Source organism: Pogoniulus pusillus, chromosome 24, assembly GCF_015220805.1.
Source record: "Pogoniulus pusillus isolate bPogPus1 chromosome 24, bPogPus1.pri, whole genome shotgun sequence".
Classification (NCBI taxonomy): domain Eukaryota; kingdom Metazoa; phylum Chordata; class Aves; order Piciformes; family Lybiidae; genus Pogoniulus; species Pogoniulus pusillus.
The window spans coordinates 267,360-694,885 of NC_087287.1; the positions used below are offsets into that span (position 1 = coordinate 267,360).

A 427,526-nucleotide genomic window follows, 5' to 3' on the forward strand; every position below is an offset into this window, starting at 1 on the left:
TGCTTAGTGAAAAACACTGCTCTAGTGCCTGAGAGTAAATTATGATCACGCCTTATTATAATGATAATAATCACCGTAATTTACAAACCTAACTCCGAGATGAGCAATTGTGAGTTAGTGATGAAAACTGGGTTGAAAAGGTGACAAGTGACGTTAAATCTTTTCCGCTTTAACCACTAGAGAGCGCGGGAGAGCTGCTGTCGAAATCCATTCTTAGCTCATCACTTGGAGTTCCACAGCAGGGATGGTCCGGGACGAGTGGGACAGTCCCTGAGGTTTGAGGGAGGTGCAGGGAGACATCTCAGTGAGGGGGTCAGCTCTGATTCTGCTGCTCTACACATGCCAGAGACAAAGAGGACGATGAAGGAATGGAGGCAGTCCTTGACTTTTGTGATGTTCTGTCTCAGCAGGTGGCGTGCCACGAGATGTACACGTCCCCAGTGACAAACATGTCAGAGATGATCAGCAGGAAAAAAATAACATTGGGAGTGTTTGTCCTGAGAGGTGAGGGTTAGTTTTATTAAGAGAAGGTCTAGATGACTTATTCTGAGCATGAGTAAGCACTGCCATTTCATTAACACAATACTCATCATGTCTAAAATTGGTCATAATATTAGAGTTTTGGCTTCAAGCAATGGAAAAGTACACTCAGTAGGGATCTCTTCCTCCCTGCATAAACATACTGAGTGAAGATACAATAGGTGAGGAACAGCAATGTCTGTGTTCTAATGGGACATCTCAAAACCCTGTGACTAACAATAGTTTTTGTGTTGAGGGAAGCCTGAAAACAGGGAATCACAGACTAGTTCAGGTGGGACGGGATCTCAGGTCTTCAGTCCTCTCTCCCAAACCTCCACTGCACAACCTCTTGGGCAACCTGTGCTCCTATTCCTTGAGCTCAGGAAGTTGCTGATCTTCTTTGATGCCACTGTAAGCCCACGTTCAGCTCCCTGTTCATGAAATGACTGAAATCCTTTTCAGCAGAGCTGCTGCCCATCCAGTTGATCCAAACCTGTGTGGTTGCCAGGAGCTTTTCCTTCCAGAAACAGAAGAAACATATAGTTGGACAACTGGTTCCACTGTTTTTGTTTTTTTTTACTCTCCTACATGAAGAACATAGTATCAGAAAGAAATTATGGAAGTCTTCTGTTTGAGCCTAATTCCAGTCTGAACTGCCTTTCCCCTTGTGATACTCATCTAGGAACCATTGGGTTCATTTCTAATTTTTAGTGTACAGAAATGCAAAGGTTTAGGCACCAGTTTAGCAAGCTCAGAGGAGTCTTTCCATTTTCAGTAATTGATTTTCAGTCTATTAGCTTAATTTTCAGACTTTAAGAACATGGGGATTGGTTATAGATACTGAACTTGTTTGGAAGCCAAGCTAATCAGTGATTGCCAAATCACCTTCTTACAAGGTCTTCTGGCAGGATAGGAGGGGATTTTTGTCTGTCTTCTGTAATCCTGGCAGTGTTAATTGCAGTATAACCATCAGTGAATGTGGCAGACCCTGTAGTAATCCAAACCAGCCCAGTATTGACCATTTCTGTGTCCTTGACCTTCCACATATGGTTGAGTCCCTACTGAAAGAAAGGAGTTGGGTTTTGTACTGTTACAATCAGTGGAAGTCAGGGTGAGAAGTCAATGCAGCAGTCCTTGTTAGAAGGAAAAAATGACAAGATTTTTGCTTGAATCTGATCTTCAGGATTTGTTCACAATGATATCGAGGAACCCAAAGTTAATTATCCTCTCTTCTTGTTCTGCTGCAATGTTTTCCTGCTCTTCATCCACTAGAAGGAAGAAGAAAGGTTTTAGGAGCATGTTTACTAAGAAACCTGCACAGAAAGCAAGATGATTTGTAGCAAAGTGAGTGCTGCTGGTTTTTTTATGGTTTCACTGTCTTCCTTCTGCCAAGCACTTCTCATTTTCAAGGGTCCCAAGGCCTTCACAAACCTGTCCTAACACAAACATGGCACGCAGAAATCGCACTATTTGCAAGCAGTAGCTCAGTGGTGGGCTGCAACACTGCTCAGCCTCTCAGGACACGCATGTGAGAATCCATTATCTAGCTGGAACTTCAGGGGGAATTTTAAAAGGCAGATTGTAATTAATCAAGTTGGAACTTGGCCAAGACAGAGACTTTGATGTGTTTTCTTTCCTGGGTCTTTATTTTTTTCTCTTTTTTTGCAGACTCAGGAGTCATATAACACCCTTGTCTAGAGCTTATGCCTTGGGCAAATCCATTTCAGTTCCCTTCCCATCCAAAAAGTCCAGCCATGGGGCCAAGGGTGCCTCTAACCCTTAGGTGAGGGCCTGGAACAGAAATCCTATGAGGAGAGGCTGAGGGAGCTAGGGCTGTTTAGCCTGGAGAAGAGGAGGCTCAGGGGTGATCTTATTACTGTCTACAACTATCTGAAGGGAGGCTGTAGCCAGGTGGGGGGTGGCCTCTTCTCGCAGACAACCAGCAATAGAACAAGGGGACACAGTCTCAAGTTGTGCCGGGGTAGGTCTAGGCTGGATATTAGGAGGAAGTTCTTCACAGAGAGAGTGATTGGCATTGGAATGGGCTGCCCAGGGAGGTGGTGGAGGCACCGTCCCTGGGGGTCTTCAAGAAAAGACTGGATGAGGCACTTAGTGCCATGGTCTGGTTGACTGGATAGGGCTGGGTGATAGGTTGGACTGGATGATCTTGGAGCTCTCTTCCAACCTGGTTGATTCTATGATTCTATGATTCTATGATTTTTTAACAGCTCCAGGGATGGTGACTCCAGCAGCAACATGGGCAGCCTGCTCCAATGCCTGGCCACTCTCCTCTTTTCTCTTCCCCCTCCTCTTCCTCTGCCCATAATATTTTCACTTTCAGAGCTCCAAGAACCCCTTCCCTCATCTGAACCCCTCGTTTGTCATCTCCATGCGTGCCTTCCGTGAAGCTGATGAACTGCAGCAGCTTCCACCACAGCAGAGGTGAAGGTGGTCAGCACCTCACAGGACAAATATTTGAGTTTCTGAGAGCTTAGTACATTTTGTAGGCTTCCCTTTTTTGCTGTCAGTATGAAACATAGATGTGGCAGACCGTGACATTTGACAGATGGGGTGAGGGTGTTCCTTCCCAAAGAGAAGAGAGAAGAACCCTCAGGGCTGATTTGCTTAACATGGATATTTTATTATGCAGGACACTGGCTCCACATTCAGCCTTCAGGAGGGGTTCAGGGAAAACAGACGAAAAAAAAGCTCCCAAGTTTTTGTTTTTCGTTCTTCTGACAGGCCCTGCCTGGCTGGTTCCGTTGCTATCGCTTTGAAGCCTCCTTTGCACGCCCCTGTGAAAGCAGTGTTTGTGTCTCTGGGGAGGCCGATAAGGATGGGTGAGAGGTGGTGGTCTCACCCCGCCCGCTGACCACACAGCCTTTCCCTTTCCTCTCTCCCTGCTGCTCTCTCTGAGGTGCCAGGACAGCTGGCAGGAGGGATAGCTGTCCCCTCATTATCACCGGGCTGCAGAGCACACTCAGCAGCAACTGCCTGAGCTTCTCCAGCCCTCTTGGTACCTCCTGTGCTGAGCTCTCTTGCTAAGGAACTTTATCAGCTCCTTCAGCTGCTCCTCAGCAGCACATGAAGTGTCCACTCAGGGGACAATTTTGCAGTGCACTGGAGAAGCTCAGAACTGAATTTGAGGAAAGAATGGCCTCAGGTGGGAATGGTAGGTTTGGGCCAGCAGTGCTGTTGATTTCCAATGCTTGCTGTCTCTATATTTTCAGGAAATCAGGTTATCTTCTAGCAGTTGCCTTCATCAGTCAGGGATGGTGAAACACTGTCCCAGATTGTCCAGAGAGGTGGTAGAAACCCTGTCCTTGGCATCATTCCAGTCAGGTTGTTTGGGGCTCTAAGCAACCCTCTATATCTGGGGATGTCCCTAGTGACTGCAGGGGGTTGGACTAGATGACCTTTAAAGGTCCCTTCCAATCCAAACCATTCCATGATTCTATGGGTCTATGTGCCAGGAATATCTTTTCATCCTCCCACCATTCCTCTTCAAAAGCTTTTACCCACTAAGGAAAGACCTCAAGGGAATACCATACACAGAGCTGATTTATTCTCAGTTTCCCACAGCTAGGATCTGGTGGCCACAGCACTCAACTGTCTCCTGGGAGCTCACACCCTCTCAAGTCCCCAGGACCTTCAAGGGGAGCATGGCTGGGTTACCAGCAGGCAGGCTAGCTGTTCCTCACTCCCACCAGCCCTTTGTCACGGGGGCTGGGCTAGTGACCCTTCCAACCCAATGCATTCTATGATTCTCTGCCCCTCTGTGCTAAACCAGAACATCACCATGAGCCCCTTCTCTTCCCACAGCACTGCTTTTTCTGCTAGCAGGTTTGTAACTCTTCCTCCTTATTATTTCTCACTCCCTGTAGCTGTTGCTGCATGTCCATTGGGTAAGTGGTTTTATTTCAGTTCACCTTTCTTAAACATTCCACCCTGGTAGTTCTTTAAGTCCTGTGTTTGGTTAGAGAAAACTGATCCTCTGCTTGTGAGTATTGATACCACATGTGCCCTTGATCTGCAGCCACTCAGGCATGGAATTAGCCAAGAGATTTTTGCAGCCCTCTTGAGTGCTGCCCAAATGTTTGCAGGCTGTGAGAATCTTTGTAGGACTAGGCTTTTGTCTGCAAATGTTTGAGGCCAGGAACTGTTTTATACGGGATGGCTGCTATGATACCTGAAATCTTACAGACTGATATCTAAAGGAACTCAGGGAACAAAGGGAGAGTTGAGACATGAAACATTTTGAGGCATTGGAGCAATCTGCCCAGGGAAGTGGTGGAGCCACCATCCTTGGAGGTGTTCAACAACGGTATGGACATGGCACCTGGGGACATGGTCTAGTAGTCATGAAGGTGTTAGGTAGAAGGTTAGACCTGATGATCTTAGAGGTCTTCTTCAGCCTTAATGATTCTGTGACTCTGTTCTATGGCCCAGTGATGTGAATGTTTCCTCAGATAGAGGAAACTCCCCACCTTTTGCTTGGAAAAAAAATTATGAGTCTGGAAGGGAACTGTCCTAAATTAGCATTGGCTATGTGACCTAAGCACAGACAAGTTTTACCTGTGCCTCTTTCCTGCTGCTTTAGAAGACTGTCAGAAGGGGATCTATTTTCCTAGATGTGTGCACACGCTATCAGCCTGCACTAGACAACCTTTTGTTTTATTCTCAGTCTTATCACCAAGTCATCTTTCAAGTATTTTTACAGTTAAGCAGATGTTTAATAGCCAGGGACAAGTCCAGCATTGAAAAAAAAAAGATATTTTCAAAGAAATTTTGGGGAACCTGACAAGAATCTGTTGCTATTGGCTCCTAACTATGTTTTCTTCCTCTTTTGATCTGGTTGTGTCAAGAGAAGTCTCTATGGGCTCGGTTTAACAAAGGCGTGATGGATTTGACCCTTTGTGCTCTTTGCTATTAGAGCTAGAAAAATGTTAGCTTCTTCCTCTGTTGCTATCTTGCCAAACATCATTTCAGTCCCAGGAAAGCCTGGCTTTCTATCATGTTAGCTCCCATAGCTACCCACCTGGGCCTCTATCTTGTTTCCAAGCATGCCAACTTTTTCTTCTTTTTCGCTCCCCTGTATATTGCCAAAGATTTGGATTTATTGTGCCTCAGCTCCATCCGAGTTAAGAAGATTTTCCTGACCATTTGCAAATCTGCCTTGGGAGATTTTAGACATTAAGCACCTTTGGATCCCTGTTGCTCATCCCATGTGTCAGTAGGATGCATGGCTAGCAAATTCAGAGGGGAAAAAAGAGCTCCCATCCCAATTGGTGAAACTAAGTAGTGAGGAATAGTGAGGAATAGTGAGGAATAGTGAGAAATGCAGAAATGTTATTTCTGGCTTTTTAATGAAGACAAGAATCTGCTCAAATAGCTTCTCCAAAATCTCACCGTTCGTTTAAAATGAACAGCCTGCTTGTTAGAAAGAACCTGCCAGGCTTGCTGCTGCTGTTGCTGTCGTTAATTGGTGATTCATCTCTCAGAAAGCTGTTGGAAGGAGGTTGAGGATTTAGATTCTGTGGATATTATGCGGCAGCAATATCAAAGAGGAAGGCTTTCTGGGTCCTGATGCTGAATCAAGCCCTGCAGATGCCAAACACAATGATACCAACAAGAATGGGAGTGACATTGTTCCTACCAAATGGTGGAGGGAGGTGCCAGATGGCTGTCCTGTGGATCCTTCAGGAGAAAGAAGTCACAACCTGCTGTCTTTTTACTCTAAACCAGGAGGGTTTGTTTTGTGGTGAGATCTTGTGCTGTTCACCACCACTCCAGTATGGTGTGGAGTAGCTCAAAGGAGCTTTACTGTGGTTGGGTCAACTTTGAGCCAGAGACAGTATGTGGGATATCTGTGTCTAGTTAGGCTGGAAACCATCTCCTCTTTCACCTTTCTGAAAGCCTAAGCTAGTTCTGAGAGATGCTGGCTACACTCCAGGCTAGGGTCAGCTGGCATGGGATAACTGGTGAAGCCAGGCCTTTAGACACCTCAACTCTTTGGGATGGCTGACAGCCACATGGCTGGAGTATGCTCAAAGGATGCAACACATCTAGGATTTTCTGTGGGATTGTGTTTGCACAACCTCATATCAAGACCAAAATCAATTCTGGAAAGTCCTACTGGTATTCCTGATGCTCCTTGTTTCTTTGCTGTTTCATGGAGTGCACAACGAGTTTTCCCTCTGACTAAATTCTGACCCTGTTTCTGAGTGGCAGCCACAACCTTTTATTAGTTTTAGAAGTTTCAGTCACATTTATAGTAGCAGACTCAGAGGAAGAACCTAGTCTTCCATCTTTAGAAACAGAAATAGGTGATGCAAGTTTCAGGTTCAAACCGGAACGTGAAATCCTGCTTTCTTCTTCCCCTGCAGAAGACATGGATGGTTGTTCACAAAGAGCTGTAAAGAAGCATTTGTGTGACTACAGCTAAGCTCACCCTTGAGTGGACATTTCTAACTTTGTGAAATCTTAAGAAAGAATTCATTCAAGGTATTTTCTTGTCAATACGTCTTTTGCTTTTTAACTCACGGAAAGTGAGTTCAGTCTGGCTCAAGGGTTTTAAAGTGAAGAGTACCAAAGGCAGTACAAAATATCAAACTATTTTTTCTACTTGAACTGCTTATTTTCTAAATAATATTTCACAATGAATCTTCTCACCGAATCACTTGTTCCATTAATTCCAGTGTCCTTTGTAGCTTTGCCTCAGCTGGGATCTCAGTGTAACAGACACTGTACAAAAAAGAGTCTGAAATGGATCCTACCCAAACACTGTCCAAGGACAACCCAGGCAAAAGGTGTCAGAAAGAAGTATCATTTGACTAGGCAAATGGAAAACTTCCAGAAGCAGTCAAGGCAATTGTCTCAAGATCACCCTGGGAACCTCTGGCACAGCCAAGAGATGATTTAACATCTCCGGAGTCCTTCAAAGACAATCCTACCTCACTTTGTCAGGTTTCTAATCCAAAGGCAGTGGAAAGAGCCCCTTGATTCCAGTGCTGGTGAACACTCTGCTGAGACCCCACCTGGAGTACTGCATCCAGCTCTGGAGCCCCCATTACAAGAAGGATGTGGATGTGCTGGAGTGTATCCAGAGAAGGGCCACTGGGATGCTCAGAAGGCTGCAGCAGCTCTACTATAAGGACAGACTGAAAGAGTTGGGGCTGTTCAGTCTGGAGAAGAGGAGGCTTCCAGGTGACCTTCTTGTGGCCTTCCAGTATCTGAAGGGGGCCTACAAAAAAGCTGGGGAAAGATTTTTCAGGCTCTCAGGGAGTGACAGGACTAGAAGGAATGGAGCAAAGCTGGAGATGGGTAGGTTCAGGCTGGATATGAGGAGGAAGTTCTTCACCATGAGAGTGGTGTAAGGCTGGAATGGGTTGCCCAGGGAGGTGGTTGAGGCCCCATCCCTGGAGGTGTTTAAGGCCAGGCTGGATGGGGCTCTGGCCAGCCTGCTCTAGGGTAGGGCATCCCTGGGCATGGCAGGGAGGTTGGAACTAGATGATCCTTCTGGTCCCTTCCAACCCTGACTGATTCTATGATTCTATGTTCTTGTCACATGAGGAGCTTCTCTCCTATCAAATCAAAGAGGAACAAGCAGTCCATTTGCTGCTGAGATGCCGCCCATCTGCAGCTATGTCTAATTAGAGTTAATTACAGTGAGCTGAGGCTCTGTAATGCTCCTGGTCCCCAAGTTTTGAAGGACCCACTGCTTTATCCTGTAGTTTCCCCTGCCAACTTCTGGAGTTGCCTGTTATCAAGCTCCAAAAGGTAGAGATTGTACAGGATCTCTGGCAAGCCACAGAAAGTGTCCCAGCTTAATACTACAGCAATGACTAATCAGGGTATCCCAAGAGTATGCTTTGCAATAGCTCTTGCAAGGGTAATGAGGACAATTTTCATAGCTCTGACACTTTAGGCCAAGCCAAATCGTGTTTATTCTTGTGGTTTTCTTTGCTGGAGCAGCAGGTAATGCAGACCCAAAAGAAAAACCCCATTCTGGGAGAAGGATTGAAGCAGGAGAGGCTGCAGGAGGAACAGCCAGAGTTGTTGTTCCCTCATAGCAGGACTAACGGTTAAGTTCTATTAATTGCTGAAGGCTGTTTTGTTTGGCAAATACAGGAAGCAGTTTACATGGCTACGAGAGTGCTCTGCTCCACAGCCCCCCTCCAATACTATTATTGTAATGGGATAACACTGATTAGGGACAGTTCCCTGAGGAAGGAGGGCCTTTTGATGATTGAGTCATTTCCTTTCCCCGCTCGACTTCAGTGAGACAGGGCTTCTCTCACCACAGACACACACCCTTTGTAGCCAGGGACTTCTCCTTCGGGGAGGTCAGAAGCACACGGCTCAGCCTTTGCTGGAAATGCCTGAGTGCCTGAGTCCTTCTGAGTGCTTTCTGCACTGGACCATCAGAAGCTTGCCAGGAATCCAAGCAGGTTCTTTTCCCTCGAATATTCTGGTTACTGCCCCCTTTCAAAGCTACAGATTAACACTGTCTTTGGTTATCCCACTCTGCTGCAACCCTTTGCTCTTTGAGCTCTTTTGTTCCCATAGAGGTTTGGCAAGTTCATTTAAAAGCAGTGATGGCTTTACCAGCCAAACAGAGGCCATAACACCTCTGCAAACCACTAAAGTACAGCCTTCTGCTTCAGGGTGTGGTCAGCAGCCATGAGTGAAGAGCTGACCAAGCCCACCAGCTCCCAGACCACGCAAGTCACATGAGAACATAGAATGATAGACTTGCAGAATCACCTGGTGGAGAAGACATGGAGTCCAGCCATGACCTAACATGTCCCTCCACACAACTGTTAGATCACGTCCCTAAGCTCTGCATCCAAACGTCCCTTGAACACCTCCAGGGACGGTGACTCCACCACCTCTCTGATCAGTCTGTTCCAGGGCTTGACAACCCTTTTGATGAAGAATTTTTTTCCTAATGTCCAATGTAAAGGTCTCCTGGTGCAACTTGAAGCCCTTTCCTCTTGCCCTACCACTTGCTGTCTGGGAGAAGAGGCTCCACCTCACTCCAGCCTCCGTTCAGGCAGTTGTAGAGAGCAATGAGGTCCCCTCTCAGCCTCCTCTTCCACAGGCTGAAGAACTCCCAGTTCCCTCAGCTGGTCCTCACAGGACTTGTGTTCAAGACCTTTCGCCAGCCTCATTGACCTCCTCTTGACATTCTGATATGGTAGGAACATGGTAGACAGAACAATCTTGAGCCTCTTCTCTCTCTTTGGTTTTTGTCATGTGTTGCCATGGGAGATGCTTGAATGAGCTCCATTCCAACTGCAGCTTAGCAAGAAAATGTTCCTGTTATCACTTCTGAGCTAAAACTGGGTTCTCCCAAATGTTTTCCCCTTTGAGGGACAGTAATTGCTCTCCGATTAGGCAGGAAGCTCTACCAGCATTATTGCTTGACAGGAGCCAGCGTTATCAACCCCCAACACATCAGGGCCTGTCCTCACAGGAAGGGAATCATAAGTAATCAGCAGGGCTATAATGCAACTGGCTGCTGGTCCCTCCACACTGGTGGGACAGAGCACAGAGAAAAACATTTCAGGAGTTTTGTTAGTGGCCAAAGTGTTTCAAAAGAGGCTGGCTCCTCTTTGCCTCTCTGCTTGGCTTCCCCAGGCATGGCTGTGTTTCCTTAGCATGGGGGCTCTGCTACCCAAAGGGTGCTTTTGCAAACTGGTGCCACCCCTTCCCTGAGTGATCCACCACTTTGTACTGGGAAAGCCACCCTCATGGGGCAATGATAGTCAAGGGGAAGAAGCACACAAAAGTACCAAGATGATGAAGATCCTTGGGTCCTATACCTCAAAGTTCCTTCCCTTTCAGAAGAACATCCCTGCCTTGGATGTTCTTTCCAAGAGGTAGGCACGTCTCAACATGTGTGAACGTGGCACTGCCAGAGCAGTTCTGTGGCTCTGTGATGTGATTGTGATCCCATCTCCACACAGCCTCAGCAGAAGGCTTTTACCTCAAGGGATACTGTGAGGACCAAGCTGCTTTTACATCTCAGTTGCTCTCCCTGCGACGACTTTTGTCAGGCTGGTTGCTTGTTTTAGTGGTGATGTTTTCAGACTGAAGCCTATGTGCCCAGAAGACACATAAAATAAGAGGCTTTTAAAAGCCAGAGGATAAATAAAACACAGCCTTGAATAAACAACAGGCCTTTGTCCTAATTTCCTTTCATTCCATACTGGATGCTGATAACCCATCTGAAATTCTCGTGCACAATGAGAGTGCCAAGGAGCCCACAGCCTCTCAATAGCAATGGGTTGCCAAAATGGTTAGCTCGTAGCCAAGCAATTGTTTCATTGCAAGCGGGCTGCAGGCTGTTGTGGTCTTACCAGACTGCACCTTTCTCCATCACAGGTACCTTCATCAGAGGAAACTGCAAGAGCCACTCGGGGATGAGACATCTCACAGGAAAAAAGATCTTGTGAGGTCAGGTAAGAGCACTCACAATGTGTGTTGGGAGTGTTTCTGCTCACCGCTCTGGTACTGCACAGTAATGCTCTTCTTCTGGATCAAACCCTTTCTTGATGTACCCAGCGGAAATATTAATCCTCTACTTTAGTTTGTGTCCCTGTGCAGAGCAGCCACACAGTAAAGCAACATGATTTTCATGAGCTAGGAACATACTTCTGAGGCAACTAATAGCTGGAGTGGCATGCCAAGGAGGCTTTTTCTTCACACCAGCTTAAGCAAAGTCCATGTTGCTGCCTTTGTCAATCCCAGTTTTGCTGACTGAGGTGTGAAGGGGCTGATTGGAGACCCTCACTCACCAACAGAGATTATCACAAACTGTATGAACCACAGGCTCATTGTAGAGATGGCATTAAGCTCCACATTTTCCAAGGTCCCAACGTGTCACACACTTTGGCAAGTCATATCCATATTCCAGTATTATTGCTAGCAACATCTATTTCACCCTCATCATCCTGCACTGATCTATCTGCAGAAGTATCACCAGAGCTCCATCTGTGCCTGTTGTCCTCTACAGTTGCTTCCTCTTTGTTGTTTGTGGTCATTCAATGCTCACACTGGCCCATACTGGAAGAGGATGGTTAAGTCCTCCCTTCACCAAGGTTTCTATACTTATATATCCTTTTATGATGAATCATAGAATAATTGGTGTAGGAAAAGACCTTCAAAAATCACCTAGTCCACCACTCCCGAGAGTGGTAAATTTCCAGAGAGGTGGTAGAAACTCCATCCATGGAACCATTGCAAGTCAGGTTGTCTGGGACTCTGAGCAACCTGCTCTAGTTGCAGCTGTCCCTGCGGACTGCAGAGGGGCAAGACAAAACAGACTGAACACCCACCCAGTGTTTTGTTTTGAGGCTGTTCCCAGGGTAAGTCACACCCATTTCATTTTTCTTTCTGAAAGCCTTGAAACAAAACAAACCGTGCTCAATAACATGGACACACACTGAGCCTGGCCAGAAATAGGCACTGAGCAAAACACAGGGGCACAATAACACAATCTAGGGCAAGCCTGGGCAGAGCCAGTGCTCATTGTGCATCTACAGGCACTTACTGCTTGGGAACGGGCCACGTGGTAGAAAATTTTTCTTCTCTATATGGATCTGTTCACTGCCATTTACTTAGAGAATCACAGAGCACATTGAGTTGGAAGGGCCAACCCCTCTGCAATAAGCAGGAACAGCCCTAACTAGAGCAGGTTGCTCAGTACTCCATCAAACCAGACCTTGAATGTCTCCAGAGATAGGGCCTCCAGAGATAGAGCCTCCCCCACCTCCCTGGGCAACCTATTCCAATGTTCCACGACCCTCATAATGGTGATGTCCTTCCAGACGTGGGTAGCTTTTACCAAAGGGTGGTGATAGTTTTCACAACCAGACTTAATTTTGCTTCAGGAACAAGCAAAAGATTCCGAGGCTGGTTGACAAAAAACACGTTAAAATGTTGCACATAAAATGACTGCACACCCAGGTCTGAAGGCAGAGACTAAGGATTTCTGGTGAGAAGAGTGGACAAGCACCATCCCAGACAGGGGCAATATTTTTCCACCTGTTGTTTTTTTCCTGAAGGATTATTTTTGCAAGTAGCAAGGAAAGAAGCCAGACCTTACATCATTAGAAACAAAACCTCTGAGCATTCACCTGAGAATCAAGTAGGGCGTGGATGCAAGTACCAGAAATAGCAGAGTGGGTGTAGAGGACAAAAAGGAGAGGATCTCCTCAATGACCTTCAGAGGTCCCTTCCAGCACCTACCATTCTGTGATTCTCCGAGTCTGGAATCTCATCTTCTGCACTGTAAAGCAGGCTGGAAAAGGAGCTTTGTAATCTAAAACTAATATACATTTCAGTTGTGGAGACAAACTAAAGTTCTTATATGCTCAGGATTACCCCAGAACCAAAAGCAGCAGCTGAGCCTTCTCCTTCCAGTCACCAGCCTTTGCCTTTAAAGCCCCACAACCTGGGACATCGCCGTGCAGCCTCAGCTTATCCCTGAGAGCTGACAGCAGAGGACAAGGTCGGTGAGCAGCCAGCCTGACTGGGCTATGACGAGTTCTCTCACTTAAAATCATTTGCAGAAAAATATTGTTCATGGGCTGCATAAACAATTTGCATTGGCTCAGATGCCCCAAATGTGCTTTTTTTTGTTTGGCTGCCAAGGTTGCTCTCTCACTTGCTAATTACGTTTCACTTTAGCTTTCAGCAAAAACAGGAAACAAAGCATCCATTACTCCAATGACAACTTTTCAGCAAGCCAGCATTTCAACATCCATTGTGTAATTTCCGACCTGGAGCCAGCTAGGAGCTAAGTGCCTTCAGAACTGTATAGTCCCTCTTACAAGGGCCTTAGCAGCCCCTGTGCTCCTAGATAACAGGCACACCATTTATGGGTCTCAAACATGGGGAAGAGATGCTTGCCACTGTTACCCGCTGCCCTTAGAACCTTTCTCCATGGCACAAAACTTCATGAATCCTGCAGAACATCTCAAGAGGCTTTTTCTTTCTCCCACAGGCTGGCTTGCAGCTGCCTTCTGCGTCACCCCAGCTGTTGTCTGTTTTAATGATGTTTCTTTTCCTCTCTCCTATACGCAGCAACAAGATTTTTCCTCCCATACAGATATTCACTGGCACAGGCTGCCCAGGTCGGTGGTTGAATCCCCATTCCTGGAGGTGTTTCTAAGAGGCATGGACATGGTACTGAGGGACACAGTTTAGCACCAGCCTTGGTAGAGTTAGAGAAGTGTTGGACCCGGTGACCTTAAAGGTCTTTTCCAATCAGAACAATTCTATTCTGTAGCTGGTGGCTCAAGTCAATGTGGCAAGTGTTCAATATTCACCTGCTCTGGTGCAGCAGACAAAAGATGGAGGGCAGCTGGGAGCTGTAACCCATGTGCAGGCAGCCACTGGCTTTATTGAGCCATCCATCCAAATCACTGCTTCAGTTTCTTGACAACCATATTCAAACTGGCTCTTTGTGTTCTCGAGGAAAGTTCAGCATCACCCATTTGCAACTCGAAGTTATCTTCATCCACTTCAACGGACATGGAACTTGCTACAAACAAAGCACCTTCAGAACACAGATCACAGGATAATATGGGTTGGAAGGGACCTTTGGAGATGATCCAGTCTGACCCCCCTGCTGAAGCAGCTGTATCTAAATGTTTTGCTCATGTGAACCCTCTGACATTGTGAATTTACCAAGCTTGTCTGAAAATCAAACTGGTGAGATTCTAGAAACAGATTAAAATACAGTTCCTCCTACCTCACATGAAAGTATGGGTGGTCCCAAGCCACAGCAGCACAAGAAGAGGGTTAAACTGAGGAGGGCTTGTATTTTCCATCTGCATCTGCCTCTTTAGTGCCAGTATTGACTCCAAGCTCTGACACACTGCTTTTTTATCAAGTCTTATGAGCCAGATATCCCTGCTCCAGGATGCTCTGCCTCTTGTGGTTTCCAAACGCACTCTCAAAGCCACCTCACACAGGTGCTGTGAATCTTTTCCCAGGTTGTGTGTGGAGAGAAACCTCTCATTCCCCTTATTCAGCCAACAGAGCTGGGATCGACAAAGCGAGCGACAGGCGTAGACCGCGGCGTGGGGGCAATGAAGATGCCCTTTAAATTGCCTACAACCCTCTTTGATCCAAACTGCTGATGCTGCCATAGTCAATTTGCTAAGCTTATTGATCATCTTCTGTTTAAATTACAGTTTGATGTCCTGGAACAGGCTATTCATCACAGGGAGCTAACAGGATGAGATGAGATAGAGGGAGCAAAAGAAACACACACACAGAGGGGAAAGGGGGGAAAGAAAAAAAAGGGTTAGCTTCCATGGTCAGCTGGCAGTAAATATTGTGGTGATAAAAGAGCCTGGTGTGGATACTGAGCATGGGGGACTTGCTGGGTAATTAAGAGAAAATGGCAGCGTGTTAGGAAATGAAGTTTTCAGAGAAAGGAGGTGAAAAATAGAGTGTTCTGATTTACTAGCAGTGTGTGCATACAAGCTGAGGGATGTCTGCCAGAGAAACACAAGCACCTCCATGGTTTGGTGAGTTGGGTTAGATGTGGACCAGTACAGGTAAGGGATGATGTACTTCGGGTGAATGTTGGCCAGGGAAACTCAGAAGAGCTGGTCCCCAGTACCACCACTCTGTCTGTGCATCTGTCTCCTTATCTGCTGGTCGGCCACACAATTGTAGAACCATAGAGTTATTAAGATTGAAAAAGCCCTCTAAGATCATCCAGTTCAACCAGCAACCCAACAATACCATGGCCACTAAACCAAGTGCCATGGCCACACATTCCTTGAACCCCTCCAGGGATGGGGACTCCACCACCTCCCTGGGCAGCCTGTGTCAATCTCTGACCACTCTTGCAGTAAAGAAACTTTTCCTAATCTCCAAGGTGAATCTTCCCTGGCACACAATTTCAGGCCATAATGATTCAAACTAAAATAAAAGCTTCAGAAAGCAGGAAAAAAAATCATAAAAAGTGGAAAGGCTCTTGCTGGAGCTGTACCCAGCAGGACTGAGGACATTTTTCTCCCATTAAATTCTAGCTTGTTTTCATGGTCTTGGACTGATTTTTGAACTTTTAAATGCTTCCATTGCACAAGACCACACTCCTCCTAACACTGATGAAACAGGCATGGGCAGAAGGAATGTCAAGAAAAACTCTGTAGTTGAGTTACCAAAGGTGGAACTGAGAGCACAATTAATCTCACTTTAAGCTCAGACACTGTGAAATCAGTCTTCACACAGAAAAGCCATGTCTTGTTGAGCTGTTGAGCAGGGGACTACTGGCAGGACAGTCTGGGAAGTGTTTGCCTCTGGAAGCAGTGCAGCAGGGCTGGGGGTGTACAATCAGTGTACATGGATAAAGAAGGTTTGTAACTTACCCTAAGGGTAGGAGAGCACTGACTTTCTTCTGGCTACGAACAATGATGTCTTGGGATGCGTCAACAAGTGTGTAGTAAGCAGGTTGAGGGAGGTTCTCCTCCCACTCTGTTCTACCCTGGTGAGGCCTCATCTGGAGTATTGGGTCCAGTTCTGGGCTCTGCAGTTCAAGAAGAACAGGGAACTGCTTGAGAGAGCACAGTAAAGAAACACAAAGATGCTGAGGGGACCAGAACACCTCTGCTAAAGAAAGGCTGGGGGGCTTGGGGATGTTTAGCCTAGAGAAGGCTGAGGGGGGATCTCAGCAATGCATGTAATACTTCACAGGGTGGCTGTCAGGAGGATGGGGCCAGGCTTTTCTCAGTGGTCCCCAGGGACAGGGCAAGAGGCACGAGCTGGAACGTACAAAGTTCCACCTCAACGTGAGCAGGAACTTGTTTACCTTGAGGGTGGTGGAGCACTGGAGCAGGCTGCCCAGAGAGGTGGTGGAGTTTCTGGAGGCATCCTGTGCACCCTGCTGTAGGTGAACCTGCTCTGGCAGTGGGTTGGGCTGGGTGGCCTGCAGGGTCCCCTCAGCAGCCCTCGCTCTGTGGTTCTGTGACACAAGCTAGGACTGTACTTCAAACTATTAACTCCTTGACAAATCAGAGAAGCATATGGGCAAATATTTAATCCATTTTCTGAGACAGGTCCGAGAAGCCAAAATGACCCAACCACGGCCTAAATTCACAGATGTTTTACAACCATCAGGACCTTGATGGCTGGTGTGTGTCACAGCACCCAGCAAGCTGTGGTGCCTGGGAAGAGCTATCGCAGGAAGCCATCTGTGCAGAGGCAGCCTTTGTAGGAAACCCAGCCAGACCAGCAGCTATTTCTTATTATTATTTCTCTCCCTGACAGTTTTCTCCTTGACACTTTCCCTAAACGGCGGTGGGAGGAAGTAAGCTGTCAATTGAAAGCCATCACTTTTTGGTAGCCCTGGGCTGCAGAGGGCTCTCAGCCCAGCGGCGCAGCTCCGCGCTCAGCGGCGCAGCTCCGCGCTCGCTTCCTGCCGGCGCAGCCAACAGGAAATCCACGTGAAAGAAATCGCCAGAAAGCTGCGGGGGCCTCAGGCTGCTCACGGACTCAGCCTACTTCACAAACTGGGGCTGGCTTAGAGGTGGAAGGATCACCACAGCTGCGCTGACAAAAGCTCCTAGGTCAGAATAATTCATCCCATCAAAAGAGCACTTTCGCCTAGAAGGTGTTTTTCACCCAAGGACTGCCGGATGAAACTCCTCCAGAAGATACTCCAGGTCTAAGATGTGGCTACAGCAATATTTGCTGCTTTGGTGTAACAACACGAGCAAATGTTCCCTCTTTAGCTCTGTCCCAAGCTTCCTGCTCCACAGGTAATAAAGGAAATAGGAAATCAGAGATCAGGAAGGCAGTGAGGAAATCTCGAGGTCCAGAGAGGAATCTCCCAAAGCAGAGATCCCACTGGGAAACAGGAACGTCAGGGACCTTCCTGCCCTGCTGCAGCCTTGCAGCCCCCACAGGCTGCAGAAGCACCTAGCTGCAGGGTATTGGGGGGGGGGAGGGAGAAATTGTGCAACAGCCTCAATCGGCGCTGAAATGAGGAAGGAAATAATGTGTTAAATGATTTAATTTTCCGAGTTGTTGTTCCTCACAGATAGACCTAGGGTGGGAGCTGATTGCACTGCCTTGTTTTGATTAACGAGCCAGATCTGAGACGTTCCTGTTCCCTTTCAGAGAGTTTCCACAGCTTCTATTCCATTTTCATAGCAGGGTCAGGAATTCAAAGGACATTTATCTTTCACTCTTTGTAGCTAAATAAATGATTCTCAACAATACTGGTTTCATGGTAGTCAACTCCACTGACCTCCCATTTCCTCTGCTTCAGTGAAATTACTCCAGATGTACACCAGTGGTAGTGGGTCCACTTTCTCTGATGCTACATGAATTTGCAAGCTTTAATTCTGTATGTTTGCTCCGCTTCTTGGGGATTAGATGGAATCTACAGGTTTCGGTTGGGTTTCAGTTCTATGTATTCCATCGATCTCTTTCACTGTGTAATGCAGCCAGGATTTGGAAATTAATGGGCCAAGTGCATCCTTAGATGCACCACAGGATGCTGTTGAGATCTGGCCCCATCTTGCCAAGACCATCATTCCTTCTGCCAGCCCCTGACAGATCCGAGCACCTCTGTGCTGCTGCAGGAGATTAAAGCAACATTTCTTTTGTACTCCCCGGTGATCTTTATGCTTGGTGGTAAAGTTAATGTACAGCACTGTCATTCAACTCGTTTCACGCTGTCTGCCAGAAGAGCCTTCAGAGGTTCTGTTGCTAGCAGCCTAGAGCAGATCTGAGTCAGCATTCCAGAAGTGCAAATATCACACCCCTCTCTGTTCCTCGTTCTCAGAGGATGTGCTATCTCTGCAGCGCGAACCTCACCACCGTCATTTCTAAATGAACCATTAGAAAGAAGCTCAGATTGACAGAGTGGAGTGATGCAATTGTTTGGGTTGGAAAAGATCTCTGAAGCCATCGAATCCAATCATCCACCTAACACTACCATGGCCATGAAACCCTGTCCCAACATTCTAACACCACCATGGCTGATGCTCAGCCCTGTTTTAATTACTAGAAAGCAGCTCCACCCCTGAAAGTCTCTAATTCTCTAAACTGCCACTCTCCTGAGGCTGGGTGAATGGGAAAACAGGGGAGAAATGGGTGTTAGACAGGTCTGCCCTTTAGAGACTCTGTTCTGTTTAACAAGGACTGAAGACAGCTTCACAGAGCTGTCCCAGGCACACATTCACTGGGAAAGAGGATGAGAGTCTGGCTAGCACAGAGCCACTGGGTAATTCAAAGGAAAGACTCCTTTAATCCTCTGCAGAAGTCCAGAGGTGTCCAGGCTTGTCAGAAGCTGCAGGAGGAGTGATGGTCTTGCTGCTGACAGCCTTTTAATTAGGTAGTAGAAAGCAGCTCTAAAGGATGTGTTTGTGCCAACAAATATGGCTTGACATCAGAGAGGGGGAGTGAAGCGGTACTGCAGAGCTAGATCCTGCCCGAGCCTGGCAGAGCTTGGACTTCACAGCCAGCAGAGCTTCACAACACAGAGCTACCTACAGCTGGTGGAAATATGGCAGAGAAGATGTTTGGAACCACAGGCAGTTGAAAGCTGATGGCCTGGTTGCTCTGCCAAGAAGAGGTCTCTGTGCCCTGGCAGTGGGACTTGGGCTCAGAAGCCTGCAGCACTTCCACGAAGACAAGCTGAGGGAGCTGGGGCTGTTCAGCCTAGGGAAGAGGAGGCTCCAGAGTGACCTTATTGTGGCCTTCCAGTACCTGAACGGAGCCTGCAAGAAGGCTGGGGTGGGGCTGTTTACAAGAGCTTGTAGGAATAGCTGTGGAATTAAATGCTTGCTCTAAATATAAATAAAGGCTGAAGAACCCACTGGAGAGTGAGCTGTGGCCTGGAGAGGGTGAGAAGCACCCAGCCCCAGGGGGAGGCTTTGGCTGGAGCAGAAAATGCAGGCAAGTGTGCCCAGAATTCTTCAGGCTCTGCCTTCCTTCTGACCAGGAAGAGAAGGTACAGCTTCATGATGGTAATTTGAGCAGATAACATCAGTGAAGAAGTCTAAAGGTCCCAAAAGGGGGAAAAAAAAGTAGAAAGGAGAGCTTCAGGGAAGGCTGCACTCCAGAGCAAAATGTCTCTTGTTCTTCTGGGCATATTTCCAAAGTGAGAGCAGCCCCAACCGTGTCTCCAGTGGCACCGAGTCCACACAGAGCTCCTGTCAGCAGCAGCAGAGGAGCAAAAACCCACAATGGATGAATGCTCTGCCAGTTGCCTCTGACAGCATCCCAGATCTTCTCCTTTGGTATGCACCTGACTTATCCATGTCCTATCAGGGAAAGGATTATCAAACACTGGAACAGGCTGCCCAGGAAGGTGGCTGAATCCTCACTGCTGGAGGTGTTTCAGAGATGCAGAGATGTGGTGCTGGGAGACGTGGTTTAGCACCAGCCTTGGTAGAGTTAGAGAAGGGTTGGACTGGATGGTCTTAAAGGGCTTTTCCAACCGAACTGATTCTGTGATTCTAAGGAGGTGGCACTGATGAGAGATGTGGAGGTGCACCAGAGGTGAGCCAGGTGCTTCAGAGACAAGGCTATTTCAGAAAGCAAGAAGACAGGACAACAGCAGCACCAGCAGGAGATCCCTCCATGAATCGCATACTGCAACCTGGGGAAGGTTGAAGAACTGCACCAGGGTAATGTCAACCCTCCAGACAAGGTCAGAAGGACTGTAAGGACTCCATATTCTAAAGCATGTCAGGATCAATGAATGTTTTAACAGATGGTTTGATGAGGCAAATCTAAAGAGGAGATTGAGCAGCAGTGTGCTACAACTGGCACTGGTTTCTCATTTCAAGGATGATCACTCAGAGACCTGTGTGCGTGGAGAAGCCAGACAGAACATCCCCACAGCTTTCAGGGGTAGCCAATAATTTGGTCAGCCATGGAGTCCAGCATGTCTCACTGACCTCTGTGGCAACTGGAAATTTACCCATCCAATTTTCTCCTCTATCCCAGCCACAAGGGGAGATGACTCCAATTATTTTTCAGCCAGAATTAAGGCTGGTGTTTACTGTTATCTCCCTGGCAACCTTCTTCTCATGACTACATTATGAAACGTAATTGTAAAGCCTCCTCAGCTTGCCAGGGTTGTTATTAAATGCACTCTGCTTCATCTTTTCCCAAAGGTCAAGGTTAATAATTAGGTGCCTATGACAGAACCTTGTTAGGCAGGAAAAAGAGAAACGATTTAAAGCATGGATCAGACATCCCAAGTGAGGAAATTTCCACGGAGCATTAGAGGATCTGCTGGAGGTGGGCCAGTGAAACAGGGTGAATTAGTGGGTAGAAAGTGGTCCAGCACACCTGCGTCTGAACCCTGGGCAGGCAGATGGAGCTATGGGCCTCTGTGGATGAAGCTTGAGCAGATTCACAGTATGAAGCATGCCAGATGAACTTCTATAGGGAATGTGGGAAAGTAAGGGACGAGGTTTGAAGCTGAGCTCCAACTTCTGAAAGGAAGAGGTGAATGTGGCTTCTCTGCACTGCAGGTTTATAGGAGCTGTTTGATTTTCTTCTGGCCATTTTCCCCCGAAGGTCCATGGTAGTGCCACATGAAGTGTAGGTATGTTGCACAGACCGCACATTTCGGGGAGCATGCATGTGTGGTGGGATGGGACAGCCACTCAGCTGGGGCTCCCAGGGCTTCCATGGCCAGTCAACAGTACAGCAAGCGGTGCAGTGATTTGCCTGGTAGAAGTTCAGAGGCTGTGAAAGGAGGATGTGGCCAGGAAAAGAGAAACTGAGGCACAAAGTCTTACCCAAGTGAGCTCTCGGTGGCAGAGCAGGAAGCAAAACTCCTCCATCTGCTGCCTGCTGCCCATTAGATGACTCTGCCTCTTGGTGTCACCATGATGGTCAATGTGAACTAGGTAACACCAGGCCTCCTCATCAGAATGATCTTCTATTGCATTGAGTTTGGGAAGCCTGCATTTTAAAGGCCCCAAAGGAATTAAAAGCAGAGATAACATTGCATATAGAACAAAAGGACCAGTGCATTCCTGGAATGATGTTAGGCTTTCTGGAACATCTCTCATGAGGAAAAGCTGAGAGACCAGGGCCTGTTTAGTCTGGAGAAGCAAAGACTGAGAGGGGATCTTATCAATGTCCACAAATATCTGAAGGCTGGGTGTTAAGCCAGTCTCCTTCAATGGCACCTATCAACGGTGCCCAGCTGATAAGACAAGGGGCAACAGATACAAACTGAAAACCAGGAGGTTCCACCTCAACATGAGTAAAATTTTCTTTGCTAGAGCCCTGGAGCAGGCTGCCCAGAGAGGTTGTGGAGTATCCTTCTCCAGAGACTTTCAGGACCCATCTGGATGTGTTCATGTGTGACCTGTCCTAGGTGATCCTGCTTAGGCAGGGGAGTTGGACTGGATGATCTCTGGAAGTCCCTTCCAAACTAACATTCTATGGTTCTTTGATTGCCAGCTGATGTCGAAGTTCCTACAGCTACTTAGTGGCTCTCAGGTGATAACATGAAAGTGGGTTGGCTAGAACCAGCAGTGGTCTTGAAAAGCTGCTTTTGTTTGGGAGACAGCTTGGGAAGCAGCAAAAGTTGGAACCAGGTGGCTTACAGGTCTGTGTGTGTCTCTAGGGGGTTAGAAATACACACGAGCTCTGTAATTGTCTGTGCACCTTCCAGAGCCTTGCAAATGTATGGACACAAACATCTGCATGGGTACATAAGGGGGAGCCTGAACTACCCTTCCTGGTTGGCCTCTGAAGTTATCCCTGAGGGAATTGCTTTCCCAGTCACCTGCTATTTTCTAAACTAAACGTGTGGCTCTGACTCAAAGCCCGTTTTAGTTCCTGTGTCTCTCCTGTGATACATGTATGGGTTGAGATGAGATACTTCAGGTGGCCAGCACCAGAACAAGAGGACACAGCCTCAGGCTGTGCCAGGGGAGATTTAGGCTGGAGGTGAGGAGAAAGTTCTTCCCTGAGAGAGTCATTGGACACTGGAATGGGCTGCCCGGGGAGGTGGTGGAGTCGCCGTCCCTGGGGCAGTTCAAGGCAAGGTTGGACGTGGCACTTGGTGCCATGGTCTAGCCTTGAGCTCTGTGGTAAAGGGTTGGACTTGATGATCTGTGAGGTCTCTTCCAACCTTGGGGATACTGTGAACACCATCCCCAGTGCCCCACTGGGAGCATTCCCATGCACGAGCATAGGAGAGAACACTCCCATGGAAAAAAGGTGAAATTACTTGAAAGGACTGAACTGCAAAGCAGGAGCTTTATGAAAACCAGAAGGTAATGGGACCTGACTCCTGTGCAAGCAGCAAGAGCTTGGTGAGAGAAAGGGAAATCAATAAAAGGAGAGGAAATGGGGAGGGGGAAACTCTCCTCTTTCTGCAGTGAAATATCCCTTCAATCTGCCTGCCTGTAACTCACTCATCCTTGTCTGTGGTGTGATCTGCAGACCAAGATTTCTCTCAGCTATAAACATAGAATTGAGTTGTTTGGGTTTCTTTATCATCTTTGTTGTTTCTTAAAGAAAATCAAGCAAAACAAACCAAAAACTTGTAGCTGCTTGAGATTTTTTATACACCAGGCTCCTTATCTAATGTCTGGGCCTCACAATCCTAGGGCAAACCTCAACCTGAGCGTGAGGTTTGTTCTGGTTTCTTTTCTTCCAGTTCAAAGGAAAGGTTAACCCCAAAAAAAGAGAAGTGTGTCTTTGGTCAGGAGGCTTTAAGACCTTTGAATCACACTTACCAAAAGCCTCTGAAGCACACTCAAGTTCATGCATGAGGTCATCACTCAAGGAAAGTTCTCAGCCTTTCTATCACCAGTTCTGTTTTCAGGGCAGTGCAGTGTTAAAGCTGTGTTCAAAAAAAAGCAAACTGGCACAAACTTTCCACTCAGAGCATCATCTAAAGGGCTCGTGTGTCAGAGCTTCAGCCCAGCATGTGATGGGGGGGAGGATTCTTCCAACTGCAAATAGGTAAACTGAGGCACGGAGTGGACCAGTGACTATTCCAACACCAAGTTGGAGGCCAGCAGCAGAACACAGCCCGGACTGCAGAAATCCCTGCTCCTCTGCCACTGTTCATGTTAATCATTACCTTTGGTCATGGTCTTGACGTCTCTATCCCACAGAAAGTGTTAGCAGAAAATCCAGGCCACTGTCTCTGGGATTTAGTTCTTCTATTCATGCAGAGACTTCAATGTTCATAAGCTGTGTTTCAGGCAGATAGCATCACTGGCTATCAGGGGCAGCAAAGTTAATCTTACTGGACACAGGCTGCTCTAAATGAGGGTGGCCTGAAATAGTTCAATAGTATGCCTAAGCTCGTGTGGGAATAAAGCTAGGATATACAGTAGAAATAAAGGTAGGCACAACCTGAGACTGGGTGGTGGTGATGGTGGTCCTATGGCCTCCAAACCCAAGCTGGATACACTCACTGAGTCTGCTCATGGAATCATATAGGCTGGAAAAGAACTTTAAAATCACCGAGTCCAGCCATTAACTTAACATTGGCAAACTCTCTGCTGAACCATGTCTCTCAGCACCACATCTATCTGTCCAGAGATGGGGACTCTCCCACTGCCCTGAGCAGCATGATCCCAGGCTTGGCAACCCTTTTGGTGAAGAAAGTTTTCCTAATGCCCAACCTAAACCTCCCCAGGTTCAGCTTGAGGCCATTTCCTCTTGTCTTGTCATTTGCTACTTGGCTCCAAGCTCCTTTCAGGGAGCTGTAGAGGGCAATGAGGTCTCCCCTCAGCCTCCTTTTCTCCAGGCAGAACACTTCCCTCAGCTCCCTCAGCTGCTCCTCCCCAGCCCTGTTCTCCAAAGCCTTCACCAGCTTCCTTGCCTGTCTCTGAGCCTGCTCCAAGCTGTCAATGCCCCAGCGTAGTGAGATGTCTCTTTGGAAACAAGCAGGTAGAACTGTTTCCAGCATGGGTTTAGGAAGGGCAGATCCTGCCTTTCTAACCTGATCTCCTTCTATGATCAGGTGACTGCTTGGTGGCTGTGGGGAGGCCTGTGGATGTGGTCTATCTGGACTTCAGCAAGGCCTTTGACACTGTCCCCCACAGCAAACTGCTGGCTAAGCTGTCAGCCCATGGCTTGGATGGCAACACTCTGTGCTGGGTTAGGAACTGGCTGGAGGGCCGGACCCAGAGAGTGGTGGTGAATGGTGCCACATCCAGCTGGCAGCTGTCACTAGTGGTGTCCCTCAGGGATCAGTGCTGGGCCCCATCCTCTTTAACATCTTCATAGATGATCTGGATGAGGGCATGGAGTCAGTCATCAGCAAGTTTGCAGATGACACTAAGCTGGGGGCAGATGTGACTGAGTTGGAGGGCAGAAGGGCTCTGCAGCGGGACCTTGACCGCCTGGACAGATGGGCAGAGGCCAATGGGATGGGGTTCAATAGCTCCAAGTGCAGGGTGCTGTACTTTGGCCACAACAACCCCATGCAGAGATACAGGCTGGGGTCGGAGTGGCTGGAGAGCAGCCAGACAGAGAGGGATCTGGGGGTACTGATTGATACCCACCTGAACATGAGCCAGCAGTGTGCCCAGGTGGCCAAGAGAGCCAGTGGCATCCTGGCCTGCATCAGGAATGGTGTGGTCAGCAGGAGCAGGGAGGTCATTCTGCCCCTGTACTCTGCACTGGTCAGACCACACCTTGAGTACTGTGTTCAGTTCTGGGCCCCCCAGTTTAGGAGGGACATTGAGATGCTTGAGCATGTCCAGAGAAGGGCGACGAGGCTGGGGAGAGGCCTTGAGCACAGCCCTACGAGGAGAGGCTGAGGGAGCTGGGGTTGTTTAGCCTGGAGAAGAGGAGGCTCAGGGGTGACCTTATTGCTGTCTACAACTACCTGAGGGGTGGTTGTGGCCAGGAGGAGGTTGCTCTCTTCTCTCAGGTGGCCAGCTCCAGAACGAGAGGACACAGCCTCAGGCTGCGCCAGGGGAGATTTAGACTTGAGGTGAGGAGAAAGTTCTTCCCTGAGAGAGTCATTGGACACTGGAATGGGCTGCCTGGGGAGGTGGTGGAGTCGCCGTCCCTGGGGCAGTTCAAGGCAAGGTTGGATGTGGCACTTGGTGCCATGGTCTAGCCTTGGGCACTGTGGTTAAGGGTTGGACTTGATGATCTGTGAGGTCTCTTCCAACCTTGGGGATACTGTGATACTGTGATACTGTTTGTTTAGATGATGCCACTCACATAAACAACACAGTTTTACATCAGATGTTCTTACTGAGGAATACCTCGGTAAGTGGCCTTCCTCCTGGCACCTTACTGCCAGCACCGAATGCTGAGCGCAGGTGCTAGCAGCCATGCCCCAGGAGTCAGTCTGTGGCATGATCGTTATTAATAAAAGTAAACTGAAACCAAAAATCATCCCCGAGGGTTTTCAGTCCATGAACACCGGCAGCCCCCAGTAGAAATCCGGGCGTGCAGGTTCTCAGAGGACCGGCCAACGGGGAGAAAAGCCCTCCCCGAGAGCAGCGCCGCAGACGCCAGCGCCGCCCGCTCCAGTGCAGAACGATGCCTCCTCTGGGGGAACATGGCCAGAGTAAATCGGCAGCCAGCTCTGCTGACGGAAAGAAACATTTACAGACGGGACAATAAAGGCAAAGAGGCATTAAAGGACTTGCCCAGGATGACAAAAAAAGAAGTTGCTCTTGATTACCAGTCATCTCTTCTGGGGAAATGCAAGAGTCCTCAGCTGGAAATACAAAGTTTCATGGTCCAGAACAAGAGTATATTCCGTGAAAACCCAATACATGGGACCCGATCTATCCTGGAACAGTCTGTGCTGCTCCTCAAAGGTGTCAGAAGGTACAAGTCTTGGTCAGCAGGCTGAGGACCCGCTGGGCTTTTCGCTGCAAATCCAGTGCAAACTGACACTGGGCACCACCACAGAAACATGAAGAGAAGTTGCTTCCAGAAATGCCACTGGGACAAAGCACCCCCCAGCAGTTTGGCAGACACCCATCATGCTGGGACACTGTGTCTTGGCAGCTTCTGCTCCCCTTCTGCCATGCCAGCTCCTGCAAAGCTCTGCTTTGGATTAGTTCAAAACCCAGCCTGATGCTTGATGTCACTCGGAGTGTTGGCTGTGTGGACACCTGGGCACCTCAATCCTCACACTGCATTTGCTGATGATTCTCTAAGCGGATTGAGCTTGAGCACTGCCCTATTACGCGTGGTGGAGCACCACATTTATTGTGTTATTTACCAGCTCAAGACTGTCTGTCATCTCTTCTTCACAGCACAGAGGAGAAAACAAGGAATAATCTTGTGGTCTTAGTTATTTCAGAAGAGGAGCCAAGTGGTGTCTGCAGGATCACGAAGTGGTCCCAGTGCTGTCACAAGTACTGCGCTTTTCTGTCTTCATAAAGAAGCTCTTTCTGCCATCATTGTGAAGTCTATTCTGGATCTGACAGAACAGGCTGTCAATAAACCACATCCAGGTGGTCCTCTTCAGCGTCTTTGTTGTGCAGTGTTCTGCAGGCTTTATGCAGAAAAGCTTTCTGAGGGTTAAAGGACTGATCTTGTAAAGGGTCCTTGGTCTATCCAGCAGTGCCCATACTCGACTATGGCGAGGAGCAATAGCTCACAGGCTTCAGGGAGGTTATCTTCTGCCCCTGAGGTGGTCTGACCAAAGCAAGGAACACAAGTGCTACCAAAGTTTAAAAACTGTGTTCTCCAGTGCTCGCTGGCACTGTGCATCACAGTTCCTCCTTTCTAACCGTTGCTTTCCTAGGGATCTAAGGAACTCCTTGTGTGTTAGAGGCTTTGTCCCTCACCAAAATGCTCAAACCAGACAAAGGGACAGAGATGTCCAATATATCAATTGCCTGTGAATGTTTGAAAACTCACTAGAAGGGAGGCAGGATACCAGCGTGCCACCCGGAACCGGCGACCTCACCTGGCACTCTCTGGCCCCGGCGTTCACAGAAAGGGCTGGGGTCCTTACGTAACGTGTTTGAACTCCTCGTGCATATTTGTTTCGTCCACCTTTAAATTTAGTTCCTAAGGGTTTTAAACCAGTAGCAGATTACGTTTGGAGGTGTGGGAGGGGTCTTGCAACAGTTAGTTATTTGGTTTTCTCAGAGGTGTATGTTTTCCTTTTCTGGTCACTGTGTAAACACATCAGGAATTAAAAACTCATCACATAATCCAGTCCTGCCTCTGACAACCTCACAAAAGAGCCTTTTTCTCAAACAGAAATAAAAGTGACCATCATACTGTAATAGCTTAAAATACATCTTAGAATACATGGGAGATAATGTTCTAAAAGAATAAGAAAGATGTGTTCTAATGACTGGTGATGGCTCTGAAGTATTGCAGGGGCTTAGTTCAAAGCCCCTTGACATGAATAACAGCCCTTCTGCTGACATTACTAATCTCTGAATCAGGCTCATTAATGTATGGCAGATATTCCATCCCTGGCTGCCAGAAAGCTGGAAAAATAGACTGGAAACATAAAAATAGATGTCAAATACATTTTTCTTCTGGGAATTCATATAGAAATATTTCTACTCCTGTCCACTGGAGCTTTCTTCTACCTATTTTCTTACCAATTTTAAATAAATTAGCAGGGCAAAGCAGCTCGCCTCACCCAGAACTCTGCCTCCAGCAGCAGCCAGCATCTAATGCCACAGAGGCTGGGAGGTGCTCGAACTGCTGTAAGAGTTTTCACTCTGGCACTGTAAATTGGCACTTTCCGGGATGTGCCGTGCTGATGGAGAGGATGAAGGGCGAAAGGGGAAGCAGAGACACTCAGGCAAGTCTTTCCCACCTTCAGTTTCCCTGTGATTAACTGCAGATCGATGCTTCGTACTCTCCAGCTTTTATAGCTCATTAACATCAAATGGCATCGAGACATAAATTTGTTCTGTTGCTTGCCAGGAATTAGGGGATGGTTAGAAGCAGACACCAGTAAATGTTCACTGGGGATATAAACAAGACACGATTAAACTGACCGATTTGAATCCTAGGTAAAACCATAATACTTAGGTTCTCTGCCTCTGAATCTCAGAGGTAAAGAATCTCAGAGAAATCTGTGTTACGTGTGGGCACGTGCATACGTATCATAGAGTCGTTAAGATTGGAAAAGACCCCCAAGATCGTCACATCCAACCAGCAACCCAACACCATGCCCACTAAGCCATGCCAATGCCTACACGTGTTTTGAACATCTTCAGGGACGTTGACTCCACCTCCTCCGTGGGCAGCCTGTTCCGATGCCTGTTCCACTCTTGCAGGAGAGAAGCGTTTCCTAATCTCCAATCTAAGCCCTCCCTCGTGCAGAAGAGGAGAGGGAGAGTGACAGCGCCTGTCGCTTTGGTCTTGCGTGGACCTGAGAAGAAGCCAGTAAGATGGAAACCGGCAGTTGTTTTTTTTCCCCAGCCCTTAGGATCATTTCCAGGTTGCCTGCCTACTTGAGCACCCCCTGCCCACCCAGAAAGTGTTTATTAAATGCCCTTGCAGTTTGGAAGCGCAGCGTCAGCTCTGTCTCTTTAAGGAACCCAGCGAGTCGTGATGCCGCTGTTTGTATTGCTAAATCCCCAGGAGTCCAGTTAAGAAACGGGCAGCTGTCTCTTTAAGTGTGATTTCCTTCTATTGTATTTGAATCGTGATCAGGAAAAAGGAAATGAAACCAGAGACCCGGGGCTGAGCCACGGAGAGTCAGAATAATCCCAAAGTGATGCTGATCTCCTCATTTCCACCACCTCCAGCCGGCTCCGGAGCATGTCCAGAGCTGCCCAGGCAAAAAGCCTGAGCGGAGCCCGGCGAGCCCCGGGCTGAGGCAGCGGTGGCAGCCGAGGGAGCCGAGGCAGCCGCTTCCCCCCCGGGGCCGGAGCCGCAGCTGCAGCTGCGGGAGCTGCCCCGAAGGCCGGTGCGAAGGAGGAGCGCGGCGGGGATGGGAGGTTAGAGCCTGCGAAGCCAGAGCCCGGGGGAGAGCAGCCCGCGGAGCCGCAGCCCCAGCCCAGCCTGCTCTTTCTCTTTCTTTCTCTCTGTCTGTCTTCGGTGTTGCAGGAGGAAATCCTGTGAATGTCATTGGGGGGCGGAGGGGGAACTCAGCTGCTGAGAAGGCTCCGAGAGCAGACAGCCTGTGCGGGGGCAGTGGGAGCAGATCCCACCACCAGCGGCACGCTACAAAGGAACAAGCCCTGCCAATGTCATCGGCCATCGAGAGGAAAAGCCTCGATCCTTCCGAGTAAGTGGCCTCTTTTTCTTGCCAGTCCCCTCCTCACCCTAGTCTTCTCCCCCCATGAGCCTTCCCACGGCCACTCATCCTCCCCACCGCAGCCGCTTGCCACCGGCATTGTGTCCGGCGGCCCCTGCCCGCCAGCAGCCCCCGGCTCTCCTTTACCCCCACTTCCATTCCCCGCACCGGCCGCACTGGGCACCCGGCACCGCAGCCCGGGCTGCCCCGGCCCCCTTCCCCGAGGGCGGAAAGGCTGCCGGCGGGGTGGAGATTGATGAGAGCTCCTCAAGTTTCGGGAAAGAGCAGTTGGGTGCACAGACAGGGCAACCTACCCCCCCATTCCCCGGGTGTTTTTTCATCTGTCCATCCAAGCCGGGGGTACTGCGAAAGGCTCAGGGAGAGAGAGAGCATCCAGCTGTCCAAAGCTGGAGGTGGCTTTCATTTAGAGGGATCTCCTCTGCCCCATTTTTCATCCGCCCAACTTGATGTAGATGACTATACTGAAAGGTCAGGGCTGTTATCTGTGGGTGCCCAACTTCCACATTTTCAGAATGCAACTTTTAAGACCTTGTAAGATCTGCTTTGGTGGGGGCAGGGTGTTCTGCGAGGAGCACGTAGACATTCTGTTGAGATGAGGATTTCCCTCTGTGGGATTTCAGGGAAGAGAACGGCTCTTGTGCTGTGCTCCAAGATGTGCTCTGCAGCTCTCCCATCTCACACCAGCATCCCACTGGTGAGCGGCACAGTAACAGCACAAAACCAGAATCATTCCAGCCCTGTACATGCTCCTAACTGCAATTGTGCTTGCCTGGAATCATGATAAGACAGAAGGGGGGGGAAAATCCAATTTAAAAAAGGGAAACATCTCCATTTGCAGATAACACTAAAAACATTGCTCATAGTAAACTTGAGTCACTTTGGGGGGTGCCTCCTGGGAGGTACTAGAGATGCTGTCATCTGCAGCCTGGAGCAAACATGCGGGAACTGTTTCCCTTGGGAATTAAATCAGTTCATTCCATGTCACATCTGACATTTTATATGTGTTATATTTTCTTATTTTAGATTTTAGGGTATTTTATGGCCCAGAATCCAAGCTCCCAGGTACCTGATGTCTGGGTTTCAACTACAAAGTTTTAGAGCTCTTTATTTGCTTACTTTCTGTTCTAGTGATGTAAGCCCATGGACATCACAAAGCTGATGTGTAAAGCAGCAGTGCTGTCCTGGGTAAACATCCGCCAGGCTGTTTCAGGGTTTAAGGTTCTCAGAGACCTGGTTTGTGATCTCTGAGATGAAATATTTTCAGGAATTACCTAAAGTTTCAAAGAATGGGTATCAAATTATAGCAATGTGAAATCCTTCTATTGGAAGGCTCTCAGATCTTGTCAGAGCAGAGCCCACGTGTTAAGAAAGGGAAGATGAGGTCCAAAAGGATAAACCTGGAAAAAACTTCATCAGAGTTCTCTGTGATTTTAACACAAAGTCACACTGCTGGTAGGAGAGAGATGTGATGATGCAGGGCACAGCAGTTTAAACTTAGAAGAGCACAAACCAGAATGGAATATAATCAACTAAAGTCTTAGGGCTCAGTCTGCCTAAATAAAACCTACATGATCAGTTCCTCAGCATGGAAGTTCTTGAGCAGTGGTCATTTCTCCCTGCCCAATGAAGTAATTTTTGCCCAGAAAACTGATGACCCAGTACATAAACAGCAGTAATATTTTTTTTTCCTATTGCCTGCTGCTGGGGAGCAGCCTGATCCTTCTCCAGCAGTGCAGGTCTCCTGTGTCCCCACCAGTCTAAAGGAGGACAGATCAGAGGCAAAAACAAAGTGCTGAGGAACTCTGGGTGAGAGTAAGAACCCAGTAACACATGAAAACACGTGGGGCTCTATTCCACCAGATGCTGGACATCTCGCCCATCATCCAGCCAAACACAAACCTTCCTGCCACTAGCCACAGGCTGAAATTTAAGCAAGCGCTTAAAGGATTGATCCAGTATTTTTTTCATTGCTTTCCCTGGGATTTGCATAAAGCCCTCTGCAGCAGCACCAGCTCGTGGCACACTTCACACACCTGAGCTCAGGAGCCTTGCTTCTTTGGGGGCCTATTTTTGTTTCTTTTTCTTCCCTTTTTTCCCCCCCAGAAATTGTAAAATTGCATGCACACACACACAAAGGCAATGAAGAGAAGTAGCTTGGAAGAAAAGTCCTGCAATATGCCCAAGTATTCCCAGAACCACCCTAGATTTCAGAGCTCTTCAAAAAGGGGAAAAACAAAGACACATGAACAACCAGTGCTAGTATCACAATGGAGCTTTGTGCCTCTTTTCACTCAGGGGTGCATAAATCCCAAATAACTGAGCCAGACTGGCATAGACCCATCCAAAGGAATTCATGTCTGTAGGTGGTGTTAAAACAAGGGGTAAATGTCCAGAAACAGCAGCACACCTTGAAGGGCTTGGGCAGCAGCCTCGTCTGTTGCCTGTGTTCATTTTGTGCTGTTCAGAGAAATGACATCCCCAAATTTACATTTCCTCACAGAAAGCTGCCTGCATGGGCACTCCCTCAGCTGCTTTCTCTACTCCTTCAGCCCTTGGTGAGACAGAAATTTCCTCTGCTTCTAGCATCTCTGAAGCCAAACCTGCAAGCTCAGCTTTACAACATGGACTCATATGCTTTGGAGGTTCATGCACAGATGTTTTGTAGTACTGCTGAGGCTCTTCACTAAGTTATAGGTGAACCCAGAGGTTGTCTGTGTTTATTAGGTCATTTAGAGTTGTTTATAGGTAAGCCTTTAAAGTCTTGCTGGGGGAAAAGGAGCATTTTTAAATGGAAATTAAGCATTGCTGTGTGTTGTGAGCAAACCAGAACTGTTTGATCCAGCAAGAACTTTGTGGTTGTTGGCACTCGTCAGGCAGCACAGACAAAATTCATGTGCTGAGGGGACGGTGGATCCAGGCAGCACGTCTGAAAGAGCCTAATCTTTAATGATGGAAGAATCATACTCTGGAAAAGATATTTTTTTTTTGTAGGAGCAGTGTGACTTGAGCTACATGACTGAGCAATTCATGTTCTGCCCAGCAGAAGAAAAACGATGCCTCTGGACAGACAGCAGTGTCCTGGCAGAGGAACAGATGCCCCTCCAGCAAGGGATGCACAGCGGCGACACAGACATTGGCGCGTTTGTGCGTTATGCTTTGAAGAAATATAGATCACTATCAAGCTTGAGGATGTTCTCATTAACTCCTGACCTATTAACCTGTTCCTCTGTCGCAGCAGAGCGGTGAAGTCCTGCTCCCTCTCATGGCAAAGTGGACAAGGATTTACTCGGCTGGGAGGGGGAGAAGGCTGGAGTTCCTGTTCTAACTTGACCAAACTTGCGTTCGGTTTGGTTTTCCTTCTCCTCTGTGGGTGCTCTCAGAGCACGTTTCCCTCTCTAACCGTTCTTCCATTCCCGCAGGGAGCCGGTGGACGAAGTGCTCCAGATTCCCCCCTCGCTGCTGACATGCGGCGGCTGCCAGCAGAACATCGGGGACCGCTATTTCCTGAAGGCCATCGACCAGTACTGGCACGAGGACTGCCTCAGCTGCGACCTGTGTGGCTGCAGGCTTGGAGAGGTGGGCAGACGTCTGTACTACAAGCTGGGCAGAAAGCTCTGCAGGAGGGACTATCTCAGGTACACATCTCACTCCTTCTACCCTCGCTCCCCTTCTTCGTGTAATTTCATCTTTGCTTAGTCATTTGGGCAGGGCCACCTGGGGCTGTTCAGCCTGGGGAAGAGCAGTCCCAGAGGGGATACGATCAATGCTCAGCAAGAGCTAAACAGTGAGGGCAGACTCTTGTGGCCAGTGACAGGACAAGGGGCAGTAGGAACGAACTGGAACCCAAGAAGTTCCATCTGAACAGGAGGAGAACATTCATTGGTGTGAGAGTGCTGGAGCCCAGAAGAAGGCTGCCCAGAGAGGTAGTGGAGTCTCCTTCTCTGGAGAGATTCCCATCCCACTTGGCCATTGTGATCCTGGGCAAGCTGCTGTGGGTGCCCTGCTGGAGCAGGGGGAGCTGGACTGGATGATCTCCAGAGGTCCCTCCCAACCCCAGCACTCTGGGATTCTGTGATTTAATTAGTACAGCTAGAGAGAAAATATCCGTGAAGAATTCATTCCTGACTACTCTTAAGCATAAAACCTGACAGCAATTGCAGTTGTAACACAGCACCACTTGCAAGCTCAGGACTCACACTTTGGGAGTTCATGCACAGATGCTTTATGGTACTGCTGGGGTTCTTTGGCAAGTTACACATAAATCCAGAGGTGATCTGTGTTGATCAGGTCACTCACAGTTATTTATAGGTTAAATCTTCAAAACCTTGTTGGGGAAGAAAAAAAGGCATTTTTACATGAAAAATATTGTTATGTGTTGTGGACAAACCAGAATGACTTGAAAATGTGAAGAACATAGAATTACAGGCTGGTTTGGGTTGGAAGGTCCTCTAGTCCAACCCCACTGCAGTAAGCAGGAACATCTCCAGCTTGAGCAGATTATTCAGAGTCCCATCAAGCCTGACCTTGAATATCTGCAGTGTTGGGGCCTCCATCACCTAGGTAACCTGTTCCAGTGTTTCACCACTCTCACAGTAAGAACTCCTGGGACTTAGGGGTTGTTGGCATCTCTCAGTCTGCAGTGACATGACCTGAAGGCTTCAGGGGAACCACACACTGTCAGCATGAGATTCTGGCAAGTAGAAATTGGGGAAAAGTGGTGAATTTCAGCAAGCTTCCCCTGAGCTGGCAGTGAACCACTTCCCCTGAATGGTTTTAAGCAGTTCTGTGCCTCTCCAAGCATTGCCTTGGAGCTGAGAGGTCTATAAAACTAGGTGCCAAGATCAGTGGCTGATGAGAGATCATTCAGTTTTCTCACTTAAGAGCATGGTATCCAAGGTAACTAAATCACATTAATTTTTCTGTTGCTCTCATATCTGCTCCAAAGAGAGGCTGAACTCCACTAGCCAGCAGGGCTGCTCTACCTGCCTGCTGTCTGAAGCTGCTGTTTCTAATACATGGATTGGTCCCTGTCTTCTTCTGCATCTCTGGCAAAGTAATCTGGGATGCTTCAAGCAATCTGTGCTGTATGTTTATTGCAAAGAGACAGCCCAGGAAATCTGTTCTGCACCAATCTGGATCAGAGCAATTTCAGCATTCTTAAGCCTGGTCCTGAGTGGACAATAGGTACCAATTTTGGTGAACCTGAGCCTACAGAAACACTTGGTGCAGGGTTGGCAGCCAGTCACTAGTGGTGTTCCCCAAGGATCAGTGCTGGGCCCAGTCCTGTTCAATATCTTTATTGATGACCTGAACGAGGGGATTGAGTCCAGCATCAGTAAGTTTGCAGATGACACCAAGCTAGGAGCAGGTGTTGATCTGTTGGAAGGTAGGAGAGCCCTGCAGAGGGACCTGGCCAGGCTGCATGGGTGGGCAGAGGCCAATGGGATGAGATTTACCAAGGCCAAGGGCAGGATTCTGCACTTTGGCCACAACAACCCCAAGCAGCACTACAGGCTGGGGACTGAGTGGCTGGAGAGAAGCCAGGAGGAAAGGGACCTGGGGGTACTGATAGATAGTAAGCTGAAGATGAGCCAGCAGTGTGCCCAGGTGGCCAAGAGAGCCAATGGCATCCTGGCCTGCATCAGGAACAGTGTGGCCAGCAGGACAAGGGAGGTTATTCTTCCCCTGTACTCAGCACTGGTCAGACCACACCTTGAGTACTGTGTCCAGTTCTGGGCCCCTCAATTCAAGAAAGATGTTGAGGTGCTGGAACATGTCCAGAGAAGGGCAACAAAGCTGGGGAGGGGCCTGGAGCACAAATCCTATGAGGAGAGGTTGAGGGAGCTGGGCCTTTTTAGCCTGGAGAAGAGGAGGCTCAGGGGTGATCTTATTACTGTCTACAACTACCTGAAGGGAGGCTGTAGCCAGGTGGGGGGTGGCCTCTTCTCCCAGGCAACCAGCAATAGAACAAGGGGACACAGTCTCAAGTTGTGCCAGGGTAGGTCTAGGCTGGATATTAGGAAGAAGTTCTTCACAGAGAGAGTGATTGGCATTGGAATGGGCTGCCCAGGGAGGTGGTGGAGGCACCGTCCCTGGGGGTCTTCAAGAAAAGACTGGATGAGGCACTCAGTGCCATGGTCTGGTTGACTGGATAGGGCTGGGTGATAGGTTGGACTGGATGATCTTGGAGGTCTCTTCCAACCTGCTTGATTCTATGATTCTATGATTCTATTTTTGGACACTTTTAAGATTCATCTGGCCAGGGTGCTGAGCCATCTTGCCTAAATTGTGCTTTCTCCAAGAAAAGTTGGATCAGATGGTCCTTGGGGTCCCTTCCAAGTTGGTATTCTATGATTCTATCATTTTCATTAACAGCTCTCAGCCTGTTTTGCCAAATTCTGTAAGCAGGATTAAATCAAAATTAAGATATTTCACACACACACACAAAGGTAGAAAGGGAACTTTATCACAGTTAAAGTGCTGCGCTGGCTGTGCACCAGCTCTCCTGATGGATCCCTAACGTGTCAGGAGGTCTTTGGAGCACAGTGCTGGCATTTGATATTTTTTCAGCTACCTTCCTGAATTTATCTGACACTAAAAACAAATCAGAAGTCTCATTGGAGTTCCTACTTGTGGTGTCCCTGAGCTTTACCAATGGGGATTTTGCTAAGCAGACACTAAGTTCTGAGTTCTGTTGATGGGACTGCTTGTAAATACTCTGGACACACAACAGTCCAGCAGTGATCTGGTGTTAGTTACACTTTCCAGACAGTTTTCATCTTAAAATGGAGGCAGCAGAAAGCGTGGCAGCGCAATTAGTGTTTTGTCTTGCAGTCAAAGTCCAATTTTTATCTATTTAATAATGCAACATAAAATATCTTCCCCATTAACGGAAGATATTTAGTACGCCTCCCATCGGGCAGAAGAGAACACTGACATCTTCTGGTAGATGAAAGAAAGGATGTCTCGTCCCCTCAGAGCAGGTGCAGCACATGCAAGAAAAGCTTAGGAGGTGGAAAGCCTCTTTCCAGAACTGCTGTGGAAATGCAGAAGTGCAACCCAACAGACATATACTCCAAGCAAGCAATATATGTGGGTTCACTGGAGGCTGCTCTTCACTGCGAGGCCACCGTGGTTAAAGAGTGATCCACACCTTTGTCCACAGGGCCAGAAGTTCTTTGCATGCACGCTTCTGAAACTCAGCAGAAGTGGTTTCATGGATATAGAAATGTTTGGCTTTGAAAGAGTCTCCAGAGCGCAGGCCATGACCAGAGAGGGGAGTCCTAGAGTGTGGCTTGCGTCAACTCCTTCCTGTAAAGTACAGCTGGAGATAGGCAACATTTATCAAAGCAAAGGTAATTTCTATTGATCACAGAAGTGGAAGCGTTGCTATGGCACCTCTGTACGCTATGATCTGGGGCAACTTTACTCCTCCCGAGGCTGCTCAGCAGTTCAGGATCAGGTCACTGATCAGAGAAATCAATCATACTGAAAACAGGTGAGGACCTTGGTCTTTCTACTTCAGTTTTTGCAATTGCAAAGTTCAGAGTTCTGCTTTAGCAGACTTCTGTGCCACCTCTACCTAGCTAGGTGATGATTAACGGATCACAGCACTTGTGTTGCGTTCCTGTTTTGATTTGGTTTTTCCCATCTCCGAAGCAAAGTACTCCTGTTTATTCCTCTGCTCTTGTTGTTTTAGGCTCTTTGGCCAGGATGGCCTCTGTGCCTCCTGTGACAAGCGAATCCGGGCTTACGAGATGACCATGCGGGTGAAGGACAAAGTGTACCACCTGGAATGCTTCAAATGTGCTGCTTGCCAGAAACATTTCTGTGTTGGGGACAGATACCTGCTCATCAACTCAGACATAGTATGTGAGCAGGACATCTATGAGTGGACTAAGATAAATGGGATGATCTAGCAAAGACATGCCTCGCAGTCTCTGAAAGACATCTCATGGGTGACACCGATGCGCCGCTGCAGCGAGGAGACCATCGCTTGAGCTATGGGCTTTGTCTAAAAGGGGGGAGAACACCACACAGGCAGTGCAATGTAGAATCTGAGGTGCTTAGAGGTGAAGGGAGGCCGAAGCAACAGTAGATAGATCGACTTCTCTTGGCAAAGGCACAGGGACCATAACTGACATCAGCCACCAGGTGCGCAGTGCAGAACAACTGCAGCGCGACGATGACTTCCCATGACTGAAGAAAGTGTAGGGCTTCTGTAGAGAGATGTTTTGACTTGGTCACCTGCAGACTAGGATTGTGCAATTGAGTTTTCTTTTTGTCTTGTTTTAGTTACCCAGTTCAGATGACAGCTCCTAATGTAGGCATGAGGAGGAATCCTGGCAGAAAAGGGTCACCACTAACATGGGCCGTTTGTATGGCATTACACCTGGGGCAGAGAAAGGGGGAAGAGGGTGGGGGTTGGTTTTGCATGGAGTTTATTTTGTGCTTGGAGAATGAACAGTGCATCCTCTAGTCCCAAAGTCTTCTTTTAAAAAGTCCTGCTGAATAGTTGTTTTGGGGCACTGCTGTTTCAAGATGAGATGTTTCACAGATCGTTTCTATACAAATATAAATCTAAAGAGTTGTTCAACTATTTTATTAACTTAGATTATATTGAGAAAGTATTTGTTGTGTGTAGTAAGACTCTGCAGCTTTAATAAAAACCACGGAAGATTGGAGTCTGTTATTTCCTTCTTTTGGCGCCAGGCTGCATTTTCTGTGCATTGTTCTAGCAGGGTTCCTACGCTTGGTCTGCAGCTGATGCCTGCTGGCTCCACTTCAGGTTGTGTTTCAAAGCAGTTGTGTGAACAATGAGGTTTCACTGAGCCTTGTAGGATTCTTCATGCTGAGGAGAAATCAGTGTTATGTGACACTGAGGCTCTGGTCTTTATGAGAATGTTTTGAGGCTGTGGTCCACAGATAAATACATTTGGGTGTTACTTCACACCAAAACCAGAGGCTATCTGATCTTACAGCAGATCACGAGAGATCAGGGGCTTGTAGAAAGGTAGTTTATCCTGATTTCACTCTGGGTTATTGAAGCCAGTGTAACACTGCTGCAGCAAATCAATACTTGCCAGCATTTAGAAGGAAGTGGAGAGCCTTTCCTGCAGTGCCTGTTGTCACTTGCTTCTTAAGCAAAGAGAAGTTCCTTAGCATACTGTAACACTAAGACTGGGAGAGGTATGCCTGACAAGGCAAGGGTGGACAGCGATGGGGAGCAACCTGGTTTTGTCCCTGCCAACTGCAGAGGGTTGGACTAGATGACCTCTTGAGGTCCCTTCCAACCAGGTCCACTCCGTGATGCTATGATCTGCAGAAACAGTGAGTGTTCAGGCAAGCTGAGAGTGACCTCTGCACGAAGCCCTTTGATGATTCTTTGATGCCATTTTGCATTTCACAATGGATATACTGAGAGCTCTTTTGCTTTTCTTGCTTTTGCTGTCAAAAGTAGCACTGGGGACAAGACCTCTAAACCTTACTACCAGTGAAGTTGGGAACTGCCCATCACCAGGTCATGACTGAAAAGCACAGTTTGAGCTGTGATTTAGCTTTTTGCAAGTGAGACACTGACCTCGGGAGGCCACAGGCAGCTGGTCTTTATGATAATTCTTAGCCTAAAATAGATCCCTGCCAGCTTAGGCAAAAAAATCCTGTGCACTTCAGGAAGCTTTTAACTGAACTGGCAGATGATAACTTGTGGCAGAAGAGCCTCCAGTTGAGCAGTAAAAACTCTACCTGTTTGTTGGTGGGCTTTCCCCTACCAAATTCCTAACTCTTGCTGTCTAGACCCAGGAGGAAAGAAAAGAGATCTCTCTTGGAATGAGTGTAGCCAGCACTTCACCTCCATCTTCATCTTAAGTATCTAAAGGCTCTCTCCTGAAGCCACAAGAAAATAAAATGTTCCAAAACCAAGGGCAAAAATAAAATCAAAGATGCTTTGAAAGCACAGTAATCTGAGTATGGCTTCACCAGTTCACCCTCACAGGCATCGTCCTGTCTGTGTTTTCAGTATCAGCAGTATTTTAAAAGGCATATCCTTCTTCAGGATTTTCCTTCTTTGTCCCCATTATTCAGTGTCATGGTAAGAAGATGAGAGCATTACCATCGATATTGCTTCTTTAATTCCATGCCCTTGAACGAGGGCAATAAGGACCCTGCACAACAGAGTTTTCAGTGGAGAGAGTAAATGGGAATCGGTTGTTAATTCAGCACAGGATGCAGAAGCTGCCTCTCCCTTCTCTCTTTCTCAAGGTAATGTTGTGCCTCCGATTGTCATTACACCCAAGAACCAAATTATTTGAATTCTGGACACATCAGCACAAAGCTGAAGACTCCCTGCCAGTTCCGCAGCCTGCTTGGAAGAGAGCATCAGAGAGCATCGCTCACTGACTGCCAGCCTGAGATGTAAATTCAGGAAGCAGGAAGGCCTCAGGTGCTGCGCTTCAATGTGGCTCTCTGAACCCCTCCCCAGCACCCCATCACATCCGAGGCAGTTTTGTCTCACAAAGGCACAGCTTTCAAACATCTGCCAGGGTGAGCACAGACCCTGTGTGGTCTTGACATGAATGGCAGATGAGACTTATTGAGTGTACTAATCGGTCACAGTCTGTTGTGACTATGAAGGAGACTCATGAGACTTGGGAAAATAATCTATAAAGACTGCTGTTGCCCAAAGAAGACAGTGCAGCATCAGCTTCTTTCACTTGCAGCAGGTTCATCTCTTTCACAGAGCACATTGCATTGCAGGCAAAGGGAATTTTTCATGGCCACTGGCAAAACCTGATCCATTCCACTGTCCCAGAACAAAAAAGGAACCATCAAAAGATCCAGAACAGAGAGATGGAGATACAACATCAGAAAGCATTTAAGGGAGTCAGAATTCTAATTAAGTTAGAGTTCAGATGTCTGTCAGTGAGATGAAGATTAAACTGGCAGAAAGCTGAACGTTGTTTGAAACAACTTGTCCCCTCCTGCTGAGGGTTGTTTTGTACCAGGCAAATAAGAAGGCACATCTCTGAAAGGTTCCTAATGAGCAGCAGATCTCTGTTGGGTAATTAATGATATATTTTGCAGGAGCATCTCAGGTCCTTTTTAATGCTTTTCAAGGGTCTCACAAGCATTAATGTGTTACTGCTTTATTCTTTCCCCTCTTAAGCTACAAGCCATGCTCCAGAGGTGGGAAAACTGAGGCACAAGATGAATATGACCCACTTAAAAATCAGATGGCAACACAGCCAGACTTCTACAAGAGCAGAGGTTAGCTCTACGCACTTGAATGTGACCATTCAACCATGGACTGCTCAGCAGCTGCAGACAAAGCAGGCCTGGGTACTGCCTGGTCTGACCAGTCCAGCAGCTGGGATCTCAAATGCACTCAGAACTCCTTTTGTAGTCCAGTTGTGCCAGCTACCTTTCACATGAGATGTTTCCTCTTCAGGTCTTCATCTTTTGGGGCTGGTTGGTAAAAGCTCACACTAAGAAGTCTATGGAAGAAGCCTGCAAGGTGAAGCAGGTTTTGTTTTCTTGTTTTGGTTCATCATTGTAGCCCCCTGCCTAAAAGACAAACAAGTAAAAGCATTTCCCATGTGTGGAAGCTACCACAACTCCTTGCCATACTACTCATGGCAAAATAAGCTCTGGAAGCTGCAGAGCAGCAAAGCAGAAAACCAGCATGTGAGATATATTGAGGAAGCAAAAGGCCCTGGATATAAGAGCTGAGAGCTTAGAAGAGGTAATTTAAACCTGCCTGCTGCTGCTCCCACTAGTGAAATGCTGGTCTCTGTGTGGAGCTCTCACAACATGACAGTAACAAAAAGCATTTTCCCTTTCTACGGCAGTAGATTTGGGTGTTCATTAGTACAGGGAGTAGCTCTTGAACCATGACAGCTGAGCCCTTGACTTCAGCCTCCAGCCTTCTGACCTTCTAGACGCTCTGAGTCTGGGCTGGGATTAGGGACTTGTTTTTTTCCTCTCCTCAGGTATGTGCCTCTCACCTCATATCAGGTAACTTTACCAACGTATGGCACAAGAGCTGCAAACTGGTTTTGAGATACAGACGATTGACTTACATTTATTTTAAAGAGACAATCATGAGAAAATTTTTCTCCTGATAGACAGAGCCTTCAATCTGGCAATATGCTGAAGCACCTTGGCAGCTACACAAACCCATGCTTAGCTCTTGTGTTGATATCTCATTAAAAAGACCTAGGACCTGCAGTGACCACCCTAAGAATGCTTCACACCACTGGGAAATGCTTGGCTGGCTCACAAGACTGCTCCAACACAACATGATTGTGCTTCTTCTGCAGTCTGCAGGTGTGAGCAAGCGCCCAACAAGCTGTGGTGCAGTTGCTCTGGAATTCTTGGAGCTGGACCAGCAGCAAGTTTGACCCAACTTGCATGAGACGTGTGCTGCCCAGCTGATAAGGAAACTGAGAATGTGCATCAGCAAATACAGCTTGTTTATCTCATAATAAGTGTTTTTGAGTAGTACAAGCAAAAAGAAGCCAGGTCTGCTCTAGACAGATAAGAGCTCTGACCAAAAGGACGACCAAAGGTCACATCAGGCATCCTGGAAACTTCAAAAGAGAAGCCTTTGGTGGGAATGGATGACTAAGGGAATAGTAAAGGGCTTCTGGAGGCTTTCATCTTTGTGCTACCTCTTCAAACCCAGCTCAACACTTCAGTCACTTGTTGCTGCCATCGTCTGATGAACACACGCTGGCCTCAGCCTTTTCCCACTGCAGAGGTGTTTGTAGCCAGGTGCCACTGCTGTGCCTGCTGGTACCTGGGTGCCTCATGAACAGACTCAGCTGTTTGGTCTCAGCTCACCTAGGTGAGAAATGAGCTTCTCTCTGGATTGTGCAGATGGGGGTCTTAAGTCAGGAGAGACTGAACAGAAGCATAATTTTCCCTAGGGGTGCCTTATTATCCCCCATATTCCACAGGTAAAGAAAGACCTCCTGATCACCTGCCCCCCTAAACAGCCACCTTCCACAACCTTCTCCACTCCTGGCTTTCAGGTGGTTCTTTCACACAGCACTTAGGCCAGGAACCATGCTGTTGCATCGTGCACCACAGAGCAGAAGTGCAGTGAAGCACATGAAGCGAGGAAGATTTCTTAGGCTTTATCACTGTCTTTTTTTGACCATGTCTGAAATTAGGAACCTCAGCCTCCTGTAAACTGTCAGTGTTATTCTCTGTCAGTACTGATCCAGCACACACATAGGTACATGTACAAACCCTGAGGACAGGTGTGGGCACCTACTGATTGTCCACTGCAGATTCTCTTCTGCACTACCTGCTTCATTTACTGTGCCAGCTCTTGGAGGTACAAATCACACCTCTCTATGCTCTGGATATGTTCACAGGTTAGCACTTACATATGCAGCACTATCTGTATAGTAGGTGTATGTAGGTGAAAGAGAAGAATATGAAAGGAAAACCAACCCTAAGCAAAGCATTCCTGGGAAAGAATAAAACCTGGTTATGCCAGTCTGTGTAAACATGGAATCTCTTAGCTGAGGGGAAAAGAACAGTCTTATGGAAACCGCCCTCTAAGTGTGGGTCCAAACATTTTAGGCCCATTTTGGAGCTGCAAGAAGCTGAGACAAAAGGATGCACTAACAAAAAAAAGACAAGAGTGTAGTCACAAGGAACCTTGACTCGGAGCTGTGCTGCACAAGGTAGGAGAGGACCAGAGGTGTCTTTTTGACATCCTTAGGCGATCAATGTGGGCACAAACGTCGGTGCAGGGCCGTCTAACAATTCCAGGTAGACCAGGCACAGTTACATTGCCACAGTGCCCCTTCCTCGGATCGCCTCTGCGTCAGGACCTTCCGGGGCCACAGGCAACAGGACATGAAGCTCACATTCAGCTTGAAACTTGCCATGCTGGGGGACCTGTCTGCGTTACTGCTCTGAATTAGGGTCGAGCAGGACGAGAGCTGGGAGCAGAGTCCAGCTACGCTTTCTTTCAGTCTTTTCCACTGTAACCACTGGACGAAGTCCACCGACTGGAGGCTTGGCGGTACCGCTGCCTCCGCTCGGCCCCGGCGCTGCCAGGGCTGACCGGCCGGAGGGTGCGCTGCTGGCTGGGTCTGCCTGGCAGTAAGGAGCAAGAGGCGTCTGGCAGGCTCTTGTGTCCGTTCTTCTCCGACTGACAGCCACTTTGTTGCCAAGAGGTGTGACAAGCTCTGCGGCATTCGGTTCCTCCACGCACACGTTCCAGAGAGCTTCTGGCTCCGAAGCCTTTGGGCTGCCTCCCTGTCATCTTCCCGATCTCCGCTGAGAGCCATGCCTTTGAAGCCCAAGGAGTGCTTTGGCTATCAGCTGGCGTGTAAATCCTTCCCCTTTCAAAGGGCTGCGGAGCTGCCTTCACGCTGCCGGGATGCGCTGGAGTCATGATCACACAGCTCGCATCTCTTTTCTGCCTCACTTCTGCCATGCTCTTTACTCCAGCCACCTGCTGTGCTCCGGCTGGATTTTGATGATCAGATTGCCAAGCAAAGGGCATTCCCTGTTGTTGCTATAAAGCCCTCACCTTAGTGTACCGTTGCTACAGTGAAGAACAAACCAGTAATAACAGTATAATAACAGACATTTGCTGGACCTCAGCTTCTTTCCTACTACCAATTTCTCAAGCTGTCTGCTCCCCTCATAAGTCTCCTTTTTGTCCATTTATTATTGATCATTTAGAGCAAGAAAAGTCTGATCTTGTGAAATGTAGACCATCCCCTGACCAAAACCCTTAGCATGTGAGGTGAGCACTGTGTGCTGAAGCTCCTCACTGTGCTGCTCCGTTAGATCTTCAGTAGGTGAAGTCCCTGCAGCCAGCAGGCACAGCTGCAACCAGAGCAGGCTGCTCAAAGCTCCCAGCAACCTGACCTGCAATGGTTCTAGGGATGGGGCTGTTCCAGGGATGGGCCGATCCGGGACAGGGTGCCACCACCTTCACTGTAAAAGATGTCTTCATTCCCTTTGGTCTAAATCTCCCTGTTGTGCTTCCAAACCATCACTGCTCGGCCTGTCACAGCAGGCCCTGCTCGAAGCTCTGTCCGCAGCTCTCCTGCAGCTCCCTGTAAGCTCCACGGGAGGAGCCGGGCGGGCGGCGGCCGGCAGGGGGCGCTGCGATCGCCCGCCCTGGCGGCTGACAAGGGAAGGGGGCGGGCGGTGGCCGGCAGGGGGCGCTGCGAACGCCCGCCCTGGCGGCTGACAAGGGAAGGGGGCGGGCGCGCCGCGGCTTCAACGGCGGGGCCGTGGCACGGCTCGCAAGATGGCGGCGCCCCTGGACGTTGAGCCGTCGGCTCTCAGCCTGGAGCTGCTGCCCACCGACCCGCTGCTGCTCATCCTCAGCTTCCTCGACTACCGCGATTTGACGAGGTGCGAGGTCGGGCCCGGGGCTCCCCGTGATCCACCTGAACTGCGCTGCCACGGAGGGGAGAAGGGCAGGGCCAGGGCCGAGCCCGAGCTCGGCGGGGGGGGAGGCGCGGGGGGCAGCGGCGGGCCGGGGGCGCAGGGGAAGGGTCTGTCTGCGCCCGCCCCGGCCGGGGGCGCAGGGGAAGGGTCTGTCTGCGCCCGCCCCGGCCGGGGGCGCAGGGGAAGGGGCCGTCTGCGCCCGCCCGGGCCGGGGGCGCAGGGGAAGGGTCTGTCTGCGCCCGTCCGCCCGGTGCGCCGCGGGCAAGTGAGCGCGGCGGAGCGGCCACGGCGGCTCTGAGCTGGGCGCAACTCGGCCTTGCACGGCTCGGCGGTGTGCGGCTGGCGGGGGGGCGGACAGAGGCCTGGGGAGGGCTGTGACCGCCGCGGCGCTCCAGGCCGCTCGGTGCTCCGGAGGAGCTGCTGCCTGGACGGCGTACTCTGAGGCACCGTCCCCTTCCGGCAGCAGCGATGTTCGCAGGGGTTTGGTTTATGGCATTCCTTGTTTTGCTTCCCTCCATTATGTATCGGCCGTGCTTGTAGCCAAGTGACAACTCAGAGATGAGCCAGTGAAAGATGACTTTGTGAAATCAGTAGTTCTCCAAAACTCTTATCTGTGGGCAACCAAAGGGCTGTCCTGTCGCCAGTAAACAAGTCCAGTTTTTGAAGGATCTGTAGCTGGAGGAAAACCGAACAAAATTAAATGGGACGACTCCTTAAACAGAGGAACTTGAACCGAAGTTGCAGGCTCCTCTTGGATGCTCTACTAGGTGGCTGAAGAGTTGAGTCATATGGTGAGGATGGGAATATGTTTGTGGTTGAAACCTTACCAAGGAAGTGCAAGCACTGGCAGTGATTGAAATCGCAGTATTTAATTGGAGAGAGAGGAGTAGGTACGAGTGAAACAGAATATTGTCACGGTGTGTGAGGGGGGTGTTGTTTGGGTTGGGTTTCCCTCCACATGTCCTAGCCAGGAAAGCGAAGGACATCAGGCAGAGTTCTGTGACCGTAACATCCAAAAAAGAGATCAAACATAGGCAAAGATTACACCATTTGCCACATGCCCATGTTGCATGTTGGATCCTTTAAGAGTAGTTGGCAGTGGTGTGGTAAATGCTCTGTCTATTTTTGTTAGGTATTTAACAAAACCAGAGGGGTTTTGCTGTGCAAGAAGAGTTAAATGTCGTGTCGATTCCTTGTTTGTGAGGCCAGTACTGTCTGCACTCCTGAAAGCGTTAATCGAGGAGGTCTCTAGGCTGCATACCCTTGTTTTAGTGACACCTGTGTTCTCTGACCACCGCAAGCAGTACAGTTTCCCTGGTATTCCACAGGTTAGGTAGTCTGGGGGCCTTCAAATAATGGAAAAGCTGACAGGTGACCAGGTATTTATGCAATTAATGAGAATGGCTTTAATTGCATCTTCTAATGTCATGGTGATGCTTCCTACCAGCATCACAGGCTTGATTAATAAACACTGAAATGTCTTGCTGTTCATACCACTTGTGTATTGCCAAGGGTTTTCTAAGTAAAATATGGGAGTAAAGTAAATATGGGAACAGGCTGCGTGTGATGGTACCTCCACTGCTGCTTTGGAATACCAAGTTAGCCGGCAGCAGGAATGTAAGTTGATTGTTGTTGTCCTGTCGCGTCCAGTCAAAATTAACGATGGTTTGGGCCTGTATCCTTGTTAATGCTGCACTTGCAGTCGTGCTTTGTAGTGCAGGCTCCGTAACTTCCTGATGTAGAAGTGTTCCCTTTAATGCTACTCAGGGGAGTGGAGATGGAATTTATATGTGACCTTCATTAGAGCAAGCTTGCAGGACTGATTTCCAGGTCAGTCATCCTCTCTTTTTGGTTTCGGTCGTGAAGTTTGTTATTTAAACAACTCAAAGTGGAAAGTAATTTTGTAGTACTCAGCTCTCTGGTTTCTCTGGCTTGCTGTTGAAGCTTTCAGTAGTATGGGAAAAGAGAAGGCAGAGCCTCACAATACAGATAGTGAATTAAATCATAGTAACTGGGCTGTGCTGTTGCTGTGCTTCCACTGGTGGAGTGGAGTCACGCTGAAGTCTTCTAAACAGTGTTTATGATGGGTAGGGCTACAGGATGACCTGTTTTACGAAATGACTTAATTACTGGCAGTTCTCAGTGTGTAGAGTAGTAGTTCCTGACTGGTAGTGAAGACTTTCAGCCATGGTAAGCACAGCTCTAAGGAGGACAGCTAACTGACTTTTGAGCTAGATTTATTTCACCAGTGTGCAGTGTATTGGTTGGTGCTTATCCTCATTCCTGTTGCTGCACTTTAGTAATCAGAGTTAATGATTTTATATTTCTAGTTGCTGCTATTTAAGTCGAAGATTGAATCAGCTAACAAACCATGATCCGCTGTGGATAAGGCACTGCAAGAAGTACTGGCTCATTTCGGAGTAAGTGGGCTGGGTTTAGACCAGTTCTCTGAAAATAAGGCTTGTGTTATTGTGCTGTGTCCATCTCAGTTCTGTTTTGGTATTCACCAGCTTCAAACCAATGACAAGATAGAGGCAGTTTCCTTAAAAAGCCTCGTGAATATACAAGTCTTAATAAGTTTCATGGATGGGTAGAGAAGAGATGCCCTGTTAACGACTAGGCTGGGGGAGGAGCTGCATCTTGACCTTACCAAACACCAGATGCGCTATGGAGGAAAGTAATCTTCCAAGTGCTTCCAGATTAAACTTAATCTATTTTCTTTTTTTTTCTTTCCTCTCAATTCTTCAAGAAGTAAGATTCTCCTTTCTAGAGCCACAGAGCTCTTAAAAGTGCTGCAAAGACTTTTTAACAGTTACATTTTTATTTAGGTGTGTGAAGCTGTACTAAATCTTTTAGATTGGGCATGCTGTCTGGAGTCTGGGGAGTTGGAGTGTTTCCTAAAACAAAGATGCAAGGGCTGCTACAATTTGGAGGCAAGCATCCTTTGTCAGATGTGTCAGCACTTTTTTGGCAGCCAGTCTTCCTGTAGGCTGTTGTGCCTGTGATGAGGACTGAACATGCAAGAGTTCCTTAAAGGAAGTGGCTTTCCAGATCAGCACAGGGAGTACATTTAACTCTCTCTAAGGTTTACCTTCTTAGCCCTTCATGCTGGCTAAATAAGTTTGTGACTAATGTAGTGTCAAATTTGATTGGTGTTTTTGAAGGCCTTCTCTGTGTTTGTGTGAAACGTAGTGGGAATTAGCCATTCATGGGTTCTAAGAGTTAATAACAGACAAAAGAATACAGTTTCTACATTTCCCCCTGGTACTGAGTAGCCCAAATCTTTCCTAATTCTTTTCCAAGTTGCAGCTAAACAAATGCTGGAATTACTTGAGCTTGTGTAGCTGCACCTGGCTCAGAGTGCTCCTGACTTAATGTCACACTTTCCGCTTCTGCTGAATGCCAAATACTAACTGGTTGGGTTTAGAAGTTGAGCTTTTTAGGCTGCTGTTCAAGTCAAGTTTGCTCTTCTTTGTGCCCGTTCAAGAGAGGAAAAACGTCAGCGAAATCAGAGCTGGAAAGCCATCTTCATCAGCACCTACCGTGACCTGGGCAGATACATTCAATACTACGCGACGCTGAAAAAGGCCTGGGATGACCTAGAGAAGTACTTAGGGCAGCGGTGTCCTCGGATGATTGGGTCTCTGAAAGGTACTGGGTGATACCTGCTGTCTCTGGCAGGCTGTGTGTTGGGATGCTGGCTGGTGGGAAGCTTCCTTCTGCTTTCATCCTGGCTGGGTGCCTCAGTTACCTGAGTCTTGACAGTCCAGCAGTTGTGCTTTCCCTGCTCTCTGTAAACGAGTAAAGCAGACCACAGGTCACTGCCCCATCTTCTCTGAGAAGAAATCAGGATCATTGTTTGTGCTGCCCCATCTATCTCTTTACTTCTGGGTAATCAAGAAAACATTATATCTTTACTGCTTTTGTCTTTGGTTGCCACGACGCATTTTGTTTGTTTAACTTAATAATCCCCTTATTTCAAGGACCTGGCACCTGCTGGTGGGATTTTATTTATGAGATTGTGTTAACCTGATTAAAACACTCACATGAAAACAAGCAGCTGAAACTGAAGCCAGACGGAAAGGAAGCACTTTCCCTTTTGTAGGTCTTACCATGATTCTCTAAAGCAGGTGAATCACTGGCTGAGCAAGAATGTTTATTTCTGTTTTCAGGTACTTCCAGTGTTTCAGTTCATGAGTCTTACACAAGACATGCAGTGAGATTGTTTTTTGTGGCGAAGGGACAAAACAGCTTTTACATTTTCAGCTGTGCTCCATTCTCCATGAACTTGGCTCTCAGACCAAGCTGTTTGGTGTGACATCATCTGTGCAACTGAGAGAAATCCATAGGCAGCAATCACTTTCCTATGCAAATCTCACGTGTTTCCTCCTGCTGGTTAGTGCTGGATTCTGAAGTATTTGTGAAGAGGAGAGCATGGTTTGAACTTAATACTTACTGTTTCTCTTAGAATTCTCTTCTGTTACTGCTGTGTGTCAGCAAGCAGATGTCTTTATAGGAGAAAGCCTAAAAGCTTATACATAGCCTGGACTCTGGTGAAATGCAGGCCACAGCCTTCAGTGTTGGTGCGCATCACCAGGAGGTTGAGACAGCTGATTCTGCTGCTTTACTCTGCTGAGACCACACCTGGTCCAGCTCTGCAGCCCTCAGCACATGAAGGACGTGGACCTCTTGGAGTGGGGCCAGAGAAGGGTTGAAGCCCTCTGCTACGGGGACAGGCTGAGAGAGTTGGGCTTGTTCAGCCTGGAGAAGGCTCCAGGAGAGAACCTGGAAGGGGGGGAGCAATTGGAAAGATGAGGACAGAATGTTGAGCAGGGCCTGTTGTGACAGGACAAGGAGCGAGGGTGTGAAACAAAACCACAGAGATTTAGACCGGATAGAAGAGAGAAATGTTAGACACTGGGGGTCGTGAGACACTGTCCCAAGTTGCTCAGTGAGGTGGGAGATGCTCCATGCCTGGAATCATTGCAGGTCAGGTTGTCTGGGGCTCTGAGCAACCTGCTCTGTTTGCAGCTGTCCCTGCGGACTGCAGGGTGTTGGTCTGGATGACCTTTAAAGGTCCTTTCCAACCTAAAATGTTCTAGGATGATTCTACCCATGCCTTCATTTCTGTATCTGCTGCTGCTCCGCTGAAACCATAGTTTGACTCGAGTATGAAGAAGCACTGAACTGTCAGTCAGGTGTTTTCTTAACAATTGAAAGGTATCTGGGTTGGAGGTGTCAAAATAAAGATTTTTAACATAGTTTTACTTCAGAAATCCTCCCAAGGAGTTTGGTGCAATGAAGCTTCTCTTTATCTATAGGAAGACAAAAAAAAAATGATCAGTTTCCACACATGTGTAGTGACAGCAGGTTTCAGCAGGAGCTCTCCTGTAACTTACACCTTTTTAATACCATTTGTACAGAATGTTCTTTCCATGGGTTGTTAAATTGTGCCATATAAATGAAAAGAGGGATGAAAATGAAAAGGATTTAAAAAACAAATCACCCAACCCCCTTTGACTGGAACAGACCACACAGGCCACCCAGTTGATCTTTGCTGGAAGTGAGGGTTCGGAAACCCTCTGAAGTGTGGGAGGGGAGCACGAGAGTAGTTATTCCCCACCCCTTTACAAAAATCCCTCTGTTAGAACCCATTTATTGCTTCAAATTCCAGCAGAGTGGTGGCTGCAGCCAGTGTTTCTTTGTTAGCGATTGGTCTAGCAGCTGAAAAAAGCAACCCTTGGAATGAAGAAACCGAAGAATAAAATCAGTATTGCCTAAAAATTTTACCTGGAACTTCGTAGAATCACAGAATGTCAGGGGCTGGAAGGGACCTTGAAAGCTCATCCAGTCTAACCCCCCTGCCAGAGCAGGATCTCCTATAGCAGATCACACAGGAACACATCCAGGCAGGTTTTGAATATCTCTAGTGGGAGACTCCACAACTCCCCTGGGCAGCCTGCTCCAGGGTTCTGTCACCCTCACAGTGAAAAAATTCCTCCTCATGTTTAAATGAAACTTCCTATGCCTCAGCTTCCACGCATTGCCCCTTGTGCTGGCACTGGGCATCACCCAGCAGAGCCTGGCTCCAGCTTCCTGGCACTCACCTTTATGTATTTATAATCACTGCTGAGGTCACGTCTCAGTCTCCTTCCAGCAGCACAGCCCCAGCTTCCTCAGGCTCTCCTAACAGAGATGTTCCATTCCCTTCAGCATCTTTGTGGCTTTGGGCTGGACACTCTCAAGCAGTTCTATGTCCCTCTTGAATTGGACGGCCCAGAACTGGACACAGGACTCCAGATGTGGTCTCGGCAGGGCAGAGTAGAGGAGGTGGAGAGCCTCTCTCGACCTACTAACCACAGCCCTTCTAACCCACCCCAGAATGGCATGGCCCCTCCTGGCCACAAGAGCACACTGCTGGCTCATGGTCAATCTCCCATCCACTAGGATCCCCAGATCCTTTCCCCCTTTGCTGTCTTCCGACAGCTCAGTCCCCAACCTGTGCTGATCCCTGGGGTTGTTCTTTCCCAGATGCAAGACTCTACACTTGCCCTTGTTGAATTTCATTCATTTTCTCCCTGCCCACCCTTCCAGCCTGTCCAAGTCTGGCTGAATGGCAGCACAGCCTTCTGGTGTGGCAGCCACTCCACCCAGCTTGGTGTCATCAGCAAACTTGCTGACAGTGCACTCTGTGCCCTCATCCAGGTCCTTGATGAATATCTTGAACAGAACTGGTCCCAGCCCTGACCTCTGTGGGATTCCACTAGTTACAGGCCTCCAACTAGACTTCATCCCATTGACCACAACTCTTTGACTTCTTTCTTTCAACTGGTTCCCAGTCCGTCTCACTACCCAGTCATACAGACCACACTGCCTCAGTTTAGCCAGAAGGATGCTGTGGGAGACAGTGTCAAATGTTTACTTGATCAGCTAATGACAACGTTGTGGGAAAAGGTTCCCTGCACTTTGTGAGTGCTTTGTGCTCGAGTCAGGCCCAGTGTGACTGTTGAATGGGGATTGCTGCTGTATTAATTACTCAGCTAATGTCATCAGCTTCCTTTCAAATTTCTGTAGCACTCATTCTGTGTCTCCATCAAACACTGACTCAAGTCCATGTTTGTTTGACCAAGGCACTTATAAACTCAGTGCTTTTTGATGAAAATAGTTGATTTTTAGTGATTCTGGTTACTGGCATGAATTTAATCAGTGAAAGATTCTTGAAGCCATGCCAGTAGGCAACTGCAGCCCAAAGTTGCTTTCGTGTGTCTGTTAGCTCACTTACTTTGGATTGTAAGTGGCAAAATGCTTTGATCCTCGTTATCCTTTTGTAGACCATTAAAAACATAAACCCAGCATGCTAAGGCTGCTGAGGCTTCTTAAAATTCTTTGTGGCAGCTGAAACCATGCTGTTAGGTCCAGAATGTGCCTTGGTTCTTACCAAGCTTTGATGGAGTGGTGCACGGCACCATTTCCAAGGAGAGGTCTGAACACAAGCTCTCATGTTCCCCACTGGGAGGAGCAGCCTGCTGGCACCTAGGGCAGAGCAGCTGAGCAGCGTTACCTTGGTTGCCTCTCCAGACTGCCTCTTCATGCCCTGTCTGTCTGTGTACACAGAGAGTGTGCGGGAGGAAGATCTGGACGCTGTGGAAGCTCAGATAGGCTGCAAGCTGCCCGAGGACTATCGGTGTTCATTCCGTATTCACAATGGACAGAAGCTGGTTGTGCCTGGGTAAGGAGCCAAAGCTGCACACCAAGTGCTTTGTTCCTTTTGTGTTTCTTGGGGAGTTTATTTATTAAAAGGTTACACTGTCTGCCAAACAGCATAAGGGAATCTTGATGCTTCTAAAACTGGCTGCCTTCTGGTCCCAGCAGTAATGGAAAATGGAGTGCAGATTTCTAATTGCTCCACTGACTCCAGCCCTTTCAGCCCTGTTTCTTAGGGAGAAGCCTTTTGCTTTTTTGCAGTGACTAAAACTTCCAACTGTTGGACTTTTAATCATACCTCTACAAGTTGCTCCCCTGAAGTTTCCCTTTTGTATTGCATGAGTAAATTATCCTCCTGCACTCTTCAGGCTTCATTTTTTTAAGAGCTTTGTTTCTTTAAAATGGTTAGGGAATAGCTGTCAAACCGAGGTGGTCATTACAAGGAGAATCAAAAGGTGAGTTCTGCAAATCACCTTTTCTCTGCAGAAGATTTTACAAATTTATGTGGTTGCAGCAATTAAGAATTTTATTTATGTTGAGGTTGGAATGACAGTGACCACCATAACTTCCTATCTTCCAGCCGTAGACATTGTTTTCAGATCAGCACTTTTTATGCAACCATAGGGATGACTTCTGTTTCCTTTTCAAGGAGAGACATTTTTAGAGAGGAGATAGGTGCCCTAGTTCTGTATACTTCAAATGGAGTTCTGCACCTCGTGTGCTTCCTGCTCTTCCTACTCCTTTCTCACTCCCACAAAGCCTTTACTGAGATGACGTGCCTGTGGAAGGGTGCAGGAGCAGCTACATGCCTTTGGCCACACCTTTCAGCTTGAACAACTGCCAGTGGTCTGTGGTCCATTGCTGCATCCTCAGAGTGAAGGTCTGATGACAAACCTTGTTGGTGGGGCACTGGCTGGGGAGCTAGTTTAGGCTGATGTGGGACATTGGAGCAATAAAGGCTGCCACTGTGCATGGAAGGTGTGGGCTTACTATTGGGGACAGGCTTGATTGTCTGTGGGGGATGACTGCTGGCAGCATCAGGTGTAGGCAAGGGAAGGCTGTGCAGCAAGTTGTTGGCACATTAGATCAGACCTGGAGGAGACTCAGGACTAGTTGTTATTGTTAGATGCTTCAGGATTCTGTGCCTGGATGTCAGCATGGCTTTCCAAAGTGCAGAATGTGTGAATTCCAGGCAAAGCTCTGTTAGGAAGAGGAGTGGAACCTGTTGCCCAGGATGGGGGCAGGTTATGTCATGCTGACATGTGGCAGCTTGCATCTGTGTCACTGCTTTCACAGTACTGGGGAAAGCTTAGTAAGAGCGCAGCTGAGACTGCCAGTGAAAGGCAGATTAGAAGGGAACATGGGTGTGAGGTGTGCAATACAGGTTTGTGTATTGCTGTAGAGTGTGCCCTTGGTTAGTAGCTGATTAATTTGCTCATGTTACCGCTTGGTATCATTCTTCTGCTGACTGCCCCCTTATTACGTTGCCTGGTTTATTTTGCCCCAAGCTCTCTAGCCCAGTATCATCAATGACATTAACTTCATTCTCACCTCCACTCCTCATCTACTCCATGTTTCAGATTAGTGCCGCTTTTCCCCCGAATATGTATATTCTTACGTGCAGAGAGGCTCCTTTTACTGTCTTAAGTGTCACTTCCTTATTGTCAAAACCAAAGGAAGCAAAACACCCATCCTCTGTTGTGATGCTTACAAAGAGCTAGAGGAAGAATTTGGGACAGGCAGGGGCTGGTCTTGCCGTGCTGATGGATACAGTGCGCCTGTTCACTTTTGGCTGCATGCTTGAGTTCTGCTGAGACCGAGTCTCTTCCTCGCTGCTTATTGTTCTTGTTTATTGTGATAGTAGGCTTGGTGGAAATATAGTGTGTGTCTAGGGCACTGGTAGAACCAGTGCTCAGAGCAGATTGGAAGCTCTCTTTGCCTCATGAGTGGAATCTCTGTTGACCTTTCCTTTCTTTCATGATTCCAGCCTGATGGGGAGTATGGCGCTGTCAAACCACTACCGCTCTGAAGACTTGCTGGACATTGACACGGCAGCAGGAGGCTTTCAGCAGAGGCTGGGGCTGAAGCAATGCCTTCCTCTTACCTTCTGCATTCATACTGGCCTGAGCCAGTACATGGCCCTGGAGAGTGTGGAGGGGCGAAATAAATACGAGATCTTCTATCAGTGCCCAGTAAGGAGGACATGTTTATGCTGGCCAGTGTCCTTTCTGTTGACTGATGGTGCCCCTTTGCTTGTTATCAGATACCTGGAGTGCTTTGCTTGACTCCAAGTGAATGCTAAGAGAGAACAGTAAAGACAAACATGTAAACTTGGTTTCAAAGCTATGAGCCTTAGGGGAATGTCCAAGTCATGTGTTCAGTAATCATGTGGGCACTTGTGGGGACAGGCATGCACTGGAATATCTGACTGGGGGTATAATGATGTAGGTTTTGTCAATACAGGAGCAGTGTTCTCTGTGTTGTGTTTCAGGTCTTGACTTTTAACTTTGCAAGCCTCCTGCTCTCCTTCTAACACATCCATGAACTTCTTTCCCTTTTAGGACCAAATGGCTCGCAACCCATCTGCTATTGATATGTTCATCACAGGTAATGCCATTTTAACCATGTTTTAATGGCACTGTTCAGACAGTGCACCTCAGTACAACTGGAGCCTAAGAAAGGTGCTACTTGCAAGACTCTAACCTACTTCAAAACAGCAGCAGCTCCTTGCAATGAGATGCAAGTTTTCTATCAAAGCTCATCCTCTGTGTGTCTTGCGTACAAACCCCTCAGTGTAAAAACCTAACAAGATGAGCAAAACCTGAGGTTAGCCATCTCAGGGGTGCTGTAACCAGTTATTAAATACATCACCCAGCTGGACAGAGAGATGGATTTATTTTTTTCCCAGTAGTTTTTGTAACCATATTAGAAGTTGGAAGTATTTCATGTCCTTTAATGAAATCTAATCTACAGATGGCAAAGAAAAGCTAACTGGATTGTCCTTAGAACAAAGCAAACAAAAAAGCAGGCAAAGAGAAATCTCTTGCTGTTTGGTTGTGTAGTAATCTGTTGTCATCAGTCTGAAGTGCATTGGCTGGAATAATGGTTTGAGTATTTCTTAATTCACTAGAATCTGGCTACCCCTAAATTAATTCCCTTCAGTGGGAAAGGAGATGTGTAATAAATGGCACTAAACTGAATATTAAAACGTAGCCTTTCATATCTCTTAGAATGTTGGACAGTGCTAAGGCAGTGCTGTTTGGGGTTGAAGGTAGCTAAATCTTGGCCACACTGATTTCAGGAAACCTTTCTCTGTGTTGATTGTCTGGACTTACTTCAGTGTGAAGGTGTCAACCTGTCCCCTGGTTTGCAAAGCTCTTGCTGCAGAATGGCTTGCGTGCTTTAGAACCATCATGGAAGTATACAGCAAAAGCTCAGGAGTTGGATTCCTTGCCCTGTTCCACCTGAGAATCACAGAATCATTTAGGCTGGGAAAAAACTTTAACAACACAGCATTCAACCATTAACCCAACACTACCAAGCCTGCTGCTAAGTGAAGCTGTCCCTAGGTAATGGCAGTAGGTGTATGAAAAACTCTTCTCAGACAATGGCTGTGAGGTTCTTCAGCACGTTGTCCAGCTTTGGTCTTCTGGCTTTGTAGCAAGACTGCAGAGTATGCCTGTGACTTACTTGTCTTATCCCTGTTTTTAAGGAGAGGGAAATTCTGCAGCTTGCACTTTATTGGTTAGAAAAAGCTGCATATCAAAACTAAGTCCATAAATCCACCCCCAAGCCTGCATGCCTCTTGTAGGTAGAAGCAGCTGTACAAGTAATGTAGCCACTGTTGATCTTTGCCACTCACAGCAGAAGAGTCGTGAGCAGGAAGCCAGGTGATGAGAGACACCAGCACCTGAAGGCCGTGACTGTTATGCAGCATACTTAGCTAGGAGGTTTTCTGTTTGTTGGGTCATTTCTGGCACTCTTAGCTCTCAGCCCTTGCCTGGCCTCTGTTGGTAGGATGGGCTGGAATGTTGATCGACTCATCTCGGTGAGTCTGAGAGTTTGTTATAGATCCATTCAAAGCTCAAAGTGCTTTGTAATGCACTGAGTGCTGTAATGTGGTCTGCATGTCCTTAAGAGTGCTTTCTTCTTTGGCACCTAGGTACATCGTACTTGGAGTGGTTTACATCCTACGTAAACCAAGTTGTAACTGGTGGTTACCCTATCATCAGAGACCAGATTTTCAGGTACTGTCTGGAATTTATAACCTCACTGCAAGGTTTTGATGCTTCTTTTGGAAGGCTGACTTGTTTCCTAGTAGTTACGGGTGTCTGATATAAAAGATAATTGTGGACAGAGGAGAAAATATGCCAGACTTACTGCAGGTGAAACTGTAAGGCAATGATTACAGAATCATTTATTTTTTTTTAACCAGAAGCTTCAGAAGTTGCAACTTTGCCTTATGGAACCATAATTTTGCATTATAGCTGCTTTGGAGTTTAGCTAACAGCATAATTATTCTGCTTGCCATGAGGGTGCTGCTGCAGAACTGTTCTGAGTTACTAATAAATCAATTGCTTCGGTGAGCTGGTCTCTACAATAACACATCAGTCTTCATGCAGGTTTTATTTCTTTAGTTGTAAGCCAGAACCTCAAGTGTGTCAAACCAAGATACTGCAGAACCACATTCCTGCTCTGTAAATTAATTTGCTGTGGGAGCTGCTAGGTTTGGGTTTTCAAACAACATCATGACAGATCTCCATTAAACAAGGGTGTCTTCAGTGCCTTCAGATCAGCTTGCACACCCAGCTTGGTGTGAGCAGTGATGCAGGCACAGAGGCCCGTGCTGTAGGTGTTGGGGAAGTCTATCGGGTGAAGACGCTGCATATATCCCCTGTTTAACTGGAGGTGACAAGAATTACTTTTAACCTAACAGCAGTCTGCTCTTTTTAGTAAATAACCAATCCCTTCGTGTTCAGCTTTCTGTGTGGAATGTAAAGAGCTGTTAGAGTGAATGCTTTCCTTTCTGCAGGTATGTGCATGACAAAGAATGTGTTGCCACCACAGGAGACATCACTGTTTCAGTCTCCACATCTTTTCTACCTGAGCTCAGTTCTGTGCATCCACCGCATTATTTCTTCACTTACAGAATCAGGTAAAATAGTAACTACATTAACTCTTGCAGCACAGGAAATGCTTGTGTGATGTTCAAAGGATCAGTTTTGCACATCTGTGCTTAGCACTCCTGAACACACTAAAATGAACAGGATGTGCACAATGTGCTGTAATTCCTAATAAAACCAAAACTAAATCATTTTGTGCCAGCTCTGCAGAGTACCAGTCAAGGTGGTCAAGTGATGGGTGGAGGAAGGAAGCTACCAGCAACTCTTGTGAGTTAGAAAAGGGATAAATAACAATAGACGGTGGAGCAGAGGTGTAGAGATGAATCCCAAGAGCTGATTCAGCGTTCTTTGCTTTAGTGGGTTTTCTGATCAGTCTGCTGAGAGAGATCTCAAGGATACCAAAGCATTTCCTCAAGTGTCTGGAAGTAGTTAACCGTGAAGTGTGATGTTTGGCTTCCAGAATTGAAATGTCCAAAGATGCTCTTCCCGAGAAGGCTTGTCAGCTGGACAGTCGATACTGGAGAATAATAAATGCCAAAGGTGATGTAGAAGAAGTGCAGGGTCCTGGAGTAGTTGGTGAGTAGAAGATTGTTTTTACAAGCTTGGTAGAGGGTGTTTTTGTGATAAATGTACAGGTTATGAAAGTTATGAGCTGTTCCTGATGATGACAGAGGGTAGGAGTTGTATGGAGCTAGCTTGAAAGGAGGTAAGTGTGCTTGAGCTTTGTCTTTGAAGTTGTTTTACAAGGGATGTCTGAACATGTGGATAGTTAACTGCTCTTCAGATGTTAGGTTCACATCAGTAATTGCTGAAGATCATTCCTGCATTCGCTGCAGTGTAACATCTGCCTGATTCTGCTGTGGGGTGCAAGTGCTTTAGCAGACTGCTCCATTTTTGTTGCCCTCGAGTCATATTTTACCATACTTTACCAACAGGGGAGTTTCCAATCATCAGTCCAGGGAGAGTCTATGAGTACACCAGCTGTACTACATTCTCCACCACATCTGGGTACATGGAGGGCTACTACACCTTCCGGTGCCTCTACTACAAGGAAAAATTCTTCAACGTCACAATTCCCAGATTCCATATGGTGTGTCCAACATTCAAGGTGTCCATAGCACGAATGGTGAGTGGAGATTTTTAGTGAGGAAGGAACATAACTGAACAGGTTGATAACTCCATAGAAAGCATGCTTCAGCTAAGGTCAAGTTCAGCAGCTGTGGTAAGCTTTGTAGCTGTTCGTACATGGTTAAAGCCATGCGTCCTCATTGCTTTGACGTGTAAATCTACCAGGTCATCTCCATAGCCTCAGCCCTAGGCTTTCATGGGAAGCTATGTGTGGCTACAGGTTTTCCTCCTCAAGCCCTCACCTCTGTCTGATATGAAAGCCAAACCTGGTTGTATTGGTGAAATCAGGAGGCCCGTGGGCTCTTGCCAGAGGCTGAATGTGAGCAGCCTGTGTTGCGTCTGAGCACAGAAATGCATACAAGTGTCTGTGTGTGGCTGTTCAGGGCACGTTTCGGACTCCTTGACTTGTACCCTTTGCTGTTTGGATCTTGTAAGTTTTGTACGTCTCCTTTTTTCACCAAGCAAAGTATCAGCAGTTCACAAATGATGGAGGTCTGGGTGATGTGCAGTAGTTCTGCCATGTGCATTCCAGAGTCAGTGGCTGTGCAGAGGAGTACAGTGCTTGTCTTGCTGCTAACTACAATGCACCTGTAGTCTGGAGACTGCAAGTGAGCTGTGGAGTTTCCCCCTTTGCTCTGGCACCTTTAGAGAGTCTTCTTTATTTTAGCACTGGCATAGTTCTTGTTTAGTGACTAACTCAGTGCTTGCAGAGAACTTGAAAGTGCTCCTGGGAGTAGACATCTTCTTGTCCACTTGGTCAGATTATTGGAGTGGTTTGGGACGCTCATAAGCAGTAACTCCATCAACTGGTGCCAGCATCTCATGTTTCTAGCAGAAAATAGCACCTCCTAACTCTTGCCTATGTTTATGGGGGTGGTTGTCACCTGCTCAGCTCACTGTAACAATAATTTGCTTTTCTATCTTGCTCTACCTCTGATTTCAAAGGTAGTCACAGCTCTGTGCTTCTAAACTGCTTTTATCAAAAGAGACCATCAGCTGCCAGGAGAAGTGGCATAGCTAAGGTGCCAAGTGGTGGCTTTTCATAGCTGCACCTATGGAGTAGTGAAGACTGGTGGAGATTCACTGACTTAAAGGTCAGGTGGCTTGGCAGAGCGCCCTCTGGTGCAGATTAAACTTTGGAGTTGTAAGGAGATGCTTTGAGGATGTGGAGCACCATGTCTGCCCCAGCTAAGTGACAGTAGTATAGCCCAAAGCACGCTGGGTAATTGCTGGGGGCTTTGAGGGAGCTGGACTCAGTCTGGGTGTGTTTTGTGTCAGGAGACCAGCCACAATGAGTATGCAGTGGACGAGGATGAGGACTCCACAGACACTGACGAGTACGAAGAGCGGCGGCGAGTGCTGGACATCCCCGCGCCCTCGGGACGCTGCCCGCACCACACCTGATGGCAGCACGACACAGACTGCTCCTGGGGCTCTGCATAAGGACGCTTGTGACTGCTGTACGTGGGCTCTGCTGCTCGGCAGGGCAGCCAGCACCAGTGCTGGTGCCAGCTTTGATACTCTTCAAAGTACAACTTGTTTTTTCTGTTTTGGATGTGAGAAAGGGGCGGGGCGGGGAGGGAGGGGGAGATAGGGAGAAGAAGAAAAAGTATTTGGGCTTTGTTCACTTTTTTCCCCAAAGTGCAAACCAGCTTGATCACACCTGACAGCATTAAACTCTTCACCCAGCTGTGGTCACGTTGCAGAGGGGGTGTGGGGGTGTTTTTGTACAATAGCAACGCACCAGATGGCAAAGGAAGGGCTCTCATCCTCCTCCCTGAGCTTCTGCTGCTGACTCCTAGCAATGACACTTGCCCTTTGGTCTGTGAATCCTATCTGGGTAAGATCAGGTGCTCTTATGTGCTTTTTTTTCTTAACACAGAAGTGACAGAAACATTCTGGTCCTCAGATCCATAAATTAGGATTGAAGCTGGCCTTACTTTGTAGACAATCCATCTTTTAGCTTAATTCTCTAAGTGACTGACTGGGGTGATGCCTTTTGGAATGTAGTGCACATGCAGAATCTGCCACATGCAGCCAAGGATTTCTCACTGACTAGAGTATGACTTTGTAAATATCTTTTGAGTTTGTTTGCTTTGTTTTCTTTTTTTCTTTTTATGAGGTTTGCTGTTCTGACTTTTTCATAGGTGATAAATCCATGTTGAAATACCATGTTTCCTGGAATCCTTTCAGGATTTTTGTAGCTAGGCCCAAATAAAAGCAGGAAAATGAAAAAAAGGGATCTGTCTGCCAGATAACCAGAAACTTTCTATTTAAAAAAGTATCTGTTTGCTTTGTCACTTTTGTTTTGTTCCCACTGTCATTGATAAACGTCTGCCTGCTTTGCAATGCTACATGGGACTGGCCCTGCCAGGACCTGAGCAGTAACTGTGACTGGTGTCCTTTTGACACCTAGAATAAGTAGCTCCAATACGTGGTTCCAGCTGCTTGTTCCCTTACTGACTACTGCTACAGAATGCCTGGTTTGTTTATGACACCCTCCATGTGCTCATCTTTCTCAAGTGCCACATAGCTTTTGGATCCTCCACAGAAGTACAAGGTAGAAACCAAGTGTTGGGTGTGACCCCTAGGAAACATCTGAGGAGGCACCTGCCTTTGTGCTGTCCCTCAGTCTGAGCAGACTGTGAATTGCCGGAGTGTTTTTAAAACCTTTCCATGTTGATCATGCCTCAGAGGAGAGAATGTGATGTTCGATCCCAACGCAAGGAAATCAGACTGTTGGAGTGAGTCCAGAGGAGGGCCACAAAGATGCTCAGAGGGCTGCAGCAGCTCTGCTGTGAGGACAGACTACAAGAGTTGGGGCTCTGCAGCCTGGAGAAGAGAAGGCATTGAGGAGACCTTGGAGTGGCCTTCCAGTATCTGAAGGGGGCTCCAGGAGGGCTGGGGAGGGACTGTTTATAAGGTGTTCTAATGACAAGACAAGTAATGGGTTTAAACTGGCAGAGGGGAGATTTAAACTGGATGTTAGGAAGAAGTTCTTTCCAGTGAGGGTTGTGAGACACTGGCACAGGTTGCCCAGGGAGGTTGTGGCTGCTCCCTCCTTGGAGGTGTTCAAGGCCAGGTTGGATGAAGCCTTGAGTGACCTATGGTGTGCCTATGGCATGGCGCTGGAACTGGATGACCTTTGAGGCCCTTTCCAACCTAAGCCATTCTGTGATCCTCACACAAAAGTAGTTGTCTGCTACAAGGATCAGTAAAAAGGAGGTTTAGTGGAACTGAAACTTCCTACAGTGCTGCCAGTCTGCTGTGTGGTTTGAGGATGGAAAGCTCTCGAGGCCATAGGTGGGCTGGGTACTTGCCAGGATCTGTATGTTCTAGTGAAGTGACAGCTGCTGGAGGTCTCGAGGCACTCCAGAAGCACTCCCAACTCTTGGTGCTGTTGTTCTCTTGAGTGGCCCTTTGGCTTGTTGAAGAGGAATTTTAATTGCTACAGAAGCCACCAAGATGCAGGATGGAGCTATTCTGTCAGCTGCTGAACACTGTGCTGTGAGAGTTTGAGGCCCGTGGTCTACAGACAACCAATGGTGACAGGGCTCCTGTGACCTGTTGACGTGGGGAGTGAATGGATAACCAGGCAGGGGTTGTACCAAGCTCCTGTGTTTGTAACAGGAAGGTTACTCCCTTGCTTCAGGCAGCTATTTTGGCATGTGGCACATCGCCTAAAGTTACCAGGTGCAGTCACTGCAAGTCAACAAGTGGACATCTCGTCTCGGAAAGTGTCTTAAGACCAGGCTGGATGAGGGTCTAAGTGGGAGGTGTCCCTGCTTATGGCAGGGGTGTTGGAACTGAATGATCTTTAAGGTCCCTTCCAGCTCAGACCGTTCTGTGAGACAGTGTAACTCTTGAGTATGTGCAGTTGAGGTTGAGCTTATGCCAGTGGTTCTCCTCACCCCACCCAACACTTGAGTTCATGCCAGTCTGGTATATTAGATGAACAAGGTTCCAGTTGTGTGTGCAGCACTGTGGGGCTGTGGAAATCTTCACTGAGGAAGTGGAGAGGGTTGACTCAGGACCCTGCTTTGGAAGACAGCACTTCACCAGGACCCTGCCTGATTCAGCAGGCAGATGTGGGGTTTAGGTGTGCTAGTAACCACCAGTGCAAAGCATCCAACTGGTAAATGCTTCTAATAGTTGTAACTGCAATAGGCACACACAGTTTGTAACAGGTACGTGTCCTCCCCTTTGGTCACCATCCTTCAGCTCCTGGTGGATAGTGATGCTGGTCTGGATCCTGCTGAGAACAGGTAAGCTTTGTTGAACACCTATGAATTCAACATGTGATTAAAAACTTGGCACAGCCACCACAGATCTGTACCTAATCTGTACCCATGGAAAAGGCCTGTTCTGGCAGTCTCTCTAACTGCACTGCAGGATCCCTTCAGCATCTGTGGGCTCTTGCTGGCAGCATGGTTTAATGGGGAGAGCCTACGAGCACTATTTCTTTGCTGTGCCTGCAGTCATGTAGGAGAAAAACAAGCAGTGTGCCAGCCAGGGGGAGGGGAAAACAACCGGAGAGTTGTGCAACTTATTCCACTGCTGGAGGCTTCTTCCCATATCTATTGAAAAGAATGCAAAGTGGAAAACTCAGTTGGACAACTGCTCAGGATGGCTCTGCTTTAGCAGAGGAGTTGGACAGGATGATCTCCAGAGGTCACTTCCAAGCTCTGTCATGATGTGATTGTGAAAATACCAGTTTTCTGTGAAGGTCCAGATGAATGTATGCTCTGGAGGAGGGATTGCTCCCAGATTTTGGGAAGGAGAAACTTAAATGTCCAGCTAGGGCTAGCATTAATTGCCTTGTTCCCAGTTCCTCACTGAAAAGATTCTGTAAGTGAATTGATGATTTTTTAATATCAATTTTTAACTTGGTGAATCTAATAAGCTGTGTATGACTGTGGGAACCAAGGGAGGGAGTCAGCTGGAGCACATCCCTATGTACCCTTGATGCAGGAAGATTAAGGTTAGAGAGTGCACTGGTGTGCTGGTGTACAGAGTCCACCCTTGTGCTCACCGTGAGAACCTCTGTACAGAAGCACAGTAAATTTATAACACAGAAGTGACAGTAGTCTGTGCCAAGATAGCCAACACCTCCCTGATAGCCAATAAGGATGTTAAAAACAGTATTTCCCCCAATCATTGTATTGCACAACTTGTCGAGTGGCATATAAAAAGGCTGCTGCTGGAGCAATAAACGGCTTCGGCTACTGTGCTGTCCACATATCCTTGTGTTGCTGTTTTGTCTGTCAGAGCTATAGCAGCGATACATGATCACTCACCAGCATCTTGGTCTTGCTTACCTTTAATTTATGGCTTAATCAGGGGTGAAAACTTAAAAGAGCTGTAAAAGAGCAGGTGCTGAGCTGCCTGAACCCATCTGGACACCAACACCGTGAGCTGGCTGCTGTATGCTAACAGCCCCAGAATGCTTTCGAAATGCCACTGCCAGTTACTGGTGCTTCACACTGGACTCAGCTCAGCACTCTGGGGTTTTTTTTCCTAAACCTTTTAATGTAACAAAATCAACATTTGATGTCCACAGCTCCATTTCAGTTGCTCTCCCCTAATGCTTTCCTACGTAGTGTTCAAATTTATAGTCAGCTGCCCCTAGAGGAGCCCTCCCTTTCCGTTGCTGCTTGTTTTCATTTGTATGTTCTAAAACTCATCATTTTCTTGAGTCCTGGCTGTTCAGACAGTTTATTTAACCACAAGCGGGGATGCAGGACAGGCTCGGCTGCCGGGGGTGGGCGGTTCGCGCTCCCCTGCCTGGGCCCGGGCCGTGCCCACGCCGCTGCTCCGCCCCCGGGGAGGGGGTAGGCACAGCCCATCGAGGCGGCGTCAGCCCCGCATCTCCCCCCGCTTCTGCCCACTGACGGTGCAGGGCTGGTCGGCAGCGGCTGCTCAGGGTAGGTACGGGACGAGCGGCTGCGGCAGATCCCCCATACACACACCCTGGGCGGGCAACTACCGTGGAGCTGCGCAGGGAACGGGGGCAGACGGTACCCTACGGTACCTCCCCCCTTGTGCCCCCTGCTTTATTGGGCTGGGGGCCGGAGCTTGGAGAGGCGAAACAGTGGCTGCCGTGGGGGCTGCGGGACAGATCCTCGGTGGAGCGGGGGTGGGATGAGGGCTAGGAATGGGGACAAGGTTTGGCGGGTGAAATCTGTACCGCTACGCTGCGAACCGCGGTGGCGGGAGGGTTTCCGAGCGTTCCAAGGCTGCCCCCGGTCTGAGTCAGGCCGGCGGAGCGGCCGCACTGCAGTGCGCTAAGAGGGGCGGACTGCGGCGGCCTCAGGGCGCTGGACTCGAGAGGGGTCGGGAAGCGGGGAGCGGGGGACACTCGCTCCCACCCGCTCCCACCCATTCCCCACCACTGAGAAAACCCTGGAGCCTCGTCTGGATGGCAGTGGCCGAGGCAGGGGCTTCAGTAACTGCCCGCGGTGTGCTACGGCTAACTTAAAAACAGCTGGGAAGGGGGGGACTACTGGACACCCAGGCTGCATCTGCCAGGTGGCTGCTGCCCAAAGGGTGATTCGTCAAAGCAATTGCCCCCAGGAATCGGACTTTTATTTCTAGTTACCCTTTTCTTGCCTTTTCTGCTTGGAGGTTACGATGAAAGTAGCTGCTTAATCTTGGCCGCGTGCTCTCTCCCAGGTGGGACTGCAGAGAAATCCTATTTCATCCACCAACTGCTGTTTCTCGTCACTGGGAGATGCTTAAATTAAATCAATAATGTAGAAGAATCCACTTTAGGGGAGGTTTTCTGCCGTTTCTTTTAAGTTGTGTTGTGAATTGCTATCTCTGTATTATTATGTTTGTAGGATAAAATGATACTGTTGTCTCCTCTCTGTCATTTAAGAGTACAGAAACATTACCCATTTTCATAAAAGCAGATTGGTTGAATTACTGCCCTCAAAAGCCTTTATGTGATGGTTTCTATCAATTCACCTCCTACTTATTCTGCTCATGACTTTGCAAAAAGGCAAAGCTGTTTTATTCCACTGGCACTGTTGGGTGACTGGGGAAGGCGGAGAGGCTCCCAGGGAGATCCTTGTTGCTGCTGTCCAGAATGGCTCTTGCTTTAGCCACCAGAGTAATGGCACTCCTTGCACATCCACGCCGCCGTGGGATGCACCGCTCGCAAAGTTGTTTACCCCGGAAAATCATCTTGCCCTGCATGTGGTTTCAGTTGTCTCAGTTTTCCCACTCAACAGTAGGTCATACAGATGGGACAAGGAAAAGGGGGGAAAAAGAGGGTTTTTGTTTTCCAGTGGAAAAACTAGACCTAAAGTTGAGAAGGATTTCAGTGTGGTTTATTGTGAAGCTGTATTTACAAGTCAGCAGCCAGTCTTCTGGGAGGAAAGATCTCCATCCTAACTTAATTATGGTCTGCCACATTGTACACATAAATAGCTTCAGGCTATTGAGTCCCACTTGGCTTTTGAAGACAAACATAAAGTCATGAACTCATGCCCTCCTGGCACAAGTATGGTCTTTCTCCCTCTCTCTCACCCATCTGTCTGCTCAATATCTAGTCTGAATATCCCACTCTGACATAGCAGAGATGCTTTAGCAGTCGATGTCCTTTGCAATTCACACTGTGTGCAGCATCCCATCTAATAACTCCTGCTTTGGAGCTGTCTCTGTTAAAACCACTCTGACCCTCCTGGCTCCTTGCTGCCGACGCTGCAGTCGTTGTGGAGGACTGAAGCCACAGATGGGTATTGTAAGTGTCAGTCCATCAGCAAGAGGGAGAAACCTTGAGAGGGGAGAGACAAAAGCTCCTTTAGTGCAGTCAAATCCCCTGCAACCCCTTGAGAGAGGAAGGAAGGAGAAGGGCTGACTGCGGGGCTAACGGGGAATGGCAGTGAAAGACGCAGCATTCAGGCCCTCAATGGCCTGTCTTTGTTAGGGAGACCTGTTGCACGGTGTAATGGGAGAGGAGAGACTCATCTACAGCCTGTAGGCTCTGCTCTCGGAATGAACCCCTGTTCTCCCGAAAGAAAGGCTCTCAAAAGGGCCCATGCCTTCAGTTTCATACCGAGTCACATCTCGGAACTCTGGATTCCTCACCTTGGATTCTGCTGGTTTCCTTCTCCTTTCAACTAGAATAAACAGAATAACAGCTCTTTATGCCTTCAAATTAGGGAAGAAGCATGAGCAAGATGAACTGCATCCTGTTAACTGCCTGCCTGGCTCTAGTTGCTTTCTGTAGTTCTGGTGAGTATAAAGCAGATGCTTTTCTGATGTGATGTTATGACAGAGGCTGAGGAAACCATGGGAAACATCTGGAGGAGGAAATATAACAAGGAAAGTCATGATTGCTTAGTAGCAGTCGGGGGGTGGGGGTGGGGAACAGGAGCCATTGAAGCAGGGCTTAGCGTCTGCTTCTTAGTGTCTGTCTTTGGTCAGGAAAGTGATGCTGCTTAATAGGGCAACTGGCTGTTGTGTTCTGCTGCTTGAAGACTGTATTCCTGCTGTGCAAACTGGAAACCAGGTGCACAGCACAAGGGAGAGCTGGGATGAAGTAGGAAAGGGATGAAATGAGATTCTGCTGATGACATGTCTTGCTGTCCTTTGGAGAAGGCAGGCTGCAAGAGCCACCACTGCATGCAGTGTTCTGCAGGCACACACGGGCAAGTGCTCTTACAAGTGACAGAAGTACCTGCTTCCAAATCTTCCTGTCAGAACTGCCACTCTCAATCTGCACACTGATAGGAGCTTGTTCATTTTAGCTTCTGAAGCCTTGAGTTTAACAGCCAGGCGTAGGTTTTGTGGCAGTTAGATGCAGGCAGTGAGTCTCCTTTTGTTCCTTGTGATTGCTGTCGCTGGCTCAGTAAAGACAAATCCTTTTCTTCTTAGGTGCTGCCCTAAGGTGCTACCACTGCGAGAACAGCCCTGCCTTGTGCAAGACCAACAGCACTTGCTTACCGAATGAAGATACTTGCTTGCAGATGAAATTTGGTATGTAGCAGTCCTGCAGACCTGAAGTAGACAGGGCTGAATCGGTTTGCATTGTCTGGACACTTCCAATCTGGCCTTAGCCTACTGTTCCTAACCTCACTTGAAAGAATACTGTTGAAGGTCATGCTTGTAGCTAATGATGACTTAGGGCTCGTTTGTACTGGTACAAGCATATATACAGGCAAAAAATCCTCAGCACTACTCCCACCACTCAAGAGAGCTGGAAAAAAAACAAGAGCCATCTTTGATCTTAAAATGCAAATCCTTTGCCTCGACTTCATTGCACTTTAAAAAAGAGATAAAACCTGTGAAAGAAACCTGCAGAGAAGGAGTCAGCCAGTTACGAGTTGACATCAAAATAAATTGTCTTCTCCTGAAAGACAGGTGACTTGTGTCTCAGGAAGCTGGCCCAGGGTATTCAGAGCATAGAGTTCCTGGTCTAGCTGTTAGATAACGTCTCAGTAACAGTCTTGCTGCCAGTGACAGGAGTTTCACTGGAAAAACAGAAGAACTGAGTCCTGCTTTTCCAGGTGGTTCCCTCCGCTCTAGAAAGACCCTTGGGCTGGCTTAGTGGGAGCCAGGATGGGGCAGGACTGCTTTGTTCCCTAGGATGGTCCTCACTAAATCGTGACTCAATGTGGGGGAAGGAAGCTTGTGGTACTGTTGGGCTAGGATTCCAGTCTATGCTGTTTGCAGCCTAAGGAATTTTCTCTTGCTCTTCCCTTCAAGCTCAGATCTTTACAAACACGAACTGTAGACTTTCTAGCATGCAGCCTGTGGTGACTGTCCACTGTCAGAGTCAGGAGCTGAGTGCCTGAGGTGCCAAGCAAGGGAAGATGGAAGACAAGGTGTTTGATCCCTGGTGTCCAGGGGAATGAGCGAGCAGGGAGAAAGACTCCTGCTCTTCAATCTCCATTTGCATGTTGCCTCTGGGGATGAGGCCAGCCAGATTTAATGGGACTTGCCTTCAGCCCAAGCACTACCTTGAGCTGATGGACTTGCTCTGAACTTTGTGAAGTGAGAACAGCTGTGGGCAGGACAGTGCAAGAGCAGTACAGGCCAATGGTGTGCTGCCCTTCTCTGGCAAGAGCCTCAAGTATCACTCCAGCTCCACTCTGCATCTCCTAGTGGGTCATTTGGACTGGAAGCACTGGTCAGCTTGAGCTAGAAGTCTGTCTTCAGCTATAACTAGGCAGTACAAGAGAGAGCTGTGGCAGCAGGTCCGTGGCTCGCTATCGGATTTGGAAACTCTTAACTACTTGAATGGACACTAAAAAGCCAACATGTGGCAGTCTAGGCAGTGATTCTCCCCATACCAAAAAGGAATTGGTTTCAACAGGATCTTCTTTTTTTGTTTTGTTTCTTTTTTTTTTTTTTTTTTTTTTTAGGTAAATTGAGAACTTCCTCCTGCTGGAAGACATCCCAGTGCAGCATGAATGATATTGCTGAGTTCTTCCAATTGGATAATTTTGAGTTCTTTTGCTGCCAGCACGACTTGTGCAATGAAGGTGCAATGACTGGGGTTGACAAAGCAGCCTTCAGTATTGCCTCAGTGGTGACTATGCTGTGGATGCTTCTGTAGCGAGCCTGGTCTGTGTGCCCTGCCATCCAGCTGACATGATCTCAAACCCATTTGCTCCTCTCTGCGCTGCTCCTCTCACACTGTCCCTTCCTAGCCATGGGCAGAAACATTGTCTTTCATTTTGAATTCTGTTTCCATGGAAAGGTAATTATTTGTGGTGGGGATTTCTGACTGCTCCCTTGTCATACCACGAAGAGTGGGTTTGAGAAGTGTTGGATCATGCCATAAGCCCGACGCAGTGCTTCATGCTGAGCGCAGAAACGTTTATTTCCAAGTGTTCCCATCACTGGGAGGGTTTCTTTCCTTGTTACAAGCCAAGGGCGTGACCTTGTCAGCACTGTTATTCTGGGAGAAAGCAGCTACACTTAAGCCCAAACTGAAATACTGCTTTGAGTAAGGAGCCCTTTTCCTGTTGTTTTGGTGTGTCTGTGAGCATGCAGACGACACTGCTGGCCCTTTCCCCGCCTTGGCCCGTGCCTCGGGCTGTCGGGAAGCATGCGCTTTGCACCGAGTATTTAGTGGCGAGCTGGGAGCTGTTTATGAACGCTGAGGAGCTGCACTGGCACTTCCAGTTTGTTTTTCCTCATGGTAGCTGTTGGGTTGTGTTGAAAACTGTGAGATGTAAACTTAACCCCTCAAGCTTTCCCCCAAGAGTGTTAAACCAAACCTTGCAGGTCTTTACATTTTTACTTTTGTGCAATGTGTAAATGCCAGTACAAAACATTTGTGTATCTATACTGCATGGATACCGAACTGCTCAGTCTGCAGGCGTGAGAGCTGAACTGTTCTGTACGCTGCTCGCCCTTAGCCGTGGGGACAGAACTTTGATACTCCTCCAGTACTTAAGGACCCTCTCAGTCAGGACAATGTCAAATCCTCACTCTTGGCACGTCCTTGCCAGAGTCACAGTTCATTGCCAAAGGTATACTCTCTGAGCTCGTGCTCTGCAGGGTGCCAGTGACGCCAGCTCACCCAGTCGTATCAGGGGTGCTACTCCATGCAGGGTTATCTTTTAGTTAAGCTTAGCTTAGCTACGAAAGCATCCTGGGAACTCTCTGGTCTTTCAAAATATGGAAGTCATCCTGTCTTTGATTAATAAAAAAGCCAAAAAAGGAAATGTGAAGAGTGTGTTTCTTTACTGCTGGGTGTAACTCCAGTGGCTGCCATGTGAGATGCTCCCACCCTTCCCACCCAGAGACCCTCAACAAGTTGCAAGCAGTCTTCTCCCGCTCTTTCTCTGGAGATGGGTGCTGTGCATGGCTGGCTTGTGCTGGCAGAGCAGTATGCAGAGGAACAAATATATCATCATTTGGGGAGAAGAAAGGGCTGTCCCTGTGTGGCTGCGGCAACAGCTGGAGCATGGCATGCAACATGCTGCCTGTGGCTGCTTTCAGAGCAATCCTGTCTGTGGTTTTCTACTATCACATGGTTTTATTCTGTGTACAGATTAAATTTCTTCGTGGGACAAAGGAGTTATTTTCCTCTGTAAGCCCAAAAAAACGCTAGAAACTAAGCTGCAGTAGCAGCAAGTGGTGTGTGCAGAAGTGCAGACTAAACAGCTTCAGGGCTCTCAGTCTTCCCTTCTCTTAATGTCCTCCACTTCCTTCAGCCTCCTCTGGACTCCCTCCAGTAGTTCCCTGTCTCTCTTGAACTGGGAGGCCCAGAACTGGACACAGTATTCCAGATTTTGCCTCACCAAGGCAGAGCGGACAGGGATGAGACTCTCCCTTGACATGCTGGCCACATGCACGCCACAAGCCTGTTGGCATTCTTGCTCCTGAGAGCACATTGCTGGTCGATGGGCAGCTCGATGTCTGCCAGCACTGCCGGGTCCTTCTCCACAGAGCTGCTTGCTCTCCCGACGTCACCCCTCAGCTGTGCTGTCCTCCGCAGGGGAAGGCCCTGTTTGAACCTCAGGAAGTTCCCATTCACGCAGAAGTTATTCCTGGTCCTGTCCCATACGAGTGGTTCATCAGGCTAGAAAGCACCACCAGCTCGTGTAGCCTTTCCGCAGCCGCTTCATCCTATTTCACTGAATAATTCCCTTTAGCTCGGATTTTTATTCGGTTTTTCCTCTCGGGTATAATTCTTTTTCCTTTCACTCGCCGGGGACGGTCTGCAGGCGCTCCGCAGGAAAGCGTCAGCAGAGTCCGGCCGGGAGCAGCCGGACACCCTCCGCGCCGCCTCCTGGGGCAGCGCTGGCTGGGCGGGGGCCGGGCAGGAGGCTGCCGCGGTCCTCCGCTCCGCTGGACGGCGCTAGCGCCGCAGGGAGACGCCTCCTGCCGGGGCGTGGTGGACGCTGCGGGGGCTGCGCTGAAGGGCGGCGGCGGCCGTGAGCGGCTGCTCTTGGCGGGGCCTGCCCCGGCCGCCCCACCGCGGGTGAGTAGTGCCGCGGGGGTTCCGCTCCCTTCTGCTTTGTGCCCTTGCCGCCGTCTTCGGCTAGGCTTCGGCGAAGGGTTGCGGGCCTCATCGGGCCTGTCCCCGCCTTGCCGGCGGTCTGTGGTGGGGGAGCAGCCGGAGCCCCTTGGGCTGCTGGCAGAGCAGGCCCAGCCCACGGCGGTTGGGTGAGCTGGGGTGGGGTGCGGTGCGGTAGGGAGGCGAGGCGGGGCGGGGGCTGGGCAGGTGTTCGTGCCTTGTGCCTGTGTCTGGAGTGGTGACCCGCGACGTGGGGTGTGCTGTGGGTAAGGCGTTCAGCGCGGGGGCCCCTGTCAGAAATGGGGGGGAAGATGGGGGCAGAGCGTGTGGAGCCATAGCAGGCCCAGGCTGCTGGCGGCACTGCGGCGCAGGAGCAGCGGGCAGGAGGAGGCGCAGCGGGCAGGAGGAGGCGCAGCCTGCTGCTCGTTCTCCGCACCGGCACCTGCTGCTCTCTGGGGCTCTGCATCGGCCTTCGGCTTCTCCCTGGCGCGCTGTGTCAAAAGGGCCCTGCCCCTGAGTGTTGTTTTTAAGGGGAAGATCAAGAAATAGTGTTTCTAAGTCATATGAGTGTAACTGTTACAGTAGCTTTGCAGAGTGCTTGTGGTTTGATTAGCTCTGCTTCAGTGTTTATGCTTCTTTATTAGGAGTTTTTGCTCGAGCTTTTAAGTCAGGTGGCCCAGGCCACTTGACAATTAATTTAGCTCGTTCAGCAGAAGGAGCAACATGTTGGCAAGCTGTCGAGCGAGGATGACAGCAAAAGTGTGCAGATACAAGGAGTTATTTTTAAGTGCTTTTCTCGCCGTGTGCATGCTTGAAGGACAACACTTTTGTAGGAAATGCGTTTAAAATAATGAAACACCAAGGTTTTTACACACTGCTGCTGCCTGCTTTTCTGCTGTAGGCTTGGGGAAGAGAGGACAAAGCACTGCTGTTACCTTATTTAGTAGTAAGAGGTGTGGAGTTCTGCCCGAGTGTTTCCTCCCATCTTCTGTCTTTCTCCAAGAGGGACAGGGCTTGATGGCTTCGTTAGAAAAGCTCAAGTGAGGGCAGGGACAGGGCTTGATGGCTTCGTTAGAAAAGCTCAAGTGAGGGCAGGGACAGGGCTTGATGGCTTCGTTAGAAAAGCTCAAGTGAGGGCAGGGACAGGGCTTGATGGCTTCGTTAGAAAAGCTCAAGTGAGGGCGCTCTGAAGGCTTTTTTTTTTTGCATTAGAAGGCTTTTGCAATAGATATGGGGAAAGTGAAACAAACATGAGTAGTTCTGTGGGAGTCGGTGAAGCGCTTCTGCGCCTGGGTAGTCATCCCAATTGGTACCTGTAACTGTAGTGCAGTGCTGCTCACCCTCAAGCCGTGAGATTCTGTGACTCCCTCAGTGTGAGCTGCTGCTAGGCTCTTCTGGCTCCGGTGTGTGCTCCTGAGCGCCCCTGGTGCTGCGCCCTCTGAGAAATGACTCGGGGAGGGTAGGTAGGCTGGAAACAGTGCAGATGAACTTGTGTTTAGGAGTGTTGTGGGGTTTTTTGGTTTTGTTTTTTAGCTGGATTTGGCTGCAGCTAGAGTATGAAGGCAAAGACTAGAGATAAGGAAGACATTTTTTACGCTGAGGGTGGTGAGACGCTCAGGCTGCTCAGAGAGGTGAAAGATGCTCCATCCCTGGAGCCATTCCAGGTCAGGTTGTCTGGGGCTCTGAGCAATGTGCTCTAGTTGCAGATGTCCCTGCTGATTGCAGAGGGATTGGTCCGTGGAGACCTTTCAAGGCCTGTCTGGTTGTGTTTCTCTCTGACCTGAGCTAGATTGTGTGGTCCTGCTCTGGCAGGGGGGTTGGACTTGATAGTCTTTTTGGGTCCCTTCTAACCCCTGACATCTTTTGATGTGACCTTTAAAGGTCCCTCACAGCCCAAATCAGTCTGTGAGTCAAAGCTGCCAATGGGACTTCTTTTCATAACAACCTGTTGTAAGGAGAGCTGAATCTCAGCTGTAGCTGGAGCATTAGTAGAAACTCATTTCATAACATTAAGTGGCTCCCTGTTGTTACCTTGTGGAATTTGTGAAAGATGTGAGTGTCCTGCCTCTTCTTTAGTGAAGAGGAGAGGAGTGGAAATGAGTCCACAGTGGACAGCCAGGAGAGCAGAACATGCAAGGTGAAGAGCAGGATGGGATGCTGGCAGTGATGAATGCAAGGGTGAGTGTTTGAACTTACAGGGGAAGGACAAATTGCCTGGCACTGGGAAAGCTTAGGATAGCTGCAGTGATTTAGACTCCCTGCTTACAGTTGATGTTTGATAGTGCCATGTCCAGGCCACCAAAAGGAGGAGAGTGGTGAGAGAAACATCATCGAATTGTATTTAGATATGCAGCCAGGAGAAGGGATTGAATTGAGTGGTCCAGCTTTCAGATTGCAGTGGTACCTTGCTGTCTGTGCCCCAGGAGGAAAGCAAAGGCATTGTGGTTTGATTGTGTGCTGAGCCAGGAAACTCTGTCCAGTTTTGTTTCCCAGCTGGATTTGGAAAATTCATGGATATTTAGTATCCCTAATGTAAATAAAAACAGAGCAGAAAGTAGCACTGAAGGTGTTCAGGTGGAAGTACTGGCATGTGAAGTAAGCAAAAGCAATTGCATCAGCCAGAGCTGGGAATGAGCTGAAATATTCATAAGTGAAATACAGGTGCAGCACCATGCTCCATCCAGTGAGTCACTTTGTCCTCACGGTACCTGGGTAACGCTGTCATGTGTCTGGAAACAAGCCTTTTGCTGGGTGTTGGAGCTCTGAGCAGTTGTGAGGGCAGATTTGTACTTATGACTTCTGTAATTCCTATCCCCAGGCCCAGGGCTCCTTTGGTGATACTAATGTTAGAAAGGATTCTTAGCAGGAAGCAGTTTGGCCCTGTGGATGGCATTGGCTGTAGGCTGCAATCTATGATGCCTAGCTTTAGTTCTGAAACGGTAACAGCTTTACCAGAAGCCTTTGCTGGTATCCTGCATGGCTTTTGGAGAGCAGCTGTAAATTGCTGTGCGGGCTCAGGCCTGCGCTGTGTGTGCAGATTGCAGCAGTCTCATGCAGATGACAAAGCAGAGATCGTTTTCCGCTGAATCTTGCTACTTAAACAGGACCAGCTTCTCGCGTCGTGCCAGTGTGTGGAGTATCATCCCCGGCCCAGCAAGATCTGTCAGTCTGCTTCTGAGCTGGTATCCAAAATGCAATGTGGAGTCCACTGCATGGGCTATTTATAGACTTTGGCCATTTTTTTCTCAATTCAGTGCAGTTCTTAACCTTTGAGCTGCCTTGTGCCTGCTTATCTCCAGGATCTTGGTTTTAAAACCTTGTTGTGGCCTGTCGCTGTGTTTGTTAGTCCGCGTCTTTCTGTGATCAGAAGCTGTAATTTTGTCTGGAATTTTGGGGCCATGTAGAAACTCCTGGTGCTCTGTTGTGAGCAGAAGCAGTGAGGAGCAGTTGCTGTCCCTGGGCCTATGGGTACAGGCATTTTTTTTGCTGATCAGCAGCTCGACCTGGTTTTCAGATGGGCATCAGTCACACAGCAGGTAAAGCAGCAGGTGGGTGTTCTGCAGTGTTTTTAGTCTTTCTGTGTGGTGCTGTGGAAACAAACATTGATACAATCCCTGTTGTATTGCAGTGACAGGCAAGTGTTTAAGGGTGAGTTACATATTACCAAGCTAGATGTGGTTTGTATCTTCTATTAATATGTGGGAGAAGCAGCCCTGCTGAAAACTGGCGTTTACTCTTTAAAGACTTCTTTGGGTTATTTTTGGCAGTACTGAGGCTTTGCTGACTAGCAGCTGTTAGAAAAGGCATATGATGAGTATTTTGTACTGGGTTTCATTATTTCTTGTCAGCTAGTGATGTGGTGGAGGTGCTGTCGGAACTGAACAAACAAATTCGTTTCAAGCATTTTACAGTGAAACATGTAGCAAAGTATGAACTAATCACAGTTATCTGAGAGTCAGTGATACTTACTGTGGTATTTATGTCACTTGTGTTTTGAAAGCCATCCTGAAAGTATGTGGAAATGGGGTAGTGGAGACGATTCTACTTCCAAAGCTGTAGTAAGTATTGAGTTACTATTAAAACACTATTTTCTTAAGGATTTCTGATGTAGAGAATCTTCAGTTGATGGTATACTAATGTCATGTATTTACCATGACTCAGTTTTAGAACCTTTCAAAGGCAACTTGGGCTCTTGCTTGCTATCTCCTTGGTGTTTAATCTTTTATGTGTAACACAGCTGCTCAGCTCCACTTCACTGTGCTATCTTGCTTGACAACAGCTGTGGGACTTACATAAGCTTTATCCCAAGTGTGTTTTTTGTGTGGAGTATGTTCAATATCAGTATTTTGCTGCCACGAGGCTCACTAATACCGCTGCTGGTTGTTATGATGCAAAGCCTGTGAGTGAGGAAATTAACTTTTACATACCTAGATGCTTCATTGGTTTTATTTTATCTTGAACTAGTCTTTCTGACCCAGTTTCTGTGATTTATAATTTAGTGTTTGTCAGAGTTGCTAAAAAGGGTCTGATGTCACTGCGTACAATGTACGTGTTAGTATTGCACTCGCTTGCTCCCTGTCTTTTAGAAGAGCCAGAGAAGCCCCAGCTGAAGCCTTGCTGCAGAAGCACGTTGCCTGCACCACGTTTGCTCAATGTGTGCTTTGTGTCTGCAGACTGCAGGCTCCCAAGATGCAAGAAGCATGTCGGTGACAGATTTGACTGAACAGCTGGTGAGCACTGAGCAGCTGGTGACACAGCTAAAGGAGCTTGTCAGGGAGAAGGATGCTGAGCTTCGAGAGAAAGATCTTCAGTTAAAGGTACCCTGCCTGTCTTCTTGTCCAGCTTTCCCCAGGCCTGGTGGTTATGAGCTGGTTTCATAGATACAGGCTGAAAGTCAGCTACAGCAACTTGAGGAGCACGGGAAGCGTTGGTCACAGGTAGCTGTTGTGGTTCCTGGACACCACTGCTTTTTGTCAGGGTGTCTGCTGTCCTTAAATTGTACACAGGCAACACGTTCCTTGTGTGAGCAGATGCATGTGGCACTTGGGGAGGCCAGGCTTGACTTGCTGAGAACTAGGGCTGGGCAGGGTTATTTTAGGCTGAATGTGGGGAAATCTACCAATGTCATGTCATTACTGGACGTTTAGTGAGATGCCAGCCTACCTCATGGGATTTCTGTAGAGAAGCTCTCCTTCCACTGGATGTGTTTTGCTTCTTTTCTTTCTGTAGTGATCTTATTGTTGATATCCTCTGCTTTTGACTGGCATTAGGAAGGAACAAACAAAAAATCACCTGTTGACACAAAGAACCAAGTGTAAAAATACTGAATTTTCTAAAACTCACTGTAAATTAGGTAGTCTCCTTTAAAGAAATAGAATATCTTGTAGGATTCTGAAGGTGTCTGTCTTTTCACACACAGAAAGACCCAAAAATCGTAGAATGGGTTGGGTTGGAAGAGACCTTTAAAGATGATCTAAAAAATGTAACTCTTCTCATTAAAAAATCAAGCTCTGAAGTTGTTTTGCTCTCCAAAAATAGGAAAGTGTCTAAGACCATAATGCTGTGGGTTCCATACCATAGTAACTACATGTGGACAATCTAAGGAGGGGAAGGTTGTTCTGGAGATGCAGGCCTGTTCCATGTGATGTGCTACGAAGGGCTACAAAGATGCTGAGGAGTCTGGAGCATCTCTGAGGAGCAAAGGCTGAGAGCCCTAAAGCTGTTGAGCCTGGAGAAGAGCAGCCCCCGAGAGGATGTGGTCAATACTCAACAAGAGCTAAAGGGTGGGGGGCAAGAGAATGGGGGCAGACTCTTGTGGCCAGTGACAGGACAAGGGGCAGTAGGAACAAACTGAAACCCAGGAGGAGAAAATTCTTTGTTGTGAGAATGCTGGAGCCCTAGAGCAGGTTGCCCAGAGAGGTTGTGGTCTCTCTTTCTCTGATCCTAGGCAAGCTGCTGTGGGTGCCCCTGCTTTAGCAGGGGGTTGGGCTGGGTGATCTCCAGAGGCCCCTTCCAAGCCCTGCATGCTGGGATTCTGTCCTACCATAATGTCTCTTCAGTGGAAAGATATTTTTTTTTTTTGTTAATCACTTCAGATTTGTCTTTTTTGATTTTTCTTTTTCCTTATGGAAGAATTGAAGGATGCAGTTGTTCATGTAGTTAAGTTAGTCCTTCATGATGTTTGTAGGAGGAGAAGGAATCTGCTGATGCCAAACTCTCCAAGTTGAAGCTACAGAACAAAGCCAAGGTTGCATCTTTAACTTCACAGTTAGAAGAGCTTAAGAAACAGTTATCAGACTCTGGAGGATTGGATGCAAAAGCAGAACCAAAGAAGGTAAGTGCACATTTTAAAGCAGACATCATTTCTGTAAGGCTGCAGACAGCTCCGTGTGCTGGACTCTGCTGTGGAGCCAAGGGTCATGTTAGGATCAGGATAGGCTGTGTGGGTGCTGTCAGTTTGTCTGTCTGTTCCTTTCTTTCTTCTTCTGTCTTTCTATATCTGTTTAGAAAATTGTGCATTCCTTCCCCATTGATTCAATAAAAGTATTCTTACTGATCTTCATCTTATTAGCAGGTCAAAGTTTTAAAGCATTTGATTCAGGAAGAGAAGTTTTTGAGAAGCAATGAAAAGAAAACCTGATTTGTTACTCTAATGGTAAAAACAGAGAAATGTCCTTGATGGCAACATGTAACTTGTGTGGGAACGTCTGTTGTCAGTGACCAGTGCTCTGCTGCTGGCAGAGATTCTAAGTTCTGGTTGTAGCAGTGCAGCCCTGTACTTCTTCAAAGTAGTGTGTTTTGACTCCATACTTTAGCTGTAGCTTCGCTATTTCCTGGGTGTTTTTAAGGTGTGCTGAAAGGGAACAGAAACATCAGCTTGAAGTTTTTAAAGCCATGCAGTAGCTAATTATTTACGCTTCTGATCTAGTTTGCTAATAAAACAACAGCTGCACTTGCTTTCCTTTGTAATGGCAAAAAACATCTGTAGCCCAGTAGTTACACATCCTGAAATTGTGATTGGAAACAGTCTTATTGAAACTCTTCTTCCCCTAATAGTCCTTTTTCCCTCTGAGTTCTATGGACTACACTTGCCAGAATGAATTACAGCTGCCAGAGGAAGTGAATGCCCTTACTGCATGTTTGAATCCACTTTGCGGCACCAATTGCTGTTAATAATTGAAGTATTTTCACAAGCTTGATACAGTTCTGTGCCTGCTCTGTCTGGCTTCTACATTTAATATGTGATACATAAGAGCACCAGAACACCATGAGTGCAGTCCACTTCTCACCAGTGTTACCCAAACAGGTGCAGAAGTCAAGTGTTTCCTCTTTACATATTGCTAAATTCCCTCTTCTTTTCAGGCATCAAAAGATGGTGACCAGGAAAATGCTGCAGCAAATCGTGGGAAAATACTAGTACTGAGAAGGAGAATTGAAGAACTGGAAGGCCAGATCGCACACAAAAATGAGGAGTTACAAAAAAAGGTGGTGTTCTGCCTGCTGCTGAGGCTGTGCTTTGTCACCTTTGTATGCAGGGCTGTTTGTAAATACGGTGAAATGCATAAAAACAGTTAAATCAACGTAAGTTCCATTATTAAATAGATAGTTGAGCGTTCTCTGGTGACTAGGCAGAGCAGTCCATATGCTACAGCCTGCCCAGGCAAGCGCCATGAGAGCTCTGCCATCATGCTCTCAGTGAGCATGGAGTCCTCAAGCAGCTGTAGTTGTTTGAAAATGAAGGGCATGCACAAACAGGGATTTGTGGGTTAATGCTCTCTTGAAGTCTTGTATTTTTGGAGAAAAAAGGCTGTTCTTTGCTTCAGGTTTTGTTGCAAAAGTAAGTTTTAACAGGAAGAAATGAGGGTAAGGAATAATTCCATGTTGTGAGTTGCTGTTCTGTGCAGTGACGTGTGGACCTGCCTCTGAACAGTGGCAGGAATACGGATGGTGCAGAATTTCAGAGAGAAAGCCCCAATAATTAAAGGTTACAGTTAAAATTGAGCCAGGTCATATGTCTGGCTGTTTTTTTTTCACTACTCTAAGCCAGGCAATAGGGAAGCAATGCCAGCTGTGGAAGTACAGGCTACAAGTGCTGCTCTCTTCATTTTCAGAGCGCAGAGCTGGAGGCCCAGCACTGTCGTGGGGCTGAAATGGATGCCATGCTGGCAGACAAAGAGAAGAAATTAGCTGAGAGAGACGCTTACATCATCGATTTACAGATGGCTTGTGGCTCAGGTGCTGATGTCACTGAAGTACTCCTGCCTAATGAAGAGCTGAAGGTACATTAGCAGCTCAGATTAAAAAAATCTCCATAGAGGTTTCAAGGAATCAACGAGTTCTGATGCGTTATGTGGTGGAGCCTTCTCTGAAGCACAAATCTGCAGTTACTCATGTGAATAAAAATTCTTTACTGATTATTTTCATTGAATGGCAATGGTTTAAATCTAGAGCAGGACAGATATAGATTTGACATTGGGAAGATGTTCTTTACTATGAGAGTGGGGAGACACTGGGACAGGTTGCCCAGAGAAGTTGTGGGCACCTCATCTCTGCAAGTGGCCTTGAGCAACTTGGTCTAGTGGGAGGTGTCCCTGTCCATGGCATGGGGTTGGAAATGGGTGATCTTTAAGGTCTCAGTCAACTCAAGCTATTCTATGGTGATTCTGTAATTTATATTGGTGGAATATTTATTTACTTCTTTTGCCAGTGCCCTTTCTGCATATTAGTATTGACTTCAGAATCTGCTGCCAAATTCAATTCATGTTAAACCCAAACGTTAATTATGAGTTTAATGTTGCTTTACCTGAGAAGCAGGGCTAGGAGATGAGTTCATGGTGATTTTTCTGGGGCTGTTCTCACTGTCTTTTGGTTTGCATTCTAAAGACTCAGCTGGCTATTAAAGAGTCATCACTGCAAACCATGGAGATTCTGGTTCAGAACCTTACCAAGAAGGTGGGAGACAGCGAAGAAAAATGTAGTTTGTTCCAGGAACAGATTGAGAGTCTTAAAAATATACAGAGCAAAGAGAGGGAACATTTCCAAGGGAAAGAAGCTACCTACATGGAAAATGTAAGTAAATACACTGGGAAATAGTTCCTTTCCTTGGGGAAGAGAGGAAGAATACAGCTCTCTTGGCTGTAGTGTTTCCATCTCAGTAGTTAAGAAATGCTTCTTTTAACTTTGGATGATTCTTGACTGAAGCTCTGTGGCATTCAGGAGGAACAAGAAGAGTGGTGTATTAGACAGGCTGAGCTGCTGGTCACTGTAGTGAAAAGTTTTGTGCAAGAAAGTTTAAGGCTGTGGCTGGTGTTTGAGACTTGTGTGTGACAGAGTGAAATGAGTTGTGCAGAATTTCAGTTGAAGAGCTTCCAAACATCTCTTTCATGTGGTGCTGCATCTCACTGTTGGTAGTGGTTTTGGATGACTGCAACCAACCATTTCTGGCACAAATGGCTGTTTTGAGGGCTGACTTTCGGTTGTGCTGAGAGCTCCCTGGCACACTTTTTGCCATGGGAACATGGAAAAAAATAGGATTGTCCTCCTGACCTGGAAACCTCTCTAGAAATTAGCTGTTATTTACCAGGGCAGGACAAACAATGCCTTGTTAAATAATACTTGAGAAAATAAAGTGAGACTATGGAGTATATTACCCATTCCTTGATATTATCAGACCCTCCCAACTTCCTTGGAAGCTAAATGTCAGAATGTATTGTGCCTGATCTCTCGGCATTTGAGGTGTACCATGTAGGAAAATACTCATCTCATTGTTTCTCACATCACTGAGTCTATCTTGTCTGAGATGAAAAAGCTGCTTTTGATCCCAAACGTGACTGCAGCAGCACATGTGGAATTAGTTTTGGTACAGTAAGGAGAGAAAAAGACAAGCAGTTGAGATTGTGAAAGACATTTTGGTGAGCCCAGTATCATCGCTCTTGTCTGGGTAGGGCTTTATACGAATTTATTCAAATTGCTATTAGTGAGAACTCAAAAGTTATATCCAGTTCTTACAAACACTGCAAGGTAGCTCAAAAAGACCTGTTGGGAGGGGAGTATGAGGTTTGGAGGAGGAGACAGCTAGGTTTCAAAGCTGCAGTTTGGGCTTCATTAATAGAAATTACAGAGGCTATTTCTTGCAAGTTTCCTTTAGAAATTAGCAGCTCCAGAACTATGGTATCCAAAAAAGAGGGGAGAAGGTCTGAGATACTAAGTGAGAATGGACAGGATGGCGCTTCTTGTTTAAAGGGTGTGCAGCTGGGACACGTTTTCTGCAAGCTGGAGGTTTATCCACGTGCACTATTGATACTGGTGATCACTCACTGATTGCTGTGCTTGTTGTTAACTGGGAGCAAAATTGAGACCTGAGCTAAAATACAGCATCTGTCTGGAGACAGTTCAGGGTGTCATTTGCTGTGCCTCTGTGGACTGCTTTTGTATTAACTTTTTATGTGGTTTTAGGTACGTGCATTTCAAAATATTATCCAGGAAAAGGAAAAGGAACTGGAAGCACAGAGAGAAAAGCATGAGCAGGAGCTCTTTAAATTAGCTGCTAAATCTGATGCAAGTGCTGACCTAGAACAGGTAGGCTGCTCTGGAAACTCAGTATCTCGCTTTGACTTAGACATGGGAATTTGGAGTCATGTGATTCCTTACCTCTGTAACTGAAATACCTGGTTATGAAATTAAGGATATGCCTTTCTTTCTCTTCTGAAAATGTGTACTCCTTTGAGTCTCCTTCTTTGGAAATATTTGGACCCCACCTGGAGATAGGCATCCTGCTCTGCATGAGCCTGCTTTAGCAGGGGGATTTGATAAGATGGTCTTCATAAATCCCTTCCAACCCCCTCCACGCTGGGATTCTGTGACTGATTGTTTAATTTTTATTTTATTGGATTTTTTTCCTTAGCTACTAAAAGCCTTGAAACAGAAACTCCACGAAAAGGAAGAAGTCATGCTGGGCAGGACGCAGGTGATAGATGTCTTGCAAAAGGAACTGGATGCCAAGGACCAGCAGTTGCAGGTAAGAAGTGGCCAGTGTGCACACCTGAACTCCTCAGGTCAGTGAGAAGTTTGGTTGGGCACAAAAGACACTTTGCATGAAGTCTTTGGGCAGTTGTCCAGGAGGCGTGGACACATACAGCTAGAGCTGTGCAAAGACTGATTCCAGCTGGAAGTTAACTCAAAGGAGAGGGAAAGCCTGTAAAATGTGTGACTGTAACCTCTCACCTGTAGTTTGTCTTGATTCTTTCAGGAATCTTACTGAGTAGGGAAGACTTTTTCCTGACAAAAGATTTTAGCTTCTCTAGGTAGACCTCAGGAAGCCCCAGATCTGAGGCTTGAGTGTTTTGCTAACTCTCTGCCTTTCCTTCTGCTGTAGTTCTTCTGATTGCAAGAGCAATAGCTAATCAAGGTTCCTTGTGTTGCAGCACTTAGAATGAACTGTCATTATAGCCTTTGAGTGCTGTTGCTTCAGTTCAGAGGTGCAGAAAAGGGATATTGTAGTCTCTCAGGGACTCTGCTGAAGCATGCATCAGAGCCTGTCTGGGGTGTCAGGTCCAGCGTATTAGCTTGCTGTTCCCCAAAACTAGGAACACTGCCAGAATTAAAATCTTTCTAGAAGCAGCTTCAGCTATGTACTATGGTAGATGTGCTGCCTAGATAGTTCAGATCCATGACAGTTCAAGCCTTGTCTTTCCCATTGGTTAGGTCTCCTGCCTGAAGCAGGTGGGTTTATTCTGTTGGGTTAGCTGCATCTTCCTACAGCGATGCTTCGCAAGAACTGATGGTCTCCAACGCTCGGGCATTGAGGGGGCAGGCATACACACTGTGGGGGTGGAGGGAAGGTTTGACTGACAACGTGAAGCACTTAAGCTGAGATTCCATTGCAGTTTAAGAATTAAAATAACAGGAAGCCTTGCTTTATTCACTTAAGTTTTAACCACAGTTTGGAAGCATTCCCTCTACTATTCTGCACAGCTGCTTTACCTGAGCAGTTTAGGCCTAGTGCTACGTATCGTGACAGTAGTAATGTGTACAGCAGGTCTGATGTGAGTGGACTGCTCTGCTGCGGTGATCTGTAAGCTGCCTCTTTATTTATTAAAGTAACTAATGCAAATGCACCAGCAGTAGAATAAGCACTGACATAAGGCTGGTTTAATGGATGCAGGGAAAACACCTGGTGGCACTGTGGTGCATGTTCTTTATCTTTGGGCTCACAGTTAGAGATCTGCTTCTCCTTGTGGGTTTTTATTTTGACATTCCCTAGAACCAAACGTTCTTGTTTATTCCATTTTCACCTCCCTCTAGGGGAGGCTGCTGCCTGGAGGTTGCAGTTAAAGCAGTGGTCCTCAGCTCAGACCTTCCAAGACCGAAGCTTTTGAGGTACAGCCAGGTTCCCAACAGTAGCCTGATTTCTGATTACATCGTAGGTAGGAATACAGATACAGTATTTGGCGGTGATACTAAAAATGCTTCACGTTAAAATATAAAGGTGGTTTGTTTTGTCTTTTACAGGAAATTAATGAAAACCTGAAGCGTCTTCTGTCTGAAAAAGAAAACCTCCAGTCTAAACTGGACGCTGAGAAACATGTAATGAGAGCCCAGTTAAAAGACATGATGGAGAAACATGAGCTTGAAATGACAAAAGTTAAGGAGAAATATAATGCTGAACTGCATGAAATTAAAGAGAAACATGAAGCCGAGCTGCAAGAGAAAGACCAGGCTCTGTTTCAGCTCCAGAAACAGGTGGCAGAATTGAGTGGTAGCGAACACGGGAACCCCAAAGAAGTTACTCTGGAGTCTGTAACCAAAGAGAAGCTAGAAGGTTTAGAAGGTATTCTGCTAAAACAGTTATTATATACAAAGGGTTTCTTTGCCCTAGCATCTACGCCAATTTCGTACCTGTTTCAAGTAGAGCTACACTTAATTTGCTGAAGAGTTATTGCCAGGCTAACTAAAAAGTATCTGTGATCAAATACTGTAGGGGTGAGGCTTCTAGGGTTACCAAGCTGGTCACATCAACTGCAGATTTCTCACCATGTTTCTTATTGCTACTGTGAATGCAGTTGTCTGGTGTAAGTGAACAAGTGCCAGCTGCTCAGAGAATGAAACACAGGTCTTGCATTAATGATCTTCCCACAGTTTCAAATGCTTGTTGCGGTCTTGTTTCGTAGCCCAAGTGAAATTGAAAACAGAAGAGGCCAGCAAATCTGAAGCAAAGTTTTTGAAAATGAAGGCTTTGTCTAAATCAAGAATCAAACAGCTGGAGGATGAACTGAAACGTGTATGTGTGGCACGATGTTTTCATGTCCCAGCGCTGTGCTTGGAGATGTGACTGACAAAAGTGAGAGCTGGGGCACACAGAGTATCGCAGTGGTGTGCTGGGAGCATTGGCATCTGCGCATTGGAATTGCATGGACAGACAGTGTGGGTGTGGGGGGAGGTTTCAGGAGCCAGTACTACAAACTGCTGTTCCCAGCATTCAGGAGTAAGTTTGTTGAAGATCTGGTAGTTTGCTGCACTTTCACATACTAGAGAAGCAGCTACTGTCAACCAGGAAAAAAAAAGCTGTTTTGCCTTTGCCACGTTTCTGGTGTGTTGGTGCATTTGAAGAACTCCAAACTCTTTTTTTCTTCTAGTTTTCATCAAAGAACAATGATGCGTCTGCCTTACACAGTCGTGTCTCAGAACTAGAAATGGAAAATGAAGAACTGCAGTCAAAACTGCAATCCTTACATGAAATCAGAACTCAAAATGGTAAGAAGAGCTTTTTCTTTTCCAGATGAGTCAGAGCAACAAGCAGAAATGAACTTTCACTGGCATTTTCAAAGCACATCTTGTTTCATAAACAGATCCTGAGGTGACTTAAATCCTCTATGCTATTGTTCTGTTGCAGCTCAACTTTTCCTTCCCAAAATCCACCTGTATATAGTTCTTGTTGCATTTAGACTTGGGCAGAATGCGTGGAAGGTTTTGCAGGAAACAGAAGAGGCACTTTGTAAGAGGGGAAAATGAAACCAATCTTAGCTGGAAAATGTGCCCAAGTGTATACAATTAGCTGGAGCAGTGAGGGGCGGGGGAAGTAGAGTCATAGAATGGTTTAGGTTGGAAAGGACTTCAAAGCTCATCCAGTTCCAACCCCTTGCCATAGGCAGGGACACCTCCTACTAGAACAGGTCACTCAACGTATCCAGCCTGGTCTTCTTGAACACCTCTAGGGAGGAGCAGCCACAGCCTCCCTGGGCCACCTGTGCCAGTGTCTCACGACCCTCACTGTAAAGAACTTCTTACTAACATACAGTTTCAATCTCCCCTCTTCCAGTTTAAACCCATTGTCTTGTCATTAGAACACCTTATAAACAGTCCCTCCCCAGCCCTCCTGGAGCCCCCTTCAGATACTGGAAGGCCACACCAAGGTCTCCTCGAAGCCTCCTCATCTCCAAGCTGCAGAGCCCCAACTCTTGTAGCCCGTCCTCATAGCAGAGCTGCTGCAACCCTCTGAGCATCAAGCAGCTGTTGTCAGAACTACTGCCGTTTCTTTTGAGAGGATTTAAGAGAGGATGTTTGCTTAAAACCTCAGACAGTTTAAAGGAGAGCTCCAAGATACTTTTCTGTTTCTTCTTGTGTTATTTTCTGTGCCCTTGTGGCAGTTTGAGGGGTCTTGGGTCCCCTTTAAAGCCATGGGGATGGAGACCCATCTCAGGATATGGTAATATTGTTACTCTGTTCCATCTTCTGTCTTTCTGTAAATGGTAGAATTTTCAGTTCATCAGTCTGAATTGCTAGAGAGTTAAAGCACTCCTCAGTGTTTGATAATCAAGAAGTCAGTTACACGGGTAGATGGATGACCCAGTCTAGCAGAGGTCTTCTAAGTAAAATTGTCTGAATTTTCATTCTGAATCTTTCTTTTAAATTTTTATTGAACATCCTGTTGGTTTTGTGTCCTAACAACCCACATTTACTGTGTTTTTGTAGAAGAATTGCTGACTAAGCTGGAACTCTATGAAGAGCAGCAAAGGAAGTTGCAAGCTGATCTTGACCAAGTTACCAAGAGGGCAGCATCGCAGGTTAACTTTACAACTCTTCTGCAGGAGTTCCTGATTAACTCCAGCTGTGCTAATTAGACTTTGGCAGTGTTAGCTGGCTTTTGGAGGTGAAAATGAATTTAGTGGTAGATGGAGCTTTGAGTGCCAGCAGCTGTTCAGTTGGCTAGCAAGGTGATAGGTTTTGAGTTAGAATCATGGAACAACAGAATGGTTTGGGTTGGAAGGGACCTTAAAGGCCATCTACCACCAGCTGACCTTTGACTAGGCCAAGTTGCTCACGGCCTTGTCCAACCTGGCTTTGAAGACTAATTACTTAAAAAGATTGATTTCTACTTTGCCACATAACTTAAATTATATTTTCCCAAACAGGTTGCTATTTATGTAGTTACATTTCACACGGGTCATCCAAGTGTGGCAGTTATTTTCACTACAGTGTAGAAAGCTTTCAGAGGGAAATACCAGCTGTAAGCTTCACAAATGTGTGGATCCGAAGAGCAGAGTGAGAAGGGTCAGAAAACACCTCTGAAGGGCTTTGGATGGATTCACAGTGTGCATTAATCATGGTAGCTCTGTACAGCCCTAGCAAAGAGCCAGTTTGAAATGGTTAATTATATTTTGCTATGAAGAACTGGGATTTTTGATGGTCTTTATGAATGAAGTTTTAAAATAGTTTTTATTTTGATGGGAAGGCAGAAACCTTTTTATTCTGTTTACAGAAAATGTTAATAGAGATTTATAATCCCACATAAAGTAAGCTGGATACTGCTTTACTTTGAAACACAGCTGAGGTGAAAATGTGCAAAGATATTTTGATTTTCAAAGCCATTTTTTGTCTAGAAATAGTTTAGATTAGAAATGGAGCTGGCACCAGCATTTTCGATACTTGGAGAGGCTTCTTACATAACCTACAACTTCCACAGGCTGTTATTTATTCAGGGTGGTGAATTATAATGGGCTGTTGTCTGTGAATGTTTGCCAACTGAAAATGTAACCTACGTTTGCGGTGGGGTTGGCCAGTATGTTTTCACACCCAGTTTCTCTTGTCAGGCCAGTGAGTCAGGCAGTGTGGATGAATTGCAGAGTCAGCTCTTGGAGTGGCAAGAGAATGTACCAGAGTCAGAGGAGTCCCGTGATCAAGTCAGAGAAGAGAAATCTGCCATGGCCCTGAGAATGGCTCAGATTGAGGAGGAAAGAGAAGGTGAATTGTTTTCTTTATGGTGGATGATCCTCTACCTGATGTGTGACTGCCTTCCAAGTCTGAATTAACAGTACACCACCAGGACTGATTGCTGTAGCCATAAGATTTGTAGAACAAGTGAAATTGCTCAAACTTGCAATTTCTGCTTTTCCCCTGTGTCCTCGAACCTGTTTTTCGTGCCTTTTTTTGTTTTCATCATTTTTATGAGTAGATGTGCTTGTTATGTTTGCCATCTGAGCTGCTGCTGTGTCAGACTGCTTGGACATGGAAAGCTTATTGTCTGCAGAGCAGTGGTCAATGGGACAGAGTTCTCTGTTGAACTATGAAAGCCGCCTGCCTAGAGCAGCTGGTGAAGGTGTAGGGAGCTCTGCTGCTGGCTTGAATTTGATGAGTAAAGGTGGCACTTTAGTATTACGTAGCTCCAAGTTTCTCCTTCAGTAGAAGCTAATAAGAAGCCTTTCTTAAGCTGTTCGGTGATCTGAGTGTCACTTGTGTAGGTCAGCTGAGTAATACTGGCTGCCAATGGTTTCGAGCTAGTTAAAAATATGAACTTAGCTACGAAAAATACCTTTTCAAGTAATCTCAGCTTTTATAGTTTTCCAAAGTGCGAATAAAACACCTGCTGGGAAATTGAAGCAGCTTCTATTAGAAGTTCCAGAAATCTGGTTAAATTTGCTGCTTTTCCCCATGCCATCTCGACCTGTCACAGTTCTTGTGCTGTTAGTGAACTGCCTTGGGGGTTCACAGCACATTTCAACGTGCACAGCCTACTGTTGTTGTCAATCCAATTTGGTAATTCAGTCTTCTCCTTTTGATCAGCAATCAAATTACTGTTCACTTACCTAACCAGTTTGGTTATTTTTAATGTACATAACCAGTCTGGAAGTTCAGTGTGGAAGCACAGAGGTGTTTGAAGCATCACACCTCCTCTTTCTGAGCAGCTTGCACACATGATCCTGTGGGATTGGAGCAGCATAGTTGTTCTTTGTGAAAGCTACCTGTTGCCTCGTCTGTGCTAACACATATCGACATGAAATATGCATAGGAGTTGTTAAACTTCATCTGTGTCAGTCCATGTTTAATTTTGCCTTTTTTCTCCCCTTGGGATAAGCATGAACTTTCTGTTTCTTTTTTTCCTGCCGTTACCTGATGAGCACTCGGCGTCCCTTCCCCCTCCACTCCTACCCTACACTGTGATTTGGTCAGCCAGTGAGAACAGTTTCCCATCAGTTTTGTGCATGCAGGTTCCTGCAGAAATGGCAACTTGTAATGCACTGGTGCTGATTTCTTCTGCTCTTGCTTCCTTTGAGGAGATTGCCATCAGTGCCTTACAGGATTTGCCGTTTGTGGGTTTTAGCAGTATGTCTAACAAGTGCTGGTTTTCACCTGATTCTCTTTTTTTTTCCTGCCTTGCCTATTTCTTTTCTTAATTTGTATTAACCAAACCATCTCTTGTAATTTTCTTTTGTGGTAACAGCTGACTCCATATTTATATTTCTAGAGAAAAATTGCATGGCTTTACTGCAAGTGGTTGTGACTAAGAATCAATTTCACTTCAATAGTTTTAGGAGTTCAGTAGTATTAGGAATTCAGTAGTATTTTTTTAAAATCTTAAAATAGTTTGGATTGGAGGGGACCTTAAAGATCATCTGATTCCAACCCTGTGCTATGGGTGGGGACACTTTCCACTAGACCAGGTCGCTCAAGGCTTCATCCAGCCTGGCCTCAAACACTTCCAGGGATGAGGCGTCCACAACTTCACTGGAACAAGTTGCCCAGAGTCTAACCACCCTCATAGTAAAGAACTCCTTCCTGATGTCCCATCTGAATCCACACTGCCCATAAACTGCAGAACATTGCATACATTAATATGAGGCACCAATATTTTAAGCAGTGTGGACATCCACTACTCATTCCATCATAATCTGTGCCAGGTTGCCACCTGTGGTGATTGTTTCTCTTGGCTTGAATTAATGTGGAGCTGCAAAAGCATAGAGGGTGATCCTGTCAATAACATTTATAACTGGGCCTTGTTTCCTCTGCAGACCACTAAAGATGGTGATACTTCAGTGTGAGTAGTGACACAAGAAAATCCAGACACACAGTTAGTTAATTTCCATGCAGTGTGTATCTGCAGGAGGGTGTTCTGGAGAAGTTGTCACATTTTATGTTGGATAAAATTGCAAATGAAAAGCTCTCTGAGGTGCTGCGAAACGTTAGAAAATGGATTTACTTACTAACTGTTGTTAAAGCAATGCTGAATTTAACTGGAATTGTTTTAGCACTTCCCTGAGTGTTCCAAAATGATGTAAAGCTCAGTTTTAATACACTCGTTTTTCATGTGGCGACCAAAATGTCAATCTTTTTTCCATTGTCCAATAGGTAGAAGTCTAAATACTTTGGGTTCTGAAAGGACAGTGCACTCATTATTTCTTCTGATTGTACTGAGAGCCAAGTTGGATTTTCAAGAGAGTGGTTTGTTTTTTTCCTGTCCAAACTGGGGGTTGAGTTCTTACCTGGAACCTCCTTGACTCTCTTCACTGACTTTGGTGGAAGCTCTTGTGAGCAGAGGTTTAAGGCCTGTGATCAGTATTTGGCCTTTATTTGTACAGCTTTGAAGAAATATGTGTAGTGATAAAGCAAAGAGTAGAATCTGTGCTTGAAAATAGACAGAGGTGTGTCAGATGAATGCTGGTGCATGCCAGCAGCCAAAGTGTAGCTGAATGAGAAGTAAAATCCAATTTAGCAGCCCTGCTTCCAAAGGATCATTAATTATCACTTGTTATTTAACATTTTCCCTCTAATCTTCTTTAACAAAGTGCTAAATTTGTAATTTTGGAATATTACAGGGAGACCTTAAACCTACTAGGTGTTATAGAATGGTGCTCACGAAATCTGTGGTGTAAGCAATCCTTGGACAGGTGGAAGCTGAGTGCTCCCAGCAGGACTCCTCTAACAGTTTCCGGTGCTTACCTCCCAGATGCATCAGCATAAGTTCTCTGAATTTGGCATGCTGTGAGAACAGCTGTGGATTGATATGGCTAAACTGAAAGCTAAACTTGTAATTAATCTTTTGGTTAAAATATGGAGCCACCTGTACTTTCTTTTCTCTGGCTATTCTGTTCTGTCTGCTTTGCATGGGGCATCTCTTTGCTAACGTGTTTCCCCAGCCGTGTTTTGTCGTATCACAAAACAGATGGGAATGTCTTTAAGTGAGCAGTCAGATGTGTACCTGCGCTCCCAGACTCTGAGCTTAGTGTGTTTTATTTAGGAGCGTTCTGTACTTGTCCTAAAAAGAATGATGATACTAATCTCTGGCAAGATGGTTTGATGCCAGTTTGCAGTGTAACATGCTTGTGACTCGCTCAAATGGTCTGGCTGTGTAGTTCATACAGGAATGAAAGCTGAAAGGGATATGTGTTATTGTCACCAAACTGAATGTGATTGTTCAGATTCAAAACCAACCTTCATCAGACTAAGTATATTTTAACCTGGTGAATTGGAATGTGAAGTGATTTGGCATTCTGATTGGCTGGCCTTTTTCGGTAATACCAGCTTAGCCTCATCCTTTCCAATCTCCTGTGTGAAGTCTTCATTTAGAGCTGCTGAAGAAGTAAAGTTCAGCTTGCTGCTTCTGAGGGTGAGACATGCAGACTTGAGTCTCGTGTTCTACATTGGAGGGCAGTCACCAGGTGAACGCAGTGAACTGCTGCTTCGATTTTGTTTCTGTCAGTCATTCATAGGGACTTGGCCTATCCCTGTCTCTTCTTGTATGGTAGTGTCTGATACAAATGTAATTGCTTTCCTGTGGCACAAAACTGATTGAGGATGACTGGTTCTTTCCTGGCTGCTCTGATCCAGCCATAGTCTCAGGGCAACAGGAGCTGGAGGAGGAACTGGCCACAGTTCATGGAATGGGCAGGCTGCCGCAGGCAAGAGGAAAGAGCAATCAGAGCAACAGGAAGCTTCAGGTGGGTCAAGAGATAAGAATTTCTTTTTCTCCCTGCCATAATGGAAGTGCTGTCATGTGTGTGATACTTTACACTTAGAAATGCAAGAGGCTGAAGAGTAGTTGTGCAACTGAAAACTGGGAACTTTAAACTGGGAATTCAGTGTCTATGTAAGTAGCCAGAAGTTGAACGTGCAATGGCGTCACATCTCTGTTCCTTAAGCAATGAGTCTATTTCATTTCCCTATGACAAGTATTGAGCTTCTCTCTGAAGCAATTCACGTGCTTGAAGTTATGTGCTGCTTAAAGTGGTATGGCCATTTTTGCTTTAGATACAATCATTCCAAATCCCTTTGCTGGAGGCTCCTGAATAAGGAGTTGAGTAGTGTCAGACCATTTAGGGACACTTCTAGGTAGGTGGTGCTGCTGTTGTAGGAAGAGTGAGTATTTCATTGTCACAACAACATACCATTGGGAAGAGTAGATCTGGATTTCATCAATGCTTTGTACTTTACCCTGTCCACTGGAGAAATCAGGGGAGCAGTTAAGGTATTCAAACATGGCTGTCTGCTGGCCTTTCAGGTGCCCAAGGGTGTTCTCAAAGGCCTGGCAGATACCATAGAAAACCTGTGGGAGACTTGGGAGCTGGAGCAGGTGACTCTGGTCTTGACAAAGTTCAGGACTTTTAATTGCAACTACACTTTTAATAACAGAATGTATATTTTATCCTTTCTTCTTTAAACTTCATTTTCCTGGTTTTTACACAGGAAGAGTACAGCTTTGATGGGAAGCAATGCTTTCAAGAACTGAACGTCACCTTGGATAGCGCTGATCCAGCTGAAGGAGAAAATATGGGAGGTTGGTGGCCAGAGTACCCTTCACCTAATGCAGGTGTGATAGCGACTAGCCAGTTTATGAAAGCATGCACAGCATCTGTATTCTGTGTCTATTTTTGTTTTCAAATTCAACTAACAACCCATTTGTGGAGTATCTGATATGCGTGGTAGTTGTTTTGGCTTGCGTTTCCGTGGCATTTGGAGCATGTGCGTGCTGCATGAACTGCCTAGAGCTGCTGCAGAGGCAGAGCCACCAGTGTCACCGAGCACTGCAGCTGGCTGGGCTTTGGTGCACATGGAGCATCCTATGTGGCAGCATCATGTGGGGTGAAGTTAGAGCCACCAGTGTCACCGAGCACTGCAGCTGGCTGGGCTTTGGTGCACATGGAGCATCCTATGTGGCAGCATCATGTTGTGTTGAAGTTAGGAGTCTCGTTCCTGTGAACGTTTCCAGTCTGTAGAACAGTTCTGTTGCCAACCACATTTTCATTTCACTGATGTATGCTTCTAATCTACAAACCAAATGCTGATTTTTATTTTTTTTCCACTTTTTGTTTCAATGCAAATGCTTTTCTCTGTGTGATAAAGGCTGGAATAGACTCGCTGCAGGTTTTGATACAAGCCAGTTTGTTTGTTAATAATTGCTGAAGATCTGATCCTACGAGTACATGATCAGCTTGCGATTGAAGTTCTGTGAGCCACACTATTGACTGGGCTGCAACAATGTTTAGAATATTTCTGCCAGGTTCTCTGAGTACTTGAGATACGAAATTTCCTTTTGACTTTTCAGCACTTAAGTTGAAACATTATTGCCACCTAATTTTGGGACATGCAGGGCCTCTGGTATTTCCTGTGGCAATGGCTGAGCTCTGGTTGAGAATCATGAATAAAAAGCTGGAACCATTTCTAGACTTCAGGAATTGTAGTAGAACTCCCTTCTTTGACCTGAACAGGCTTGCGGAGCGTGGTTGAAGAGTTGGAATTGGAAAGAAATCAACTACAGGAACAAATTCTTTGTCTGGAAGAGCGTTGCCAGGATTTGGAAGATAGGTTGCAGCTTCAAGGTAGAATGGAGGCTCTTCAGGTGAGTGTCTGGAGTTGTGTAAAACCTGATGGTGCAAGAGAATCATTTTATTCTCTGTTTATCTTCTTATAATCATAGTCTACATTAAGACAAAAAGATCAATTTGCAGCCAGCAAAAATGTCTGAAGCTTGCTTTGTGCTTCATCACTCTGCTGGCAGTGTGTACAGATGCTGTTTTACAGTCTGAAGTTGAAGCCTGTCACTTGTGTTCAGCATATGCAGAAACTTGTTTGAAAATAGCTGTGTTGTTTGTTTTAAAAACACTGTAAAAGACAGCAGGGTTTTTCAGTATTCCTTGTGGGGAGCCTTTGTCAGAAGCTGCAGGTTTAGATTTTGTTCCTACTGGTATAAATCTTCCTCCTCTGGCATACCCCAAGTTTCTTTTCTATATAAGTGTGTGTGTTACTGTATATGCTGTGTATATTAGCCAGGATGGCATGTCTAGAGTGAATATATAATGTACATAATGCAATAGCTTTTATGTACATACACATTTATGGAAGAGCAGCTCTAACACTTCTATATGCAGTCCATTCCCCAGATACTAACTTACTGTGCGTTTGTATGGCGGGGTTTATGCAGTGAAGGCGCCAAAAGGAACAGTAACCATAAAGCTACCTGCCTGCCAAGTTTCTGCGTTTGGTGATTTGTTAACCTTATATTCACTGTATGACTCCAGGCACCCCTTCCTCCAGCTCTTTGGAGCTTTGCTTGTTTCTTGTCTTCTTTATCTATAAGGCTGTATTTGTTTACAAAAGCAGGAATGGTTTTAAGCTGTAAGGCAGCCTCGTATTAATTGTCACTTGAGACCTTTGTAACAAAGCCTTTCAATGCAGGTAACGTGTGATATAGATGAAGAAGGGCAGCTGTTGAGGGCAGCACAGGTGTGTTCTGCCTCCTCCACAATGGTAGCTCGTTTTCTTTGGAGGTGACGAGTTTGCCATGTTTGCCCTGTTTGCTGTTGGTTCTGGATCTGTGCTCTGCTTTGGGTTTTGGTTGCTGTTGGCAGATTTTTATTTTTGTGGTTTTGAATTGGTGCAGTGGGTCTGGCTGTAGAGTAGGAGATGTGTACTGTGCTTTTAAAAGCAACAAAGCTGTGTGAATGAAGCTTGCTTCCTTTTCGCTTTTCCCCACATTCCCATTTTTTGTGCATTCCTTCAACTTGGAAAAATAGGCAAAAAAATCCTGCCAGTTTGGTACTGTCTTCAAACCAAGAAGAAAAGTAATTTTTCAAAGCAGTAGCTTCTCCTTTAAAGATAAGTAAGCTGCCTTAACACAGTGGGAGTGTGTGTGGTGTGCTGGGTGTACAGCACTCATCCTTGAGTTCATGCTGACACAGTGTTGCTGAAGGAGCTGTTTCTGTAAGGTGGGTGGCATCTGTCTGAACTAATATCACATCTGAGCTTGTGGTACGAGCGGCGTATCTTTGCACTGCTACCTGCTCAAGTGCTACAACCCTCTCTTACTACTGCGTAGTATGTGACTCTCTGGGAGAGTCAGATTTTCCTGACTCCGGGTAGCTGCTGGGTGTGGTAATGCTGCTCGTGGTTCTCTTGCAGAATGAGAATGACCGCTTGCAAGCTCAGCTCACCCAGTTCCGCAGCCAGCAAGTGCGAGATGTGGAAAAGCATCAGATTCTAATCTCTGGCTTGAACGAGCAGCTTAAAGGGTAAAATAGAGATTCTTGACAATTTGATATAGGACTTCTCTGCTTTAAGCCTAAACTTCTAATGAAGCGCATTATCTCTTAAACCACTTGGACAAACATTGCTTGATTCCTGCTTCTGTTTGCAGCAGTCTTATTTTTGCACCTGGAAGGCTAGAGGAAAAGCATAAAAATAAGTATTCTTTTATGAGAATAGGCAGAGGCTTGTAAGTCTGGAAAGTTAAAGCAGGCCTTGTTTTCAAAATGCTTAAATACCTGTTTTGTTCTTAGGTTAAGTGACAGAAATAGCTTCCTTGAAAATTCACTTGGAGAAAAAGAACAAAAACTGTTGAGCACAACAGAAAAACTGGGACAAATCGAAACATTGAAGAAACTGCTTCAAGAGAAGGATCTTCTGAACAAAGAGCTTGGGGAAAAGTTTGTGCATACTGAGCAAAAAGTAAGTTATAGTTCAGTAGTACTTAGTTTATTGCAGCTGGTGAGCATTAGCTATTGCTTTCTGTTCCTAGGACCAGTCTTGCTGATTTCACTGTCTAAAGGGCTTTGTTCACTTCCTGTAGTTGCTTTGCTTCAAGTTGGATGTAAGGATTTCTTAGACCCAACACAGAGCTTTGCATGGATGTATTTGTTTTATTGTTATCCTCATTTATTAATTTCAAAGTAGAAACTCCACTGTTGTGTGAACTCCAGTATTGCAACCCTAACAGCACAATTCTAATCTAATTCTCTATATTTGTTTCATGTTGACTTCCATTTTTAACACTAAGCTGAATGAAGCCTCAAAGAAGTGCAGTGTGCTTGAAGTGGAGAACACCGAGCAGAAAACAGTCATCAGTGACCTAACAGAAAAAGTTGCTACGCTGAAGGAAAAGGTAACTCATTACAATAAGGAGGAGAAATATTATGTTCTTTTGATGTGGCCTATTTAAATATCAGCAAGGTTACAGCATTGGCAGCTTAATTTCATACACTAAACTTCCTGTGTGTGGGAAGCATCTAAAGAATAACAAGGTCACCTTGCAGCTGTAGAGCGGGGTACAGTTTGATTTGGATGCTTGTTCTATACATGGAGTGTAAATTCTACTCTCTCTCTGACATATGTTTGAAGTATTCTCATAACATTATTTTTTTTGATGTTTAGACTTTGAAACAAGATGGTGTGGTGGAGTCCATGCAGCTGGATCTGGACCAGACAACTGAAGAGCTTGACAAATTGAATACAAGCCACTTGGAGGAAAGATCTCAACTTATTCATGATCTCCAGAAATGTGAAAGAGAAATTGATATTCTTAAAGAGGCACTGGCAGAAAAGGACAGAGAGATGTCTGCCCTGTCTTTGAGTATGACAGAATATTCTGAGCAGGTTATCATCCTGAAGCAGCAAGTGCAATGCAAAGAGGAAGAAATCCGAGGAATGGAACAGGCTTTATCAAAGGCTGAAAGGGAAACTCATTTACTGAAAGAAGTGCAAACAGCTGATGTAAGAGATGCAAGTGTGAAGCTATCTGTCCTTTCTGAGCAGAGTAACGCAATGAGATTAGAGCTGGAGAGAGTTAGAGTTGAGAATGAAGCTAAAACCAGAGAAAACGAGGAATTATTAAAACAAAGCAGTGAGAACAGCATCACAATTAAGGATCTCCGTGCTGAAATCAAGGCCAGCAGTGCTGCATACCGTAACAAACTTGCAGAGAGTGAGTCACAAATTACTTTGTTGAAAGAACAAATTAGTAAATCCTCTGAAAAGCTACAAGAAATGGAGGATAAACAAAGGAAAGAAACTGAGTATTTGAAATCTCAGCTCGAGGAAAACAATACTTTAGAAGAAAAATGGAACAATATGCTTAAAGAGAAAGAGAGCGAAGCACAGATACTTGAAAATGAGTTAAAATCAATTAAGGATTCATACAACAAACTGGTTTTGGAAAACACTAAAAGAGAGGTGGAGTTGGCAGAGTTATCTGGGAAGCTTAAAGAGCATACTGAGCTCCAGCAAACGACTGAAAAAGAACTACAAGAGAAACAAGAGTTCATTATTTCATTAGAGCAGAAGCTCGGGCATTTGGAGAAGGAAAATAAAGAGACTGAACTTAAATTAACTGGGGAGCTGAAAGCCAAAGAGGCATGTTGCAAAGAACTTAATAACCAATTAAATGAAGTTCATAAGCAAATTAACAGGATGGAAATGGAGGCACGGGAGAAAGACTTGACTAATAGACAATTGCAGGCAGATCTGGAGGGGAAAGAAGAAAGATTGGCAGAGCAAATACAAGCAAATGAACATCTGGGGAAAAAAATAGATATGGTGGAAAAAGAGAAGGAACAGCTAATGAGCAAAATGGAGAATTTGTCCAAACTCCTGGATGCAAAAGAGTGTGAATTGCTAAAGCAAATCCAGGCTGCGGCAGAAATAGAGAACAAGTTATCTGTTAGCACTGCTGAGTATCAGAAAACTCTTTCAGTACTGCATTGTGATAAAAACACTCTGGCGAAAGAGATTGAACAACTTTCAGTACTTGCCCAGCAAAAAGAAAAGTCAGTTGCAGAGCAGCTGCAGGAGAAAACAAAAGAGTGTGATGCGCTGGCTGATCAGTTGCTGGAAAGTAAGGAACAGACACAGCAGTTGCATGAACAAATGCAATCGCTTGTCATTCAGCTGAAGGATGCTAGGGACAAAGAAATAAAGAAAGAAGAAATGTTAAATAATAAACTATCTGAATGCAGTAATCTAGTCCAAGAACTCAGCAACAATAAGGCAAAGAATTTACTACTGCAGGAACAAATTCAAAGTGTAACTTTGGATTTTGAAACTGCAAACAGGTCTCTAGAACAGAAAATCCTTCAGAATGATTCATTGCATAAGGAACTTGAAGGGGCTAAGCTTTGTATTGTAGAGATGCAGGACGAAATAAAAAATCTTAAAGGTGAAAAATTAAAATTATCTCAGTTGTTAGAGGAGAGAGACCTGACTCTCAAAAGTCAAGGTTCAGAACTTGAGAAGTTTCACAGGCAAGCTTCTGAAAAAATGGAAGAAAATGCAGTGTTGAATAATCAACTGCAGCTATTAACCAAAGAAGTGGATGTGCTTAAGCTTGAAAAGGAGAACTACTCAAGCTTACTGAGCGAGAAGTCACGTGAATGCGAAGTTCTCCAGTCACAGCTGGTGCAGCAGCAGTCTGAGGTTACTTCAGCAAGGCAACAGGCACATACAGCAGCTCTTGTGAATGAAAAATTGAAAGCAGACATCGAAACGGTTAATGTTACGATGATGCAAAAGTCAGAGGAAGTAGCTGCTTTAACTTCACACTTGTCCCAACAAAGTCATAGTATTCTAGCCCTGAAGGAACAAGTTGATGGCCTGTTGCTTGAAAAAGAAGTCTTAAAAATTGGCTTGGAAGAAAAAGGAACCCTTCTTTTTGAAAAGGAGGCCTTGATTGAGCAGATGAAAGATAGTAAAATAGCAGGAGAGGCACAGTATATGCAAATAATTTCAGACCTGAAAAACCAAATACAAGCCCTAGGTTCTGAAAAGAGCCAGCTTAGACAAGCAATGCAGGAAAAAGAAAACGAATTTAAGAAGCAAGCCCAAGAATTAAAGGTATTGAAAGATAAATCTGAAGAGTCTGTCGTACTTAGGGTTCAACTGTCTGAGAATATGGAGGTTATTTCTGACCTCCAGCATCAGCTTAAAAACGTGAAAGAAATGTCCTCCCAGTTGAATGATTCAGTTGCACAGAAGGATGAATTGCTAAAACAAAAGGTAGATGAATACATCAGTTTAAAAGCACATCTTTCTGAGGTACAGGACTCTTCTGCTTTGCAGGAGAACCAGGTAAAGCTTTTAGCCTCTGAATTGGAACAGTTGAAAGTGCTTGTTTCAGAAAAAGAATTAACCATCAGCAATATTTCACTATTCAGTGAGAATTTAAAGATGCAGCTTCAAGAGAAAGGGCAAGAATGTGAGGTCTTAAAGAAACAGGTGGTAGAGCTGGAGGAAGGGAGAGTGAATTTACAGAAGGAAATACAACATCAGAAGAACGTCTTCGTTGAGAAGGACCAGTCCTTAGCAGAAAAGGAATCATCTCTTATGGAAAATAAAAGTCTCCTTGAAACTCTGAAGGAGAAAGAAAGGAAGGATGAAGAGAAGACAAATTTAATTTCTCATTTCCAAGGGCAGATAGATGAACTAACACGAGAACTACAGAAGTCTAAGGAACTAGTTCATGAGAAAGAAAATGCATTTGTATCTCTTCAGGAGAAAGTTGAAGCTGAGTATGGACTAAGAACTGAGATGAATGCAGCTCTTGGGAAAAAAGAAGAACTTATTGCTGGCTTGCTGAAGTCTTTAAAGGAGAAAGACATCAGTCTGCAACTGGCAGATAGCAATGTTCATGATCTCTCCAGTGAGATCGAGGTGCTCAGAGGAAAAATAGAGAAAAGTGATACAGCCATGAAAAGCCTTACTAAAGAATTTCAGGAAAAGAGTGAGAAGCTTGATGCTAATCAGAAGAAAATGGATTCCTTGTCTGTGGAACTTGACTCTCTTAAAAGTGAACACCAAAAAGCACTAGACCAAATAAGAACATGGGAACAAGAGGCACAGCAGAAAGAAATGGCTGTGGAGGCTCTGCGTGTGAAGTGCACGGAGCAGGCAGACAGCATGGCGTGTTTGGCATCGGAGCTGGACAGCATGCGTTCCAAGTCATCTCAGGACTGCCAAGACAATATGCTTCTGATAGGCAGGCTGCAGTGCCAGGTGGAGGCTTTAGAGAAAGAAAAAAATCTGTTACAGGAAGATGCTGATAAACTGATGTCTGAAAACACACAACTTACTGCGTCCCAAAACGAGTTGCAAAAGAAAGTGGAGGAGCTCCAAGAAATCAATGAAAAGCTAGAGACCAGTGAGAATTATTCAAGAATGCAGATAGATGCTGTCAGACTGCAGATGAAGACTGAAAATGAGAAGTTACAGATGCAGGTTAGTGCAAAGGGTGAGGAACTTGCTAAATTAGAACTTAAGTATGAAACTCTAGAACAGAGTCTACTTGAGTCAGAAAACAGATGGGTGACAGAGCTTGATAGGGCAGCTTTACAAAACAGTAGTCTTAGTGAGCAATTGAGCAGCTTAGAAAATGAGATGAAATCAAAGGATAGCAAAATGCAGTCTTTGCAGCAAGAGCTGGATCTTATAAAAGAGAAATTAACTCAAAGCTTATCTCCATTACTTAGCAGTAGGCTTTTATGTAATGAAGAGAAGTTACAGACTTCAGCCCCTGAACTACACCTAACTGATACTAAAATTCAGCTGGAAAAATTCTGCACTCTGGTGACCACTGTTTTGAGTAAAGAAACAGAAGGGGAGCAATGGCAATTGATGCTTGTAGAAAAGCAGAAAGAAATAGACACCATGAAAGATGAATTAAAAAGTATGCAGTCACTTGAGAAGCAGAAGGAGCTGCTGCAGAATGATATTGAACAGATGAGGGGCAAGCACAAGTCTGAAATTGAATGTTTGTCAGCAGAAATGGCCACAGTCAAGGAAACACTACGAAACCAGCAGTCTCTCTGGCAAGAAAGGGAGAAGTCTCTTGCAGAAAGAAATAAACAGGTTGAGTTTCTTCAAGGCAAGATAAATAAATCAGAAGAAATAGTAAGAACCAGTCAAGAAAAACTGCACCTCGAAAGTGAAAAAATAGCAAGTCTCCTTGAAGAAGTGAAGAAAAAAGATCAACTCATCCAAAATTTAACCTCCCAGGTAAATCAGCAGAAGAATTTGATTTCTGGTCTAAGCCAGCAACTGAAAGAAAAGGACTGCTCTGTTACCCAGATCATGGAGTCTTTGTCTAATGAAATGCTGAAGTTTTCTCAAGAGAGAAATACATTAAGTACCAAACTGCAAGACCTGGAAGCTGTCCATAACAGTTCTCTAGGAGACTTGAACAAAGCATGGCAGGAGCTTGAGGACTGCAGGAAAGAACTGGAGCAGAGTCAGGTTACATTGAGCAGTAGAGAAGCTGCACTTCAAGAGCTGATGAATGAAAAAGAGGAGGTGCAGTTTAATCTTGAGAAAATGGGTAAAGAGAAAGACAATCTGAAGAAGAAACTTCAAGCAGCATTGATAGTAAGAAGAGATCTAATGCAAAAAATTGGAAAATTAGAGAAGTGTGGGCAAGAAGAAATAGAAAAAGAGCAAAGGAAGGCAGAGGAGCTGTTGAAGAAAGTGAATGAGCTAACAGAGAAGCTGAAGCTAGTTGAAGTACAGAATGAAGATTTTGAGTCTCATCTTGGAACATTGAAGCAACAACTTGTAGAAAAAGATGAAAAAATAAGCGATTTGACTGCAACTTTGTCTACTAAAGCCTTTTCCTTAGAACAACTTCAGGATGATGTTGCAGAACTAAATGATGTTGTTGCTGAAAACCAAAAGGTGCATGAGCAGAACCTGAAATCTTTGGAGGAAAAGGACCGCATGCTGGCTCATATGCAGTCTGTGCTGGAGGAAAAAACAAGTGCATATGAAGAGGAACGTTCTCAGCTGCTCTTAGCTCTTGAAAATGTGAAGTTTGAAGTTAAGAAAAAGGAAGAACTGTTAAAAAATGCTAGTTCAGAAGAGCCCGATTCAAGTGCTGAGGATAGGAAGAAGTGCCTGGACCCCAACAATGACACTAATGTCACATATGTATCAAAGCAAGAAAAAGAAAGGAATTTGGAATTGGGCAAAGCAAGGAGCAAGGTTGAGGTTGTATCCTTAAAAGAGTCAGGAAACACGATCAATTCAGAGGCAAGTAAAGACACTGAGTTAAAAGAACTAAAAAGCCTTTATGCACAACTTCAGGAGGAAAGAGAAATGTGCAGGAAAGAACTGAGAGAAATATCAATTGAATTTGGTGATGAAAGAGAAGAAAGGGTCAACTTAAACCCTTTGAGACAGCAGGAGCAGTACCAGGAGCAATATAAGGGCAGCTTCCTTGAGGACATTAAGTGGCTACAGAAAAAGTTGAGAGCTTATGAGGCTGAAACTGCAGACATTAGGACAGCGCTTGAACATGTGAATGGTGAGAAAGAAGCACTTATTAAGCAAAGGGAAGAGGATTGCAGGATGAGCCAGGAGCAGCTGCAGAGATTGAGAACTGAAGCTGAGAAGCAGGTTGCCGAAAAGAGTGAGGAAATAGAAACATTGCGTAGTTCACTTACGGATTTCAAAGATAAACTCCATCTGGAGCAGGAATTACTAAATGAAGCTCTGAAGAGGGGAGAAGAAGAGGCCCACCATTACAAAACAGCATTTGAAGAAGAGAGGAATGAAAAAGAGAAACTTGTCAGTTGTTTGAAAAAGTCCAATTTGGAGCTAATTAACATGAAAAAGGAGGTTAAACATTTCAGTGAAGAAAACAAAATGCTGCTGACAGAGCTGTGTCTGCTCCGTGAGAATGCTGAGGTGAGACCTGTGGGGTCATGCAAGGAGGAAGCAGATGCTGCTGAGAATGAACTGGGAGAGTTTTGTTTGGAAAGTAATTCCCGTGAAGGAAAGCTGCAAGGTAAAGGCTCCCATTTTCAATTGTTAGAGACTGGTCACTCCAGGAAAGCTGAACTGAGAGAAGCAACAGAGTGTGAAATCCAGAAAGAAACGCAAATGGTGGAAGAGCCGCAGGCAAAGCCTGCAAAGGGAGGTGATGCTAAAGCAGGAGAGCAGAGAACTGCAGCGGAGGAGAAGCCCAGAGAGCACCTTCAGAGGAAACTGCAGGCGGCTTTAATATCACGTAGAGAAGCCCTGAGAGAAAATAAGTGTCTGAAGGACCAGATTGATAAGCTGCTTTTGGAAAGACAAGAACTGGTGAGCAGGACAGATATGCTGGAACGTTTGTTGGAGCTTGGTAAAGAAGGCCATGGTTCAAGCACTGCTCCTCCGCTGTCCGAAGAGGAGAGCCTTGTTTCTGAAAATGCTAGACTGTTGACTGAGAATGAAAACCTCACTGCGGCCTGTGAAAGCCTTAAATCCACCATGGAGACTATAGTTCAGGAAAAAGAGGCCTTTTCTTTCCAACTGAACACCTTAAAAGATTCTCAGACAGTTGAATTAACAGGATGGAAGGCTAAACATAGCGAATTAAAGCAGGAGTATGAGTCGCTTCTTCAGGCCTATGAGAATATCAGTAGTAAAATAGCAGATATGAGGCAAGTTATTGACTTCAGTAGAAAAGAGAAGCAAAAGGCTATTCAAAGACTGAGAGAAGGAGAATCCGAGAAGGAGGCTCTTGAGAAGCATTTACAAAGACTGATTGATGAAAATGAGGCTATTAAGAATCAACTGAAGCAGCTCAGTGAATCCAAGAAAACGGAAGTCGGTGAATTGCAAAGTAAGACAGAAAGGCAGATACGTGAGCAAGAGGCAAAGGCGCAAGAGCACCAGGATCGTCTGCATGACCTCACTGAACAGAACCATCAGCTGGTGGAGGAAAATGAGCAGCTGAAACAAAGGTCTGAAAATTTAAAGCACGCATTAGAGAAAATTCAAGATGAAAATGATATCCTTCATAATAACATCACTGTAACTAAAGCAGCTCTGGGAGAGCTCCAAGTTCAGATGGAAGTGTACCAAGACGATATGCAGTCTAAAATCAGTAATGCTTTATGCGAGAACAAATCGCTGTTAAAGGACATTAATGTGTTAAAGGATAAACTCTCAGATAAAGAACAAGATGTGCTTGTCCTGGAACAGGAAAGAAAATTGATTTCGGAAAATGCTAAAGAAACTGAAAAATCTTTGGACCATAAAAATCGTTGCCTGACAAAGCTGGACATGGAATGTAAAAGTCTTACACAGGAGATTATTAGTCTAAACGAAAAAGTTAAGATTTTAGAGGATGATAAAGGTCTGCTGCAGGAAGAATTAGAAAACGTGCAGGAAAGTTCTTACAAAGTAAAGAATGAGAGAGAGTTTCTTGAGACAGAATTGCTTAATCATGTTAAAAAAGTCGATCACCTTACCGACAGGATGAAATCGGCACAGGCACAGAATAGCTTGCTGAGACAGCAGCTTGAAGAGGTACAGGCGGAAAAATGTCACGTGATGAGAGAAAAAGAAGAACAGCAGCTACACCTAGTCAGGGTGTTGGAGGAGAAGGTGAAAAGTGCTCAGAGGGATAACAATGGGAGCAAAAGCAAAACGAAGGAATTGCAAGAACTCTTAAAGGAGAAGCAGCAGGAGATCAGCCATCTGCAGAAGGATTCTATAAAGTTCCAAGAGCTGATTCTAGATTTGGAAAAATCTGTGAAACTCTCGCAGTCAAAAAGTGAAAAGTTTGAAAAGGACTTAAGTAATATGTCAGAAAAGCTGGCAAAGTCCAATGAAGAAATACGTCAGCTCCAGGAAAAGCTTTCTTTGCAGATGAACTTGTTGGATCAGTCAAAGAAGGAAGTGGGCAGGCTTACAGATGAGAATCGAAGCTGGAGGAAAGAGCTTAAGAAGAAGGAAGATGAACTACAAACTCAAAAGGGCGAATATGGGAGAGAATTGGAATTTAATCTTCAGCAACTAAAATTGCTTCACAAGAGAGAGTTTTTGAACCTGGAGGAAAGACATGGTGCCCTTGAGAGAGAAAAAGATAGGGCAATAAGTGAGATCCGTGGTTTGCGAGAGGAGGTCAGCTTGAAGGACTCTCAAAACAAACAACTTCAGGCAGATCTGAATGCGGCTTTGGCACGGTTAGCTGCTTTCACCAAGTGTATGTCCTTGCTGCAGCACGACCGGGACAGGGCCCTCGCAGAAATGCAGACCTGGGAAATGCAGTTCAAGGAGGCCATCCAGAGCAAAGAGAAACAGATCGAAGAGGGGAATAAAAGAATATTGTCTTTACAAGATGAACTGAAAGACAAAATTGCTCAGATTCAAGAACTGACTATCAAATGCTCTGTGGTGGAGGAAACAAAGGATGAGCTGTATTTGAGCCAGAAATCTGTTAATAGACAGCGCTATGAAGAGCTCTGCAGAATAAAGGAAGAAAACAAGTTTTTGTTCAACAGGCAGCAAGAACTGGAGAGTGTTCTTCAGTCCAAAGAAGCAGCTTTGCAAGCACTCCTTAAAGAAAATAGTTCTCTTAATCATCTCATAGAGAATAGTAAAAGTACAGGGAGAGAGATAAAAGCTCTGGAAAGTAATTTTACCCAACAGGAACAAGAACTGCAGCAGCTTCTATCTGAGAAGGAAAAAATGAGTGCTGAATTGCAAAAGCAGGTTACCATTTCTGAGCAAATGAAGGTCATGCTAAATAATAAAGACAAAGAAATTTCCTTGCTCATTTCTTCAAAAGGTGATAGCATTTCTGATTATCTGAATCAGATTCAGACTCAACACACAAGCCAAATCCAAGAGTATGTACTGCAGTTGAGGTCTCTGCAGACAGAGAGACAACAATCTGTGGAGTCCTGTCAAAGGATGGAAAGCGAATTGAGAAGCCTCCAGAGGAAAGCAGACAAAGCAGGTGAAGAGAAGGCTGCAATTGCCAGCGAAATAGATGCCTTTAAAAGATCAATGTCATCTCTGCAGAACGATCGGGATCATCTTTTGTCTAAGTACAAGGAGCTGGAGCAGCTTCACCGAGACGTTTTAAATCAGAGGGACAGTCTGCTGGTTGGCAATGCGAGCGAGAACAGTGCTCTGAAACAGGAGCGGAGGGTGCTCCTCAATCAGATAGATGATCTTCATTCTCAAAATGCAATGCTGAGTGCACAGCTGATAAAGTATAGGGAAGACCTTAACCAAGTTCTATTTCTGAAAGACCATCAGCTGAAAGACCTACTTAAGCAGAAATTGGATTGTATTAAAAGCCTTGAACAAGAGAAACGTGATCTTCAGAAACAAGTAAAAGAAATTCAGCTTTCCAGTGAGGTGCAAAAGGATACTGCTCTGTCTTTGGAACAGGAGAATAAAAAGTTGGTGTCTAAATTAAATGATCTAGAATCTTTAATTGCATCATTAAACAAAGAGAAACTGATTTCTGAATCAGGAGAGAAACTGCTCACTCATCGTAGTGTTCAGAAGAAAGAGTGGCTGTCAAATGGGCAGTATGGAGAAAACCTTCAGAACAAGGTTCGAGGAGTCCAGAAATCGAGAGACACAAGTGCTGGGGATACAGATGAAGGGTACAGCAAGACTCTTTGGGCTCTTGAACACGGAGATGAACTTGATGCTTTTGCAGAAAAAACAATATTGGAAGTTCAGTCTCAAAACAGTGAGCTGAGGTCCCAAAACGAGGCCTTTGGGAAAGCAATGACTGCTCTACAAAATGACAGGGACAGGATAATAGAGGACTTCAAAGAACTTCAGGGCAGATACACATCTGAACTTAAGACTGAAAAAAAGAAAGGAGATGAACTCGAAGCTAAGCTGGATGGTTTTAAATTGCATCTTATCAGTGTGCTGAAGGAAAATTCTCTTCTGAATCAGGCTCTTTTTGATGCTGCAGAGAAGGTTACACTTGACCAGATTGCTGAGGAGATTGAAAAGCTCTGTAGGACATTAGTCAGCCGAGGGATGGAGGTTAGCAGGCTCTCATCTGAGTGTGGGAATTATGTTCGCCAGATGGAAGCGTTTTCCAAGGCTATGGCCAGTCTTCAGGATGACCGAGACAAACTGCTGCAGGAGCTGAGCAATCAGAAGGTAACTTCTGAAACAATGCAGGGCACAGCTTCATTTTCCATTGCTGCCAGCAGCAGTGAAGCATGTTCTTCTGAAAGTCATCTGGATCCGCCTCAGGCGGCAGGGGCAGGGTGGGGAGTGGTCCTCAGCTCACCACTCGGTGGCTTTTGCAGAGAATGCTTAGAGACTTCGTGGAGTCTGAGTTTTAACTTTGTGAATGCCATGAGTGCTAAGAAAACATGGGGTGAGTTACAGCTGTGGGAGGTGAGGCAATTGTCCTGTTAGACAGCATCAAACAAGGAGCAAACCTGACTCTGCACTAAGAAAACTGCAGCCATGTTGTTGTCATTCTGGTTCACTAATCATGTTTATTAATCGTAGGCTAAAGAAGGAGCCAGTCATGCAGCTGTTGAAATATCACAGCTGAAGACCAAGGTTGATGATTTGGAGAAGGTGTTGCATCAGACAAAAGCCTTCCAAGCAGAAACAGAGAGAGAGATTGCATCATACCAGAATGAGCTTGCTGGATTAAGGTATAAATGCTCACCTTAAACAGTGCACGTGGCTCCGGTTTAAACTCTGCAGCCACTTCACAGCCCAATGGAAAACTGATGCAAACCCTGAAGTACATAAAATTTAGCAGGGTATAGGGTAAGAGCGCTGCTGTAACATGCAGATCACCTTCCACGGGGCTGTCTTTGCAGTTATTCTTGGATCGTTTGCTGTCAGCCTCTTGGTTTAGGTAAAGTTTCAGACAGTCTCATTTGAATGTCTCCTGTTTGTGGGTGACTTGGACCTGCGGAACTGCAGTTGAAGGGTCTTGTTTTCGGTGCTGGATGTCCTGTGCTCAGGGATGCTTCATATGGCTGAACATTCCCCTCCTAAATCGCTGTTTAAAAAAGTTTCTGAGGTGTGCCTTCATGGGCCCAGCTTGTGGTGAAAAGGATTCAGTTTCCATTTGAGCACTTTTTATGTAGATCCAGGAGTCCAGCACTGCTCAATCTTGTGTCATCTGTGGTGAATGAATAATGTCACATCATGGGCCTGTATCTGTGAATGCCTCCTAAATTCTGCCTCACAGTAGAGGGTGTTAAGTAGCATTCAGTGAAGCTACAGCAAGATATGGTCATCTTAGACCAAGCTTGTAAGCTTGTGGAGGTGACTTAAGTGCAAAAGAATACTATGGTCTGTTCAGCAAAGATAATTTCGGTTGAATTTGAGGCTGGGGACAGGGTCCAAGTTCTTTCCTGCATCTCATTGTCCATAGTGCCGTTGGTAGAGATCTCTTAAAGTCTCTCTAAGGTAACAGCTGGTTTATACTAGAAGCTTTTAGGGGCAGGGGTATAGATCAAAAGATCAGCCCCACTTTTATCTTCACAAATACAAGTGAGTTAGCCTGAGATGTTCAAACCTTGTCCTAACTTGGAGACTTCATCAGTGATCAGCATGAACAGTCTGTCCCCATTTTTTTCCCCTCAAATGTTAAAACCATAAATTAAATTGAGTGCCAAAGGTTTTAAATTGCTTTTATGCTCTTTCTGTTGTTGCCTGTGTCTGACAGCACTTTCTGGAGATGTGGTGTGTTTATTTCAGCACTTTACACAGCTCTGGCCTAGAGCTGCATTACTGCACAACCTCATTCTTAAAGGCAGTTGAGTGTTGATTGCATTAACAGATGTTAGTGTCTTTGCAGGCAAGGAACTTCTCTTGTCTCCAAGCCAATGAAGCAAATGTGATGTTAGCCCTTTCCAGCCTTCAGTTTCTGAGTTTTAGCATATGTCTTTAAACCAGAGTGTGTGTTGAGGAATGTTCACATTGTGCTCCCTATTTGCCTAAAACTGATCCCCAGATACTACTGTTTATTTCAGAGGTAGCAGGAAGTGCAGCTTTATGCTTTTCATTGACTGGTGTGCGGCATGGCACCATCTAACATCCTGTCTCGCGTTTTATGTGCAGAACGGAGAAGAACCTCCTCCTCTCAGAGTGCCAGGCACTGCAACAGCAGTGCCAGCTGACAGCGGCTGAGAAAGACAGGCAGATGGCAGAGCTGCAGAAGCGGCACCAAGACATGATTGCCAAGAGATCGTTTCCCCCTGGCAGCAGTTACCCAGTCAAGGTAAGGAAATGCAGCGGAAGGCCCAGATCTGTGTCAGTCGTGCAAGCCATCCATTAGCAGCTTGAAGATAACGTTGCTGGGTGTTTCTGTTCACATGCATCTCCACCTTTTTGCTCCTGGGTGTTTTTGGTACTCCAGACTCTTTGCAAATGAAGAATTACGTTGATCACTCTTGATGTTTAATTGAAACATTTTGGAGTCCCTGCCCATGGCATTGAGGATGGAGTAGATGATCTCTAAGGTCCCTCCCAACCTAAGCCATTTCCTGCACTTTAGGTTAAAAACACCCAGCAGCTTTTTTTCCACTGTATGAAGTCTTGCAAATCCGGCATTAATTTGTGAGAGGCCCTGGTGGTTCTGTGGCACAACCTCATGAAGGGAGAACCTTTACCCCTGTGTATGTTGGTGCTGGAGCTGCATGCTTGTTCAAGAGCTCGCGGAGCACTCCTCTGAGCGTGCTGTTCTCTTTAAGGCTCTGGAAGCTGCCTCCCTTGCTGGAGGTACAGACGCTCCGGAGGACACCGAACACGTCCTGGCTGAGAAGCAGCAGCTTCAGATGGAGCGGCAGCGCAGTCTGCAGGAGGTACACCAGAAGGAGCTGCACTTCCAGCAGGTTAATTCTAAGGTAACAAAACAGCTTCTGTGTAAGTCTGAGCTGCCATCTACACAGAAGTAGTGCTGAGTGAGTTGGTGTCTTGGGTGACTGGAACTTCATTTGCTTTAAAACTTCAATTCTTCAAAAACCCTTCTTGGCTGAGAGCAGAAATTGCAAGCTAAAGGTCAGGCTCTTTCTGTCAGGCTTTGTTCACTTACTACCTGACTGGGAAAGGTTTAGTTGGAACCACATTCTGAAGGTATTGGTGGGGCTCTGCTGAAGTGCTCAGACCAAATGTTTTTCATTGCAGCCAGAACCAGATGTCTCTCTTAGCTGGCACTTGCTCTGCTTGTTCGTTCCTTTCAGGTAGTGCAGTCAGCGGAGGAAAACGCTGTGCTGTCTGCCCAGCTGAAGACTCTCTCCCAGGCTCTCAGGGATAACCAGCTGCGGTACACTGACCTGCAGAGTCGCTATTTAAGACTGGAGAGGGACTATCAGACAATGCAGGTGGCATCTTTCCAAGGCACTGCTCAGGTAAGCAAGTGCGCGGCGATGGCTGTAGGTTGGCTTTTAAGTCTGTGCTTACACTTGTATAGTTTTCAGGCTGAAACCGAAGTAAATACCTTCTGTTATACAGCCTTAGTACTTTCCCCAGCATTACCCTGCTGTGCAGAAGGTAATGGTCTTTGTTGCTGTAGTGTTCATTTTGTTCAAGTGCTCTGGAGCTGACAGAGGTAACTGGATGATCAGTAATCACTGGAGCAGTGTCTAAAATATCATTTGGATACATATCTAAACCAGCCCTTAGTTTTCCATAAACAGAAATAGAACAGACAAGGAGAAATGCAAACTGCAAAATAAACCAATTCTTGCATTACTTGTGGAGCTGTGCTGAGTGCTGTATTGCTGTGTAGGGGTGTAGGTGCATGTCTCTCAGTTCAGGCATTGTTCAGAGGTTATCACAGCATCCCAGCTGGGGTTCGAAGTGACCTCTGGAGATCATCCAGTCCAACCCCCTTGCTCCAGCAGGGCACCCACAGCAACTTGCCCAGGATCACAATGGCCACATGGGGTTGGAAGTTCTCCAGAGAAGGAGACTCCACAACCTCTCTGGGCAGCCTGCTCCAGGGCTCCAGCACCCTCACACCAAACACGTTTTCATTGTTCTTGGGTTCCAGTTTGTGCCCGTTGCCTCTTATCCTACCACTGGCACCACTGAGAGAAGCCCAGCCCCATCCTCTTGCCCCCACCATTTAGCTCTTTCTGAGCATTGACCAGATCCCCTCTGGGGCTGCTCTTCTCCAGGCTCAACAGCTCCAGGGCTCTCAGATTTTGCTCCTCATGGAGATGCTCCAGGCTTCTTGGCAGGTTTGTAGCCTCCACTGGATTCTCTCCAGTAGTTTCCTATCTCTCTGGAACTGGGGAGCCCAGAACTGGCCCCAGTACTAAAGCTGTGGCCTCAGCAGGGCAGAGCAGTTGTGCAGTGAGCAGGCAGCCTTCCTGCCCTGCAGCACACACAGGCAGTGTGCACACAGGCAGCTGACTCTGCACTGTCTCTGATGGAAAACAGGTTTGGAAGCTTGCAGCTCTGGAAATGAAGAGATTAAGTGGCACAGAGTGCTTTGTTCACTGCTTTGTGGTGCTTGCAGCTTCTTTAATTGAAATAAAGATTTTCAGTGACTAGAGAAATGGTGACTGGATTTCTCCCCCCCCTTTAATGTTTTCTAGGATGAAACTAGAACAGAAGTTCCCCCTGGAGCACCGCAGGAACGATCCGCAGTTATCGTTGACATAGACAATATGGAGCTAAATGAACTCAGGAAAAGGTCAGGACTGAGAGCATGTATTGGCAGTATTGGTTTGCTGGCACCTGTGTTCTAAGTGCAGAAGTGATGCTCTTCCGTCCCTTGAAGCTATCTGGCAGGGGAAAGAAGTGGATTTACAGTGGGTTCAATGAGTCGCAGTCCTGGTCGCGAGCTGTTGTCAGCTGGACACACGTGTGTCTTGGTTTTGTGGGGATGCACACTTACTGGTGGCTTCGTTTCAGTGTTCGTCTAAAGCACCGTGTTAAGATGAAGTGTCTCAAAAAAGAACGTCCCTTAATAAACAGAGCAGGGAAGTAATTAAGTATCTGATGCACTGATTGCAGATTTCATTTTGTCCTAGGCTTGCAGAGACTGAGCAGCAGTATGAGTCAGTGCAGCAGGCTCTGTCACAGCTCACAGAGACACTGTCAGAAGAGAAGAGGAGGAGAGAAGCTGCAGAAGAGGCTCTTGGACTCTGTGAGGAGCGAAGTACCAGGTAAAATACTCCTGTCTGTAGAGCAGGAGGGATTTTTCTTTTGAAAGAGAAGTGTCTTTGTCTTTTCTTGGACTCCTTGTCACACTTCGTGTGACAGATTGCTGCACTGAACCTTTACATGGCCGTGAAATGAGGTCTGTGTTCAGAGAGCCAAAGCCACTTTCCACTGGTGCTGCCTTGACGAGTGCATGGGGACGTTTTACACTGTGCCTGGAGTAAGGGCAAAGTGAGATACAGAACTGGAAAAAGCAGTGCCAGGTGTTGTGTAACCACTTTTTCCATGGGTGTCAGATTTCTGAGCAAGTAGAACAAACAAACAATGGTGTTTGTGAGTCCACAGTACCTGAACTGATGGAAGTGCAGGTGGAAGTGTGGTAAAAATGCCAGATTTAACTTTATGGAGATAAAAATGTTCTGAGCTTTGTTTTTTTGGGTTTTTTTTTTTTTATTCTTGATTTCATTTGTTATTTCAGAGGCTGAGCTCAGTAGTCAGTCGTGTTCTTTTCTCCAAGTCAGAGCAAAGGCTCGGGTGTATCAGCTTGAGCACAGGAAGTGTTCAGATTGAAAGCAGCATTGTCTATCTGCCTGCACAAAGTCTACATCTCTGCCAGCATCATCTCAGTCGCTGGCTGCTGAGGGTGGGGTTGTTGTGAAGAAATTAAACACCTTGAGAGCAGATTGCAAATGGAGACTGAGGGAGGACCTGGCAATATAAGCAAGGTCTTGCTGCCTTTCGCGGGGACCTTCTCTGCTATGCTAATATACAAAGAGTGGATGCAGTGCTTCGGAGGAGCAGGTGATCAGTGCTTCATTGTCTCCCTCTCACTTGTCTCCAGGTTTGAAGTGAGCAGTTACAGACCTGTGCCCAGTGAGTACAGTGTTCAGATGGAAACTGAGGAGGAGAGAGAGGCCTTAATCCTCAGTCCTGGTGACCATGTTGTTGTGAGAAAGGTGAGTAAAGGAAAGCTTTTAAACCCCTGAGTTAGAAACTCTTTAATGATGTGCATCTTGTGTACTGCTAGTTGCAGACGAGGTGGAAGACAGGACAGCTTGTCTCCTTCAGGCTGTCTCTTTTGTCTGTCTCCCTTCTGCTGTGTCTTTCTTTCGGCTGCAGTTCAATCATTTTTGGAGTGCAGATTTCCCTTCTGAGTGACAGGAAGTCACTGATTTTGGGTTGTCCTCTCTTATTGTGAGGATGGGTGGGTCACAGGGACCTTAGTTCAAAGTAGCAGCTACTGAAATGACATTTTACTTGGAAAATGTCCTGGATTTCTTTCTGTTTGGGCTGTGGATGGTGAGTCAAATACAGGTAGCTGTGTAGAACACATTCACAGAATCACAGAACGGTGAGGACTGGAAGGGACCTCTAGAGATCACCCAGTCCAACCTCCCCAGCTAAAGCTGGGGCACCACAGCAGCCTCCCCAGGATCACAATGGCCAGGTGGGATTGGAATCTCTTCTGCCCCTGGTCTCCAGCACACTCACACCAAAGAAGTTTCTCCTTCTGTTCAGATGGAACCTCCTGGGTTCCAGTTTGTGCCTCTTGCCCCGTGCCCTGTCCTTGGGCACCACTGGAAAGAGCTCTTGCTGCCTACCCTTTAGCTCTTGCTAAGCACTGATCAGGGCCTCTCAGGGCTGTTCTTCTCCAGGCTCAATTGTCCCAAGGCTCTCAACCTTTGCTCCTCACAGAGATACTCCAGGCCCCTCAGCATCTCTGTAGTCTCTGCTGGACTATCTCTAGAGTCTGGCCTCACTCTCTTGAGCTCTGCCCTTTAGCTATTTCTCTTGTCTTCTCTAGCAGAGAGAACTCCACCACATATGTGCAGATTAGAATGTGAATAGTGATGTCTGTCTGACACCTGGCTGTTCCACAGGTGTCCATGCACATGGTGATGCAGTTCCACCTCTGATTTGTCCCTGTAGTATCGTAACACACCAATCCCTTCCTGTCCCTTGCCACCAGTGCTGCTATTTGCCCTTTAGATCACTCATGCTCAGCCTCTGCTGTGGCATCAGAGGCAGAAGGTCTGCAGTGGAGCTTCTCCTCCCTTGTGCTGGAGATGATGTATTTGATTTGTGTGTTTGCTGGGCAGATGAAGGGAGGAGCCCTTTCCTTCCGCCGCTGGCTGCGAGGCCGAAGTCTCTACTGCTCCAAGTTGTTGACCTCCAGAGCCAAGTCTCGCTACCTGTTCCTCACCTACCTGGTCATGCTGCACCTGCTGGTGCTGCTGTGCCTCGCTGGGGTGCTCTGAACATGCTGCATTTTCTGGGTGACTTCCCTCTAGCCAATGGTGTGCCAAGGTGATGGACTTGCCACATGCTGCTGCTAAGCTCTGCACTGGACACAGCTGTTGTACATATTCTCCTTACACTACACAGGCCCTGAGCTTCTGCTAAGGACTTTGTGTCTGTCACAGTGCTCCAAAGCTGACTTGAATTGCTCTTTAACAGTGGGATGCTGTATTTGCTAAGGAGAAAATGTTCCCCTCAGCCCTACAAAGAAACTGCTGCAGACGAGTTACTTAGTATTGTTTGTGAGTACATAATGATCGGTTACTACGGAATGGGTTGTACATGAGATCTTTTCTACACAGATTTTATTTTAAGAGTTAAACTATACATTTTAAATGAATCTCAAGCAATTACTGTTTATTGGCTTCTTGATTGTAACAGGAAGCCTTATAGAGTGCAATAAAGAAGAACTACTGGGTTTCTGATTGCTGCTTTTTCTCTGGTTGGTTTGTTGGGGACTTTCCTGGCTGAAAATAAAAAAAAGAAGACAGTTGCTCTTTGTGCTCAGTTTGTGATAGCTGTGACAAGGTGCCGTGACCTGCTGCCCTGAGCCAGCCCTGGGCAGCAGAGCAGGTCAAAAATGCCCTCGGAGCAAACGAAAGCGGAGCGACGCCGAATGGCTGCTGAGCTGGGTTTGTCAGCGCCGGGGAAAGCTGTGTCGTGGACCAGAGCAGAGGGAAAACGGGAAGGAAAAGCTGAGGAAAAAACGGAGAGAAAAAGAGAAGACCTCAGCAGCCCTCGGGTCTCATCCAGTGATGTTTGCACAGGCACAGTCCTTTGGAGGTGAGTGTACGTCCCAGCGGGGGCTCTGTCCTAGCTGCAACACTTGGCCCTCAGAAGTGGTGGTCCTTTGACACCCTTTTGGCAGGGGTGGGGGAATATGGGCTCCAAGTCGGAGAGGTGTGCAGCAGCCCCCTGCAGTGCAGGGTATGGCATGGTTGGAAGAGGGAATTCCCACCTCTGCAGCAACGATCTCTTCCTTGCTAAGCCAGCAGCTCTCCTCCAGAGCTATGAAGGCCATCACCTTTTCTATCCCAGACCAGGTATGTCACGCCTCGTTTGAGACAATAGAGTCATTATGGGCTGTCACTCCTGCCACGTGCTTTGTTTTGAGGCAATGCAGGACTGGGCTATCGCAGAGATTTGGAAGAAAAGTTATGGCAACGTGAATGAACGTTCTAAAGCTAGTGGTGTCCTGTCCTCAGTTGAGGTGAGGGTGTAGAGCCGGTGGTGTCCTGTACTCGGGTGCTGAGACAAGGTATTGACACTCTGATGTATCTAAAGTTAGTTGCTGTGCCACAACCACGAGCCCAGAGGAGTAATCACGGAGTACTCCAGGTGACCCCACCAAAGCTGGTGCTGGAGCGGAGGGAGTTTCTCAGTTGGCATCTGGTAGCAAATTGTTCTCCTCCTCTAGATGGAAGCACAGCGTCTGCATTTAATTACTGTGCTGCTGGCTGGGCGAACACCTTGCTCCTGTCTACAGAGCAGGAAGGTTCTGCTCCCACACCCCATTCTGGTGTTCTTCCTGGTATTTTTCCTGCTGTCTCTATTCAGAAAGGAATTTTATTTCCCTGTAAGAAAAATTTCAAATCAAATGTGGAGGTTGCTATTCACGTTCTTCCCTCAGCACCTGCAAGCTGTCCTGTGTACAGCCCTGCTGTGTGTGCTGTCTCTGGGTGGTGCAGGATGCTGGAGCTGACAACCTGGAATCTGGTGAGGAGAAGGAATTGGAGGAGCTATCAAAAGGCTTTGTGCTTCAGTGTAAACTCGTGGCTGGATAGATTGGCTCTTAGTGTCATGTGGTGGAGGCTTCAGGCAGTGCAGTAACTTGGACAATGGTCAGGTACTGCACTTTTCTGTCACTGAAATGGATGAAGGAAACTTAGGCTAAGTGAATGCAAGCCCAAATCCACCTTCTGACAGGCAGCTTGCAACACAGATGTAGGTGTAAGCTCACCTGGAACATCAGATGTGGCTCTGCACTTCCCTTTGTGCATGCTTTGGGCCTGTATTTAATAGGAAGATTATGCATCAATTTAGCAGTGTAAATAAACTAATGAAGTCCTGAGCTTGACAGCACAGGGAACAAATCCAACTGGGAGATGATAACCCACAGCAGACCTCCAGAAAAGCCTGGCTGCTAACAGGCAGGAGCTGTGGCTCCTGCAGGAGACATGCCTGGGACCGTTTCTCTCTCATTATGCTGTAATGATGCTGCCTGTTCTCCAGGCTGGTGAACAGCTTGTTGTTCGCTACTGGTTGCATTCAAGGCAGTCCATTAATTATGGAATAGTGGTAATTCGAGCAGTCTTTAATTGAAATCATTCTTCTCATTAAAAGTGAACTTCACTGCAAAAGATTAGCTTACGAAATCCCAAGTTTAACCCTCTGATGGCTGGTGCTCGTGGGTACCCTGGTGCTGGTTGAGTCCCCATCCCTGGAGATCTTTAGAAGACATGCTTGAGGGCAGGAAGGCTCTGCAGAGGGCCCTGGCCAGGCTGCATCAATGGGCCAGGGCCAGCGAGGTGAGGTTTAACAAAGCCAAGTGCTGGGTCCTGCACTTGGGTCACAACAGTCCCATGAAGGTTCCAGCTTGGGGGGAGACTGGCTGGAAACTGCCCAGCAGAAAAGGTCTTGGGGGTGCTGTCTGATGGTAGCAGAAGATGAGCCAGGGTGTGCCTGGGTGGCCAAGAGGCCACCAGCATCCTGGCCTGGATCAGCAATGGTGTGGCCAGCAGTACCAGGGCAGGGATTGTGCCCCTGTACTGGGCACTGGTGAGGCCACACCTTGAGTACTTGAAACTGGTGAAGGGTGTGGAGAGCAGGTCTGGTGAGGAGCAGTTGAGGGAACAACTTGGGAAAGTTCTGTGCTTTAACCATGGAAGTTGCTTTTAATTAGTATCTCTTTCTCAAAATTATTTGCTAGGCAAACATCACTGGAAGAGGCTCACACTGGCAAACAGGTTGGTGAAGTTTGTTGGTCTAAGAGGTGACAGGAATGTGGACTTCTGTGACCTGCAGTGTATTGAACTGGGTGCTGGAGAGCTCTTCCCTTCCGCTGCCTGCCGGTGGATGTCACACTCGCACTGCCGCGAGTGAGCCGGGTCTCTGCCTCTGCCGCTTCTGTTCCTTTCTTGGTTTGGGTTTAGGGCAGAAAGAACTCTGCTCAGTGCTGTCCCTGCCCAGTGCAGGCTCTGCTCTCTGAGGCACCTTCTGCAGTTCAGGGCAGGCTGGCACAGCCGGGGCTGCTCCTAGCAGGGAGAGGCTGATGGGGAGAGTTCCTGCCAAGGGCTGGGCTGCAGAAAGGCTCTGCCTGAAACTTGCTTCTGGGCACGCTAAGGGCGCTGCCACAGCTTCTGCCCCACCTTGGTGTGCAGGGAGGCAGAGGTGGCAGCTATGGAGAGGAGCAGCCAGGACAGGTGTTCCTAAACTGACCGATAAGGGATTGCAGCCCATAGATGGCATCTTCAGGATTAAGCTGTGGGATCACTGGGGTCAAGCTGCTTCTTTAATGGCTGGCCTCTGACTCTGTCCCTTCTCTTTAGGGTTGCCCTGCAGGTCCAGAGCAAGACGCAGTGCTGTCTGGAATTGCTTTGGGTTTTATTTCTCAGTAGGATTTGTCACTGTGTGCTGCTGAGGCACTTAAAATGGAAAAAGTAATTTAAGATATGGTCACTGGTGCCCAGTTTCTGTGGACAGGTGGTGCACATTTCAGGGACAAAACCCGGGAGTTTTGGAAACAATGGAGAAAAGATTCCAAAAGTGCTTTGGAGCCTCACAAATCCTAATCAGCAGTGAGGAACTGCAGAGGTTCAGCCTCCTCCGAGTGACTTAGAGTGCCTCTGTAGAACCTCCAGGGAGAGGGCTGCCGAGTGCTGAAATCAAAGGTGCCGCAAAACCCACAGTTTGAAAGCTGGAGGCAGACTAATTCAGGGTATGTTTAAGATTCCCTGGGCTTCGTTAACCATCAGAGCAGTTAACCTATGGACACAATGAAGTTGTTGGAGTATTTAAATTGAAACTAAACACTTGTCCTAGCTTTCTAATGTCTCCTCTTGACACATGACATCTCTGGCGACCAGGGAGCGGCTCTGTTCCTCAGCATGATGTGTTCCAGCAGCTCCTTAGTTTTGCCCAGGATTTGGAGTCTAGAGCTGTCAATTCCCTCGCCAGAAAAAGGGACTTTAGTGCTGCCTGTATAAACAAACAAGCGAACCGTGGCCAGCCCTAGACGATGCATGTCTGCAGCCAGTAATGATTGCTTGTCCCTGCACCTCCCCTCTGTGCTGCACGTCGGACACCTCCTGAGGGCCAGGACACCACAGCACAGCTGCTAATGCACTGGTGACCCACTTCGGTTTTCCACGGTGCTATTCAAAGGCAAGAGAAGGTGAGACCATCTGAGGGAGCTTTCATGATTAATTGGTCTGTGCTGCCCGTCCCAGAGTGCCACCTGAAACTGGAACATGTCGGCTCCCAGAGCTAAGTTCACATAAAGCAGCCGAGGGGGTTCTAATAAGCAGCAGAGGCAGACATCTGCCACTTGGTATGGGAATGACACCAGAAGCGTGTGGTCATGGCACCTGGGGACATGGTTTGATGGCCACGGTGGTGCTGGGTTGAGGGCTGGACTCGATGGTCTTAGAGGGCTTTTCCAACCTTAATGATTTTATGTTGCTATGATGATGGCTGTAGTTATACCTATGGAAACCCCTTCCTTGTTGTCCATCGCAGGCAGAGAGAGACACTTTGGATCCATTCCTGTGCCTTAGTTCATGTTGCAGTGGATGGCCACCACCAGCAGCTAATTTCCATTCTTTTGGCTATAGGAGATCATCTTTGGGAACCTGCTCATGTGGCACATCAATACCAGCAGGGAATGGAGCTGGCTACAACACATGAGCCATCACTGTGCTACTTCAGCAGCTTGCTGTTGTCTGTGAATTTGTTTTCCATTATCTAGTGAGAAATAAATGGGACTGAGACATGGAGATGTGCAAACACTTCTCTATCTGCTGAGTAAGTAGGACTGGAACCAGCAAGCCCTCTGATAGGAGTCAAGTGAGTGTGTTCAGGACAGTGTTTGAAGAAATGGGAGCTACACTTCCAGCCCAGGAACATAAAAGTGCTTTGAACAGATGGGAAAGGGATCTCCAGAGCCACGAGCCAGTGCTTATTAAGCTCTGTAGCTGAGTGGAAGGACGTCTCACTTAGGATAATAAGAGATAGAGCCATAGCCAGGGAACGATGAAGTAGACTCACTGAAATCTTTGCCACCCCTTGGACAGGCAGCGAATTTGTGTTTGAAGCAGCACAGAGGTTCTGCTGTGGCATCCGGCAACCGTTCTGAACGTGACCTGTGGGATCTTCTTTCACATCAGTGCCCAAGCAGCTTTCTGAAGGGAAGGCTCCCACAGGTGCCTGTTATGGAAAGGAAGGGGTTTTAGGCATTGTAGAGGGTGTGTGTATGGCATAAAATTGTGCAATTGTTTGGGTCAGAAAAGGCTGCTAGGATAGAGTCCAACCATTGACCTGACACCACCGTGGCCACCAAACCACATCCCCAAGTGCCATGTCCCAGTGGTTTCTTGAACACCTCCAGGGATGATGACTTCACCACCTCCCTGAGCAGCCTCTGCCAATCCCTGACCACTCTTCCAGCAAAGAAATTTTTTCCTGATCTCCAACCTGACCCTTCCCTGGCTCAATTTCAGGTCATTTTTCTCCTCCTACCACCTAAGACTAGGAGGAAGAGACCAACTCCCACCTGACTCCAGCCTCCTTTCATCCTTCTCTTCTTCAAGCATTGCCAGCTCCCTCAGCTGCTCCCCGCGGGCCCTGCTCTCCAGTATATCAATGGCACTCTTTCACAGTCATTATTCTATATATGGCATATATACAGTATGAAAATAGATGGATGGCGTTGGAGCCACTGTAGGTTGTTGAAAACTGCTGCTGTGTACAGAGGGAGGTGTTTGAAATAATGCAGAGGCCACAGCCTGGTCTCCCATTCCAGCCCTCCGAGAGCAGTGGTAGGTACAGTGCAGCCTGTGGTGAGCACGGAGCAGATCTGAGGCTGCGCTTGTGCATGGGCTTGGGCTCTCGGCGGGCCCTGAGGAAATCCAGTCTGTTGTAACGTTTCTAGACACTTCTGTGCCAGTGCAGATAAATTCATCTCGAGTGCTGATGGCTGATACTTAGCACTCCTGGGGCTTTATGGTTATCAGAGGTGCAGTGAATGTTTTACTTATATTCTCACGGAGGGAACCCAGCCCAGACTCTGCCGCAGTGCTGTGACCCTGCTGACAGCAGCAGCGTAAGTACTTCAATCAAGGGTAGATCCTTATTTCTGGGTTATCAAAAAATGATTTTTAAGCCCTGCAATCTACTGCCAGACAATCTGGGACAAGAAGGCACATAGCAGCATTTTGATATTTTGAGAAATGGGGACAAAAGAATTAGCACATTCTTGTTGGCTGCCTTCAACGCTTCCTCACGACAGCAAGGGAGGATTCTGTAGTAGGGAACAATTCCTGGCCTTCCTGGCTGCAACTGGAATGGTTTTTCAAGGCAAAAAAAGCACTTCATTGTCAGCCTTAACAGCAAATGCAGCTACTAAAGTAAATGGACAGCAGGCGTTCTGGGCCTGCTAGCAACAGACCCCTGAAGCTGCATCCCCCTCACCCCCGTCATTCACTGCAAAGATGAGGCAGGTGACAGTCAGAGAGGAGCTCAAGTTGTGTGTGGTGCTGATGTGGGTTTAGTGTCTGTCTGAATGGCAACAGCTACCCTAGCTTCCTAGCACCAATTAACTATGGAACTTGAAGCCACTTTTGCTGGATCTGACACATTTTTAAAGCTTTATAAGCAATTACCACTCAGCCTGACTTGCTGAATGGCTTCGTGTCCTAGACACCAAAGGTTGAGTCGTAAACCCCAAAACAAACCCCTTGAGAAGTATTTTTGTTCACCACTTTTGCATTTAATCTACTTTCCTGATATTAGCTTTTACCAAACGTAAAACCTTCTAAGAATTATGAAAAGGAAATACTCCTTGCAGAGTTAGAGCTGTCTTTAAAGTATTATCTAAAAAGTAAACCATTGGTTAAAAATACCTAGAAAACTGAATTTCAGGAACTCTGAAGTTAACAGCTGAGCTGTGATGACTTTGCAGGGGTGAATGGAACATCCTTTGCCCGGGAGAGTTCTTGAAACTGTGTACCTGAATTCAGGATTGTACTGGGGAGCGGCTGCAATGGTGCTTCCCTTGTTGACATAAAGTAAGTGGTTGCTTTGCGCTGTTGGCTGATTTAAACAATGGTCAGAAGTGACTTGGAAATTATTTTCTTCATGAGTGTTTGGGTTCTGGAAGTTGACTGCTCAGATCTTTCTGCAGAACGTGCTCACCAGTGGCATAACTGCAGCCAGACGGTCTCAACCTAAAAACAAGTGAGAATACTCAGGAAGAGTTTCTCTATTCTTTGTGCCTGTCTGTTGTGAGATGTCTTGTTTTGTGCAGACATGGCTGGGAACCATGTCCTTAGCTCCTTACGCGACTGAGTGCATTCCTGAAGGGAAAGGAACCAGCCTGCTCCATCCAGGGCCAAGTCTAGCACAGCAAATACCTATGACAGAATGATTTTTTTTTTCCTTTGGAGAGGAATGAAAACTGTATGAGATTGGAGGGTTTATCTATGTTTTATAGCAGAGACAGCCATTAGAGCAGAACTACATTGTTCTCTTTCCTGCTTCCCTTCTGCTTTCAGACCACATTCCCTGTGAAGTCATGCAGGAGGTGCTTTAGTTCCACCAAACATCTCTGAGGAAAATCAGCAGTGTCGTTCTGTATCGATGCGTTGGCACTAAACAGGTTGAAAAGCTCCAGCCTAAGGCACCTAGTCAGGCAGGAGGGCTGTGAAGTGCTGTGTGCTTCTCAGGGAGGTGTCCTGGGCAAGCAGGAAGCTCATGGTGCGATACTTTGGGTGCCATTCGCTGCAGTTGAAGGCTGGAGCTTCCTAGGTGTGACTCTGCTGGGTCTGACTCACCCCGTCTTGTTCCGAGATCCAGTGGGATTTGCAGCGATGTCAGATGATGTGTAACTGCTCAGTGACAAGCCTGCAGATGATAGCAAATGATTTCCATGAAGTTACGCTGCTTACCTTCTGCCACCTTGTAGGAGCAGCAGAGAGGCACAAAGCGTGGTCCCTGTGGGTGTGTGTGGGGTTGTGGTTTTGTAAGGACTGACTTCTTGCCTTTTTTAAGCAAAGGGGAACATGATTTGCAAACCACTGGGGCCTGCCTCTCCCCTGTCTTTTTCTGTAAGTAGCTGTTGTACCAAAACGGGCTCTCAGAGGATGAGGTGTGCTGCTGCTAAGCACAGAGAGCAGGGGATTCTGATAGCAGGCAATTTTCCAGTCACCAGGGCTTCTGGCACACAGGTAGACTTCTGGTACCCAGCAGTCTTCCAGCTGATGTACTCAGGATGGCTTCTGTCCTCCCCGAGGTTAGTATCAGTTTATTGCCTCTGAAAGCAATAGGAAAAGAGAACCAGTTTGACCTGGAGCTGAGTCAGAGATGGAGGAATGTGTGCAACAGTTAAGAGCAAGCTGCCTTCCAGCTGCCAAAAACCCCAAACGTGAGATTTGGGCTAAAACAGGCAAACAAAACCTGTAAAGAATTGCCTGCAATAGGGTTGTGCTCTGTGGATCCATTCCCACAGGGGGCTATAAAGGTTACCTTGCTCTGACTTGGCTGAGGACGATGGCATTCTCCGAAGCAGCTGAGGACCACTTTGTCCTCAGCCAGCCTTCCCTTTCCTATCGTTAGTCACCTGCTACAGAAAATGAAGAACTAAACTAAACTAGAGGCTGTTTCCTATCCCTGAAACAAATACAGTAATCATTTACCTTTTCTCTAACATCCTAGGAGCTAAAATTCAGTTTAAATATTAGCATTTAAGCACTTATTAATGTTAGCATTTTCCATTGAGGGTTTAAATTTAAAAACTCTAAGAATACCACAATGGAAAAATGTTTTTGTGAAGGCAGAATGGTTTGCATCCAGTGAAGAGTGCAGCTGCCACCACTGCTAAGCGCTTGGAGCTGCTCTCTTCTCCCTAGGAAGAAATGACAAGAGGAGAGCAAATTGCCTTAAATTGCCCTGGGGGCAGGGGGTGCGGTGGTGTTAGGCTGGATATTAGGAGGAGTTTCTTCACTGAGTTGTCAGGCACTGGAGCAGGCTGCCCAGGGAGGTGGTGGAGTCCCCATTGCTGCAATGTGTGTCCAAGCAATGTGTGGCCGTGGCACTTGTGGCCGTGGTTTAGTGGCTGTGGTGGTGCTGAGTTGGACTCAGTTATCTCAGAGGGCTTTTCCAACTGAAACAAATCTGGGGTTCTGTTCTATAAGGACCAAGCTAATAATGTGACACGTTGGAGAAGCTGAGATCCTCCCTGCACCGAGCACCATGCACTCATCTTTGTCCTGGCAGCTCAAAACTGATTCCATTCTTCCTACCTGGAAAGCACAGGGCAAGAGGAGGAGGCAGCCCCACGCTTGTGGCTTTCGTGTGTGTGATTTCCTGACCCCAGCCGAGCGTGGGCAAGCAGCGCCAGTGCCTGCTCCAGTCTCCTAAGGGAGCACTGCTTCTTGGGGGTTGCAGATTTCCAGCTGACAGCAGTGAGCACTGCGTGGGGGCCCTGAGGAAAGAGCAGAAGCTAAGATCGGCTGTTCTGCAAAGTCCTCCAGAAGGAAACTTGCTGTATTCTGAGTGCAAGGCTCAAACCCCGCCAGCGGAGTTCAGTGAAGGACCTGCTCTGTCCTCCTCAGCGCTGCTGCCTGCACGTGTTCTTACTTGGCTGTTCTACGGCTGCAGTAGGCTGGGGGGGATGCTTGCGTGGAGTCTGTGCACAGAGGAGCCTGCCAGGGAGCAGTGTGGCTCACTGTGACTGACCGAGGGCGAAAATGAAGCAGTCTTGCTGTGCAATGGGTCGTGCCAGTGGAGATCCTATTTGAAATACACGTCCAAAAGGACAAATTCTTCACATCAGCTCTTCAAGCCCACGAGTTTATTTTACCGTCTTGTTTTCCTTCAGCTGAGATGTATTTTCTGTAAGCCAGAAGGGAAATAAGGCAGGGAAATACTCTATGAACATGTTGCAAAAACATTTGCAGCTTTCACTTTTCCATGGTATAAAACTGAAGCATTGCAGAGGCAAACTGCTAAAATATGAGGGGTTTTTTTCTGCAAGGCAGTTCTGGATTCCTTGGAATACTCTGTGATCTGTCATCTTCTATGAGAAAAAAAACCATAAAATGCTCATAGTATGCTCATTTTTCTTACCCTAATTTCTTGATCTGACTTCCTGAATTCCTAAATCTTGTAGTTTCTCACTGTCTGCAATTTGGAGTTTGTTTTTCTACTTCATATCACCAAGGAAAAAAGTTATGACACATGCAGCTGTCTTAAACTGTGAGTCAAGCACTGGAAGAGGTTGTCAAGGTGTCTTCAGGAGATGGCGGGTGACATTTTGAAGCTGGCACGTGTGGGAACTCTGTTTCAGAGGGTAGTGAGCACTGTGAAGAGCTGTGATTTTGCTCTTTTGAACTGCCTTTCACTTGCTTGGATAAGTGCACTTTCTGTGAAACCAAGTAAAGCAGTGGTGAAGGAAATTAGATGTAATGACTGCAAAAATAAGTGAAGGAGAAAGAGGATGTCTGTGGCTCCAGTGTAACCGATCTTGGGCCTGGTGATGTGTTATTTTCCACTGACAAAGGTTAAATCCATTAACTGGTGGTCTTCCAGGGAGCACAGAGAATTGACAAGGCATGAAGGGCTCAGGCCAGCAAAACCACTGAATTCTTGACCTTTGGATGCATGACTTTGTCAGTAGCAAAAATGCCTTTGACCTGCTGCCTCTGGTGTGAGGGAATGAACAGAAACGAACAGCTGTGGCAGCTTCCTTTGGCAAAGCCATCTAAACCATGTCCAGCACCAAATGCTGGAAGTCTGATGGCTTGCATTTCTGACATGGAGAACATCCACAGCGTTTGAGAAGTCAAAGGCAGCTCTGGGTGCTCACCGTTATGGAGATCAGGTCACAACACCAGTGCTGTCTTTGTGCAGAGAATCCCCTGGAACTCAGTCCAGCTCAGAGAGAGGCGCAGCAGAGGAACAGCTGTGCCCGAGCTTCTGGAAGTGAAAAGACTTGCACATGGTTGCTCTGTTTGCCTTCTGAGAGGAGTCAGACTGCAGGTGCAGTATTTCTATCCCCAGCTGTTGATCCATCAGTGTTTTGCAGCGAGAGTTAAGTAGTCCATGGATCTGAAGGGTAAATGGTAGGAAATGAGCAAGCAGTTTGGGTTTTGCGATTCATGTGCATGAATTCTCCTTGCAAGTGACAGACCAAACTCCTACTCGTGTCCAAGTGATGACAATTTTTCTGTGCCACCAGGCTTCACACAAGATGGCCATGTCTTTATTTTGTACTTCTTGTCATTTTTTTTGCCTGTGAAAACAACGATTTCATGTCAATATCACCATGCCCTTGGGAAGTCTTTCCAGACCCCATTGAAAGGAAAGATTTGTTTCTAGTGGCATTAAGATTTGCCTGCACTGTACTGGTCCATTAGGACTCTGTGCTCATGTGTGTGTAATGGTACAGACCTGGCTCAAAACGCAGCTCTGGCATATTTTTTCAGCCTCTCCTAGGTTAACTGTAGCAGCAGTGGTGCAGCCAGGTGACCAAGTTAGCAAATGCCAGGAAACTGCTGCCCAGGGATGGCTCTGTTAGATGCACACAGCCTGTCCTGACCACAACTAAACAGATTAGCTAGAAAGGTCCAATTAGCTGATTTTAACACATCTGAGTTTCCCTGCCCTCACAGCGCAGATGTGTACTCATGTGCAAATTCCTCCATGGCTGATATCAGAAGTAAATCAGGTGCATTGGCACTAACTTCTATACTCAGTAGCCAGCACTCTTGCTCGGTGACTTGCTACCAACCGCTGTGCTCTGTGGTGTTGGTTCAAAGGAGGGACTGAGGGCACCTAGCCAGCAAGGTAAAACTAAAAACCAAGTCAGGAAAAAAACCAAAGTGTTTTCTCTCCTTTGTCTTTGCCCTAGGTCTCTGGGATGTGGCAGAATTCACAGATTTCAGGCTTAAAATAGATTTACAGTTTGCAGGAGCTGAGCAATAAAACCTAAGTTTATCTACCCCCCTGTAGCTTTAACTACAGTTCAGAAGCTCCAGACTAGAAGGAAGCATAACTTGGATGTGACAAGAAGCAGGATTCACAAATTCTCCATGCACTGTGGCTAACACAGTAGAAAAGTTTTTCTGGAGTAAGTTTCTCAATCTCTATTTTTGCCTTAACAGCTCCCCATGGAAAAGGAACTTTTGTGGGAATGCAGTGAAGGTATTTGTGAGCTTTGGTTTGATTCAGACATCATTTTCAATAATTCAAAAGACATTTTCCTGTTAACCCTAAAGACAACAACGTCTCTGATTTTCTGTACAAAATGTTGCTCATCTCTCCCCGAGGTGCTGGCTAGGGAGTGCTGAACTGCAGAGTGCAGTGCTTCGCTTGTTCATGAGTTGGAGAGTGGACACCTGCACAACAGGAGGGTGCTTTGCCAGCCAGCACCTTCTGCCCTTGCCCTCCTTTGGCTCAGACACGCTGGGTGCAGCACACGTTTAGTCTGACAGCAAAAAGCCCTCCTGGTTTGATGAACTCGGTCTTTTAACAACAAACTTCAAGAAATTCATGCGTTTGAAGACATGGAGTCTGAGTAATCCCCAGGTTGAATAACTAAACTTTAAAGCCAGCACCAGCCCTAGTAAGTAGATATTTATGGTTCTACGTAGTTAAATGTTGCATGTTCCTGGTCCTGAGGAGTAAGTGTTGAGACAAAGAAGCATAACATGAAAAAACATTGGTAAATATTCCTACTGGTATGGAAAGGAGAACATCTGCTGCAGTCACGAGTGGTTAGTTGCCTGAGTTAGCAGCTCGATGGCCTACAGCTGATTAGCTACAGCATGATAAGCGAGCAGGAGTGCAGTGGATAGAAATGCTTCTCATTTGAAGATGCTTGAAATCACTCTAGAAGCATTAAAAACGTGATACCACACTCTTGAATCCTCCCCTTGGTATCTTCAGAAACTGCTGTGCTGACTGCTCGGCTCTCAGCACATCTTTGAACAGAAATTCATGTCACAATCTGATTTTGTCTTCTGCAAGGTATGTAGGCAAGCACCTACGAATTCCTGCCCAGAAATATCCATAGGGAGCTGCAAAAGACAGAGCACAGCTTGCCAAATTCAGTTTAAGCATATATTTAGGGTTTCCTACATACGATCAGGCAGAATATACAATTTGTATTCTCTTGGGCCTGTGTGGTGGGTTAGGTCCTGAGTGCTGCGCTGCCAACTTTGGACCAGCTGGCTCCAAACAGTTCTTGGCTTTTTTTCCCTCTCATTCACTTTGTGCAGGGCCACCTAGGATGTAAAATGGATCCAGCAATTCAAACACCTTTGAATCTTAAATATCCCGCAGTGAGGTTTGGTGTAAGTGCAATATAATTATGGATGCCAACATAATTAACCTTGGTGGTCTGTTATGTTAATTCTTAAAGACAGGTGTGCTGGTTGGTGGGAATAGGAGTAACCTACAGTGTGTATCACTGCTTTCCTTGATTCTCTGCAGTCTGACCTGGAGGAGGAGCTTGCCTGTGAGGACCACTGTGGAAAATTGACTGCTGACTTAAGGAAGATTTGTCTTCTATAATGGAGGTGGTGAAACACTTCCCAGGCAGGTGGTGGCTGCCCCATCCCTGGAACCATTCCAGGTCAGGTTGTTTGGGGCTCTGAGCAACCTGCTCTAGTTGCAGATGTCCCTGCTCACTGTATGGGCTTTGCTCTACAAGATCTCTAAAGCTCCCTTCCAACTCAAACATACTCTTACTTGCGTCTGTGTACCTAGAGGACGTGGCTTGCTTGTCCTGCAGTCACTTCCCTTGCCTGCCCCTGGGGTTCTGGCCTTAGCAAGCCACTAAGACTCAGCTGCCCCATGTCCTCCCAACCAGCCTAGCAAAGGTAACTCCACCCTGGCTGCACAGTCAAAAGAAAGTGCTTTGTCCTGCCTTAGGCAGTTCTGGAGGCGAATGAGGGCAGGCTTTTTCACTGGGGCGTTAGAATTTGTGACAGATGCTTCCTTTCCACGTAGCTACTGTGGAGTTAAAGGCTAAATTCCTCTGACAGTGGTACTGGAATTAAAAAAAAAAAATCTTATTTTTCTGTATGGAGAAAATCTGCACAGAGAGCATTTGAACAAGCTAAGTGACACTTCTGTTGACATGGCACTTGTGACTGACCCCCAGCTCTGAAGCCTCCTAGGCCACTTGCACCTACCAAAAAGTGTGGTCAATTCCCTGCTGTTCTGATTATTTCTGGAAGTGAAGGGATACTTTGCTGAGTTTTTATTACTGCCAGGATGCCACAAAGAACAACAGGAAATCTTACCTTATCTGTGTTGCATCCACTGTGGAGAATGGATTTGTTGTCCACAAAGCCAAACAGGACTGGAAGAAGAGATGCAGAGGAGGACACTGATCCACCCAGTCTGCCACGTTTGTTGCAACAGTAGAGGTGAGGAGGTTCTTTGCTTCCAAGGGACAGGCGTAGCCGGAAGGAGCTGCTGTGATTTTGAGGGATGGCTGCATGGTGGTGCAGTGCTCTGACAGGAGAAAGCACTGCTGCAGAGAGGAGGAGGAGGGTGGCCACCCCTAGCTCAGCTCTGGGCTAAGCCCCAGCCTCCCTTCAGGACAGATTAAGCAAGGGCTCTTCTGTGCCGATCTGCAGCTCCCCTTGGGCTGGAGTCTGCACAGCACAAAGCCAATCCTAACTGTGCTGCTCCTTGTCTCTGGTAGATGGGTGCCAGGGGAGCAATATAAGCAAGCAACAGGAGCTGCCAGTAGGAGAGAGGATGGTCTGGGAGGCCATGCTCCTGACAGGCCAAGCAGAGCTGAGGTCAGAATTAGACTGTTGTGTAATGGAGTCACTGTGCATGAGCCCGAGGAGGACATGAATTAGCCCCTGGGACCAGAGCACGCATATTGCAAATCTATCAGAAGGAAAGATGAAGACATTCCAGCCCTTGAGATGGGATAATTAGATCATCTATTATTTAATATTTGCTATACAAGAACAGGCTTTGTTTGTACAGTCACTTATAGAATAATTATTGTATTCAGCATGAAGAAGGCAAGGAGGGGGAGTTAGAGAAGACCCTTTTTTCCTCTTTTTTAATTGCAAGGAACTTGCAACAAATAACTCAATGGTAATTTACTGCTGATGGAAAAGGAACAGATCTATGTCTTTATCAGTTGTTAATTGAAAGTAGTATTTCATCTTGGAATGTAAGGCACCTCTTAAAAATTGACACCCAGTATTTATATTTAAATGCCTTATTATTTTAAAGGGCACAAAAATCTCACATCAGGAGATACTGTGCATTTCACCCCTCTCCCAGATCTGTGCCTAACTGGAGCTTTTAATGACTTTTATTATCCTTGAAGGACACAAGACTGCTGAAAAATCTATTAACACTCACAAGAAAAAAAATCTGCATTAATTTAACTTTATATTGGTTTAATAAGCTGGCTTATTATGGGCAGCTAATAAATAGGAGGGAAACAGTAACTGAAGAAGTATGGAAGCAAAGTACAAAAATGGGTAAAGATGCCAAAATATCTCAGAAAAATTGCTGAGGAGTGGTGAAGATCTCAGGGGTGGGACCATTTAGGAGAGTGAGCGGTTTGAATCACAGACTCATAGAATCAGCCAGGTTGGAAGAGAGCTCCAAGCTCATCCAGTCCAACCTAGCACCCAGCCCTGTCCAACCAACCAGACCATGGCACCAAGTGCCTCATCCAGGCTTGGCTTCAACACCCCCAGGGACGGCGACTCCACCACCTCCCTGGGCAGCCCATTCCAATGCCAATCACTCTCTCTGACAACAACTTCCTCCTAACATCCAGCCTAGACCTGCCCTGGCAGAGCTTGAGACTGTGTCCCCTTGTTCTGTTGCTGGGTGCCTGGGAGAAGAGCTCAACCCCATCTGGCTACAGCCTCCCTTCAGGTAGCTGTAGACAGAAATGAGGTCTGCCCTGAGCCTCCTCTGCTGCAGGCTGCACTCCCTCAGCCTCTCCTCACAGGGCTGTGCTCCAGGCCCCTCCCCAGCTGCCCTTCTCTGGACACCTTCTAGCACCTCAACATCTCTCTTGAATTGAGGAGCCCAGAACTGGACACAGCACTCAAAGTGTGGCCTGAGCAGTGCTGAGCACAGGGCAGAAGAACCTCCCTTGTCCTGCTGGCCACACTGCTCCAGGCCAGGATGCCACTGGCTCTGCTGCCCACCTGGGCACACTGCTGGCTCATCTTCAGCTGCTCTCTACCAGTACCCTCAGGTCCCTTTCAGCCTGGCTGCTCTCAGCCACTCTGTCTCCAGCTTGGAGCACTGCTTGGGGTTGTTGTGGCTAAAGTGTAGAACCCTGCATTTATCCTTGTTGAATCTCATCCCCTTGGCCTCTGCCCACCCATCCAGCCTGGCAAGGTCCCTGCAGAGGCAAGGCTCTCCTACCCTCCAACAGCTCCAAACCTGCTCCTAGCTTGGTGTCATCTGCAAATTTACTGATGCTGGACTCCATCCCCTGGTCCAGATCATCAGTAAAGATGTTGAACAGGACTGTGCCCAGCACTGATCCCTGGGGCATACCACTAGTGACAGCTGCCAACTGGATGTGGCACCATTCACCACCACTCTCTGGGCCCAATCTTCCAGCCAGTTCTTGACCCTTGAGATCTTGTCTATAAGCAAATACATTCCTCAGAGTTAAGAGTTCATCTGGCCATGAAAGGGCTTTTTATGGGTGTTGTGTGCAAACCAAGCCCAACCAAAGCTAGCTATTGGATACATCTGGGCCTTCCTTGAAACAGAAAAATGCTAACAAATGTGTAGAGGGCTTTTAACAACATATTTCACTTTTGTACAAGAAATCTGAGTTTGGAGCTTGCCACATTATTGCTTTGGTTCTACCTTGATGCTTATAATTCAATTACAGGCAGGTTCTGTTTGATTTGGGCTTAAAACATTTTGTACTGAAGCCTAGTGCTGAACTTGCATTCAGAATTACCAAAATGCACTAACCCCAGGTCTTTGATCTATAACGAGAGGTTGAAAAGTCCTTGAAGCTTCGTTTGCTGCCAGTAAGAAACATGAGGTTCATCCCACATAAGGCTCCCAGGCTTCAGAGTGTCACTTCTCCAGCCTAAAGAATGGTCAAGAGTGCCCATGGAAAGCAGCTCCCCAGGGCTGCAGAGTTGTGCCATTTCAATGAGATCTAGGGACTTGCTCCTGCTGCGCTTCCTTTCATCGGGAAGCATAAGTTATTTAGGCAAAACTTCCTAATGCCGTGTCCCAGCTTTCCAAGTGCTTCAGGCAACTGGATGTACTTGGGAGCAGCTTTTCTGACATAGATTTCTTAGCTCTTACTCAGCTGAAGGTCATCATAATGCTTATTTTTAAAGGAAAAAACGTAAAAACTAGGAAGTGAAATGCATTTAGTTACAGATAAAGCTTTTGCAGAACTCATCTGGGTGAAATTTCAGACATGGCAGTTGAAAAATGGAGGGATGTAATTTTGTGCTTTCCCGCTGCCGCCATTCACGCTACCCAAATAAGGACCCCAGTTTCTTGTGCACCTTAGATATGACGACAACAGTTCCATTTGACTGCACTCTGGGACTTGGTTTGTAATCTGATAGCAGGAGTTAGTACAGATGCAGGATTGCACGCTTCATGCAGAGCAGTTCTCAGTTACTGTCACTGATGGAAGCAGTTCTCATTTGCACTGTTTGCAGACTGGTCACTGGATTCCATGCTGAGTTACTGCAGCATACTGTGGCATGCAGTCTTTTTCACTGGTTGCTTGGGGGTTTTGCTGTAGCTGCTGTTTGCTATTTGGAGGTTTTTAATTGTAAAAGATGCTGTAGATGGAGTTTTTCTACTTAGCACTGTTGTCCTATTTTCCCATCATATCCCCTGGGGACCTAACATGAGTTCAAGTAAGTCCATTTTTTCTCGACTGACAGAACAAATGTTCAGATGCTTAAAAATGTAAAGAGCACAGTGTAGGGATGGGTAAAGCAGCTTAAAAGAGGACATTCCCATTCCAGCCCAATCGCTTTCCTTTCGCTTGTTTGCTCACCTGCTTCTGGGTTGGTTTTGTTTGCTGTTAATTTCCCTACAGCAATGTTACGTTTTGAGACCCAGGCATTCCCGACACCCTCCATGCTGCCTAAGAGGAAAGGTCTCCATCTATCACCAAGGGCTCACACCCAGCGTGGAGAACGACGCCTGAACTCTGCCGGCGCCGGCATTGTGTGCCCAGGAGCTCTGGCGGGGAAGCTGCTTCCACCGCAGGCAGCGTAACCTTCATTAATATTCATGAGGTAACAAAGTTGCTCCATGTGTATTAAAAAATATCCTCCTTTTCAAGGGCATTTCGTGTTCAAACAGAGCCATTTGAAAGCTAGCATAGTAAAAAGCTTTGTAACTCCACAGAGCAGCCCAGAAAGTCCAGAACTGCACTGCTAACGGTAATGTCATTTCTGTTCTGTTTACTTGGGAAGGGCTCCTAGAGAGAAAAACCAACAACAGTGTGCGAGGCATTGTTAGGTCCAGCGTGGCACTGTGCCTAAAGGCTGACTCCTCCATGTGGTCTAAAGTCCCTGTTTCTGTCTGTAGCCACTTCAGACTGTGTCGTTATTGATTTGAAATGGGTGTCATTTAGGGATAAAAAGGTCAAAGATACGGCAATTTTAGAACAGTATTTTACCAAATACTGGTCCTGGCTTTGTTGCGTCCATCCCTTGATTCAAGCTACGGCTCTCATGTCTCTCAGTCCTTTCAGTGGCTTAGCAGTGATCCTGGGCTGAAATGAGTGTTTCCCCCTGTGAGCTGCTGGAGGTTCAGCCCACGCCAGGACAAACTGGGGTGTGTTTGCAGCTATAGCTGTCCCCTGGTTGCAGGTGTGTGATGCCTGGGAAGATGAGGAGAAATGGAAGCAGCACCTGCGCAGCTGGAGTGTGTGAGACCAGCAACTCCCATACACTGCCTGTGTGCTTCCTACTGCTTGTCCACATCTCGTAGAACCACAGAATCATTTTGGCTGAAAGAGAACTGTAAGAACACCAGTAACAACCTTTAACCCAGCACTGGCCGGGTCACCACTGAGCCGTGCCCTCAGCACTACAGCTGCAGTGCTCTGAAATCAATCCCTCCAGCGTTGGGGACTCCAGCACTGCCCTGGCAGCCTGTTCCAGCGCTTGGTCACTCCTTCATGGCAGAAAGTGTTCCTCGTGTCCTACCTAACCCTCCCTTGGTGCAGCCCGAGGCTCTTTCCTCTCGTCCTGTGGCTTTTGTCTCGGGAGCTGTAGCGAGCCACGAGGTCTGCCCTCAGCCTCCTCCCGACTAACTAACCCCAGCGTCCTCAGCTGCTCCTCCCCAGCCCTGCTCTCCAGGCCCCTCTGCACCTGCCGCGGCCTGGCTGCCCTGGCGCGGGGGCAGCTGCGCCCCGGAGCGCCCGAGCGCGAGCTGCCGGCTCCCGCCCCGCGCCGGTGCCGCTCGCGGGCTGCGCCCGGCGCCTGCCGCGCCCGCAGCCAAGCAAGGTCCGGTGGAAGTTTCGCGCCGGCTGCGGCACTCAGCCCTGCGGGCTGCCGAGCTGGCCGCTGCGTGCTTCTGCCACTCGGGGCTGCAGACAAAGCCTCTCGGCTGGCTGCACCCGTCGAGCTGTGTTGGACCCGTTGCTGACTCCTCTCAGCTCCGTCACGGTCAAGAGCGGAGAGAGGAGGGAGGAAGAACAAAAAGCCGAAGGAATTCGAGCATGCAGAAAGCGGAGATGGCTGAGCTGCCGGACAGCTCTCCGGACCCCGGCGATTGACCCGGCCCCACCGACAATGTAAGTACCCTGCAGCGGCAACCGGGGGCGAGCAGTCTCCCCTCGGCGGGAGGGGGCGGTAAGACCGGCGGCAGCGGCGCCCGCAGCCGGTGGAGCGGTGAAGGGCGGGGGGCCGGCACGGACAACGAGGCGGGAGCTGCCTGGGTGCGGGGGGCGGCTCCCCGGACCGGCCTCTCCTTTCTTTCCCGCCTGTCCGCACCGGGATACGCGCTCCCGCCGAGCCCGGGTGGCGGTGGAGGCAGCCGGGAGCGAGGGAAGCGCCGCTCCGGCCGCCCCCTTACCGCTAACCGTCCCGTTACGCCACAGGTACGCACGGCCCGGGGGGTGCGTGTGGGGCTGCTGGGGCGGGGGCCGCGGGGTATAGCCCTGTTGGAGGCGGTTCCCAGGCATCGGCTCTGCCCCGTCCGGGAGTGGTGGCTGCGCCCCCTTGTCCGGAGGCGAGGAGTGCCGGAGGGGCTGTTCAGCAAGGCAGCCCCTTGGAAAGCCGTGGAGCTGCCCGCAGGCCGCCTGGCTTTGCCAGTCAGCCCTTTGACTTCGGCAGTGGAGTTGGGCTTGCTCGGCGGGGCGGGCGGCGGCGGTTGGAAGGCGCCGTCCTGGCTTCGCAGTCGGCAGGGGCTGTGAGGAGCGGTGAAGCGGCACGTTTGGGGCTGCGAGGGTGCGGATGAAGGAGACGTGTGGCTGTGAGCAGGTGGCCAGGGGTGGGCGCCGTGTGGGCTGGCCAGGCCAGGTGCAGGCAGGAGACCCGGCTCTCGGTAGCGTCCCGCCGTGTTGCACGGCATTGCAGAAGCAAGCAAAGGAGGGGAGGTGCTCAGTCTTCGCTTGAAGCAGAGCGACCTTCCCCTCGCGTTGTTCGTGTGACAGAGCAGCAGGATAAGGTAAGAAAGGGGAAGAGGATCGCTTCCCGAGGGTCCCGAGGAGTAGTGGAAGCCGTGGGAAATTCAGCTAGCTGCTGTCATGCTGCTGCCATGCTTGGTCTGAAGCATCTGATCTTTAGCCTGGAAATCACAAAACATCCCTGCAAGCAAATGGACACATCAGTGAATTTATTATCCTGAAAGGTTTTGCGTTCTTTCTTTTTTTATTTTTTCGCTCTTACTTGTCTCCTTTCCTGTGCTCTTGGCTCTGGTAAGTCGCAGGATAACCTGCCTTGTTGAAGGGAGGCTTTGTCAGGGTAAAGAAAAAAAAGTCCTCAAAACCAAGTAGTATCCTTTGTTTAGAGCTGTTTGTGGATCACGGTTGTGACTTCACCGTGAAATGGCCTGGCTCTTCTTTGCTTATATTAAAAACACAATCACACATTAAAATAATCAAAGTCTGGGGAGGTAACTAGGCTGAAATGTAGTTTAGTAGGGTGAGACTTTAATGTAGCTTTTACAGTGCTTCATCTCTCTTGTGAATAGAAATATAATTAGTGGAGGGATTTTTCTGTGTGGGTTTTATTGGCAGCTTTTCTTTCTGTGTTTTATTTGAAGAAGGATTTCAGGCTAGAGATGAGAACTGATATTTTGTGTCATTCCCATGTTCTTCCTGAGGTCTGTAGCTGTATCTTTAGGTGTCTCTGTTCGTTATGGCATACTGTGTTATCTCGCAGAAGGTTGTGAGCTAGTGGGTGGGTTAGATGTCCTGTGGACCTGAGTTCAACTTGTGATTGCCTAATTGCCTGTGATTGTGAAGAACGAGAATCAATAAACAGCGCTGGCCTCATCTGTCGTTCCTCTTGCAGTACATCTGTATTGCCTAGCACAGCATGGCCTTAACTTGCTTGTCACCGTGGAACACACTGTCACACATAGAGCACACTGCACTGCTGCACCTGAGGGAGGGCCTAGGTGAAGCAGCAGTGGCTGCTGCCTGGTCTGCCTGGAGCATGATCTTTGGGCTCAGCAAGGTGCTGACGAACACCTCACCTCCTGTCTGCAGTGAGGATCTAGGAGCATTCCACATCCACTGGCTTTGATACAACAGAGAGCAGGAAAACTTGTTCAAGTATGGAGCCACCCTGTCCAGATTCTGTTCTGTTCTGAAGCTGCAGCCACCAGTGGTGGAGGGCTTGCTGTTAAATGTCTCTCTGCTGCTGGATACGCTTGGGAGAATTTTCAGGCTTGGTGATGGATGTGAGCAGAGGTCTTCACCATCTCTGAAGTGTAGTGAGGTTTGAAGTGACACCTACACGTGTTTCAGAGCTTCCAAGACACTGAAGTACCAGCTGGCCTCCTGCATGTCAAATGACTTAAGCTTTGCCCATATCTTCTCTAATAAAAATCCAAGAACTCCAGTCAGGTCAAATGTACCAGACCCCCAGAAATCAAGTGAAAGCACAGGCCACAAACAGAGTGCAGGGGAACGGAGGTGCGGCCAGTGCTCAGCTCCTTGCAGTGCCAGGAGGGGATGAGCAGGTTAGCCAGATCTTAGTTAGGAGAAGCACTGCTGTTCTTGTAGGAGGAGATAAAATGGCCTGGAAAAGGCACTTACTGAGTAGAGGCAACGCTCTTCCCTGTCCTGGATTTGGTGGCACCTACATACACTGGGTATAAGCACCACCCAAGTGGTGCTTTGGTACTTTTTCTCTAGTTGCGGCTGGTTTGATGGCTTAGAAGAAGTAAGTTGAAAAAAGTAACAGCTGAATTTAGGTAGGCAGACTTGAAGCTTGGCCAAACAGCATTATCTTTGCACACCTGTTCCAGGTGGTTTGCTGTAAACTATCTGAAGGGGCAGTGGAGAGTCAGGGCCATCTGAGAAATTCTTTACATTGATTCTGCCTGGCTCTCTTGTTTTATCCCACAGCACTCATGTTTTCCTCTTCTCTTAGGTCCAGAAAAATAGCTTTTAATTTCTTCAGATTGATTATCCCCTGCCTCCATCCCAGCTTGTCTCTTTTCCCACACACTTGTGCTGCTGTGTCTCTCAGCTGAGATTATTCAAGCTTTCTGTTTTCCTTTAGCATATAAATTTCTCAGATGCTGTAACCCCTGGGGCACTTCTTAGACTCCCACTCAGAAATAGCCCTTGCTCTTTTTCTCTGCAGGCTGTTCAAACCTGGCAGCCACAGCACTTTCTGAGTAGTTTGCACCCCAGAAGTAGTCCTCCTCTACGTTGCACTGTGCTTCTGGAATAGGTGGTCCTGCAGCTTTAGCCCTTTCAGATGTGCTGGCAAGGTACCTGCTGTGCAGGGAAGGTGGAGGGCTTGGAGCTGTGGTGCTCCTTTTGCAGATCAGCCCAGGCAGTCCAAAGAAGAGATAGTGAATTATGCAAGAGACTCCCAGGGCCTGATCAAATTTCCTTCTTAAGTTCCTTTGGCAGACTTCAGTTTCCCTGCTTCTGAGGTCAGTCTGTTCTGTTGGGAAGTTTGGTGACCAGTGGCTGTGTCAGAGTGGCAGGTTTCTAGAGGAGCCCCTCAGAGCCCTAGCCTGACATAGGTCTTCCCATCAAACTAGTTTCCCATTAATTAAAAAATGTGCACCCTAGATAGTGTGAACTCTTTGCTGGGGATGGTAGACACAACTTAGTTATCTTCAGCCTTTTAATGCTGGGGTTTGAGCTCTGCTAATTCCTTCTGTGCCAGTTACTCATGTCTCTCGCATATGTGAAATGCCTTTGCTTGAATCTACAGCAGGATGGTTGCTCTATTTTCTGACTTCTCAATCTTGTCCTAATCAAGAATGTAAATACATGCATAATGATTTGCATACCATTACCTTCAGAAAAACACTGTCGTGCTAAAATCAATGTTTTTTGGAATCTCATTTTCCTGCCTGCTTTAGAAGCAGCTCCTGGAATTTGCAAACCAAGAATACTGGAAAGACAATCTCCTTTCAGCAGTGCTCTTTGCACTTGTCAGTTCAGCCAGAGACCAGCAGTACTTATAAAATACAGTGATGGAGGTTGATTTCTTTTCCCATCAGTTTCTCCCTTCAGTCTGCACCCTTCAATAAAAACCTCCCTTGCTGTTTTTTGTACAAAAGAACAGTCTTACTGTGCCATGGACTTGTACTCAACTTGCCACTGCTGATCTCATTGAGATAATTTCTGAACATCCAATATATTCCATGGGTTTCAGGGAAGTACCTATTCCTGTGGACAGGAAAGCAGTGTTGTTGGAGCAGAGATGATGGTGTAGCTGAGCCTGGATTTCAGTTTGCCTAGCACAGAGCTTTGTGTCTGAAAGGTCAGGCCATGAGTCTCTGCATGGAGCAGTCAGTAGACAAGGATATGACCCACGCTCCTTGCCAGCAGTTTACACAAGTGTCTGTGCTTTGTGTTAGAGTTGCTGAGAGGAAAAAAAATTTGGGTTCATTTGTGGAGATAATTGTTTTTGACACCTCTGAGTGTGTGCTAGTTTGAAGCAGGCTAGAATGTTTTGGTGAGAAGAACTAGATTATAGGCTGTGTGCATTTGACCCAGGTGCTCTATCTTTAAGAACAAGCAGATGAGATTTAATTTATGTTAAAAATCTGGGGTCTGAAATAAGCCCATGGTACACATCATTCGACTGGAACTCAGGTCTAGTTTTAATTGTCTGCCTTCAAGTCAGGGAGTGCAAGCCAGCAGAGGGTTACTTTGGATCAGGTGCCATGGTCTGTAAGCACTATCCCCTTCTGAAAGCTTCCCCAGCCTTTGAAACCAGGATGCTCACCAGTGCTGCAAATACTGCATGCTGCTGGCGTGCAGCGTGCTAGAGAGGCACCTGCCGGAGCCCTCAGGAGCACACACAGAGTGCTTACTGACGGTTCCAGAGAGCAGCTTTGAGCCGTCTTTTCCTGCAGGAAGGAGCGGGGGCAGCGTGCAACATACGAATGAGGACTGAGTTGTAAACGGTGACAGAAAGCATAAGGCAAAGTGTGGATCAGAGTGAAGTTCCAGTTGCATTTGAAGAAGCGTTTGGATTGCCTTTGTTGTGACACTCTGGGTGTGTGGCTGCATCTATCTGAGCTGTGCCAGCTGTGTTTTGTGCTCAGCTTTACTTTTCATGGAGTTCTGCATTAGAAACAGAGTTTGATCTCTCACTTAAACAATCCCTCCCCAAACCCAACGACCCTCTTCTTTTTGAAGCCAGCTGAGTTTTCAGAGCTCAGCTAGACTACTGTGTCCTCTTAGTGTAGAGCAGCACATGGGAGCCATGCACCCATCTCCACTCCAGCACTTCTCACCCTTTTTGTGTAGAGGTCTCTTGTAGCACATGGGGAAGAGTCCATTGTGCTCAGCACTGTGGTTGTGCTGCAAAGATCTTGATAGCTCTGCATGGTTGAGCAATAGGATGCTTAATGAGGGGATGCTGAATGATGTAGTAAGTGTTGTGCCAACACCATCTCAAAGCCCATCCCTTTATAATTACATGAAATAGGCCAGTGACTGTTCTCCATCCCCAGAGGGTTCGTCGTGGCTCCTTCCCATGTACCTGAGCTCGCTTGCTTTCCAGAACAGAGCAGCAGTGCCCAGACTGGCTATTGGGAATGGAGCCTGGGATCTCTGAGCATGTGGACTGTGCCTCTTTACTCACTCTCTGGGATCTGGGGTAAGCAGACAAAATCCATGCTGGCAAGAGGGCAGTGGCTGAGTCGCATCTACAATCCCTGGCTTACTTGGTTTGCTAGCAGGCCTGTAGCTGTGATGGTCAGGACTGTGACATCTTTCTTCTGAAGCTGGTACTGCGCTTCCATGTGGAAAGAGTTGCTGTATACAACTGCTCTAAACCTTTGCACTGCTGTGGTTGGCTTCTAGCAGTCTCTGATTTAGGTTTTGGTGCCACTGTTGTACTTAGCCCCAGCTCATGGTCTCCATCTCAGAGGCACAGTGCACAGAACCTTCTTGTTGAATTAAACTCTACTGACAAAATACTGGGAGAGCAAGTGCTCAGCACTACCTGAGAACTGTAGCCAGGATGCAGTCGTCATGGGGCTAACATTCAGTTCCACACAGAGGGTATTTACTCTGAGTAAATGTGGAGAGTGCTGTGGTGAGTGTGACTTGAAAAGGGAAGGTCTGAGCAGCTTACAGGAGGAAGGCTGGCCATGGCCTGCCGTTGTCTGCTCTCTCCAATGAGCCTGAAACCTGCTTGGGAAGTCAGCAACCCACAGAAATGTAACCCTCCACCCATTCCTCACTTGCAGCCCTGGTACATCTGTCTTGAGCTGTTTGCTCCCCATCAGAAAAACCAAGCCCAGCAGGAGGGGCAGGTCGTCTGCAGGGTCACCTCTCTGGGGTCACCTCTCTGGGTGCCAGGCGTTGTACCAAAGCCTCGGCTCTTGGACGTGAGGTGAGGTCACACAGTGGGGAGAGACTTCTCAGGGAAGGGAAGAGCTGTCTCAAGGCTGACACTAAGCATCCGTCCTGGCCTTGCACCCCACAAAAGCTGTCCCACACCTGAGAGCACTGCTTTTAGTTTCCTTTCTTTCAGCTCTGAGATCCTCCAGTGCTGTCTTCTGTAGTTACAGCTTAGACTGCACCTCAAATCCTGGATTCAGTTTTGGGACCCTTGCTCCAAGAAGGGCACTGAGGGACTTGAGTGGGTCCAGAGAGGGGCAACAAAGTTGATGAAGGGTCTGGAGAACAGAGCTGGTGAGGAGCAGCTGCGGGACCTAGGGGTGTTTAGTCTGAAGAGGAGGAGGCTAAGAGGTTCTTTACAGCTCCTTGAGAGAAGGCTGGAGCCAACTTGGTCTCTTCTCCCAAGGAACAAGCAACAGGATAAGAGGAAATGTCCTCAAATTCATCAGTGGAGGTGTAAGTGGGACATGAAGAACAACTTCTTCCCTGAAGTGATTGTCAGGGCCTGTCCCAGGATGCCCAGAGCAATGGTGGAGTCCCCATCTCTGGAGGGGTTTCAAAGCCTTGGAGATGTGGTGCTGAGGGACGTGGTTTGGTGGTGCCCTGGCAGTACTGAGTTAAGGGTTGGACTGGATGATCTGAAAGGTCTCTTCCAACCAAAAAGATTGTGTGTGAGGCTGAGTGCTGCTGGCAGAGAGGCAGCCATTGCACTCCTCCTGCAGTCTGACCTTAGTTCGAGGTGCCCTACAGCTGCCACTGCTGCTGGCAGTCACGGCGTGCCACCCTTAACATCTGTCCTCTGTGCCAGCTGACCAGCCTGCAGCTGCAGGGTTACCTGTGCTTGGCACATACCACGAGCACTGCCCACACAGCTGAGCCAAACCTGCCATTTTTCTGTCTGAGGAGGAGGCTTCAGCAAAGCAAAGCAGCTCTTTGTTGTGTTCAAGCGCTCCTGCTGTGTGACCCAGCCAAGTGTGCTGCACTGCCGCCAGCGCGGCGCTTACCTGATCACAAAGCTTCTCTGAACAAATACTGGGAAACCTTGCCATGAAGGAGCCTGGCTTTCAACAGGCTCTGCTTTTCACTCTGGCCTTGGCAGCTTTGGGAGGTTGTGTTGGTGTCAGTGTGGTTGCTGCTTGGCTCAGACCTCTGGGAAATCATAGAATCATAGAATGGTTTAGGTTGAAAGGGACCTCAAAGCTCATCTAGTTCCAACCCCCTGCCATAGACAGGGACACCTCCCACTAGACCAGGTTGCTCAAGGCCTCACCCAGTCTGGCCTTGAACAGCTCCAGGGAGGTTGTGGATCACAGAATCACAGAATGTGATCAAAGATCCCTGGGCAACCTGTGCCAGTGTCTCACCACCCTCACTCTAAAGAACACTTTAATAACATCCAGTTTCAATCTCCTTTCTGCCAGTTTAAACCCATTACCCCTTGTGCTGTTGTTACAAGACCTTGTCAATAGTCCCTCAGCCTTCCTGTAGCCCCCTTCAGATATTGGAAGGCCACTCCAAGGTCTCCTGGAAGCCTTCTCTTCTCCAGGCTGCAAAGCCCCAACTCTCTCAGCCTGTCCTCATAGCAGAGCTGCTGCAGCCCTCTGAGCATCTTGGTGGCCTCCTCTGGACTGGCTGCAACAGTTTCTCCATGTCCTTCTTGTGTTGGGGACTCCAGAACTGCACCCAGGACTCCAGGTGGGGTCTCAGGAGAGCAGAGCAAAGGGACAGAATCCCCTCCCTTGCCCTGCTGCCCACACTGCTCTTGCTGCAGCCCAACACAGGGCTGCTGTCTGGACTGCACTCACACTGCAGGCTCTTGTTGAGCTTTTCATCACCCCAGACCCCCAATTCCTTTTTCTCAGGGCTGCTCTGAGCCATTCCCCACCCAGCCTGGACTTGTGTGGAATGAATGAATGTGTGGAAGAAAGCAGCATGAGATTTTTAGACTTCAAAACCTGTGAAAAACGTCTGAGGAGCAAAAGTGTTTATTTTATGTACTTTGAGATCCTCAGTTGGTGTCAGCAGCTCTGCTGAAACCAGTCAGTTATGCCACCTTAGAGCTGCCTTCAAAATCACACACGCTGATGCAAAGAGCAGGCACTGAGAAGTAGCCTTTGAATGCCACATGGAAGAAAAGATGCCAAGGTTTCTAAAAGGCCCCTGCCTCAAAAGGCAGTCGAGGGCAGGCACAAATGGACTAGTTAAGCAAAGTCCCTAGTTCCCAGCGCAGACTTCAGCACAGAACGGGTGCAGACTTTTTGGATACAACTCAATCACGTGTAGGGGCTTTATTCTGTGACAGAAGAGTGCCTAGTCCACAGTGCCATGTGCAGGAGAACGCTCGGGACACTCACATGTGTTGGTATCCAAGGCCAGCAGCAGGTGCTCTGCTAAAAGAAGATCGACCCTTGTCCAGGGTGGGTGTGTAAGTACCTGCTTTACTTTCTCGGACTGTCTGCTGATGGGGACCCACCTTTAATTCAGGCTGGCTGAAACAGGACAGAGCGTGGCAAGCACCTGGCAGCTGCCCTGAGTTGTGATGCATTCAGAAGAGTCACTTCATGAGTTGGCAAATGTCCTGGGTGCAGAGACCAGTTGTTTAGGCAGGTGAACACCAACACTGTGTTCTCTGGAGGCAGCTGCTCAGAGGGAGATGGAGAGACTGTCACAGAATCAATCAGGCTGGAAGAGACCTCCAAGCTCATCCAGTCCAACCTAGCACCCAGCCCTATCCAGTCAACCAGACCATGGCACTAAGTGCCTCATCCAGGCTTTGCTTCAACACCTCCAAAGATGGTGACCCCACCGCCTCCCTGGGCAGCCCATTCCAATGCCAATCACTCTCTCTGCCAACAACTTCCTCCTAACATCCAGCCTAGACCTGCCCTGGCAGAGCTTGAGGCTGTGTCCCCTTGTTCTGTTGCTGGGTGCCTGGGAGAAGAGCCCAACCCCAGCTGGCTACAGCCTCCCTTCGGGTAGCTGTAGACAGAAATGAGGTCTGCCCTGAGCCTTCTCTTCTGCAGGCTGCACACCCCCAGCTCCCTCAGCCTCTCCTCACAGGGCTGTGCTCCAGGCCCCTCACCAGCTTCATTGTCCTGTCTGTATTATCACTCCTGACAACGGAAAAGACTCAATGGAAGGCTTGAAATCACCTCTTTGTGGACTTCCCTTTCCTTGCAAAGGTTATCTTGCTTTCTTGGGCCATGATGGAATGTGCTGCCTCAAGGGTTGTTCGTTGAGGTCTTCTAAAGAACATCATTAAGGTGGTCTGTCCTCTGCAGAATCCTTAGGCTTCTGTAAAGAGAAGCGAATGTGGTGGCCTCAGAGCAGCAGTCTTCAGTTTCCAGAGGAGATGGAGAAGCGTTGTGTTTCAAAAGCAGTGAAAATACAGCTGTGTGAGCAGCTGACGTTGTCTGCACTGGGAGCCTTTGCTGCTTTCTATTGCATCCCAAGCCACTGCCATGCCAGCAATCCCCAAGTCAAGCATTAGTAAGGTACAAGATTTTTGTGGGGACATTTAAACTCAAGACCAGAGCAGCATGCAGAGGTCATGCTTCTGCTCACTTTTAGTTCTACCAGAGTGTTTTAGTTCTCCTGACACAGCTCTGAAAAGAGGCTGCCAACAAAGTTAGGTTGGTCCATCAGGATTTTAGAAATGTTCTTGCAGCAAAAGGAAAAAGTGAAGTTAGATTTTAGTTTGTCTCACCTAGAGCATTCACACCTATTTTAACTTGTGCCAAGAATGCAGTCTTTACCCTCTTTGTTTCCTGGCTTGCATTCCAGAGCTGCTGCGGAGATTGCTGCTGTAAATGTCAGTGGTGAGCATGCGAGAAGGGAGATGAAGCCTACCGGTCTTTGGTAAAAGCTCTCTCTTTCTCAACTAGAATGCAGCAGGCAGTAAGAAGCAGGGGCTGTGAAAACCTTCAGGCCTGGCAAGTGCTGGAAAGAGAATCCAGGGCAGCTGTCACTGAGGGCTGGGCGTGGGTGGAAGGAGTGGGTTAGGTCTCCTTACACAACTGTCCTAGAGCTAGAGCAGGCAGGGGATGAAGCTGAAGTCAAACATTCTCATCCTTTGAACTCTGGGATTATTCTGACTTCAGCTTTGCAAGCAGAAAGGGTAGAGTATAGCTCTAGGACACTTGTGTGAGACCTGCTTATAGGGACTGTCAGATGCTGGCTGTCCTTTGGCAATCCGACATGTTGGAGCTGCATGCTGTCTGTGAAGGATGAGCAGAGACCCCTGCCTTAAGGCATTCGGGTTTGAGATGTTGAGGAAAGGAACAGACTTGAGCTTCGGGAGAAGTGGAGGCAGAAGCTTTCGAGTCTTCTCGGAATGCCTGAGTTGCAGCTGTGAGGTCCCTCCCCAGCATGTGACGATGCTGTGGTCCCTCCTCCAACATGCGATCCCTGTTGTCTGAGGCGGTTTATGGAGGGCAGGCGCTGGGACAGAAGTTGTTTACAGAAAGCCTCTTGGCGTCAGTAACCGAGGTTCCACTGACGTGCTGTGTGGTGATTCCAGAGACAGGACAGGACCTGTGCTGCTCCTCGGAACCCCAGCCAGCAGAGCCGCGTCCAGCCCTTCGGTAACGAACCGGCCCAGCCAGCGGTGCTGTGCGGCAGCGCGGCCGCGTCTGGGCGCACAGGAGCAAGCATCCCATCGAGCCTCGCTGGCGCTGGGCTCCCGCTGCTCGGGGGAGGGAGAAGCAGCTGTACCTGGAGAGACAGATGGGTGCGAACACTGCAGGGCTCAGCACGCCAGCTTCAGTGCAGAGAGTAAAGCCAGGGCAGCGCTGGCAGGCAGAGGCAGGCGCTCACGGAGGTGCTGTGCTGCATGGGGAGAGCTCAGCACCGCTCAGCTGCGTCCCGCGGGTGCTTCGCTGGAGGCAGCTGCAGTCGAGTGTCCTTTACATGAAATATCCCAGGCTGCCTCCTCAGAGGTTTTTGGTGTTTTTTTTTTCTTCTTCTTCCCGGCTGTAACTGTTTTGTCATGAAGATTTCAGCGTATCTTCAGCGAAAGGAGAGGAGTGTTGTGTAACTAGGTTGACTGGCATGGGTTTTATTTGTTTAACTGGAGATCTCCAGGGAGATTTGTGTACAGCTGTCAGTTTTATTCTCCTTTCTCCCGTCCCTTTGTCAGAGAAGATGTGTTTGTCTGGGAGCAGACTGCCCTGGGGATAGGGGGCTGTTAATGACACTCAAAATTGATCTGTGGTTGTTTTGAACTGAGATTGTGATCTTAATACCTGGCTTGCAGATGTGCAGAGACAATGGATGAATAAGTTGTGGAGAACTTTAGTATTCCCCCACGTGTTGCACTTCCAGTACCACTGAACCTTGTTTGTATTCATAAGGGAAAGGAAAACTCTTCATTTCCAGTGCTGCCCAGGGACGGGACCAGGCACCATGGGCTCAAACTGGGACCCAGGAGGTTTTGGTGTGAGGGTGCTGGAGCAGGCTGCCCAAAGAGGTTGTGGAGTCTCCTTCTCTGGAGAGCTTCCAACCCTACCTGGCCATTATGATCCTGGGCAAGCTGCTGTGAGTGCCCTGCTGGAGCAAGGGGGTTGGACTGGATGATCTCCAGAGGTCACTTCAACTCCACCATGCTGGCATTCTGAAAAGGACAATGTTCTCTCAGTACGGATGCCTAAGATCTGCTTCTGCTCTGTGTATCTGCTGTGTTAAAGCACAGAAATGTGTTGCAGTGTCCGTGAGTCTGATCTTGTTCAGCACTCCTATGTAGAAGGAGATGATCCCATTATTGGTATTGTTTTCTTCCTTGCTATACCTGCACCATTCACTGTGAACTGTGCTTACAGCACTTTACGGTGCTTTTGTTTTCTTGTGGTTTTATCTCCTTTGCTTCCCTTGCAGCTCACCACATTTCGCAAGCAAATGCAAGGCTACCTTAGGAAGCTACCTCCCAGATCCTTTTGAATCAAGCAATTGCACCTGCGAGGGGGAGAACCCTTTGTGTGTGCTTGCCTGAGATCTGCTGCAAGGAAAGACTCACTGGTGCTCTTTCAAAGGGCATCTTTCCCTGTGCCACGTTAATGGAACAAGAAAAGTGTGTCCTGGAGATCTGGAAGAAGCTGAACAACCTGTATTTAACAACTTGCTTTTTCTGTGGTGTTCCCTTTCAGTTACTTTGCTTGGAGTTTTCTCAATGAAGAGACTCTGCATGGTCAGAGTAGTTAGGCCTGATGAATTTTTTCGAGGTCATGCAGCTCTTAACCTCTGTAGCTGGCTGTATGGTTGGTGATTTACTTGCTAAACCTTCACCAAGTCCTAAATTGGCACACATTTACTTCTTCAGCGATTGTCCTGGCTGTTGCAGTATTTTCAGTAAGAGAGTTTGATTTCCCATGGCACTGATTTCCTCATCCAGTTGTTGGAAATACATAGCTGCATTTGATTGTGCATTTCCATTTCCTCTAAATCCTGCTGGGGTAGCAACCACTATTTCTTCTGATAATGGACTGTCACAGAACTGCAGTCCCCCTGCTGAGGGGACCCTGCAGGCCACCCAGCCCAACCCACTGCCAGAGCAGGTTCACCTACAGCAGGGTGCACAGGATGCTGCCCAGGTGGGTTTTGAGTGACTCCAGAGACTCCACCACCTCTCTGGGCAGCCTGCTCCAGTGCTCCACCACCCTCAAAGTAAACAAGTTCCTGCTCATGTTGAGGTGGAACTTTGTAAGTTCCAGCTCGTGCCTCTTACCTCTTGCCCTGTCACTGGGGACCACTGAGAAAAGCCTGGCCCCATCCTCCTGACAGCCACCCTGTAAAGTATTGATGGGATTCTCCTCTCTCCCCCCTTCCCCCACCTTTTCTTCTCTAGGATAAAAAGCCCCAAGTCCCTCAGCCTTTCTTCATAAAAGCCCGACCCTCTCAAATACTAAACCCCAGCCTCAGTGTGGTGCCAGTGACCTGATCCAAGATGTTGCTCCCATCACAGGAGCTGCAGGTGAGACCTGGCACTTGGGTAACTGCTGAGCAGGGCAGATCTGCTTGCACAGCTCAGCCACTGCCCCAGCTTTCCTCCCTCTCGTTACTCCATCTTTCGTCTTCTTCACTCACCATAGCTCAGCCAGGAAAGTTAACAAATTCCTGTCTTTGGCTAAAATTCTTGCATTTAAGAGTGCTACAGAAGCAGAGGCTGCAGGTAGTGATCTATAGCAGGGGCATGGCCTCTCTCCTGCTGTCAGAATGGTCCAAGTGTTTCAGTGGAAAAAGACCTCTAAGATCACTGAGTCCAACCACAGAGCTAATACCACCATGGAACAAGCAGCCCACTTCTGGCTGGTAAATACCATTGATAGATTTTCCTTTGAGTGTGGGCTCAAAGTCCAGTTACAGGTGCAAAATGGGTACAAGTCCTTCTGTGAATCTGTTCAGTGAAAGAGCAGGAATTTTGCCCTGTTTAGGGTGAACTTCCTTGAGTCAGGCAGGTCTAATGAGTTCCACGACAAATAACATCCAAGGTGAGAACCTGCTGGCTTTGTGAGCAGCTTTTATTAGTTATTGGTTATCCTGGATTTTGCAGCACCGGGAAATGAAATAATGATGAGCCAGGAGCCGCGGCTGACACGTTTTGCTTTCGTCGCTGATTGCTTGTAATTTGCAGTGGTACTCATGACTTTAATTACAGAGCCATTTGATGTTTAGATAAGCAGAGGAAGGAGGCCTTTTGCTTTCCATAACTGAGCACTTCTTTTTTAACCTACTATGAACAGGTAGCAGAAGTCCAGGATCTGGTTCTAGTCTTTGTTCCGTTGTCATAAAGTCTGGAATCGAAGCTGTTGGCAGTGGTATCATCCTTCATATGTCATGCTTCGCTGGGAATGAGTTTATGGTTTTGGGTCAAAATGTAATGTGTTGGAAATACTGAACAGTTTGCACACAAGCCATTACCGAGACATCCAGATGTGGTTTTTGGGTTGAAAAAGCTTCTTGTCAGTGTACACTTTATTCTGAGCTTGACTTTAATACCTAGCCGGAGCACTGCATCTACTGCAGTTGTTTTAGTAGCTAAGGAGCGTCACTCCATGAAGGGACAGATGAACGAGTTGCTTCCTGTGGCCTCTTCCTGTTTGAGTTCTCTGTTGCTGATGACATGCTCAGGGGTCTCCAGAACCCTTGCCATGCAAGTTAAACCATGCTCTGCTCCAGGTGCTTGTCAGTCTGACTGTTTGTAATACAGCTGCTGTTGAAGTGTCTTGCAAGCTCTTCTGGTGCTGGCTCTTCAGCGTTCCCCCTGAAGGGCTCCTTTTAATGAAGGTTATACCATGTAAGTAATCTCTTAGAGCAGCCAGCAGTGGCATGCTCTGAATTTGTGACTGTCCCACTTTCTGAGAGGAGGAGGTGGATCTGGGAAGCTGTTGCCCTGAGGCTTCCTGCTGTAGTTCCTGTACTTGGGAGATGTCTGGTGTTAGGCAGCACAGTGGCAGGCTGGATGAGCAGTTCTGCAGGACTGGTGAGGCACTAACATTTGGGGTTTGGGAAAGCCTTTTCCCTCTTACTTTGCTTGCTGAATTTAGAGCAAGTATGGATCTTCTCAGGTCCTGAGGGATTCTTACTCATATCAACTCATTTACTTGCAAGTTCCCTTATGGGTTACTGAACTCCACTTTTGTTCAAGCAGGTCAAGCTTCATGCATCAAGTATATATAAAAGCCTGGCTTTTGCTGTCTCAAAGATGTGCTTCATATGCCCCTGCTTTAGCACTGCACCCCCTTTTTGCTTCCTAGTCATCAGCGTTACCCATGGCACAGCAGTGTGCCCCCTTGTGGCCAAGACGGCCAATGGGATCTTGGGGTGTATTGAGAAGAGTGTGTCCAGCAGATCAAGGGAGATTGTCCTTCCCCTCTGCCCTGGTGAGACCTCATATTGAATATTGCCTTCAGTTTTGGCATCCCCAGTATAAGAGAGACAGGGATCTGCTGGAGAGGGTCCAGCAGAAGGCTACGAGGATGATGAGGGGACTGGAGCACTGCCCAATGAGAAGAGGTTGAGGGACCTGGGGCTGATTAGTCTGGAGAAGAGAAGACTGAGAGGGGATATAACAAATGTTTGTAACTATCTGAGGGCTGGGGCTCAGGAGGGGAGGGACAGGCTCTGCTCACTGCTCCCTGGGATAGGACAAGGAGCAATGGATAGAAGCTACTGCACAGGAGGTTCCAACTCGACACAAGAGGCAACTTCTTGACTGTAAGGGTCACAGAGTACTGACACAGGCTGCCCAGAGAGGCTGTGGAGTCTCCTTCCCTGGAGGCTTTCAAGGCCTGTCTGGATGTGTTCCTGTGTGATCTGTGCTAGATTGTTTGGTCCTGTTCTGGCAAGGGGATTGGACTGGATGATCTCTTTTGGTCTCTTCCAACCCCTGACATCCTGTGAGCCTGTGATTTGGCCGATGGTGCTTGGCTCGTTGTGGCCACAGAATAAAGTGTGTCACTGAGCACCTGCAGGGGATTTGCATATAACTCTTGAGTCTACCCATGCACTGCTCCTTTTACATTGTGCCTGGCCCAGCTGTTCAGAGCTCTGCAGTTTGCGTGTGTGAGATCTGACAACTGCTTAATTTGGTAAGGACTTTGGAGACAGGTTTACTAAGGGCCAGTAAAGTCAAGTCAGCTGTAACGTGGATACAAGTAGGGTCGTAAACATCACACAAAACTAGAAGTGAAAACAACCTGGTTCACTCCTCTGCTGTTACACCTCCAGGCATGGTCCCTCATGGAAACAGTGAGGGACCCTGTCCATAGGTCAGATAGGAGGTAGTTGTGAGGTCCTGATCGTGACTTTGCACCTTCTCTTCCCTCCTCCTCCAAGTCTAAGGGATTGGAAGAAGCCATCCAGTGCCTGGATGGGAAAGGGTGGCTGAGGGATCTCTTCTGTCCTTGTGCCCTGCACTTACATGGAGCCTCCCTGGTTTTGTGCTAACCTGACTCATTTTAGCACATGCCGTTGCCCAGAATTCTTGGTGCTGCCTTTTCCCTGTGCCTGCTCAGCGCTTTGAGAGGCAGTGTGTGGGACCCTGGTGCTGTGGTGTCCTCAGTGCCTGTGCAGTACATGGATGCTGATGTGGTCTGTATTTGGAGGGGAGCTGAAGCAGGCGCTTGCTGCCACGAGCAGTAAGGTGAAACTGCAAAGCAGCTGGCGTGGTTGAGCCCATTCTGTGCTGCCACACAAAGCAGAAGCGGTGAAGCTGTTACAGTGAGACTGCCAAGGAAAAGGAGATGAGAGTAGTGGAGCACAAAAAACCCAGAGAGGCACAAAAATGTGAATTCACTTCAGCCAGTGTTAGAGCAGCTGCAGGCCTCATATTTAGTTCTCAAAAGGTCCATGTGGAGCTCTTGCCGTTCTGTGTTTTCAATACATGCCCAGATATGCCTCTCCCGGTGGGTGAAACAACTCTTTCTCCACTTCCTCGACCTGCCGTCCTGATCCTGGTCATATTTCCTCTCTATGAACAACCTTTCTTTGTTTGCTTTGACTTTATGTAATGTCAGAATTAGATGATTCTTGTCTCTCAAAATCTTGAGTCTCTCTTCCCTTGCTAAACTCATTTTTCAGTGTGTTGCTTTGTTCTTTGCTGAGCTTTGCTTATGAAGCAGCAATTGCATCTGTCAGGTATATACACGCCAGAGGTGCAAACCCTGCTCCTAGTGTTTAGCTCAGTCGTGGAGCTCTTGCTTGAACATGGGGACAAAGAGCAGGATTCAGTGTCTGTGCAGGGTGTCTTAGTGGTAAAGATGTCTGGGAGGATTTGACCATTGCTAAACTAACAGACTGCTGGGAGCCTTACAGCGCAAAGTGCCTTCAGCTCAGTAAATTACATGAGGTGCTGCGCAAGCAGCAGTTGGCGCTTTCATGTAGCATAAGTGGACTGGGTTGTGTGAAATCTTCTGTGGTCACATGAACTCCTCTGATGAGAGCTGTTGGTGTTCAGAAAAGTTAGGGGTAAATTAATGAAGTGTGTTGTTTGAAATTGTATTCACTAAACCACGCTAATCCTGCAGCTGAACAGTGCCAGATGCTTCATCTCTGAGTGCTTCAGTATGCTCATTCCTCTGTGCCATCCCCGTGAACATACAGAGATGGGTATTTCTCTGGCTGTGCAGACATCTGTGTGGATGAGCTGGCTGGGCAGAAACTGGGACCTTTCTGGCACTGAAATTGGGGTAAGAAGCTGGCCACTGTGGTGGTGGTTTATGTGTGTTTGTGTGAGCCAGAACACTGGCAGGAGACATGTCTGCCTGCCATGGAGGCTACAGACCTGCCTTATCTACTCAGCTGTTGAGTTTACTTCACCTTTGCTCTTAGTGATTAGTAACTTTTGCTTTCCTAGCTGCACCTAGGCATAGAGAAATGCCCGCAAACATGGTTATAGAATCATAAAATTGTTTTGGCTGGAAAATACCTCTGTGGTCTTTGAGTCCACCATAAAACCACCATGGCCATCAACCGTGTCCCAGTGTGCCATGGCCACAGGTTTCTTGAACCCCTCCACCACCTCACTGGGTGGCCTCTTCCAATCTCTGACCACTCTTGTAGCAAAGAAATTGATCCTAATCTCCAATGTGAACCTCCCCTGCCGCAATTTCAGGCCCTTTCCTGTGGTTCTCTCACCTGAAACTAGGGGAGAGACCAAGCCCCACCTCGCCGCAACCCCGTTTCAGCTTTTATCTTCCTGTCTGGAAGATTCCTCCACCGTACAGATTGGCATGGACCAAAGGGAATGTGAAAATCATGACATTTGCATTCCACTTGATAGAATTTGTACAAGTATTGGAACGTTTTTAATTGGGAAACTTGCCAAATGTGGGGGAAGGTTTGACCTGTGTCCTCTTGGGCATGTTTGTTCTGCAGCAGAAGCTTTCCTCCAGCTGTGGAAGCAGCTGCAGCATGCTGGGTTTGGGAGCAGCATCCTAGCTGATTGGCTAGGGGGGCAAGAAGCAGCGAGGAGAAGCTGTGTGGCTGTGAGTACTGCATGGCTGCAGCTAGGCTACCCCCTGAGCCAGGGCACTGCTGCACTGCGCAGCCAGAGCTCTGTGGAGTGCAGTGCCGCTAACCCACCCTGCTCTGCATCCCTCTTTTGGCTTGGGGTTAGGGTTTGGTGGTTTTAAGGTGGATTTGATGTAGGAAATGGCTGCTGTCACCATGCTATCAATCTTCTCTACCCTCCAGATCCATCTGCTGCTTTCCAGTGGCTTTTGAATGCATTGCAGCTTTAGCTAAGTATTTGTAACGGAATGGAAATTGTTGAATTGCTGTTCCTATAGAGAGGTGAAAAGAGCAGGAGAGCCACTCTAGCTGGCAGCCAGAGGCCAAGGCAGGAGGTCATGCTGGGAGTGCTGCCTGCATGGGTGAGCCTGGGCTGCAGCTCTCCCCCAGCCACTCATGGAAGCAGCATGGGGAAGAGAAAGCTGTTGCAGCAGGAGATGGCAGGGATGTGTGAGTAACTTGGGACTTCATGGCATGGAGATTTATTTGGGGATGCACTGGAGCCTCTGGGATAAGGAGGAGCTTCTGCTCTGCTGATCCTGTGCTCGAGGTGAGTTAAAAACAGGATCTGGGGAGGAACTCAGTAATTTTTTCTGTCTGTGGGTGTTAAGAGAATCCTTTTGCAGAAGCAGTTGCTCGCTTCCTCAGCGATGGTGCCCCACTCCGCTCTGGATGCTGACTGCAAGCACTGGGACCGCTCCCTTGGTTTTCCATGAATTTGCAATGTACAAATGCTCTCCTTTAAAGACAGTTCCTAGCTCTTGGCAAACCGCTCTTGCTTTTTGTATCCTGAAGGCTAGCTCTGGAGAGCACTGTGAAAAATAAGTTAACATCCAAAATGCAAAGTGAAGCCATGCCCTGGGTGATTTGTGTAAATGGAAGAGTTTAGCCTTCCCACAGAACAAGCTGCTGGCATTCTCTGCTCTTCCACAGGAAGAGACAAAACTTCCCTGCAAGGAATTTCTGTAGCCTTGATTTGTGTGGAGTATTTAGTAGCCAAAAGCTTAGAGCTTGTGTTGCTTTTGTTATTTGTGTTTTTTGCCAGCAAGGCCCCAAGCTACTTACTGCAGGCTCCGGCTGTTACTGTGGCTATACCCATAACAGACCTTAGCAATAGCCATCTAAAACAGCCGCCAAAAGACAGAGCTTGGATTGGGAGACACGGAGCAGATGTGTCTGCATGGGAGAGCAGTGGCAGAAAGTATCATCCGTGGTGGATGTATTCAGTCCCAAGTAACTCCTCTCTCTCTGGATCCATTCAGAAACTGAAGGCTGCTGTGTGTGAAAGAGAGGGTTCCAAAATGGGAGCAGTTTGTCCTGTCTCTCAGACAAAAGAACCCTCTTAGGTTAGCTACTAGAAAGCTACCCTCTTAGGCTAGCTTCTTTCCTTGCATGAATTCTGGTGTTCACGTGTGAGAAAGTCCATGGTCTTTCCTCACCTACATTTCCTGTCAACTTTGTGTTCATGGAGACCACATTTCTGTCTCCTGCTCTGGAAACACAAACCCTGCTAGGTTTAATCTCAAATGCAGCTTTCTTCCACGTGATACAAAGCACAGCGTGGGAAAGGTCCTTCAATACCTTTGGTTTTGTTGCTGCTGTGAGATAGCTGTGCTGCAGGCAGGGCTTTTGGGGTAGGTTTGTTTATTTTTAGTGAAATGCATCAAAGTGTGTCTTGATTCCGAGTTAAAGAATGAGCTTCAATACACGGAAAGTATGTGTAAATGTTTGAGCCTGGGTGTGCAGGTTGGCATTACCTAGCACTCAGGTATGCACTCTGGGAAGGGTCTGGTAAAGCAGGGAGTGGGGAGGGGTGAATCTGAGGTGAAACCAGTTCGTTTTGGTATTGAAGGAAGTGATGCAGGGCCAGTGACGTGCACTGAATTATCCTTGAGTAGTTCCATCTTCACTTATGGTCCCGTTCTGTATTTTTGCCGGAGCTGCACAACTGCTTTGCATTTCTCCTGTGCTCCTGTGGCTAGCAGAGAGGGCCTCTTTAGCCCTCTGGCTGTGCTCAGGAGATGTAGCATAAGCCAGGAGTGTTTTTTCACGCCACTTGCACTTGTGTCTGTAAAAGGGGGAAGTACTTGCTAGGCAAGACTTTTTCTCAGCATGAGCTTCTACCCATCAGTGAAGGCAATAAAAGGTGAGTCCAGTCGTGCACACTTCAGAGCTTGTCAGTTGGCGAGCTCCAGGCTATTCTTTACTGTGCTGAGAGCTACGCTGTGAGGCTCAGCACATCTCTGCTGATTTGGGGAATCTCTCTGGGGGCTGCATGCAGCAGACCCTAATTTCTGGATCTTAGCTGGACTTGGGGAAAAAACAAGCATCTTGCTGCACAAGTGTGGGTCGTTAGCACGTGCATGTGCCTGGGATCCTCGGTGCTTTGGCAAGACTTAAACGGAGGGAGATGTTGGTGGGAAGAAGCAGAGCAGCATTTCACCCTCTGTCAGATCTGGCCTGAATTTGTGTCTGTCATGATAACCCAAAGAGCCTATTTTTGCCTTAGTACTGACTTCGTGCTGCCAGAAGCACTCTGAAGTGAGTGAAGTTACATCAGAGTCTGCCCTTGTGGAGCTCTGCATGTCATTGCTGCTGCTGTGTGATGAAGATGTGGCGAATTTGCAGGCGAATTTGCAGGCTAACACCAAGCCCCTTCCTGCCAGCGCCGCCTCTGCTTTGCAGATTTTTAAACTGGGTGGCTGATAGGTCTCTGAATTTCTTCCTCGTGTGTCACTCTTCTTTATGTCATTCTGTGTTTTTCACAGGAATCTGAGATGAGGGTGAGCTAGATTGTGCTGGTCGTCCTCACACTGCTGCTCTCACCTGTGGAAGCATAGGTAAACGTGCGGAGAAATCAGTGCGGTGCCTGGAGCTGGCTGGGCAGACCTACGCTGCCGGCCCAGGACTTTCTCCTCTATCTCACTGCGTTCCACCGAGATTCCAGAAACAGATGGGCAGAAATTCTTGAAAAACCTGCTTGATGCCCCAAAAAGGAAAGAGTTCCTGCTCCTGCTTCACAGTGTTGGGTTCAGTGCAGCCAGCAGCGAGGGGGGCGGGCAGCTCTTGGTCGCTTGTTCCTTTTGGCTCTCTTCCTCCTCCTGCTGAATGTCCTTTAGAGATCAACCAGCAGGCAGACTAGTATTATAAAACTTCTTCTATTAGACATGTTAAAACCAAGTTGTGGATTTTGGTTTTTTTTTTCAGTCTAAAACCAATTTTTCATTGAGTAAACTTGCAGCTGCTGTTGGATTTGGGTAGAGGGTTCCTGTGATGCCCTTGTTGGACAATCAGGGGAGAGCTGATGGAGGAGAGCCAGTGCAGAGCCTCCTGGGACACAGCACAAATGTGGGCCTTGTGTCTGCTGGGGTTTTTACCTGAAAGTTGCATTTCACTTGTGCTTATTTAAAAAGGCTTCCAGTCTCCACCTAGTTTTTTCTTTTCCAATTTTCCCTCTGATTCTTTTAAAACATAGTTTAGAAGATGTTGATAGTGCTCTGGAGACATCTTCTAACTTGCAATGCAGAGCAGTTTCTTCAGCTAACCTGACGTTACTGGCTTCCAGTTCAGTCATTACAAAATATATGGCAACTTCAAATGCAGGAATCAGGAAGCCAGGACACAAAGCAGAGTGACTTAAAATTCGGTGTCCTCTGGCAAAGCTTGATACTTCTGTGTGATCTGAAAACTAAAATCTTCATTTGCTCTCTGACAAACTGGAGGTGCCTTCTCTGGCACTGCCTGCTGCAGGTGTCTGTTACTGCAGATGGCGCAGAGATGGAAGATGAGCTAGTGAGTCCTAACAGGATCGCTGGTGAGCACTGGCAGGAGGCTGGGCATACCAAAAGGGTGCAAAATAGGCGAGCTGGATTGCCATAAGGCGTGTGGTGCCGCGGAGGGGTGTCGCTGGCAGCAGTGCTCTGTAGAAATGGACAAAGGAGAGAAAGATGAGAAGAATGTGTATTTCGAAGGCCAGCTCAGCCATCTCTGGCTCATCGGGCATTTCATGATTGACTGCTTGCTGCTTGCCACTATCCAAGAGAAATACTTATGGCAGTCAGACCAGACAGGCAGGAGGAGATGCAACAGCCTGTGAGGTGTTTGGCTTTATGGTGTGCTGAGGTGGTGTGAATGGTGTGTTCTATGGGCTGAAACCTCAGAGTGACTGCAGTTGTGCTTAGGAGCTTTTCAGCTGGTCTGTAGTCGATGGCAGGATCAAAACAGTGTCAGAGCCTACGCTGTCACTCCCTGATAGGGAATCACTGAGCAGGGGTTGCAAGTGACCTCTGGAGATCATCCAGTGCAACCCCCTCCTAAAGCACAGGCAACCACAGCAGTTGCCCAGGATTGCAGTGTCCAGCTGGGTGTTGAGCATCTTCAGAGGAGACTCTGCAGCCGCTCTGGGCAACCTGAGGGCTTCGGCACCCTCGAAGCAACAAGTTTTACCTTTTATTCAGATGGAACCTCCTGGGTTCCAGTTTGTGCCCATTGTCACTTGTCCTGTTGCTGGGCACCACTAAAAAGAGTCCGTCTCCATCCTCTTGCTCCCTGTCCTTTAGCTCTTGCTGAGCATTGATCATATCTTCTCTCAGGGTGCTCTTCTCCAGGCTCAACAGCCCCAGGGCTCTCAGCCTGTGTATACTTGAACTGGCCACAGACGTGAGAAAGTGTGGTTTAGAAAAGGAAATAAGTGGAATAATTCTAAGAACAAGAAAATCAGTCACTCAATTTATAAGTTATTTGCTGGTGCTTCTAAACTGTTTGGGAAGCAGAAAGACGTGATCGGTGTATGGCCGACCTACCTTTCACACCAGTCTGAAGTGTAAGGCACAAGTGACTCTAGCTTTGGTGATGGAATCAAACACTGAGATACAGTCTAAAAACCAGACTTGGCGGTGTAAGGCCTTGGCTTCCCTTTTCAGTCTGGGTTTTGGAGCTTTTCTGATGTTATTCTCTCCCTCACAGCCACTGTAGATGTGAAGAATGGACACTGATAGATTCATAGAATGCGTAGGCTTGGAAGGGACCTCGAAGGTCATGCAGTTCCCACCAATCTCCCCTCTTCCAGCTCAAAGCCACTGCCTCTCCCTTCATCCTATCACTCCAAGCCCTCCAAAAGTCCCTCCCCAGCTTTCTTGTAGCCCCTTCTGGTACGTGAGGGCTGTTCCAAGGTCTCCCTGGAGCCTTCTCCAGGCTGAACAGCCCCAGCTCTGCCAGCTTGTCCCCACAGGGGAGGTTCTCCAGCCCTCTGATCATCGTGGTGGGCTCCTCTGGACCCGTTCCAGCATCCCATGTCCCTCTGAGGCTAGGGATGTCCCTGTTAAACTGGAGTCCCATGTTTAACATTAAGGTGATGAACACATTCTGTTTCTTGCTCTCTGTTATTGCTGAAGAGGAGGGCTTCTGTCACTCTAGAAGCAGCAAAGCAGGGAGTGGGTTCAGTAAATCTCATTAATGAGCATGTCCTGAAGGATTTAGTTTACATAATGGGCTTAATTATTTCCTTCCCTGTCCAGCTGCATTACAGGGTAAGCAGGGCTGCCTAGGTGTTGTTCTCCTATGAGATGCAGGGCTTAGGTAGCTTTGCCAGCACCAGCAGCAGCATTAGGAAATCATAAAATCACAGTATCAACCACATTGGAAGAGAGCTCCAAGCTCATCCAGTCCAACCTAGCACCCAGCCCTGCCCAACCAACCAGACCATGGCACTAAGTGCCTCATCCAGGCTTTTCCTGAACACCTCTGGGGACAGTGACTCCACCACCTCCCTGGGCAGCCCATTCCAATGCCAATCACTCTCTCTGCCAACAACTTCCTCCTAACATCCAGCCTAGACCTCCCCTGGCACAGCTTGAGGCTGTGTCCCCTTGTTCTGTTGCTGGCTGCCTGGCAGCAGAGCCCAACCCCAGCTGGCTTCGGCCTCCCTTCAGGTAGTTGTATACAGCAAATGAGCTGTGTGTGTGAGTTGTTCGGGTTAGGAACACTCCGGAAGGATTTGAGCAGCAGTGCAGAAAGCAGCTAAGCAGAGGGAAGGGTGCACCACAGAGGGTTGCATCAGCACATGGGTTTTTAGAAAACCAGGAGTTGCTTCAGTGATCCTCATTCCTGGAGGGATTGGCCCATAGAGATGCCTGTCACAAAGGTTTCAAACTGAAATCCTGTGTCAGCTGCTGCTTAGTATCTGCTGTGGAATTTTGGAAGGGACCTTAAAGTTACCTACTTCCAGCCCCCTGCCATAGGCAGGAACACTTCCTGCTAGACCAGGCTGCTCAGCCTGGCTTTGAGCACTACCAGGGTTGGAGCCCTCGCAGCTCCCCTGGGCAACCTGTTCCAGTGCCTCACCACCTACCGGAAGAAGAATTTCTTCCTTATGTCTCATCTCAATCAAGCTGCTTCTAGTTTGAAGCCATTGTCCCTTGTCCTGTCACTTTGTGCCTATGCGAACAGTCCCTCTGCAGCAATCCTGCAGTCCCATCAAACACTGCAAGGCTGCTCAGAGGTCTCCTGGAGCCTTCTCTTCTTTTAGAAAGAGCTTTTAGTTTAGCAAGAGATTTTGCTAGATACTTAACGGCAGAACCTGACAGTAGTGTGCCTGCAGTTGAAGAGGTGCTGCCTTCTGTTGGGAATACTTTCTATCATAACTCCATCAAGACTTTTTTGGGTAAGTGTTTTTATATTCAGTTGGCATATCTTGATTAGACTTAGATCATTTCCACTCCTGGAATCTCCAAAGTGTGCTGCCAGAAAATTAGAAATGGTAATGAATTCAGTTAATCAGGCCTTACAGGAGTACAGCCAACATGAAATCCAGTCAGTTAGACAGAAATCTGGTTAAAGCATTTCTGGTTCTCCAGCAGCCTCCTGCCAGGCCTTACATTGCCTGTGAGTGAGGGAGGGATCTGCATGAGCAGGGAGAAATTGGGCTCTGCAGGGAAATCACTGTAAGTGATAGAAACAAACCCAGAGGTTGTGGTGATGCTGATGTTCGCCAGAATCTGCCTCGCGCAGGTTGGACTCTTGGGTTGGTGGCAATTCACAATGTGATGTCCTCTTGACAAGAAAGGAATGTTCCTGTCATTGGAGGGGGGCTTGACAGCCAGTGTGGGGGGTGGGGAGGATGAAGGAGGTGATCTCTGAGGTCACTTCCAACCTGAGCCTAGGATTCAGTGGTTCTGTTCTTCTTGCTGAAGAAGTGATCTTTTCTTTCTTAAGCTCTTTACTGAAGGTAATAATTAAATACTGGTAGTCAGTGAGGAAAATTGTTTCTTGATTGCCCAAATCTCTGCTGACTGTGATTTGGTAAATGTGTTGCTTATCTTCACAAGGAGTGGAACCAAGATCAGAAAGGTCAGGAGAATGATGCGTTTCTGTTCTGCTGCAGAGTCATGGTGCTGCCTGGGTCATCCTGGCAGATCACTTAACCTTTCTGAGCCTGCAGATACTTTGCTCCAGACTGCTGTCACCATCATTGTGCACAGGCCCAGTCCTAGGGAATGACCTCAGTTGCACCAGGAGTGCGTGCTGACACAGGCTGGAGTGAGAGTTGAAGCCCAAGGAATGCTCACCTTGGGCTGTAAAATAAGCAGGCAAGATGCAGATAAGGCCAGTAGAGTTCCTCTCAAAATTCTCTCTGCAAAGCATTCAGGTGAGTTTTTGTGCAGTTAGGCTGGGAGAAGCCTGGAGCCCATCTGTCACTGGGAAGCAGGGATGTGTGCTGCAGACAGGCACAGATGGGCGCAGAGGCAGCGAGGACACCACATGTGGCCTGGCGCTGAGGTCTGGCTAAACCCAGGGGCTGGTCGCCTGTCCTAGTTCTACAGCATGCACTTCTTTTCTGGGTCACCATTTGGTTGTCAAGAAATGAAGTATCTGAAGGCCAGGTTGTTCCTTCTGCCTTTCTGCCCTCTTTACATAAGTTGGCTTAATGGTCCTGAGTCCAGGGCTTGCTCCTGCTCAGCTGTTTGGAAACCAAAGCAGCACCTGAACTAGATGTTCACTTGCCTGCTGTATTGCCTCCTGTGCGCACCAGCATGCTCACTGGCATGAAAAATAATGGTGGTGCAAACCAATGGATGTGACCACTGATTGCCAGGGCTGCCTCCAAATTGGTGTGTCATGTTAGGAGTGAGAGATGCCAGGCTGAGAAACAGCAGCTTCAGAGAAAAGTAAAGGACTTCTGCTTGGCATCCTGGTGTGTTGTTACTTACACCCCGGCACACAGCTGCTAAAATATTGATTTGGATGGTTCAGTTATTTAACAGAGAGATCAAAAATGCATTACCAGGCAGTGTAACCTAAGTGAATGTAAGTGAAGGACTGGTGTGTAGGGAATAAACCCATAATTAAGAGGGTTATGAGCAGCCAACTCATGTATGAGAAATTTGTTCAGGTAATTACCATGGAGGGAGGAGTTTGCTGCCTAACTCGCAAGTGGTTTGGTTTTCTAGCATTTTCTGCCCCAGAGTGGAAGTGCTGCAGAGAAGTGGCAAGAGTCAGCTGCCCTGTTTTACAGAGGCAGGCTGGGGTGGCTGCAGAGCAGCAGATAACTTTCTTACAGCCTTCACACATGTCATTGTCCTTTTTCAGCCTCCAAACCACAGCCACATTTCCAAACAACATCAGACCAGGAGGTGCTCCCTGGTGCCAGGATAAGGCTGGCACTGCCGGCAGTGCTGGCCTTTCTGGAGAAGGCCCCCAGGACTGCAACCTGGCCAGCACAGCTTCACACCCACACCAAAGGTGCCTCCTTGCCTGGTGTGCCTGGGAGAGCAGGGCAAACACCGAGGGTCTTGTCTCCCCTGAGGGTTTGGTGTGGGGCTCCCAGCGCTCCTCTGCCTCTGTGGACGTATGCTTGCAGGACCTGTGTTGGCCTGGGTGCCTTTGGTACCGTGGGTTTCAGTAAGCTGCCCTGTTTGGAGTTATTTTGGAAGTAGTAATCAGATTTTCATCAGAGCTAATCAGAGGGCCATGTTTGTGTAGGCTTCTTTCCTGTCACTTAGGCAGTGCTGTCTGGGATTCATTTCATGCTGCCAAGCATTAATGCTGCCTTTGGAAAGCATGGTTCTGCCCTGTTCATGCCTCTGCCTGCTTCCTCTGCTGCTTGTGCAAACATTTGCATAGTGGTCCTGTTCAGAGACCTGATGGATGCTGAAACTAACTTCCCAAACCTGGTGTCTGACCTGGTCTGATGCTTTGTTCTGCTTCAGTGTCAGTGCTGGTGCAGAGACTGCAGCAGTCTGGGTGCACGAATGGAGCGGGCTGGGGTGCAAGGGTGAGACTGCTTCTTTGAGAGGCCAAGTGGAGACTGAACCCATCAGATTGCAACTTGCCATGGGAGCTGGTCTTCACTATGTATTTTCTTCTACAGAACCCTTTCTGCAGAGCTGTGGAGAGGTATGAAATGCATGGCATGGGGAGGCTTGCACCCCCATCTGCAGGTCTCTCTGAAATGCATTTTTGGTTTAATATCAATGTAATTACATAAAGGCAGTGCTTGATCTTCTCCAGCATCTTCCTTTGGTAACCTGGTGAGCTGCTCCAGGATCTAGACAGCTGCAAAATCCAAGTGTGAGGAGCTTGGCAGGTTTTACAGCTGTAAATCCCTTCCCTGAGGAGTTTTTTCTTCAGAGTTAATCATTGAATGCCTCTCTAGCAGTTGCTGTTACTCTAAGAGCAAACTTTCTTCACAGTCCAGTTAGTGGAATTGCTCAACCCATAACAATGCTGACTCTGTCTCTGAGCTATTCCCACAGGTACATTTTGAACTTGCCTGACAGTAGCAGACTAGAGGAGCTCTCCCTGCAGCCAGCAGCACTGGTATTGTGCAAATGAATGTTTGTATAAAAACACTGTTCTTATCAGGACCAGGAGCTGGTGACCCTTGCATTTGAAACCTTGCTCTCAGATCTGGCCGTGCTGGCCTTGGAGAGGACTTTTGATGTGTGAGCCTCAGCTGTAGTTTAGAGAGAGAAGAACTAATAATTGCTGTGGTCAGTCCAAAGTAGCCACTCAGGTGAGACCATATCCAGTGTTCAGGCAGTAACAACCCAAAATCTCACTGGGGAAGGAGGCTTTACACCCTTTAATGTCCTTGATTGCTCTTTCCCTGCCCAAAGTCACTCTTGGTGCTAAGGGTGCATTTCCTTCTGCCCACCACTGAAACCCTGGGCAAGCCTTGGCTGCAGCCTTGTTTTGCTCTCACCAGGGAGACTCTTGCAGAGAAATGCTGGAGGATCTTTGTGCACGTAGCTGTTGTGTTCTGGTGGATGTCAGGTGTATATTAACCCTTGGGTTTGCTCCAGGTAAACTGGACAAACACACCTGCACTCACCATGTTTGCTGGTGCTAAAGCAGGATACAATAGGAAGGGGACATTTTCCACCTAAACGAAAGGAAAATCTTTACTTTGAGGGTGCTGAAGCCCTGGAGCAGGCTGCCCAGAGAGGTTGTGGAGTTTCCTTCTCTGGAGACCTTCCAAACCACCCTGGCCATTGTGCTCCCGGGCAAGCTGCTGTGGATGCCCTGCTTTAGCAGGGGTTGGACTGGATGATCTCCAGAGGTCCCTTCCAACCCCAGTGTGCTGGGCTGGTGTGACTTTTATGGGAGAGGTGTTGTAAGAAAGGAGCTTTGGGGTGTCTCTGTCATTCTGCTCCGTATTTACCAAGGTGAAACTAAGCAGGGGGGTGTGTTACTTTGCAGGATAATGGAATTGCATGTGGCCCTACCTGAGTTAAAGACTTTAAGTCATGTTTTTTGTTGTGGGCAAGTGTGTTGTGTCCTTAGAACACAGCTTAATGGAGGTAGCCTTCCTTAGGGGTGTTTTAATCAGAAAATCATGGAACTGTTTTGCTTGGAAAAGAGTTGTGAAGTCACTGAGTCCAGTATCAAGTTTTTAATATGTAAGATAGCTGAAAATAAATGTAAGCATATCTATTGAATAAATTCTTTCTGTATGCTTAACAACCCCAAAGCTCAGAAAAATGGCTTGGTCTGGGCTGCTCCTCTTTTCCCTGCTGTGGCCAGCCTGTGCTCCCTGGAGCACAGCATTCAGAACAAGAGCAAGCCAGCTCTGGGACTTGGGTTTCTGTGCCCTGTTGAATCCAGTTCTCTCCTGTGCTTTTAGGCTCTTTGCTTTTTTCCAGATCAAGGCAGATGGGTGGTCACTCCTTGCTCAGGATTTGTTTTTTTACCATGTTCACAGGTTAGTTTAAACTCTCCCTTTCTGTTGGGTGGGAACAAATGACAGGATAAGAAGTCCCTGCAGCTTTTGTGAAAGCTGTGGCTGAACAGAGAGAAAAAAGGAAATCTAGAATGAGTGTTTTTGAGGGGAAGATGGCAGTGTGAGCTCTTCTGAGTTCATCTGCCCTGCTGCCATGAGAAACATGCTCCAGCAGCAGCCCTAGAGGAAAAGTGGCAGTGCCCACAGAGTCTGTGGCCATCCCTTTATCCTCCCATCTCCCAGCCCTCCTGTGGCAGAAAGGACGCTGAGCCGGCTGCAGCTGCTGCTTGCTTTGCTCAGCCAGTGCTTAGGGCATGTGCAGAAGCCAGCGCTGGGACTCTCAGGCAGCTCAAGATACAGGAGTCAAGGATGTGAAGTGGAGCAAAGATTGTCCAACCAGGAGCGATGGTTGTAGTTTGGATTGTGAGCTTAATTCTAGGACTGTTTGAAAAGTCTTTTCACAGTATCACAGTATCACCAAGGTTGGAAGAGACTTCATAGATCATCAAGTCCAACCCCTTACCACAGAGCTCAAGGCTTTTCATCCATTACAGAGAAACTTCTTCACTCTGCACTTCTCTGTACCAAGGTCAGCCACCAACACATCAGATTGCTATAAAATATAAGCACCTTAACTGTAGGCAACTCAGGGAGACCTTCGAGGGGCCAGGCAGAAAGCTGGGGACAGATTTTAGAGCAGGGTCTTTGTGACAGGACATAGGATGTTTGCTTTAAGCTAAAAGAGGAAGATTTAGACTGGATACAAGGGAGAAATCTTTGACACCGAGGGTGAGAGCCTGGCCCAGGTTGCTGAGAGAGGTGGGAGAAGCCCCATGGCTGGCACCACTGCAGGTCAGGTTGTTTGGGGCTCTGAGCTACCTGCTGTATCTGGGGATGTCCCTGCTGACTGGGGGGGGTTGGACTGAAGGGCTTTGAGGGTCCCTTTGAGCCCACACCATTCCATGATTCTCTACAGTCAGTGGAGATTTCCAAGGTGAAAACTTGAGCAATGAGAAGAGAAAAAATCAAACTCTCCCCTTGAGCTCTCTGCCATGCACATGGCACACTGTGAGTAACCAGCCTGAACTGCTCTGCAAGTCATGTGGAGTTCTTGCAGCTTCCGTTTCAAGTGGCCATTCCCCATTCTGACAGATAGATCTAAATGGCCGTGTTGGTTCCCCACACATCTTCTTTCCTAAAGAGAAGCACATAGGGCAAGCAGTGTTAGCTTCCAGCCTTTCTGTTCCCAGCCTCTGCTTGCACTTGGCTGCGTAAATATCAGAAAGATTACAGTGTGCTGGAAGGGAAAGGACAGAAGAGAATCTGAAAAGACAACAGGAGTTTGAAAACAAATTCAGAGCTTGTTGAGCAGATTTACCTCAGGTTCATCTCCCCAGTGGACAACACAGCTTAGCTGCTTGTTAATTTGCATTTTATGCTTATCAACCTTTTTCCACTTTATCCATAAGGAAAACATTTTTTGTGATATTTCAAATACAATCATAATTAAATGTTAGCAGAGAGCCACTGCTGCTGTCTTGTTATGTAGATTAGATCAAGTCCTGGGAGTAGATAAAGTGGATTCCTTCTTGTCCGTATGTATGGGGTAGCATTTAGAGGCTGCTGTGAAGTAAAACCTGAATTCCCTTCCTCCTGGGGGCTGCTATGTTATTTTATTTGCTGTGTTGCCAAAACTCGTCTCCTTGTTTGCATTTCTGTAACCAGACAGTGTGCCAGGAATAAAAGCAAGGCCCTGACAGAGGCTCTGCTTCTCTTACAAAACAAGGAGTCACCTTTGGCCAAGACCTGGCTGAAATGAATTCCACTGTTGTGTCTGTTGGTGGCTTTGTCTTGTTTAGCTTCAGCAACTTCATTTCAGCTCCATGGGAAACACCCCTGGAAGTCTGTAGAGGACAGTGGGCACCCCAAGTCTTCAGTGGCATGCTGAGTAGGGATTAGGGGCACAGATCTCAGACTCTTGAGACCTGCAGATCTGGGGCTGTACCTCACCAAAGTGTCCTGCAGCTGGAGATTTCCAGGTCATGTCAGCACACTGCTCTAGGGAGCACACTGAAATGTGGAAGTGTTGTTCCAAATCCCAAAGAAATAAAGTTTTGAAATACAGAAACCCTCCATGCTGGCAGTGAGCATCCCCACTTAACAACTGATGGCATCTTCCATTTCCACACAGGAGCCAAACAACAAAATTGCCCTAAGGTCATCTTTGAGCTCTGCTCCCTGGCAGCATCTTGCCCTACACTGGGAGCTCCGTGGATATTCAGTTTCTCCAGTGCTTGGATTGGCTTGCTCCTCCATGGTGCTGGTGGGAGAAAGTTCTATCCTTCTTGCCACACTCTTTCAGTAGCCTTTCCATGGCTCCTTGTGCATTTATCTTTTACCCAGAAAATGGGTGCTCACTGCCTTCTTGATGCATCTCCAAGGAGGTCTGCTCCCACTATTTGTCAAACCCAAGTGCTTGGTACCCAGGAGCTGGTTCCTCAGCTGGTGATTGCCATTTGCTAGTCCGTAGTGGGATATTGCTGGGTGTTTTTTGGCAGGAAAACCCATTTGCCAAAAGATGGGGAAGTTGTTTTTCTCATTCAGCTCTATTTGTGTGCTGTATTATTGCAGTTTTTGTGTGCTGAGTAATTGCAGTGTGCTGCACTCTGTGGAATCCATTGCCCTGGAATAGATCGTGCTCTCAAAAGGCTTTGGGGAGAGACAAACCCTCTGATGCTCTTCATGTCTTTTTCTTCTCCCTCGCTGCTCTGTACCTCTTGCACCCTCAAATATTCTGTACAGGCCTACTGCATTTTGGCTTTGTGTGGTTTAGCATCAGGAGATAAATAAGGAAGACATCGTCATGTTTATGCATTTTATTGACTTAAGGTGCTCTGGAGAGCAGCATTAATTTTCAGTTCAGTGAAGCACTAAGAAAATGAAATACTCCCTCCAGAGTTTGCTTCTGTACACAGAGCCTTGCATTAGGCTGCTGTGAAGTGGCATGATTGCACTGGGTTCGTCTTCCCTAGTAATTACAGCTGAGGGTAATAGCACTGCAATTGTCCTCCAGCAGAAAGAATGAGAAGGCTTGATGAGGTGGGGATGTGATGTGCTTTGGAAACATCTATGGCCCAAGCTTTTGTCCTGCCTCACCACTGCCTGGCTTCTGCTGCAAGCTCTGGCCCCAGTGCGAGGTCACTTTAAAACACTGCATGAGAATGGTGACCTTTTCTACTGCTTCGTAACCGCTGCAGGAGAAACAGCTGGAGGAGGAAGTATTCAGCTGGCTCACAACATCATGAAACCCAGTGGTATTCTTCCATTCTTACTGTGAGACCTCTGAGCACAAATCTCTTCACAGTGGGTAACCACGACTTTGATTTTCCCCCGATCTACACCACAGTTGTGTTGAACCTGTATTTGAGCGTGCGACAGACAGATTTGGGTAGTGGTTGATAGCAAAGGATGTTTTGTGAGCCACACATGACAAAGCAACATCTGCATCTGTCTGGCAGCCTGCAGGATTTCCTTTTCTGGTTGATTCTGCAATTTGAAGTTGCTGTCTTTCATTGAAGCCTTACCTGGTTAGCTTCCTGGGGTTAGGATGAGGTTAGGTTAGCACCTGGATTAATTTCCTTAAATGATTTTTTGCAACGGGGAGAAGCAGGCTCCTAAGCCAGATCTAGGTCTAAGTACAGTTTGCAACAGTGCCATTTAGCAAGGATCCTGAAGTTCTGCTGGGTTTTTCTGGGATGCCTGGGAAGAAAAAGTCATCTTCTCCTTTGTTGCACTTTTTGCCTCCTTCTGTCTTTCAGTGGCCACATTTATTTCCATTGCACTCTGCCTACCCACACAGATTACAGAAGGAAATAAAAAGAGGATAAACCACAAGATGTGGTTGTTCAATGCATGTTACCTCCAAGGAGACAAAACCTGTAGCTCCAGGTAAAGCTGTAACCAGAACTTAGCCTTTTCTCTTTCTCCTTTGTGTTGGCAGGATACACACCGTGACCATGCCTCGTAGCCCAACGTCAAGTGAAGATGAAATGGCACAAAGCTTTTCTGACTATTCTGTTGAGTCTGAATCAGACAGCTCCAAAGAGGAAACTATTTATGACACAATCAGAGCAACTGCAGAGAAGCCAAGCAGCAGGATGGAGGACAGTCAGAGCAACATGCTGGTGATTCGGGTTATCATACCCGACCTGCAGCAAACGGTGAGGCACGCTGCAGTGCCAGGTGCCAGGGCTGGCTTTGCTCCCTGCCACCTGCACTGCAGCTCTCCGGCTTTCTTACCATTTTGTGCCAAGTTACAAGCAAAATGTATGTTGTGTTTCCTTTCGCTGTCTGCCTTCGCACCCTAGTGGATCCCATCCCGTTCCACTATCCCATCCCATAATCCCATCCAAGAGAGCTGACTCCTTGTATTAACGCAATGAAAGCTGTGATCCGAAAGCAAACTCCCCACCTGATCTGCAGTCAGAGGCATTTGGATAGAAGAGCATCAGGACTCTCAGCAGCAGATGAAGTTTGTAGTCCCAGATCAGGCTGTCTTTAGGAGAGCCTCACACAAACACAGCTCCACTGCCTTCTCAAGCCCCTCCTTTCATGAGGTACTTGTGACAGACACTAGACTGAGATCTTCTCAGGTTTTTTCTCTCTGCTTATTGTTGTGTCTTCCCACAAAGAGATACCTTGGTGTGATTAGAGCTTCAGGTTGAGGCAAGAGCGGCACAAATAAATTTTTCTTTCCTCCTTGGCTGCTGTGCCTTCACTACACTATTGTTGCTTCTCAAACTTTCACCCAGAGGAATCAGCACTCATGTGGCAGGAGGAGCAAAGATTGTCACCAGCCTGTCCCTCAGTTTTGCGATGACATCAGATTGCTGTTTTACTCTGCCGCCTCCTCACCACTGACTCTAGGAACATAGCAGGGAGGATAAAATGGACCTTTGCTGCTCTTCCTAGAGGAGTTGTTTGCAAGCCAGCTTCTGGATTTGTTACTGTCTCATATCCTTAGGTCTAGGGAATAAAAGCAGAGACTTTACAACAACTGATTTAAGCTCTCATGCCTTACAGAGTGAATTGAGCAGACTTTTAATTCGTTACAGAATGTCTGACTGGGGAAATGAGAATAAAAGTTACAATTTTAATTATAATCCACTCATATGTTCTTGAGGCAAAAATCTGCCCTTCAGACCCCTAACCCTTTTCCACAGGGAACTCTAACGTTTGGTTGCTTTTAGAGTTGGTTGAACTTGTAGAATTCAGTGTCTGGTGTGTTAGGAACATAAAGATGCCAAAGTTTACTGTTGTGTCTTTGTAAGTAAACAAATCCTTCTATGGGATCAACAGTCCTGAGCTGGAGAAGGGCTCAGGAGTTACTGACTATCTAGAACTACAACTTGCCCAAGTCTGCCATTAATTATCTAAATTGCCCTGGGCCTCCTTGAATGCTTCTGTCGGGATTTTCAATTGATGGTAGGCATCAGACTTTTTTCCTCTCAGAGATGATTATAAAAACATTCTTTTTATGCATGTGTGCTACATAAATCACTCTGTGCTGACACCGAAGATCTACATCATACTGTCCTGCCACTGAAGATCTATCTCAGAGGCAATTACTCCTTTCTTTTTAATTAAGTTCATTTTTAGAATGATAGAGATGGGCTGTCTGCAGGCTGACAGGGAAATGCTGTTTTGACAGCATGGCCTCAGGTGTGGCTGTAGAGCTCTCTTCTGTAAAGCCCAGCCTGAACAGTGCCGCAGAAATCCTTGTTGGGAGCATTCTTGCCTAAATTCTCGTACTTAAAAAAGTTCTCTCAGATGAGACTTTCTGCTGGGATTACAGCAGCACTCCACTCGTTCATATGATGTGAGATGCACCTCTGTGAAGAGGCAGTGGTGCAGGACCTGAGATGGACAGGAAGACCCGAGAGGGCAGAGCAGGACTGAGGCGGCTGCAAGCCGCACGCAGGGCTGTTATTAAATTCTGGCTGCAGCAGTCATCGCCTTGGCTCTTTCATTTTGGTATTGATTGAAATACTGAAATCCACTCTTGTACTTAAATTCAAAAGGATTTTGCCTGCAGTGAAGTCCTCTGTCAAGACAGCTCTGCCTGGCTGTGGCTGGGGTTTTACTGATGACCCAACCAGTTTGCTGTCTCTTTGTGTTTGGAGCTCAGTGGATAGATCCAGCAAAATGGAAAGCTTGGCTTTGCTCTGTTGCTAGAAGCACAGAGAGAAGCCTCCTGAAGCCCCTCTTATTTCATTACTCTAGTTTTTAGACCAATAGTAAGTTATTTATTGACACTATTGAAACAATTATTTTTTTTTTTTTAATCAATGACTTTTGTGCAGGAAATGAAATAAGCCAGAAGGTGTCTCCAGGTTTGAGTTTTATTTGTCCATTTTTATTGCTTTACTTCTGGCAGTGTTTTCCTTTTCAATACACTCTTAATGAAAAGTAAATCAACTGTTTTAAACAGTTCTGTGGCAGATGACCTGTTTGTGATTTAATTTACCAGCCCACAAGCTCTTGAACAGAAAAGTGAAATCTGGATTCAGGTTTGCAAAGAGGAAGACTGATAGGTGGGAGAAGATCATGGCTCATGAGTTGAGTTATAGCTGCAAGCCAAATTCAGCACACAGAGAACTTTACAAGTGATCCCCCACTGTAAAAGCTCTGTCCCGCTGCCCTTTTATTTTCATCTGAACCTTTAAAGGTAATGCAAACCTTGACGAGTTCACCCCGAGCTCTTACAAATACTTTACTTAGCAGCTCCTGTTTTGTCTTCTTTCAGCTCAGGTGCTTATCTGGTGCACTGATGCTGCTTGGTAAAGAGAGTGACTTTGGACTGCTGCCGTGCGTTGCCTGTGGTCAGGGAAGTGTCTGCTTAACACAGGGGGTGAGGAGTTGAGTGGCCGAAGGATTTCCTGAGCTCAGTAAAACTCACTGCTCTCTACAACTCTACAACTCCCTGAAAAGAGGTTGGAGCCAGGCGGGGGTTGGTTGCTCCTCCCCAGTGTCAGGAGATAGAAGGAGAGGAAACGCTCAAGTTGTGCCCTGAGAGGTCTTTATGACTCTCTCCTCCCTTGCTTCTTTTATGTTGGATTTCCAATGCAAAATATTGTTTGGTAAAACAACACTTTAAGTTTTTACCTCTTTTCTACTGCTGCATTGCTTTATAGACTTTTGAATCCTTTCTGTTTTTCAGTCTTCATTGACCATTGGGATCAAGAGCCCTTTCCTTTAATGCTTTTCTTTCTTGGGTAAAATGCTTGTTTAGTTCATGCAGTCTTTCCCTTATAGAAGCAGGAACATGCTTTTCACAACTGCAGCTTCAGTCACTTCTTTGCTTAAGATGCCTCCAGGCTCACTTGTTTCCAAGTGCTGCCCTTCTCTGCCTCAGGCCTATTTCAGGTTCTGCTTTGCAGCTTTGACTCAGTGCTCCAGGTGGGGTCTCATGAGAGCGGTGGGGGAGAATCACCGGTTGCTCACTGCTGCTTTCTGTTCCCAATCGATGGAAGCGCTGTGGGTGCTGCTGTGCCCTCGATCTGGACAGGGGATGTGTCCTGCCAGCTGATGGCTAGGTGGTGGCCAGGCTGGTTTGTCCTCCTTTCATCTCCTGGCTGTTAGCCGAGTGCAGTTTGTTGAAGGGCAGGGGTGCCTCCAAGAGCTAGGCTGAACACCAAGCACAAACCCAAAGCAGCGACTGGCTCAGTTTTCCGTCGTGGTGCTCACCTCTTATTTGCATTTGCCACTTGTTGGTTGTCTTGTCGTTAATGTCAGCCTCTTCTAGTGAAAAGAGTAATTTGTGTTTTGATGTGCTGCCAATCACACGGCGGAGGCAGCTGTGCAAGCCTCTTGCGGTGGCTCCTCCGGCGCAGCGCAGCTCTGTGACTGGCAGCTTGGTGCAGGAGCTGTGGTGGTTGATAGGTTTGAACGGATTAGAGCCGCTCCTCGGAGATTGCGGGTCAGGAACCTTACGCGCACTGATTTCGTTTCCCTCTTGCTGGAGCAGGTGAGCTACGTTCTGCCCTTGCTCCAGTCCCACTGTGACACTTGGTGACTTACTCTCACTAGCGTGCAGGATTATAACTGACCACGTCCCTGTGATCCAAAGGGCTTTAGTATCACAAACACAGGTCTCATGCTTCAATCACCAGTTGCAATTCTTCTAGCGAATGTAACTAGTTGGCCTTCAAGACAAAGTGCCACTGCTTACCTGGGCTTGAGATGCAACCAAAAGGGCTAAAAGAATAGGTCACGCTCTTGTCAACAAAATACCTTGGTTTCACACATGCTCTGTAGTTCTTTGCTGTAAAAACATCCCAGTTTTTAACTGGCTCTTTTAATGACGAGTTGTTGAAGTTTAGAAGTGTTGCGGCTGTCTGACCTGCCTGGTTCATGGGGTGCATTAGCAGTCACTTCCCTCACTGGCTGCACCTATCCAAGGCTGAGAAATGTTGTGAGGGAGCAGTTGCTTGGTTCTTGGTTTGCTTTTTGCGTAGTTGATCCCGAGGAGTTATAAATTGCTAATGGGATCAGCGTTTATTAAGCTCAGCACAGTTTTGTTTCATTAATTCTGTTTTTAAAAATAACTCCTCTTTACAGAAATGCATCAGGTTTAACCCAGAAGCTTCAGTGTGGGTTGCAAAGCAACGAATTTTGTGCACTTTGAACCAGAGTTTGAAAGATGTGCTGAATTATGGACTGTTCCAGCCTGCAAGCAATGGCAGAGATGGGAAGTTCCTGGATGAGGAACGGCTTCTGAGGGAATACCCACAGCCAGTGAATAAAGGAGTTCCTTCCCTGGAGGTATTTTCAGAGATGTCTGTATTCTGATGTGATTATGCAGCCAGCCAGCTGCGTTTGAGGTTTCCACATGGACCCGGGTTGCATCTGGGAAGCAGTCTGGGCTTGAACCTTTGCTCACAAATGTGCTAGGGTGCACTTGCTGGGTGGAGCCTTGCTGTGTGGGTAGCAGTTGCACAATAACTAGCCTTTGCTTTCTCCCAGAGAGGATCTTTCTAGTGAAAGTGTCTACTCTCAGTGTCTAATGTCTCAGCAAAGCCTTTTCATCTTTTGCCCTTGCTCCTACCTCCCTCTGTGCTCCCCTTCTGAGGACACAGATGTCTTGGGAAAGCAAAAAGGAAAGAGGGTGTGCATGTATGTAGCCATCACAACACAGAGTCTGCAATTTTCTCCCTCCCTGTTGCTCATGCAGAGGCTGTGCAGCTGGGGGATAGACTGGGCACAACTGTCAGGGCGCTGGGCAAACATGGAGCAGAGCCAGATCCCACTGAGACACAGGAGAGCAGGAAACTGGGGCATGAAACTTGCATTTAATTAACTTTGGTATTGCTTGTATGGTGGTACATCAACCACTAATAATCTGCAGTTAATAGACTTTGCTGCACTGTAGCACATATTCATGAGGAAAGAACTGGGGTCCAGAGAGGGCTTCAAGTCCTAGATTTTCCAGCAGCTCATTTCGGAGATTCAATCACTGCTGTCCAGGGTATAGCCATAAGCAAACCAAATAACCACAACCATAAGCAAATGAAACAACCACTTTATTGTTTTCACTGTTTGCAAAGTTCTTCTCCCTGCAGCCCTGGGATAGCAGTTCAGGGGTTAAAGCTGCCCTAAAGCTGGTATCAAAGCCTCATTCAGTGCAGCCTCCGTGTCAGACAGACCTGCTGCATTGCTTGCATTCTGGGTGCTAGGCTTAGATAACAGTGAATTCCAACTGGGTAAAGCCCAGGGGTGCTTTGCCATAGACTTTGCTGCTGTGGCCCTAGGGGCAGCAAACTGGTCAGGGTAAAATGGGAGTGAGTTTCATCCAAAAAAGGAGGCACTCCTTTGAACCACCTTCACAGGACCAGCCCCATTAAACATCAGAAGAACTTTTCCCCTGTGTAAATCCTGCCTGTGCAGATGAAAGGATTTGTGATTATTTTTACCTTTTAACTCAGCTTTCAGCAATGCTGCCATCCTGAACTCTCTGGTTTTGTGTAGCATACCTCCTCGGTTCTTGCTGCCCAAGGCTGTAAATGGGAGGGCACAGATGCCCTTAGGGAGAGCTCCTTGTCACCCTAATTCTTGCTTATTTGTGCAGGTTCTGGAGGCTGCTCTCATTTCCCAAACACCTCCACTGGTTTCAGTAGTCTTAGGCATTTTGCTTACGAGACCTCTGGATCTGTGCTGCTGCTGTGGTCAGCAGGGTGCTGAGCACCCGTGGATATTCACAGGCTGATAATCAGCCTCTCTTTGAATGCTGCCTAAATCTACCCCATTGTGGGTGACATGATGTGGTTTTAAGCAGAGAGGACATCTGAAATTTAATGTCTTTTCCCCCCTCAGTTTCGCTACAAGAAGAGAGTGTACAAACAGTTCAGCCTGGATGAAAAGCAGCTGGCCAAGCTCCACACCAAGGTATGCCCCAGTTACTGGAGAGGTCAGTGGCTGCTGACTGAGCAAATCAATGTGCTTCAGGGACTGGAAATGAAGAGGAGCTCATTACCCCTTAGGCCAGCTGTTGAACAGCAAACAGGAGTAACTGGGATGTGTGAAGCATGGCCCAGGAATTTCTTCCTTTGAAAAATTCCTGACTGATTCTTCCATATGTTGGTAACCATAAATGAACCTTCGTTACTGTGTCTTTAGACTCATTTGCAGGCCAAAATCATCATCAGCAGAAGCTGAGACACGTTAGCCTGGGGAAGAGCAGCCCCAGAGGGGATCTTCTCAGTGCTCAGCATAAGCTAAAGGGTGGGGGGCAAGAGGATGGGAGAAGACTCTTGTCAGTGCTACCCAGTGACAGGACCAGATGCAATGGGCACAAACTGGAACCCAGGAGGTTCCGTCTGAATAGGGGGAGAAAATTGCTTGATGTGAAGGGTGCTGGAGCCTTGGAGCAAGCTGCCCAGAGAGGTTGCAGAGTCTCCTCCTCTGGAGAGCTTCCAACCTCACTTGGCTATTGTGATCCTGGGCAAGATGCTGTGGGTGCCTTGCTGGAGCAGGGGGATTGGACTGGATGATCTCCAGAGTCCCTTCCAACACCCACAATTCTGTGAGGGCTGCTTGTAATACACCATAATGTCTTGGTGAATGAATCTTCCACTCTTTCCTTTCCTCAGAATTATAAACCTAGACTCTTCTTACCTTATTTGACTTTTGAACATTATAAATTGTGGAATTCATGCTCTCAGCGTGAAGTCAGGTTGCCCAGGAATGTGAATTAGCTCCTGGGCAATGCTGACAACTGACAGAGTATTGCACTTTTAGTCCACGTTTCCCTTTCAAAATCAGAGCTGATTCATTTGCCACTCTTTGTTTCAGGCTAATTTGAGAAAATTTATGGATCACATCCACCACCTCTCAGTGGAAAAAATCACAAAGATGTTGGACCGAGGACTGGACCCAAACTATCATGACCTGGAAAGTGGAGGTCAGCACAGTAGAACTAGCAGTGTAGAGCAGTACCTTGGGTTTGTTCCACCTGGACTGATCACTGAGCTGGTGTCAGTCATTCTTTCTGTTGCTTTCATAACTCCAGGCTAATGAAATCTGCATGGGTTTGTTGTCCAAAGAAAAAACTGACCTTAAGATTTTCTTTGAGCATCCTTTTGAATTCATCATTGTTAGAGAAAAATTTCTTGCCGTTACTAATTGCTATCTTTTTTGAAGTACCTGCTGTTCTCTTCTTTAGAAACACCCCTGACGTTGGCAGTGCAGCTTGACAATACAGTAGAAGTCATAAAAGCTCTAAAAAATGGAGGAGCACATTTGGACTTCAGAGCCAAAGATGGAATGACAGCTCTGCACAAAGCAGCCCGAGCCAAGAACCCAGCAACCCTCAAGGTAAGTGCTTTCAGTAGCAAATGAGACATTATTTTGTGGGGAAAAATACCCAAAGGGAAGTGTTCTGAGCTAATTACTGCATTGTCCTCCCTGCACCCTTTACTAGGTGCTTGTTCTGGTTGCTCTCTTGTGGCTTTCCTTTCAACGAGGAGCCTTTTCATTGCCTTTCTTTGGTAAGAAGAAAAAGTGGTGAAATTCCACCTTACTCACTGGGAGAAAGCTCTGTGAAGATGTGTTCTTGTTTCTCTTGGGAAGCCAGTGCCTGTGGCATGGAAGACATGTTCTGTCCTACCACAGTTGTCTTCTGCACTTCAACAGGCATTCGTAAATCACCTGGGTAGACCAGACCGAGTCTTTGCTTTTTGGCTTCCGCTTAGCTCCTTTGGACAGATACTCAATTGCATGACATTTTTGATAAAGCAGCTTGGAGATGAAGAGGTGAATGTGCTGCAGAACTGAACCGAAGGAGAGGGTGGGGATGGGACACTGTCACTCGCCCTTTCCTTGCTGCACCTGTAGATTGCTTTAGATCCTAATCCTCGCTTGACTTCATGCTGTAGCCCATTCTGTCGGCTGATGAAGCCAGCAATAAATACACACGATGGCAAATACTATCCTTGCAAATATTCTTCCAGGTAGAACAGTCACTCTGTAGTTCAGAGTGCCGCCGGGACGTATTTGTCACCATCTGTGATCGCTTTCAGACCCTTTTAGAGCTCGGGGCGTCTCCCAACTACAAAGACGGCTGCGGGCTGACGGCGCTGTACCACACGGCCGTGGTGGGGGGGGACCCCTGCTGCTGCGAGCTCCTGCTGCACGAACACGCCACCGTCGGCTGCAGGGACGAGAACGGCTGGCAAGAGATCCACCAGGTAGGGAAGGGCGCTTTGTGTTCGAGGAAACATGCCACGGGTGCTCAGAGAATCCGAAGCGGGGTTGGAAGGGACCTCTGGAGATCGTTGAGTCCGAGCCCCTCTGCCAGAGCAGGATCGGCCAGGGCAGGCCACATACCCAGATGGGTTTTGAAAATCATAGGAGCATAGAATGGTTTAGGTTGGAAGAGACCTCAAAGAGCATCTAGGTCCAGACCCCGCTGTAGCCAGGGACACCTCCAACTAGGAGAAAAACTCCAGAGGAGACTCCGCAGCCGCTCTGGGCAGCCTGCCGCAAGGCTCCAGCACCCTTGCACTGAAGAGTTTTCTTTTCCTCACGTTGAGGTGGAACCTCCTGGGTTCCAGTTTGTATCTGCTGCCCCTTGTGCTATCACCTGACGCCCACCCTTCAGTTTGTAACCACTGATCAGATCCCCTGTCAGGCGAACAGCCCCAGGGCTCAGCCCTTCCCCATCACAGCGGTGCCTGGAGCCGCCCGGGCCGCCTTTGCCCCGAGCTCTGTCCGGGCTCCTGCCGAGGGCTCTGCCAGCCGGGGCCAGCTCTGCCGTCTGGCCATCTGCACTGCCACCTAGCGGCAGCCGTCCGCAGTGCAGCAGGGCACGCCCAGCCCGCGCCCGCCTGCTTCTCGCTTTTGGCAGCTGGGAGCAGCGGCAGGTAGAAAGCGTCAAACTTTGTATATTCCTGACACCTTAAACTGCTGCTTTCAAATAAGCAGCTGCATAAACCTGTGCGCAGACTGACGGAGCCTGAAGTGCACAAATGGAGTTTGCAGGCAGGTGTTATCAAGGCCTCAGGCAACCTGCTCTTGAACACTTGTGGAATGAGGTGTCCACAGCTCCGCTGGGCAGCCTGTTCCCGTGTCTCACCACCCTCTGAGTAAAGGACTTTTTCATAATTCCACTCTCAGTCTTCCCTTTTCCAGCTCAAAGCCCTTGTCCCTTGTCCTGGCACTCCCAACCCTTGTCAAAAGTCCCTCCCCAGCTCTCCTGGAGCTCCTTCTTCAGGTACTGTAAGGCTGCTCTTAGGGCTCCCTGGAGCTTTTTCCACTCCAGGCTGAACGGCCCCAGCTCTCCCAGCCTGTCCTTGTGGATGAGGTGCTCCATCCCCCTGATCGTTTTCGTGGCCCTCCTCTGGACCTGCTTCATCAGGTCCTGTGTCCTTCCTCTGCTGAGGACTCTAGAGCTGGACTCAGCACTGCAGGTGAGGTCTCCCTGGATCAGAGCAGAGGGAAAGGATCCTTGCTCTTCATCTGCTGGCCCCACTGCTTTGGATGCAGCCCAGGCTACAGTTGGCATCTGAGTGTTGTCTTCCTGCTCAGTCCAGCGGTGGTTCTGAGCCTCAGACGCTGAGTAAAGCAGCATCTTCTTCTGCAGGTCTTAGCTGGAAGGCTTGTCTGGAGCATCAGTAACCAACTCCCTGTGCCTTTCTTCACAGGCGTGCCGCTACGGACACGTCCAACACCTGGAGCACCTCCTCTTCTACGGTGCCGACATGGGTGCGCAGAACGCCTCGGGCAACACCGCGCTGCACATCTGTGCCCTCTACAACCAGGTGAGCTGCCCACACACTGCCCATCCTCCTTCAGTGACAGAAAGCTGTTCAGCAGGAGCTGAGGGGTGTCTGCTATCCCCTCTGTGTGGCTAAGTGAGGAGGGATGCCTTGCTTTGAGGGAAGGTGGTTTGGGCAGTCTGGTCTCCATGAGACTCGGAAGCAGTGCTGGGAGAAGGTGGCATGTGGCCAGGAAGAAAGCCCATAGCCGAGGGACAAACGCTGAATCTTTCCCGCCCGCCCATGGAGGCAGAGGCTTGTTGAGTTTCCTGGTATGATGGAGCTTGTCCTGGGATGCACTTTCCTCGCTGTTATTAAGTGTATTTGAGATAAGTTTCCCGTGGTTGTTGATCTGCAGAGGCAAGTTGCAGAGCGCAGCATAGCTCATTCTTTTTCAGTTTATTCAATATGCAATGAAGTGTTGCAGGTTTTAAACAGTGGCCTAGGAACTAGAGAGAAGAGAATGAAAACCTCTTTTATTAGTGTTTCACTCACTGGTCACAAATAAGGCTGCTCTGTGTAGGTAGCAAGAGAATCCATCTGAATTGGAAGGGAAACCAACACTGTTTTCTGCCAGCTGAGACTAAATTTTCTGTCGTATGTAAGTATTTGTTTCCTGTTAGAATTTATTGCTGGTTTGCTTGAACTACCATTAGAATTGAGTAAGAAATACTTGGGAAAGACAGTTGAAACATCTGTGCAGATGAGATGGAAGATCCCAGGTGTAGTCATTTACCAGTGGCAGAACCATTTGATTTGACAGCATTTGACATCCCCCTTGCATGGATGGGATGGGCAGGGGAGGGGTTTTGTGCCTCGTTGTATAATGGTGCGTTACATTAGGGAAACACAAGTCATGGGGTGTGACTGTAACCAGTGAAACATCTGCTGCAGCAGCTGCTGTTTAATTAATTACCACCTTCAGATTTATTCAGAAGTTCTGTCAAGACTAATTCCTTAATTAGCTCTAAAATACCCTCAACTTCTTTAAAAATGGAATTTGGGGGATAATTTATGTTTTTCAAGACTGTTGACTTGATGTGCATGTCCATGGTTGGTATTAATTCATAAAGCTGTACACATCTTCCTTGGTAATTCTGATTACGATCAGAGGGCTGGAGGACTTCCCCTGTGGGGACAGGCTGAGGGAGCTGAGCCTGTGCAGCCTGGAGAGGAGAAGGCTCCAGGGAGAGCTTAGAGCAGCCTTTCAGTACCTGAAGGGTCTCTAGAATTGCTGGGGAGGGACTTTTGACAAGGGCTGAGAGTGACAGGAACAGGGCTGATGGCTTCAAACTGGAAGACACTGGACTGTTATTAGACATGAGGAAGAAATTCTTGCCTGTGAGGGTGGTGAGGCACTAGAGCAGGTTGGCCAAGAAGTTGTGGAGGCTCCAAGCCTTCAAAGCCAGGTCACCTGGGGCCTTGTGCAGCCTGGTTGGCTATGAGGTGTCCCTGCCCATGACAGGAGGCTGGATCTAGGTGATCTTTAAGGTGCCTTTTAAGCCAAACCATTCTGTGCTTCTGTGATTTTGCTTAGCCTTTAACCCGCTGGCTTCTTTCCTTGCATGTCCAGAGCTGTCTGCAAGATCAGACACTCTCAGCAGAGGTTATGCAGTGTGGTGCTCAGATTGGAATTTTTCATGCAGAGATCTGTTTTTCCCCCTGGCCTCAGTGCAGGAGACTCAGAGACTCTGAGACTGCATGTACAAATCTGCAAATATTTTGATGCTTCTTAAGCCTGGCTTTGGGAGTGGGGTGACCACACTGGCCCACTTCTGTTTGCCTCCGTCAGGTGTATGTGAAATGAACGAGTTTCTCCCGGTGCTGTGAGCCGTAGCCCTGCTGATAACTTGTTTTTCAGCGTCCCTTTCGTTGGAAGCTGTTACTGGGTGATGTGGAAGGAGCAGTGCTGGCCTTGGTGGAGAGGCTGGGGAGGGCAGCAGCATCACTCTACCTCTTGGTTCCTGCAGATGGAGTCGTTACCCATTTGATTGTCCCTTCTACTCTTCACTGGGAAATTTCCTTGGGATGTTCCCTGAAGTTGGTAGTTCTGTTTTCCTGAGTGTCAGCTAAGTGCTGGTCTGAACGAGTGAGTGGTTTTTAAAGTCACCCCATGGCCATCCAGTAGCTGAGTGAAGTCCAGACAGCTCGAATGCTTCTGTGCCTGGCACACAGCAGCACTGGGATGAAGAGCATTTTCCTTCTGGCAGTGCATGGGGTGCCTCAGCTCTCAAACAACAAATTAAGTCTAATCTGCTTCTCTCTGAAATTCTCTCAAGCTTATAAAGCCTGAAGATATGCTGCATATTCAGCTTGTGTGTGCAATATAATGAGTGAACAATGCTGAGCTCTCAGCATCAGAGGTCAGAGCTAAAGTCTGTGCAAACAGCAGTTACGGCATTCACCTTATCAGCAGAGAGCTCTAAAATGTGGACTCTCCATTGCAGTAACAACAGAAGAGCAATCAGAATTGGTTTTGGTGGTGACTGGGCTTGTTTGCCCTGGCTCACTCCCTTTGTTACTGTAAGAATGAGGGTGAGGCAAGAGAGGATGAAGCTCAGAATGAATCTGTTTCTGTTAGAATAATAAATCAGCAAATGCAGTTCTTCATTCAAATAAGTGGTGGTGTTTGGTGGAGTGCATATCGCCAGACCAAGTAATTCCAGGTGTATTTGAAAAACAGTCATCCATCAGGTGGTTCAAATTGGAGATAGCTTAAAAACAAAACAAGCCAACAAAGTGCACGCAAGTGGTAAAACGACTTTCATTTGTAGCAGAAGGAGAGGATATCATTCGTCCCAGGTACTGTTTTCCCTACCAAATAGGCAAAACACATCAGAGAGTCAAATCTCCCTTTGAAGTGACATGTTTTCTGCAACATTTGCTTTGTCAGGTGTGGAATCTCCAGAGTACAGTTGCTTAAGCGTGTGAGAAGTTTGTCTGTCTCCCACTCCTCTCTTTCTCACACCTGTGCTCTACTGCAGCACCCTGCAAAGCACCCAAGCTGAGTTGGAGTCCAAAAGCACTCTTTCAATAACAGAGTTTCTCAGATGATGTTTTTATTTTCTTAACTTCTTTTCTAAGAAGACAGATACCAAACAGGACGACCTCTGACAGCCACAATATCTGTTCAGTAACTGAACCCCCTTACTCCTGTGCCACTTTCAGGAGAGCTGTGCCAGAGTGCTGCTGTTCCGGGGAGCCAACAAGGAGATGAAGAATTACAACAGCCAAACTCCATTTCAGGTAAAACCCCAACCCATTGTCCTGGGATTTTTTTTGCAAGAAAATCTCAGGTGAGCTTGGAGGAGTTACTCTGCAGGAGGCAGGGAAGAGCTGTAGAGCCGGATAGTCGTTTTGGAAACTGGCATTTGTGAGTGCAGTGAGTGAAGGGGTCCTTGCTGTAACCAAGGATGAGAGCACAGCACACTCCCTCTTAGCTGTTCTGGTGACACTGCCAAGGGGTTTATTGTACAGGCTGCTGCTGATAAAGCATGAAATCATTAGTGTCCTCTGGTCAGATGTGCCTTCTTTTGTGATCCTCTCCAGTCCCACACAAGAGGGCCCCTCAGAGTGCCTGCCTGATGAGGTTTACATGGCCCCTGTTGAGTTAACCTGCCTCGGATGCGAGTGAGGCCAGGCCAGGGCTGGGCTGGGGTTAATTGAGTGCACTCCCAGTGACAAAAGCTATAGCTAGCACCTGTATCTTCAAAGGGAAATGAAGTCTTTCTTGGGGTCAGTCAGACCTGACTGGATGGTGTTTCGCCATTTCCTTACCTTAAAGTCCTTTCAGAAAGCTCGGTTAAAAATCCCAGTGAAGGGAGCTGCTTGTCTGAGTGCTGGTCAGCTGCAGCTGACAGCCTTAAGCCTCACTTCTAAAGCACTCATCATTAGCCTGGGTTTCAGAGACCCACTTGTAATGCAAGGTGTCATGTGAGAAGCGGAGATGGAAGCTGCAGCGCCTTAGGAAAAAGGAACAGAAGGAATTCTTTCCAAGGTGCAGAAAACTGCGCCTCTGGAAGAGACAGGCAGAGTCCCAGGACAGGGAACCCCCCGTGTAACCCTCCTGATAGGGACACTGTCACCCCAGACAGCAGAACCCAGCTGCCCTTTGCTTCTTGGATCCTCCACCCTCAGGCTCAGGCTGGCTGCAGCAGGTTGCCTTTGCTCGCAGGCTTTGGAGCAGTTGGAGCCTTCACTGTGTTCACCCTATTCATGTGTAGCTAACACCTCTGAGCATCAGGCTTTATAAAAGGCTCAGTCAAGTATTTCTATATCAGCTTAATTATCTCCATACACTGAGGGTTTTTCTGGAGTTGTGTGTCTTAGGAGTTCTGCCTGCAACTCCCAGCCAGAAAATCTTTGACTTTGGGTGAGTGCCAGGAGGCTGGAGCCAGCCTCTTCTTGGTGATGCCCAGTGACAGCACAAGGGGCAATGGGTGGAAGCTGAGGCACAGGAAGTTCTGTGGAAACATGAGGAGGATTTTTTCCCTGTGAGGGTGACAGAGCACTGACACAGGCTGCCCAGGGGGGCTGTGGAGTCTCCCTCTGGAGATACTCAAAACCAACCTGGCTGTGTTCCTGTGTGATCTGCTGTAGATGATCCTGCTCTGGCAGGGGTTGGACTGGATGAGCTTTGGAGATCCCTTCCAGCCTCTGTGTTCTGTGATTCTATGATTTTGGGACCATTTTCATAAAACTGGGGAAACAGTGCATTAATAATTTAATTTTAGGGACTATGGCTGAACTGCTAATGGCTTGCCTTCTAAAACACAAATTCACTAAGCATGGCTGCAGCTGAGAATGGCAGAGTGCTGAAAGCATGGCATGAGAGAAGCCCCTGATTATGGAAGGGGCATGTTCCAGTATCATCTCTCTGCTTCCAGAGAGCAGATTCATTTCTTCTGGTATGTCTTTGAGATTAACTTTGCTTTTTATTGTAGGATTTTTTTGTGGGGAGGGTAAGTGGCAAGTGGAATAGTTTCTGTTTGCATTCTTTTTTGTGCAGACTGCTGCAACATTCTTGAACAGAAAAACAGAAGGGGAAAGGCAGTAGAGGAAATATTTGTAAAAGACAGTGTGGATGATTCTGGGGTTTCAAGAATGGAAGAGTGTTACTAGCCAAAACTATATAAACCCAAGAGAGGCTCAGGAGACAGAAGCAGTAAAAGGCATGGCTGTGGAAGTGCAGTTATTGCCCAGTGACCTGTCTGCTGTCCCTGTGAAAGAAAATCCTGTCTGCTGCTGCTTGGAACGTGTCACGCTCCTGATGCTTGAGCTTTTGCCTGGTCACTCTTCCCCTGGCACAGATGGGACTGAAAGTTATCTGGGCTTTGTTTTATCCTTTCAAGAGCCATATACTTTAAGAAGGGAAATGACTTTCCATTTTTATATTCTGTGGTGTCTCTTCGGTGTAGGGAATGTAGGAAAAGTTTTGGGTTTTTGAATGGAGTGAGCAGAGAAAGCCCTGATGCCAGCTCTCCAGTGGAGCAGCACCAGAACGACTTCTCTGCTGTCTGTAGCCAACCCAGTCGATTGGACACCACAAGTGTGGAGGCCACAGTTTCACCTCTGTGCCCAGTAAGATCATGGAGCAGATCCTCCTGCAGACACTACTGAAGCAGAAGAATAGTGAAGAGGTGATTGGCTACAATCAGCATGGCTTCACCAAGGGCAGATCCTGCCTGACAAGCCTGGTGGCCTTCTGTGAACAGGTCACAACATTCATAGATGAGGGGCGAGCAACTGATGGCATTTACCTGGACCTGAGCAAGGCCTTTGGCACTGTCCTGCACCACACCCTGGCCTCCGAGTTGGTGACACATGGGTTTGATGGGTGGAGCACTGATGGATAAAGAACTGGCTTGATGGCTGCACCCAAAGAGTGACTGTCAATGGCTCCATGTCCAAGTGGAGGCCAGTGACAAGTGGACTCCATCAGGGAACAGTCCTGGGACCAGTCTTGTTCAACATCTTTGTCAGTAACATGGACAGAGGCTCTGAGTGCAGCCTCAGCAAATTTGCTGACAACACCAAGCTGTGTGGTGCAGCAGACAGGCTGGAGGGCAGGGATCCATCCAGAGGGATCTGGACAGGCTGGAGAGGTGGGCACAAGCCAACCTCGTGAGGTTCAACAAGGCCAAGTGCAAGGTCCTGCATGTGGGTCGAGGCAATGCCAAGCACAAATCAAGGCTGGGCAGTGACTGGCTGGAGAGCAGCCCTGAGGAGAGGGACTTGGGGGTGCTGGTGGACGAGAAGCTCAACAGGAGCCAGCAGTGTGCACTTGCAGCCCAGAAAGCCAAGCAGAGCCTGGGCTGCATCACGAGAAATGTGGCCAGCAGGACCAGGGAGGTGATTCTCCCCCTCTACTCCACTCTGCTGTGACCCCACCTGGAGTATTGCATCCAGTTCTGGAGACCCCATTACAAGAAGGATGTGGATGTGCTGGATGGGGCTCTGGCCAGCCTGCTCTAGGGTAGGATGTCCCTGGGCATGGCAGAGGGGTTGGAACTAGGTCATCTTTGTGGCCCCTTCCAACACTGAGTGATTCTATGATTCTAAGTGGAGCTGTTACAAAATGATGCAGAATCCCCTTGAGTTAACAGCACTTGGCACACTGGAAATGTTTGCTCATGTAATCAGTAGGAAGAAACACGAAAGCATCTCTCACATGCATAATGAGAAGGGTTGGAGCTGCAGCAGCCTTTCCTTTGAGCAGCCTCTTCTCAGCAGTCCAGCAGGGCTCTTGATGGGATGGCATTGCCAGGTGTTGAGGCCGTGGTGAAGCTTGTCTGTTTCCCAGATAAGTGCCTAAGCTTTTCTTAGCTACTTAGAAGCAGTGTCTCTTATCCTGCCTTAGGCATCAGTGTTGAGCGTAGCTGATGGCGCCCTGAGTCAAGTGTGTCCCTGGCTGTCAGCTGTATGGTAGGATGGCAGAGGCGCTGGGGCTGCGCCGTGGTTTGAAAGGAGCCGGCAGAGAGGAGGCTCCTGAATTGCAGAAGAAAGCACAGAATTATTTTTGAGAGACACAGAAAAGACATTACAGAAGCAGATACAACAGTCGTGGCCAGCCCTTTGTCTTCCCCCAGCCCAAAGCTCAATCTGTAATCCCCAGTGCGCAGGTCCCCGCCAGTGCCTCTGCCCTCCGCAGGCCTATACACAGGGCTCTGGAGGCGGCGGCGCAGGCTGCCTGCTTGCCTGCTCTGACACGGGCAGGGGCGGCAGCAGAGGAGAACGAGCTGGCCTCGCTGGGGCTTTGTGAAGAGATGGCAGAGTCGTGGGATTGAATAGCAGTCTGCTGGTCCCCAGAACATTTTTTTAACCCTCTGGTTCTCAACCTGGGACAGCCTGGGAAAGACCTCTGAGATTATCCAGTGCAGTCATACCGCAGCACCACCTTGTCCATTAAACCATGACCCCAAGTGCCACGTCTGCACATTCCTCGAACACCTCCAGGGATGGTGACTGTTCCAATCCCTGATCACACCTGCAACAAAGACTTGTTCCTAGTATCCAACCTAAACCTTGCCTGGAGCAACCTTGTTCTATCGCCTGATACTGCAGAGAGCTCAACCCCCACCTCACTGCAACCTCCTTTCAGGGAGCTGTAGAGAGCAATGAGGTCTTCTCTCAGCCTCCTCTTCTCCAGCCTAGATGACCCCAGGTCCCTCAGCTGCTCCTCACCAGCCTCATTCTCCAGAGCACATACTGTGCTGCTACTCTGCAACAGTAGAACGTGGAGCAGCAGCAATGTCTCTGTATGCATTTTGAGGCCTCCCCTGTCAGTGCTTGTTAGGCTTGTGTGAATGTGGGGTGCATCTCCTCCCTGTGCGTGCTGCAAGATCAGGGCACCAAGGTGCTTGGTCTAAGCATGGGAACTCCTGTTCTGTGTTTGGGCTGAAGGCTGACTCGGAGCTAGAGGTAAGCTGCAGCCTGTGCCACTTCACTACAGTCTGTTTGCCAGTCCTGTTTATTAATCACTTGCTCATCCTGTCTTGGCTGGGTGATCCCAGTGCCCAGTTCTGTGCTAACAGATGGAGAACCGAGTAGGCATGGCAGAGCTGGCAGTGCCAGCCAGTATCATAGTATCATAGTATCATCAGGGTTGGAAGAGACCTCACAGATATCAAGTCCAACCCTTTACCACAGAGCTCAAGGCTAGACCATGGCATACTGCTGCTTGGCTACTTTTCTTGTCAAGTGACTAAGATTGGAGCAGGTCTCTGCTCTCGCTCATTGCACTGAACTTGGACATGCCCTCAGCGATGCCTCCACAACCCTTCATACCTTATGACAGCAGGATATGGTGCTACAGGACCGGGGTTAGTGGTGGAGCTGGCAGTGCTGGGTTGCAGTTGGACTTGATCTTAAAGGACTTTTTCAACCTAGTTCTCTGATTCTGTGATTGCCACCAACATAGGGGACGTTGAGATACAGTTCTCATATTTGCTTATGAAGTGCTGAACTGTGACTTTTGTTCCAGCTGTGGGTGACCTCTAAAGTTTCCAGTGCTTTTTAGAGGGTTTTTGATGTTCCAGTGAAACCTCCCAAATGTCCCTTCAGAAAAGCCATGATATCAACATCCTATCAACACCCACAGCTGAGGGTGTTCCATACCGTTTATGTAACCCTAGATGCATGTAAAATGCTTTCCTACCTCCCTGGCCAGTATTAATGCAGAAACCTCAGTTTTGCAATGTTTACAGGCTGATGAGATTCTGCTCTGTAAGTTGTAACTAACTTAGACCTTGTTTAGCTTGTTTGTCCTTTTTCCTGTGGTGAGCAGAGGCTCTGGATGGATCACTCATGTTTTCACAGGGGCTGTGAAGCACTTCCAAGCTCAGAGCTAGTAGTGCTAATAATTAGTCAGGGTTTTTAAAGCAGTGTATTCAGATGTATGGAACAGCTCTTCCAAGGTGGCATCCAGTAGGCAGCACTGCACCTGAGAATGATTTCTCACTCAGCTGTACCTTTTTATTGATCACTGCTGTCCCAAATCTGCATGGCTTATTAGTGTAGCTTTGTTACACAGGTGTCAGGAGGAGCAAGAACCTTCCAGTCTCCTGCAGGTAGCCTTGTTCCTCTCAGCCTGTTGGCTGTACATTTATTTTTAATTGCTCATATTTTTGCCAGATTTGAATTATTTTAACTTGATTTTTTTTCCATGCCTGGTATCTCAGGCAGCATTGTTTGGAAGCCCAAAATGATTCAGCTGTTTTCTTTCATCCATCCTCCAAAACATGTGCTGTTGTGCTTGGACAGAAGACCCTGCTGACCCACCTCTGCCGTCTCCCTTGTTGTGTTTCTTCTGGGTTTGCTTTGTTTTCTTTAATCACTCTGCATGCTGTGGGTGATCTCCATGTTAATACCATGTCTGAGTAAGCCAGTTTGCATTGGGACTGAACCAAGAGGGCTCCAAAGCCACAGGGGGTGTTTGGAAGCTGAGCTTGGCTGGCTGGCAGCTAAGCTGCACCAACAGGTGCAGATGGACAGGTGTAAGTAATAATTGAGCTCAGGGGTGGGAAGGTACAAACCAGCCAAAACCGGAGCTGGAAGCCTGAAAGAGAGGAGTGAGTGGAGGAAGAGCAAGTCTGAGAAGGGTCTTGGGGAGTGTTTTTCATCGTCAAGAGTAGAAGAAAATCAGAGAGGAAAACTGGAACTGAGTCTACGAAAAGGGAGTCTTGCTTGGGCAGTGGAGAGGAAGCCTTGGACTGGAAAGACTGAGCTGAGAGGCCAGGTAGGAGGGGGCTGTCACAAGGTGAATGTGTTGGCTGCTCACTTCATACCTCTGACCTTTTTCGGGGGAGCAGATGGAAGCAAATGATAAAGGAATGAAATGAGGTCATTTCCTTTATTGAGAAAGGCAAAGCATTGCCATGCTTGGGGGTGGCAGAGTGACCTCACTGCAGAAGCTATCTGATTTTTAAAAGCTGTTGTTTTGCTGCACAGTGGTTGTGTGACTGTAAACTTATGGTTGTGAGACCATCTTTAGTGCTGTGCTCCGTGGAAATGAGCCGAGGCCCTTTTTTCTTCCCTTCGTGCTTGCTTTCCCTGCTCAGACAAGGGTGTCCAGCTGAGATGCCTCAGGTGTTCTCACAGACAGCAACATCTCCCTGGGAAAAAGAGTGTCTCTGAGGTAGCTGGGAGCCGATCTGTTTGTGTTTTCTACCAAATGGATACATTTCCAAAAGCTCAGAAGCAACTGAAACTAGGTTATAAAAGGGAACAAATTAAGCAAACTGAATTGTAAAGGTCACTGCTAGTTCTTGCCTCAAAGTAAGGGAGGCTGGAGTGTGATTCAGAGGCGATTAGTTGTGAGGGGAGAAGCTGCAAGAGGCAGCTGGAGATTTGGATAATCTTATTTTAATTGTAGGGTTTACAGTGTGAGATTGAATATTGCTCCTGTGCTTTTATTTATGCCATATCCTAGAAGAGGAGGCAGCAAGGGTAAGTTCTTTAACAGCCTGATCATAACTGAGCAGCCCCACGTAGCTTGTCTTATCCTTAGAGAAAGGTCATCTGTGACAGCTGTGCCTATGCTTGTGTGTGGCTACAAAGAGCATGGTAAAGTTCATCATTAGGAAGGTTTTATTTCATTGTTGTATCTAGCAGAATAACTTTTTCTCTATTTTTATTGATTTAGAGCAAATTTGGGGTGAAATGTTGTGTTCCTAAGCCATCAGAGGTCCCCATGAGTCCTGAGGCAGGAGCTGTGTGAGTGAGGTCAATACGAAATACCCATTGATTGGTATTGCGTTGCCACCAGGGCCTTACAGGAGTGCCATGGAGATGCTGGGCAGCCTATAAGCATCCAGGGAGTGATGGAGAGCCAGAGGGGTTTTTCTGCATGTTCTAGAAGAGAAGATCTAACTGCAAGAGAGATGTTCTTGGCTCCTGCACCTGTTGGACCTTGTGGCAGTTTGTTTCAGGAGCCACAGAGAAGTAAGCCTGTGGTGATCTGCTCCGTTTCAAGTGCTCTTGCCATTAAACTGTGTTGGTCTGAGGCACTGATACTGTGCAGCTTCTCTGTGCAACAGAGTACCTTACTGCTCACTGTATTTTGTGTGTTGCAGCTGTGTATGTTACAGCTTCAGTGACACTGATTGAATTTGTCAATAAGCCAGAAAGATCAGAGAAACTGAAATCCCCTTTTTGTGCTTGGGCTGCTTCTGCCACGGTGACCAGGATGCCTATCAGTGTCCTGCTGTTCTTATGTGTTCCTCTTCTGCTTGTATCCAAATGGAGTGTCCCAACTTGAGACTAGAGAGAAGGAAGACATTTTTTACAGTGAAGGTGGTCTGACCCTAGCTCAGGCTGCCCAGAGAGCTGGGAGCTGCCTCATCCCTGGAACCATGGCAGATTATGTTGTTTGGGGCCCTGAGCAACCTGCTCCAGTTGCAGATGTCCCTGCTGACTGCAGGGGATTGGACTGGGTGACCTTTAAGGTCCCTTCCAGACCATGCTGTGACTCTGTGACTTTGCATTTCTGGGTAAGAATGATGTTTGTGCTGTGTGTCCAGGCAGTGCTGTGCCCAACTTACAAGTGGGACTCGTGGGCACTTCAGCCCTGCCAAGGTAGAGTGGTGGCTGGGTGAAGTGGTGGCATGGTCTTGCTTCTGCGTGACTGTGTGGGCTACTCAGCGTTAACTTCTGGTGAGTAGTTATTGCTCATAACAGTGGAGGATCTACACCTCTGGGACAGACTTGGCGTCTTCTGAGGTGCCTGGTGCCAAGCAGCTGGCATGAGCTGCTGTCCCATGTCTGTCTCCATTAGAGTGTGTTATTGGCATTGACTTTTACTGTGCTGTGTCCATAGGCTTGGCTGGCATGAGCCCACAGTCTGGAACAAGTCACCCATGCGTTAGGTGAAACAATCCCAGCAGTTCATGCCCCTGATGTGTTTTAGGCTAAGGGCCTTCAGGCAGCATTTTCAGCCTCTCCGTGGAGCAACTGGGCAGTGCTGTGGATTATTGAGTGTGTGCAGAGCTGCATCCCATGGACAGTTCTGGCTGTGAAGGGGTGGGTGCTACCTGCTGTCTGCAGTGAGCTGCAAGACCTTTTCCTGGAAGTGTGTAGGGAAGAAGCTGCTAAAGAAGAACATTTTGGCTTGTCCATGAGGTAGGGCCACCTTCAGAGGGGAAAAGTCTTTCCCTTCCAGCAGCACAGACCTTATCCACACTCGAGCTGAGTTTTCTGCATCACCTGGCATTCGCTGTAATTTCAAGGAGAGTGACATCTAGCAAACTCCAGACTTTCTCAGTCTTTTTCTAGAAGAATTCAGCTGAAGAAGATTGAATTTCATGTTTTTTTGATTTAGCATGTTATTGGGGGGTAGGGGACAAAAATGAAGTCAATTTTATTACTGGCTGTGTCTTATCTGGTTCATCTGATGCTGTGACCTAGCTTCATCTGCTTTTAGTAAATGCTCCTTTGCCATTGCTACTCACCCATGCAGCAGTAACAGAGATTATGTAAGAAGTGGCTTCTGATGGCTCTTTGCAGCTTGAGTCTGTAATGGCACACGTGTGTGGATCACACTCTTTGCTTTTGCTTTTCCTTGTTAATGACTGAAGCAGGCACAGGAAAGTGCATTGGTACTTGGGCATGACTTGGCTTGGCAGCAGCCGAGTGAAGAAGCAAAAAGAACCATTTCTTTCCTCTGCCTTTAAAATAGGTGTAGCTATGAAAGTGCCTGTGGAGAAGACCTAATGTAATGTATGAGTAAGGTAACCAAACATCTCTATGATTTCCCATCTGAAGAAATAGGAAATGAAAGCAGCAGTGGAGCAGTGGGATGGATTTGCCTGCCTGCTTCTCTTCGGACATGTTTCCTGGTGTCTTTAATGGACTTGCCTTCCTAGTCGGTCCTGCACTTTCTGGCTGGTTGGTTCCTGCCTAACAACAGGTCCTTTTGTCATAGGAGTTAAGGTTCCATTTCAAAGCTGAAAGGCTGAGATGATTTAGAAGTGATTGCTGGCACCTTGTGAGGAAAGGGCTTAGTTTTTTTTGTTTTGGTGTCCGTGCAGGTTTGTTTTAATCTGGATGTCATGAGTGAAGAAGAACAGTTAAGTTTTAAGAACACGGTTGTGCATGTTTATGAAAGGAGAGTGGGCAATGAAATACAGGTTCTACTTTGTAACTCCTGGTAAGGTTGCTGGAAAATGGACTAGGCTGCCCACAAGCATTTCTGTGGCAGTGCTGCAGGACAGAGAGCCTATGAGGTGGTCATTCTCTTTGTCTTGACTGGAGTTCACTAAGCAAGTCAGCTCGAGCACTCTGCTGGCTACTGAGTGGATGTCAGGGAACCATAGGGGCTGCACATTCTCTTGCAAGCAAACCCAGCATTTTAGCAGTGAACATGTGCCAGCACTGGTGTGCTTGTCATCTACTCTTGGGATAATGTTCAGCTAGATGCACCCTGTCTGTGTGGGTGCTTGTTGTTGTGTTTGCTTCTCTTTAAAATATTAATTGCTTAAAAAGCATTTCTGTAGGGTCTGATTTTATGGGGGTGGAAGTGTGTTTCTCCTGCTTAAGACAGTTTCAAAGCCATGCTACCAGACTCTCTCTAGAATGCATTCTGTGAAATATGATTATTTCTAATTAATATGTCCTGATTTGAGTGCCATGGTGCTCTCTTGAGTCAGAGAGAGCTGCACACTGCTGTGCAACAAATGCAACGTGCTGAACACAGGGCTTGTGCTATGCAAGCTTGTTAGCTGCTGGTAGACTGATTGCTAATTTGCTGTAGCTGAAACCAAGATGTTTTATCTTCTGAGTGGAACCTTCCTAAGAGTTTTGAGAGGCTATATTTGTAATCCCTTTTCCATTCCCTGAATAGAATGTGGCACATTGCTGTGTTCCCTACAGTGGCTGCTGCTGTGGAATCCTCTTTTGTCACCGCCCAGATGGGATACTGACCTGTCCCACCCATGCTGCATGTAACAGCACTGGAAGATTAAACACCTGCTCTTGGCTTATTGTTTCAAAATAGAGCACTGGCAGGCAGTGATCCTTACCAGGGAAGCTGCTGAGGTGGTGCTGAGGGATGTAGTTCAGTGGTGACTTGTCAGTGCTGGGTGAACAGTTGGACTTGATGGTCTTAGAGGTCTCTTCCAAACAAAAGGAGCCTGTGATGCTGCTCACTGAGATCATCTGCGGGGCTCATGTAAAGGACTGCACCCTGCACTGCAGAGCTGCCTGCTGCCATGTTCTGCAAAGCATCAAGGCTTTGACCTTAATGCTGAGGCAGTGGTTGTGGCAAGCCTTTGTTTGAGCAGTGCTAAAATGATCAAGGGAATTATGAAGAGTCTCAAAGAAATATTGGCCCTTTCCCATAATTTATATTTTCAGATGCTAAAACTAGTTGTTGAGCAAATGTAAGGTATCTATTTTAAGGTACCGCATGTCAATATCTGACTACAGATGGCTCTGTGAATCATAGCTGGAAGAAGGAAAATGTTAGACACTAAGATATTGTTGCTAAGAGATTTTTGTACACAGTATGCTAACATGTGCTGGCAGATTTGGGAACAGTAGCAGCAGCATGCTTGTGGAGAAAAAAAATTCAGTGGGGAAGAAACTGTCTTCAAAGGACTATTTAAAGGATAGTAACGTTATTGTGCCTTGTTGTGTCAAGAGCTGATGAAGATGAAATTTTCTTTCAAGCAGATAACACACAGAAAACATCCAAAAGGTAAAGCTGTTCCTGCTATCCGAGGACATAGACAGTGGAGAATAAAAAGGAGAAAGCTGTGCTTTGGGACTTAAATTAAGCAAGTTTCAAGAGGATTAAGGGTGATGGTGGCTGATACTTTGCCATCTCCTGGGCACCAGATTGAATATACAAAGTTCCTTTCCGAATGCAGAATATTAAGCTTGTATCATGTCCTAGGATTAAAATTAAGAGCGGTTTTCTGTCCAGACAAGAAGGAGGTATGAAAATGCTGAGTGTGGGTTTTTCACTGGTGTTCTTGCATAACATTCCTATAAAGTAATTTAGGAGAAGTACCAGCTTTTTACCGTCCTGATGGAGAACGTGGGTTATATCTGCACTTGATAGAAATCTTTACTGTTATTGAAGGGGGGGAAATCTATTTAATTTCTTTACTCAATGCATGCCATTTTCCAGTGAGTCTTACTGAAATTTGAAAATGTTACACCTGAAGCTGAGCTTCAAATAGATTTTTAGCTTTAATTTTATCAATTGGTTTTATCAAATAAACTCACTTTGTCATCAGGTTTTTATCAAATAATATTTTCAGTGTTTTATCAATAGTTTCAGCAAACTCCTTCAGTTCTGCTGTTTTCTCAACAGAGCTGCTATCTGCACATGAGATGTACAAAGTGTTACACAGGTAGAAACTTAGAGTAGTAATTTGCTGCTGGCCTGTTTCTAGCTGGGTGAATTGCATCCCAGCTTCAGAGCTAATCAGTCTTTAATGTGGTTCTGGAGTGTGAATGTCTCCATCGTGTAAAGGTGAAGCAGCTGCAGGTCGTGTTCTGTGTGTGGGGGAGTGCTGCTAGCAGAAGCGGTGATACCAGTGGCGTTGAGTGCACTCATCAAGCAGGTGCTTTGGTTTTGTAACGAGGCGAGCTAAGAAGCCTCTGCCAGTTTGTTTTACAGTTGCAGCCTTGAAGTCAAAAGTCAGCTGTGACCAATACAGCTACAGAATGTGGGATCCTTTGCTCTTTGGGAAGTAAGAGAAAGAATTCATGACTGTTCAGCATTTCTAGTGTAGATTAGGTTGTTATTGGAACTGTGCAGAGTTTTCTAGTTGGTTCAGAGCCACCTCCTACCCCCCCATTTTGTTGCATTTGTCAAGTGCTTGGTGTCTGCTTTATTTGAAAGCACCTCAGGTCTGCAGTGATTTGAGATCATTTTGCTCTGGTATTGCAGAAGAGCTTCTCTGAAGGAGGCCAAGTTCCAGGTGTGTTCTTGTATTTACTGAGGGAACCCTGCAGCTCCATGTCGCAGCCCTCTGGCACTGCTTCAGATGCCTATGCTGTTTGAGCAGTAGTCTCTCTCCCACCCCTATGCAAAAGACACGTGGAATGCAGATTGCTTCTTGCTTTCCCAAACCAAGCTCCATCTGTAGCACTGGGGGAATTCTCAGGTCTGCACTCTGCTCTGTGAGAGCTGCTCCGTCTGAGAGCCACTAATGTTCACTCACAGCAGAGTTTGCACAGTATGCTGGGTGACTTCTTTGTCACTCTTCAGCAGGGATGGAGTCTCCTAGTGCTGTGTGCTGCATGGGCTGCAGGAGTACAGGAGAGCAGAGACTCTTCACTCAACAACCTACATTTAACTTTGTCATGTCCTCTTGTGTGACTGCTGCATGGAGTCATGGAATCATTTTGGTTGGAAAAGCCTTTTAAAACCACTGAGTCCAACCATTCTCTGACTCTGCCAAGTCTGCGGCTAAGACCATGTCCCTCAGCACCACATCTCTGCCTCTTTGTAACACCCATGCTTGATGTAGACTGGGGCAAACTGCTAAGTGGCTTTAGACTTCAAAAAGGCCTTTACCTCTTCCTTTTATTAGAGAGCTTTTCTTTTGAGAGGACACAGGAAATGGCATCCTGGCATGGATCAGGAACAGTGTGGCCAGTAGGATAAGAGAGGTTATTCTTTCCTTGTGCTCAGCACTGCTCAGGCCACACTTTGAGTGCTGTGTCCAGTTCTGGGATCTTCAATTCAAGAGAGATGTTGAGGTGCTGGAATGTGTCCAGAGAAGGGTGACAAAGCTGGTGAGGGGCCTGGAGCACAGCCCTGTGAGGAGAGGCTGAGGGAGCTGGGGGTGTGCAGTCAGCAGAAGAGGAGGTTCGGGGCAGAGCTCATTGCTGCCTGCAGCTACCTGAAGGGAGGCTGTAGCCAGGTGGGGTTGGTCTCTTCTGCCAGGCAAGCAGAAACAGAACAAGGGGACACAGCCTCAAGCTGTGCCAGGGGAGGTCTGGGCTGGATGTTAGGAGTAAGTTGTTGTCAGAGAGAGTGATTGGCATTGGAATGGGCTGCCCAGGGAGGTGGTGGAGTGGCCGTGGCTGGAGGTGTTGAAGAAAAGCCTGGATGAGGCACTTAGTGCCATGGTCTGGTTGATTGGCCAGGGCTGGGTGCTAGGTTGGACTGGATGAGCTTGGAGGTCTCTTCCAACATGGTTGATTCTATGAAATGCAGAGAGGTTGAACTATGTTGCCTTTGGCCCACAGTAAGCACCAGCAGATGCAGATATGGGACTGAAGAGGGGCCTGTCTCCAAGGCTGAGATGATAATAGGTTGGTTTAGAGATTGCCCTGCTGTGGGATTTATCACCCCTTGATATTGCAGCAATTGGGTGGGTTGCTGGGATGATGTTTTGGCTGGAAGCTTATGCTTGTTAAGCACTTCACAGATTTTTCCTGTTAGGCATCCTAGTTGTGGCGCATGGAAGAGCTTTCCTGATGGTTTTCTCCTTGAAGAAGTGATCCCAACCATTCCTTCTAAGTTCCTCTGTGTTTCTTGCTCTCTGCTGATTGGGATTCCTGTTGTGTAATGGCTGTGCTTGCCTGAGCGGTGCTCCTTCACTGTCAATACAGACCTCAGTGGAGCAATGAGTGATTTCTGATGTTATAAGTCTGTGATTTACGTGGAAGGTAAACTCTGGAGAGTACTGCAGTCTCATTCACGTGGGATATCATCTCTTTCCTCCAGTTCCACCCACAGATGCAGGGCATATCTACCTCAGAGTACTCTTAGTGTCCATCTGCATTTCTGCTGCTTGGCTGAGACTGGGCAAAGTCATGACTGAAGCTGTGGTTTGTCCCTGGGATGGAGCTACCTCTTTGTGTGGTGCCATATCTGAACTTGTGGCATCTAGCTTTCATGGTCGTGAGCACTGCTGGGAAGCAGAGACGATAGGAGGACCCTGAAGGCAACAATAATGCAGTGTGCTTTCAGCAGGAAAGTGGGGAAAGGGGAGGAAAAGCAGGTGGGGGGTGCTGAGTGCTTTACTGGGAGCTGCTCATTGTGAATTGCAGCTGCAGTTGTGCAGCCCCAACGACTGCCACCTCCCTCCATTTATGCAGAGGAGTTTAAAGCTTTAAGTCTTGCCTTGTCTAAAATGTGAAGAGGTGCAGGAGAGCGAAACATAAATGAAGTGAGAGGTGCTTTGCTCACGTGTGTAGAAAGTTTGTCAAAGTTTATTGTCTGGATTTAGAAGTGGGCAGCTTCGATTTCTGCCTTTGTGTTCTTTCTCATGGAGTGGGTCAGTTTGCTCCAAGGAGTGATGGTGTCGTTTAGTTTTGGTGCTTGTCTGTCAGGGGCTGAGCAATAAAGGTCTGCAATTGTGTTTGCTAAGAGGTGGTGCAAAGATCTTGCTCTAATTTAATAGAACCTCTGCCTGGGAAACATTTTAAGAGTGGAAAAAATCGATTGCAAAAGGTTAGTGACAGGTAAAGTGCAGAGACCATTTCCAGTTTACTGAATGGAGCAAAACACTGCCTTAGTCCACAACGATCTAGATACTGGAGCATAAGGCACTGACACCGAGCACTGCTTCTGCCAGGCCGCGCAGAGATGGTGGTGAGTCAGTGCTGCTGCTTGTGCCTAGTCCGGAGCCTGGGAACACGGTGAGATTCCCTGGCACTGAAGCTTGTACCTGGATGTCTGTTAGGCTCCACTCTGTACACTGAGGAGTCTTACTTAAACTAAACTTCTTTGGGGAACAAGACTCCAAAGCAGAGCTAACCAAATATGGTGATGTTTCATGTCTTGAGGTGACTTCTGAAAGACAACTTAAAAACTGCTTGTATGCAGAGGGAGCATTTCTGGCTGTAAATGCAAGACCAGAGCATGGGAGTAATGCTGTGTTGTAGAAAGCAAAACCTCTCTACAGATGTCTCACCAGTGATGAGGGCTTCACTCCTCATCCTGTGCCCTGTGCTAGACTAGTAGTCCTGAGGTGCCCCCATCTCCTGCCTGCCCCCCCTCAGTCTGTGTCGCAGCGACTTCATTCAAGATGCTACTTCACTGAGCTGTCACTGAGTTACCATCCGTAGCAACTTGTCAAGTGACAATTAAACTCCCTCCTTCCTTCACTACATAGGTGGCAAAGCATCTGGCATTGCCTGGCAAATAGAACGGTCTGCAACCAGCTGCATCAAGCAACATCTGTCTGTGAGACAAGGAGTGAGACGCTGGGGTGGCTGCAATGAGCTCTGCTTCTGCCAAGGCAGAGCAAGGATCTGTATGAACACACAGCTGCTGCTCACACTGCACGCCCTGGCAGTGACAGCCAGCACTCCTCTCCTTGCCCACTGAGATGGCAACCCCGTGGCTTGGTGTGTCTCAGCTGTGACCTCTTTCTGTGACTCCATTAAGTTTTCCTTACAGTGACACAAGACAGAGCATGGTGGAAGCAGGAGGTGACACCAGAAGCCTAGCTGCAAGGCTTTCCCCTCTTCGCTTTTGTTTCTTAGCAGTTACCTCCCACTAAGATCTATCTTCCTGCTTAGCCTTGCTGTCTGCTCCCTTCTCTGGTGTAAGTGCATGAACTCACTGAGGCCAGTCACTTACCCTACGTAATGATTCCCAGAAAAGGTTGCCAAGCCCTGGCCCAGGCTGAAGCCACCAGTCCTGCAGGTGTTTGAAAGCTGTGGAGATGTGGTGCTGGGGGACATGTTTTAGCAGTCAATTTGTTAGTGTTGGGTTCATGGTTGGACTTGATGGTCTTGAAGGTCTTTTCCAGCCTAAGTGGTTCTGTGGTTCTGTAATTATTTTAGGTGCCCATGTTAAAACTCTTAATGGGATCAGTCAAACTTGGATGGGAGTGAGCTGTGAAGTGATTCACTTTGGTTGCTCTCATATGAAATTGCTTCTGGGGATAAAAAAAATCCCAAGAGAGTTCCTGTTCTTTGTACTGTGCAGCAGAAACGTATGGCAGGGATCCCAACCAAATGTCAGTGCAGCAGCTAAAGAGCCTGAGCTGGGGCTGACAGTGCTGTACCGCAACCAGCTAGTCAGGCCTGACAGCTGGACCTGGGCTGGCACCGTGCTGTGATGCCACAGGAGCCATCAGTGTGAGTCTGGAGCTGATGAAAATAGTGCACAGAGCTGCAGGTTGGAGTGGAAATCGCAACTGAATGGCCTGGTTTGTTTTCACAAGGTGCATTAGTGGCTACCAGGTTCAGAGAATGGTGTCACTAAGGATGTGTGGGTTTTTGATGTCACTGTCTGTGGCAGAGGGATTCCAGCCAGGCCCTTCGCTGTGGCAGTGAAGGGCCTGACTGGGGAAATAGCTTTGCAACAAGCTGCAGTGCTTGGAGCTTCAGCATAGCATAGCCTGCAGGTAGCTTCTGGTTGTGAAGTGCTGCCTCAGCCTTCCCTGGTAACAGTGCATGTCTGCAAACATGCGTGTGATGCGTTTTGATGATGAATCCAGTTCCTACTGGAATTGGAGGAGACTTCTCACTGTAGCTTTGCAGGCTGTGCTGCATTTTCACTGCCAAGAAGAGACATCTTGTGAGCAGAAAAAAAAAGCCCAAACAAAATCTCCCTTCCTGCCATCACCACAGAAATCCAGCACTTGTCTACACAGCGTCCTGAAAAGCAAAGTGTGGTTATCTGAAAGCATGTAAATGGTGCAGTGTGCAGAGAGCCAGTGTCTAGTGTTTATGCAAGGATATATTGGACAGTTGGAAGACTTCAGCTTGCCAGGGTGCTGGGCCAGTTCAGTCCCACTTCGCTGTTGTCTAGAGAGGTTGGACCAGGTGATCCTTGGGGTCCCTTTTAACCTGGCATTCTGTGACCCTTTGAAAATACACATGGGCTCTGAGCAACCTGATCTAATGGAGGATGCCCCTGCTGAGGCATAGGAAGTTCCATGTAAACACGAAGAGGAATCCTCTTCCCTGTGAGGGTGACAGAACACTGGAACAGGCTGCCCAGGGGGGTTGTGGAGTCTTCCCTCCCTGGAGATGTGTTCCTGTGTGATCTGGTATAGGAGATCATGCTCTGGCAGGGATTGGACTGGATGAGCTTTGGAGGGCCTTTCCAGTCCCTGCCATTTTGTGATTCTGCACTGACTGCAGGGGGCTCAGACTAGAGGACCTGTAGAGGTCCCTTCCAACCCAGTGCCTTCTGTGATGCTACCTGAGCATTTGATTTGTAAGACACAAAGAGATTCAGTGCAAATGCACAACTTCAGATAGTCTTCGTCTTAACTGAGTGGAGATTTTACAGCACCTCACAACGGTTCAAGCCCTGAATCTTGTGCAGACCATTCAGTCGTCCTGATACGCTGACACTCGTCGCTGGGTGTGAGCAGGCTGTAATGCAGCTTGGAGACGCATTCTGGCAGAGAGGAGGCTGTGCTCGCTCCGCTCCGGCGTTTGCAACTGCAGCGACTCAATGAGTGTAACTTTGTCCCTCCAGTTTCTCTCTGACTTCACTTTCTCCCACACTTTACCTATCAAATCCAAGTGAAGTACATTGATGTTATGCCAAGAAATATTTGTACTCTTTAGCTTTTCCCTGCTTTCTTTAGATCTTAACATATTTTTCCTTCAGTTTTGCTGGGAGAATTTTACTTGCTGTTTTCAGTGAGATGAAGTAAAATAAGTGGAGGGAAATGGTACCTTGGGCTTGCTGAGTCTCGTGGCTGGTCCAGGGGAAGAGGAGGAACAGTTCTCTGTTAAGCTGTCTCCTGGCTACTTGGCAGTGTCATTTTTCCCAGTAATATGATGTGGTTAGCACTTGAGCAGCCTGTTTATACTTGAGTTTTGAAATCTATTCTCTATCAAAAATTCTTCCCTTTGAGCAACATGACTGCTCTCTAGCAAGCTGAATTCCAAGTGCCAATTTTAATTAGGGCTCCAATGCTAATTAGGGCTAACATTGCAGAGTGCTATTGTTGCTTACTTAGAAACCTCAGATCCACACCCAAATGATGGTTTTATCAACCTGAACCAAGCCAGGCTGCAGAATATGCAGTTCAAGAGGTATCATTTGCGTGGCTCTGCTGTTGCTTTCATGGTGGCCTTTGCCAGGAGGAATCGTGAACTGCACTCTAGGGGCTGTGCAGTGGAGGCTGGGGGCCAGATTCTGCTAGGTTGTCCATGCTGAGAAACAGTTTCTTTCAGGAGCAGTTGCTAAAATAAAGGTTTCCTTTCTAGTGGTTAAAACAGTGGTTTTCAGCTGGGCAGCTGCCTCTGGTGATGAGGTGGCTGTGCACCAGTCTCCGACCTGGGAAAAACAGAAGAAAACAGGGTGGGGAGACAGCCATAGCATAACCAAGTCACTTTGCTCACAGCCAGTGGAGGCGTTTCTTTGCATAAGTGCATTTAGGTGAGAATACCAAATAGGTAGTTACACATCTGTGTTTGGCAGCCAGGAAACCAGGGGGAAAGAAGGTGATTAGTTCAGAATTGTATTTGTTGTAACACTTTGGATTGTACATACCCGCAGAAATGTTACTAGTTTCTCCTTTTGATACTTTTTGGCGTCTTAGAGGTACCTGGATGCTTGTATTTTTGGTGCTCCTGCTCTGGCTATCTTGTGTCCTTTGTGTTGTAGCTCCTGTGCTCGTTTTTCAGGTAAGTAGAGAGGCAGGAGCAATTGCAGGGAAATAATAGCTTTGGCGTGTGTCTGAGTCTGTTCCTGGAGCACCCTCCACACATCTTATGGCTCCCAGAGCTCTGGAGATGCTGTGTTCAGTGTTCACTTGCCGCACCATGAAAAGCTGCCAGCTCCTCCAGCAGGCTCTCAGCGCTGCCGGGGAATGGGGCCGGTGGGGGGGGGCTGGCAGGGCTGCCTACAGTGGCTTGAGAGCTCATTCCTCAGCCCGGCCTGCAGTAGTTGCAAAACAGGAGCAGTGAAGTTACTGTGCTTTGGGAAATGAGAACATAAAGTTTGCCAGAATATCGCCTGTGTATTTCCCTGCTGAAGGTGAAAAGGAAAGTGGTGGCTTGCGAAGTGCTGAAATGAAAGCACGTGTGTGGTGCTCGTCAGTCCTGTCACCTGCATGTCTCCCTGCTTGCTGAGTGATGGCAACACAGTAACTGCAGCTGTTTTTCCATCCTTTAGGTGGCTATAATAGCGGGAAACTTTGAGCTTGCTGAATATATCAAGAATCACAGGGAAGCTGATATTGGTAAGCAAAATCTTTACAGACACTGCAATAAGCTCTCTGTGTGCAGCCCAGGACTTGGCAGGCTGTTACCTCTGGGTCTGTGGGGGGTCTGACCCCGGGGCTGATGGCACTGTCCTCCCAGGGAGGTTTTTAAAGGAACTTTGCTATAAAAGGCGGGGGGAGGGAAGTTGGAATGCTTCCAAAGTATGCTTTAAAAATGGAAATTTGGTAAGTAATGCAAGCAAGTAGTAGATGCTTTGTGAGTATAAATGGGAGAGCATTTAATGGATCAAATACTGACTCACATGCCCAGAGCACCCAGGTTGGCTCTTGCAGCTCTTTGGGTTGCTGTCAGCCTAAACCCAGCTCTCATGCAGGAATAACTGGTCAGAAGAGGATGGTCAAGGACTGCTTCTCTGCAGTGAAATGAAGAGATGGCAGAAGGTGCCTATCCATAAAACCATTTCCTCTCACTGCCTTTGGTGTGTGGCACTGGCTGAAGGCATTGGGGGCTCCCAGCAAAAAACCTTCAGATTTTTTAAAAGATCTTTTTACCTGGAGACTTCTGCCAATAAGATAAAAAGCGATTTCTAATACAGTTTAAAGAGCAGGTGGTGCAGTTAATGAATTCAAGTCAACTGCAGTTCCACAGAAGTGTGCTGGAGCTGAACACTTCGAGGCATTCCTTTTGGAGCAGGGGGGGCTGTGTAGGTGCCTGCACTGATTCAGCTCGGTGATGTGAATCTGTGTCTTGGCAGCATTTAATTTATTTGGAAAGCTAAGCCAGCTCACATGAAATTTAGGACCATGAAAGAATTGCTCTGGATTAAGACTTCCATCTCCCTCCCTAGTTGCATCTCATCTGCAGGGATACAGTTAAAAACTCTGCATGGTGATGTGAATTTTGGTGGTACTGTGGTAGTTGAAAGCATCGCAATTTATAGTGTGCACTGAGGAAACTGAGGACACACTGCGTGAAAGTTCTGTGTGAAGGACCTGACTTCTGCAGAGAAGTTCACTGACTTTGGAAGGTTTTAACCCAAGAGAATGGTGTAGTTCCTTGTCAGGGCAATGAGGCTGGTGAAGGGTCTAGAGGAGAGGGCTGGTGAGAGCAGCCGAGGGACTTGGAATTGTTTAGTCTGGAGAAAAGCAGGATGAGAGGAGCCCACACTACTCTCTACAATTCCCTGGGAGGAGGCTGCAGTGAGGTGGGTATTGGTCTCTTCTCCCTAGTATCAAGTAATAAGATGAGAGGAAATGGCTGGTGAGGATGCTGGAGCACAGCCGTACGAGGAGCAGCTGAGGGAGCTGGAGTTGCTCAACCTGGAGAAGAGGAGGCTCAGGGTAGACCTCATAGCTCTCTACAACTACCTGAAGGGAGGCTGTAGCCAGATAAGGGTTGGTCTCTTCTGCTGGGCAAGCAGAAACAGAACAAGAGGACACAGCCTCAAAATGCACCAGGGCAGGTTCAGGCTGGATGTTAGGAGGAAGCTCTTCACAGAAAGAGTGATTGGCATTGGAATGGGCTGCCCAGGGAGGTGGTGGAGTCCCCATCCTTGGAGGTGTTTAAAAGGAGACTGGATGAGGCACTTAGTGCCATGGCTGAGTTGATTAGAAGGGTTAGGTGGTAGGTTGGACTCCATGATCCTAGAAGTCTTTTTCAGTCTGGTTGATTCTGTGAAATTGTGCCAGGGGAAGTTCGTATTGGATATTGGGAACAATTTCTTTGCTGCAAGAGTGGTCAGGGATTGGAACAGTCTGCCTAGGGAGTTAGTGGAGTCCCCCCATGTCTGGAGGTGTTCAAGATTGGCAGGATTAGTCCAAGTCCTTCAGTGGGGGGTGTACATCCAAGCAGGGGTTTCTGTGGTCAGTGCAGCACCTGGGCTCTGGAGGTGCTGCTCCTTTTACACCCTTGTCGTGGGAACAGGCTGTCCAAGTCATTGAGAGGTGTGCACAGAGGGCTGCAGTGGTCTGCCATAGGACTGTTGGACCACCTGTAGAAGAGGGAACTCTTCTTTTTTCATTGTTAAACTGTTCTGCCAGGCCCACAGCTCTCCAGGAGGGCTGCTGAAGGCCCCCACAACCACCAACCTGTCTACTTGGACCAGATAGAGAGTGTCACACCTTGTTTGAGACCAGCCCTGCCCCACGCATTGCTTTCAGACAGTAGACGACTGGGCTGTTAGAGCTCTCCAACATGTCCGCGTCCTGCTTGTGTTGGGGGCTCCAGAGCTGGCCACAGGACTCCAGATGGGGGAGACTGACTTGCAGCTTCTAATCTTAGTGGTGAGGAACTACACTGCCTGTGCCCATCTGTTTGGACATGTGTTATCGGCTGTTCCTGGATGATGCTGTCGTCCCAGGCTCCTGTGGCAGGAAGTCACTTGTACCGTCGATGCAGGAGGGATTGTGTGGGTGTCCTCCAGCTTGTCGGCAGTCACAAAGCTGTTTCGAGTCACGCTGCAGGGCTCCAGCATCAGTAGCGGAGTGCCTGCGATCGACGGTCCCGTGTCCCGCGTGGCCGTGAATGAGCTGCTCCTCGCTGCCCAGGACCACCGCTCAGGGCTCCCACTGCTCTTCCCTTTGCTTTCTATCTAATTATAAAGCACTTAGGCTAGACAAATGTGTTGAAATGCTGAAGAACTAGGTGTACAGACAACCAGCTTCTTGATAGTAATCATGACTCCACACTTCTTTAGAAAGAGAAGAAAAGTCTGTTTGAGAGCCAAGGCAGAAATAATGACCCATGGAGTAATGTGACTGCTGGATGTAAGAGAGGGATCTTCTGGAGTGTGTGGTGTCACCCAGACCTTGCCAAATAGAACCACCTGCTTAGGGCCAGTGTGAGCATACTTGTTTGGTCAGGGAGGTTAAGCCTGTGCTGCCCTTCTCATGAAAGGAACTGGATTAAAAATGGCATCCAAACCAGAAGATGGAGCTGCATTGATTGGGCTCCCTCCCTGATCATCTGGAAAAAGTGAGTGGCTTTGGCCAGTGAAGTTTCCTGGCTCTCTAAAGTGGGCTAGAGAGGCCAGTTGGTTGGCTAAGCTGAACATGTCTGAGACATGGCTTCACAAGCTGCTGGGCTCAGAGCTGGCAGAGCTGTGAGGTAGCTCTGAGCAGCAGAGGAGTGTGTCCCACAGTGGTCCATCCTACCCACCCACCTCCACCTTGTCTTGCAGTTTGGAGGGAGCCTGGCTTCTCTCTCACGCTGCTCCTGGATGGGTCCATCTTGCTGTTTCTTGGGTGAGGTCACAGACAGAGCTCATGATGAAATGAGAGGTGGAGACGCAGAATTCAAACCCGCTGACTCTGTAGTGCATAAGTGTTGAGGCAAGGCTGCACTAAGCCGTTCTGCTTCTCTCTGGCTGTGAGCCCCTGCACCTCCCAGCAAATGGAACTCTGTAGGTCCTGCTTCTGTGTAGTGACTTAAGAAAATGAGGCCTCGAACACACAGGCTGTTACCAGGTAAGGCATGTTCGGTCGGTGCTGGGCGACAAGGGGAGGCCGTCCTCCAGAGCCCTTGCACACCTTCACCTAGTTCAGGCAAGGTACTTATGCTACAGAATCATACCTATTTAGTACAGGGGTAGGGTTAGCACAACCACTTCTGGGAATAGGTGGGGTTGTTACAGTCAGTTCCTGGAACTCATTTCCATAAGGCTCCACCTCCTCAGGCATGTGCAGTGCCACCTGGTGGCTGTCTTTTGGGGTCTTCTTGATGAAGGCTCAACATCTTCCTTGGGCTGACCTCTCTTCTTTTTGTCCACCTGACATCAGTTGTGGGTCACATTCTTGGCCCGAGTCTCTGGTGTTCTCATCTTTGAACACAGTGTTCTTCTTCTCCATGAGAAGACCCTTTCAAGCTGAACCCATCTCCTTTGTGTTTATCTGATTGACAGTGCCTTATGTAACTGCTCATACAGCTAATGGTTTAGCTTGGTTTCTGCATCTTCTATCCTTTTTCCCATACCAGTAGCCATGATCCCAGCATAAAAATCTGATTGTTATTCTACCCTACCAGAAAGCTGGACCTGTTCTTTATGTGTTCATCATTGGGGGGGTTCTCTCACACATGTTCTCTCTTCTCTCAGCAAGTCACTGCTTCCTTACCTTCCTCCTTTCCCCACCATCACCTGCCAGCTGGTCATTCTATCTCAGGTAGTCCATTAGGTGCCTGGGTGTGGCCAGTTTGTTGGAAGAGTGGCATGGAAAGCACGTGGCACAGACAACTAGGATTTGATTTAGTTTTTAACACTTGGTGTTGCCATTTGCAGAAACAAACTGAGGGAAAAGAGAAAGCCCTGCAAATGATTCCTGTGGCTTGGTGCCATAAAAGACACCTCACTGCTGTTCTTTCAGACAGGGGCGATGCGGTTTTGTAAGAGCAAATCAAACATAAAGAATAAAGGATTCTGAAGAGAGGGAAAAAAGGGTACCAGAGAAGGATTAAACCCAAGATCCAGATTCCATTGTGTTTATTTCTGTTATGAGATTCCAAACATCAAGGAATCCCTTTTGTTTTCTTGACAGGTTTGAAAGGTGAATGAAAATTGCCATATCATTTAGACAGGAATCCTGCTTGAAACAAATTAAGCTCCTATTTTCCATAAAGCAAGCAAAGCTGTTGCCAGAGGGCACTTGGAAACGTGTTTTACAAGCACTGTGAAATACTTAGTGGAGCTTCTCAGGTTATTTCAATTCATCATGCCCCAAAATTAGTCATTTTTGAGGAATAACAACAACTTCAAAGCAGGCTGTTTTAATTATTACTTACTTTGAAAGTCTCTGAAGCCAAGAGGTATCTTGCAGCTCAGTGAGTGGTGTTCCAGCTTTGAGGACGTGGCTCAGCCCCTGATGGACAGAGCAGCAGTTCCACAGCACTAAAACGATAGCAATAATGGTCCTGTAAAAACATCTTCTATTTTAACTAGCTAAAGCACACTCATCCTTTCTTTATGTATTTATTTTCAAGTAAGAGAAAGTGATGGATTAGAAGATGTGATGGATAGAAAAGTTAATCCCTGATTGTTTTCATCCAGCCTGCAGCTGTCTGTGAGTAAATGAGCACATCAGATCTAGGAGGCATTTGCTGTGCAGAATTTACTGTGGCTTCCATAGGATAGAGGTACAAAAATCAATCATAAATGTGAGATTGGTGCTTTCATTAGACACAGATATGAAGATATTAAGCATGTTGCAGGCTGATAATCCTTTGCCTTGGATAACCTATTTTTAAATCGCTCTCTTGCCTTGGTTCCTTGGGCTGAGAGGCATTTTCAGATGGATCAAATGACATGGGTTGTTCTTCCTCGAGTGAACAAGGTTTGTTTTATGTTGTGCCTCTTGTCCTTCGGCAGCTCTCTGGCTAGCAGTGCTGGGGTCCCTTTGTTTTATTTTTGTTTGCTCTTTGCTTTAGGAAAATGAAGCACATCGAGCCGGCGTGCGAGTTTCTGGTAGCCGATTAGCAGACTGAGGCTTGGATACTGTTGCTAGGCTTCAAGTCAGAGTTCCTGTGTACCTCTAGAATTATGCAGAGATGTGTGAGTGTGATGGTTTGTCTGTGCTTGCATGTGGATTTCTTGATTTCTTAATTTGGTATTGGAAATCTGATAGGCTCAGCCCTTAAAGCATGCATACTGCACTCTGCCAGTTGCTTTTGAACCAAACCTGTTCTGCTCGTAGGCAAAAGTATTTATTTGGATTGGAATTGTGCCTGTGAACGTCTTGAATGTGCCTTTTATTGTCGAATAAGCAGAACAGGTCTTGCAAAGCGCAAGGAGATGAGCTGGTGTTTGGTAAAATTGCTTTTCTAACCCGTTTTGTTTAATTAGATCAGAGTGATTGAGGTCAGCACTCTGGGTCTCTTGGCTGCCCAATGAATATTCCATCTGTTTACTTATTTATTTGGGTTTGGGGAGCCAGGCAGGCACTTTCACTTTCATAAATCAAATGCCTGCAGAAGCTTCTCAAGTTAGGGAAATGATGTTTAGAAAGATAAAAGCAGCAACAAGAAAGGGCAGTAAATCAGAAGCCTTAAAAATCTACAAAACTGTCAGCAGGATCCAGTGCCTTTGTGCTATTTTTGTTGCTTGTTGCTTAATGGAAGCAAAAGAGACACAGGGGTGTGTCACAGCCTGGGTGCCATGTGAGCCTGGCTAAGGGTAACCGCTTCCAGGTACCAGTGGGCATTTGAACACGGAAACAGGATGAGGCTGGCGTAGGTAGGATGGCAAAGAGACCAAGATCTTCACTGCCCGTGTTTTAAGTGAACGTTCTTTGGTCTGTTCTTGCCATCCTGCCTTCCCCTTTGCTGCCTGTTTGAAACCTCTCTGCTAAGCTGATCATTATTTCTCCTGGCCACAGGAAAAAAACCAAACCTTTACACTGATGACTTTTTTAAAGCTGCCTTGTAACCCATTGGCTCTTAATTGGTATGAAAAGAAATTGTTGCTGTTACTGATCTGTGTTTTTCTCTGAAAAGTTGCAAGGAATAGAACCTCAGATGCTCATCTTGCCATGCAGTAGCAAATAAATTGGAAAACTGGGAATTGTCCTCTGTTAGCGTAATTACAGCCCAGAACATAGGACAGAGCTCGAAACACTCGCAGCCCTTCTCCTTCTCTCTTTGATTGCAAACACTCTTTTTTTCCCCTCTGTGAATTTAGTACAAGATTGGGCAGTAACTAGTTTTGTGTCAGAGTTTCAAGTTACTTTTCAGAGGTTGCTTGTTGCTCTTGGCCGTTGAAGTTGGGTGCATTCCGTGCCTGGCATGTGGGCCTGCGTGCGGAGAGCACCCGCAGTGCCGTGCAGCACATCGCCTGGGGTTCCTTAGGCTGGCTTGAAACTCTCTGAGCAGGAGAGGAGAGAGAGCACTGCTGACACCTAACTGCTGATCTCAGTGCAGTAGGTCTCTGCGTGATTTGGCCTTGTCTTGTAAACCAGCCTTGCCAGCTGCCAGGTGGGCAACAACTGCCACTGCTACTCCTCCTTGGAGTTTATTTTACAGGCTGGCCTAGAGCCACCTTACCATTGAGCCCAAACTGGAGCAATTTCAGCTTGTCTTCAGTGCCCTTGAGTTAGTTGTGATCACAGACAGGAGCTCTGTGGTCTGAGTGGTGGCTGCAGGTCACAGCTCAGTGGATTATCCCCTAAAGGTGTTTGAGATGCTTGGGAAGGGTAGCAGAGGAAGAGTGGAAATCAGTTTGTGTTTGCATCTTGCCCGGTTTTCATGCTTAGACCCAAATGATTGCAAGTGTCTTTGGGACCACCAGCTCCTGCTTCCCCACATCTGGCTTCTAGCTAGCTCCTGACCAGGAGAAAAGCTTCTTGCCCTCTCTGTTCTTCCTGGTGTGGGAGCATTGCAAGCGGCAGGTGGGAGCTGGGATGTTTTTGATGCTGTTCCTGTTATCAAAGTGCTGTTTCATCAAGCAGTAGGGTCAGCCTTGCCCAGATCATCAAAGGATGCACATGCTGTGAGGCATGGGCCTGTCAGTAGTAGTGGCTTTTGTTCCTTTAGGGTTGTTCTTGGAGCACTGAGGTGGTGTGCTGAGGAGTAAACTCAGCAGCCATGGACAGAAGTGTAAGTTGCTGAATTCTAAAAAGAAATCAAGTCCTAAAGCATAATGATAGGGAAAATGACTGGAGTACACCAGGGAAGTGACAGGGGGCGGGAATGGCATGCGAGTTTATCAAATGAGTAAGAAGGATTTCTCACTTAAAAATGAAGTCATTGAGTGGATTGCCCTGTCCTCAAAAATTCCATTGCAATACCTAGGAGGAGAATGCCACTGAACTGAAGAGGCAGATCAAAGGGCATGGTGACAGCAAAGAGCACTGTAAGTGCCCCACAGCTCAGATGCTGGCATTTTGAGCTCATTTTGCAGCCATATTGGAACTTGTGGCAGTGATTTTTGGATTATTGCTTGCGAGTGAAATTCACAGTGATGTTCAGCCTGGTGGTCAGATCCTTCTATCCCTGTAGTTCCCCTTGTGGTTGCTGAAAGGGGTCAGCAGATGATCCATCCCTCACGAGTCCCCTTTTCAATTCAGTCTTTGAGACATGGTCCCTGGTCCTGCACCAGGCTGTTCTTCAAGGGGCAAGGGCAGACACTGGAGTGAAGTTGAGGAGTTGGATTAGGCTGAGTGGGCATGAAATGAAATTTTTGGGTTTATATGGGATTTAACATTTGTTCAGTCCTTTCCAGTTCAGGTTTGTGGGTCATAGATCATAAGACTGGAAGGGCTTTACGTGCTCACAGTCGCAACCTCTCCGTGGTGCAGATTACAGAGTTGAGCCTAATTCCTGCTTGGGTTGGATTATAATTGGAGGAAGCATTTTGTCCTGTTAAAGACCTGTGATAATGGAAATAGGATTTGGAAAATTGTATCCTCCTTGTGCGATCTGATGGGTTTGACCCCATCTGTTAATTGTTCTGGAGTTGATTGCCCCTTCATTAAACAGACTTTATCCTATCCCTGATACCAGCTGGTCTGCCTGTAGTGACTGGACTCTGCGGTGTCTGCCCATGACTCTCTTCTAAAGCCAGTCCCCTCCTTTAGTCTTTCAGAGGCTGATCATAGTTACTGGAGAGGAGATGTGAAACTTGGTGGAGGTGAACACTGAGTATGAGAGACCGCCCTGGGCTCTGTGGGGTTTATTGCTGTTACTGTTTGAGCAGCATTATCTTCATCGCCTTGCAGCTAACTTTTCCTGGCTCCACTAAAATCTGTGTCCCCAGCCTTTCTACAGCAGGGCTTTTGCTAAGAGGGTATGACCTTGGGAAGGACATGACCAGTGCCTTTCAGTCAGGAGATGCATAGGTCTCAGTGCAGGAAATGGGAGGGTCTGGATGGCAGTGGTTTGGATGTTAGAGGCCTCATACTAGTAAGATAAGTCTGGGAGCCTGCAGTGCAGCTCTGAAGTCTGAGGCAGCCCGAGAAGAGGTTCTGCAGAAGACAAATTGTTTGAAGTGTCTCACAGAGAATCACAGCATTCCTGAAAAGCTGATGTATGCTCTTGGAACCATTTTTCAACCTGAGCCTTGAGCTCTCTAAGGTAGTGTCATGCTGTGTGGGATCTCAAGCTGTGGCACAGCAAGGCCAGGTCAAAAATAGAGGTAGGACAAATGGAGCAGTAGATGTGTGCAGAATCCCACAGCTTTCTGTTTCTCCCATTTACAATGCTGAGCACACAAGAAAAAGAGATGAAAGAACATGAAATAAATGCCAGAGCTAAAAAAGAAAAAGATGAAAGAGAGATTGATGGGAACAGGGATGCTTCCTGAGGAGAAGCCCTGTGCTTCCCACCGTAAATACAGAGATGCACTGGGAAATGCCACCAAAAACAAGGAAAAAAAAAGTCTCTAAGGGATGGCAGCCTTCATGTTGAGCACTGCAGCACTTCAGCACCAGGCTTTTTGTGCACCTGCTCATTTCCTTTACATAAGCAGCTGACAAAGGTAGGATGAGAGGCTTGAGGCTAGGTTGGTGACTTTTAATGTGTCAGAGCTTATCTTAATTGTTGCATTATTGACAATAATTAGGTTCAATGTCAGTCCCACTTGGGGAAAGAACTGTCTTCCACAGACTACTTGGATCTGGATAAGGGTAGGAGTCAGCAACCTTGGAGGTGTTCAAAAGCTGTGTAGAAATGGCACTCTTTAGTGGGCATGGTGGTGTTGGCTTGATGGTTGGACTCTTCTTTCTCAGAGGTCTTTTCCATCTGAAATAATTCTGTGATTCAACACAGAAGGTTCAAACGCAGAAGCAACTTGGTTAGGTCTCCCATCATATAAACCAGGTATTGGTATGACTAATTGCTGCGTGGAGGCAAGGCCAAGCCTTTGTGTGAGCTCAGTGACTGCATGGGTGATGTTTGCCTTTCAGATGGCTTCAAACATCCTTTTCAAGTTGGGCTTCTTGGTAATTGCTAGTACCCTCTGTTTTGAGCAGACAGGTTCCACTTCAGTGACTCTCATGTGGAACTCCTCTTTCTACTGTGCTAAATTTTGTATTTATATAATTTTAACAGTTTAACATTCTGGGGTTCTTCCACGCTGGGCTACTTATCCAAATTGAGCTGATGTTATGTTTTCCATTGTACTGACTCTGGGATTTGAGACTTCTCCCAAGCAATTTGCTTTGAATATCCTACGAATAATCTGCCTTTCGTAACAAGGGGCTAATGTTGGCCTCTTAGTGCAGACTGATCTTGCAAAATGCATTCTCTTGAGAAGGAAATAGTATCCTCAGAGAGGACCATTTGTTGTCAAATTGTAGCTGAGGTTTGGTGAAGGGCTAGGCTCTGAAGCATGCTGCTTTACAGGGGTGTAGTGCTTCACACTGGTGGCAATCTCCACTCCATTTATAGCTCATTCTCCTGGGCTGTGTCTGAGCTGACAGCCTGCTCCTTGGACTGCAGCTTTCTGCAGGGGAGGTTTTGTCATGCTGGAAGATGTCTTCAGAGTAAACACTTTCCAAGTATTTAACTCGGAGGCTTAGAATCTTGGACAGAGCTCCCAGGGGAGTCAGAGGCCACCAAAACTCCTTGAACCATTTCTGTCATTCCTTCTGTTTCGATGTGCTGCTGTTTGAAGAGGATCATTTTCTTCCCTTCTGCTTCGTCGCCAGGCGGCCACTTCATTGACCAAAACCCAAACCAAACGACAACAAACAGCAAGTTTCCCATTATCTGAATGTGTTTGCTGTCATAAGGGCAGCTGCCGTGGGAGGCTGTCTCGTTTACTGGCTTGCCTGGTTCTCTCCAGCCGCAAGCACTGCTCCCAGAACTTGTCTGTGACTGGGATAGAAACTGGGCTTCAGGGACATCAACAAAATCATCACCTTGGGCTTCGTGTGCTTGTGGAGCCTGTGTTTGGTGTTGTGTGCCTTCAGAAATAGTTGGGAATGGAGATTACTTCTGAAGATAGTAATGGGAGACAATTTAGGGGGTGGCACATGTGGTCAAGGGAGGTCAATTTACATTTCCTCAGCTTCGAAGTTAAGCAGTTACAGGCTCAGTTGCTGGCCCATCCAAACTCAGGTTTGTCTTTGGGGGTAACTACAGGTCTAAATACAAACAAGTCAGGTCCTTACGGAGTGAGGTTCAGTTTTGCATCTCTGCTTGTTCCCTGACAGACAGATGGACATCTTCCATCTGGACAGCGGCTAGTGTGAGACTGGGCTCTGCACTCCCATCTCCAGTTTAGGTGCCCGGCACAGCCTGGGAGTCCTACTGGAGTTCAACAAGGTTGTGTTCTCAGAAAACTCTGTTCTGCTATGGTTCGGGTTTCTCCTGCTCCCCTCTGTGTGTGTCTCGATCGTTTCATGTGCAGGTGTGGAAATCAAAAGACACTGCCTGCTCCATTTTCTAGCCCACTGTTGCTGAAATAATTGCTTGGGCTTCTTCGTAAAAGGCACAATTATGATAGCACCTTGGTTCAGAAGAAGTTGCAGAGTAAATACTACCCTGCAGAGTGGCTGTAACTGGGTGAAATCCACACTGAATGAAAACAACAAAGGATTTGTTGACTTGAAGATCTACAGCATGAAGCATGTTTTGTTTGTGTGTGTGTAGGAGTATCTCTGCTTTTCTCTTAATTAGGTATTTCTACTAACTCCAGCAGACTAGGGCTTCAGTTCCCTAGTAAAGATGCCAGCCTGAAACTGTCATGCTAGATGGCTGGCTTTCAGAAATAAGGAAATACTGCAAACTGGATGCCCAGATTTTATTCCTCCCCCTGAAGTAGTATTCTTTTACAAAACCTCTCCTATTACTCGATACATTTCCATCCCCTCTGATCTTTTCTATTGTAGCATTTCCTACTTGGGAAACTGCCTCTTGCGTCTCTTTGAAACATCTGAGATGGCAAAATTTAACCTAAAGCCTGTGGTGTGGTTTTTTGCAGTTTTAACTGTGCCTTATCACATCTATAATGTAGCACCAATCACTTATTTATTCTGAAGAAATGACTTGTTGCTCCTGAGAAAGGCCTTCCCAGGGCAGACTCTCAGCTCTCGGGTTTGTGCATCGAGGCTCTCCAGCGCTCAGGCACCAGCAGGCACCAAGGTGTGTGTGCATGTTGAGCTGGCGCAGGACTGCTCCTCTTCCTGTGTGCCCCCCCCCCCCCCCCCAAGACTCGCTGGATCTGCTGCTCTAGAGCCTGATCCTGGCTCAGTCGTTGCCTTCCAGTCTCTCCTGCCTGTCCTCGTAGCACTTGTCCAGACGTCTGGGGTCACACCTCACAAGTAGTCGAGAGGCTGTGAGTCCACAGAAATTTGGGTGTTGGTTCCGATTTATCTTTACCCTTCTCTTGAGGGCTGAGCTTTTCATTTTGGGTCAGAGTGTGGTTTCTCTTGCCAGCTTCATTAGCACTCTTGAGAGTGCCAGGTGCTAAAGAGCTCTATTTTTGCTGCACAGATCAAGTGTGTCTGCTTCCCTGTGGCCTCTTTTTACATATTTCTTCATTCTACGACTCAGAGAAGCTGTGAAGAGAACAAAGAGATTGCAAATAGCCAGAGAAAACTGCTATGATGTTGTTACAGGAAAATGAAGGGGAGGATGTATCTGTGAGGGGATGGGATTAAAATGGAAGGCAGGAAATGATGCATAGACACCCAAATAAAGCAAACAGTGGAATAGTGCATTCTGTTAGCTGTGCTGCATCAGGCAGTCAACTGTTTCAGATAATTCTATGAACAGTGCTTTTAGGCCTTTAAGTAAAGGATTCTCCAATGTCAGTAGCTCAGAAATTTTCATCGTTAGCCAAGGTATTCCAAACATTCTTAGTTAGAGTTCCATACAAAGCAGTTGCCTGCAGAAGGTGAGGCACTGAGAATCAAATGGCTTTTTCCACCCAGAGGAGGAGGCATATGGTCAGCCTGAAGAACAGAAGGCTCCAGGGAAACCTCAGAGCAGCCTTCCAATAATTGAAGGGAGCTACAGGAGAGCTGGAGAGGGACTTTTCACAAAGGCATGGAGCGACAGGGGGAGGGGTGATGGCTTCAGACTGAGGGAAGCTCAATTTAGATGAGATATTAGGAAGAAATTCTTCCCCCCTGTGAGTGAGGCACTGGAACAGGTTGACGAGAGATGTTGTGGAGGCTACAAGCCTGAAAGTGTTCAAAGCCAGGTTGGATGAGGCCTTGAGGCATCCCTGCCCACAGCAGGGGAGTTCAACTAGATGATCTTTTGTGTCTTTTCCAACCCAAACCAGTCTGTGATTCTGTGGTCTGCTGGGGGTGTGTGCTTCAGCACATCGGCCCTCTTGGCTGAAGAATGGCCAGCTGACTGGGCCGGGGGGAGGAAAGGAGGTGCTGAGTGCCTTTGGGCAGAAGCCATCAGACAACACAGGGAGTCAGAAGCAACCCAGCTCAAAGGGCAAGGACTGGGATCTTCCTGTGTGGCAGCTGATGGAGAGTTGATGCTTACAGGATGGAAAGCCAGGAAAATAGCAGAGAACCACTTAGCATGATTCCAGTAAGGCAAGGGAAGTTCCTTAGGCTAGGCTGACCTAAAGGTTTCAGTCCTTCAGCTGTGCAAAGATGCCTTCTGGCACGTCTGGGAGTCTGGAGGGGGTAGCACTTCCTAGGACGTTTTTGCTCATGTGCTGGGCCGAAGGCTGTGACCTTGCCTGGCGGCAGTGGGGCTTGCTCGCCGCTTGCTTTCCTGGTCCTGTTTCTGCAGGAGCCAAAAGACAGGGCTGGTGTTTGGGCTTCCCCGTTCTGAAGGCCTTTTCTTTGCTGTTAGTGGAAGGTAAAGTAATGGAGTGCCTGTTGGGAAGTCTGGGCTGCTGCAGGTACCGTGTTCTGAACACTCTGCCACAGTGTCCTGCAGGCTGCCCGTGCCCAGTGTGGCTGCTGCAGGTACCCACGGTGCCCTCTGCACCTTCCTCTTTGCCTGGCAGCTGCTGCTGCCTGATGCCCATAGCTGGGCCCAGACAGTCAGCTGCAGTTTATTTGGTGCCAGCTGCCAAGGGCAATAGCTTGGTGGCTGGGGAAAGTCTCTGGAGTTAAGCAAGTGACAAATTGTGCTCTGTGCCACAGGATGCACATCTGGGGAAAACACACAGAAGCTGTTACAGATTCAGGCTACTGTCTTCTCTTAAGGTGTGCTTGGGTTGCCTCTGGGAAAAGACAGTATCTATGAAGTCTTTCCCTGGTAGCTGGTGGGCTGTGCCCTATGCCATCTGCAAGACGTCTCTGCAGGTTGGAAGAGCCCTGCTTCTCTTCTGGGCTGCAGTGGTCTAGGCTGGAGTGAAGTGTCCTTTAAAACCAAAGACCCACAACGGGGTTATGTTTAGGATTTGGTAACAGCATGTTCTTGATATAGGAAGAGCAAACTTGATACAGGAAGAGTACCACTGCTGCTGTCCAAATGTTTGTGCTGATCTGGTGTAACATTCACACTGAAGTGAGATGCTTTGCTGGGTTCCCAGAGAGGAGCAGTGGTGCTGCTTCTGGAGTACTGGCTCAGTGATGTAGGTTTCCCCGTTTGCACCAGTAGGTGGCTGAGACACCTGGGTACCATCCGCAACACAACAGGCTCTCGTTTTAGAGTGGTTTTTGCTCGTTACAGATAAATTGGCTTTTTGCTTTTTTCAAAGTAAAGGTTTTGGGGTGTTCTTTTTATTTCATTCCCCATCCTCCCTGCTTTAATAATCATGCTCAAGTCCATTAAGCTTTCTAGAAATTAGAAGGAAATAAGAAAACAATGAGTCATTAAAATACATGTTGTGGAGGATTAAACTCTCTTTTCTGGTTGAATTGCTTCCAGGCAATGAGGAGGAAGTCAGCCAAGAGATTTGCTTAAAGAAGTCTTGGAGTTTTAGCAAGATTTCTTGTTGTGTTTTCTTTTGGTTGCTGCTTTTTGTTGTGGAGTTTTTGTTGGGGTCTTTTTGCTTGTTGCGTTTTGGTTTTGTTTTTGTAAACATTCCTAAAATTTTACTTTGGAAGTGCCATAAAATCATGGAATGCTTTGGTTTGGAGGAGCCCTTGAAGATCATCTAGTTCCAACCTCCTGCCATGAGCAAAGACACTTCCTACTAGACCAGGTCCCTTCTGTAAGCAAGGACACCTCCTATAAGGCCAGGCTGCCAAAAGTTATCCAGGTGATCTCTGCTGTATGCGAGCTGCCTGTGCTGGCAGGGGTGAGCAGGTTGTGATGGTCACGGGTGGCACTGGTGTGGTACTAACCCTTTGACCATCAGTGAGCACCAGTGGTGAAATAAGACTCGTGCCTGGGGTTGCATGTGAGTCCTTGCCACCCAAGATCAGCATTTTCTGAAGCAGTTTCTTCAAAGAGGTGAAATTTTCATGGGGTGTGAAGCTTGTGACATGGTTAGATCATTAGAGGTCTTCGCCAAAGCACTGCCAGTCTGTGCCTTACCTTCCTTCTACAGACCTCTAGGTGTGGAATTAAATGGGTTTCAGTCATGACAATTCATGTGTGGAATGGACTCGTGCAGTGGCTTGGGTTGGAAGGGACTTATAAAGGCCATCTAGCCCAAGATCGCTGCGGCAAGCAGGGACATCCCCAGCTACAGGAGGCGGTGCCATTATCTTCCTCAACAGCCTGCTGTGATCTAAGTTTGAAATCATTACAAAGGAGGTCTGAAACCAGTTTCCAGAAGAGAAGTGATCCTTTTGTGGTGCTGATATTCCTCGTGGCATCTGCAGTTCCTTTTTGTCTCGGGCTTTGTGAGAGTCCTGCAAAAATGTAGGACTGCAGTGGGGTTTTCCCCACCTAGAGTGAGGCATATTTGATTTCTCCATTATTTGACACCTTCTAATTCCAGAATTAGGGCAAGAAGATTTTCTGCTATTATTTATCATTGAGTAATTTCATGAGGTCAAAGCTAGGGCTACCAATGGAATTTCTGAGTTCAGCCAATTGTTGAATTAAATAAGTGGCTGATTAAACTTGGCATCTTTTTTTCCTTTCCTTTTTTGCAAAGGTCTTGTCTGAAAGACAGACCTCTGTTGCCACTGAAATAAAGACTCTTTTTCTGTGGGGAAAAGCTGCATTGCCTAAATACAAACAGTGCCCTTAACACCAGGAGAGTCAAAGCTATTAAATTCAGATCAAGAACATTAATGCATGGAGTTTCCACTGCCCGAGCTTGCATCAATGAGAATAAACTGGGATGCAGGAAAATACTTCAGAAGATCAGGTTTGTGGAGGTTGCATGGGCAATTTGTATAAACCTGTAGGAACAGAGCATGTCTCTGCTATCCACATCAGCTAGTAAGGAATGGTGCAGCTTCTTAATAGCTAAATGTGCATTAATTTCTCAATGGGCTTTAAAAGTCAGTTTATTCTCCGTCCCCGCCCCGCTCTTAAAGTTTACTGTTGTATGCTCCCAACGGTAATAAACTGATTCTTATCGTGGTCTAAGGAAATTCCCATGGGATCTTACTATTGAAATCCAACAGGAGGAGCAAATTATTTGGTGTGAGGGTGCTGGAGCCCTGGAGCCAGAGAGGTTGTGGAGTCTCCTTCTCTGGAGAGCTTCCAACCACACCTGGCCATTGTGTTCCTGGGCAAGCTGCTGTGGGTGCCCTGCTGGAGCAGGGGGGCTGGACTTTTAATCCCCACCTTGCTGGGATGCTGTGATTCTGTGAGTGAAGTTTCACTGCCAGCTAATGAGTGTAATTGCGGGCAGTGCTGCACTAAACTCAAGCTTTTAACTAGCAAAGTAGGAATCGCATTTCCTGAGGTGCGCAGAAGAACCAACGTGCTTTTATTGATGGAGGCTGAGAATCTGCTTGAATGCACATCAAGCAGGGTCCTCCTGAAAGCCTGGTCGGTGCTTTCGTCAGCCCCGCGGAAGGGGCCGGGGCCAGATCCAGGCTGAGCCGCCGTAGGCGCTGCCGTCGGTGCCGCGGTGGCCGCACCGCTCCAGAGGGACTCTCCCGCCGGCGTCTGCAGGGGGGTAGAGAGCGGTGGAGGATCCTCGCTCCGAACTTCTTCCACTTGCTTTGCATTTGATTCGCAGCTGCTTAAGCGCTGGCAGATTATTCCCGTTTTCCTGGTGAATAATGCATGAGGGTATGCGAGTGGCTGTTCCTTGCCTGAGTGGGCTGCAGATGAGAAGTGTCAGCTCCTTTGCAGCATTCATGTGCGTTTGCTTCTCAGGTTAAAGCTGTGGAGAACCTAGCTATGCTTTTTTGGGATTATCTCCTACAAGCGCCGAAATACTGGCGATGCTTGCTTTTTCTCTTCCTTTCCCACCTGAATACCTGTTATTACAATGAAAAAATCAGTTGTCAGTTTTCCATCACAAGTCTCTTCTCCCTGGGACTCCACGATTTGTCTGGCATTGTTGTACCTGCCACTTAAGTTTCATGAAAACTATCAGGAACAGTTGTGTGTGGTGGGTGGGTTTTTTTAGTTCTCTGCCACTGAGGTTAATTTGACTGACTCAGAACGCTGATTTCATCTTGCACCTCCTCCTTGCTCGTCAGCGTGTCCCCAAGAGATAGTCGTGGCACCCTTTCCTGTACGACCTTCATGCGCAGATATGTGAATTTCTTGTGTGTAAGATGTGCAGAGTTGTGTGTAGGCAGATCTACTCCCCCCACGGAATGCTTCAGGAGTCGACACTGCAGTCCACCCAGCACCCCCTTAGGGGATGCTCAAACGCCCCTAATTTACTGAGGGTGATTTGAGTACCTTTGTGTCATTAATCACTCGCCTCAGCCGCAGGGGTAGGCAGATCTGTTCTCCTTTGTCAGCTTATTGGAAAATACCCAGAACGTGTGACAACTGAATCCCAATGATCCTTCTTGCTTGCTCCCAGTTTGGCTTGGAATTACCTATTCAGGAGCATACTCTGATCCCTAAAGCATCCGAACTCTGAAACTTAAGTGATGAGGCATTTAAATAGAAATATTTGAGGTGCTGAAAACTTCCAGAGGTGTATCTGACGTATCGAATCCTTGGCAAGTGGGGTTTGATAGGAGAGTCCTGTGGGATTTTGGCTAGGAAGAAATTCCTAAAGTATGAAATACTGCTACAGACCTCGAGTGTCTTGTAAAACAAAGCTCCTCCAAACTGCCCAAGTGTAAGGGTACCTCTGGAATTTGCAGCCATCCAGCCTCAAACTGTAGATCAGCGTTTTAAAATAGCGCCTTTGAGCTGCCTGCAGGCTGTCATTTCCTCGGATAAACGACGGAAAGGGTGTGAAAGTGGAGAGGCTGCGTAGTAAACAAGGCGTCGGGTTTGCAAATGTTTCGAAAGCAGAGAGTTTAATAGCTCTGATAACAGAATCCCACAGAGAGTCAGAAGCAGCTCTCGGAGTGTCTTATGGACTTTTCAGAGCAGCTGAGCTCGAGACGTTGACAACTGCAGAGAAAATAGGCGGCAGAAAAGCACCTCGCTAGAAGGGTTTGCTTCAGCTAGTGTCAGGTTGTCCAGGATGAATGCTGAAAATAAAACCAAAAAGCAGTAGAGAAGAGAGACAAAAAATATTTTGATATGTGGTTCAAGTTTGGAACCATTCCAAAATATGGTCTGGAAGCTGTTTTCCATGAGAAGTGAACTTTTGGTGACATTGGTTCTGCAATTCCAGTGCTACTAAGGCAGGGTGGGGAGTGGTGGTGGTTTCTCATCCACTACTCCAGAAAGTGGTCCTTGGCTTTCCCACGTCATTCCAAACACTGCTGTTCAAGCAGCCCTTTCATTGCTGCAGATGCATGGCTGAGATATTCCAGTGTTCCAAGCCCTTTGTCATCTTCCTCTGTAATCCTTAATCACCTTGGACGTTCATTACCTTCCATTGCCTCATTTTCCTTTCCTCGTTTCACCTGCAAAACTTTGCAGCGGGGGCGGCAGTTAGGAGCTGAGACACACTGGAGCTGGCTTCCTCATCTCCTCTAAGTGTTCATTTCATCCACCTTTCCCAGTCCTGCCATCAGAAGAGCTTTGCTTGCATAATCTTCTGTTTTCACATTTTCCCCTTAAAATCAAGTTCTGACTCCTAACTTCTTTTTGATGTTGCCTTCATTCCTTGCTTCTTAAAGGTTCCTGCTTCCCATATCCAAGTAGAAGTCCCTGGAATTTGTTGCTGTCAGGTAAGGGTTAATCCATGATAATTTTTCTGTTTGGGGGCCTTAGTAGAAAAGTCTGATTTTGGTGCTCATATTCCAAGTGAAGGAAAATTGAGAAAGCAAAGAGGTCTTTGACGAGCACAGCTTTCCCAGAAGGAAAGCTTTCAAGACCTGTTTCTATTGCCGTGAGCTTAAGAGTTGGTGGTAGATAAAAAAGGTATCTGCTAATGATTTGGGGCTCCAGATGACTCTGCCTCAGGACACTGCAAAGATGGATAGGATTAAGTGTTTGCAGTGTAAGATGCTCTTCACTGTGTCTCTTGCCATGCAGCTAAGGGAGTGATGCAGTGCTGTACGCTCCACTGAGGCAGTCAGGGTGTGCTTGGGGGCTGTAATTTCCTAAAACCAGAGAATGCTTTGGGTTGGAAGGAACCCTTAAAGGTCATCTTGTCCACACTCCCTACAGTAAGCAGGGACATCTCAAACTAGATCAGGTTTCTCAGAACTCCATCAAGGTAGACCTTGACGGTCTCCAGGGATGGGGCCACCTCTTGCTCTCCAAGGCAGCCTGTTTAAGTGTTCCAGCACCCTCATGGCAAAGACTGTCCTCCTGATGTCCAAAGATGTTTGATTTTCCATGATAGAGGACTGCTCTTAGGCTGTAGTCCTAGCTGAGGCTCCATGTCCCAGGGACACACAGGCACACACCAGTGCCTCCCTCCCCTCTCCTGTAGCTGGGAACTGCAGCATGCTCTGGCTCACCTCGGTCTGAGCAGCCCAAACAAATTGCAGCCAGTGGGGACAGGGGCTGTGGGAGATACTGTAGAGGACATCCAAGGCAAGGACATGAGCTGAGCTAAGTCTTTCCAGAGTCTGATGTACTCTAATGGCAGGAAAGTGGTATAATAGGGCAGTGCAAAGAGCACCAGGCAGCTCTGCAGAGCTTCATTTCTTCTGCCTTTGTTCACAGGAGAGACAATGATTACCAGCAAGGCAGACAAAGCACAGCCTGTGTGCGGAGGTGTTATTGACAGTAGTTTTTACATCACTTGTCTCTCTGAAGCACAGAAATGTGGTGCCTGATTAACAAAATCTCACTCATTCTGGAGCTGCTGGAAAAGGCTTTATTTAATTGTGGGCCACCTTCTCTACAAAGACCATGGAACACCTCTTGAGCACATCTAAACTGCAAATGAGGAAAAGTGCTTGGAACAGCAGATGTTTTTGGTGGAGTGGCACTGGGATTTATACTGTCAAGGAGGAATAATGCAGTCTTGCACTTCAGCTCACAGCTGTCTTGCAGGTGACTTTTCAGCTAGGGTTCTGTGTCCAGGCAGCCGCTTAACCTGGTCCCTTTAGCCTGGGGAAGCCAGTAAATGTGCAGCAGAAAATAGGACAGCTTTGGTTAGGCTGTGTGACAAAGGCTTCGTGGTGGACCAGCTGAGCAGCTGTGAAATGTGAGCTGTCAGCATGGCAGGTTGCAAGAGACTAAGGTGCACTAGGGTTGGTTTTTAACTGGAGATTGAGGGGCACGTTGCAGTAAATGGCTCAGCACCAGATTTGCTGGACTTAAATACTGGTTGCACTTGAAGGTCCTTTCCAGCCACAGTGATTGTCTGATCCTGTGGTGGATGGGCTGCTCTCACTGAGCCTCTCTTCATCCGCTACCAATGTCACCTGTTTTGTTTTGGTGCCTGGGGTTTTGGGTCTTTCCCCAAAGCCTCAGCTGATCCATAGCAAGCTTTCAATGCGGTTTCATTGTTTTTCTTGCTTTAAAGTTATAATCTAGGGGCTCTGGGGTTAAAAAAACAAACCAACCAACAACTAAGTTATTCTAACTGGTAAAAGTAAGATTACAGGTTGTCAGAATCAAGTTATGCTGCGTTACAGCCTTTGTATAATGCAGTGTATGGATGTACGATGCTCTGGTTTTATTAGACACTGGAAGTTATCTCCTGAACTGCTTAGCACTGCTTGGGCTTATGACATTTTCTGTTCTTGTCAGAATCTGCCATGACAATTCCTTAACAAGGATTCCTAATTCTTCTCCATCTTTACCTGATAAAGTGTTCACAATGGCACAGCGTGGGGCATCACCTCCTGCCTGTGACAAAGGCATCGAGAGCTGGTCTAATGCTGCAGACTAGGGATGTGCAGCTGGAGAGAAATTTCTGTAAAGTATTTGTGGAATTTATGCACAGTATTGAAAACCAAAGTGCCCAAAGGGGTTACAGAGCGACAAGCAGAAGTCCTAGTCCTGCTTCTGTGGCTTTCTGTCGCTGCAGCAGCTTTGAGCTGATCCAGGCTTGACCTGACAGTTTAGCAGTTCCCTAAGCCCAGCAAGCTGTTGTCAGTCCTCTCTGTTTCAGAAGGCACGACGAGTGCAGAGGTTGACTGAAGTGTCTCTATCGCCCAGGCGTCCCCAGCTGATGGAACAAGAAGCTCTGCTGGGGAGCTGTGGTTTAATTAATGCAGCTCTGAGCCAGGCCCTACATGAAGCAGCACAGAACTCACCTCGAGTTCACTTTGTACAATTGTTTTCAGTGCTCATATGACCAAAGTCTTCCCAAATTAGAGAGATGAGCCTTTCAGAAGGTACTGAAGGCACAGTTTCGTAACCAAGCATTTGAGTAACTTGCGCCACTAAGGCTGAAGTCGCAAATCCTCGTGTACTGAAAGCAAGGGACAGCTTTCCAGCAGCGGCTTCAAAGCTGCTGCCGTCTTCTGTGTGTGAGGGAGGTCGCACCAGGACACACACTTTGCTATCAGAAGGCATTATGCAGTGCACCCATCACGTTGCATCATCACTGGAACAAAGCCTGCTCAGTTTGTGTCTTTTCCTTACATTAAAGCTTCATGGCAAGAACCTGAAATTGTACAAGGAGAACAAATGGGTCCCTATGTGTCTGGCTTTCTGGCTGTGGTTTTGCAGAGGTGGGAGCTGAAACCGACAGCCCTCATGAGCAGTTGTGAGGTGTCAAAGCTTCAGCCACAAAGCTTTGTGAGCCGCTCCGTGTTTTCTGTTTCCGGGTGTAGCTGGAGACATTGGGTTTGCTGAAGTTGGTGTAGTACAGCAGCCACTCACAGCTCATTTTCCCAGCTTACTATCTTCCTCCAGCATTGTGTGGGGGTGTCTGCACCCTGTTTAGCTTCTCATATTCCAAGCACTTTCAGTTTCCCTTGGGACAGTTTGGCATGTCCCAGTGCCCCTCGTTGGACCATTTTGGTCTCATGAAAAGCTGGGATTGGTTGCCAAATTAACCAATGCCTGAATGGCCTGGAGCTCTTTCGTGGTAGTGCTTTTGTGCTTGAATGGAGTGAGACAGCACCCAGGTCAGCAGCCAGGGTCTCGCACAGCTGCTGCAGGACACAGGCATGAGGGCTGCTTCTGTGGTTTTCTTAGCCGTTGTTTTGGTGGCATGCTACTGCGCTCTGTAATTCTGTCCTCACATTTGCTTCTCTGTAATGCCTGGAGGGAATTTGAGCAATGCCTCACACAGTAAAACAGCATCAGTAAATAATTTAAAATAGATACAGTCCTTTTTAATGTGATTTAATAATTAAAAACCCTTCTAAGAGAAGGGCAGCTCCACAGAGACCTCTGGTGAAGACCTGAGAACCTTGTTTGAGAAGTGGTGGCTCTGGCCAGTACCTGAAGTTTTTGGATTCGCATAAAGTTGTCAGCTGTGATGGAGGAGAATCCTCTCAAGCAGCTTGTAGTCCCCAGAGTCTTCTTCCTTCGTATCACTTTGCAATTTCAGACCTAAATTGTTATTGCACATTCAGATCATGAAAATATTCCCCCTCTCCACTCTCGCTGCTCTCTTCAGATAGTTGTTTAATAATGTAAATGCAGCTAATAACTTAGTTAAGGTGTCCAAGCAGTATTTTACTAACCAGTCCAGCCTCTTTGCATACAGCTCTCGCTCTCACGCATGTCTACAGGAACATACAGCTAGGGAAGCCTGGGGCTGGTAGTTTGTTTCCTATATACAGAGCCATAGGTATAAACTGTGATGTTAGCTTGAGATTCCAAATGGCTTCATTTAGGAAGCCAGACAGAGAAAGGTGTTGCCTAAGGATGTAAAAATATTTTACTGTCTCATGATTTGAGAAGTTACTGAAACTAGCAGACCCTGGTGTGTGCCTGGCCCCCTGCTTACTGCCACTGGTATTAAATTTACTACCTCCTTTGACATATGCTTTTTTGTATGGGTTGAAACTCTTTCCTGGGTATTGCCTCACAGTAATCCTTGGATTCCTGTTTAATGGCTTCAGCTCTCTCACACAGCCTGTTTACACCAGTCTCCAGACCATGAGGGTTCTTTTCTCTCCTCTCTCCTCGCTGTATGTTTGCATGGCTCTTCCCTTGCAGTGCTCTCTGTTAGCGAAGACCTGTTTTGTACCTGGCATTGAGTCTTGTGTTGAGGGGTTTGTTCCGTCGCTAGGTATTGAAAATGCAGGATATTGGTAGATGTAAAGCAGTAATATTGCAGAAGCCAAGAAAATTATCATCAGCCACAGAACTTTAGTCAGGAGACAGATGCTTCCCTCTCCTCCTTTGTTTTCTTCCAGTAGAGTGGCAGAATAGAAGAGAAAGATCAGTGGAATTTGGAGACAAAGGTTTGCAGCTGTATAAGTGCAGAGCAACAATAGCCCTGACAGTTCATCCCTTTAAGGAGCGCAGCTGAAGGTTAAGTGGGTTGGTAAGGTGAATTTTATTTCAGAATCTTATTGATTAAGCCTTGAGGGAGAGTAAAAGAGAGAGAGTCTGTGTGTTGTGTACGATGGTGTTTACCACTGCAGTCCTGGTTTTCAGAAGAGGCTGTCCCTTCCTGGCAGGCAATGACCAGAAAGTCTCCTGTAGTCTCTTCTGAGCCGACCCCACAAACTTTTAAGTGCTAAGCTTCTCGGCTGTGTAAGCTGCAAAGAGTCCTAAGTGAAGCAAGCGCTGCCTGTTCTTTTTGCTAATGGCCCAGTGGAACACTTGTTAAAAATGAATTTCCATGTTAATATTTGGAACCTCATCTGTTGCAATATTGATGGTGTTGGACTAATGAAACGGAAGCTTCTTGGGCTGTGCTTCTGTTGGGGCTGAGCTCTGCAGAGTACAAGGCACTGTGGTTGCTCGCTGCCCTTGAAATTTTCACTCTTGCTCCACAAATTATTCCACTCCCTTTGTGGGACAAAGCAGCAAACTGTTGTTCTGAATTTCTTTTGCTAGGTCTAGGTTGCACAGGAATGCAGGGCAGGAGCAGAGGGAGGGATGAGCTGCACTGCTCCACGCAGCTTGTATAGTCACCAGTGACCATGGTGGGCTGTGCAGAGCTCCCTGCCTGCCACCTTCTCTGACCAGTGTGATTCAGGGCTGCAGCCTGATTTCTCCTCCCAGTCGTGTGCTTAGAAAAATCCATGCACTGTGGTGGTTCCGAGGAAGGAGAGGAGAAGTACTTCTGAGTCCTCTTATACCATTCTGTTCTTCTAGTTGTCCTCCACAAGACCATTTCTCTCGTCCTGCAATAGTAATTGTCTTACATCATTCAAATGCGCTTCTGTTTCTTGACTGATATTCTGGACCCATTAGAGTCCAGAGCAGAAGACAGACCACCTGGACTGGGATCTAAACAGCTCTGCCTCTCCATTTAATCATCATTTAACCTGCAGAATGTTTCCCTTTCTACAGCCTGCAGAACCTGAGGTGCATCTCTTCCAGTGTCATACCTGGGTGACTGGTACAGCAGCTTGCTCAGGGTTTGTTTTGTAGTCTTCCCTACATGAATTTAAATCACTAATTGGTCATTCCTGCATCTTAATTATTTACTGTGCTGCCTTTGGTTGCTAAACAGTTTGGTGACTCTCTGTTAAGCTGGTGCCTGGTGCTCAGCAACTGATTGAGAGGCCGCAGGGCTTGCTCCCCGCTCCTCTGTGCAGGGACCAGACGCACACTGCTCTCCTGTGTGCCGCACGCGTCCCCGAGCTGCCGAGGCTGTCACCCCTAAGCGTCTGAGAGCAGCAGTCATCCATTGGTGTTTTCTCCACTGTAAAGCTCTTTCAGGTTCTGTCTCCCACACTTGATGACAGTCACTGGAATTTTTTCCTACCTTTTAGTTCTTCCACTCCCATTATATTAATGTCTTGACCTCCAATGTGTTGTGAGTCCCATCTGTTCCTCTTTTTCTTTTTCTGCTGCTATGTCCTGGATGTTCTTGCACCTTCTCAACACAAAAGAGAGCATGGTCATAGGCAGGGGGACTTAGCATGACTTATTTCTACATTTGTTGCCGAATTCTCACCCAGGAAAAATCCTTTATGGAAAACCTACTCTTCCAGTGGTTCTGTGAAGGCTCCCCCCCAACTCACTAAATTTCTCTTTATCTTTGTTCTGTTTCATTCTGGTTTTGCCACTCTTCCACCAGCTGAGGAAGCAGTCTCAGACTTTCCTAACTTCCAAGGCTGGGGGTTGCAGACAGTCCTTGGCTCTGTTTCTGTTCTTTTGCAGGAGACATCTTGGGAACAGTGCTCACCTGTATAGAATCATAGAGTGGTTTGGATTGGAAGTGACCTCAAAGCGTATCCAGCTCCAACCCCCTGCCATAGGCAGGGACACCTCCCACTAGAACAGGTCACTTAAGACCTCATCCAACCTGGCCTTGAACACCTCCAGGGAGGAAGCAGCCACAACCTCCCTGGGCAACCTGTGCCACCACCCTCACTGGAAAGAAATTCTTCCTGACATCCAGCTTCCATCTCCCTTCTGCCAGTTTAAACCCATCACTCCTCATCCTGTCATTACAAGACCTTGTCAGTAGTCCCTCCCCAGCCTTCCTGTAGCCCTCTTCAGATACTGGAAGGCCACTCCATGGTCTCGTCGAAGCCTTCTCTTGGCTGCAGAGCTCCAACTCTCTAGTTGATTGGATAGGGCTGGGTGCTAGGTTGGACTGGATGATCTTGGAGATCTCTTCCAACCTGATTGATTCTGTGATGATGATTCTCTCTCAGCCTGTCTTCATAGCTGCTGTATCTTCGTGGCCTACTCTGGAGTTATTCTAACAGCATGGAGCTTATGCCCAGTTACTGGTCATGGCAATGCCACGTCCCAGCATGGTTATGCTGCTGTAAGCAGAGTAGCACTGAGGAGTCACTGGCAATAAGGAAAAAGAAGCTGACGCTGTCTTGTGCTGGGAAGCAAAATCAGGGATGTGTGCCCTGTGTTTAGATGTGGCTGTGATCTTTCTATTGACCTACACAACTTAGAAGTTGTGCCCTTGCTGAGGGGACTTGGAAGCAGAATCTTGTCCAGAAGCAGTGGGTCCTCAGAAGCCAAAGCTTCTGGGGCTGCTGGGGGGTTGCTGTGTCATCAGTTCCCAGTAAGATTGTCTCTGGTGTCCGCTAGTGGAGCTGGAACATTTCCTTCATTTGGGATCTCTAGTGCAGAAATTAGTAAAAGAGAAAAATACTGACAGGAATTTGGATTTGCATCCCAGTGTCACATCTGAAATGCACATCTTGGGTGACTCCTTTTCATGTGGGGTCACACAATCACTGTGGTTGGGAAGGACCTCTAAGATCATCAAGTCCAACTTAGTTAACTCCACCAGGGCCACTACCACACCATATCCTTGAGCACCAGATCTAGATGGCTTTGAAATGCATCCAGGGCAATTCAGCTACTTCCTGGTCAGGCTGTCCCAGTTTTGCCTTCCGTGCTTTCTCTTCTGGTCGAAGTGCTCCTGTTGCTTCTAAAGATGGGCTGTTTGGTACTTACCTTCTTGTGCCTGAAACTGTGGCCCTGGTATGTGACTGCATCATCAGGGCTTAGGTTAGATGTGTCTCTGCAGATGCCAACAGGCTAGGTCCTAGGTGGTCAGTGCCAAATGATCCTTCCTCTGTGTGGACAGGCAGAGTAGTTCTGCATGTGTTAGTGCCAGCGTGAGCACCGTTTCCCTCCTAACTACACTCTGCAGTTGCTCTGGGTTGTCAGGAATCTGCCTCTGCAACTCCGCGACTCAGCCAGCAGCATAGGGAGTTTACTTGTTCATACAGCTCCTCTTCTTTCTCTGATCTTTCTTGGGGCTGTGCAGCACCACTTTCCACTGCCTTTGTATCACTTGTCCAGAAGCAAACAGAATTATGTTGGAGCCTGAACATGGAAGTCAAATTGTGTTGTGGTGCTCCTGGCGTGACTGCCAAAGAGTATCCAGAGCACTTCTAGGAGTGTCTTGGAAGTCAGCCACGTGTTTTCCACTGAGTTAGTGGCTCCCATGTAACTGTACCACTGCTGCCAGAAACAGAAATGGGAGTATTACTTGAAACAAGGTGTAGGTGAGATGACTTTTGGGTCTTGGGGCTTAAGCTCGCATCTTCTTTATTGTTTGGATTGATCTGATTTACTTGCTTTGACTTACTGCCCTATATAAACGAGTCCCTGTGCATATTCTGGTTACATAAGATCCAAACTCGTCTGTCAGTGCACCATCAAGACACAGGCTCTGTGGGGGGAGGAACTGTCTTCCTTCAGCATTTTCAAACCTTGTGAAATAGGATAGCCCTTGAACCAGAAGCAGGCAGAGCACTGCTAATATTGCTTTAGTTGTTAATCCATCTCAAGACCTCTTCAGTGAGCAACCCAGGCCTTCCTTTCTGAATGGGCTTAACCACTGAGAACATTACAAATGCTGCAGACACCTACATGTTTGTACAAAGATAACCCCTGCTACAGCGGATGCTTCCGTTTTTATCCTCTCTTATTTTTACCAGCATGATTCATTTCTGAGATGAAGAAATGTAGGCTACGAATGTAATTTGAAGTGCTGTTATTTTAATGAACAAGTCAGCAATGTTTTCGTTCCTTTTTAACGCCAAATGTCTAAATGGAACTAAGGATAGTGAGACAATTAGCAGCTGAAATTATTGGGTTTTATCTTGTAAAGATCCTGCTGCTAACATGCCTTTAGATAGAGCTTGCTCTCCTCTGTTTAGAAGAGAAGATATTTTGGGGTTGCATTGCATAGCTACTCTCTGTAACAGGAAAGACAATTGGAAACCAGCAGTGAGAAACTCTCTGCTTGAGGAACCCAAATGTGCAGCATCTCACAAGCCTAAGTAGAACTCCTTAGGTACTCGGTAGTGCTTAGAAACATAGAATGGTTTGGGAGGGACCTCCAAAGATCTGCTTTGGAACCGAGATGATGATAAGAGCAAATGAGGAATTCTTGAAGACTGCTTATACTAGATAAGAGGAAGAGGTGTGTAGAGTGGCAGGAAGTTTATCCTCAGAGGTCATGATGGAAGCAGTGAAAGACAATGGTAGCCATGAGGAGAAGGGAAGATGAGATTGAAAAACTGAAGTGAAGGTCACCAAGATTTAGGAGGTGAAAGAGAAAGGAGCTAGGGCTAAAAGAGGGTATCACAGGTTTGTTTCTTTGTTGTTTTCTTGTAATCCCTATCTTGAGCTAACTTGGTAAATCAGGAGTGGCTGCATGTTTGAGAGATGCTTGAGCCAGAGGTGGGCAATAAAGGTGGTGAAACTGCATCTGGAGTACTGGGTCCAGTTCTGAGATACCCATTTCAAGGATAGGAAAGGGTACATCAAAGAGATACAAAGATGCTGAGGGAACTAGAACATCTCTGCTAAAGAAAGGCTGAGGAGCCTCGGGGCTGTTTAGCCTGAAGAGGAGACTCAGAAGGGAACTCATCAATGCTTGTAAATACTTTACAGGGTGGCTGTCAGGAGGATGGGGCCAGGCTTTTCTCAGTGGTCCCCAGTGACAGGGCAAGAGGCACAAGCTGGAACGTAGAAAGTTCCACCTCAACGTGAGCAGGAACTTGTTTACTTTGAGGGTGGTGGAGCACTGGAGCAGGTTGCCCAGAGAGGTGGTGGAGTTTCTGGAGTCACTCAAAACCCACCTGGGCAGCATCCTGTGAACCTGCTCTGGCAGTGGGTTGGGCTGGGCGGCCTGCAGGGTCCCCTCAGCAGCCATCACTCTGCAGTTCTGTCATTCACAGTAGGTGCCCTCCTTCATCCTTATGCACCTCACATTGTGATTTAGGTCTGTATGGGTGCTGCAGAATGTTGCCAGAGCAGAGAGGATGCATTTCAGAGCCAGTGTGCTGAGGGAGCAGTGCTGGTAGATAAGCCTGAGGAACTGGATCCAAGTGACTGACACCTAAAGCAGCACAAATGAATGTCTTCAGTGCCTCTGAAACCCATGTGGCCACTGTGGCTGCTTATGTATTTTATAACTTCTTCACAAGTCCAGTCTTCTTGTTACTTCTGCTGTGGTGGTGTGGTGTCATTCTCCCAAACCCCCTAGTTGTGAGCAGTCTACACTTTTCAGTGATGAAAGTCGTGTTCTAAATAAAACTGACGTGATCCACCAACACTTTGGGAGGCACAGATGCTTTGTCCCACTATTTACTAAAGAGGTTCACACTTAGATTAAAGCAGTGAAATCAAATCACTGAATAAAGCCTGGAACAAGATAATGAGTTAAGAAATTCTCTGAGAGCTTTTGGTAGGAGGCAAGCTACACAAAAGCAAAATGAGATTGTTTCCTGCACAACACCAGAACACAGAGGCAGCATGCAGTCCAGAACTGCTGTTCTTGTTTTCGCTAGCATCTTCTGTAGTTTCATTTGTCTTTGCTCTCCTCTGCAGCATTGGACTGGAACCCACCATTTTGGGTGCTGCATCCAAAGCCCATCAGTGTCAGACTTTAAAAGAAGGATCAGGCATCTCTCTCTGCAGGAGCTACCAGCCAGGAAATGCTCTCTCTCGGAATGACACAGCCTACGTGGTTATTTCTTTGACTGATTTATTAATTTGCAGTGTAAACTTTGTGTGCTGAGACATGTGCAGACCCCTGATGTTAAGTGGCATTTCCCCCAGCCCAGTGGATCTACAGTGCAAAGCATGGAATAGATTTGTTGCATTGCTCAGTGCTTCTGAGTGGTGCTGCATCAGGACTAGGTTTCCTGGTGCATTATTAGCAGAGAAAATGGCACCATCCTTTCAGAAGCTTGTTTGAAGTGCAGAACAATTTGTAGTGGGATAGAAACACGTCTGATTTGTATTTTTGGCTTCTTGTTGGAGACGAAAGAATGCCGCTTCGGGCGTTCACACTCTGATGCTTTCAGTTTGAGCTGATAGTCTGAGCTAAACAACTCTTCCTCTCCAGACATCATACAAGTTGTTAATCTCTTGCTTCAATGACGCTGCTGAGTAGCCATTTGCTAATAGCCCATTGGAGCATGAAGATGAATGATTCTGAGTGAGTTCTCCTTGCTGATGAATCACAGAGTCATAGACTCATTAGGGAAGATGTCCAAGATCGTTGTGCTGCTTTGAGGCTAATTGGAATATTTTGGTGAGAGAAATTAGATCATTGGTTGTAAAAAGAAAACAATGAAGAAGTTTATATCCTTCAGTGGTTTGCTGAGAGGGATGAAAAGCCAAAAAGTAAACTATTTGTCTCACTCTGTCCTGGGATGCAGCTTCCTTCTGCCTTTCCTTGGTTCTGCTCTAATTATCTCTCCACTAACACGTAACAAAGCTTTGCTGGTTAGTTTTGTGTGCCTGTCTGGGAAGGTAGAGGGAGAAAGAGGAGGTGGCTTTGAGCCCCTTCTGGGCACTTTCTTTGTCTGGGAGGGAGGTTGGGTTTCTATGTTATTTCTAGTTTGTATATAATAGTGAATATATTGTGCATATGTGCTCACAAATGCAGCTTTGCTGGAAACAGCTTTAGCTTACTGCCATACAGTCTGAGCTGGTCCAGTAAATTTCAGTTACGGTGGTGGGAAGTTCCTGATCCACCACGGTCATCAAATCCAGTACCAACCCAGTGCTGCTTTGGCCACTAAATCATGTTCCAGCATGAAAACGGACCTTGAAATCAGCCCAGTCCCTGTTTAAAGGAGCCATTTAAACCGGATATCGTTGTGGTTTATCTTCTGCAACTCACCCACTGCCACTTCTCGATGGCTTCACAGTAACTGTCTGCTTTGTAAAAGGTTTTCTCTTTCCTTGTCTTCACAACCATCAGGAAATGACTTGGTGGCTGGGTGCATGCATGTCTAGAAGATAGATAAAATATGTACTGGAGCTATTTGTATTAGAGTCAGACTGGATGTTGCAGACATGCCTAATAGAAATGTGGGGCTGTGGATTCTGCAGCAGTATGAAACTTGGAGAAGCCTTTGTCAGCTGTGGCCTTGGGTTCCTCTCTGGCTGAGGGAGAACATTGCAGGATTGGAGGGGGTGTTTGGATGAGTTGCTTTTTGATGTAGCAGAATAGTGTTGGGCCGAACGTAAGCTGCATAGTTTTTGTTCCAGCAGCTGTTTTCTTCCACGTTGCTGTTGGATTTCAATCGGGCTTTACATTTCTCCTGCAGCTCTTGCAGCGTTCCCTCATTGCATTTGCTTTTCTCTCTCTCCAAGATGCTGCTTGCAAGACATCTGCCTCGTCACTGGCCTCACTTCAGCCTTCTACACAAAACCAAAGGCTTCCATTTCCTCACCTTTTAACCTTCCATTGTTCCACTTCTGCCTGCATCCCCGGCCCAGATGGCTTAGGCACCTCCAAAGCAGCTTCTCATCCTCGGGGATGAGGGCTGTTTTTTGTTCTCAGGTGAATGCTGCTCTGCGTTTGTGTACCGCTGCAGCAGCAGCCTGTGGGTGTTGCCGCAGTGAGCCTCCTAAGATCCTTTTCTGAACAGAGGCCTCCGTGGCCATTGGGCTCCCATGCATTGCCGTGTGTGCGCCCGGCGCCTTCGGCTGTGCGCCCGGCGCCTTCGGCTGTGCGCCCGGCGCCTTCGGCTGTGCGCCCGGCGCCTTCGGCTGTGCGCCCGGCGCCTTCGGCTGTGCGCCCGGCGCCTTCGGCTGTGCGCCCGGCGCCTTCGGCTGTGCGCCCGGCGCCTTCGGCTGTGCGCCCGGCGCCTTCGGCTGTGCGCCCGGCGCCTTCGGCTGTGCGCCCGGCGCCTTCGGCTGTGCGCCCGGCGCCTTCGGCTGTGCGCCCGGCGCCTTCGGCTGTGCGCCCGGCGCCTTCGGCTGTGCGCCCGGCGCCTTCGGCTGTGCGCCCGGCGCCTTCTGTCGGAGCCATTCCAGACGTTTCTTCTGGCACGTAAGTTTTAAGCACCGCTGAGTAGTTTTTAAGTGGGATCTAACTAAAAGGTTCTCTGTCTCCTCTTGGTGTTGTGTAAGCACCTGAAAGTCAAGCTGTCCAGCTGTGCCTCTTGCTGCAGAGCAGGCAGCTCTGAACCTCCCTGCCTTACTGCCGCGGGCAGATCTGGGTGACTGCTGCAAGGGGCAAGGGCTGGGTTTTGTTTCCCACGATTCAAAGCTTCTTTATGTGTGGCAGCTCTCCACTCGACTCCTTTGAAACGTACCCCCAGGCACCTCACGTTCTTAGTTATTGACATCATTCTAACAGCAGGAGCTGTGTGGAGCGTTTGCAGCAGAGCTGAGAGCCCAGCAGTGGCTGGTTCACTCCTCCACACACGGAGCTCCCTCATGAAGCCGTTCTAGCTTCTTGTCTTGTTTTGAAAGCAGGCTCGGTGAAGGCTCCTTGTGAGAGCAGAGTGAGACTGGCCCTTGTCACAGAGAGCAAGGCCGGGGATGGCAGCGTAACAGAGATGCCAGGTGACGGAAGGGATGTCTGGCACATGGCTGCAGAACTTGCACTGCTTTTTGTGGGTTTCTAATTGATAACTCCTGCCATCTGTTGCTGAGCCAGCCCTCTGCCATCCTTCGCTCCACACAGCCTCCTGCCCCCACTCCATCCTGCAGGCTTGGACTGACTGCCCAGCGGCTGCTAACGAGCACTCCTGGGTGGTATAGAAGGTGCTAACGGTGGTGAGAGAAACCGGTGCTAGGTCAGATAAGGCTGGGCTGCTTGAGCATCATCTGTTTGTGCTCAGATGCTTCTCATTGCTGCTCTGACTTCAGGTTTCTGAGCGAACTCCTTAGACTAACAACCACGCCCCCACCAGCCCCCTTTGCTTTGTGAAATAGGTTTCGTTCTTCCTCTCAGGTGGATTCCTGTCACTGCTGCCTGTGCTCCTGAGCACCCTGGAAGCAGTAAGTAATCCAGAAACACTGCACCAACCTAGATTAGTTCCCATCCCCCCAGCATCTTTTTGTGCTTTGCAGTCTATATTTGAATCTGTCTTTTCTTGTCTAACTCCATTTGGTGCCATAGCATACAGGAAGCCTGTTTCGTAGTGGAGAGCAATGCATTTGCACATGCTATAGGAGCTGTATTTATAACAGAGCTCTGGCTCAGTGTACAAGCTAAAGGGATTTTTCTGGCAAGAACTCCAGGGTGAGCAAAGAATAAAGCATGGCAATCATAGCTGTGCTCTGCTGCTACCTGAGGAGCCCCTGCTTTTAGGGGTGTCTGAGTGGGACAATTAAGGGTGTAGATTTGAACAGGTAATTTGATGCTTTTTCTAAAGGTATTTTAGTGCCAGAAAACAGATCCTCAAGAGCAGCCTGGAGAAGGGAGGGGGGAGGCATTCTGGCTTTCTACATCTCCCTTGGAAGGAGGCTGGGGTGAGGTGGGCATTGGTTTCTTCTCTCAAGGAGCCAGTGATGAGACAAGAGGAAATGGCCTCAAGCTGCATCAGAGAATGTTTAGGTTGGACATTAGGAGAAATTTCTTCCTGTAAAGGGCTGTCAAGCCCTGGCCCAGGCTGCCCAGGGAAGTGGTGGAGTCCCCATCCCTGGAGGGGTTTCATAGCTGTGGTGCTGAGGAGCAGTAAGAGCAGCTGTGAAATCGAGTTGCCTGTTGTCACAAATGTGCAGAGCAAAGCTAATCAAACCCAGCCTGAGAGCCTGTGGTTTGAGTTGGGTGTGAGGTGGCCTGTGCTCAGAGACATCCCCAAGCACAGCTCACACACCTTTTCCTGAGAGGCAGACAGACCTTCCCTCACTTCTGCTTGGAAAGGTCTTCATGGGTTTTGGGTTATGGCCTCTAATGGCCTGAGGGTTACGTTACTGTTGTGTCCTGGCACAGTCAAGTTTCAGGTTTTCATCCCCAGCTAATAATGCCACTGCAGAAGATCTTTCATGAAAGGATGGAAGCTGATGGAATGGTTTATTTTTTTAACTTCTTAACCCCACAGATTTTAGGAATTTGGATAAAATAAATTCAAAGAAACTATTAAAGAAAATGACCGAAAAAGAAAATCAAATCCCACCCTGTGTCTGCAGCAGTGCCCTGACTTGCTTGGCTGTCAGCTTTTCCTGCTGTGCAGTAGTGCTCAGTGCAGTGGGCTCTGCATGGAGCTTCCTGCACCGGGGAAGAGACAGGCAGTTAAATGGAAGGAAATGATTACTCCGCAGGTGATGTCTCTGCTGGTGTAGATCAGGAAGAGTTCCTGTGCTTGCCTTGAAACTCAATAATTTCAAGTGCCTTTAATATATTTGTTGTTTTTGTAGCACTGACTAGAACCCCCTAGCTGATGACATGCTGCAGAATCTAATAAAAATACTAACTTCTGGGACTGATTTTGATTGACTACAGTGGCCTCTGGTTCTGTTACTGGATATGAACAGACATGAATGAGCACAACCGAAGTCTTTTCCAGCCTTAATGGAAAAGTCGGTGAGTGAGTCAGTGAATACTTGGCCTGCACCTCCTTTCTATCACGGGGGTTGTGGTTCCTAAAGCACAGAGCTGAGCAGAGGGAGGCTGGGATTTTCTTCTGGGTCGTGCTCCTCTGGAAGGATGCAGGGATCAACCTGTGCTCTGCATCACCAGTAACTATGCTGTCCTGCACTGTGCAAGATGAAGATACTCTTCCTGGGGGCTCCACGGGCATTTCAGCAGTGCCTGGAGCTTAGGGGAGCCCGAGCCCTTACCATGTAAGGATCACTTTGCTTTGCTAAATGCAAGCACTTAGTGCCTGCCTAGCTTTTAGAAAAGGCTGTCTCAGCCACATCTGTAAGCAAAAATTAGGATTTCAGTCTCTTTTGTGATGATTTCAGGAACTACTACTGTGAAAGTCACTGCTGTCACTCCCCGTGGGGCTGTCAAAGCAGAGACACACACAAAAAGTGAGGTTTTGGAGTAGGATCCCTGAGCCTTCACATGCTGTGGGCTGAGATCAGCACAATGGATGTCTGCAAGGGGTTTGTGAATGAGAATTCCTTTGGTATTTGTAGCTCCAAATGTCATTGGGGGACTGAAGTGAGATAGCAGAAAAAGTAGTGCAGAGAGTAGTGGCACAGAGGTCAGGCTGGACAGGGCCTTGGGCAGCCTGGGCTAGTGGGAGGTGTTGATGCCCATGGCAGGTTGTTGGAGCTGGATGATCTTTGAGCCCCCTTACAACCCAACCCATTGTATGACACTATGAGTAATGTTTCATGCTCCAAGTTGGTGGCATGGTGGTTCTAGGGGAGCTGTTCTTGTTCTGGAGGCAACAGTGGCTCTTGGGGAGGGAATGAATGCACAGATTTGTGAGTTAGCAGCATCAGTTCATTCTTTAGGGAGCTTTGCGTCTTCTCAAAGTCAGGAAGTAATTTCTTCTTGTCAACCAAAGATGTTAATTGATGGCCACATGTGTCCAACATTTCCTCTAGTAAGATTTCCACCTGCTCAGAACAGTTGCTTTAAAAATGAATTGAGCCAATGTGTGAAATGATTACATGAACTTAGAGAAGTATTGCTTCATAAATGAGTGACTATGTAAGCACCGGAGCGTTGAATTAGCTTTAAATGGTTTGATTTGTTTGTGCCTGCTCATTCTTTCTGGTGTTAAATGTGGGATCATTATGCACATAGAGCTTAAATTAATTTAAGTCATTTATTTTCTGCCTCTCTTGAAGCAGGTTTTTTAGCAAGGGAAAGACCTAATTTTCAAAATAGATGTGCCAGCAGTGATGTCTGAAATGGAAGGGATATTTATTAACTGCCATGTAGTTTATACCCTTTGAAGGCAGTTTTGTAGTGGAGGTTACTCTTTCATTTGAAAGGGAGAATTTCCTCTTTGGAGCCTTTCTCTCTTACATTTCGCTAGTTATGCTTAGAATTGTTAGCACCTCCCCCTTGCTTCCTCTCTGCCTGGTTTAGCTGTTTGCTCTTCCTCTGGAAGCAGGGTGGCACTGCCTGGCACAGCTAGCTGTCGAAATTTTGTTCAGAATTAGTACTTTGACACTTACATCCTTTATCCTCTGCCATCTGTGCTGAACTCAACAAAAAGCTTGGTCAGAATTGTTACCTTGTGCAGAGAGAAATCCTGCTTTACTCCAGTACAGTGGGAGGGGAGTAGAAAATAATTGTGCCTGTCTCTCATCTCTTTCAGGCTGGAATACAGGGCATGTTAAGGTAGTCTGTTTAGTGGTAGGACTGCATCTGGTTTTGGTGTGGTTATTGTGTAAAGCTCGGTGCGATTTGTGCTCATCCTCAAATTGGGTCTTTGGATTACTGCGGGAAGTGTGCAACTAAACTGCAAAAATACCCAGCCCAAACCACAGATGTGAAAACAAAGAAGAAAAAAAGAAATGGAAAAACTAATAAATAGCCAAAAAAAAAAAAAAAAAAAAAAAAAAGGCAAGCAAAGAAAAAGGGGAGAGAAAAGAAACGACAGACAGCAGAGAAAAAGATGGCAAAACCCCCAGAGAAATTACAAAAAGCAAGAAAAAGAGATGGCAGAAAGCAGAGGGGGAAATGGCAAAGTGCGAAGCAATGGGGAAAGGCAAATCACCGTCGAAGAGCAGGTCTCCGGAAGCCTTTGCACTGCGCGAGTGGGAAAGCTCCGTGCACCTGCACAGCAACTCCGGGCACTGCCGGGGTTTTCCTGCCCCCACTCGCAGCCCGTGGAGTGCTGCTCTTTCCCACCTCGTTCCGCCCTGCCCTTTGCCAGGGGAGTTGTCGGCCCCTCGGAAGCCCCCGCGGCTCCGCCGGCTGCTGGGCGGCTCCGCCGGCTGCTGGGCAGCGCCGCGCCCGCGGGAGCATCGCCTGCGCGGCGCGGGCGCGGGCGCTGCCGTTCCCATGACGAGCGCCGAGCACAGAGCGAGATGGGACTCGCTTCTCGTTTTTTTTTTTTTGAGCAGCTCCAGTCTGTGCACAGTTGGCTCCCAGCTGACAGACAGAATGTGGGGTGGGCTTTGTCACCGGAACGCTGGGTACTGCATGCCCGGCTATGCTGGCGGCTCCACAGTGCCCAGGAGCCTGCTGCTCCTCTCAGGGTGCAGGCAGCCTCACCACGCAGAAATTGGCTAGTTTGGGTTGATTGAATTTGGTTTTTTGTTTTGGTTTGGGTTTTGCCTCTTTCTTCCCAGGAAAGGTTATGTAATGAGGGGATTGCTGCTAAAGTAAAAAGGGAAAATGAAGTCTCTGTTAAATGCCTTCACAAAGAAAGAAGGTAAGCAATGAAAGCAGAACACTTTGATGTTTCAGACTGCTGTTTGCTCGTGTACATTTAACATGATTGGCTTGGGGACTCTAGAATTAATTCCTGCGAATTTTTCTGTAGATACTTACAATATTTTGTGTTAAGGCTGGATGTGAGTTTATTCACAGTAGTGTTTTTTTCCTCTGGAGAGTCAAGTAGTTGTAACAAAACGGTTTGGTTTCTGCAGAAATGCGTTGGAAGCATTTCCTAGGCGAATTTTGTCAGGGAATGCTGCTGAATTGCCAGGAGTAGAGGTCTGAGAGCTGAAGGAAGGATTCAATTTCAGCTGTGCTTCCAGGGATGGGAATTTTGAACTTGAGGGACATTGAATGAGTTCAGGCATTTTCCTGTCATTTTGTATCAAGCGTTTTTCCCAGACAAGTTTTGCCACAGTTTTGCTAACAGTTCTGAGCAGGAGGAAATAATGAAGGAAAAGCAATATCCAGCAAGACTTAAAGCATGGACTTTGCATTTCACCATTTGCTGTTGTAGTTTGGGGGATTTTTAATTGTGAAAATAATACAAATAATGGGTCTAGGAAGCAGCTAAAAAAATATCCACCCACTTACAATGTGCAGAGTGCTGGGGATAAGAGACAGTTGGGTGGAATATTAATCACTTAAGGCTGGGAAATGCTTATTTTTAGCTCTTTCTATAAAAGAATTGTGTTAGACACATGTCGATTGGTGGAATTAGTTGTCCCCTGTCCTGTTTATTTTCTGTAGTGAAGGCTAATTTTGCTTGTAGCTCTCTCCTTAAGAGCAGAACATGAATAGCAAAGCAAAAGCTGACTCCCAAATGGTCATGTGAAGTCCCTCTGGGGTATGTAAGGCAGAGGGAGTCCGTTTGACCTGGTGCCTGCTCATGTATGCATGCAGAACACCTCTGGTTTGCAGCAGGAATGGATGTGCCAGGTGTTTGCTAAAAGCCATCACAGAATTAAGCAGGTCGGAAAACACTTCTAGGATTATTGAGTCCAACCTAGCACCTAACCCTTCTAATTAACTAGACCGTGGCACTAAGTGCCTCACCCAGCCTCCATTCTCACCACGCACAGCAGTTCTCTGTCCCTTCTGTCACTCTCGTGCCCCTTCCCTCTCCCACCAGCAGGCATCCCACCAGCCCCTCCAGAGTCACAGCAAACAGCCCCAGGATGCTGCCGATGTTTGGTTTCGTCAGTCTGGCTGGCAGCCGTGGGAGGCTGATGGGGTGCTGCCAGTGTAACTTCAGGAAAAATAAAAATCTGAGGGTCAGAGCCAACTTTTACAAACTGTGCTGACCTAGGGGAAGGTTGTTAGGCCTTCAGGGAGCAAACCTGAACGTGCAAAATGTGCCCTATATGCAGCTTGGTGTGCTGCTCCTGGGCTGAAATGGTTCCAGTAGCCGTTCTGCTTTGTTGGAGCTGGGGGACATCCCTGTCTGCAGTGAAATGATTTCTGGAGCTGTATCCTGGGTGTCAGAAACCCAGCAGTGGCAGGGCTGCATGTCCCATATATCAGTCTAGGGGTCTGGGACTGTCAGTGCTGGGTGAAAGTGCCCCAAGTTTGCTTTAAACTGGTACTAACCAGGGCACTCACGGTGACATTGGAAGCACTGAGGTGTTTTTGGTGACACACTCTGCTGCTGGGAGACCTTAAAAAAGAAGTGAAAGATGAAAAGCTTGGAACATGCTGAGAATTAGATGGAGCTTCTGCCAGTTTCCAGCAGAAATGCTGGGCTCTTGTGCCTTGTCCCCTTTAACAGTTTTCAAAGAGCCCTTCCCTTATTTCAGCCCAGTTTCAGATGAAGTGTTCTGGACATGACTTTTGTCGTGCACGCTGCTCTCGGCTGCCTGGTCTGGTGGAGTTAGCTAGGTACCAGGGGAAGTTTCAGCTTATTAAAATGACAAAGGCTGTTATTGGAAAAATAAGCAAAATCTCCAATTCTGGTGAAAATTCTGTCAGCCTGCAGTTCCGTCTTCGTGTTACAAATGTGCTTCCAGTTCTGCTCTGAAATCTCAGGGTTTGCTCTGTTCTCTCACTGAAAGGCTTGTTTCAAGGCAAGGAGATTGATTCCTGTGGCCATTGATATTTCTGTGAATTTATTTGCTTACACCTTGTGCCAGACTTTGTCACACCCCAGGGTTTGTGTGGTTTTGAAGGGTACTGAGTGAGCAGACATCTCTGGCACCCCTGGTATGGTCATTTTGTGGGGCTTCTTTCCCAGCTGAAATAGGGATTGATTTCTTTCTTCAGAATGTTGTGAGAGTTGCAACAGCTCAGTAACTCCTGGGATTAATAATGCTGGGCTGCCTTTTGTTAGTGGGACTGCTGTGCCTCTTCAGGTGTAAATAGGAGCATCTGGGCTTAAATCCTGTGACCCCACCAGTTCCTCTGAAAGAAATGAATGGGAGGGTCCACGAATGAGGAGCGAGGCAAGCAGGGGATTTCGGGGTCAGATCTTTTATTACCTTATGGGCAGGAATTGCTACCACATCTAGGGACAGCTGGGGGCCTTCTGCAGGAAATTTGCCTCTTGAGTTGAACCTGGGACTCTGACCCTCTGGAGTGAGAAAAGGAGCTCTGGAATATGCAGCGTCCGCTTGTGGCAGTGCTGGCGTGGCTGCAGGAGCGCTGGTGACAGGATGGGCACTCTGGCTGGGCTGACACTTGTGTTGCCCTTGCTTTGCTTTTCTGTTGTGGCTGGTTCACTGAGCAGTGTGCTGCAGCCTGTGGATGCCATCCTGTCCTCCCTGGGACACCGCATGTGGCTGAGCCGCTCTGTTCCCCTCGGGTGAGATGTTCTACATCCAGCAGTAATAGAGGCAGTAGAAGTGCCTAGATTAGAAAGAGAGGAATGCCTGGGGATTATAGCAGTGTAATAGAGTTCTGCCAGGAGAAGAGTCTGTGTCCTCATTTTTTAACCTGGAAGGTGGGCATAAGGTGATTGTTAGCACTCCAGAATCCAGGTTCAACCTGAACTTGCAATGGAATAAAATCCTCCTGATTTGAGTGCAAATAGGAGAAGGAAGCTAGAAGCTTAAACATCAGAAATCATAGAATCCCAGACTGGTTTGACTTGGAAGAGGCATTTAAAGTTCAGCTAGTTCGGTGCTCCCTGCAGTCAGCAGGGACGTCTGCAACTAGATCAGGTTGCTTGGACTTGACCTGGAATGGCTCCAGGGATGAGATGTCTCCCACCTCACTGGGCAACCTGGGCCAGTGTTTGGCCATCCTCAGTGTGAAAGATTTCATCCTGTCTAGTATAAAATAGCTTCAAACCATCACTGCTTCTCCTGTCCTAGCAGGCTCTGCTCAAAGGTATGACCTAGCTTTTATACAGGACCCTTTAAGTACTGAAAGGCCACCATAAGGTCTAAAAGGGTCTGCTGCTTTTCAGTGGGTTTCTGATTAAACACAGCAACACAGCATGAGTGTGAACTTCCTGAGGCTCAAACTGGGCATTGAGGAGGTGTTTCCTGTTTCCCAGCCCCTCCTTCAGACTGCTGAGCAGACTGGTGGCACTGGTGGTGCCCAGCTCTTGATTAAAGCCAGCAAGCGGGTTGCTGTTGCTCTGTTGTTCTCGGTTTAATGGAGCTGTACAGAGTGAATTTGGTTAGCTGTGCAGCCAAGGCAGAGTGTCTGTGTCTGCAGAAGAGTCAGTGCCATATGCTGCTAGATCTTTTTATGGGGTGGTAAACGCAGAGGAATGATGAAATCATCTGAGATTACCCTGGATCTCTTTCTTTACACAGTGCCCTTCAGGGAGGCTCCCACCTACTCAAACAGGAGACGGAGACCTCCAAGCACCTTGGCAGCACCTCGGATCTTGCTGCGTTCCAACAGCGACAACAATCTGAACATCAACAACCTCCCCGAGTGGTCAGCCTCCTCCTCTGCTTCTTCACATCGCAGCCTTTCACCTCACCTGCTTCAACAGATGCAGAATAATCCTAATGGAACTGTAAAAACTGTGGGCAGCTACACTGCGTCCTCCAGGAGCCGCTCCCCATCCCTCAACAGGCTGGGAGACGATGCCAGGCGACAGCAGCACAGGCACATCAGGTGACTTCTTGAGTGTGTACAGCAGGAGATGGCCCTAATGTCATCGTGCTTGCTGCCCTGTCCTTTTGCTGTTGGTTTTGTGCCTGTTTTGCACTCTATAGTGTGCAGAGTAAGGAAATCTGCCAGGCAGTGGGACATGCTCAAGTGTGGGTATTTGAAGTGGAAGCTCCAGTCAAAGCCAGTGGCCAGGTAGAATGGCAGCAGCTGGAAGGAACCTCTAGAGATCATCCAGCCCAACCCCTCTGCTAATGCAGGCTTACGTAGGTAAGGTAATGTGCCCACATGGCTTTGGAATCCTCTCCAGAGGAGGAAGAGGCTTCACAGCCTCTCTGGACAGCCTGCTCCAGGGCTCCAGCACCCCCAAAAGAAAGAAGTTTTCCCTTAAGTTCAAGTGAAACTTCCTGGATTCTAATCGGTGCCTGTTGCCCCTTTTCCTATCACAGCGACCACGAAAAGAGCCCAGCCCCATCCTCGTGACCTCTACCTTACGGATATTTATCTGCATTGATCAGATCCCCTCTCAGGCTGCTCTTCTCCAGGCTAGGCAGCCCCAGGTCTCTCAGACTCTCATTGTAAAGAGAGGTGCTCCAGTCCTCTAATCATCCTGGTGGCTTTCTGTTGTGCTCTCTCCAGTAGTTCTCTGTCCCTCTTGAGCTGGGGAGTCCGGAACTGGTCACAAAGCTCTAGGTGCAGCCTTGCCAGGGCAGAGCAGGGGGGAGAATGACCTCTGTTGACCTGCTGGCCACACTCTTTGTGCCTCAGAGAATTGCATCCCAGAGCTCCAGCAGCCAGGCAGACTTTGAAGCTCAGCAGAGCTCGGCAGTGACTTAGCACTGAGTTTGCACTTCCAAATCAAGGTGCCAGTTCTCTAGGTCTTTTAATAGCTGAAACAATGATTGCATATAGCAGCAAAGTGAAATGCTTCTGAGTTATTCGGTCCCTTCACGAAACTATTTGTCATGCCTGAAACCTGTGTTAGAGCTGCTCACAGGTGATAAGGCAGAGGCTGGTTAAGTTCTCTGTTCCATAGGTGTGTGTTGAATCAGAGTGAAACAGAAGGAATAACAAATGGGGCTGCGCAGGAGGCTGGCTGGGAGCAAAAGGGGCTTCTTCAGTGGTAGTGAAAGATGTCACAGACTTCTGTCGTGACTGTCCTTGCTGCAGGGCTTTGCGTTCCCTCTGACTTTGCTGCTCTTTTTTCCCTCTTGAGTTCCACATGTGACTTAGCAGGCACTCTGCAAATATCCTCCAGCTACGTCCCACTGGAGAGCAAATCCTGACTAGAGTCTTGCCGGTATGGTGAAATAATAAAGCAGAGAATTGTGTTGAAGGTTTTATCACAAACAAAGGCTTCGGCTCTGTGAGGCCAGTGCCTTGTGCATAGGCGTTCCCAAATCAGCTCTGCGGAGGGCTCAGGAACTGCATTTGTCAAGCATGCTGGTGATGGAGCTGGACTGGGATGAGGGGTCGAAGTGCAGGGCTGCTGAGCAGAAAAAGAGATGAGCAGTGCTGAGAAATGCAGCTGCTGGCTTCTCTTTGTCAGTTGTAGGTGTAACAGGCACTGACTTGATCAAGTCAGAGACACAGGACATCATATAGTGGCAGCTGTCACCTGCTGCCTTGCTCGTTGTTCTCTCCTTGGCTGTAGGCAGCCAAGCTGACAAGCTCCGTGTGCAATGGTAGCAGTGCTGCTGCAGAGTGGAGATACTCTGCACTGCAAGGAGAGGCTGAAGTGTAAGAAGTGCTGGAAGGAGCACACAAATGTCTTATGCCAGTGGTTTTATGCACCAGAGCAAAGTCCTCTTGCCTGTGTCCTGTAATTGCAGTAAAACCTCATTTGGGTGACACTTTCTCAGTGTGACCTGTATCAGCTTAAAACCAGGTTGTCTGTAATGAGGCTTCTGTTAGGTGGGGACATGGCTGTGAGGTGCTTCTCAGAAGATGAATCGTAGAGTCACCAAGGTTGGAAAGGACCTCTGAGATCACTGAGTCCAACCAGCAACCCAGCACCACCATGGCCATCAAACCGCGTCCCTGAGTGCCACGGCCATGCCTTCCTTGAACCCCTCCAGGGACGGGGACTCCACCACCTCCCTGGGCAGCCTGTTCCAGTGCCTGACCACTCGTGCAGTAAAGAAATTTTACCTTATATCCAACCTAACCCTCCCCTGCAGCAGCTCTGAGGCCATAGGGGAGTCCTCATATTCCACTGGATAGTGATGGTGCCACCCAAGTTGGGGGATCGGCCTTAGAGTCAATGACTGTTGTGGCTGGAAGGGACAAAAAGTGCCTTTTCATCAGCTGGCCTCCAAATCCTGGCCACAGAAAAATATCCTTTGGAGAAGGTGGGAATTAAAGACTTACTTTGTGTTTTTTTTGAACAAGCAAACAGTGATTTGCTTTGACTTTATTCAGCCACTCTCCTCTTCCCTTCCTGACAGCACATGATCTTGAAAAGCAGCTGCCATCAGAGCAGGGACCGGTTTAATGCCTGGAATTTTGTGGAAGGCAAACGCTGACCTTTCTCCTCGTGCCTCAGTGTCACAGCTCCTGAAGCTGCCGCCCCGCTGCAGGCTCTCCTCTTGCCGTCGCCAGCAGAGTGTGGGCAAGCACTGAAAAGAGAGCTTGGAGGCTCTCTGAGTGTAAAGATAACTAAAAGGACTGTTTATAGTAGTTTTCCCTCCAGCCTTGCCTTTCCTGGTCGCGGGCACGCATGGCGCCTTCCGTGACGCTGTCCTCACAGCTTAGCTGCAGGGCCACCTACTCTCTGCCAGCTAAAGGTGGGAATTGTTGCTGCCTCTGCTTATTAACTTGTAGAGAGTACATCCCCCATGAGGCTGCTGCTCTGCTCAGATGGAAAAGCCCTTTCTGACGCAGCACTAGATTGGCTTTTGCAGCAGAAGCAGCCAGATGTCGTAGATTAATGGAGAAGGTCAGAGTATGACAAAGGGTTAATGAAGTTGGTGGGGGTTGCATGGTGGAAAGGGGCTGGAAAGCCATGCTGGAAGGGATCCATGGGATCTTTACCACCAGTGTGGTTCGGGTGTTCATCTTCTCACGAGGCTGCTTTCCATACCAAGCTGTTTTGGGAAGGGGGCTGAGGGAGGCCCCAGAGCTGGCATCTTCCTGTAGGATTTATCCCGTGGTGCTTAGTGGAAGGAGGCATGAGCAGAGCCTCAGCCAGGATGGCTGCATTCTTCTGGGTGACAGAGAAAGAGGTCACACTGCTGAAATCTCCACATCCTCCTCTTGCTCCTTCACAGCAAGGGACTTGCTGGGCTGAGAGTCCAAGCTGGGGAGGAGGGGAAAGCTCCTCTTTCAAGGAGTTGTGTGTCCCAAGGTGCAGCCCTGATTTCTGTGGGTAGGCCTGGCTCTTGAGAAGTGATGCGCCCAGCAGGAAGGTTAACTGTGCCATTTCTTCTTGCTCTTTTAAGATTGGATGTGTCTTCTAGGGTAGGAGCTAAAGGGGATGCTTGGGGTGTCACACTGTGGATGGCTGCTGCTTGAGACAGGAGGAAATGGAATGTGCAGTGAGTTCAGAGAGCTGGATTTTTTTAGGGTGATGACTTGTTTCTTCACCTGTGAGGAAAAAGGAATGGAGCAAAAGCCCCTGAAACCTTCGCATCATCTTTTCTTCTCTTCCTTTAAGCAACTGAGAGCTGGCTGAGGTTTCTGGTGCAAACTCCATCCCAGGCATACAATCAGAACTGACTCTGAAGCTCTAACTGTGGCTTATCTCTGTGAGCACCTGCTCACAGCGACAGAAGAACAGAGCAAGGTGAACGGGGGAGGCTGTTCTTGCTGCAGGAAAAGGGAAGTCCTCCTGATGGAAAAGATCCACTGTGTTTGGCTTTTCATCAGACTGCTTCTCCCTCACCTGCACTGGGGGCCTTATTGGCTGCTCTTTTGGTAAGGAACAATTGAAGAAACAGTGAACTCCAGCCTTTGGATTTCATTTTGCTTCGAGCAGTTTGAGATATTTCCTTACCTGACACCACTAAATAGAAGTGAAATCTTTCTTCTTCCTACGGTGCAGTGTCTTTTGCCTATAAATCCTTAGGAATGTTCTTCTTTCTCATGAGTGCTTTCTGGTTTTGGACTTTTCCTGTCAGGGGACTTCCAGTTTTTATGAGTTTGGGGTTTAGTGGTTTTGGTGGAGTTTGGTTTGGTTGGTTTTGTTTTTTTGTTTTTCTGTTTTAAATTTGAATGTTAGAATAACAGAATGGTTAAGGTCAGAAAAGACTCTTAAGGTCATGGAGTCTAACTGTTAACCCATCCCTACTAAGTCCACCACCAAACCGTGTTCCCCAGCATCACATTTCTGCAGCTTTTAACCCCCTCCCCACCACTGCCCTGGGTAGTCTATCTCAGACCTTGACAGTCTTTCTGGGAAATAAATTGTTCCTCGTGGTCAACCTAGACCTCCCCTGGGGCAACATGAGGCCATTTCTTCCTGCCCTGTCACTAGCAGTGTATTGCAAGTTTATTGGAGTCATAGAATCATTCAGGTTGGAAAGAGAGCTCCAAGCTCATCCAGCCCACCTAGCACCCAGCCCTATCCCACCAACCAGACCATGGCACTAAGTGCCCCAGCCAGGCTTTGCTTGAACACCTCCAGGGATGGCGACTCCACCACCTCCCTGGGCAGCCCATTCCAATGCCAATCGCTCTCTCTGGGAAGAACCTCTTCCTAACAACCAGCCTGAACCTCCTCTGGCACAGCTTGAGACTGCAGGTGTGCAAGTTCAGTGAGCAGAGTCACGGCCAGCCTCATGTCATGTGCTGAGCCATTGTGATCAGGTGGACATTGAGAGTGGTTTGTGATGAGCGTGTTGAAGTTAAACCCTGTGTGCAGGGGGAGATGGCTCACTGGAAGACAATGAAGTTATTCACTGCTTAATTGAATTCTGCTGATGGGATGGTAAATGATTGACTTTGTCTGCTTCAAGTAACCAGTTAATGTTTCCTGGTTTCAATTCCAGTGCTGTTTACAGTCCCGGTGCCAACAAGGATTCTCTGTCTGCCTTGGATTATCAGGGTCCCAAACGCAAGCTTTACAGTGCTGTACCTGGAAGACTTTTTATTGTTGTAAAGCCATATCAGCCTCAAGGAGAAGGGGAAATACATCTCCACAAAGGAGACAGAGTCAAAGGTGAGTGTGACAGCATTTTCTTCCACTGGGTGGAAATTCAATCTGTCTGGCAGAAATGCTTCCCTGCATCTGTTTCTTTGAGGGGTACTTTGCTGCTAGAGCTGGTTTGCAAGCAATGCACATTTAGCTGCCATTCTACCTGTAACTGACTTCAGAGTGCTACTGAGATTCCCAATGTATGTGCAGTAACAGCAGCATTTTACACACAGCTCCTAATTTGCTTCTGCAGTCATTGCAGAAAGACAACCCCAGGGCTTTAAAAGGTTGTAACCATGTCAGCAGCTCAGGCAGGAAACGGGTAAGGCCGAGTCTGTTTCAAGCCCTTTTCTCAAGTTAAGTAGAAAAAGTCCCCTCCTGACAGGGTGGGCAGGTAGGTTGAACCTACTGTAAGCATTCTGGGGAGAAGTGTGACACTGCATTTGTGATCTCTGTCCCCTGGCACTCTTCCTAACCAAGAATATATTGCAATCAAGGCCAAACTTCTTCTTAGTGTTCTACAGACACGAAATGCACCCAGGTATGGCTGAAGAAGTGGGCAGTGCATTACAGGCTTGACCTTCACAAGGGTGCACTGTCACACTGTGCCAGCTGTGGGTTTGCACTCCCAGGTACAAGTGGTCACGAAATAAGAAGACTTCTCAGTCCACACAAAGCAAATATCAGTTATGGAAAACAAACAAAAGGGAATGAATTCCATGTCCTAAATAAAAGTCTTAAGCAGCAGAACATTTCCTTGCAACTGAAACTACTTATCTCACAAAGGAAAACTTCAAACATCTCCTCCCTTGAGCCTGCGAGCAGTGGTTGGGAGTGGAAAAAAAAGAGGGCTGTTAGAAGGTGTTTTTGTGGTTTTATTTTTAGACATGGCTGTTTCTGGAGCATTTGTGGGTTTAATAATTTTTGTTAACTCAAGCCTTCAGAAGGTGTAGGACATGAAACTGAAGAATGCTGCACTTAAGGGTAAAGCATTTGCAAATTCCATTTCAAATGCAATGATGAAGGAGAGAAGCTAAGCTTAGGAAAGCCACTGATGTCTGCAGGGAGGAAGTGCAACAGGTTGTAGGGGCAGTTGGTATCTGCCTGCTTGCTTACAGGGGGACTTGAGACTATTATGTAAAAATATCACAAGTATAAGAGATTTAAATGTCAAGGATGAGTTAAATATTCTAAAATAATTACTCCAGGAGCTCTTGGTTCTCAGTTCTTGTGACAGTAAATGGAAAACACAAACTTAGTGTGTGTGACAGAAATGCAGGCTCAGTTAAATCTGGATTCACCTCCCTCTTCCAGTCAAGACATAACTATAGAGAGTACAAATCTTATTCCAGTACAAGGGGCTGCTAGGGTCCCTCTGCATCACTCAAAAGTGCAGGAGTAGACTAGAGCTCTGGGAGTCCTCAGTACCTATGTGCTGTGCGAGTGGCAGAGCCACTGGCTGTAAGGAGTTCCTGCTGCTCTTCTCTTCCTGAGCAGAAATTCCACTTGCTAGTGGATAAGTTTCTGCCATCCAGAGCCTTGCTTAGCAAGACTACACACCGGTCAGCACTGAGATGTGGGTGTCCTGGGGGCACATGTGCCTGCTCAGGGTTTAGCAATGTGCAGTGCTTGGAGGAGATGGAAGGATGTTAAAGTCTGTGGTGTTCAAGTTTTCCTCCCTTTGGAAACAGCTCAGCCTCACCTTTTCAAGAAAGAAAACAAGCTTTGGCTTTCTCATCTGCCTCTCTGTACCTGCTCTGGAAATGCTGATGCTGAAGTACTGACTGCTTGCATGCTTTGGGGGATTCAAGCTGCTACTGGCATTTGCAGTGGGAGTCTGACCCTGGGGCATGCTCATCACATGTACATCCCATGAGACTAATCAGAAGGAAGATGTAGCAAGGCATTTATTACAGGGATAAAAGCCCAGGACAGCATATTAGAGAAAGGGATTAGTTGGGGAATGCTTTTATGAATTTTCTTTTTAACTTGGTAGATTTAGAAGAGCCATGGAGAGGGGAGAGTTCCTAAACTGCTGCTGCTATGGGCTTTGGCAGGCAAAGACAAGGCAAATTGGTTTGCCCTTTCTAAAGCCCTGAGCAGTGTTCACAGACAGGAGTTCACTGTGTCTGAAACAAGGAAGCTGCTCAGAGAAAGCTCTGAATGGGCAAGGCCCAAGGAAAATGTACACTCACTGTCTGGCAAGAATAGGCTCTTATGCAGCCTAGACCAAAGCACCTGCTTTATGTTTAGTGGTTAGTCATGCATGCTGGCAGCCATGCACCAGGGAGGGGCCATGGCTGTTGTGAAAGTAAATCTGGTCTCTACACTTGCACAAGAACAGCCTTGGTCCTGTGTTTGCACAGAAATGAAGTGTGACAAGCTTCTTCCTCACTGAGAACCTCCAAAGCTTCTTTCTTTCCTCCTTTCTTGTCTAGAGCTGCATAGCACCGCATCTGCCCAGGCACCCCTCTGAGATACCTGCAAAGTGCTACTGAGCTTAATTGTTACCCTGCAACTCAAATGGCCTCTTGAACACCAGGATGTAGGTGTATGGGGCCAGTGCCATGCTCCAAAGTTCTGTGTGAGGAAAAGATTGGCAGCTTTTTGGGTTGTGAAGATAAAGCAACCCAGAAGGACCATCCAGAAGGTCCTGTGACTCAGATCTGTACCAGCACACCTTGGGGAGCTTACAGGAGCGAGGTCTGGGTACCAGTCTGTGTGGTGCAGCCAGTCTCTGGCCAGGCAGGAGCAGAACAATCCAAATTGTTTTCAGCATCTGTGTTATATTGGAATGTCCCTGAAGTGTGCAGTTCTCCCTCACTGCCCCACGCAGGAAAATCCAGATTCAAACACCTGAACAGCTTTGGCAGTCTCGCCCCGTTCACAGTTTTGCTTTTCTCGTTGGTGTCTGTGTTTTTATTACCCTGTTTCCAGCTGCCATGTCGTTTCCAGTTATTTCTCCCAATTTTCAGGTCCTGCATCACAGTCCAGTTTGGCTGTGGCTTCCCACTGTGCTTTTTCACTTTCCTCTCTGATTTTTGTGGCCTGCCCTGGTGTTGCTATCTCCTGGTTCTCATCTGGAAGACAAACAGAATGCAGGGCTAGTTCTGGAGAATATTCAGTTTCTTGAGCTCTTGCTGTAATGAAACATTCTCTGGTGTAAGCCTCTGGAAAACCAGGGCCTTGTTTCAGTAGCTTGCATATGCTCTGCCAGACTCAGCCTTCCCGTGTGCCTCTGGTGCAGGAAAAGTCTGAGAAGAGCTTGCCACACCTGAGGTCTGTTCTCAGCTACATTCGGCAAGGTCAGGAAGATGGCAGCAATCCACTAGCAGTGACTCAGGCATCTGTTGCAGGCAGAAAGTCAGTAGCTCCCTGCAGTAGAAAGCTTGACCCTTGCAAGAGTGCTTTCACTGCAGGATGATCTCTGCCAGGAGGGCAGCCCAAATATATTGCTAACATCTCCATGCCTGCTGAAATCTGCTTGTAAGGCATTCTGAAAAAGAAGAGTTGTTAAACCCCTGCTGTGCTTGAAGATAGTGCCAGCAGCCAGAGCCTGTGGGCAGAAGGAAAGTTGGTCTGCCAGGCCTTTGCGCTTGCTGGGTTAGGAAATAAAGCACTGGGGAGGAAAGAGCCTCAGAAATGTGAGCTTGTTTCTTCAGGAGCATTTTGTACCTTGTGTAAGGATGGCAGCAAAGTTCAACTGCAGGGGCTTGCAGGGGCATTCACTACTCTCTTATGTGAAGGATGAAATCAGTGGAAAGAGAGTATTAATCTTACTGTGATTCATTGCTCCATTTTGCTGCCTTAGAGTCTCCAGACTTGCCTGGTTTGATTTCAATCCATAACATAAACGATTATGAAGTCACAGAAGGGTTTGGGTTGGAAGGGACCAACTCCCCTGCAGTCAGCAGGGACATCTGCAGCCAGAGCAGGTTGCTCAGAGCCCCAACAACCTGACCTGCAATGGTTCCAGGGATGGGGCAGCTCCCACCTCCCCGAGCAACCTGGGACAGGCTTTCACCACCCCCAGTATCAAACACTTATCCCTTCTCTGTAGTCTGAATCTCCTTCTCTTAGTTCAAACCATCGTTCCCTGTCCTGTCCCAATAGGCCCTGCTCAAAAGACAATCAGGTACTGAACTAGAGGTAGCTAAGGCAGCTGAGCAGGTAGCCTTACAGAGAGGTGAACCCCTGGAAGGGGCAGCTGGATCACATGTTTGCTTTGGAAGCAAAACTGGGAGTTAAATGTGAGGTTTACAAGTGAGAGTTCCTTTCTGTCTATGTGATTTCCCTGCTTTTTGTTCTCTGAGCTCCCAGAACTCCAGAATTCCTTTTTCACTGAAAGCAGTGCCTATGGAGCTCCAGTAGAAAAGGCTTCCCTTCCAGATTGGACAGGGACTGCATGAGAACATTTGCTGCCTGGCAGCTGGGGCACAGTCGCTTTCCTGCTGGAGGCCTTCCTGTGGTTGTCATCAGGGAGATGGACAAGGACATCCTCTCCAGTCCTGTTGTTCTCATCTCGGGCCATGGCAGCCTCTCTTGATTAAGGATTTGGAAGCCAGAATGGGTCTGTGTTCTTGCTTTGCTCTTGCTGTCAGGAATTGCTAATATTCGATAATTCATCTGATGATGATCTAAAGCAGGACTGGTTTTGCTCTGCAGTAGTCACTTTCCCCCTAGCATTCACAAATAGTCTTACAAAGCAGATTTCTTTTCCCATCCTGATGTGTTTTTCTCATCAGCTGCTGCCACCATAATCACAAGCAGTTGCTCTCTGGGCGTCAAATACCTGACTTCCTCCTTGCGGTGCAAGTGCTTTTTGGAGATGGAAACATCCATGTAATTTGAAGCATCAAAAGAGCAGATCTGACAGATTAATAACCTACCAAATTAGGGAAGTCTTTCTCCATCTCTGAGTAGGTTTTGTTCTCCCTATCTTGCCAGTTTGTGAAATGAAATCAGGGCTGAGATGCAGTGCTGGAAACTCTCCTCCAAAGCACCCAGCCCCCTCACCATGGGGATCTTCTGCCGGCTCGTGTTTGCGGATCTCTTTTGGCCGGAGCCCTGCCCTCACTCCTGTGATTCCAGGCTGAGTCAATGCATAGTGTGGTCCTACAGTAACGATAGTATCTGGATGCATTAGAAAATAAGCTTTCTCTAGTTTCCCTTTATCTCACACGCTCTAAACATGCATTGGAATCACAGAATCAACTAGGTTGGAAGAGACCTCCGAGCTCATCCAGTCCAACCTAGCACCCAGCTGTGTCCAACTGGACCATGGTACTAAGTGCTCCATCCAGTCTTTTCTTGAACACCTCCAGGAATGGTGACTCCACCACCTCCCTGGGCAAAACATTCCAATGGAAGCTGATGAGTACCCAGCTTTTATTGGGTGGATTAAAAAGCTTCTATCTTGTGCAACCTGGAATTATCAGAGGGACTTTGTGTGTTAATGTGCAGGGGTTGTAAACATTTTCAAGAACAAATGGTGTCTAGCAACATATTTTTAGGCCCTAAATGTATATTTATTGCTGATTTTATTAAGACAACAACTAAATCACAGGTCTGTTTTCTTCATCTTTGCCTGCATTTAAATGTAGAGATAAAATATTTCCTGCTTGTGTTAATAACATCAGTAGGTGTTAGGCAACTAGAGGAAAAGGCACACTAAACAGTTTTTATTCAGCTCAAGTGTCACTGTAGAGTTGTTGGTGTCTTCCAGCTTGAGTATCCTCCCCCACTGCCCCATAACTACCTGGTCAGGTGTAGGTTGCTTCATATATGTTAGAAGGGTGCTTGATGAAGTGTTGCGGGGACCCTCGGGTGTAGGATTTTGCCTCAGTGGATTTAATCCTTATTGACAGCGGTGTGTAAATAATGCAGCTTAAAGAATCTCTGATCTGGCTGCATTGAAAGACTTAAAACTGACAGATTTCAGATTCCTTTTTCCATTAACTATATCTGTTAAGAAGTACCCAAACAGCTTGGAATTGCATTAGTGAAAAACTCTGTACACATTTAATCTCCAGTTCTTCAGATCCTGGGGTGTCAAACCAGGCTTCTTAGCCCCTCTTGAGTGTTACCAAGGGTTTATTTATTTTTATTAGCTGTCACTGATTTGATTTCATCCTGCTCTCTACAAGTGCAGATCAAGTTCCAATGCAGTGCCATTGTGTCACAGCAGTTGCCCTGATACAGAATTCAATTGCAGTCAGGGTCAGGGACTGTGATTAATGCCCAATAGGGTAGGTTTTAACAGCACCAAGAGTGCTTGTGCTAGAGATCATCAGAGTGGCTCTGAGCGAGTCAATATTCCCACCACATGGGAATACCCTGCAGAGGAATTATCCCAGGGCTTGAAAACCATATGCAGACGTCAGCAGAGAGATGGGCTCAGGCTAATTAGCCTGGGTTTTGAGCAGGGCCAGTCAACCAGGCTGTCTCAGCCTGCACACAGCTAACGGAGCAGCGCTGCTTCTGCTGCCACAGGCTTCTTCAGGGGAGCTTAGGGACAGATGGACTCTAAGAATCTGTGTTGTGTGACTGAGCTGTGTTCACATTCACCCAATCAAATCATGGAGGTGTTTCCAAAGGCATCTCTGGTGGGATGTGCTGGTGTTGCCTGTGTACTCAAACCATTAAATCATGAATTATGTGAGGGACAAAGAAACTTGTGACAAAAATCAGTTTGGGAAGAGGTTCTGAAGGCTGCTCAGGGTGGGCCACATTTAAAGGTTACTCTGTGTCCATGTTTTTGGGTACCAGCATTTGAGTTCTTGTACAATGTTTGCTTCTGCCAAGGCGATGTTGAGTTATTACTGGCCGTGTTCTGTAACTAAGGATGATGTTGGTATGAGGAGAAGAAGGAGGAGTCTGATGTTTGCCATGTCTCTCTCCATTTAGTTCTGAGCATTGGTGAAGGTGGATTCTGGGAAGGCAGCACCCGGGGCCATGTTGGATGGTTTCCTGCCGAATGCGTTGAAGAGGTCCAGTGTAAACCAAGTGAAAGCAAAGCAGGTAACTGGCTCAAGCTCCCACTGAATGCTGACAGTGCCAAATGTCTGTCCCAGCAGAGGCAGTTGCATGTTACACAATACCTTTGTGCCATACTAGAAGCTGGGGAATTAAAGCTCAGCTGCTGAGTTACAAAGCCAAGATGGGTTTAGGGATGGGATTTTGCTGCCTAAGTGGTCCTTCTCATGAGCTTTGGCACAGAGCTGCATGCAGCCTTGTTGTGGAGCTTTGTGCTGTGCTGCTGCCCTGCAGCCTGGCATTATGGCTGCTTAGGGGAATTAGCTGATGTTGTTAGGAGTGCTCAGCCACCCCCCAGTGCCAGGCACTCATGCAGTGCAGCTGGCTCTTGCTCCAGGAATCACAGAACTAACTAGGCTGGAAAGATTATCAAGTCCAACCTGTCACTCAGCACTTTCTAATTAACTAAACCGTGGCATTAAGTGCCTCATCCAAGCCTCCTTTTAAACATCTCCAGGGATGGGGCCTCCGCCACCTCCCCGGACAGCCCATTCCAATGCCAATCACTCTCTCTGTGAAGAACTTCTTCCTAACCTCCAGCCTAAACCTGCCCTGGTGCAGCTTGAGGCCCTGAAGGGAACCTTGGAACTTTTACTAACCTTTAGAGGCTGCATCCACCAGTGAGGTGTCCCATATAGATCCTCCCTGATGGCAAAGGGAACAGAAGTCTCCTTTACTGTACCTGTGTCCTGTACCCATTGTTCTAGCAAGTAAAATCAAAGTGTCTTTCGTCAAGGAATCTCCACTCTTCTGCTCTAATAAAAGGAAGAGAAAGGTCCACCGAAACCCCTGGGGTTGAGGAGTGCCTACCACCCCATTTCTCTGTCTCTAAGAATTAAGATGTGAGGGCATCTTCTCTAATTAACAGCTCATTATAAATGAGCTCTGAGAGAGCACCATCAGTGTTGTCCAGCAGTGTGTGTACCTTTCAGTGGACTGTTGATGTGGGTATTGATTAAGAACTTGCGGCACTGCAGAGGCAGTACACTGAAATGTATGCATTGTGGCAGTCACAAACACGGCTCCTTTGGCCATCTCCTTACAAACTGCACAGGTGTGGTTTTCTTTTTCTGCATCTACCCACTGTGTAAACACAGTAGGATGAAATAAAATGCACTGGAGAAGGTAATTGCTCTAGAGGAGTCAGGATTTGGAAATAAGTATTTTAATTTCTGCCGTTGTAATGGAGGCTGTGGTGAGATGAAAAAGGGTGTAAAGGGTGAGCAGAAGAGGAGGCAAAAGGTTCGCTTTGGTAATATGAAGACTTCAAAAGAATAAGGGAATGAGGCTTCAGGGACCCTGTTCCAGATAACTAAATGCTGTGCAAAGGTTACACTTCCACTGCTTCTTTCCTTCTGAGAGAAAAAAGAGAAGGAGGCAAATGCAGAATCTAATATTTGGAGAATGAACTTAGGCTCTGAGAAGAGTGAACAGTTGTGTGGCTCTCCAACGGGCTTAAGAGCAAAGCAGAGTTTAAAGATGGAGGAATGTTAAACACAAGGAAGGTTGAGGTTGGGGCTGGCAGGTCTAAGAGCAGAGCAGCTCTCAAACAGGAGATGCAAAGGGAGGATAACAAGTTGCAGTGTGATTCCAGTTGTTGGAAACATGAGAATCAGTTCAGTCAGTAGCAGGTGAGCTGCTGAAGAGCCATATGTGAGCTGTTCTGGAGGTCCTGCAACAAAACCTTGTGGTGGCTTGAGTGGAGGATTTCGGAGAGATGTAGTCCGTGTTGGTCTCCTGTGATTCGTCTCCACCTCCAGAGAAAGTTCTGGCGAGGGGCATAAAGGCAAGTCCTAAAATATGAAAGTTTTGCATCTTCTCTGGTGGTTTGGGTGAGAAGAGAGGCTTGCCTCAGAGACTGAAAGATCTCCTCAGGAAATACTGTACAAAGTGAAGTGACAGAACCACAGAGCGACGGCTGCTGAGGGGACCCTGCAGGCCACCCAGCCCAACCCACTGCCAGAGCAGGTTCACCTACAGCAGGGTGCACAGGATGCCTCCAGAAACTCCAACACCTCTCTGGGCAGCCTGCTCCAGTGCTCCACCACCCTCAAGGTAAACAAGTTCCTGCTCATGTTGAGGTGGAACTTTGAATGTTCCAGCTTGTGCCTCTTGCCCTGTCACTGGGGACCACTGAGAAAAGCCTGGCCCCATCCTCCTGACAGCCACCCTGTGAAGTATTACATGCATTGCTGAGATCCTCCCTCAGCCTTCTCTAGGCTAAACATCCCCAAGCCCCTCAGCCTTTCTTTAGCAGAGGTGTTCTGGTCCCCTCAGCATCTTTGTGTTTCTTTGCTGTACCCTCTCTAGCAGTTCCCTGTCCTTCTTGAACTGGGGAGCCCAGAACTGGACCCAGTACTCCAGATGAGGCCTCACCAGGGTAGAGCAGAGTGGGAGCAGAACCTCCATCTACCTTCTTGCCGTACCCTAAGAAGCCATTGGCCTCCTTGGACACAAGGGCACATTGCAGGCTCATGGCCACCCTGTTGTCCATGAGGACTCCCAGGTCCAAATGTCTGAAATGCACAGCCTGTGCCCACGTTGTCTTTGAGATGTGGCCTGGGCAGAGCCACCTCAGGTCTGCAGAACCACCAGTGGCAATGGAGGAGGAGAAAGCAGGCAGCGCTCCCATGGAGTGCCACAGCAAAAGTGATTTAGGAAGCTGCAGCAAGCACAGTGACATGATTAGAAATTTGATGAGGGCTGCTGGGGTGGCTGAAGGAGCTTCAGCCAAGAGGCATCCCAGGCTTGCACGGCTTGCAGGAGTCTGTGTTGTGGACTTTGCAAAGCTGCAGAAGTTCGGATGGTAACGACGCAGAAAGGAGATCACCTTCATGTGCAAGAAGTGGATCTCCGCTCAGCCTTTCCAGGCCACCCCCACAGAAACAGTTGTGTCCTTCAAATGACATGTAGGAGTGTTTCTTCCAGCAGCTTCCCTTCGCTAGCAAGTTTGAGTAGTTGTGTGTAATAGCAGCTTGTCAGTGGCATGCCATGAAAGAAAGAAAGAGGAACAGTTCTTGGAACAAACCAACCCCCAGTAAGTACCAGGTGCCCAGCAGCTGTGGTGGGCAGGTGTGCCATGCATGCTGATCTATCATCTCACATGGTCCATTCTCAGGGAGCTCGCTTGCCATCCTGGCTGTTCTCTGAGGTGGGCAGTGCAGACCAGCACCTGGTTCCCGTGGTCTCGTAAAAGTACCATGCTAGCTTGGCAAGTCCTGTGTTCTCTCCCCAAATCATGTTGAGTGGCATTAATTCTGTATCCCTGCTTGCATCCTTTATTAATAGAGACTTGCAGGAATGATTCCATTATGTTGCTAGGATTGATGCCAGGCTTATGGGCTTTTAATTATCCAGGTTGTCTCATTTGCCCTTTAATAGCACTGGCACAGGACCTGCTGCTTTTTGGTCTGAAGCAGTTTCCTTGATATTTTGGTATCTAATGGCAAAGGAACAACAACAACAAAGAAATCGTTACCAGTGGTCTGCTAAGTTCTTCTGCCTCCTTTAAAGAAAACCTTAGGCACAAAACCTTTGTACCACCCCCTTGTGAGAAACATCACCTTAATAGCCAGGTTTTATTATGCTCCCAGATTACTCTTGGAGTGAAGTATTGCTGCTGATGGGATTGCTACAAGGTCTTGCTTCCCCCTGTGCAGGCACAGCATACAAATGTCAGCTGTTCCTGCTTCTCCTGTGATACTCTCTGCAGATAGGCTCTGCTGGTTCACTGAAGTGTGCTGGGTAGGTTGAAGAAAGTTAGGGAATCATAGAATGCTTTAGGTTGGGAAGGCTCTTTCAAAGCCATGCAGTCCAACATCCCTGCAGTGAGCTGAGACATCTTCAACTAGATCAGATTGCTTAGAGCCCTGTCCAGTGTGAACTGGAACAGCTTCAGGCATGGGGCAAAGTTCTGTGCAGGTTTGGTTTGTAGGAAATCCAAGCTAACTGGGAAATCTCTGCAGGTGCAAGGCACTACCTTGGCTTCACAGACACCTCAGCTCCGTTTGTTAGCTGAGTGCTGGTCATCCTGCAGCTCTGGCAGGAGTAGCTTGTGACCACTGATGGTACCCCAGGTGACAGCTTTGCTTAATTCTTATACTTACAAAAAAGTGACCTTTTTTCTTCTACCAGTTTATTCTCCCTTAAAAATTCATTGTCACTCTGAAAACAGTAAAAATCCCTACCCAATGCTTTCCAGTGGGAAAAGCAGCCCAGGAGAGTTTGTTTCCCATAAAATCAGCTGCTGCGCCAATCCAAGGCACAGTTTTCTTTCTCCTGTTGAAGTTTAAATATTTCCATTTGCTTTTTTTCCCCACCCTAGGGTATTCCTCTGACTTCAAAGATTTACAACAGTGCTTTCCTACTGGAGTGGTGATTTTGTGCTCCACACCCTGCAGGATTCAGTCGTAGATGATCTGATTGCGCCCGGCTGAGCTGAAGGCCTCATTTTCAGGCGAGAGGTTATCTTTAGCTGCTGTTCTGCCCTCTCAGATCTGATGAAATGCAGGCAGCCTCAGCATGTCCGCTGGGATTTCTTGCTTCCAAGTGTTGGCCTCCTCAGTGCTTCCCTGAGCTGTGTGCTGGTCTCTGATACCACTTTTGGGGTGGTGAGCATCCTGCATGCCTTTGCCTGCCCGTGGCCTCAGCAGGAGCTGTAGATGCCATCTGAAGTCCGGGACTTCATTTCAGCCCAGCTGTAATGCAGGCAGTGGCAGGGCCAACCCTAGCAGCTGTCCCAGAGCTCCTTTTCCCAGGAAAGAATTCCGTTTGCAAATTCTGCGCGCTACACCGGCGGCGCTGCGTGCTGCAGCAGGCTGGGCAGCCCTGAGCGAGCCCGCAGCCCGCCCGCCGCGGAGCCTGCAGCCAGCCCGCCGCGGAGCCCGCAGCCCGCCCGCCGCGGAGCCGCCAGCCCGCCGGGAGCCTGCAGCCAGCCCGCCGCGGAGCCCGCAGCCCGCCCGCCGCGGAGCCCGCAGCCCGCCCGCCGCGGAGCCCGCAGCCCGCCCGCCGCGGAGCCCGCAGCCCGCCCGCCGCGGAGCCCGCAGCCCGCCCGCCGCGGAGCCCGCAGCCCGCCCGCCGCGGAGCCCGCAGCCCGCCCGCCGCGGAGCCCGCAGCCCGCCCGCCGCGGAGCCCGCAGCCCGCCCGCCGGGAGCCCGCAGCCCGCCCGCCGCGGAGCCCGCAGCCTGCCGGTGCAGATGCGCCCATGCTGACCTCTAGTGTCCTTGGAGCTCCCAGCAGGCACTGCCTGGCACCTCACCTGGGCTGGCAAAAGCCCTCCTCTGTGACGGCTGCTGCGGCTTACTCCTGAATGCCCAGCAGCCTGCAGCTCTGATGCCAGATTTCCCAGGAGCGCCGTAGTTCCCCTGCCCGTGTTTGCGCCCTGTGAAACCACGGGTAGATGTCCTAAGAGGAAATCCCAGCGTCACACACAGAGAGCCATGCACAGAATCGCTGTGCCTGGAAGACACCTTCAAGAACGTCAAGCCCAAGCTCTATCTAACTCTGCTAAGGCCACTGATACACCATGTTGGTGTCCATTTGGGTATTAGAAGGAAGTTCTTTACTGTGAGGGTGGTGAAATACTGGAGTAGGTTGCCCTGAGAGGTGGTGGAGGCTCCATTCCTGGAGATGTTCAAAGTCAGGCTTCATGGGGCCCAGAGCAGCCTTCTCTCAGGAGGTATGACCCTGCTCACTGTAGGAGGGTTGGACAAGATGGCCTTTGAGGGTCCCTTCCAAGGCAGTACACTCTGATTCTGCATCCTTGAGCACCAGCTTTGGACAGCTTTTAAATACGTACAGGGCTGGAAAATCCACCACTGCCATGGGCAGCCAGCTGCAGGTGGATGCTTGCCTCACCGTCCTCGGGTAGCAGAAGTTAGCAAACAAGTCCAAGCTGTGTCATGCACCCAGAGTGCTATTCCTGAAGCACAGAATGGTCTTTGTTCTGCTTTCTTGGTTTTTAGCACCGTGTGCTTTGCATCGAACCGAGCTGTTGCTCAGCTCCACCATCCCTTGTTATAGCTAGCACAGCACCGTCCCAGCCTCTAGTCAGGCTGCAAGGCAAATTGATTTGCCTTTGTGCAGGAAAAGGAAGTGGCCTAAGGAGCTGACAGCAATGCTAGCAGCTGGTCGCTGCTCTGTCCTCTGTGGCCTCGTGATTTGGCCATGCTTGATCTGAAAGTTTTCTTACCTTTCCTGTCACATCGAGGTTGCTTTCTCCATGCTGCCTTTTGGAACAGTTGCCAACTTTTTTTTGTCCACTGAAATATGTCTGCATGCAGTTCAGAAGAGTAATAGTTGGCATAAGTGGAAGTTGCGCCAGAGACCCACTAGCAGTGGAATAGGATGGATGATGACACTCCAGAGCACAAATTACAGCCTTAGCTGTGTCCTTTATGGACATAAGGAGGGTGTCTGAAGTCCTAAGACCCTGAATTTCTCTGTCTTATGCTCTTACATGGGTTAGAGCTGATGACAAAATGCAGCACAGTGATGATCCACAGAGATGCTGTGTCCTGGCTTGTGTGCTGCAGAGCGTATTTCTGTACCAAGCAGGGGGAAGAGTGCTTTGTGCTGAGACACAACAAGCAATGCAAAGTACTAGCTCTGAGGTGCTGACAAGCCAGGCCGTAAAGCCCAGCTGGCATGAAGCTTGGTGCAGTAACATTCCAACTAATTCTGACAGCTCTCTGTGGCAGAGGATGTACATCAACTCTGCTTTTTGTCTCAAGTTGTGGAAATGTAAAGAATGAACCTCAGCAAGTTTCTCCAGCCCTGCTGAGCAAAGCATTTGTGTTCTCAGTACTGATAAACAGCAGCTTGGGAACAGCTTCTCAGTGAATCATCACTCAACAATAATGTGGATCTGGGAGTGTAGAGAGCTCCAGAGCTGCTGCTGTTGTCTGGAGGCAGGCCGTGGGATGGACTCCTAGGGTTCCCACACAGTCTGCTCGTGTGTGTTCTTGCTGGCCAAGGGTGCCTTGCTAAGTGCTCTCATTCTTGCTCTTCTAACCAAGCCACAGTCGTGATTTCTTACTACAGCTGTAGTATGTGGAAGGAGCAGCCTAAGCCTGCCAACTCATTGCTCTGGTCAGCTCCTCTGTCAGTTGCAATGGTTTTGCTTTGGTAATGACCTAACCTGAGGTGTCAGCTTGCAGGGGGGTTGGACTAGGTGACCTTTAAAGGTCCCTTCCAACTGAAACTGTTCTATGAGTCTGCCTGAGTTTGGATTCGGCAAAGAGTAAAATAGAGTATTCCAGGGTACTAATGTCATTGTGCAGCCAGTTGCTGGGGACAGCATAAAGCAGAAGTGTTAATGGATTACTCAAAAGAAAGAATATAGAAGCCTAGGTCTGGAGCTTGCAGAGAGTGCCAGTCTGTCTGCAGCCTTGTCTCTGAATAGGTAGGTTTTGATTCATAACGTTTTACTGTCTTGGCTGCTGTGCACTTCATCCCTTTCACTCTGATTTTCATGCCTGCTAAAGAGCCACTTAGGAACAACCCTAATCAGCTGGAAAGGAGCAACACAATTCTCCAGAGCATGGAAATGGGCTAAAAATAAATTGCCCAGTTACATAGAATTAAACCTTTGTGTTAGGAAAGTCACCATTTGAAATGCAGCTGGACTTGCTGATGTGTGAAACTGGGCATGCAAGACTGCCCTTTTCTGATTCTTTCTGCCTCTTCTTTTCTTAAGAAAAGGTCTATAAACCACACAGGATTGAAAAGTGCAAAGTGAGGAGCACCTACAGCAGTGTGAAGTTACCACCCTCATGTCTACCATTTGCTCCCAGTGCTGTGCTCATGTTTTCCTTGCCAAATCGCAGTCCATCCAATTCTGCCATGTTCAAAGCCTGGGTGCAGCAGACACCAAAACTCTCGTGTGACAAACTGCCCTAGGAGTAAGAGAAAGACAAAGGTAGGAGTGAAGGATTTTTGAAGAGATAGAGATTGCTGAGGAACTGAAGCCCAGTGACATTGCAGCCTGGAGCAGGGTCTGAGCAGCTCTGTGGTACAGTGTCTGGCGATCTAGCGATGGTCCCTAGGTTTTTGGCTCCTAGTTGTCCTCCTGGAACCTGTACATATAACAGGGAGGGCTTTTCCCCACCTGTCAAAGCATGAGGTCGAGTTGTTGGAGTCTCAGGCAATTTGCATATCTCAGGGACTGCCAGTAGGCAAAAATCTTTAGCTTTCACCCTGGGACTTGAGAGTGTTCCATCTTTCACAGCATGTACATCTTGGTTGTAACATGCCTTCCCTGCAGTAATACTGCCTTTATTTTTTGGCTTGAGCTGTTTCTTACTCTCTTAGGAACCTGCAGTAAATACACTTGGTCTTTCCTCTAAACATCTGAAATCATTGTAGCAATAGGGTTTGGCTTTTGTCTTTGTTCTGCAGCCCTTTCCTTCTGGAACGCTCTTTAGCAAGAGTTCTCTGACTCACCCGTGCGATCCAGTCTCTACCAGTGCCACCATTCTGGGGGTCTGGCAGCACTGAACAAAGAGCCAGATTTCATCTAACTCACTTCATTCAGCATAACCTGACACTCTTTAAAGCCACTTACTAAAATGGGCTGGCAGGAAGCGAGGCAAGTCTTAGATCTCTCTGTGTGCCCGAAGTGTTGATGAGCCACCTTTTCCTCCTGTGTTCTCCTAGACTAAATGACACATTTGGGTTCTTTCCTCTCCTGTTTTCAGTGGTTCAGATTAAAGCCTTGACAGCAGAGGCGGAGAACTCTTTGAAATGCTCCCCAGTTATTTGAGATCATTTCGTGTGTTAATTTAAGGGAGATGATAGAGCATCTACTGACAGTGATGGCGGTGCTGGAGGTGATCAGGAAAACACTACCTGGCTAGCAGCAGCTGCTGGATGCTGCATGTTCTGGTCTTCAGATGCGCTGCTGCTCTGGGATGCAGAAGGAGTGGTCTTTTAGATGGAAAGGGTTTTTTCCCAGCTTGCTGAAAGATCTGCCAGTGTCCAGTGGTGAGAAAATGACTTGGTAAGGTGCTGCTTGCTGGCAGGAAATGCTGACAGGGGCAGGAGTGTGAAAACAAGCAGGCTGGTTTGATTCATCAGGAAACCCAGTGAGTTCTTCCATTGCTCACTACTCACCTGCGCTGCTCTGGAGTCTAGTGCAGTCCCTCCCTCGCTAGAAAGCTCTGCTAACTGCACTATGGGATTGGTATCAAAGGGAATCTCACCTTGCCCTGTCAGCTGTTAACTCAGACTAGTGAGGGAAGGGGTTTCAGGTGTGATCGCTTCAAATGAAGACAGTTTTCCCTCTGATGTTTCATCTTGGGCTCAGCCAGCTCTAGGTAAGACACCTCAGACCCGACCAGCATCTCATCTGGCCTTCAGTATGGCTGCTGAGCTCACACAGGGAGGTTTTGCTGTCAGGGGACTCCCATTCTCTCCTTCCCTGCTTCTTTCTGTCTCTAGGTGTCTTGTTGCAGAATCACAGAAGAGTTTTGTTTAGAAAAGACCTTTCAGATCATCCATTCCAGCCATTAACCCAGTACTGCCAGGTCACCACTAAACCACATCTCCAAGGTTTTGAAACCCTTCCAGGGATAGGGACTCCACCACTGCCCTGGGCAGCCTGGGCCAGGCCTTGACAACCCTTTTGAAGAAGAAACAGTTCTTGTGTCCAACCTAAACTGCCCTGGGCACAGCTTGAGGCTATTTCCTCTTGACCAGTAGATTCTTGGGAGGAGAGACAAACCTCCACCTGGCTACAGCCTCCTCTCAGGAAGCTAAAGAGAGAAACATCCCTCAGCGTCTGCTGCTGTCCTTTTTGTGCTGCAGGGCAGGGCCACAAGGGACCAGTCAGCATCATGGCAGCAGACTTTCTGTGGCACTGGTCTGAAAGGTGATGCCTTCAGCGCTGGGCTGTGAAAGTCACAGTGACAGGGCTGTGCTTCCTCAACGTCCCAGAGCGCGTTTGCGTAGCTCAGTGGAAGAAGCTCCGTGTGGCGAGCCGGGAGGTGGGTATCTCCCTGCGGTGAGCCAGGCGACGCAAAGGGAACCGCTCTCCTTCCAGCTTGCACAACGCTGTTGGGTCTTAAGTGGAAGTGGAGCTTGGCTGCCTTATGTTGGTATTTGGAACTGAGCTTGGGAGTTTGAGTCTGCCTTCTCATCTGAAGGGGAAGATGAGAGGGCTGGAGGAAATGTTGCAACAGGGGAGGTTTAGACTGAAGACTGGGAAAAATGCGTTTGCTGCAGGGGTGGTCAGGGATTGGAGCAGGCTGCCCAGGGAGGTGGTGGAGCCTCCATCCCTGGAGGTGTTCAAAAAATGTGTTGATATGGCACCGCAGGACATGGTTTAGTAGCTCGATGGTTGGACTTGAGGGCTTTTCCAGCCTCAATGATTCCATGATTCTATGCCTGACAACCTTCTAAACCCTCAATTTAGGCAACAGTTCACAAATGTAAAAGCCAGGAGGATTTTGTAGATGATTCAGCAAAAAGGCCTCGAGGGTATTGTTGGGAGCTTTTTTTGTGGGCAGAAGTTCAACTCCGCCTCTACGAAAAACCATGGCAGGTCTTGAGTCTTTATTCTTGCTTACGGATGTCTTGGACACAGATCACACACTAGTTTAATGTTATCCACAGAGACGTTTAAAATAGTTACATTTTTTGGCTGCTCTCCTGGAAATAATAAAGGGAATTGTATTGAATTACATTAGTGGTTCAAGGAAATTCAATATGACGTAGCTCTGCCTCGTTTATCTAAAAATTCCTTGTGCTTAAAGAATTACAGTGGAGTAAAGGTTCACAAGAAGCCTCCAGAAGCTGCAGCATTGCCCTTTTGGCTGAGTAGTTGGAGCGTATGAGTTAAGGCCAGTGCTTCTGCTCTGCTGTGCGCAGTAACACACTGCAGGAGATGGGAGCTGAAGTTAGATAACGAAGTAGGAGTCTTTGCAGCCACCTTGTAGCGGAAGGCTGAGAGGTTGGGTGTTCCTGGGTGTGCTGGGAATGTCCATGTATGCTGTGGAAGCTATGCGTGGGCAAGCCACAAACGGCTTCGCAAAACCAGTCCAGATACCAGCAACACTGATAACAGGGCTTGAAAAATCCTGGCAGCGAAGAGGAGGAAGGGATGTTGCAAAGGATCCGTGCCCCGAGCCTGTCGTTGCCAAAGCATTTCTGCAGGAGAGAAGGCAGAGGAAGGGGTTTCATGCTTTTAGCACATCTGCACTTTGGAGGTTGTCTGTACCTAGGCACGAGAATGGTCCAACTATTGAGCAAGGTTTTAAGTCCACATTAGTGCAGACATGCTCAGAGATGCTCTTGTGTGGCCACGTGAAAGACAGAGGCATCACTTCAGCAGTTGCTAAGGGAACTAAAAAGTTTACAGTAACATCCCTGTCTTGTACAGTGTTGTCCTACTTGGGTGCAATTTTATACAATTATTTGTCAATTACAAATTCTTTTTACTTGTGTTTTTCCCTCTCCTGATTTCTGCTCGGCGGCAGCAGTAGTGGCTCAGAGCTCTGTGTGGCTGCACTTGGGACTGAAAGGGAGAGGCAGAGTGCTTTTAAAGACACAAGCTGTTGGTTTGTAAGGCTGCTCCGTAAGCAGATTCCCTTGGGAAAATGGCCAGTGATTGATGGAAGAGCGAGAGCCTCATCAGTAGTTGATCCTGTGTAGGGCTAGAGCCTGAGCCAGCTGTCTGCTAGCAGCAGTTATCAGACAGGAGCTGGCAAGCACCCTTTGTGTTGCTGCTGGCAGCTTCAGGGTACTTAGAAACAAAAGGAATCCTGCCGGGGATGCTCCTGCAGCATAAGAGCAGTTTCACTGATTGACCATAGGCAGCAAAGCTGCAGTGGGGGAAGACTGCTAGCACCTTGCTAGGTAAACGCCTGCTATTAGCATTCCCCCCGAGATCATCACCATCAGATACCTTTCTACATTTTTAGGGTGTCTGTGCTTCAAACATTTAGCTCACCCTTAAATTTAGGGATGGAAGCCAATCTCCTGCTACTCCAGTTGAACAGATTGAAATGAGGAAGCAGGCGGAAGGATGGGAGTCTTCATGACGTTATTTGTTTACCATCAAAATTGAACTCCATCATGAAAGATTTCTAATGAAAAACATAAGAAAGTTTATTTTCTAATGCTTCTGTCTCTCAGCTAAGTTAGAAAACTGTTTTTAAATGCCATATTAATATTGGTCAACACTGGGGAAATCAGCTCTCTTCCTTACTGCAGTCACCATAGGTGATGCATTTGGCAGAATGAGGAGAAATGGCCTCAAGCTGCACCAAAAGAGGGCTAGATTGGACATTAGGGAACATTTCTTTGCTGTGAGAGTGGTCAGGGACTGGCACAGGCTGCCCAGGGAGGTGGTGGATTCTCCATCCCTGGAGGGGCTCCAGAAATGTGTGGTCATGGCACCTGCAGACGTGGTTTAGTGGCTGTGGTGGTGCTGGGTTGAACACTGGACTGGATGATCTTGGAGAGCTTGTCCAACCCAAACGATTCTGTGATTTTCATCTGCCAGAATACAACCTATGCTTTAGTTTGGCCTCATATAAGACTTTGAGGCTTTAGTTGGCTGCTTACTGAGAGAAAATGCATACACACACATATATATAATGTAAATTTATCTGAGTGCACACACGGGAGTTGCCCCAGGCACTTTCACACAAGTCTGCCTTGCTAAAATGTCATCATCCACAGATGGGATGAAGATAGGTGCAGTGAACAAGGGGCTAGAAGAACAGCCACCAGGATTTGCTTACTTTTAAGGAGCAGAGGGCGTGTGTAAAATGCTACAGGAGGAGAGGTGGCTTCTGCAAAGTGCTTGCCCTGGAGAGCAGAAGGGGAATTGTAGATGAGTGCAGTGCTGAGTGCTGCAGGAAGAAAAGCTTAGATCAGATCTGAGAAGAGGTGCAAGGAGAAATTGGGATGGAAGTGCAAGCCTGCAACTTTCTCTGCTTGCTGGGAAGTGTCATTCTGATCCTAGGTGTAGGCTGCTTGCTGCTGCTGGAGCAATGCTCACAGACAGGAAGGAAATCTGGCTACAAAGTGAACTGTTCCGGAGAGAAGGAGCTCCTTTGGCTGGGAAAGGGCCTTGCAGTGCTGCTCGAGTTCTTTGGTGAAAGCATCTTAAGATGTGTCTCATTTTAAACCCCTAAAAGTCTATCTTCAGACATTTCTGCTCGGCAGCAGTAGTGCTGTGAATTAAGGCTAACGATTCTTTTTTAAATGACCAAAGCATCTGCAGCCCTGGGGCCGTTCTGGGCCTTCCACCCCCATTCCTCTGGTCATCACCCAGCTCAGTTTTCTCTGGATTCTTCTCCTCAGCTTTCCTTTTCTCTTGTGAGACAGCAAACTGTCTTCGTCATGCAGTCACAGCAGCTGTGCCAGTAATTCATTTTTATGGAAAGCCACAAAGAGGTGTTTGGTTTTCACACCTTTTTGCGTGCTGCCACTATTTGCTTCAAGTTGTTTGGGTGAAATTTATTTCCCTTACATAAGGCAGACTTTGAACTCCAGTTAGAACCCACTGCTGAGTTAGTGTCTCAGACTCCCATGTGCAGCAGGCTGCTGCCATCCATTCTTTGGTCAAGAGAAAGAAGACATTTGCTAGCAGTTATCACAGGTAGTCTGGTACACAGGGCAGAGGATCTGGGCTTTCTAATGAGATTCACCCCTGATATGGATTTCCCCTTAATCCTCGTGTTTCAGAGAGCTCAAACAGATTACTTGGATACTGAAATGGGTAGGCTTAAAATCCCATTTATCTCTGATTGCTGGAATCTCATTCTGGGAAGCATTTGGAAGGACAGCAGTTGTTTGAGGCTTTAAACCAGGACTTCCAGATTAACCCTGGAAAAACCTTTTATGGTGCAGGCTGTGGATGGTGCAGCCTGTCACTAAGTGGCAGATTTATGGCTTGACTTTCAGCTGCCTCCTCAAAGCCCAGAGGCAGCAATGCTAGCCACAGCAGCCTGTCAGACAGCTAAGAGTTTTTGATGAGCATAACCAAGCTTAGAGTGGTTGTGGTCTGAACATTACTGAGTTCGTATTGTGTGGCATGTCCACGTCCACAGGACTTGACTGCAGCCCAATCATCCACTCAGGTTTGGGCTCATCTTGGGAGACACAGACTGGGGTAGCAAACAGTGAGTTGAGTCAGAAAGATTGTAGGTGTCATGAAAAGTAGCCTGAACTGCAGATGTGGACTCAAATTGCCACAAATCCCTGCCATTCTCCTTTAAAATTGTTCCACCCCATTCAAACTTTAGGCCTTTTGATCAAATTAATTTTGCCCAAGTTGTCTCCTGTGGTCAAGCTTTAAGGTAGAGGCTGTGAATCACAGAATGTTAGGGACCTCAAAAGATCGAGTCCAACCCCCCCTGCCATCCAAAGGTGAGTATTTTTTCTCAAGCAAAGGCAAAATTAGCCTGAAAAGGTAGAAAAGCAGTAGAAGCCAGTAGAAAAGCAATGACAAAGCAAGTAAGAGAGTTTGCCACAGTGATGTTCCTCAGGTGGAGCTGTTCTGGATTCCTGCACTTGCTATGTGCATCAGCTGCTGCAGTTTTGTGTCTCACACCTCAGGGCACCCATGCAGCAGGACACACTCCCAGGGTGCCACCGCAGGGAGGTGAGGAATAGCCAGGGCGGTGCTACAGCAAGTGTGCCCTCTCCAGACCAGCAGTGGCAAGGATGCTGATGTCTCCTTTCAGCTCACCATGGGGGACCAAAGCTTGTTTAGGGAGAGCAGAAGCTTTGCTGATATGTATTACGTGACACTGGGGTCTGGCAGAGAAGCCTTTGCCTTTGGGATTTTGGTAAGGTGCTGCTTGTTCAGCTGTGTTGCAGGTGTTGGTGCAGGGAAGGTGCTGTGTCTTCAGCCTTCTTACCATAAACCATGCTGGGTGCAGGGTGCTGTCGTAACATAGAGCAGCTCAGGGGAAGGGGCAGTTTTAACTCTGTGTTTCCTCTTAAGGAAAATGAGTAGGAAGAGAAAATGGGAGCTTTCCTGCCAGGAAGGTGCTGGGGAACCTAAACTGCCTTGGTGTGGAGCTGTTCTTAGCTGCATGCAGAGAGCATCCTCCTAACCCTGTTCTGTAAGACTGAAGCCACCTTCTGGAAGGAGTGGTTGAAGCACAGGGGAAGTGACCAGTTTGCCTTGGGTAAAAACCACTCTGACTAAGGGTTTATCCTTCCTGTTTCTGATTTATGCACATAGTCCCCCCGAGCCTGACAGAATGAGCAGACAAGTGCAGCTCCCAGCTCCGGGGAGCGCTCCCGCTGCAGGTGCGTGGCTGATCCCGGCCCTTTGGCAGTCCTTGGGCACTAGATGGCATTCTCTGGGTGTGTGATTTAAGGGGGAAGTCATCTGTAATGTTTGATTCGCATTCAGATCCACCTCGCTCCACTGTTTGCAATGCCTGAGTATAAAAACTTCAGAAGGGATGTGCTAGGGAGAGGAGGAGGGAAGTGTTCATCTGTGTTTTGTTGTTTCAGAGGCTGCACTTCCCCCAGCAGTGTAGTTTTGAGCTCTAATAACTTAGGGACATGGTTTAGTGTTGACCCTGCAGTGCTGAGTTGAGGGCTGGGCTGGATGAGCTTGGAGGGCCCTTCCCACCAGATATACCCTGTGATTCGAGGTCGGGCTTGATAGGGCTCTGAGAAGCCTGCTCTAGCTGGGGGTGTCCCTGCTCACCGCAGGGATTGGACTAGAGGACCTCTGGAGGTCCCTTCCAGCCCATTCTGTGATTTTGGCTTTCCAGCTTGTTCCAGGGATTTGGTTATTCCTTTGCTAGCTTTCTTTGTCCTTATCTCTAGCATGACCTCATCACAACCTTACGGTTTTCAAAGAGTTGCTAGCAAGAATTTCCAGTTTAGTACCAAGCCAACTTCTGCAGCAAGGAAAGATGATGTCCAGCGCTCTAGTCCTTGCAAACGTAGATACTTTTTAGTGTCTTTATGTATAAATAAGGAAGAGTAGAAGCTACTTATCAAAATTCTTGTGAATTGAAGGTAATGTTCATCTCTTTCCTAATGACAGATAAAGGTGTGAGAGTGTCTTAGCAGGTGGCAGCCCTTATAAGGCAAGAAGAAGCGGTGTGAATGTAAGAAACTGGGATTTGAGTGGAGTAAACTGTTTATGGGCTATTTCTGTGACATCTAAAGTCAGTACAGCTTGCATCTTTCATTGAGATTCCTCAGGGAGGTGAATGATCTTTAAGGTCCCTTCAAACCTTATCCATTCTAGGGTTCTACTCAGTGAAGGCTTTGCCCTGTTTCACTTTCTGCCCATGGGAAAAGTGCTCCGGGTTTGTATTGGTGATGCTGTAGCATCTATTCAACAAACAGTTTCCTCCAGGCCAGTCTTCCTCAGCAGAACCTCTCTGGTTCAGTGCTGGTTGCTAAGAGAGAGGCTAAATAAGTTTTCATCTCTATCACCTACGTGATAGATTTGTGTCCCCAGCAGTATGCAAGCTGTTTGAAAACTAATAACACAAAATTATGCTCATTTTAAAAAATAAATAAGGCAAAGATTTACAAAGATTTACTGGTACAAAGCAGCCTGTGTTCCAAACAGGTTAAATATAATTCAGTTTGCTTCATCCCACTGCGTGCTTGCTTCACTCCCCATCCCTCTCAAGTAGGCTACAATCACTCCTCTGCAGGAGAGGAGAGCAATCATAAAATAGATACCTTAAAATAAAGCCAAAGGAGCTGCTTATTTTCTTGTAACACAGAAGGTGTGGGCGTTGGAGGCAAGGAGCTCTGATAGCTCGCTTGAGCTGATGAATAGTGTTAGTGGAGAGGCAGGGAAACTAGGGATGAGTGGGGCTAAGGAGTTCTGTTGACGTGTGGGCAAGTTTAGCAGTTAACCTGTCCAACCCTGCTCCTGTGTGTTTGGTCAGGTGTGGAGTGTGAGGGAAAATATGAATATTGCCTAGAGATTGCTGCCAAGGAAACCAAAAAGTCAATGGCTGGTGGCTGAGGAAGAACAAATGTTGAGAAGACTCCAGGTGGATGGTATAAAAGTGAAAGTTCAGAGACTCGGATTCTCACTCCAGTGTCTGCCTGCATCTTGCTGCAGCTGTTTCCAGGGCTTTGTGCATGGAGGGCTGTGGGGGGAGTTGTTTGGGTTCACCCAGGTCTAGATGATACATGGGTGATAAATCATGCCTCCAGAGTAAGAGGGACCTGGAGCTGCTGGATAGGGTCCATGAAGATGCTCAGAGGGCTGCAGAACCTCCACTATGGGGACAGGCTTGGGAGAGTGGGGGCTGTTGAGCCTGGAGGGGAGAAGGCTCCAGAGAGACCTTAGAGCAGCCTTCCAGTACATGAAGGGGCCTCAGGAGAACTGGGAAGAGACTTTTGGCAAGAGCTGGGAGTGCCAGGACAAGGGACAATGGTTTTGTGCTGGGATAGGGGAGAGTGAGAGTGGAGATGAGGAAGAAATTCTTTACTACTGTAAAGGGTAAAGGTGGTGAGACGCTGGCAGAGGTCACCCAGAGAGGCTGTGGATGCTTCCTCCCTGGAGGTGGTCAGGGCCAGGCTGGGTGAGTGTGATGGTTTGGGTGTTACCTGCCCCCCGCGCTTTCCGGCTCTGGGAACTGAAGGAAGCTTTTCTACTTACAGCTCAGCACAATGTGCAAGCAGGTATTGAGAGTGTGTCCAGCTATATGCAAGGTAGAAGGTAATACTGAAACACAGCAACCCTCCCCCAGGAGGGGCTCCCAACCACCCTTCCACCTTCTCCCACCCCTCTCTACCTTACCCCAGGTCTTGCCTTGTGCCCAAGGAAGAATGGAGGTCAGCCAGGGGGTTAGGAAGCAGGTGGATTAATCAGAGAGGCGGAAGGTGAGGTTAGAGAGAAATGCAGCCCACAGCCCAGACAGAGAGCAGCTCCCTTATTTGTGACTGGATTCTTGCTCTTATACCTCTCAGCAAGCCTGTGAGTGAAGTAGACATCACCATTGTTTCTCTTTCACAGTCTGCGATCTAATTCTTCTCACCAAAACATTCTAGCTAGCTTCAAACTAGCACTGTGAGGCTTTGAGCAACCTGAGCTGGTGGGAGGTGTCCCTGCCTGTGGCAAGGGGTTGGAACTGGATGGTCTTTAAGGTTCCTTCCAACCTAAACCATTCTGTGAATCTATGAAGCTGTGTTCATTCATTTTACCTAAGGTAATTCTCTTTAAAAGCCCTCTTCAGGGTACCTTTAGTCCATCCTATAGGCTCGGAGGTTGTTTTTGTGTGGCAAAGACTCTCCTTTGTAGGAGGCTGATGTAAATGTTAGGTGTGATTTTAATAGTCTTGTCCACAGGCAGTCAGTACTTTCTGTATTTTGACATTTCATCACCTTGCATCATTTCCTGGGAGTATGGTTGGTGAACTGGAAACAGTTAACTGAGAGTGGTCGATGGTTCTTTCATCCTTAGATGCAACACAAATGCCAAAGTAAAATATGCTCTGTTAACAGCTACTTAATGATCATGCAAGATACCATGCAGGGGGAAGATAACTCTGCAAATGAAGAACTGCTACAGAAATGTTAAAAGACTACCTAAGAAAAAGGCAGAAGTTTTTACTGTGTGAAACTATAAAAGAGGTGGAAGCATGATAGAGTCTTATCACTGCTCTTCTCAGGTGAGCAGAAGTAACACCAAGTCCCCTGCTGTGATGTCTTTGAAATGTTTGGTGATCAAAGGCATGATGTTGGACTTCCCAATGCTCAAAGCTTTGCCCTTGATAAGCAAAGGATTCAGATTCTGGGTTGATTTGTCCCTAGCTGCAGTTACACACTAGGAGGCTGAATGAATCTTTAGACCAGTTCTGTTTCCATGCAGCTGCCTGCATACAGCATGCCTAGGGAGGTGGTAGATGTCCCATACCTGGAAACATTCCAGGTCTGTTTCTTTGGAGCTCTGAGCAGCCTAATCTAGTAGAAGATGATCTTGCTCAGTGCAGGGGGGGTAGCCTAGATGACCTTTGAAGGTCCCTTCCAACCCAAAGCAGTCTGTGATTCTATAATAATAGTCACACCTTGAAGGTATGAAGAGTGTAAATACAAAAATGCCTTTATACCAGGGTAGATCCTTACAGGGAAAGAAAGGCAGGTTTTTTCCCCTCAGTGACATTAAATTTAGGCATCAGCAAGTTAAGGAGGAATTTGAATTGCCTCCTGGGTTCCTCATCAGCAATTACTCTCATTTCTGGGTTGATCTGAGTGCTGTGCAGCTACAGCACAACAGCAAACTAAACCCCAACCCTTGGGAACTGCTCTGCACAGTTAAAAACCTTCTCTAGTTGTCCTTGTTCCCTCTCTGCAATAGCTGCACTGAGAGCAGGTTTCAAAAGGTGGTTTATGTCTTATTAGTATACCCAGGGCTAGCACTTACAAAACCCCCTCTGTGTCCTGAGCAAGACTAACGGCCTCGGAGCACTCAGGAGGATAATGGCTTGAAAGGCGCTCTCCTACCTGGCAGCTCTCTGCTTTTCACCCTTTTGTGAGGGAGACAAAATGCTGTGTGATAGTTCTAAGAAGCCTCAAGCATACCTTGAAAGCAACAGGACAGTCTTGCTCAGGAGAAATCCTGAGTCCTGGCTTCCAAACTCCCATCTGAATGAGTAGCCCAGCTGTAGAGAAACCTCTACTCTCACACCATAAAAGCTGCTGCTTTGGAAGGGGGAAGATTTGATTTATTAATAACCATTTTCTGACAACAAAGTGCACTCAAAGCTGACAGAACTGCATTTACCTACTAACAGAGCTGTGAGTGGCAGGTCTGCCTTGGCAGATGGGGCTTTTCCTTTCAAACAGCAGCAGCTTAAAGCTTGGACATCAGAATGTTATGAAGGTGACAGGTTGCCAACCTCAGGTGATGTGATGGGGGAGAAGATTATTTAAAAGCAGTTTTAGATCCGTTCTCTCTTACAGTGATTGTGATGTTGTATGTATGGCAAGAACCTGTAGTGCCCTGGCAGTGACAGCATCACAGAACCTTAGGGCTTGGAAGGGACCTCTAGAGATCATCCAGTCCAGCTCCCTTGCCAAAGCAGGATCACCCAGGGTAGTCCACACAAGAATGCATCCAGGCAGGGTTTGAAGGCCTCCAGAGAAGGAGACTCCACAACCCCCTTGGGCAGCCTGCTCCAGGGCTCCAGCACCCTCACTGTAAGGAAGTCTCTCCTCATGTTGAACTGAAACCTTCTGTGTTCCAGTTTGTATCCATTGCTTCCTGTCTTACTACTGTGCACTACTGAAAAGAGCTTGGTCCCCTCCACTTGACACCCACCCCTCAGACATTTACAGACATTGATCAGTTCCCATCTCAGCCTTCTCTTCTCTAGACTAAACGGCCCCAGGGCTTTCAGTCTCTCTCCAAAGGGGAGAAGCTCAAGTCCCCCAGTCATCCTAGTGGCTCTCCTCTGCACTCTTTCCTGTAAACAGTAATTAGACAGGGATGTGTTAAGGCATAATGCTTTAAACAGTTAGGTTATTTGGGCTGTCAGAAGAACTCTTCAAGCTGTGCAAGTCATTGTCACTGTTAGGTGATTGTTTTGTGCACTGTCTGTGTGCAGGAGTATGGCAAAGAGAATGAAACAGGGTTTGTTAGGATATATTTGGAGGACTGGATTTGCATAGTCTCTTTGAGCTTTCAGTTGGAGTATGCTGAGATGCAGTTTATGCGTGAAAAAAAGGTGAGGAGAGAGGGAGCCCAGGGAGAAGGAAGAAGGAGGGAGTGTGGTTATTAGGGCCAGAGAGATGGCTAATCCAGGCTGGCTTCATACACTTTCATTTTGAGGAGGGAATAAAGCTGCTGAGTGTGTATCTCAGTGAAATGCAGCCCATGCTTGAGCCACCATTACAACCCAAAAAATCACCAAGTCAAAAGTTCCTCTTATTCTTTTTTTCTCCCATTTCCCCCCTTCTTTTCCTTTTCCCTTTCTCCTATCAGGCAATATTCTGACAGCAGGAGAGGAAATGGCCTCAAACTGTGCCAGGGGACATTGGACAAAACTTCTTCACAAACACTGGGAGCAGCTCCACGGGGAGGTGACTGAATCTCCATTCCTGCAGGGCTTTAGAAGCCTCCTAGTTGTGGTGCTGAGGGACATGGTTTAGGACTCTGTGGCTGTAAAGGCCTTTTCCAGCCAAAGTGATTCTGTGACTCTGTTCTGTGGCCCTGAGCCTGTTACCAGTTTGATAGAACAAGGCTATGCTTAGAGATGTGCTGTTGCTGGACACAGTTCATGGTGTGACTTAAACCTATGTGCGGCACATCTGAACTCCTGCTCTGCCTCTACCCCTTCTTGCCTCCTGGGTGGGTTTTTCACCTTGGTAATATACCCACAGCATTTGATTTCTGCAGTTATTACATCTTGCCAATCTCAGAACTAAACTCCTTGTAAGTACAAAGATGCAGCACAATTAAGTTTTCTCTTATTAGTTTATGAGCATTAAGCATGATGTGTGGTGGAGTTTGAGGAGTATCTCAGTCTTTAGAGAATTCATTTCCGTATCAGTACTTGCTTCCAAGAATTGGTCACTTAGACTTACAGGAAGCATCTGGAAGTGCCATTCCTGCTTGTTTAACTTGGGATCTCTTGGAAAATACTTGTAGATGTTTCTGTAGACAGTTAACAAATGTATGGGGTTTTACTGCTAGACTTCCAAACCTCAAGCTCAGATACTTTCTCAGCTGAACTACTTCAGAAGCAGTTTCTTGCCTTCCCTCTGCCCTTTGTTGTTGCCTTTGGCATGCTCTTTGCACTCCCCGTGCCTCAGTTACCCAGTTCTCTGAACTGCATTCTAGGAGATATACCCTGAAGAGGCAGCTGGAGCGGCTTTATGAATGCTGCTCTACAGTAATAAGCTTCTCTCTGACTGTTCAGTGATGGTTTTCACTTCAGAGAGTTTCATCTGAAAGCAATTATTGGAGTTAGAAGGCTTTCACTTCTTGTGATCCTACAATTCTGTGTTCAAACAGGATTCCACTTTTGTGTATCATCAGATACTCTTTGCTTTAATCCTCACTGAATTGGTAGTGGCCCTGGTAGAGCTGGATGATGGTTGGACTTGATGATCTTGAAGGTATTTTCCAGCCATAGTGCAAACTGCAAGCTGAGGTAAAGGAGAGTTTGTGTCCCAGGTGCTGTTAGTCTTAATGTGTAACAGGTGAGCCCTCCCCTTCTTTTTGTCTCCAGGATTCAGTTGGACAATGAAATCTTTCTTTCTCTGATGGTCTGTTGGGCTGATCTGTGCCAAGTACCTGGGGGAGTTCTGCGTGTGTCATAGACAGGAGATCTGAAATCTCTGCTCCAGACCTCGGAACAGGACTGTTAATTCAGGAACCTCCCTCCTATCTATCGTTGCACCCAGTCAGGAGGCACTTGCTGTAACGCTTCATAGAGACAATCAGAACTTGATGAAGCTGTCGTTAGAATCCCAAACCTGCACCTTTCCAAGTCTGCCCAGCGTTTTATCAGGAGTACTGCAAGAGTTCACAGGAGAGAGGGAAGAAGAAAAAGGGCTGGGTAGTAACAGTAACCTGGAACAGCCTGAAATCACACTCGCCTTCATGGCAAAGCTCTTGTTCATAGGCAAAAGCCGAGTCCCTCTTCCCCATCACTGGAAGCTTCCTGTGTGGCCGGACTTAAGAACATGCTGAGTGCAAAGGGGCAGGAGGGCAAGGAAGCTAGGTGAGATCTATCCACACCTGCAGAAGAGGTGCACACTAAGTGAGAGGTGAAGCTTAGGGAAGGGTTCTCTGGGGAGCTGCACAGAATCACAGAATAGTTTGGGTTGGGAGAGACCTTTACAGGTCCAACCACCCTGCAGGTAGCAGAGACAGCTCTAGCTACAGCAGGTTGCTCGGAGCCTCAGACAGCCTGACCTGGGGGCAGCTCCCACCTCTCTGAGCAACCTACGCCACTTAACTACACTCTTAGTGTAGTTTTTTGTGCCACCTAACAGCAGTGAGCAGTTGGGCAGCAGTGGAGAGGCGTGGGTGCCCGTAGTGCTGCCTGCTGTGTCTATATGCTGTGTGCATACAGCCTGGAGGGGTGCTGAATTGCAGATAGTTTGCAGCCTGAGCCCCACCTGTGCCTGCGTCTCCGCTGTGGTGACAGATCAGTGCTTAGCGACGCATTCATCAGAGTTTGTATTTGCCTCCCTTTTGAAAAGGCACTGAGCAAGCTTCACCTTGCTGCTGCTCGCTGGGGTGACTGCAGTGGCAGCTCTGCCCAGCCGTGGCAAGGCTGCTCCTGGCACAACAAATGGGCGTTATTAAGCGCGATGGTGCTTTGCAGCCGATCTGCTCTGACCTCACTGTGTGCTTGCTACGTGAGCAGTGTTTTTAATGCTGCTTCCTTTTTTTGTGGTCCTCTCTTAGAGGCAGTGAAAGAGTGGATTTTTAAAAAAGAGGCAGTTTTGTTTTTAGAGCACAACAACAATCTATAGAAGTGGTAGCTGTGCCACGTTTCTAATAGCAGGGTGGATTCACACTCCTTGCCTCTCCTGGCATGCATAATTGCTCCGGGTTCTCGGGCGTCCTTCACCCGCACTTATTTAGATTAGTGACTGATGCATTTCCATGGCAACCTGCAGCAGGGGAAGAAACACAGCTCTTGGTACAGGGTGCAGCTGAATGGGTGTGGGCTCGGCGTCTCAGCCTCTAACCTGTGCAGAACAAGACCTCTTGCTTGTGGTCGTCTTGAGTGAGCATTTTTGGAGGCTGCCGGTCTGTTAGGGGTGAGAATTCTTACGTGGTCAAATGCTGCATTTTGGAGAGCCTTCAGCGTTTATTTTTTTAAATACAGTTAAACCAGTGCATTTTGGGAAAGAAATAACAGGGATGTTTTCCTTTGTGAGGGGGATGCAGGAGCATCCAAAACTTAGGCTGGTCGGAGACTATAGCTGAAAAGTCAAGGTCCAGGATGTGAGCTCATTTCTGCATAGCTGTGATGCAGAGTAACTGCTTTGGTTTCTGAAGTGATGGGGGGCAAATGGAAAGGTTTTCTGTAAAGAGAGTAGTGGCCCTAGTAAAGTGCTTGGAAAGTATGAGTACTTGGAGAAACTTGGCAGGGTTTTATTGATCTGCTTGCTTCATAGAATGGTTTAGGTTGGAAAGGACCTCAAAGGCCATCTGATTCCAGCCCCCTGCCATAGGCAGGGACACCTCCCACTAGAATACAGCACTTACTATGCAGTGCCTAACACAATGTCTCCTTAATACTCATTCTTAGTGCTTTCTTAGGAATACTATTCTGGGCATTCTCAGAATTTATTCTCATTTCCAGGAGTTTGCTGCAGATCATAAATTTTCAGATGTGTTCTTCTGAAGTAACTGTTCTTGAACTTGGCAGTGCTGAGAGGACAAGGACCTTCTGCATCTTTTCAAAGTGGAAATGCTTTCAGGTTTTGCCCCTTTCAAACTGCAGTTGTCTTAAGTGTGAATCCTGGTGCAGGTTCTCCAGCTGTAGGCTGGTCAAACTGCCATTTTAGATGTGGTAGTTGCTCAGGTGTCATAATGAATTCGCCTGTGGCTCAACTCTGCAGGATCTCTAACCCTCTCCAGCTATTCTGTACCTATTTCATATCGAGTGTAGCACTGCTGTTATTACAATATCTCCATGTGGCTGTATCTGCACATTCAGATAAAGCATCACCAGTTCAGCTGATAAAGTTTTGTTTCCCAGCTCCCTTAAAAGTGATGTGGTATTCCCCTGTGTCTTGATGTTGTGGTGGCTTGGGATTCAGGCACAAGCAGGGCAGGGAAGGAGTTCTTCCAGCTGGGCAGGGAACCATCCATGTCTCCTTGTTCCACTCTTCTCTTGCCTCCTCTGGGCCTGTGGAAACTCCAGCACAGCACTGCCTGGCAATATTCTGCTCTGCTAATTTAAGCTAATTGTTGGCTCTGAGTGAAATTCCAAGCTGTTTTGAGGCCCTTGCAGCAGGAGTCCCAGAGTGCTCCTTTGGTACTGGTGTGTTTTATCTGCAGTGGAATTCAGGCTATGAAGCCGATCTGCGCACAGCCAGAGAGAGAAAGGAGAAGGTCCTGAGCGAAGGGTGAAACTTTGGCTTCTGCTTAGTTTGTGCTGGTTTTGTTTAGCCATCTCTATATGCAGGACAAAGTGGCAAGGTTGTGTTTTGAAACATTTCATATCTGAAATACTGCAAGAGAACTGTGCCCACCAGATCTGTGAGTTCAGTGCCCTGTGGTAAAGCAGAGAGGAGGCAGTGTCATCTGCACAGGGCAAGGGAGCTCTCTGTATGGCTAAACACAGAATCATAGACTAGGATGACAGATTTGGTTTGGTTGGAAGACATTCAAGATCCTTGAATCCAACCATCAACCCAAGGCCACCGTGCCCACTAACCCACATCCTGAAGTGCCACACCTGCGTGCTTTTTGAACAGCTCTGGGGAGCGACTTCACCACCTTCCTGGGCAACCTGTTCCGGTGATCTAGCAGGAAGGGTTAAAAATACCCTCCTGACTTTCCTGTTGGCCCTGCAAGGGAGTTGATGGCTTGTTTGATGGCAGGAAGAGGAGAGCTAATAATTGGGCTTCATAGCTAGCTGCAAACCTGGCCAAAATACTTTAGAAGCCATTGTGTATGCCAGGGGGAGCCATGGTGGACTCCCCACCTGTGTCCTCTGCACAGCAGATAATGGTTTAATGTATTCAAACTTGTATCTGTTATTGAAGTGAGAGAATTTGACAAGTCAGTGAGCCTGAATATAGCTGGAGAAGATTTAGGCTTGAAAGAGGCCTCCGTAAGGGAGGAAATGGAGGGGAAACCTTTACATCCCCGATGGTGATACAGGTCCATAATAACTCTTGTTGAAACTTGCTGTGTGTGCAAATTAATGATTTTGGTAACTGAACAGAAGAATAGCTTTTCAGGGCCTCTTTTTCGCTAACACAGCCCGAAATAGTTCTCCATCTGTTCTTCTTAACATAGGGTGCAGAGTGACCTTCTTCAGAGCAGTTGATTGTGTCTCAGGTAGGAACTGTCTGCGTTATGCAGAGCAGACCTCAGCTCCTGCCGTACAAGCAGAGGCAGAGCTCCTTCGCACTGCTCTAAAGGAGTTTTCCTAAGGGTGAGGGAAGGTCACTGAAAACTGTGACCTGTTGCTCTCTACACCTACCTGAAAGGAGGAGGTTATGGTGAGATGGAGCTTGGTCACTTTTCCCAAGTAGGTAGTGATCAGACAAGAGGAAATGGCCTCAGACTGCCGCAGGGGAGCCTTAGCTTAGAGTTTAGGAAAAATTACCTTCCCACAGGGAAAGGGATTGGAACAGGCTACCCAGGGAAGTGGTGGAGTCACCATCCCTGGAGGTGGTCAAGAAATGTGCAGACATGGTGTTTGGGGCCGTGGTGGTCTTGGGTTGACAGTTGGACTGGATTATCTAACATGCAGCCTAGACCACCCCTGGCACAGCTTGAGGCTGTGTCCCCTTGTTCTGTCCCTGGCTGCCTGGCAGCAGAGCCCAACCCCAGCTGGCTACAGCCTCCCTTCAGGGAGTTGTAGACAGCAATGAGCTCAGCCCTGAGCCTCCTCTTCTGCAGGCTGCACACCCCCAGCTCCCTCAGCCTCTCCTCACAGGGCTGTGCTCCAGGCCCCTCACCAGTCTTGCTGCCCTTCTCTCAACACCTTCCAGCACCTCAACATCTCTCTTGAATTGAGGAGCCCAAAACTGGACACAGCACTCAAAGTGTGGCCTGAGCAGTGCTGAGCACAGGGGCAGAAGACCCTCCCTTGTCCTACTGGCCACACTGCCCCTGAAGCAGGCCAGGATTCCATTGGCTCTTTTGCCCACCTGGGCACACTGCTGGCTCATGTTCAGCTGCTCTCTAACAGACCTAGGAGTCCAGGTCCCTCTCTGCCTGGCTGCTCTCAGCCACTCTGTCCGTGCGTGTAGTGCTGCTTGGGGTTGTTGTGACCAAAGTGCAGAACCCTGAGTTCAGTCTCATCCCCTTGGCCTCTGCCCACCCATCCAGCCTGGCCAGGTCCCTCTGCAGGGCTCTCCTACCCTCCAACAGCTCCACAGCTGCTCCTAGCTTGGTGTCATCTGCAATGTTACTGATGCTGGACTCCGTCCCCTGGTCCAGATCATCGATAACAATATTGACCAGGACTGTGCCCAGCACTGATCCCTGGGACACACCACTAGTGCCAGCTGCCAGCTGGGTGTGGCACCATTCACCACCACGTAAGCAGACCAATGGTAGCTAACACAAGTGCAGCGGGGTTGTGAGCTTCTGTTAACTTTCTGTGTTGCCTGTGTACCTGTCATAAGACATTTCAGACTCTGTTCCTCAGCTTTGAATAACTTTAGGTCTGACTCCCAGCGTGTTAGTTGTGATGTGGGAAAAGAAGGTGCACAGTGACACCTGTGGCCTCTGGCCACCGCTGGGTATTGCTTTCCATCAGCCACTGCAAAGTGCTGTACCTGAAGCTCCTCTAGCCACAAACCTCTGTGACTGTGGAATTAGTGAAACATCTCTCAGAGATATCAGTGGCACCCAGCCAGGGTTAAACCACCGCAGTGGGGAAGAGGGAAGAACAAAAAGCTTCCTATTCTGGAATGGTACTGAATTGTTGGGTTTACTCTGCCAAGCTGAAGGGCAGGACTATGGCTCTGACCTTAGACTTATTTCCTTTTTCTTCATTATTTGGATTTATTTCTTCTTGCTTGAAATGGCCAGAAAGCATTTCTTGTGTTCTGCTGGCAGAACAGGGGCACAAGAGCTGCACTCAGACCTGCCTGTCCCTTTAGCTGGCAGTGCTCCTTGGAGAGTATCTGCTGCTCCCTCTTGTCTCTGCAGCACCTTGCATCCATTAGGCTGTTACACATTCATTTCCTTTGTTCATCCTATGGATGTGTGGATCATTCCAAACCCTTCCCAGAGCTCTGGCAAGCAGTCTGACAACATCCCCACTAGCAGAGCAGTTTCCTAGGAAACACGGCCACCGAGATGCCCTGTGAGGAGCAGCAGGAGGAATAAAAGCAATGAAGACAGTTGCTTTGGGATTCCCCCCCTGCTTCTTTACTCTTCCAAACAATATCAAATGTGCAGACAATAGTGGAAGCCTGCTCTGGTGTGCTGCAGTGGCTGTGTGCTAATCACTGAAGAAACAGAGCAGGAGTGCTGGATCTGCCTTTGTGCATTACAGTCCAGGTTTTATTGCCTGCTTTTCATGTCAGTGCTTTTTCAGCGTTTGATGCTGCCTGTAGGGGCTGTTGGAGTCCTGTGGGCCGTTATGAGACCAACACCGCGAAGCCATAGACACACTTCTTGTTGCAGGAAAAGCACTGCTCCTCCTAAGGGGGAAGAAGACAAGGAGGAGAATGTTTTTCACCTGCATCCTCTCGAGGTTCACCTTTCTTTGAACCCTATAAACTACATTCTGGAATGTCTCCATTCCTGGAGACATTCAAGGTCAGGCTTGATGGGGCTCTAAGCAACCTGATCTAACTGGGGATGTCCTTGCTTACTACAGGGCTGTTGAACTACGTGTCCTTTGAAGGTCCCTTCCAGCCCAGACCATTCTGTGAATCTGTGGCAGGGTTCAAGTCTGTTGCTTGCTGAAATGTCTGCAACAATAAATGCTTTAATAAAGGAGCAACGAGGGCTTTGTTGTTTGTATTATCACTCTTGGCTGGTGCACATAGATTATTTCTGCTGCCTTCAGTGGAGAATGGACCAGCAGAAAACTTGCCACAGTATTTTCTTCTTGCAGACTTTTCTATGGCTCTCTGCACGGCAGGTCTCATGGTGTTGCTAGATGGCATATTGACTGATGTGAATATAAAAGCTCTCGGGTGCTTTTGGGTTCGGCAGTGGGTGGTTGTTGGTTTCTTTACTGCATTCTGTTTTAGCAGAAAGTGGGTAGTGCTTATGGCCATGTAGTGTTCTTATGGAGAGTAGTTTCAGTAGCTCTGGAGGGAGCTTTCCTCTCCACATCCATAGTTGTTACCCGGTGAACAGCAGAGCAGTGCTGGAAGAAACGAGGTGTTCAGTAGTACCTTCATCTTGATGCTTTGTGTCCAGCTGTGTCCTATTGCTGTAAGCCAGAGATGGATAAAGCACTTGAGAGAGGAACTCTTCTAACCAACCTTAGGTACTAAGAGAAAATGCAAGGGAGCTGCTGTAGTAACATCTGGGCTTCTCCAGAAACGCAGGCGCGTCAGGGGCACACCAGCACTGCTTTTGCTCTTGCCAGTCTCAGCAAAGCAATCCTGGTTTGGCAGGCACTGCTGCTTTGGTTTGCCTTCCAGAGGAGCTTTGTAACTGAGGCAGCAGTGTGCTGACAGATGTTCTTCTCAGCCGCGCGGATGCTGCTAAGTGATGTTCTCCTTTCTGTTGGCTGTACCTTCTTGCTGCTCCTTCTAATCTGGCTGCAAACAAGTTTAACAAGAAATCCCTGAAGGATTCCACAGGTGAAGACTCCACGAATAGTGGGAGGTTTATTAAGACATTTATATATATACATATGTAGTGTGTGTGTGTGTATATATATATGCCCCACTATCCAGTTCATCATGGTGGCAGATTCCTGGTCCTTTCCCCTCCTTTTTGGATGCTGTGCTTATGCTGTGTAACAGGGCAGACTGGAATCTGAGTCAGAGGTTAGAGAAAGAACTTCCACAGCAACCTGGAAAACATAACATTTGAATGCAGGGATTTGTAAGGCTGATGGCTTCCCAAATGATCCCTGTGAATCTGACTGCAGACAAAGAAGTGGGGGGAAGCAGAGGGGTGGGAGAGGCATGGAGCAGACAGAAGCCGCATCTGAGGAGTGCTGGCTTTACAATCCTGAGGAGCTGAACAAAGCTCTCTCTCACTGCGCCTTCGCCCTCCTCTCACCCACCTTGTATCCCTGCCATGCTACAGCAAACGTTCTGCACAGCTCACATCTGGCTCCTTAGGGCTCAAGCAGGGGCTTTGACATTTCCAAAATATTCTTCACCACACTTTGTTTTCTTGTTACTTTTTAAATGGCCTCTTTGGCCAATGGTGAGCTCTAAGTGCAGCACAGGTTCTGGGCACATCGAAGTACTGCCACAGCTTGCCCCACTTTGGGGTGCAGGGAGGCAGAGGTGGCAACTGTGTAAAGGAGCAGCCAGGACAGGTGTCCCTCAACTGCCCAGCAGGGGATTGCAGCCCATCTGTGTCATATTCAGTATAAAATTGAGGGATCACCAGGGTCAAATCTCCTCTTCTTTGGCTGATGTCTCAGGTGGACTCTGTCCCTTTTGCCTTTGGTCCTGATCTATACGTTCCTCAGTCATGCTCCTGAATCCGGTTCTCATCAGCTGCTGAGTCCAGTCTGGGACTCACAAGTGCAAGCTGCACCTGTTTCCAACCAGAGCTCCTCTGCCTCATGTCTGTATTTGTATGCATGTGTCCAGCTGGGGCACAAGCCAGCTAGATGCCAGCTGTACTGGTTAAGGCAAGGACAAATGCATTTTAGAATCATAGAATTAACCAGGTTGGAAGAGACCTCCAAGCTCATCCAGCCCAACCTAGCACCCAGCCCTGTCCAACCAGACCATTTTGTCAACCCTTCTCCCCACAGTCTGCCTCCCTGGCTGTGTTTAAAGCCTGTCATCCCACACTGATGTATTTTTGTCTCCCTGCAGACTAGCATTTGGTCATCTGACAGCAGTACCTCTCAGAGTAATTTTTAACATCCTTGAAAGTTGTGGTGTGGCAATGTACCTTGAGGGCTATGTCTGGCTCGGAGAACTAATCAGATCTGTTTGGATGCAGACAGGCTGTCCTTCAGTGAAAAATTCCTCGGCCATGTAGATGAGAATTTCATGGTCACAAGCTGAACCAGAAACTTTTCAATTTGATTTTTGATGTCTGTTAGCCTGACTGAATGTAATTGCCTTTGAGGACCGAGCTGTGTGCAGCAGGACTTTTTCCTGTCTCAGAAGCTAGTTTCTGTGGAAGACTTCCCAGGGATGAAGCAGCCTTGTGCCAAGGGGCTCCACCGAAGCAGGAAAAATGAATAGGCCAGAATGTTGTAGTAAAGGCTGAGTAAGACTCAGCACATGGACCCATCTGAACAGCAATCCTTGTCATGCATGCAGCTACCAAAGCAGGTCCCTTGCTCTCTTCGTTAGGGTTTTGCTTTATTTGAATGCCTTTTCAAAAAGAAACTTCTGGGTGTGAAGAGGAATGTGACAACGAATTACCTCACTCCTCTCAAATCCTTCTGCCCTCCCCAAGAAGTGTGATTTTCATACAGATACACCCTCAAAGGCAGTGACAGCCTATCAGGGAAAGCCTCTTGCACCATCTCTGTGACATGCAAACTCATCAACCAGCAATGCTCCTGCATCTTCCCCATGGGCCAGATTTACTGCTGCTCCTGTAGCTACCTATGGCATCTTTCTGACCCTGGAGAAGAGAGTTGTTTAGCTCTGTCGTTCTTTAGCTACAGTTCTGAACTAAGTGGCAGCCATTCTAAGCCTGGGTCAGTGTTGGGGAGTTGAGGAGATGCTAGCAAGGGTGACACTCATAGCCCTAGAGAGTGATGAGTGCTGCAGCCGTGAGATGTGGCAGCTACTCCAGTGGGATAAATGTTTTATTCCTAACAAAAGGCAAAAATATCAAAATGTAATGTATTGGAGGTTTTAAGTGTCCCCTTTTCTCAGTAGGTGTATTGCTGTACCTTATTCCTTTGTTCCTTTTGTTTCCCAAACAGGGCATTTCTTTGGGGTTTGCATCTCCCAGTTGTTTGGGTTGTTTGCTTTTGCTGTATAATAGTAATGCAGATCTCACAGCACTACTTCCTGTGAGACGTGAGGGCTGATGATGAATGTGGGCAGCCTAATATTGCTGAGGGAATAACACTGGAGTTGTGTGTATGTCTGTGTTTAAACAAAACCACTGCTCTGCCTTCCCTATTTCCCAACCTTGCCAAAAATGTGTTGCTGGTTCCCTCTCTCCATCTTGGCCATGAAAGGCTTTGCTTGTGCTTGAACCTTGTGAATGACGTGGCAGGTGTTCTACAAGGAGTCCTCCATGCTCACTGATGTGTGTGAGGTGTAGGAAGAAAGCCTCATCCCCAAAGCCAAAGTGTTTCCCAGCCCACTTGCAGCCACGTTCTTAACTGTAAGGGAACACAAGCAAACATGTTTGGATTGTGGGGGTGGCAGAGCACTGGAGCAGGTTGTCCAAAGAGCCAATGGAGTGTCCTTCTTTAGGGAGACTCAAAAGCTGTCTGGACATGCTCCTGGCCAGCTGGCTGTAGGTGGCCTTGCTTGAGCAGGGGGATTGGGCAGGATGATCTCCAGAGGTCCCTGGGATTCCATGAAGTATTTAGCTTCCTTCTATTGATGTGTAGCAAAGCCTGCCCTTGGAAATGCAGCTGGAAGCAGCCCTGGGTTGTGCAGGAGTGTTCTCAAATTCTCTCTTCTCTGTGCAGAAACACGAACAGATAGAACAAAGAAGCTCTTCAGACACTACACGGTGGGATCTTACGACAGCTTTGATGCTTCCAGGTAAGAGTTTTTCTGTTTGGTTGCAATTTGTTTACAAAACCTTTCTGGGTTTTGTTTAATTGTTACTTTAGGCTTTTGAGGGGGAGAAGGAAGCAGATTACAAAACAGAGCTTCTCAAGCTATCGTTCTGCATCTAAACTGGGCTTTATCACAGCTGGCTTGTTTCCTCTGGGACATGTCTGTGAAGGCAGTGAGCACTGAAGAAATGGGTATCACTAATTTGTTTTCATGAGTGGTGAAGAAAAGCTCAGCACCTCTCAGAGGCAGCAGCATGTCCCACTTGCTCCAGCAGTCAAGGACCACTTCAGCTGTTGGGTGCTGCACCAGATCAGACCTTCTCTGTTCCCAGAATCATGCCTGCTGTCGAGAAAGACAAAGTGAGCCGATGTGCTGTGGTGTTCTGAACAGTGTCTTTAGATCCTAAGTAGGGATGAAGCTGTTAGAAAGGAGGACTTCAGAAATAAGATGATTTGCTTGCAGTTCCCCCTGAGCCTTGCTGGTTTGTAAGCAGGTTCTCCTCCCACACGCGTGCACTTTGGACACCGGCTTCTGGAAGAGAGGATGAGTTCAAAGCACAGACCCTCAGTCAGCTGGTGGTGTCTTCTTGAGAAGGCTGGTGGCACGCTGGAGTCCTTGTGCTTCTCTCCTGCCTGGGTTTTTTGTCTTCAGCAAGCCCCCCTCTTTCAGTAGGAGAAACTAGAAATATGTAAAGCAATGATGGCAGTTTTGTGCAGCAGACTACTTGTTGACCAAAGGAAAGAAAATGTGGTGACTTCTGGCTTTGTGGCATGATCTCAATCCTTCTCAGGGTAAGGCATATTTTTCATGCCAATTAAACGATTTGGGGAGGGAGGCTGGAGTTCTGTCAGCTGATGTAGTTTGGGTGCCCAAGATGTCCTTCTGTGTTGCTAAGAGTTGGTGTGAGGCTTAGAAAGGCAGGGGCCAACTGGTTTTCTGTAAAGGAGAAGTCCCTGCAGCTAGGATTTGAGGAGTGTTGCTATGCTGGAGGAGGAGACAGGGTTTGGTGACACGGTGCAGGAAGCCCAGGCCTGTGCTTGACTGCAGGCATTGTGTCCTGGGAGCTCTGAGCTTCCTGCTGTGGTGTGTGGTGTAAATTCATCAGCTCTGTCTGCCATGGCTTAGGAGTAGAGAACCCCATGTCAGCATCTTGGGCGTTCTCTGCCACAGTCAGCCAAGCCAGCAGAGCCTGGCAGTGCTGGGCAGCCTGTATCTGGGCAGTGTAAAGCCCAAGGTGTCAGGAGCAGCTGTGGAGCACATCCCTGTTCTGCAGGGCAAGCTCCCAGCTTACTGCTGCCATTGCCAGAGCTGGCTTCCTGCAAGGACCTTTGAGTGGGCAGTGGTCATTTTTCTCTAGGGCTCAGGGCCTCATCCCTGTGCCTGGGTGCTAACAGGAGGGGTTGTTTGTGTGCAGCTAGAAGCTGTGGCCACAGCAGGTTGCCTCAGAGGCACCAGATGATCCCACCTGGAAACTTACTGCTGCTTTCTGCCAGAAGGGTGTTTTCATTAGAAAATGTCTGTTCCATCAACACCTTTCTTTTGGGTTTTGTTGGTTGGGTTTTTTTTCAGTTGAAATATTGATTCCAAAGCATCCAGATTGTTGTTGTTGTCCTTTTCCCAAGAAAGTTGATCTCTGTAGTTGGGAAGGGACAATACCATCTGCCCTTCTGCAGCTCTCTGTCATTAGAGAGGTTGTTTTGAAAGCAGGAAGCCTAAAGCTGTGTTCAGACCCAGCACTTGCACCTCTTCTCAGTGATGCTCCAGTGTGGCTTTTAGCCAGTGAACTGCTGGGGACGAGGGGATCGTGCTCCGGGTTTGGGAAACCGTGGGAAGTGTGCAAGACATCTGGGGCTTTGGGGAGATGTTGCTGGTTTATTTATGGATTGTTCTGAGGTTTTATCCTCTTAAGGCATTGGGCCTCTGCAGTGCAACAGCAAAGCTCTCCAGAAGATTACATTATCTGCTGCAGGACTACAGCTGAGCAGGGGAGTTTAGCAGATGCAGTGATGGCTTTTGTAGAGCATTGAGACATTAGGTCTGAAGGATGTCTGCAGTCGTTCCTGGTTCTGGGATTGATATTGTCTGAGCAGTGAGAGGGAGAGCATCAGAGTTCTGAGAAATGCCAAGCTGTGAAGAGAACTCAAGGAGAGTTTCTGCAGAGATGCAAAACCCGATGGGCCCATTTTGAAAAGTGATAGTGGGAACTAAGGGGGAAAGGTAGGTAGGAGAGGGTAGAATTAACAGGGAATTCCAAGAAATACAGTGGCAAGGTAGAGTTGCTTAACACACTGTCAGGTAAAGTACCTTAGTTTCAGAGGTTTGTGTCAAGTAACAGTAGAAAAGGTAAAACGATGGGGTGGGTGCCTGTGTTTCCCCAGCTGCTTAGCTGCTGGAAAAGAAAGAATGGAAAGCTTGTTTCTCTGGGGTGCACTTAATCCTTCCTGTAATCCTGTACTTCCAGAGAACAGGCACCGTGCTGGGAGGTGAACATCCTCTCCTGTCCTTCCCAGAGGTGGCCCACAGTGCAAAGCTGCTGTGCCCTAGAGCTGGGCAGCACACAGGGGCAGCTGCAGAGCACCCTGCTCTGCTTGTCACCGCTGGGCTGCTGCTGCCTGCAGGGTGCTGCTGCAGGAGAGTTTGCACTGGAGGCTCTGATGGAGATGAGCGTGGCCAGGATTCATTCCTAGCATATGCTTTTTGGGGAGGGTGAGCTGTGAAGTGGGACAGGGATGTCCAAGTGCCAGCAGTTCATGGCAGTCTCAGGCTTTGCTGTTTTGGTTGCTTTCTCTGTCGTTGCTTCCTACCAAAGAGGGGGCAGAGTGCAGTAGTGCAGATGTACTTGCTTGCAGCTAGGCTGCCAGGAGCATTTGTCAGAGGGCAACTGTGCCTCTGTACTCAGAGCCTTGAAACCAAAGCAGTAAGAAAGCTGATCTGGTTGCTTGCTGGAGATGATGTGGGGGAGCGAGGGGAAGTTGTCTACTCCCTTCTCTTTTTCCCTTTCCCCTCTCAAAGGGCAGAAATGGCTGAGCAGCAGCACTCAGTTCAGCAGTCTGTGTGAAGGGGCTCGTTCAGGCGCAGCAGGAGACACTGTGCGTGGCACTGGCAAAGCGCGCAGCATCAGTAGCAGGGCTTCGCTAAATCCTTTTGCAGCTCTGCATGCGAGATCACTCAGCTGTGCATGGGTACTGCGGGAGGATGGCAGTGCCCTTACCCACGTGTGGCAAAGCAGCCGGGCTCGCTTGCCACTGCCAGCGGCCACTGAGTGCCATACAAATGCCATACTGGAAAGGAGCAGCTCTGCTCTGAGTGCTGGGGGGACACGCGGGGTCTGCTGTGCAATTGGTGGCACGTCTTGCAGCTGTCCCCTGCTGCTCCTGCTGGCATTCCTCTGCACAGGTTCTTTTGCTGCTTTACCAAAGCTTTTTAAGAGCCAATTGCTGCCAATCATTTGCAGATGGAGGGATGCTGAGAAGGGAAGGGTGGGCTGTGCTGCAGTGGTATTCGTGTGAGAGCTGTGGCTTGGTGGTGACCTGGCAGTGCTGGGTTGGTGTTTGGGGTCGACGTTTTAAAGGCCTCTTCACCTGCAGCTATTCTGTGCATCTGTGGCAGAAGGTAAAGTTCTTCATGGCAGTGACAGTTCTTACTGGACAAGCAGGAGTCAGTTCCTGTCCCTGAACATCTGTGCCAGGCTGCACCACTGGAGGCTCAGCTGGCAAACAGGATGGGGAAAGTTTCTTTTTGCTTCCCCAAAGGAGGCAAGTGGGCAGAAGCTGTGGTGTCAGGTCCCAGATAATAACCACGTCCCAGGGCTGTGTTTGCTTGATATACCATGGAATGACAGAGGGAGACCAAAAGAGCTCCAGAGGTCCCTTTCAAACCCTCCCATTCTGACAGCAGCAGAAACAAGGCACAGAACAAATCATAGCTGCAGAATAGTTTGAGTTGGACGGGACCTTTAGAGATCATCCAGTCCAACTACCTCTACAGTCAGCAGGGACACCTTCAGGTACAGAAGGTGTAGCTCAGAGCCTCATCCAGCCTGGCCTGCAATGGTTCCAGGGATGCAGTGTCTCCCACCTCTCTGGGTGTGGTGAGACCCTGGTTCTGGTTGCCTAATGTGGAAGAATCTTTCTTACATCTAGTCCGAATCTCTCCTCTGTTAGTTTAAACCTTTGTCCTAAAGATCAGGTGTACCAACAAAGCTGGAGGAGATGGTGGCCACTGTGACGTGTCTCTGGAGCTTGGTGTCTTCTCAGTGTTTGTGGTCAGCAGTGGTCAAGACAACCACAGGATCCTGTTTTGAGATCAGGGCAGAGGCAGACTCCATTGAATTTGTAAGGAGCAGCATTTGTTTGGGCTGCTCTGCTCTAGGCTGGGTAGACAATATTGTGCCCAAGCTATTATAAATGTTGTTCAGATGTCTGGTTGTAGTTCAGGACTACAGTGGATTCAAAGGAAATAATTTATAAGCTTTAAATCAGTTACTTCATCAAGGTTGAATTCCAGTTGTGCAACAGAACTTCTGGCTGAGGCATAGAATGGATGTTGGGGTGCAGGAAAAAACTCTTTTTTAAACCCCAAATAATTAAAAATAGGTAAGTCTTTAGAAATGACAAAGTTTTGCCTGCTGCTGAACTGAACCGAGGCGATCGATTGCTTCTCTCAGGACAGGACAGGACAAGACAGGCAGTTGTGTGGTCAGGAAGGTCAGAGAGGAGAGATGAAGTTGCCCAATGAGCTGCCTAGTGCCAGATGTGCAGCGTTAGCACGTTTTTCAGCGAGACGATAAAGCAGTAGCTTGATTTTCATGCTCTGGAGACAGAAATAACGTGAGAATTTGTGGTGTTGTGTGAAGGTAACTTAATTTGGTGGAAAATGGGATCCAGTTGCCTTCATGGATTTGGCAGCTTCAGGAAACAACAGTGGAAACTTTTGCTGCCGCATAAACTGCATCATCTCCCTCCCACCTCCAGCGGGCTGGGCAGACAGCAGAGGTCAGCAGCATAGCTGAGTGCAGGTGCAGTGCAGCTGTGAAGTCTGTGAGAGAAACTGGGGAGCTGTAGAGTCATGAAGCTTGGAAAAGCCCTCTGAGGTCATCCAGTTCATCAGCCCAACACCACCATGGCCATCAAACCATGGCCACAGGTTTCTTGAACCCCTCCAGGGATGGGGACTCCAGCACCTCCCTGGGCAACCTGGTCCAGTGCCTGAACACTCTTGCAGCAAAGAAGTTGCGTTTAATCTCCAACCTGACCCTGTTCTGGCACAGTTCAGGACATTTCCTCTCTTTCTATCTCTAGTTGACTGAGAGGAGAGACCAGCACCTGCCTCCTTTCAGGGAGCTGTAGAGAGCAATGAGCCTGTTCTTCTCCAGGCTGAACACCTGCAGCTCCTTCAGCTGCTCCTCACAGCTCTGCTCTCCAGAGCCTTCATCGGTGTCAGATGTTGTGCCTGCTTGCAGCTCTTCTCACAGCACCCATCTACCTTTGCAGCTTTTTTCTAGCCACTTTAACTGGGACCAAGTCACTGCATGGGGGAAGCTTCCCTGGTGCCTTTTCTTGACATCCCTCAGCTACAGCAGAATGAAGACGTTCACAGGAGAGGATGTAATAAGAAATAACCTTTTTCAGAGGCTTGTTGCCACAAAGTTAATGGTGGCACCAAATTTCTTTGCCTTCTGGTTCTAGTTCTGTTTTCCTGGATGAAGAAAAGGAGGAGAAGTGGGTTGTGGGGTCTGGGAGGTACGTGCGCAGGAAGCTTAATTAAAAGCTTCATTCGTTAACCCTAATTCCCCTACTTGGAGTCAGGTGGCAGCATCCACATGTCACCAGCACAGAAGCTGACAGAAGCAGCTCCTCAAAAGCTAATTTATATGCAAACACCTAGAAAAGCAAACTCAAGAGATTCCTCTCAGCTGCATTCACCAGCAGCTCTCTGTTGATGTTGTCACTTGCACGGGCAAGGGGAGCAGTACAGGCTTTGATCCTCCATGGCTCCCACAGCCTCTTGTCTGCCCTGCAATTCAAGACCCTCGGAGCTGTAAGGAAGCACATCTATGGGTGGGACCATGTGATGACATCTGAATGCTGCATGGAATCTTAATGATTTAAGGGCCTGGAGGACAAGACTTAAGAGGAGTGGCTGGAGGGACTGGAAGGAGGCTGAAGGAGACCTTGTTGCTTTCTACATCTCCCTGAAAGGAGGTTGGAGCGAGGTGGGGGATTGGTCTCTTCTCCCTAGCACCAAGTAATAGGGTGAGAGGAAATGGCCTAAAATTGTGCCGGGGAAGTTTACGTTGGGTATTGGGAATAATTTCTTTGCTGCAAGAGTGGTTGGGAATTGGAACACTCTGCCCAGGGAGCTGGTGGAGCCAGTTGCTTGGACTAGAGAGGCCCAAGTAATGTGTGGTCATGGTACTTGGGGACATGGTTTCATGGCTGTGGTGGTGGTGGGTTGGCTGCTGGACTCAATGATCTCAGAGGTCTTTCCAACCAAAATGATTCTGTGGTTAGAATCACAGAGTCAGACAGGGTTGGAAGAGACCACAAGGATCATCTAGTTCCAGCCCCCCTGCCATGGGCAGGGACACCTCACTCTAGATCAGGCTGTCCAGAGCCTCATCCAGCCTGGCCTTAAACATCTGCAGGGGTGGGGCTTCCACCACCTCCCTGGGCAGCCTGTTCCAGGGTGTCACCACCCTCATGCTGAAGAACTTCTTCCTAACGTCCAGCCTGAATCTCCCCATTTCCAGCTTGGCTCCACTAAGGTTCTGTAAGATCTCTGCCTGCCTGATGCCCTGCAGTTTGCTAGACGCAGAGAGAGGGCAGCGCCAACCCAGCTCTACAAAACGAAGAGTGCAGGAAGTGTTGCTGTGTGCTCTGGACTGCATCTCCAGCGTTATCTGCTTGGGCTTGCCTGGAGCCTCTTGTGAATGCATTGATGTGCCGTGAGGGTTGCAGTCTGATAGTGCTGAGCCGCTCCACATGTGAGGCAAAAGGACCAGGGCAGATCATTTTTAACACCTTGTGCCTCGTGAGCTTGAAGAATCCAATTGAACACAATTTGGAAGTTACATCTGTGGCTAAGCAATAATTAAGGCATTATGGGTTGTGTGAACAGGTGGGGATGTGAAATGTGAAGGGTTTAATTTACAGTTATTTAATTTCTAATGAAAATTAATTTACTTGCTAGTGACTTTGCACTTTGCCTCTCCTGTTGTGTGCTGCCACGACACAGCCTTTTGTGGTGGTGATTACAGAAAATATTGAAAATCATTGCTAAAATAGGAGGTAAAAAGGATATTGTGTGTGACCTGTGGTATCTCTTCATGAAAATCTGCAGTCTAGTTGCAGGGAGAGGTGAAATTAAAGTCCAGTTCGTGCTCTGAGCAGGGAGCGGCTGTTGGAGCGCACAGCCAGAGCTGCTCTGGGCCAGATTTCTAGGATGCCCCCTGTGGTCTGGAGCACAGCCACCGCAGATGGGCTCTCCCAGCCCGGGAGCAGCCAGGGCGGCTGCTTTCAGGCATCTGTGTTCTTGTGCCGTGGTTTAGGCGTCGTTTTATTGCATCTGGCCAAGTGTAAAGGAGGACATTTCTCACTGAGCTGTGCTCTGATCTCTCTAGCATGAGAGAGCATCTGTGGAGTCAGATCTTTCAAAAGCTGTGAGGAGTGGATGTGAAAAAAGAGCTGATGAAGGGATTTGGATTTCCTTGGGCAGCTGAAAGAAGTGAACTTGGAAGAGAACCACTTCTCGCTCCAGGGTAGTGCCAGCCACTAGGCTGACGGGTTGGTGGGCTGAGAAGGCAGCTTGTGTGGTTGCACCTCTGGTAGTCTGAACCTCCTGCCTTGACTTTTCTGCCTTGGAAGGCTGTGGTCCAGTTCGGGTTAGGGTCAGGTTACATTGCCAGGGGATGCGCAACTGGAGAGAATCAAGAAGGTAATCACCGTCTAAATCCGTTGTCTCTCTGCCTCGGGGAGAGGTTGGCAGTTCAGCAGAGAGCCAGTTTTGTTTGCAGGGGAGGATGGTTTCCAGTGGAGTGCTTTTCAGACGGCAGTCAGCGACGAGCCACATGACACGAGCTTGGATAAACGTGCTCTGTGCTCCTGAGAGTTTGTGTCTCTGTGACGTAGTGGTCTAAGTCACTGACTAAGTCAGACAGGGTGCAAGTGTTGTAGTTGTGGAATGGAACTAGGTTTCAGGGAGCTGTGTTTCAGCCTTTATTTTCTTCTATGGATCTTTATGGAGGTCCTGATACTGCTACTTCCTCAAGTACTGCTGTTGGCAGAGTAGAAATTCTCGCTGTCTTGAAAGGTCTACATAACTGATGGGTATGTGGGTAGAGTATACATATATATATTCTATATAAAAACATATGTTACAGTACATTATTGATTTATAAGGAATAGTTTATTTCATAGATTATTATTTTTATATGTGTATATCTATATATGATATTTGGTATAACATGCCCAGTGGGTATGCTGAGGCTGGCAGTGCTCAGGTGTTGCTGTGACCATGGGTTTCCCTTTCTCCATCACTAAACCATTAAATTCATGGAAATTTTAAGTCTGCACAATTTGTGAGCCTTGCAATGCTAGGGAAGACACAGGAATAAGTCTAGTGTATAATGTTTAGTGTTTGGATAAAGAAAACCCAGTCTTAGATTGAATATTTTTTGGGGAGTGTGTGTGGGAGGGCCAAAGCTTTTGTGCTGAATGTTGTGGTTCATGCAGACAGCTTCTGCACTCGAGAGGTTGTCGTTTGCAGCTAACCTTGCAGGCAGTGAATCTCGGGCTTAGACAGCCCAAAATCAAAGCAGTCTGTGCCCTATTTAAGTAATGAGCTATTGATTTTTAACTTACTCATTTTAGTACCGTCAGATAGTACCAAAGTACTACTCTGAAAACTCCTCGTTGAAACGGATGCTGCTTAATTTCAGCTGGAGATGGGACAGAAATGGACTGAAAGGGCTTTACCTGTGGAAGTTCGGTGTGTCACAGATAGCAGGCACTGTTTGGCCCCGGGCAGAGCTCCTGTGCTCAAAGCATCTGTGAAGAAACGCCTCTGCCGTTGCTTGAGCCCAGACCACTGGACAGGCTTGGAATGTAACTGTCACCTTGATTTGCCGCTGGTGGCTGCACCCTGTATGCATTCTGCTGCTGCAGCACTTCCAGGACCAAAGAAATGCTGCCAGGAAGGCTCACTGTGAGAAACCTGGATCTGCTCTTACCCTGGGCACCACTTTGCCTGCCAAGAGCAGGTAGACTGTGAGCAGACCTCCAGCATGTCATCAGTGAAGAGAGATAAAAGGACCTGGTCTTGGCAAAGCAAACAAAACCAATATTGCAAACACTCAGAGGTTAAACTTCTTTTCCCCTTTTCTTGCCTCCTCTTTCAAGGATGCAAAGTGAGTTTGCTGGGAACAGGGGTGTGGAGGTTGCAAGTTTAGTTCATTTGCATGCGTGGTTTGTTTTCCATCCTTTTCCAGCTGCCAGCTCTTAGCTCCACAGCACTGGGATGCAGAGAATCAATTTGCTGTGTGTGATTGCTTTAACCAAGTTTGAATTGCTTATGCCACCAGAGTGTGCAGATCCCCTTCTTCTAGCAGGTAAATGAGAAGAAATGGCTACATGGCTGATTTTCACAAACCTGCATTTCTGCTTTGCAGGCTGTGAGGGGATTTTCTTTGTGTAGCACTTGGCTGGAGCAGGATAGCTGTGATCTGTATTTACCAAGTGAGAGAGATCAGTTTGTATCTTCTGTTACCAAAACTTCACGAGAGCTTCTTCTCCCCTCCCTTTCTTTCGTGTAAGCCACAAAGCTTTGTGCTGTGTTGGCAGTTCAGTTTTTCCCACTAAAACCGAGGGATGAAGCCAGGTAGTTTGTGCAGCAAATGTGCTGCATATGCCTAAAGAAAATCAGAGGTGGTCTTCAGACTTCCATATGCACAGCCCTGCATCCTCACTTCATCCTCTGCCTTAGGATGGAGCGAGGACAGCCTGAAAATGCCTGCTGCTTTCCTTGGCTGACTGCGACAGGACCCCAGGCACCTTTGTCTGGGTGCAGATGCCCAATGCTGGTCAGGTGAACAAACCCCAAGCTTTCCCAGCACTGCTTTTGAAACGTTAGCCTTCATCTTCGTAAGGAATGACCTTACCAGTTGTTCTGGCTTGTCAACAAAAATGAAGCAAGGTTTAATGAGTGCCCAGCCCGCAGGCTCCTGAGTGCTCACTACTGGTACCTGAGATGGGGCTGGGATTTGGGTAGTGGGGAGGAGGGCTCTGCTTTGTCCCAAGCACTTGCTGAGATTAGGTTCTCAAAAGCAGCCTTTTGGCTCCTGTTAATCACAGAATGTTAGGGGTTGAAAGGGACTTCCAGAGATCATCCAGTCCAACTTTCCTCCTAATTCAGGTTCACCTAGATCAGGGTGCACAGGAATGCACCCAGGTGGGTGATGAAAGTCTCCAGGGAAGGACACTCCACAGGCTCTGTGGGCAGGCTGCTCCAAGGCTGCACTAAGCTGTTGATCGCATCCACGAAAACTTGCAGGAAATGAAGGTTATTAAGTAAAAGGCTGAAGGCAGTTTTACTGCTGACTCTTCAGTGGGTAATTATGAACCCCACCTTCAAAGTGTGAGTGGTGAAATGAGGAAAAGAACCGAGTCCTCTGGGAAGTTCAGGCAGCTTCTGCACTATCAGCACACTGAGGGAAGGCTTCAGCCCGGCAGTGTGGGCTGCATGTTCCACCCCATCCCAAGATGCCAGAGAGGAGCACAGCCATTTTCTTGCTATGTCCTTTCCATTGCAGGGAGCTTCACCTTAAGAAAAGGAAATAGCAGTAAGCATTCCCAGGCTGTTGGTCAGCTGTTGCTCAGAAAGGCACAGTGGTGGTAGTCTTAGCTTGTGGTGGCATTTAATGACTCTGTCCTTTGGAAGACATTATTAACATCATCCTTGACTGTGGCAGGAAGGTGCCTTGCTCAGAGTTGGCAAGTTGACAAAGGGATAACCTGTGAGTTCCTGGAGGCTGTCCACTAGTGTCTGCCATCATCAGCCTTGTCTTTGTTCAGAGCTTTAACCAGTTTTGCTTCAATTTTTCTTTGATGTCTCTTTCTTCCTCCACTTCTGGATTATTAATGGCACGAAACAGATCTCACCTCTCATTGTACTGATGCTCTAGTGACCAGATGCTGTAGCAGCCCAGCAGGAAGCAGATCCTACCTCTCATTGTACTGATGCTTTAGTGACCAGATGCTGCAGCAGCCCAGCAGGAAGCAGATCCTACCTCTCATTGTACTGATGCTTTAGTGACCAGATGCTGCAGCAGCCCAGCAGGAAGCAGATCCTACCTCTCATTGTACTGATGCTTTAGTGACCAGATGCTGCAGCAGCCCAGCAGGAAGCAGATCTTACCTCTCATTGTGCTGATGCTTTGGTGACCAGATGCTGCAGCAGCCCAGCAGGAAGCAGATCCTACCTCTCATTGTGCTGATGCTTTGGTTACCAGATGCTATACCAGCCCAGTAGTAACAAGATGAGAAATTCAACAAAGCCAATCAAACTTCCTCCTCTTTCTTTCTCTCATAAATAGTTTTCTAGGTATTTTAAAGCCCACACAGCAGCCTGCTTTAAGTTGCTTACAATATTTGTGAATATTTAACCCCTGACACTCTCTTTATGCAGAAGAATGTCTTGCAGCTTGTGCTGGGTAATGGTTTTAGGCTTAAAAGAACATTCAGAATATTTTTCTGCCCGCCCCCCCCCCCCCCCCCTCCCCCCGAGTTCAAATTTATTTTTAGTACCCTAAACAACCTAAGCCTTTTGCAGACCATTCCCTGTGCAGGCAAGATCCCATTTTCATGTGGATTTTATGTATTTTCTTCCTCCGCCGTCTACGTTTGTGTCAGCCAATGACAGCCAGATTCCTAGGGCTGCTTTCTCTTTAAGGACATGCTGCTTACATAAATAGTCCTTTACACCATCTCCTTGTTTTATAAGATTGTTTAGCAGGAGAGGGGCAATATTCCTTGGAAATGTGTTTTCTGCTTGTGCATGCCTTGTTACTATTTCGATTATGCAGATTCTTGATGCTGTGGAAATTTGTGCCTGATGACGCCAAGGCAGCTGCACGTTGTTAGCATTGTAGGCTGTCAGATGATCATGTGGGATTCTTGCAGCATGCAACATTCAATAGGCTTGAAAAAGGGCTTTTGATGCAAGGCATAGCTTTCGGAACGTATTTGTGCCTTTTTTAGTTAGCTAATACAAAATCATAATTTATTACCTTTAAATTCAAAATGCTGCCTCATTTTTCTTCTGGTTGGTTTCATTTTGGCTTCACTAGAAGATGCATCTGGTACATCCCCGATGAGGAGTTTATTAATGATACTGTCATTCAGTGCACTTACTTTTTTTCCTTTTAGAGTCCTGGCTAGCCCACAGATTACATGATCACATGTTCGTGCAGTCCTTCATATAGAACACAAACCACCATGCATGATTTCTTCCTTCTTTCTCCTCTCTGCCTTTTCCATTCTCTTTAAGTTGCTTTGTCATGTTCTCTTTTACCATCAAGCTGAGTCTTTGTCTTCCCCTCGCTGCTATTTGTTCTCTGTTTTCTCATGCTTGGTTACTGCAATATTATTTGATTAACGGGCTGTGATGATGATGAACCTGCACACTGGAGGAGCGGCTACTACAGTGGTGATGAAGGGATGTAATAATGGTCGCTATCCTCGGAATTCTCTCTACAGTGACTGCATCATAGAAGAAAAGGCAGTGGTCCTGCAGAAAAAGGACAATGAAGGATTTGGATTTGTGCTCAGAGGGGCAAAAGGTACGTGCCTCTGTGTGTGTGTGTGCGATGTGCGCTGGCATGAAGACATTTATACATCTCTGAGTATAAGCAGACATTATTCGTGCTGCACTTGGTTGCTAGACAACAGGATTCTTTCTGTGCTGTGCTACTCGGATTTTAGGGGCTTCTGTCTGAAGCAGTTTGCATTTTTCCGTAGGAGAAGCACTCTAATGGGGGGGGAGGAGAAAGTTTTACCTGTATTTTTATTATGCTTGGTATGTGTAATATTCTGTCATTAATGTGTTTTGTTCTGCAGTTTAACTGTGGGAGCCCTGCTTCCCTTACAAAACCTGCTGCTTTATTGCAAATGTCAGCCTAGCAAAGTAGGTCTGTGAACAGAAATAGAGGAGAGACATTTTGTTTAAAATAGGTGTGGATCTCCTGCAAGGTGACATTGGTGCAGTTTTAGTATGAAAATGCGATCTTCTTTTATGCCTTCAGAAGCTGCACATATGTTGCATGGCCTGTGGTGTGCTGTTCCTATGTTCAGCTGCATGGAACTTCTCTGGAGCCTGAAATCTACCAGAATGGCGTTCTCCAGAGTTAGAAAAAGCATTTTCTTTAATGCTCTGCTTTGTAACTTTCGGTCCACTCTGCTCCTTTTGCATTAAGAAAGGCTCTGTGTGATGGTATAGTCAATCTCTCCCCCTGCCTTAGCTTATGTGGGTTCTCCCTTGCCTTGCTTGAGCATCAGAATTATTCCATGGCTTCGTTGCTGGGACATCATTTTTGCTTCTGTGTTTCCCCAGCCCTAAAGCACTGCCGCCACAGATTTTCAGTGTTGTGGAAGCCTTTGGGATTTTAGTTAAACAAAATGCTGTGGAGTTGTACCAGGCAAGCCAAGAGCAGTGCCTTTTAGCTAGCCTGTGGCCCTGGGCTGCCTGTACATTGAGCAGAGGTTGCTCTCTCTCTCTGGCAGCCCAACAATTGCCCCCAGATTTTCTCTGTGGCAGTGAGGGCACCTCAGGTGAAAGGCACAAGGACTTTTCTGCTTGTGTCTACGTGACAGAGAGAGAGAGACAGGGCTGCTATGAGGCCAGCTCTGCCTCCTTTCCCAAAAAGTGCTTTTCTTCTGTTGCCTGCTTTGTAATGCACAGTTACAGCTAGGAGCAAAATTCAGATTGATCTTTTTCATCCCATCCCTCCCCCCCAGTTTGGCCAGATGCTTTTCTGGCTATGGCACACAAGTAATTTTTAGCTGGGTGTTGCCAGAGTGACAAGCATTTTGCTAGACACAGAAAAGGGTTCATCAAACTAATCCTGATGATCCTGGAATGCAGAGAATGCAGCTCTCACCTCGTAGAGCTGGCTTTGGTTTGTGTCAGTAAAGCAGCACGGATTTTCCTCTCTCAGCTGAGGACCTGTGGATTGCTCTTGCAGACACTGTTCCCAGCATCTTGACATCCTCCCAGGCAGAGTCCTGAGGCTTCTAGCACCAGCATTTTTAACCAGAACTGAGAGGGGCCAGTAAGAGGCCTGTAGCCAAGTGGTATTTGCAAGCACTCCATAACTTTCTTTTTTTTTTTTTTCCCCTTACTGTGGTATTTATTTTTGAAGCTGACACACCAATTGAAGAATTCACCCCAACTCCAGCCTTTCCTGCTTTGCAGTACTTGGAATCTGTGGATGAAGGGGGAGTAGCATGGCAAGCTGGCCTGAGAACTGGAGACTTTTTGATCGAGGTAGGAGATCCTGGCATGTGATTCTCAGTGCTCTGTTGGGGAGATAGCAATGTTCCCTTTGGAGAATGTGCTTTGGAAGACGTGGGGATGCTTCTGAACGGCAGGTTCAGCTGACTGGCACCAGTAACGAACTGCACTTGGTCTTAAAATCTGATGCAGTGGTTAGGGAGGCAGCTGGAGAGCAATGTTCAGGGTGGCTGGGAATTCTCTGTCTCTTCTTTTGGATGTTTGGGAGCACACTGTCAGAGGAAAGTGGAACTGTCTACACCCCTGCATTACAGAACTGGGATTGAGGCTCATGCCAGTATTTCTTGCAGGCTGTGCATCCTGTGCTCTTGGACATGTTTGCTGGTAATAATGACGGCTGCTTGAGCAGAGCACAGGAGCGAACGACTTCGCTGCGGCCATTTCTGCAGCGGTCTCGTGCTGTCTAGGAACCATGGAGAGTAGAGCACATTTCTTTGGCTTCAAATGAAATGCTTCCAGCAGTGCACTCCAAGTACAGTCATACACCAAATAAGGCACCAAAGCTGCTTCACTAAAAGCAGCTTTGTTCAGACCAAAAATATCTCCCATCGGATATCTGAGCGGTTGTTTAGCTGCTACCTAAGGTCTGGTTGCGGTAGTTGGGTCTTCTTCTTGGTCTTGCTGGGCAGTTGGCAACAAAACCACAATTTGGGATTTTCTCCCTCTTTTTTCCCCCCTTCCCCCACCCAACCTTCTCCTGGCCACCGAAGTGGTGCTGTGATTCTGTGAAAGCAGGCACTGGGAAATAGATCTGTCAGGGTGGCTTGACCAAGTCTGGTCTGTAAGACCTTTTGATTTGATTCGATCTTTCCTTTTTCAGGCCCATATGTGCATTGTGGGAAGTGTTTACCGGTGCCACCACGTTTGTTTCTGCAGAGCGGGCTTTTACATTCAGGGGAGGAGAGAATAGGCAGCTCTTATTGGTGCTGTGCTTTGAACTCCCATGGTGATCGAATTTAAATAGTTGCACTGCTGCTGTAACAGTGACAGAAGGAGCTATGCGGGCTTCTAAAGAAAACAGAGGTGGATTTGTCTCTCTGCCTTCAAAGGACGTTTTCCTCACTGTTTATTTGCTTGAGAAGAAGCATTTAGCAAACAAACGGAGGCTCGGAAATTGCACTGGCAGGCACTGGGTGCAAGGAAGCTTTCAAACCTATGATTGTTAGCAATGCTAGGTGGAGTTTCTAAGCAATGCTTTGTTTTTAGAAGGTGATTTCTTGTTAGGCTTTTATTCTGTAGGACGTATGCAAAGTCTCTGCTGGAGGATTTTGCAGCTAGCTTGGGTGGTGAATCATTGCGATTTAGTGGAGAGGATTGCAGAATGGTGGGTGTGCAGGTGGAATTATTAAGAGGTCTGGGTAAGTGGTGCTGCCCAAAGCTGCGCTGGTTTTCTGGCAGGTGAAAGAAGGATTAGAAGTGGCTAGAAACGTCCATGTGGCTTGGCTTGGAAGAGCAGTCAGGCGTGTGCTGCGCGGCTGGCTCAGGGCGCCAGTCCCTGCCGACACCGCCCGGCAGGGTCCCGGCAGTTCCGAGCCGCTCCGGTGCTGGGCGCAGACCCAGTCCCCTTCTCTGTCGGCTGTGCTCACCAGCGTTGTTTGTTCTGAGTCTGGCAGGAAAGAGATGATAATCCTGCGGAGTCACAACTTTGCTGTCCTCAAAGACTTTTATGTTGGGGAGGAGCAGAGTTTTGTCTGTGGCACTCTATGTGCTGCACAGTACTGCCCAGCTGCAGAAAGCCTTCTTTGAAGGTATTTACACTGATGCCAAAGATCCTGCACCTAAAACGTAACTGACTGCTCCAGCAGCACTTCCAGGAATGCCAAGCTACCTTATTGCTCGTCTTGAACATAAGGACAGAGAAATGCTGCAGGGAAATCTTGAATACTGTGTACAGTTTTGGGCTTCCCAGTTTAAGAGGCAAAGGGATCTGCTGGAGAGGGTCCAGCAGAGGGCTGCAAGGATGAGAGACTGGAGCACTGTCTGATGAGGATAGCTGAGGGACCTGGGGCTGCTTAGTCTGGAGCAGAGAAGACTGAGAGGGGATTTAATAAATGTCTATAAATGTCTGAGGGCTGGGGGGTCAGGAGGCAGGGACAGGCTCTGCTCACTGCTCCCTGGGATAGGACAAGGTACAGTGGATGGAAGCTGCAGCACAGGAGGTTCCACCTCAACATAAGGGGGAACTTCTTGACTGGAAGGGTCCCAGAGCACTGGAACAGGCTCCCCAGGGAGGCTGTGGAGTCTCCTCCTCTGGGGCCTTTCAAGGCCTGTTTGGATGTGTTCCTGTGTGCCCTGAGCTAGATTGTGTGGTCCTGCTCTGGCAGAGGGGGTTGGACTGGATGAGCTCTTTGGGTCGCTTCCAACCTCTGATGTCCTGTGAGCCTGCGAAATGCAGAGAGCATTGGCAGTCGAACACAGCAGGCACTGGGAGAACAAAAGGCACTACAGGCTGCAGCAAGTGGCTAGCATAGCTGGTGTGGTTAGTCTGCCCTGTTGGCTCATGCTGCTGTGGGTAGTGCCACCTCAACTGCTTGTAAGTTACCAAATGCATTCATCATAAATGTCACATGAATAATAAAACAGTTAATAGGCAACTAGGATCCTAATTAGTCCCATTTATAACACTCATGGCAAGTGTCAGGCTGTAGGCAAGTGATAGTCCAATTTGTCAGAGGGCAATAAGCAAGAGAGAGCAGATGTTTGTCTCTTGCTCAAGGAGGTTTGCTGGCTTGGGTCATGGAGGTAAGGGGAACTTTTGCCATTGGTCCTGACTACGGGGAGACAGGTTTGACAGGAAGGTAGGTCCCTTCTTTGTGAGCAGGAGGGATCATGAGGCTTGGTGAAGGCATCATTCTTCCTGTATAATTATGGTCTGGATCTTCCAAAGGGTGTAAAACTTTAGGGTCAGCTGCCGAGCACACTACAGCAGTTCAGTGTTGAAGATGGCCTGTGTGGAGCAGAACAAATAAAGCATCTGCAGAGAGAAGGAAGGGAAGGCATTGTCCTGCTTCAGCAGGTGGACAGGGCGGACAGTTGGGGCAGGGCTGGCACACTGCCTTCTCTGAGCTTTTACCAAGGTGGCAGCTTTGCTGAGAAGCCACATCACACTGCCTTGTCCAGCCTGTACTGTTGGCAGAGCCTTCAGAGACGAATGCTGAACTTAGCTTTGGGAATAGTGTCCAAAGACTCTTCACTGACATTTCCACTAGCTGTTACTGTTTTTGTCCTTGCATCAAGCCCAGTCATACTTTTTGTGATGCAAATTGTAAGGTGTGTGGTGGCTTCTCTGGATAGAACACAAATAAAATGCACTGGAGGAACACATGAGCGGTTTGAGAGCTGGAGTTAGCTAGAGACAGCTGCCATTATATGTAGATTTTGATGAGCAGTTCAGCAGTTGCTGACTCATCTATTTTCTTGGCTTTGATAAACAGTCAGGAATGGAGCATGGCTGGGATTTGGTTGTAACTGAGAGAGGTTGCACATCTTGCTCTGTTAGCTATTTTTTCACTATTGTAGTTGATGGTTCCTCGCCTCTTGATGTCTGCCCAATGGCAAAGGCAGATAAAAGTAAAGCAGCATACTGGGGCAAGTGCTGCCCAGTATAGAAGTGATGGCTCCTCTTAGAAGGTGATTTTAAATCTCCAGCTGTCATCAGTGTGTAGAACACGGCTTCAGCCATTGCAGGCTCACTGTAGTGCACCAGGGCAGCTTTGTAAATGCTTGATCACAAAACAACTGAGCCAGAAACTGGTTTGATTTGTTACTTGAAATCCTTGCCAGAAAGCAAGGTGCCAGCTCTGCCCCTGTGCCTCTTCTCTGTGCCCAACCCTCCTGTGCCTAGCCCTTTGTTACCTGTGTGCAGGTCCTAGTCATAGAATCATAGAATGCTTTAGGTTGGAAGGGACCTGAAAGCTCATTCAGTTCCAGCTCCCCGCCATAGGCAGAGACACCTCCCACTAGAACAGGTCACTCAAGGCCTCATGCAAGCTGACCTTGAACACCTCCAGGGAGGGAGCAGCTCAGTGTCAAGAGAGGAACCTGAGCACTGCTCTGCATAGTGCTGCCTTGCCATGTGAGTTAAGGAATTACTCAAGTGAGGCTGCTTCCCTTCGGACAGCTGCTTTGATGGTGTGCAAGCGTAACCATCTTTGCCTAAGGAGATCTGTTAGAGTGGAAGAGGTTTCTTGACTCAGAGGACGGTAGGGTATAGCCTAACCTACAACACCCAAACCTGGTGGGTTGTGAAGTGTTACTGTTGTTCCTGTGAGCGTGCAGCTGTTTTGCTGGTGTTGCATAGTGTGGTGTGTGGGGGTTTTCATCCACCACAGCACTGAGCTGGTACCGAGCAGTAGTCTTATAGTATCAATACTTAGCAAGTGAAACTAATTCTGCAATCCTTCAGCAGAGTAATGTGCTTCTGTTCTAAATGAGTCGTTGCAGTTTGTGTTTTTGAGCCATAAAATCACTTATTTTTCCAGATAAATTGAAATATTATTGTCTTCAGCAGAGGAGGGTTGCTTGCTTACATTCCAGTTCAGATGCAAACTAGATAAAACCAGTTTATTATCTATTAGGGGGAAAAAAAGGCACAATGAAGGTTTGACATGGGGATCCAAAGCAGGGATGGCAATAGAAGGAATCTCATCATCTTGCTGTAGAAGAGTTCAGCTGGTGCTGAAATGGTTTGTAGCGTAGCTGCCTGTGTTGTTTTATCCTCCAGAGCTGACAGCACTTAGTAGAGCAGGCTTTCCTTGAGGTGTTTGCCATCCGCTGTTACACATAGCAGGACAGGAGCCTGGTGGTAAATGAAGCTGCCTACCCTCTGACTCTGTAGGAAGTGGCAGCAGGCATTGAGGGAGATGCTGAAAGCACATGGGATATTTATCTGAGGGACATGCAGCAGTATCTCTAGATTGCCAGGGGGCTTATAGCAGTAGGTTAGTTTTGTGCACACAGCTTGAAAACTGACCTGGAAGGGAAGTTTTTAACTTTGGCTGCAGTCGTTATGAGTGTTTCTGGCAAGTGCAGCAATGTTGTGTGCTCCATTTGTGTTCAGTGGCTGGGTGAGTTGGTGCTTTCACAAAGCCATCTGCTAGTGATTTACATCCTTTTAGCAATGGAGAAACCTTCCTATCCTTTGGTAATCTCCATTAATTGCCCCGTGGCTCTTCTGTTCCTAGTGTGAACTTTGCTGCTTCTCCCACCAGACACGGCTCTAAATCGTGTGTGTTTTCTCCAGGCAGCTACGTGGGGGTGCTGATGTTTTTCCTCTGGAAATAAGCAGAGGCTTTGTTAGCACCTCTGCAGCAAGGTGGATTATCACACCGGAGCTCTCTGCAGTCTCTTTCTGGAAGGTGGTTCGTGCCCGTGCGGTTCGGTGGCTCTCCCCAGAGCGCGGGTGCCAGCTCGGTGCGGCGCCGGTAGTGCGAGCGGGAGGAAGGAGGAAAAACCCCACAGTGCTCTTGCGTTTTCGAATGCTGTCTTCACCTCTCACACTTAGGCCTTTGGTGGCCCAGAAGACTAAGACTCGGTTCACTGTCTTGCATTAGGCTTCTTGCTGCCAGTTTGGCTGCTTGTGCTGCCCATGCCCTGAGCTCCTCGTTGGCAGGTTGAGCAGGAGCAGAGCCAGGCTGGCTGCGGCGCACACTGAGCTCTTCTGTTCCTCGACAGCATCTGGGTGGGGTTTCGACTCACCTGTGCGTCCCTTTAAGGATGAGAGATCTAGCAAAGCTGCAGCAGTGCTGCCGTGTTTCAGCACCTGCTCCACAGCTGTGTGACACATACTGAGCCTTGTTGTGTGTTCCTGTGCACGGTCACTGCCGGGGAACAGTGTTCTCACTCACCTGCAGCTCTGAGGCAGAGCAGAGCTGGCACACCTAGGCTGGGCACCAGTCTCTTTAAACCTGAGAAACTGAGGGTGCTGGAGCTGTGCAGACAGGCAGTGGCGTCGCCTTCTCTGAAGAGATTCCAAACCCAAATGGATGTGATCTTGAGCAATCTGCTGTAGGTGCCCCCTGCCTTAGCAGAGGTGGTTGAGCTGGATGATCTACAGAGGTCCCTTCCAAGCCCTACCACGCTGGGATTCTGTGTATTTAATTGATACATCACTTGATTCAACCAACCTTTAGAGGAAAAAGGTCATCTCTGTTTACCGTTTAGTCATCACCCTCTTGGCCACATCTCTAAACAATGCCTATTAAGCACAAGTGTACCCCTGACAATTCTCAAAATGAAAGTTGTCACAGTCCAGAGGAAACTTTCTGCCTCCTTTGATTATGCAATTCTTCTGCGTGAGCACAGCTGCAGAAGTACAGAAGAAGTGGGACAGTGGTGTCCTGGGAGAGCAGCAGCTCTGGTACAAGTGTTCAGCAGCCTGGGGTGGCTGTGCAGTCTCTGACCACATGGATTCATTTTCCACCTGATGCAAAAATATTTTCCTCTCTGCTTCATCTCAGTGAGTGAGAGTTTGGCTTTGCTTTGATGGTGTTTTTTCTTCAGTTATGTTTTTAGTGGATGGAGGCAGCTGAATGAAAGAATTGTTCCTTCAAAGTGCTTTGGATCTGCACAAACACACTGCAGAAGGGTAGCAGCTATCTGGGCATTGTTCTCTCCATCTGTTTAGATGCAGCTTCTAACCCACAGGAAGTGATGGTGTTCCAAATGTGCTCGGTGAGGTCATAGAGTGGTCTGGGTTGGAAGGGACCTCCAGAAGTCATCCAGCCAAACCCCCTCTGCACTCAGCAGGGACATCCTCAACTAGATCAGGTTGCCCAGAGCCCTGTCCAGCCTCACCTTGAGTATCTCCAGGGATGGGGACATAACCATCTCCTTGGGCAACCTGTTTTAGTGTTCCTGCACCCTCGTAATAGAGAACTTGTTCCTGCCATCCAGTCTGAATCTGCTCTGCTCTAGTTTGCAGGCATTGCCCTCGTCCTGTCACTGCAGGCCTTTGCAAACTGTTTCTCCACCCTTCTTGTGGCCTCCTTCAGGCACTGGCAGGCTGCTATTAGGTCTCCCCAGAGCCTCCTCTTCTCCAGGCTGAACACCCCCAGCTCCCTCAGCCTGCCTTTGCAGCAGAGCTGCTCCAGCCCCTGATCGTTTTCGTGGCCCCCGTCTGGACCTGCTCTGTCAGATCTGTGTCCTTCCTACGTTGAGGGCTCCAGAGCTGGATGCAGTGCTGCAGGTGAGGTCTCACCAGAGCAAAGTGGCAGAATCCTCTCTCTGGCTCTGCTGGCAACACTGCTGTGGATGCAGCCCAGGCTGTGATTTGCCTTCTGGGCTGCAAGCTCACACTGCCTGCTCCTGTCCAGCTTCTCGGCCACCAGCACCCCCAGGTCCTTCTCCTCAGGGCTGCTTTCTGTCCCCTCCTCCCCCAGCCTGTATTGACAGTGAGGACTGTTCTGGCCCAGCTGCAGGACCCTGCACTCGCTCTTGCTGAGCCTCATGAGGTTCACCTGGGCACACCTCCCCAGCTTGTCCAGGTCCCTCTGGGTGCCATCCTGTCCCTCCAGCGTAGGACAGCCACACTCAGCCTGGTGCCATCTGCACACAGCTGGTGGTGCCCTCGAGCCCCCGTCTGTATCGCTGATGAAAGCATTAAACAGCACCGGTCCCAGCACAGACCCCTGCGGGACACCGCCTGGCACTGCTCTCCATCTGGACATTCAGCCTCTGGGCACCACCCTCTGGGTGCGACCATCCAGGCAGTTCCTTAGCCACTGAGCAGTCCACCCAGCAAATCCACACCTCTGCAGCCTGGCCAGCAGGATGTTGTGGGGGCTGTGTCCAAGGCCTTGCAGCACTCCAGATCACTTCCAGAGGTCTTCCCTGTTCCACTGACTTAGTCACTGTATCGTAGAAAGCCACCAGGTTGGTCAGGCAGGGTTCGCCCCTAGTAGAGCCCTGCTGGCTCTCTTGAATCGCCTCCCTGTCCTCCCTGGGTCTTAGCCTGACCTCCAGGAGGATCTGTGCCATGATCTTCCCATGCAGGGAGGTGAGGCTGACAGGTTGGTGGTTCCCAGGGTCCTCCCTTCTACCCTTTTTAACAATGGCTGTGATGTTTCCTTCCTTCCAGTCCCCAGGGACTGCACCTGGCTGCCAGGACTGTTCAGATGTCATGGAGAGTGGCTTGGCAGCTCCATCAGCTAATTCCCTCAGGACTCTGGGGTGCATTTTGCCAGGTCCCGTGGACTTGTGTATCTCTGGGTGCCTCGGATGATCACACACCTTGGATGGACCAGCCCTGTGTAGTTCTGAAACCACCTTAACAGGACTGTTACCTCTTCAGCAGAGATGGAGAGGGGCAAACCAGAGTGAGTTTGATTCTTCCAAGAGCTTAATTCTTCCTGGCCAAGCAAACAACAGGCTGTGGAATACTGTTAAAATGACACTATTTAAAATCTCTTTTGTCTGAGGAGCAGCCTGTTTGCTGCTGGCACATGTACAAAAGGTGGCTCTGAGCAAGGCTGGGAAGTGTTTTGCCTTAGCTTGGAGTCTACAGGAGGTGCACCTGGGCCTGTAGCCCCAAGGGGGAAGAGAAAATGGTGGCACTTGTCCCGACTCCTAGAGATGGAACAAGCACTCATTTGGTGCTCAGAGTTGGTTTTATGGTGCTGGGGGCATGGGGAAGGAATTCTGGTGATGGTGGCAGCAGCAGTCAGATGGGCTCTGTGCCCGTTCAGTTCTCAGGCCTTTTGATTGTGGTGCCACTGCATTTTGGAAAGAACTCTGCTGAGGTTTCTGTTCTTGGGGGGGTTCTGCTGAAGCTCATGGGACTGTGTGTGGAGTGTGCAGATAGCCAGAGGGAGCTTTTTGACTTCTTGCCCATATGGAAGCCAACATTTCCCTTACTGCCACCTGAAAACCAGGACTCACTAGTAGAAAATGCTCTACGAGTAAGGAATATGTTTAAAGCCAAGCTGCTTATAATAAATAGCTAGCTCTGGGCCACCAAGAAGCCATCCACTGGTAGCCAGCCACGGAGTTTAAAAGGAGGCTGGATGAGGCACTTAGTTGATTAGAAGGGTTAGGTGAGAGGTTGGACTAGATGATCCTAGAGGTCTTTTCCAATCTGGCTAATTCTGTGCTTCTGAGTTGCAAAATTGTTTTAAGCTGAAAGAGACCTTTAAGACTGAGTCAGCTCTTAACCACTAAGCCATGTCCCTCCCCACCACAGCTACACAGCTTTTAAACCTCTGCACCTTGGCCAGCAGTGTGCCACATAAAGCTCAGCTCTGGATGGGCCTCACTCTTGCAGAGTCTGTCTCTGCACTGTTCACATAACACAAGAGTAATGCAGCTCTTCGCTTTCTGGCTCCTCCATGGTGAGGGTGGGCATTCAGGCTACCAGCACCGTCTGAGTAAATGCCATTTGTGAGGCACAGTTTGGAGATTTCCAGAAGACATTCCATTAAAATTAATTCCTCTGAAGCCCGTTAGCTTTTTATAGTCTTTGATACTATGGAAACCTACTTAGCAGAGTGGAGCTATACGAAAAGCAGTCCTTGTGCCTGGCATTTTCGGGGAGAAAATACAATTTCTCTTAATTGCTGATGTTGCTACAAGCCTGCAGGAATACAGGGGAAGGAGAAGAGGTGAGCTGGTGTAAATGGTGGAGAGTTGACTGACTGACTCCTATTTGCTGCAGCAGAACTGATCTCATACCTTGAATTTTTGTTTTTGTTTCTGTTCTCCCCTTATTTTGGGAGGCACGAGCCTCTTACAGGCAGGAGAAGTACTTTGAAGTGGAGTTGCATGCGAGTCTGCGTAGGTGGTTACGTATTTACTTAGTGCCAGCTCTCTTTTCAGGGCCAGGCTGGATGAGGCCTCGAGCAGCCAAGTCTTGTTGAGAGGTGTGGACCCTCCCATTGCCCATGGTGGGGAGGTTGGAGCAGATGATCTCTGAGGTCCCTTCCAGTGTGAACCAGTCTAGGATTCTATGATTCAGTTTCTCATCCTGCTATGGCTGTAAATATGAGAAAGAGAATCACAAGCTTTTAGTGTCCATTAGTCTGGTTTGGGTCCTTTGGTAGCATCGGGGTATGTATGGACAGCATATGGGCATGCCCTGCAGCTCCTAGGGTGCAGCAAACCTATCTAGTGAGGAACCTGAATTACACTTTAAGTAATCAGGTTAGAAAGAACATTTTCTATCCTGCTGTAGCACTGATAGGAGACTCTTGCATGGAACAGTAGATGGTAACACTCCTCTGTCTCTGCTGCTTCGTTTGTGCCTGTGGCACTAAGTGGGGAGCTGGATTTCCAGTTCTCCTCTTCTTGTGGCAGAAGGTTTTCACTTGTTCCAGACCCATTATTTCTCCGTGGTGAGAGTTTTGCCTGTTAGTTTGCAGAACAGTAACTCCTCAGTTGTCTTCATGGCAAGTGGCAATGTCTCTGTTGTGGAGTTCTGGATCTGAAGGTCTCTGAAGGCTTTGCTGGTCAGAGCACTGAAAATTGTCCCAGCAAACACATTAAAGGCTTAAAGGAGCTTCTCAAGATGGGTAAATAGGTTGGCAGGACAACAGCAGGTAGCTAAATGTGTCTTTTATTTGGTGATGAAGCTGAAGTTTAAAAGCATGTAGGTACACAGAGAAGTTGTGGAAGAGTTTATTTACACCTTGGAACAGAAAGGGTTGCTTATGGACAAACACTGTGGTTGTTCAGACACTCGTTGGAATGAAGATGACAGCTGAGAGAACCCTGACAACCCTGGGCTCAGGAAGTGACTGCAGAGATCAGCTCCACCATGAAACAGCCACAGTTTACCAGTCAGTAGCCGCTAGGGATCTGGCACTAGAGATGGCAGAGAGCCTCTTTGTAAAGACTTGGCACTAATGTCATACAACAAGAAGTTGATGCCAGCCTAGATGCTAAAACAGCTGAGGAGATGTGTAGAGTTCCTGCTTTGTCCTCCCCAAGGCAGGGTGCCGTGGGTCGAGCTGCCCCATCACACAGGTGCGGGGAGCAGATGCCACAGCCCTGCCGTGACTCCCTCATGTTTTCTTTTGAAGTAGCATAAGTGGCAAGAGCCAAGAACCCTTTCTCTGTTTTTAATTCATAATAGAAATATCTCCAGCATTTTATTGCCAGGTTTTGTCTTCTGGAATTGTTCTGCTAAGGGGCTTCAAAGAACTGCTATTGCTTTCACTGGCGTGCACCTCGAGCTTGGCTTTCCATCACCAGCCAGAGCCGTGTGAGGCAGCTGCCATTGCAGACAGATGTGGAAGTTGTTCGTGGTGCTTCTGGTGTGTTTGTTTACACTGAGGCTTGCTATGACTCACTTTAACTGCTCAAAGAAAGAGGCAATTGTTTCTCAGATGACCAGCAAACATTTATTGTAAGTGTTTGCTTAAAGTTGCTTGTTAGTTTTTCGTACCTAAATCTGCTTTGTTGACCTTGCCTCTTGTGGAGCTGGCTTTGACACAAGCCAGAAGGACCAGGGCTTGACTTCAGGGTGGGTTTTGTCTGTGAGCAAGTATTTGGTCCCCATAATTGCCTGTGGTCTATTTAGTAGAAATCAAGAGTACACTTAGCAAATTGGTTGTTGATCAGAGCTGGAGATGCCATAGGCACCTCTTGCCCCAGAATCAAAGGCTGGGCTTGTTCACCCCCAAGTCTCATGGTCATGCAACATCTTCTGCCGTTTCTTCTCCCTGTGCCATGCAGACTTCTGCAAAAGTGCTGCTCAGTTCTTTAGTCCTTTTGCTTCTTATGATATGGACCTAGCTCTGGGTGCTTGAACTTGTCCCATTTGGTCTCTCAAAGGTGTACTGCTGTGCTTTCACAGCATAGTGGTTGAGGTAGTTTTCTCTGGACAAATCTTGTTCCACCTGTAAAGGTGTCAGAACCGAGACCAAGACTCACCTGGTAGTGAGCAGTGCCAAATGGGCTACTGCTGCCTTCAGACCTTCACTGTGCTTCTGTGCTGGCTGGGTGGCTGGGATAACTTGCAGCATTGCAGAGGTCTGTGAGCAGAGTTCCAGCTTCCCATGCTCATCCAGGGGCTCACGTTCCAGCTCCTCTATTGGAAGTGGAAAGTTGGGATGCAGAGCTTTCCCTGGATGGGTAAACTCTCGGGTAGCCATGCCTGGTGGCTGAATCCTCTATTAAATGCTCCTGACCTGGCTAGTTTGAACTTGTCCTTTTGGCACCGACTTCTGGGTTTGTTCCTTTTCCAGGGGAGACTAAAATGAGAACTGAAATAATTCCATACAGGTCAGGATGCTTTAATGTTCATGCAGACTGCACTGCAGTAGAAAGGCTGGGTAGATGGGGTCATTTCCATCTCTGGGGGAGTTTTGCAGTTGGCAAGTTCTTGTGTTGAGCAGTAGAAAACAGGAAGGGTTTGGGACATAAAGAATGTGGCCTGGCACAATGTGTTACCCTGCTGCAGACCTCTTCAAGAGCAGATTCTGGAAACAGGAATGTTGTTGGCTTTCTAACATTGTAGAGGGGTTTTAATGGAGAGATTCCTTCCTCATCTGAGCACTAACCCATATTTAATTGCTAGATTGCTACTTGTTTATTAGAAATACACTGGGTTTTGTAAGCAAATTTCTGTACCACTTTGCTGCTTTTATTGTATGAATACATCTCATTAATACAATTTAATTTGCTGCATGTTTTGTTAATGATCTTTTGATGTGAGGTGGAAAAGTTGTTTTGGTTTCTATTTTTTCAGTGATGATCTTATGTGCAAAAGTGTTGCTGCTAGGCAATGATCCACCCAGAGAGCGTTCAGGCTGGTTGCTGGTAATGTGCACCAGATCAGTGACAGTGACGGGGTTTGGTAGGTGCCTGCTGCCTTTCGAATGGGCACTGTTGTACAAACCCAGGGGGCAGAAAATGCTGTTTATCTGTGGGAGAGAAGGGGACAAACCCAGAGGAAGGAAAATTCTAGAGTTAACGTGAACTCACATGCAGGGGAGGTCTTGCAGGGCCACTTCTGTGGCTCAGTCAGCAGAACAGAATCAGAAGGTGGTTTCTGTTCACTCGCTCCCGGTAAATGGTTAAATACTTGAGTTTGAACTGTTGTAGAAGTCAGCTTAAGCAGCTGATGTATGAGCAGGTGAAGGGAACTGCACTGTCATTCACCCAGAGTGAGGCATTTGCACATGGCTCAGCTCTGGAAAATGGGAAAAGAGAGGCAGGAAACCTTTATCCTTATCAGTCACTGCCAAACGACCTGGTGGGGAAATGCAGGTGAACCACCCAGGGTAGCTGAGGTGTAGGTTGTTGAGATGTTTGCTGATGCTGAGCAGGGTTTAGGGGTTGGTTTGTTAGTGATTTTTTTTCCCACTAAATCAGAGAGCAGATGCATCTGGCAGTCAATGGCTGTGTCGCTGAGATTGCTGCTTAATATACACAGATTCACAGAGGCACAGATTGCACTGGGTTGGAAGAGACCCTCAAAGCTCATCTTGTCCAACCCTCCTGCAGTCAGCAGGGACACCTCCAGCTAGATCAGGCTGCCCGGGGCCATATCAAGCTTAATCCTTCTCATTTTCATCCTTAAATGTTGTAAGTCTCTAAAGTGAGGAAACTGGTCCTCAACATTTGACTGACACCTCACGCTTGTCTTCTGTTAAATGTTGGCTTTGCTGGGCTCTGGCAGTAGGGAGCAATGTATAAATACATGAATACATATAGTGCTTAGCCTAATGCTGAGCTCTGCTCATAGCTGGAGCTGGCACTGAGCAATGGCTTAGTGCTCTCCTGCGTTTTTCTTCAGACAACTTTGTTAAGCCTGTTGGTGTTATTGGTTAATTTCTCATCTTGGCTGGTTTGGCAGTTCTCTGCCATTTCTGTCCTAATAAGGTCTTAATGGGAAAGTACCAAAGGTCTGTTGGGGTCTTTTTGCTTTGAGGTTGTTGTGGTTTTCCCGTCGAATATGTAAATGCCATCATTTTTCTCCAGCTTGGAGAGAAGTTTTTGTCCCCATTCTGATTTGGCTTCTCAGCCCATAGGGTTCTGAACAGAGAGCCATTGCCTTCAATAAAATGTGCCACGTTATTGTTCTGTAATAGCATCTTTGGAAGACCTGTCTTTTTTGAGTTATTATTTTAATTAGCTTTGATTCACTGTGGTTATTATTCTCTCCTGTGCATAGGGAGAGCTGTCTTGCATCAAAGTTAACTCTGAAAACTGCCCTGCTCCAATTACAGACTTAAAAAAATGACACATCAGCTCCTCCTGAATCTACTCCCTGCAAGCAAAGATGCTTTGAAGGTTTGGCTCATCCCATGCCACTCATGCGCTGCCCCACTGAGCTCTCCAGCAGTGCCTGCTGCAGACAGGCTCTTGGAGGAAGAGGGTTCAAACCCCAACTTCCTCTGTAGTTATGGGGAGGTTCCTGCTTGTCTCCTCTTTCATATCCCAAACACAGAAGGGGATATTTAATCTGCACAACCTGAATTTGCATACATCACCAGGGATAATTCAAACTTAGGGCAGGCTTAGTTAACCACCTTCCAGAGGATGCTTCTGCTCTCTACAGCACCTTTCTGTTTCTAGCACAAGAGGAGTTTGATTGGATTTGATGCTTTTAGTGTTTATAATCTGGATTTATGAGGGTTTGTAAGGTCCAGTGATATCTTACTGCTCTCCACTTGTCTTTGATAAGTTAAATGTTGAATGCTGTTTTCTGATTTTGATTCACCTCGTAGTAGATGGGCTGCTATCAGAAAGGCAGAGAAGCCAGAGAGACATCAAATGTAATCCCAGCATACTTCTGTTCTTTTGCCAGTCTCTTTGCTAAAGAGAAAACTCAAGGGAAAGAAACCAACCAAAGCTAACCAGCCATGTAAATGTAGTCAGAGAGAACTGGAGAGGAAGCAAGAAAATGGGGAAGAGTTACTCCATTTTTCCCTTTTTTACCATCAGTGTACTGAGATGTTTTGAGCCAATGGTTTAACAGCCTGGGATATATTTTGTGACACAGAATAGAGCTTCAAGATGTCCAACTGAGGATCAGCTTTGGCAAATTGCCATCAACTGAATGACTCTTCTGGGTTTGGGAGTATTGGGGGTGGGGATGCTTACATCTAGAATGGCAGGAACTAGTTCAGAAGGTAGCTTGCACCAAAACTGCTATGCAGTGTAGAAGGTGCAAAGCAATGTACTCCGAGGGAGAGTAAACAGCAAAGAGAGAGTGCTTGGAGTGTCAGTGTAAGACGTGTTCAGTAGGTGAAGGTTTTTGAGTCAGCCTGAAGTCCTAAGCTGTCCAAGGCAAAATAAACCAGACCCTTTTCCCTCAAAAGATAAAGCTTTACAAACAAGGTTTCTTTCTTAAGGCCTCCAAAGCCATAGGAGAGCCTTAAGCAAGGGTCTGATTGTCAGGTCAGGGACAAAAACCCCAGCAGACACTTCAGCCAAGCACCTAAGTTGGGCTGGATAAATCCAGTCCTTGTGTTTCTGCAAACACACCAGCAGGGAGCCAGGGGCAGTGCATGTTCTGAGAGCTAAACATTTGAGTACTGTCAGATTTGTGGCTGTGTAGCAGGCCACTGACTCAGTGAGGGATCATCGGCAGCCAAACATGGAAGCAGGGCTGTGACACATTGCTTGCATGTGGCGAGCAGCAGAACCCAGCACCTCCTGACAGCTGCCAATTCTGACTAAGCTTTAAAAAAAGGAGTTTTGTCATCTCAGTTTCTCATTTTGGAAGGGTTTCTTGAAAGGCTAAAAGCATTGATTGTGTCTGTAGAACCCATACTCTCCTTTCATGCTCCCATGGCTTGCCACCTTGATGCCAGCCAGGCCACCTAATTCTTCTGTCAGTAGCTACAGATCATGCTGTAGTTCAGGCAGAGATCTCTCAACTGCTGCCTCTTAGCCCACGGTCACAGTGAGGCTTCAGACCCCAGCAACGTCCAGAGAGCTGGCACTGAATGGGGGAGTGCAGCCCCTGTCAGCCCTGCTGCCAGGCTCTCAGGCTGGGGCTCCAGAGCATCCCTTTGCTCTCGGCATTGCTAACGCTGCCGGCAGCAAGAGCTGGGTGTAGCTGCTCCAGCTACCATATGTGTCCATCCCTTCAGGCTGTTCATCTTTCATGGCACTTCTGGCAGCCTGCTAGGGTTTTTCTGAGTAATGCAAGTGGTGGGAAATAATAAAATTAACCCCCGTGTGCCACAGCCAGCCACAAGCAGGACTGTGTGGAGTGGACTGTGCTGTGTTCCTCCCCTGCTCGGCCCTTCTCCTCCTCCGTGCCCATCAAAGGCCCAGTTGATGGTGTGTTAGGGAGCCTAAGCAGAGAGTTGGCTAAGGAGAGACTTTCTGAAGGGTGATGGGTAAGAAAAGCAGATGACATGATTCCCATTCTGCATAGCTTCCAGCAAATGGAAAAGGTGGTGCCTGGTTCTTGGTCTTCCCTTACTCTGCTTCCCTGCCAAGGTCAAATAAGAGTGGCAGCCACAGGGGTTAATGCTGACAACCTTCCTCCATCCTTCTCTCTCTTCTGGAAGTGAAAGATGCGCAGTATCACTATAATACTATAATGCAGCACTTGCAGGCTTCTCTTCTTTGGTGAACCAAGAGCTAGCGCTTCCTCACTTCTCTCTGGAGTGACTTCCAGATCAGCAGAGGACACGAATCCTGCTCTGAGAGCTGGTGGTTTGGGGGGCTTGAGTTGTGCTAACGTTATTAAAATACTGACAGCATGTCACTGCCTGAAGGATAAGACTTGTAACTTGATGAAGGCAGGACAAAGGAAGCATGGATCACAGAACTGAGTTGGAAGGGACCTTTAAAGGTCAAACTAATAATAATAACAACAACAATAATAATAAGCTGACATTTCCTGTGCTGTCTGTGGTGTTACCACAACATTGTCTGTATCAGGAAACTGTTGCTTTCTGGTACAGGGAAATGAACGCACCAAAAACGTGCTTAAGGGCTCAAACTTCCATGGGGAACAACCCCAGGCAAACAGAAGACAACCACAACCTTTGTTTTACTAACAAAGCCCTCTGATCATCTTGGTGGCCTCCTTTGGATCTGCTCCAGCAGCTTCAGGTCCCTCTTGTGTTGGGGGCCCCAGAGCTGGAGGCAGTGGTGCAGGTGAGGTCTCAGCAGAGCAAAGGAACAGAATCCCCTCCCTGTGCTGCTGCTTTCTGTGCCCTGGATGCAGCCAGCACCCAGATGTCTCTGGGCTGCAAGTGCAAAGTGTTGGCTCCTGGGGAGTTCTTCATCAACTGACACCCCCAAGTCCTTCTACTTCAGACTGGTTTTGAGCCACTCCTCACCCAGCCTGAATTTGAGTTTAAATTTTAATGGTCTTAAAGGTCTTTTCTCAGCAAACCAGTCGACGCCTGACTGCTGTTCACTGTGGTCAGTGTGGGGAAGCAAAGTGGGCATAGATGGCGTGCTGCAGCCTCACATGAAGTGTTGTGTGTCAGCCCAGCAGGCCTGCACCTCCCCACAGCTGGGTATGAGCTTCCCTGGGCTTCCTGCCTGGGAGCAAACAGTGCCACTTAACTGGCTCTTGAGTCACCACCAATGGAAGCAGTGCAATTATCAGACGCGTTCCACAGCGGAGCTAAACCAGCTGTGTTATATGTTACAATCAGAATCCTTCACCCCTCCATCACCCAATAAGTTAACAGTTGGGAATCATAGATTTGTGCCTCAGTCTGTCAATGGATACATCAGTTCCATTGCTGCTCTGAAGTGGTTTCTTCAGCTGAAAAGAATTGTGTCTGTTTCTTGCCATCACTTCTAGGTGGACTGAGTGAGCGGTCTCTGGTCTATGGAAGAGTGATGAAGCTTGAAAATAAGGCAGTGTTTCTGTAAGGAATTGGCTTCCCAGGGGCCTAACTGCCCCATCAGTTTGGTGAGATGTGGGCCAGCTCCAGAGAGCTCTCAAAATGCTCTTGGCTTGCTGCCCAAGGTACAGCCTGGATGCACTTCATGTAGGCTGACTGCTCTGGAGAGGAGGTAACAGCCTGCTGCAGGCCAACCCTTGCTACAGCCCACTCAGGGCCAGGACTTCAAACAGTCCCACTCTGGCTGAGCCAAAGACTCATTTATTGTTTGCAAGATGATAACTTGTTTAAACCAGAGCCCTTGAAACTTTCTTCTGAATTCAGCTCAGGATGATTTCTCTGAGCTGTTCAGGTGTTTGCATTTGCTTGGGAACTGGGAACTTTGCATCCTTTGCTACAGGTCACCCTTGCCTTAAATGCTTGGCAGAACAGAAGGTGCCTGCTCGCTTCTCCCTTCCTTTCTTCTTTCTTCGCCACCATGAAAGGCAGGATAGGTGACTGGCTTCTAAGTAATGTCACTTAGAATGAGGAAGTCTTGCTTCAAAATTGGAAATGAAGACAAAGAAGAGAGGAAAGCTTTCAGGTGCTGCAGAGTTCCACCTGTGGTGTGGCTCAGCAGAAGAGACCTTGAGGAAGAACCAGCTAAAGGCAGAAAACCTGGTGACTATTGTCTGCCTTTGAAATGCACCAGGAATAGGAAGGTCTGTCAGAGGTCAGCAGCCCTGGAAGGTGATGGACCTTGCTTTTGAAAGAGAATGCCTTAGATGAGAACCCCGGGGAGTTCTTCATGGTGCTGTTAACTGTGGAGGGCCTTGAGGTATGGCTGCATCCTCAGGACGCTGAAGATAGAGCCCAGAGGTGCAAGGTTGACCTGGCTTAGGCTGGCTGCAGCCCATCCTGTTAGTCCTTCACTGTACCTGTACAGTTCTCCTGCCCTGTAGAATCACAGCTTCCTCTTTTTCTTTGGTTGGTTTGGGCTTTTTGTGTAGCCACTAGAAAAATGCTGTGGACAGGATTCAACACTGAGAATACTCAGAGAGGTTTTGAAAGGTGTGTGAGGACATTTGACTTTAATACAAAATATGCATCAGAGAATGCATGAGGGAGGATGGAAACCCTTCTGTGTCCTTCTCTCCTAAAGACTCCAGTCTCCCAATCTGCATGAGTGAGGAGGAGAGCCTGAGCAAGCAGTGTGTACAAGATCTCATCTTGACAGAGCAGCAGAAGTCAGTGCCTGTAGTGATGCTCTACAGTGCTGCTTGATTCGTAGCACAGCAACTGTCTCCAGGCAACGATGCGGCCAACCGGGAGGTACAAGGGGGAGTCCAAACCCCACACAGGGACAGGCAGCAAGCCAAGCAGCTCTGCCAGTGCACACCCTGTGCACCCAGTCTCCGTGTCATGCCTCTTGCTGGAAAATACAGGCTCCAGCTGTTTTGGACAGAGCCCTTTTCAGTGAGATGCAGCTATTCCTGCAGGTGGAAAACCAGATTGGGCCATCAGCTGCCCACGTCAGTCTGGGTGCTGAAATAACTCCAACATACTAATTAATGCAGCGCTCTCATCTGCACCAGCAGTGCTGGGCAAAAGCTCATTTTTGCACCTAACTGAATCTAAACAAGGTCTCAAACCCAAAACAATGCCGTTGCAGGCCCAGCTCAAGACAGCTGTTGGTGTGGCTTTAATCTAATTTGCTCCAATCGATACAGTTCATAGGGTCAGTATCATTCCTGCCTGGCTGCTTTATCTTTGTGCAAAACTAGCAGTGTATGGATGAGAGTTCACTGAAAGCTGACAGGCAGCATTCCTTGTCCTTCTGATAAAACACCATTTTGTCATCTGGTGCTAGGCTCAGAGACCTTTAGCCTGGAGAGGACTGAGAGAGGTCTTCTCAATGCATGTAGATACCTAAAGGGTGGACGTCAGGAGGGTGGGGATGGGCTCTTCTCAGTGCCCACTGAGAGGACAGGGGCCAGCGGTACAAACTAGGTCACAGCAGGTTTCTCTTGAACTTAAGGGAAAACTTCTTTACCTCTAGGGTGCTGGAGCCCTGGAGCAGGCTGTCCAGAGAAGTTCTGGAGTCTCCTTCTTGGGAGACATTCCAAACTTGCCCAGACTCATTCCTGTGCAGCCCACTCTAGACAAACCTGTGTTAGCGGGGAGCTTGGACTAGATGATCTCCAGGGCTACCTTCAACCCCTACCATCCTGTGACTCTATGACTGTTTCATTTTAGGGTGCATTCCAACCTTGTAGAAGCTGCAGGGCTCAGCAGCCCCCTTGCAGCAGAGTTTACTTCTGGCATGGTATTTTGGATCCTTTTTGGGAGGACAGTGTATTGGTGAGATGATTTGCTACAGCAGCTAGGCACTAAAAGGTGGGGGTTCGTCTTCGTGGTGTGATTAGCACAGCCATCCATGGGACTGGCTGTAGTGTGGCAAAAGTGTTTTCAGACAGACCACTGGTGGCAGTTCAGAAGGAGAAAAGCTCTATCCTTCGCTTAGAGAGATGAAGAGATGGGAAGAGGGAAAGAGAATGAAAGAACTGTTCCCAGAAGGGGGCAAACGCAAGGTGCTTTGGATAATGGCTTTTGTTATCAGTGCCAATGTTGTGTTTGACCAGAACTGCAGCAGAATCGCAGCGTGGTAGGGTTGGAAAGTAGCCTCTGGAGATCAGTCAAACCTTCCTGCTTAAGCAGGGTGCCCAACAGCAGCTTGCATGGGATCTTGTGCAGGCAGGTTTGGAGTCTCTCTCTAGAGGAGATTTCACCACCTCTTTGGGCAGCCTACTCCAGGGCTCCAGTACCCTTACAGCAAGGAAGTTTCTGCCCTCATTCAGGTGGAGCCCCCTGGGTTCTTGTTTGTGCCTATTGCCCCTTGTCGTGTCCCTGGGCACCACTGACAGGAGTCTGACCCAGAGGAGTCTGGCTGCTGCTTTGGCAGTGGCACTCTGAGCTGCAGCAGCACAGTGCTGGTTGCATGAAGCATGCAATGGGGTCTGCACTGTGCCAGGGTAGCTGTGACACAGCTACAGGAGGCAGCAGTTCCATTTCTCCTCAAGTTCCATTTCTCAGGCCAGATCTGCTGTTTGATGATAGTTTGCTGTTTCTTTTCCCTAGCCTAAGTTGGCAGACTTGTGGGTGATGCTGGGAAATGCACTGGAAGGCTTGCCTCACTTCTCCCAATTTATTTCCTGCTCTCTGCTCTCCCAGAACTCTGCAGAGTGCCAACGACTGGGTTCTGCTAGTGACCACACACTGACTACACTCCTACCGCAGGTGACATTCATTAATGCTGTTCAGCCCAGAGTTTTTTTGCTGATCTCTGTGGTTCAAACAAAACCCCTCACTGAAACTTTGTGATTTCAAAGCAAGGGAAAGCTTCTAGGCAAGAGCATGACAAGTTATGCTGCAGAAGTATCCCAATGTGCTGACAGTCCTTCAGGAGTACCACCTTAGGTGGTTAATCTCTTCCAGACCATAATTATTGTTATTATCCAGTAAAAAGCAAGTGATTTCTGAGTTTGAGGTTCAGACAGTGGGTTTACACTTCATAAACAAGGATAGACTCAAGCATGGAGGCCTGATGCTGAAGTCCTCAGAAACATAAGGAGTTTGAGATAAAATGTGATTAGAATCACTGAATCATCAAAGGTGGAAAAGATCTCTAAGGTCATCCAGTCCAACCACTGCGGCCACCAAACCATGTCCTGGAGTGCTGTGACTGCACCTGTGCTTGAACATCTCCAGCAATGGTGACTCCACTACCTTTTCCAATGTCTGACCTCCCTTTAGGAAAGAATTTTTTCCTAATATCCAATCTAAACCTCCCCTGGTACAGCTTTCCTCTCATTCCATCACTAGTTATTTGTACAAGAGACCCCTGGCCTGGCTCTGGCCTCGGCTGCTGCAGTATCAGTAAGTCTCACTGCTAAGCACTGTCAACATTTCATGTTACTGATGGCTTCTGGTCCTCGTTCATGAGTCACAGAAGTGGCACAGAAGCAGCACTTGGTGCGCTCCATGTTCTCAGGATGGTATCATCCCATTTCATCTTCCCCTCCATCGCAGTGAGAAAGTAGCTGAACAAAGGCACTTACGTGGCCAGATACCTTTTGCAGGATGCAGTCTGAATGCAGACCTTGGGAGGGTTTTACCTGAGCAGGGAAGATTCCCATGAACTCAGCAGTATGGGTAAAATGTCTCTGCCAGCAGGGCTGCAGGATCCTGCTGCCCTATGTTAACCTTTGGAGGCTGGAGTGGTAGCTTGAGGTATCTATATACAGACACAGACATGTTCCTTTCTGCCTGACAAAGAGATCAGAGCTGCATCCCACCCATTCCTTGATTAGATCCCCAGCCTGAGAGTATGAGATATATATATACGTTGTGTTGCTGTGAATATGGATGAAGCTGCTGCTCCTCTCCTCTGCTTCATCCAGGATATTTTCCTGTGTTCAGAGGCAGTGTGCTCTCATTAGCTCACGGTAGCAGCAGGAGGGAGAAAGCTGCTGGCTCCTCAGAAAGTCTGAGGCCCGAGGTGCCCCAAACCTTTCCGTGAGGTTGCTAAGGGATCAGGACAGCTTCCAGGGAATGTCAGGCCTGGGGCTGATGCTGTAGCAGCTCAGGCATGAGCCTGTCCTGCCTCTCTGCTTCCTGCAGAGGCAAATGCAGCAGGTGCTGGCAGTCCGCAGCTCCCCATCCCACTCCTTCCCTTCTCTGCTCCCCCACCCCCACCGTGGGGCTCACAGTAAATCTGTCAGCCGCTAAATGAATGTCCTGGAAGTGAAAGGCTGCTGAAGCAGGATCGCTCAGAGGAGTTGCATGGGAACACGTGCAGGTGAGCTTAGAATCTCTTGAACAAGGGATTCCGCAGCCTCTAGGGGCAGCTTAGCCCACTGCTCCATCACTCTCCACGTCAAATATTTTCCTATGCCTGGGTGGAGCTTCCCGTGTTCTGGTTTGTGCTCGTTGCTCCCTGTCCTGGTAGCCTTGCTGTGTGCTGGTCAGTGCCCACACCAGTGGCAGGGACGCTGCTGTTCTCGAGGAATACTCTGCCCTGTGTCTGTGCCAGGAGCTAATGCTCACGCATCCACGGTGCCCAGTCCCCAGAAGTGGAAGAAAACAGCTCTGCTTGGCAAGGTGCAAGGTGTTAGACCTGAGCCTTTCCTGTTCTCCAGAGTAACTCCTCGTTTGGTGTGCTGGAGCGTGGACGCTTGGAGGTGTCCAGTTTTTCCTGGCTTTTCCTCAGTGTTGAGAGGAGAAACCTCAAAGTGTCCAGTGAGGTTTGGCACTGCAGTGACTGAGCTGCCGATGGCCGCTGGCTAGAAGCTGTGGAGCAGGACAGGCTACAGTTTTCTTGTTCAAGCCTGGCACTTCTGTTGTGGTCTGTTCAAGCAGGGAGGGAGAGGAGGGTAAAGACTGCTGTGATGAGTCTTGTCGGTTGCTTCTCACAGAAGTCTGAGTGTCAAGAGAGATCTGGGGTCCCTGTTCTTGACCTTGGGAGTGCTGGATCATTTCTTCTCCAGCTTCACCCCTCCCCAGCCCCCACGCCTTTTTCTTTCTGCATTGCTCAGTGATGTCTCTCAGTAGGCTGCCCAATGTTTGCTCTCCTTCTCAGGCAGAATTCGCTTTGGGTGGTTCTTGTGCTTTTTCTTTTTGATAATCTTTGCCAAACTGTAGTGACAAATCAGATGTTCTGCTGTGTCCCAGGTGAGCCTACTGACGATGCAAAGATTCTCTCTAGTTCAGCCTTCAGCAAGGCAGTTCTTTTCAGTCCTTAGATCTGCTGAATTGATGCTTATCTATTTAAATCTGTTGCCAAAGTACTTAACCCTGCAGTGTAATTCCCCTGCCAAATCAAGTCCTTTTTTTCCCTCGATATTATTTTTGAAAGCCAGCAATTCCTGCCAGTGTAGACCAGGATCTCCAAGAGAACTCTAAGAGCAAGTTGAGAGGTGTCCCAGTTCCCTTCTTCCAGGCTCAGTGGAAGAAGCAATTTGGTCTCTTTAAGCATCAAAGAGGTCTCCAGGCAGCAGTGGTGACAGGCTGTGCTGCAGCAAAGATGTGCTGTGGGAGCAGAGCTCCTAGTTGAGGGAAATTTCGGGTGGGCTTACCCCACAGCTCTGACCTTGTAAAAGATAAATACAAATGAATGTGAACCTTTTTCCCCTCCAGAGGGCTGACAGCTTGGTCCAGAAGTCAGAGGAGCACAGAGCTGGCACACTGTAGTGGGCATGGAGGGTGCATCTGGAGAGGCAGGGGGCAGAGGGGCCAGAATGTCTGGGGGCAGCTGTTGTTGGTTGTGTAAATGAAAATACCTTTTCCAGAGCTGTGACACAATCGGAGCTGTCTGAGTAGGGCAGGTACCTGCCGTTGGCTCCCGCTGTGTTCCAGGAGCACAGCTTCCCTCTCTGTGTGTATGGCAGCGAGGTCAGAGCTCTTGGTTCCTGCCCACGGCACAGCTGAGGGTCACCCATGCCTTACCCTGCCCCTCCCGCGCAGTCTCTCGGTGCATTGCTTGGGCAGTCCATAGCCTTAGCGGCTGGAAGCTTTAAGTGCTGCTGGTCTCGGGAGGCGCAGGTCTGCCTGGAGTCCCAAAGTGTAGGTGGTGGCCCCTGAGCCCAGGAGCGTTGGCGAAGTCGGGGCGTGCCGCTGGCCCCTCGCCAGCACTCTCCCAGAGCTCAGTGCTCTCTCTTGTTTTGAGTAGTGCTTTTTCAATCATGGCAGTTAAAAAATGCATCACAAGCCACAGTAGCTTACAGACCTTTTCATTTTGATGGAAGGGAGGAAAAAAAATGCTGGTCTTTCCTGTTTTTTTGGTTTGTTGTTTTTTCCCCTTCTTGGAAGTAACAGTTTTGCAGAAGAGCAAAATGACATTCCTGAGTGCCTTTTTTTTGCTCAGATTGCAATTTGCAGCAGAGCTGCTAAAGGTGGTTTGTTTTTAATCAAACAGGCCTTTGGAAGTACACCAACACTGTGTCATTGCCCTCCAGAAGAGGGGAAGAGGGAGAAACGAGGAGGAACAGCAGACAACTGAGAAGGAGACGTAGTAGACAATTGTTCAGCTACCATTTTACTCTTGCTTAGCAAGAGGATTTTTAGTCTCTCCACGTGTGGCTTGAGACCACTTAAGAATAAACAGCTGAAATGTCACCTCATGCTGACATTTGCACTTAAAAGCAGCCTCATGCATCTGCCTGGTGTTGGTCTTGCTTGTAGCAGCTAAGGAAAGTCAGATCTTCAGATTCCAGGTTCTCAGACTAGTCCTGAATTCCCTTTCTGGTTTAGTATTGCAAAGGGTTTGGTCCTTGTTGAACTTTGATCAGGCATGTTCTCAAAGAACTGGAATCAAGAGAATGTTTCTTTTTCCTGAATATCCTTTGTCCAAGGATGCAAACCCAAAGTCACAAAGGTCATGGCTGGACAGGTGGAACAGGTTAGCACCTTGGCACAGGTTGAAGGGAGCAGGTGGCAGGACAGTGCTGAGAAGATGTGCTGGCTCTGGAACCGAAGCAATGTGGTGGTTAAGGCTAATCCTCTGCAGGCCATAGTTTGGTTGTTACTCTTTAAATCCACTTACCCACATCAGGCAGGGCCTCACATCACTGCAGGGGCCAGAATTACACACAAGCATGGAGGAAGTGGAGAGGAGCAGTCCAGTGGTGAGTCTTAGACATGGTTTAAATGAAGCTTCTGCATCCCTCCAGACTGAGAGCATGGGGAAAGTGCACAAGAGGTGCTTCTGTGTGCTGACTCTTCCGTAGGAGTCTGCATGAGCAACTGCTGCTGTTCTGAAGGGCAGGCAAGGAGAGCTGAGCTTGGGGTGATCTGTAACTCCTGCCAACTCACCTTAGCCCAGACAGCAGAGCACAGGCTGCAGAGAGACGCTGACCTACCTTCAGGATTTGGAATGTTTCCATTTCTGCAAGCCCACAGTGGAACTCTGTGCTGTGTTTGTGCAGGTGTCCCTTGGCCTGACATGGCAGCTGGTTAGATCTGGCAGTGTGAAGTGCTTTAGGGCATTTTCAGAGGGCTGGCAATGGCTTTCCAGGACACAAGTCCCGTTAGTGTGACATGGACACAGACCCAAATAGAGGATTTCAGCATTTTTTTAGTCACAATTGCCCTTCCCTACCAAATGTACAAAGCTAGCACTTTATTCTTTTCTCCACTTCTTGTTCTCTTAATCTCTCAACCTTGGCTGTAACACCTTTGTGATTGTGAATTTACGGTGTATAAGTGCAGAAAAAGGAACACAGAGCTACCCTTAACTGCATACAAATATGAAGAATCTATTGGAGGAGGTGGTTAAGGAAATCTCCTTTGTACCTCGTTTCTGTCAGTGTTACTGTGAGCTGCCATCCATGCTTGACTGAGACTGATTCTTCAAGGGCTTGCTTTCTATCAAATGACACATTAAAAACCCATGGTTGAACCTGGGGAGTTCATGTGACTTTATCCACATCCCAACACAGCCTAAAGAATAACTTCCCACATTTAGTGTGAACCAAGTTCTTCAGCTGGGTGTTGACACGGACCTTATGCTCACCTGCTGAGGAGATGAAAGGAGGAGAATTGAAAGGTGTCACCCTTAGAAAGCTACCAATGTAAAGGCAGTGTTAACTTGTGATTTTCGTGGCTGTTAGCCCTGGGTTTTGACATTATTTCAGATTGTCTTTATTTAAGGCATAACAGCCCTTCAGAATATGTCACATTTAAAACCCGGGTGACAAAAGAGTTTCTATTTCTAGACAAAAAAAGTATGTTTTTTTAAGTTTCTCGGCACCAAAAAATAATCATATAATGCTGAATCTTGTGTGTCACACACTGTGATCTGGGGGTAGCTCGTTTGTTTTCGCTGGCTTGTTTGGCAGGAGCAGGGGAAGTCTTCTGAATTCTATTTTTAGCGTTAGAATGGCTTTGTAATTCTCGCCTTTAATTCACTACCTGCTGGGAAGAACGCCGAGGTTCTCCCTGTCACTGTAATATGCCGAGCGTTTAAGGGCAGCTCCTCCGTGCTCGCTTGCTCTGGCAGCGCGGAGGGGCAGACAGAGCCCGCCCGGCTGGCAGCTGCGGGGGCGCTCTTGCTGCCGGGGAGCCAGAGCTGCGCCCTGCCTGCGCACAGCTCGGGCACGCCGCGGCCCCCGCGGGCTCGCCGCCTTCTGCCGCTGTCGGCCGGCGCCTGGGCAGCAGCCTGACCGCCGGGGAGTGCGCAGCGTTTGGGGCGGCTGGGACAGTCTAATCGCTTCTGGAGGCGAAGCAGCTGACTATCTACCTGTCTCCTCAGTCCCATGACCGTTTACAGGCTTTAAGCATGCTGCTCTTGATGAGCGCTTGTGCTCCTGTTACTATTTTCCAGTTAAAGTGGTGACTATTATGTTTTTTTGCTCTCTAGTTTTGTCTGGGGCTGGGACTATGCCAATGTGGGAACTGAAGGAGCCAGCTAAAGCGCATCCCTGTGTACCCTTGCCACAGGAAGATTAAGGTTAGAAACAGAGTAAATTTGTATACCTGCATTTGTGTAACACTTGTATGGAATCAGAGTGTGCCAGGGTAGAAACTGGGTGCACCGTAGAAACAGAGCGCGCCGGTGTGCCGGGGTAGAAACAGAGCGCGCCGGTGTGCCGGGGTAGAAACAGAGCGCGCCGGTGTGCCGGGTAGAAACAGAGCGCGCCGGTGTGCCGGGGGAGAAACAGAGCGCGCCGGTGTGCCGGGGTACAAACAGAGCGCGCCGGTGTGCCGGGGTAGAAACAGAGCGCGCCGGTGTGCCGGGTAGAAACAGAGCGCGCCGGTGTGCCGGGTAGAAACAGAGCGCGCCGGTGTGCCGGGGTAGAAACAGAGCGCGCCGGTGTGCCGGGTAGAAACAGAGCGCGCCGGTGTGCCGGGTAGAAACAGAGCGCGCCGGTGTGCCGGGTAGAAACAGAGCGCGCCGGTGTGCCGGGGTAGAAACAGAGCGCGCCGGTGTGCCGGGGTAGAAACAGAGCGCGCCGGTGTGCCGGGGTAGAAACAGAGCGCGCCGGTGTGCCGGGGTAGAAACAGAGCGCGCCGGTGTGCCGGGTAGAAACAGAGCGCGCCGGTGTGCCGGGTAGAAACAGAGCGCGCCGGTGTGCCGGGGTAGAATCAGAGCGCGCCGGTGTGCCGGGTAGAAACAGAGCGCGCCGGTGTGCCGGGGTAGAAACAGAGCGCGCCGGTGTGCCGGGGAGAAACAGAGCGCGCCGGTGTGCCGGGTAGAAACAGAGCGCGCCGGTGTGCCGGGGTAGAAACAGAGCGCGCCGGTGTGCCGGGGGAGAAACAGAGCGCGCCGGTGTGCCGGGGGAGAAACAGAGCGCGCCGGTGTGCCGGGGGAGAAACAGAGCGCGCCGGTGTGCCGGGGGAGAAACAGAGCGCGCCGGTGTGCCGGGGGAGAAACAGAGCGCGCCGGTGTGCCGGGGTAGAATCACCTGTGCCAGTTGGGTGTGGCAGTAGCAAAGGCTGCGTTGGATTCTATTTTTCACTACTGTAGCAGTTTTTTAAATGGAGAATCATAGAACACAGAATGTCAGAGGTTGGAAGGGGACCTCGAAACCTCATCTGGTCCAGCCCCCCTGCCAGAGCAGGATCACCCAGAGCAGATCACACAGGAACACATCCAGACGGTTCTTGAATACCTCCAGAGTGGGACTCCACAACCTCTCTGGGCAGCCTGTTCCAGTTCTCTGTCACCCTCATAGGCAAGAAAATCCTCCTCAGGTTCACATGGAACCTCCCATGCCTCAGCTTCCACTCATTGCCCCTTGTCCTGTTACTGGGCATCACTGAGAAGAGGCTGGCTCCAGCCTCCTGGCACTCATCCCTTACATATTTATAAACATGAGGTCACCTCTCAGTCTCCTCCTTCCCAAGCCCCAGCTGCCTCAGGCTCTCCTCGTAAGGAAAATGTTCAACTTCCTTAATCATATGTGTTGGACTCTCTCAAGCAGCTTCCTGTCCTTCTTGAACTGGGGGGCCCTGAACTGGACACAGTACTCCAGATGTTAATGACTTGGTTTTGGGAAAAAAAACAGCATTTGGATGTGACTGAGGTTTGGATTTGCTTATGTGGCACGTGAGAGCCTCAGATTCCGCTTCTGGGCGTCCAAAGCTGTTTGATGAGCCTGAGGTCAAAGATTTGTTTGCTGGGGAGCACAGAAATGCTGGGACTGATAGCCAGGAATGGCATGGTGCTGGAAGGGAAGCTGCCCATGGCAGAATGTGAATGGGTCGTAAAATACATTCAGTCACTTTCTCACCTCTACCGTAGTGTTCTCAGGATGTGGCCACATCAACTGGAGGTGGCAAGTTCTGCCCCTTGGTTGGCGTTGGTGCGCCGGTGACATTGGTGGTGTTGCTGCAGCTTTGCTGAGGGGCAAGAGCTTCTGTTTGCTTAGTGAGTGCATGCTGATAGCTCAGAGCTAGTGCTCAGGAAAGTTCCTCTGGTCAGCACTATCTGTCTGCTCAGAGGCCTCTGCTGACACATCACCAGTGCTATAACATACTGCATGCAAAATTAACCTGAAAATCAGGGAGTAATGAGGGGAGTTTTAGAGAAAGCACAGCTCAACAGTAAGCTGTAGATCCGGGTCTGCTTCATGCTGCTGTTCTGGTAGGTTTAGCAGAGGCTTCTGTTTGTACTGCTGTGAAGTAAGTAATAGGGTGTGAGCTAGAGCATAGAGGCAGGAAAGGCTTCTCCAGTGGTGCTTTTGTGTGGAAAGAAGAAGGGCAGGAAAAGCCCAAAGGTGCGAGAGTCAGAGGGGAGTTCTGAAGATGCCGGGTGAAGCAATCTGTGTTCTCACAGCTGAGTGAACAGAGGAATGATCTCAAACTCTGCTCATATCTGGATAGTGTTTGTAGACCTGTTTGAAAGAAGGAAGTGGTTTATATCTGAATTTCTGATCTCCGAGAACATTTGAACTTCTCTGGTGATTTATTTGTCGTCTGCTGCCTCTGGCTGTATTTTCAGGAGAAGTGGCAGCAGGGATTACTTCAGGATTTAAGGTGAAAGGCGGACAGAGATTTCACAATAAAAGCTAGTGCCAGCGGATGGCACAAACGAAGTCTATGCTGCTCTGGGCTCAGCATGGGTGCTGGTTCCTTTCTGCCTCTGTGACAGAACGGAGAGTACTCTGGATGCCCTTCAGATGTGGTCAGACTTCCCCGAGCACGTTCCAGATCGTGCCACTCTTAACCAAGCCCATCTGCTTTCTGTGGAGTATTTATGCACCGCTTCCCACAAAGGTTTGTTAGCAGCCTACAGTGCCACACGTGGAGTCCTTGGCTGCATCCACATCTTCCATTTTAGCTAGCAGCAGGCTCACTAATTTAGATGTTTTAATGAATGAGTCATAACCTTTGTATAATAGCACCAAAATGGTAATTGTCATTTTATTATATTCACAGATGTATTTTTAGTCAACCCCCTCGGATCTGAGGTGGGGAGAAGTTGTTTTGCACACTTAGATCCAAAACAGCAGAAAAGCAATCTAACCCCTGAGAACACTACACTTGTGTAGTGTTAAACAGCACCGGTCTGGGGGGCTGGATTTCAGCTGAGACAGGTTTCTGTACTGCCATTTTGGCAGAGATTGCCCAGCTCTCCTTTCAGTTACCAGCGTTAGCTGTTCAGCAGAGTTTCATGTACTGGCCAGTTGGTAAACTGGTAGAACTTGCTTTAATCAGTGAGTAGGGCAGGTGTATTACACCCTACTACTGCAGATCTCAGGCCAAGTGGCCTTTTGAGGACATTTCTCTATCACACAGAGGAGGCCAGGAAAATGCTTTGTTATTTCCAAACCAAAGAGTCATCCTGCTCAGTCTTCTGGGAGTCCTGAAGGCGCCACCAAAAAAGTTGCTGTGCTTCTAGACAGGTAGATTGAAGCCTTCCCCATGACTGGCATTTCTACCCTGTTATCTGGGACTAGTAGTGTAAGAGAAAGCTTTGTCACAGCCATTATCCTACAGCTGACCACCAGCAGGTCAAACAAGTAGCAGCTCAACGTCAGCTAATCGTTCCGAGTGTGACTGCCGCTCAGGTTTTGCTAGCTTGAGCTGCATTATGTGCCAGGGTTTTTCCTCATTATTAGTTGTCTGTGTGTTGTGGCACCAATCTGGGAAAAGCTGGATGGTCTGGAAGTGTCAGGGAGTCTTTCTGAAGGATGCTTGCTGCATAATTGTTTTCCTTTAACGCATGGCTGTTCCCTCATACCCCAAGAGGTTTTGATACCCCACTTTAATTGTGAGATCCCACAGGCACTGTATGAATAAAACTGAGTGCCCCAAAGCCATCTATGCATGGCTCAGATAGAGCTGATCCTAGTGCAATGGCAAGCAGATCGCAAGGCATCTACTGGCTTTCTTCCAGGCATTTTCTGCTTCTCTTACCAACATTTTCTCTCCATCTCATCACATCCAACTCAGCATTTTCCTTTGCTCAGAAGGTTGCTGAAAGTGTGTGCATTTATTTTGCAGTTACTTTATCTTTTTGCCCTGTGGTAGCAAGCTTGATGATCCTAGGGTATCTGTGGTCAGGAAGGTAAGTTTAGGTAGTGTCTGAAATGATGTCCCCTCCATAGCTACTTTCTTTAGTTCTGATGCTAGGTGAGGAAAGACTCTGCCCTTGTTGCCCACCAAAGAGTGCCAGCAGTCCACTTGGGGTTGCCTTAACAGCCTGACATGGAAAAGATTCTTATTAGCAATAAGAGTTTGTTTGTTTCTTTTCTGGAAGATAACTTGCCCAGATTCCTGACCTCTTGCTGGGAAAAAGCAAAGAGAGGTTCCTGTACCATGACTGGTTCTGCCATTTCTGGAAGAAAAGTTTGTAGGCCCTCATGAACGTTGTGTTCTGCTAGGCTACTGAGGTACAATTTTGTGGGGAAGAAAAGGAGTGTTCGTGCTTAATAAGCAGCGAGGACCCTGCAGAGGAAGAGAACTGGGTGATCGCCTTCGCACGCTGGACGCCTCCTGCCTGTTGCCCTCCCTGCCCTCTTTGGGTCCGGGGGGCGAGGGAGGGTGTTTGTTGGATTGTTTAATGCAGGGCCCATTGCTGCAAGAACATGAAAAGATGCGGTGTTGGAAGACAGCCGTAGTAGCCTAGGAGAGTGTGCACTGTGTCTTGCAGCAAACGGCACCCAGCAGTGAGGCTGAGCAGGTGCCTGGCTCTGAACCCTTGATGGTCCTTGCCTGGTACTTGCTATCAAGTCTTAGTTAAGGTCCCATTTGTCCTTGTCACTTCTTTAAAGAATTGCTTAGCCACACTGGAAGGCTTAACTATTTGTAATGACCAAATTCACTGTTTTTTTATGTTCACAAAGTGATTATTACAGGGCATGCTACTGCAGGAAATATATACTGTGCCTGGCTCTCATCCTAGATATGAATACATTTAGTCTTAAGGCTGAAGATTTTGTCAGGGTATTGGTGAAATCATGAGAGAATTCCTGTTAGCCTAGCAGGTTTGCTTAGCTACATGGAGTACCTGACCAGAGCACTCACAGAGTTTCCTCCTGTGTGGGTTTGGGTGTTGTACATCTCGCTGTAGAGGTGATTTTTCTGCCATCTGTATTTACATCCATTCATCAGTGAGAGGAGGTGAGAATTTCACTGGACAGGAACAGTTTGTGATGTGTGTGAGCTAGCTGAGAGTGTGGCATTCCTGCTCCTGGTCAAGCACACACCTTTTGCAGCCCAGGGTTTGTCATTTAGCAGAGGAAGTTGCTGCCCAGTCTGATTTTTGCTTCCTATAATTAGATGAGTAAAATCAAAGAACTGAGAAAGAAGGGGATAAACATTGAAGCCACATCCCATTTGCTTGGAGATGGAGTTAGAATGAGAGGGAGGAAAAGGGGAGAAGTAAACCCTGAAGTTCATATTTTAAGTTCTGTCTTCTTGCCACTCCTACATGGTTTCTATGGGAACAGGAGCAGAAACTGGGCCATCAGCAGCCAAGAATCCATTTACACTTCAAATTTGCTGCTTGAGCAGCCATGCGGTTTTCTTGTCCAAATCAAATTGTGGTGGAGTAACACATGCTAAGTAAATTGGGGGTAAGATGAAAACACCAAATATATTAAATATCCTTCCCCAGATATGCCAACCCCCCCCCATTTACTGACAGACCTTGAAACACCAAGTCAGGTTACCTTTGAAAAGGAAGGGCCTTAGGTGTGGCTCCAGAAAGGCACCTTGGGAGGCTACGGAATGGTGCTGCTGGGGTCTGGGTAACGTCGGCATCTGACTGGGAATGGAGCTAACTCTCTTAGGCAGCTGAACTGTTCCCGTGCTTTGGATGCAGAAAGCAACAAGCTGCACTTTGCTTACTGCTCAGCTTCTGCTGAGTGTGGGGGTGAAATCCTTACGCGCTGGTGCAGCCTGGGCGTTGTGTAACCGCTGCTGCTGTTGATTTGATCTGGTAGAGAGCAGCTTCTTTATCCTCTTGGTGGGAAAAGACTCTCGGAAGCCTGCTGCTGTTAGTTACCAAGTGCTTGCTGAAACTAGTGGTTCGCAGTGCTGGTTTCTGGTTGAGCTGACTGTCCCTGTTTTGGTGACTTTTCAGTTTCCTTTTCACTCCAGGGATCTTTGGTTCTGAAGCTGAGGGTGCTCTTGTGCCATGCCATAAGAGGCTTTCCTTTGACAGAATACCCACATTGGAGCCTATTCTTTGGGCTGTGTTTGGTTCTGTTTGTCAGGGCTTAAGCTGCACTCATTTCCTCAGCTGAACTTTCAAAATCTCAGATTTTTTTTGCTGCAGTGCTAATAAAGTTGAACTGTTGGGACACCTGCTTAGAAGACTCTGAGTGAGGGAGCAGCCTCAGCTGAAGGAGGAGTTTGTAAATAGATGTGGAAGAGCAACAGGAGCTAAAGAGAAGTAGTGAGTATGGTGGGAAGGAGAGAGAACCAGCTGGAGAAAGAGAAAAGAAGAATGGGTAAGGAGAGAAGGTAGTGGATTGTGAGGGGTAGAGGAGGTTAAATGACTACAGAACAAAGAAACATGAAGTGGGGATGAGTGTATGAAGCTACTGCGTTTGAGGGTGGACTGTGTAGACTGAGACTGGCAGAAGGTTAAGGCTAAGCTTGTGCTGAGAAGCTTGAGGAATGGATAACTGCCAAGGTATATGATGCTAGGATAAGGAACTGTCCTGTGGTAAAGACAAGGCCTCTTCAGAGCCTGCAGTGGCAGCTGAGAAATGTACTGGAGAATTATTTAGTCTATATTTGAGACCTCTCTTAGCCTGTTGCCCTATTTTCCCTTGGTGCTAGACCAGGTGAGAGCTGGAGTCCCAGCAGGGCCGGTCATTCAGCACTAGCAGGGAGACCAACACCATGGATTACCAGCATCAGGGCAGAGCACAAGAACCGGGCTTGTCTTTGTGAGCCTCACTTTCATTCAGACTTGCATTGTGTTTCCCAAGCAGTTGATGGCTTTGGGTATTGCTGACGCCAGCAGAATGTGCCACTGTGCAGGTAGTGAGTGCTGGCAGTCAGAGCAACTGTTTTGACAGACCACAAGATGTGCAAAGAAAATGTTCCTCCATCTTCTCCTTCCTCCTGGTCAGGGAGAAACCCCTGTGTGAAGACTCCTCTGTGTGGGAGTTCAGGAGCTGCTGCTGCATGTGTTTGGTAGTGGTGCCTGCAGTGTGTTTCTCCCAGGAGGTGACACTGGTTGATGGCAGTTGGTAGGTTGTGTTGCCTTGTGGTGTGTTTCAAGAGTAAGGCCTCACCTGACAGTACTGAAGGTGAGGGTGAGACCCCTGCACCTAAGAAGCAGAGGTGGCTAATGTAGTGGGGTTAAAAAGCAAAGCAGTGAGTAGCGGTGAGCGGAGCAGCACAGAGGGGAGGTGAACAGGAGTACAGGAAGTGCTCAAATAGGCAAGCACTAGAGAAGCAGAGTGCAAGCTGTGGAGCTTTGGTCACTCCTGGGTTGTTGCCACTGCAAGCAGTTTACACGTGGCATGGCAACTGGTGTGGCTTTGGATGAGGTGATCCGTGGGCCAGAAGTGCCACTGCAGATGAGGGTCATACTGGGGTTTTGAGGCAAGGTTTTGGTAGCAGAGGTGTGGAGGAGGCTTCAAGGGTGGCCTCTGTGAGAAGAGATCAGGGACCTGCTGCTGGCTGAAGCTGAGGCTGCAAGTGACACTGGTGGTGCTGCTGTCCAAAGTGGAGTGGGGGCGAGAAGGTCCTGCAGACATCCAGATCAGGCAGCAGCAGAGGGAACAGGCTGGTCAGGCACCAGCAGCAGGGATTCCCCTGAAGCATGTGGAGAAGATCAGGGAGAAGCAGGTTGTCCCTCTGCAGCCCATGGAGACCTCACACCAGAGTAGGCTCCTGGTAGACTACAGAGAGGAGCTCCCATTCAGGAGCAGGTTTTCTGGTAGTACCTGCACCCTGTGCTGGACCCAAGCTGGTAGTTTCTCCTGAAGAGGCCATGGAGAGGACCCATGCTGGAGCAGTTCTTGGAGGAATCTATACTGTGGAAGGAGTCTAGATGGAAAGGAAAAATGTGAGGAGGAAAGAACAGCTGAGGTAAGCTGTTCTGAAATTATCCCATCCCCCATATCCTGTCCCCAGCACAGGAGGTAGAAGAGTTGGGAGTGAAGCTGAGCCCATCAAGAGGATGTGTTTGGTTCCTCACCATGCTCCTCTGATTTTGACTGGCAATAACTGAAATGAATTTCCCCCAGTGAAGCCTGTTTTTCTCCGGTGATACCTGATACCGGTTCCCCCCATCCTTCTCTTCACCCACAAGATTGTCCATCTTATTTTCTCTCCTGGTCCTGTACAGCCAGTGAAAACAAGACAAAGGAAGACAAAGTAGAACTGTGGGCAAGTTCTGAACTAGAGAAAATGAGAGAGGAGAGCCAGAAGCAGCTGCTGTGCAGAGAGAAAGACAGCAGTTCACAGGGCTGAGAGAAAACCCTTTGGGGTGCCCAGTACCAGAACTGCAGCAATGCTTGGAGAGGTGGGAGGCAAGGGTGACTTTCTAGGCTGTTAGAGCCAGCTGAAACACACCTCCTGCCAGAGAGCTTTGTCAGTGGGGGCTGATGAAAAGAGGAGATGGATCTGTTAGGAGAAAATCTAGCTAACGGTGTTGGCAGCTAAAGGAAGCAATAGGAACTGGTGTTTGAGGAATGGAAAAGAGGCAATTTGTTGTTATTACTGCTGGAACAAACACTGCAGCCGGATTCTTGCTGAAGCAGCAGTGCCAGGGTGTGGAAGATGCTCCCAGACACTGCAGATTAGTTGAACTTCAGTGGGATTCCTCTAGAGAAATAACTTCGAATCATCAAATGGTTTTGAAAATAGTCTGAAGGGAATGATGCTGCCAGGAGAGAGTTGGGATGCTGGGGTTTATTGAGCTCGCTGTGCAGAGGGTGGGTACCACCCAGACAGCTACAGGACTGTTAGGTGCCGGGACTAAGTATGCAAAGCACGATGAGAAAGCGAAGAGGGATGGAGCCTGCATCCTGCAAGGCACACTGACACGGCAGCCTCGGTGCCGCGGGCACGGGCAGCCTGCTCGCTCCTTCCCCAGCGCCTGCGCTTTGCTCCGCGGCTGGAAGCAAAGCTGCCTGCGGAGCTGGCCCCCGACCGGACCGGGGGAGAGCTAGCACTGCACCCGTGCTAAGAACAGTACACTGGGGTGATGGGAAGGCTTGAGAGGGAGCTCCTGCTGTGTGGCAGGGTGAGGTAAATGCAGTCCCCAGCCCTACTCTGTCTGAGGCTCGACGCTGGGAAGCAGCAGTTTCATCTGACAGCAGCTCAGCATCTGCCCTGCCTGATGCCCTCCCTTTCTCAGTCTGAATTCTGTGGGGAGGCCTTGGTCTGCTCTGCAGAAGAACCTACTTTCCTGGTTTTTATTTCCCATGCACTTTCACTTTAAGCAAGACTAACACCACAAGTTCTCAGAGCACCTCTGCAGTCTGCAAAGGGCTTTTGGGGCCACACTGGTGACAGCCTGCTGACGATCAGCAGCTCAGGAGCAGACGTTGCTGCTTTGTCACCTGTTTGCCTGCTGGAGACGTTCAAGTACGTTTCTGTTTCACTCAGTAGGCAGTTCAGTGGTCATGCAGTGTGGGATGTGCACAGCAGTATAGGCTCATATAATCAACCAGGTTGGAAGAGAGCTCCAAGCTCATCCAGCCCAACCTAGAACCCAGCCCTGGCCAATCAACCAGACCATGGCACTGAGTGCCCCAGCCAGGCTTGGCTGCAACACCTCCAGGGACAGTGACTCCACCACCTCCCTGGGCAGCCCATTCCAGTGCTAATCACTCTCTCTGCCAACAACTTCCTCCTAACATCCAGCCCAGACCTTCTCCAGCACAGCTTGAGGCTGTGTCCCCTTGTTCTGTTTCTGCTTGCCTGGCAGAAGAGACCAACCCCACCTGGCTACAGCCTCCCTTCAGGTAGCTGTAGACAGCAATGAGCTCTGCCCTGAGCCTCCTCCTCTGCAGGCTGCACACCCCCAGCTCCCTCAGCCTCTCCTCACAGGGCTGTGCTCCAGGCCCCTCACCAGTCTTGCTGCCCTTCTCTGGACATGTCCAGCACCTCAGCATCTCTCTTGAATTGAGGAGCCCAGAACTGGACACAGCACTCAAAGTGTGGCCTGAGCAGTGCTGAGTACAGGGCAGAAGAACCTCTCCTTGTCCTGCTGGCCACACTGCTCCTGAGCCAGCCCAGGATGCCACTGTCTCTTTTGCCCACCTGAGCACACTGCTGGCTCATGTTCAGCTACTCTCTACCAGCACCCCAGTAGCTGTCCAGTAAAGCATGGGGTTGTGGGCCTCCTCTGTTCCCACAGGTGACTGTCTCTGGCTCCGGGCTGCCCATTGGCTTTCTCCTACTGAGCTGGTGCTGACGTTTCAGCAAGCTCAAGCCCCGTAAGGGTAGCTCTCTACTATGCTGCTTTGCCTGATTGCTACTCAGCCACTCTTTTGTTGCCAGTGTGGAAGTGTGGGACATGACACCTTCTCTCCAGGCACCAAAAGGCATGACTCATTCCTTCTCCAGTTCTTAACAAGCGTCTGCTTCGTGGCTTTACCTCGTGCTGTAAGAGTCTGCTGCACCGAGCTTGGAAAGGGCTTTGGCAGCCAGAAAGAACTGTTGAGGAGCTTCAGCTCTCTGCACCTTGTTCGCCTCACACGCTCCACATGCTGGGGCTGTGGCTTTCATTTCCTGGAACATGTGCTTCCACAGGTTTATCCTTTGCTATTTTGGTCAGGGCCCATGGCACAGGGGGGCTGCAGAGGATTAGAGGCTTGGAGTTGCCACGAATGCTTCTGACTAGAGAGAGCATGGACAGGAGTGGTGCGAGGTGTTGATGGGTAGAGGTCTTCATCAGTCACTCCTGCAGAGCTCAGAAGATCTGTAGCTACTTCATCTGCACAATACTTGACATGAAAATAGGCAAATCCTGCCCTCAGGTCTGGTGTCCCCAGCAAGGAGGCCACAGAGATGCTCCAAGGGCTGGAGCAGCTCTGCTCTGAGGACAGGCTGAGGGAGCTGGAAGTGTGCAGCCTGCAGAGGAGAAGGCTCCAGGGGAACCTCAGAGCTGCCTGACAATAGCTGAAGGGATCCTGCAGGAAGGCTGCAGAGGGACTTGCCCTGAGGGTGTCTGAGGCAGGAGAAGGCGGAATGGTTTGAAGCTGAGGCAAAGCACAGTTAGACCTGATCTGAGGAAGAAGTTCTTCAGTGGATGGTGGTGAGAGTCTGGCACAGGCTGCCCAGGGAGGCTGTGGCTGCCTTCTCCCTGGGGGTGTTCAAGGCCAGGCTGGATGAGTCCTTGAGCAACTGCGTCTAGTTGAGAAATGTCCCTGCCCATGGTGGGGAGGTTGCAGTAGGTGATCTCTGAGGTCCCTTCCAGCCTGAGCTGTTCTAGGATTCTACCACAGCTAACTTGTTGCTCCCCTAGCTAGAAGTGTTCCACACGGTTTCATTACGACTGTGGCAATACATCTCGCACGTTTGTTCTTTCAGTTCATGGCAACGTTTGGCACTCATCTTTACTTCTCGACAGAAAAACAGAGCGAACGAAACCTGGGTTCAGATTCATAGGTGGGGGGGGTATTTTTGTAAACAAAAATAAACACAGTTATGTGAACATGAGACACAGGAACACGTTAATTTGATTCCATCTGCTAAATGTTTTTTGTGAGTTTAATTGCACCTCGGTTCTGCTAAACACGTTAAGACATATGTTCATAAACTAATGGAATATAGCTGCTGGTCCTGGCAGCCACCCAAGATGCTCTTAAATCAACAACAGCAGCGGTAGGTAGGAATTATTTCAGTTGTGGAATGTTAAATGTTCTCCTCACTGTTTTCAGTTTGGAAAATCCTGTGACAAAATGAAATCTAGGCTCAGAAAACTCTGGGGAAGTAGCCCTACTTATAGATTGGTTGCCAGCAGGCGTTCTGGTTGGGATGTTGCTGGTTTGCCCTTTGTGTGTTCTCGATGTGAACCCAATATTGCAGCTGCTTTCAGGCGGTTTTGTTGGGCTGCTGTATGCTGGACGTGGCTGCTGTAACCTCAAAGAACTTCTGCCTTTCATATCTAATTGAGAAGTGTTTAAACACCACCATGTGTCTTGTGTGTGAGATTCCACAGCTGGCTGTCCAGGCATGTGGAGAATCTGCTGCTAAGCACAGATTGCAGAGTCACAGACTGGTTTGGATTGGAAGGGACCTGGAAAGGTCATCTAGTCCCCTGCAGTAAGTAGGCAGCTGCCCAGCTAGAGCAGGCTGCTAACGTTGTTAGGAGGGCTGGTAAAGGTTACCAAGTCAGTACAGCAGGAGAGCTCTGGAAAAGAGAAAAGACTTCATTTTATTTATTTTTTTTTCACCCCACTGCTCACCTCCTTGTGACTTAACTGATCTGATGAATTTTATGGCAGTTGACTGTTCTAGGACCTGTGTCTGCTAAGATTGGCAGCTGTCTGAATAGCCTGGGGTGAACCAGAAAGCTGGGAGACATTTGCATGTGGAGCAGGAATTGAACAAATTCCTGCTGTTTCCCAGCAGGTTAATGACAGAACCCTGCCTTCCTCTGCAGTCAGGGTTCAGGAGCAGGGAGTGAGCCCAGAGTAGCCTACCTGCTTACTAACAGGGGATTAAAGCAGTGAAAGGATCTCTCACCTGAGTGCCTTATAGCGAGAAGAGCAGGAGCATTGCTTGCCGCTTTGCAGAGGAGATGCACAGCTGGAAGCCGAGGCACATCTGGCTGCTGCAGTGAGGATGCAGTGATCTTCACACGGCCAGTGTCATTGCTGGAAGGTGTGGAAGTGCAGCTGGGTACTTGGCATAGCATGGAATTAAAAACCGTGGCAGTTGCCCCCAGATGTTTCACTCTGTGCTGAGTAGGTCTCAGCCCGGCTTTAGGTTGGCTTGGCTAAACACACAAACAAGCGGTGCTAATGCTCTTGGTATTTACCGGGTGGGGGCTGCCCGTAGTGCTTGGTCACTTACCAGCTGGGAAAGACACACAAGTGTCATCTATTGTGTTTGTCTGCTGCAATATTTATGGCTTGGGTTCTTCTCAGGATGGTTTTAAATCATCCATCAGCTGTACCTTCTGACCAGAAGATTGCTGCTGAGGTACAGTGTCAGCTGTTAGTGCTTCCTGCACAGACTCGCAAAACATGTGACAAGTGTCCTGAATGCAGGACAAATGGCTGGAGGGGTTCAGCCCTCCTCAGAGGGCACTCTGTAACTCCTCCCTGCCTGTTCTACCCCTAGTTAACAGAAACAGAGTTAAACCTGCTTCTGCTAGTAACTGATTGAATCTCCTTAGCTGAAGAGTAGGGCAAGTACAAGGAATTGCACAGTGGCAGTTTCTCACCTAAGAAGGCAGGGCAGGATTACAGAATAGTTCAGACTTTCTAGCAGGGGTGTGTGCATCGAGGAGATTTCCAGCCAGTCTCTTGCCCAGAGGAAGGCTGAAGCTATACCTAATGATACAAGAGACACTAGGCATGAAATTGAAGCGAAAGCCTTGAGGAAGGATTTGAAGATCAGGCTGCTCAGTGTGTTGATGTATTAGCACAACTTCCAAGGGGCGCTCCTGAGGGAGGAGGGAGGAGGCAGGAGGGGTGTAATGGAGCAGTAATTCCTCGTGTTGCAAAGATGAAGGGATGCTGGAGCAGCAGCTCACTGCTCACCGCCTGCTCTTCAGAGCAAGGAATCTCTTCCGTGGCCCAGTTCTTCTGCAAGAACAAACCTTTCCTTTCTCTTCCTAGCAGAGCTGTGTGTGTAATTCCTGTGTCATCTGGACAGAAGCAAAAGGATATCCACACACTGAATCCAGTGTCCTCTTTTAGCCTAGTTTCAGGGTTATGGAAGTTGGCACTGATTTTTTGTGTTTCCTAAAGTCTGAAGAAGACAACACAGAAGGAGGAGGCACAAGCAGGCTTTAGAACATGCCTTAAAGGTATCCTGTCTTTCACACTGCTTTGCCTCTGGGATATAGTGACCAGGCCCCATCAGCTGAGGCTGTCAGGCTGGAGTGCAGTCAGGGACTGCTAACAGAGTGTTTCTGTGCAGTCATCCAAAAATTAAGAAGGCTTCAAGGAGAGTAACTGCAGCACCTGTGATTGGGTAGCAGAGGGAAGGCTGAGAATGGAGTCTTCATTGGCTGTTTTGGCAGGTTTCAGTGTGGCAAGCACAGTAAAACTTATTTTGGATGTTCTGCCTCAAACTGTTTTTAAACCAGACCAGTTGAGGGATGGTTACCATTTTGCAGACAGTTCTATGAGCAGCCCAGCCAAGCAGTTGTATTAGTGGGATGAATCACAGCATCCTAGAATAGTTGGGGTGGGAAGGGACCTCTGGAGACATCTGGTCCAGCTGCCCTGCGAAGGCCATTGCTGCTGTGCCATGGCTGCTAAATAACCTGTTCCCTTTTGCTTTGCATGTTAAGAGAGGTGGTCTTTAAAACCTTGTGCAGATGTAGAGTGTTCATTGGGCATCTCCAGTTTCCTGATTGCATGTGCATTAATAAGTCATAAGAATTACTCATTTACAATGGAATACAGATAAAATGTGGTTTGACTGCTCCTCAGCTGTATATTTCAGCACTTCTGTGCTGTATAACATCAGTCTTTATCTGGAAAATTTAGCTTGGCAAAATAGACCTGAAGGAGGCCACAAGACACATCTAAGGACCACGCATGGGCTGGCTTTTGCTCTTTATACTCTGTGGTTCCCAATGAGTAGCAAAGACTTACCTGGGTAAGGGCACCAGGAGAAAAAATGAACCTGGCTTGCTTCCTGGGAAGCAAAGAGAGGACTTTTCTAGAGAGGATTTTGTCATGGGTAACGTTGTCCTCTGGCCGTGCGGAGCGCGGAGCAGCCTGGGTACGTAGGCTTGCTGTGCCAGGGTGTAATGGGATTAAATACATAACTTGATTTTCAGCTGAGCCAGATTTAATTTATGGTCATTAATATTAGAAAATTTAACTGTGCTAAAATGGCAACCTGAAAATCTAATCCTTTGAAGTATACATTCAATTTGGAGGAAGCCAATTAATGGAAGGTCTACATAGGTAGGGCCAACTGCTTCATACTGTGCTATTTTTGGCCACTCTTCTGGAAGTACACTTTGAATTTCTGGCCTCAAACCACTACTTAAATCCCTTTCCTTTGCTAGGAACAGGCAGTCTTGGAATTTTCTTTCTCAGTCCCAGGTGATCAGGAAGTCTCACAGTGTATGTTGTGCTCTAGACTCACTGAGACAAGCTTTCCATCAGCAAGAGTTACATCCCAAGGGCTTCAGAAGGCTAGGAGCAGGAAGGCATCCAAACACTTTCTGCCTCTTACTCCCAGATGTTTTCTCTGTTCTACCTTGGACCTTCCCTACTGTGAGTGCCTCTCAGGAGCACACCTAACTGGCCAAACAGTTTGTAATATGTAGATAACAAGGGGACAGTCTCAAGCTGTGCCAGGGCAGGCTGAGGCTGGATGTTAGGAGGAAGTTGTTGGCAGAGAGAGTGATTGGCATTGCAATGGGCTGCCCAGGGAGGTGGTGGAGTCGCCATTCCTGGAGGTGTTGAAGTAAAGCCTGGATGGGGTGCTTAGTTGACTGGTTGACTGGACCAGGTTGACTGGATAAGGCTGGGTGCTAGGTTGGGCTGGATGACCTTGGAGGTCTCTTCCAACCTGGCTGATTCTATGATTGTGCTGAGCCCTGCAGGTGTGGGGCTCCTCCAGGTCTTGGGTGCTCCCAAAGGTCACAACCTCCTCCTGCTGCAGAGTCTCTCCTTTATATTTCCATCTACCTGCCTGCCACAGCCTCTCTGGATTTGCAGGCTGGGGAAGAGAATGTCCTTCTGGAAACTCGTTAGGGCTGTAGCTGTGCTTGAGGGAAGCCCCTTCTGTAAGCTCATTGCCTAGGTGTGGCCTTTGGTTTCTTCGCTGCTTTGTACTTGGAACGTGCTTTCTGGCAGTGCGGCTGTCCTTGACCCACCTGTGTACCTTTTCATGAGCACTACAACAGAGAAGTCTCCTTCCCAGGTCTGCTCATCTCCCCACCTAGGATTACTTCAGGGCTGGACTGAGATTGGAGATTTGGGTGAGCCTTTTGTTGGTATTTTGGTTGAGAAGGGTAACACCATTAAATTACTCACCGTGCTGCTCAAGCCTGAACAGACAAATTCAGTAGCAATTCTCTCTTTTCTTCACCCACCCAGTCTGAAGGAGCATGGCTTTGCTCACCCACTTTTGGGGAGAAGTTTCTTTGTTTTGGTGAGTACCTTTTTAAATTATGGGCCAAAGAGCTGAGAGAGTGATGTTTGGAATTCCAGCTCAGAAGTGTTTGCCTTTCGAGAAGGAAGGGGTTGGTTTGAAAAGTAACAGTAACACAGAATTAATGAACACTTGAGCTCCCTAAGCCAAACCCAACTTTCACAGTGATTTAGGATTTGTGTTGATAGGTCCCAGATGTTTGTTTTACCAACCTTGCCACACCTTGGCCCATGAGAGGTGTTTGGAGAAGAAGCTGTGTGTCTGGGTGAGGGCAGAAGCTGGCAGGCTGCAGAGCAGTGTGTGTTTGTAGCATGGCTTTGTCTTAGGAAATTCAGTTTAGAAAAGCTGCATCTCAGAAAGCCAGAAAAGCCTAAACCAAATCTTCCTCCAGTTACTACTTCCAGCAAGTAACATTTTCACTGCCTTGTTTCCTGTGGGGGAAATGCTCGTTAAAACCCCATTTAATTTGGCGGTAACGATGTCATTAGCTCCTCCACATGTTCCATGTGAGTCCTCCCCCACATCTGCATTCTTTTTCCCAGTTTTCCTCCACTCACTTGCTTCCCCAGATTGTCTGGCCCCAAACCCTCTGCTGCCAGGGAAAGGTCTGCTCCGAGAAGTATTTCCTTTGTGGGTCTCGGCTGGGTTCCTTTGCTTCGGCAGCCAGTGGCAGGGTGCCTGGAGCCAGTCGTGCACCGCTCTGTGCGCTTACGCAGTCTGTTCCTGCATCCCAGTGGCCTTTTTCCACCGAGGGATCCCTTCAAGCCTCAGAGAATGTTCTCTTCATCTGCTCTCCAGACCACGCTTTAGCTGCAACATCACAGAACCACCTTGCTTGGCAAGACCTTTAAAATCATCAAGCCCAAGCCTTACCCCAGTGCTGCCAGGGCACCCCTGAACCATGGCACTCGGCACCACATCTCCATGGCTGTGAAACCCCTCTGGACTCCACCATTGCCCTGGGCAGCTTGAGCCAGGGCTTGACAACCCTTCTGGGGAAGAAATTTATCCTATCTAAACCTCCCCTGGCACAACTTCAGGCCGTTTCCTCTTGTCCTAACACTTGATCCCTCAGAGCAGAGACCACCCCTCACCTGGCTCCAGCCTCCTTTCAGAGAGCCAGAAGGTCTCTCCTCACCCTCCTTTTCTTCCGGCCAACTAGCCCCAGGTCTCTCAGCTGCTCCCCACCAGCCCTGTTCTCTAGACGCTTCCCCAGCTTCATTGCTCTCCTCTGCATGTACTCCAGCCCCTCAATGTCCTTTTTGGAGTGAGAGGAACATGATACATGGTAAAAATTTTCTGTTTCTGTCCTACTTGACTGGAGAAAAGTGAGGAGCAGACAGTGTAATATACTCCCTACAACGAAGAAGAGTGGAAAGATTCATAAATGCTGGCTTGAGTTAATTCCTGCTGATAAGAAACTGCCTTAGATTGAGGCTTGTTTGCTAGCAGACTTTGATTGTGGAGTCGATGTCATTTCTGCAGGTAAGTGGTTATCGAGGAGACTTCAGACAAATTGATTGCTCACTTAGATATTATTTGCTTTTATATTTAGCCTGGCTTCCCAAGGGACAGACTTTACAGTCTCCATGCCTGCCTGTGCAGCTATTTATCAGTGTCCAACCTCTTTCCTATTTTCAACACGTTGGTTCATTGCATGCAAATCCGAGCGAGCCTGCAGCCATCAGATCTCATTATTAGTCATTAGCTTTAGGTCGTTAGTCGTAAGATCAGCATTCCTGCAGACATCATAAAACCTGGTAGTTGATTGGGTGAGAGGGATCCAAAATAGTTCTTTCACTTCGGGGAAGAGTGAGGCAGAGCCTCAGCTTGGCACCAACCACTTGGCTTCCTGTGGGCATCCTTAGGGCTGATGCATTGCGGGTGCCAAGTGGAGAGCGCAGTAACTGCTCCAGCCGCAGAAGGGTTTGCGTCGGGGAGAAGCTCCCTGGTAGCACAGAGCGGTACTGAGGTACAACAGCTTTAGTGGGCAGATATCCCCAGGAGTGGATTTAAACTAGAGGAGGAGAGATTTAGATGAGGTCTAAGGAAAAAATGTTTTACAGCAAGGGTGTGAGCCACTGGCTCAAGCTGCCCAGAGCTACGCTCCTCCAGTGAAAGAGTCCTGATCGCAGCGAGCTTCATATGAGCACAGAGACAACTGGTGCCGGAAATCATGATGTAGATTTTGCATCCCTGTTAGCTTGTGTTAATAAGTGACAAAACAAACTCTCCTCCTCACCAGCTGAGCTGAGCTCATTTATTTTTTGTGGTTCTTCACTTAATTAAATCCATGTGTCCTTGGTTAATACCTGTCACTGCAAATACGGACACGTAAGAGTAGGGTCCTGGCTTGACTGCTCCAGTATGTGATAGGTGAAGGGAACTCACCTTTTGATTAGCTTTGCCATTTAGTAATTAGATGTTTTACTTGTTCTCAGATATTTATGTTCAGATAGTGCAAGTCAGTGAGCAGTTTGTTTATAGTACACCAAGTCTTTAGTTCCAGGGATTTGTGACATGCTAAGAGCACAGTCAGCAGAAAAGAAGCCATGAGAGGACCTGAAGGAGCTGCGATTGCTCGGTGCAGGGACTGGCCATGTTCTGCAGGGAGCCTGATTTGCTCTTTGCTTTATGTAATTAGGGCTGATGGGCTCTGCCAAATTCCTAACCCAAACTCTGATGAAACATTTACACGTGACAACTTAAATATGCTCCAGTTAGCTCTGTGAAAAGGAGGGAAATGAACTTTGGATTGCTCTCTTCTGCCAGTTCAGCTTTTAGAAGGGGAGCTTTAGGTCGGATATTAGGAAAAGGAGTGGTCAGGCACTGGAACAGGCTGCCCAGGGAGATGGTGGTCACCATCCCTAGAGCGGTTCCAGAAACATGGGGATGTGATTTGATGGCCACGGTGGTGGTGGGTTGGTGGCTGGACTCGATGACCTAAGAGGGCCTTTCCAACCTTAATGATTCTATCATTTGATGACTTTTTTGGGACAAGCTGTTTAGCTAGCTGGGGACAGTATGCCTAGGAAAAGAGGAATATTCCACTGGCTCTTCACTGTAGTCTCCCTGAAATTTATGGAAGAAGTGTTGGGTTGACTGATCAAGAAGTACATTTAAAATAGCAGAGGATTTGTTTTTAATTATGTTAATAATTCTTTTACTTTTCTTAGTCTTTGTGCCCTCCAAATGATACTGTCCTGCTCTGCAGGGGGTTGGACTCCAATGCCTCTGGAGATCCTTTCCAACCCCTAGCATTCTGTGATCCTATAATAGGTTTGATCTGTTGCTATATAACATTGAGGGGGAAGAAATGCTACCATCAATAAGGGAACTGTGTGGAGAAAGTGCTCCATGAAGTGGCACTTTGTCCTCAAAGCTGTGGGAGAGCTCTGTGGTGCACCTTGCCGTGGGCAGAGCACAGGTTCTGCCGCATCCTTATGCTGCTGCAAGTGCCGCAGGGAAGTCAAGTCCTGTGCTGGCTGCAGCCTCTGCCCCAGCCATTAAATCCACCTCCTTCTCAGAAGGTTATTCTGTTACAAGACTGGCTCTGGAATGTGAGCTGGCAAAGATGTGTTGACTACCAGCTGTGTTAAGCAAGGAAAGAAACGTGACTGATTTAATTAGCCTTTAGTGTGTATTGTATGGCACCAGTGTCAGACACGTGCCCCACGACCAGTGCCAAGAAAGCACTACCCTGTGTCTCTCTGCCGGTGTAGACTGCCTTCTGGAAGGGAATTACTTATGAGCTAATACAAGCCGAGATTAGGAATCGTGACCATTCGTTCTCTGTCAGCCACGCTGTACCACTTTCGGTGCGGATCTTCCCTAGCTGTTAGAGCAAGCTGTGTCCACTTAACCTGGGGTCGAGCTTTGGTGATGGGATGTGAGAAAGCACAATATTGGCAGGTTCTGCAGGTCTGGGAGGCATGATGGGCTAGGGAGCCACAGCTCTCCTTGGCGAAGCTCTCGCAGCTCTGTGCGGACGTGTGGTGGTCCCCCCCAGCTCAGGCTGATCGCTGATCAGAGAGCATGTTCTGGCTTTTTGTGTGGGCCACAAAAAGGCAGCTCAGACACTGATCATTTCTCTCTGAGACAAAAGTAACCCTCCTAAAATCATTGGGAATTCCAGGGAATTTTCAGATTAGAGAGGTCACGAGAGGGAGTTGAATTCATCACACTGCGATTTGTTGCAGGGTGCATTCAGTGTAGGCGTGGTCAAATGAGACAACTCCCAGTGGTTTCTTCATCCTGAAATTCAGTTTTGAGCTCACATTTTTTCTTCACCCAGCAGTGACCATACAATTGCTAGGTTTTGGTTGTATTGCTGTGTGGACATCTCAGCTAAGCTGGCCACAGGGCGTTTTATCTTCCTGTGAAGGTGAGCTCTTGGATACATCATGGTCCTGAGCCTAAAAGAAATCCTACTGTCAGCATGAAAGCCTCACCACTGATATTTAGTGACAGATGACATGTTGGTATTGGAGGGGAATCTGAGTAACAGCTTAAATCTGGTCATTGAAAAGGAGAAATAGAAAAGAAGGGAAAAAGGCCACAACTGAGTTCATAGAATCACAGAATGTCAGGGGCTGAAAAGTACTTCGAAAGCTCATCTGGTCCAGCCCCCCTGCCAGAGCAGGATCACCCAGAGCAGATCACACAGGAATGCATCCAGACAGTTCTTGAGTATCTCCAGAGAGGGAGACTCCACAACCCCCATGGGCAGCCTGTTCCAGTGCTCTGTCACCCTCATAGGGAAGAAAATCTTCCTCAGGTTTACATGGAGCCTCCTATTCCTCAGCTTCCACTCCTTGCCCCTTGTGCTGTCACTGGGCATCACCCAGCAGAGCCTGGCTCCAGCCTCCTGGCACTCACCCTCATGTATTTATAAGCATGAATGAGGTCACCCCTTAGTCATCTCCTCCCCAAGCCCCAGCTCCCCTCAGGCTCTCCTCATAAGGAAGATGTTCAACCTCCTTAATCATCTTTGTGTCTCTGTGCTGGATTCTCTCAAGCAGCTCCTTGTCCTTCTTGAGCTGGGGGCCCCCGAACTGGACAACAGTACTCCAGATGTGGCCTCATCAGGGTAGAGTAGAGGGGCAGAAGACCCTCTCTTGACCTACTAACCACAGCTCTTCTAATACACTCCAGAATGGCATTGGCCTTTCTGGCCACCAGAGCACACTGCTGGCTCATGCCCATCCTTCCATCCACCAGGACTCTCAAGTTCTTCTCCCCTTCACCTGCTCTCCAGCTGCTCAGTCCCCAACCTATCCTTCTCCCTGGGGTTGTTCTTTCACAGGTGCAAGACTCTACACTTGCTGCTGTTGAACTTCATTCCGTTTCTCCCTGCCCAACTCTCAGCCTGTCCATGTCTCTCTGAATGGCAGCACAGCCTCCTGGTGTGGCAGCCACTCCACCCAGCTTGGTGCCATCAGCAAACCTGCTGACAGTGCACTCTGTGCCCTCATCCAGATCATCAATGAACAGGTTGAATAATAATGGTGCCAGTACCCACCCCTGAGGACCTCCACTAGTTACAGGCCTCCAACTAGGCTCTGTCCTGCTGACCACAACTCTCTGACTTCTCTTTCCTTTAAGCTGTTCCCAAGTTCAAGCAGAAAGCAGATTGATTTTTCTGGTGGTTGAATGTTTCCATCTACTACTGCATGGGATTTTTCTGGTGGGCTTGAGAGTGCTGTAAGGGCACCAGAGAGGGAAGAAGATCTGCAGGGTTCAGTAGGACTAGCTACAGCTACTAGGTGTGCAGTCAGCTTGCTTGTACGTTCAGCAGATGCAAGGGAAGCAGCTGACATGTCTGAGTGCTGTGGCATGATTCATTGCTCACATTTTTATGGGGAGATCAAGGGCATTAAGACTATTTCTTTGGTGGCATTCAAAGGCCTTGTGGCTTAATAGGCACAGAAATTACAATCCCAACCTGTTTGTCCAAGTAATTAAAGGGACACCAGAAATCAGTGTTGAGGCTCAAGGGATCAAATTAATTATTCACATTCACTTGCCAGGGCCTGAAAGCAAGAATGATTCTGTGCTCATCAGTGGCTCTGATTGAGCCAGCAGGGGTGAGTTAACTGCCTGTGTGGGCTGCAGAGGGGTGCGGTTTGTGCAGCGATTGTAGAGCTGGGAGGCTGAGGTGCAGCAGGTAGAACATGAAGTGTTTTCTTGGGCAGCGTTCACTGCTCGTCCTCCTGTAGCTGTCAGCGAGCAGGGCGCTACGGTAACGTGGGCTTGCGTGGGGAGATCTGAAGCACGGTGGAGTTGTCCGAGTCAGGCGAAGTTGCTGGATCCAGGAAACTGTCACCTGGGGAGATCTGTGGAATGCTAAGCACTTAGGCTTGAAGACCCACAGCTCCTGCTCGGGGAGGGCCGGTTGAGCTGAGCAGGGAGATGAGAGGAAATGGCCTCCAGCTGCACCAGGGGAGGGCTGGGTTGGATATTAGGGAAACATTGTTTGCTGCAAGAGTGGTCAGGGATTAGAACAGACTGCCCAGGGAGGTGGTGGAGCCACCGTCCCTGGAGGTGTCCAAGAAAATGGCACTTAGAGGCATGGTGGTGTTGGGCTAATGGTTGTATCCAGTGATCTTAGAAGCCCGTTCCAACCTTAGTGGTTTTATGAGCAGCAGGGAGGACAAAAAGCAGGCAGCATCCAATGCAGCAGTGTGGAGCATTCAGGTCTTCTTTGTCCAGCTGCATTATTCAGCTCCTTTCCCAAGGCACTGGTGGTCTGATGGCCTTTCAGCAGTCTGTCTGTTAGCACAGCCCCATCAGCTTTATGTGGTTGCATGGAAAAGATTGACTTGAAACTCCAGCCCCAGTTTGCAAGGTGATTTTCTGTGCTTGCCGAAAAATCCAGTGGTGCTTCTATGAAGTCATCTCCGTGGTGCTTCAGCTACGGCACCTCGACCACACTGCTGGGGCATGAGAACATTAACAGTGGCACCACACAAAAGTAGAAACCTCTTTGACAGTGTTTTTCTTGAGTCCTATATGACAGAGGAATGGCAGCGCCTTAGTATGGGTGGCAGCAGGTTAGGCTGGATGTGCCTGAAGAACATTTTGAGCCTGTAAACAGGAGGTGCAGCCTAATGAGTTTAATTACAATCATCAAGTGCATCTCCAGATTTCTTTGTAATTGAGCCCCTGATAATGGCAGAGGCTTGATTGGCTCCTCCGACATTCTTCATGCAAAAGTCCTGCAATAAAGGGAGGGTCTCTGGCTGTGTCTAGCCTACAGTCAGAGCAGGAGTTGAAGTAAGGATGTAGTAATAGTAGCTGTTGAAAGACAAGGTGGGGCAGTGTACTGGCTGCAGTATCACCTGCCAGCCTGGCTCAGGGCCCTTTCCAGTGCAGGTGTTGCTGTCACTTCTGGGTCTAGGCCTCCTATTAAGATATTAGTAGTTAAGATCGCTTAGAAATCATTAAGTAGTGACAAATATGTGTAGCAGCAACAGATTCCCAAGTGGCAGCCACAGAGAGCTCCATACAATAGAGCAGATCAGGCAGCAGTTGGGGCCCTCCTAGACACGTTGTTGAGGAAATCATTTTAGGAGCTCTCAAGCTCTCCTGCTCTCTGCCAGACAGGGAGAGTGCTGGTGCCAGACTGGCTTCCTGCTCTCCTCAGGCTCTTAAGCAGAGGCTAATTTAGCTCCCAAGAGCTGTGTGCCAACAAGTGACCTCAGGGTCTGGTTTAAATGGATTTTCATAGCAATAATGATTATGAAGATCTTTATGTATCAGTAAATAGACTTTGGCATTAATTTAAATCAATAAATAATGGCATCAAAGGAGTATTTGTATTGAATTCCTATGAAAGAAAGTTTATTTTCTGGAAGTGAATCCTGAGGGTGAGAGCTCCTCACTGTGAAGATACAGTCCCTGGCTGGGACAGATGGGGATATCTTAACTCTGGAATGGGCTGCTCAGGGAGGTGGTGGAGTTCCCATCCCTGAAGTGTTTCAGAGAGGCAGAGATGTGGTTAAAACTCCACACAACCAGATGGAAACATTGCTGATGAAAACTGATTATTTTTGCATCGGGCTTTTGGTTGATAAATTGATCTCTGTGCAAATGAATCTCTAGTGAGCAGATGCAATAATGTGAGATGCAGTAGCTGTGGGAAATAAAAGATACAACAACCAGTGGCACTTGCATGGAACGTGAAATCCACACCACTGAGACGGATGAGCTGAAAGGAGAAACTCGCAGCCAGGCCCCACTGTTTGCAGAGTTCTTTTTATTCAAGGTGTTTATAAGACAGGCACTTGTTCACATGGGGTCCAGCATCTACAACAGAGGGCAGGGTCACTGAAGATAAAACGCCACCTTGCTTACTTTTTATAGTAGTGTCCTCCTTTTGTGATCAGTGCCACAATCTTAAGTGGGCTTGTCTACAAAATATGTTCCCAGCCATGGCAGTGTGTGGGATAATGATACAGGCCAGCAACAGGCCAGAGTTCCTCATCCTTAAATGCTTCTGGATTAGAGATAACCTGAATTCTGCTGCTGCTGTGAGTGACTCAGTGACTCCTGGAGTGGATTTGACAGCGTAGTGCTGAGTGCCTGGAAAAGTATTATCAAATCACAGAATCATAGAATGGCTGGAATTGGAAGGGACCTTAAAGAGGCACAGATTTAGGTGACCCTCAAAGCTCTCATCTTGTCCAACCCTGCTGCAGGCAGCAGGGACACCTCCTGCTAGATTGGGCTGCCCAGGGCCACATCTGATTTTGAATGTCTCCAGGGATGGGGCCTCAACCACATCCCTGGGCAGCCTGCTCCAGTATTTGACCACAAGGTCATCTAGTCCAGCCCCGCTGCTGTGCACAGGAACACCTCCCAGCAGACCAGGGTGCTTGAAGCCTTGTCCAGCCTGCTCTTAAGCACCTCCAGTACTTTGCAGCTGGGTGGTATTTTAACTTAACCTGGAGATGCTTGAGTGTGTCCAGAGAAGGGCGACGAGGCTGGGGAGAGGCCTTGAGCACAGCCCTACGAGGAGAGGCTGAGGGAGCTGGGATTGGTTAGCCTGGAGAAGAGGAGGCTCAGGGGTGACCTTATTGCTGTCTACAACTACCTGAGGGGTGGTTGTGGCCAGGAGGAGGTTGCTCTTTTTTCTCAGGTGGCCAGCACCAGAACAAGAGGACACAGCCTCAGGCTGTGCCAGGGGAGATTTAGGCTGGAGGTGAGGAGAAAGTTCTTCCCTGAGAGAGTCATTGGACACTGGAATGGGCTGCCTGGGGAGGTGGTGGAGTCGCCGTCCCTGGGGCTGTTCAAGGCAAGGTTGGATGTGGCACTTGGTGCCATGGTCTAGCCTTGAGCTCTGTGGTAAAGGGTTGGACTTGGTGATCTGTGAAGTCTCTTCCAACCCTGATGATACTGTGATACTGTGTGATCTTGGCAAAAGCTCTGGCTCCACTGAAGCCATGGGTGTAGTTTGGATACCTTCTCTGCAGCAGTCTGTCAAACCACTGCTGTTCCTCTTTTATTTCACCTGGGCTTTGTTTTTCTTTTCATGGACTCTCCAGATCCATCTGCTGTGACAAATGGTATTAATTTCTGAATATGCAGGGGAAAGCATTCACTGTGAGGCAAGAGATTCTTACTCCTTGAATCCCCTGTGCTTCAGTGTTCTTTCTAACCGCAGTGTCGGTGCTGGGGTCTGTCCTTCCCTTCTGCCCATCTCTCGAGTCAGTCACCTTCTGCACTCACAGGGCAGTATTTAGATTTGTCTTTGTCACTTGGGTCGAACCCCCACCTGTGAAGATGAAAAGAGCTTCCTGCTGCAAATCGGGATGTCTGTCGCCCAGTTTCTTGCAGTGATTTTAAGTGTCCTCAGCACTTCTGTCCTGATGACTCTGCTCTTCCACTTGTCTGTCACATCCCAGCAAAGCTCTTCTGTTTCACCTCCAAATGCGCTGAAGTCTTTTTGCCTTTATCTTGACTTTCACAAACTAAAACAACTAATTGCATGTCCTTATGTCCTAGCCTTTGACCTTACATTCAGAATACTTCTTACTTGGCATTGTTTTCAGAAGTTAAATATTTCTTAGGCTTCCCTCTCCCTGGGCAGTTTCTGTGGCCCCAGCAGTTTTTGGTGCAGCAGTGCTGTGCTGTGCTGTGCGGGGTCTGCATGCACCTGAAGTGCTGTCGTTTGTGCACTTCCAGCTTTGCTCTCCAAGCAACCTTCAGGTTTTATCAGACCTGTCTGTGTTTCTCCCTGGTGACCAGCTGGATTTCTGCATGCTCTTCTTTATGCTGACCTTCCCCTTCTCCTAAAGGGCCTCTGTTTTCTCTCTCAAATCTGCTACTTTCAGCATTTCTATGCTGACAGCGTAACTGCAGCAGTGTCAGGTGGGACTCTTCCTTGAGCTGCTGTTACTATCTCAGAAATCTTTTTATTATGTTTCTTGGATAATGGCCACTCTCTGACGTGTGTGTTAGCAAAGAAATGATAGACTTGGTGGGTTTTGTCAACAGATTTAGGTGCATAAATATCTAAGGCACTGTGAGCAAGCAAAGCCTGTTTTCTGCTGAAGGAAGGAAGTGAAAATGCTTAACCAGAGTGCACCAGCTGAGCTATTTCCACTGCTGAAATACAGTCACAGAATCACAGGTTGGTAGGGGTTGGAAGGGACCTCCAAAGATCATCCAGTTCAACCACCCTGTCAGGGCAGGTCACACAGGAACACATCCAGGCAGGGTTTGAATGTCTCCGGAGAAGGAGGCTCCACAACCTCTCTGGGCAGCCTGCCCCAGGGCTGTGTCACTCCCACAGTGACAGGTTTCCCTGCTGTTCCTGTGGAACTTCCTCTGCTCCAGCTTGCACCCAGTGCCTCTCTGTCCTGTCAGAAACTATACAGTTCTAAAGAGATGCTTCAACAGGGGAGGTTTTTCATTATTTGTTGGTGGATTGTTTCTGCTCTGATAAAAAGACTTCTAATATGGAGACTAATTGTCTAGATGCTGCAGGGATGGATGCTGAAAATTGATTGCACATGATCTGTGCCTTCCTGAAAGGCCACTGTAAAATGTCAGAGTCGTCTATTATGGGGGCAGTAATGAGAAAGAAACCCTGAAAGAATTTAGGAATGTTTTAGTGATGGAAGCTGCCTTCTTTGGTTTATCAGTTGAGAGACTGTGGAGAGAAAGGGATAAGAAAACTTCTGTGAGGAAGTCATTGCTAAGAAGAGAAGTGTACCTTCTTCTACAGCTCATTTGTTGTTCTCAGAGCGGCACAAGCCTTTACTATTTCCTTCCATGTTACTCTCTTGGCATCCATCTGTTCATATGGAGAAGAGCTGGAAACGAGGTCAGATAGCGTCAGCGGAGTCTTAAATGGCAATGCAAGGAGGCAGAGCTCTGCATTACAAATCCTTTACAGTTCTCTGCTATCTACCAAACATTTTTATGTCTATCCCAATTCATCTGTACTTTAGCACGGGGGGTGGGGGGGAGGTGTGTGATGTGCAGCAAGGGGGGGTTTGGAATTGTCTCATGTGCAAGAGAGACTCTCTAGCTGCCATGGTGATGTACAGCAGCGGAAGCTCTTGGCTTTGTGAGCAGTGTCTCTGTGGCAAGCAGAGATGTGTTTTGGGAGTCATAGAACCATTGAGGTTGGAGAAGCCCTCCAAGACCGTGGAGTCCAGCTGTCAGCCCAACACCACCATGGCCACTAAACCATGTCTTAAGTGCCATGCAAACACCTCCAGGGGTGGTGACTTCAGCTGTTGTTACTGGGTGATGCTGTGTTGTGAATCCCAGAGACTCACACAGCAGAGGTTCATACAGCTGCAAAACATCTTCTATCTGTGGCAACTTTTTAACCTGGGCAGTTGGACTCCGTGTTCTTAGAGGTCTTTTCCAACCGAAGCAATTCTATGACCCTCAGAAATCTGGGTAGGGGGACTGATGAGCCCTTTAAGCATCCATCTGGGATGTTCTGGGTGTGCTGGGGGAGACATCTGGGGAGGCAGAGACAGGAAGACAGTCTGCTCCTTGCTGCCTGCAAGTGCTTTCCTGCTGGGAGACCTGTAGACCTCCCTACAGCAGACCTGTTAGTGAGTGACTGGAATACCTCCATCCTGATCTTCATCTGCCATCTGCTTCAGGTTTGAACTGTGAGAAAGTTTCTAACAGCCCATTAACTTACTTTGTGGCTTAGTTCATTAACTTAAGGGAATATTTCAAGTTAGTCTCTGCTGTGGCTACCCAGGACAGCTGCCTTCCTCCTCAGGTGCTGAAGGGGAAGAGACTCTGAGAGTTTGTGTTAGATGCAGCTGCTTGTTCCTTTTATTTAGTAGGGAGATCCTCCTTTCAGTCTTACAGCAAGCTGCTGAAAGATTTTGCCTTTGTATTGTGAAGAAAAATCGGCCAAGCCAGCTTTTCTGATTCACTGTGTGGAAGAAACTTTTGTCCAAACCTACCTGTTAAAACAAAGGATAAGGAATTTGACCACTTTAATCATGGAGACCAATTTCTTTGTCGTTGGTTTTAACAGAGTGGTTTATGACACAGAAGACAGATGTCAAGACACAAATCAAACTTTGCAGATGTGAGGGGTGCCCAATTCTTCCACTGCAGAGAGCTGTCTCCTGGGACTGCTCCCCTTCTTCCACTGCAGAGAGCTGTCTCCTTCTACTGCTCCCCTTCTCTCACCGCGCAGTGAGGAGTCTGAGCCTCACTGCATCTGTATGGGCGAGGCGCACTGCATGAGGAGGAGATAGCTGTGCTGCTTCCTGAGTTCCTGTGCCACACAATGAGTGTAGGTGGAAAGCATTCCAAGTTTTCATGTATATATAACGATCTCTATATATCTACATTTTTATGGCTTTTATTATTATTTAAAGCCTAGGAAGAAACTGCTTTTACTGCCAGGACAATTCATTTCCTAGTCTCAATAGCTCTCTTTGCCAGAAATCATTCCAAAGTGCAGAAGAAAGAGGATAAAATTATTTTGGTGTCTGATCTAATGCTCAATGTGGCAGGACTATGAGAGCTGTCAAGGAGTCTGTTGTTGCTTCACTCTTCCAAGTTTGCCTACATCATGAAAAGAGTTTCACAGAGGAAGCAAAAAGCTAAGTGGAGGGTTTAAGCCTTAGAGAAAGCCATTGACAATGTTGTCATAAGAGCCAGCCTTAGCTGTCGGGTTTGAAGGACAAGAGGCAGTGACCTGGCAGCAATCCTGTTTGGGGCTTGCAGTGAAAGATCAGTTGTGTTGAACCTGCAGGGCTTTTTCTTGCTTCTCTGCAGAATGGTTTTCCATCTCGGACAATTAGAAACTGTGCTTTAAAAAGATCTCTCTGCCCATGTCTGAATAAAACAAGGCTGAGGCCGAGGTAGGCTCTAAGTAGGATAATCCTTCACTGCAGAGAAGGATGATCAAACCCAGAAGTGATTGATTCTGGGTCAGGTAGTGGCTAGGCTGTCTTGAGGATAAGCACCAATATATCAGCGCCATTATTTTGCTGCTGCATTAACAGCTCAGAAGAGAGATGCTGAAGTGCTCGAAGGTGCCCAGAGAAGGGCAATGATGCTGGTGAGCGGCCTGGAGCACAGCCCTGTGAGGAGAGGCTGAGGGAGCTGGGGGTGTGCAGCCTGCAGAGGAGGAGGCTCAGGGCAGAGCTCATTGCTGTCTGCAACTACCTGAAGGGAGGCTGTAGCCAGGTGGGGTTGATCTCTTCTGCCAGGCAAGCAGAAACAGAAGAAGGGGACACAGTCTCAAGTTGTGGTGGGGGAGGTCTAGGCTGGATGTTAGGAGGAAGTTGTTGGCAGAGAGAGTGATTGGCATTGGAATGAGCTGCCCAGGGAGGCGGTGGAGTCGCCGTCCCTGGTGGTGTTGCAGCCAAGCCTGGCTGGGGCACTTAGTGCCATGGTCTGGTTGACTGGATAGGGCTGGGTGCTAGGTTGGGCTGGATGAGCTTGGAGGTCTCTTCCAACCTGGTTGATTCTGTGATTCTAAGATCTGAAAACTATCTGCTTGAGCCCAGAGAAGCACCAATCCAGCAGAGCTGTCTGATGCAGGTTCAGGCAGGAGGAGCTTGTCCGCTGGGCTGAGCATGAGCAGCTCCTGGTGTCCAGCTGTAATTGGGGAGGTTTGCCTTTGCTTTTGTGTTTTGAAGGCTGCTGTGCTGTGACAGCTTCTGTCCTCAGGTACAGCTCCGTGCCGTGCTCTGCTCTTCACATACATCAAATATTTGAATTTGCTGTCTGGAAAACTTTGGAGATGGTTAGACTCATTCTTACCCAGTGACACATGAAAGACATTTAATGGTTTAATGGTTTTCTCAGTGTCAAAATATAATTCATGTGTTTATTATGGGATGCACATGTTGAAAATTTCCCATCTTTGCCTGGAGCTGTTCACAGACAGGGTTTGTGTTTCAGGAAGAGTCACTGCTGCTGCTTCCTAGGTGAGCACTGCAGGCACATGTCTGGCTGCCTTCTGGCATCACTGCCACGCAGGAGCCAATGCTTGTCTAAACGCTTCCGTAGTTCGTGCCCCGCTCTGGTGATGTCTTGGCCCTGGCTGGACACCAGGTGCCCGCCAGAGCTGCTCTATGGCTCCACTCTCGGTTGGACAGAGGAAACACGAAACGAAAGGCTTGTGGGTCGAGAGAAGGACAGGGAGATCCCTCAGCAACTACTGCCTCCGGTGAGACAGAGCAGAACTGGGGGAACATTGATTTGTTATCCATCAAATCAGAGTAGGGCAATGTGAAAACGAATCTCACAACACTTTCCTACCACCATTCCCTTCTTCCCAGGCACAACTTCACCCCCAGTTTCTCTATCTCTTCCCCTGCAGCAGGGCAGGGGCATGGGGAATGGGAGCTGTGGTCAGTTCACTGCATATTTTCTCTGCTGCTCTTTCATCCTCAGGAGGAGGACTTCTCACATTCTTCTCTTGCTCCCTTCTCTTGTGTGGGTCCCTTCCAGGTGGGATCGTCCTTCAGCAAAAGACTGCTCCAGGATGGGTCCCTTCCACGGGGTCACAAGTCCTTCCAGCAGACCTGCTCTGGCATGGACTGCTCTCTCCATGGGTCTGCATGTCCTGCCAGGAGCCTGCTCCAGTGTGGGCTCTCCATAGGGTCACAGCCTCCTTTGGGCATCTCCCTGCCCCAGCATAGGGTCCTCCTCGTGCTGCCAGTGGATACCTGCTCCACTGCTCACTCCATGGGTTGCAGGGGAACCTCTGCTCTGTCACCTGGAGCAGCTCCCCAGCCTCCTCCTTGGCTGACCTTGGTGTCAGCAGAGTTGTTTCTCACATTCTCTCTTCTCTGGCTGCAGTTGCTGTTGTGCAGAAACTTTCCCCCCTTATTAAATATCCTATTCCAGAGGTGCTACAGCCCCTGTTGATTGCCTGAGCCCTGGACAGTGATGGATTTCTTGGAGATGGCTGACATTGACTCTGTTTGCTACAGGGAAAGCTTCTAGCAGCTTCTCACAGAAGCCACTCTGAACCCACACACACACTCCCAAAACCTGGCCACACTACCCCAGTGCAGCTGTCTAGTGTGAATTACTCACTCTGATTTTCTTTGCTCTCTACAATTCCCTCCCTGAAAGGAGGTTGGTGTGAGGTGGGGCTTAGTCCCTTCCCTCACTTAACTCTAGTGGTAGGACAGGAGGAAGTGGCTTAAGTCACATCAGAGGAGGCTCAGATTCCGTACTAGGACAAACTTCTTTGCTGCAGGAGTGGTCAGGCAGTGGAACAGGCTGCCCAGGGAGCTGGTGGAGTCACCATCCCTGCAGGTATTCCAAACATGCACACATGTGGCACTTCAGGAGGCAGTTTGGTGACCATGGTGGTGCTGGCTTGCTGGTTGGCCCTGATGATCTTGGAGGTCTTTTCCAGCCTTAATGATTCTAGGATTCTATTCCATGCTGTCATATGAAAACAAAGCAGTGAGGTGAAATGGGCAGAGGTAAAATTCATCCCTGAGCATGGTGAGGTCCATAGCAGAGTCTTACTAAGAGATCAGTTCCAGCTGGGGAAGACTCTGAAGACACAGCAGCTATTATTAGCAAGCCTGCCTCAAAAAGGTGTTTATTTTAGTCGTGTGTGACTCATCCTTATTCTTACATAAAAGACAAGACAAAGTGCAGTTCACTGCCTCTGGCCACTAATCAAAGTGCTGGCAAAGCCTGCCAGTGCTTGCTGCTTCTTTGTCTGGCTTTTTCATCTGTCTTGCCACACGGCAGCAGGAGAGGAAATAAGTGGCCACAGTTTATTGTTTCTGTGACTATTATCTAGGAAGCTTTTAACTAATACAGCATCCACAGTGCTAACAGTTGTGGAGCTGTGTAATGCTCAGCGAGGGCTTCATCCTTTGCTGCCTTTTACTTAGCTGTCACAGTCCTGTATTAAATCGTAGCTTTTGGCCACCTTAGATCTCCTGCAGCCTTCCAGATGGGCTACAGTCCTGTCAAAGAGCATTCTTCATCTGTTCTTGATAAATTGTGGGGTAAGCCTGGGGTGAGGCAGATAAAGGAATCAATCCAGTTATACACAGTAAAGTGAGGATGTTCTCTGTTCTTCAGCAGGCTGAGGGCCAGCTTTGGGGTTGCAGGGTAAGGAGGCAGCTCAGAGGCGCGTCAGTGCCAGGCAGCCTGCTGCTGTGTAGCTTAGCCAGCACATGGCACCTGGCCTTAAAAACCGTGAAGAAGGGAAAGAAGTCAAAGCAGCACAACTGCTCGAAGGCAGAATGATTGCAACTCTTCCACTGAAAACAAAAGGCAAAGAGAAGGTAATTGATAACTCCTCCAGTCCCACTTGGTAGTTAATGATTTCCCAGTGGCAAGGTTTAATGGGACTTTGCTGATGCTTGGAGCTGTGATGAATGCAGCATTCTGGGCCTTGAACAAAATTAAACGTGATTCAACTGCGCTTCCTGCTTACGAGGCAAAGCAGGAGGTGAAAACATGAAATGCAGGACTTCTCCCCATACTGACTTGTAATGAGCCTGCTGCTTCTTGGCCAGATGGAGGGAAACAGCCTCCCTGTTTTTAATCATAACCTGCAATCCATCCTTCCTTTTTATTTTTGGCATGAAAAGAATTTCCGTGTCACCCTCTTGTTTAGGGATATTTCTGCCTGGCTGAAGACAACAGACTCTGGCCTACTTACCAGTGATGCTTGCTTAGCTTAACTCCTCACTGCTAGAAGAAATGTGCACCTCAGGGCTTACATCCTAAGGTGAGGGAAGGAACCTGCCCTAATGAAAGATGTCCTTCGCCATGGTGTTGGGGTGGGACTGAGCTACCTCTTAAAGGTCCCTTCCAACTCAAACTGTTCTAGGCTGCTGTGGCTCTATTATTTCTTTTAGAGGAATGTTGGAAATGTATTAGAAGGTAAACTGAGAATCTGATGCTTTGAGGAGCCTGCATCAACTTTGATCTAAACCAAAGTGACTGAATATCTGCTTTTAGAGTTCTTGCATCCATGCACCTTTCTACTTGTGGAAGTTCTGTCTGCCTTGTGGGGGTCAGTCTTTTATCCCAAGTAACAAGTGATAGGACAAGTGGAAATGGCCTCAAGTTCTGTCAGGTTTAGGTTGGATATTAGGAAAAATTTCTTCCCCAAAAGGGTTGTCAAGACCTAGGAGAGGCTGCCCAGGGAAATGGTGGAGTCCCCCTCCCTGGAGGTGTTTAAAAGGTGTGGTGCTGAAGGGCATGGTTTGGTGGTGACCTGGCGGTGCTGGGTTGACAATTGATGAAAGTCTCTTCCAACCAAAACAATTCCACGTGTGAGCTATCATTTGGCTTGAGTCTGGAAGAACTGTTGTTGTATTTGCTATCCATAGACAAGGGTCAACTTCCCAGAGAGTTTGTGCTACCCCTTGGAAGTAAAGCTTGCCAGGAAAGAGTTTATTCAAGGTCTTTCTTTCCTGATCGCAGCAGCTCAGCTTGTGAAAATATCTCAGCATCCCTAGGGTGACCTTTTAACCTGAAATTCATCTTTAAGAATGATTGAAAGTCCTTGGCCTTTAGAGTGGGGGTTTTGTTGTTGAAGCAGAGAGTTACTCCTTAAGCCAAGTGTAACTTCTTAAAATGCTTTGTTAATACTAGTGTGAGAAGCAGAGTGCAGGTGATGGAAACCTGCTACAGTCACAGCACTTAACAACAGAAAAGGGGAAAAAAGGGGAAGCAGTCTGCATAATTAATAATGAGAGAAGAACATAATTCACATTCTTAGTCTTTCACACAGAAGTGCATCACTTAGGAGGGACATAAGGCCCTGCAACAGCCTGGAGAACACTGGGGAAACAGAAAACACTCAGGTGAGAGAGGTCCGGTGTGTGTCAAATGACTTTTTGATGGCCCATCTGTGTGGCAGTGGATTGCAGCAAATGAAAGGAAAAGGTCTCTGGTTATAGAGCAGCAAACAGCAAGGTGTGCATTCCCTAGCTAAATTAAAGCCTGCTCTGGGATGACTCTTTCACATTGACAGCCTTACTTATAGTCTCTTTTGGCTCTAAAATGCAGATTGTGTGTGCCCACTTAATGACTGGGAACTACATATCTGAGGGTGTCTTTGATTCACCTCTGCAAACACGAGTGTGCTGCTGGTAGCTTTCCCTGGGCAGTGGGAGGTGCAGGGGGCAGTGAGGAGGGTCTGAACTCTTCAGACTATCAGTAATAAAGCCAAGGAGAGCTCTGGTCACAGAAGGGCAGGAGGAACCCTTCTTCCTCTCACTGCAAGATGGGAATGTGCAGCAAAGAAGTTTTGCAGTCACATAGTCACATTTATCCATCTCTTGCAGCAGCTGGCTGCCTAGTGACTGCCTGGGTCCGAGGGTGCTGGTGCCATCAGGGCACACAATGCCTGCTTGTGACGGCATTTCGAGAACTACTTTGAGCACCTGCAGCAGCACCCTGCATGTGTCATCCCTGACCGCGGCCCTCTGTGCTTAATGTCGGCAGTGTGGGTGCAGACATTAACATGGGCATGGCCTGCTGAGCTGGCACCGGGGCTATGAAGTGACTAAAATGTGTTGACGTGGTGCTAAGGAGCCCGAGGGCAGCCCCGCACTGGTGTGCCTGCCCTGCTGCCAGCACTCTGGCTCTGCGCGGTGCCAGCCGCGTCGCCGAGGTGTGCCCACTGCTCCGTGCCAGCTCAGGTGCAGCGCCTGCTCACACATCCTTTCCTTTGCCTGGGCCAGACAGGTCCTCAGAATAAATTATAGTGAGGTGAAGGACAAAGTGCCCTTCAATATTATACAGTCAGAAGGAGAGGAGCAGGGGCATTGTTTGTGGCCAGGATGGTAGATGGCATCACTGCATTAAACAGGGATGTCAGGAGTGCCCCTCCCACGAAAGCCATGAGGCTCATGGGGACAGCACAGGAATTCAGGAACACCTGAATGTTTGCCCTAGCCTCGACACACAGACCCAGTGAATTTTGCCACTTAGTTTTGCCAGGTTTGGAGAAAATCAGCTTCTGAATTAAATGTCGAGGTGAGTTTCTGCAGGACTCTGCCATTTCCAACTCTTTCCTTCTGAGCAGGAACGCTGAGGAAGAGCTTCCATGGGAACGTGAAGAGAGTTGATGTCGAAATTGGAGCCAGGTTGATGTTGAGCAAACTGAGTTATTTTCCTGGTCCGTTGTCCTTTTGAGTAATTTTTCTGCTGCCCTTCCCTGATACCAAGAGTGACCCTTTGATGGACTAAACTCAGGCTGTGTGGGACCATAGCTGCTCTTCCCCATTTAGAAAACATTAAGGACTAATGGCATCTTTTGTCTGCTTTAGTTAGTTAGCTTTAAAACGTGGCCTCTGAACATCATGGGGTTTACAGCTCCCACACCTATTACCAGAGTTATTTGGGGCAGATCGTTCCATTGTCAAATGCACATCTGCATTTGTCTGCAATCCTCTGGACAAAACTGGGCTTCTTTGGTAAGAACCACACTGCTCCCCACGCAAATCTTACAGCTGTGTGTGAAGGGAAGGACATCACATTAACCTCAGGTTGCTAGTTCAGGCAGGATGTGTTTAGAATGTCTAACAATGTTTTTAGTTTCAGCAGCTCTCAGGAGTTTGGGGCTGGGATCAGGAATCCTCATTGCTCCGCAGGGAGATGCTGCAAACTGACAGGCACAGTGCAGCCCTGTGGTAGAAGGAGTTCTGCTGTCACAGGCTGGGGCAATTCCAGCCATGCTGCCTGTGCAGCACTTGGGGTGCACCTTAGCATGAGTGAGTAGCACACGTGAAGGTTACTTTGTGCAGCAAGTGTCTTGAAACTGAAGCTTTCCTCATACCATAGCGAGACTTTGGGATCTAAATGACATTTTTAGTGGTTGTCTTGGAGCCTAAAAGGACTCACCTAGAAATCAATTAAACACATCTTAGGATATGCTAAAATTGTCCCTCTGCTACTGCCTGCCTGACTTGACAATGTCAGTAACAGGGGAAGAGCTGATTTAGGTCAAGGCATTTGGAGAGAAATCGGTTGTGATTCTACTGCAATTTGGGCAGTTAAGCAAAGAGGCTGGGATTAAAACCAAACAAACAAAAGAAAAGATCCCATTCAGAGAGAACCACTGTCCCTCCAAGTCATCTAAACGTGTAGGTTAGCCTGGTGAGTGTACCTGCCGCCACAGCTCTGCATGTGAGTGTGGCACACGGCAAAGCCATGTGAGCAGCATCTCACTAAAGAACTGTTCTTGCCAGCTCTGAAATGAAACCAGTGACTACTGGGGGGATTGCTTGATGTGTGTCCCAGAGACATCTCTAGCATGTAAAATTCACATGCTCTAGTAAATGGAAGTATTGAATGTTCTCAAGCATGGTGGCTGCTGGCATGGATGGAGCAGTGTACTACCATGCAGCTAACATCAGCCTCCTGAGCAGGGCAGCTGCATCTTTTGTTTCTCCTGGAAGTGGTCCCTGGCCTATGCTGATTCCGAAGTCCTGCAGTGGGTCTGGTTGGAGTGCCCTTGCAGGTGCTGGCCAAGCAGGATTTAGTAGCCCAGCAGGGAGCTCAGTGCTCAGGAAGGTGGCCAGGTTGCGGTGCGTAACTTGCCATCTGTGCTGCCACCTGGAGCAAGTGTTCGACTGGCCCTTCACTGATGATGATGGTTTACGATTAAGCTTTGGCACATCAAGCCACTCCAGCACCTTGGGTAGCTGCATCTCCTTTGCAGTGGGATGTAGGTTGCCGAGTACTTCAGCAGTATGAGCTGCTAAGTCTCACTGAAGGCATCCATTACTGGTGAACACTGCAACAGATTGCCCAGGGAGGTGCTGGAGATCCCATACCTGGAGACATTTAACATCAGGTTTGATGTGGCTCTGAGCACTCTGATCTACTAGGGGATGTCCTTGCTGACTGCAGAGGGGTTGGAATCATGACCTATAGAGATCACTTCCAACCCAAACCTGGAGTCCTGTGGGGGGGCTTCTGGAGCCCTCAACAGAAGAAGGATACCGAACAGTTAGAGCGAGTCCAGAGGATGCTCAGAGGGCTGCAGCAGCTCTGCTATGAGGACAGGCTACAAGAGTTGGGGCTCTGCAGCCTGGAGAAGAGAAGGCTTTGGGGAGACTTCCAGTATGTGAAGGGGGCTACAGGAAGGCTGAGGAAGGACTATTGACAAGGTCTCATAATAACAGCACAAGGGATAATGGGTTTAAACTGGCAGAGGGGAGATTGAAACCAGATGTTAGGAAAGAGTTCTTTGCAGTGAGGGTGGTGAGACACTGGCACAGGTTGCCCAGGGAGGTTGTGGTTGCTTCCTCCCTGAAGGTGTTCAAGGCCAGGTTGGATGAGGTCTTGAGTGACCTGTTCTAGTGGGAGGTGTCCCTGCCTATGGCAGGGGGTTGGAGCTGGATGAGCGTTGAGGTCCCTTCCAACCTAAACCACTCTATGATTCTATGATTTATCTCAGGTTCCAAGGTAGAACACAAGTGTGGCTTGTGGCTGCATGCACAGGGAAATGCTGGCTCTCTCCACAGTGTCTCTAAGTTTTGGTTCTTTGCATAAGACTTCGGTTGACACTTAAAGTCAGTTCTCCAACACTTAGTTAGAAAGCAATATCATTTAAATGGGAAGGGATTTGCATAACATTTGGGGTTTAAATCCAGGCTTCACCTTTTGGAAGCACCAGTCATTTCTGCCTTTCTGAGCCTGGCACCGTTGGCCCTTTCCATTCGTCTTTTGTTGTACATACCATGTCTTTTCTGATCTTTCCTTGCTTGCTTTAGACTTAATTCACAGGCCTGAATATTTGTCATAGGGTTACATTTACTGAGATTTTGCTTTTAGTTTGGGTTTGGTTTTTTTTCAATATGATGCACAGAAAAGAGAAGCAGCAGGTAAACAAGTCTGGCAGATTGCTGCTGTTGCAGGTGAGGCTGGCTCCTGATTGAGGAACCTGTTCTCTGCACTTGGGCTTCATTTGTCTCCTTCTCCTCAGTGTCTGTGTTCCGTTTTGTAGTGTGTTCATCTCACTAATGCACTTCTGATAGCTTGCTGCATTTTCACATGGCTGTGGAGCTGTTCAGTGTGCTCCTAAAATGTCAGTGGCTAACAGTGCTGATTCTCCCCATCCACCACCCAGCTAACTTCTCTTTGGGGAGCAGGCAATTTGAGTGCTCACTTCAGGTGTTGAAAGAAAGGAGAAGGTAGGTTTGGGTCCTGTTGGCAACTAGAAGGAAAGAATTGTTTCAAAGGAGTGTTTTCATCTTGTTTCGATAGAGAATTTGACTATGGAGCAAACATTTCCAAAGGCCAGGCTGTGTCATCTTGCTGCTGCTGCAGGCACTAGCAGACTAGGAGCAATGCAGAAGGCAAAGCCCTGCCCAACTGCTTTTGCCTTCTGCTGCAGGGAGATTGCCTTGGGACAGGCGTTCTGTGTAGGCTAGGTGGAGCCACTCTAAAGGCCAGAAAATTTCCTCGTGCCTCATGAGTCATCAGATCATACAAAAATAGATTTTCACTTCCAACTATTTAAAAATAAAATCAAACTTAATGAAAGCTTGGTTGATCCTTATTCACTCTGACAAAATGCTCTGAGGAGTCTGCTGTTACCCTTCTGTGGTGCTTGTTTGCTAACCAGAGTGCATTGTTTCCTCTTAACAGAGAAGCTTTTTGCACTCACACTCTTGCTTGAGATGAGAAAATGTCATTCTGTGTGGATAGTAAGTGAATCAAAATGTTGCTTTTGAAGTGGTAGCAAAAAGGCTTATTACAAATAAATGAAGTTGCTCTTATAAACAAGGTCGTTTTGTTTAAAGAGCACTGCCAAATTTGTCCTGTGGTGCCCTTGAATTCTGGTTGCTTTGAAGCTGTGCAAGGCTGTGCATTGGTGGTCAGTGTCTGCCCTGCTGGTTACCAACATCAGGGGGTTGTGCTTTTACAAGGCAGGATGAGGAGTATTTCTGTTGTTGGTCTTCTGGATCAATCTGGTGACTTCTGGCACTCCTCAGGAAAAGCAAACAGCAGAGGATTGTCATAGAATCAGAAAGTCACTAAGGCTGGAAAAGCCCTCTAAGATTAAGCCCTACCATCAGCCCACCACCGTGGCCATGAAACCATATCCCAGAGGGCCACATCGATGCGTTTTTTGAACACCTTCAAGGATGGGGACTCCACCAGCTCCCTGCGCAGCCTGTTCCAGTGCTTGACCATGACTGATTTTTGTCATCAAATCTGTCAGAGTTTTCCTGGGCCTTGGTGGCTGATGGTTGTTTGGGTACGTGGCAGTGGGTTAGGTGTTTTCCCCTTCTCCAGACTGTTGAACCAGAGCACAGGCTTACAGCTCTCAGGCTGAACTGGGATTTTTAGTGCAGTGTTTAGATGCAGGATTCAAGGAAGAATAATTCTGAGACAAGATGGAATTCTACCCAGTCTTCTCTAAGAAGCAGAATTGTTAAGACCGGATTGAATATAAATAGTTGGGAAGCAGCTAGAACAAACTGCATCTGCCATTGCAAGTGATGCACTCAAAGCAAGATCTGGGAGCTGACTTTCACACCACATAGCTGGAGCTCAGGAGCCGTTCTTGGGAGGTGCGCAGCAATCCCTTGCTGCAGACAAGCTGCCTCCTCTGGACTGCATCTTTCTTTACCTTTGGTTATTCCAGTTTTTTCCTTGCTGCTAGGTTGTTCCAAATGTAAGCTAATGTGGTTGTTGTTAAACTGCACATTTCCGTGCTTGTGGCGGCAGCTGTGGAATGACAGAATCATGACTCTTTGGGGGCTGGTTTTCTGCATCAGAAGTCTGGCACAAAGCGTGGATGTTCTTTGGCAGCCCACAGGAAATTGCAGTGCAGTTGGCAGTTTTCTCACCTAGGGTGGGACCCCCCTGACGTCGCCGAGTTCCTGCCTCGGCGGGATGAGAGGTGTTTGCCACATTTCTAACAGGGAAGCCGTGTTGGCACGTGAGCTTGGCTGTTCTGCGCCTGCTGAGGCGTTTCTGAGGGCCAGACTTCACTCTTGTCCTCAGGCCTGACTATGGCAAAATGGTCCCCAGGCATAAATTGTTCACTGGTTCTTTAGTCAGTAGTTAATGAGCATAAAGTTAATCGGAGGAGGACTTTGGTGACTCAAAGGATGCCTTTCTGTGGTGTGGGCAAACAGCAGCCAAATGATCCAGTGATCTTAGAGCAGCAAACGCTGCCACACTTGGGCCTGCCCGCAGGCTCCGTGGGTCTGCCGTGACAGATGAAGACACTTGGCCATGCAGACAGTAGTGCGTTAATGGGTGTTGAAACACAGACCCACAGCCCTCCCCAGCGTCAGTCACGGAGGCAGGCATCAAGTGAAACGCGCTGCAGAAGGAGGCATGGGCTGTGCGGTTGGAAGGCTGAGCTGGAGCTGTTCCTGCTGAGGTTTCTGTTTCTGTTTGTGCTCTTCCATGAAGGCAGGGAGTGTGTTGCATGCCAGAATAAGGACTATTGGCTCACATTTGATTTACCTATTTAAAGCTCTGTGCTGTAGCTCTTGTTGCCTTGCAGCCTGTGTCTCTGAAGAGCAAAATGATTGCCTGCAAGTCTCATTCTGAGACATCAGTCTTTTACTCTGGTTTCCTCTAGCTTTGTATAGCAAATGCCAGCACAGGCATCCCAACCTAACGTTTCCAGCAGTTTTGACAACAGCATACACAGCCTCCAAAAAACACTTCTAAGCAATTCCAAGTCTTGAGGCAGCCTGGATAAGGCTAAGGTGACTGTAAGAAAGAACTGCCTCTATCTTCTGTAAGTTCAGGCTTTCCTGCATCCAGAGAAACCCCTGAGCAATGCAGTTTTTCACTGTTCCTGGTGCAGATGCCGTTTCTGTGTGGGAGGGGGAAATCTTGTTTATCTGTACTTGATGGCAGCACATTCTGTCTGTGCAGCTTCCTGATCTCTGCTAAGGTTTGAGCTGAACACCACTGACATGGACAGAACTGAGCAGTTGGTGTTCCCTGTGCTATCTTTCATCCCAAACATCCAGAGGAGTGTGGGCAGCAGGGTGAGAGGGGGGATTCTGCCCATTGTCTTTGCTCTGCTGAGACCTCACCTCCAATCCTGTGTCCAGTTCTGGTGTCCCCAGGAGGAGGAGGACACAGAGCTGCTGGAGCGAGTCCATAGGAGACCACAAAGATGATCCAAGGGCTGGAACATCTCTGCTGTGAGGACAGACTCAGGGAGCTGGGGGTGTGCAGCCTGCAGAGGAGAAGGCTCCAGGGGGACCTTGGAGCTGCCTGCCAGTACCTGAAGGTGTCCTGCAGGAAGGCTGCAGAGGAACTTTTCCTGGGGGTGTCTGGAGACAGGGCAAGGGGGAATAGTTTGAAGCTGAGGCAGAGCAGGGTGAGAGTGGAGGTAAGGAAGAAGTTCTTTGGTGTGAGGATGATGAGAGTCTGGCACAGGCTGCCCAGGAAGGCTGTGGCTGCCTCCTCCCTGGGAGTGTTCAAGGCCAGGCTGAATGAGGCCTTGAGCAACTGAGTCTAGTTGAGAGATGTCCCTCCCCATGGCAGGGAGGTTGCAGTAGGTGATCTTTGAGGTCGCTTCCAACCTGAGCCACTCTGTGATTAATTCATGTTGCCTGCCTGCTGTGTGCTTACCTAATGAAATGGAATTCTCATAGAGAGAGCTGTATTTTGATACATGCTTTAGAATTCCTCCCCTAGTACCCTTCAATGCAGGGTCTTAAAATAGAAGGGCTCAGCCTGCTCTCTGCTTCCCGTTGTAAACACTTAGCAAGTGGTTCATTCAGAATTCACATAAAGGTCTATTGTCTTCTCAGCACTTGCATAATGCTGCTGTACTCCACATTTTAAGCAGGATATATTTTTAGTGTTGAACAGCCTCATGTTTATAAAGTGTTACATATGGAACTGTTTAATTGGAGTCTGAAGCATTTAATCACTTCACAGGTCAGAGTGCAGCTAAGGAGTGCCGCCCAGGGAGCTGATGGAGTCACTGTCCCCAGAGGTGTTCAAGAAACATGGAGATGGCACTTTAGGGCATAGCTTAATGGCCACAGTGGTGTTGGGTTGATGGGAGGACTTAATGATATTGCAGGTCTTTTGCAACCAAAACAATTCTGTGATTCCCAGGCTGTAGTCAGGAGAGCAGCTGTAGGAATAATGCTGCCTTCGCCTTCCTCTGCTCTCCTTCCCCATCCCCATGCACTCAGTCAGCTGCTTGGGTGACGCTGTGAGTGAAGCTCCTCTATGAGCTAGCTCCTCGAATAGGCCTAGCTAGAGGTGCAGTCTGCTCAACATGGAGCCAGTCCTTCGTGCTACCCTGCAGGAGACTGCCCCGGAGGAGCTGCGGGGTGCAGCAGTGCTGTGTGCTGATGTGGTGCTGCCGACAGGATGCTTGCCCTCAGCTTGTGGACCGCACAGGCTGCCATTGTGCCCATGGTGCTGTGACCCAGCAGACAGATGTGAAACCCTGCAGTGGTAACCAGCTCACGGCAATGATCCAAATTCAAAGGAGCCTCCTTTTTTTCCTTCCCCCCCATCTCCTCTGGACTCAGCTGATCAGAGGGGCCTGCAGAGTGATGCTGCTGGCAAGCTAGCATGGAGGTGAGTGGTGAGCAGCGGAGAGCAGAGGGCTGAGAGACTGCTGTTTGCACTGCACAGCTGCTGCTCAAACCTGTGGCTTGGCTTGCCTCATTTCTTGTAACGTGAAAGAATGAATTTGCTGAGACCAAAGCTGGCAGAGGTGGCTGACTATGGACATGGCAGAGAAATGAGGAGAGTGCAGCTCTGGTTGCAGTAGTTAAGCAGTTTTGGATTTTCGTGCATGCTTCCACCTGTGAAGGGCAGATGTGGTAGAGAAGTTTCATTAGCATATGGGTGACCTCCACTTTGCTTTTTTTGGCACCCTGTTTCTGGTGCTGGCTGTATACCATCAGTTATAGGCTATGACAGCATCTGAGAACAAATTAAAGAGGCTTGTTTGTGAAATGAATGCTAAGATATTCTCTCTTGCACTTCAAGCCTCATTTTAATTTTACTGAATTTTAAATTAGAATTTTGATTTATTTTTTTTAAAGCCTTGGGATTTAAAGAAAGAAAACTTAGTTATCAGTTTACCTTCAAGGGAAAAAAGGAGCATGTGTGTGAGGTATCAGGTACTACTGGGACTCAGATATGCAAAGCAAGTGCATGCTGAAAAGCAAAAGGAGCAGCAAGTACAGTGCAAGCAAAATTAGGGCAAGGGGTGAGGTGAGTGCCAAGTCCAACCTCTGTGATTGAATTAGGCCAACCTCCTCTGAAGAATCCTTATGAACCAGCCAGATGATGTATTTGGCTCTTGCATGCTCCTGAGTTATCAGAACAAAAGAGGTAGAAGAGAAAAAATATTTGATAAAGAACAGAGATCAAATCTGAAGCTGTGCCCAGACTCTCTTCCTAGCTATGGACCAACCTGTGCCCAGGCTCTGTACGTGGACCTTCAGTGCTCTTTCCCTAGTGCAGCCTTCCTGTCTGGTGGCTCCCCTGAGCATGTGGAAATGGAGAACTGGTCAGGGGCCACCCAGACCACTGAATACCTTCTGTTCAACTTTGGCACTCCCAGATCACCAAATATCCAGTGAATATAAGTCACACTCTGTGAAAACAGCTTAAAATATCAAGAGGAAATGGCTTCAAGTTGCACCAGGGGAGGTTTAGGTTGGAGATTAGGAACAACTTCCTTGCAAGAGTGGTGAGGCACTGGAACAGGCTGCCCAGGGAAGTGGTGGAGTCCCTATCGGAGTTCAAGAAACCTGTGGCCATGGCACCTGGGGACATGGTTTGGTGGCTGTGGTGGAGCTGGGTTGGTGATCGGACTGGATGATCTTAGAGGCCTTTTCCAACCTTAGTGGTTCTATGCTAATATGCCAGTTAGGTGTAATACTGTCCTGAGGGCTCCTTGGAAATGGAAAGCTCTTCAGCCATGTGTGTGTGAGAGAGCAAACCAGATGTACACAGATCACTTGATTTTGTTTTCCCTAAGAGAAGCTCTGAGGTGACAAACTGCCACCTCTTGCACCCGAAAGCCATGGGGCCAATTCATCCTAAGTGTCATTTAAACTGATTGCAGTGCACTGCAGTTCAGTCAGCTGCAATGAAGTTAATGGAACCTCTCCTAGGAAATGTGACTGAAACCAGATGATTCAAAATAGTCACAGATACTGATTAATGGGGACAATTATTTTTAATAGGAATGGGTCCAAGTAATTGAGTGATGTTTAAATGTGCTGCATGAGGGAGCCTCAGGAGGACTGGAGTTCCTTACCCACACTGCTTTCCCATTAGATACAGGTATGCCAAATGCAAAAGTTTAGATTAGAATGCTAATTGTATGTGGTTCCACCTTTCACACCATGGCATGGCTTGGAGACAAACAGCACCCTTCAGCTCTGCTGCTTTTCTTGCAGCAAAGGGGTTTGACTTTGACGCCCCCTGAGCCGCCGAGAAGCGGCCAGAAGCAGTGCTGTCATCTGTGCCGCCTCGGGGGTGTGTGACAGGGCAGAAGAGGGCAGTTTTTAGATGCCATGTGGGTGCCTTACTCCACTGTTGCACTCTTCTAGCAAGGCTGGGCAGCTTTTAAATGCTCTTAATTGAAGTGAGCTGGGGTGAAGAGAAGAAGCTCTGTTCAGGTGTGCAGCTGTGTGCTCTGGGCGAGCCGTGGCTGCGTGCGTACACATGGCCCCTTGAGCAGAGTCCACAGCTTGGCACTGGTGGAAAACGGTCAGAGCTTCTACAGCTCTCCACCACCAGCAGGGTCAAGCATTCGGCTGCTGAAATTGGAGTCTTGAACGTTTCCCCTGGCCGTGTGCGAGTGCCTGTCTCAGGTACTCAGGGCTGCGGGCCGGGCACTGTGGGGGAAGGTGCGGTGCAGACATTGCCCACTTGCAGCGGGTCAGGTACTAGAAGAAAATTAGATGTGGGGCTCTTAGGTCAGACGCTGAGATGGGTGCAGTGTAGATGAGGTGAAAGCCGGGTGAAGGTCTGACCGTCTCTGGAAGCCAGTTTGACTGAAGTTAGGCATGTTAAAAAAACAAACCAAAAGTGGCTTTGAGAAGCTGTGTGGCTGTGGTGCTCCACTTGGGTTCTGACTCTGTCCTTACAGGTTCTTAGGATGCTGGTGTAGCCGGGCTGGCACATCGGTCCCCCCTCAGGTGTTAGTAGAATGGAGGGAGAGCAGAGTTTGAATTGCTACTTCGGCTGTCAGCAGTGTGGTATAGGAAGAGGAAAGTCATATAAACAGTCACACACCTAGGGTGGATTTCTTTTTTCCAAACGGTCCTTTTCAGAGGTCCTGGACCTAGCAGAAATACTAAGGACAAGAAGTTCCAAGATGGAGCTTGGCTAAGTGTTGAGAAATAAATTATGTGATGCAGTTGCCATGACAACAGAGGAGTCCGGAGTTTATGATCTGAGATGCCTCTTCATTCCCATGCTTCACTCAGAAATAGATCTTGCTAAATGCAGCGGAAGATTTACAGTGCTGGTGCTACTCAAGGGGATGAAGAGATGCAGGCTAAGGCCTTCCTCAGCAGCATCGCTCAGCTGTCTCCAGGCAGAGATGAGATTGGTGCTGCGGTTCGGAAGATGACAGGTTTGCCACTGCTGAGTCTATTGAAGGAGAAGTCTGCTGCCTCTCCTGCTGCCCTTGCTGGGAGCCAGCAGCAGGCAGCACACCTTCACTTGCCATGGGAGCTGCAGGAGAAGGGGCACAGTATTGCCCTCCCCGCACAGAGAGCAGTGTGGTGCCAGCACGAAATGCCAGACCTCGAGATATATCATCTCCATGGCGTATCTGATACCTGCTTTGCCTTTCCTGATCTGAGTTTATGCGAAGAGATCTGTACTGTGGTGATGCTGCTGAGGGGCATGGCTCAGTAGTGACCTAGCAGTGACCTGGCAAGGTGCTCACAGGCTTCATCTTTACAGCCTCCATGCAGCAAGGCCACCAAGCCAGGCAAGTCTGTGAGGAGGTGGATGGTGTGTTAAGGCCACCAAGCCAGGCAAGTCTGTGAGGAGGTGGATGGTGTGTTAAGGCCACCAAGCCAGGCAAGTCTGTGAGGAGGTGGATGGTGTGTTAAGGCCACCAAGCCAGGCAAGTCTGTGAGGAGGTGGATGGCTGTGAAATGCTTTCCGGTGCAAGACTTCAGCTGGCTCTCTGCCCCACGGGGGTTTGGGTTGTGCCTCTTAGCTCCGCAGGGTGAATGAAGCCTCTAAAGCATCTTTCTCACTAACTTAGATCAAATGGGATGTGGTCAAATGCTAGTAACAGTCAGAGATGTTTGTGTTGGAGATCAGCATGCAGGTGAACTTGCTGCCTATATTAGTAAGGAATTCCCTATTTTCATGAATTTTCCAGGCTGTTGAGGGCCTGTTTCAGGATCTGCTCAAATAAACGAATAGTTGAAGCTTAGCAGACTGAAGCCATCTGCTTTTCTCTCTTCAGGCTTCATGGGAGAATGTGAATTAACTTGGCTTACAGATACAAGTTAATAAACTAGTTTCCGTGGTGGGATATTCTGTTGTTACCTGCAACACAAATTAAACTCCTCTGCCAGCTTCTTGGGACAACAAATCTGGGAGTTGTTTGTGGTTGAATGCATTTTATAAAGACGTAAAACATCGTGTTCATCAAAACCTGACTCTGTCAGCAAGTTCAGCCCTTTCCAGAAATAGGGAAAAGTTTGCTGCAAGAGAGTTTGTTACAATCTGCTTTGGACAGGAAGCTTTCTCGGTGGAACAGCCGAGATGCTGTTCTTGAGCCCGTTGGCAGCGCTGGGTGAGAAGGAGCCGGCGTGCCCCTGGCTCAGGTGGTGCAGACCCCTTAAGGCAGGTGAAGGGTTTGCCAGAAGCGGTGGATTTTGCAGAGGTGCTGGCTGGGGGCTGCGAGGACGCAGAACAGATCTGGGCAGCCGTTGGCTCCTTTGAAGTGGTTCAGTGCATACAGAGAGCTTCTGAGAAGCTGATTTGGACTAAATGCGTGTGGGCAGCTGCAAGGTGAACTTGGTCACCGAGCAGTGCTCGTTCTGAGCAGAACTGCTGGGTTGGGTCAGCCTAACGACTGCTGGAAGTTGTTTTGCTGTGTTCCCACTGAGGGCAGGTGTAGGTAGTGGAAGGATTAGGATGATGCAGTGAAGAAATTAGGATTTTTAAAAATGATTATTAATAGAACAAACTCTGCAAAGGTCTCTTTCTCTGGTAGTGCTTTTTCTTTTGCACCTTCCTACGGGAAGGCTGCTCTGGTGAATGTGTTCCAGCTCATGCATCTGCTGTCCTACAGTGTGCAGGTTATTTTGTTTTTACTTTATTTTAGATTGCAACATTGTATTTATTGTATTAGTGAGTTAAAGTTTTTTACTTTATGTTTAACCTTTTTGTACATTTCCCCCTCTTTTTTATCTTATTTTATATTTTATTTTACTTCACTTTTATTTTTCAACCCACTGCACAGTTACACATTTCAAAACTTACCTTTATGCAGCCTGCTGAGATATCCATGCAATCTACCCCAGCACCTGTAGGAAACTCATTAACACACTCTTAAAAAAGGTAAATCTCTGTTTTTACACAATGAAATTTGTCCTTTCCTGTTCTAGCTCTGCTCATGTCAGTAAGCCTGTTGCATTTATCACGTAGTACAGAGGCTGTCTGCACTCAGGGGTTGGCTGGTGGTGGGCATGGGAGAAGAACAGAGACCCCCCCAGCTGCAGCTGTCATTCCAATATTTAAGACATGAAAGCAGACAGTTACTGGGGCAGCAGAAGGGCAAACCTCACCTTCAGGTATCGCAGTTCGAGGTCATTCCACTTCTGACCTGACTGCCTACGCAGCTAGCAGCTGACCTGCAGGCAGTGTGCTGAGGTTCGGTGGTATGCAGCTGGAAGTGTACCTGGCACCACCAGTGTGTGCTTGTCTGTGCCTCTCAGCAGCAGCTCTGTGCCTGCGCGACTTAGTTCTTGCTTAGTCCTCTCTCTTGCTGCCTTCTGTTTAAGCTCTTTGCTGCCTTTGGGATTACCTAAAGCAGACCAAGAGAGAAGACAGCTTCTTCCTCCCTCTGTGCTCCCAGCAGTCACCTCAGGCTCAGGGCTCTGGTGTTACCAGGGTGTCAGGGCTGCCTCGAGGGGAGCATTTTCCCCTTTGCAAGGCTCAGGAGACATCTGTTGATGCCACGGGAGTTCACAGATCGTCTCGGACACGGAGCGAGACAAATCCATTCCTGATTGATGGCCACATCTTTCTTTGGTCTTGGATAAAGTTTCATGATTCTGATTGGGCTTGGATGTTGCTGTGGATAAAATCTGCAGCGAGCTAAAGCCAGAGTGGTGGACCTGGATGGTAAAGATAGTGATGTTAATGACTGTCTGCTGTCTGTCTTGCTGGTTTACTCTGTGTCTTTGAGTCATGTCTTGAGACAAGGGCCAGAAAGGTTTTGCCAAAGAACATCAAACTGAGTCAGTCAAACTCATGAGAGCTCTGGTGTCTTAACTGCTTGTAACCATTTCTGCAGTCCTTTGGGTTGTTACAGAATCAGAGAACCAGTTTGGGTGGAAGAGACTGATAAGCACATCAAGTTCAGCCATTAACCCAGCACTGCCAGGTCACCATGTCCCTCAGTGCCACACCTCCATGGCTTTGAAACCCCTTCAGGGGTGGGTACTCTGCTGCTGCTCTGTGGGCAGCCTGGGCCAAGCCTTGACAACCCTTTTGGGGAAGAAACTGTTCCTCATGTCCAACTTCCCCTGGCACATTTTGAGGCCATTTCCACTTGTCCTATTGCTTGCTCCTTGAGACTGACCCCCAGCTCACTCCAGCCTCCTTTCTGGGAGTTTCTCCAGGGTGAACAGCCCCAGCTCCCTCAGCTGCTCCTCGGACTCGTGCTCAGTGTTTTATGTATAAAATATTGAAGAAAGGCAGAAGGAGCAGTGAATCTGTCACTGAAATCCTGGATGCTCATGGGCTCCTGCAGTTCTGATGGTACTGCTTGGTCATCATGCTGCAGTTTACACACTGAACTGCTGAAACTAGTGAAGATAAGGAGCTGCTCTGCTGATTTCGTGCTTTTGGTATCAGTCTTTCTGCAAACTCCTGCACTTCAGTAGCCATCAGCTCTGCTAGCAATGGTTTTACTTCTGGGGTGGAAAACCTCTGTGGTACCAGCTTTTGTAAGAGGGCCTTTGGAACAAAGCTGCTATAAGCATTGCTCTCCAGGTTCTCTTTCTGAGGCAGCCTTAAAAATGTGCTGCATGTCTTGGCTGCAAGTGCTGAATCTCATTGCACACAAGCATGCTGGCAGGTGGTGTGCTGCAGAAGCTGCTTAGCATCCTGCACGTTTAGCACTTTGCACTACTGTACCTGGGTTTGATTAATATTAACTGTTGATTTATTTGGAGGGCTTTATTTTTCAACAGCATTCAGGGGCTTGTTGGAATCCATACTGACTGTCGGCCTTAACATTTAACTCTAGTCAAAACAGAGTAGATGCATTCTGTAGGTCTTAATTACAGGAACATTCTCACTGTGGAAAATAATTACCTGGTTGAGGTTTTAATACTGGAAGGAATTTGGAAAGAAATTGATAACTCCATTTGCTAAATGTTTTAGATTAAATTTAGATGCCATTGGTCCAGATATATAAATATCATATCTTGAAATTAAATACCAGATGCTAAGAAGGTGTAAAATAAAGCAAAACAGCAACAGTCCTCTCCAAATTGATATTCTTTTATATCTTCCACCTACAGAATGAGAGAACTTCATATTTGCCTGCTCAACAGGTTCTGGATGTTCAGCATGTGCTACACCTACATCCCTGTGTGTCAAACCAAAAAAGCATCTCAAAAAGCATCTGAGGCATATAAGCAGAGCACAGGGACTGTGCTTTGAGGCTTCTGACCGTAGCATTGTGTTAAAAATAGAGGTGGCCTAGGTGGCCTTTCCTTGTGATGCTTTTTGGCATAGCTAAAGCCTGAAAAAAGGCAACCCTTGGTACAATGGATGGGGAAGAGGATTTCAGGTTGGAGTGGGTCTGCTTGTGCTTGTTGTTCTGCGAAGTGCAATAATACTTACTGAAAGATTTTTGCTCTGAACTGTAAATTCTTGAGTGTGTGAGGTGCCCAGCCTGTCAGAATAAATAGAGGAGGCTAAAAGCACTTGTTTGGAAAACGACTGTTCATTTTGGAAGGCACTGAGTGATCTCAGTGCAGTGTAACTGAGTTAGTTGGATTTGGATGGAGATCAGCCTCCCAGCATGTATTCTGGCAGCAGTTCTTCACTGCTTCTGTTCCTCGCTGCCTGCTCTGTTCAAACAGCACATGCAGCACGTGGGGCCTCGCTGCTGCTGCTGTCGTTCCCATTCCAGGTGGCTCTCAGTGGCTTCTTGGGGATTGAATGAATAAATGAGTTACTTCTGTCCATGGCTATTTACAGGTTTTTAAGCTTTCTTCTGCCTCAGTGACTCTTGTGGAGAGCTGTGTATGATAAAAACGATGATGTAGCACTTGGAATGACCCAGAGGTTATACATTTTAAACTTCTGTCTCGCTGCACAGTTTAAAATCCAGTTGGAATGACCACAGAAGCTGGTCAGGGCTCTTCTGGACTGCCCTGGCCTTTGCTTCCAGGGCATTAGATCCTTCCAGAGACTCGCAGAGGGGAAATGCGAAATGAGGAGAGCACATAAAAGGAAAGAATGTCTCTTGAACATGAGAGTTTCCTTCAGGAGTGAAATCCTTTGTTCCTTGACGACCTGAAGAGGAAATCTTCCTAGTGTCTCACTGGTTGTGGTAGAGAGCTTGAAATGCACATAAAGCTGTGTGGATAATAGTCATGAAAAATGGTTTTCATTTCACAAAATATTTTTAGTGTCTGAAATGCAGAGTTGTAGCACAGTAATTGCTGGAAATAAAATATGTAAAGGGAAAGATTTGATTGAACTCATTAACTTTTTTTTTTTTCCTTACACTGGTAATTAGAAGGCAATTAGTTAGATATTTCATGAAGAGCTGGCTTTGTTCTCCTGCAGTCGTGCCAGCTTTGTGCTCTCCCTTAACAATGTGTTTTTCTTAAAAGCCAGTCATTAGAGCTTCCGTCTCCTCCTGGTCTTGCCACCTTCTGTTCCCAAAACCAAACTAATGGAAGTGTTCTGCCTTCGGATCTAAATGACTGCTCTCTTTCTTTGCAGGTTAATAATGAGAATGTAGTGAAAGTTGGCCACAGGCAGGTGGTGAACATGATTCGGCAAGGGGGCAATCACCTAGTTCTTAAGGTGGTCACAGTAACCAGGAATCTTGATCCAGATGACACAGCTAGAAAGAAAGGTACATTTTCCTGTTTTCCTAATGGATTCCTTTTTGCTTGCTCCACAGAAATCAGAGCATGGGCACAGAATTACTGGTTTAAGAAACTCTGATTTATATACCTAGGTGGCTTTCAAAATTTGAAATAACCTTCTCTTCCTGAAGGGAATTAAATTCTATTGCCTCGTGCATCAATACGTGACAAATAACGATGCTCTCCTGCCACCTTTATGGGTCTATAATCATTTGTACGTTTGAAGGTGTTGTGGTAAAATTCCTTACAGCATGGAGAGGGGAAAAGCACAAAGAATGGATTCTCTTGTTGATTAATTCCAAGTGTGGTTGAGGTGAGGTTGGCTCCAGTTGAGATCTGTGCCAGACAGGTATTTTAGGAGGGCCCTCTGTAAGACCAACAAAAGTATGCAGCGTGTCTGGTAGAAAACAAGCACTTTTAATGGGAAAATGCCTCGAGATGAATTGCAAGTAGGAGCCTTGTTCCAGCCAGTAGAAAACATGCACGTAAGCAGAAAACATGCACAGCTCCTTTGCCTGCCACTTGGCTGCTAGCAAGAAGACAGCTGAGTGCAGCATCATGTGCCACGAAGACTTTGGGAAAGCACTGTCTGGGTACGAAGAGGGAGAAGGTTTTTGTCATTAATTCATATAATAAGATTGGGCTGCTGCCAGAAGAATTTCAGTGTTGCACTATTTCCTTCATCTTAGATCCCCCTGGGTTGCTCAGGTAACAGTTACAGGGGGAAGTCATTATCCCTCATAATTATCATTAAGCAGAGCAGATTGCTGCTGCTAACTGGTGTTCAATACAGCTTCATCACAGGTATGAAAAAACCCTGTGCCTCCCACCAGCTCCTTGGAGCTGTCACTCACAACCATCACTCACAACCATCTGGCTCTTCAGAACTCGAGGGCTTCCTCTTTGTCCATGAGTGAAGCTTTCTGTCTGCACTCTGAGTGTTCTCAGCACCTCCTGCTTATCAAAAAAAGATAAAGCCCCCTGCGGGGCAGAAAGCCTGCCTTAGAATGAGTCACGTCCAAACGCTGGCTTTAGCTTGATGGAATTACTAGTCACACGTGTTACACGAGCCTTTCACCTCTGCCTTTTGGGGCGTGTCACACTGGCTTTGAATAAAAGTGCTGTTGTGTACAACCCAAAGGGGATTTGCTTCTGCAGAAGCAGCCCCAGATCTCTGTCATCGTTCCAGCGCTTTCTCATGATAGTGTGCTCTGTGTCCAAAACTTGCACTTCTGCCTCTCTTTTGGTGCAGGTTGGCTGCCTGCCTTGTTAGCTGCCACTTGCCATTTTACATTGGGAACTGTGCAGTAGGATTTTTGTGCCATCAGCCTCCTTTGTGGTGAAGCCAGTGAGAGATGCCCAGCCTCCTCTTACCCAGTATCAGATACCCAGCCTCACGTAGCCTATATGGGATACCCAGCAGAAGGGGAATGCTGAGAAATGAGGAGAGTGCTTGTAATAAAAGGATGTGTCTAGAACATGAGGGGAAGGAGGGAAAAAAAAAAAAAAAGAGAGATTAAGAAAGAAAAAAATAAGAATTCTTAGTTTTTCCTGTGCCCCAGAGCCATTTCTGGTTACTGCAGATCTTCAGCCTTCCAGCCAACACTGGCATAGTCTTTTCTGATCTTATGCCCTTTCTGACCTCCAGAAATACTGAAAGGACACTAAAACATGTGCTGGATTTTGGCTTTCTGCTTAATGAGTGCCTTGGCAATTTAAGATCAAGTTTCTTCTGAGGATCAGCCATTTTCCGTAGTCTCACTGTAACTGTTAGGATAAATCTGAGTCTCCTTTCTTGTCTTTCTCAGATGTAAGTGAAAGATGAAGCTAATCTGGCAGAGGCTGGCTGGTATCAGGGAGATTTTGAGCTAGGTGCATTTCTTAGAAGGAGCGCAACTGCTGTGAGGCGCTTTTGCTGGGATGTCTGTTCTTCCTGCTGAAAAAATAGCAGTGTGCAGTTATTTGGCTTTAAATGTTTCTCTGCATCCTGTTACATAAAAGCTTGCTGATGTGTCAAGCAACCTACGCTAGAAGTAGAAACGGTACCAAAATTCAGCCCATGAGAAGCATCTCGGGGCTTTTTCCCTCTGCTTGTAGGTATTGGTGATTGCCTCAGTTAATGGAGTGTGTGCTGTGAAATAAAGATGGGATGGTGCGTGTGAGTGGAGGGGGTTGGAGAGGCGTGTTGACTTACACTGTCTATCCTTCTGTTTAATCAAAGCCCCACCGCCTCCTAAGCGAGCTCCAACCACTGCGCTGACCTTGCGCTCTAAGTCCATGACCTCAGAGCTTGAAGAGCTTGGTAAGAAAGCGTTTTTTGACGAGCATGCTGGCATAATAGAACTGTGAATTTAGCTGTAGCTCTATCTCTGTGTATCTGTTAACTGACTAAAATAGCTGCACTGTGTAGAGAGCAGAGAAGGGTTTAAGAATGCTGCATCTCTGGAGAGTTCAGATCTGCATGCCTCGCATGACCGGTTCTTGTTTAAACTTGTGCCTTCTCCTGCTACGCAAGGGAATGTTGAGACATTTATGCATCATCACAGTTTGGCACATCTACTCAAAAGTAACGCCGTGTCGGATTTTGTTAGCTTTGCTTCCCAGGTTTTCAGTTCATCTAATGTTGTTTTGTTTTAAATTTCTGTGGCCTCTCATTAGTGGACAAAGGTAAGCTGCCAGAAGCTGTTGTTAAAAAGCTGACAGTCTTAAAGCAGCTTCAGCTTCCACTTGTTTTTGTTAGCCTCTGATCTGAAAAAGTGCATATTGTGATATCACTTTGACTCCTGTGCATGATATCAATGTAGTTCTCCTCACTAACAGTGATAAGAATGTTTAGCATTTGGCCTTTTATTTGCTAACTTTGAGAAATGTGATTGTAGATCCCTTTGCTTGATCATCCCCATTCTAGCCATGCATAATAATTTGGGAATTGCCATTGACTGTCTAGGAGGGAGGGAATAGTTCTTTCCTTCCTGGTTTTAGTCTGTCAGGGCGTTAAAAAAGCAGGATTTCTACAGCCAAACTAACAAATGTTCTGAGTGGCCCAGAGGTACAAAGAGAAGAGCCCTGTGCACGTTTCCATTTGGCGTTTAACAAGCAATAACTGATGTGAGAATCAACTCCCTCCCTCACTGCAGGGTAACATCATCATGTGTTAAACCCATCTGTCCACTGAACCCTACATTGATTGAAATGCTTATCTTTTATAATGTTTTTTTTAATCTCTGGCCTGGATCCACAAGAAGGACCATTAGGAAGAGTCAAAGCCACTCGTAGCTCTTTTTTCCCCCCAGAAGTCAGTGTTTCCTGGGCCAGATGGACCCCATCCATCCTTTGGCACTAGAGTCGAGTCGCACAGCTTCAGTGGGAGTTCTTACCAACAGAGGGGTTCTGAAGTGCTCGCTGCCTTCCCTGTGGCACAGCAACCAAGCCAGGACCAAAAGGCAGCAGTTTGGTTATTTAGCGCTATCGGCTTTCAGGAGATGCAAGTTTTCTGTGCCAGGGAGTTCAGAAGCTTGACTAACAGTTTCAGCAGTTTGTGAAGGCTCCACAATTATATAAATAAACATACATATATATTTTTTTTTTCCCTAGGGTTGAAATGTTAAATATTATTTCTGAAGCCACTTTTTGGGTCAGGTTTCCTTTCATGGAGCGCTGAGAGGGTGTTAAATTTCACAGGTTATCAGCAAACTTTGCCAAGGGGACAGGAATACTTAGGATTCTTAGGCACCATTTCCCCCCCTTCACTACCCCCTTCTGCAAATGTCTTTCAAATGGGGGATATCCTTCCATTTCTCTTTGCATGCTGTTCTTAAGGCAGAGAGAAGCAGCACTAGGGGAAAACAGGTTATGAGGAGTGATGTCACCTCTGCAGTGAAGACCACCATATTTTAGCTTTCCCCACACACTGCTCAGGTCGTGGCACTGGATCTGCCATTTGTTCCCTGTGGCTAGCAAGCCCCTCTGCAACTCTTGTGCCTAGCGGCCACAGGACACACTGAAGTTTTGAGCACATTTCCCACCTGCATCTTTAGCTGGATGGGGCCAGAGTTACAGTGGCAATGAGTTTCTTGTTCTGCTGGATAGGTATATTCTAGAAATGGATGTCCCCTAATAAAGCTGTAGTGATACCAGAGCATGGCAGAAATTTGTCTTCTTCCTAAGCAAGCTTGTAAAATCCCAGTTCCCTGAGCATTTGCCACCCTAGCTAACAATCTGACTGCTGCTAGAAAGGGCATCTCTGGCTAACCTACTTGAATCTTTGCTCTGTAAAAGGGCTTTTATCATAAGGAGCAAGAATCCTGGAATTGCATAGCGACCAGCCAAGCTTCCACAGAGAAAATGTTCTCACAATCATCAGTTAAGAGTTGTCCTCTGATGTAAAGCACAGATTGTGTGTGTGTATTTATATAGAACTTCTCCCTCCATGTACGTGTGCATGAGCTATGAGAACACCCACATTTGTGGCTCTGTGAAGCTTTCTAATGAGGCAACGTTTTGCTTCATGGAATCCAAGTGCAAAGTGCCAGGAGGCCTGGGTGAGCACTGTGGATGTTCTCATTGCTATTTGTGTGTAACCCCTTTGCTGAACTGAAGCAGTTCATGGTCTCAAAGATGTCTCGTGGCAGAGAGCCCCACAGGCTAACTCTGTGCTGTGTACAAATGTATTTCCTTTTAATTGGTACTCAATGTAATGCCTTTCATTTTATTGACTGTCCCTTGCAATGTAGTAGCGAAAAAGCTAAACAGAAGTTCCCCATTTGTTTTCCCTCAGAGTCTCTATTTTTGCAATTTCTCCTAAGCTGAGATAGGAGGAATTATTTATTTTTTTAACGTCTGTATTTTACAGCTTTCACAGTCACTTCCTTTGCCTGGCTCTGAAGTCTGCTTATGGTTTTACTGACATGTTTTTGGCTACTCTGTTCTCCCTAATACTGAGCAGACCATCCCAGCTGCTCTCTTTCGGATGAATTAATCCAGAAGTATGGCAGATAACATGTGCTAGCAATGCCTTTCCAAGCTGCAAAGCATTGAAACACCCCATCATCATCATCATCATCATCATCATCACCATCACCACTTGAAAGCCCTGCTAGCAATAGGTTGCCCCAATTTCTGCTTTTAAGAAAGAATTTAGAAAAAACCCCAGGCTCCTAGATGTACCCCGAGCATCTGCAGGGGAGCCAGTTCTTGCTCTGAAGTGTGAGCCTCTGCTCCTGCCAAGATGTTCTCTGCTGTGCTTCCATGGATATGTGTGTAGCAGAGGCACGCAGGGAGAGAGTAACTTCTTAGGTGGGAGAGAAATGTTTATGCTCAGAATGACAGTCAGGGGGTTAGTGTGTAAAAATGACCTTCAGAATTGATTCACAGTTCATTCCCTTTCTGTTTCCAAGCTTCAGTACGGAAGAAGAAGGGTAAGGGGAAGCATTTTGTCTCTTGTTCAACCTGTTTCTCACCTTTCCATAGTGAAGGATGATAACATAATGTAAATGTTGGCATATGGTCCAGTTTCTTTTATGGTGTCAAACGTACATTAATTACTGTATTTGTTTTGTAGTTATTTAGTTAATGAATTGCAAACACACTGAGAACTCACACAGAAGACTACATTTGACAATATTCCCCCCCCCCCCCCCCCCGATTCCCTCCTTTTGTCTCCTTTCCTTCATCTTGCCTTTTTTGCCTTTCTTTGTAGTCAACTCTTGCACCCCCTCGCCTGTGCCCTCCCCATGGTCCCCACGCTAGCTGTCAGCCCCGTGCTGCGTGGCCAGTGGGGCGCCCCGGCGCAGTCCTGCCTGAGCGGCCGCGCCTGGTACCCCTAACCACACCGCCTCCGTCTCAGCGAGTAGGGGTCCTGCACACCACACTTCAGCTTTTGACCCAGAGAAATGCTGCTCTGCACAGGTGTAACTTCTCAATAGCACATCTCCCGCGCTGTCCCGTATGCATGGAGTGCCCCCCCCAGCTGACTCATAAGGCCACCTCCTGCTCCTTGAAACCTCTCCTCCAGACCCACCTCCCTCATGGTCCCTCTTAGTGATCATCTGAGTGGCAATGGCTAGGCAGAGGGGCAGGCAGAAGCAGTGGTGCTGACCGAAGAGGCTTTTTTGTCAATGTCTGTACATGTATACAGAGTTTGTTTGTGTTTAGCTGTATTTTTCCATGCTCCTGTTTGTCATTTTGCTTTCTCAGATTGTAAGCTCTCCTGAGCAGGGACTGTGTCATCTGCACGTCTTCATGGTGTCTTGCCCAAGTAAGAGCCTCAAACCTCCCTGAGCCCCTGGGTGATAGCTGGGAAAGCAGGCTGCTCCCTGCTCTGCAGCAAGGGTCAGTGTCGCGGAAAGGAAAGCCAGGCTGTAGGTAGTGTCTTCTCTCCACAGGGAAGCTTTTACTTTTTGACCTTAAACAGGACAAAACTGGGTTATTTTCCACTTTTTTTGTGTGTTTCTGCTCTTCCCTGACCTCATTTCGAGTCTCTAACAGAGGTTCCAGCTAGTTCCATTCTCTGTGCAGAGAATATGGCAGAAAACCCCCATTGCTACTGGTATTTTTCTGAGAAGTATCTTTTGGCAGCATAAAAAAAATCTTTATGTTATTTTAGAGTCCTCAGTCAATGAAAAATTCAGCTTTTGTGGGTCGTGAGGGAAGTGTTAAGTTGAAAAGAGTGGCTGCTGTGGTTCTGTTTTGTTGGGTGTCTCTTGAGAGAGGCTCTGGTTCACTGGGAGGATAGGAGAAGGGAAGGACGTAGGCTGTGTCTGCGATGCTCAGTTTGGGTGATGGTGTCTAAGGAGATAAACCCTTCAGGTTCCCAGCAGTGTGGCATGGGTGAGGTTAGCGTCTGACTGCAGTTATGTAGCACAGATTGCTCAGATGCAAACCGGGCTTGGTCTGTGCCACTGCCTTTCTGCTTCCAAGAGCTGCCTGACTCAGAGATAGCAACCAACTTCAAACTGTGGGGCTCTTGGGGGTGTCCTCAATGGGGAAACTCCTCTCTGGAATTTGTGGGATATTGTGGAGAGGAAAGAGTGTTTTGGTTTTGGTTGTTTGGTTTGGGTTTTTTGTTGGGTTTTTTTGTGATTTGCAAGTTTCCAGGAGTTGTTGAATGAGTAAGTTATGGCAATGTGTAAACTAACAGTTAGTTGTAACAGCAGCTCTTTGGAGACAGTACTTGAAACAGAATTCCAGCTAGTGTGTAGTTAGCCCTTCCATACTGGAGAATAACCAAAACATTCCTGTTGCAAATTAAAAGGAAGATCTAAAAAGAGTTTAAAAGTAGAATATTGAAAGAAAACATTTTGGTCCTGACTTTCATCCTTGCTACAGACAGTAGGGATCATTAGATTTTCAAAATGAACACTGGGAAACAACCTGTTTAACTCTTCTCAGAAGAAAGTTTCTGTGGCTCATGAAAAGCTTTCCTGGCGCGGCATTTGCTTCAGTTCTTGTTTCAGCTTGCTTATCAGCAACTTCTTGGGGATGGAGAACTTCAAAATGATGCCAGGAATACATCCAGAAACTGAGATCTGTAAATGTCTAGAGATATCATTTACAACTTTCCTTCTCTTAAGGTGCTGGGTTTTTTACTGCCAGGAAATGGGTCTGGTTTTGTAATTTGGGATTTTCAGTGAAAGCTGAATTGGACAGGGCTGCCTTAAAAGAAAAAAAAACCAAAACCAATATAAAACTCCTCAAAGAGAGAGTATGGGTTGAGAATAGAGCAGGTTAGGTTTTCATAGCGCTATGAGAACAGCAGGGTAAATAATTCTGTGGTGTTAATAAATGTGACTTTAACAGCGTCACACAAGGGTCAGTTGTGAGCTGGGGGGCAGTTGGCTCGTTCTTAGATTTGATGTGATAATCCCTCTCTGTGTGTGGATGCTGATCTTGGGGGTTTGACACGGGCTTCAGTACCAAACACAAATGTAGCGTTGCCCTCCTCTGAACAGTTCAGATGCTAGCACCACCTCTGAGGTACAAATAACTGTGGTATCACCAACACAGGTTATTGTTACCTGGCATCAAGCCTCAGTGGCATTTGACTAGAGAAATATCAGTTGATGGCATTCAAAGGAAATATTATTGGCTCTGACTGCAGTACGCATCCGCACTCCATCCCATTCCTGTTGTCCATTGTTTCAAAGGTGGCACATCCTAATGGCATCTGAAACAATGAAACTGCAGAGCAAATACATATCAATGAATGCCAGAGAGCCAAGTAGCTCCCAGGGCTGTGTTGTGTTTGAAGAAACCACTCACAAAAGTCTGGGTTCAAAACCATGTTTTTATTTCACTGTGCTGGAGTTGATGATGGAGATTTGTCTGCAGGAAATGATGGAAATGCCAGCAAAGCAACTTTCACAGCACTCACAGCACTGGCTCCTCGGCTAGCTTCCCGCATCTGCAGTGCTTCTGTGTAGGAAGAAGCTTTTCTGATCTTCAGCAGACACTGCTTTAGAAGATGGGAACAAAAGGCGCTGGACTTAATGAAGAATTCTTGCCGGGTGTCCTTGTAAGTAATTGATTTGCATTCTGTATTTGAAATTCTAATGGGCTAGCAGTGTCGCGAGGAGGTAAAGGTGGTCAGGAGGCTGCTCATCATTTCTCACAAGTGTAAAGCAGGGGCTCTGGGTGCAGTTTGCAAAGGTGAACCTCATTTTCTGTTGACGTAGCAAGGTCAGAGGTGGTGTGACTTGTAGTCTGACTTGTAGGGAGTCCGCAGCACTAAGAAGGTACAGGATTAGCACCATCTCTACACGTGTGTGCTCTTAAAACACTTTGCAAGACAAGAGTACTGAGAATGGGCACTCTAACTTGATGTTGGCCACTGAAACCAAACTTGGCACCTAGCTGGCAACATGTTGAGTGGCAACCTTTGGCCCAGGGTTGTAAATTCCCAGATAACTCTCAGCACCAAACCCTTTTGCAAACCAGGGGTTGTGTTGTGTTGTGTGAGGGGGGCAGCTTCAGCTTGTTGAAAACACCGGGTCCAGCTGAGCCTCTTTGTGGGTTTCTCCTCGTTTTCACTAGGACCATCTTGAACTTCTCAGCTTGCTCCTTTCAAGCATGCGGTGCCCTTTCGTGATACTTGTTTTTCTTTACTGCAGGACAGTAAGTTGAAAGGTTTTCAAAACCTTTCTGCATCAGCCAAACCAGACAATGGTATAAAAGAAGTTGGAAAAGGAATTGTAAGTGTTAAAGAAAATGTGGGGTTTAGTAGCACTGGGACCCGAGAGGAGCTGAATCTGTTGGCCCGAGCGAGTGCCGCATGCTGTACTCAGAGATTACTGTGGCTCGCTGAGCTATTACTAGCTGCGTATCTGACCATGTCTTCAGCCCCGCACGGAGCAGAACAGTTGCATGCCTTTCCCAAGGTGGTGCAGTCAGGGCAGTGGAAAACCTTTTCACACTTTTAATGTGTTCTCTCTCTCTTTCAGGCGCCAGGGAGATGAAGGACTTGTCTCCCTCATCTCAAAACTCCCTTTGCTGCTATTTCTCTTATTTTTTCACTCATTTCCAATGTCACATACCCATGTTAACAAATTTCAACTATAACAAGAAATAAATGTGTTTAGATAATTGATCATAGTTTGCTTGGTTTTTCCCCTTGGCATGGGAGCACGAGAGCCAGTGTAAGACCAGAGAAGGCTGCAAGCGTCTCGGGCTCTGCAGCTTTCTTCTCGGCTGCTTTCGGCTAGTTGTCTTTCTTTTGTCACTAGGCCAGATTTTCAAATGCTGTCTCTTAAACAGAACATCAAATTGCCACTTAAATTCTACCTGGCTTGCAGGGTAGGAGTGGGTATTGACTATATTCTCTGCTTTGTTTTTGTTCTTGAACCAAAACCAGTGTTAGACAATGACCATTCCTCTTTCAAGGTAGGCTGAATTGTAGGGCTGCAGGACTGCAGGTGTCTTTCCCATGCCTGTACAGTGATTTCTTTAACTGAGCGGACTGTTAAAGAGCTGGTACTTGAAAATTGCATCTACAGAAGGGGTTCAAACCTTAGCAGTTTGCCTTCCTGGAAATTACTTTGGATGGTGCGGTTATAAAATGGAAATGTGACTTGTGTGTGCTGACGTGGAGGTAATTTCAGCCCAAGAAACACAAATAAGGCCTTCTAGAGAGTTTTGGTAGCTCTTTATGGTGGGTACATGAAACCGTTTCCATAACTCGTGTGATGGTATTTATAGATAGATGATGTTAAATGATTGGTTTTAGTCACTAAACCATTTTTATGTGCTACTGATTGATTTTACAGAATTTCCCCCTTTGGGGCTCCGAGTGCGCTCTGTAGAGTTTGCAGTACCCCAGAGAAAACACAGTGGTTCTCCTCAGTTCTCAGGGAGGAGGGAAGTGTTTCAGCTGGCTGATGGGTTTGGCCGTGTTGCAAAGCCCTTTGTTACTTCCTCCTCCTGCTAACTGCTAAAATAACCTTCTCTGCCTGTTGTTTGCATCATGGTAAATGTGTGATGCTGGCATTGTGATTTAAGCGCAACCCTGCTGCAGGTTGTTCATCTGGGGAGGGGACTGGGCAGGGTTAATGCCATACTAGGGTGTGCTGGTGGTGGCAGGTTTCTGAGGACTAGCCTGGCTGTCTAAATGAAAAGTCAACCATGCCATTTCTGCATGTCTTTTAGCTATACATGTACATGACACAGCTATAGGCTGAACTTGTTTCTTTGCTCTAAATATGATCAGAAACAACAAGTTTGGATTTAAACCTTAACCCTTAATGTTGCACTGAAGCAAAATAACAGTTAAGGTTAATCTTTAAATTCTTAGCATTGTGTTGAAGACCTACTTGTACCTTACCTGCCTTTGCTCTTTGACCAATTTTTCTGTATCCATTCCTGTCTGAATAGCTAAAGTGAGGCTTTAGTTTCCAGTGGGCATAGCTGGTGTAATGGAGATGCATGTTTAACCCCTGCACATTGAAGTTACCTATTTTTCCCCAGAGGCACTACAGATCTGCTTACCCAGTGTGACAAGCAACATGATGAACTTCTCTAGTCTGATCAAGCTTTCTTTTGCAGTCAGTAGGTGCTCATCTTTCTTCTACCGCCTGGTTACTGCTGCAAAGCTCTTCTACAGCTCTGCTCGCCCAAAGCTTTGTCTCGATTCCCACTTGTGCTGTTCATCCTTTACCTCGTTCCCCTCACCCACAGACATGTGCCCTGAAGGATTTGTACGGTTACTTCCCAGCTATTCTTTTACAGACTCGGCAGGGCAGGGTCTTTTGCACAGATATGGGAAGTGACAACAATCTAAAAGGAACACAATGTGAATAAGTGCCCCCACTGGGTTTTTTTTTCAGCCGTACAAGCACAATGATACACATAATCACTCCTGGTCTTTGTGCTACAAATGAGTTACTTTTAAAGTAAAGGTAGAAAATCAATCTCCAAGACACAAACAACACCATAGTCTTATTTTTACATAGCTGAGATGTTGGCCTGGATGGTCTTAGAGGTCTCTTCCAACCCGGTTGATTCTATTCTATTCTATTTTTAGTAAGCACAGGCAAAGCCTGTCCCTTTAGTTTTAGTACTGCTTACAGATCTGATTTTTGCAGATGATTACAAGGAAACAAATTCTATCAGCTAATGAAAGACGTTAAACTAAACTTGCAAGCTCCCGTCTAGGGAAGGCGATGGAACAAGCCATGTGCACATGCAGTAGCTGACACTGGGGGCTGTGCGCCTGTTGACACCAAGGAAGACTGAATGTCCTGTGTTCCCATCACTTGCAAAAGGAAAGATACACGTGCCAACACCGGCGGTGGTTGGCTGTGGCTGCTGGAAAAGGTGGGTGATCCTCCAGCCCGTGGGTGCAGCTGGCACCATCTGAAGCTTTGCGTTACTGATTGCGCCTGGTACAGTTTCTGTCTGTATCTGTCTTAGGTATTTACAAGGCATCTGTCACCTTGGTACCTAAGCACTTTGAAAAATGCACCCACCCCAGGCAGAGGCCCAAGTCCAGAGCAGCAGAGGCAGGTCCCAGGAAGCTCCCCAAGTGTGTTACCGCTGTTGTTGAGCCCCTGGCCCCCTTGTTGTGGCCAAGGAACATCTCCACCTACCTGTCAGCAGGAAGACGGTGCCCACCCCTCACGTCCAGCTCCACTGGTGGGCAGTCTGAAAAGGAGAGATAATGGAAAAGGCAACGATCCGGTAGCAGAGGTGAAACAGAAATGGTGGGATTTCAAAAGGAGGGCTCCTTAAAGAGCAGCACATCTCAGGGGAGGGATCAAGCTGCCAGTCCAAGTGGCAGGTAAGGCACAACACAGGCATAAATCTCAAATGCTCTTCAGTGAACAGAAGTTGCAGAAATGCCTCTGGTGTCTCTGAAGTTTGTCTGTGCCCAAAGCCCTGCTCTGTGCTTGGCCTCTGTCTCAGTCCTCTTACCCCTACAGCTGAATCAACTGTTCAGTGCTCTGTGTATTGCAACCCAGTAAGTGCCACGATCCTAAGCGTGTCTGGTAACAACCCTAAAGGACTCTCTCTGATACGAGGAATGTTGTGGTGCAAAGAGACAGCATGATATGGCAGTGCTCCAGATGATGGACATACTGATGAACCTAAGGGCTAGAACAATCTTGGCTTCTAATCACCATGTTCAGAACAGGATCAGGCAAGCCACAGCTCACCCCTACAGGCAAAACAGGTGGAATGGTTCTGCCGTGGTCACCAGGAGCTATTGCTGATCCACCACCACATCAGACCAAGCTCTCTGTCAGCCCAGTGCAAACACTAGTCTGAGCAGCCAGCCACGGGCTTCGCTGCAGACACAGACGATCTGTGTGGAAGCAAAGCAAGGAAGGGAGCCAGGAGCTGGGTGAGGGTTCACTAGTTCCTCTTACATGGACCGCTGCAATAACAGCTCATTTTGTCTTTAAACACGACAGAATCGGCAGGGTAAAACAAGCAGCAGTCTCCAGAAACCTGTGAGTCCCAGGTGACTTTTGGAGATAGCTGCAGAGCACTCACAGTGATCAAACGCTGGAATTGAAGTGCAGTGGCTTGCTGACTTCCACCTGCTTCTCTGTCCTTGAGCTTGACCTTTCTGATCCCCGTACTTGGTGATTTAAGGATCAAAATGGGAGCCTTGCCCTATCAGAGCAAGGGACATGAGGTTAGGAACATGAAGTAAGTGACAGCTTTGGAGACTGCCAGTTTGTTGGCTGATTTCACTAGGTATAAATATAAAGATATCTATAAAAAGACTTCAGTGACCTATTTTGCCTGTAAACTGTATCTGTCACTGTGAGGGAAATGCTGAATGTGGGGATGGTGAAACAGTAGGAAGATAAGAGAAGCTGACCTCTTCCCCTAGCTTCCCACCTAAGGAAGCTAGCTGTGCTTCCTTGTACCTGCTGTATTTAAAGCTTGGATTTAAGAGAGAGCTTTCCAGAGCGAATTAACGCCTAAGCAAGACCAGCCATGATGATACGTGGTTGGGTGCGTGGCCAATTCCTACCCGACAATTGCTGTCCCCCTTGCCAGGGAAATGAGACAAAGGCAGTTAGTTGAGGTAACTAATTTCAGCCAGCTTCAACCCTACTGTCAGCAGCCGTTCAAAGCAGTCAGTCTCTTCTCTGGCCGACAAGGGCAGTCCTGGCCATGCCAGGTTGTAACTGGCACACCTTTTCCACAGCGCCAGCCTAGTCACTGGTGCGGTTGTCTACCAAGATCTGGTCTGAACTTTGGGCGACCTTTGGTCATCAAGGAATGGATTTACTGGGCAGAGACTGACCCAAGTATCCAGGTGGTGTCAGCCATTGACATTCAGGCAGCTTTTCCCATCCTTGCTCTGTAGTGAAGGAGAGCTCATGTAAGGCCATGCCTGTAATGCACCCTTGGCTTCCCCACACTCCATGTCAATGCCTCACCAAGGACCTGGAATGCCCAGGCTTGTTGAACAGCTTGTAACTAATCACAGCAGCTATGAATGCTGCTCCTCTTCACTACTAGCCAAGTTAACAAACCTCTCCTAAAACCTGTTGAATGTATTCATTATTCAGAAGTATTCGCCAGTAGGCTCCACAGGTAACCTCCTGGCCAGGGGGTTTTGCAGACTGGTTGCTTGTGCCCTTTGTCATTTGTGGTATTGGTCACCTCTGGCAGATGCCAGTCTCTCAGCTCTGCAAGGCTGAAAGTACTGATGATGAGGACTGCAAGCGATAAATTTTCATGGAGAATTAGGAACTTGGCAAAAACTGTCTGTGCTTTTTCAGAGAAACTTCTCTTTGCAAGCCTCTCGTGAGTGTGTAAAGATGCACAAATAACAAAGGTGTTTTGGTCCCCTCCCCAAACCCAACCCCAGCAATGCTATTGACAGAAGCATTTGTAAATGGACGTGGGGGTTGGAGGGGTTTTGCATTTTGTTTTGCTTCAGTTTTTGACTTTTGACTCGGTTTGGCTCTGTTACTTACCAGTTGCTAGGTGGGCTCTGTTCAGAACGCTTGCCAGGAAAAAGGAGTTTTCAAGTGCAGGAAATTTTCTGATGGCATGTTGAAAGAAATACAAAGACTCTTTGTGTGACCAGGATGGATATATTTGATCCCATCTCCTCCTCCCATTCCACAGAATTAACAGAAATGTGTGTTGGCTATGTGTTGTAACAAGAGCTCCCTTGGTTTTTTTGTGCTTTTTTTTTTCCTTTTCTTCTTCCTCATGTGTACTCAAATAGAAAAATGCTGAGAAGTGATTTTGTGGTCCTACACTGGAGTTGTTTAGAGAGATCTAACGAAGGATTGCAGCTATGGCTGCATTAGGCAGAGGGGGTGAAGAATTGCAGAGGAAGCAGCGGTGATGAGGGCCAGGTTGATAGTCCCTTTCAAATCTCCGTGGAGTGGGAGAGCCAGCAATTGCATGATCAGTGTGTCCCTAAAATCCATTTTCATAAGGAGCTCATGCCTCTTTACAAATACAGTCTCATCCTCACTTTCCATACAACATGCAACTGGACAGTCCAGCCAGATGCAGAGAGAATGTGAATACTTTGAATGTGAATACTTGGAAGTAGTGAATATGCTAAAGGCACAAGTGAGAGACACTGCTTTAAAATCAGCATTAAAGCACACAGAAGCCCTTCTAGAGCAGTGTAACAGCGGAGGCACTCGGGTGTACAAATGAGGAGTGCCGCATCAGGGCAGATGGGGCCTAATCTAGAGGAAGAGGGACCACTGAGTCTGTCAGAAGGAGCTTTCATTTAAAATCATATAAAATAACAAAAGAAAAGTTAAGACAAACTCCAAGTCCCTTGATTCATAAACAGAACCATAACTGTCATTGAACATGACCTCAGCAACACCTGCCAGGTGTAAGCGTAGAGCTCTAAGCTGAGGTCTGAAGAGCAGCACACAGATTATTTCACAGAACAGAATAGAACATTTTTCAGGACTGGAATGCCAGAGAGCAGGCCTGGCACTGACCTGGCCTCCCAGTCAGCACAGCCAGGCAGCCAGCAGCAGTCAGCCACTGGGGTCCAGGTCTCAGCCTTACCCACACTGGCACTTCCCCCACATGTCCCTTGCCTGAGTGTGAGGGGTGCAGGCTCTTTGGGCTACCAGATGACACCGTTTTAGCCAGACTGCCCCAGGCTGATTTCTGATGACCAAATTGTCCCCTCCAAAAAGCCCAAAGTGGGCTCTTTGTTCTTTTTTTAACCTGAAGCATGGAAAGGGTGAAAGTTACAGCCACCGACTCTTGTAGAATGGTGGCTGGGCAGATGGCACTGTGCTGCGAGCCAGCGATGGCTGTGGGTGCAAGAAGCTGAGCTGTTTCCAGCCTTCGGGAGTGCGTTTTCTGTAGGGGAGGATTTAGAGTAAGCACATCTGCAATGTCCCCGTCCTTAATCTCCGCTGCGGTGCTCCTTTGCACGCTGACCTGCCGTAGGGGAGCACTCGCACCCAGACTTCCACCACGTGCCCTCAGGCAAGGGAAGAGGTAGCCAGGAGAGGGCAAAACCGAGCTGATTTTCAGAAGCTGATGAGATCCTGGCGAGCAATGCCCTCAGACAGCACCACCTGCCCTTTGGAGAAGAGAGCAAGGGCAGCCTGGCAGGTGCTGGGGAGGGCATTGCTGGTGGGATCGGGGCTGTGGACGGCCACGTCGCGCCGCAGCAGCGGTTTGGCAGAGAGCTCCCTGGGGGTGGGAGTGACGTGAGACGTCGGACAAAAGCGAAGATAGCCAGCAGTGCTTCAGAACAACAAAGGGCTGCCCTCAGCCAGTGGTGGAGCACATCTGGCACACCCAGGAAGCTCAATTGGACACTTGGCCCTGAGCTCGTCCCGGGGATTTCAGCCTGACACCACTGCAGTGCATAGGTGAGCTTCTCGCTAGGTTCCCCGACGTTCCTGTCGCAGTCACGCTGAGGCGCACTGGTAGCCGCTGCGCGGGGGCGCAGCAGGGCCGTGTGTGTTCTGGGTCCAGGACAGCGCACTCAGGGGTGGCCACCTCAGCTGCCACTTGCCCAGCGCAGCCACTAAGCCTTAGCCCGCCCCTCCGTTTGCCCAAGCACATACACTGGCTTCCCAGCTGGCTTCTTTCTGTGTGTTGTCCAATGCATGTAGATACCTCCATCTGCCTGGCCTCAGATACAGTGGTTGTTGCTCCTCTATTTGATTGCCAGATGTCACTGGGGAGCAAGATGGGGAGGCTCCTGGATCCTCGGGGCAAGCCGGCCGTCACCGAGGGAGCTCGCCGTCCACGCCGGCCGAAGAGCAGGAATCCTCGGTGCCCGCCTCTGACGAAGACTCGCCGGCCAGGACCACGGAGAGCTGGCAGTGGCCGCTGTCCTCGTCTGAAACGCACAGCAACGTTGGGGAGGATTTTGAGGGCTTTCAAACGCCGGCGCGGACTCCGGAGTGCACCATGGACATCCAGTCTCCGGCGGATCAGTCGCTCAGTAGGACTCCTCAGTTTGAAAGTGACTCTCCTGAGGAGGAGGGAAATGATGCAATGAATGAAGAGCGCTGCGGTGTTGAGCCTGTCCCTAGGGATCGGGGTTGGAGAGGGCAGCCCCAGCTAACAGAGGGAGAGAAGCTGTTGATGGAGACCAACAGCAGGATTGTGCAGCTGCTGGAAAATATCAAGAGGGAGCATGCACAGTCCATGGGCCTCATGTCACAGTCCATGGGCCGCATGGAGCTGCAGCTGGGCATTGTGGCTACCTCCACAAGGGCCATCCATAACTACCTGTCAGAGATTTTAGCATTCCTCAAGCAGCCACGGACGCAGGTCCTTGAAACACGCATCTCCCAAAGAGCCACCCCCCACGTCGAGTTGACTTGTGCCTCGACGTGGACTGGTGAGGACGCAGTGGCATCCTCCACTGTGTGCTTACCAGGGGCCGAAGGGACGGGCGACTCTCGAGAACCACCGCAGGCTACGCTGCCTTGTCGCAGTGGCCGGCTGCAGAGAGCCATAACCGAGAGGGCCTCGTTGCCCATGCCTCCATGCCAGGGAAAAGGGGGAGGGAAGAAAAAATGACCACACCATAGGATTTTTAGGGTTTTTTTTAATGTGCCTGTCCTTTTAATTCTTAGCCATAAGGCCATCAGTGGCAGAAATCAACCATTTCCTACATTGGCTAGCGTTGTATTCTGGCTGACTAGGTTAGTCTGACATTTTGTAGTCTATATTTGCACTGTTAATGATGTGTGCTGCTGGTATTTGAAGAGCATTTGCCTCTGTTCTTTCACTTTAACTTCATAAGAGCATTTTTTTACTCTGTGCCAGGCATTCATTGCTTTTCTTACAAATACAAGTCATTTCTTGAGGCAGCTGTTCTTTGAGTTTTCTTTCTCCATTATCCCATCCTCTCTGAGCAAGCGTTCTGGACTGGGTGGTAAGTATACAGGTCTTGGCAATACTCGCCTCCCAAACTGTGTTCGATCAGTCTTTGCCTGGTGTTTCTGGCATGCCAGCCTGAGGTGTTGGGGTTAGCCTGTACCGGATCATGACCATCCTTATCCTCTGTGGGTCTGACAAGCTCTCTTTCTAAGACCCTCGGTGGAGCTACTCCACATGTCTTGGCTATGTCGTACAATAAGTAATGTTGCCAGGATCATACCTCATATTTCTCTTTTGGGGCCTGTGTAGTGATGTGCCACCAGATCTATCTAGGCACCTGACTCTCATTTTTTCCAAGTTCCTTTTATGATGGATCTGGTGGTTTGATGGGCAGCATTATAAATTTTCCTCTGAGAGAGTCTGGGGATTCGAAACAGGAGTCGCTAAGCAATGTGTTCTGTGGGGATAAGAGCCATCTCCTGCAACCAAACTATTGGGAGGATACTGTCTCCTGTAATTATAACAAATATTAATTATTTAAGAAAAATATTAAAAAAAAAAAAAAGACAGAAAAAAAAAATCAGCTCACCTAGCAGCCAGAGCTCTTGAGAATGTCAGAGTCATGACACGCTGTTGGGTACTGTGCTACTGTGTCTGTGAATAAGAGCTTTTCATCAGAGATGAGCTACACGTTGATAAAATGCAACTACTTGCTGTGCCTTTAGGCCATCTAATTTCCTGAGGGCTGGCACCCTGAGCTGAGCACAGGTGCCTTTGCTAACCTCAGGGCAGATGGAAACACACTCGGCAATAAATTGTTTTGTATCCATTGGTGCTGCCTCTCTCGGGGGAATTCAATATAGTGGCACTCAAATTGCTATATGCATGCAGAGGCATCAGACTGGCTTATCCATGTGGTACCCCGACAGTCCTCGACAGGATGCTGTTGCCAGGAGCCCCTTCGAGTGGTGGTTACTAACTCTCACAGGTGTAGCATGGCTCCTGTGTTTGACTCTCACCGTGCCGTTGTAGCTTCTTGTGAAGGCTCAGAAGAGTTGGTATGGGAAAGCAGTGGTGAATTCCTCTTCTGGTAAATACTAGAGCGTAACTGTAGGCTTCAAAAATCCTCTTCTGGGACAAGAGCTGAGCTGTGCTCTCTGTGCCCTGAGCCAGGGACTCCCCGCCCCTCTCTTTCTGCATGGTTGGAGGTGTGTAGAGCAGAGTGGATGATATTGGTGTAGTCTACCAGCTGAGAACAAAGCAGATCGTGTTGGGCCGCTGTACCAGCCAGCCACAGGTTGCTGCTCTGTCCGTATGCACGTGCTCCTGGGTGGGCTTGGCGGAAAGGCCAGCTGAACAGTGAGATGCAGCTGGTGTAGCCAAGCTCCAGTGTAGGCTTTTTCCACCACAGACTACTCTCTCCCTTCCACGTACGTCCTTCTAAGAGTACCACTGGAGGTGAGCATCTTTGGCCACACACCTCACACTGGATGCAAAGTTTTGCATCCCTTCGGTGGCTTTTTTTGTAGGTCTTTTGGCAAAAACTGTTTGTAAAAGCATCCTCAGAGTTCCCAGCGCAAGCTGGTGTGGTTCCCCTCTCAGTGGTCGGAGGAATGTGTGCTGCAGAGGATTTAAAGTCACAGGGGGGTCAGGAGAGAAGGTGGTCAGGAAGCCTGACAAGTGACTGCAGGTGCAGCCTGGGAGCTGGTGTTACTGGTGCATACTTGCTTTGCACAGCCCTGCTGTGGCTGGTAGCAGCCTAGCTACAGGCAAAGGCAGGCAGAAGTTCTCCCCAGTGTGCTTACCTCTGATTTCTTTGGGATGAGTTTGAATGCAATTCAGCCAGTTAGTCTTCTTGGCCTGAATAGCACGTTGGGCAATAGCAGTGAAGGTGTTTTGGTTTTTCATAGTGCTTTCACTTCAGAAGTGGGGTGCATTTGTGGCCAGATGTGGAGCTTTTGACATGTTTTGCAGGACCCGCCATGTAGCTGCTGCCATTTAGAGCAAACCTTGTTCCACACACTGGCTGCTTCCACAGCTTCAGGTTTTTTTGCTGTAGTTGTTAAATGACAACCTCTGCTCTACCTTTGCTTTCTGATCAAAAGCAGCAGAGCAAAAGAAGAAGCTGCATGGCTGTGGCAGTGATGCCATTGGACATACCACACTAGGAACTTGTAAAGGGTTCCTTGCAAAGCAGCTAAAGCTTTAACCTTCCCTCCTCTCCCAGTTCCAAGTGCTTTAGCTAGAACTGGCAAGGCATAAGGCACTACTTGAATGGGGACAGCTATACTGGGTGAGAAGGGTTGAGAACCTGTCTACAGATGAGAAATCTGCAATATGAAACAAAGATTTTTTAACTGGAAATAGTAGATGTATTGAGAATTGGTGCCAACTGATATTTTGGTCAGATCCAAAATGAGGATCTGACTTGGAGTATTGTCTAGCAAAATCAGTGCAGCTGGAGGGTTTGTATGTTTCACCCCCAAACAATTACCTTCATGCTTTTCAAGTGTCTGTCATAGCCTCATCACTCTTTGCCTGTAGCTTTTTTTGTTGTCTGAATGGGTATATGGTTACATGTCTCTGTTGAAAATAAAGGGGAGCAGTTCTTACATGGCGTATTGATATTTCTTCTTTACAGATTTTTAGTACCTAGTGCTTCAAACCTTTCTTCTTTCTGTATCCCAAAGACCAGTCGTTTGGCTTCTGGGATGATGAGAAGGGTGGGAGAGACTTAACAGGAAATCTCTGCCCTGTTGAAGCTCTTGGTGGTAGATCCCCGAGGACAGTTCTGCAGTCTAGCTGTGTGTTTGCTGTATAGGTCAAGCGTTCACGGTTACACCACTGCTTTCTGATGCTTTTTGCCAAGCAGAATTGCAGATGCTTTTCTTTCAGGTTACCGTTTGTAGCACAAAGTCTCATCAAATGTGACTTGAGGTTTGTTTCGGTTTTGAACACATGTGATGCTTTTCAGATTTTTTTTTCCCCTTTTCTCTTCCACTGGATGATATTGAAGAGTTTGTGGGTTTTACACCCACCCCAAAACCAAACAAACAAAAACCCCAGACCAATGAAAATAATTGAATGCTAATTGCAATTGAAAAGAAACAGCAACAACTCTGGTGAGACAGTTTTCAGCAGTGTTCAGCTTACTGGGTCTGCTCAACCTTTCCTTTCCTGCCTGTCCCCTGACCCTCTGTGACACTGAAATACTCACTTCTAGGACAACCTTCTTCCTAACCAGAAGGCTAGAGGTCCTTCTCTCTCTTCTCCCAGTTAAAATACCATGCTCGCATCAGCCAGATCTACTGTTTAGAGGGATCAAAACGCTTTTTTCCTCCTGCCTTATTCCCATCCATATCCAGGGCCACAGATGCACTGCTCTCCAGTGAGAGGTAATACTTCAATCCCTAAATCTGATACTTGACATAGCAGCACCATCTCTAGAGCACGACAGACCTGGGGGTTTGGAGGTCTGTAGTATCCTTGTTGTCTGAAGCAATCAATCATTTGGGAAACTGATCTGATCGCTAAGTCCCATGGCTCTGGCTCATGCTGTGGAAGCCTAGGAAGCAGGTGCAGGGATTTGACTCAGATGAAGACCACAGGCTCTGTAACTAATCCTTACCTCGGCAAAGGCACTGAATTAACATGGCACAGGTGATGGAAGGCATAGGAGGGAAGCCTGCTGCTATGATTCAGGTTTGGGTTCTAGCACAGATTCAAAACTCAAACTCTTCTGCTTCAGCTAGTCATTTATTTTCTCTGTGCCTTAGCTTCCTAGCAGTAGAAGTAGCAATTGAGTTGCTGGCAGGCTCTGGCTGGATGACTGTACAGCTCTTTGAGGCCTTCAGTCTGAGGGACTAATGTCATGTATTAAATGCTGACAAACTTTGTTTGTGACCAGAGCTGCAGATGGGGCTAAAACTAATGCTTAAGTTTCAGAACATCTTGATGGAAGCTTTCCTTATGTATTAGCATAACAAGTGGTAGATGAGGGTCCCAGTCACTGACATCCCTCTTCAGATTTTGGACCTTGACGATTTGGTCTGTTTCTGACTGACCGTGGTTAAATACGTTCCCAGACTGTCCAGTTGTGAAAGTATCAAACACACATGAAAGTTTATTTAAGCAAATGCTGCAGTTACTGATGCTAATCTAAAGATCCAGGAGCATGAAAGCCTTAGGATGCAATTACTTAAGGAGAAGAGCCTTAAAAGAGCACTTCTGGAGTACTTGTTGTCCAAACTATCACTGGAATTCTGATGACTAAGTACAGTCTGCTTATCTCTATTTGAAACAGTGCTGTACAGGTTCCTTCTTTCTAAAGGTCTTCTCTCCATTTCTATATAGATATTCTCCCTTCACATTTTGAAGGTTTGAAGAAGAGGATTGTTTTTCGAGTCACACTAAGTAAACATTGAATGCATGCAGGCTTAAAACTAAAGCATGCACGTTATGTAGCAGCAGTAAAAGTGCTCGGCTTGCACGGTTTATGATGCTCAAGCGTTGCCTTGTTAAAATGCAAAAAAACCTTTTTCTTTGCCTTATTTTGGAAAGTAAATCTCTTCCTTTGACCTTGCATACTTGCGCTGCCAGTTCCTGGACAAGCTGTATTTATTTTACTGAATGCTTCTATGTTACAGATAAGGTGGATGAAATAGTGCCAGTTTCCAAGCCATCAAGAATTGCAGACAATGCAACTGTGGACTCCAGAGTGGCAACTATTAAACAGCGGCCTTCTAGTAGATGTTTCCCTTCAGCTGCAGATATGAATGTGAGTGGTAGCCACGAAGTTTGCTTTTGCTTCTGGAGCTGGTTGGAGGGGTTCTTGTGGCAGCATGCAGGGCATGCAGCAGAAAAGAATTTACAGACGTTCCTTTATGTACTCACTGGACTCACCTGGTAACTTCCAGGCCTGGGCTACTCCATGTTTCTCATAGGAGGTTATAGCAGCACAGTCTACAGACCCCTAGAAAACATTTCTTGTTATATCCTTATGTTTATTCTGAGACCTTCACATGAACAGCAGTGCTGCTTCGGTGCTACACAGGTGTCAGCTTGCTCTGCCTGTAGTCTGAGCAGGCCAGGCACCACTAAGTTCTGAACTTGGAGGTGCCACTGTTGCACTAAGCCCAACCTAAAAGAACTTTGCAAAAAGTGAGGCTTGTGCACCAGAACGTTTGCCCTAAAGTGAAGGTTTCTCCTGCTGCTGCAGGTTTCTGTTATTCCTAATGGCCTGCATAACATCTTGGTAAAATAACTCACGCTGCTTTGTAAGAGAAGGATTGGCATTAACACTATAGCAGGTATTAGAAGTGTAAACCCCTGAACTCTGAAACTGGATTACTCACGCTACAGAAATTGCTCTCAGAGAGCTTTGTATGTGAAAGATAGTTGGGGCTTTTGCATTTCAGGTGTATTTTTTCCATTACCCACCCCTCCACGACAGCTTCAGTCCTGATACAACAAGCCCCTTGCTGTTCTCAGCAGCTTGGGGTGGAAGGAAATGGCCTTTTTCAGTCTAGGCAACTCAGTGATTCTGTGAAGTGAAGACCATTCTAAGAGGCAGAAAAAAGTCTTGTGTTGACCTATAAGAAGGGGCAGTTGAGTGCTTTGGGCTTCAGGTGGTGTTCCTCAACTCTTAGCTGGCATGCTGACTGCCAGTGTAACCCTCTGCAAGACATCCTGAAGTCCATGCAGAGCTCCAGGAGCAGGTCTGCTCCTGAGGAGCTGGCAGACGGCTTGGTGCAGATGAAACATTGACACCTGTGCAGTGTGCTGCTGGGTTTTTGGAAGTGAACAGAACCAAATCCAGTCTCTTCTGCTTCGTTTTTCATACAGCACAGAAAAGTTGCTGGAAGTGTAAGATATTGCCTTGTAAATGGTCCCAGCTAACGCCACTTACAGCTGTTGCCGTTCTGTGAGCACAGAATTAGAGCCCAACCTTCCCTTCCTCCCCAGAATCGTGCCAAGGGTGTTCATTTCCATCGGGGTTCTCAGTAGCAGGGGTAGTGGCTTCAGAGATGTGAGAGAAGAATTGTTTACATGTGAGAGAAAGCCTTGCATGCTTTAATACCTGTGGGGTTCTTTGTTTGCTTTTTTGTAGTCCATGTATGAGAGACAGGGTATTGCTGTGATGACGCCCACTGTACCAGGGAGTCCTCAAGGTCCTTTTCTGGGTATACCTCGGGGTACAATGAGAAGACAAAAATCTATAGGTAAAATGCTTCTCATGTATAGTTTGCTTGCGCATTAACCACATGCTTTTAGTAGCTTTGCTTCTTTCTTAAAGCCTGTTTCTCCAGCGCCTTTACTTCAGTGAATGACCATTCAATTTTTCTGCCAAGTTCATGAGAAAATAAGTTTGTGTCTAAGATGAGATGATTGCCACGTTCTGCTTTGATGGCAGCGCATAAATATTATGGAATTGTAGTTTAGTTCCTCTCTTTACAATGTTCACTCTTAACAAGGCAAGGCAAGCTCAATACAAGGCTTTTGCACTGCATTACCTAGGGCAAAATGTTATTCCTGTTTTCTCTGTTACTGAGGCAAAAGCTGTGTATTTTACACTGATTAAGCAGACCACAAGTGTCCCACTTTTTCATTCCAAACGATGGCAATAAATGGTTTTACAAAAGAGAGAGAAAAAAAAAAAGAGCAACCCAAGTTTGGACTTGCTTTGTTCTTGGTAGTAGTGACTCTCAGCAGTGATCGTTATCATCTGAGAAATGTGATTTGCTGATGTAAAATTAGCTTCTAAAGTAGCCCAGTGTTACCCACCTTATTTATGTTAGAAGCCTGATCTGAAACAGTATCCTGTCATCTTTTGAAATGAGCCTTCATGGTTTTTTTTTCACCCATAGAATCTTCACAGTCGCTCTGTTGAGTTTCAAATGCACCTTGAAAAGCCGCTGGGCTTATAGGGTGCATTGTGTGGTGCAGTTACAGAGTGCTAGAGCAAGGCATGAGCCACTCTTCTGCACAGAATCCCTTCCCCATGCCATGGTTTTGGAAGGGAATGTGTTTTTCTGCTGCTGCCTTGGTGGTCCAGAACCCACAGCAGTTTACCAGCAAGCAGATCGTTGCAGCTCTGCAGCATCCTTTTTTAATTCTGGCATCTGGGTCTCTCTGGAAGTTCAGCAGGAAAGAATGCTTGTGGTAGGAATCATCCCAAAGACCGCTCCCATAATTTCCCATCTGCCTCATGCCACATGAAATGCACCCTGGCATTTTAAGTTGCGTAGAAAACTGATGCAGCACGAGGGATGCCCCTGGGCGACGGCGTTTTGACTTTGCTTTCTGATTTGCAGGAATAACAGAGGAAGAACGGCAGTTTTTGGCTCCTCCTATGCTCAAGTTTACCAGAAGTCTTTCGATGCCTGACACCTCTGAAGATATTCCACCTCCACCACAGTCCTTACCTCCCTCACCACCACCACCTTCTCCTTCACTGTACAACTCTCCCAAATCCCCAACATCAAGGAGCTATGGAACTATCAAACCTCCATTTAATCAGAATTCAGGTTCAAAAATCTCTTTGGTTAGGCCTGAGAATGTAGGGACAATGATTAGGGACAAAGGGATCTACTTCAGACGAGAACTGGATCGATACTCCCTGGACTCTGAGGACCTGTACAGCCGCAGCGCCGCGTCCCAGGCAAACTTCAGGAAGCGGGGCCAGATGCCAGAGAATCCCTACTCCGAGGTCGGGAAGATCGCCAGCAAAGCCGTGTACGTGCCGGCCAAGCCCGCGAGGCGGAAGGGGATGCTGGTGAAGCAGTCCAATGTGGAAGACAGTCCAGAAAAGACCTGCTCCATTCCCATCCCAACCATCATCGTGAAAGAGCCATCTACCAGCAGCAGCGGGAAAAGCAGCCAAGGGAGCAGCATGGAAATCGACCCTCAGTCTTCAGAGCAACCCGGGCAACTCCGACCTGATGACAGCTTAGGTGTCAGCAGCCCGTTTGCAGCAGCCATTGCTGGAGCTGTGAGGGACAGGGAAAAGAGGCTGGAAGCGAGGCGCAATTCTCCGGCTTTCCTTTCCACAGACCTAGGAGATGAGGATGTTGGACTAACGCCACCAACACCACGGATGAGGCAGTCAAAATTTACCGATGAAGCAATGTTTAGCAGCGAAGATGGTTTTAGACAGCTGATGTCACCATCTCCAATTCCTGCACCGAGAGAGCCTGAAAATCTTTTTAATAGCAGTGAGCCCAGCAGTCAAAGTGATCCAAGGACATTGAATGCTTCATCCAAAATGAAAGGTACTGAGAACAGTACAGTGGCAGCTAAGCCCACCAACGCGCCCAGCCCGGACAGTTACGTGCACCCGGTCACGGGGAAGCTGCTAGATCCAAACTCCCCACTAGCCCTCGCTCTCTCTGCCAGGGACAGAGCCATGAAAGAACAAACGCAGCAGATTCCAGGCAAAGGGGACATTGTTAAAGCTGACCTTAACAAACCACTTTACATCGATACGAAGCTGAGACCCAATATTGAAACGACTTTTCCTGTCACTGCCACCGTCAGTAGGCAAAACACCCGCGGCCCACTCAGACGGCAGGAGACTGAGAACAAGTATGAGACAGATGTGGGGAAAGAGAAGAAAGCAGAGGAGAAGAAGAACATGTTGATAAACATTGTGGATACCTCGCAGCAGAAGTCTGCTGGCTTGTTAATGGTTCACACTGTGGACACCGCAAAGTCAGATGATTCGCCTCAAGATGAAGAGGAGAAGACAGCTGAGCTGGAGCCGAACCCCGAAGAGTCCCTACCAGAGAGGCCAGAGGGGAGCGCGGAAGCGGAGGGTGAGCTGAACGTGCCTGCAGCGCCCGAGCCCCCGGCATCCCCCTGCAAAACCATCGTGGCGGCGAGCTCCGTCGACGACCCTGTCATCCTGCCCTTCCGCATCCCTCCTCCGCCCCTGGCATCAGTGGACATCGATGAGGAGTTCCTGTTCACCGAGCCACTGCCGCCCCCCTTAGAGTTCGCCAACAGCTTCGACATCCCCGACGACCGCGCAGCTCCCGGCACGGCACTGCCGGACTTGATGAAGCAGAGGAAGAACGACACGCCCGCACCCGCACCCTTTGCCCCCAGCCAGCCAGCCAATTCCTTAGACAGTAAAAAGCAAGTGGGTCTGTCAAACTGTTTGCCTGCCTCATTTCTGCCACCCCCTGACAGCTTTGATAACGTCACTGACTCTGGCATCGAGGAGGTAGACAGTCGGAGTAGCAGTGACCATCACTTAGAGACAACCAGCACTATCTCAACAGTGTCCAGCATCTCCACCTTATCCTCAGAGGGGGGTGAGAACGTGGATACTTGCACAGTCTATGCAGATGGGCAAACATTTCTGGTGGACAAGCCCCCAGTACCTCCTAAGCCAAAAATGAAGCCCATAATCAACAAAAGCAATGCACTTTACAAGGACGCGCTGATCGAGGAAGCTGTGGACAGCTTCGTGATCCCTCCTCCCGCGCCGCCCCCGCCCCCAGTCAGCGCGCAGCCCAGCATGGCCAAGGTGGTTCCCCAAAGGACATCTAAGCTGTGGGGCGACGTGCCAGAGGTGAAGAGCCCAATCCTCTCGGGCCCCAAGGCTAACGTGATTAGCGAGTTGAACTCCATACTACAGCAGATGAACAGAGAGAAATCCTCAAAGCCAGCGGAAGGACTGGAGTCGCCCACGGGAACAAAAACTGCCAGTCTCAGTACAAGGTAAATGTGGTTAACCAGATCAGGCTCCCCCTCCCCAGACAGGCACAGGGATTAAAGAGGCTGCACTCTCTGGCCCGCGGGTTTGCACAGTGAGTGGTCCACAGCAAACAGTTCTATGGCAGGGAACATAGTTTATCTTAGACTGTCAGCATCTGTGCTCTGCAGCACAGGACAGACACTTCTTAGGCTTCTCCAGTTGCAAAGACAGTTCCCACTAACCTTTCACTTGCTTTGATCCAATTACTTAGATTGCTTTTTAAGTCACATTTCCCCCTTGATTTTTTCCCATTCTAAACCACAGTGATAATTTACTTTTTCTTCAGTCCCATAACTCATTTTGGTTTCAAACAGGTGGGAAAAAAACATTTTCTCCTAGGGTTATTTCACACTCACTGTGTGATGTCATTTGATTCATGACCCACTTTTACTATGCAGTATAAAAGCTGTCCTAGGAAATCATTAGGTAACTTTGCACACTTCAACTTCAGTAGCATGGTTTGGTCAGGGGCAATCGGTTTCAGGTTTTATCTTCTGCGTTCAATCCTATCCTCGCAAGTATTTGGGCGTTTTCTTTCCAGGCAGTTGAGCAAGAAACGTTTCCAACTTTTAAGTTAACATTGTCACGAGCCCCCATTACTACTGCTCAAGGGATAGTCACTTTTCATAATTTCATATGGAGTTGGACTCGATGATCTCCTTGGGTCCCTTCCAACCCCTCACATCCTGTGGTCCTGTGTGATCCTGTGAAATCACTCCTTGAAGTCACTCTGCACTTATTGATGGTATTACTAAGAAGCTTATTTAGCATCTCTGCCACTTAGTATTACGGAGTTTAAGTTCTTGTTTCCTTTTGCACACCTCATGATGTTTACAGGTCCAAGGAGTGGCTTCTTTCTCCTAATGGCAGCCTCCCTGGAAGTGCAGAGCAAACCATTTGTATTTAAGTGGTTTCCAAAAGTAGCTGAGTGATAAATCATTTGGAGTAGTCAACCTCTGGATAAACACACAAGGAATTGCATTATCAAGATTGTGTGGGATATGGATTGTGTATCATGAAAGCCATAGCTGTGGAAAAATGTTGTTAGCTTTATTGAGAGCCTGAGGCATTTCTGTTTGTGATGTAGAGGGGTTTGGTCTCACCCACAGCAGTTAAATCTTCCTTTTCCTGAAGTGTTGCAGATAGGAGAAGAGAAGGCTCCAGGGAGACCTAGGAGCTACATCTCAGTATCTGAAGGGAACCTTCAGGAAGGCTGGGGAGGGCCAGTTCAGAAGGGCCTATGGGGATAGGATGAGGGGCAATGGTTTGAAACTAGGGCAGGGTGGATTTAGGTTGAACATCGGGAAGAAGCTCTGCACAGTGAGGGTGGGGAAACACTGGAACAGGGTTCCAGGGCTGTGGTTGGGGCCCCATCCCTGGAGACATTCAAGATCAGACTGGATATGGCCCTGGGCAGCCTGCTGTAGTTGGAGGTGTCCCTGCTGCCTGCAGCAGGATTGGGCTGGGTGACCTTTGAACATGCCTTCCAACCCAAACTGTTCCGCAATTGTATGATTGCCTGGATGAAGAAATCCACCACTCGTGGGGCAATTCTCAGCCCCCCCTGCTCTTTCTGCTGACTGCTGTCCTGCTGGATGCCTTTCATTCTGCTAACTGTTTCACAGGCTTGCTTGCTTTGTCAGTAATTTTTGCAGTGTTTCAGCCATTCCACTTTGTCGTTTTTATTTGCTGTCATGACTGCTGTTGTCAGAGGAGGGTCATGCTGAAGTGCCATGAAGTAAGTGCCAACCATAAAGCCTGAGTACTCTGTGTTGTATGTGCTGCTCCTTTCTGATGCTCACTCACTGTTGCTGCATTTGGATGGGTTTGGTGTTGACTTTGTTGCAAAGTGCAATGTGGATTAGGTCCTGCTAATCCAGAAATGGTAGCCATTCTAAACCAGAAACAGCAGTGCATCCCAGAGTGCAATAGAAGCCATTCTCATCAGAGAAGTGCTCAGCAAACGTTCAGGCAACACGAGGATGAAGACTAAAGCACTGAACCTATGGCTGAGCGCCTAACTAAGGGGCATGTTTTTTCCAGTAGGCCCAAATTCTGGTGGATTTTTGGAGCCAGAGGGGTGGGGAGGGTTAACCAGTGCAGTTTTACTATGGCAGATTCAGCATAGAGACAAACCAGCCCTGTCTTGGTGACTTTCATTGTTGGAGGCCTCATCACTGTGCCACTGCAGCTCTGCACTGTGCTTTTAACGGAGGGCAGCGTGATGGATGTTGCCTCCTGCGCCAGGTGTCCACACGTGCCCACCATATGCTGATGCTAACAGAGCAAATGTGAGATAAAATCATTATCAGACTTTTCACCTTCTTAAAATGAAATTTGGGGTTAGGCAGGTTTCATATGGATTTAATATGCTTAGTGTAACAGATGATCAAATAAGCCATAAGAAATTGCTCTTATTAAAAATCTGGAAAAGCCACAAGACAACAGATCCAGGCCTGCTCTCCATCTGGAATGTGCTTCCTCCTCATTGACCAGGATACCAACCAACTGCAACGTGCAAGACAGCTGATGGCTTGCAGGCTGCATCTACATCCCAGATTATATGGGAGATGTCATAAATTATCATTTAGGATGAGTAGAAGGTAAACAAATATGCATGATTTTCTTTTTCTCTTGGATAACAATCACAGTACAGCAGCATCTCTGACGTGCTGGAGTGGGTACAGCAGGGGAGAGAAGGGAAAACAGAGGGAAAAATCAATCTTGGAACAAAAGGCTTCAAACTGAAAGCCTGGAGATGCAACTGTGACTTTCATCATGCCCTGTGTTTGTGCCGTGAGGGCTGTGGAGCTGATAGCAGAGCTGGCTGAGCACAGCAGCTGGGGACCAAGCACAAAGTCAGTCTTGGATGATTTTGGAGGCAGCAGTGACCTCAAGATGCTGTGGTCAAAGCTTATCCTGACCAGGACCAGTATTGCAGACTCTCTGTGTTCCCAGGTGTGTGGCAGAGCTTGAACCATTCTTGAAGGAGAGTTGCTGTAGGGCTGAATCTGTCGATGTCCACAAAGTGCTCTGAGCTCTCTGATAAAAGGATTGACATCCATGACAGCTTCAGTGCTGACCTGGCTGTAAACTGAGCTGGTATTGAAGCCTTCTTCATCGTCAGAAATCCTGCCAGAGATGCACTTTAGGAGTCAGAATCCTGAACTTAGAGCTTGAAAACAAGCAAGATGCCTACAGACCTTTTCCCCTTGCTGGTAGCCAGGCTGAGGGGCTAGGATAGCAGCACGCTCTGAGCCTTGGTGGAGCAGTGCCGACGGTTACCTGATGGCTGGGCTTGATCCTTGTGTGCCAGAGCCCCAGATGGGACATGAGGAGTTTATGGCTCGCAGGGCTCACAGAGCAGCAGTGAGCCAAGGAAGGCCTGAAAATCTCCCATGCTGCCAGGACTGCAGCCAGGCTCGGGCCAGAGAAAGGGATTAACGAACCCCCTCGTTATTGCCCCAGGCTGGCTGCCTGCAGTTCTCGGTTTGGTCATGGCTGGGCGCTTGTCAGAGGGAGCAGGGCTGAGGAGATAAGGCACCAGTCCTGGTAGCACCATCTTTTGGTTTAAAGACTTATCCACTCTGCAGGATATGAGTGATCCAAGTCACTGCCCTTCCATGGGTATTCCCAGTTATGCTGCACTGGAAAGAAACCCTTGAGACTGGGTAACCCTACACACTACGTCCTCCTCCCCAGCAGTCGTAGTGCCTGATTCTGTGATGGATTATGTGATGGCAGAGGAGCACAAGAGGGCCTCTCAGGCCTCTCATTCATAAAGTGGATCTAGTGGTGAGGGACACACCTCAGAGAGCACAGATGTGGGCGTTGAGCCGTGCTGCGTGGACTATTACCTCATCTGGTGGTGATTAGGAGAAAGGCTTCGATGGCTTAGGAAGAGGTTGCAGTTCCTTCCATAACAGCACTTTAAATCCAGGGGCTGCACTCCCAGGCTCTGTCTTTGGCTCCATGAGATCCTTGCTGCACAGTGGTGAAGCTGCATGGTTGTTGGCACTATCTGTGTCTGCTGTCGTGCAGATCTGTTCTGCCCAGTCCTGTAGGCAACCTGACACTTGGATACAGAGGACTGTGTTAGAGATGTAACTGTAGCATCCTCCAGATCACCCTCTGGAGTCCGTGGCATTGCTCCAAGGATAAACATATCCTTCCTTTCGTCTGGAAGTGGCTGCAATTGTGGCTGAAGGTTTTCCTACTTAGCAGAGTATTTTAAAAGTGCAAAACTGGAGCTGAAGGCACTCAAGGGTTCAGTAGAAGAATCTGAAGTGCTCACACTGACAGGCAGAGTTTTCTCATGAGGAGTCAGGGCTGTGGAGTTTCATGATATCGACAGACCTGAACCTGCATCTTCTGCTTCTAAATTTGTTCTGTAGCCCCTAGACAAAAGCAGACTCAGCTGCTCCTTCACCCACCCTGTCGTGCTCAGCATCAGAGTGAGCCTCTTGGCTAGTTTCATGCCTGCTTGGTTTGTAATCTGAAATTTCCTTGAGACAAGAGCGAGGTGCCAGTGACTCCACTGCAGCTACACCACCCCAGGCACTCGCAGCAGCAGGGCTTTTGTCTCCCTAAGTTTTGCAGTGAAGCTGCAAAGTGTAATTTCTGTGCAGATGGAAACGGCCACAGAAGTGTCTTCCTGAGCCTTAGAAGCACGGTTTCATTTTGAGAGTGTGAAAAGGCCAGCTGAACAGAAAGGGAAACGAGAGGACCCCATGCAGCATGTCTGGTGAGCAAAAGGGAGTGCAAAGATACCCTAAAATACAAAGGAATGCACCCTAAAGTGCACTGGGGAGGTGCCCAAAGAGCCCGAACCCAATGCTTCTGCGAGTTCCCGTGAGGCCTGTTCGTGGCTGTGCTGTCTAACCCTGTGCTGAGCTGGTCGGTTAGCGCTGAAAGGGGGAGCTCAGTGCCCCAGACAGCAAAGGCAAGGCCAGCTCCTGCTCGCACTTCATGGGGAGCACCACGTCCTTCTGTGCCTGTGCTGTTTCTCTTTTAACCGTGAGTGGATTTGCTGTAGCCTCAAAAAGGCAGGATGTGCTCTAGGAAGTCTTCTGAACTGCTCGTAAGCAAAGGTTTTTGCTTTTGACTATGGCTTACCATTGCTGACTATTTCGTGGGAGCGATTTCCTGATGCCATCCTAGTGCTCTGGACCTGGTATTGCTCGTGAACGGAGGAAAATGCTGGGGCATTCCACAGCTGTAAATGCCAGAGGTTGCTATGGTGTCTGCCAGCTCTAACTCTCCGTGTCTGTTTGCAATTGCAGGAGCACGGAGGTCATGAGTACTGTCTCAGGTACACGAAGTACAACAATCACTTTCACTGTCCGACCTGGAACCAGCCAGCCCATCACTCTGCAGAGCAGGTCCCCAGACTATGACAGTAGGACCTCAGGAGCGAGACATGCTCCAAGCCCTGTGGTTTCACCAACAGAGATCAATAAAGACATCATGCCTGCTCCTCTGAGTGCTTCTGCTTCGGCTTCATCTCCTTCTCCAACTCTGTCCGATGTATTTAGCCTACCCAGCCAGCCCCCCTCCGGGGACTTATTTAGCTTGACCACAGGGCGCAGCAGGTCTCCTTCTCCCTCGATACTACAACAGCCAATCTCAAATAAGCCTTTTACAACTAAGCCTGTCCACCTGTGGACTAAACCAGACGTGGCAGATTGGTTGGAAAGTCTAAACTTAGGTGAACATAAAGAAACATTTATGGACAATGAAATAGATGGCACTCATTTACCAAATCTACAGAAGGAAGATCTGATAGACCTTGGAGTGACTAGAGTTGGGCACAGAATGAACATAGAAAGAGCTTTGAAGCAGCTGCTGGACAGATAAGAATAGCTCCTTTGCCTCACAAACTTCTGTTGATAAACTAGAGATGGGCTGGTACTGAAATACCCCAAATGCCTTTGTCTGTCTTTGAGTGCCAGCAAAATTGGGGGGAGGGGGAAAACCAGTTCAGTTCCTGGTACTCAGGGAAGGCAGACTGTGTGCTACATGCCCAAACTAAACCAAACCACAATACACAAGTGGGGCCATTTTCTTTCAAAGTTGTGGGGAGATATGAGAGAGAGAGAGAGAGAGAAAATTGTTAACTTCAAAACCCTGCCTCTCGGTGACGCCCTTCTGCTGGAACCCTTCCTTGCCACTTTTCTTTCCCGCTGCGTTTCCTTTTTTTATGGAAAAGTTCTGGATTCTCTCCTTGACAGTCTCCAGGCAGGCTTCCCTCCCCAGCCCTTAGCTCACTTGAAGAGGACAGATGACTTCATTACCATTCAAGTCCAGCTTTATTGGCAGCAGGGGCCCAATAGCGAGGTAGAGGAGTTCCTAGTGGCGGCTTTTGCCAGCTCAGCTCCAGGATTTGTTGGCAGTGCAGCTGGTGGTTCTGCTGGAACTAGTTCAAAGGTAACCTTGCTCTGTTTTACCTGGTGTTTCTTTATTTCTGCAGTTACACTTAGCACTCTTCCAAGGTGGCAGAACAAGTTCAATACATGCTCCGTTGGCTTGACCTGTAAGATGAGCAGGGGCTTAGGAAGTTCCATCTCAACGTGAGGAGGAACTTTGGAGTCACTCAGAACCCAGCCAGACACCATCCTCTGCAACCTGCTGCAGGCAAACCTGCACTGGCAGAGAGGTTGGATTAGGTAATCTCCAGAGGACCACTCCAACCCCTACCGTTCTGTGAATCTGTGATGCAGATGTTGCATGGGAACTGAGGAGGAATGCGCACTTAGAGGGACAACAAAATGAAGCTAGTTTGAACCTGAGACCCCCCAGTTTTCAACCAGCTGCTGCTGACTTGCACTCTGAACTCCACAACATTCAGGCCCATCTTTTGGACTTGAGAGCCAGGGAGGCTGACCCCGGAGAGCTGCCATTTAATTCAGCAAGTGCTCGGCCGTTTGGAACAGCAGGCCCAGGAAGAAGCAGATAGAGGAATGTTCCCACTGAAGCCAGATGGAAGGCTGCCAGGGTTTTAAGTGTGAGGGATTTCAGCTTGTTGGCAGAAAGGGAAATGTTTCAGCTTGCTAAAAAGGCAAAAAAAGGTGAAAAGGTAGTGCCAAGCTGGGAAGAGGCATGGGGCCTTGCAGCCTGCCTGTGTTGCAAGGGCCAGCGGAGCCGGGGAGGTGTCCGGCTTCTCATTTTTAGCACTGTTAAGAGGTGCTGGCTTCTTGACAAGGAGAGCAGACTGAGCACTTCAGCAGGGCTGGATGCTGCCACCAGGCTCCAGCCATTTCTTTGCAGGGTTGTTAGTGAGATGCTGCTAGAAACCAGGCGACCGTGGCCAGCCGTGGACTGGGCAGGGGTAGGAGAGCTCCAGAGCTTTCCAGGAGACTTCGGTCAGCTGGGGAGGAAGACACAGGCTTGGTTAATCTGACTTCTTTTTTCTTTTTGTTCTTCTCTTCTTTTTAAAGTTAACAAGTCTCTCTCTGCATGTTTGAACTCCCCCTGTAATTAACACCTCTGACTGTCTCTGAGTTTTCTAGGTCTTTCCTGACACGATACCCAAGCTGTTTGAGGTGGGTACATTGTGTGTGGATGGCTGACTGCCTATCTACCATACTTTTCAGGTTCCCTTACATTTTGCAAGGTACCTGAACTTTCTTTCCTTGATATGGTCCTTGATATGGTCCAGCCTATCTCTAATTTTTTTATTGTGATTATTTTTTGCTCACAAACAAGTGTCTAATTAGGTCTGCAACAGCCCTAGTATGAGTACCTAAACTTTAGCATTTTAAATATCTTTCTTTACTGCAAGTTTAAATAGTTGTACAGATAGTTTATAAGCACAATATTTTAAGAAAATAAGTGGCTGGTCTACTGGGCAGCCTTTGTGCCACTTCAGTGCTAGGAAGTTAAACAACAACAAAAAAAAAGAAAAAAAAAGAACAAAAAACAGCAAACACTTTTGTGGTTTACTACTATTTCTGTGGAATAACGATAAAGTCTTGACCTTTTTAAAAACCAACCTCATTTGGATGCATCTGAACCAGCAGAGCTGTGTTATATTTTCTATCTTTGCTAGAACTTCTACAAAGCAGGATGAATATTTCTTCAGAAGTGGTTACAGTCACCGACACAAAACAGCTCCCTCAGCCTCCCGCCCCGGTACGGCACAGCAAACCTTTTGGCTTTAACACCTCTTACTGCGCTCTCTTTGTATTTGAATGCTCCGAGCAACCCTGTCACAGCCCCCCGAGTCCTGAGGCATTTTACTTTCAGGGTCCTGACTTTTTCCACAGGTGGCGTAGCAAAGGGCGGTTTCCTTCAGGTAGTGGATGCAGGCAGGGGGAGGCCAGCCAATGCCTTCAGGAAGTGTAGAAATGGTAACTCCTAGCCATCGTTGTCTTCCATGTGGTGACCTGACAGACTTCAGTAACTAAACCACTAATGCCATGCTCTCCTGGGTCGGGTTTCTTTGGGTACAGTTGCTATTACCTCTATGGCACGTGCCAGAACGTACAGCAGAGGCTGCGCTAGCAGAAGTAGAGGTTGGCTCTTGAGCTGCTTTTTAGTCGCAACCTGCCTCTTGAGTTTGGGTTGAACGAGTGCTGCTACACCCAGTAAATTCCAGTTGACAGGAGTCCCTTTCTCACGCAGGAGCCTTTGTTGCTGGTGTATCTCTTCAGGCCCTGAAAGCCTAGGGACAGCAGCAGTAGCAGACGAGGTTTAAGACATTAAAGAGCTAACAAAGTAGTTTATTTTTCTCCTCGTGTCTTACAAAGCAAAGGTGAGGAGACCTGGGAGGAGCTGCTCTCAGCGCGCCTGCCAAGATCTCTAGCTGTGTGTGGCCATCTTGCTGCAGAAAGCAATAGTAACAGAGACGTTGCCTCCGAGTCTTTCCATCAGCCTGGAAATGTTGGGGGGGAGAGGGAAGCCCCACTTATTTCATGCTACTCCGATAGTGAAAACCAAGTTGTTAGAGCTCTCTGAACTCCGTTACGATACTCTGGGTTTTAGGCTTCACTTTTGTTTCTCGCCTGTGACTGGAACCGATCGCGCTCCCATGCCCTAGTTTCTGTAATATTTGTGTATACAAGACCAAAACCTTACCAGATGTAAATTGTGTATAACTGCAGAGAGCCCTGCCCCGGGGCTCTGAGAACACTTTCAGTTGGGTTCATATATGATACAATGACTAGATGTGACTGTTGATTTACAGAATTTACATATCACGGCAGTTAATTATTTGTGCTACTTAAGTTAATAAAAATAGTGAACTATTACTTTATTTTCCCTCAGTTCCTGAGCAAGCATTACCCAGTTGATCTGGCGATGACTATGTGTATGAGCCACCGATATTGACCATTTTTCCATTGCATTTTGTTTCTTTTCTTTTCTAGGTATGACTCTGTTCCTCGCTATAGTTTGTGTAACAATTTGTGTTCACGTTCTCTATGTTGCTGTAATTTTTGTGCTTTAATTCCTCTTATTTCAACTGGTTTAAAAAAAAAATTCAATCTCCTGTAACTTGCACTTTTCCCCAATCCCTAATACTCTTGTATGGCAACCAAAATTACTGTAAGAAATAAATATCATATTGCACTAAGGTGGTGGTTCTGATTGCAAACAGAGAACACTGTCTGGAGGGTTATTAAAAACAAAAATCAATGACAAAAGTTACCCAAAAAGTTGCAATCTACTGTTTTTGGAAGTGCATAAAATGCTTTAACAAACTGTGAACAGGATGAAGGTGGAACTATTGCTTTTATTGCTGGGGAAAACCTTTCCTTTTGTGTCTCTTCTTTTGGGTTGAAGCATTCTTTATGCCCAGCTCGAGGTCATTTCTGAACTGCACGTTCAGGTTGGGAATTTGGAAAGTCAGTTTTCAGCAAGTGGCAGCACAATAGCTTCTCTCTTTGCCTTAAGGTGGATCCAGACACTGGTGGAATATTCCTCCCCTTGCAAGGGGAGCCTGTCGGGAGTGCACGCTCGGAACCCAGTCGTGCACGGCACTGCGCTGCGCTGGGGCTCTGTTCTGTAACCAGGCACGGGGGAGCGGGGGAAAGGGGCCGGAGTGGTTGTAAAGCAGAGCAGCTCTACAGAGGAGAAAAGGGGAGAGTGCTCCTTGTCAGACTCTGTGCATCTTGTGTCTGAAGCAATGTACTAGCAGGGTGTATCTGTACTGTGAATAAACACGGCCCCAAGCGGCCACAAATAAGGAAACAACTCAGACCTTCTTTCGGCTTCAAACAAACTCGGTTGTGTTGCTATCTTTCAATGCTGATGCGACGAAGGACGTTTTTTATTTTCCTTGTCTAAGATAATGGAATAAATGCCCAGATCTGTTGCCCTTTGGTTTTCTTATGTTCTTTAACTATTGTTATTACTCTCAGCTGTTGTTCTGGTTCTTTTGTTTTTTTTTTTTTTTTTGTTTGTTTGTTTTTTTTTGTTTGTTTGTTTTTTTAAGTTTCTGGTGATTTCTCTCGTATTTGTCCAGCAACAATTGGTTGGCAGCTTTGTTTGGCTAAAAAAGGACAGAATTAAGCCCAGGGTTTTCTTTTTTTCCCAGGTGTTGTGGCAATCCAACCTCTCTGTAGCTAAACGAAGTCAGGTATTTGCAGTACAAAACAAAGAACCCGTGCTCTGTTGGTCACAAGAATGAGAAGGTTTGGTCCTTGCTGTTGTACTTTGTGCTGTGTTCTCTTTTGCTCTTGGGTTTCTGTATTTCTCTGCATGTTGTGGTCTTTCATCCCTTTTGCCCAACAGCCATGGAAAAAATCCCTAGTAGCTGTTCTGGGCCACCCAGAGCAGCATGGTGGTGCCACCACTGGAGGAGATGAGGTTTAAAAGGTGATGCCTATGCCATAGCGTTTCCCACCTGGCTCAGCCACACTCCCTGTTTAAATGTTTAAATGCTTAAGGTGTTGGAGCAGCTGGTGAAGGGAGCCTGGAGTGCTGTCTTCTGGAGTGAGACCTGCCTGTGGCTGCAGTAGGAAAGCAGAAGTGATTGACAGCTGCTTCAAACCGTTTCTGGCCTAAGACTGCTCTGAAGTCCTCCCTTCAAATCAGGCGAATGGGGGAAGGCAATGAAACGGGACTTAGGTTGGACTCAGTTTGCTGCCACAAACGCTGCTTCGGTCCTTGCTGGGGCTGCCAGGAGCCGAGTGCGCAGCGCAGGGAGCAGAACAGCCGAAGGGCGCTTGGTGCTTTAAGCCCGAACCAAAGCGGTTCCGTGGCTGACATCTAGCGGAGCAGCTCCTTGGGAGCCGCCTGCTGCACGCCGCTGCCCTTCTGTCTGCAGGAAGCGTTTCGGCGGCGTTCCCTGCTGCCCAGAGCCGGCGGAGAAACGGCTGAGGGTGCAGCGACAGCCTGGGAGAGCGATCTTTGAGGAACGGCAGTGTGTCTGCTGGGTTAGGTGCGGGCATGTTTGGTCAGCTTTGTTTTGAACGTTTTGCATCTCCAGGTGAGCCTTCAGCTGCATCAGGCGTGGGGGATCGTTTCTATCCCCAGTGCTGTAAATCTCGGGCTGCTGGACCGCAGACGTTGCGAGGTGATGCGCCGCAGCTCCTGCAGATCCAACCTGCGGAAGAGCACAAGGTGCTTAGGCTGGCAATCAGACCAGAGTGGCTGGTGGCTCTTTGCCCAGCCCTGCCTGCAGAGCTGAAGTTTGGTTTGTCAGGTGAAAAGGGAAGGTTTTCTCTTAGGCCTAGTGCCGGAGGGGACCCATGCACCTCTGTGTGAGAGCTCTTGTGTGCTTTCAGAGTGAAGGTTCCTGGGCAGCTCTAGGGCTGGCTGCAGAAGCAGGACGGCAGTGCCGCATGTGCTTACCGGTGCAGTGCAGTACATGCTGCAGTGTGCTGCTGGCTCCAGCGAATCCCAACAGAATACCACAGAGAACTCTCCAAATGCAATTCACATTTTAGTGCCTTCTTTACCACGCATGGTTTTTGCGTGGTCTGATGGTATCTCATCTCCTACCTTCCCTAGCTGCCCAAGAACAATTTCAAACCAATTATTATAACTTCTGAGGAAAAAAAGCAAAAGCAACAACAAACCAGAAAACAACACCAAAAACAACCAACCAACCAAAAACCCACACAAAATAAAACCCCAACAAAGCAAACAAACCCTCAAACAGAAAAAGAGAAGCAGCACCTTAGGAAAGGTTTGGGGGAGAGGAGAGAGCCTCTCTGCTGCACAGCCTTCTGAAACCTTTGGCTCACCTTCCTTAAGGAAAATCCCAAGGGAAGTGTTGCCTTTTCATGGTCACTCAGGTGCCCAGGGTGAATTTGGATACTTGCCAAGCATGGGCTGCCCCTAGGAAGTGCTGAGTGAGGAGCTGCTGTGACCATGCCATTCGCGTGTCCTTGGGCTTTGACCTGCCGCTGCATCTTGAGGGCCTGCTTGAGGCTGATCGCAGGCATTCAGAGCTGTGCAGTGGTGGAGTCCAGGTGAGCATTCTGCAGCAGCCCTCAGCAGTGAACAGAGAAAGGTGGCTGAGGCAGAACTTGAAGTGTTGCTCACTTGTTAGTCTGTTCAGTGCTGGCAAATGAACAAGCCCAACTTCTGGACCTCATTGAATTTGAACTCTAACTGTATGAAAAGTGCTGTTGCGATCAGGGTCTGATGCTTCCCTCTGCACTGCACTGCGCGGCTGCTCTGCATTTGCTCTGGCCCAGCAGTTGTCCTCCTTCAGGAGGCAGTGGCTGTCAGTTCCCACATGTGCAGCCTCCTGCAGGTCTGCTTAATTCACCTGTCAAAGTTCAGAGGGACCCAGCAACAGCTGCCATGCTATGCCCTGCACCTGAGTCTGTGTGAAAGCTCTGCTAGTGCTCATCTGCTGCCTTACAGAGACTGTAGCAAGGGCAGGGGACTTCTGGAAGACACTTTGCAAGCTTTAGATGTTTTTCCTGCTAGAGGATAATTCTTCACCCACTCTGTGCATCCAAGCAGATCCTGGGCACACCTTGGCTTTTAGTCTGTCACTCGGCACATCCTTACCCAGGTGGGTGCTCTCTTACCCTCTTGGTGCCGTCAGGTGCTCTTCAACCCTTTAAAGACAATCACCAACACTAGACCCAATCCTGTGGGCAGTCCTTGTGCCAGGCTTCTTTATTCTCAGGGCAGATCAAATGGTGCATTTACAAGTGTCTGAGGGATGAGTGTCAAGGCCAGGCTCTGTTCAGTGGTATCCTGTGATAGGACAAGAGGTAGTGCACACAAACGAACCCAGGAAGTTCCACCTCAACATGAGGACAAACTTCACAGTGAGGGTGCTGGAGCCCTGGAGCAGGCTATCCAGAGCAGCTGTAGAGTCTCCTTCTCTGAAGGCTTTCAAGACCCACCTGGGCACATTCCTATGTGACCTGCCCTGCTTTGTGGGGTGGGGGGGAATTGGGACTTGATGATCTCAAGAGGTCCCTTCCAGCTCCAGCCATTCCATGCTTCTGTGGTTATATGGATAAACTGAAAACAGGGAAAATCTGCTTGTACAAAATGCACCAAAAGGGACATCTCGGCATGAATCCAAGGGACTGTTGGAGGTGACAGGAATAGAAAGTTTTGTGCACGGCCCATAGCCATGGAGAAGGGAAGGCTCTTCCAAGAAGAAGTAAGGAGCCATGAACATGAGTGGGCTGCAGGGCATTCACGGGAGTGCGTCTGCAGCCAGGACAGGTGTGGGAAAGTGCTGCTGTGAGGTGCGAGTGGGGGCTTGCGGCAGGTCTGATGTGACTGGGTCTGTTTAACCAAGCAAATAGCAGGCTGCAGGGACACGTCTGCTTTTCCCACTCACATGAGTGGGTGAGCAGTCAGGAGAGGGATCTCAGCTGAAAGGAACATCAGAGCTAGAACATTACCCATGGTGATGAATGCATTCAGATTGGAAGGAAGAAAGGCCTGTGTGAGGAGAGGAGCTGCCGTGTGGTCTCCTGCAAGGAGTAGTGTGGCAGTTCACAGCCCCAGGCATTGCAAGTGCATAAATTCAGGAGAAGGCCTCTTAAGGGGCTAGAATATGCCCAAAGAAGAGCAATGAAGCTGATGAAGGGTCTAGAGCCCCTTGTGAGGAAGCAGCTGAGGGAACTGTGCTTGTTCAGTCTGGAGAAGAGGAGGCTGAGAGGAGACCTCATTGCTCTCTTCAGCTCCCTGCAAAGAGGCTGTGGCTAGGTGGGGGGGGGGTTGGGCTCTTCACCTTAGTGACAGCAACAGGACAAGAGGAAATGGCCTCAAGCTGCACCAGGGCAGGTTTCAGTTGGACATGAGAGAAAAGCCAAACCAACAAAACCAAAACCAAAGGGTTCCCAAGCCCTGGAACAGGCTGCCCAGCGCCATGGCAGTGTCACCACCTCTGAGGTATTTATAAAAGAAGTGTAGCAGACCTGGCAGCACTGGATTAACAGCTGAGGATCTTCAAGAGCTCTTCCAAGCAATATGAGTCTGTGCTGCTGATTCTCACCTCCTGCAGTTCACCCCAGGGGTCCTTCTTGCAAACTCTTCTGCCAAAGGCACAGGCTGGACTGGGAAAAAGAGGGTGGTGGGAGCTAAATCTACCCCAAGAGCAAGCTGCCTTAGTTGGGAAGATGGCTGGAGTTTTCCTGTTGTGCTTTCCTGCTGGACCAAGGCATCTGTGCCATGTAATGAGGGGCAGCATCCTCCACATGGAGCCCTTCTTTGGCAGGAGTGCCAAGCATTTGGCTCAGCACAATGCAGGAGAGGCTGAAATCAAAAGCTGTAGATACTGCAAGAGGAAACCTGCATGTAGAGGACAGTGAAGTGTATTTATCAAGCCGAGCTTTCCTCAGAGCACAGTGAGGGCAGCTGGCCAAAGAAACACCCCTTAAAGCGGTCACCCCACCAGCTGCAACAGCGTCTGCATGCACCAGCAGCATCTGCAGCACAAAAGAGCCCCATGTGAGCAACTGGAGGCGACCTCATATCAGCAGGAAGAGGCACCGAGTTGGTAAATGCCCTGCTTTGAGCCACGCCAGCAGTGCCAGGAGCTGTGGTGGTACTGAGGAAGAAGGGTCGGAGCCAGCCACTGGGACATGGCTTGCAGGTAGCTCACATGGTCATGAGCACAGGGAGCCCCCACAGCCAGGTGAGGTGAGCTCATGCTCAGACTGAGTGCAAGAGCTGCCTGTGAGCTCCTCTCCCCACTCCTCATTTTCAGTCAGCCTAAGAGAATGGAAACAGCTGAACAAGCAACTTCTTTTTTTTCTTTTCTTTTTTTTTTTTTGGGGGGGGGGGGGGGGGGGAGGAGTGGCTAATTAAATAACAGTAATTGTTCACTTAATATTACCTGACTCCAGTGGCCACTGAAATCTGGTGTGTGTGACAAGCTGCGCTAGAGCACCAGGCACCTCTTGCTGTGGGCAAGGCACTTTCTAGGCAGTCAAAGATGCATCACCCTTTTCTGTCTAAGCAGCTTAGACTCTGGGACCAACCTGTCAGTTAAAGCTACTTGAAGCAGGTCAGAGTCCCTTCTGGAAGGCACCCAAGCAACTCTCACCCAAGAATGATCTTCTGAAATTTGTTGGGGTTGGTTTTCTTTTGCTCTTTTCCCCTTTCCATGGACTGATACATCACGGTCCCTTTCAGCAGGTTCACAGCGGCGCCTGTAAGTCAGCTCAATCACAGCAGAAGTGGTGTGCTCAGCCGCACGAGGAGGATCTGAGGAGGCTTCTTCGCCCTTGCTAGGAGTTCAGCCCCCCCCCCCACCCTGATCACTAGGTATGGACAGTAAGATGCCTGCAGCATTGCAGCCTGAGCCTTGACAGCTGCACATCCCTGTGCATTGCAGGGTGAAGGTTCCTAATGGAATGGCAGCAGTTCTGGAATGCCATGCCACAAGGAGCCACCTTCCTGATCGGGCAGCAGACATCTGTGGGTTGCTCTTTGAAAGCTTCTATTGCAGGCTGAAGCCTCTCAGAGAATCACAGGTGGCTTTAAGCCTGCATTTGCAAAAGCGCTCATCTACAAGTAGGTGTTTCAGATAGGGCTCCTTGGCAACTATCATTTATTCTACTTGACAGAAAAGGGGTTACAAAGTGGACTATGCTGAGCCCTTCCACGTTCAGCCAGAACTGCAGAGGAGACACAGACCACGTGCAAAAGGGAACTGTTTGCTACCAGAGTGCATTTTAGCTAGCCAAAGCCACCTCATAGAGGAGCTTCATTTTGTAATTTCCCCTGCCTACTGCACCCCTCCCTTGGTTGAAAATCAAAATTCAGTTAGGTTGAGTCTTGCTCTGGCAAACGCAGTCAGCATGAACAAGTTCTATTGGCCCACTGCACATAAAGCCCTTGCAAAGTACTCGACAGCGCTGAGGCTTTATATAAAATAAATTGGATGCAGGCACATTCTTCACCATCCTCTTAAGCCTACCATCTGTGCAGCCTAAAAATAAAGCAGCAGCTTAAAGAGGTTTCATAAAATGCATCTGAGAAATGCATTGGCAAAGCTCTGCCAAGCTCTTCAAATGCCTCGAAGGTGCCAACCCTGTGCGCTGCAGGGAGGCTCTTCAGCACTCTCCTTGCCCGGCCAGCCTCAGTGCGACTTGCCCTGAGTAGAGCACCTCCACCAGCCTGAGGCACACCGGCTGGCCACAGCCTGTTAGCCAAGGGCTCCTTCTCCAGGACAGCAAAGCTGCCGCCAACGAGGCGGATCCGAGTCAGAGCATTTACTCGGGGAGTTAAGAAAAGGCAGTTAGGTGTCGACAGTTCACACCAGCGGCTCCCCGGGTACAGTGGGACTAGTGGAGGGGAATGACACCAGTTTATGTTCCGTGACACTTCCTACCCTGTCAGCAACCACTGCTGGGGGGTTAATGCAGCTGCAGCTTCTGCCACACCAGGCCACACCAGCATGGGCCACCCAAGGGCATCTCCTTTCGCTGAGAAATGCTATGCTGCTCACATTTTCTTTTCCACCCTGTCCTTACTGTTGCAATTAACACAGGCAAATGAAAGAGGAAATACCTTGAAAAAGACTCAAAAGTGTTCTTACACTGTGCTTATTCATAACTGATAGAGGAGAGTGACATCTGTGTAAAAATCATTCACTGATTAGACTTGAATAAAATCAGTGCCTCTGCCAGCTGAAGCCCCAGCATGCTCCAGAACAAATGCCAGCAGGACTGCATTAAGAAGCACCAGGATGGCTGTGAGGTGCTAGGACAGCCAAAGGCACAGTATAACTGCAGGCCTTCGAGTAGCAGAAATTAATGCCCTGGCTTGCAGCTCACCTGTGTTACCCACGAGGGCTGAGCCAGCCCCTCTGACGAAAGGCACGTCTGGAGAGAGGGTTTGCAGCAGCAGGTGTTGCAAATAACTTCAGCAGTTGCTGCTGCTGAACTTCAAGACTTGGCTCCATCTGACCTCACAGTAGCATCAGTGCAGTCATAGCACTGCTACCCTAAAGACCTGCCAAGGTCTAGCACGGACCATCTTGACTAAGGGGTCAGAGACTGACCTCTGTTAGGTGAGGCAGCTGTGAACAGGCTGCCAGCATTTAATACCCATGACTGGACAGTGTCACCTCACTTCTTGTTCTCGCACTAAGTCACTTCCCCTCTTACTCTGACTCAGGAGCTGGACACAGGCCTGCAGTGGTTTCCCCACAATGCTGCTTATGGCATTCACCCACCGTGCTGTTCCTTCACTCCCTCTGAGCTTTCCCCTGTCTGCTTGAAACAGCTCTTGCCAGGAGGGGAGTTGTGGCAACCTCCTTAAAGCCTGTTTGCCTTTCAGCAGCTCTAACCCCAGACCTTGCAGCCCTGCCTCACACACCTTCATCCTCAAAAAGCATTGAAAGGCCTTAGCGTGGCAGTCTGCCCTGTGCAGGGCACCATCCTCCCCACTCACACTCACTCCTCCAGCCCCATCCTATCACTAGGTCAAGCCAGGAGAAGGACTCAAGAGCTTCTGCCTCCTACCAACACTGACAATCCCCCTCATCCACACCCCCCACCCCACCCCCCATTTATCTTCTTTTAGCAGCATGAAGCTTTGATAATCCCACCCTGCACCCCTCTGGTGCAGAAAACCTCCCTGTGTGGGCATGTTTTCTGCTCAAGGCGTGAGCTCTGAAGTCACCTGCTAAAGCAACAGCTCCCACTCACTGCTTTAGGACTGCTGGCAGTGATCTCTGAGGCTCTGGCCTTCCTGCTAGTGGCATTAAGGAACAATCAGGAAAAGGCCAGTGGTTAGGATCTGCCTTCTTAGCATTCCAGTGG

The 427,526-nt window shown here is 47.9% G+C and overlaps 5 protein-coding genes and 1 long non-coding RNA gene across 23 annotated transcripts; all 6 read left to right on the top strand.

Annotated features, from left to right (window-relative positions):
* The first annotated feature begins 3,629 nt into the window (after positions 1 to 3,629).
* On the top strand, positions 3,630 to 17,765 carry LOC135186292 (uncharacterized). Its single transcript, XR_010306809.1, has 3 exons — positions 3,630 to 3,691; positions 10,909 to 10,985; positions 16,813 to 17,765. It is a non-coding gene; the product is annotated as an uncharacterized LOC135186292 (long non-coding RNA).
* Positions 17,766 to 29,357: 11,592 nt separating this feature from the next.
* LMO2 (LIM domain only 2) lies at positions 29,358 to 38,442 on the top strand. The gene is made up of 4 exons (XM_064162973.1): positions 29,358 to 29,438; positions 29,548 to 29,728; positions 33,178 to 33,393; positions 37,458 to 38,442. The coding sequence occupies exons 1-4, from the start codon at positions 29,432 to 29,434 to the stop codon at positions 37,675 to 37,677; spliced, it is 624 nt and encodes a 207-aa protein (XP_064019043.1). The 5' UTR covers positions 29,358 to 29,431; the 3' UTR covers positions 37,678 to 38,442.
* A 6,528-nt stretch (positions 38,443 to 44,970) lies between these two features.
* On the top strand, positions 44,971 to 61,377 carry FBXO3 (F-box protein 3). Its single transcript, XM_064162974.1, has 11 exons — positions 44,971 to 45,148; positions 47,515 to 47,604; positions 48,672 to 48,835; positions 52,799 to 52,913; positions 54,876 to 55,080; positions 55,450 to 55,495; positions 57,051 to 57,135; positions 57,921 to 58,043; positions 58,472 to 58,587; positions 58,947 to 59,137; positions 60,418 to 61,377. The coding sequence occupies exons 1-11, from the start codon at positions 45,042 to 45,044 to the stop codon at positions 60,541 to 60,543; spliced, it is 1,368 nt and encodes a 455-aa protein (XP_064019044.1). The 5' UTR covers positions 44,971 to 45,041; the 3' UTR covers positions 60,544 to 61,377.
* A 3,492-nt stretch (positions 61,378 to 64,869) lies between these two features.
* On the top strand, positions 64,870 to 70,820 carry CD59 (CD59 molecule (CD59 blood group)). The gene is made up of 4 exons (XM_064162983.1): positions 64,870 to 65,063; positions 67,305 to 67,377; positions 68,020 to 68,121; positions 69,510 to 70,820. The coding sequence occupies exons 2-4, from the start codon at positions 67,314 to 67,316 to the stop codon at positions 69,701 to 69,703; spliced, it is 360 nt and encodes a 119-aa protein (XP_064019053.1). The 5' UTR covers positions 64,870 to 65,063; positions 67,305 to 67,313; the 3' UTR covers positions 69,704 to 70,820.
* Positions 70,821 to 71,935: 1,115 nt separating this feature from the next.
* Positions 71,936 to 115,257, top strand: LOC135185866 (golgin subfamily B member 1-like). Of its 7 annotated transcripts, none has more exons than XM_064162976.1 (30): positions 71,936 to 72,082; positions 76,119 to 76,176; positions 76,792 to 76,935; positions 78,306 to 78,452; positions 79,481 to 79,603; positions 80,230 to 80,397; positions 81,002 to 81,187; positions 82,574 to 82,696; positions 83,022 to 83,135; positions 84,629 to 84,947; positions 85,288 to 85,397; positions 85,753 to 85,870; positions 87,089 to 87,180; positions 88,207 to 88,357; positions 92,219 to 92,328; positions 92,889 to 92,960; positions 93,074 to 93,197; positions 94,096 to 94,226; positions 95,786 to 95,895; positions 96,163 to 96,331; positions 96,660 to 96,764; positions 97,034 to 100,867; positions 107,909 to 108,060; positions 109,484 to 109,643; positions 110,116 to 110,268; positions 110,605 to 110,772; positions 111,967 to 112,064; positions 112,405 to 112,539; positions 113,376 to 113,490; positions 114,634 to 115,257. In XM_064162976.1, exons 2-30 carry the CDS (start codon positions 76,132 to 76,134, stop codon positions 114,790 to 114,792), a joined length of 7,635 nt encoding a protein of 2,544 aa, XP_064019046.1. In that variant the 5' UTR covers positions 71,936 to 72,082; positions 76,119 to 76,131; the 3' UTR covers positions 114,793 to 115,257. The 7 variants fall into 7 exon arrangements, with proteins under 7 accessions (XP_064019046.1, XP_064019048.1, XP_064019047.1 ...); XM_064162978.1 differs by lacking the exon at positions 71,936 to 72,082 and adding an exon at positions 72,200 to 72,267; XM_064162977.1 differs by lacking the exon at positions 71,936 to 72,082 and adding an exon at positions 75,367 to 75,666.
* Positions 115,258 to 134,561: 19,304 nt separating this feature from the next.
* Positions 134,562 to 420,038, top strand: SHANK2 (SH3 and multiple ankyrin repeat domains 2). 12 transcript variants are annotated; one of them, XM_064162990.1, is made up of 25 exons: positions 134,562 to 134,852; positions 168,335 to 168,554; positions 172,954 to 173,157; positions 174,706 to 174,777; positions 175,684 to 175,792; positions 176,054 to 176,205; positions 176,910 to 177,077; positions 178,533 to 178,649; positions 181,815 to 181,892; positions 201,700 to 201,766; positions 220,769 to 220,819; positions 242,922 to 243,231; positions 248,214 to 248,383; positions 255,266 to 255,379; positions 287,821 to 287,896; positions 300,667 to 300,749; positions 302,328 to 302,452; positions 381,628 to 381,763; positions 383,998 to 384,078; positions 387,173 to 387,193; positions 403,923 to 403,982; positions 404,216 to 404,346; positions 405,679 to 405,790; positions 406,883 to 409,292; positions 419,864 to 420,038. In XM_064162990.1, coding segments are annotated over exons 1-25 (5,097 nt in total). In that variant the 5' UTR covers positions 134,562 to 134,850; the 3' UTR covers positions 419,892 to 420,038. The 12 variants fall into 12 exon arrangements, with proteins under 12 accessions (XP_064019060.1, XP_064019054.1, XP_064019056.1 ...); XM_064162984.1 differs by lacking the exon at positions 419,864 to 420,038 and adding an exon at positions 414,612 to 419,641 and having other exon boundaries at positions 134,566 to 134,852; XM_064162986.1 differs by lacking the exons at positions 403,923 to 403,982; positions 419,864 to 420,038 and adding an exon at positions 414,612 to 419,641 and having other exon boundaries at positions 134,566 to 134,852.
* The last annotated feature ends 7,488 nt before the right edge of the window (positions 420,039 to 427,526 follow it).

What these genes read in the sequence shown, in the direction of transcription:
- LMO2 (XM_064162973.1), top strand. An exon ending in AAAAGCCTCGATCCTTCCGA is followed by an intron (nt 29,729 to 33,177) that starts GTAAGTGGCCTC and finishes CCATTCCCGCAG; the next exon opens with GGAGCCGGTGGACGAAGTGC. An exon ending in TGCAGGAGGGACTATCTCAG is followed by an intron (nt 33,394 to 37,457) that starts GTACACATCTCA and finishes TTGTTGTTTTAG; the next exon opens with GCTCTTTGGCCAGGATGGCC.
- FBXO3 (XM_064162974.1), top strand. Translation starts at nt 45,042, where the DNA reads ATGGCGGCGCCCCTGGACGTTGAGCCGTCGGCTCTCAGCCTGGAGCTG. An exon ending in GATGATTGGGTCTCTGAAAG is followed by an intron (nt 48,836 to 52,798) that starts GTACTGGGTGAT and finishes CTGTGTACACAG; the next exon opens with AGAGTGTGCGGGAGGAAGAT. An exon ending in TATTGATATGTTCATCACAG is followed by an intron (nt 55,496 to 57,050) that starts GTAATGCCATTT and finishes TTTGGCACCTAG; the next exon opens with GTACATCGTACTTGGAGTGG.
- CD59 (XM_064162983.1), top strand. Translation starts at nt 67,314, where the DNA reads ATGAGCAAGATGAACTGCATCCTGTTAACTGCCTGCCTGGCTCTAGTT. An exon ending in AGTTGCTTTCTGTAGTTCTG is followed by an intron (nt 67,378 to 68,019) that starts GTGAGTATAAAG and finishes TTTTCTTCTTAG; the next exon opens with GTGCTGCCCTAAGGTGCTAC. An exon ending in TTGCTTGCAGATGAAATTTG is followed by an intron (nt 68,122 to 69,509) that starts GTATGTAGCAGT and finishes TTTTTTTTTTAG; the next exon opens with GTAAATTGAGAACTTCCTCC.
- LOC135185866 (XM_064162975.1), top strand. Translation starts at nt 101,027, where the DNA reads ATGAAATCAAAGGATAGCAAAATGCAGTCTTTGCAGCAAGAGCTGGAT. An exon ending in AATGAGCTTGCTGGATTAAG is followed by an intron (nt 108,061 to 109,483) that starts GTATAAATGCTC and finishes TTTTATGTGCAG; the next exon opens with AACGGAGAAGAACCTCCTCC. An exon ending in CTTTCCAAGGCACTGCTCAG is followed by an intron (nt 110,773 to 111,966) that starts GTAAGCAAGTGC and finishes AATGTTTTCTAG; the next exon opens with GATGAAACTAGAACAGAAGT.
- SHANK2 (XM_064162984.1), top strand. An exon ending in ACCAAGTGAAAGCAAAGCAG is followed by an intron (nt 255,380 to 287,820) that starts GTAACTGGCTCA and finishes TTCTCTGTGCAG; the next exon opens with AAACACGAACAGATAGAACA. An exon ending in TGACACAGCTAGAAAGAAAG is followed by an intron (nt 381,764 to 383,997) that starts GTACATTTTCCT and finishes GTTTAATCAAAG; the next exon opens with CCCCACCGCCTCCTAAGCGA.